General features: G+C 47.4%; 16 protein-coding genes, 2 long non-coding RNA genes, 2 other non-coding genes and 1 pseudogene across 39 annotated transcripts; 10 read left to right on the top strand and 11 right to left on the bottom strand.

The window, feature by feature from the left end:
• Positions 1-40,585: 40,585 nt before the first annotated feature.
• On the top strand, positions 40,586-94,435 carry ST3GAL5 (ST3 beta-galactoside alpha-2,3-sialyltransferase 5). 3 transcript variants are annotated; one of them, XM_012774307.3, is made up of 7 exons: positions 40,586-40,763; positions 71,102-71,225; positions 73,955-74,066; positions 83,578-83,921; positions 88,142-88,328; positions 89,593-89,751; positions 93,203-94,435. In XM_012774307.3, exons 1-7 carry the CDS (start codon positions 40,682-40,684, stop codon positions 93,449-93,451), a joined length of 1,257 nt encoding a protein of 418 aa, XP_012629761.1. In that variant the 5' UTR covers positions 40,586-40,681; the 3' UTR covers positions 93,452-94,435. The 3 variants fall into 3 exon arrangements, with proteins under 3 accessions (XP_012629761.1, XP_012629762.1, XP_012629760.2); XM_012774308.3 differs by lacking the exon at positions 40,586-40,763 and adding an exon at positions 41,087-41,362; XM_012774306.3 differs by lacking the exon at positions 40,586-40,763 and adding an exon at positions 42,889-43,277.
• Positions 94,436-138,806: 44,371 nt separating this feature from the next.
• On the bottom strand, positions 138,807-170,637 carry ATOH8 (atonal bHLH transcription factor 8). Its single transcript, XM_012774305.2, has 3 exons — positions 169,782-170,637; positions 160,937-161,128; positions 138,807-139,823 (listed from the first exon to the last, which is right to left on the bottom strand). Exons 1-3 carry the CDS (start codon positions 170,520-170,522, stop codon positions 139,818-139,820), a joined length of 939 nt encoding a protein of 312 aa, XP_012629759.2. The 5' UTR covers positions 170,523-170,637; the 3' UTR covers positions 138,807-139,817.
• Positions 170,638-177,189: 6,552 nt separating this feature from the next.
• Positions 177,190-225,531, top strand: LOC142869934 (putative G-protein coupled receptor 160; annotated as a pseudogene).
• Positions 225,532-238,843: 13,312 nt separating this feature from the next.
• LOC142870291 (U6 spliceosomal RNA) lies at positions 238,844-238,947 on the top strand. The gene has a single exon (XR_012918721.1). It is a non-coding gene; the product is annotated as a U6 spliceosomal RNA (small nuclear RNA).
• Positions 238,948-241,012: 2,065 nt separating this feature from the next.
• SFTPB (surfactant protein B) lies at positions 241,013-250,184 on the top strand. Of its 6 annotated transcripts, none has more exons than XM_012774302.3 (11): positions 241,013-241,122; positions 241,436-241,563; positions 241,803-241,874; positions 242,228-242,353; positions 243,092-243,265; positions 243,421-243,510; positions 246,107-246,221; positions 246,338-246,498; positions 247,367-247,447; positions 247,962-248,040; positions 249,114-250,184. In XM_012774302.3, the coding sequence occupies exons 1-10, from the start codon at positions 241,062-241,064 to the stop codon at positions 248,022-248,024; spliced, it is 1,071 nt and encodes a 356-aa protein (XP_012629756.2). In that variant the 5' UTR covers positions 241,013-241,061; the 3' UTR covers positions 248,025-248,040; positions 249,114-250,184. The 6 variants fall into 6 exon arrangements, with proteins under 6 accessions (XP_012629756.2, XP_012629754.2, XP_012629752.2 ...); XM_012774300.3 differs by having other exon boundaries at positions 246,038-246,221; positions 249,298-250,184; XM_012774298.3 differs by having other exon boundaries at positions 246,038-246,221.
• Positions 250,185-254,779: 4,595 nt separating this feature from the next.
• Positions 254,780-285,428, bottom strand: USP39 (ubiquitin specific peptidase 39). The gene is made up of 13 exons (XM_012774296.3): positions 285,068-285,428; positions 283,857-283,926; positions 281,768-281,862; positions 280,395-280,531; positions 279,048-279,200; positions 274,816-275,041; positions 272,198-272,275; positions 267,353-267,420; positions 266,673-266,861; positions 264,098-264,240; positions 258,860-258,995; positions 256,326-256,412; positions 254,780-255,309 (listed from the first exon to the last, which is right to left on the bottom strand). Exons 1-13 carry the CDS (start codon positions 285,333-285,335, stop codon positions 255,262-255,264), a joined length of 1,698 nt encoding a protein of 565 aa, XP_012629750.1. The 5' UTR covers positions 285,336-285,428; the 3' UTR covers positions 254,780-255,261.
• A 2,768-nt stretch (positions 285,429-288,196) lies between these two features.
• C3H2orf68 (chromosome 3 C2orf68 homolog) lies at positions 288,197-295,093 on the top strand. The gene is made up of 4 exons (XM_012774303.3): positions 288,197-288,409; positions 288,493-288,611; positions 289,789-289,940; positions 290,327-295,093. The coding sequence occupies exons 1-4, from the start codon at positions 288,303-288,305 to the stop codon at positions 290,447-290,449; spliced, it is 501 nt and encodes a 166-aa protein (XP_012629757.1). The 5' UTR covers positions 288,197-288,302; the 3' UTR covers positions 290,450-295,093.
• Positions 295,094-296,966: 1,873 nt separating this feature from the next.
• Positions 296,967-301,071, top strand: TMEM150A (transmembrane protein 150A). Of its 4 annotated transcripts, none has more exons than XM_076000937.1 (8): positions 296,967-297,086; positions 297,624-297,661; positions 298,202-298,249; positions 298,569-298,655; positions 299,240-299,307; positions 299,613-299,740; positions 299,889-300,066; positions 300,291-301,071. In XM_076000937.1, the coding sequence occupies exons 3-8, from the start codon at positions 298,209-298,211 to the stop codon at positions 300,530-300,532; spliced, it is 744 nt and encodes a 247-aa protein (XP_075857052.1). In that variant the 5' UTR covers positions 296,967-297,086; positions 297,624-297,661; positions 298,202-298,208; the 3' UTR covers positions 300,533-301,071. The 4 variants fall into 4 exon arrangements, with proteins under 4 accessions (XP_075857052.1, XP_012629741.1, XP_075857051.1 ...); XM_012774287.3 differs by having other exon boundaries at positions 297,624-297,804; XM_076000936.1 differs by having other exon boundaries at positions 297,589-297,804.
• A 1,036-nt stretch (positions 301,072-302,107) lies between these two features.
• Positions 302,108-303,985, bottom strand: RNF181 (ring finger protein 181). 2 transcript variants are annotated; one of them, XM_012774285.2, is made up of 5 exons: positions 303,830-303,982; positions 303,042-303,172; positions 302,750-302,859; positions 302,511-302,585; positions 302,108-302,242 (listed from the first exon to the last, which is right to left on the bottom strand). In XM_012774285.2, exons 1-5 carry the CDS (start codon positions 303,913-303,915, stop codon positions 302,183-302,185), a joined length of 462 nt encoding a protein of 153 aa, XP_012629739.1. In that variant the 5' UTR covers positions 303,916-303,982; the 3' UTR covers positions 302,108-302,182. The 2 variants fall into 2 exon arrangements, with proteins under 2 accessions (XP_012629739.1, XP_075857054.1); XM_076000939.1 differs by lacking the exon at positions 302,511-302,585 and having other exon boundaries at positions 303,830-303,985.
• Positions 303,986-305,933: 1,948 nt separating this feature from the next.
• Positions 305,934-496,162, bottom strand: VAMP5 (vesicle associated membrane protein 5). 3 transcript variants are annotated; one of them, XM_012774286.2, is made up of 4 exons: positions 496,159-496,162; positions 314,892-314,960; positions 306,855-306,992; positions 305,934-306,365 (listed from the first exon to the last, which is right to left on the bottom strand). In XM_012774286.2, exons 2-4 carry the CDS (start codon positions 314,892-314,894, stop codon positions 306,156-306,158), a joined length of 351 nt encoding a protein of 116 aa, XP_012629740.1. In that variant the 5' UTR covers positions 314,895-314,960; positions 496,159-496,162; the 3' UTR covers positions 305,934-306,155. The 3 variants fall into 3 exon arrangements, with proteins under 3 accessions (XP_012629740.1, XP_075857055.1, XP_075857056.1); XM_076000940.1 differs by having other exon boundaries at positions 314,892-314,927; XM_076000941.1 differs by lacking the exon at positions 496,159-496,162 and adding an exon at positions 314,439-314,533 and having other exon boundaries at positions 314,892-314,951.
• Positions 308,324-308,430, bottom strand: LOC142870288 (U6 spliceosomal RNA). The gene has a single exon (XR_012918718.1). It is a non-coding gene; the product is annotated as a U6 spliceosomal RNA (small nuclear RNA).
• On the bottom strand, positions 317,867-321,310 carry VAMP8 (vesicle associated membrane protein 8). The gene is made up of 3 exons (XM_012774284.3): positions 321,156-321,310; positions 319,604-319,762; positions 317,867-318,310 (listed from the first exon to the last, which is right to left on the bottom strand). The coding sequence occupies exons 1-3, from the start codon at positions 321,156-321,158 to the stop codon at positions 318,170-318,172; spliced, it is 303 nt and encodes a 100-aa protein (XP_012629738.1). The 5' UTR covers positions 321,159-321,310; the 3' UTR covers positions 317,867-318,169.
• Positions 330,273-345,144, top strand: GGCX (gamma-glutamyl carboxylase). Of its 2 annotated transcripts, none has more exons than XM_012774281.2 (15): positions 330,273-330,679; positions 331,056-331,226; positions 332,628-332,786; positions 333,457-333,622; positions 335,908-335,986; positions 336,431-336,537; positions 337,695-337,858; positions 338,870-339,135; positions 339,299-339,430; positions 339,797-339,948; positions 340,393-340,562; positions 340,785-340,915; positions 341,191-341,338; positions 341,510-341,699; positions 342,136-345,144. In XM_012774281.2, exons 1-15 carry the CDS (start codon positions 330,637-330,639, stop codon positions 342,326-342,328), a joined length of 2,271 nt encoding a protein of 756 aa, XP_012629735.1. In that variant the 5' UTR covers positions 330,273-330,636; the 3' UTR covers positions 342,329-345,144. The 2 variants fall into 2 exon arrangements, with proteins under 2 accessions (XP_012629735.1, XP_012629734.1); XM_012774280.2 differs by having other exon boundaries at positions 330,274-330,679; positions 341,504-341,699.
• On the bottom strand, positions 345,533-351,956 carry MAT2A (methionine adenosyltransferase 2A). The gene is made up of 9 exons (XM_012774283.2): positions 351,741-351,956; positions 349,725-349,802; positions 349,501-349,623; positions 349,116-349,228; positions 348,880-349,023; positions 348,474-348,692; positions 348,090-348,272; positions 347,794-347,927; positions 345,533-347,144 (listed from the first exon to the last, which is right to left on the bottom strand). The coding sequence occupies exons 1-9, from the start codon at positions 351,829-351,831 to the stop codon at positions 347,042-347,044; spliced, it is 1,188 nt and encodes a 395-aa protein (XP_012629737.1). The 5' UTR covers positions 351,832-351,956; the 3' UTR covers positions 345,533-347,041.
• On the top strand, positions 352,087-356,095 carry LOC105876592 (uncharacterized). The gene is made up of 2 exons (XR_001156565.3): positions 352,087-353,293; positions 355,967-356,095. It is a non-coding gene; the product is annotated as an uncharacterized LOC105876592 (long non-coding RNA).
• Positions 413,630-416,956, bottom strand: LOC105876589 (uncharacterized). Its single transcript, XR_012918497.1, has 3 exons — positions 416,690-416,956; positions 416,355-416,454; positions 413,630-414,900 (listed from the first exon to the last, which is right to left on the bottom strand). It is a non-coding gene; the product is annotated as an uncharacterized LOC105876589 (long non-coding RNA).
• SH2D6 (SH2 domain containing 6) lies at positions 420,497-446,672 on the bottom strand. Its single transcript, XM_076000452.1, has 17 exons — positions 446,502-446,672; positions 444,526-444,627; positions 427,635-427,660; positions 427,232-427,266; positions 426,762-426,832; positions 426,534-426,657; positions 425,919-425,977; positions 425,198-425,258; positions 424,279-424,301; positions 423,731-423,794; positions 423,263-423,341; positions 422,930-422,960; positions 422,772-422,796; positions 422,314-422,372; positions 421,710-421,793; positions 421,384-421,542; positions 420,497-420,726 (listed from the first exon to the last, which is right to left on the bottom strand). Exons 1-17 carry the CDS (start codon positions 446,670-446,672, stop codon positions 420,610-420,612), a joined length of 1,290 nt encoding a protein of 429 aa, XP_075856567.1. The 3' UTR covers positions 420,497-420,609.
• On the top strand, positions 444,463-467,579 carry CAPG (capping actin protein, gelsolin like). 4 transcript variants are annotated; one of them, XM_076000934.1, is made up of 11 exons: positions 444,463-444,581; positions 454,854-454,889; positions 455,037-455,209; positions 455,308-455,462; positions 455,662-455,826; positions 457,427-457,576; positions 457,923-458,015; positions 458,451-458,583; positions 460,369-460,457; positions 461,053-461,120; positions 467,300-467,579. In XM_076000934.1, the coding sequence occupies exons 2-10, from the start codon at positions 454,867-454,869 to the stop codon at positions 461,116-461,118; spliced, it is 1,047 nt and encodes a 348-aa protein (XP_075857049.1). In that variant the 5' UTR covers positions 444,463-444,581; positions 454,854-454,866; the 3' UTR covers positions 461,119-461,120; positions 467,300-467,579. The 4 variants fall into 4 exon arrangements, with proteins under 4 accessions (XP_075857049.1, XP_075857046.1, XP_075857048.1 ...); XM_076000931.1 differs by lacking the exon at positions 467,300-467,579 and having other exon boundaries at positions 461,053-461,236; XM_076000933.1 differs by lacking the exons at positions 444,463-444,581; positions 467,300-467,579 and adding an exon at positions 446,418-446,437 and having other exon boundaries at positions 461,053-461,236.
• On the bottom strand, positions 464,396-492,997 carry ELMOD3 (ELMO domain containing 3). Of its 3 annotated transcripts, XM_076000930.1 has the most exons (14): positions 492,853-492,997; positions 491,899-492,051; positions 490,605-490,893; positions 488,736-488,834; positions 487,785-487,862; positions 487,208-487,274; positions 481,669-481,737; positions 480,565-480,656; positions 479,178-479,301; positions 478,802-478,924; positions 472,730-472,860; positions 466,835-466,911; positions 466,396-466,523; positions 464,396-465,400 (listed from the first exon to the last, which is right to left on the bottom strand). In XM_076000930.1, exons 5-14 carry the CDS (start codon positions 487,851-487,853, stop codon positions 465,198-465,200), a joined length of 1,083 nt encoding a protein of 360 aa, XP_075857045.1. In that variant the 5' UTR covers positions 487,854-487,862; positions 488,736-488,834; positions 490,605-490,893; positions 491,899-492,051; positions 492,853-492,997; the 3' UTR covers positions 464,396-465,197. The 3 variants fall into 3 exon arrangements, with proteins under 3 accessions (XP_075857045.1, XP_075857044.1, XP_075857043.1); XM_076000929.1 differs by lacking the exon at positions 488,736-488,834 and having other exon boundaries at positions 491,887-492,051; XM_076000928.1 differs by lacking the exon at positions 488,736-488,834.
• RETSAT (retinol saturase) lies at positions 493,043-503,819 on the top strand. Its single transcript, XM_012774264.3, has 11 exons — positions 493,043-493,343; positions 495,484-495,666; positions 496,014-496,255; positions 496,410-496,611; positions 497,068-497,265; positions 499,135-499,254; positions 501,148-501,286; positions 501,536-501,645; positions 501,736-501,902; positions 502,116-502,275; positions 502,526-503,819. Exons 1-11 carry the CDS (start codon positions 493,172-493,174, stop codon positions 502,663-502,665), a joined length of 1,833 nt encoding a protein of 610 aa, XP_012629718.1. The 5' UTR covers positions 493,043-493,171; the 3' UTR covers positions 502,666-503,819.
• A 4,131-nt stretch (positions 503,820-507,950) lies between these two features.
• Positions 507,951-512,318, bottom strand: TGOLN2 (trans-golgi network protein 2). Its single transcript, XM_012774271.3, has 4 exons — positions 512,233-512,318; positions 511,294-511,991; positions 509,625-509,708; positions 507,951-508,003 (listed from the first exon to the last, which is right to left on the bottom strand). The coding sequence occupies exons 1-4, from the start codon at positions 512,276-512,278 to the stop codon at positions 507,998-508,000; spliced, it is 834 nt and encodes a 277-aa protein (XP_012629725.2). The 5' UTR covers positions 512,279-512,318; the 3' UTR covers positions 507,951-507,997.
• Positions 512,319-521,270: the final 8,952 nt, after the last annotated feature.

Genomic DNA, 521,270 nt, shown 5'->3' with positions numbered 1-521,270 from the left:
TAATGTCTTAATTTGTGTTGCCTCAGAATCAGACCGTGAGGTAAGAATTTGAGTGAAAAAATGTATTTGGGAGGCAGCTTGAGAGAGCACTGATGAGGGAGTAAGAAAGTAAGACATGATAGGGAAGGAAGCTGACAAAGGTGTCCCTTAGGAGACCAATGTGGCCACTACAGCTAAATCGCAACAGGGAACTCTAGGAGACAATGAGGAACAAACCAAGGGGAAGAGGAAGCTGGAGTGGTTTTTCTTTTCTTTTCTTTTTTTCCCTTTCTTTCTGTCTTTTCTTTTCTTTTCTTTTTTTTGCAACAGAGTCTTACTCTGTCACCTAGGCTAGAGTGCAGTGGCATCATGAGAGCTCATAGCAACCTTAAACTCCTGGGCTGAAGAGATCCTCCTGCCTCAGCCTCCGGAATAGCTGGGACTACAGGCACATGCCACAATGCCTAGCTAATTTTTATATGTTTAGTAGAAACAAGGATCTGGATTTTGCCCAGGCTGATCTCGCACTCCTGACCTTAAGCAATACTCCCACCTCAGCCTCCCAGAGTGCTAGGATTACAGGCATGACCCACCGCCTGGAGTGATTATCCATTAACTCCCATCCATTAATTCCTCAGCACTTCTACCTTGTCCTGCACTTGTGCAGGGGAGCCACAGTTGTCACAAGGAGCCCTCAGGCAAAGAGTCACAAATGCTGTAGTTAGAAGTAAGGCTAGAGATTAGAAATGATAAAAACCCAAGGCTATATAGGCAGTGTGCTGGTAGCATCTGCTACGGTTAATATCTTTACTGTCCTGCAAAATACAAAGATCTTAACTCAAACCACTCTCACCCAATTTATATGCCATTGTCCAGAATTTTAGTTCATTTTAAGCACACGAATTACTATTATTGCATATAGTCAGTGTTTGTTTAGATTTCTCTAAATATTTACAATTTTTCTTGCTCATTTTCCCTTCATATACCTTAAGTGGTTCTTCTGGAATCATTTTTATTCTTTCTGAAATATATCCTTTGGAGTTCTACAGTAAGAGTTTGTTGGAGGTAAGTCTTGCCTGAACATATCTTTATTTTGTTCTTATTCTTGAGTGGGAATTTCTCTGGATAAAAATTGTACACTGACAGTTATTTTCCCTTATTATTTTGAAGATATCACTAACCTGTTTATTAGCTTCTGTTTTATGTTAAGAATCATCAGTTTGTCAATCTTGGGAGGTAATTTGTCTTTTCTCTCTGTCTCTGTCTCTTTGTCTCAGATGTTCTGCAATTTTACTATGAAGTGTCTAGATATAAATTTCTTTTATTTTTATTGCATTGGATTTGTTGGGCTCTTCAAATCTGATAATTTACATCTATACTATTTAGAATTAAGTTAAACACATGTGACAGAAAAAACTCAAAATAACAGTGGTTTGTAAAAGACAGAAGATTATTTCTCTCTCACATGCCAGTAGTGAGACATTAAGCAATCCTGGGCTTTTACGGGTCTCCTATTTCACTGCTCTGCTGCCCCACAGTCCAAGGCTTCCTTTCTTAAGGTCCAGGTTGGCTTCTGGAGCCCCGGCCCTCATACCTGTGCCCCAGTCAGTAGGATGGTGCAAGGGCAGGAGGGCTCAGCTCCTTTTCTCTAAAAAGACTTCCCAGAGGTCTTACACATTCCTGCTTATACTTTAATGCCCTGAACTTAGTCACATGGCCACACCTAGCTACAAGGGAGGCTAGAAATTATAGAACTTTAGTAGGTTGTATTACCATCTCAAGTGGATTTGTGGTTCTGACATTAGGAAAAGGAGGACAAAGGCTTTTGGGACGAGCAACTAGCAATTTCTCCCACAGTCTACCTTTTGGCTGTCAAACACTGATTTTTGCTCCCTTCCCACATATAGAACACATTCGCTCTCCAAAAGAGAAACCTCAAAATTCCCATCCAGTTATGACATCTAGGTCTAAGTCTAGTATCTTCGGGTGACATGAAGGTCTTCCCATCAGGTCCAGATGTGGCTCTTTATGTTCTGATGACTTATAAACTAAAAGACAATCCATCTAATAGGCAGTAATTGAGAAGAATAACTGCTTAACATGATTCCACCCTTACTCAGAGAAGGAGAACATGGGAAGCACGCCATGGTCACTGGTCTATGGCAATCACAAAATCCAGTTGGGTGGGACTAGTGGAGATTATCGGCCCTGGCAGAGAGGTAAGCTGCCTGGTTAGCCCATCTGGTAACAAAAGTTTTCTTGCCTGGGAAAAAAAATCCTAGTATATCATCCTTTGTGGCCATGGCTCTGCCTCCTCCCAGGTTCCTCCTTGTCCCTTACCCCATCACCACATGAATGGGCACTGAAAAGCTTCTTGGAGCGACACATTTTCTACAGTCTGCTTCCTACTGGTCACAGATTGTGGTAGGCCAGTCTTGGGATTTCTTTGGCAGTGCCGTTCCCTCGAAAACGTAGTAGGCTTCCAAGCTTTTTGCTTCCACTTGGAACCAAGATCATTTCTTTTAAGCCCAGAGACTATCGCCTGGCAGTTACCATCTCTGCTCTGCCCATCCACCTCCCCTTGGCGTACTGAATTTCATTGCTTCCAAGACACATCTTTCTTGAATTTGTATTGAAGTATAACATATTTGCATAAAAGCACCCAAATCACAGAGTGCAGTGTGATACATTTTCACAAAGTTCACACCTGTGTGATCAAGAAACATAACGTAACCCATAACATAAACCTTCCAGTTACTACTCTCCTCGAGGGAAATCACGATCCTGACTGATAACGTTATAGATCAGTTTTTCCTGCTTTTAAACAGCGTAAGCAGCATAATCACTATGTACTCTTTTTGTGTCCAGATGCTGATGTTCAATGTTGTGTCTGTGAGAGTCATCCGCATTGCTGTGTGTGGCTGTAATTTGTTTATTCTTATTGCTGTATAATATTTCATCATGCTAGCATATCACAAGTTACTTATCCATTCCACTGTTTGATGAGTGTTTTGAGGTAGTTACCCATTTGGTGTTGAAACAAATAATGGTTCTGTGAATATTTTTTGATTTGTCTTTTGATGAATTTATATACATGCGTCTGTTGGGTATTGTCCCAGCTACCTATTGCTGCATAACAAAGTGTCTCTAAACTTAGTGGCCTCAAACAACATAGTTTATTACACTAATGGATTCTATGGGTAAGGAATTTGAATAGGGAACAGAAGGTATGTTTTATCTCTGTGCCACCTTGCCTGAAGTCTCAGTTGGGAAAACTCAGACTTCTGGGGGTGATTTGAATGGCTGGGGGCTGTGATCATGTGGATAGGGTATGCATATGCTCAGCTTTAGTGTGCTGCCAATCAATTTTACAAATTATGTCAATGTATACCTCCACAAGCAGTGTATGAGAGCTCTGGTTGGTCCTCTTAATGTTCCCTTTTTCATTTTAGCTAATCTCATGGGTATAAAGTAGTAGCACATTGGGATCTTGATTTGCATGTTTTGGTTTTTTTTTTGCATTTTCCTGATTCCTAATGATACAAGCTATAGTATAGTATAGCCTCATGTGGGCTCTGAGAGATCCTTGGGATAGAGAGGGAAGATTCTACCCACCCCCACACCCAGACCACTGGCCACTCAAGAGGAGCCCTGAGGTGGGGTCAGGACAGGCCAGATGGATTCTCTTTGTTCTGCAAGTCTCCTGTGACTAAGGCCCCCGCTGACCCTTCTCCAAGGGTCAGTGCCTCCCCCTGCCCACCTCCTAACAGGGACCCTCATTCTGCCACTGGGCCTGGCTGTCTGCTTACATTGCTGCTGATTTTACTTCACTTTCAAAAATAAAGGTGGTTGTGTTACCCTATTTGTAATGTGCACACCTACCTAATGTATAGCTCTTGGTTTCTAATCCCATTCTCCAAAAGAAACCAGGGTTCCTTGGAGGTACAGACTAAAGAATAAAAACAAGCTTATAAAGAATTAAAAGTTTTATTCGGAGTCTTACTAAGTATTACAACCCTAGAGGAGTCTCTCAGAGACTTTCTATTAGATTGCTCCAAAGCAGTGTTTCAGCCCCCAACTTAAATACAGATGATAGAGGCTCTGCGTATGCTCTGTAATTATATCAAATGTGCTCAGAAGTTATGTTCGAGCAAAATCTCATCAAAGTTCGGGTGTGAGAGTGCATCTGGTTATAGATTACAGGGGCATAATCATTAATCCTGTCAAGACATTATCAGGCTCATTTCCTGGATCTCATGTCCCTCAGTAGGGGGAAGGAGCCTTGTAATTGCAGGCGGGCCAGAGAGCTAGCAACATGCGCTAGTCAGGGCATGAGGCTGCATGCTCCCTCTGGAATAATGAATCATCCCCAGTCACTGGGCAACCATTGTTTTGGCCTTAGCTGTTGATGAATAGTTTTCGAATTTTGGAGTATTTGGGTAGAGAGAAAGGTAAATGTTTTAATTTTGTTCACAAAAGTATACTTTATCCAATTGTTATAAGATATACATAGCTCAGAAAAAAAGAAATGTTTTTAACTTTGTAAAACAAAATATAAATAGAATCAGCAACGTTTCAAACAAACGTCCTAAAAGTCACTTTAGTCTTTCATCAGTTCCAGGTTATGTAATTTTTTCTCTGCATGATGTTTACCAATCTTCACGAATGCTCGCATTAGAGATCTGGAAGTTTTTATTGAGTCCATTGATCACCAGAAATCTGTGTTCAAAAGTACTTGCTACAGTCTTCCTACCAGAGCAATTTTGGATTATAGCTAATCACAAACATTTTCAGAGAAGAATTCAAGACAGTAGCTGCAGATGACAAAAACTTAGAATAGCCATGCTTGAAATCTGATGGAAGTTCTCAATTGACAAGAAAATGTAGTTATTTCTATGATATGCAGCATTTTGAGATAAAAACCAAAATCATGATTAACAGTGTCACATCAGGACCATCAGACTTTCATAAATATTTTTATAATCTTTAGAATACTCACAGTAATATCACATCTATAAAATATAACTTTAGAAAATATTTAACAATCAAAATTATGACTGATAACATCAGATTTTTATGAATTTATATCATGTTTAGAATATTTATATCAACAATGTACCCATAAATGTAACTGAAAGAAGATCTGGTATCATTTATATTTGACAATGCTTTCCATATAATTTACCAAGTAAGTCTTACTATTTAATATCTATACAAGATGAGAGGTATATTTTTTGAGACTTTCCAGGGACCCAAATGGAAAATCCCAAAGTTAATTTTAAGCCAAAAAGACTTAATTTAGGATTTTAATCCTGGAGAAATCTGCTAAAGATGTCAAAAGTTCAAAACATTTGATTAAAACAGAATTACAGGCCGGGCATGGTAGCTCGCATCTATAATCCCCTACATTTTGGGCAGCCAAAGTGAGAGGATCGCTTGAGCAACATAGCAAAACCCTGTCACAATGAAAAATAAGAAAAATTAGCTGGTTATGATGGCATGTTTGTAGTCCCAGCTAATTGGGAGGCTGAAGCAGAAGGATCACTTGAGCCTAAGAGTTCAAGGTTGCAGTGAGCTCTAATACTGCCACTGCCCTCCAGCCTTGGTGACAGAATGCAATCTTGTCTCAAAAAAAGAAAAAACAAAAACAAAACAGAATTACATGTCATTGTTAAGTAACAGTCATCCAGCCAGAACTTACATTAAAGCAAAATGTCAGCAAAGTTTGGGCAAGAGAGTATATCCGCGTATAGATTACAGAGGCGTAATCTTTAATACTGTTAGATATTATGTACAGGAAAAGGCAAGGGCTAGGATCATTGAACTCATCTTTTGCAAAAATGTGGGAACTTGTGCTCTGTCCTTGTTATCATCATCAAAGCATTCTTCTGGAGGGCTGCATCCAAGCACCGAGTCAGGGGTTTGTGAAGTTTTACTGACAAGCAGAATGAGCAGAGATGGCTTCTTCGAGGCAAGGGCCAACTATGTGGCCGGCCACAGGCAGACGTTTGCCACTTTGTCTCTCACAAAGGAAAGACTGATTCTAGGGCGGGGCAGGAAATGCACATCACATAGTGCCGGAAAGTAAGGAAGTATCAAAAACACACGCACACACATAAAACAAACTCCCACTGATAAAGATATGTCAAAGGGGCATAGAAGCCAACCGAAAGAGCTCACAACCGCCAACGCTGGAACAATTTGGGTAACAAAATAATGAAAGTAATATGGGGTTATAACCCAAAGTATGCAACAAATATCCATTGGTCATACTGATAAAATAAATGATTCAACTTAAAAATGGGGAAGAAGAGACAGATCTCCTGCACACAAGAATGCTAAATAATTTATGTAGCTAGTTTACCCGCAGGGAGGTGGAGCATAACTCCCCACACGTAGGTGTGGGCTCTGCATAGTGACTTCCTTACAAAGAGTACAGTATATGAAAGAGCAAAGCAAGAATAACTTTACAGTGGAGAAACTTGACAAACACTCCCTCAGCCAGGTTATGGAGGCTAACAGCAAGTGTTAAGTCATGTAATAGTATGTACCTTAGACGTGATGGGGTGAGAATGGCACTTTACCTCCGTGGGCTTCCTCCCCATAACCCACAACCCCGATCTAGCCATGAGAAAAGCATCAGACAAATCACAAAGGAGGAAGAGTCTACAAAATACCTGATGAGTACTCCTCAAAACTATCAAGATGATCACAAATAAGGAAAAGACAAGAGGCACCTAAAGAGACATGACAACTAAATGTAATATGATATCCTGGATGGGCTCTTAGAACAGAAAAAGGACATTAGGTAACAACTAAAGAAAATCTGAATAAAATATGTCCTTTAGTTAATAACAATGCATTAATGTTGGTTTGTTAATTATTACAAATGTATCATGTTAACGTAAGATGTTAATAATAGGGGAAACTGGGTGTGGAATATATGGGAACTCTCTGTACTATCTTTGCAAGCTTTCTGTAAATCCAAAACTATTCTAAAATGAGTTTAAGAAAACGGGAGAAAAACTGGCTTTACTGAGTTTTATCATTATGAAAATAAATAATGTAAATTTAAGCAATGCAGAAAATATAAAGATAAATGTAGCATTCACTTGAAATCTTAGCCTTTCTTTAACATTTTGGCAATTCTTCCAGACTGTCTAGTGTCCACAGAGTTGAATATGAAAAATTTTATATAAATCACATCCTACATGAATTGCTGTTGTATCACCTGCTTACCCCCATACACAATAATACATCCAGGATATCTTTCTATGCTGATATAGAAACATCACTATTTTAATGTTAGTTATGTTGTTCTATTTTATTATAATCTACCTAAGCAAGCTTGTATGCCATTTAAGTGTTTTTATTTCTCCTCTGAACAACACTGCATTCATGTGCATATACAAATATCCTTGAACCCTTAACCAATTACAGTTGTCACTCAGTATTTGCAGGGGATTGGCTCTAGGGCCCCCCTGCACACTTCCCGGAGAATACCAATATCCATGGATGCTCAAATCCCCGACATAAATAGCACAGTATTCTTATATAACCTCCCATATACTTCGCATGGTACATGTACATGGAACATCCTCTCATATAGTTTAAATTATCTCTAGATAGTACCTAATAGAATGTAAATACCATGTAAATAATTGTTACACTGTATTGTTTAGGGACTAAGGACAAGAAAAAAGTCTGTACATATTTAGTACAGATACAATTTTTTATGAATATTTTTGAGCTGAGCTTGCTTGAATCTATAGACGCAGAGTCCACAGATACAGAGGGCCAATGGCATGTACGTCAGTTCCCGGATCTGGGGTTGGTGGGTTATGGGGAATAAACATTTACTATCTTGGTAGATACTGCCAGGTAGCCCAGAGGAGTGTTGCTTCATTTTCCACTCACATTATCAGTGCATGACAGTGCCTGTTTCCCCACATCTTGCCAACATTAGATGATATCATCCTTCTTAATATTTGCCAATCTGATAGCTGAGGAGAACTGCTAATTTTGATCTACTGTTGTTGGCCCATCTTTCAAACTTGTGTTTTCATGTTTCTGCACCTAAAATTACTGTACCTACTTCATGTTCTAACTTTTAACTGGTTCTTGGGTTCAGTGGTTGAGTCCCCACCACTAGAAAAAGTTTTTAGAAGTCAGGATCCTTATATTTCAAGATTTCCTTTCCTTTTCTAGGCCCAAAGTATTCTGGGAAGGTATAGGCAGGCCAAAAAAAAAAAAAAAATTACTTGTTGAAATGAATGGCCGTGGGCCAATGTCTGTGTAGAGAATGAGTGGATCGTTGGAGCCTGCATAGCTGGGGACTGAGTGTGTTCAGCGACTTTGGACCTTTATAGCCCCAGCCCTTTACTTGGGAGGGGCTCCACATCCCCCCAGGAGAAGGGGCAGCCTGAGTGGCCATGTCTTCCCCGGGGACCCACTCCCTGGTCACAGCGGATTGAACCAGAGCAGGGAACTGATCCAAGCTGAGCCAATCAGTTTCCCTTTCAGGGATTCAAAGCAAGAGGCACAGATATTAATCAAGTATCATGGGCCACAGCAGTTGTAAGATCACAGAGAGTTGAGGCTCTTTCAGGTAGCATGGTAGCCCAAAACAATAAGTTATGGCAGAACAGGATATAGTAAATGCCTACAGAAAATGCAAAGAGAAACAGAGATGCCAGAACACAGGGTGGGAAAGATTGAGAGAGAGAGAATCATTGAAAGAAAAGCTGCATGACTTCACCAGGTCCTGCGGGGCCCTGACTGTACTTCCTGCAGGTTTGTACTCTGGGGTTACTTTGCATGCTTGCAATAGATTCTCCTTTTACTAACCCTTCCTTAACCAACACTACAAGATAATTGCTGGAGTCCAGCTCCTTTTGCTTTTTTTTTTTTTTTTACAATTTCCAAACAACCTTCTGCTGACTACCAAATTCCCTTGATACCATGGCATAGGGATACACATCTATAAATATGGACCTATTATCAATCTGTGCATAGAAAGTAGTTATTGATTAACCATTATGTGCCTGGTGCTGTGCTGGGAGCTACAGACACACCAGAAAAGTAGAAGGCGAAATTTCTCATCCCAAGAACCATAAGATGAGAGATAAAACTAACAGATGAAAGAATTGCAGAACAATTAAGCAACACTACTTGGTACTTACTAAAGATAAGAGCCTTGGAAAGATCAGGATCAATGTGGGGCAAAAAAAAAAGTCAGAAAATTTTTCGTAAGTAGAGAAACTTGAACTGGGATTTGAAGGGTGGGCAAACATTAAATAAAAAGAAGGAAAAAATGAGGCTGTTTCTGGAGAATTAGAAAAGAAAAAGTTGTCTAACATTTTGCTGTTTACAGTTGCTTTTACTTGCATCATTTAACTCTTTAAACAACCCTGAAGGTGTTGCTGTTGCTATTGTTATCACTAATGAGCCTGGAGTGTAGCTGAGGAAATGAAAGCTCAGAGAAGTGACCAAGGACACACAGTCCAAGGACACACAGTCAATCCGTGGCAGAGCAGGAATTTGGACACAGCTGGAGGAACTGCAGCTCCGCCTTGTCCCTCCCTGGGGAATCTTCCTTCTCCCCACACCTGCCTGCTTAGGCCGAACAGTCTCTTGCTCTTTTCCATCCCACTCCGGTTGCTCAACCAGCTCCAAGGCTGCAGGTCGGGCCTCTGGTCAGTGGGTTTCCTGCAGGCTCTCTTGGTTGACCTGCAGCAAGGCCTGGCTGGGCCAGCAGCGCATGGGGGGCTCGAGCCTGCTTAGCCCTTCCCCTACACCCTGCCCCAGGCCTGCGGGGACTCTGTGTGTACGTGGTCTCTGACACAGTAATCACAGGCAGGGCCTGTCCCTCCTCACGCTGCTATGCCCGGAAGTCCTATGGTATGGGCGAGGAGACAGGGCAGCTGGCACAGGGAGCTCCATGTTGCCAGAGCTGCTTGCCATCTCAGGTAAGCCTGCGGGTGTGGGTCCCCAAACCTGATTCTCACACTCACCTGAAGTGATATGCGGACTCTGTGGAAAGGCAGGTGCTTCCCCAGGCACCCCCATTTACCATGGGGGAGCTGCTGTCCCGCCAGCTTGGCAGGGTGGGGCATGAGTGGAGGTGGGAGTGGGCGTGCAGGGAGGAGTTGCCCTCCGGCTCATGTGCGCTGGAGGGGACAGAGAACCCGGGCCATTCCAGGCACCAGACTTTCCAGGCAAAAAGCTTCAGTTTCAATAGCATGCTTGGAGGCCAAGGCTGGAGGATCACTTGAGCTCCAGAGTTTGAGACCAGTCTGAGCAAGAAGGAGACCTCATCTCTACTAAAAATAGAAAAATCAGCCAGTTGTTGTGGCATGTGCCTGTACGTAGTCCCAGCTACTTGGGAGGCTGAAGCAGGAGGATTGCTTGAGCCCAGGAGTTTGAGGTTGCAGTGAGCTAGGATGACGCCACTGCACTCTACCCAGGGCGACAAAGTGGGACTCTATTTCCAAAAAACAAAAACACCCCAAAACCTCAGTTTCATTTTCTATAAAAAGGAGGGAGAACACTCCGCTTCCTTCTCAAAATAGGTTTTAAGACTTCAACAAGCAAATGTGGGGAAACCACGTTGCAACTTTCACAAGCTATTTGAAAGAGAACTGCAGTTTACTCTGGTGACTATAATGCCAAACCTGGTTTTTGTTTGATACTGAGTACTTCTTTTAAGGGTAACAGCCGGTTGACAAGCTTTAATTACACAGACCTGCAGCGGACTGTCGCCCACTCTGGGACCACCCCCGCCTTGCTGGAGGGACTTAGGGGCTCAATAACAGCTGAAATGAGTTGACAGTTACCACAAGCCATGTAGTTCTAGGCGTGCTTCACGTGTTACCTGTCTCCATCCCCCTTAGAAGGTAAACGCCACAGTGATTCCACCGAAGTAGAGAAGGTTGAGGGACTTTCCCAAGGGGCACATGGCTAGGAAGTGGCCCAGGCAGTCCTATCCCAGAGGCTTTGCCCTTGGCTCACCTTCTCTGTTGCCTTTGGAAACCGCCTGCCCGCGTGCTCCACTCCTGCCCTCTCCTGCTCTAAGCATCAGTTGTGATAGATTCCTTTTGGCTCTTGGATGAATCAATTTCTCTCTTGCCTGTGGGTCTTTGCACACGCTGTTTCTTCCTCTAGGACAACTTGCCCCCCAATCCTTCTTTACTTGAATGATTTCACTTTCTGTTTAGGTCTCAGCTTAGGCCTCATGCCCTGGGAAGCATGTCCCGAGTCCTCCAAGTCTGCGTGGGTGCCCCCACCCTGTGTCCTGCAGACCCCATCACGCTGTGCTCTGACCGCCTGTTCACCCCTCTGTCCCCAGCCGTTGGTGTGAGGACTATGTTAGTGTTGCTGCTGCTGTGTCCCGAGTGGTCTGCGGTGCCTGTCACGTGGATGCTGCTCACATACTTGTTGGAAGATGAATTGATGAATGAGGCCTCAATGCTGCCTCCTCCACTGTCAGTTCACCCTGCCCTGTCTCCACCGTGTACTGTGTACATTAACCCTTCAGTTGCTGAATCTTTGAGGGGACCAGGACAGGGGACAATGCAGCAAGGGGTGTGGCCTTCAGGGGGCTGGGGACAGCAGGTGTTTACCAGCTGGTACGGAAGTATTTCAGCATTTTGGCCAGGTGCGGTGGCTCACGCCTGTACCTGTAATCCTACCACCCTGGGAGGCTGAGGCTGGAGGATCATTTGAGCTCAGGAGTTCGAGACCAGCCTGAGCAAGAGCGAGACCCTGTCTCTACTATAAATAGAAAGAAATTAGCTGGACAAATAAAAATATATAGAAACAATTAGCAAGGCATGGTAGCGCATGCCTGTAGTCCCAGCTACTCGGGAGGCTGAGGCAGGAGGATCGCTTGAGCCCAGGAGATTGAGGTTGGTGTGAGCTAGGCTGACGCCACAGCACTCTACCCCAGGGAACAGAGTGAGACTCTGTCACAAAAAAAAAGAGAGAGAGAGAAGTATTTTAGTATTTTAACAAACAGTAACACCACCATGGTGTGTTCTAACTGTGCACATTGTCTGTTCAACCCATGACTTCCCTGCAGTGACCAGCAAGCATGGTCACTGACAGGCTCACGCAGAGCTGGAGTGGGGTGAACGACTGGAAAGACAGCTTTCCTGCTGGTTGCCTGACGTTGCATCGCTGGTGGGCATCAGTGACTCATTCGCTGTTGAGACGGAGAAACAGAATCAGCTCCAGTGACGTTTCCCTGAGACCAGGGGTTTGAGAAACACTTCAGGCTGGGGAAGAACAGAAGCTGGTACTGATCCAGCTCCTGCCCAGAACAATAGCTGAGTGTGTGTGTGTGTGTGTGTGTGTGTGTGTGTATGCATGGTGTCTGGGTATGCATGGTGAGCACATGTATGTGTGTGATGCATATTTATATGTGGTCTGTATGTGTATGTGCGGTGTCAGGGGTGGTATATGCGTGGTGTGTGCGTGTCTGTGCCGCATGCCATGGATGTGGCATGCAGGCGTGGCTGTGTGCATGCGTGTGTGCACGTGTTATGAAGGTGTGGAGGCAAGCGTTCTGGATTTGACTGAGGAGATGGGGGCCAAGAGAGAAGAATGGAGGGGACCCTCCTTCATCTAAGTCCTTCAAGCGCATTGTATGTGATCGTCCAAGTGGGCAGGGCGACCAGGAGGCCGTGCAGGACAGACCAACACAGAAAAGGAAGACAGAGCACCAGCAGTGGTCCCACCTGATCGGGAGGGCTTCCTGCCTCTGCGGGGTGGGAAGGAAGCACATTCCTAAAGACAGAAAATTTGGCAAAAATAAAAAGTGTTCTTTAGCTTCCTTCGCAGCTTATGCACTATTTTCGTTTTGTTTTGTTTTCAGAATAGCTCTGTGCCAAAAGAGCTTGCCCAATGGAGGGTGTGGAGAAAATCTCATGGCCTGAGTCTGTCCCAGGACACATCAAACAAAGCAAAGCCTTCTGTGCTAGGGAGATCTTTGCCTTTCCTGGCAGAGACGGCAGCACAAGGATTATAAAGGATTCGGGTCAGGGAGCATCAGAATGAACATCTTGTTCTAGGAGCCCTGAGGCCCAGGATGGGTTGGAGGAGAAGTGACAAACATTTTGCCCGTGGTCATATCACTGTTGCTCTCTGGTTGCTGAGTGTGGACAGAACCCCAGATCTATTTATTGGTCACTGCAGGTTATACTGAAATGGCAAAGTCTCTCCCCAGGCTTCCTGACCACCAGTCCAGAGCTCTTTCCACCCTTCCGGCTAACAAAAGACCCATGGTCTCCTGCAACCCTGTGGCGCCTTCTGAATCTGATCTTTCACCTGGTGCTGGAGAGGTGCTCTGTATAACTAACATGTCACGGTCTCTACAGACCCAGGGGCTGAAGGCTTGGACGAGCCCTGCTCCTTGGCAAAGGAGCACCATGGGACCTCAACATCAAATCCACCCACAATGACATTTTGGGCTTCCTGAGCAGAACCTGAGATCCATTTGCAAAATTATTTTATGATCCTCATTGGATTGGCCTCATGCTCTATTTTCAGAAAATGCTTTCACAGATGATTAACTGATGACACAGAATGAAACTGTTGCCAGCTGGCTGCTGACCACGTGTGACAAATCACCTCTCCACTTCTAAGGTCACTAGTGCTTCCATTAACACTTGGGACACGGATCTCCTAGGTTTGCTCTTGGAACATTTGAGTGAATAGCCTGACTTTATTAAAAACTATTTTTTTGTTGGGGTATAATCTGTATACAGTGAAATGCTCAGATCCAACCTATAGAGTTTCATGAATACTGCCAAATGTATACAGTGTGTAACCATTACCCCAATCAAGGCATGAGGCATTTCCATCACCTAGAAAGTGCCTTCTTGCCCTTTTCCAATCAATCACAACTGTCCTGATTTCTGTCACCATAGATTGATTTTTTTTTTTTTTTTTTGAGACAGAGTCTCGCTTTCTTGCCCAGGCTAGAGTGAGTGCCGTGGCGTCAGCCTCGCTCACAGCAACCTCAGACTCCTGGGCTCAAGCAATCCTCCTGCCTCAGCCTCCCGAGTAGCTGGGACTACAGGCACGAGCCACCATGCCCGGCTGATTTTTATATTATATATATTAGTTGGCCAATTAATTTCTTTCTATTTTTATGGTAGAGACGGGGTCTCGCTCAGGCTGGTTTTGAACTCCTGACCTTGAGCAATCCACCCGCCTCGGCCTCCCAGAGTGCTAGGATTACAGGCGTGAGCCACCGCGCCCGGCCCATAGATTGATTTTGTCTTTTGTTGAATGTCATGTAAATGGAATCGTACAGTACATACTCTTCTGTGCCTGGCTTTCTTCACTCAGCATGCCTGTGAGATTCATCTATGCTGTTCCATATATTGGCAGTCCCTTTTTACTGTGGAATAACTTTCCCTTGTATGTATCTTCCATATTTGTCTATCCATTCCTCTGCTGATGGACATTACATTTGAGGTTTTCCCAGTTTCTGGGTATTAAGCATAGAGCTGCCATAAAGAATGAATATCCTTTATAAGCTGTATAAAGAATAAACATTGATTTGCAAGGCTTTGTGTAGGCTGGACAGAAGGTTTCATTTGTCTAAGGTAAAAATATCTAGGAGTGGAATTCCTGGTACATAAGGCAGGTGTATGTTTAACTTTATAAGAAACTCGTAGCTTGTTTTTATGTCACTTTCCTGAAAGCTCATTCAGAAACCAGCTTGAATTTCCAAGCTGTGCAAAGACCACATCAAAATAACCTTCACCAGGAGAGAGTGGCCATAGCTCTTATTGAAAGTGATTGTGCCATTTGCTGAATTAACCAATAATATAAATTGAAATATGAATTAACCAATAATATAAATAAATCATTATGCATATTAATAATTGGTGCTAACACTGGGTTGTACCCAAGAAAATGCTTATTCACGCTACTAATGGAAGTGGACCAAAGCTGAAATACTGAGACTCACTGAATCTCAGTATCCAGCGAGTACTGAATACTTATTTCCAGTGTAAATAATTATTTACACTGGAAATTTGATCCAACCTTCCAGAAATTTGCCTTATGCTCAACTTGATTACATTTTAGCATAGTAATTTATTGAGAATGTAAACTATTTAAAGATCACCCTTTGAAAGACTAATCTGCATTCTGAATTTTCAGTGCTACAGACTCAGTTTTACCCCAGGAAAGATAAATAGAATTCTTTGTCTACTTGTCTGGTCCTTCGCTCTCTTGTAGACGTATCTTCAAGCCAACTTGAAGAAAGTGGCACGATGAAGCTGTGTGTTTGGGGGGCTTGAACAGCAAAAAGGGGTCTGACCCTGGCTGGACCCCTGGGAACTGGGCAAAAGAAAATGGCTGCTGGTCCCACACAGAGCCATCCTGAACCCCTTGCAGGCTCTGTCTCTCTCTGCAAAGCCTCAGAGAAAAGGCTGCAGGGTGGCCAGTTAGGCCGGAACTAGGAACTGTGGCCTAAGAAGCTTGTGTGAGAGGCTGGACTGCCACGTGGAAAGTGGAAAGTGTGACCGTCAGGAGCGGGACGCTAGACCGGGAGCTAGATCGGAGGAGTGGCCTCAGGCTTCTGGGAGGTCCCAAGGGGACCAAGACTGCAGATATTGCATTTCCTGACAATGTGGGTTGTTATCCATGTGATTGGCTCATTGTTCATCATTCTTTTTTTTTTTTTTCTTGCTTGCAATGTTTATTTCTGTGGTGTTTATCTAATGGTGATTTTCTATTTCCATTATATTTTTCTGTATTTGTTTTTATTTTATTTTATTTTATTTTATTTTATTTTATTTTGAGACAGAGTCTCGCTTTCTTGCCTAGGCTAGAGTGAGTGCCGTGGCGTCAGCCTAGCTCACAGCAACCTCAAACTCCTGGGCTCAAGCAATCCTCCTGCCTCAGCCTCCCGAGTAGCTGGGACTACAGGCACGAGCCACCATGCCCGGCTGATTTTTATATTATATATATATTAGTTGGCCAATTAATTTCTTTCTATTTTTATGGTAGAGACGGGGTCTCGCTCAGGCTGGTTTTGAACTCCTGACCTTGAGCAATCCGCCCGCCTCGGCCTCCCAGAGTGCTAGTGTTTTTATTTTTTTATTTTAGCATATTATGGGGGTACAAGTGTAAGGTTACATATATTGCCCGTATATGCCCCCCTGCCCCCTCGAGTAAGACCTTCAAGCGTGTCCATACCCCAAACGTTGCACATCTTACTCATTGAGATTGTATATACCCATCCCCTCCTCCCCCCTGTTCATCATTCTTTGGATGTTTCCTGTATTAGAATTTTGCACTCACACCCTTTGCCATGTGGTTTTGCCATGTTACCTGTTAGCCATGAGCAGAAGACATCCCTGCCGTTGATATTAGCTTGGCCGTGTGACTTGCTTTGGTCAGTGGAGTGTGGGGCAGGGTGATTCAAGAGGCCTCAAGAGATGTTGTGTGCCCCTGCTCAACTCTCTGCCATTTGCCATGAAGAGACTGTGCCCTGGTAGTGCTGGTCCAAGGAAACTATGGAGACGTGAGCCACCTTGAAGCCTGAATCCGAGCCCAGCAGCTCTGTAGCCTGACGCAGGCTTCCCAGCCAACCCATGGACCTGACAGCAAGAAAATTTGAGTTTCGGGGTGGTTTGTTATACATAATTATTATAGCATTTGCAGACTGACACATCCACCAGTACCTGTTCTTCTTGTCTTTCATCATAATGCAAACCCAAATTTTTAACTTGTTGTTTGGAAAGAGGCTAAGTTCCTCAACCTTTCTTGCAGGTAGATGTGACCATACAAGTGAGTTCTGGTCAATAAGATGTTAGTAGAAGTGTTTCTGGCAGTTTCTGATACCCTTCCTTAAAAGCCAATGGCATGCAACCATCATCTCTCCCTTCATCCTGCTGTCTGGAATAAGGACATAATGGCTGGAGCACTAGCTGCCATTTTGGATCCTGAGGAAGAAGGTTGTGCCCTAGAGAAGTGTTGGGAAAATATGATTGAGAAATTAATGAAATGTGGCTCATAAGACCATTATTTTATTGTATAACCCTATATTACTATATTAAAGACAGAAACAGGAGTTTGCAGGATTTTTCCCTGAAGGAATGTGTGGACTCAATGGTTCACTTATTAGAGGCTGCTATCATGGGAGAGCTCTCGAATCTCCGGTGGGGATGTTTTCCAGGAAGGCTTCCTGTTATCTCAAAATCTGTGAGTTTCACTGTGTCTTGAAAGACAAGGCAAGGCAAATATGGCCCACAGGATGGGAGCCAGAGACAATGAGTGCACTTTGCCCAGAGATGTGCCCCGGTGGTTATAAACAGCCTATTTACTAGAGATGGGCTTCCTGCTCTCTCCTGTCCGTCTACCTTTAAGTCCACCATAACTAATCAAAGAAACATTGAGTCAATATACCTCTTTTGTTTTACCTGTGTTAATTGACAACCACTCCTTAGAATTTAGAAGTTAGCCTCTGAAAGACTTCGTACCTGTTTGTTTACCTAGATAGATTAGAAGCCCCTTGAGAGAACTTTTAACCCTAACCCACTACCTGTATCCCCTAGCAACTGCATTTCCTGACATGCAAATATGTTACCGTGATAGTTGTAATTGATGTCTGTGATTATAAAAACCTGTATGAATCTAACCATATTACTGGCATTTATGGAGATACACCAGTCTCCTAGGTACCCCTGCTGTGTTATATCTGATCTTTTTATATATATAAAACTATACCTAGCACTCTGGGAGGCCAAGGTGGGCGGATTGCTCAAGGTCAGGAGTTCGAAAACAGCCTGAGCAAGAGCAAGACCCCGTCTCTACTATAAATAGAAAGAAATTGGCCAACTAATATATATAGAAAAAATTAGCTGGGCATGGTGGCACATGCCTGTAGTCCCGGCTACTTGGGAGGCTGAGGCAGGAGGATTGCTTGAGCCCAGGAGTTTGAGGTTGCTGTGAGCTAGGCTGATGCCACAGCACTCACTCTAGCCTGGGCAACAAAGCAAGACTCTGTCTCAAAAAAACAAAAAACAAAAAACAAAAAAACAGCCCTATAAACTATACCTTAGTCTCTGTGTATTCTTTTATTTCTCTCTGTTGCCTATCAATTTCCTTATCCTCTGTGGCGACCCCATCTTAGGGACTTGGCTCCTGGGGAGAAGGAGCTACTCTCCACCACAGAGAAGATAAAGCTGTAAGCTACTTGAACTATTCTATGGGACAGAAATACACTGTGCTCTTTAAGCCTCTTTCTCTCTAATAGTCCCCTGCCAAGCTTAATCCTGACAGTTCTCAAGCCAGGTTTTACTAAATCTGAAAAATAATTGTGGTATCACTTATAAGCAGATTATTGCACAGCAATGATCAACTGTTATCCATACTGATCAAAGTGGGTACAGCTCCAAGCAGCTTAAAAGTCAATGTCTTGGGAGGGAGAATGAAGAGTGAGTAATAATGGGTTTGGGTTCCTTTGGGGATAATAAAAACATGCTAATATGAGATAGTGGTGATGTTTTCACAACTCTGCAAATATACTAAAAATACCAGATTATATATTTTAAAGATGTGAATTTTATGGTATGTGAATTATATCTCAATAAAGCTGTTACCAAAACCTCAATCTCTTGTCCATTGTTTATGCCATTGTGAGGCAGGTAATATTATTTCCCCCACTTTACAGTAATGAAAAGAAGACTCAGAAAGCTGAAGTGACACTCCCAGTTCATACGCCTCACAAACGTCAGGGACGGGACTGGAACTGGGGTCTGCAGACACCAGCACCATGCGGCTTCCACCTACCCCTCTGCGTGTTTGGCCCCTCGAATGTCACGGGGCAACTGAATTCAGGAACCATTAGGCAACTGAGTCTGCCACCGAGTGATAGACCAAGCTTGTATTTAGCTCTTCTTTTTAGTACCTTCTCCTCTTGCACCCTCTTTCCTTTGCTCACCTCCCTTGTGTGCCAACCGCCCTGGTTGCTCAGGTCCCTACAGACTCTATTCGACGAACATTCTTGCCAAGAAATATACAAAGATATTTGACATGTATTAACCAACCTATAACACAATGCAAGCAGTTTTTCCCATGTCCCCCCAGGTACCCCAACTCTCGCATGTCCCTCCACCCTGTGGCTGGAGGTGTGGCGCATCACCCCTTTGGCTCCTGTCATCTGTTTCAACTGATAGCAGCACTCATTTATGGGAGGTTTCTTTGAACCAGCAACTTTGATGGATGCTTTTAGGCGTATTATTCATACTTGAACTTCCCTATAATCCATGGAATACGAGCGTTGCTGAGCCCATTTTTCAGATAAGGACACTGAAGCACAGGAGAGGTTAGGTAACATGTCCACGTTTTTGCAGATAGTGAATAACCAAGCCAGGGTTCTAACACGGGTCTCCCAACTCCAAGTTCGACCTTCTTTTCCTTATCGTGTACCAGTGTTCGTTTGTGAGGTCTAAGACAGGTCTGGAGCAACAGAGGAGATCAAGAAGAGGCTGAAAAACAAATAAATGACAGCCAGCCTTTGCCAGCTTGCCCAAAGGCCTTTTTTCCTTAAGGAAGATTCATGAATCTCAGCCTAAATTGAGATTAGGCTGCATGAATATGTGGCAGCAAGACTCGCTCCGGAGTTTTCATTTCCAACAGGAGCAGAGTGCCAACTGCCCTGCATTGGCATAGTTTCGGCATAAAATGGGCAGAAGGAGGAAGGGAGGAAGAGAAGCAGAAGAGGTTTCATTTTGCTTCGTTTTCTTAGAGGCAACAAGAGCTGCTGAGAGGACGGAAGCCAAGCATCCTGAGCGAGGAATCACTCGGGAGAGTTTGGAGGAGACTGAGTCTCAAGGAAACTCACAAACTACAGATGAAAAGGGAACGTTGGAAAAGTCACAGGCTGGCAAAATGTAGAAACTCTTGCAAAACCAACATCACATAATGCCATTAGCAAGACCTTACCTGCTTTCGAAATGGATTGTAGGTAGCTGGATCCTGGGCCCTCTGCTGGCATTGGGGTCACTGCTTGGCCCCAGATACCACTCTCCTGGCCCCAGGGCCACCAGTGCTATAGGACACTGGATGCCTTTGCATAAGCCCCGCCGGAAGGAATTCCAATTACATTGTTCAGTCTAGATTGAAAAATCCCAAGTGAGCATCCAATTGGCTATACCTGGATCATATGTCTGTGCTCCTGCTACCAGAGGTCAAGGGGAGATTTTCGCCTTCCCAGCATCCAGGGTGAGACCCTCACACAGGAGCAGATTCCTCGCAATCAGGAAGCAGTCTCAGATAGGGACAATGAAAACAAAAAAATATGACTACAATAATTGAGATAATAATACCCACTCCTTAGGGTGGCTGGGAACATTGAATAAGATCATTTACTCTACCACCATTGATTGAGTTATCTACAATACTCTCAGCTCTGTGCTAGGTGTTGGGTATTGTCTCTAAGTCCTGGCACATAATATGTACTTAATAAATAACCATCTTAAAAAATGCTATGAATGGGAGAGGAGAGGAAGCGAATGATAATTACGAGGGTTCCTAAGTTGAGCACTCAATAGAGCTCTGATGTCTGAGCTTCCTGGAAACCAAGGGGAATAGTAATTCTAATGACAGTAATCATAAATAGCTGATATATTGGGTACTTTCTATGTGCCAAGCACTACACTAAACATTGGGCCGAGAGTGGTGGCTCCCACCTATAATCCCAGAACTTTGGAAGGCTGAGTCAGGAGGATCACTTGAGGCCAGGAGCTTGAGACCAGCCTGGGCAACACAGTGAGACCCCATCTCTACAAAAACTAAAAAAATTAGCTGAGTGCAGTGGCACAGACTGTAGTCCCAGCTACTCAGGAGGCTGAGGCAGGAGAATCACTTGATCCCACTGTATTTCAGCCTGTGTGACAGAGTGAGATGCTATCTCTAAAAAAAAAAAATGCCAGACATATTGGTTCACGCCTGTAATCCTAGCACTCTGGGAGGCCAAGGCGGAAAGATCACTCAAGGTCAGGAGTTCGAAACCAGCCTGAGCAAGAGAGAGACCCCATCTCTACTAAAAAGAGAAAAAAATTAATTGGCCAACTAAAAATATATAGAAAAAATTAGCCGAGCATGGTGGCGATGCCTGTAGTCCCAGCTATTCGGGAGGCTGAGGCAGAAGGATTGCTTGAGCCCAGGAGTTTGAGGTTGCTGTGAGCTAGGCTGAAGCCACAGCACTCTAGCCCGGGGAAACAGAGCGAGACTCTGTCTCAAAAAAAAAAAAAAATTGTACATGTATTAACTCATTCCCAATCATGATAACTCTATGAAATAGATACTATTATTATTCTGATTTTATAGATTATTAAAGTTCAGCATATCTAATTAACTTGCTCAAGATCCCCAGTTACTAACTGATGGCACTGGGATTTGAACCCATGTCTGTCTGATCACAAAGCTCAAACTATTAACCACTGCTGTGTAATTCTCTCCAGCACCAAACATGTGCGATGGACTACTGCAGGCTGCCAGCTTCCACTGCTGTGGGCTGAGCCTTTGCAAAGCTCCCAAAAGGTCGGTTTATAAAAGCTACAAAGGTGCAATGAGTTATTCCTTGCCATCCTTTCCAAATTCTTGTTTGCTGGGCTGCTTTGTATTTTATGCAACTGATTTAAAATTTCCCTTTCTTATCCTTGCCTAGGATAGTGGATAGTGGTGGAAACAAGTGAGAAGGTGCTGAGGATGGATGTGGTGCAAAACCCTTTACCCGGTCACGGTAGATTTACGTCGCAGAGCGCCTGGCGGGAGATGGGCCTTTAATCATCAGTCTTCCATTAATTCTTGGAACCAGAGCCTCCCTGGCGCAATGGTGAGGAAAACAAGGTTGATTTTGTGCTCAAAAATGTACGGGCTGGAAGGGCCCTTAGAATCTTCTAGTCCAGTTGTTTTCAAGCGTTTTTAAAGCGGTAGAAACCATTCTTTAAAGCAGGCGTCCTCAAACTACGGCCAGTGGGCCACATGCGGGCCACCTAGCACATTTATCTGGTCTGCCAGGTGTTTTTGCCGCCGCTGCCTGTCCTGCTTAGCAGCCGACTTGTCCCGGGCCCACAGTGCTCACTCTCCAACAGTCTGAGGGACAGTGAACTGGCCCCCTGTTTAAAAAGTTTGAGGGCCCCTGCTTTAAAGGAAATCTTCCCAAAGGCCCATATTCTAAAACTAGACCAAGCAGGCGCTACTCTGGCTGAGGTGAGGCTGGGGGCCCAGAGCAGCTGAGAATAGCTGAGTCCAACCCCGGTGATACAGGTGAGGAAACTGAGCCCTAAAACTGGGAGTGTCCTGTCCGTGGTCTCAGGGCCATTTAGTGGCGAGTCAGCTCCCAGCCCCAGCACCTGTGCCCCGGGGAAGTGCCGTCTTGGCTGGAGAAGGGCTCCTTGGCTCCTTCCAACCCAGCAGCGACCCCTCTCAGGACTCCTCCTCCAGCCTCGTGCAGGTAAAACAGAAGGAGCTGTGTGACTGAAACTCCTAGAAGACTCAGGAGCACAAGCAGGCTACCCTGTGAGACCCCCCTGGCAAAGTGGAGCCACGCAGGGAGAGGTGTCCCTCCCTCGCCGCCAGCTGGGAGCCGCAGCTGTGCAGCGTTGGCACCACGTCAGCTCTGCTTCTTTAGCACATGGGGGGTTGTAGGTGACACCAGGGGGAGGCATGGCGGCCTGAGGATATGGACCCAGCAAAAGCAGCAATGGCGTCTGTGTGGTCAAGGCCCCAGCAGGAAGCAAAGAGCATCTCAGACGGGATATCTAAGGAGGGAAGGACCGTTTATACAGACATGTGCAGGGTTACGGGAAACCTGCAAGGGGTGGCAAAACCTCACAGGGCTAGCAACACAGGCAGTCTTTATCTCTCCTAGACCTGAGCAGACAGGGAGGGAGTGGTTGGAATATGGGCCACCTGATAAGAGCTGCAGCCTTTGTTAGGGGAATGAGGCCAATTCACTTCAGGGATTGAATTTCGGGGGTTGTTTTTGCAGCATAACCCAGTGCATCCTAATACCCACTAATGTGCTACAAGTTCCTAAATATTTCGATTATCACTCTGTCCATATGGTTGTGTCCTTGCATCCCAAACAGGACAACCAGAGATTTTTTTTATCATCATCATCATCATCATCATTATATATAATTATAATAACTATTATAATAATTATTATGATAATTGTTATTATTATTATTATTTTTTGAGACAGAGTCTTGCTCTGCTGTCCTGGCTACAGTGCAGTGGTATCATCACAGCTCACTGCAACCTCAAACTCCTGGGCTCAAGCGATCCTCCTGCCTCAGCCTCCCAAATAGCTGGGACTACAGGCATGTGCCACCACATCTGGCTAATTTTTCTAATTTTAGTAGAGACAGGGTCTGGCTCTTGGTTCAGGCTGTTCACTAACTCCTGGGCTTAAGCAGTCCTCTTACCTTGGCCTCCCAGAGTGCTAGGATTACAGGCACGAGTCACTGTGTCTGACCATCCAGAGATGTTTTTTTTTTTTTTTGCAAGGAACACACTTGACTGTATTATTGGAAACTCTCAGAATTACACAAGGCAAAACAGGATTCCCAAACCCTATTTTTAACCAACGTCCTTTGCCAGTATAATGAAACAGACGCTTTCAACCAACATTTAGATAAAATAATAAAATGTGTATTTATAAATGTGTTTGATACATCACCAGAAAATAAAAGAACTTATGTTTTCACTGGATGTTTTGTTTAAACGAATGCGGGCTCCTCTCACTCCTCCTGATCTGAAGTGGCAGCCAAGGAGGAGGAAGGGCAGGAAGCAGCAGACTTAGCCTTCCTCGGTTTGTGTAGCTCAGGCGTCCTCAAACTACGGCCCCGCAGGCCCACATGTGGGTGTTTTTGCCTGTTTGTTTTTTTACTTCAAAATAAGATACATGCAGTGTGCATAGGAGTTTGTTCATAGTTTTTTTTAAACTACAGTCTGGCCCTCCAACGGTCTGAGGGACAGTGAACTGGCCCCCTGTTTAAAAAGTTTGAGGACCCCTGGCTCTCCTTCCTAGTGGGGAATTGGTTGAGCAGAGAGAAGAACAAGGAGCTGGGCTGGAGGAACTGGCCTTGGAGGGGAGCTCCCAGCCCTCTCCTTCACTTCCTTTCTCCCTCTCCTACTCCCCGCTGTGCAGGGCTTCTCAGCAATGGTGGGGAGCAGGGCATGCAGGATTAAAGAATTAACATAGTGAGGGGTTCTGGGCTGGGGAGGGAGGGAGAGATGACCGGATAGAGCAAGGGATTTTCAGGGCAGCGAAACTACTCTGCATGGTGGAAAATGGTGGATACATGTCAGCATACATTTGCCACACACAACCCACAGAAAGGGCACCGCCATGAGTGAACCCCAATGTCAACCATGGACTTTAATTAATATTAATGTATCAATATGAGCTCATTGATTGTAACTAATATATCATACTAGCATAAAATGTTAATGATGGGAAACTTGGTAGGGATGAGGGTATATATGGGACCCCTGTATTTTTTGCCCAATTTTTCTGTGAACCTGAAACTGACCCCTAAAATAAAGTCTATTCATTTAAAAAAATATTAATAAATGTATATTACAGGAAACATTCTTGCTTCTCACTGCCTGTTATGACTCTTTCTCAGCCCAGACCTCTCATAACCAACAGACCGGGAAGATAAAGAAAAGCAAGATTGGCTGTGAGCTCAGGAGGAAGGCCAAAAGACATTTCTTGGCCTGCAGTTAAGGCTTTGGACTCAAGGCCACCATGTACAACTTGCCCAGGTTGTGCACTGCACGAGGGCATCACATCAAAGAAGACGCTCCTCACAGACATTATAGCTTTGTGTATTTATTATGCCAAGTCCAAGAAGCGCATTTTCCTAATTTGTTCAAAGGCTAGCGGTGGCCCTATCTTAGCCTTTAGCCTTCATAAGACTGGGAGGCCTCCATGGGGTCCACTCTCGCCTACCTGGGGGCAGTTTGGGGATTTGCGGTAAATCCCCTGTGCGTTTACAACACTCTTTAGAACCTTGAGGATTGGCTAGTCATGACGAGGCCTGTGCGTGGGAAGCCCAGAAAGGAACATGAATGGAAAACTGCAAAGCCTTGTCACCAAGTGCAGAGAAGGAGAGAGGGCCTAGGGCTGGCTCGGCCACAAGTTCAGGGCTCAGAACCCTCACGTGGAGCTGAATGGCAGGGCTAGGTGGCAGGCATAATGTCCTGTGTGGCAGTGGAAGTGGATCCCGGTGGTGGCTGCGGTGTCGTGGCTGAGTGCCTGCAGCTGAGCTCTCTGCGCTCTGCCCTAGCTGCCGAGGCTGCTGAGATGCAGGGGTGGGCTGCATCCGCCCACTTGCCCCATATGTGACGCCGTTTCTGTGCTCCTTCCAGAACAAGACTGAGCATGCACTGAACACACACAGACCTGCCCTCCCACCTGGACCGGGCCTGTGTGTGGCCTCGTGCAGGGGCAGGTGTGGGGAGTTGGCTGCGGCAGGACAGGTGGGTGAACACTCTCTGTAAGCCTCCGCCAGCCCCTAACGTGACTGACTTTGATGTTTTTGCGCAAAAGGATTTTATGGGGAGATAAAAGCAATGGCATTTTGGAAACAGGAAAGCAAACAGATGAGGACTACCTGACTGAATAGACTCAAAGCAAGGCCAAGTCTCCAGCTTGACTTGGAGAAAGCCAGAACCGGTGGTTTTATACCACAGCCTCCTCCAAAGTCAGAAGTAGAAGCCCCAGGAACACTGGAACCAGGCGGGAAGCTGATGAGTGGTTAAAATGCAGAGGACTAAGAGGAGAGCTGCTTGAGAGGTGGTTCCATTTAATGTATGTAAAGGACTGTGAGCATAGAGTAGTGATATGTGCACTTGGTGAGCAGTCTATAAGGGTCTTTCTAGGGCCCTTGGGGCACCCCCAACTCCATTCTGCTGGGCTGGTCTTCTCTTACCTGCGAAGAAGTCTGGAGCTTTACTCTCTGCAGAGGGTGACAGAGTGGGTCTCTGCACTGGGGCCCAGGGTCAGTGGAGTGTGGGGCATGAAATGGAAAACAAAGAGACAGATGACAGATGGCACCGATTTCTAAATGTGGGGAGTCCCAGCCCTCTTGCTGCATGGGGCCAGAAAGTGCTGGCAGCCTGACCCCACCTCCCAGGCAGGAGCCTGGCTGACTCCTCTCTGGGGGGCCTGAGTGGCCCAAGAGGAAAAATCTAGACACTGCTGCCTGTCCCTTGGGACACTGTAGCCCGTCCAGATCCCCTACAATACGACCAGACGCCATCCACTCATGCTTAATTGATGAAGAAGTGTCATCTGAGGTGGGCCTTAGGGGACTTTAGGGAGACTTACAGAACTTGGGGTGGAAGAAATCATATAACAAATGTGCAGAGTCAGGAGAGTATGAGGCCTTTAAGAGAAACAGTGAGTAGGGCGTTGAGCCAGAGACCAGACGGGGAGAAGGAAGAGTAGCAGATGAGGTGGAAAAGTCCACTGGGACCAACAGGTGCCTGGTAAAGGCAGCATGGCGAGTATGTGCAAGGGGGATGATACCCAGCTTCGATTCCCCTCTCCAAGGCCATGCACCCTGGCATGAGGTTGCATCCATCAGTGGAAACAGTGCTTTTGGCCCTGGGTCCATGCTGGCTGCTGCCCTCTGCCCTTGGGGGCCAGGTGGAGGAAGGCCTCTAAGGCTGGGCTTAAGACATGGAAGTTAATTCAGGAGACAACAAGGAATCTGCTGAGAGTTCATGAACAGGGGAGTGACCATGGACTTGAGTTAGATTTAAAGACAAATTAATTTCTGAGCCAGACACTGTGAGAGGTGATGCAGGCTGCACCAAAGTTAACTGGGAGACTCTGATAAACCGGTGTCTGTATTTACGGGATGAGGAGGTGATAGGAGACCAGAAAACAGGAATTGTTCCAAAAGGAATTGAGCCCTTTGGATGGGAAACAAGAACTCCGATGGAATGCAGGAGTAGGGATTGAGCAAGAGAGAAAGAAGGCAGCTGCCAACCTATCTGAACAGAGACAAACCCGTAAGCACAACCGGGGCCTTCAAATGTTACTAAACTTTTCGGCAGGTTTCTCTGCCTTAACCAGTCTCACGCTGGAATACAAGGGAAGAATTGTTTTCCTTTCCCACTGCTGTTGTGTTTCAGCTGAAAACAGCCTCACTGAAGCACCAGCTGTGTACCAAGGGGCTGAAAAATGAAAGCTCCACCTGCCCACAAGTCGCTCTACCCTGGCCTGCCTGCAAACTTGGATTTAGTGTCTACTCTTGTTCTGAAGAAAAGCATTGAAGGTTTTGGTTGCAAATGCAAATAACTAGAAAGGGAAGCAAATCTTTCATTACTAATCCCTTACACTTTGGTTTATTTAGCAGGGCCCAAAGGAAGGAAGAGATTCCAGGATAAACAACAATAAATATTAATTATACTTCAGAGTAAATCGAAGAATTTCACACTCCTCATCTTGATCCTCGTAGCAACCCCAAGGGCCTTATAAAGTGATTTTCTCCCTCCTATAGCTGAGGGACCCGAAGAGGTTCGATGACTTGCCCAAGAATACACAGGTAGCTGCAGGCAGACCCGGGACTTGAACCCAGGGCTCCTGACTTCCAGTCTGATGCCCTTTCCTAGGTGTGGATAGTGGCAAGGCATCTGTGAAAGACTGGGTTTGGGGTGCCATCCCAGGGTTGTGGGGGGGAGGGTGTCCAGAGGACCCAAGAAAACAAGAGCTGGGGAGCTCCTTTGGGCACACCCCTACCTGCTAGGTGAAGCCACAGTAAGATGCCCCCAGATCTCACCTATTGTCACCCTCTTCCCTCAGCTCTGGCTGAGATGAAATAAAGAAGAGAGAAGAGGCAGGCAGTAAACCTCAGGCCACCCACCCACCCCAAAACCCAACCCTGCGTCCCAGTTCCTGGCTCCTCTAGAGAGCCAGCCCTGCCATCACCACAAGCTCGAGATTTCTCTGGCAGAGGCAAGATCTCAGCATGAGGGCTTGTTCCCTCCTGGGGAGCCCTGCCCACCCAACATGCGACCACTCTAGCTCGAAGTCCAAGCACCTTGAGGTGCTCAGTACTCAGAGCTGACTGCCTGGGTAAGCCCATAATCAATGGGTAAACACAGGAGTCTGTCCTTGGTGTAGGAGCTGGACTCTCTCCACAAAGGACTCTGCCTCCCAAGCTCATGCCCTGGACAGACACCCACAGGAACTATGTCTGAAAGAGACAAAGAAATGGCCACAACCCTGGATCCAAACGCCTAGACCCCAGATAAGCTGCCTCTTGAGGCCAAAGCCACTCGTGTTCAAAGTCCCTGGGTGAGATCCATACACATAGGAAAAGACAATTTATAACTTATGGGAACTTTGTTCCCAACCTCAGAAGTGGTGATTAGCAAGGCCTCCTTTTTCTTCAGGAGGAAAGAAAAAGTGCTCTTTGAAGCTGGACCCCTTTGGGAATTCAAGGAGACCTCTGAGCTTTTCCCCCTTCCCCCCTGACAGTGCACACCCACTCAACAGTTTGCATACCATTGCTGGAGATTTCCAAGTCCAAGGCCGCCCACCTAAGGACCTCAGCCGAAGGCCCCACAACCCGGAATGAGGTTGCACGACCACTGCTCACCGCCTTCCCTCAGGCCTTGCGTGGGAAGAACAAGAGACTAGGGAAGCCCCACCCTCAACTCAGACCATGCCTCCAGCACACAATTTTATAATAAATAATTATTAAAAATGACCAGGATGAGCATTCCTTTGTGGCCCATTAGAACATCTTTTGTGCTTTAATGTTCGTAATGAGCTAATGAGTGAAATGCATTCACCACGGTGCTCCGGGAGGCCTACCTACCTGAGGCAGGCTTGGTGCCGGCGAGACACAGAGGGATTGGGGTGATCCCAGAAGCAGCCACAGTGCAGTTGAGAGACACATACTTGAGTAGTTACCGTTCAAGCCAGTGCTAAGTTAGAATTACGGGAGAACAGGGGAGGCAATGATTATTTCTGGATAGCAGGGGAAAGTTAGGCAGCAGGCTATGGAGGAAGAGATGTTTGGGCTGGGCTTTGGACCTTTGCCAGGAAGGACACCTGATCAAAGGAGAGAGGTGAAACACAAATGTGCTGGAGAAAAGGCAAGGCTCTGTGGGGCTGATGCATGGCACATGGGCGTCCTGGGGAAGGGAGGAGAAAGGTGCATTGGCCATGATCCCAGTTACGTCTGGGGCCCAGTAGAATGTGGGTCAGGATGGGGACGGGCAGAGAGAGATTAGTAAGAGGACTTTGCTGAATGGAACACTTGGGTATGGTTACCAGAATGGACCCATTTCCCCCTTGGAGAGCAGCATCTACAGTGAGAAATGCATTGAAGCAGGGAGACCATTCCCGGCTCTGGCACTCACAGGCAGGGAGTATCTTGGATAAGTGAGTTCCCCCCTGGGTCTCAGCTGGCACTTGTACAGGTGCAAGGAAGGTATGCCTACCATTGGTGGCGTTTGATACTGCATTCCCCCTAGCAGGAAACAGGTGGCCCCATGAAAGGGGGAAGGTGAGGAGGACTTAACGAAGGGACTATTCATAATGGGGTGGGCACTGTTAAGGGAGCCAACAAGAGATGGGGAAACGCTAAGAGCTTGCAACCGCTAGAAGCATCACCCCTGGACCCAAAGAGGCAAGGGAATGAAACCATTAGCTGTGACAGAGGGGCTGCCTGGCCAGATCCATGGTCTTTGCTAGAGAATGCAGCCACTGCCATAGGCTTAGGGTGATAAAAATCCCAACCTCTAACTACCGCCCAGTGTCTCTCAGCTGAACACACCCACAGCCAGAGGACAAGGGGACTGGTTGAGGCAGTCTGTAGGGGTCAGCTTCCCAGACAGAGCAGGGCAGGGAATGGGCCAGAGGAGGCAATGGAGAGTATCTCACACAGCTTGAAAAATTTGTTTCAATAGTTCTGTGTTATTTTAAAATAAACTATGTTTGTTTTAATGTGTGATAAAAAGAATATAGCATGTCAAAACTATGAGTTCACAGTTGTTGTTGCTTAGGATAATGCAAAAGCAGAAACTTAAATGATAAAAAGTCAGACAATTTAAAGAAAAAATATTAAGTAAACAACAGTATGGGTAGTATGAGGATATGGCAAAAGTCACAAAGATGACATGTAAAGCTGAAGTTCGGGAAATTCTGGGTTAGACCATATATTAATGTAAGATTCCTTCTAGCTCTGATACTCTTTGCATTTCTAAGTGTCTACATGTAGCTGTGCTGAGTGCAAGGAAAATACCAGGGGCTGTTACAATGTTCTTTCAGGTCATCTCAGATCAGTACAATGTTATGACCATGAATGAGGCAGGCTTTAGGAAGGCAGGCAAAGTTCTGTTTCTAGACCTGGGTAAACACTTAGAGATATTTCACTGAGCTGAACATTATGATTTTTGAACTTTTCGTTATGTCTCTTATATTTCTGTAAAAAAGTATATTATTTTAAGTGTATACAAAAATCAAAGCTATGATTTTTTTTTTCTTGTTGACCCTACTAAAATGGCCACAAAAGGCAACGTTCCCCTCTGGAACAAGCAGAGATGATGCATCCCCAAAGACTGAAGGCTTGGTTGGTTCTCCTATTTCTGCCAGTTTCCTTCTCCCATCCCCCTCAGTCTCCATTCTTGGTGGAGCTCCTGCCAGCCACCAACATCTCACAGGTGCCCCTGTGATTGGTATTACCAGTGCTCTTACTTTCTAAATCTGGTTCTACCTGGTTGACCAGATGACTGATCTTATCCTCTAGCTCTTATATGGAGCCAGGAAAATGGGTCAGGGGGCTTGCTTTTTAGCGCATGGTTGGTGCCCTTGTTACCATTACCTTTATGTCTGGCACTGCACATCTGCTGCTCCAAGGCCCACAGAGATGCCATCACCATGGCCCAGGTCTTGATCACAGGACCACCAACTTCCTGCACAGCTGTGGCATGTAGTGGTCAGCACCTGGGCATTTGTGGACATTCCTATCACGCATTTCAGGGGAAGTGGGCACAGACCCTGGTCTCTCTAGGAGGTCCCACCCCTGCAATACTGCTCTATCCCACTGTACCTCAGTCAAGGGCAACCCGGATCCCTAGGAGAGGGGGTGGGGGGAGGAAACAATATCTCCAATTCTTTGAAAATGGGACTTGGGGGACAAGGAGGAAAATAGCTCATTTCTATCAGGTTGTTTGGCTTACCCACTAAAAGCCAGGCAACATGCTCTGCTCCATGGAATGTTAAGAGAAAGTGAGGTTCCTGCCCGTAAGGACCCAGCAGCCCAGTTGGGAATGTGAGAGCATCCCTGAATTTAAAAACATAGACAAAAACAAAAGCTGGCCAGACAAGCTAGTGTTTGAAGAGGGAGCAGAGACCTGGGACTGACCTCTCCGGTTGATCTTGCACACTCCTCCATGTGAGTGTTTCCACATTGTTGTTTTTTATCAGTCCAGAGGTTACAGACCTTCAGGCCCTCTACGTGGAAGTTTTGTTTCACCCTTACAGTGTTTGCCCTGCAATTTAAAAGAAATTTTTGAATTTGTTGCTAACATTTAAAAACTGAGAGATTCACCTTTAAAAAAAAATCCAGATTTCTGGACTTTCTTTAAAACTCTAAAGATCTAGCCACACAGATTGCTCAACTCCCATATGACAGCAATTGGCAGAAGCTGAGCGGTGGCTGTCCTTTTTCCTTGGCGCTCTCCAGCTGCCATTGTCCCCACTTCTTATTGCCTCACACCCCCTTATTTTCCCCTTGATCTTGAAAGATTGTTTCCTTGTTCATACAATTCTAAGTTGACAGTTATTTTTTTTCTCCCAGAACTTCACAAACATTATTTCCCTGTCTTCTGCCAACTTTCAGCATAATTGCTATTTCTATTTATTTATTTATTTATTTTTTGAGACAGTCTCACTCTGTCACCCTGGGTAGAGTGCAGTGGCAACATCATAGCTCGCTGCAACCTCCAACTCCTGGGCTCAAGTGATCCTCCTGCCTCAGCCTCCTGAGTAGTTGGAACGATAGGCACAAGCCATGACACCTGGCTAATTTTTCTATTTTTAGTAGAGGTGGGGTGTCACTCTTGCTCAGGCTGGTCTCAAACTCCTGACCTCAAGGTATCCTCCCACTTTGGCCTCACAAAGTGCTAGGATTACAGGTGTGAGCCACCGTGCCTGGCCATAATTGCTATTTCTCTATAAATAATCTGTCTTTTTTTTTCTGGCTGCTTTTAAGATCCCCTTTTTGTCTCTAGTGATCTGCAGCTTCACTGTGATGTATCTAGTATTTCTGTTCATTTTCCTGGTTATGATTTATTGGGGCTCTTAAATTTAAAGATTGTGTTTTTCATGAATTTTGAAAAAATTTCAGCCATTCTGTCTTCAGTTATTGACTCTATACAATTTTCTCTATTTTTTTCTTTCTGGAAATCTGATCAGGCATGTGCTAGACTTTTGACTTACTTATTCTGTCCTCCACAGCTCTTAATCTTATTTATATTTTCTATAACCTTTTTTCTCTCGGTACTGCATTTTGGGTAATTTATTTGTATCCAATCTTCAATTCACTAATTATATCTTTACTTCTGTCTTCTGTTATTTAACCTGTCTACTGAGTTATTATTGTTGGTAGTCTCTTGCTTCTTTTATTTCCTACTCATATTTTCAATGCTTTCTTTTATTTCTAGAAATGTATTGAACAAACTTATTTTATCATTTGAATCTCCTAATTCTGTTCTCTGAGTCTTCATTTTATTATTTCTGATGACTATAGTGGCTTATTTCCTTATGTGTATTATGATATTTTAAATAGCAAACTCAAATACCTTGGAGGAATTGTCTTTGGCTTGGTTCTAGAGAGCATGCCCCTAGAGGTAATCTACATTTTACAGGTGCTTAAAGGAACTACCAACCTGGGACCACCTGAAAATAATGTTTGGCCTAAAATGTTTTTAGTCACAAAAGCAGTATGAATTTCAGCCCCAAAACTGCATGAGAGCAGGCTTTTGGCTAGGCAGTCTCAGAGGAAACTTTTTTCTTTGTTTTGGTTCCACACCGAGCTAAAATCAAGTTATGTTACGGCAAGTTAAAGATCTCTGGCGAGCATTCCCTTGTTTCCTTTGGGGAGCAAAGTCAGACTACCCCCACTGGGAAATTCCCACCCTTCTACGGCTCTGCATTAAGGATCTTCAGTCCAATTTCACATTCTGCTCCTTCTAGGTTTGGTCTCCTAGCTCCAGCCTGCCTGGCCAGGACTAGCAGGTGGCTCCAGGGCAAATGCTGGCTCCTGCTCACCTCTCAGGATTAACGCTTTCTCATCATTTCTGCCTCAGAGGGGTTTCCTTCTATTCCTGCCAGCCCAGCCTTACTATAAAACATGCTGTTAATATTCTAGTTTCCCCAGGATCTTAGGGATTTTGAGTTGGAAGATTGCTCCAGAATCTGGTTCTCCAGGTTGCTGGAGACATGGCAGTCACTTTTCTATCTTCATTTTCTAACAGTCTCCCAGAAACTTTTGCTCATCCTAGTTCCCCTTTCTGGCTCATGCTTCCTCATCTCCTCCATTTGTTAAATCCAACTGTGGTAGGCACAATTCTAAGATGGTTCCCAAAATTCCTGGCCCTTGGGGTATGCACACTTTCCCCTAGTCATTCAAACACTAAGTGTTGCTGTGAAGTGCTTTTGCAGGTATAATTAAGGTTCCAAATCAGTTGACCTGAAAATAAGGAGAGTATCTGGGTGGGACTATCTTAATCACAAGAGCTTTTTAAAAGCAGAGAATTTTGTCTGATTGGTAGCAGAAGAGACAGTTACAGAGCTGTGCTCTGGCTGCCTAGAAGAAAGTAAATGTCCACACTGGGAACTTCCTATGGGGCCACATGGCGAGAAACTTTCTACGGGACTACCCTCCAAGCTGATGGTCCCTGGCCAACGGCAAGCAAGAACATGAGGACTTCCATCCTATAACTGCAAAGAAATAAATTCTGCCAAACAGTGAGCTTGGATGAGGACCCTGAGCCCAGATGAGAACTGCAGCCCTAGCTACCACTTTGATCTCAGTCATGTGACATCCTGGGTAAAGAATCCAGTTATGCTGTACTTGACTTAAATTGTAACATAGTAAATTATATTGTTTTAAACTCAATCTGTGGTAATTTGTTACATAGTAAGAGAAAATTAATACAGCCCCAAACTAATATACGTACCAATATATTAACACCTACCTTATTCTTCAAAGCCAGAGTCTCACCCTTCAGATCCAAGGCAGATTCAGCTGTTCTCCCTCAATCTCCTATGGCTCTTTGATAATAGTCCTTCTATGTCTTATTACTGGTTTTGTTTGTTGTTTGTTTATTTTAAAGTGTCTTTCTCTTCAGTTGGACCATTTCGTCCTTCAGAGCGAAGACCATATCTTAGGTGGGCCCTGGAGTTTGATGCCCTGGGTTCAAATCCTGGCTTTGCTAATTCTTAGCCATATGACCTTGAGCAGGTTAATTCATCTCCCTAGATTTCTCTAAACCTCAACTTTCTTAGGTAAGATATGGGGATAAGGAGATCCTATCTCAAAGGGGTGTTGTGAAGATAAAATGAAGTAATTTATGCGTGCACTTAGCATGATGCCTGGAACATGATAGGCACTCAGCAAATGTTTGTGGGATGAATGGGATGGACGGAATAAGGACTTGAGGACATGCCTATGTCTGTCACTGTGCTTCTTGCCACTTCTTGGATTCATTCCACCGGGGTCTGTTTCCTCAATCTGAAGCTCCTCTGCCAACAGCCAGCCTTCCTGTGATGTTTTTGTAATGTCTCTTTCCCTCCTTTGTTTGTTTTACTCCCGTTTCTCCTGTGATTGCTCACAGGAAACATTCCTAGAAAAACCTCAAGGGACCGACTTCCTTTGTGCTTCAGGGCGGCAGACAGAGCCTGTGTTCTGTTGGCTGCAGCTGTGCCCCAGCCCCTGGGGTCCTGCGGAAGGGACAGAGCCTCAGGAGGGCCAGGCAGCAGTCCAACAGGAGGTGGCGCCCACCACGAGAAAAAGACAAAGACCATGCTTCAGTAAGTAAGCCTGGGCCTGAAAACCCCACAGCGAGGTTGTGTCACCTCACCCCTCCTCCCACACCGACATCCTCGGAGCTTGGCTGCCATCTACACCTTCCCTCCCTCCTTTCCTTCTGGCCACCTACAAAACAGTCAGCAGCACCCCTAACAGCTTCAAAGACACCAGGCCCTCAGGGAAGGCACAGCTTCTGTCTTAGTGTCGGATGAGAGCCCTTTGGCAGGCAAAAAGAAACAGGCCATCTGGAGAGGCCTCTGAGACCTCAGTAATTTGAACCAACGACTCCCCTCATTTTTATTTATTGCAAAAAACAACATTATAACAACATTAAAGGAAATTTTTTAAAAAGGAAGAAAAGATTACTCATGATCTTACCACCCTAACACAACTGTTTTCTTTTTCCAAGTTCTCTTCCAATTTTCAGCCACGTGATAGAAGTTGGCATACAATCTGTCCTCTTTTTTATTTTTTTCACTTAACATTACATTTTAAGCCTTTTCTAGGGTTGACATATAATCTGCACATTGGCCTCTGTTTTCCCCCTTGCAAATATTGCAGCCAATTTAATTGAGGCATAATTGATTCCTTAATCCTTGGGGATTTTTCTTGTCCCCTTGAATCTTTGAGGTTGGGTCTTAGCAAAGCTGTAAATGAATGGAAGTTTATGTTTTGGGCCCATGTACATCCCTTACAGATCTTCTTTCTTCCCTGCTAGCAATTTTAGCCCACGAGATCTCTTGCCATGTCCCGGTCCGCAACCTGCTCTCTAATGTTGTGCCTCTATTCAGTAGGCTATTAAAAAGGTAATAATATAGGTTCTATTTTTTTCTCAATGTAAAAGCAATACATGCTCATGTTGTCCCATTTGGGAAATACAGAAAAGCAAAAGAAGATAAAAATCTGCTATAATCTTGCTACTCATGATCATAAGCTACTGTTTTGACCCCGCTTGTGGGTGCCAGGTGCTTTTCTTCCTAGACTCTGCTCTGTCTTCCAACTTCATTTCAGAAGCTAAGTTAGGTTGCAGTGATGATGGCTGAATGAGTAAACCCTAGAAAGTGTATGATCCTGAGGCCTTAGGTACCTATTTAGGTAAAATATGCACAGATGATTCAGTGATTCAGTTGGGGCACTTGAGGTTGGCTAGTTTAAGCCACAGGAACTTATTGGGCTTCTGAGCTATTTGATGTAATCTAGTGACTCAAAAATGTCATAAAGGAACTGGTTTCTAACCTCTTTCCTCTGCTTCCCACAGCATTACTTTCTTCCTAAAGTAGGCTCTTTTTGCAACCCCAAATGTCTGTCTTGTCAGCAGCTTCTGAGGCTACTTACTGCCTGGCTCCTGGCTAGCAGGAAATGAAAGCATCTCTTCTCCACAATCCAATAAATTCCTGAGACTTCCTCAGACTGGATTAGTCTGGTTCCTATAGCCACCTAGGAACCAATCCTACTGGCAAGGAGGATGGGGACTACTCTGGGTGGCTTGGACCCGCAGGCAGGTCTCAAACTCCTGTCTCAGGATCACTTTACACTCTTAGGAATTACTGAGGATCCCAAAGCATCTTTTAAACATAGGTTTTACCTCTTGGTATTTGTCAAATTAGAAACTAAAACTGAGACAGTTTAAAAATATTGATTGGTCGGGCGTGGTGGCTCACGCCTGTAATCCTAGGACTCTGGGAGGCTGAGGCGGACGGATTGCTCAAGGTTAGGAGTTCAAAACCAGCCTGAGCAAGAGCGAGACCCCCATCTCTACTGTAAATAGAAAGAAATTAATTGGCCAACTAATATATATAGAAAAAATTAGCTGGGCATGGTGGCACATGCCTGTAGTCCCAGCCACTCGGGAGGCTGAGGCAGCAGGATTGCTTGAGCCCAGGAGTTTGAGGTTGCTGTGAGCTAGGCTGACACCACGGCACTCACTCTAGCCTGGGCAACAAAGCGAGACTCTGTCTCAAAATAAATTTTTTTTATTAATTCATTAAAAATAATAAATCCATTACATGTTTACATGATATATTAATAAAAATTAACTTTTCCAAAATAAAAAGATTAGTGAGAAGAATGGCTTTCTTCTTTTTAAATATTTTTGCAAGTCTCTTTTTAAGTCTGGCTTAATAGAAGACAGCTGTATTTTCACATCTGTTGTAAAGTATAAATATTTCAGTTGAAGTATATGAAGAAAACCTGGCCTCACATTGATATGCATTGGAAATACATATTGGATGTGTAGTGAAAATAAATAATTAGAAAGGGATGAGTATTTTAATAATCTTTTGTGGATTAATAACCTAATTGTGCATATTCATCTTTGATACTATACCAAAACTCTATAAGAGGTAGTTTCTTAAATGTTTGTTACACTGTGGAATCTGAAATCTTATCTATAAACTTCTCATACTTACTTTTAATTGTAACCCAATGTCTGCCTTGTGCCTTACATGGATCTTTACTCATGTATGATTTTGCAACATTATGCATTAAAATCAATGGACCATTTGGAAAGCAATGATTCACAGATTGAATGTAGGTTTTCCAGCTATTAGTATGTTATACATTGTATAGTATCCAAAAATCATATTCTTTAATAAAAACCATTGATCTCATTAGAAAAGTTCTTAAATATTGAGAAGTTGTCAAGCTCATGGTGATGCATGTTTTCCAAAATTCTAAATTTCTCTTGAAAGTTGCATTTTTTTCATCATTGGCAACAAATAGTCAATTGTTTTCCTTGAAGACACAGGCTCACTTAGTTCATTTTCAAGATACCTACAAATACTCAAGTCAGAATAATCATAGTTTATCAGACATTTTCTCAAGTCAAAATGGTGTTCCATGAAGAAAAATAGCTAGTTCAGCTTGCAATTCAAACAATTACATAAGTGCTTTTTCTTAGAAAACCATCTTACTTAGATGACCATCTTATATCAGTTTATAGCAAGTATTTTATGTGTATTTTACCTTTTGTCATACATAATATTTAAAAGATACGTACTCAAGGGTAGAGATTTTACCATGTTTCCCTGAAAATAAGACAGGGTCTTATATTTAGTTTTCCTCAAGAAGACACCTAGGGCTTATTTTCAGGGGATGTGTTATTTTTTTTAAGTACGGTACAACAATCTACAGTTATTTAAATATAGTTAAGTCGTCTTCTTCTGGAACGTCATCATAACTCTCCAAACCCCGAATTCCATTCTGAATTCCTTGTGACTCTATTTCCTTTAGAACCATTGGCCCCAATCTCTCATGTCGAGCAATAGAGCTCTCATGGGGCAGATGAGAAGGGCTGCTCATCTTCTTTACGGCTCTGCAACGAAATGCATAGGTTGTGCAGATACGCTGCGTAGCCACACCCATCACTAGGTCTTATTTTCAGGGTAGGGCTTATATTGCACAAATCCTTAGAAATCCTGCTAGGGCTTATTTTATGGGTAGATCTTATTTTGGGGGAAACATGGTAATAATTTCAGTGTCATTGCTTTGATTTGTGAGGGTGCCAGCCATTTTGCCCACCTTTGCTTTTGCACAGTGAGAAAGGTAAATAGTATCTTAAATTACTGTGAGATACTTTTGACTTCAAAGATTTCTTGACAGATTCTCAGAGGTTCCCAGGGGTCCTTGGACCATATTTTGAGAACCCCTGGCTTAGACCAGACCCCACTCATAGAGCTGAGAGTGGGGCAAACTTACCTAAACTTTAGGCTAAGAGTTGCATTGCATGGCCAGGCACAGTGGCTCAAACCTGTAATCCTAGCACTCTGGGAGGTGGAGGCAGGAGGGTCACTTGACCTGAGGAGTTCCAGACTAGCCCGAACAAGAGCAAGACATTGTCTCTACAAAAATAGAAAAATTAGCCGGGTCTGGTGGTACATACCTACAGTCCTGGCTACTCAGGAGACTGAGGGCAGGAGGATTGCTTGAGTCCAGGAGTTTGAGGTTGCAGTGAACTATGATGACACCACTGCACTCTTGCCAGGGTGACAGAGCAAGAATCTGTCTAAATATGTAAATAAATAAATAAATTTTAAAAGTTGCATCACAAAGGGGGAAGGTGGATGGATGTTGGGAGCAACCACAACGCCTGCTATGAGAACGACCGAAATAATCTGTAAAAGTAAAGTACTACTTGTGTTACAAGCAGCCTGATTGACTTTTTACTAGTCAGCGTCCAGAAGCTTCTCTGAGACCAGCCACTGACTTGGAGAGATACCAGTAAGACTTTGAGAGTTAGAAGCTGATCCCAGTCTACAGTTTGTTGATCTCTGTTTTAAACCAGAACAGTAGGTAAGGATGGCTCTGTGGCTGGTGAAAAGGCAGGTTGGAGGTAGGACTCAGCTTGCTGTACAAGTGAGTCAACCTCTTCCCCCACCAAATGTGGGTGGGGTGAATGAGGTAGTGGTTGCTTAACAGATGTCCTGTGAGGCTGAGACAGGAGGAAGCCTCAGGTTCCCTTTCTTCCTCACCCTCACGTTACACCTGCCCTTCCAAGCAGGGGTACCGCTCTATGGCAGCCATAATGCTATCAAGGCCTGGCTCTATCGGCAAGGAGTATCTGGGAGAGAAGGGGGAGAGCAGGGGAGGCAAAGAGAGGGAAAGAGTGTTGGATCAAGCAGGCAGGCCTCGGGCTGGTCTCCCAGAGTAAGAGCGTGAGGTGGTCAGCAGTCTCCTCACAGCTGTCACTGACATAGGCAGCTGCTCTGCCTGGCTACCCTTGGCCGACCCACTGGATTTAGACCGCCCAGTCACCACTTTTCCTTCAATATTTTCAGAATGCTCCCAGTGTCGTCAACTTAGAATAATCCAGAAAAAAAATTTTTTTTGAATAAAATCCCTTTAGGAGATGTGAAAGCAGAGTCCTGCCAGTCTTTCCTTTCCAAAGCTTTCGCTCCTGACTTTGATTACCCAGGTAGCACTTTTTTTTTTACAGCACCGCTGCCCCTACCCTGCGAAGAACAGAGACATCTCCAAACCAGCTGTCTTGTGCAAGCTGTTGCAAAAAAGAGAGACGAAACTGTCGGTTTATGCAAATATATTTGGCTCAGGGTCTAGGATTTTCCATTTCAAACTGAGAAGGGTGCTACTGCGTCTTTCTGAAAGGAAGCTCTGAAAACAGACCAACTCAGCGGGCTTTCACTAAAGAGTCGTCAAGTCCTAAATCACAAGAGAATTGCATGCGCACAAAATACTCTCAGCTGTGTTTTAACATAGCAGTGTTTTAACTATTTTTAATTCCTGAATTTTGAGATTCACTAAATATTTATGCTTTTAAAAACTGTACGACACTGCCTCTCTCTGTAATCAAATGAGGACCCTCCCCAGTCCGGCCCCCCGGCCGGAGTGCGTCCCCGCCGCAGTCGCCCCGCTCCCCTGCACCGCGGGGCGGAGGGGCCGCGTGCCCTGGGGGCGGGGGCGCCGCGGGGGCCTCGCGCGCTCCGATTGGCCGCCCGCGTCCTCCTGACGTCAGGCCCCGCCCCCACCCCTCCTCCGCGTCCGCGCGGGGGAGCGGACTGCGCCGGGCTGAATGGGCAGGAGCGCGGCGCCGGGGGCGGGCGGGGGCGCGGAGCCCGGGGCTGGCTGCGGGCCGCCGCCCCCTCCCTAGTATGCGGAGGACGGCGGCGGGCAGCGTGGAGCGGCGTCCTCTGCAGCCGCGGCCCGAGGCGGCGGCGGCACCTGCTGGCGGAGGTACGTGGCGCAGCCCCCTCCTCGGCGTAGCGGGCCGCGGGCCGGGGGCTGCGGCGGCGACCCGTCCCTGCCCCGCCTGGCCGCGCCCGGCTCCGCCCCAGCCCCTGCGGACAGCGCCGGGCACGGCGCCCCCAGACGCGCAGGGCTGGGGCGCGGAGGAAGGGTCGTGGCCCCGGGCCGCGTAGACCCGGTGGGGGCGCCGCGGCCCGAGCAGGTGTGGACGCGGCTGAGGGGCGGGGGCGAAAGGCCGGGTGTCGGGTCCCGCCGCAGTGGCCCTTTTCCCGGCCGCTTTCCGCAGCGGCTTGGGTTTAATTCATTGCTGGAAGCTTCTGAGCCAGCCGAGCCGAGTTAACTCATTTCCCCGGACGGGCTTCGGGGACCCTCTGCGGGGTTACTCGCAGCTCCCGCGGCCGCTCCTCGCATCCATCGGAAGGCGTGGTGTGCTGTGTGGCGGTCGAAATCAGCCAGTGACCTTCCCCGCCCCTTCTCTGCAGCCAGCCCTGCGGGGCAGACGCGTTTCGGAGACCTTTTGGTTTCTTCGGAATTGTGAGCAGTGAGTGCCTGGACACGGGCGTGCATTCATTAAGCGCCTTTCGTGTGTAAGTAACGCACGGTTTTCAGAAAACATTGCTGGGGAGCCCAGCTAATAAAGAGAGGAGGGTTCCTGCCCTTATCCCACACCAGCTGGGTGACCTTGGCAGACACTGATCCCCCTGTGGGCTTGGTCTCCCGGTCTGTCCTGGGAGGCTTAACCTGCTGATGGCCAGGGTCCCTTCCAGGCCCCGTTTTTTTTGTGTTTTTTTTTTTATCATAAAAAATAACATTTATGAGTAAAGAAGGTCCTGCAGAATCTCTAGTTGACTGGGAAGACGAATTTTATATCCTCATATCTTAATCCACATATGTGGCTTTTGCTTAATTAAGTGTCATTAGAAGGGAAAATGGTTTTATGTGCTGCACTTCATCTGGCACCATGCGTTGCCTGGTCCTCTTTGCGCCCAGGGCCGTGCTGGGTTTTGGGGTCTCCAAGAGGAAGGAGGTTTATCTCCTGCCCTCTGGTGTTTAGCGGAGCCCTCCCCTTGGTTTATGACTGCTAATCCTCTCCTATGGAGGGATACACCGTACTGAAACTGTGAAAGAGGAATCTGTTTCTGCTGAATGAAGAGAACAGACTCAAATATGGTCAGGACAGGTTGTGGTTTCACTTTGTGTAATCCTGAAAGCTTGACAGCTCAGAGGAGTGTGACATTGCTTGGACAGGGAGAGACTAATATGAACTGCAAGAGCACTATATTCAGAATGTTCTCGGTCTTTTGACATGTATGTCCGTTATATGGATTCTGCTGTTTCAGTAAGATGAAATGACCCTTGGATATTCTTGTTTGTGATTAGTGTTTCTTCCTTTAATCAAGAAAAGAAATGGGTGAGATAGGAAGGCTTGAAGGGGCTTATTTATAGAAAAGAGAAAGGGAGAGAGGGCTGGCCAGCATAAATCCTAAAAGCTCGCGTTTATGACTATTTTGAAAATTATAATTTTGGCACAAACTGCAAATTGTTCCCTGTTATCAAAATTAATTGGTGGTGAATTTTAAGGCACTATTGAAGGCAGAATAGGAACAAAGTCTTTGTTCTTTGTTTTGCCTCCTCCAATTCTTGCCTTCTTCCCTTGCTGGGCTGTTTGCAACAGTAAGGTGAGTTTATCTAGCAGGTTGGTTCTTGCGAAGTGGACAGGCAATGAAAAGTGGTTGGGGGGGGTCCTCTGTGGGAGTCCATCCCAGGTGCTGTGGGACAGAGATGTGCGTCTTGGAGCCAGCAGTTCCTGGGAGAACAGGAAGGCTCATTCTACACACCCTTCTAGCTCCTGAGGAGCAATTCAATCTGTACTGCCTGTGAACACAATGGAGGATTGAGATTGCTCCCAGAGGACATGCTCCGTGTTTTTAGTCTAGCTGGGAAGCTTTGGCAGAAATAAAACAAGTGGGAATATGCCACGTTAATGATGCTACAAACTCCCAAACTGCTGAGGAAGGGAAAGCAAGGGCTGGATCAGTGTGGGTGGTGTAAGTTAGCAAAGGCATCCAAGGGGTGGGGGGCGGGGTGAACCACAGGCGCCTGGTGTGGGAGGAAACCATAAATATGGTGACACGCAGGTTCTCCCGGGAGAGAGACCCAGATTAAGGACACGTGCAGAGGAGAAAGCAAGTGAAATGCTTAAGGGAGCAGCAGAAAAATGAGCTTAGAGGGGTTTAAGGACACTACCAGGCTTGTCTTACCTGGATATCAGACAAAGTTATTTTTTAAGATACTAGAAAAGTAGACGTACCATGATTGTACTGCACAATGAATTTTCCAAATGGAACATGGCCTTGCACTCGGTACTCAGATCAAGAAACAGGACTCGGCAGGACTCCAGGAGCTCACCATGCGCTCCCCTCAGTCACTGCCTCTGCAGGACCACCTCTGTACTGACCTCCTGCACTTGTACCGTCCATAGATGGAATTTGTCTTCTTCCTGTAAGTATAAGGTTTCTGAGAGTCACTCATGATGCTGCCTGTGGTTATAGTGTGTTCATTCTCATTGCTGATAGTGACCATTGGGTGAATTGACCCCATATTTATCCATGGATTGTCACTGGACATTTGGGCAGTTTCTAGCACTTGGCTGTTACAAATAGTGCTGCTATGACCACTCTACTGCCTGGCCTTGGTACATGTGTGTATGCATTTCTGATGGGTCTGTACCTGGGAGAGGGATTATTGAGTTATGGGTGTGTGTGTGGCTCAGATTGGGCAGACACAGGCAAAGCTATTTTATTCCAGATTTAGAAGAATGACATTGGCAGTTCCTTACTACTAGCTGATGTGGACGACAGTTCTGAAGAGATGGAGGCAGGAGTCGTTTTAGCAGTCAGGATCAGTTTCTGCCTGGCTGTGCAATGTATGGTCTCAGTGTGGTCACCTGCAGGCCCCAGTGTCCTGGCGGGTCAGGCAGCAGGGCAGGCTGAGCTGTGGGGAATCCTGAAGGAAGAGTTACTTTAGCCAAAAGTCTTGACTTGATCTCAGCTCCCAACCTTCTTGCTGCAAACAAACCTCTCTTCTCTGAGCTCTATAACATTGTACTTTCTGTATTTTGTGTCTGCTTCTCTGCCCTGCTTTCCCTGTGTCTCTGCATTTCTGTTTAAGAATTCTGCAGGACTTAGAGGGAAATCCCATTTCTTGTTTGGGCTCTTGAGGTCATATAAGACATTTTTATTCTCTTGTACAGCATGGAAAAATAGCCAAGTTTAAGTTATTGGATGGTTTGCCCACTCCTATACCCATGAATTCTTTCCTTCAATTTTTAACATCTAGAATTATAATAGTTAAGTATCATGTGATAGTATTGGATAGGCTTGATAAAAATAACAACTTAGGTTACAAAAAGGTCTACTTTGATGGAATAATACTTTTGTCTTTTGGATGTTAAGGCTGTTTTTAAGACCATGTGTCTTTTTCATAATTAAAGGCTATGTGTATTGAGTTCTGAGCAGGGGTGGTTTTTCTATTAGACATGTAGGGCTTCTTCTCTGGCCTATGCTGCTTCATCCTCTTTTGTCTTGTTCTTCACCCCTTTCTGTTTTTCACAAACATCTCTTTCTCGTTTCTTATCTAGACTCGAGCAGAAGAGAGGTTTCCTTGTCATTCTCTGCAGTCAGGTTCTTAGTCACCCAGGACTTGGTGACCGGTGTGGGGTTTTTGCTTATCCTTCCTCTGGATCAGCACTGTCCAATGGAAATACAACCTGACCTGCACATATAATTTTAAATTTCCTAGTAGCAACATTTAAAAAATTAAAAAGAAACAGGTGGATCAAAGTTTCAATTTCCCAGAAAGTTTCCATTTCTAGACCCTTATGTACCTAATAACAGCTTCGAACTATATAAAGTAAATTATTAATGAGTTACTTTATATTCTTTTGTTCATACTAAATCTACTTCTTACCCCCTGCAGATGAATCCACATGCTACAAAAGACAGATAGGACAGAAAGAGATAAATGCTTTACTAACTCACTTTATCCTCCACCTGTGGTTGACATGTTATATATATTAACTAATTTAGTTTTCACTGTAGCCCTGCGAGTTTGGTACCATTCCTATCCCCATTTTATAAAAGGGGCTGTTGAGGCACAGAGAGGTTGAGAAGCTCTAGTGGGCAGAGCTGGGTTCACACTCAGGCAGTCGGGCCTGGAGGTGGTAAATGAGGCAAAATGCCTTTGCAGCCTATCATGTGTTCCCACCCTGCCCCTCAGAATGGCTCCTGTCACAATTTGTGAGGCCTCTCTGAGGTGGCTGAGACGACTCTGCACCCTGTCCAGGTGTGTGGACTCCCTGGTGCCACCGTCATCGCTCACCTGGGTCTCCACAGCAGCCTCCTAACCAGCCCTGCCTTGAGAGAGGTTCCTCCGAAATCCAGTTCCACTTTAAACCACCCCTTCCTTTGCTCTTTCTTATCCTTAGCATAAAATTCCAGCCCCCTGCGCATGGACGGCTTCCTTTTCCAGAACTCTCAGTGTATTGAGCCCTCCTGGGCCGGACCCTTGAGCCACACTGCACTTGGAGCTCTGTCGGTGCCTGCTGTCCCTGCTCCGGGGACACCGCCTCCCCCATCCCACTCTCATTCCTACCCAGACCACGGCAGAAACATTTCTCCCCAGGGAAGACACACACACACGCACACGCACGATCTTCTAAAATGTCTCATAACACCCTGCCCTCATGTCCAACATAGAATAAATTCAGAAGAAAAACTATGAAAATAATTATGTTGATGAAAGATTACTTCTCTGTTTTTAAAAATAAGATTAGGAGCATTTTCTGGAAGGATGGACAGTGTCTGTGGTGCTTATTGCTTTATCCCCAGGCACAGACTCCATGTTTGATTAAAAACCGGTATGTCGGCCTCTATCAAAAAATCTCCAAACAATAAATGCTGGCGTGGTTGCGGAGAGAGAGGAACACTCCTACACTGCTGGTGGGACTGCAAACTAGTTCAACCTCTGTGGAAAGCAATATGGAGATACCTTAAAGCGATACAAGTGAATCTACCATTTGATCCAGCAATCCCATTGCTGGGCATCTACCCAAATGATCCAGTGACACTCTACAAAAAAGACACCTGCACTCGAATGTTTATAGCAGCACAATTCATAATCGCAAGGCTGTGGAAACAGCCCAAGTGCCCATCAATCCAAGAATGGATTAATAAAATGTGGTATATGTATACCATGGAGTACTATTCAGCTCTAAGAAACAATGGTGACATAGCACATCTTATATTTTCCTGGTTAGAGCTGGAACCCATACTACTAAGTGAAGTATCCCAAGAATGGAAAAACAAGCACCAGATATATTCTCCAGCAAACTGGTATTAACTGAGTAGCACCTAAGTGGACACATAGGTACTACAGTAATAGGGTATTGGGCAGGTGGGAGGGGGGAGGGGGGCGGGTATATACATACATAATGAGTGAGATGTGCACCATCTGGGGGATGGTCATGATGGAGACTCAGACTTTTGGGGGGAGGGGGGAAATGGGCATTTATTGAAACCTTAAAATCTGTACCCCCATAATATGCCAAAATAAAAAAAAAATAAAAAAAAAAACACAAAACGGTATGTCTGTTTTCCCAGATTTTCCAAATGCTGCTTTCCCAGATTTTTGGAGCCAAGAGTACAAGAGATGTGTGAGTGGGGCGTAAAAGAAAATCTTGGGTTTTTAGTCATGCCTCTTACAGACCTAAATATATGTTTTTGGTTTTTAGAAATTTAAACATGTTTAACTTGTTCATAGTTTAAAGTGACCCAAACAAAGTCTTCCTTTGCCTTCTGTGCAGTTCCTCCATCTTCTGCCATCCCTGACATACCAGGGCCTGACAGACTCTAGGTTCTTCCCAGTCACTGTCCCTCCAGTGCCTAGGGTCATTGCTGCTTTCTGATGTGGGGTTTTATATGACTAGTCTGGTTCTTCGTCCTGCAGGAGGAATAGGATTATTGAATACCAGGAGTTGTTTGAAAGCCGACTACAGATTCCCCACCTTCCCTTCCCCACCTGTCTGGCCAGCTGCTCCCGCAGGGATATTTGTAAGGTCCTGTTTGGTGATGATACTTTCACACTCCAAAATCTTAAGAATCTTTTACCCTTGCCTTTTCTCTGTGGGGTGGTGGGATCTTGGTTATTTTAGAATTTGCGAACAGACTTTCCTGTCATCTTATACCCTGTATTTCCCATTATACTCAAGTTTAGAGAAAGGTCCCCATATTGGAACCTGTTTATACTGGGCCCCAGAATTGCTTTTGTTAACTGTCAAGTCTACTGACTTTCACTTTTTCCTATTAAGTATTATTTATTCAGCCCAACTACACGTATTTCCTTTAGGTTGAAAGGGAAATCTTCCATCAAAAATTTAGCTTCTAGGCCGGGCGCGGTGGCTCACGCCTGTAATCCTAGCTCTTGGGAGGCCGAGGCGGGCGGATTGCTCAAGGTCAGGAGTTCAAAACCAGCCTGAGCAAGAGCGAGACCCCGTCTCTACTATAAATAGAAAGAAATTAATTGGCCAACTGATATATATATAAAAAATTAGCCGGGCATGGTGGCGCATGCCTGTAGTCCCAGCTACTCGGGAGGCTGAGGCAGAAGGATCGCTCGAGCCCAGGAGTTTGAGGTTACTGTGAGCTAGGCTGACGCCACTGCACTCACTCTAGCCTGGACAACAAACCGAGACTCTGTCTCAAAAAAAAAAAAAAAAAAAAAAAATTTAGCTTCTAGATTTTGGTTTATTTGTAGCATTCATGGGGTTTCCACAAATTTGTTTCTCCCATAGCAGATTCTGCCTGTACTATGTGCTGTCACGTGGGCCCACCCCCGGGGAGCTGTTGCATAAGGTGTTTTGTTAAAGTTTGAAGGGACCCAAAGGGGAGGGGCAGTTCTATGGACAGGTGCTTCAGTTTGCTTAGTGTCATGTCTTGCTACCCCTGGCCTCGTTCTCTTTGAGAGGTACCCCTGCCATCAAATCATCTTGAGAATGGTGGCAACATTTGAAGCCTTTCTGCTTGCCTCCCCCCCCCCCCCCCGCCCCCATTAGCGACCTGAATTTGTTAGGCAGACTGGGTCTTGGATGGCCCGGTACTATAAGAGCAGCTTGTCCCAGCTCAGTCACCAAGTCCTGTGGCATCTTCCTCCTCTACATCTGTTGGTCAGCCCCCTTCTTACCTTCCTAACTCTGGCTCAGCTCCTCCGTCACCCCTCACTGCAGTGATCTCAGTGGCCTTGTGGCCACCCCCTCCCTTGGCCTCCTCCATCCCAGGATGATCTCACCATTCTCCTGCTTAAGAACCACATAGAGCCGGGCGTGGTGGCTCACGCCTGTAATCCTAGCACTTTGGGAGGCTGAGGCGGGCGGATTGCTCAAGGTCAGGAGTTCGAAACCAGCCTGAGCGAGACCCCGTCTCTACCAAAAATAGAAATAAATTAATTGACCAACTAAAAATATATATACAAAAATTAGCCGGGCATGGTGGCGCATGCCTGTAGTCCCAGCTACTCGGGAGGCTGAGGCAGTAGGATCGCTGAGCCCCGGAGATTGAGGTTGCTGTGAGCCAGGCTGACGCCACGGCACTCACTCTAGCCTGGGCAACAAAGTGAGACTCTGTCTCAAAAAAAAAAAAGAACCACATAGGGCCATCCTCCTTTGGGGTAGGTTAGGAGGGCCTGGTTCCTTCTTAGCTCCATCTTCTATCCACTCTCTCCCAGGCCCTCTGTAATCTGGCCTCAACATAACTCCCTCTCTGGGTGTTTAGCATGCCCTTCCTTCCATCTGGAACACCTGTTCCTCTCTCCTTTCTGTCTTTAAATCTTTCTCATCCTTCAAGGCCCCATTCATACATCACCTCCTCAGGGAAGCCTCCCCGATTTCCTCTGATGGAGCCTCTTGTTCTCTGCCCAGGATGTTTAAGGCATACTATAGCTTCACTGTCATAATGTTATTTGGTACTTTGAGTATTTGGGTATTTTCAGTTTTCCTGGCTAGATTATTCATTTAAAGAGGAAAGGGGCTGCATCTGATTTATTTTTATATTCCCAGTGCCTGGTGTATGGAAGATGCTTATTAAATGTTTATTTAAAAGATTGTCAGGGGCCAGGCGTGGTGGCTCACACCTGTAATCCTAGCACTCTGGGAGGCCAATGTGGGAGGATTGTTTGAGCACAGAAGTTCGGGACCAGCCTGAGCAAGAGCGAGACCCCGTCTCTACTAAAAAAAAAAAAAATAGAAAGAAATTAGCTGGACAACTAAAATGTATATATATATAAAATATTAGCTGGGCATGGTGGCACATGCCTGTAGTCCCTGCTACTCAGGAGGCTGAGGCAGGAAGATTGCTTGAGCCCAGGAGTTTGAGGTTGCTGTGAGCTAGTCTGACTGCCACAGCACTCTAGCACAGGCAACAGAGTGAGACTCAGTCTCAAAAAAAAAGGTTGTCAGGTAAGCAAAGCAAATTATGCAACACTACGGACCACCCTTTGTTGAATGAGGTTCGATAAGAGACTCTCAGGCAACTGTTGTATGTTACGAATTAACTTCTGTGCTTCTGGAATGATTTCTAGTTGTAGACCATCCTTGGGACAATTGAGAAAAAAAGATACCCCAGCCCTTTTTTGTGGGACTTCATTTCCCAGTAGAACTCAGCTTGAAGAAGGTTGGTGTGAACAGCATGATCCCAAGTGTGACAAAATACACACGTGCAAAGAACAGAAGCTGATAGTATAGACCTGAATGTTAACAGTGAGTATCACTGGATTGTAGGATGACAGGGATTTTTAAATGTTCTTTCTGCTTTCATATACTTTCTGAAGTTTCTAACTTTGTGATAAGAGTTTTAACAATGTTTCTTGGATAAAGCAGATTGGAGTTTCTAAACCTGGTCATGCCAGAGTGTGAGGTGGTTGAGAGTTGAGTTTTTATTCTTAAAGGTATCTCCCTATACTGTACCATGGTGGGCCGGGAATCACCAAGTTGAGCCCCACAGTGTTGCCCCTAGAAAATTAGGCATTGGTGTGAGGGTGACTCTCGCTGTCAGCTCTTAGGACCTGGGTGTGTCTTCTTGCTGCCACTGGGTACCTTGTGAATTGAAGGGCTGAGTTTCCAGAAAACACAGAATACGATAGAGAAACTATAACAGCATATTCCCAACTCATATATGCCATACTCTCAAAAGAACATCTAGAGGTTTTGTTTTTCTTTCTTAATAGCTCAGAGTAAACGTAAACTGGGGTATTTGAATTAACTCTGATCGGAGTCTTACATATTAATTCTTGCTCATCAATACTGCCTTATCCAGCCCTAGTTTCATTCCTGAGGTTTGAACTTGTTTGACCTCACACAGCATTTTATCCTTCTCCTGCAAGAATCTAGCAGGGGGCACCGAAATAAGTAGATTTGATGAGAAACAGGATATTTACTGAGTCCCTAAGTATCCCTTGAAATTACTTATTAATCCAATAGGGGAAATAGTAACTTGACAGTGGAGAAACCTGGCTGACACCACCTTAACCAGTTGACCAAATTAAACATCACCAGTATGGGGTCAAATCAACATCATGTGCCTCTTGAGAAAATGCTTTGAGAAGGGCACAGCATCACTTCCGTGATATTCCAGCCAAAAATGTATAACTTGAATTTAATCATGGAGAAACATTAGACAAACCCAAATCGAGGGATATTCTACAAAATAATTGTCCTTTTCAAAAATGCCAAGGTCATGAAAGATAAAGGAACTGTTTCAAATTAAAGGAGGCTGAAGGGACATGACAGTGAATGAATGCCACATGATTCTAGACTGGGCCCTGGAACAGGAAAAAAATTTGTTGTTGTTTTTGTTCAAGGCCCTCGTTGGGACTAGTAGAGAAATTTATATGAAGTTGTTAGATTAGATAACAGCATTGAATCAGTATTAATTTTCTGATTTTTATCACACTGTGGTTGTATAAGGGAATTGTATTTCCTTTGTTTTTTGAAATACTAAAATATTTAGACGTAAGTGTTATCACGTCTTTAATGTACCTCAAATGGTTAAATAAATATGCATATTATATACTAATATAATGACAATGCAAATGTAAAAATGTTAATAATTGGGGAGTCTAGATAAAAGGTAGATGAGAATTCTTTGTACTAGTTTTGCAGTTTGAAGTTTGAAATTACTTCAAAAAATAAAGTTTAAAAATTCTGCATCCTCCAGGTCAGAGGTGCCATGGCCAGTCCACCATCAGAAGCCATGATGGGGGTTCCCGGCGTCTGCCCCTTTTGTGGTCAGCAGTACTGAAGTCATTTCCCACATCACTGAGCTCTCTTCAGAATTTGTTTTGCCTCCTTTGGTGTCATCAGAAAACAGGATAGAGGGACCACTAATAGTGTGGCTTCACTGGACCAGCAGGTTTCTTTTTCTGATGGCCTGTTTTGCTGCTGCTATTCTAGAAGACTTCACTCCTTGTAGTTGTCCTCAGGCATCTGGTCCACCAGCCCTGACCCACACATTTACCTGTTTAGTCTAGACCTACAAGCTGTCCTGTGAAAAGAGGCTTCCCAGGCAGAATGTACATCTTAGACTATATTTAAACGCATTTGAGGGTATTTACGCACAGAGATCAGGGCACTTCACTACTGCGCTTTGGTGGAGCCCTTGACAGCAAATAACGCACAAGCCCTTGGAGGTGCATTTCACCCTCAGCATTTGCCAGTTAAAGGTGGGTCCCTCTTTCCTCTGGTTGTATGTTTTGGCAGAAATCCCACATTTACTATGTTCTGCATGAGGAAGGGGGTCCTTTTCCAGCCTCCACTTTTTTTTTTTTTTTTTTTTTTTTTTGAGATAGTTTTGCTCTGTTGCCCGGGCTAGAGTGCCATGGCATCAGCCTAGCTCACAGCAACCTCAGACTCCTGGGCTCAAGCAATCCTCCTGCCTCAGCCTCCAGAGTAGCTGGGAGTATAGGCACGAGCCACCACGCCCAGCTAAATTTTTGTTTCTATTTTTAGTTGACTGGCTAATTTTTTTTCTATTTTTAGTAGAGACGGGGTCTGCTCTTGCTCAGTCTGGTCTTGAACTCCTGACCTCAAGCAATCTTCACGCCTCAGTCTCCCAGAGTGCTGGGATTAAGGCGTGAGCTACCACACCCAGCTCAGCCTCCACTTTTTAATCCAGTTTAGGGCAACCTTCTACACATCTGGCTGGACTCTCTCCCGCGCTGTGCCAGAGGGGTGGCAGGAATTCTTGAATTTAGAGAATAATCTCTAAGTTGGTTTGTAGGTGGGTCTGCTTGTCAGAATTCTGCAAAGAGGAGTTCCTCTGAGACTCCCCAGCCTCTGGGAACAGAATGTGGTAAGAATAGTGGTGTGGCCCTTATTCCTCCTTCCTGTCTTTTCCTTCCGTTCTCCCTCCTCAGAATTTCCTTCCCCCTAACCCCCATCCTCTTTTCTCCACTCCTGTTCCCCTCCTGTTCTCCCCTTTTATCTTCTGAAATCCATCTTCTTTGACTTATTCAGCTTTCTCCTCTCCCATAAATGGCAATAACTTATTTGCATGCATTAAATATAAACTTGTTGCCTGTTCTTTGAAAAATAGATGAATGAGGATCATAACATTTTAGTGGCAGAAGGGGTGATATAAATGTTCTCACCCAACCCTGCCTTTTACAGAATAGCAAACATCCTCAACAAGGTTAAGAGATTTGGGCATTATCAAATAGCAAAACAGTTGAGTAGTTTTATCTGTCTCCTCTTTTCTTAAAAAAAAAAAAAAAGAAATCAAGCAGATCCAGTTGGTTTTTTTCATGGTGGTGGGTAGGACAGTCATATAATTTTTTGTTCACTTTCCTTTCCCTCAGCATACACCTATAGTAGGTCTGGTTTGAAAAAGAACCCTAATCCCTGTTCTGGTGTGGTCTGGACACTTAATAATGCCCAGTGATTGTGATGTTTAGACACATGGAAAGTGTGGTCTTTACATCAGCCTCTTGTTAGGGCTGTGGTGAATTTTGGTTAACTTTTTTGTAGGGATCTAGTTGCAGGCCACTTACCAGTACATTCATTCATTCATCTGTTTATTCTACAGGTGCTTGTTAAACGCCTTGTACATGCTAGGCACTTTTTAGGTTCCTGCGTTATAGCAGTGAACAAAACAGAGTCCCCACTCTAGGAATCTTATATTTTAGTCGGGAGAGCAAAGAATAGGCAAATATGTGTCAGTAGTAATGCATGTCATGAAATAAAGTCAAGCAAGAAAGTGAATCACAGGATTGAGGGGTGGAAATGCTGTTTTACAGAGGGTGGTCAAGGAAGGCAACTTTTTTTTTTTTTAGATAGAGTCTCATTCTGTCACCCCAGTTAGAATGCAGTGGTATCATCATAGCTCACTGCAACCTCAAACTACCTGGGCTCAAGCCATCCCTCTGCCTCAACTTCCCAAGAGCTGGGCCTACAGGTGCATACCTCCGCATCCGGCTAATTTTTCTATTTTTGGTAGAGATGGGGTCTCACTTTTGTGCAGGGTGGTCTCAGACTACTGACCTTAAGTGGTCCTCCTACCTCAGCCTCCAAGAGTGCTAGGATTATAGGTGTGAGCCACCGAGCCCAGTTGAAAGACAACTTCTGAGTGAAAGCCAGAACAAAGATGGCAGGAAGACAGCCAGTAGAGGAGGAGCAGAGGGAAAGGCAAGTTAAGCAAGAGGCCTGCTTGGCTGAAGTGGAATAAGGAGGAGTGAGTAAGAGAGGTGGAAATGGGGTGAAGGCTCTGATTGGACCCTGAGAGAGTAGCTGCCCTCTTAACACCTTTGACATTTCTGTAAAATCGTGGAGAAATACCATCTGTAGTTGCCAGGTACATTCTAGTTTTGGAGAATGTTTATGTATTTCAAAGGTTCAGAATTAATTACCTTAATGCTTTTATACTTGTAAAGACAATTGAATGATAGTAATGATGTATTCTCAGCACTGGAGGAATATTGGTTGATTTGAAGTAGATTAAAAAGCATACATCAGAATCACTGAATTTCTTACAGCTTGGCTGGTCAAAATTAGTTCTGTGTAGATTGTGCATTCACTGAGCTAAATTTTTTTTTGAGACAGGGTATCACTGTGTCACCTAGGCTAGAGTGCAGTGGTGTGATTGTAGCTCATTGCAGCCTTGAACTCCTGGGCTCAACTGATCCTTCTGCCTCAGTCTCCCAGGTAGCTAGGACTAAGGCACAAGCCACCATGCCCAGCTAATTTTTTTTTTAAATATTTGTAGAGATGGGGCTTTGCTGTGTTGCCCAGGCTGGTCTTGAACTCCTGGCCTCAAGCGATCCTCCAAAAACACTGGGATTACAGGCATGAGCCACTGTGACCAGCCATAGAGCAACATTTGAATTTTTCATTGCAGAAGATAGCTTCTCATAACTTTGCTTAGTTTGTAGGAGAATCTGAAAATCTTTAGGCTAAAATCTTTTGTTCCTATATTTTTCTCCAGCTGTGAGAAACTTGCTGATGTGCAGAGTTTCTCAAAGTGCTGCACCTACATAACTTGGGGGAACTTGCTTAACACGCACATTTGGCAGCCTTACTTGGTCCTACCAAGTGGGACATTCTGGGGATAAGCTGTGGGAATCTACATAGTTTACAGCCTCCTCCAGTGGTTCTTGTATATGGTCAGGCTGGAGAATCCCTGGTGAAGACATTTGTAGTTCAAGCTGAACAAATATTAGAAGCTATTGGGAGATGGTTGGGTGGTCTCAGCACCAGTGTTCTCACCAGCACTTTCCCTGTGGTTTTGATATCATGGGTGAAATTTCACGATCCTAAAAGACAAAGGAGGCACTGCCCCATCCAGTTGAAATTGGAAAGTATGATACAGTGGGGCATTTCCCCCTTTGGTGGTGGGAGTGGAGTGAGATGGTTAAAGGGCCTCTGCTTGAGTTGTGTCAATCCAGGAAAGGGTGTTCTCCCTCCAGTCCGTACCAGCTGTTAACGTGCTGCTGGGGCTCTGCCCTGGCTTGGTGTGTGGGTTCAGGCCCATGTGCGTCTCTTGGCTCACATACCGTTGTACCAGCGAGGACATGACCACATATCTTGATGAGCCAAGATTTTTTGAGATTGTGCAACCCAAACAAAGCAGAAAAAGATTAGATATTAAAACTCAAGTGTCATCAATTTTTAACCTACAAGCCTTGATTTCAGTTTTGCAGTCTAATTATCCTCATTGAGTTTAAAAATAAGGTAGTGTTGAAATTTTAACATATATATATATATATATATGTGTGTATATATATATATATATATATATATATATATATATATATATATATATATAATGACTTTATCCCCATGGCAGTTAAAGTCAGGGGTGATTTTGCCTCCCACCAGACATTTGACAATGTCTGGAGACATTTTTGGTTGACAAAACTGGAGTGGAGAGGGAGGACCAGAGATGCTGCTTCTGAACATCTATCCTATAGTGCACAGGACAGCCACCCACCACAGAGAATTACCTGGCCCAAAATGTCAATAGCGCTAAGATTGAGAAACTCTGCAAAAAGAAATTAATTGAATACCTCGTATCTGTGTTATGTATTAGGGTTTTAAGTGAGCTTTAATGTAAAAAAAAAAAAAAAAAGTGCCACTGCTAAAATTAGTTTGAAATTAGTGAACTAGCTTGTACAAGGATGGCAGTCTGCCTGGGTAAAGAAGTGAAGACAAGCTGACTTCCAGAATCACAGGAGAGAAGTAACATGTTAGCAAGTGCTCCCTAAACTACATTTTAAGGCCCTGGTGTGCTAGAGTGCAGTGGCATCATCATAGCTCCCTGTAACCTCAAATTCCTGGGTTCAAGTGATCCTCCTGCCTCAGCCTCCTGAGTAGCTGGTACTATAGGTGTGTGCCATCATGCCTAGCTCATTTTTCTATTTTTAGTAGAGATGGGGTCTTGCTCTTGCTCAGGCTGGTCTCAAGTGATCTTCTTTCCCAGAATGCTAGGATTATAGGTGTGAGCCACCCCACCCAGCCACAATGCAATTTTATGATAAAAACTCAAAAGTTTTCTATAGTTTTGTGACTTAAGGATGACAAGTCATCAGAAATCTGATACTTAATGCATTACAATGAGCAGTTTATGCCAAAAGAAATGTTACAGTATGGCCTAGGAAAGAAATGCTTTTGAAGTTCCATTGCTTTGACTAGTATCATTTTATGATTTAGGTAACATTCCCAAGTAGAGGGGAGGGGTCCATCCTTAGGAATGCAAAGTCCTGCACAGAAAGAAAGGGTCAGAAAGAGAGTATTGAGAAGGGTCCTCCCTACCTCTTTTCCTTTTCACAGTGGCCCCAGCAGGCACAACCTGCTTTTGTAGGCTAAGGACATTACGCAGTACAGCGTAATGAGGTGGAAGCCTGCATCTCAGAAGTAAATACAAGAAGTGATTTGGAGGGAACATCTAAAGAGAGCAAAACTCTAGCAACCAGTGACATGTTAACGGACCTTTTTTACCCAGGGTGAGCCTTTCCCTAATGGTAGAGTTATTGTAGAACTATAATGAGTGTTTATGTAATTTTGAAGAAGTTTAGAACACCTAGGAAGCAGTCATTCAATTTATGAAATGAAAGAGAAATGCTGTAACTCTACCCATAGGCCCTCATTCTTCTCTCCTGCCTTTTCTGATGGCTTTCGATGAGCTTCCACACAACCCTATACATAATGTATATTTTAGTGCATTTCACGTTATATTTTAGTTATTTACATGTTTCCTTCTTCCACCAGTTTGTGCTTCTTGAGGATAGGGGTTCATGGTTCATCATACCGTGTTTCCCTGAAAATAAGACCTACCCATACAATAAGCCCTAGCAGGATTTCTAAGCATTTGCGCAATATAAGCCGTACCCCGAAAATAAGACCTAGTGATGGGCGTGGCTACGCAGCATATGTGCACAACCCATGCATTTCGTCGTGGAGTGGTAAAGAAGACGAGCAGCCCTTCTCATCTGCCCCATCGTGACAGCTACTATCCCAGAGGTGACCGGAAACGTGAGGGCAGCCTCACCTACAAGGTCGGCCCCCCTGTCAGGTCCCGGCCATCCTGTGCGTGCTGCAAGCTGAGGCTTTGAGGGGAAAATAATACATCCCCTGAAAATAAGTCCTAGGGTGTCTTCTTAAGGAAAAATAAATATAGGACCCTGACTTATTTTCGGGGAAACACGGTAATAAGGCCCAAGAGCCAGATCTAGAATGTAGGTCTTTCAGTTCCTAGCGCAGTACTGTTTCTGCCATACCATGTCTGAGGTATTAAACAACTTTCCTCATTTTCATTTATATTCTCTTGTTGCATTTTCATTAAATGATCATTTATTAATGTTTTGATGGGATATAAGTTCCTATTATCTTGTGTAATGTATTTAGTTGCATGTTCCTACTGAATTAAAAGAGCAACAGTTCAGATGTTTTATAGTTTCTGCCTTATACCATATATTCATAGACAAACCAACATTATAATCTAGACAGTTTAAAAACTATATAATATAACTAAAGGAAAGTTTAAACAAGGAGAACCATTGTCTGCAGTTGCTTATAACAAGGAGGCAGCTAAACAATGCTTTCCCAGTATGTATGCATCTGACTAGCTAGTGTTCTTCAAATCAAACTATGAAAGGATGAGTACTTTAAGAGACACGAAAATAAGCCCTACATGTGACTCTGACATTTCCTTTTAGAGATTAGTTTTCTCATTTAATGAGCAAGCAAGATATAATTAATAATATTTCACATTTTCTGTATCTTAGAAAATATTTGACATATATTATAATTTGATCTTTTATAATGCTGGGAGAATGGAAATATAGGAATTTTTCTATCTGTTTTGCAAATGAAGAAAATAGCACTTATTAGGTTTGGGTGATTTGCTTGACGTCATATGGCTACTGTGTGACAAACTTGGGTGTAGAGCTTTGATGTCTAGTGCAGTGCTTTCTCTATTTTAAGATACTGGCTACAAAATGCTTTCTGAGATCTTTACATAAATCATACGATAGCATTCAGAGTTATCAGACTGGAAATGTGTCAAGGCTACTAAAGGATCCAGCAAGAGGAATATGAATGGGTACCTCTTATGATTGCGTTATTCCAGAATGTGGCTTAACTACAAAGAAATGTAGTATAGTAGTTGGGAAATCCACTCCTCATTGTTGACTTAGGGTCATAGAGTACCCCTGTCTGAGAGTCCAACTGAGGGTCATTAAGAGGAAGGGGCTGAAAGTGGACGGTCTTACAAGCCAGAGTAGAGGTGAGATAGGGATTACATTGGAGGGAAACAGAAAGGGCTTTTAATTTGGTTTTGTGTGAATATTATTAAATAGTGGAGAATGTAGGGTCTAAAAATGTGTTAAAGTAGAGCTGTCAGGCAGGGGTCCTAAGAGAGGTGTTAACCAAGAGAACCATGGCCACACCTGGAGTTTAAAATTTCACCAAATTCACCAGAAGTTCTTTGTTTGTGAAGTGTATTAGTCCTTTTTAAAATGTCTTGAAGGTTAGTTTGTGTGTGTGTATGTGTGTATATATATATATATACACACACACATACATACATACATACATATATATTACTGATTAAGAAAGAAACAGTCATTTTCTTTTAGTATGGCATATGTGTCTTCTTGACTGTCACTTAGGAGATTCAGAGCCCGTCTGTTTTGTAAAACAATCCGCATCAGGGAATTTATTTGTTGTTGTAATATAGTAATTTGTTGGGCTGATTCTATGGTTAATTAGCTTATTTTTAAAGACAGTCTTTATACTGAAAAAATTGAATTAAGTTAGTTGCATCAGTAACAAGTCCAGATATTTTTCCAATTATTGTAAGAATGATAAAGGCTCCACGCTTGGTTTGAGGGTATGAGGTATAGTATTATTGATAGGAGTAAGGTTAGGAATTACGTTATTAGAGTACATGTTTTTGTTTAGTTTGTTGGGAGGCGTAAATAAGTGTTTGATCTACAGAGAAAGTAAGTTTGATTTTGGGGATTTAGACAAATATCTATGGATATATTGAAATAAGGTTTTTTAAGGGAGGTATTATCATGTTTTATGTCTTTATAAGTAGAATAAAGTCATTTTAGCCAACGGAGGTAAGCATGAGGTATATTTAGGAATAGTGGAGTGATTATATGTCTACTTGAAGGAAAGAATAGTAGGGTTTTATTTTATCTCATAGGTCTGAGGATTGTTTAGTTTTTGACATCCCTGTTTGTTGATATTATGAGGTTGGAACCAAAAGTTAGGTCCCTTGAAGGGGCATGATTGAGGGTGTGGGGAACAAATGTCGGTTTTCGAATAGCTTGTCTGGATCCAAGTAGTAGTGACATTGTGGGGTTTAGAAAAGTATATGGTATAGAAAGGGACCAGGCAGGTAGTTTGACCCAAACGCTGTTAGTAGCTGTTAGTAGATAGATGGAAAGTGTGGTTATAAGTTGGGGAGCGATCAAAAAATTTTTTCATGAAAGGACCTGTGCGAGATGGAGTAATCAGGCACAGGGAAATTTGTTGCATAAGTGAAGCTGAAGCGAATATCGTTACCTGGACATTAAGGTTGGCTTTGCTATACAGAGAGTTTAAGAGGAGGTGATCTACTGTGGGTCAAACTGCTGGGTTTATGGCCCACCCAAGGCGATCGGAATATGAAAGGATTACATAAGATTTTATTCAAGAGGTGGATTAGGGATAGGGACAAGCCCCTTCTGTGGAGAAATATTGGTACATATCTAACAATTTGTGAGAAGAGTCCACAGTTTTGAGAAGCTGGCAGGCCCCTTGGACTGTAGGCAGATAAGGATATTGTAGGACGCTTGTGGTGGGGAATATGGAAAGTAGGGTGATTATTTGGGTTTTAAGTACTGGCAAAAAGGGGGACAGGCCTGGTATGTAAATTGTTGGGTAGAGGTACAAGAAGGAGGACTAGGAAAATAAGAAGCCATATATGGCACAGCATATTATTGAAGTTCACTGTTTTGGGACTTTTGTCAAGTGATATCAAAGTCTGGTATGGGTGATGGGCTGGCATGTGTAGGCTGGTGGGTTTCTGAGGAGTTCATGGTGGGTGGAAGAAGGTTCCTCTGGAGGATCAGTGGGTTTGAGTCGGGAAGATGAATCCAGGACAGAATTTGTAGAAGCTTAGCTGTGGTGAGAGTGGCGATAATTATTTGAAAAGGACCTTTTTATGAAGGTTGGAGGGGTCCATTTTGTCCTGGGAGATTTTAAAGTAAAACCCAGTGTCTAGGCTGTAAATGTTGGGGTCTCTTTAAGGGTTTGAGGAAGATGGGTATCTGTATATTTCCAGAGACTGTTGGTAAGTAAGTGTCAGGTGGGGGTGGGGGAATTGAAGTGAAAGAGAAGAACCAACTGTCCATACATAAGTTCAAAAGGGCTGAGAAATAAAGGCATTCTTGGGGAGCTATGGAGTCTGAAAAGAGTATAGGGAAGAAAATTTATCCAGCTTTGTCATAGTTCTAAGGAAAGTTTTGCAAGCTGTTGGTCTCATTCACAGTCAAATCTAGTAAAATCTAAAATCTCACAGAAGTAGTTTTATGAACTTAAAATATCTAAACTTTAATAATAATTTTAAAATTAGTTTTATTTACCAAAGGTTATCAAAGTCATGTTAACTAAAAGCATTTGAGTTTTTTTTCATGTTTTTGATAAAATATTTAAGTGTTTACTTTTTTAAGGCAATTAATGAGAGCTCTTTTACATATTTTGGTAGTAGAACATCACATACACATGACATATACAGACACACAAACATACAGACATATAGACAGAAGTAGATATGTTTAGGTAAAACAAGGCAGAAAATTCATATTAATATTTTGAAAATACAGAGCTAGAGCTTTGGGCCTAAATCTTGTACCGTTATTTGTTTATACCAAGGGGAAAAGGCTGTATATAAAATCCCAGTTAAGTCTTTTCCAAGAGCCCGAGGAAGGAAGTCTGTGTTGATAGAAGGAATTGGGTGTCTAATTTCACCCGAAGATCTCTTTCCAATAAGGGTGTAGAGCAACTGGGAAGCACTGAAAGGAATGAGTGAATACCTGATCTTCTAGTGAGTAGAGGAGCTATGGAGTGTTTTGTACTTTATCTTTAACTCTGATGATGGAAATAGAGGAAGGAAGTAGAGGTCTTGAAAATTTGAGAAGAGCAGAGTAAGTGGCTCCATTATCAATTAGAAAATCAACTTGTTTACCTGCAACAGAGAGTTACCCAAGGCTCAGCCATCTCAATATTGTGAAGTGAAGTTGGTTTTGAAGCCAGGGTCCGTCTGTCAGACTAAAGCAGTCCCAGAAGATTCATGGGTATTGAGGACATTGGCTCAAGTGGGGTGCCCACCGGTTCTGGAAGGCAGGTGTGGTCCCCTGTCTTAAGGAGAGGGTACTCCTGCTTTCTGTGTCCCTCTCTTTTTTAGAGAGGGCGTGTTCCTGGCAGAGCCCACTTCTTGGGGCATTTTTTACTACAGTGACCCAGAGTTGGTGGTAGATGAAGTAGGGCTCAGTTTTCAGAGAAGGGTGTGGTCCTGGTGTCTCCTTGTATGAGCCTCTCGGATAACTCTGTCTCTGAAAAGCTCCTTTTACAGTTGTAGCCACCATTTGGAAAGCTATATTCTAGGGCCCGTGGCCAGTCCCGTTCCTTCTTTTTCTCTTTGCTCTCCTCATCTCAGTTATTGAAGGACCCTGAAGGCTAGGTCTAAAAGTTCCACTTGTGAGGCCGGGCGCGGTGGCTCACACCTGTAATCCTAGCTCTCTGGGAGGCCGAGGCGGGCGGATTGCTCAAGGTCAGGAGTTCAAATCCAGCCTGAGCAAGAGCAAGACCCCATCTCTACTATAAATAGAAATTAATTGGCCAACTAATACATATAGAAAAAATTAGCCAGGCATGGTGGCACATGCCTGTAGTCCCAGCTACTTGGGAGGCTGAGGCAGTAGGATTGCTTGAGCCCAGGAGTTTGAGGTTGCTGTGAGCTAGGCAGATGCCACGACACTCACTCTAGCCTGGGCGACAAAGCGAGACTCTGTCTCAAAAAAAAAAAAAAAAAAAAAAAAGTTCCACTTGTGGAGTTTAAGACATTTTTTTAAAAAGTTTTTGGAATTTATTTCAAATATCAGAGGCCAACTGGGAGATGAAGTGTATTGTTAAGATGTTTTGTCCCTCCCCTGTGCCAGGATCTAATTTAGTAAAGAGGCAAATGGCCTCAGATAGTCATGAAAGAAAAAGGGTGTGATTTTTATTTTGGCTCTGAGTAATTTATAATGTCTTTTGACCCAGCAACCTCCCAGAGAGGGAGCTCGTGTGCAGGTGGGGAGAGATTTTGGAACAGCTGGCTAGAAGGAGTGCAGCTGGGCAAAGTGGTAGAGAAGAAGAAGGGGAAGAAGGAGGGGAAAAAAGTGTATCAAAGGAGGGAGGTGATATGGAGGAGAAATGGGGAGCCAAAAGAGGAACATCATCTGGAAAATGAAGACAGTGGGAAAGATGTAGAGGTAAAAATAACACATTTTGTATAACATATTATTGAGGAGACAGGAGACAGCTGTGCTTGTTTCCCACCAGGCTGACTTTATCAGTCTCCTTGGAATATGGTCTGGAGGATGTGGGAGGGAGCTCACACCCTACTGTCTGCGTGGTAACTCTTCAAATTCTGTTAAAACAAACTCTTAAAAACAACAAGTTAAGCCACAGGTGGTTAAACAAACAAAGGGACAGTTGTGTACTGTGATCTTTTCTCTTTTTTCCCCCTGTTAGATAGTTTATTAACAGTGCCATCCTTTCACCACCCACATACATGCATACTCACCGATCGTTACAAGTCCTACCCTTTCTAAGTACCCTCAAGTGGGAGGCCACAGATGTGGAGGTGGATAGATGTGGCGTGGAATTCTCATCTCCTTTGGCTATCCATGTGTGTCTTTCGGCAGGTTAAATGTGGATGGCAAGCTAGTGAAGTAGGTGTTTTTAGGATTTGGGGAGATCATGTGTAGGCTTATCCCTCCCAATAAATATTAGTACCCTACTTACTCTTATACCAGGAATTATCTGTGCGGTTAATTGGGCATTCATCATGTACTGCTCTGCGGCATCTATTCTGCTCTTGTTGTGAATGGTTAATTCTTTTTTGTGTGTGTCTGGAGGGAGGGTCTTTTTGCTATGTTGCCCATGCTAGTGTTTAACTCTTGGCCTCAAGGGATCCTCCCACCTTAGTCTCCCAAAGTGCTAGAATTACAGGCATGGGGCACCATGCCCAGGCCTTGAATGGTTAATTCTTAATTTTGTAAAAGTTAAATGTTCTACAAGTGGGCTAAAAGCCCAAGCTTGCCCTTACGTTTCTTCACTGGGGCCTGAATAAGAATTATTAAAGGCCGGGCGCAGTGGCTCACACCTGTAATCCTAGCACTCTGGGAGTCCAAGGTGGGAGAATTGCTTGAGGTCAGGAGTTCAAGACCAGCCTGAGCAAGAGTGAAACCCTGTCTCTACTATAAATAGAAAGAAATTAGCCAAACAACAAAAAATAGAAAAAATTAGCATGGAACAGTGGCGTGTGTTTGTGGTCCCAGCTACCCGGGAGGCTGAGGCAGGAGGATTGCTTGAGCCCAGGAGTTTGAGGTTGCTGTGAGCTAGCCTGATGCCACGGCACTCTAGCCTGGGCGACAGAGTGAGACTCTGTCTCAAAAATAATAATAATAATAATTATTATTATTATTAAAAATACAGGAATGAGTTCTAGTCTTTATAACAGTGGGATGTCTATAGTTAAAAATAATTTATTGTATACTTCAAAATAGCTAGAAGATTTGGAATGTTCCCATCACAAAGAAATGATAAATGGTTGAGAGAAGGGTATCCCAGTTACCCTGGTTTGATCATTACATATTGTATGCATGTATCAAAACAGCATATGTACCAAATAAATATGTGCAATTCTTTTATATATCAATTTATGAAAAAGTAAAAAAAAATAATTTCTTTAACAGGCATATAGGATGCTAGGAGAAATCGGTTACATTTTTATATGTGAGTAGAAAAATATAATGTTGGAAGCCAGGCCTTTTCTGCGTAAAGGTGGTTAGTTAAGACGTGATGTGGAGACTGTTACCTGGCAGCCGGAGTGGGAAGAGCATCAAATTGATAATCCCTGGGGATCCCAGCTCTTAGGAGATGGAAAAGCAGGACCAGGAGGGAGCCACAGACAGAAGACAGGCTAGCCCCTGTGACGGCCTGCCAACAAAAGCCTTGGAAGAATGCCTGTAACCACCATCACCTCTGAAACCCTCCTACAAAACTGAGTATTTATTCAATAAATAGGTACTGGATGCCTAGGTTGTGCCTCTTACCATCCCGGCACTGTGAATACTGTGGTGTGCGAAGCAGTAACCCCTTCTTGCATAGAATCTACATTCTGGGGGGGCGGGGGGACAAGAGATAATGTGTAATTAGAAAGTAAAAAAAAGTGTGAATAATATGTCTTGTGATGATAAGTGTTATAAAGACAAAATAAAGCCTGCATTCGGATTATCCGTATAAGCACCTTGGTAAGTGGGCCATACCTGTAGTTTTATTATTCTTGCTCAAGTGTTCTTCACATTATGTAAATGGATTGAGGAGAGGGCCTAGTTTGCTAAACTGAACGCAGGCTGTGTGTGTACATGCACACCAGTGGCTGGGGGTGGCTTCAGTGTGGGGAGATGTTTGTGAAACTCTGCTTCTCCACCTAATGCTGCAGTGCTAGACCAGGTCAGGGTGAGTACAGCCCTCCGAAGGGAGGGGCCTCTGTCATCCTTTGTCCTTCTGTTCATCCATTCACCAGCTCTTTGGAAAACCCTGTGAAGCTTCCACAAAAGGGGAGTGACCCAGTTTCTGCCCTTAAGGTGACCTGGACTTGCTGAGTGTCAACATCTTTTATTTTGCTTCCCCATACATGTATTTTTTCTAGCTCAGCAGTCACATGGTCCTTTCTTAATGAAGTTCTTCCTGAAAATCTAGTAACTTAGTTTCTGCTTTTTCACTATTTATTTAGTTATTTAGTTATTTTTGAGACAGGGTCTCACTCTGTCACCCTGGCTAGAGTAGAATGGCCATCATAGCTTATTGCAACCTCCAACTCCTGGGCTCAAGCAGTCCTCCTGCCTCTGCCTCCTGAGTAGCTGGGACGATAGGCACACATCACCATGCTTGGCTAATTTTTTGTATTTTTAGTAGAGACTGGGTCTTGCTCTTGCTTAGGCTGATCTTGAACTCCTGAGCTCAAGCGATCCTCCTGCTTCAGCCTCCCAGAGTGCTAGGATTACAGGCGTGAGCCACTGCACCTGGCCTAGTTTTTAACTCTTAAATACATGATTTATGGGTGGTTGTCCCTGATGTACTAAAGAGATGATCCAGGGTTCCTAAAAATATTTTGTTCAAGTAGTTTTCAAGTATTTTTTCATACTGTAAATATCAATCATAGCTTAAATTTTTCCCCCCAAATGAAAATAGTTTCAATTTTTTTTTTTTTGAGACAGAGTCTTGCTTTGTTGCCCAGGCTAGAGTAAGTGGCGTGGCGTCAGCCTAGTTCACAGCAACCTCAATCTCCTGAGCTCAAGCAATCCTTCTGGCTCAGCCCCCCTAGTAGCTGGGACTACAGGCATGCGCCATCATGCCCTGCTAATTTTTTCTATATATATTAGTTGGCCAATTAATTTCTTTCTATTTATAGTAGAGACGGGGTCTCGCTGTTGCTCAGGCTGGTTTCGAACTCCTGACCTTGAGCAATCCGCCCACCTCGGCCTCCCAGAGTGCTAGGATTACAGCGTGAGCCACCGCGCCTGGCCAGTAGTTTCAATTTTTCAGAAATAAAACTAGTTATGTGCAGAGTTCAGATAGTATAAAAAGGAATGCAAAAAGAGAAACTCAAATTGCACCACCTGTTGATAACATAACATAGGTGTGCCTTCTTCCAGATGTCCTTATACCTATAATTACTTATGCCTACATAGACAATTTTTCTCTACATTCTGATCATTTTTGTTAGTCACAAGTATAATTGCCACTGAAATTTATGGCACACAGTTATTCCAACAGTTAAGAAAGCATGCCCCTGATTCAGTGTTTATACGATTGAACCTTTAATTTCAGTCTCTTCTCCACTAAACAGAACATTAAGGACAAAAGAAATGAATGAAAACAGTGCAGATGGTGTGGAGGTGATCATGATTAACCCCAGGCCGGGCTGTCCAAGGGAGCATCTTAAGGCCACCTCACTGTTTGTCAGTTGTAGGTCTGTGAAGGTGACCCAGGTTGGCTGTCCTTTTGTGATGTTGAGGGGCATGGAATCCAAATGGTCCCTTGTAAATCAGAAGAAATAAATACTACTGAGTCCAAGTTAGGGGGGTTTGAGGAAACTCCTGGTAAGTTGAGTTCTCATAAATAGGTACTGGGTTTCCCCGAAAATAAGACCTACCCATAAAGTAAGCCCTAGCAGGATTTCTAAGCATTTGCGCAATATAAGCTCTACCATGAAAATAAGACCTAGTGATGGGCGTGGCTACGCAGTGTATCTGCACAACCCATGCATTTCGTCGCAGAGCGGTAAAGAAGACAAGCAGCCCTTCTTATCTGCCCCATGACAGCTCTATTGCTCGACATGAGAGATTGGGGCCAATGGTTCTAAAGGAAATAGAGTCGCAAGAAATTCAGGATGGAATTCTGGGTTTGGAGAGTTATGATGATGTTCCAGAAGAAGACGACTTAACTATATTTGAATAAATGTAGATTGTTGTACCATACTTAAAAAAAAATAACACATCCCCTGAAAATAAGCACTAGGGTGTCTTCTTGAGGAAAAGAAATATAAGACTGTATCTTATTTTCAGGGAAACATGGTATATCCCAGAACATGACTACACATATATTTATGCATACATTTTTACAAAACTTTCTGTCAGTGAATGTATGTACCCAGTACTTTAAGCTGGTGCTTCTCAAATTTTAATATGCCTTTGAATCCCCTGAGGATCTCATTAAAATGCAGATTCTGAGTCAGTGGTGCCTGGGTGGGGCCTGAGGCTCCGCATCTCTGACCTTCTCTCGGGTGACACTGATGCTGCTGTCCAGAGACCACACTGTGTAGCAAGATTTTAATGACTGCAGAGTATTCATGTGGTTTGTGCCAGAATTTACCAACAAATTTCCCATCGTTGACATTTTAGAAGGCTTGTTGGATTTACACTTTATTCTTGCCATCGTAATTTCTGTTAATGTTCAATTTTGGCTTCAGTCTGAACCAGTATGGAGAAAATGCTCTTTAGGGGGGGGAGTTTATCTTGTTCGATGACAGGACACAGACTTGTCATGCACATTCCGTTCCGTTTGAGATGTTTCTTAAAGGCCTGCTGTGTGCCGTCCTTTGTCCTGGGTATTACACATGCAAAGGTGAGCAGAGTCCTGGCCCTTGCAGCTCAGCCCTCCAGGAATTTGCAGAAAAATTTCAGTTCATGTGGTTAAATAGAGATAGGGAAATGCCCAGGGATTGGATGTTGGAAAATGACCTTGTAGGGAAAGAAAGAGATGCTTGAGCAAGGTTTAAGGATGAAAAGTAGTTCACCAGGCAGATTGTGGCAGTGGGATTCCAGACTCTGCAAAGGCACTGAGGCAACTGTCTGGCACAGTTTCTAGGTTTCTAACAGCATTTATTTGTGAAGTGTGACAGACAAGTTTGTCACATGGAGTGACAGAACCTGAGATGACCTGGGAGCCATTAAGCAGATAAATATTTTAGAAAGGTGGCTTCGAGGAGATGAAACTGAGACAGGTAAGTGCTACTAAAGGAGTGCAGTGGGCAGGGGAAATTCAGAAGTAGTATTGACAGGTCCTGGGGATTGATTGGGGTTGAGAATGAAAGTCTGGGGTTAATTTGCAGGGTTTTGGTTTGAATGGCTGAGCAGATGGTATGACAATGTAAAGAATAGAGAGAAATATTCTGCTTAGGAATGTTGCTTGAGATGAAGGTAGCAAACAGGTCGTCAGATGTACAGTTCTGAGCGTGGGTGGGGGGCTGCATCAGTGAGCTGGACGTGGGCGTCAGGAAGCCATTGTCTTGGCTGAAACTTATACTTGTCACAGAGTTGCTAGAAATGCCACTGATGCTGCTGGAGTCACAGGTAGGCACCCTCCATTGCCTCTGCTATTTCTGCTCCCGTCAGACGCTTCAGCAAGTTGGGGAATGGAAAGATGACTTCTTCCCTCTTCTAGTCTTTCACCAGCACATCCTCGGATCACAACAGGGAGCAGCTGGCAAGACAGAGCCTGGGAAATGTAGTTTACAGGCTTATAGCCAGAGGGGCAGAGTAGAGCTGAGAGCCAGAGCGCTGTCTTGCACACAACAGATTCTTTCTCATGCTCTCGCCACGGTCAGCTTTGTTCTCTGGAGGTCCACTTTGGTGTGAACTGTGTCATCCTGGTTATCCTCGAAATGTCCGATTTATATATGCACTGGCCATAGGTAGCCTGCTGGTTCCTGCCACGTGGCTGACCATACATTAGAAAATGACAGAGTTGTGTTTGAGAACCTTCCAGGGTCTTGGTTGTCCTAACTTCATTTAAGATTTCAGTAGATACTTCAGCAAAGGTTTATTAATAAGAGCCTTGGCCTTTTTGAAACTACTTTTTGAAGCTTATTTTTTTTAAACTATTCAAATAGAAACATAGCAATAAAAATTCTTTAGAATTGATAAAATTCTTGCTACGCAGTTAGAACTGGAGTTGAGAGATTGTGTATGGTAGCCGAAAAAGAAATACTTGAAGGTCTGTTTAGTTTGAGATTAAGATTAAAAAAAAAAAAAAAGACAAAAACCTAACGGAAAAAAGACAAAAACCTAATGCATAATGAGATATAACTTCTTCCTCTGACTGAAAGACTAAATACAATGAAGACATCATTTCTTAAATTAATATAGAAATTTATCATAAAAGTAATTGGTGCCAGCCAGGTATGGTGGCTCACACTGGTAATCCTAATACTCCGGGAGGCCAAGGCAAGAGAATTGCTTGAGGTCAGGAATTCGAGACCAGCCTGAGCAAGAGCGAGACCCCCGTCTCTACTAAAATAGAAAAATTAGCTGGGCCTCCTGGTGAGGGCCTGTAGTCCCAGCTGCTTGGGAGGCAGAGGCAGGAGGATCACTTCAGCCCAGGAGTTTGAGGTTGCGGTGAGCTATGACAATACCACTGTACTCTAGCCCAGGGCAACAGAGTGAAACTCTGTTTCAAAAAATAAATAATTAAAAAAAAATTTTTTTTAAGTAATTGATGCCTGTGTTAGTTGAGATATGACTTTGCTTTTAATTAACAATTGCTTAACCTAGATAGAAGTTTATTCCTCTAAAATAGAACAGTCCAGAGATGGAATAGCAGCTCTGTCCTATTGGGTTGTGCCAGAGACCCAGTAGTCTTCTCTCTTGTTCCACTATCCTTGGGTAATATCCTCTCTGTGTGGTCTGAAGTTGCTCATCACGTTTCTGTATTTCAGCTAGGAGGAAGGGGGATGAAGAAAAGCCAGGAGTATGCCAAGGGATGCGCCCTGGAAGTTTCGCAGGATGCTTCTGCTCATATCCCATTGGCTAGAACTTAGTCATGAGGCCATACCTAGGTCCAAGGGAGGCTGGGAAATGTAGTCTTTATTCTGGGAGGCCACGTGCCACCTTGAAAATCTAGTGTTCTAATAAGTTGAGAGGAAGAGGGAAACTAATATGGAGGGAGACATACCAATTTCCACTTATAATACCCTTAGAATATTATTTAGAATTTGAAAAATTGAGACTAAAATTAATTTAAAAGAGTAAATAGAGGCCGGGCGCTGTGGCTCACGCCTGTAATCCTAGCTCTTGGGAGGCCGAGGCGGGCGGATTGCTCATAGGTCAGGAGTTCAAAACCAGCCTGAGCAAGAGCGAGACCCCGTCTCTACTATAAATAGAAAGAAATCAATTGGCCAACTGATATATATATATAAAATTAGCCGGGCATGGTGGCACATGCCTGTAGTCCCAGCTACCAGGGAGGCTGAGGCAGGAGGATTGCTCGAGCCCAGGAGTTTGAGGTTGCTGTGAGCTAGGCTGACGCCACGGCACTCACTCTAGCCTGGGCAACAAAGCGAGACTCTGTCTCAAAAAAAAAAAAAAATAAATAAAAAATAAAAAAAAATAAAAGAGTAAATAGGCAGGTATACCCAAGGACATGTATTTTTTTTAAAGAAAAGTTTCATTTAAAATTGCCATACCATTTCTGATTTTCTTTTTTTTCTTAATGTGACACTTTTCTACCGCTTTTAATGTAACACTTTCTTTATAAGCTATTTCATTATGGAACATTTTAAAGATGCACAAAAGTGGAGGAAATTGCATATTGAAGCCCATATACCCATGTCTCAGCTTGGGCAGTTACTAGCTTAAAGCTAGTCGCCTGTTAGGGTCTTACCTGTCATGTAGGCTAGAGTGCAATGGGATGATCATAGCTCACTTTAGCCTCCAACTCCTGGCCTCAAGCAGTTCTCTTGCCTCCGCCTCCTGAGTAGCTGGCAATACAAGCACACACCATCACACCCAGCCAATTTTTCTATTATTTGTAGAGACAGTCTCAATATGCTGCCCAAGCTGGTCTTGAACTCCTGGTTTCAAGAGATCCTCATACCTCAGTCTCCCAAAGTGCTAGGATTGCAGGCATGAGCCACCATGCCCAGCCCAAGGGTCTTTTTTTAATATATATATATATATATAAAAATCACCTTATTTGGGGATAATTATAGGTTCACATACAGTTGTAAGAAATAATCTAGACATATCTTATATACTCTTTACTCATTTTCCCCCAGTGGTAGTATCTTGCAAAACTATAGTACCATATCACAGTTGGGATATTGACTTGGTTACAGGCTAGATGCAGACCATTTCCATCACCATAAGGGTCCTGTGTGCTGCCTTTTTATAGCCACACCTGCCTCCTCCTCAATAACCTCTGACACTCACTAACCTGTTCTCCGTTTCTTTAATTTTGTCATTTCAAGAATGTTAGGAATCATCATGTAATATGTAACCTTCGGTATCGGCTCAGCATAATTCTCTCATAGATTCATCCAAGTTGTTGTGTGTATCACTTCATTCCTTTTTACTGCCAAGTAGCATTCCATGGTATGGATGCATCACATAAAGGCTCTTTGAGAAACATGATCCGCCTAACTCTTCCCTCTGTTTTTCCCCGTCTTCTTCCCCTCTCTTCACAGCAATGCCAAGTGACTATAACTGTGTGAAGCAAGGAAGTGATTGCTCAAGGCCTTCCCTGCAATGGTACACCCGGGCTCAAACCAAGATGAGAAGACCCAGCTTGTTGTTAAAAAAGATCCTTAAGTAAGTACCACCCCTGGGGCCATAAGATCCCTCTGATTTGGGTCACCTGTATAGAATTGGGAGAAAAATTCAATTATTGCCCTAAATGTGGCTGATGTTGGAGAGGCATACTTGGTCAAAGGATCATTCAAAGGCATGTCCGAGTTGGGATTCAGTGTGCAGGTGGGGCGGGTTCATGTGTCCAGGTGTATTTGGTAAGAATGAGCCACCCCTGTGCCTCATCCTGGGTGGCCGAGAGAGCAACTCCTATAGGGCACTGCTCGTCATACCATTACTCAACAAAAGAGAGCTTTTCCATGAGCTATTTTAAGTTAATCTAAACTATAGTTAATTAAATTTCCCTGAAGGCACTTGAATACTATTAAATATTAAGTAATAAAGAAGGACGATAGGGTGTTTCAGCCAGGTCACCCTTACTTATATCCTAGTAAGTGATAGAATTAATAAAGGAGGAACTTGTCAAGTTTTTTTAAATATATATATATATATATATATATATATATATATATATATATATATATATATATCAAGCTAAGTTGAAAATTACCTTTTTTCATTTCTAAAGGTAGAAATCCAGTCTTGAAATCTAGTCTCCCATGTCACTTTACTTAGAGGGGGAAAGAGGTGAGAAAAGGAAATTTATATGAATAAAGACTTGGATCGCATTCGGTCCCCTTTCAGTCATCAGCCCGTATTTATTGAGGCCTGCGGTGTGCCCAACATTGGGTCGGGGGCCGGCCGCAACAAGCGAGACCAGGGCCCTGTGCCGTCCCTGTGGTGTGGGCCAGGCAGCCTCACGCCAGGAATCACAGTACCCGTGCCAGATGCTGAAGATTCCAGGCTTGCCTTTAACACTCTTTTCTTTCTTTCTTTCTTTTTCTTTTTCTTTTTCTTTTTTTTTTTTTTTTTTTGGTCAAAATAAGGGAAGTATTATATCCACTGAACGTGACCCCATTGCTGAGGGCTGGAGAGGGGAGTAGGTAGTAGTAAGTTCACAAGACACTCAAAAGTTATAAAGGTGGGAAGCTGAGGTGGGTGGATTGCTCAAGGTTAAGAGTTCAAAACCAGCCTGAGCGAGGCCCCGTCTCTACTATAAATAGAAAGAAATTAATTGGCCAACTAAAATATATATAGAAAAAAATTAGCCAGGCATGGTGGCACATGCCTGTAGTCCCAGCCACTCGGGAGGCTGAGGCAGGAGGCTTGCTTGAGCCCAGGAGTCTGAGGTTGCTGTGAGCTAGGCTGACACCACCGCATTCATTCTAGCCTGGGCAACAAAGTGAGACTCTGTCTCAAAAAAAAAAAAAAAAGTTATAAAGGGACTCAGTGAAACGTGTTCTCATCCTTGCTGCCCACATTTCCCCTCCGCACTTAAAGATAACCAGTGTTACCAGTTTTTATGTAGATGAGAAATATTTTTGTATGTGTTTTCCCGCCAACCTGCTTTTTCACACAAGGGATACCATCTTGTTCATTTAACATTATACTCAGTCCCAGGGAAGAATGAAGACGCTTGTCCAGGTTTTCCTGGGAAGCCTGTTGGAGTGAGAATTGAGAAGTCTTGGAAACACTCCAGCAATACGTCTTGCATCATCAGCTCAAGTCTCGAGAACTATTTAACATCTGTTATATACAGTATATTACTCTAGATGCTATATATTTTTTTAAGCTACCCCTTTCTTTAGAAAATGGATTATTTTCCCCTTAAGCTTATTCCTTACCTTTATTTTTTCAAGGACACGAATTATTTAAAGGAGTGGTTTTTAAACTTTGGTTTAAACTGGGGTGTTTATTTTTTTGGACTTTTAATTTGTCAATGTCACTGAGAGCTTATTAAAAATGAGATTTCTAGAACCAAGACTAGACTCAGGTATTTTCTCCAAATCCTCTGTGTGTGTCAAACTGCATAATAGCGTGGATTATCTTAAAAATGTTTTTTGGGTGGTCTTAAAGGTAGCTAATGGTACTGTCTCATTTCAGTCAATCTCAATTCTGGGTAGAATTCTTTAGAAGTATGATGACTAGATCATTTCTTTTGTTTTTCTTTTCTTTTTTTAAAGGACCGATGCTATTTTAAAGTCACAAAACACTGAATCTGGGATTCTATTGTTCAAGACAGAGTCTTACTCGTTACCTGGGCTAGAGTGCCATGGCGTCAGCCTAGCTCACAGCAACCTCAAACTCCTGGGCTCAAGCAATCCTTCTGCCTCAGCCTCCCGAGTAGCTGGGACTACAGGCATGTACCACCATGCCCGGCTAATTTTTTCTATATGTTTTTAGTTGACCAATTAATTTCTTTCTATTTTTAGTAGAGACGGGGTCTTGCTCTTGCTCAGGCTGGTTTTGAACTCCTGACCTTGAGTGATCCTCCCACCTTGGCCTCCCAGAGTGCTAGGATTACAGGCGTGGGCCACCGGGCCGGGTTCCTTTCTTGGTTTTTTTAAAGTCCAATAATTGGCATTGTGATTCAGATTTTATAATGGTGCCTTGCAAAAAAAAAAAGTTTTTTAGTATTCACTTATGACAAAGACAGTCATAAATGACCAATTTATCTTGTCAGGAAAACAGGAAATGGTACCTTCCTTTCACCCAGAGGTCAACTTTAAGAGAGTACTTTTATGCTTCATGGCAGGCAAACTCGATTTGGGTTCGATTTTCATTCATTTCACATGATGCGTAATGATTATCACATGACTCCATCATTATACCTAATTGATTTTTTTTTCCAGGTTTCTATTGCTTATGTTTGGAGTGTGGATCTTTTATACCCTCAAGTTAAACTATACTTCTGAAGAATGCGATATGAAAAAAATGCATTATGTGGACCCTGACCGCATAAAGGTTAGATTTCCCATTGTTATGGTTTAAATGAAAACATTTCCAAGCGTACACTTAAACTGTCATAGCATCTCTAATGCGTTGCAAATAAACGGCAATGAAAGTTTGAAAACAGAGGGGGAAACATAATCTCAGCACTCCAAAACTAAATATCACTCCCTTCTAAAAAAACAACTGCTGACCCATCTACCCTACAGTATACTTCTCCCATTTACTGCGGCCGTGCTGTGGGGTGCTGTGGGCTGCACTTGACACACTATAGCGTGTTGGTCATGGAGTTCATTTGCCCTGATGCTGCCCGTGTGCGTGTTAAACAGACAGGGAAGAAATTCTCTTAATATCATAACTTGTCCTTCTTGTGTTTCATTTTTAATTTTAATGGTTTCAAATTGCATTTCAAGGTTTTTTCCTTCTACTTTATATTTGTTTCTCAATCGATCGACGTACTAAGTGCTAATTTCATTGATGATTAGAGTGGCTATATGATCCAGTGATGTTCAGCCCGGGCTGGAAGAAGAGATGGTTGTAGATAAGGTAGCGCGGTAGGATTGGTGACTGACACATACGGTTGCTCCTTCACGTGTGTTATGTCATTTACTCCTCGGGACTGAGACACATCCCAGCTCACAGATGGTGGCCTGGGTAAGCCACTCACACAAGTCCACTTCTAGCTTAGTTAGCTAGTTAATCTAGTTTAGTGCTTACTATGTGCCAGAACTGTTCCAAAAGTGTGTTAGCGATATTAACTCATTTAACCCTCATAACAGTTCCGGGAATGGAGGTGCTATGATCATCCCCATCTCACAGCTGGGGAAACTGAGGTGCAGGGAGATTAAATAATTTTTCCAGGAAGTGGTAGAGTCAGGGCTTGCACTCAGTGATGTGGTTTCAGAGTCCAAGCTCCTGACCAGTCCACCCTCTGCCTGGGTAGGGGAGTATCCACAGAGAAGCCAAGAGTTATAGGCAGCACCATACAGAGAGGAAAGAGCTTACTTTTTTTTTTTTAACCTAGATTCAAATCTGATTGCTACTTAATAAGAGTAAAACCTTAGGCAAGTTACTAGTCTTGAGCCTCAGTTTTTTCAGCTGTGAAAGAATCTAAGTAATAGGATAGTCCTGAAAGTTGAATAAGATAATATACACAAAGCGCCTCCCCAATCCTGATTTTTATTCACACGTTTATGCTTTAATCTGTACATTCTTCACTGTGCCTCACATCTTTTTTGTAGTACAGAGAGGCGTAAACAAGTAAATGACGAGCTCAGTTTAATGCACAGCTTGGCCTCTGCAGAACACTCCATGTGTACCCTTAAACTGTCATGTCATCTCCATTGTGTTACAAATACATGGCAAGAAAAGTTTGAAAACAGAAGGGAAAACACTTACTCTCACCACTCCAACCTGAACCTCAGTGGTGCGTCAAAGCTCCTCAGAAACTTTCCAGACTCGGTCGGGCATTGTAATCATTTATGGGAGTCTCGGTCTTGCTGATCACAGAGCCTTCCTTCCTGTATATCTGCCCGCTGACTCCTCTCATTTTACCCCTGCTTTGGTGGAGCAGGATGTATCCAGTGCCCTCTGCTTGGGTTTCCCTTTCCTCCCCATCCGTCTGGCCTTGCAGACATCCCTCCGGTCCCTTTCAATACCAAGGCCCTTCACGGCGCTCGTGGATAAGGTTTCAGATGTCCCATCTCTGTTTTTTATCTCCTGAGAAAGGCCCAGAATAATGGCAGTTGGCATGACTTACTGATAAGCTGTGAACTCTTGCCTTTCTTTGCTGCACTTCTCCACACATCCCCTTTTTCCTGTTCATTACCCTCTGACCAGCTGCAAAATAATTGTTCTAAAGTCTGAGTTCATTGAGCAGAGAGGTGAGCTCTGTTGTGGAAGGGCCGAGCACACCATTTCACAAGCACAGGGTGGAAAAGATGTGTTTTAGTAATACCTTGGGGGAAATCAACTTAGTAGTTTCACTGTGCGGCCAGTGACACCTGCATTAATGTGGCCTGGCAGCTTGCGATCATTTTTAACTTAAGCTGCGTTGATAGACCAGGGATAGTCTGTGTGTCCCTGCAGTGGCCAAGCAAATGCTCTGGTTGTTGTGGTAGTTAGTCTTTACGGGGGCCTGTAGGTGGAATTCAGGCCTCAAACAGGGAGTGGTTCCGGGCCTTTCTGATCCCTTCCAGCCCTGAGATTTGGGGGTTCTCTGCAGTGTGCCAGTACCTGGCTGGGAAACGTGGGCTGGGTCTGCAGCCTGGGGCTTTCCCTGTTCTGAATTCTGGGTACAGCTGTCTCGGCTGGAAGACTCTCGAAACGCCTCTGCCTGCGGCACCACTGGTTCTTGTGTCAAGGACTTTCAGTCTGAACCTCAGGGGTGCCTCAAAGCTCCTCAGAGACTTGCCAGACTCCGTTGGGTATTGTAATCATTTATGGGAGCATCTCGTCTTGCCATCTAAAGTGTGAGTTATTTGAGTGGTGCCTGTGTTTATAAACATATATGGCTTCTGGGATTGCAGGGAAAGGAGCAGTGAGCCAGGGTCGCCCTTCAGAATCCTCTGCTCTTGTATGTCGTCCTAGTTTGACTCCTCCTCATCCGCCTCCTGCATCCACCGTGGCATGCCGCACTGTGGCCACAGATTCTAAAAATTGAATCGGATGTGTTGCTCCTCTCCCTGAACTCTGGTGTCTGTCCCTTAGCTTCAGGAGAACATCCAGGCTCCTGAGTGTGGCCTGTGCAACTCTGCGTGACTTGGTTCCTCCCGGCCTCTCCAGCCTGCTTTGCCACCCCCACCGTCTCAGCACCGCCCGTCTCAGACACACTAACCCCCTCGCAGGCCCTTGGTTGAGGCTCATCAGTGGGTGGACGTTTGGGTTGTTTCCACTTTTGACTGTTATGAATAATACTGCTGTGAATATGTGTGTATAAGGATCTGTTTGAATACCTGTTTTCAGTTCTTTTAGGAATATGCCTTAGTAATATCATTGCTGAGTCACATAGTAACTATGTTTAGCTTTTAGAAGAATTGCCAAACTGTTTTCCAAAATGGTTGCATCATTTTACATTCCTGGGAGCAATGTAGGAGAGTTCCAACTTCTCTACCTCCTCACCAACATGCATTATTATCTGTCATTTTTTGTTATAGCCATCCTGATAGACGTGAAGTGATAGCTTATGGGTTTTTTTTTTTGTTTTTTTTCCTTTGGGACAGAGTCTTGTTCTGCTGCCTGGACTAGAGTGCAGTGGTGTCAGCCTAGCTCACAGCAACCTCAAACTCCTGGGCTCAAGCAATCCTTCTGCCTCAGCTTCCTGAGTAGCTGGGACTACAGGCATGTGCCACCATGCCCACATAATTTTTTCTATATATTTTGTTGTCCAACTAATTTCTTTCTATTTTTTAGTAGAGTCGGGGTCTTGCTCTTGCTCAGGCTGGTCTCAAACTCCTGATCTTGAGTGATCCTCCCTCCTTGGCCTCCCAGAGTGCTAGGATTACAGGCGTGAGCCCAGCCGCTCATGGTGGTTTTGATTTGCATTTCCATGAAAGCTGATGATGTTGAACATCTTTTCATGTGCTCATTGGCCATTCGTACATCTTCTCCAGAGAAATGTTTATTCACATTCTTTGCCCAATTTTTAATTGGGCTATTTGACCTTTTATTACTGAGCTGTATGAGTTCTTTATGTGTTCTGGATACCAGGTCCCTGTATCAGGTATATAATTTGCAAGTACTTTCTGCCACTCTGTGGTTGTCTTTTCACTTTCTTGATGATACCATTTTCAGCACACAAGTCTTTAATTTTGATGAAGTCCAGTTTATTTTTCCTTTTGTCACTTGTGCTTTTGATTTTATACCTAAGAAATCATTGCCTAATCTTGAGTTTTCTCCTAAGAGTTTTAGTTTGACCTCTAACATTTAGGTCTTTGATCTGACTTGAGTTAATTTTTGTATATCATGAGAGGTCAGTGTCCAACTTCATCCATTTGCATGTGGCTCTCCAGTTGTCCCAGCACCATCTGTTGAAAAAACTTTCCCCTATGTTTGCTGCATTCTTTCTCACTTCTCTGCCTGGATCCCTTTCCCGCCCTTCACTTCTCTGTTATTCATATTTTAAGTCAAGTCTCAGCTCAGGGGTTACCTCTTTTAAGTAGCCTTCCCTGATCATCCCCTTTCTGTGTTCTAGAGGCCCCTTTATACCTTAGTCCTGTGTTTATCACTGTAGCGTTTCAACTGTTTGCCTTCCTCCCTTGTCTTCCAGGCCAGCTCTTGGGAAACAGGGGCTATGTGCTTAACATTTTACATTAGTTAATCCGTACTTACATATATTAAACTCTATAGGGAGGGGGAGATACTACTTTAACCACAGTGCAATCTCTCATTATCTTTGAGAATGCCAGATTATATAGCAAATCCAGTTACAGCAGGCAATTCTTTGAGTACATTCAGTGATGCATGTCAGGTTTAATATCCCATTGAGGAATAGGACTAATAGTTCTGTTCAACTCTATAAACATCCTCTAATAGGCAGAGAAAAGCCCAGACACCCCCAACCCTATCTCTTCTCTCAGAACCATAGAATGTAAGTCCTTTCCTGTAGGCTTATGGGTCGGTTTTAAGACCTAAGTTCACTGCTGGACAACAATAGCCCGTCACGGGTGCTAGTGCCCTGCCTTGATTGACTGCAGCGAGGATCCCTGACCAGTCCCTGACTAGGAAGGGTGGGAGGACCTGCCAGTGAATCAGCCTCCCGAGTCCCACTGCCCTCCTGGGCCAGGGCTGCAGCTGCTTGCACAAAACCGGGAAGGCAGCCCAGTGTCCATTCACCACATCTGCCCCGTTCAGGAAGATTTGTAAAAGGTTACTTTTTCTAAGTATAAAAGTAACACGGAAAATTTAGATAATACAGAAATGAATAAAGGAGAAAGCCTCCTGTAATTGTAGGAAAAGAGGAAGGAATGGGATGCAATTACATGAATCAAACATATTTCTAAAAGTCTGTCATTTTAAAAATTAATAAATTAAAAATGAAGGACTACTGCAATTCTGATGGAATTGGGGTGCCTTTTATTCTATTACCTTAAACTTTTTTTTAAAGTAGCTTTTCAAGCCTGTCAAAATGCCCCACTTTTTTGAAAATGGTCCTGGTAGGACATGCCACTCTGTTCGAGGCAGAAGAAGCAGCTTGTGCCGAAGCCCAGGCATCACAGGGCTTTGGTCGGGAGAGAAGCAGCAAGAGTTGAGTAGCACTGAGGATTTGGGGTGGGGGAGCAACAGAGTATAAGACTGAAAATGAGACCGAGCACAGGATGTGGTTTCCAGGGTGACAGGTGGTCCTTAGCTCTCTGAGAGGAGAGAAGACCAGATTCAAAGGTGTGGCAGTGACAGTTAGGGTTTTTGTATTTCCTATTTAAAGATGTCCCTTACCGTGCCAGCTGTTAAATGACTAACTGTACTCTGAAGGCATATTTGTACACTTGGAAAGTATGGCTCCCATGTGAAAGCACACTTAAAAGATGTTTGAGAGACAAGGGCACATTTGTGTCGACTTAGGTTTGGGCTGTGTGGTAGCAGCCGTTTGAACTTGGCCTTCTCTCTTCTCAGAGAGCTGAGGAGCACATGTCACCCTGGGGCCTGCATCCGGTGCAGGGTGGTTAATTATAACCAGATCGACTCAGCTGCTCCCTCAGAGCCCTCCCTGGGGCTCACAGACCAACACCACGTGTGTAGAGTAAGCAGGGCATGTTATTCATGCTCCCGGCACTAGCGCCTCCAGACAAGCCTTTCCTCTCCTTGGTGCTGCTGCGCCCTTCCCCAGACTGTCCTTAGAACATTCCCATGGCCCAAGTCCGTTCCCTTGAGTCCCTTTGTAGTCAGTCCCTGCCCTCAACCCCTGGCCCCCGGCCACCCCTGACTGGTTGAGTTTTTACTGTGGTGTTCTTGCCAGGACTTGGTTATTTAAATTTTTTCTGCTCTTAACTGGGTAAAAGTTAGAGACAAGTAACTTAAATGTGAGTTAAGTGTGTCAATAACTTTACCCTCAGTGACTGTCCTTGTATGATGTCATCAAGTCTCCACATGTGTCAGGCACTGGGCTGAGTGCTTTGGGCACGGCCCCCCAACCCCGTGGGGAGCAGGCCAGTGCCAGGGTTTACCCACGTGGGAACTGAAAGTGCCACAAGGTCACTGATGCCCCAGATCACGTGGTCTGTGGCAGAGTTGGGCTCCTTCCTACATTTGGTTAACTCCAGACCTGAAGTTTTTCTTTAACCTGAATGCTCTGCCCTGTCCTGGAATTTAAAAAAATAAATAAATAAATGCAGTAGAACATTGCCTTTTACTAAGACTATGCCATTTACCTATATGCCTGAAAACAATTACCCTTAAAATTATGGAGTAGAAATGAAAGTGGAGATTTTACTGAGGAAAATTACTTTTTTTTTTTAAACCCACTGTCAGTGAGTTTTCCCATTGTGGTTTTCTATGGCAAATCGCCACAGCGTCGACAATTGGTACTACCAGACGTCTTTTTATGCTTAATTGTGGGCAGCCTGCAAGCTCAGCTTGGACGACTTTTAAAACTGAAACCTTTCATTTCGGCCCTGGATTGGAGACAAGTGGGAGTTCTTGGATCTTGCGGCAGAGCCGCCAGTTCCCCGCCTCCCAGTGGGCCTCTCCTTCCTGGCTTGGCCGCCTTGGCCTCCAGCCTTGGAGCCACCCGCAGCGGAGAAGGGCCAAGTCACACTGCTCCCTCTCTTCCTCACAGCTCCTGAAGGTGAGGGCCTCCTGAGGCGCTTTTCTTCTGAGCTTTGAACCACAGGCAAGCGGTGAAGAAGGAGGAGAGAGAGGCCCAGACGGATTCCGGTTAGAAGACATGATCCCTGGAACGTTCTCAGAACTGCTGTGGCTTTAGACACTTCCAGTGGCCTTTAGAACATTTACTCACTCGGGGTTTATTTATTACACCCGCTGTGGATTAGGAGCAGGAAGGTTACGGTCCAAAGAGGATGACTGAGCCTTGTGCTCTGCTCACAGTCTAGCAAATTAAGTTTGAAGCCTGAAATCGAACTCTTTGCCAGAATGGAAATGGAATGAAATGTCACCCCTTTCCGAAAGAGACTTCTGAAGAGAAGATCTGGCAGCCCCAGAGAGCAGTGTACGCATTTCCAACTCGCCCACCTACGCCTTTCCGGTCCTGAGTCCATCACCAAGCGTCTCTAGGTCTCTTTTGGCACTTCTCAGATGCTCCTTTCTCTCCTAGGAGATCTGTAAAACCTGATGCTTGGGATGTCATTCTGTAGTGAAGAGTTAGGCCTTTGGGTCTCTAAACAAACTGCTGTTCCTGACCTTCGGGCCTGGAGTCTAGAGAGGAGTGTGCGAGGTGCGGGTGGTCCCTCTGTCTGCCCTGCCTCCACCAGTTTGGCACCACGTGTCCTCTAGACTTGGAGCATCACCTGCTCCATACAGGGGCTCAGGGCGTGATGGTTCCTCGCCTGGCTTTCCCACTGGTTCCTCGTGAAGATGCCAGTCTGCATTCAAATACTTGCTCTTAGTGGTGGTGATTGTGTGCTGTTCTCCATAGGTATAGGTTGTTGTTTTAGGAGCCGGGGAAGTAGCCAGCACAGGTTGGTGTGTCAGCTCAGACCTCTTACAAAGTGAAGACACTAATGACCGTCTTGCAAGGTGCTGTAGGTGTCATGACGGTGAACTGAAGCAGTGAATATTCATGGTGTTTATGGCAGCATCTCTTAGGCATTTCAGAAATGAGGCCAGATCCTCAAGATGTAAACAATGTGCTCTTCACAAGTACTAATAACTTTTTGAAGCTATAATATTACTTTAAAGTATTTTCTGCTATAATAGGATAAACATGTTCCTTTTTTTTTTGACAGAGTCTTGCTCTGTCACCTAGGCTGAGTGCAGTGGCGCCATCATAGCTCACAGCAACCTCAAACTCCTGAGCTCAAATCATCCCCTGCCTCAGCTTCCCAAAGTAGCTGGGACTACAGGCGCGCACCACCATGCCCAGCTGATTTTTCTATTTTTAGTAGAGACAGGGTCTCACTTTTGCTCAGGCTGGTTTCAAACTCCTGACCTCAAGCGAGTCTCCCTCCTGAGCCTTCCAAAGTGTTAGGATTACAGGTGTGAGCCATAGCACATGGCCCCCCCAAAAAAAATTTTATTAAAAATCAGGCAATAAAAATAACAAGGCTTTGAGAAGAAACATAGTTGGGGCAAGCATTTAAAACTGTGCAATAGTAATAATCCTCATAATAAAGATACTGACAGAGTTCAAAAGACATGTTAATTTCCTAAAAATAAATATCCCAGTAAATATAGGACTTCACATACACACATACACTCACACATACACATGCAAGAAGATGCCTGGGAGGGAGGAGGTGTGAGGCCTGGAGGGAGACAAGGACAAAAAGCACAAAGATTTGGGACAACTCCCCCACCAGTAGCTCTGAGGCAGCATTTGGCCAGCCGAGCCAAGAGGAAGATTGTGGGGCACATGGGCACTGGTACCATACAGGGGTGAGAAACCTGTGGCCTCAGGGTCACATGTGGCCTTCTGGATCCTTGAGCACGGCCTTTTGACTGAATCCAAATTTTACAGAACAGACCCTACTGGGCTAGCTTACTTGGCACTCAGCAGCAGTTCCTTGCTGATGCAAAACATTAACATGCTGGGAAAATGCATTTCAAACCAACACAGTTTCCTTGTTAACAGGATGTCGTTCCCCGATTACATTTAAGATAATTTGCATTCCAGACATTATGAAGCTCAGTACCCCAAATGATAAATAAGCGCAAGTCTCGTCTTGCTAGATGGGATCCTGAAATATGAAACCTTTTTTTTATTATGGGGGGAAAAATAACCTGAAATTTACCATCATAATTATTTTTAAATCTACAGTTCAGCAGTGTTAAGTATATTTACATTGTAGAACGAATTTCTAGAACTGTTTCATCACGAAAGACCAAAACTCTGTTCCCATTAAACAACAGCTCCCCTCCCCCCCCTCAGTTCCTGGTGACCACCATCTACTTCCTGTTTTTATGAATTTGACCACTTTAGATATCTCATGTAAATGAAGTGATACAGTGTTTGTCTTTTTGTGACTGGCTTATTTCACTTAGCGTAATGTCCTCAGAGTTGTTCCATGGTGTAGCATGTTCATGAAATCATAAACACCACAGGGTATATTTTTAACCCCAAATTTATTTGAACAATGTTAGGCCAGGGGTAGGAGGTGGGGTTCCTTCCTGCTTTACTTGCACAATGAAATAAGTACCCTTGTTGAGTTTATCTACTTGTCATGTGGTCCTCCTGGGTTGTTTCTTCAAGTTTCTGAGCATAAATTAACCGTAACAGGCACATGTTCTATGTTAAAGATAGTATTCAATAAAGGAGCTACAGCAGACATCATAGGATAAAATGTCACCTTTAAGAGTGTATTTTTAATGTTGGGGAGTTTTTTTTTTAACTCAGGTTGATGTGATTTCATTCCAGAGAGCTCAGAAATACGCTCAGCAAGTCTTGCAAAAGGAATGTCGGCCCAAGTTTGCGGAGACGTCAATGGCGCTGTTATTTAAGCACAGGTATAGCGCGGACTTACCGCCTTTTGTGCAGAAGGCCCCCAAAGCAAGTGAAGCCGAGGACAAGTATGATCCTCCTTTTGGATTCCGGAAGTTCTCCAGTAAAGTCCAGACCCTTTTGGAACTGTTGCCTGAGCACGACTTTCCTGAACACTTGAAGGCCAAGAGCTGCCGGCGTTGTGTGGTTGTGGGGAGCGGTGGAGTACTGCACGGGCTAGGACTGGGCCACTCCCTGAACCAGTTCGACGTTGTGATAAGGTACGATGCTCTTAACACCAACCTTCCACCTCTAGAGCTAAGTGCACTGCTCTTGGTCAGGGCAGCCACAGGGACAGTGAGGGAGACAGGACGCTCTCCATGGTCCTTGCCCTCAAGGGACTTACTGTTAGAGAAGTTGAAACAAAAACACAAAATGATTGGGTGCCCCAAAATGTGCCGTACTGGACCTTAACTTTGAGGAGCATGCCGTGGAGGGCAGTAAGTGGCAGATCCTTTTCAGAGGAGGTGAGCTTGGGAAGGTGGGTAGATCCGAGTAAGCCAGCAAAGGAGCTGGTCGCGGCAGGAGAACGGAGTTGGTGGGAGGCCCGGCTTCCCGGCAGGGGCCGGTGAGCTGCGGGAGGCGGTGCCGGCTGGGACACAGAAATCACACAGAAGAGGCTGAACTTGCTATGACATGCAGTAAATCGTCCTAGATTCTTTTTGGTTTAGCCATTTAAAATTTTGTTTTTCTGATTATAAAAGTAAAATATGTTCCTTATTGAAGATAAGAAAAATAACAGAAAAATATAAGGAAGAAAACGACCACTCATTTTCAACACAAATAACCACCCACTATGAATTGGCTGTGTTTCTTCCACTTTTGTTCTATACACATACTTACGAATGCATTTATATTTTTATAAGGTATTTTGCTTTTTTAACTTAATACTATGCATACTTTCTGAGGTCATTAAATATACTTGGAAAACGAACCTTAGTGAGTACTTAATATTCCTTAAAGAGCATTTTGTAAGGTATTTAGTTCTGTTGCAGGACACTAATAGAATGTTTCCATTTTTCTTTGCTATTATGAAAATGCTTTGCACATTTTATACATCAAGGGCTGTCTGGAAAGTATCCAGCCATTGTCTTTTTGTACATCTTTGATTATTTCTATGGAGAAGTTCCTTAAAGTAGAATTGTTGGCATCAAGATATTTGGATATTTTTCAGGTCCTTGATACATTATGTCAAACTAATTGTCTTAATTAATCCTTAATCTTAAGGATGTGCAGAGCTGGGAGCATGAAGGCTCTTAATGTTCAGCAGCAGTGGTGGGTTTGACCGGAGGCAGGAGAGAATAGGAGTGGGGAGTCCGGGGTTAGAGGCCGTGGTAGTCAGGGCATGAAGTGTGTGGGCCTGGTGCGAGACACAGGAAGTGGAAATAGTGACTAGAGATTGAATCTGAGAGGTGTATTGGAAAAGCAGGTGACAGGACTTAACTGACAGTTTTACAACTGACAGGACTTAACGGACAGTTTTACAACTCTTGTCAGGAGACACCAAGATTTGTAGTCTGGGAGTCTAAAGCATTTGTGGAACCACCGTCAGAAATGGAGGTGTGGAGAGGCTCGGTGCAGTGCTCACGCCTGCAATCCCAGTACTTTGGGAGGTCAAGGTGGGAAGGTCTCTTGAGCCCAGGAGTTCAAGACCAGCCTGGGTAACATAGTGAGATCCTGTCTCACTGTGGAGGAGTGGAGAAAAATCTCTGGTTAGTGAGGGAGGATGACAGGATCCATTTTGGACATTTTGAAAAGTCATGCTGTGTTCACATAGTACCTTTGTCCTCAGTCAGTAGCTGTGATTTGGGGCAAATTTCCTAACTGTTCTGTGCCTGTTTCCCCATCTGTAAAATGGAAGCAGTAGTAGTGCTTTCCTGTAGGGACAAAATGAGTTAACATGTAAAATACTTAGATCGTACTTGATGCTCCATAAGTGTTTGCACCTATTTATGGAGAGTGTTTAGGAAGGTGGGGGCTCAGGAGAAGGGTACTGAGGTGTGCAAGGTATTTTTAGGTAAGAACCAGGCTTTCGTAAGGGACAAACAATAGAAGAAACAGGTAGGAATTGAGTTTGAAGGCAAAAGGGATGCCACAGGCCACAAGAGAGCAGGAATGGTGTGAAGTAAGAGGGCCGTGAAGATTGGGATGGGGGTAAAACAGCCGCTTTCACTGGGCGCTTGTTGTGTGCCAGGGCTGTGTCATGCACTTTAGATGTTCTCATTCCGCAAAATAAACCAGTGGGTGAGGCTCCCACGGTCAGCCGGAGTTACAGATGAAGACACAAGGGCACCGCGCATGCAGGGGCCAGGCCAGGTGCTGGCATTCCAAATGCAGGGGTTGGAGGCTTCCAGAACCTCATCCCTGGGCCCATGCAAGCAAATAAATGCCCTCCTGTGTGCAGCTTGGCAGGGCCAGGGCCCCACACCCAGGAGATGGTGTGTGACCGGGGCAGGGAAGAGAAGAGGTGAGAACCAGCAGTGCCAATAGTGCAAGAGGCAGGTGGCTCTGAGCTGGCCTCAAGAATGGTGGGACTTGGCACTTCAGAGGAGAGGCAGACGGGAGATCTGGGTGGGAAGCCCCACTGGGCAGGAGGAGGAGGGGCCCAGAGAGAGCCGGAAGGGTCTAGAAGGTGGCTCCATGTCCAGGCATGGTGGGTGCCTGACTGGGCAGTGCCGGCTTCATACGCAGGCACTGGGAAGCTACTGTCACTGGGACAGGGAACGGCGGCTTCGAGCCTGATTAGAGAAGGAAAGATCAGTTTAAGAGGCTTTTTTTATCTTTCTGTAACTTTTAAGTGTACAACAATTCCAAACTTTAACAGAAAAGTTGCAGAAACAGTACAAAGAACTCCCGTCTACCCTCCTCCCAGGCTCCCCGATTGATAACACTTCATCACATTTGCTTTATAATTTTCTCCTTGTATATATACTATTATTCCATTCTGAACCTTTGAGAGTTAGTTGTAGATATCAAGCCCTGTTACTCCTAAATACTTTAGTACGCATTTCCTAAGAACAAAGACATTCTATTATATAACCCCAGAATAGTATTTAGAACTAGGAAATTAATTTTAATAAGTATTAATAAGTTCATACAGTACAAGCTTTATCTACAGACCTTATTCAGATTTCACCAGTGATCCCAATGATGTCCTTTATTTTAAAAAAGATGAACTTGAAATGTGGTTTCCTAAAAAATAAAAAAAAAAAAAAGAAAAAAAAAAAATAAAAAAGAGAAGAAAGAAAGAAGAAAAAAGGAAAAAAAAAATTTGGTCTAAGATCATACCTTGCATTTACTTGTCATATTTACTAATATCTTTTAAGAGTCTCATGCTTTACCGACTGAGCTAGCCGGGCAGCCTTCTAGTAATATCTTTTAATAGTCCCGGGGTGAGGAGTTTAAGATCTAGAAGAGGAAGTGGCAGTGAGAGAGAAAAGAAAGGTTAGATGCAGGTGAGATATTACAGGTGAAGAACCAAAAAAAATTTTTTTTTATTTTTTTTTTTATTTTTTTTTTTGAGACAGAGTCTCGCTTTCTTGCCCAGGCTAGAGTGAGTGCCGTGGCGTCAGCCTCGCTCACAGCAACCTCAGACTCCTGGGCTCAAGCCATCCTCCTGCCTCAGCCTCCCGAGTAGCTGGGACTACAGGCACGAGCCACCATGCCCGGCTGATTTTTATATTATATATATTAGTTGGCCAATTAATTTCTTTCTATTTTTTGGTAGAGACGGGGTCTCGCTCAGGCTGGTTTTGAACTCCTGACCTTGAGCAATCCGCCCGCCTCGGCCTCTCAGAGTGCTAGGATTACAGGCGTGAGCCACCGCGCCCAGCCTAAAAAAAATTTTTTTTGAGATTTCAAAACTGTATAACTGGGTGAATGTTATTGCTTCTGGAAGAATTCATAGAATTTCCCCCAACATAAGTGCGTTAGTAAAGCCTTCATAGATCTAACAGTTATAAGTCCCTAATCCTTGCTTTAGACCAGCTGGCACACCTGGGGCCCAGTGTCCTCCTTGGACCCCCACCCCACAGAACTGAGGTTTATATCTGCCTCACCCTGGGTCCTAGGTTTTACTTTCTGATGGCTTTTTTGAAATTCTAGCAAGTATCTGAGCACGATGGGAAATTTTCAAGGAGACTTTACTGGTGCCCAGAGAAAGCCCAAAATGTAATTTGTTTGGACTGGCTAAAAATATCAGGACAGATGAAATTGCTTGACATTTAGGAATTAGATATGGGTTTTCAATCAAGAACTGAAGGCTGCATTCCTCAAACACCTGGAAGAAACAGCTGTGAGGAGCAGATGAGTCTGCTGGGAGGGACGGCCTACCCCCAACCACAGCTTCATTCCTAGTCATAAGAGAATGTGGAGGATTTGGCATGGGATGTAGTTGACGGCTTGCTTTGTCAATGTGTCTTTGTCCGTTTTGTTTAAATAGGTTAAATAATGCACCTGTTGAGGGATATTCGGAGCATGTTGGAAATAAAACGACCATAAGGATGACTTACCCAGAGGGTGCACCACTGTCTGACCTTGAGTATTATTCCAATGACTTGTTTGTTGCTGTATTATTTAAAAGTGTTGACTTCAACTGGCTTCAAGCAATGATAAAAAATGAAACCCTGGTAAGCACCAGACTTTCTTCTATCAAAAGTGCCTTAGTAAAATGTGATGGAGTCTCTAGTTGTAATCGCAGACTTTTATTTTTAAACACGCACAATGGAGTGCATACCTTCGTGCTCTCTTTCAAATGATAATCACTGTCTTTGTAGAAACCCCTCAGAACACCTTGCTGCAAACTACTATCAGAACCTGATTAAGAGTCACACTTAATGAAAATGGTATGTGAAAATTCACTTAGTGAAAATGGTGATCATTACTTAATGGGAATAGTCAAGATTGGGAGCAAAATTGCTATTACTGAGGGTGACCACCCACCTTTCCAGATGTGAACGTGCATGGCTTTTGATTAGTTCCAGAAATTAGGTTTACTTGGATGAATATAAACGATTATTGAATATATTCAAAAGAATATATATGTAAAATTGCTAAGGAATGTTTTCAGAGAGAGTCTCCAAAAATGCTTTGGTCAGTCTGAGGTTCCCTTGTTGGAATAAATTCACAGCACTCCAGAGGGGCAGGTGTGGAGGAGATGGCCCTCATTGGGCCATATTCCTTTTGTTTGTCTTTACCATAATCAATCACATTGCTTTATAGTCCTGCCTATTATATTCAAATAAATTGCAGAGGTCAACTATCGAGGAACATGTGCACAAACTAGCAGGACATACTAGACTTTTCCATGAGACTAGTAGGACATATTAGACTTTTAACATAAGCTTGATGTGATGGTGAATTTGTATCTTCAAAGCTTGATTCTATACAGCTATCATGGTCTTCTGGATTTTCTATTGGGCAGAAGTTGTAGCTGGAAGATGAAGCACATATAAGGTGACTCACAGTCAGTTGCCTAGACCTCATGGGATTAGGATATAGAGTAAGTGGAGGGAGGATGCAGGGTGAGGGCACCTTCCGATGGGTCAGTCACAGTGCTTAATACTCACAAATTGGACCTATTTGCTTGGTCCTTCCTGGGCAAAATGATGGCTTTAAATACTAAAAAAGGAGAAATTTCTACCTCAAACAGATAAGAGTTGATTCTATGATTCCTCTCTTTGTCCTTTGTAAGTTGGATCTTTCAGAGTTACTGTTTGAGTTGAGGTGTACTGGATCTGCATAGATATTAATGACTCTGCTGCAGAATGCAGTACAGAAGGCCACTATGGTGACACCCATGGCCTTGGCTTAATGAGCTGGAAATGCCTGCTCTGTTGATAAGAATGACTTTTTATTAAGTACCCCAAATGATTGCTTGCTTTCTTTCCTTAGCCATTTTGGATGAGATTCTTCTTTTGGAAGCAGGTGGCAGAAAAGATCCCACTACAGCCAAAACATTTCAGGATTTTGAATCCAGTTATTATCAAAGAGACTGCCTTTGACATCCTTCAATACTCAGAGCCTCAGTCAAGGTTCTGGGGCCAAGATAAGGTATTTTTGTTGCTACTCAAGTTAATTGTTCTTTTCTATGTTCAAGGGGAGATGTGTACAAATTTCATTTGGTCTTATGTCTAGAGGAGAAACCCAGCCATTGATTAAATACCCAATGCATGTTCACCACTCTGCACCTTGACTGTGAGCTCTTCATGGTTTAATTATCCTTCTGCTCTTCTGACTCATCTCTTCAATATAGTCAACACATTAATGCCTAAGTCACTGAGATATTATTTAAGGTATTCTCACTCCTGGACTCCACAAAACTGCAGAATACTGAAAGGCACTTCAATAGTCTGAAAAGTTCTTTATGTTTTAACTCTGTGGGCTGCTAAAGTGAGAATTCATTTTTATCGTCACTTTATAGGTGATAGTAAATAAAGTCAACCCTCTAGAACAGTGCTTTTCAGTTAATGCCTTGGGTTCCACCTCAGACATTCTGATTTAATTGTACTTTAGGGTTTTCAAAATTCCCTGGGTGATTTTATTTTGCAGGCTAATTTAAGAACCTTTGTGCCCTATGCTGTTCATTGCAGTAGAGACCCTTTACCTGCAATTAGCATGTGCTGCCACCAGGGGGTGGGGTGGGCATGCCTTGTGGCTTCATGATCTAAATAACTCAATCTGTGTCTTTAAAACTTTTAAGAGCTGTGTGGAAATCTTAAGCAAAATTTATCACATATATGAGAGGGTAAACACTCCCAAAATACACAGAGCTCTCATTAAAAAGACAAAGATGAACCAATAGAAAATGAACAAAGGATATGAACAGACATTTCACAAAGGAAGAATTAAAATAGTCAAAGAGGCCAGGCGTGGTGGCTCACGCCTGTAATCCTAGCACTCTGGGGGCCTGAGGCAGGCAAATTGCTCGAGGTCAGGAGTTCGAAACTAGCCTGAGAAAGAGCAAGACCCCATCTCTACTATAAATAGAAAGAAATTAATTGGCCAACTAATATATATAGAAAAAAATTAGCTGAGCATGGTGGCGCATACCTGGAATCCCAGCTACTTGGGAGACTGAGGCAGGAGGATTGCTTGAGCCCAGGAGTGTGTGAGGTTGCTGTGAGCTAGGCTGATGCCACAGCACTCACTCTAGCCTGGGCAACAAAGTGAGACTCTGTCTCAAAAAAGAAAAAAAAAAGTCAAAGAATACATGACAAAATATTCAGCTTTACCAATAATCAAATGAAAGCCACAATGATATCTTTGCCCACTTTCTTAGCAAAGACTTAAAGGTTTAATAATGTCCTTGTTTGGTGGGAATGTAGGCAGGATAAGTTGGCCCTTTTTCTGGAAGACAGTTTGGCAATATAAATCAGTTTTAAATGTGAATAGTCTCTAACCCAGCAAGTTTACTCTAAAAACTTATTATAAGGAAATTAGAGAAATCTGCAAAGACAGATACTCTAGGATATTCACCATAGCATTAATAGCAAAGGACTAAAATCAGCCTAAATATTTATCATGAGATTGTTTAAACAAATTATGATATAGTCAGTGCAATATTGTCTGACTGTTAAAGATGAAGAAAATGTGATGGATATGAAAACATCTCCACAATATACTAAGCAAGAAAATCAAGATACAGAACATTTATATGATTCCATTTTTGTTTAAAAATAAAGTATGTGTGTGTGTGTATGTATATATAAAAGCTTGAAAACAGATACCAAACTGTGAATAATGCCCTTCTCTGGAGGGGAAGTCTGTAGAAAACTTTTACTTTCTACTTTGCAGTCCATTTATTTCTATTTGAATTGAATATTTATTTTTAAAATTCATAAAATGACATTTTTCTTTTGGATAAAAACAGTAACCTAACACATTGACCGCCACATTAGAGAAAAGAACATTTTTTTCATTGGGGACACGGTGTTTTATTATAAAAATAGAATGAAAACTTGGAAAGCAAAAAGGATCTTTTCTAATTTAGTGAAAAATGAATTTTTTTTTATTGCTTTCTGTGCAACTTGAAAAATAGTTCTCGTGGCTCCCAAGGTGAAGAGACCTGTGAGTTACATATGCCTCGTGAGGCTTCGGGCGCAAAACTAGCATGAATTAAATACAATTCACATGGCGGCTTATTAATGTGTTAAAAAGCAGACTTCTTATTTAAAAGCGCAGCGTCAGACCCTTCCTCGTGTATATGCCCTTCCAGCAGAGGGAGAAGTCTGTTGGACAGTAAGGTGTGATCTTAGGGAGCATATTGTAGAGATAACGTGCTTTGGGGGAGCTTTTATTGTTTGAGTCCTCTCCACACATCACCCTTACAAACAGCTGATGTCACACACTCGTCCACAGACACGGCTTGAGTGTTCCCTGGTGCTGGGCGCCAGGCTGGTCGCTGGGATGCAGGGTGGAGAAGGCAGAACAGGGCCTTAGAGCCCTATGCCTGAACAGGGGGAATGCTTCCTCTGCGTTCGTTCCTCTTGGTTTCTGTTTCCAAACATGCAGAATGGCTATTGAGTTCCTTTCTAACAGGTGAGGTCGGCCTTGAGAGGTGGATGCCACACACCAAGGAGCAGGAAGCAGATTTTAATTAACAGTGGGTTCAGTAGATGTTCCCTAATCCCACCTAAATCTGGAGAGTCCTCTGTCTTCCCAATTTACAGACAAGGAGAGTTATTTAGGGAAGCCACAGGCTCAACTAAGGGGAATGAAAAGGAGGTACATTTGCACATGGAACACTATACAAAAGAATATTAATTAGTAGATCGGGGCAGCTTTCAGAAGAGGCCTGGTGAGCTGTGGGGCTTGCTGTATTCCCCCGTCCCGTGTACTGTCTTTACTAAGACCAGGATGGAGATCCACCCCGAAAGCATGATGCCAGGTTTGCACACTCCAGGAGGCATGGTGAGATGCCAGACGTGAGGAGGGGCGGTGGGGAGAAACTGGCTCAGCAGCTGTACATGTGAAAATGGCCTGGAAGTGTTATTTGCCAAAAATCAAACGGGGCCCTTCAGTGGTATGTAGCTGCAGGCAGGGCGAGCCAGTCTTCAGCAGTGGGGCCTGGGGACCCTCTGCTCCCAGGAAGGGACGGGCTCCAGAAACCGTGCCCTGGGAAGGACTGTGGAAGGTCCTGTGGCTGTGCATTCCAGAGCAGACCTTGTAGACATTTGTTGTGCAAGAGAGGAAATAGGCTTGTTTTGTCATTCTTGACATCTGTGGGTAGACATTTTAGAAAGAATATCTTTTAACTTTGGCATAAGAATGGTCAGGCTGCCCCTTGAAGGGGTGTTAAAAGTATTCACATCACAGACCATGTTTTAGAGTCTAGATTCCTGATTTGCATGGAGAGTTAGACTTTAAAATGTTATATAAAATTATGTAGAAAATTGCAGCCTGCAATGCAGCTTTTATGACTCTGCATAGCACGTGCAGTACCTGCAAAGCAGTGAATTGTGCTAAGACTTGTCTTTTCTTTTTTGTCTTTTCCCTTTATCAGAACGTCCCCACCATTGGCATCATTGCTGTGGTGTTAGCTACACATCTGTGTGATGAAGTCAGCTTGGTGGGTTTTGGATATAATCTCAGTCAACGCAGAACACCTCTGCACTACTTTGACAATCAGTGCATGGCTGCCATGAACTTGCAGACCATGCATAATGTGACAACGGAGACGGAGTTCCTCCTGAAGCTGGTCAGAGAGGGACTGGTGACGGATCTCAGCGGAGGCATCTATTGGGAATTTTGAACATGGAAAAAACCTCACTTGGAAATGCAACTCTGCCCCTGAGGGCTGTTGTTAATAGCCTTCTTGATGCATTTCATCCTGCAGATACTTTGAAATGCAGGTGGTGTTTTTAACTTTTAATTTAAAAACAAAAATTGTTTAGTTCTTCCCACTTTTTTCCCCTATTTATTCGAAGTCAGTGTTTGTTTTTGCACAATATTTTGAAAGTTAATTTTAAGAATTCAATTGGAAAGACTTCTCCAAGAGAATTGTATGTAATAATGTTTTGTTGAATTTTAAGAAAGTAACTTAATTTGTAAAAACTCTGTCCATGTATACTGCATACCAAATACCAGGTAATCAGTTGGAAGGAGAGGAGAGGCCACTCCTTTGATGATGGCCCTGAATGCCTGATTCTGGTCCCCTGTCTGGTGGGACTGGTGGAGGAGGCGCTTCGGGGATGCCATGCTCGGTAGCTAAGCTGCTGCTACTGGGTCAGCCCCTGAGGCCTGGGCAGTTCGGAGAAGTTCACGGCCCTCCCTCTGTGCCCTCTTCAGGGACACTCGCAAGAATCAACCAAGGGAGCTGTCCTGGAGGTCCCTGGTTGGGGTGGGACACAGGAGACATTCTGTGTCCTCTGACTACTGTGAAGCCACCCTGAGCTGCAGAAGCCACAGTCTTCCCAGCAATTATGGCAACTCTTGCATTTCAGGAGAATTTTTTTACTGCTCTTCCAAAGCACTTAACTGTTATCTAATGGTTCCAGTGTCTGTCTGAGGTGGCTTATAAAAAAATTAGGACAAAATTTCTATGATCCAGAGTCACAGGGGGAATATACTCTTTCCAGGAATAATCTGAAACACTGAAATGAAATCCTCCCAGTGTTATAAATTGCCTATTAAAAAAAAAAAAAGTTTTGAATGCCTACCTGGCAGTGTGAACTAGGTGATGTTCTGGTTGAAAAGAAAAAATAAGTAAATAAAAGCTTTTGAGGAGCTCTCATAATCTAGTTAATTTGAGTGCTTATTTGTTTAAGAAAATAAATCCATAAGTCTACCCAGGACGTCCTTGGATGCTGCTGCTGAGACCTCGCCGAGGTGCCAGTGGTGAGGGACAGAGGACTAGGGTGCCCGCCCCTGCACGCTGCAGGGTCCCAGACAGCTGCGAACTCTTCCAGAGAGATGTCAGGTACTGGTGGCTTCCTCCCTGGGACAGGCTTGCTCTCACTTAAGTGTCTAGTCCCTGATGTCAGAAGGTCTGCCGCTGCTCCACTCCCAGCCTGCCCCTGTCATCTCTGTTCTCCAGCTCTGGCCGCTGCCACTGCTGCTGCCACCTCCCTGGATTCTCCTTTCTCGTAACGGTTTGTGCAGCCCCGACCCCTAGCCCGTTCTGATGTCTTCCCCATCCACCACCTCCTGCGTATATCCAGGCCATAAGCCAGGTCCTGGCGTTCAAAACAGAGTCCTTTCCATCTCCAGGGCTGGAGGGGCGAGCACAGAGTGGCCAGCAGAGCAAAAATAGTATTTACTCTGGTTTTGTGTCTTGTCCTAAAATTTTGTATGGATTTTGCTTTATACTCTAGGGTGCTGTTTGTTTAAGAGAAAATGTTTTAAAATTCTCACCTGTTGAATGACTTAGTTTTGAAAATTGAGACTCGGGAAGATGGTTTACAACTGGCTCCCCTGTGGCCCAGGTAGTACCCAGCTGACACCACACGGCTCCACCCCCTGGTCCCTAGAAGCCTGAACTTCCTCAGACAACTTTCTTGATGCTGTGAGCACCTCGTCACCCGTTCCTGTGGACTCTTGTCCCACCACTTTGCAAGGCTGCTGGGATGCGTGGAGCTCAGCACCCTCACTCGCTTGTAGCCGCTCTCGGGCCTGGTCCCCTTCCCAGCCCTCCCCCCTGTGCATCCTTTCTTGCATCCTTAGGGAGCTTTGCCCATGACTCTCAACTTGTACTCCTTCACCCGTGCTAAGTAGGTGCCCTAAATGGATAAAAAGACATATTTTTGTAAATCTGTTATGGAGTCCACCAGCCAGTAGGAATTTGTTAAGAAATATGATTGAGAAATGAATGCAATGTGGCTACTAACATCATTATTTTATTGTATTGCCCTATATTACTATATTAAAGACAGAAACAGGAGTTTGCAGGGTTTTGCCCTGAAGGAATGTGTGGACTCAATGGTTCACTTATTAGAGGCTGCTATCATGGGAGAGCTCTCAAATCTCCAGTGGGGATGTTTTCCAAAAAGGCTTCCCAGTATCTCAAAATCTGTGAGCTTCCCTGTGTCTTGAAAGACAAGACAAGGCAAACATGGCCCACAGGATGGGAGCTGGAGACAATAAATGCCCTTTGCCCAGAGATGCGCCCTGATGGTTATAAACAACCTGTTTATTAGAGATGGGCTTCCTGCTCTCTCCTGTCTACCTTAAGTGCACAATAACTACCAAAAAAATAAAGTCACTATACTTCTTTTGTTATACCTCTGTTAATTGACAATTACCTCTTAAAAGTTAGCCCCTAAAAGACTTTACACCTGTTATTCACCTAAATAGATTAAAAGCCCTTTAAGAGGACTTTTGACCCCAACCCACTACCTTATCCCATAGCAACTACATTCCCTGATATATAAATGGGTTACCCTAACAACTGATAATTAATGTCTATGATTATAAAAATCTATATAAATCTAACCATATTACTGAACGTTCACAAAAATATGTCCAGTCTCCTAAATAACCCTGCTGTTATATCTAATCTTTTTATATAAAACTATAAACTATACCTTAGTCTCTATATATTCTTTTATTCTATTTCCTATCAACTTCCCTATCCTCGATGGTGACCCCTATCTAAGGGACTTGGCTCCACGAGAAAAAATAACATCTCACGGGCCTGCCTCAACTACTTCCCCACAGGAATTCACTGGAGATCACCTTCAAGAACTTTTAACACCTTGGCACGCATTTGTTGAAAGTTGTCTTTGCTTCAGAGTTGCTCTCTCTTGCCCAAACCCACCCACACCTGCTTTTTTGGGAACAGGCTTTCTTTAGGTGTCCCAGGGGGTTCTAAGGTTGATCTCCAGTAACTGAAGATTTACTGTCCCTCCAACAGTTTTGAACAGCATTCCAGGCACTCACATGCATGCACCCCTTACATAGATGGGGCCATTGGTTTTGAGGCAACGTAGGAGGACTTACTCTGATCCACATTTTTTTTTTTTTGAGACAGAGTCTCACTTTGTTGCCCAAGCTAGAGTGAGTGCTGTGGCATCAGCCTAGCTCACAGCAACCTCAAACTCCTGGGCTCAAGCAATCCTCCTGCCTCAGCTTCCCAAGTAGCTGGGACTATAGGCATGCGCCACCATGCCTGGCTAATTTTTTCTATATATATTAGTTGGCCAATTAATTTCTTTCTATTTATAGTAGAGACGGGTCTCGTTCTTGCTCAGGCTGGTTTTGAACTCCTGACCTCAAGCAACCCACCTGCCTCAGCCTCCCAGAGTGCTAGGATTACAGGCGTGAGCCACCGCGCCCGGCCTCATGATCCACATTTTAACATGCTTCTAAAACTCGGAGCCACAGAAAATTTCCTTGAGTTTTCGTTTTTTGTTTTTTCCTACAGAGACCATATTCTCTCCAGAAACCTAGGCTGGCCTTAGAAAAATGCTTTTGGGACTGAAATGAGTAGTCTATCATGGTGAGGCAGGCATCTCAAGGTTGGTTTTGGGGCGGGGGTCGTGTTTGTGTGTTTGAGTGATTACTGCACATGAACTCAAGTTTTTAGACAAAGCTGAACTAGGATCTTACAAACAACATATGTTCTAGGTATTCCATTGTTTCCTTCAGCACGCCAAAAACGTATTAAGGCATCGTCCATGTCTTTTTCTTTCTTTCTTTTTTTTTTTTTTTTTTTTTTTTGAGACAGTTTCGCTTTGTTGCCCAGGCTAGAGTGAGTGCCGTGGCGTTAGCCTAGCTCACAGCAACCTCACACTCCTGGGCTCAAGCAATCCTACTGCCTCAGCCTCCCGAGTAGCTGGGACTACAGGCATGCGCCACCATGCCCGGCTAATTATTTCTCTATATATTAGTTGGCCAATTAATTTCTTTCTATTTATAGTAGAGACGTGATCTCGCTCTTGCTCAGGCTGGTTTCAAACTCCTGACCTCAAGCAATCCGCCCGCCTCGGCCTCCCAGAGTGCTAGGATTACAGGCGTGAGCCACCGCGCCCGGCCGGCCATGTCTTATTTTCACAAATTGTGAGGTGTCATCATTTGTTGGATCCATTAGTTAAAATAAGTTGCCAAACTGGTTTTTTAATGGGACTGCTTGTTGAACAGTGGCCAAGAGGTCACTGGTGGTTTGTGTGGCAGACAAGGCCTTAGTTATAATAGGAAAAACAAAAGCGATAATCACACCATAGTTTAGGTTATTAAAGATTTCTAAAACACAAGGATCACTTTGTTTTGGCTATATACATTCTAACTCCAGCACTTTGGGACTTCACTATATATAAAAGGGATTGTAAAATTTGCCTGTTTTCCTGTCTCAAAAGAACCTTTTAGACTAACGTTGTAGGAAGATTAAGGAAGGGCAACATATACTCCTCCTCGTCAGGTTTACGGAATCCAAGTGTGGGTTATTTTTTCCTTTCTTTGGGACACGTCAGTAAGTCCATTGAGAAAGAAAAAAAAAAGAAAGAAATAGTTCCTATAATTCAGCAGAATTCTCCTTAGAATGAAGTGAGTTTTTAGTACATTTGTGTATAGCAAGTAATATCTGTGGGACACTGGGTCGTTTCCTGCTTTCACTGGGTGACAAAATGCTTCCCTCAAACAAAGGACGCTGTGTTTCCTGCCGTGGGACCGATGCACTCTTCCCAGGCACGGACCCTCTACGAGGCGGCTCCCGGATGACTGCACACCCAGCTCTCAGGCTAGAGGGAGGCAGATTCCAGCTCATCAGAGCACATCTGAAACCTCCCACTGCCTGCCCCTTCTGCACCTGGAGGGCGAGACACCCCGGCCAACCTTCTGACTCTATTCGCTCCTTTCTCACTTTGCAACATCATTTTACGCAGCGCGGGTGTATATTCCTGAAACGGTGCTTAACCTGGGTTGAGGTAACCCTTAGCTACAACCAACGCTCAATATAAGACAAGTAAATTAGAAGGAGGACTAGACATTAAACATACACAAGTTTTATTGACTAAAACTTAATGTTCCCCAGATGAAATTGCAGTCTTAGTAATTTAACTTTCATTAGCTGAATGATTAAATTGGACTAATTCCCAGTATTAAATTTCAACCCATTTAGCAGAGAAGAAAAGCATCCATATTAATACAGTGCAACAAATATGAAATTTACTTTCTTAAAAAGCAGATTTTTCCGATGAGCTGTGTCCATAAAACATGGAAGAAGGAAGACACGTTTATAGATTTCCTTCCGTCTTCGAGAAGAGAGATGTCAAGTTTTATGCTCGTGTCAGGCTACCATCCAAGACTTGGCAGAGGCAGCAGTCACAGCCTTTGTGTAACTGGAAATGTAACAAAATGAACTTTCAGAAAGCACAAAGAAAACTATTCAGTAGATACATCATAGCAGCAATACTAATTGCTGGACACTAAAAATTTGGAAGTTCTAAAAGAGAGCAATATATTTCCATTCTATCCTCTGTTACCTGGCTTAAGCTTAACTTCTCAGAGAAAATCAGTTCCAATAAAAAATTGCTATTAATGACAAGTTCACTTAAAATGTTGGTTAGATTCCTGACATGGAAGACCACCCTGAATTACCAAACAGTGATATGAGCATGACAGATGAGTGCACACAGGGCATGTGCAGTGAAGGCCTGTTGAGACCAATTCAGAACAATAGTCAAATGAAAAAGTCATTTGACTTCAACTATTACTCCTCAAGACATTCTATCAGGCCGGCTCTTCGGGAGGGGGAAGAAACCATTAGCCCTTCAGCAATGAGAATTCAAGTCTACATCAGTACACTTGATATATATATAAACCCTTTAGAGATGGAATTCTATACATTATTTCATCTAAAGCTCCTATACTAAGGCCTTGCCTATTGCAGGCATTCAATAAATGTGTTTTGATTTTATATCTTTGATGGAAATTAAAAGATGGACAATTGATGGTCTAAGATTGAATATAAAGAACGAGGAGCTCTTGAGTCTAGAATCTGATTAAAGGAGTCTTTTACACTAAGAGGAATGATATATAGGTAGCCGAAGCAATAAATAAGCAGTGACTTTTTCGATAGGTCATTGTCCTAGTGATTTAAATGACATTTTAAGAGAATGTGTCAAATACTAAATAGGCCCATTTAATGTTTGTATACATACATATCCATACATTCTGGAAAACCAGCTTATTGCTAAAGTTTATAAATGGGTAGATACCCTACGTTTTCAAAGACCCACCAAGGTGTATCAAAGTATGGGTCGAAGTTTCAGACTCTACTAGGGAAGCTCCAGAGTCAGAGGCTCTATGTTTTGTATTCAGTCCTGAATATACAAATATATACATTGTATGATAATAAAGATTATTTTTGAAAGATGACTAAAGATCTAATCATTTTGAAGTGTGCAGCTGTTTCTCTACTGGTGGACAAGAGACCTTTGTTGGGTTTTGTTCTGGAGCTGCATGCTCTCCTACTGTGATAGTCGATATGAAGAGGGAGCTTCATATCGACTTTGAAACCTTCACACACACACACACACACACACACACACACACAGAGTCTTCATCTGTGTGGCTGCCATAACAAAACACCATAGCGTGGGTGACTTACAAATAAGTCAGAGATTATTTCTCCCAGTCCTAGAGGCTGGGAAGTCTAGGATAAAGGTGCTGGCAGATTCAGCATCTAGTGAGACCCACTCCTTGGGACACAGATGGCCATCTTTGCTGCATCTTCACATGGTAGAAACAGCAAAGGAGCTCTCTGGGGCCTCTTTTGTAAGAGCCTTAGTCACATTCATGAGGGTGCCACTCTCGTGACCTAATCAACCCCCCAAAGACCTGACCTCCAAATACCATAATGTTGGGGCTTAGGTTTCAACATAATTTTGGTGGGGACACAAACATTCAGACCATACCACATATACACACACACTCCAACCAAGTGAGACTATAGATTCTAGCCTAAACCAAGAGTCTAGTCCTCAAACAAAAGGTTTGAGTGTGATGTCGTATCACTGGCCTTTCCCTCCCCATCTTTTGCCTGCGGCTCATCTGTGTCACTTTTGTCTGTAAACTTGGCCTAAATTTAAGAACACGGTGTGCACTGTGATCCCAGGGAGTCAGCCAAGGAGAGATCAGAAGGGACCCATCCTCTGTCCCCTCGCTAAACTCTCCCAACATGGCCACTGTTCATCCCACAGAAGCCTGGCAAGGAATGGAGAAACCACCTAGTCCAACCTCCTGCTTCACACACAAGCATTTTCTTTCCAGTTCACGTGCAGCAGCCTGGCATCTCCCACCTGGAAGTGGTGGGCAGCCTAGGCCAACCGCACTGCCCAAGCAGCAGGTCACATATCCTGATTTTTACTTTGTACAAAATGATCATCATACTCATTGCTTTATAGACCTATTCCTACTGACCTATTTTGTATTTTTTAAAGTATTTATCCCAAGATGTTTAGAGTCACTTTTGTTTTTCACTGCCCTGAATTACAGACGATGGAGCCAATTTTGTTTATTTATTTTTTTGGAGTCAGTTTTAGAAGGGGCTCTCCTGACCACTTCTATCTCAACCTGGAGCTACTTCAAAGGGTCTCCAGAATCTTCCCCAGTCCTGCTTTTCTTTCCCTCTCCCTCCTCCTTGCCCAGCTCTCTCCTTTGCTCACTTCTTGTATTGTGCATCCAACTAAAAAGAATTGGTTTGGCTTCCTCCGTCTCCAGGAAGAGAGCAAGTTTGGGCTGACGATTTTGAGGAGACTCTGGCAGGAGCCGGATTCGAAGACCACAGTCTTGTTCCTGTCAGCCAGAGTCAGAACCTCCCGCAGAAACAAAGGACTGTCCCATGTTTATTGCCCAATTTTGAATGCTCCAGAAAAAGAATACAATTATACATATTATTTAATGTTGAAATATGAAATAGAAAAGCTTATTTAGATCATTTCTTATTTCTTTAGGCTTTTCCAAGTCTCTATGTACATAAAGGGACAGGTAACTTCCTTTGTGTAACAAACATGCATTCGAGGAGCTGGGCGGCTGTCCTGCCTACACATTGGGGAAATTCAAAACCTCTCTTAATACCCACTGATGCAACTTGTTTCGAGAGAGAAGGGCCAGGGAAATATTTTCAAGTGTTTGTCCTTTGGGCCAACAACCCTTGTGCCCACAGGAATGGCATGGCTGAGTGCTTGTCATACTTTAGCTATCTGGTCCTCCGTGTTGTTGTCATTGTCTGGCTCAAGGATCCCTTGGCCCCAACTCTGAGAGAGTTCTGGCTGGGTCAGAACAAAGGTGAGACCCACCTACTGCAGATGAACCCCACATTTCCCAAAATTTGGAACTGAGATCAAACCCAATACTTGCTTTATTTTCCCACACACTAAAACATACCTGGTGTTGGAATGTGGAACTGAGACTAAGAGTGGGGCTCCTTCCATAGGACACTCAACTCTGCTGCTCTGGGTAACCACCTGGCAGACCATTCTGTTCCCAACAAAATTTGTGCAAACTCTGAGGACAGTTGGTGCTCCGCCCCCAGTTCTGGACAGACACTCCCGCTGTGTCTTAGTGCCCAGCAGGGCAGGCCGCGAGATATTACCCTGTGGCTCCTGGCGCCAGCTCCTATCCTGTTCTGCCTGCAGGGCTCCCTTTAGTCCCTGATGACAGGCCATAAGCAAGACGGACTCTGTCTGTCCTACTGTCCTGGAGCTTCAGTCCAGAGGGGGAAAGATGTTAAACAAGTAAACATCACAAAGGCAGGTGACAGATCGAAGAGCACGTGCACCAGGGAGGTCAGGCAGGGCTAACTGAGGCCAGAGCGGGGTTAGAGAGTCGGGTTGCAGGACGAGTGGTGGGCAGGGCCCCAGCGCTTGCCGAGGGCTGGGGGTGAGATGGCACGACGCGCCCTATCAAGCAACACGGAAAAGTAGGTGCGGGCTCAGGGTGCGGCTTTGACCAGGGCTGAAGCCCTGCAGAGCCTGCTAAGGAGACCAATGAACAGCCGGGTAAGGAACAATTTGGAGCCACTGGGGGATGTTAACAGGTGAGTGACTCCATCCAACTTAAACTACAAAACATCATAATGGAGGGTGTGGAACCTGAACCTAAAGGGGACGGGAAAACCAAGGAAGGTTATGTCACCAGGGCCCACACTGTAAAGGGGTGGGGCTGGGGCCCTCACCGTCCAGGCTGCCTTCCGACTGGGGATTCTGCCTGGCAACTTTCGAGATCCGTCTCTGGGTGGTGACTGAAGAGAGAACCTGGCATAGGAGCCGGGAGGTGAGGAGACAGCTCTGCCATGACACCCCTCTATGCTTTGGGGCAAGTCACAGCCCCTCTCCCGTCTTCACATCTGTTAAACAGCACCTTGGCGGGGCCCCAGCTCCCATTAATTTCTCTTTAATGAAAAGAAATCACCGAGGCTAAAAGGATGGCTGTTAGATAGTCCATGGCGCCCCCTAGTGTCGTGAGACTGCCTGCGCAGCTCTTGGCACTGGGCTGCCAGGTGGCCCCGTGGCGGGTCCTACCTGTTCTGCAGGGTCCCAGCTCTCTCTCCCGCACTCTTCAGCTGCTGAGACACTGCTCTCCTTCCAGTACTACTGGATCTTCTCCCCAGGCTCCCCTTCCTCACACATCTCTCCCTTTGATCCCTCTCCCTTTCTCTTCCTGGCAGATCATCCACTCCCATGGGTCAAATTTCCTTCTTCCCTACTGCCTATTTTATTCCCATACCTCGATCCGCAGTGGGACCTGCCTTTAAGTCCCCAGAGCCCCAGTCCAGCGTGTCCACATCCTTCAGGACCTGGCTTCCTCCCCAGCTAGCCAATAGCTAATGGGTTTTCACTTAATGGTGAAAAACTAAATGCTTTCCCCCAAAGATCAGGAACAAGACAAGGATGTCTGCTCTAGTAACTTCTCTTCAACATTGTACTAGAGAGTCTGGCCAGGGGAAACTAGGCAAGAAAAGAAAATAAAAGCCATCCAGATTGAAGAGGAAAAAGTACAACTGTCTCTACTTGTAGATAACATGATCTTGTACATTGAAAATCCTAAAAAATGCACTAAAAATGATTAAACCAATAAATGAGTTCTGCAAGTTTGCAGGATACGATGAACAAAAATATCCAAAGATCAATTGTATTTCTATACAGTACCTATGAGCAAACCAAAAATGAAATTAAGAAAACAATTCCATTTACAATAGCATCAGAAGGAATAAAATATTTATAAATATATTTAACAAAAGAAGTACAAAGCTTATACTCTGAAATTATAAAACACTGTTGAAAACTTAAAGATCTAAATAAATGGAAAGATATCCCATGTCCAAAGATCAAATCCTTAACATCATTAAGACAGCAATGCTGGTGACACAAGATCAGAAAAATGGGCTCCACATGTGCTCACCATCAAATTGGTACTGACTGATTAACACTATGGTACTCAAATGGTGGTAGTGTTCACCAAGGATTCGGGTTTGGGAGGGATAGACCCACAGCTGAGGGATGTGGTAAGCACTGTGGAGGGGAAGGGTAAACCTCTAACCCTTGCTAGGGAGAGGCAAAGATATAAAATGCAACCAAAATGTTTTTACTCTCATATTTTCTTGAAATAAATTAATTTAAAAAAAACAGCAATACTCCCCAGCTCATCTTCAGATTCAATGCAACCCCTATCAAAATTCCACCTGCCATAATGGACAAGTTGCTCTTAAAATGCATATGAAAATGCAAAAAAAAAAAAAAAAAAACCAAATAGCCAAAGCAATCTTGAATAAGAAAAAGTTGAAGGAGTCACACTTCCCAATTTTAAAACCTGCTACAAAGTGACAGTAATCAAAACAGTGTGGAGCTGGCATAAGGATACATGTATCCACAAGTGGAAGAGAATTGAGAGTCTGAACATTAATCCATATATCTGCAGCCAATTGACTTTTGGCAAGGGTGCCAACTCCTTTCAATGTGGAAAGAAGAGTCTCCTTAACAAATGGTGCAGGACAAATGACTTTCCACATGCAAAGGAGTGAAGTTAGATGCCTCACAAAGTTAGTATGTATGCAACAAAGTTAGTTAGTATGCAAAACCTAACTCAAAGTGGATCAATGACCTATACATAAGAGCTAAAACTCTTATTTTAGAAGAAAACAGAAATCTTTATGACCTTGGAATTGACATTGTCTTCTCAGATATGGCACCGAAAGCATGAGCAACAAAAGAAAAAATAGATAAACTGGCCATCATATTTAAAAACTCCTGTGCTTCAAATGACACCATGAAGAAAATGAAAAGACAAGCCACAAAATAGGAGAAAATTTTGCAAATCCTGGATTTGATAAAGGACTTATATCTAGAATATATAAAGAACTATTACAACTCAATAATAAAAAGATAAAAGCCCAATTTAAAAGCTGGCAAAGGATCTGAATAGATATTTCTCCAAAGAAGATACACAAATGGCTAATAAGCACATAAGGAGATGCTCATTATCATTAGCCACAAGAGAAATGCAATCCAAACCACAATGAGATACCACTTCACATCTACTGGTGTGTCTTTAATAAAGAAGTCAGATAATAACAAGTGGAGAAATTGGAACCCTCATACATTGCTGGTGGGAATGTAAAATGGTGCAGTCACTTTGGAAAACAGTCTGGTAGTTCTTCAGATGGTTAAATATAGTTACCATATGATTGAATTCCATTCCTAGGCATATACCCAAGAGAAGTAAAAACATATGTCCACACAAGAACTTATACACAAATGTACATCGCAGCATTATTCATAACAGCCAAAAACATGGAAACAACCCAAATGTCCATCAACTGATGAATATTTAAATAAAACATAGTATATCCATACAATGGAATATTATTTTGGCCATAAAAAGAAATGAAGTACTGATATAATGTGAAGGTACCTTGAAAACATTATGCAAAGTGAAAGAAGGATCCTATATTGTATGATTCAATTTATATGGAATCTCTAAAATAGGCAAATCTATAGAGACAAAAAGATTAATGGTTACCTGGGGTTGGGGGAGCTGGGGGGATTGGAGTGACAGGTAACGGGTGCTAGGGTTTGTTTGGGGGTTTGGGGCTAAATGAAAATGTTCTGTAATTAACTGTAGTGATGAATGCACAGTTCTGTGCATATATCAAAAACCATTGAATTGTGCACTTTAAATGGATGAATGCTGTGGTATGTGAATTGTATCTTGATAAAGCTGTTAAAAAATATTGTTCAAGTTTTTCTTGATCCTTCTGAAGACACTGAAGGTTGTGTAGCCTCTTCAGAGCCCAGGACGTCCCTTTGTGGCCATCGGGGTGCAGTAATTACTGATTTTCTGCATCCTGGATCTGTCAATTACTGATAAGGTGCTATTAGCTTCTCCAAATGTAATAGTATATTTTTCTATTTCTCCTTGCAGTTGTGTCAGTTGTTGCCTCACATGGTTTGACATGTGGTTGCTAAGTGCCTGCATGTTATGGATTGTTGTTTTCTTGGAGAATTGACCCCTTGATCATTATGTATTATTCATAATTATCCCTGATAATGTTTCCTTGTTCTGAAATCTGCTTTGCCTGAAATTAATATAGCTACTTTAGCTTTCTTTTGATTAGTGTAAGCATAGTACATCTTTTTCCATCTCTTTACTTTTAATCTCTTTGTATCTTTACATTTAAAGTAGATTTCTCATAAACAACATGTAGCTGAGGTCTTGTTGAGGTTTTGGGGGCTTTTTTGGGGGGCGGGTTTTGAGACAGAGTCTCACTCTGTTGCCTGAGCTAGAGTGCTGTGGTGTCAGCCTAGCTCACAGCAACCTCAAACTCCTGGGCTCAAGCAATCCTACTGCCTCAGCCTCCTGGGTAGCTGGGACTACAGGCACACACCACTGTGTCTGGCTAATTTTTTCTATTTTTAGTTGTTTGGCTAATTTCTTTCTATTTACAGTAGATATGGAGTCTCACTCTTGCTCAGGCTGATCTCAAACTCCTGAGCTCAAGCCAACTTCCCACCTCGGCCTCCCAGAGTGCTAGGATTACAGGCGTGAGCCACCGTGCCCGGCCTCATGTTTGGTTTTAACTGAACATTCTATGTGATTCCATTTTTTCTCTTCTCTTAGCACATCAATTATATGTCTTCTTTAAATTTTTTACTAGTTGCCCTAGAGTTTTCCATATACATTTACAACTAATCTAAGTACACTTACAAGACCATTCCTCCCTCCCATCCCTTATAACATAACTGTCATTCACTTCACTTATCCATTTGCTATAATCACTCCACATAGTGTTGCTATTATTTTGAACAAAGAGTAATCTATTAAATTAAGAATAAGAAAAATAAAAGATTTTATTTTAACTGGATTTTCCTCACTTTATATATGACAAAAATTTAAACAGTTTCAACTGGGGAAATTTAAAAAATTAAGATGAAAACTATAATCAACTACTCAACCAGGTGAAACAGTATTTAGAATAACAGCCTCTGGCGCTGATATAGGCCAGAAATTTGGATCTGAAGAAAGGAAAAGCACCAAAGAAGGAAAAAATAAGTTTTTTTTTTTTTAATGTTTCTTACAAGGCAGGTCTACTGGCTACAAATATCCTCAGACTCTTCAGAAAATCTTATTTCTTCATTTTTGAAGGATACTTCCACTGGCTAAAGAATTCTAATAGTTATTTTTTCTTTCAACACTTCAAGTATTTTGCTTCCTTCTTTTCTTGCTTGCCTGGTTTCTGATGAGAGGTCTGGTGTCATCATTCTTAGCCTTTTCCTCCATAGGTAAGGTGCCATCCTCGCCCCAGCTTCTTTCAAGACTCTGTCTTTGGTTTTCAGCAATTTGAATATGATAAGCCCAGGTGTAGATTTTTTTTTTTTTTTGGTATTTATCCTGCCTGGTGCTATCTGAGCTGACTGAATCTGTGATTTGGTGTCTGTCATTAATTTTGGAAAATTCTCAGCCACTAACTACTACTTCAAATATTTCTTCTGCTCCTTTCTCTTTTTTCTCTCCTTCCTTTGTTCCCATTGTACGTATGTTAGTTACACCTTGTGTAGTTGCACCACAATTCTTAGATATCCTGTTTCATTTAAAAAAAAATTTTTTTTTTCTTTTGCATTTCAGTTTGGGAAGTTTTTAACTGACATATCTTCACACTCACTGATTCTTTCCTCAGCTGTGTCCATCAAAAACATTCTTCAGTTCTGTTGCAGTGTTTTAGATTTCTATCATTTTCTTTTGATTCTTTCTTAGATTTTCCATCTCTCTGCTTACATCGCCTACTTATTCTTTTATGTATACTTTTCCATTAGAACCCGTGATGGTTCACTTCTTGTGTCAACTTGAGCGGCACACAGGGTGCCCAGACTGAACGTTATTTTTGGGTGTGTCTCTGAGAGAGTTTCTGGAGGAGATTAGCCTTTGAATCAGTGAAGTAGACTGATGTCTACTTCCCCAAAGTGGGTGGCCTCAGCCAATCCACTGAGGGCCCGAATAGAACAAAACACAGAGGAAGGAAGAATTCCCCACCTTTTTCCTCACTGCGTGAGCTGGACATCTTATCTCATCTTCTCCTGCCCTTGGACTGGGATTGACACCATCCACTGCCCCGGTTCTCAGGCCTTCGGACCCACACAGAATTGCACCGCTGGCTTTGCTGGGTCTTCTCAGCCTGATGGCAGATCATGAGACTCTTTAGCCTCCAGAATTGTACGAGCCAATTCCTCATAATAAATAAGTATTATTTGTTCTGTTTCTCTGGAGAACCCTGAGTAATATAGAGCCCTAAACATATTAATCATAGTTTTTTTAAATTCCCTATATGATATTAATAATTCCAAAATCTGTGCCATATCTGAGTCTGGTTCTGATGCTTGCTTTGTCTCTCCAGACTGTGTTTCTTCCTGCCATGTAGCAGACCTGGTAATTTTCTGTGGAACACAGGGCATGATGTATCTGTTTATGGTTCCAGCAGATTCTGCTCCTGGTTTCAGCTGTGCTTCTCTGTGTTCACCCATCTCTTTGGTTTTGGGGGCTGGTGGGTTGTCCTGGGACCTCAGTTCTCTGAGGGGTCTATGAAAAATAATTGATTTCAGCTTGAGTAGCTTTTTTCTTGTTGCGAGGATGGAAGCAATGACTTCCAAGCTCTTTCCATATCATAGATGAAATAGGAAGTCCCTCTGATTTTTGAGCCAGAGAAAAAGGGGTGGCATTATGAATAGGAGGTGGAAAGATGTAGACACCTACTCCGGGGGTGCCCTTGGGAATGTGCATAGATGAAGTATTTCCATCCATGTGTGCTGGAGAGGGGGAAGGTTGCTCTTGGAGTGTGGGAAATAAAGATGGGATGGACTACGGATAGGGAGAGAGGAGGAAGGTCCGAGGTCCCAGGACCAGGAACAGGAGGCCAGTATTCCCACAGGGCATCTAAAGGAGGGTTTGTAAACTCAGAGAGGTCTCAGAGCAGACTCACGAGGGAGCTCTGAGAATCCTATTTTCTGTGTGCAGGTTGGATGCCACCAGTCAGAATTTCCGGGACATTTCAGTGGTTTCTAGGCTCAAGCAGACAGAATGTTCAGTATTGCAAGGGCAGCTACCAGCCATAAAAAGCGCTACCAGGCACTTTGCAAATAGTATCTCTAATGCTTACAATAAACCTGTAAGGGTGCGTGATAACCCCACTTCACAAATGGGAAAACTAAGTTCCCAAAGGGAAACTCACCTCATCCAGGCCACACTGCTGATGAGTCTAGAGGCCAGGACTCAATTCCAGATATGTGGGGTCTCCAAACCCCATCCTCCACTCCCTCTGCCACCTGACCTTTCATATGGACCCCACCCATGAGTGTGGGACAGGGAGAGGCCTGTCTGTAAGGACACTGCCAGGCCCCCGAGACTGACCACTCCCTTGGATGGCAGGCTCTCCTCTTGGGGTCCACGTCAGGGCAGCAGGCTGTGATGTTGCTGAGAAGTATCATAAATACAGGTAGTAAAAGTAGTAATGGTATAGGAGGCATAAAAAGTGTAAGTATAGACACAAAAAGTATAAGTAAAACCATAAATGTAAGCATAGGAGTCTAAATATACATGTAATAAAAAATATAAGAAGAATCTGTACAAGGAATATAAGAAGCAAAGGTGTAGGAAGAAGCATAAATATAAGTATTTGCAAGTATTAACATAAGAGGATTCCCCTCCCAGAGTGACAGGGATTGTAAGACAGGCCACAGGAAAGGAACCAATGCAAGACCTGCTATGAGCCATGCACAAGGCCCAGGTGTTGTACCTTGTGCTATGGTCTGCAAGTTTGGGTCCCCCCAACTCTCTATGTTGAAATTATAACCCCCAAATGATGTGTTAGGAAGTGAGGTCTTTGGGAAGCGAGTAGGTCATTAGCTCTAATGATTGGAATTCGTGCCCTTATAAAAGAGGCTCCAGAGAGCTAGCTCATTCCTTCCACCATGCGAGGACACAGCGAGAAGGTTCTGTCTGTGAACCACACAGCAATGCCCTCACCAGACACTCAGTCTGCAGTGCCTGAATCTTGGGCCTCCCAGCCTCCAGAACTGAGAAGTAAATTTCTGTTGTTTATAGCCGCCTCATCTGTGGTATTTTGTTATAGCAATCCAAATAGGCCAAGACACGGTGCCATTCTAAACTCCTCCCAGCCACACAGTTAAACAGGTATCACCCCCATTTTACAGACGAAGCAACAGAGGTTCAGAGAGGTGGCATCAGTTGCATAAGATGGTAAGCCATGGGGCAGGGATTCGAATCAATGCTGCCCCTTCATGTCATGCAACCTTGCACAGACACTCCCCTGCTTGACCTGAGGTTGGGGCTATGAAGACAGGGGCTCAGGCAGGCCCTGGGAAGGACCTTGGGCTGTGCAGAAACTGGGAAAGCACAGGAAGGGCACTCCCAGCCACAGGACTTACCCGCGCAGTAGCGCGGCAGACAGTTATTTCTAAAGATATCCAGGTATCCATGCCAAAAGGTCGTTAGACTCAGGCTGGCATTTGCTGCCAGAGCTCTAGTGTGCATACTTACGCAGTCTGTTAAGAATCCTAAACTTCTATGGTAGATTGAATGTGGTATGTTTTTTACCACAAGTAAAAACAAAAATTCTGAACTGCATTACAGAATTGTTGAGATATAGCAAAAAACTTGGAAATTACCTAACTGTTCAACAGTAATAGACAATATTTGTTGGGTTCTTGCTGCATGCCAGGCAATATTCTGAGCACTTTATGTACATTATGTCATTTGATTCTCATGACATCCTAATAAAGTAGGTACTATTATTATATCCATTTTACTAATGGGGAAACTGAGGCAGGCACAGGGAGGTTAAGCTACTACCCCAGGGCCACATAGCTAGTGAGTGGTGGAGCTGGGATTTGTAGTTTGACTCCAGAAGCTGTTATTCTAAATACTGTTTCACCCGGTTCAGTAGTTGATTATAGTTTTCATCTTAATTTTTTAAATTTCCCCAGTTGAAACTGTTTACATTTTCTTCATATATAAAGTAAGGAAAATCCAGTCATAGAACAGCATTTGTAGTATTTTGTGTGTGTATATATATGTGTGTATATATGGATATGGCTACTTTGGAGTGAAATCTTACAGTAGTCAACTGGAGTACGAATATACCTATGATCTATGAACAAGCAATTTCACTGCTGGGTATATTATTTTATCCCAGAGAAATTCCCACACAGGTCTAAAAAGACACGAATAAACGAATATTTATCACAGCATGTTGGGCGGCAACCTGGGTTGGCAGTCCCTGGGGGAGGGGAGAGGCACCATGTGGCTGACACACACCCCCTGGAGTAGCAGGCAACAGTTAGAAGCAACACGCCTGGTGTCTATATTGCAAGATGGATCTACCTCAACATCAGAGAGCTTAGCACAGCAGGCAAACAAGAGAACGAGATCTGTGTCAGTTAGTGTCCAATCAGCAGAACGGGAACCACCGCGGTAGACATTTTAAACAGAGGGGATTCAATACAGAATTAGTAATAGAGGTGTTAGAATTGCTGTAAAGAAGCAAAGTGGAAGGTAAGGCTACCTACAGAGTTGTACCTGCAGGAAGCAAACGGGAAAATGGTGTTGCCAGGAGCCCATATTGACCAGCGGCTGCTGCTGTTGCTGCCACCACTGCTACCATTGCTAGTGGGACAGTTGCTGTCAGATGCCTCAACCTAAAGAAAGGCTTCTCCCGTCCCCCACTTCCAATCTCCCACCGCTGCCTCTCATCTGCAGAACGTAACAGGTGGAAAGACAAGAGCGTGCTGGATACAGTTTTCAGACTCCCAACCCTAGTAGTAGAGAGGACAGCAAGTGAGAGACGACAGACAGTACAATCGTTTGTACAAGCTCAATACAATCAGCTTCTTGGGCTCCTCGGCCGCCACACAACCCACATTTAAACTTCCATAGGACAACAGTGACTACGACCCCATGCTTCTGCCTAGCATGACGCAACCGTCACTCATGTAAATGAAGACACACTCACTCTCCCCACAAGAAATTAGATGCAAAGTCCTACTGGTCACTGCCTCCGTCTCTGGGCTGTGTCAATTCCTCTTCTAGTTCAGTCATTGATCCCACCTGAACCTTCTGTTATCCAAAAACTGTATTGTAAGGCACCAACTTTTCAAATGTAAATCACTGGGGGAAGATAGTGAGGGAAAATGATTAATGTATACAGCAAGGAAGAAAATGTGCATGGCTCCTGCAGTTCACATCTATAACTGGTCCCAAGGCCTTGGCTGACATCAGAATGTCTGTGTTGGTAGGGCACAAACATGTGGCAGTTCTATAGATTATATTTTGGGGTTCAGATCCAGGTACCCAGGATCTTCCCACGGTTTCTGTTGAAGACCAAAGTGGCTGAATGGGTGGGAATGATGACCAGGTAGCATACACTGGAATATGTTCGGGAAGGTTAGCCCTCCTCCAGGGACACAGAAACTAAGACCAAAAGACCCTCCAACACTGTGGTTGAGTACAGCCTTTGGAGTCAAAAACAGACAAGTTCAAGTCCAACTTGTACTGCTTCCTAGATGTGTGGCCTTGAGCAAGTTACTCACCTCACAGTGTTTCTCATCTGTAATGGAAGATTGAAGGAGACTATCGGTATAAAGCACTATATAAATGTTAGCTATTAGTATTAATATCTGTCATTGTGATTTTTTTTCATGTCTGAGAGCAGTCCAGAAAGGACCACATACTTGGGTTTTAAATTAATGTTCCTTTCATTAAAACAGAAATAACCTAGTTATCCTTAAGCTGTTACGTTCCATCTACAAATCTTCTTTATTCTGTTTATAAATAAGGCAAGATAAAAACAGTGACCTTCAATTTTCTTTGATTAATGAGTTATTAACTCAACTTGAAGACATTAAGCTCCCTTAAAAATCACTTGCAAATTTAATTAATTAAGTTCCCTTAAACACTTTGAACTGCATTATAAATTTAATATATTACATTTCCTCTGCAAGCACTTTGGTTGCCTAACGAAGCAAACTTATGACCTTAACAAGCAAAATATCTTCAAATAATAAATTCTTCTAAGTCTAAGAGATAAAATTTATTAACATAGTGAAGCATCGGTTTTCTTTAAGCTCCCATTTTTTTTTTTTTACAAAAATATGGAGTCAAATTTTCTTTCCCTTTTCAACTTAAAATCACAAGCCTAAATTCTATTCTATATTTATAACTGGAAGCATCAGGCTAAACTGTGAGCTTTGAATATGTTAGCTTCTCTTGATTATTATGGTCTTTTAAAGAAACAAACATACACAGATTACTACTAAAGTTAACATGAAAGTTTTGACCTTAGGGTCTTAACTTTTTTCATCGTCTTCATGTTTAAACTTAAACCTCCCAGGTTAGAAAATGACTTTCAAAGAAGCAGATACACTCTCTCCACAGGCTGAGGGTGCCACCCTCAGGGTGACACTGAGTTGGCAGTTTATAGTCACGGCATGGATACTTTTTATAGATCTGGTCGCTGCAGAGACTGGAGGGCCATCGTTAGACCCACCAGGCCCTTTTTATGGTTGTGATCATAACAAGGGATCCCCAAGTCCATTCCTTTCAGATAAGATTGGCTTTACAACTCAGGCTCCCTGGACATTTAGCCCATTACCCAATGTTTCACAACTTGTTTTTTTGTTGTTGTTGTTTTTTTAAGAGATGGCGTCTTGCTATGTTGCCTAGGCTGGTATCAAACTTCTGGCCTCAAGTGATCCTCCGGCCTCAGCCTCCCAAAATGCTGGGATTATAGATGTGAGCCACTATACTCAGCCCCATAACCTCTTTTTAACTCTACTGATTTAGTCGGAGAGGTGACATGCCACATTCCTTATGATTCCTTGCCCCAAGTTTCTTCAAATAGATTCAACCGCCCCACTCCCCGCCTGAGCCGTGTCTTGTTGGCTTCAGCTGCAGCGTGAAGGCCACTCCAAGGACACAGCATTTTCCCACAGACACATGGAGCTGCTCAGCAGAGTTGAGAGGGGCAGGAGCTTTTCCTGAGTCATTTGCTTTTTGTTATTGACATATTTTCCTCCCCGTATTCCACCTACCTTTCCTGCTTTTATTTTCAAGGATATTGAGCAATTGAAGGAGATTAGACTAGGGGTTGGGAGGAAGAGAAAGAGGTCTGGGAGAGAACTCAACGGCCGGGAGCAGCAGGGAGGGGCAGGGCCTTAGGTGACACTGCCAGGCTGTGTGGGGTGTCAGGGGGGTGAGTGGATGTGGCCCCAGGCGCCAGGGCTGCCAGTCTTGGCACGGAAGCCAAGTGGGAGCCTCCGCATGGCCTCCCTGAGGCTTGGACACGCAGCTCTCACAGTGGCCCTGACACGCTGCAGGTGTAACCGCTATGCTTCTGCTCCCATTTCCTGGCACCATGTCAGGCTCCCTGGTCCTTACATAGGCCCAGGGAAAAGGAGCACCCACTTCCACATCCAAAGGCAAGCAAGGATGAATTGTTCTGCAACCCTGGCAGAGGTGGAGTCAGATCTAATTTGATTTTAATGAGATAAAGAAGGGTGCTATTGCCAGCATCCTGAGTCCAGCTATATTTTGCACAAAATGATTCTATATGGGGTAGAAGGAAGAGCACCAGGGGATGGGTCTGGCCCCGACATTCTATAGCCATGGGATCCTTCACTTCTCCCACCCTGTTTTCTTATTTATAAAATGGGAATGAGTTTCTCACCTGCCAGGGTCCCTCCTGAGTCCAGAGCTGCTTCGAGGGTCCCTGCTGGTGGAGATTGCGGAGGTGCTGTCCATGCCGCGTGTTAGGGTCACCCTAGTCCTGCGCCAAGGAGCAGCTAGTTCCAACCCAGCCTGGCCAGCAGAGGGCGCTGCCATGCCGTGCAGACTGCTCCTGTTCCCAGGCCACCAGTTCTCCCTGCTGTACAGAGCAGCACGTGGTGCCCGCCAAGCACCCTTCCCTATTCAGTGGAGCAATCTGGACGTTCCCCGGGTCACCAATGTGTAGGCACAAGACACATGCCCCAGGTTCTCTGTACCCTTTAGGCTCCCCCTGGCAGATCCTCAGCTCCCTCAGCACTGTGCCCTTCTGGAAGCCCGTGGGGTGGCTCACGTGTGGTCACAAACCAGTGTGCACCACTGCACCACTGCATCTCTGCCAAACATGCAGGGTGTCCTGTATGGCACTGCGGACTCCACCTACACTTGCCCCTCTCCCCCACTGGTCAAAGCTTTTAGCAGTTGTGGCAGAGAACGCCCCTCACTGTGTAAGGGGTGGGGGGACTCACCTATGAGTCCTGCAGGGGCCAGACCAGGGGACATCAGCCTGTCCATCATTGAATCCTCCCTTCTCACTGCTGCGCCAGCTCACTAGGTCGTCCTGTCACCCCTCAAGGCCAGCTCCCCAGCCTGTTTTGGGGGGCTAGGTCACCCCAACTGTGACTCCCACTTGAACGAACCAACACTTCAGCTCCCATGGGTGCCAGGTACTCTCATATCTCTCACACCTCTCAATCCTGAAGAAGTGAGACAGACATGATCACCCCCATGGGGAAACCGAGGCCCAGAGGGAGGTTAAGTGACTTGCCCCAAACCTCATGGAACCACAGTGCCAGGATTCACACTGAGATCTCTGGACTCCAAAGGCCGTGTTATCTCCACGACACTGCAGAGCTGCTTGGGTGTGGGCACTGGGGGTTCAGGCTGTTTAGGGGAAGCAGGATGGCGGCTCTAGCAGCGGTCTCGGAGATCCACTATGTGGTCACAGGCCTGGCACAGCCCAAGCTGAGGTTGGTGTCATGTGGACCGTGGGCAGCCCTACAGCCCCTCCAACGCCAGAACAGATACCCTGCGCAGGCTGCTGATTTGGGGGCAGCCCAGCCAGGAGCTCAGATGCCTGTGGGGTGTCTGCCCTCACCTGAGACAGCACCGGCTCCTGGGAGGCCTGATGACAGGACAGGTAAGGGGGAGGTGGAGGCAGGGGTGGGCACGGGGCTCTACTCTTGCTGGCTGGCAGCAGGTGTCAGGAACACAGGGTGAGGCCCACCTTGTCTTCCCCCTCCTTATACCAGCTGGCTTGAGCCCTTCTTCTTCCCTCATACAAGTCACCAGCAAGGGCAATGTCACCAATCACCCCAGATTTGCCACTTGTGAAAATTCATTTCCCCAAAGGGGGACCCTGCTGTGCACAAGAGGTTGGGCCAGACCTGCAGGGTTTTGATGAGGGACCAGAATGAAGGAGACAAATACATCACAGACCAAGGTGGCCCAAGGTCAAAGGGATGGGACACTGTAGGTGCTGCGTTGGGGGAGGCGTGTGGGGCAGCCCAGGAAAGGAGCCTTCCCGGAGGGCGTGGGAGGGACTAACACATAGAGGGCAGCGGACAGAGCTTTTGGCTAACGGAGTGGCTGAGCCACGAGAGGTAAGGGGGCAGCTTGCGTGCCTGGAGGGCCGAGATGGGAGATGCTTGAGGGCACTTGGCAGGGACGCAACCCGGACAGTAGGATGGGGCCCCGGTGTGGGCTGAGGACACCAGGGGCACACACAGCTGACCAGCAGCTCTGGCCACCAGCTCTTCCTCTGTTACAGTTCAGAGTGTGGCAAAGTGCCTGGACTATGAAAACAATGGCCTGGGTTTAATTGTTCAATTAAGTTGACTTCCCAGCCAATCACCAGCTGTGAGACCTTGAGTAAGTCATTCAGTTCCTCAGCGTTCTAGTTTTTTGCCTTTAAAATGGGGTTAAAGTAGCGCCTCAAGGGGCTGCTGTGAGGATTAAGTGAATCGAATCAGAGGCAGCACTTAACGTGTGGCTGGCTCATAATGGTGCTATTGCTATTCCTTCATATAGACAGTAACAGCTAACATTTAGGGAGCACCTACTATGTGCCAGGCTCTGAGCTATTTTCCTACCTACATCATCTCTTTAACCTTCCCAGGAAACCTCCCAGGTAGCTTACCATTGTCACACCCATTTTACAGATGAGAACATAGAGGCCCTTGTTGAGAAGCGAGCCAGGTTCCCACCCAGGGCAGCCTGACTCCGAAGCCCCAGCTCTGAGGACGCAGTGTCTGACAGCTTTGTCTTTCTGCTGGGGAAGGGGCCTGGGCCATGCGGAGGCTGTGGCTTGTGGACCACGGGGATTTCTGAACCCGGCTCTGGGCGCTGTGTGCCCGGCGCGTGGGGGCAGGAGGAAAGCTGGGTTTCCCACGCGGCTGCTCGGCTCACCAGCTCCGCAGACCCTCCCGGCGCCCATGCCCAGGAGTCTGGGTTTCAGGCGGCACATCAGGGATGCCTGTTAAAAGCAGAGCAGGGGGAAAGGAGCCCTCAACAGTACAAATGTGTCCCTCGCCACGCCTGATTCTCCTGGAACCCCGGCGCGCACAGACAGAAGTTGTGTACACAGGATTTTAGTATTTCCTCTCCGGCTCCAGCCCCAATTTGAGGGCCTGTAAAAGCTTGAATGGCGTCCAGTGCGGCGTGGTTTGCCTGAGCTCGGCTGCGGCGCTGAGTCAAAGCAGCCCACACAGGGACGGGGCGCCTGCGGGGGGCGGGGGGGGGGTCTGGGGGACCAGGGGGGCCGGACGCCTGCAGGGGGGCCGCGTGGGGGTCTCAAGCAAGGCGCCTGCAGGGGCGGGGTGCGCGGGGGGGGGGGGCCGGCGGTGTGGGGGACGAGGGGGGCAGGGTGGCTGCCGTCCAGGCGGCACCCCCATCCCCCCTGCCCGGCTTCCGGCGGCACCGGCCAGCAGCCCTTGTGGACCAGGGTGCACACCGGGGTTGAGGGAGGCAAAGGCGTGACTGTGCCACCCCTCTCTTCCCCTGCTTCTGGGAACCTCTCCTACTTCGTTGGGGTTGGGGTGGGCGTGGGAGGAGGCGCTCCCTGTGGCTGGGAGGCTGCTCCACATGTCTTCTCTGAGGCTGGGAGGCTTTGCTAGTCCCTGATTTTTAAACATGCCCCCAGCACCCCCTGCCCACCCAGGAATCACCCAGTCAAGGTTCCCTGACTAGCTGTGTGAGTCTGCACAACTCACTCACCCTCTCTGGGCCTCAGCTCCCTCATTTGCAAAACTGGTCGGGGTGGGCTTCCTTCTCTGGCCGCTGCCAGCACCAGCTTCCCACACCACAGGAGTCTGGGGAGATAGTGAGCTGCCTGGGCTACAGGCAAGGTGCCCCGGCTATCTGGAGGGGACCGCAACACCCACAACCAACCAGTAAGAGGAGGAGTGAGTTTCAGGGCCCAGCAGATCTGGGGGGTGCTGGACAAGTGGTAGGATGCCTGGGCGCAGCTGTGGGAGCTCTGAGCACCTACTCTTGGGGGACTGGTCACTGGCCTTCCTTCCCGGGGCCCCTCACAGCCTGAGCACAGGCTGTCTGCACAGCCCAGGTCAGACAGGGCCGGCCTGCACACTGGAGTCACAGAAAACACATTCAGCTGCCTTCCCATCTGTGCTCCCCAATTCGGAAATCTAAAAGCTCTGAAAAGCAACCGCATGTGCGGTGAGTGTGAGTGCATTTGTAACGTCCAAGCCTGAATCTTACCCAAACCAAACTCATCTGGTGGCTTGCAGTAAGAGGAGAGAAGTTTAATCTGTCTTTATCCCACTTGCCGGGAATATTCATACATTGCATTAATACATATTAATTGCATTCTTATTAATGTGTTTGATGACAGGGTCTGCCCCAGACCCTGCCTGTGGGAGGAGTTACATAGTAAACACCATAGAACTATAACTTTTCTAACCCTCCTGAAAACAAACACACTTCAAAACTTCCTGACTCCAAGGGTTTCTGATAAAAAGCTGTGAACCAGCAAAAACCATAAAAGTGACCGAGCGAGAGGGAAATGTCGGTGGCAACGATCAGATGGTTCTGCTGCGCTTTCCGTACTATGACACTCTGGAGGATGGGACCTGCTGGCCCCTCAGCCCACTGGGGACAGCTTGTAGGACTAACAGTGATTTTGGCATTTAAATAGATGGATGCTTATGCACAATATGGCCCCCAAAGCACATGTTTTTACAAGTGGCTGAAAGGATATTTTAAAGTTTTGTTTTCAAATAATTATAGATTGACAGGCAGGTACAAAGAAATGTCTAGGGACGTCCCATGCAACCTTCACCCAGACTCCCCCGAGGTCTTGCCTTACCATAGTATGACATCAAAGCCAGGAAACTTGGTACGATCCTTAGAATGTATCTGCATTTCATCAGATGTATGTTTCATCAGATGCACTGGTGTGTGTGTGTGTGTGTGTGTGTGTGTGTGTGCGCGAGTGTGTGTGTAGTTGCAGTTCTTTGCAATTTTATTATATGTGTAGCTTTGTGTAATTTGTCTTTTACCCTCCTTAACAGTATCTGTTGCAGAACAGAAGATTTTCATTTTAATGAGGTCCAGGTTACCTATTTTTCCTTTTATGGATCATGCTTTTGGTATCAAGTATAAGAACTATTTGCCTAGCCCTAGATCCTGGAGATTCAAGTTTTATAGTTTTGTGTTTAAGTTCATTTAAGTCCATGATCCATTTTGAGTTAATTTTTGTATGAGGTGTGAGGCTAATTTGAGGCTCATTTTTAGCCCATGGTTATCCCCAGTGGCTGAAGGGATTTTAAGAGCCGTTTTGACCATCCTCTGTTTGTGCTTTCAGAGAAGCACTCTCAGATGCAGTGGATGAGGCCCGGAGAACTCAGACGACTCTCCCAAGGCTGCTGTGGTCGCCGTGAGTGCTGCTCACTAAACACTCCCCGTCTTGTCTTCCATGCCCATGGCAGGATCACACTCAGCGCCCCTCCGTGGTTGGCTGGGCTATATGGCTGGCTCTGGCCAATCTGTTGTGAGCAGAAATTATGTGAGTCTGTCCCACATCAGGGCACTTAAATGCCATTGAGAGACCCTCTAGATTGTTTCTTTCCCTCTGTGGTGGCAACCAGCAAGTTAGACATGGTGGCAGCTCCATCAGCCTGGGTCCCAGAGTGGGGAGAAATGGAGCACAGCCCCAGTGGATTGATGATGGACATTCAGCATAAACAAGAAATAAACCTCTGTGTTGAAGCTATTATGTTTTGAGGGCCACTTGTTACCAAGCATGACTCAGCCTATCCTGACTGATACAGCCACCAAGTTGGATTTTGGAAGAATCTAGGTCCCCTCACTCCAGCGTAAGTGCACTTTGCTAGGAGTTTTTGTATGATCTCCCATCTGTTCTCAAGAGCCCTCGTGGCTCACTATCATTTGCCAAAAGAGGAGAATAGCAAGAGAGGTCAGGTGGCTGTACATGAGCCCTTCCTGCTACCAGAACACCAGAACCCAGGCAGCAGCTGTCGCTAGACCCCCTGCGCCAGCTCAGCTCAGAAAAGGCCAGCAGGGAACCCAGTGGTGGTGCTTGTACTCAGTGACCAGGGAGACCTTCCCGTTCTGCTTGTCACTAGTCACTCCCCACACCCAGGGGCTAGATCTACTTCTAAGGGCCCCTCTGGGAGGGACAGAGATGAACTGGGACCCACTGAGGCAGGGTCCTAGAATGGAAGTGAGGAGACACGTTCACAGTGAAAAGTCCAGAAGGCAGGTTGTCTGAGGTCTTACCATGCACAAGGAGCACCTGTGGCAGAAAAATAAACACCGTTTCTGGCTGTATCTGGGGACATGCCTGAGTCCCTATAGCAGAGACTGCCTCTGTTTATCAACATCCAGCTCCCCTTCTTCCTGGTTAACAAACCCAGTTTGTTTGGGATGGAAATGGGCCTAGATCCAAACAGAGGATCCATGGATGGTCCCCAAGTATGACAAGGCTATTGCCCGGTTTCTGAGCCCCCTGGCATTCCGGATTGGGCCATACGAGGTAGGTGGGAGTCCACTGGAGTGGCAGGGAGACTGTCAGATAAAGCTCTGCTTTCCTGACAAAAGGGGACAAGTGCAGCTGGTGTGGCCCTTCTTTGTCCACCTTGCCACCTGTTTGTTTCTGTTTGATTGTGGACGTGATATTTAGATTCGTAGTAACTGTCTTAAAACCAAGAGGAGAGGCCATCAGAATCTCAGAGTAGTTCGGTGTCCACAGCAAAGTCAGAAAACACCACTTCTTGATTTCCTATTATGAGAAAAACATCCTCCTCCCGATGTTTAAACTTCTAGAGGTGAGTTTTCTGTTACCTGCAGCCAAATGCCTTCCTAACAGGCATAGTGCCTGGCAGGGGAGTTGGAAGAGAGGACTTTTTCTGTTTACCAAGACACTTAGTACTGTACTTCTTTTCTTTCCCATCTGGGGCCACATCATTCCTACCCCCAGAAGTTTTCCTGGATCAATCCTGCCCTGCAGGAGGAGGTGTGGAAAGCACCCCACCTCCTGGGCTCTGCAGCGGCAGCCTTTGCATTGCCCACATCACCTCCGAAGTTATCTTCCCAAAGCACAAACCTGACCATGGCACTCCTCTGCCAAAAGAATTCTGCCAGCTTCCCTGAGACCTGTAGGATGACACTCCAACTCCATTCCCAGGCGTTCAAGGCCTTTCCCACCCCGGATTCAGCTTGCCTTTGCAGCTTTAGTCCCTTCCCCCTCGCCAGGCACCAGCCCTTCTGGTGACTCCCTTGCCCCACTTCTACCACGGGCTGACATGCTTGTTCCCTCCCTTGCATGCTCTCTGCCTACCTTTGTTACAGCATGTGGCAGATACCTTGTAATTGCATGTTTACAATCTTTCCTTCCAGAGATTCTCAGCTCTGAGGACAGGGCCAATCCTTACTCTGTTGGTATCTGCTTCAGCTTCCAGCACAGCCAGTACTCAAAAACCAGTCTGTCGAATAAAAAGCCTAGTGCTGTGGTTGTACTTTGGATATTAACCCTTCTTCTTCTTCTTTGGGCTCTATATGGTCACTCTTTGGGTAACCTGTGAAGTTCTGCACTATAAGGGCTTGCTCAGTTGTCTACTAAGCAATACATATTGGGCAGCTTCTATGCACCTGTATCAGTTAGCTATTGCCACAATCATGCTGTGTAAAAATGTCCCACCCCTCAAAAAAATCCCACTAGTATATGACCATGAGCATTTATTCCTCACTTGTCTGAGGGTTGGCTGGGGGTATTACAAGGTGTTATTACAAGCCCCATTTTTCAGATGAGCAAACAGAGGTATAGAAAGGTAGGATCATAGTCCAATTTTGCACAGTTGATCAGCAGCAGAGGCAGAATTAAAACCCAGGGAGCCCAACTCGAATGGGATTCCTAACCATTACATTGCACTTCCTCTCCATCTTGGGGTGCACCCTGCCTCTGTGCACCAAGAGTTTACTCGGTTTTTTAAATCACAGCCTAATATTCCAATGAATGGATATAATAAACCATAATAATTTAGCTAGTCCCTACAGATGTACATTAACTTTTTTCTAATCTTTTGCTATTACAAATGGTGCATGAATAATTTGTACCCCTCATTCAGCATCTGTGAAGTATATCTGCAGGAAAAATTTCTAGAAGTGGCTGGATCATAGTTACGTGTCTTTGTAAATTTAATAGATATTGTTAAACTGTTTACCAACAATCTATAGAATATCAGTTTCCTCACACAGTGTCTTAGCAAGCGTTTTGATACTTAACAGTGTGATGAATGAAAAATAGTATCTCAGCATTGTTTTAACTTGCATAGTTTTTACTATGAGTAGGGTTGAAAAAATAATAATGCTATCTCATGGGGTTGTCGTGAGGATTAGATGAATTAAGATAATTAATACATACCCAGTTCTTAGAACAGCACTCAGAACATAGTAAGTACTTTACAAATGTTCACTGTTGTTACTATTATATATTAAGTGAGGGTGGGGAAAGAACAGGACACAGAGAAATATGTATAATATGCTACTATTTGTGGGAAAAATGAAATGAGAATATATGTCCATATATCCATGTATACATAAACACACTCCCCTACATATGTACACATATAGATATACACACACGTATACATATGTACACATACCTATGTATATATACACACCCCATACATATATACACACACATACATAAACACACAGCACATATACCCCATACATATATACATGTACACACACCCATATATATACACACGCCCACACACACACACCATACATCCATATACATATATACACACCCCATACATGTATATACGTATATACACATGTATATACGTATATTCACACCCCATACATGTATATATCTGTATATGCACTCATACATATATATACACACCCCATACATATATACACACTGTATACATATATACGTATGTTTGCACACTCATACATATATACACATATACATACACATCCCATACATATATACACACACCTCATACATATGTGTATATACATACACCATACATGTACACATATGTACACACAGCCCATACATATATACATATGTACATGCCATACATATACAAACACCCCATACACACATACATATACATGCCATATACATATATATACACACACCATACACATATATGTACACAGGGACATATACATATATATGTGTATATGTACTTGCGTGTATATGCGTAACAGTTCGCAGGAGAGATACACAAAATAGAAGACATCAATGCCTCTAAGGGAGGAGCTGGGTGCTGGTGACAAGAGTGAAGAGACTTTCACTGCACTTTCTTTGTATCTCATAATTTTTAACCAGATGCAGGAATCAGTTATTCTCGAATGGCTGTACTCCTGACATCCTCCTGCAGGGGAAGGAGAAGCTCTGCCCCGGCAGCTTCAGCCCCAGTCCCCAGGAGGTGGCCACAGCCTGTTGTGCCCCCTTCCTAGCCTTGCCTCTTGAGGGCGCCAGACTCAGCCCTAGGACAGCTCAAAAGAAGGCCAGGTGGGCAGAGCTGAGGAATTGAAAGGGTTGGTGCTCATCCTCCCGCACTCCTCCATGTGCTTTAGACCCTATCTCTCTGTCCATGCCCCTCGAGGCAGGAGGGGGAAGGATGATGCAAGGAGGAGGGAGCCTGCAGCCTTCGCCACCTTCCAGACGTCCTGCGGGGTAACGGAAAGAAGTGCTGGATGGGTGTCCGGGGCTTCCATCTTGCCACTGCCGTACAGGGAAGGCAGCACCCACCACCTCCCTGGCCCTCAGTGTGCTCAGAGTTAAAAGGGTTACTGACATCAGGGCGTTTGGATTAAATCAAGTGAGAAATGTGAAACCACACTAAAACTCCCCAAAGCATGATGTTAATGAGGCATACAGAGCACAGAGCCGGGTGGAACCGGCTGCGCTCCTGAGCCCTCCCAGACAGGCGTCGCTGGGTGTTACCACTGTTGTCCCTCCACGGGGCACCTGCTGCCAGCACAGACCTCCAGCCCGGAGTCCCCTTCTCAGCCAAGAGAATGAATGAAACAGCCTGCCCAGGCGCTACCAGATGCACACAGACTTTGGATGGAGGACAAAGAGAACAAAGACGCAGTGAAGAGAGAAGCCAATTCCAAGATTAATAAGTTTCTGCGAGAATTTTGCAGAATGCGTTGGAACATCAACCCTTGGTAAAATCCATTGATAAAAAACTTGATGCTCAGCCATGAAAAGGAAGGAAACTCTGACCCATGTTACATGAACCTTGGAGGCACAAGGCAAAGTGAAATAAGCCATTCACAGAAGGACACATATTGTATGATACTTCCACTTACATGAGATATCTGGAATGGGCAAAGTCATAGACACAAAAGAACAGAGTTACCAGAGGCTCAGAGAGGGGCAATGGGGAGCTATTGTTTAATGGTTTCTGAGTTTCAATTTTGTATGATAAAAAAGCTCCAGAAATGGATAGTGGTGACGGTTGTACAAACACTGTGAATGTACTTAACACAATTGAATTATAAACTCAAAAATCCTTAAAATGGTAAGCTTTTATGTCATGTATATTTTACCACAATAAAAAAATCACTCATACCCCACAAAAGAAAAAAAAAAAAACCCAACTTAATGCTCAAAGCAAACTTTGCACAATCACCTTAGCAGATACTAAATTAGTTTGGAAATCCAGGCCCTGAAACTAAAAAAAAACCCATCCAATTCCAAGACCATCAGTGTGGGCACAGTGTGGTGTGGAGGCCGAATGGAATGGCAGGTCTTGGCAGGAGAGGGACCCGCTGGATCTGAGCCAACACTGTCTCCTTGCCACACTGTTCAGGGTTCCCATCAGTTATTAGTGAGGAGCCACCAGGCAGTGAGACCAGATGCCACTGGTCATATAGATTGAGTATTTATAGAGTATTTGTGATCATATAGATTGGAGTCTATGTTTGCATACGCAATATCACAAAATGTATATGGTTCTTATGTCACATGTGAGGGCAGTTGTGCTAAAACAAATCCTTTTGTTGACTTCATATAGTCCTGAGTTGAAACAAAAGAGAGGACATTGAGATTCTGCTGTTTGGAGTGGACAAAATCAGGAAAGCCCCAGCTTGTCCCTTTAATAGAATTCTGATTCAGTTTGGGTGTGCGATCCATGACTGTCCTCAGGGAGCTAAGACACCATTAAGTACCATGTGAGAAGATGGAGTGTGTCCACCTCGGCTGCGTCACCACCTCTGTTCCTGAGGTGGACAGAGGCTGAGAAGGGAAGGGAGGCTGGAGTATGGACACAGCTCAGGGGGAGAGAGCTGGAGTCAGAAGCAGACCGTGAATGGTTCTCCAAGGCCAGAGAGGAGAGGTTGCTCCTGTTGCTCACAGAATCAGCCCTTTGCACAGACAGGGTGAGTGACCACCAACACATGGGTCCCCTTGGACCTGGGGAAAGCCTGGCTGTCTGCAATACCTGCCAGCCTCACCTGCCGAGATCTGACATACCCTTCAGAGCACGACTGTCCAACGACCTGATTAAGGAGAGTAGCACATGTTAAATGTACTAAGCAACATCTCACTTTGGGGAATATATTTGTTGGGATAAAATTTGACTGTTATGACAGAGACCCAAAGCTTCCCAAATTTTATTCCCATCCACAGCACACAGAGAAAATTGTAGTAATTGTAAAGCTCACGTGAGTAAAAGAAAAGGCTGTGTCTTAGTCTGCTTGGCCTGCTAAAACAAAATACCATAAACTGGGTCTTATAAACAACAGAAACTTATTTCTCACAGTTTTGGAGCTGGGAAGTCCAAGATCAAGGAGCCAGAAGATTCTGTGTGTGGTGAGGGCCTGTTTTCTAGTTCATGGATGGCACCATCTTGCTGCGTCCTCATATGGTGGAAAGGAAGCACTCTGGTCTCTTCAGCCCTTATGAAGGCACTAACCCCATCCATGAGAGCTCCACACTCAAGCCCTAATCATCTCCTAGTATCGTCATGTTAGGGATTAGGTTTCTATCTATTAATTTTGGAGAGACACAAACATTTAGTCCATAGCAGGTTGCTTGTGTACAGAGGCAGCTGGTCCAAGGACAGAGGGGGAAATCAGTAGCTTCACACACCTGCAACCAATTTACAGCACATCAGGAAGGCTCAACATTGGTTGGGGAGCTCTGGCTTAATTAATATAAACATTTGTGTCTCTCTCATACAGAAGTCTGAGTTGCTGACCCTGTTCTAGAAAGCCAGCAAGGGCCCAGGCTCCATCTATATTCTTGTTCCTCCAGCCCTAGCATGTTGCTCTCATCTGCAAGATCCAAGATGGCACACTGCATATCCACCTTCCATCCAGAGAGAGGGTAAATGGGAAAGGAAGGCCCACCCTTTCAGTGCTGTGTATCAGTTGCCTATTGTTACATAACAAATTACTCAAAAACTTGGTTGCTTAAAACAATAAATTTTTATTATTTCAGTTTCTGTGGGTCAGGAGTTCAGAGGTTGCAGTCAAGGTGTCATCCATGACCACAATCATCTGAAGACTAGATTGGGGCTTGAGGATTTGCTTCCAAAATGGCTCACTCACATGGATATTGGCAGGAAGCCTCAGCTCTTTGCCACCTGGGCCCCTCCATAGGGCTGCTTCTTTGTCTTCATGACATGGCAACTGGCTTTCCTCATAGTGGGCGATCCAAGAGACAGAGAGCAAGAAGGAAGCCAACTGCTTCTTCTGTCCACTCGCAGGTGTCCATTGCTTCCACCATATTCTATGCATTGGAAGCAAGTCACTAAGTACAGGCTATATTAAGGAAAAGAAATTAAGGCTCCATCTTAATGAAAGAAGGAATGTCAAAGAATTTGTGCAGGTATGTAAAACTACTACAGGAAACACCCATGGTCCTAGAGTTGTACACATACCTCTTCTACTCACACCCCATGGACTAGAACTCAGTCTTACAACCACAAATTGCACCATGGGGAGCTAGGATATCTTCTCTTCATTGTAGTGGCTGTACACTCAACTAAAAATTGGTGGCCTGTTACCATGGGAGAGAAATGGGGAATAAATGACATTTCTGGCTCAGAAAAAGCAAAAATGCAGATATGCTAGGAAGGGAAAAAAAAAGAATCCTGTGGAATATAATTTATATTTTAGGAGAGGAAAACATGTTTTCCATCACTGACACTCTTTAAAATGTTCATGACATATGGTTGAGTGAAAAATGCAGGTTGAATAACAGCATGATCCCACTATGACGATTTGCACATGTATATCTCAGTGGGTGTGGAGGCAGAGGGGTGACTGCAGGGATTGTCACCAGCATAATAACTGTGGTCATCTCCAGATGATTTTTTTTTTTTTAAGAACATGTTCTGTAATATCCAGACGATTGAATGACTGGTGATTTCCCCATACATTTCCATGTCACTTTTCTATATCATTTACTGTTTCTCCAAAAACAGAAAAGGTTATAAAAAGTATTTCTTCCTATCCTGTCTGATCAACTCACTTCCTCGAGCTGGTCTAGAGGAAGAAGATTGATGAGGAATTCCTGGCATTGTGCAGCAAGTCTGGCTGGCGAATCTGTCGGCTCTGAAGCATGCCAAGTGCAGGGCAGGCAGGTGGGGCAGGGCCAGGTGCCTGGTTAGACAGTCAGGATATGCCAGCAAACACAGCATCAGGGCACGAAATCACAGCTGGGACCACAGGAGTGGGGAGGGGCTATGCCAGGAATCATGAGAACAGAGGTGAGAGGCTAGAGAGTCAGGCCAAAAATGAAAGTGGCCAAGGTATGGTGCTCGAGAGAATGTACCAGGGTGTGGGCAAAGGCATAGACCAAGCATCCAGGCTGAGGCCAGGATTCTCAGTTCCAATGAGCCCCAAGGTCCAGGAGAAGAGATTCCAGAAAGTGATGCTCAGTATCAATAAGCCGGTGCAGGTTGAAAAGACCCCAGGTGCCAGGCAGGAGCAGCCAACTGGCCCAAAGCCCCAACACAGCCACAAGGGCTGCCAGGGAGCCTGTTGCTGCCCTAGCAAGACAGTCCTCTGCCAGTGCTAACCGCAGTGCCTCCTGCTCAGGCAAGGAGGGTGAATTGGTTTAATCTCGCCTGCCAGCTCTGATCTGTGAGTAGTAGCTCCCTGGACTACTGGGCTGGGAAAGATTCTAAGGCCGAGCTGGAGCTTAGGAGGAACTGGTTGAGTGATTGATTAGTGATGTCTGCCAAGGCACAGAATGAGGGTGTGATAGCCTGAGTGTCATCACCCCAATAGCCCAGCCTTTTTCCACAACTGGTTCACCCTCACCTCCTTTCCCCTCACTTGTCAAAGCAAGGAAAAATTACCCACAGTCTCGCCCTTTTTATTAATATTTTGGTTGATTCACTGCTAGAGTTTCTATATACAGAAAGCCTTTTTATGTAGTTATAATAAAAAAGTACATCCTAATTGTAAATGCTTCTTCCACTCAGCATTACAGCACAAGGATTTTCCTACGATTGTTGTTTAATATCCTTCTCTTAAAAAAGTAACACAAGATCATTGCAGAAAGTACAGAGAACCAACAAGAAAAAAACTTTACAAAACCTTTAATTCTAAAGCCCACAGAGAACTCCAGAGCTTGTCAGGCAGTAGCAGACCAGGAGGGTCCTCATACTAGAGTGACAGCTCTGGAACTTTCCATAAATATCAGAATTATCCGGGATGCTTTTTTAAATGCAGATTCCCTCCTACAAACTTGTTAGAAAAGGTCAGTCTTCCCCTGGCCCCCCCCCCTAAAAAACCCAAAAATGAGCAGAAACTATAAAGAAGACAATTCACAGAAATAGAAATTCAAGTGGTCAAGAAACATGAAAAATGTTCTTCTCTATTAGGCAGGAAAATGAACATTAAAACAATGAGATGGCTTCCCTCTTTCCCAGAAGACTGGCACAAATTCAAGCGTGATGACATCTAGCATCAGCAGGGAAATGGGCATGAGTTGCTACAACCTCTTGGGAAAGTAATCTGTAGTTGTTTATTAAAATTAAAAATACTTTACACATCCATTGGATAGAACAACCTCACTTCCAGGATCTACTCTACCAAAGTAAAAACACCAGAACATAAAAATCAATGTACAAGGATATTTAGTGAAGCACTCATCCATTTGTTTAACAAGTATTTGTGAATCAACTACTATGGGCTAGGCACTGATTAGACATTGGGGATACAGCGGTGAACAAAACATAGAAAATCCCTGCTCCCGTGAAGCTTCCCTTCTAGAGGGAGGTGAGAGGCAGTGTCATTAAACTGACATGGCATGTCAGCTGGTGATGAGAACCTTGGAGAGAACAAAGCAGGGAAGAGAGAGAGTGAGAATGCTGGGGGATTAGGGGCAGTTGCAATTTAAAATAGTCACCAGGGAAGCCCTCACCGGGAAGGTGGCACTTGATCTGAAGGAGATGAAGGAACAAGCCGTGGGGGCATCCAGGGGAAGAGCGTTCCAGGGAAGGGTACAGCCAAGGCAATGTCCTAGAGGTAGGCTGGGCTTGGTGTGTCAAGGAAGCACAAAGAGGACAGTGGAGGTGGTGAGGTCGAGGAGGTGCCCGGGCAGGTGGTGCAGGGCCTTGCAGGTAAGGGCAGGCTTTACTCTGAGTGGAATCTAGCCATCTCTGGGACACAAATATGAATCTGGAAGTCAAGTGTCTCCAAAGGGCGTTGCACCCTGAGTGAGTGAGGAGAGAAAACCACAGAGGCCAGAGGGCTGAGCCCCAGGACCTGCCAACAGCAGAGTGACACCGGAGACGGATCAGCCAGAGGAGCAGAGACAGCCAGACAGCCTGAGCTCGCGGAGCTGAGTGAAGGAAGGAGCTCCGGGCGGGGAATGGGCAGTGGCAGAGGTCTGATAGGTCAAGTCCATGAGGACTAAGGATTGACTTGGCATCATGGGCCTCCTGAAGGAGAATGGCTGGAAGATGCCAGTCCTGGGGAAGGACTTGGATCATTGAGGGTGGGCACTCGGATGAGCCCCTCAAGAAGGGAAGTGGGAAGAACCGCTGAGAGCAAGGAGGGACGTGGGTGGCAGCTGACAGGCCCGGAGGAGCAGCTGCGGACGGACGGGCAGCTGTGTTCTGAGAACAATGGGGCACCCTGTGTCCTTGAGCTCCCAGGCAGGCACCTCTCACCAGGGGCCAGGAGGAAAGCGGATCCCTGTGTTAATTAAGGCTCATCAACAGCGAGGCCCTGCTTGCCAAGCCCCTGCCTCCGAGGGAGCGTTCAGGCAGCAGGGACAGGCTCTGGCTCTTTGGGACAGTGCTCAGGCCTGGAGGAGGAAACGAGCCCTGGCTAAGGCCCGGCCAGAGGAAGGCCACAGCCCTGGGAGGGGCCCAGAGGGCCTGGGGAGAGGACAGGCCAGCTGAGGCCAGCGCCGAGGGAGAAAAGCAGATGGAATGAAACGCCTCTTCCTTCCTGTTATGGCTGATGCCCGATGGGGCAGGGCGGGCTTTAAATGACGAATTTAGAGTAGAATTACTTAGACTTTTAACTCAGCCTGGTGTTGAGTGAGCCAGTATCACCTAGAGAGAGAGAATTATGTATTAGTCATCATGTCTTCCAACCACTTATTTTGCAAAGGGAGAAACTGAGGCTCAGAGAGGAGAGTGACTGGCCCTGGGCCACACAGCCAGTGAGTGGCAGGCTAGGAACCAGTGCCAGGGCCGCCCCGGCCCCCTGTGACAACCTGCATGCCAGAGGGTGCCCAGCAGACGCTGCTGCCACGAGAATCCACGCACTGAGGGAACCTGCCGGGGACGGAGAGCAGGATGCAGGAGAGGCCAGAGGGCTGGGGTAGTGCGGGGCAGAGGAGAGGCCTGGCTCAGAGAGGGGTGGGCTCTGGGGAGGGAAGGGGGGTCCTGAGGACAGATCCGGCCCAGTGGGACAGGGAGATGAAGCCCTGTGTGAAGGCAGGCCTCAAGGTGGGCTTGGGACCTGGGAGTGAGGTGCAGACCGACAGCCCCGCCTTGTCCTGTGAGTGAGGCACTTTGCGTCACTCCCTCTGAACAGCTTCGGGCGGGAGAAGCTCCGCACCTCGCAGGGTTCCCTCAATGTGTGTCTGGCTCCAGCTCCGCACTCATGTCAGGCCCCGAGCACTCATCCTACTTCATACATCTGTTCCTCTCGCACCTGAGTCTCCGCGGGGCTCTGCAGGACAGCCCAGGGGCTGTGGTGGGCTGGGCAGGGCCCCGTGGGCTCACTCTGCAGCCCCTCACCAGGGCAGAGAATGGGGAGGAGCTCTCCGGGCGCAGGCCAGCCACGCCGCACTGATGCCCCAGGTCCCGAGGGCCAGCCTGCGCTGCGCAGTTGAGCCAGACACGGTCACTCCCTTCCAGGGCTGCAGGACCCCAGCAGAGATGCACAGAACCAGCGTGAGGGAGAGAGCAGGTGTCCGAGAGGCCCAAGGTACAGGGAGGTTTGGTCCAAGGTTAAAGGACCTTTAGTTGAGCGGTAGGTCTGGGGTCTGCGGAGGTGACCTTTAACCGGATTAGAAGGGTGAACACCCATTTAATTTGTAATTTGCTTAGAGATGCTCCGTTGTTTTTTTGTTTTGTTTAATGACTCTGGAAAGTCTTTGCTCTTTCAAATAATTCTCTGGCTCAAAAAATAATTTCTTAGGAGAAATTTAGCTGTTCCAGACTCTGGGTAGCAGTAGAGCCCACGTGGGGAGTTTTAGTCTGACCCTGAACTCCAGCATGAGAGGCTAGACAAGGCAGATTGCCCAGCTGGGAGGGACCTCGGAGGTCTGGGGCCACTGCCTACTTGTACTCAAGAGGGTACAAGTGGGAAGGGGGAGTCACTGTTTTTTGTTTTGTTATATTTTGTCTTTTAGACAGTCTCACTCTGTTGCCCAGACTAGAGTGCCGAGGCGTCAGCCTAGCTCACAGAAACCTCAAGCTCCTGGGCTCAAGTGGTCCTCCTGCCTCAGCCTCCCAAGTAACTGGGACTACAGGCATGTGCCACCACGCCTGGCTAATTTTTTCTATATGTATTTTTAGTTGGCCAATTAATTTCTTTCTATTTTTAGTAGAGACAGGGTCTCTCTCTTGCTCAGGCTGGTCTTGAACTCCTGACCTTGAGCGATCCTCCCACCTCAGCCTCCCAGAGTGCTAGGATTACAGGCATGAGTCACCGCGCCCAGCCAGGAGTCACTGTTTTAGTAGACACAGAGTTTTTGTTGTCAATGATGAAAAAGTTTGGGGTATAGATAGTGGTGATGGTTATACAACATTATTAATTTATTTAATGCCACTGATTGTACCCTTAATGGTTAAAATGATAAATATTATTTTACCTATATCTTACCATAATAAAAATGTTTAAAGGAATAAGTGCTCATATAAGTTTGAGAGGCACTGAGTTCACAAAGTTAAATGAGTTTTCCTATTGCAGGACTTTTCAGAGCCTTTACAAAGGGGATATATTATATTAAGCTGTGGTCCTCAATGGACAGGATCATTGAATCCTTTGTTCTTAGAAGGCCTACTCTTATTCATCTTAGAACTAGTCCCCGAATTGTAATATTGGGTTTCTTAGGCTGCCTCTCACACCAGAGTCTGGAAGAAGCACTGAAATCTTAGTCAAACCTCTTGTCCTGATTTTTGTTTAGGAATTAAAGGTCAGTGTAGCTATCCTCCCCACCCCCACCGAAAAAAAACATTGCTTTTTTTTTTTTTTTTTTTTTTTGTTCTATTTTCTTCTCCAAAAATGGAGATTTCTTTCCTGGGACTTGGAAATATTTTGAGTTCTTTATTTAAAAAAAAAAAAAAAAAAAAAAAAGTGTGTGTCTGTGTGTGCACAGGCCTGCCAGAGGGGAATTTTCTAGAAACTTCTGGTTGTGGCGTTGGAAATGAAATCCCAGAGGATGAAAGCGTGTTGTCTGTGGGCCAGATGGCTTGGGAGGTGGTTTGGGGCATGGGCTTGGCTCTGCCTGTCTCCTAGGGAGGGGGCAGGCTCTGTCCTGTTCCCTACTCTCCCGTGTGTGGCCCATCTGCCGGCTTTGGACAAGCCTTGGTGACAGGCGATCCTGAGGGGAGAACTGTGGCTGGCCCAGGGCGATGCATCTTTTCTCTCCGAGGCAAGAGCCTGGACACTCGACTGAGGGCGAGTGAGTGCCCCAGCCAGCTGCCCGTGTTTGCTCAGAATCTGGTCATTAGCCACCAGTTTTTATACCCAGGGAGGGGGCAGAGGAGGATGTTAGAATGAAACAAAAAGCCTGGATTTAAGCACCAGCTGTGGGACAACCTCGGGTGAGTCACAGCCCAGAAATGTGGCGTCAGAGAGTGGAGCCAGGGGGGAAAAAGTTATAACTGCCGGAAACATGATGAACCTGTCAAAAATACATGAAATTAGCTGCATAAATTAGTAAGTAAAAGGCAAAATCCTGCTTGGTTTTTTTGTGTGTGTGTGTGAGTGTACGCATTTAAAGAAATTCATCAAGAGCAGAAAAAATAATTCCTCTACACACCACTGCCTCGTGTGAGTGATATTTCAGGGAAATTCAGGAAAGTTTTCTGTGTTCCCTTGAGCTGACCCAGGGTACAAAGAAGGGAACCGCCATAGGGCTCTGTCCTGTTCCCTACTCTCCCGTGTGTGGCCCATCTGCCGCCTTTGGACAAGCCTTGGTGACAGGTGATCCTGAGGGGAGAACTGTGGCTGGCCCAGGGCGATGCATCTATTCATAGGGGGCAATTGAGGGACAGATGACAAATCCACTGGACTCAGGAGATCAAAGCCAGAGACAACCGTGTGGATAGAAGTGTCCTGGGAATCCTCAGAGACCCGGGTGATGCTGGCTTGCTCTCACTGACACAGAGCGGGAGTGATGTTTTTATTTATACATGAAAAGGAAAGGCAGGCTCTGAGGACAGGAGGGGAGTACCTATGTCATTGCTGTCCGGTTGAGTAGGGCCTCCCTGTCCTCCCCAGGTTTGGGGATTGAGAGAAAGAGAGTTCCAGGGGATCCAGGCACCGTGAGATTCGATGCAGGGGAAAGTTAGGACAAAAAGGAACTATTTCCATTGCAGCAAACAGCAAGGTCCAGAAAGAATCTTGTTTCCTGGGCAAGAATCTTGTTTCCAGAGCAAAGGAAACAGGGACATGACTGAGAAAGAGGGACTGCTTAATGACGTCTCAGGGCAGAACTCAGCCACACTGGAGGGATGGCCAGACTTGGTGAGGACTAGGGGATGACGGAGACCTGGAGGAGATGACTGGTGGCACCATCCGTGATGATGGGCAGCTACGGAGCATGAACTACAGCTTGGAGGAGGCCAAGGGCCCAGACGGGGATTTTGGAAATAAACCTCCATCAGCCATGGCAGGGAAGGACCAGAAGGGAATGGAACAGGGACAGGGAGGCCAGTTGGGAGGCAGCTACATGGCCCCAGGAGCAATAATGAGCTTGGTTCTCTATAAAGAGTGTAGAGGCCCAAGGCCAGGCTTCTCTCTGCTCCTTACCTTTCTCCCTTTGAGCCTCTCTGGAGCCTTGTGAAAGGTGGTCTGGCCTGAGTCCCGTTTCCTAAAAGGATCTTGAGTAAATGAGGTGCTTGGTAGTTATTTGTGGAAGGAAGAAAACAAAAATGAGTGAATTACCATATTTTCCATTTTTTATTCATTCATTCAACAAAGAAACCCATATATACACTTTGCAAAGCCCTTTTGTGGATTTAGAGTTGAAGTCGACCCAATCTCTGCCCTCCAGGAATTCATAGTGCCATCCAGAGATGAGATAAATGTGCCCACGTATCTGTAAAGCAAAGTCATTATTTATCAATCTAAGTTCCTTGGGGTGCCTGGCTTCAGGGAGGCAGACATAGCTTGTCAGGGCTCCAGGGCACCAGAAGGGAGACTCAGGGGAGGGTGAAAACCAGTGGGGCAAAGAGTGAAGCCAGCCCCTCTCTGCAAGGGCCCCTGTGCCCGGCAATCCTCCTGGGGCCGGGAAACAGCAGCTGGAAGGTGGCAGGGCAGCAAGAGGGCAGAGCGAGAACGGCAGTGCAAATCTGCGTGAAGGGAATACTTGGTCATGTCCGAGTCTTTCTGTTTGTCACCTGGGCTGCTGGCAATGACCACTTTGTGGTTCAGGAAGCAGCATGGGAGGGAGGCAAGCAGAGCCCCTGCTCCAGCTCCTCAGCCAGCTTCCCACAACTGACCCCAGCGTGGTGCCTGTCACCCTACTTAGCTGTCCCTGTGCCTCTGCCCTGGGTCACAGGCAATCCCTTAGCAGGGAGAGGCTCTGTCTGTACCTGCAGCTCCCAGCACAGTCCCTGCACCTGGCTACTGTACTCAGTGCCTGGCTCTGGGACCTGCCCACTCGTGCCCCCAGTGGCTGAGAAAGGAGAGATCAGCAAGGGTAGAGTAACCGGGGAAAAAATAGAACAGCACAGGGCCTTGAAGGATATGACCATGGGGGCAGGAAAATATAGTGTGGGGAGATGTACACCCACTTGGGAACCTCTTCTCCAGAATTTAACCCTCTCCTCTGGAACAGTCTAAGCCAGCACACAGCCTGAGGACACGAGTTTTTTTGTTTTGTTTTTGTTTTTTAAAGGTTTTAATACATGTTGATAAACTGATTCCTAAAATTATATCAGTTGATAGAGGACACGAGTTTTTGAAGGGTATTGCAAAGCATGGCCTATGAGCTGAGATCTCCGACTCCCAGAGAAATTCTTTGTGGGTTTTGTCCTGGGGAGAGCAGGAACCTGGCACGCAGACATGCAGATGTGTGCACACGTGGGGCTCCAGGTGGACACACCCACACAGGTCCCATGGGCCCCTGGAGAGGATCCCCTCATCCCTTTCTGGCCTGTGCCTGATGACCCAGAACAAAGGATAAAGCAAGCAGGGTGTGCCACAAATATATCCACAGCTGGCTCTGATCCCAAACCCTCAGCGGAAAATGCTCTCCTAAGGCCCCACGAGGCAGTTCTTCAAAATTTATATTTTGCTGAGGGTCTTCTTGCATGGCTGCTTGCATAAAACTGTTTAGAATATTGCCAGAATATCGCAGTGGCCCATGCCTTGTAATCCTAGCACTTTGGGAAGCTGAGTTGAGGGGATTGCTTGAGGCCAGGAGTTCAAGACCAGCCTGAGCAACACAGTGAGACCTTGTCTCTACAAAAAATTTAAAAATTAGCTGGGTGTGGTGGCATGCACCTGTAGTCCGAGCTACTCAGGAGGCTGAGATTGGAGGATCCCTTGATCCCAGGAGTTCAAGGTTACAGGGAGCTACCATTGTGCCACTGCACTCCAGCCTGGGTAACAAAGTGAGACCCTATCTCAAAAAATAAAATAAAAGATTGCCAGTGAAATTTGAATCTATCTGAAATGGATGTCCCTTTACTGGGGATGTACACATTACGTGTCTGGGTGCACATGTGCACATAAGAGGGAGTAGGAATGTGCGTGCATGTGTGTGCATAAGAACACAAGTTGCTGTACTGAGGGGGCGGCTGGAAAAGGAAAGAAAAGCATGAACTTATCGTTCATGTACATACATACGTGTACACACACGCACACATCCATCTACATTTCTGGCACAGCCTGTACCCCACATCAGTGGCTCTAAATCACGTCCTTGTCAGAGACCTGAGCCCACTCAAACCAGTGGCTCCCAACCTTGCCTGCACATTGAAATTGCTTGTAAAAATCCCAATGATCAGGCCATACCTCAGCCCATTATATCAGAATTTCTGGAGATGGGACTTTGGCATTAATACTTTACATCAATATTTAATAATCTCCTTAGATGATTCCAGGACTGAGTACTCCTCTGGATAAAAAGCCTTTCTCCTATTCCTCTGCTCGGAAAACTTCTACTCAACCTTCAAGACCCAACTCCCATGGCCCCTTTCCAGAAAAGCCCTTCCTGATACCTCCCGCTACCACCAGGGAGAGTTAGTTCTCTCTTTCCTGAGGCTCCCAACAACACTTTAGTCACCCAATTGCATCACAATTATTTGCTTGTCCGCCTGTCTGTCCCATCCCCTGCACATGAGCTCTGTGCACCATGAGCTCTGTGCACCATGAGCTCTGTGACGACACGCACTCTGTAGGGCCCTTCTCTCCATTCCCAGTGTCTGCTTAATGCCTGGCACGCAGCTGGCGAGCAACAGACGCTTCAGAATAAAAGGGAGCTACGTAATGCAGACTGTGAGCAGGATGGGAAGAGGAGGCCACAGGTTGTTGCTAAGTGGCTGGGCCGTGGATCTCCCGCCCAGCAGGGGACAGCAGTACCCCCCAGACCCTTTATAACAGAAGGGGGTCTCTTATGCTGACAGCTTAATTCACATTTCCTGCTTCCCTAGGAAGAGCCACCAGGGTGACTCAGAGGTTCAGAGGGACAACCTAGTGGTGCTGTTACCTGTACCTGGGGTCTCAGGGTGGCTAACCCTTCCTAACTGTCCCCTTCCTAACATTCCAAGCCTGTTCTGTCCTGCCTGCTTCTAGGGCATCTTTGCTCTGTGGAACACTTGGAGCAGTCTGTGTCCCATTTCTGGGCCAGCCCAGGGAGCCGGGGACAGCCCACATGCCTTGGTCCTTGGTAAAGAGCCAAGCCTGAGAAACCCTAGTGCAAGAGAAGGGGGCTCTGCAGCTGGCCAGCCCCAGCGCCCACCCAGGAGTCTGAGAGGCCGAGAAGAGAAAGTGACACCAGGTGAAACCAAGGGACAGACTGTGTGTCCTGCCTGGCTGCAGCCTCTGGCTGCCCATCCCCCTCTCTCTGAGCAGCTCTGCACCTTCTGCCCTGACAGTGCTGGCCCATTTCTTACCTTACCACCCTCACCATCCCCAGTGGGCCTTCACTGTCCCTATCTTAGACAGGACTACTGAGGTGGAGTGACAGGCCAAGGTCACATAAAGACTTTTGGGGACTGGCAAGGGGCTAGAAAGGGTTTGAGAGCACAGGATTTGGAGTGAGGCCATCCTCATTCAGGAACTGGCTCTGTCGCTGGCTGGCTAGCTCCTTGAGGCCTCAGTTTCCTCATCTGTAAAATGGGATTAATAATAGTGGTCCCCATCTCATGAATTCATGGCATGGATTAAGTGGAGTGTGAAGTGGAGAGGGCTCCTCACATGTTGCTAACCAGGCCTGGTCACTAGTCCAGGCTGAGGCCATGGTGGGCACCCCCTCCACGCCCTTCCTCCACACACACGCACACACGCGTGCACGTGCACACACACACGCGCGCGCATGCATGCACACACATTCACACACTGCCTGCTTCTGAAGGGCTCTCAACCTCCAGGTGGAGACCAACCTCCTCCCTCACCACTCCCCAGCCAATGACCAGTCAAGTCCCGGTCACCCACAGAGTCCACTCAACACAAGCAAGTATTTTCTTTACATGTTGGGGCTTTTACTTCAATTTGAAGCAGATGGTTGAGCACAGATGTGAGCAGCTCTGGCCTTCTGAGCACAAGGAAGGCGCAGCCCTTGGCTTTGAACACCCCCTTCCCCACATACTGGCCCATGCCCTGTCCCCCCGTCCCTCTGCCCCTCCCGAGCAACCTGTGGCAGACGCTGGCCTCCAAGCAGGGTGCCATCTGGTTGCCCAGCCACACAGGTCACCGGGGAGGGGTGGCAACTGGGGGAGCAAGGACTCTTGGGCAGTGCCCTGGGGCAAGTCGTTGGGGTGGGAGACGAGGCCATATTTCTTTCTTCCACTCTTACTCCCTTCCTGTGAGTCTCAGGGCCCAAGGGTCTGGGCCCAGAGAACGCTGAGAATCGAGGCCCGTGCCCGGGCAGCTGGTGGGTGGGAGAGAGGGGCAGGGACCTCAGGCCCTACCCCCGCCCCCCAGGCACCCCCGGCCTCCCTCTCCCGGCATCCAGGCTTATCTCGCACCCAGCCAGCGCATGGCGAGTGCGGAGCACGCAGGGTCAGGGGCACGGGCTTCCAGAGGCCATGTGCCCATGCCTTCCACGAGTTCCTGGTGGAACTGCCGACTCGTCCTTGGCTTGAGATGGGACTCAGGCCACAGGAGGGACAGAGGTCAGAGCGACAGTGCAGCCTCGCTGTTGGGTTGCGTCACCCCGTTTTGTTCAGTGTCTCTGTTGAATCTTTGGCAATGGATTTCTGCAGCCAGGTGGCGGGCCTCAGGCCCCGAGCGAGGGGGAGGCTGAGCCCTCCCCGCCCCCCGGCGGAGGGCAAAGTGCGAAGTGACCTCGGAGTGGCGGGGTGAGGGCCGGGCCCAGGGAGGCATGCCCGTCTGACCCTGAGAGGCGGCGGGCTGAGCATCTGGCGGCATCTTGCAGAAGACAACCGGGCTGGACTGGGCGAGCTCGCCGTCTCCTCGCGCCGCGCTGGAAAGGGCCCGCAGCAGCGTCCTCAGCTAGCCCGCGGCGGTCACTCCTGAAAGAAATGACCAGCCGTTAGAAGCAGCCCCTATTCATCCAGATTCCTGTTTCCGGAAGGCCAACCGGTGCCAGGTGCTGACAGCCACAGCACAGCCTCTCACTAAATATGAGCCCATGCAGGGGACTTTACCTTCAGGGGTTCAGTAAGTGGCAGGGTCAGGATTCGAACCCAGGACTGGCTGTCTGCAGAGCCCACAGTGCCCCCTCTGTCCCCTCCTGAGCATTTCAGAGCCCTGATGTTTCTGATCGTTTGAGGGAAGGGGTAGGGCCTCCAGAAGCTCAGGGACACGTGGTACTGACACCACAGTCCCAGGGTCACACCTCTGAGGGATCTCAGCGTCAGGCCGGTCCCCACCCTGGGGTGCAGGGCTCCTCCGCAGGCTGGTGAGCACCACTGGAATGGCCGTCTGTGGCTCCTTGGCCCCTACGCTGTTCAGACAAGAGCACTACACCAGGAGTCACAAGCCCAACTTTTGTGGCAGCACATTCACCTGCAGGCCGGGAGACCTGAGACAAGGCACTTAATTTCTCTGGGCCTCAACTTCCTCATCTGTACAATGGCCCAGCCAGAGCAGATCAATGATTTTCAAGCTTTCTTTTAAGCAGTAGAACGAAGTCTATGGAACCCTAACACAGAAAACAGATAAACATGGTTCTATTTGGAGTAGTGGGGTGCGTGCGGGACACTCAGAGAGGGAGACCCGGAGTCCTGCTGCATTCCCTCCGACAAAGAGCTCGGGACATCTCTGAGACTCCACGGTGATAAGCAGCACGGTGTGGACGCTGCTGGGTTAGACCTTTTTTAAGTTCCTCGCAGCCCTGACCTGCAGAATCTTCACTCCGGCAGCGGAACTTGATGTTGCTCTTGAGAAAACCGACTGGACAGGAGACGAGGGCTGCTTTAGCCCTCTGGTGGGGGTGGGGGGCTGTGTGAGGGCTCCATGTCCGCCCAGAAGATGAAAAACAGTAAGGACAGTCCTTTAACCTGGTACATTAGCTCCAACTACTTTTGTTTCGATTCAGGCACCAACCTGAACCAACAGCTAAGCAGTGATTTGCAAAGCATCTGTCGGGCACCTCCGACATGCCAGGGAGGTGACATGCCAGACACCCCACCGCAAGGGTGAGCCACCCCCGGCTCAGAGAAGGACGTGCTAGAGGTCGCCAGCCCCAGGGTTTGAATCCAGATCGGCAGCGTTGGTTCCAGCACGCAGAGGCGGAGGCTCGGGGAGCCGGGCTGGAGCCAAACCGCGACGCTGGAGGGCTGCTAACCACAGGCCCCGGTGAGCCGCGCGGGCCGGGGCAGCCAGCCCAGCTGCAAGGCTGGGGCCAGGCTGGAAGTGGGGTCCGAGGAGGGCGAGGGAGCCGGGCCAGGGGGAGGGGGGCTCTCCAGCTAACAGTGGCTGAGAAGGGAAATAAGGAAATCGAAGGCGGGAGCATCTTGATGTGGTGGAGCCCAGGCTCACATTCCCCACGCCCACTGTGTGCGGCGGCCCCAGCAGGAATCTGCTTTTTGTTACCGAGTCTGAGCAGGAGGATTAAGAAGCGGAAAGGAAACCCGTGGGGATGGCACTGGGTCTGTGGTCCACGCGGTGATTTACAGCCCGCGTCATCCTGGCGCTGGCCGCCGGGGCGGGCCCTGCCACGGACTGGGCCCGAGTGCCTTGCTCGCTCAGCCCGCCTGTGGCCTGGACAAGGAGGGGAGGCTGGGGTGGCTGGAGCCGCACTACTGGCCACGCCGTAGAGGTGGCCCGGCCAGCCAGGCCCAGCCCCAAGCCCTCTGTTGGTTCTCAGACCCTGCTGAAGCCACCGCCACCACCCAAGATTAAGGGAGACAGGGGTTTCTCTCAGAGGCCCGACCTCCAATTCTCGACCCCACCCTAATTCCTGGTGTCTACACTGGACCTGCATTCCTACCACCCAACTCGGCCCGGGAATCCCAGCACACACATCCTCTGTGCAAGTTGTATGCCCGTCGGAATGTGGTAGGGAGAACAATGGGAGGCCTTACGTGCCATGACCTTCTCTGTAATTAAGTAGCTGTGCTGGTTACCTTGGGTAACTCATTCTCCCTCTCTGTGCTTTAATTCCTGCATGTGTACAGTGAGGGGGGTGTAAGGAGATTAGCATTCCCCAAAGGGTGTTCTGCTGAGCACCAGCCAGGTGAGGAATCCCATGAGTTTTGGAAACACCACAGACCTTGCCTTCATCTTGGAAAGTCACTATGTATATTAGCATATTAAAGGCTCTGAAAAGTCCTGAAGTGTGGCTTTATTTACCCAATTTTTCCAACTGATTTGACCATGTAATTGCGACTGTACTGTGAGGAGCAGAAATTCACTTCCACCCTCCAGTAAAGGGAAACTTATTTAAGGCCACATAAGAGCATTTCACAGAGGCCAGGGAGAAGGTCTCGGGCAAAGCGGAAAAGGGCCCAGCAGGACACAAGCCCTACCCTCGAGGTGCCAGCACTTGGCCACTGGCAGGTAGCCCCTTCTTTCCCACCTGACCACCCCTGCCCTGCTCCCAGCATGCCAGCCCTGGGGCCCAGTGGAGGAAGCCGGCTGGTCCCGCCCAGGCAGACTTCTCCCCCTGGACCAATCAGCGGTGGTGGAGGGACAGGAGACAAACGTGCTGGCAACACCCCCTCACAAGGGACCATGTTGGGGAGGGTGGGGTGCATAGTTGCAGACACAGGGAAGAGCAAGTGCCCCCCACTGCGACACCACACCACAGAGCCCCTCTCTCGTAATGCCTGGCAACGTCCTGTGTCCGCCCATGTGAGGAGCACAGTGCAAGAGGACTGCACCCCTCCAGCTCTGGCCTTCGGTGGGTTTTGTGTGTGTGCACTGCGGGCCGAGGCTCTGGGCACAGCTCACCCCCCGGCTCGCTGTGCTCAGAGCCCCCTCTGCCACGGAAGATGGCCTTTAAACAACAGGTTCTGCTGCTAAAATGAACATTGAGAAGGACTGGATGAGACCTTGTTGGTCCCTTTCAGCTGGTCCCACAGGCTGAGCCAAACTGAGGTGGACAAAGTGGTTGAGTCTGTCACAATCGGAAGTCATCTTTTCATCTGTTCACTTGCTGTGGTGGGAACGCCAGCTCCACAAGGGCAGGGACACAGTCTGCCGTAGCCCCGGCGCCTAGAACAGTGCCTGGCCCACAGTAGCATCTCAATAAACACTTGTTAAACCCGTGGATAACTACCTCCAGTCACAGGCATTTTATTTAGCATGGCTTTTATATACCATGGAATATTTTTGCTATTTCAAATGTAACATTGGAATATTTTTGTTGTTATGAACACTGGAAGAATTTTGCATCTATTTTGCTTTTGTTCATTTCCAGTTTTTTTTTTTTTTATGTCTGACTATACCTCCTCGGCATACTAAGCTTGTCTCTGGCTTTAAGCACAATTTTTTCCCGCCGTGATCACTACTATATAAAAATTACAAGGTAATTTTACCACTTTGGAGGAATCGAAAAGGTGATTTTATCTGCCTTCTAAGTTACTTTACTTTTTAAGTTTATTATCAGTCTATGATGCCCACTTTACCTACTTTACCACTTTTCACTATTTTCAAATTACACATTTTTATATATTTAATCAATTTGGATACAGTCTTCTACACATAGAAAAAAGGAACATCCAACGGGATTGAAATCCTGACAGTTTTTTTTTTTTTTTAATTGGTCTGTCCTAAAAAGAGCAGTTAGATTTCAAATGTTATTTTAAAACTAAAGTATGAAAGAAAAGCAGAGAGGGCATGGGAGAAATATTTTCCAAAACCCACGCTATTAAGCATTATTTTGCCTTTCACTTTTAAGTACACCAATATGTGGGCTAGAAAGGGGGCTGCATGTTTGGCTCTGAATGCTGCTCAGACTGGGGTTCATCTTGGCCCCAAAGCCAGATGCGGGGCCCTGGGCAGGCCGGCTAACCTCTCCAAACCTCAGTTTCTTCATCTTTAAAACGAGCACGGCCGTAGCATCCACCTTCTAGGTCAGCTGCAAAGAATCAATGGGACAACCGAGCCGCCACCACGGCAGGGCCGGGCACACGAGGAAGCCCCTGAAGGCGCTGGCTCGAGTTCCTGAAAAGGGCAGTGGGTCCGTGGTTTCGCTATTTCACTAACTAGTGTTCGATACGTGACGTGGCATCAACGTTGGCTGGAAAGTCTCAAAACAAATAACCAGAAATAGTCACTTTGAAGCAACCGTCCTCTTGACCAATTTGCTTTCAACCAACTCTTAAAAAAAAAACAACAACACAATTTTGAAAATTACATAGATAGTGTCTACCAACTGACAAACGGACAAACAAAATGTGGCCTATTCGCACAGTGGAACAGTACTTGGCCATAAGAAGGAACAGAACACTGATACAGCCGACACTATGGAAAAGCATCATAAACATCAGGCTAACCGAAAAGCAGCCCAGCGACAGCAAGCCACGTATTACCCGATTCCATTCCCAGGAAATGTTCCGAACGGGGACATCTGTAGGGACAGAAAGATTAGTGATGAGCCCAGGAGACTGAGGTTGCTGTGAGCTAGGCTGATGCCACGGCACTCACTCTAGCCTGGGCAACAGAGCGAGACTCTGTCTCAAAAAGAAACAAACAAACAAAAAAATTAGTGTTGCCTAGGGCTGGGGATCAGACGTCAGCTAAAGCTATGGGTTTCCTTTAGGGGTAATGAAAATGTTCTAAAATGGACTATGGGGATGGTTGCACTTATCTGTGAATATACTAAACATAATAAAAACCATGGAGTTATATGCTTTTGATGGGTGAACTATATTTTGATAAAGCTGTTAAAATTTTAATTATATAATGTGTTAATTATGAAAAAATTAGAAAATACAGAAGAAAAAATTTTCAGTCATCCCAATCTGTCCACCAAGAGGAAAACCACTGGCAACACCTGGGTGACTACCGTTCCATGTGCCCTTGCTGTGCATAGATGTCCATATACAACATTTTATGAAAGTGGAATTATGTTGCACAAACATCCTAAGCTGGTGTTTGTGTTTTCTTTAACATTCAGGCCTGTGCGTCCCGGCATTTGACAGATGTGTTTTCACATCTTCTCCGAGGGCCTGGCTTTGCAGCGGTTGTTCTGGGCACAGGCACAGGCCTGGGCTTCAGGCCTCCAGACTTCCCAGGGAACTGGAAGCAGGTATGGATCGGTCCACCCCCAGCGCCTCCCGCCCGCCTGGCCTGGGCGCCATGGGTGACAGGCAGGAAATTTATGAGCAGTTGGAGTTGGCTGCTACTCACCAGGCGTGGGAGCACGGCGTGAATCAACCGTCACGCTGTGTCCAGGCAGGGAGGGCCCTTAGAGGTCCCAGGCGTCTAAGAGTTTGACAGTTATGGCCAGAGCCTTCAGTGAGCCAGGGGAGTCTTCCTGGGGCCCATGCAGTAGAAGAAAAATTCCTTCATTCAATAATGATTTATTAGTCCCTACTAGGTGCCAGCTCTGTACTGGGCACTGGGGGCCAAGGCCCTGCTCTGGTGCAGCGTGCAGTCTGGCCCTGGGGAAAAGCTGGGAACCACTGTCACCGGTCGGAACTATCACTTCTGCCCAGTCCTTTCTGTGTTCCTCAAGGTTGCTCACCGGAGAGGAGGGCATTGCCATGGGCTCCCAGCCAGCGACAGCTGCCCTGCAGGTCAGGAGCACAGTGGGGCCAGTGGTCAAACCCTTCATTCACTGAAGCCAGTGGATGTGTTCAAATCCCAGAGACAGCCAATGACATGTATGACATGACTGCCACATCAGATGATGTGGAGGATGAGAGCAGGTCGCCTGGGGGCGGGGGAGCAGCCGGTGCTAAGGAGCTGGAGGTGGAGCTGGGTCCCAGATGCCCTAGGCAAGCATTCGCTGAGCAGCCCCCAAGGACTGTGGCAGAACCTGCTTGGAGCTGGTCCCACCACTAGAATGGAAGCTCCAGGAGGGCACGGGGCTGTCAGCTGTGTTCCTGCCGCCTCCCCAGTCCAGGATAATGAGGGTCTGCTCAAGTCCAGCTGATTATATCCCACCTGCCTCACCCCACCCCAAGCTGGGACAAACGAGTGCCTCCTCTGAACTCCCAAAGCACTTTACCCAACTCTCCCGACGCCCCTTTGTGCCATGAATTATTGTCAGTGTGACTACCATGGCCCCTCGCCCGCCCCACAGGCCTGTCCCAGTGCCTGGGAACAGAAGAGAGGGTGTCGGCACTTACTGCCACCATTTACTGAGGGCAGCCACGTGCCCAACACCCCCGATGGTCCCTTGCATGCACCGTCCTTTGCAGTCCCTGGGAGGCGCCTGTCGCTGCCTCCATTTTGCAGATGAGGAAATGGAGGCCTGAGAGGCTGCCTCACTTGCCCTAAGCCATGAGGCTTAGATGCAGCAGAGCAAGGCAGACCCCTCGACCCCTAGAGTCCTCGGTTTCTTCAGCAGCAGACAGAACCGGCAGGTCCACAAGCCTTCAACCCAGCCGCCACCTCCTTGGTTCTAAGAAAATCTTGGCCATCAACTCTTGGAGCCGAAGGGAAGGAGGCTAGCAGTGAGAGGCCTGGCACCCCCAGAGCCAGGGCCAGAACTCCAGGCCCACTGGGGCTGCAGGGGACAGCGGCCTGTGCTGACGCCTTCTTGGGCTGCAGGCCACTCTCCCTGGCTGCCGAGCTGTTTCTCTCTCTGTGCTCTGCCCGTGCGACTCTGTGCCAACTCCTTCTTGGCCTCTTCTTTGTTTGCTTCTCCACGTCCATCAGTCTATCTGTCGTTCTGGCCCCCACCCCCCACCCAGCCTCCCCACGGGCTGCGTGAGAGTTGAGCTGGCCCGGGCGAGGCCTGCAGGCTGCTGCTGCGGCTTCCCATCTGCTTCCGTCCTGCGATGCTCTCCCGCCACCCCACTGCACGCTGCTCCTCCAGACCCGGCAGCCCAAAGCTCCAAGGCCTTCCCCACAGCCAGAGGAGGTGCCCAGGCCAGACCTGCCCAGCGGGCCTGACTCATGACCCTCACACAGACACCCCCGCCTCCCCAACCCCAGTGCGGAGGGCCCCTGTCAGGCCTGCCTCCTCTGGGCTGGGAACTGCTGTCATCACTCAGTGCTTCCTCACCCCATTCCTTACTGCAAAGTGACAGCAGGGGGTGACAGGCTCCAACCAGACAAGCCATGTCATGCCAAAGTGCTAGCCAGTGAGCCCTTGCAAAGACCACCCTTGTCTCTGGCAGACTCCCAGGAAGGAGCCTAGCTGTGGCTATTTCAGGACCAGTGAGGGCACCAATAGGGTGGCTGGGAGAGCCCACAAGCCCTTGAGCAGCCCAAATACTCCAATGATTTCAGCAAAAATAGCGTGCATTCCATGCAGAAGCAGTTTTAAGAAGAGAAAACACCTCCTCTAGCCTCTTCCATCGTCCCTAAGCCCCTCCCCTAGCTCGATTATGGAGCCACCTCAGGATCCAGGTGGGAGTGGGGACATCTCTGATCAGGTGGCTCTTTTCTCACCACCACACACACACACACACACACACACACACACCCACCAGCAGGCAACATGGCACGGCGGTTAAGCGTCAGATGGCCTGTGTTTGAATACTGACTTCCCCAGTCTACCAGCTGGGTGACCTTGAGTTTAACCTTTCTGGGCCTCAGTTTATTTACCTATAAAATGGTAATAATAGTATCTACTGCATGATCTCATCAAGAAGATAAAGAAACACGACCACAGAGCCGAGCACTGAGCCACATGTCGGAGCACACACGCGCGTGTTGTGAGTCCCCAGACCCCCATTCCCCCATCAGCAAATGGAGGCAGGAACTGCGTCTCCACTTCAGATCGCCACACGGCACAGAGGAGCTTCCCATTAGATATCCGTGGAAGACGACTGGAAACACCTCGTCCCCTCATGCTTCCACTCCTCCACGCACCAGCAAACGTTCCCTGAGTGTTTAGGCCCCAGGCTCCACCGGAGCCTCTGGGCACCCTGCAGTAAACAACCCAGACTAGAAGCCCAGCCCTCCCAGCCCGCAGACCTAGGAGAACAAGCCCTTCCACAGAAGCGAGCTTCCCTAGAGAAAGGAAGCCTCGTGCTTTCTGTGCCAAGACAGCTTGGACAGGCCCTTTCCCAATAATTGATGCACTTCCCTGCATTCTCAGTGAGACGTTACTGGATGTACTTTAGCTTCCTCTTGACAACTCAAGGTCAAGCCCGTGAACCTCAGTCTACAGACAACTCCAGGGTTCCTGAGCTTGGGGAGCCTTCTGTCCTGACACGAAGTGGCCTGAGCCTCTCGGCTCTTCTGAGCCTGTGGCTTTGCTCTCGACTGTGTTTTGCTGGCTGTGACTCTGGGACCTGTCCCTGCACCTGCCCCAGGACCTGGCCCCCACCCCCACTGGCCTCCACAGGTCGTTTCTGTTCAGCGGTTTTGATCTGAGACATCTGAGTGTTGAGCTTGCAAGACCTGTACACGCTAAATGTAGTGGGCTCTGAAGAAGGGTGCCAGAGGATCCTCCTCTGAATTTTTATGCATTTTGTGTCATTTAGCTCTGACTTCCAAAGGGTAGAGGCTTTGTCTGTCTTGTTCTCCGAAGTTCCAAAGTGACCCCAGCACCTGGAACAGTGCCTGACACAGAGTAGTAAACCCTCAGAACTATTTATTCTTAAACAAATGTCCGGGCCCTTCATGTTTTCTTCATCTTTTTCTATCTGTGTCCCCAAAAAGACTGCGCATGTGTGTGGTGACAGGGCAGCGAGGCAGGTAGCGTGGCTGCTGTGGAGAGGTGACTCTCAGGAATGCCTTGGTGTCACTCTTTAGATTTAGGTTGGCTCTGGGCAGCTCACTCCCTGCGGCTGCCCGGCTCTGCCCTGCCCTGCCAACAGAGGGGCCGCCTCCTAGGGCTCCTGACAGCTTTGAAGCCCTCGAAGACCACCGGCCTTCCAGTGTGCAGGAGGGAAGCTGGCCCCCACGCAGGAGGCCCTCCGCCCTCCACCAAATCCTGACAGATGGTGCTCGTGGACGCCAGCACACCTGTGCACACGCAAGCACACACACACACACACACACACACACACACGCACACACAGCAGGCGGCAGAGGGACAGACCTAGATCCCTCCTCCTGGCCATGCAGTCGAGTCCTCAGCGGGCGGCCCAGCCTGGTGTCCACTCTCTAAGTCCCTAGATGAGCAGACGGTGCCGGGGGGGAGGGCTCTGTGCCCACCTCCCCGAGGGACCAGCAGCATCCTCTGGGAATGCTCTCTGACCGTGCAGTGCCTCCAGCTGCCAAAACCCTTTCACGGCCATCATTTTCTTGAATGCTTCCCACCCATGGAGTTTTATCCATGTTTTTTTCCATAGTTTATGAGGAAAGTAAAACTTGTTTGGGGCCAAGGGCCTGAGGTTACAGAGCTCAGATCCATGTCTGCAGCCCCAGGCCCCAGGCCCCGTGCAGCCAGACTGCCCCGGCAGCCCACACCCTGCAGAGACAGCAGACAGGGAGAGCAGAGGACAGGGAATGGTCGTGGCCTGGGTTCAGAGGCAATGGCCACAGGGGGTTGGATGAGACAGCCTAGGCCCTGCCCAGCTATGTGACCCTGGTTGGCTTCACCTCATCTCGCTCCTGTGGTTAATAATGTGGACCCCAGGAGGTTGGTATAGGATTCAAGATAACAATGGGTGGCTCTGCAAACTGTAAAGTGCTGTGCACAGGTAAGAGGTCACCATGACCTGGCCTGGTCACCTAGGGTCTGTAAACCATAGTTCCATCAAATGAAAATGGGGCTAGCAGCACCCTGTTTGCAGGGCTGTGGTGCATGCTGGTGACCTCAGGGAAGTGGGGCTCTGACACTGGTTAAGGTTGTGACACTGGTTAGCCTGAGAAGAAAACCACCTTGTCACAAATCAGGGTCAACCCTCCAGGTGTGAGCCACACAGCTATTTACTCTGCTGACCTCCCAGCTAGCAGACCTTGATGTCTTTCTCAGGTTCAAGGGGAGCACCCCTTCTTTCAGGGAAGGCAGGGGCTGTGTGAGCAGAGCTGACTGCCCTGGTGAGAAGACACAGCCCCTGTCCTGACTCCGGATGCAGCTGGGAGTGAAGGGCTTGGTGCTGTGGCAGCCACTGTGTGGCCACAAGACGAAGACCAAAAGAAGCCTGGAGTTGGAGCCAGGGAGTGGTGGCCACTTTTCAGATTTCTGAACTATGAGAAACTCGAGCCCCTGTCGGTTCAAGCTGCTGCTTGAGGGGTTTCTGTTATTTGAAACTCAAGGCTTTCCTTGCTGATTCAAGGGAACAAGGGTGCCAGCCTGACAGTGCTGGGGGGCCCAGGAGCATGTCCCTGGCTGTGTCCCAAAGCCCCCAGTTAACCCCTCCCAGCGGCCTTGCTTGCCTTCAGCACAGGAATATTCGTCCTAGCTGTATGGATTTTTGTGGGAGGAATGATATGCCATTATTTCAGGACCTACTATGTGCCAGGAGATGGGACACAAAGATGAAGGGGCTCATGGTCTAGCTAGAGATGTAGGCACTAAACCAACATTATGTAGCATAGTGTAATGGAATGGAATGTCACATCACATAACATGCCGCCTAAAAATATAATGCAATGTAAGGACATGAAATGAAATCTAATATACCACAGAACAAAGTATCACATCCTATAACATTTTATATCATTACTTTAGTACATCACACGATGCTCCCCTGAATTAGACCACATGTGTCCCTGTGGTACGGGCAGGGTGGTGGCTGTGCAAAGGGGCCCTGGGGAGGAGACTGGGCCAGGTAGGAGTCAGGGAGGCCTTCCAGGAGGAGCAGAACCTTCCAGAATGAGCAGGAGTTAGCCAAACAGACAGGGGAGAAGGGCATTCCAGGCAGAAGGGACGGCATGAGCACAGAGGCCAAAAATAGCCCCTTTGGGCAAGGAGTTCTGTACTGCTGGGGTGTAAATTGGGACATAGAGAGTGACCGGCTCTGGCCAGGTCACTTGGCGGGGGGGGGGGGGCGGGGGGGGCGCGTCAGGTGTCCTGTTGAGTTTGACCTCATCCCTTGACCTGTGGGGAGCTCCCAAGGGGTCCTGAGCAGGGGATGGAGGGGAGCCGTCCGGCTGGCTTTCGGCAGAGCTGCCAGGAGGGGCTCTGGTGGGACTGATGGGCCTGGGCAGCTGGGCAGTGTGACAAGCCCAGGTGGCTGTGAATTCTGGGCAGAAGTAGGAAGGTCGTATAGGAGGAAATGGCTCCCAACCTTGCCCTCTAGAAATATTTATCCTGGGACTGCTAGGAAGGCAGGGGTTTCTGTTCTCCTGGGATAGGCAGAAATGGGACGACCTGCTCGAGGACAGGTGGGAAGGCAGGGCCAGCTGACACCTCTGTCCTAGGACTTCCACTGCGCCAGGTGCAGAGCTCAGGGCAGCCCAGTCCTCCCCTCCCCTCATCCTCTGGAAACCTCAGGGCTCAAAAGCAATTTCTGGTCACTAGGCTGACTCCACACCATCCCCAGCGGCCGGCCTGGAGGCAGCGGCCACTCCTCTTTCCTCAGCAGTGGCCTCCTGAAGACCAACTTCTCAGGCAAGACACATGAGAGGGAGAGCAGGGTTTGCAAAATGATTTCATATCCTTTATGCCATTGAGCCCTGAACAGACTCAGGAGATAGCTAAGCAGGCTCCTTGAGGTTAAGACACTTGGGCACCCACCCCCCAAGCCCCTAAGGGCAGAGCTGAGACCAGCTCCAAAGTCCAGATGAGACACCTGCCCACAGAGGCCATGCTGGGACAGAGGCTCCCGTGGGCCCACACTGAGCCCGTCAGATAGAAAGATTAATGGCCCTGAAATTGTGATAAACATAAATATTTGGTCCTGCCAGAGCTGCCGTCTCTCCAACTGGGACTGGGAGGAAAGCAGAGAGGAGGGCAAGAGGAATGAGGTGCAAGGGGCTGAATAAAGTGCCGATGAAATGCAAAACGCCCTCCAAAGCCCCAAATCGCCCGGCCACCCACAGCAGCGGCGATGATGGGCTTTTTCCACTTGTGGGGTGAGGGGCTGCCAGGGCTTCTGGGTCTGATGGGAAAACGGGTGAAGGGAATTGAGAAAGCAAAAAGAAAGCCCTCAGTCCCTTACCCCTGTGTCCCCCATCCCATCACCTCCGCCTGACACCCGGCAGCCCCAGGCTCGACTCAACTCCTCCCTCGGGGTCCAGAGGGGCTTGAGGAGGGTGGCCAGGCCTTGCCCTTCTCGCCTTTCCTCCCCAGGGCTGGCCTCCCAGCTGCCAGCCCTGCCCCCGGACCCCACGGCCCCTGGACAGGCCATCCGGTGACTGCTCCCAGGAGGTGCCCAGATTCCAGGCTGACATCTCCCAGAAGCCTTTGGCGGTGGTGGCAGGCAGTGCTTAAAAAAGGCTTCATGTCATGCTGCAATCAGCTGCGGGGCCCAGGCGCTGGGGTATTTATGAATGCGACTGCCCTCCCAAAGCATCTCTGCATTGCTCTCTGATGAGCTGGTGGCGGTCTCTGCATGCTCCCTGGTCTCCCTGACCCTGACCCTGAGTGGACATTGTTGGCATCGGGACCCTCAGGGTGCATTCAGGGTGGTGGCAGAATGACTGCTGCAGTGCTGCCTGTTCAGAGCCTCAGCACCGGCGTGCCCTCCCAGGCACCTTCTTGCTCGCCTGTCCCCTCCAGCGAGGTCTTAGGAAAAGTCACTTCCACCCATCCCCAGCGTCAACACCTTTGAGAAAGAAAAGAAAGTTCAGTAGTGTCCAGAACTAATGAGGTGGACTTCAGGCTTCTTAAAGGAGAAAGAAAAGTCACGACTGGTGTGAGAAGAGGAAGAAACAACATTAAACAAAAACAGGGGGGAGGGAAATGAAAACCAGAGATAAAAAGTCAAGAGAAAACGGCGGCGCCTGAGAAACAAGAATTCCAGCCGCCAACGTTTACGGCGTCCAGCCCTGTTATTCATAAGCGAGTTTCCTCTCTCACAAAGAACCTTTTGCATGGTTTTCCCTGCTGCCTCCAAACCAGCTGCTCGCGCTGTTGTATCCTGAGTGATGATGAGGCTCTGAAAGGGTTTTTTGGGAACAGATGGCCAGGGGAGAGCTGGGGAATGTGCCAGCAGCGGGCCGGGCGGGCTGCCAAGGCCTGCGGTGACTGAGTGCTTGGGCTTCCAGCTCGCGTGCTTTCCCTGCCCTCTGCCCTCCGTGGCGCCAGCAGGCCTTCCCAGCGAGCGCTCGGAACATCTGGAGTCTGGGGCTGCCAGGAGGGGGGGCCGCCGCAGTTAGGCGGGGGACCCTCTGTTCCAGCGGAGCTCCCATGGACTCACCAGCAGGCCCGCCTCGCAGAACGGCTAATCAAAACCACAGCGCCAGAATGGGAACCAGGCGCGCTCCCAGCTGCAGCCAGAGGCCGCCAGGCGACTTAACCCGGTGTCAGGCCTTGCTGGCGGCGCAGCACTGGGGGTACTCAGAGCCGATGACGGCCCCCCCCAGCCCACCCCACCCCTCACCACCACCAGCGCCACCACCAGCGGGCTATTGGCTCCCTGCAGCTAAATGGAGTCTCCACGAGCTGCAGCCCAGCTGCTTACATAAGAGCTGTCGCTCCTGGGCAAGGCACCGCAGCACCACGCTGGGCACTTGCTGGGGGCCTCCCGGGCTCCGGCCACCGTGGCGGGCAGTGTGCGAGCTTCAGGGAGCCAGCAGGCCTCAAGAGTCAAAGAGCTCAGAGAGTTTGGAACCAAAGCAATAAGACGGGTTCAAATCTGAGCTCCACCACTTCCTAGCCACGTGGCCCCGGGCAAGGACTGCCCTTCTCTTGGCCTCAGCGTTGCCACTATGCCCTGAGGGGTTTGCGTGGTGGGGGCAGAGATGACGTGAGTGATGTGCCTGGCACACAGTGGGGTGACTGTTGGCGGTGGTCTGCTGATGAGCGTGATGGTACAACCCAACGTTACGCACGTTCTGGGTACGAATCCACACACCTTGAAACCCAAGGATTTCTGGCTTGGCCCCACCATACAGGTGCGGGACCAGGGGTTCGGGCTGAGGCACTGGAGAACCACTGGCCTCATCTGCCTTGTGGCTGGTCAGTCATTCATCCACCCTGGGCGCTGCCCTCCCCTGAGGTGTTTCTTCCTGGGGTTCCAATTAAGTTATTACCTTGTAGCTGCAAATTCATGAGATTTCCTTTCTGGCACTCACTGAGAAAACGCCAGCCCTCTCTCATATGGGATCTTGTTTAATCCTTGCAGCAAGGCGGCAAGGAAGGTATGCGTGCTCTCACTTTAAGATGAGAGCACTGGGGATTCGAGACGTCAAGTAACGTGTCCAAGGTTACACAGCAAGAAGTGACAACTCCAGGACTCAAACCAAGGTCTCTGGTCCCAAAACTCCACTCAGCCTACCTCATGGTTTTGCTGAGGCCTCCCCAGTGGACTGCCATGTACCTTAAGTGACAGCACCACACAGAACTGAAAAGAACTGCAGTGTCTCTGGACTTGCCCCACCCTACACAGACACCCCTTCTCCAGCATCCTGAGGGCCACTGAGACCCTGCAGCGGTTTCCGGGAGGAGTCCTGGCTCAAGGATGTGCTCCAGGGGGGTCTCTGCACTCCCAAGAGCGGTCACTCGGAGCAGCACGGGGGGCTTCCCACGTGTCTGAGACTTTCTGAGCACGAATGTTTGGTTCTTTCTCTCCATGTCTGAGACCCCGATTTTTCATTCATACCCAGCATGTTGGGGAGAAGGGTGGGGATCTGTGGGTGCATGTTGGGGGAGGGAGCAGTCTGAAAAAGGAGAGAGGAGGAGGAGAGGGTGAAAAGAGGGTGAAAGGACAGAGAAAGCAGCACCCAGCCTCTGCCCTGCCTCAGGACCACCCAGGCAACCTCAAAGGCACGTTCTCGGGAAAGCCAGCTCAGCTTACCTGGGAGGTTCCCCGGCCGACGACCCCGCCAGCCCAGACCCTGCCAGACTTGTGGCCTAACGGTGTCAAACTGGAGAAGAGAAACGGCAGCTGAGAGAACACTCCGTGTTAGAACAAACAGCTGGTGACAAACGTCTATGTAATTGGAATGCCAGAAAAAATAAATTGCATCCATTTTTATGACTGGAGGGGAATTTGACGGTGGTTTCCCACCCACCCCCCTTTTTTCCCAGCATAGATGCACTCCGTGGGCTCTGCAAGCAGATGGCATTTAACTCAGTAACTTGGTCCAGAGGATTTGGAAATGAGAACCACCCCCGGCCACCCCACCCCATGTGGGAGGCAGGACAGGGACAGGAAAGTGGCAGGAGCCAGGCTCACCTCTCTTACTGGCTAGGTGACCTCAGGCTGAGAGAACAACACTGGGCCCCACCTCTGTGGCACCTGAGCCACACCCTCTGCACACACCGCACTGGGGCCCTGGTGGCCTCCAGGAGCGACTTTCAGATCTGTGTGCAATGCCATGATGGGCAGAAGGAGGTAACGCAGGGACAGTCATCGAGGCAGAAAGACGGACTGAGGTGAGGTTGGCAGGGGCCTTAGAGACCACTTATGACAGCTGCCCCCTCACAGTGGAGACCCAGGCCCCAGTGGGAATAAAGGCAGGACAGGTGCTCTTGGTGGGGCCACAGGAGGGGCTGGATCTGGACAGGCCGGGGCTCTCGAGACTCTGCCCCACACACTAGGCCACAGGAACATTCCACAGAAGGGGCAGATGCCCACACGTCCTATCGGAGGCCTGGGCTCAGTCATCCAGACAGTAAAGGGCCCCCCTAACACCCTTGGCTCACACCAGTCCCTCTTCCCCAACCCGAAATCCATGTGCCAAGTCATCTTGTCCCTGGCACTGAAGCTACAGAAGTCTGCACCCAAGACGTTCTTCCAAAGAGGAGCCAGACCACCCTCGACCTGCCTCCCCTCCCAGAAAGCAGCAGGGAAGAGGGAAGACACGGCTCTGACCAAGTGGCATCCAGCCTAAATGCCGCCTCTCGCTCGGGATCACCTCGGGGCTAGGAGAAGAGCTCCCTGCCATGCAGACCTAGCTTTCCCATGGGCACGGCCACCGCAGGCAAGCCACCCTGGGGCCCTCACTCACCGTCCAGGCCGCTGCTGGTACAGCCCTTTCAGTCAGCGCATGAGTTCGTCTTATCTCCCCACCCCCCGGGGCCTGAGAGCAACTAGAGGGCAGGGACTTTGTTACCAAGGCTCAAAATACACTGTCACTGCTGCTGCTGTTGTTATTATTATTGCTGCTCAATGGCTTAACATCGCTGGACAGCAATGCTCTAGATTGTAGAAAACTGGCCCTTTCCTATTCTGCAGGTCTGGCGAGGCTCGCCCAGCCCAGGTGTGGACGAACAGTTCTGCCGCCTCCTGCTCTTCCTCGTCCCCCTCCTCCTCCTCCTTTTCCTCAGAAGCTCCCAGGAGTTGCTGCTTTAAAAACAGGAGCTGCAGACACGTGGCCCAGAGCCAGGTGCTTAACGTGCATTATCTCCGGCTGCAGTCGAGTCAGAACTGAACTCTCCAGAGCCTTCCACCCCTCCCGCCTGTCTCTCTGCTGGGCGGCCTCTGACACGGCCCTCTGTACTTCTGGGGCTTCCAAATGGGGCTGCAAACCCTCAAAGTCACATCCTGTGAGGCCCAGAAAGGGAGGACTCACTGGCCTGGGGTCCGCAACCCCCTCACCGGGAAGGGCTGAGATGGGCAGAGGATGCTTAGTGGGTGAGCCCATCGCACTTTACATCCCATTCTTAACAGGCTTGGAGGGACAGGGCAGCTCATGAGGAATGCATGGGACCTCAGAGGACACTTGAGGACACTGGGGGCTCAACCTCCCAAGGAGCTGTCCTGAAGGAGGGTCGCCCAGCCTCCTATGGACATAGACTCCGAGGGAGCAGTTCCCCACGTGGGATGGTTCCAATAGCCATCAGTCACTGTGGTGATGACTGTCATCATTCCAGCTGCTACAGCAGACATCTGCCCACTGTCCCCAGAGCCTGCAGGCCCAAACCTTTGTCCCTCAGCCTCCTGCAGCCCTGCCTGACAGGCCCATCATCAGCATTGCTGGGCCTAAGACTTTAAACCCCAGTTACCATGCAACCAAGTTGCTAGGAGGGTGACCGTGAAGCTGTCCCCCACCACACACACCTGGTCAGGAATTAATTAACCAGTTGGGCTTCCACAACCATAGACACATGGAGGGGGCCATGAACTCCAGCAAGGCTCATTTTTGGTAGGAAGGGGCTGGAAAGCAAGTAGTCCTAGGTGGTCATCTCATCCAGGGAAGAACAACAAGGGACCCCAGCAGCCCTGAGTGAGAGGGACTGAAGTCAGGTCCTGCAAAGAAACTACACACTCACCATGCCATTCAAAACCAAACTGGGCCCGAGCACCCAGTCTCAGGGCCTTCTCAAAAGTGAGGCCAACAGGCAAGCCCCAAGGTGGTGGCACAGGGACTGCATGCCAATGCAGCCCATGAACATACCTCCAGACCCAGAAAGGGAAAATACCCCTGGATGGAAGGTTCTAGTTCTCACTCCTCTTCCATGCCCTCATGCCCCAGCAGGGCTCTGGGTGATCTCCCTGGCTTTCCTGCCCACTGAGTTCCCCAACGCAGCTTCCTGGTGGCAGCTGACTGCTGCAGGCTTATGTTAGAAGCAGGAATTCTCTTTGCTTTTCCTTTTTCTCACCCTGATCACTCCTGATTCCCAAACCCTCTAGGCCAAAGAGTGTTCAGTTGCCACTTGGTGGTACGTGGCAAATTATTTTGTGCCTACGCTACCTGTACTGCGTCTGGCACGTCGAGGGTGGTCAGTAGCTATTCACAGAAGGAAGAAAGGGAGAGGAAGGGAGAGGAGCGCTTTAAGAGCCCCATCTCTTGCTTGGGGACCCCTGCAGTGGTCACATATCCTATAAGGGGATGGACACCTGCTGAAGAGGAAAGAAGGGGCTCTTCCTGCCGCTGCTGTGAGTTCCTGGCTTCCCCTGGAACCTGCCCGGGTACCATGAATCCTGCCTTCACGTATCCAGCCACTTCCAGAGAAAGCCACCCACAGCAGCCAGCAGCACGTCCACTCTCACCTGAGCATGTCCTCAGTCTCTCCCCATAAACTTGTAACCAGGTGCAATTTACCATTAGAACTTTGTAAGCCTTTTCGCAGAAACAGCCCCACACATGAGGGAAAAATAGCTGTTGGTCGAATTGTCCTGGGGGTTGGTTCCCAAACAGAATCTTGGTAAGTGGAGGTGGGGCCTCGGAGGCCCAGGCTGGGTGGCCACAAAAGGAGGAAGATACAACTAGTGAGAGTCCAATTACAACTCAAAAGCCAGGACCCATCTAAAGATGTGCTCCCCATTCAGACCATCTCAACCCTCCAAACGAAAGGTCAGGGCAAGGGGCCCCACGGAGGCAGGAAACCCCGTCCCCTGGGGCTCCAGGGCCCTCAGTCTCAGGGGCCAGAGAATCCATCCCCAGAGCACGACATCTGCCGAGAGAGGCTAGCTCAGGCCAGCTACACTGGTCTCAGCGTGATGCCACACATCCCAACCAAGGCGGCAGGGAAAGAGGGGGGCAGCACACCCAGATTAGGTCAGACAGACAGACAGAAGGATGACAACTAGCAATTAAAGACTCAGGCAGCAAAAGGACAGGTGCTCAAAGGTGGGTTACAGGGGCCTAAAAGGGGGTGCCTGAGTGCTCAAGGGCTCCAGGGACACCAGGGGTCATGAGATGAGAAGCAATCTGACTGCCTGGGACACACCAACAGTCCACACTTGCAAAGGCTGCAGGGCCAAATCTTGATTGTCCAGATAAAACTACCCAAGCAGGGAGTGGTCTGGGGGGCTCCGATATGAACACTGGTCCCTGAGTGTCTTCATTCGGGAAACGTGTCACTATGGATGTGATGTGAACCTGTGAGGCCATGAAGGTCATTAGGGCAAAAACACCCAGTGGGGTGACCTCCTCAGACCCACCACAGGCAGAGTGAGGGCAGGAGATGGGGAGGTGCCCTCAGGCCTGGGCTGGCTGGGGGCAGAGTGGAGAGGAAAGAGACTATTCCCACCCTGGAATTCCCACCTTGGCCCCCAAAGCCCCTCCAAGGCAATTAAGTTAAGTAGGAAGAGCCTCAAGTTCAAATGCAAGTGTTTTCGGGTCCCACTGCCTGAGGGTGGGGAGGCCACGAGGGTGCCACCACAAACATGCCCTGGGTGCCCCTCGCTCTCCCGCAGTGACTCATTTCACCTTCAAGGTGTGAGTGAGTGTTTTCCACTATCCCCATTTATCAATGAGAAAACAGGCTGGAGGAGGGCGAGAAATGGGTCCGGATGACACAACTGGTCGGCGGTGAGCCAGGACTAGAGCCCAGGGCTGCTGGGTGCGCTTAACCACAATCTGTGTCCTCGGCCTCCCGATATGCACTATGGGGAGGTTGGTGCCTTAGATTTGAGGTGACTCTGGGGGAAACCAAAACAGCCGCTCTGCCAGGGCTCCTCGCCCTACTTGCTCCTCTTCCTCACTGGAGGGGACAGCCTCCTCCCAGCCCAGGACCCTGCTCCGGGCAAGGAGCCAGCGGAGGGAGGGGGCTTCTGAGCACCCCTTTCCATGGTGAAGAGGGGGAGGCAGGGTGAGGGGGCAGGGGCCGGGCGACTGGGGCGGGAAGAGGACAGGGCGCCTGCCCACCCTGCCCATCCACACCTCCAACAACCGGCCTGGATGCCAGGGGAAGTTCACCGAGAGTTTACGAACCTCCTTTGTCACCGCGCCGCATGGAGCCATCAATCACGCCTTCATTTACCCGGTCACTTTGCAGAGGAAAGCCGCCCAGCGCAGCCAGTGGCGCTTCCTCTCTCACCCACTTGATGAGGATTTCATCTAATTGGTCCACATTAAATCACTCCCAGGAATGCAGGTTCAATTAGCGGCGGGGCTGACGGTGAGGAGGTGGCGCAGCCCTCCCTGGCATGGGGCTGGGCGTCCATGGGGGCCTCTGGGAAACCCCGGAGAACCCACCAAGGGGCCTGCCTGAAAGGGGGTCCAGGGGACGGCTGTCAGGGTAAGGGGGAAGGGCAGGCCAGGAAGGAAGATTGGATGGAGGGTGACAGAGTCACCCCTGAATGCCAGGGGAGCCCTCCTGCTCCAGGGCTGCCATCATCTCTCCTCACACACATGGACCAGCCCCACTCTCTGCCTCTCTCCTTCCAGCCACACGGAAGCAGACTCAGAGAGCTGCAATGAGCCTTGCTCAGCACTAACCCCTGACTGTAAATGCCTGAAGCACAGGCCATCTGGGGACCGCAGCTGTGCCCGACACCATTCCTCTTGCACGCACTTCCCAAGCACAGCAGGCTTTGTATATGCTGTTCCCTCTGCCTCGGATGCTGTTCCATCCTTCATCTGCCCAGTGACCTCCTGGTTGTCCTGCTAGTCCCAGCCCAAACACCACTTACACCACGATGCCCTTTCAAACTCCCAGGAGCAGAAGGCTCAACACGTCCCTCCTCTGCCAGGCCTTCCACTGCCCCTCGCACAGCCACACTGTCCTGCCCTGATCTACTTACAGGAGGGTCTCTCTGACCATCTTGTGAGCTGCATGGGGACCAGGACCATAAGTTTATCATCTTTATTTCTCCATCCAACTTGCTTGGCACAAGGTTGGGGCTCAGTAAATCTCTCCAGAATGAGTGAATGAATGAATGAGTATCACCTGCCTTAATGCACAGCCTCAGGTAACCGACAGACAAAGTCACCTTCCCAAAACCTGCCAAAGGGCTCTCCTGGGCGTCACCCTGCTCAGGGGAATCTCATCCTGAGAGGACCACAAGGGAATTGGGCACCAGAAAACCTAAGGCCAGAAAGGGCTTCAGAGCTAAACAGGCCTCTGCGTTTAAGTGATGAGCAAACCCAGGCCTAGAGACCCTGGGTGACTGTCCAAGGTCACCCAGAAGTCCGATGACGAGGAGTAGGGTCACACTCATAATCCCAGGGATGTGAGGAGCGCTGAAGCTGGGGCGACCTCCAGCAAACCTCCACGAGCCGATCTCTCTGGCCCATTCGGAATCCTGGGCACGAGCAGGGCACCCCAAGTTCCCGTCCCTGCCTTCCTGCCCTCCCCAGAGGCTGTGCCCGAGCAACTGTGGCATACCTTGCGCTTCTTGGCACGTCCCTCGGCCTGCAGGGTGCGGGTGCAGCGCTGCACACACTCGGAGAAGCTGAGGTTGCTGTGGTCGGCGCTGTAGTCGAGGTCGGCCAGCCGCGCCAGGGACAGGATGTAGTTGCAGGCGATCCTCAGGATGGCCAGTTTGGACAGCTTCTGCCCATACGAGTAGCACGGCACCTGGGGGAAGAAGGTGTCAGGATGGTCTGCAGGGGTCTCTGTGCTGAGCGAGCAACCCCCACACCCACCTTGGCCTGGCAGGTGTGGGGGCGGCGGCCTGTCTGAGGTACACCCTCCACCCTGATTTTATGATCTGTTCCAAGGACCTGCCGTTTACACACACACACACATCTCGGTGCATCTGCTCTGGGACACTCCACATTCCCATGTTGCAGGGAAAGGAGGCTGAGGCTCAGCCCATTCAATCCATCCAAATCAAAGCACAGTGAATTTCCAACACCACAGTGCTCTGTCCTCCACCCTCCCTGAGGAGGAGTCTCTTTGAAAGAACAGACACTTTTTTTTAGCTCTGATGTTCCATTCATTCATTCAACAACACTTGTTTTGCTGGATACTTGGGGGTTCCAACGCTTAATAACGTGATGCCTGCCTTCGGCGAGCTTACACTCAAGAGCGACGTAATGTCGTAACAGAGGTAGGCACCCGGGACTCTGGGAACACACAGGCAGGAAAGTGTCAGTGCTCAGCTGGAAAGACACAAACACAGTTGGTTTCCTTTTTCTTTTTTTATCTTTCTCTATAGGCCCTCTGGACCTAGGGTGCTGCTGGGGCGGACAAAAATTGCATAATAAATACTTACAGCTCCAAACAAACTTGACCCGTTTGTCAGTGATTCATCACCAACTACATGCTTACTAATTGCATAGGGATTTGTATGGGGTGAAGATTTGGAGCCTCTAACTTTTTAACATCATCTACCAACATTTGTCCTGCATGAGCAAAATCCTATGAGGACTGTGGCACAATGGAACAGAGTTCTGTGTTGTAATGTGCAAATATCTCCACGAAATCTGCCTGATGGGTGCTAACCAATAGATCCTGCTGTCCCTATGATGTGCTGTCCACCTAAATGGCTAAAAACCCAGCAACCAAGGGTCCCAGTTTCCTTCTCCCTGTGGCTCTTCAGGATCTATACTCGGCATCCATGTCATCGATTGACCCGTATCCCACAGAGATGGGGACCACACGGCAAAGCCACAGGACAAGTGTTTAGTGAGCACCCTCCATATGCCAGGCACTCTTCTAGGCCGGTGGCTCTCAATCAGGAATGACTTTGTCCCTCAAAGGATGGTTGGGAATGTCTGGAGACACAAGGGAAGGCGAGGCTGAGGGGGGAGAAGCCAGGGATGCTGCTAAACACCCTGCAATGCACAGGATCCTGCCCCCCACCACAAGAAATTACTTGGCCCAAAATGTTGACAGTGCCAAGGATGGGAACCTCTATTCCAGGCCCCGGGGATAAAGCATGAACAAGGCAGTCACCTCAGATTGGGGACATCACCCACTCTGATCTCACTTTAAACCTCACTTTGTCTAAGAGCTCTCCCTGACCTCCCCAGCCACACCCTACGCCCAGAGAGCAGCTTGCCCTTCACAGGCTCCAACAGCACCCATCTGTCCTCGACGGCCCACACTGTCACCTCCCTGTGAGTGAGGGGGAAGGCCAGGTCTGCAGAGCCCAGCACAGGCCCTGCTCATACCAGGCTCTTTCTGAGCCTCAGTGTCCTTGTCATATTGGGAACAGGACTGACCCCCCAAGGAGGCTAAGGATTAAATGAGATGACGTATGCATTGCAGGGTAAGGCCTGGCAGAGGGCCATGAAATTATAGCAGTGGGTGTTGCAGAAGTTTCCCACAAGGGGCATCCAGAGAGGGTAAGAAGTAGGAGGTTTGGAGCCAGGACCCACGTCTGCCCCACCCTCCACCTCCGGGGGGTCCAGAGACTAGGAAACTCAGGGAGGAGGAGGGGGCGACAGAGAGAAAGCCAACTCCCATACATTTCCACACCCCACTCCCAGCCCCAGCTGCGGCTCCAAACACCCATCCAAGAGAAGCTGGCAGAACAATGCACTGTGCTGGTTCCTAACCAGAGTCCAGAAAATCCTGCTTTATCAGCCTGAACAAATAAACAAGGTCTGGCCGTCCTGGGGCAGGGAAGGGGGTCTCGGGGCCAGCCAGCCAGCACTTCTGCCTCCTCCTCACTGCGGGAGGGTGTGCTGGCCCCGGGGGAGTCTCTGGGGACTGGGCACAGATCCGTGACACAGCCCCTAGCACTGTTTTCACTCAGATGCCCTGCTGGGGCTTTCCCTTAAACACCCAGCTGTTTGAGTCCCTGGCCCCGGACAGCTGGGCTTCCAGCAGGGAGCAGGGATCGTGGGAGGGATCTGCACGCTGCCACCCAGGGTCACTGCAGGACTACAGAGCAACAGATGAGGCCAAGGCCAACCTAGGGGCCCCGTGCCAGGTTAGAGGCCAGTTTTGTTCCAGATTGGCCAGGTCTAACAAGAAGAAAACCATCTATTAAGCTCTCATATATCTGGCACTATTGTAGCTACCTACAGGTGGCATTATCCTATTTAAAACCTTCCCCCCCCCAAATAAAGATTATTTTCCCATCTGCATATGAGGAAACAGAGAGGTGACTATTGGGCCCCAGATCATGCTGGTTGGAGCCAGAAGCTTGTCTGACTGCCACCCAAGAAAGGCACATGGCCATTGGGCTCCCTGGCTCTCACCATAAGAGGTGGCCATATATGGGACACTAAGGGCTCCTTTCAGGTAGCTCGCTCACTTCCTCCCCCACCTCTGGGGATGGCTCCTCAGAATGTCCTGACACCCAAACCCTAGGATGCAGCCAACCAGCCCCAGATGGCCCAGCTCAGAGGCACCCTGGCCTGGGCTACCCCAGCAAAGCAAGAATCTAGCAACCAGCTCTAAGGTAGGGAGGAAAGAGCTGGTCTGAATTCCAGGCACTTACTAGCAATGTGACTTTGGGCAAGTGCCTCCACCTCTCTCAGCCTTAGTGCCCCCATCTGGGGAGTGGGGACAACAGTGCCGTGTCCCGAACCCAGCTGCAGGGACTAGGTACAGCAACTCATGCCAGAGCCTGTGCAGCGCAGCCCTCTATGACCACTGAGACCTGGGCCGCCTTGCTGTTCACTGTGATCGACTAAGGCCAGGCAGAGGGTGGGTGTTTCAAATGCAAGGTCCACATTCATCTTTTAAGCAGCCTAATGAGGTAGAAATGATCACTTTCACTTTTCAGAGAAGTATGTGACCTCCAGGCACGTAGGAACTCTCTGGATCTCTCAGCTGGTGAGAGATAAGCTAGATTTTGAACTTGTGGGTTAGCTGGGCTCTTTCCAAAGAGCCAGTGGTGTCTGCTCACCCTGATCAGAGGATACAGGCCAGAGGAGGAAGCAGAACCACCTGGCTCTCCCTCCCAACAGACTGCTCAATTTTCAGGAAAGAAAAAGGATCTGCCTCATGCTCATCCCACAAGGACTTTTCAACTTCAGAGGAGCAGGTTTTGGCATTTGCCCAAGGTCCCCATTTACCCCCAAAACATTCCATCCACCCACCCCCAGCTGAACCCTCTCCCAGCTCCAGCAGCAAGAAAAAGCAGGAAGGGGACTGACCCGGGAGCCCAAGGGCCTGGCTCTACACCTGGCCACCCATGTGACCTTAGGTAGGTCCAGAACCTTACAGAACCTCAGTTTCCTCACCAATAAAATGGGCATCAGAATGCCAGCCACCTCAGAATAGGACCCCAGCGGGCAAACGTGGGAAAGCACCATAAAGAAACAAAGCCAAGAACCTGCCAGAGAATGCAGGAAAGACCTCGAAGCCCTCCACCCTTCTGCTTCTGTGCCAACTCCTGCCCACCCTTCAGCCCTCCTGGAAGGCCACCAAGACTCCTGGGCCCACAGAGCTCAGACAGTACTATGTCCACTCTGCTGAGCGCTTGATTCCATCTGAAACCATTCTCTAATCACCTTGCGTCAGTGAGTGGTGGATTTCCGGGGCAAAGCCACTGTACCCAGAGCTGTTCAAGATCCTTCTCAAGATCTATTTCAATAGGTCCTTTAAAATCCCAATCTCCTACATAGCCACCAGGCTGGCCCCTGAGAACCTGGGTCTTAGTGGTTAAGAGCTGTAGCCCCAGGGCCAGACAGGCTTGGGTACAGATCCCTGGTCACTCTGTGACCTTGAGCAATTTGCAACCTCTCTGTTCTCATCTGTAACATGGGAAGGTAGCACTATAGATATGCAACAGCATGCCCAGGTAAGGCACCGGACATAACGAGCCTCAACAAGCAGCTACCCTGGTAACTGAGGACACGATGGAATAGGAGAAAGGCCTCTGTCACCCTTAGGTACTTGCGAGTAGCCCAATGCAAGCAGGCCTGTCCCACACTGCCTGAGAAGATATGCACAGGCTGCCTGGCCCCCCTTCCATATCTCCCCTTTTTTTTGAGACAGAGTCTTACTCTGTTGCCCAGGCTAGAGTGCCGTGGCATCAGCCTAGCTCACAGCAACCTCAAACTCCTGGGCTCAAGCGATCCTCCTGCCTCAGCCTCCCGAGTAGCTGGGACTACAGGCATGCACCACCATGCCCGGCTAATATTTTTAGTTGGCCAATTAATTTCTCTCTATTTTTAGTAGAGACAGGGTCTCACTCTTGCTCAGGCTGGTTTCGAACTCCTGACCTCGAGTGATCTGCCCGCATCGGCCTCCCAGAGCACTAGGATTACAGGCGTGAGCTACCGCACCCGGTCCATAGCTCCCTTTTACCTATGGGGTTTGAGATGAGGTGCTGAGTGGAGGACATACTCCCCAACCCCCCTCCTGGGCCACCCTGAGTTCACTTGGTGAGGACCCCTGGGAGACTCTAGGGACAGCAGGGGAGGTACAACCCCTCACCACCTTCCAGTGCTACCATACCTCCAACAGCGCTGAGGGACTTTGAGGGGAGAGAGGAAATCCACACGCACACCCGATACCCCAGGGGGGGCACAGCTTGTGAGACAGAAGGTCCTGCCACTCCAGCCCCTCCTCTCGCCACCCAGAAAGGCCAGCCTTTCCCTTCGACCCCTCCCAGCTGGCAGGGAGCAGCCCTGCACAGGGGCCAGGCCAGCTGTGCACACATGGCCTTCACATGAGGCGGCGGGGAGGGCTCTGGTGCAGCTGGGCTGGTGGCATGTGCTGCAGCCTGACCATCTGCCCTGCACAGCCCCCACCAGGCCAGAGGGCCTCTCCCCACCTGCACCTCGCAGGCGGCCATGCAGCCTGCCCTCCCCTGCTCCCTTCTGGTTGAGAGGACAGTGGATCATGACAAAACAGGAGCCTGCCTGGCTTCCGCACGCTGAGTTTGGATGGCTCCAGGGCATTACTCAGGCTGAGGAACAGAGCTGTTAAAAGCCTCAAGAGCCTTGATTCAAATCCAGGCTGTGCAATGACAGCGACACACAGCTATGCAGGCTGCGACTGTATCATGCCATGGAGGCGCCGCCACACTGGAGTCTGGTGAACAGCACGCCAAAGCCGCGTGCAGCACAAAATACACAAGGCCACAGGCTGTGGCAAAAGGCTAGGACACCTCAGCCAACTTATGTAAGCTCTCTGGACTTCAGCGTCACCGTCTGTGAAATAGGGCAAGGGATGGAGGGGCGTGATAACAATACCTATTTATTAAATGAACCAGTACACATAACATGCTTAGCACAGTGCCCGGCACAAAGTGTCTCATAAATGGTAGTTCCTGTGATTATTACTAAAACGATTAAGGAGTTCCTATTGCTACATCTGTCCGGAGCCTGTGCAGCCTCGAGGACCATGGAGAAGCTTAAGAAATGCTGGTTGCTGTCATACCTCCCATTCCTTTCCTCATTGGCTTTTTGCAAAGAAGCTGTGGACAAGGTAAGTGATATTACCATTTTATAGCTTTAGCAACTCAGGCCCAGAGAGGAACAGTGACTTGTCCACAGCCACACAGAAAGCATGCAGCAGAGACATGACTCAAAGCCTGGCCTTTGGACTCCCAGGCCAGTGCTCCTTTCATCATACTAGGAAGCTGCTCAGGAAAATGTAGCCCCAGGCCAGAGCCAGGATCCCAGAACCAATCTTAGCACCACATTGGCCATGGCCCCATTTTGGGCAGAGCCTTTCCTCCCGTCCCAGGACTCAGTGCAAACAGGCAGGCCTGAGCCTAGATCCAGAGCTACAGCCAGTCTGAATTGGGGCAGGGGGAAGGGTATATTTTACAGGGGAGACTGAGGACCAGAAGAGGAAGGAGCTCCTCCAGAGCATGAGACTCCATTAGATGGATGCTGTGGTGGTGGGGACATGGTAGAGACATGGTGGGTGTGGACTCGGCCCCTGGCTCTGTGACCAGAAATGCACTATATTTCTTTCCTTCTCAGATAACAGGCAAATATCCACTATGGCCTAGCAGCCTTGTTAGGGAAGGATCAGATGGTTGGGGCAAGGAGGAAACAAATAGAAGCAGGTGCCATGACCATGCACTTGTGTGTGCTCTTGGGCACGTGTCATGAACATGTGCATGCGCATGGGTGTGTGTACCTGTGTGTTTGTGTGTGCATACACAGTCTCTCCCTGAGAGGGCTTGGGTTTCGCTTTCTGCTTAGACACACTGAACTTATTCCTTTTATATGGAACTTCCCACGGGAAGGGTGGAAGTGAAAGGAGACCAGGATTAATAATCTCTGGGAGTCTGCCAAGTGTACACCCAGCTTCGATTATTAACAAACATCATGGGCCGGGTTTGGGGGCAGCCCACAATGCTGATAGGGATGGCACTGTGGGAAGCATTTGGCTAGGCAGGCATTCCAGAAACTGCTGTTGATTTCTCCACTCAACTAGGTGATCTTGGACAAGTCTCCTTCCTTCTCTGGGCCTCATTTTTCATTCCATAAAATGATTTGATCCAATCCAGATACGGATATTATTAAAATCAAATAAGACGGAATTTATTGTTGAAAGAAGCAAAAGTCCCTGGACAAATGAGATGTAATAGGGCACTCAGATGAATATTCTCTCATCAGAACAGAAAGAGGCAGCTGGAAGGGTAGAAAGGGCACTGAATTGGCAGTCAAAGGCCCTAGGTGCCAGCCCTGCCCTGCTACTCACCAGCTGTGAGGCTCTGGGCGCGTGGCCTTCCCAATCTGGGAGGGGCCTCCCTAGTTGCAGGGTGAGCAGGTGGACAGGCATCTCTCTGCCCTTCTGTCATCCTTCTGTCCCAGGGAGTGGGTTGCAGGATGCCCCACAGGCTGCCACCCCTACCCAAGCATTCAGACACAAAACTGCTGCCCCAGGGTGACACTGACTGCTCCACTGTGCCCACTGTCCAGGGTCTCAGCCAGTGTGGCAGCAGGCAGAGGCCCAGCCTGGTCTGTGACAGCCACCTGACACCCCACTCTCTCCCCACCTCACTGACCAAACATCTCTCCCAAGTCCAAGCAAGACATGTTGACTTGAAAACCATAAGGCCTCTTTGCCTTGAGAGTTCAATTTTCTTCCCATGGACAGACACAGGAACCATTGCCCCACCCCACTCCCCAGGAGGAAGAGGAGAGTATGATCCAAAAAGAAGATCGTGGTTTCTGAAATGTTTTGCTGTTAGCTAAGCATCAAAGGTTGAGAAACTTTCCTGGAGTTATATGGCAAGTCAGCAGCAAAGCATACAAAAAACCCTCATTCCTCAAACCAGTCCCACCCACCTGCAACCCTTCCCCGTGCTCTGTGTGGGGTGAAGGTAAGCACCTACCACCGTCTTCCTAGATCTCCTGTCTCTCTAAGAAAATGAGAAGTCTGGAACCCCAGGGCAGTGCCAACCTTGTCTAATGTGTACTTGTAAACTGCCCCTCCCCACCATGGGTAATTCTTGGGTTCAGTTCTTCCACCACCCTGGCAGGGCACCCTCTGGTGAGGGAAGCCCCCATCAGCCCCAAACTAAGAAGTCCCCGACTTACCCCAGAACTAAGCTCTGCAGATCCGCCAGAGGGAATCCTCTAACTAACTGGTCCCCTCAGCAGAGCCGCCTGCTTCACCACGGGTTTATGAAGAGTGGGGTGGAAGGGACCCCCTGGGAAAACTCCCACCAGGCAATTCTAGAGGCCACCCCTGGGGAGGGGGCATGGGCTTGCAGCCCAGGTTCTTAAGGACGCCAGGGCCAGGGGTGCAGAACCTAGAATCGACCTGAGTGTACAGGCATCCCCACCGGGAGCTGGGCGCTGCAGAGAGGTGACAGGCTCCCTAGGACAGCGGGACTCACACTCCCGCAACCCCAGGGCTGCTCCACTGCAGTGGTTCCAGGCCTTGCTACCACCAACAGGGGCCCCAAGACCCCTGGCCACGACAAGTGCCTGGAGGGGAAGGGTCGCCCACCCCCAAGACAGATTCCCACATTCCCCTCTCTACTCCCCACCGCTCCTGCGAGACTCTGGGAGACAAATACTCGCTGCCATAAAAGTGAAATGTGAAGGATGAAGTCAGACTCGCAGACTGGGCTACCCACGGCGGGGGACGGCGGGGAGTGGCGTAGGGGGGGGGGATGCCCCGGCCAGAGATCTCAAACACCCACACTTTGCAAACTAAGATTCGGTACCAGCGCTGTGGCAAAGTCACTGTCCCCAGGTCTGCCCAAATCTGTCTGGGTCCCGGGGTCGGACCGGGAGGGGACAGCTTGCCCCTAAACACACCCCCATCCTCCCTACAGTCCCCCGACCACTCACCCACCCACTACGGCAATCGCCCTCGGGCGCAGTGAGTGCATGCGGTGCGGAGCGAGTACCTGTTTCCTGAGCGCCTCGAAGGCTGCGCTGATGGTGTGCACCCGCGTCCGCTCCCTGGCGTTCGCCAGGAGCCTCCGGGTCTGCTGCAGGGCTTTGATCTCGGAGGAGGCTGCAGTCGCTTCGCCTGGCCGTTTCCTAGGCGACGCGGAGGAATCCGGGTGGTTATTGTAAATTACGTGTGAAATTGAAGAGTAGGAACTTTCCCCGGTGCGCGTGGGGGGCGCGGGGCGCACTGTGGGCTCTGGGGGCGCTGGGGGCGCGGGGCGCGCCGGCGGAGCGCACAGTAAGATGCGGGGACGCAGGCTGGGCTCCCGGAAAGGCTGTGCCTCGGAGCCCACGGGTGCCTGGCCCTGGGTCGCCGGAGGCGGCGGCGCCTGTGTAGGGAGTCCTGGCCCCATTGCGCCCAGGGCGAATCCGCGTTTCCGCGCATCCAAGACTTCGGGCGCTCGGGAGCCCCCGCGCTCCCCGGCTGTGTCCGCGCCCCCACTTTGGGGAACGGCCGGCGCCACTGGGGCTGGCACTGGGACTGGGACCGGCTGCAGACGTTGGGTCCTGTCCCGCAGCCCGTTGGTGGCGGCGGCGCCGGGCTCCGGCGCTTCCAAGTCCAATCGGAAAGTTTTATAGCCATTCGCGCGCCGCGCCGGCTCCTTGCCTTTCCGCTTGAGCTTCTTGAGGCCGTTCAGCTCCTTCACGCACACGGTCTTCCACGGCCCGTCCTCGAGCACCGGGATGTGCTTCATGGCGCGGACGGCGCGCGAGGCAGGGGCGTGGGGCTGCCCGGGACGCGCGCCCGCCGCGCCCGCTCTGCACGCCGCGCCGCTCTGCCCGGCAGCCGCGCTCAGCACCGCGGAGTCTCTGCCCCCCCCGCCTCGCCCCCCCGCCCCCCCGCCCCCCCGCCTCGCCCCCCCGCCCCGCTCCCCCTCGCCCGGGGCAGCTGCCGCCGGCTCCGCGAAGCCGCCGGGCAGTCCGTTCCCGGAGCGCTCAGAGTGTCATCTGAAGTCGCTGCCGCCGTGCCAGCATTTCTGGAGAACGCCCGCTGCGCTCCATCTGTGTTTGTTTAGCCTCAGTTTACACAGAAGCCCAGTTCGCGAGATCAGTCAGCGCCGCCGCCCGGAGAGGAGGCAGCTCCCGCCGCCGCCGCCTCCCCAGCCCCGGCCGCCCGAGCCCGAGCGCCTTTAAAGAAACAGGAAGCATTTTTCAAAACAGCTGGGCTGCCGGCCGCCTCCTTTGTCCGCGTGCTCCCTGCCTCCCCCGCCCCCCACCCCTCTGCCCAGAACCTGCCCCCTCCCGCGCTCCCTCCCCGCCCCCTACTCTAGTCGGGGCGCTTCCCTTTCCCCCAGGACCGTCTGCTCCTGCACGACCGCCTGGAGCACGTGACTTCTGGGCCCTTCGGCCCTTCCCGAAACCGTGGCGTAGCGGGGCCTCCTCTACCCGGCCTTGCTGGCCTTTCTGGGACACAGCCGCCCTTGCCCCCTCAGCGTCTTCCCGCCCGCGCCTCCACCCCGGGGTCGATGGGGAAAGGAGGGAGTCCGCAGCTGCCCGGCGACCGTCACCCCACAGCATGCGAGGCACCCGTCCACTGTCACACTTGCTGGAGCGGGGAAGTCAGGAGGAAGAGAGGGTTTTAGCCATAGGGAAACTGAGGCTCCAAGAGCTCCAAAGTCACACGGTGGGTCAAACAGGCAGAGGAGGATGGATGCTTCAGATTTAGACAGACCCAACATCTGTGAGAATCGGAAGTCACCTCACCCCAGGCCCCTGCTAAGCCCAGATTTACTCATCTATGAAATGAGAAATTCGGAGAACATCAATTCCTAAGTGACAGCATTGCTGTGAGGAATTAGAGCACGAGGCACGTAAGAGGTGTTAGCCACTAGCTGAATGGTAGCTGTGGTTATTATAACATTAACTGAGGCAGAACAGCACTTAGAGGCAGGTTTTCTGAGGCTCAAACCCCAGCTCTGCCACTTACTGTGTGACCTCAGGAAAGTCAATTAACCTCTCTGGGCCTCCCTTTCCTCATCTGTAAAGCAGGGGTCATAATCATACCTTCCTCCCAAGGTGGTTGTAAAGAATAATGCAAGGAGCAGAGGCCAACTCCCCAGACCCCTAGTCCTCTGTGCCATTCCACTGGAGGCTCTGGAAACCAGTCAAATTAGAAAGCCCAAAAGGTGGGTTTGGGTGAAGATAGACCCTTGACCCTGGCCTTGAGCTCCCATGAAAAGGCAAAGACTCACACACAGACTGGAGTGCCTGCCTCCTCCAGGGGAGAATGCCTGGGGTTGCAGGAGGAGGATGGCAGAGTGGCCTGCAGCACGCAGAGTCCTGGGAGGTGGGTTGGGGTCTGGGCAGAAGGCTCAAGGGCAGGAGCATGGAGCTGGGGCCAGGAGCCCAGGTGGGGCCTTGGCTTTTCAACTGTTGAGCCCCATGACTGTGAACAAGACAGTTCACCCCACAGGGGCTCTGTTACTGTCTTTGAGGATATTTCTGTCCAGACAACTTCTCAGGGTAGTTGGGAAAGTAAAAAGGGATCATGAACGTAAGAGGACTTTAACATAAGCCTTCAAACAGACACACATCGCTGGGGCAGGCGGTTTTCTGACTGTAGTAAATGCACAACCTCGCTAAGGTCAGTGCCAGCATCGTAAAACATGTGCTTGCTGAGGCACTGCCTTCCCTGGGCACTCACACCTTCCTGCAGCTTATCTCTGTCCTGAAGGCCAAGGCTGTGCCCCAGAGAGGAGCCCTCATTCTCCTGCTTGTTTCCCCTCCCAGCCTGGGACACTAAAATCCTAGCCTTTGCTCATAGGTCTCCCCCATGCCCCTCTGCAGAGCAGACTCATCCTCCCCCTTTGATGACATGATGACAAGCTTCAGTCCCCTCCACCCCCCCATCAGCCTTCACTGATCACCGCAGCTGCCTGTTGCTCTTGCTGGCCTCTGAGCATGATGGCTTGCAAATATCACTGCAACTTACCCAAACCCAGCTCTGTTGCTCCCCCTGGGTTTGTGAGCTCCTGAAAGGCCAGCTCTTGCCTTCCTCCTTGTGTTCAAGAGTTGGTACTCGGAAAGCCTTAGCTGCGGACAACCAGCCCTCGTGCCCTTTACGGTGGTTCTATCTGGAGACCCAAGCCCTGTGCATCCAGCGTGTCAGTGGCAGAGATGGAGCGAAAGCTCTACCGCTTCTCCAGACCTGCTCAAGGACTCTCTGAGCCTCGGGTTCCTCCTCTGTAAATTGGGGGTGATAATGGCATGCTTCTCGGGGCTGTCAGGATTACATGAGGCTCTACATACAGCATTTATCACGGTACCTAAAATCTAGGGCATGGTGGCCTGAGGCATCCCAGGTTAGCACAGCTGCCCCGGCCGCCTTGCATCCTAGGATCTGCCCCAGACCAGACTCAGGGTGTAGTTGAAGACTGGGGTACCCATGGCAGCTGAGGTGTGTAAGAAGTCTCTGGAAGGACTGATTACCATCCCTAAAGAGGCCGAGCTATGTAGAGGAAATACACGTCTTGGTTGAACACCGAGGGCTCCACTCATGCTGGTCCCGAGCACCTTACCAAGTCCCCCGGATAGAGGAGATGGTCACTGAGACCCCATGCGGTAGAGGAGGGGACGGGAGTGGATAGGAATGGTCAGCCATGCTGGGTGGAGGTATGGCCAGGCTCCCAAGATGCCGCTTCCCCCTCGCCATGCTGCCTCTCCCGCTAGACAAATGCCCGGGCCCTGGAGTTGGCAACAGGCAGGCCTAGGAGGGATCTTCTCTTTGCTGATTACCAGCTGTGTGGCCTTGAGCAGCTGTTTCACCACTCTGTGCCTCGGTTCACTGGGCATTGGTCCCATTTGTCCTAAGATGGAATGGTGTGTTGGGAATAGGAGGCAAATTGTAAAGAGCCCAGCTGATGTTAAGGGTCCCTGCTCCTGCTAGTGTCATTCTCAGCCTGCCAGATCACAGACCTCGCAGGTCTAGGCTAGCTCCCCCCCCACACCATCCCCCGTGCCCCACTGTCTAAGGGTCAAACCTGTGTCCCTCTCGGGGCTCTTAATTCTGCCTTCCTCCGCCTTGCTGACAGTCGGGAGGAGGGACCAGCCAGGCAGCGCCCCCTGGTGGTACCACACTGCCAGGACTGCACACAGCACTGCTGTCTCCCCAGGAGGAACTTCTTGCTAATTGTGGACCCAGGAGTGGTGGCCCTGTAATGACGGTAATATGGATTTCACAAATTCATAGAGTTGCCAAGCCCCAAGACTCCAAGTGGTCCCGCCCCTGCCTTTGAATGGGACAGTGCAGACCCGACAAGAAAACCTCTTCCCTTCATTAAAAACATCACCCACTGAATTACCTGTTTGAAGTTACCTAGGAATAGAATAATGATGCCACTGGAAGGTTCCATATCCAGGGAAGAAGAATGAAACTAGAAAGGGAAGAGAGGGGAAGAATTTAGGGCTTAGGCCACTAGGAATAGACTCTAGAAAGCCAGGCATTTATTACTGCCCCCTAGGGAGTGACTACAGACTCTATTTCACGAGTCCTTATAATGACCCAAGAAACTAAACCCATTCTATGGATAAGAAAACTAAGGCTCCTAGAGGAAAAAGAGCTTGCCAACAGAAAGGAAATAGTGGAAGTGGGATTTGAACCCAGGCCAACTGACCCCAAAACCCATGTTTTGGACTACTGTGCTTCACTGCCTCTTGTAAAAGCTCAGCTGCTAGCATCTGGGGAGGTGAGTAACTGGGCCACCTGTGGGGCTGGCCTCTTTGGCAGCTGGCTCTTCCTACATGTGCTGCCAACCTGGGTGGGCTTCTTTGCTGTCCAACTATCCCAACTATCAAATGCAGCCGCTGGCCTCCCTTGGTCCAGCACAATGCCTCTCTGGCTCCTTCCAGGTCAGGGTCAGGTGGCAGGGGCACCACCTTGGACACCCAGGAGTCTCAGGCATATGAAGCCGGGATCTTGGTATCCAGGTGCTAGTGCCCTCCCTGCATTGCAGGTAGAACCTGCCCAGCAGTTCCTTGGTGCACGCGCACCTGTGAGTGAGGACAGGACAGCTCTGCAGGGTGGCATCCAATGATTACCATCTTCTTGGCTGGATGAGATGGAATTTTGGATCCTTGCTACATGAAATTCTACATTCCTAAATCTGGAGTTTTTGTTCAGGTTGTTCCAAAGTAGGTGTGGTACCCATTAGAGAAAGGAAGATGGAAATTAGACTGCCAGAAGGAAATTCTCCTGGTAGAAACAGACACAATATGAATGGTACCCCCAGGAGTGGTACTCACAACAGCCTCAGATGGGGCCACCAAGGGGAGTGAGAAGAAAATAGAATACGATCAACCTGGTGGCCCCCAAAGCCTCTCCCTACTTCCCAGCCACAGTGCCAGCACTGCCACTGTTAACCAGTGGGACACTGGATCCAGAGAACAGCAATGAGACACCCAAACAGGAAGCTCTTCCACACTCACCCTCCAGTCTTCCTTCTCCCTTCCTCTATTCAAGTGTCCTTCCCAATTGTGGAAAATGGAGAGTCTTTGGGGCTGGGGCAGATACTGGATAAGGGCACTGCAGGAGGAGAGACGGAGGCCTCCAGAGCTCCCTTCCTGAGGCCTGCTGGGGGCACCTTCTCAGCCCTGAGCCCAACATGCACTGCAGTTCATGCTGCGAATTCCCTGGCAGAGTGCAGTGCCCATGGGGTGGGACTTGTGGTCTTGTGGTCTTGTGGGACTCTCTGGCTCTTGTGGTCAGAGTGGCAGGGGAGAAAAGGAAGGGGGAAAAGTCAAGAGAAAGGTTGTCAGCAGCAGGAGAAGCCTGGCATCACAGGTTTCCACACAGTTGGCCAGGTATCCTTTTAAAACATAGGATACATCATGTCATTTTTCTGCTTAAAACCTCTTTATCTCAGATGTGTTAGGGGCTGCCATCGATTCCTTCCCTTCCTGCAGGCATGGAGAGATGGTCTTTTCTTCCACCACCATGAACCTGGGCTAGCCCGAAACTGCTTTTGCAGAAGTGGTGCTGCGCTTTATGGAGACTGGCTGTTGCAGCGACTTGCCAGTTAGAGCCTTTGGTTGCCATGTGAGAAGACCAGGTGATTCTGCTGAAGAGAGAGGCCACATGGAGAAAGCCATGGTATCAGACATGTAACTGAAGAAGGTGCCCAGTGGAGCCCTCAGATGCCTCCAGCCTCAGCCTCTATATGGCTGCAGCCCCGTGAGAGAACCCAAGCAAGAACCACCCGGCTGAGCACAGTCAACCCACAGAACCATGAGAAAGAATACTAAATTCTTGTGTTAAGCCTCTACAGTTTGAGATGCTTTGTTATGCAGCATAGAGAACTGGCACATTAAGAGTAGGAGCCGAAGTTGGCATCTGGTCCCCCATTTCCTCTCTGACATCCCCTCGAGTCCCTCCCCCATTTGCTCTGCTCTCGCCACACTGGCTCCCTGCTACCCCTTGAGCCTATCCAGCAAGCTCCCACCTCAGGGCACTTGCACTGGCTGTGCCCTCCGCCTGGAACACCCTTCCCCTGGGTGGACATTCATGGTTCACTCCCTCACCCCTTCTGGTGTGTCAGTGAGGCTGTCCCTGATCACCCTCTATAAAGTTTGTACCCCTCCCCTTTAGCATGTTCTACCTCTTTCCTGCTTTATTTTTCATTGGCACTTACCATCATCTGCCATACTACATACATCACTGGCTTGTTGGTTTCTGTCCCCTCGCTCCAGAATGGCAGCTCCATGAGGGCAGAGATTTTTACCTGCCTTGTTTGCTGCTGTATCCCAGCCTCTAGAACACTCTCTGGTCCATAATAGACACTCAATAAGTACTTATTCAGGCCGGGCGCGGTGGCTCACGCCTGTAATCCTAGCTCTCTGGGAGGCCGAGACGGGCGGATTGCTCAAGGTCAGGAGTTCGAAACCAGCCTGAGCAAGAGCGAGACCTCGTCTCTACTATAAATAGAAAGAAATTAATTGGCCAACTAATACATATAGAAAAAATTAGCCGGGCATGGTGGCGCATGCCTGTAGTCCCAGCTACTCGGGAGGCTGAGGCAGGAGGATCGCTTGAGCCCAGGAGATTGAGGTTGCTGTGAGCTAGGCTGACGCCATGGCACTCACTCTAGCCTGGGCAACAAGTGAGACTCTGTCTCAAAAAAAAAAAAAAAAAGTACTTATTCAAAGGACGAAGGACCACACCTCTCTTTGGACCAGGGCCTGCTCAGCTACTCATTCAGCCACTTTGACCAAAGAAACTGGTGGGTGCAGAGACAGCTGATCGTGTCACAGGCACAGCTGCCCTGACTGCTGAGAACTGGTGATTGTCTTGAATTCACTCTGGGGGACAATGGGTTCAAATCAACAGTCATTCTTACATTGAACAAATCTTAAGCTGAGCCAGGCGCCATGATGGAGCTGGTGAGGAAGATGAATTTGGTGAAGTTTCTGCCACCAGGAGCTCATGCACTGAGGACAGGCCCTCTGCATCCCTCCCTTTATCCACTGGTGACCTTCAGTGCCCTCTGTAGAGCACCTACCGAGGCCAGAGACACATAGCAGTGAACAGAGCAAAACACCTGCCACAAGGAGCTGACACCTAGTGGGAGGAGACATGGTGCCCACCTCAAGGAGGTGGTCTAGGTCCAGGTCCAGTAGGAAAGATAATCCCAGTCTGACCCAGTGTAAAAAGCTGTAGACACTGTGAGAAAAGGTATGGGAATTCAGAACATGGCAAAATAGCCCTGGGGACCACCTGGAAGAAGGGGCATCTGAGCCAGGCTGGAAGGATGGTGGGATGTGGCCAGGCAGCACATCTCCCTGACAAATGCCCACAGCTTGCCCCCTCCCTTCCTTTAAACTTTTGCTATTACATCACCTGGTCACTGAGGCCTCCCTTCACCAGCCATTTGCAACTGGAACTGCCAGCTGCTTTCACCTTGTGACACAATCTAGGCTTTACTTGTGCATCATGTTTGGTCTGTTTCTCCGCTTGGAGGGAACAGGAAATGGCAGGTAAGAGTAGTACCTGGGTATGGGCAAAGCCCAGTGAGGTTCCCATTGGCAGGTGACATGGCATCGGGGGTCTACTGGGGATGATTTGAGCCTCGAGGAGCCCTGCCCCAGGAAGAAACACTGTCGCCAGGCTGTGCTGGGCGACCACACCCCCGAGAGGAGGAGTGGGCTGCACCAAAGCAGCGAAGTCTCCAGCAGGCTCTCAGCTTCCTCTGGCTGCTATCTGACTTGGCCCTGCCCTCTCTTGCACCTCTTCCCTCCTCCCGACATCGCACTGTCCCCCAGAGTCCTCATGCGAATGGCCTCTGAAGGGGAAGCTCTGACAGATGCGGGGAGAAAGGCCCAGGGTCTCGCGCTGGTTCTCTGCTCCTCTTCTACACCCTGTGGGATTCCGTTTCAGTAAAACGATATTATCCATCATATTAACTCAATATTAATGCGAATGTTGATCTCCTCTGAGGTTTTGTTTGTGTTCATTTATTCATTTGTTTGGGGTTTATAGTTATATACGAATTAAAAGCATAAGAGTATAATTCAAACCTTGGGGTTGTGGGACAATATGCTTCCTTTTGGGACAAGGGCATACATTACTTGAGTTCATGAAGCTCTGAGCCCACGCTGAGTTTCCTGCGGCTCTGACTCGTCGCTGGTCTCGGAGTCGAGACATGCATCCTCTCCCTGGGACCAGCCCTGTGCCCTTCGGCACCTTCCTCCCGTCCCCTACTCCCTGCAAGCCTCGGCTGCTTCCTCTGTGCGTGGAGACGAGTGAGGGGGAGGCAGAGCCCACAGATCTCCAGCTCTTCCTTGTCCCTAGCATATTAGGATTTGTCATAAGCCTCTTCAAAACCCCATAGCACAACAGTGGGGCAAAGTGAAACGTTCGCCCGTGGGAAAGAAAGCTCCCCTGCATGCCTGACCTCTGCCACCGGCAGGGAAAGCTGTCTCCCAGGCAGGGCCTTGATGGAACACACTGGAACACAGGCACGGGACCAACCAGGACACTGCTGTGAGTGAGCAGCTCATTAGGGCGCTGCTCCCCGGGACCTACTTGTCAACAGCCTAACGAGACTCGGCTTAAGCCAGTGACCTCCTGGTAGCTGTTACCACTCCCGGCAGATGTGCTCTATGGCTAGATGTGAAACCAGAGTGCGCTAACTTCTTCATCTTCTTCTTCTTCTTTAAGGAAAACAACTTTCCATTCCCCAAGGAGCACATTCCTTCATTGTGAAGTCTTCCCTACTCATCTCTCCCGTTCCCTCAGAAGAGAAAAGAAACAAAAAGGCCTTGGCTGCTTCCTCAGTGTAGGCTCCTTGAAGAAGGAAAAAAAAAAAAAAGGAAGAAAGAAAAAGAAAAAAGAAAAAACTATTTTTGTAGCTGTCTGAAAAAGTCCCAGCTGATGGCAGCAGCCAGAGAACATGAGGGGGCAGAACAGGGCTGACGCAATGCACATTTATTAGCGGTGAGGAAAATTAACAGGCCACAAGCTCAAGGGCAACTCCACTGACCCGGAAGCCCCAGGGACAGCTATAGACCTGGTGGTCTCCAGGCTGAGTCCTCGAGACGCCTCATCGGTTGCAATTCCAGATCAGCACAGCTGGAGGGAGGTTTGGAGATCATGTAGTGTCCAGAGGACAAATGCTCTTTATCACGCATGCCAAATCTAATTGATTGATAAAGGATGCCTGAAGCCCTGTGTTGAAAAAGATCCCAAGGCTGCACCTGGGTCCCTTGGGAATGAGTGCTGCAAGATCTGCCATGGATGAAAGAGGAGTGGCAGTATTCACCCTGCGTGTTTGTGGGGCTCCTGTTCTAATCCAACCCTCCCATTTTATTACTGGGAGAGACAGCCCCAAAGCCCATTGTGGGTAGGGCTTTTCCCAGACTTCTCAGGAATCTGACTACTGTTGGTAAGCGGCAGGTGGCCTGAATGTCTCTTGAGGACTAAAGATGTCAGATCCAAAGACTGTCTCCAAGAAACCCAAACATCTACTGGGTTTGGTTAATTTGGCCAATTGCCCGTTTCCTGGAAACAATTGGTAAAAATCAGTTGTCTCATGGAATTGACTCAGTTTGGCCAACGTAGGTGATATGGCAGGCCCAGGGAAGCCCCACGCCGGTGTCTTCCTAACACTAGTTGTCAGTTTGGTCAAAAAGAATCCATGGGGAAGGCTAACCAACTATTTGGGTTCAGGACAATAAAAGCCCCATGTGTCAATGGAGTAGTTCTAATCAGGCAGATCACTGCCCGTCCGATTTCTACCTGACAACTTGGGTCCAGCTGGTCTAACCACCCCAACCAGGACTCGCCTCCCTCACCCCGTCTCCTCCTGCCCTCCCAGCCTGGCTCATTCTTCTGTGCTCTCTTGGGCCTGGGACAGACCCAGCTCCCTCTGGCAGAGGATCCTTCTGCAGTGGGCTGGGGCGAGCCTGCCCCAGTGCCCCCAACAGCCTCAGGTCAATCCGCCACCCTAGATGCTCTCCATCCATCTGCAACAGCCCAAAGGCCATCCAGGCCCCTCTTCATTTTGAACTGAGGAAACTGAGTCCCGAGCAGGGAAAGGGCTCGCTTGATCTCACACAGGAGGCAGTGGCAGCTCGGCAATCCTGACTCCAGCCCCAGGGGTTGTGCTGTTGCCCAGGGCAGGTCCATTCTCTCCGATTCCCTCGGCTCTGTGCAGTACTCAGGGTGACAAGGGTGACTTCTGAGGACCCCCAGGAGTGGGAGTCCAGCAGGAAGGTCTGGAGTGGCAAAGAACCTGGCATGTTCAGGGGACGTGCTAGGGAGTGCAAGAGGGACGGGGGTCCCTGGTAAAGGGGACTAGGCTGTGGGAGAGGCCTGACTAGGCATGAAACCTGGCAGGACTGTCAAGGGAACAGTGAAACAAGGCAGGTTACCTCTCTGGTCTCCAAGCACTCGTCACACTGCCCCCCTGAAGCCTGCCTGCTATCTTAGGTCCGAGACATTCCCCACCTTGAACTCAACAATTCTCTTTGGTGGGGGTGGTGGGGAAACAGGCCCTTACCTGAGGGCTAAGTGAAAAGTGGTGGTGGAGAGAGCCCAGGCCTTGAATTGGGACAGCCTTGAGTTGAACCCTGGCTGACCACCTACATGCTGGGTGTTTGGCTGAGTTACCTAATCTCTCTGGGCCTCAGTTTCCTCGTTTGCAAAGTCAGGATAGAAGGATTAATAACCTTCATGGGTGATCGTGAGGATTAAAGGAGATCACCGAGGTAAAGGGCTTAGCGCAGGGCCAAGTATATGGCAGCTTCTAACAGTATCTCAGACCCTACCACACCTCCTCCAGGAAGCCCTTCCTGAACACCCTCAGCCCATTCATGCACCCTGCCCTGGGGAACCTCCAGGCTCCCCTGCCCATGTTCTATACTGAAGCCTTGTTTCTTCAAAGAACTCAGGAGTCACTGGGGGCTGGGGTGGCTCACAGCTTTGGCTGAGGACACAGTGGGTGCTGAATGAAGTGGCTGCACAAGATCCTGGCACCCTCCCCTCCCTTATCCCCCCAGTTTCCCTGATTTTCCAACTCCCTGTCTAGTTTGTTCCTAATGCTTCTGTCTCCACGTCTCCTGGGCTCTGTTTGCATGAGGAAAAAAAGTCTACACACACACACACACACACACACACACACACACACACACAGCCCCAGAAAGCATCCAGTTGCTCCCGGGCGGGCTGCCAGCGATTGAGTGACCTGCAGCTTCCTCCCCAAATCACATTCCACTGGCACGGATCTTGCCCCGCCTGACGCCAGCCTCCGAACTCGCCCCCAGAGCAAACATTTCCAGTTGGCAGCTCGGCCTTGTTTTTCTGAGGCCCTGATTCAGGCTCCCTTGTAGAAAACAGAAAACAAAATGCATGGGACCAAAAATGAAATGAAATAAATTTTTAGAGGAGGGGGGTGAGGAAGAAAGCATTTTCTCCAAGGCACATGGAAAAATAGAAGCTTTTGGGTGTGCAAAGAGCTTTTAAGACTCAAACACACATGCTCAGAACCCCTCCTCGCCCGCTGGCCGCGAGGCTGTGATCAATTCATTCAGGCTGCCGCCTCCTGCTGAAAGACTGACTCTGTTCTCATTCACAGCTGCGCCAGGAAGACCAGGGAGCAGGGTCGGGGGCGGCTACGGATCTGAAAGGAGAGGGTGGTCGGGGTTACAGGACCGATGTTTGTTCCAAAGGGGAAATTAGAGGAAGAAAAATAAACATGGCCAGCCGGATTTGAACCCCAGTGCGCGAGGCGTCCGGGCGATGGACAGGGTGTGTGTGTGCGTGTGCTGGCGTGTGCACATGCCTGTGGGCGCCACTGTGTTTGCCTTCTCAAAATAAGAGCTGCTCAGTGGAAAGATGTCATAACCCAGGCTCCGGCGGCAGGGGGACGAGCCAGCCAGGGAGGGCCAGGGCTGGCGCCCAGGCCTGCCCAGGGGTCAGGCACAGGCCAGGTGTCAGAACAGGGGAGCGCAGCCACAGCCGTCAGTCAAGGTCAGCCCCAGCCAGGCGCTTGTCCCTGGGGAAGAGGGGGGCGGAGGACAGTTACTGAGGAAGGATGGGCTCTGGCCTGGAGTACGGGTGCTCATCTCAGCAGGGGAGGGTCATGGGGCGGGGAGGCAGGGCCAGGAAAGGTCGGTGGGGGAGGCAGGGGCTAGGTGAGGTGGTAGGGTGGGGATGGGCACAGCAAGGTGGTTAGCGGACTCCAGAGTGAGGGCAGGTGGCCACAAATCCAGCAGAGCCACAGAGCTGATCTGTGGGGCTGCAAAGAACCTCCTGCCCAGGAACAAGGGTGCTGGCAGGTAGCACTGGGTGGATGAGGAGAGAGAAGGATCCCAGGACCAAGGGCACGCAGGGCCTGAGCTGAGACACAGGGTCCCAGGCCCAGCAGAGTCCCACAAGGGTTGTCAAGCAGCAAGGGCCAAGAGCGAGTGGGCAGTCACACAAGACGATGGGCAGGTCAGGACAGCTCGGGAGGCCACGAGAGAGGGCAAGAGCAGGCAGCACAGGGCTCACACTGGGCGCCACATGGCTGGGTCCCTTCTCCACAGTGCCAGCTTCCCCTGCAAGGAAAAGGCTGGCACCTTAAAGGTACCTGGTAGAGGTCCCCAGGTGAGGGCCCGATGGAGCCTGCAGTGTCGACAGGTGCTCAGCTGCGATAGTCAAGGGCTCTGGAGCAGGAAGTCACACAGGCCAAGAGGGAACATCTGTGTTCCCCAGAGAGTGGTGGCAAAAACACCTGTGTCCAAATCAGCTGTGTTAAGTAATAAATGTACCTCTCTGGCATTCTTTCTACCTGTTGGATCAGACTCCAACTGATTGGGCCAATAAAGAGCTGAACTGCAGATAGCCAGCCCAGGGGAGCCTGTTGCACGTTCACGTTGACGAACCCCTGCCCCAGACGTTGCCAAGTCCTGTGACCCTCCCTGCTCCTCTTCTCTTGCTGCACCCCTATCTCCCTAGGAACCACAGGATTCTCTACGTTTCATCTGTCACGATCTTCAAGGAAAGTAGTTAACAAACCTTTCCCAGGGGTATTTTGACTTTGGTTCAGGACATTTGTAAACCCAAACAAATGAATCTCTTATGGTGGAAATTCAGGCCTGGAGAAAGCCAGAGGGAGAATTTTAAGGAGTACACAGAGAGTTTTCCAACCATCTCTCAAATCCACTCTATCATTGGGAGACCCCAAAGACACCTTTAAATCAATTCTTTCACTTTATTTACCAGTTCTCAGAATGTCACTTGGTTCTCTAGGCATCCTCCAAACATCTTTTTTTAATAATCATTTTTAACTCATGGATTTTTATAATATTTGATGTGTTTCAATTCATTGCAGGGTATTTGCTTGTCTGTTTTGTTTTTGATGCACAAATAATCCCATTTCGTGCAGTGGGAGCTTCTTTGAGTTGGCACCTGAGTCCTTTTGCCGTGTCCCCAGTGGCGTTTGATAGCTTGCTCTCTGGTACAAGATGTCCTGGGTTCGTCTCCAGACCTGGAAACAGGCAATCCTTCAAGAAGCCTTTGTTCCCTTATGTGAGAAAAGATATTTAGAGACCACAATTTGGGCACTATATGTGCTCATTCAAAGACACCTTATTTTCTTTCAGTTTCTCAGTCTGCTCTGAGCGCTGGAGTCTGGGCCCAAGGGCATCTGAAGGGTACCGTACCCTGCCGCATTAAGTATGTTTCTCCTGGATGCCAAGCAGTCTCTCCTTGGAGGTGAGCTCTGCCCACCTGAAGCAGCCTTCTCACTTTTTCTCCCCTCCTCAAAGATTAACCTCACTGAAGCTCTTACTCAAGGGGGTGGAGGGGCATGAGCAATATATGTAGCCTTAACTCTTGTACCCCCATAATACACTAAAATTAAAAAAAAGATTAACCCCAGTCCCCAGGGCTGGCCCATCAGCCCCAGAGCCCTCCTCTCCAGCTCTTGGGTATATATACTCTGACTCGAGGAGCACCAATGCTAAGATTAGTCCTCGAGGGAGTTGCTTACCTCTCTGTGCCATGGTCTCTTCATCTGCAAAGTGAGCTTCAAAGTATTTTAAATGAGATAATTCAGGCAAAGTTCTTGGCACAGTGCTTGGCAAACAATAAGCCCTAGAGAACCATATACTATGTATTGGTACCTGCCGGGGAAACCTACAAATTCTTCATGTGTACAAATGGAATTTCTGGCAGTCTCCCCTGATATTCCCAAGGGAGGAAGGCCTATAGACCCTTCCCCTCTCCTTGCATTAAAACAGAGACACAAAGGTAATTTGTGCTGGCATTAGGACTTTGGAGGGAGGGAGTCCTCAGTTGGGAAAGGAGCATTCAAAGGAAGTAAGAAGCCTAAGGAGCCATGTCTTAAGTTGCAAGAGATATGTGAATGTGTGCAGAGGTGGTGGGCATTGCAAGACATGTGTGGGCAGTAAGAGTGAGAGCGGTCATGGGTGAGTACAAACCAGGATCACAGTATGGCAGGGGCTTGTGGAATCTTGGCCTGTAGAATCTGAGGCAGCTCTAGGGACCAACTCGCCTCTCCGCAGTAATCAATAAGGCTGGTCACAAATATTCCTGTTTCTCCTTCTTCCATGCACATAGTAGCATCGCACAACTCTTCCACCTTTAAAATTAAGCATGATCGTGAGGCTTGCTTTAGCCAATAAATTGTAAGCAAAAGAGGTGTGTGTCCCCTGTAGACAGAAGTCTTAAGAGCCAACGTGCAATTGGCTGAATTTCCTTCCCCTGACTCTGCAATCATGGAAGCACCTGTCAAGCTGGAGCCTCTGTCGGCCTGAGTTCTCACGTGACCACAGTGCACAGAGCCTTCCCTGGTGACCTGTGATGAGCAGGTCGTGTGTGGTCAAGAAAAAACTCCTGTTGGGCTAAGCCACTGGGATTTGTGGTTGTTCCCATGGCAGAGCCTAATTGCTCTCCATCTCTTTCTCAGGGCTCGCTCCCTCTCCCAAGGAGTTTGCTTCTTTCTGTCAATCAACTCTGTCCTCTTCTCGTTACCAAGTTCATTCTCCCCCTGGACTCTAGGATAGCTCTTCTTTTCTTATAGTTTCACTTGCCCCTCACTTGTGCTTGCTTGACATTCTACTATAGCCCTATCTCTGCTTTGTGGCTCTGCCTGTAACTGCTTCATTCTTCAAGATCTCTTAGTTCAGAGAGACAAAGAAAGACTCCAGCTGCCCCAGCACATCTCTTCATAGCAAGTCGCACATCAGTCTTTGCCCAGCCTCTAAAGTGGCTGTCTGGGCTAGATACCAACCCTCGGCCCAAATGGCCATGGAGGAAGGGGACAAGTAAGGGGATACTATTATAACACAAAACGTGGCACCTGCCGAGGGTGTGGGTGGGGCATGGCCACCTGGAAGGGGGTATCGGCAGGCAGGAGAGAGGGAAGGATGTTTGCGGATAAGCATTAAATCATGCTAACCTTCCACCTACCAGATACTAACCATCTGGCTGAAACAAACACTTTGACAGAACATCTGGATATGCACTCTGCACAGTGTGAAGCAGCTGGATCCCTGGCAGCATCTGTGTGAGTAACTGATGTGGGGTCTCCTCTGTGTGTTCAACATCGTGGTTGTGCTTTCCTTTGCCTGTAACAGAAAACCAGGCTCAAACTGGTTTACATTTTAAAGGGGAAATTCTTAGCTCACTGAGCGGAGAAGTCCAGAGATGAGGCTGGCTTCAGGGAGGTGTTAATCTAGCAGCTGAACCACATCACCAAGGACCCAGTTTCTTTGTTTCCTGCTGTCACCTTTATCCCCAAACCAGCTCCCCTTGGAGGTCTTGAGAAGGCTGCCAGAAGTCTCATGGTTACACTCACATCAGAGAGGTGGCATCGTATTTGTCATGGCATTCCCAGCAAAAAGCTTGATATCCACTCTGACTGAACAAGGGCTGGGGTACATGCCACCACTGATCCAATCGCTGTGACCCAAGAGTAACGGAATGTGTGAGTGGCTTACTCACATGGTCCACCTTGGAACCAGAGTTGGAGCCAGCTTCTTCAAACTGCATGGATCCCCAAGTATAAGCCAGAGAATGCTGGAAAGAAGGAAAGGGAGGAGCATACACGTATATCTACTGCTGGACACTGGGGTGACAAAAGTGAGGAGTCCAGTGCACAAAATTTAAGAAGATGTTCCTCTCAGAGTCATCTGTGGACCCTCACTTTCATACCCTTGAGAGCAAGCGTCCTTAAATTTTGTACCCTAGACATATCATTTGCCTCACCCTAGAGCTAGTTCTGACTGCACAAAAAATTACCCCAAAACTTGGGGTCTTCAAACAATATGCATTCATTATCTCACGGTTTCTGTGAGTCAGGAATTTGAGAGTAGTTTAGCTGGGGCTCTGAATTAGGGTCTCTCATGAAGTTATAGTCAAGATGTCAGGCGGGGCTGCAGTCATCTGAAGGCTTGACTGGGGCTGGAAGCCCCACTTTCGGAACGGGTCCCTCACATGGCTCTTGCCAGAAGGCCTTAGCTCCTCCCCACGAGGTATCCTCACAGGGCTGCTGGAGCTTCCTGTGGCATGCTGCTAACCTCCCCCAGAGCAAGTGATCCAAGAGAGAGCAAGGTGATTGTGACCCTGCCTTTGAGGACATAGTCTCAAAGTTCACCCACCATCATTCTGCTACTTTCTATTCATCAGAAACAAGTCATTAGGTCCAGCCCATTCTCAAGAGGGGAGGAATTAGCTGCCACCTTTTGTAGAAAGAAGTGAGAGAATTTGCAGAGATATTTAAAGGCACCACATGGGGCAGTGACAAGATGACTGGTCACTAAAGATCCCCTGAATTATGACTTCCTTACTTCCCATTATCTAAGCCTGAGATGACACATACGCTTTATCTCGTGTGCCAACTTTGATTGGTAACAATTGTCTGAGAGAGAAAGTCATGACTGATTATTAATGTTTGCCCTTGGCCAGACCAACAGCCGTTGCTCCCTATTTCTTTGACAACAGAATTTGTCTTTGTTCAGGATCCAGCCACAGTGTGCTCAGAGAAGGTGGGTCCCAGATGATGGATTATGATTAGCCTAGATTCTCCCTCCCCTAGGAAAGAGTAATTTCATTTTCTCTTGCTGGCGACTGGTTTAAGGATAGAGATGTGACCCAGTCTGGCCAAGATAAGGAGAATTCTGGTGGAGAGGTTCTGGGAAAGGTTTTCCTCCCAGATAAAATGACACTTCCTTTGAAATCGATTTTAGGAGGACATGATGCTTGGAGGTTTGGCTGCCACCTTACAACCAAAAGGAAAAGAGACTTTCTGGGAGCTGGAACCAGAGCCCAGACATCATGGAGCTATTGAATTATCTGATCCTGGAACTGCCTTCCTCTGGGCTTCTTATTTTGAGCAATAATAAATGCTCTTGTTAAACATTGTAGCTGGCCTTTCTGTTACGTGGCCCAGTGGGACCTGACTGATATGTGAGATGGCCCACATGTTTTATGTTCCCTCCCGTACTTTGAAGAAAACCAAAGAAGTTCCTTTCTTGCATCCTAAAGGAATATGACTCAATATGACTTATCACATCCTTCTTCATGGCCACCAGGCTCTCTCTGCAGCCTCTTCTTGGCTAAGCAGGTTAGTAAAACCCTGCACTCTGGCTTCTTTCCTTTTGTTAGATGCAGATCTCTTCCTGGAGACCCTCACCAAGGACTCCATATCCCACTTCAGGTCTGGGACACAGTAGCAGGTTCATTGATCTCTAGGGAAAAGGAAGAGCTCTTAGTCTCCAAGGAACTTGTCCATGGCAGACCCTTAGACCCCATCACCCTGAGGTGGGGCCCAGGTGTGCTGGGAGGTCAGGTCCAGCAAAGGTGCGAGCTGCTCCAGAGGGTCTCCCCTTCTTTCCTTCCTGTTCCCTCTCCTCCTCCTTCTAAGAGCTTCTCCTCCTATTCTCGGCTGCCCCAATATTCGTTGTCTCCTTTCTCATTGAGATTTTTATTCTGGACACCTGGATGCTCAGAGCAAAGACTACATTTCCCAGCCTCCCTTGCAGCTAGCTGTAGCTATGGGAAGTATATGCTGGCCAGAGAGGCAAGGGAAGCAGTGTGTCAGCTCCCACTAGGGTCCCTAAAGTGGGGTGGGAGTGCCCTCCTTCCACCTTGCTGTTTGAAATAAGCTATTATGTTTGAAGGGTAGGCATTTAGGTCATGAGGATAAGGGTGACGCCCTAGAAATGCTGGAAAGAGAAGGGGCCTGGGTTCCCACACCAGCTGTGGGCCTCCTACCTGTGACTGTTACGTAAGTGAAACTCCCATCTTGTTGGAGCCTCTGCTATTTTGGGGTCTGTGTTACCTGTAGCCCAGCCCTTTCTCCCACCTTTCTTTCTCCTTCTCCCCCCTCTTGAGTTGTTCTCTTCTTTCTCCCTCTTCTCCTTCCCCTTACCCCTTTTCTTCCCAATCTTCAAATCCTCTCACCTTCCCCTTCCCTCTTCTCTCCAACCTGCTGGCCCCTTCCAAGGTGGCAGGTGATGGGAGCAGACAGCCAAGGGCACAGGTAGCTTCCCTGCTCCTCAGTCCCTGTGAGCATGTCCCTGTCCTCCCAAGGGCGCTGACCTGCTGGGGATTTGTTCCCACCCAGAGAACACCTGTGTCCAGCTCAGTGTTCTGAGGGTGGCCTGCTCCCGAGGAGGGAACAGAGAGCCAGCTGGGGTGCCAGCCTCAGGCAGCCTGACGCCCAGTGTCCACCACCCATCTCATGATTCTGCAGTGACCGCTGTGATGCCTGGACGCTTGCCTGGGTGGATCCCATCTGGCTGTGCCCTCTGCCTTCCCCAGAAGGGGATGCTCTTAGATGCCAGCAAAGCCAAAGCCAGCCTAAGCTGGGAACTGGCCACATCTCACTTTTATTCTTCAGCCCCGGATCCAAACTTTGCCCAGGGGGCTGGTGGTGGCAGGAGAAGAGGGGCTGACGAGGGTTATCTCACCAGGGAGACTGTGAAAACCCTGTGGAGGCCCCTGTGACTTCCCTCCCAGCCCTGCCCTCTGAGCCCGGTGCCAGCCTTCTGTCCCTGCTCGGCCCTCTCAGGCAACAGATGGTGCCGGGAAGACAAGTCCTGGGACAGGGCCCAGGTTCCGATGTCAGCTGTGGCTGGGCGCTCCCCTTTCATCCTCCGGCATGCGGCTGGGGTAGCCCCAGCTCTTCACCTGGCTAAGATGGGCTCAGGGGCTGGGAGGGCTGAGCTGCAAGAGGCCACATGCAGGCTTTAGCAGCCCCTTGGGGGCAGAGGCCTGGCTGGGAACGGAGAGATGGCCGAGGTCCCGGGGTGGGTAGGACAGCCCAGCACAGCCACCCTGGGCCCCACTTGCAGCCAGTGAGGTGAGTGCAGGACCTCCGCCAGGCTCAAGTCCCAGGGAACGAATGAAGGGCATTTGCCTCCAGACTGCTCTGGAGAAGCTGTGCCCCGCCCCTAGAAGGCTCGTCCCTGGGCCACCCCTTGGTTCCAGACCCCCACTCAGGGCCAGCCCTTGACAAGAAGCCAGGCTGGGAACAGCTTCACCAGATCGCTTACTGCCTGGGCAGTGTCGTGGCCGTGTGATCTCACATCAGATTCTCGAAACACTTTCCATCTGGAGTCAACATCATCCATCCCTGCAGCTGCTCCGAGGCCGTGTGCCCCATCGCCAGCCAGGGGGTGGGATCGAGTGTCCGTCCTTCTGGAAGCCAAGCTTAGGGCAGGCTTAGGAAGAACAAAGTCACAGGCTACTTTTTTTCAAAGAACGAACTCAAAGGGAGCTACTGGGGGGACAGGGGAGCACCGTGGGGAGGAAGCTCAGAAGCTCTGAGACCCGAGGGAGCCCAGGGCTGAGCCAGGACCGCTGGGAAGGGTGTCAAGGGGGAAGCCAGAGACTAAGAGAGAGAGAGAGAAATGAACACAGATAGGTGTCTTCTCTCTCTCCCTCTCTCTCTCTCTCTCTCTCTCTCACACACACACACACACACACACACACACACACGCATGCACACACACATGCATGCACACACACACACACACACACACCTTCGTACCCCATACCACCCTCTATGTGCTGTGCACTTCCAAATCCCTGCGCTTTGCTCTGCCCTCTGTCTACCTGGATAATTCCTTTCAACCTTCAGAGGGCAGCTCAAATGTCACCTCCTCAGTGAAACACGCCTCAATGGCCCCACCCTCTGCCCTGCCCCCACTGCAGATTCATCAGCCCTACTGGGGCTCCAGCTGCCTGTCACCCACTGAGCTCACACGCTGTGCCAGCAGATGGCCTCACAGCCCCCGCATCCATCAAGTCCTCGACCAGGAGGGCCCTCACTGGGCAGAGCTCAGGCCTGACTTGGTTCTCCATAGACATGTGGTCACCAGGGCTGCCCTTGGGGCTCACACACAGGCACAAGGACACACTGGTGACTTGTTTGCCTCATGCTGAGCACATGGTTTTGTTTTTTTTTTTTTTTTTTTTTTTTTTTTTTTTTTTTTGAGACAGAGTCTCGCTTTGTTGCCCGGGCTAGAGTGAGTGCCGTGGCGTCAGCCTAGCTCACAGCAACCTCAAACTCCTGGGCTCGAGTGATCCTTCTGCCTCAGCCTCCCAGGTAGCTGGGACTACAGGCATGTGCCACCATGCCCGGCTAATTTTTTATATATATATATCAGTTGGCCAATTAATTTCTTTCTATTTATAGTAGAGACGGGGTCTCGCTCAGGCTGGTTTTGAACTCCTGACCTTGAGCAATCCGCCCGCCTCGGCCTCCCAAGAGCTAGGATTACAGGCGTGAGCCACAGCGCCCGGCCTGAGCACATGGTTGAGGCTCAAACAGCTACTGATTGAACATACTTACATAGGCCTTTATCACAGACCCACACTCTTCCCTCCCAACAGCAAAGTTCTCTCCCCTCTCTCTCTCTTCAATGTCTTGGAGTGATTATATTTGGGGACGGGTAGCCTTCAGTATGGGAGGAAAGATGCAAACAAACAAAAAAAAGCAATCTGGTTTAGCAGAAACAAATGAAACCAAAGCTGTCCGGATGTTTCCCTGACCCAGGAAGCCAAATGAGGAAGAGAGAGACCCAGGACCAAGAGCCAGGGAGCCGGGAGGGCCTGTCTGCGCCACCCCAGGCCGTGGTGGCAGGCAAGGCACTTAACCAGTCCGAGCCTCAATTTCCTGCTTGCCCCAATGTGAATATCTATGGTGATAATATTCACAGAGTGGTTGTAAGAAACAAATGAGATGACAGGTGATGAAGTGCTTGGCAAGAAAATGCAGCCACCAATGGAATGGTTTCATGCAACCATCTCTCACTTCTCTCATTTCCAGTTCTAGAAAACTGGTGTCAGTTACAAAGGCCTTGAGGAACTCCATGAAATCGTCAACCATTAGAGTGAGAATTCATGAATGTTCTGGAGACAACAATATCAAAGTAGGGAAACCGGTCCATGTTGATGAGATTATATTTTAGAAAGATCTCTAATTCCCAACGTTTAAGATTTCAAATTTATCCAGAGTGGCCCTTATTTAACAGGAATGTTTCAATTAACTGGGACCCAGGCTCTGAACATTCCAGACGACCAGAAAGGATTCTCTCTGGGAAACGCAGGGCCAACTCGCAACAAGCATGACTTCACCGGGGCTCCCCACTACTGCATGACATGAAGCCAACGACAAATATCACATATCTTCAGGGGGGACCAATTTTACTCTGAAGTTTTTCTTTTCTTTTCTTTTCTTTTTTTTTTTGAGGATGAACATTACCAACAAGAATCCCCTTCATTCTAAGATCTGCATTTTTTTCATATTTGAACACTTCTAAAATCTGAATGCATTGATGTGTTTGTTTAATGTGGCCATGCTTCTTGTTCCTCAAAAAAAAAAAAAAAAATTAAATAGCCTTAAATCCATGGTGCTTCTTACAGTTTTGACCCCACCTTAGAACAGAAAATAAACCAGCCGTGTAACTCACTTTAAATGGAACTGCAAATCACTAAAAACATTGCTTCGATGCTAAAATTTGCCAGGACGCACTAAAAAGTAGAGGGTGAAATGCATGTGAACTTTCAAGAAAAAGAGTGAGAGATCAAAAAAATGTTTTGGTTGTGGGGCGGGTGGTCACTGCATACTGAGCCCCAGGCCTGGGTCCCTCCTCTGTCCCTCATGCTTGGTGCTGCAGGGAACAAGTCTGAGGATGGCTGCCTAACACTGCCACCTGGGATTATCCTGCCCAGAGGGAAATTCCCCGGGAATAAAATTAAGAGTCGGAGGGGCAAGGGTGTCCCCTGCAGAACAGGAGCCTCATGGCCGCTCGGTGGCACACCTGTGTCTACAATGCCTGTGGGGTGGGCACAACCGAAGGCTGCTGGGCTGCAGGGGGCAAACAGAGCTGCAGCAGGCCCCCCGATTCCCCACCCAACCCCACTCCCTTCTGGGCTGATCTTGGAGGAGGGCGGCGCTCCAGGGACCACACAGGTTGTCAGCCATGAATGAGCCCAGCGGATCAAGGGGTTACCTCACCCAACCAGGCCCATTTCACACCTTTAGTGGGGAGGGGAGGTATGTGGCTGGAGGAAGACCCAGAATCCCACTGGAATGATCCTGGCTGGGACTATCCTGGAGCCTGAGTCCATGTCCTTGGAGAAGGAAGCCGCTAGGCCGGCCCAAGTCCTCCTGGGCCCAGCCCAGAGGGGGTAGGCAAGGCTGGCTGTCTTCCCCACTGGCTTTGCCAGGTCCTGGAGCGCACTAACCTTGACAATGGACCTCAGAACAACCTCCTAACCCCAACGCCACCTCCACCATCTCTCACCAGCTTCCTGAGCCCAGGTCAGGCCTGCTTCAGCCGTCCCAACCCAATACCCTGCCCCAGGATTTGGAAAGGCTAATTCCGTGATTTCTAGAACATTTGACATTCTCTCAGCATCTAACATTTTTCAACCTAGGACCTTTTAGCCAACATCCATCTAGACCAGACTTCTCAGCCTCTCTCCCTGCCTCTGGTCGCATGAAAGATGGCACCCGCAGACAGGCACACACCCTTGGGCCACCGGAGAGCCAAAGCCCTGGTGTATAATTCCACTCTTCTTCGCCCACTTTGTCCTATCTCTGAATCTCAAACATTCTGTCTGTTGTAGCACTTTGCACAGTGCACCTCTGATATTTATTTAGGTGCCAGTCTCCCTTGGGGTAAAGGCCTGGGTCTAGGTTTTCTAGTGTTGTTTTTTTTTTTAAGTCTCTGTGGCCCCAGCACCTAACACACTGTCTGCAGGAAGTGTGTGTCCCTGAGCCCTTTTTGCTGGCCAAGATCAGACCTGTTTGAGGAAGATGGAAAAAGTGCTCTGCGGCAGGATTATGAAATGACAGGGATGACGTGAGGGGCTTTCGAAACCCTGGGAAGGAGTGCACCCACGTGAATGACAGCCCCTTGCTATTCTTGGCCACCAGAGGTTCAGGTTTTGACTCAGGACAGCTGCCCAGAGCCTGCAGTCAGCTGGGGACAGAGCAGCCGGCCAGCGCAGGCCTCTGCTGCCCCCTCGTGGTCCCCAGGGCCTTGGCTGAGCGGGGTCTCCAAGAGCCCCAGCTTCTGCTCCCTCAGCAACTTCTCAACCACAAGCCTGACGACAGATTTCCACCTCACACATGGCCAGGGAATTCCTCTGCAACATGGCAGGCACCAGGCAAAGCTGAGAGCAGGGCCTTTGGGTTTTCAATTCACAGCTTTGCTGTTGAACCCGCAGTGTCATCTCTAGGGACCTCCTTCACAGTGCTAAGCCTCAGTTTTCTCATCTGTAAAACGGGGGTGTTAATATGGATCCTACCTCTTAAAGGGCTTTGTGTAGATTAAAGGAGACAATGCATGAAAATCATTCAGCACATAGTAAAGACCCAAAGCTACTGCTATTGCTACTATTATGACAAAGGGAATCTTTGTGCCTTTCTATTTCCTCTGTCTGGTACTAGGATTCCACCATTCTGCCCCCAGGATCTGGGGACACAAAGAACAAATTTTCCTGTACCGTCTCCCCCTCCTGTTTTCCCATATTTTTCCTTTTCTTTACACTTTTTCTCATCAAAAATTTTCAAATTTATTGTAAATTTAAAAGTAAACGTGTTTATTGTAGAAAATTTGGAATATATAGGAAAATATAAAGAAGAAAGTCAAAACCACCTATAACACATTCACTCTTCAGCAGATAGTTAGATTCTGGGAATAGAATATTGGCCAAGAGACCCCATTTCAATCCCCCCAGAAATCATGCTGAGGTAGGGGAATCCTACTACCCTAAGACAGCTACATAGTTTGATGATATGCTTCCCTCAAGTTTTTTTCCTAACTATATATATATATATATTTTTTTTTTTTTTTTTTTAACAGTGGCATCATCCTAGCTCACAGCAACCTCCTGGGCTCAAGCAATTCTCCTACCTCAGTCTCCCAAGTAACTGGGCCTACAGGAGTACACCACCATGCCTGGCTAATTTTTTCTATTTTTAGTTGCTCAGCTAATTTCTTTCTATTTTTAATAGAGATGGGGGTCTCATTCTTGCTGAGGTTCGTGTCAAACTCCTGACGTCAAGCGATTCTCCCGCCTCAGCCTCCCAGAGTACTAGGATTACAAGTGTGAGCCACCATACCCAGCCTCCTAACTATATCTAAACCTATATCTAGATATTTTTAAACAACGCTGAGATCATACTGTCTGTATCTATACAACTATCAAAAATATCCTATCACATGTATCATTTTAATGGCTGAGTAGTCCAGCATATATAAGTGTAAAATAATCCATTTAACTAGTCTCAGACTGTCAGATATTACCTTGTTTCCAATCTTTTTGCAATTCAAAATAACACTATTATAAAACTTCTTTAGACAATTTTTCTGACCTACCCTGATTATTTCTCTATGATACTGTCCTAGAAAATGAACTATTAGATCAAATGGAATAAATAATATAAACAAAGCAAAAAACCGACTGAATTCTGATTATAAAGTGATACAAGCACACAGAAAAGTGCAAAGAAGAAAATAATGTTCACCTATAATTCCACTACCTCCAGGTAGTCACTGTTAATATTCTTGGCATGTATTTTTTCAGATTTTTGTCTACATGTTAAGGTTTTTTAATCCAGTCTGACAGTCCTCATCTTTTAGCTGGAGTCATACATTTTTCTGTGCACACTTACATAATATTTTTCAAAAATGGTATTTTACGCCGGGCGCAGTGGCTCACGCCTGTAATCCTAGCACTCTGGGAGGCTGAGGCGGGCGGATTGCTCGAGGTCAGGAGTTCGAAACCAGCCTGAGCAAGAGCGAGACCCCGTCTCTACTATAAATAGGAAGAAATTAATTGGCCAAGTAATACATATAGAAAAAATTAGCCGGGCATGGTGGCGCATGCCTGTAGTCCCAGCTACTCGGGAGGCTGAGGCAGGAGGATCGCTTGAGCCCAGGAGTTGGAGGTTGCTGTGAGCTAGGCTGATGCCATGGCACTCACTCTAGCCAGGGCAATAGAGTGAGACTCTGTCTCAAAAAAAAAAAAAATGGTATTTTACTATAAATATTTTGATTCTGTACTCTAATCTTTTGATGACATACTGTGAGTGATTTTCCATTTGTATAAATACATTTCTACCACACCATTTTTAATGGCTACATGGTATTCCACTGTAAGTATATACTATAATTTTATTAAAGTATTCCTTTATTCTTACACATTTAAATTGTATACATCTTCTACTATTAGAACCCATGTTGTGATAAATGTTCTTGTATGTGTATCTTTTTGAGTTTTTGCATTTTTAAAAGATTACTTGTCCTTCAATTTCTCTACTTATCCATTTCAACAATAAAATCATATATACTGACCATCTCATGAATAAGTTGTGAATATTACACATTTTTGAAATTTTCCCCTATTTCCTGCCTTGCCTTTATTTCCCTTGAGCTTGTTCTTCTGCCTTTGTTTGGCTTGGTTTTCCATATTGGTATTCAGGTAGAGGCTTTCCCCAATCGCTTGCTGATCTTTGGCTGTCTTTTCCTATTGAAGAGGACCATCCTAAAAAGCTGATTGGGAACTTCCAGGTTAAGATGTCAGGTTAGGCCCACACATTCAACTTTTTTCCCTTCTGAAACCCCACCAACATTATAGTAAAGAGATTAAGAACAAACTATATATACACACACATAACCCAAAAGGATGGGATACCATGAGAGAGGCCATTGCAACCAAACTCTGGAAGCTGGAAAGCAGATGGACGTGTAGGAACTGATTTAACAGAGCCCAGGAAGAGCTGATGCCAGCGGTGAGGAAGGCTGAAAGCCATCTGGCTCTGCACTTCAGACTTCTCAGGAGCTCAGGAACCTGCAGCCCCTGGAACATGGAGGGTCAAGGCCAAGGGGAACTGCACTGAGGAGGATGAGGAGAAAGCTGGGGGGGGCATCAGCTCCCCAGACCCCTTCCTTCCACTGCAACAGCCAGCTGCTGCCCTCTCCCACCCAGCTGAGACCCATAGTGTCTTTCCTAGAAAAGGGGAAATTGAGGGTCTCCCGGGCTGGAGGTCAGCTGGCACAGGCAAAGGTGTGAGCTCCAGAAGGGAAGCTGAACACCGAGTCCCCACCCAATTCCCCTTCTCCACTGGGCCCCAGGGTGACAGCAGCCAGACCTTCACCTCCAAGGCAGGAGATTAGAAATCCGAGAAGCCTGTGGTGCAAGACATAAAGCCCTTGACGCTGGACCTTCCTGCAGTAAGTGGCCCAGCATCACCTGCCTTGGACTTCAAGCTGACAAGCACCACCCTCAGGCTGAGTTTAGCCCCCACCGTGACTATGAGCAGGCTTGCCAGGGCTACCAGACCCCTGCGGGACACCTCTCGCATGGGGCCAGAGGATCTAACACATAGAACAAAAGCAACCCGGGAACAGACAATGTGTGAGACAGGAAAGACTATTACTAATGTTAATAATACTAATTTAATATCAAGAGGGATATGAGAAAAGCTACTGTGCCCATCAAATAGGAATAAGATACTTTTTTCTGAAGACCCATTGAGAGAATTTTTATAAGCTTCTAAAAGTGAGGGGGAAAATGATAGCAGCAATGAGAAACTCAACAGAAAGTGTGGAAGACAGAGTTGAGGAAATTTCCCCCAAAGTACAGAGTACAAAGCAAAAAGCTGGAAAATCAGAGAAACCAGAACAGGAAGTCCTACATTCAAATCACTCTTTCTAGATTCCAAAGAGATCGGGGGAAAAAAATGAAGGAGCTCATAAAGAAACAAGTTAGGAAAATTATTCAAAACTGAACATACATTTTGAGATTGAAAGGGCCTGTGTGTGCCCAGAAAAAAAAAATTGGTAAAAATGGATCCACACCAAGGGACATCATTGTGAGATTTCAGAGCACTGGGGAACAAGGGCTGGGCCTGTGTTGGGCAAGGTTCACGACTGAAGACAACTGAATCCACTCTAGCTACAGGAGGAAGGGACGCATAAAGAATTCTCAGAAATCAAAGGACAGGCAGAAAACCAGGCTTCAGGTGGGCTTCCAGAAATCACCTATGACCCTGCCAACAAACTGGGCCAGGGTGGAGCTGGTCCTGCCGCCACCCCAAAATCCCAGTGCCCTGGCATCCCCAGGTTTGTAACATCACAGCCCCAAGCCCCACCTCTGTTTCATAGCTCACTTTTGAATCAAAATATCAAGCATGAATGACCATAACCCTAAACCCTGTGAGTGGCCAGAGAGACTGGAGAATGTGGATTTCTAGATTCTACACAGGGAAGGCCATAGTCACAATGTGGATAACTACATGGGTGTTCAACAGGTTTGACTGGCCACACATATCAATGTCTCCCCAAAGTAATATATGTACTCTATGGCTCTGTCCCCAAAGAGTGCATGGGGACATAGAGATGTCTGTGACATCTGACACAGTGTGCACTGATCAGATTGTCCCTCTGAGAATTCGGAATACTGAGCTGAGGGGCAAAGACTTGCTTTTAACAATGCTCTAGGGCAAGCCTTGCTACTCCAGGTATTGTCTCAGACCAGGAAAGGCGATGAAGTGTTTATTTTCAGTCCTCGACCAGGCAAGCACAGAAATTGAGTAAGCTTTTAGAAACTCTTACAGCAATTAGACAAAGTAACTTTATGTCTGTTAAACCCAGGAATTAAAAATGGAGTTTGTTTTGTGCATGTCTTTTTATTTTCATTTTTCTAGTAATTTAATTTTACTGCATTTCCAAAAGCGTTGGAATATGACATTTGGAATTTTTTAAGACCTGGTCCTTCAACCACAGAGTTTTGAGCAGCCCCGTTCTGCAGGGGAAGCCCATGGATCCAGTACTCACCCCCCCCACCCACCCTCGGATCTGGCCTTGCTGGACTTGCGGAGGTTAGGTGGCCCAGCTCTGCCTCAGAAGCCATGAGCCACTCCAGGCCCTTCCAGTAAATTATCTTAAACTAGCCAGAGGCAGTTCCGATATTTGCCACTAAAAGGACTTTAATTAATGCAACCCTTATCCCGCTCTGTGGATATGAACGACAAGGATCAGAGATGTTAAGTAACTTGCCCACAACCCAAAATTAGAAACCCACAGAATCCAAAGTCAGCCTGCCTCTGGGTCTCTGACTCTCCACTGTGCTTCACTGAAACTTCAGAACAACAGCCACAAGGATTAGAAAGTTTTCAGCATTGGTGAGGGATGGGGAGTTGGTAAAAAGAAAAAAAGTTTGGGAAGGGAATATTGCATTAGCCAAGGTTCTCCTGAGAAACAGGACCAATAGGAGATAGATATAGATATAGATAATATAGATATAGATGATATAGATATAGATATAGATGATATAGATATAGATATAGATATAGATATGAGGAGATTTACCACAGGAATTAGCTCACATGATTATGGAGGCCAAGAAGTCCCACCATCTGCCGTCTGCAAGCTGGAGAACCAGGAAAGCCGGTGGTATAAGTCCCGATCTGAATCCTAGTGCCCAAGAACCATCCATCCCTGAGGTGTTAATCACTGTCTATATTTGATGACACCCAAATTTGTATCTCTGAACCCCCTCTGAACTCCAGATTTGCATAATCCAGTTGCCACACTGGAGCATGTCCAACTCCAAACCTTTCATTCCAACCCTGCTCTACTTTTATTTCACATCCATTTTTCTCCTTAGCCAGTGGGACCGCCAGCCACCCAGATGCTCACAAACCTGGGATCATTCAGGCTCTTCTCCTTTGTCCCCTGCTTTCTACATACAACTCATCAGAAAGACCTGTCACTCTTACTTCCAGGGTGTATCATGAATTCATCCACTTCTCTCCGTCTTCACTCTTCTAGCATGCGGTGGTCATTAGTGTGGTCCAGCTTTTCTCTTCCTGGGTACATGGCAGGATGGCACTTTCCCACCCCATCTGAAGTTAAGCATGCCTGTGTGACTTGATTGGCCAATAACATGTGAAGGAAGAGACATCTGTCACTTCTGGTAGCCAATACACTTCCTTTCTTCCTGCCATGGGGATTATGGAAATCATGTCCAGCTAGGGACCCCATCACCTGGATCCCTGGATCCAGATGAGCAAAGATGAGCAAAGCACCTCTACTGACTCACGAAAAAGAAATAAATATTTATTATGTTAAGCCATTGAGATGGGGGGCTGTTTGTTACTGCAGCACAACCTAGCCCATCCTGTCTGTTACATTATTAGAGTGCCAGTCACCCAAACTATTGCAATAGCTTCCTATTTTTTTTTTTTTTTTTGAGACAGGGTCTCGCTTTGTTGCCTAGGCTAGAGTGAGTGCCGTGGCGTCAGCCTAGCTCACAGCAACCTCAAACTCCTGGGCTCAAACAATCCTTCTGCCTCAGCCTCCCAAGTAGCTGGGACTACAGGCATGTGCCACCATGCCCGGCTAATTTTTTCTATATATATTAGTTGGCCAATTAATTTCTTTCTATTTATAGTAGAGACGGGGTCTTGCTCTTGCTCAGGCTGGTTTTGAACTCCTGACCTTGAGCAATCCGCCCGCCTCAGCCTCCCAGAGAGCTAGGATTACAGGCGTGAGCCACCGCGCCTGGCCGCTTCCTATTTTTATTCTTCTGTCTCTCCACAGAGCAAAGCAGATCCCACCACTCTCCCTAAAACCCTTTGGTACTTCCCACTGGACTTGAAAGAAAATCCAAACTTTTCCCATGACCCAAAATGCCCTACACTGTCTGTCCCCGGCCTGTCTCTCTCACTGGTCTCCCACCCTGTCTTCCTCACTCAGTACAGCCAGTCCTCTTCTACTCCTTACTATCTCTTCTGCCTCAGGGCTTTTGCATATGCTGTTCCCACTGCCTGGAACACTGTCCCACACTGTCCACATAGCTGGCACCTCCTCACCCTTCAAGGGTCAGCCCTAAAGAACACCTCCTCAGGGAGACCCCCACCCCAACCACCTTACCACTGCACCCAGTGGATTTCTTTAATAGCTCTTATCACAATTTGAAATTGCATTTTCTCATGTTTATTTACTTGTTTGTTCACTAAGTGGTAAGCTCTGCAAGGGCTGTGTCAGCTTTCAGTGAGTACTTGCTGAGCAGAAGAGTGCCTTGGCAAGGAGGCAGTTGCAGAGGTAACGTGGTCAATGGTGGTCAAGCTTCGGTGGTGATGAGGCGAGTAAAGGTCTGAGGCCAATTCAGACTCGCCTGCAGGACGGCTCCTCTCGAGCTACTGCGGCCTAAACTCCTCCCAAATTTTTCATTCCCCTCACAAGCTGCAGTGCCTCTGAGATACGGGGGTTCTCCAGAGGACCCAGCCTGGGCTCTGTCCTTCCCCTCAGCTGCAGCGGCTCAGCCAGGGACAGCCCAGCCTGGAGCAGGTGCGCCAGGGCCCAGGAGGAGCAGCCAGCCCCAGTGGGGAGGCAGCCAGCTGCTGCCGTCAGGAGAGCTGCGGCCAGCTCTCTAGAAATAGCCCCAGGTCAAGGTGGGGTGCTTCCGACCCCTACAGATGGCAAAATCCGGAGACACTCTGCTCCTGAATTTCTCTCCCCTGCTCCTACACTGGGAGTTCTGCCCATGGCCTGGAACTCTCCAATTTCCAGCCTCCCTTCCATGGACACCTGCACTCATCGCCACTGACAGGGAACCCCCGGGCTTCCAACTGTCTCCTCACTACACACTGAGAGGGTGAAAGGGTGGGCGTCATCCTCATCCCACAGACAAGGGCTCTGTGGCTCAGGGAGGTTGAGCAGTGAACTGGAATTCCAATTTAGAGCGCCATCCCAGGTTCAGTGTCATACCCCACCAGAGCAGGCCACGTGAGGGATGTGTTTAACAGTCCCACAGCCCAGGCCCTGGCCCTGGCATCTGATCTAATCTTCAGGCCACTTGCTCTGGGGGGGATCTTTGCCTTGTGGTCCCTGACCCTGTTCCTGGACTCAGGAGAACACCTGCCTGGGCTGATTTCCCCGGAAGCCAGCTACCCAAATCCACAGCTCTCGTCTTCACCTCCTGGTTACCCTGACTGCTTGCCCACTCTCCAGCCCTCACTGCCGGTTGACCACCTGGCCCTCTGCCCCCACCCACAGCACACCCCCTCCACTAACAAGGAAGGCTGCAGACCCTGGGGACCCAGCCACGGCTTCATCAGCTGCTTGCTCTGAGCAGGGCTCTCCGTCTCCCTTCTCTGGGAGGTTCCCACAGCCTGGGGAGGCAGGAGCAGGGGTGCAAACCTGGGGACCAGAAGAACTGGCTGGGAGCAGATGCGGGAAGGAAAGCCACCCCGAGGACCCTGGACAGGGCAGGCCGCTGGGGAGGGGGAGGAAGAGCCCACAGAGGGGGGTCTGTTTCTATGAATAGGAGTGGGCACCTAGTAGGGTTTCTACTAATTAGATTACCACAGACAGCGGAGATAAATGAATCAGTAGAAAATAAAAGGTGGAATTTTTTTTTCAGAAATAGTGTCTGTCTTTAAAGGATGTTCAGTGGATACAAGTAAAAGTTGACAGAATGTCCTGGATCAGAGAGCCCTCAGAACCCGACCGACCTGTATATAACAAAAATGCCAAGTTTCCGTGCCCATAGGTGTCGCAGGTGCACTGCGCAACTCTAGGGGCCCCTTCACGCTGTAGTGATGGTGCACCTGAGCATGCGTAGCAACTATTCTCTGGCAGGTGGTGGTCAGGTGTCTCAAGGAGGAAAGGGCATTTTTTCTGATTCTGTTTGGCCAGTGATAAGACTTCAACTAGGTACTTCTAGGAAGTTTGAAATCGATTCTTTTTCTTCAAAAGTTAAAGTATTAATAGTGCATGTTCACTTATTCAATTCATGTGCATGGCAGGCTTTTCTTCCTAGAGTGTGGAAAGGATGAAATGAATTAGCATCCATTCTTTTCTTCTTTTTTGAGACAGAGTCTCACTTTGTTGCCCAGGCTAGAGTGCAGTGGCGTCAGCCTAGCTCACAGCAACCTCAAACTCCTGGGCTCAAGCAGTCCTTCTGCCTCAGCCTCCCAAGTAGCTGGGACTACAGGCATGCACCACCATGCCCGGCTAATATATATATATATATATATATATATATATATATATTTTTTTTTTTTTTTTAGTTGGCCAATTAATTTCTTTCTATTTATAGTAGAGAAGGGGTCTTGCTCTTGCTCAGGCTGGTTTTGAACTCCTGACCTTGAGCGATCCTCCCGCCTTGGCCTCCCAGAGTGCTAGGATTACAGGTGTAAGCCACTATGCCCAGCCACCATCCATTCTTAATTACTGAGGTACAAATTAAGATTTTCTCTTCTATTCTGGGCAGGGGGCAGTACTCAGAAACACTGCTGTCTATGGGACTGATTGATTCCTAGGCTTTATTTTAAGCAATATATGAATTTGGAAATTATATGACAACTCCTATCTTGTATGCCATAACATGGAAAGTGTTCACAAGCTTTTTCTTGAGTTGTTTTCTTCACTAGCTACCCTCATGACTCTTTTCCCTGTATTTATATTTTCCAAACCAGCATCTCTGTTTCTCCCATGTAATCAAGCAGTGGCATCGAAGATCCATTCACATCTAACACTGCAGATTATTCACAGACATGATCTGAAAAGAGTGTTCTCAGAGTCTTTAATGTGCTCACGTGTGCTGAGAATCACCAAAAATAGATGTAGCAGGCAAAGTTTCTCTAATGTATTTGCCCACTGGTGAGGTTCAGGTTTCCAATGAGCTGAAAGGAAGCTTTCTATGTAGACCAGGGATTAAAGGGTTAAACAAAGGAGTGACTGAGGTGGGTTCAGAACCTTGAGGCAGAGGTCAAATGTTTACAGGCTGCCCACTGGGGAACCCTAAGACACCACCCATAGTGACTGTCTGTCTGCTTCCTGCCCATCAGGGTTTAAAAAAATTTTTTTTAATATATGTGTGTACTTGCATGTGTGCATGTGTGTATGTGTCTTATATTTTTACTAGACAAATTTAAAATGATATATATTTATAGTGTAAAATGTCATATTTTGATAGATGTATACACTGTTAAATGATTAAATCAAACTAATTAACATATCCATCACCTCATCTTATCATTTGCTGTGGTGAAAACATTTAAGATCTACTCTCTTGGCAGTTTTCAAGTATATAGTACGTTATTATAAATGACAGTCTCCATGCTGGACAATAGACCTCCAGAACTTACTCTTTGACCCACAGTTTCTGGTTTGCATGAAAATGATTTCCAGAAGTTTCTTGAAGATAACACCTGGAAAGTAAATAGCAAATAGCATGGTTTGCTCTGTCTTTATAGGAAGTAGGATTGAACATCTCTCAGGTGACCCACCTATCAGCTACAGTCCATGGCCTTGTTTGGGTCTGGAACAACCAAAGCGGAGCCCCTGTGTGTCAACTCACCACCATCGCCACTCATCTCTGGGGCTGGAAACTGCTCCCCAGAATGCCCTTCCTCGTGCTCCCAGGTTAGAGTTTGCCCATGAGAGGATCTTGCACAGGATTTAGAAGGCACAAGTGAAGCAGAAGCCATTATTCTCAGGGGTTTGTAAGAACAGACATGGGGCTTCACCAGATACAGGTCCATCACAGCCACCTGAGAACTCCCACCTCAACCCAGTTTCTTCCCTCACACCCAGGCCTTAAGCGGAGGCCTCCAAGATGCAAAATGGTGTCTCTCTGGCTCTGAGCTCTAGCTTCCACTCAACCGTCAGCCTCGCTTGGGCCTCTCCTAACATGGGTCCCTACCCCACCCCTCATCACCAGCCCCAGCACTGACCCCAGCTGAGTTTTGTCACACACCAACACAAACAATAGGATTACCGTCAGACACATGATTCTTAAAAGATGCTCATTTTTCTACTCCTATTCAGTTATCAGGCCTGCTTCATGAGCTCTGCTAAAAGAAAGCCAACTCTAGGTTGTAAGAATTGCCAGGCACCTTGACGTTTCCATCTTTCATTTCTCCATCCCCCACCAGTCTCCATAAAAAGAAAAGATTAGTAGGACATTTTCCCACCACCCCGGCCTTACCCTTCTTTAGAAGGGAAATGCTGCTATACCTTCTGTTCTTTTCAATTTTCCCACTATACTACATTTTGTCCTCAAATAGGCTATCATTGACTCTGAAAGATTATATTTTAGGGTGGTGTATATATCCATTATCAATTGCTACATAACAAATCACCCCAAAACTTAGCTGCTTAAAACAATAAACTTCTTTTTCCTCTGTTTCTGTGAGTCAGGAACTAAAGAGTGACTTAGGTGGCTCTGGCTCAGGGATTCTCGTGAGGCTGCAGTCAAATGTGAGCCAGGACTCCAGTCCTCCAAATGCTCGGCAGGGACGAGAACATCTGCCTCCAAGATGGCGCCTCACACGGCGGTTAGCAGAAGGCCTCAGACCTTCACCACGTGGGCTTCTCCATAAGGCTGCTTGAGTGTCCTCATGAGTGTCGCTGGCTTTCCCCAGACTGTGTGATGCAAGAGACAAAGCAAGGCAGAAGCTACAGGCTACAACACCATTTATGAACTAGCCTCTGAAGTCACACACCATTACTTCTGCCGTATTTTCATCATTAGAGGGGACTCACTAAGTCCAGCCCAAACCTCAGGGGAGGGAAATTAAGTTTTATAAAGGGAGGAGTATCAAAGAATTCGTGGGTTTAGTATTATATAAAACCACCAAAATGTGAAAAGAAGACAGTTAAGTCCCCCCTTAACATTGTCAATAGGCTCCTAGAAACTATGACTTTAAGCAGAATGACATGTAATAAAACCAATTTTTTTTCTAATCAACGTTATAATGAAATGATGGTGAACAAAACAACATTATTCAAGGACCTGCCATAGGTCGTTTCACTTTAAAGTCGCAGTTTCCAAGACCCTATCGATGATGTCAAGTAAGGACTTACTTTACAGATGAGGAATCAAAATACTCATGTTTTAATTTTTCTCCTAAATAGCGAGGGACTTTGGCATATCCCTTCTCACCCCTCTAGATCTGTTTCCCATCTGCAAACTGAGAGGATTGATTTTGATGACCACTAAGGGCTCATTTTCCAATAGCACATGTCTCGATGCTCCTGCACTTAAGACCTTGACCCCCAGACCTCAGGCAGCTTCCCCTCCCCCCGCCCCCAGCAAATCTCAGCCCAGGTGTGGCAATGCCCATCGGCTCCCCTAGGTGCTCCTCCAAGGCTTACAGAACTTTCCTCTCCCCCACCCCGTCCCCCGGAGTGCTCCGCCCGGCAGCATATTGGATCACACGTGGAGCATTAAAAACTCCCTGTCCCAAGCCATACCTGAGTCCACTGGCTTCTCTAGGGATGGGACTAGACACCAGCAGGTTTTATAGCTCCCTGGGGTTCCAATGCACAGCCAAGGCTGAGAACCACCACTGTGAGTAGCCCCTCACATAGGGAATCTTTTCCGCAAATAAAATAACACCGCATGTCACTTAAGTATTGATTTGCTCTTTTCCTTTGATGTCTGTGCACTTTGAGAGAGATCTTACATTGCCAAGAGTAGAGGTATTTAATTTACCATTAATTACATTTAGGATCTGATTTCTCCAGGAGGTCATTTTCCTCAGCATTACTAAAAGAGACATTTAGAGAGGTTTAGAGAAATTTTTCATGGCCAGGACAGAACTTTTTATAGAATGCTTTCCCTTGCTCAGGATTTCTCATCAGGGTATTGTTTCTGTGGGAAAATCGATCCAATTTTTATCTTTTTGACTTACACCACCTTTTCCTAGAATATAACCTGCTATAAGTTTGAACAATGCCTGCATTTTTTTTTTCTTTTTGCTTGTGCATGTGCATGTGTGGGTGTGAGAAAAGTCAACATTCCCCAAGACAGGGCAGAGCCCAGCGCTGGGAAGCATGTAGGGCTTGGAGGTCCCCGGTAAGAGGCGCCACGGGAGGGCCCTGGGTGTGGGGCTTGGGTCAGTGCTGGGAGCAGCCAGCTGGGCTCTTCTGATCCTTGCCTGGATGCCTGTCCCCACAGGTGCACCACCTCTGTAAGCTACCATGCAATGTGGCCAATACTCCAGTTTGCTCAGGACTGAGAGCTTTCCTGGGATGCAGGACATTTAGTGCAAAAACTGGGAAAGTTCCAGAAAACCAGGATGGTCGTGGCTCTTCAGTGGACACCTTCATCTTCACTACCTGAACACGCATTGGAGGTAGAACAGAGCTGCCTGCCTAAAAGGAGGGGTGGCTTCCCCAACAGGAACAGCGGTAGCTACACCCCTCCTCTGCGCCAAGGGGCTCTTACATTCCAGTTCCCAGAACCCAAGGCCCAGGAAATTGAGCAAGCTCTGCCACGTCGACTTCCATTGGCCGTCTCCAAATATCTGAACACCTGCCATGGAGAAAAAGGGGGTGACCCTTCTCTTGTCCCCAGGCCAGTGATTTGAAATCCTGAGTGCACCTGGGAATGACCTGGGGATTTTATGTCCTGCCCCAGAGATCCTGATCTCAATGGGATGGGTTGGGGTGCGTGTTTACACACATACACACTTCTGTCCTTTCCTTGTGGCTTCTTTCTGGGCATGAAATTTCTTTCCTGGCCAGGAAAAATGTATCACTCCTAAGCCTCTCTAATTCTCTCCTCAAGGTTATCTTGAGCAAAATGGCCTCCTAAAGATATCAGACTTTTTTGTTATATCCATGGCAATCAGACTGTAGATTCTTTTCATGGGAAATCTAAATGTATAGAAGTCCAAACCGCTCTTCACTGTTTTGAATAAATCGTGCAGCTCATAGGTGCAGATACATGTTTTGTCCCAAATCGAATTCACCTTTCCTCCCAGCTCACCTCGGGACTCTGCTCCTTCAAGCCCCATCTTCAGGAGGTTTCCTTGGCCCTGTCCTCCACTTCCAGTTCTGCCCAATCTCCTGGCTCCCACATCTCCTTTGTTCCCGTAGTATACCTCTTTGGGATGTTAGGACTGCCCCCCCCCACCGCCCACAGCCGCTGAGGAAGAGGAGGACTCCAGGTTGTTCTTGGGGACCTGCCTCACCTGGCTGAGCTCAGCAGACAAGGGGTGGGGCCCACACTCTCTCCCTGGAATCTGGGGCAGGGACACAGGGTTTCTGGTTAGCTGGCTGCATGTGCTATAAAACTAGATTGCACATCTCAGGGCCTGGGGTTGCCATATGGGGAAAGATATTTTGTGGCTATGAGCAGCCATGCTTAAACTGAGAAACAAGGTTTGCAGACAGACCACAGGGACAGGCAACCAGGCAGGCCAGTGAGGAAGGCTGAGACAGTGACCCAGAGCCCAACGTTGTTCCCAAAGACTGTTCTCATTCTTGTCCTCTTGGAGGCTGGGCTCTAAATCCTGCCCTCGGGATCCATGAGATCCTTGTCCTCAACCCCTCTCTACTTAAGCCAGCATTCACAGATCTCTGTTGCTTGCCACCAGTCAACCCCTGGGAGAGTCTCCAATGTCCACTGCTCCTCATACACAATATCTTGGAACTTACATCTGGGCCCTTCCTGCTCCAAGGACATCCCAAACCCCTACTTTTCCTGCTCTTTTTCAACTTTGAAGAGGGCTGGCACCCACATCCCCTGTGCGGCTGCTTCCCCAAAGAGTTCCAGGAGTGATGGCCTCCTCCCTGGCCTGAGGTCCTCCCCACCAGAGTCCTTGCCCGCTTCTCCGGTTCCAGTTCCCATAGCTGAGCAGAGCCTCTTCAGCACGCCTCCCCGCCCAGAAACATCTTAGGACACAGTTAAGTGGAACGCTTTTGAAAACAGAGTAAACAGTGGTTTCCTCACATTCCTGTCAGCCTTTGTTTTTCAGATTGAAGAGTCTAAACTGGAGAGTTCCCCCGGCACCCTGGCCTGCATTCCCTGGCTCTGGCCTTGACCTTTGTGGGCTGGGGGCGGGTTGGGGGGGGCCTGGTCAGGATTGCTGGGCTTGTACAGCAGTGTCAGATTGCCTGTTTGGCTTTCAGCATCCTTGCATACTGTCCCCACTTGACCCTGCTGTGGCCCTGGAGTGAGCAGTGAAGTTGGGTGACAAGCCAGGGCACCCAGCTAGCAGCCCCAACCCCTAACCACTTTGCCTCCCTGCCTCCTCCCGGCCATGGCTCCAGACAGCCTCCCAGGGCGGCTCCCTCTGCTCTGCCCCAACCATCAGGGCCCAATTGGGGCCCAGGGACCTGGCTTCTCTTCTAGGATGTGGCGTGGGCCTCAGGGGAGAGCTAGAACAATGCCCAGCCCCTTATCAACAGCTAATCCCATCCTGGCTGGCTCCTGGACTTCCCTTCTCAGAAACGCCAACTCTTATTTTAACACATGGTGTGTTCCTTTCTGAGTCACCTCAGCCCCAATTGTGTGCAGACACAGCCAAGCTCTTCCAGGGAAGAAAGAGCAAACACCTTCGAGTCCTCCAGGAATGGGCCTGGCTTCCTTTTGCTCTTGTCACCAGCTCTTGGTGCCACAAAATGACGGCACTGGAAGCAGAGACCCTAGAAACCATCAACTCCTACCCCCGAGTTCACAGCTGAGTTCACCGAGGACCAGAGAGGGCCAGGCCTTGCTCAAAGACACAGCAAAGTCAGGACGCCTGGTCCTATCCATTGCTTTGGTGACAGACACTTCTCAGAGGACATGAGGGAGCAGGAGGAAAATCCCGGGCAGTCTGTCGTTGTTTAAGTTTGTTCCTGTTTAAGTTTCCATTCTATCCTTGCCCAGAAGGGGTGCTTGTCCCACCTCAGGGCTGACCAGTACCGGGGCCCAGCTCAGCAGCAGGAGGCGTTTCAGGCACCCCGAGAACCAGGGTAGGGTTTGCCCGGAAGGGAGACTATCAGGACCCGCAGGAATCAGAACCTCCAAGTGCCCCAAACCATGGCTCTTGCAGGAGAAAGTGCTAAATGGCCAGATAAATGGCTGATAAGAAAAGAAGTGGGGGGGGGAGGGGAGGAGGGAAGAACACACCCAGGCACTAGCCCCTTCCCGTGACATCCACAGCCCTGGAAACCTAGAACGGGGTCCCGAATGGCCTCCCAGACGCCCTGACAGCGCTTTGCCGTCACCGACCTTGTTCTGTTCTGAGACTCAGTGAGAAGGATTCATATCAAACTCGAAAAGGGTTTGGGGCTAATCCCCAACTAACCCCACCTGCAGCGTCCTGCACCTCACCCCGCCCGCCACCCCCGCACATGCCCAGTCACCAGAACGTGGGCTCTGTCGGCAGACTGCCTGGGTCAGGGCCGGGCGCCACCACTCACTAGCTGAGAGTAGACAATCACTCTCTGTCTGTAAAGTGTGAACAGTGACAGACCCTTCCTGCCAGGGTTGGTTTAAGCATTAAAGTGTTTGGAACACTGCCTGGCATGAGATAGCTTAGCTGTCATTACCATTATCATTGCCTCAAGCACTCAGCAGACATGAGCTGCTTCCTCCAGCCACTGAAGTACCTCACTCAAGGGCCAGAGTTGTGGAAGCAGGAAACGCTAAATCCTGTGATCCTCAGGACCACGCTGGGTGAAGTTTTGGGGGATGCCTGTGAAATGTAAGAACATATGCCAGAAGAGGGTGATCATCAGAACATTCCAGAACTGGAACAGAGGGTTTGGTCAGTCTATTGTGTGTTCTACAATTCAGCTAAAACATCTAATGAGAATTTACCATGTATATTGCTCAACGCTTGCCCAAATACTTCCCTTCTTTCCACTTATATGTTGTAATAAAGGTAGAAGTCGCACAGAAGTTTTCACTTGGTAAAGAGACCAAAGACAAGAGAGTTTGAGTTTGGGCCCAGGAGGTTCCAAGCTTTTGGTAATCAAACGCCTGACAGACTTTGTAATGTCTTTTTAAAAAGACTTTTACTTACACATATTTTATTGTCAGCTTGTTTTAGTTTTTAATTTTTCATTTTGAAATAATTTTAGACTTTGAAAACATTGCAAAAGTAGTACAAAGAATTCTAAAATACCCTTTACCCAGCTCTCCCACATATTAACATCTTATAAAACCACAGCATAATTATCGTGATTAGCAAAGCCAGGACATAAACACTGATACAATACTGTGAACTTATCTCCAGACCTTATTCAAACATTGTCAACTGTCCCACGCATGTTCTTTTTCTGTCCCAAGATCCCACATTGCATTGAGCTGTCTAGCTCCTCAGTCTCATCCAAGCTGGGACATTTCCCTCAGTCTTTGTCCTTCCTGACCGTGACATTTTTGAAGAATAGTGGTTAATTATTTTGTAGAATGTTCCTCATTTGGGCTGTGTCCGGTGTTTTTTCATGATTGGATTGTGGTTACATATTTTTGGCGAGAACACCACAGAAGGGACACTGTGTCCTTCTCAGCACATCACACAGCAGGAGGCACATGCTGCCAACGCATCTTGTTCCTGGCAATATTCACTTTGATCGCCCAGATAAGGTGGTGCCCACCAGACTGATCACCTGCAAGCTTACTGTTTTTCCCTTTGTTGTTAATAAGTATCTTGTGAGGAGACACTTGGAGACTATGTAAGTGTTTTTCTTCTCATCACACTTTCGCCCACTAACTTTAGCTTCCACAGATGGTTCTTGCCTGCCAGTTATTACCGTGATGTTAGCAAAATGGTGATTTTCTATTTCCATCATTCCTTCTACATTTATTAGTTGGAATTCTACTACAAAGAAGAGCTCTCCCTTCTTCCTCATTTTCATTTATTCAATTATTTATTTATATCAATGCGAAGTCACGGATATTTGCTTTATTCTATGAGTTATAATCTATTACTATCATTATTATTTATTTTGTTACTCAAATCAACTCAAATATCACCACTGGGAGCCCCTTCAATGTAGTTCCTATGGTCTTTTGTAAAGTAATGTCCTCGTCATTTTTGAGCAATTTTTCTAGCACTGCAGAATTGTCCAAACTCATTTATACTTTCTCTGCCCAAGCCTAGAATCAAACATTTCTCCAAGAGCCCCTCGTTCCTTTTATTAAAGGATGGCACGTAGAGACCAAGATCTAGGGGGCCCATAGCCACTAAGGTGTCATTATTTGTAGTCCCTCTCAGAGGACAAAGCTAGGAAATATACATATATCAATATCAATTTCTATATCTACCCACCTATGTTTACAAACTATTCATTCACACCTTTCCTCTGATTCCAACCCAACACCACAAGGTGCACTCTAGCCTTTCCCTCGTCCTGCGTTTGCTACATCTTTGCAACAGTGAAAAACCAGGCTCTCACTATGTAGTATATATTTACTTATTTGCTTAATCATGAATACACTTGAGATAGTTTCAGGATTTCTGGTATTTTTTTAATGTTTGTGTGATTTTATCCAAGTGATGAAATGCTAAAATGATACACTGTTAAGGTTGAACATAAGGCAAGACTAACGGCTAAGTGGGTGAACTCTGGACACGGGCAGTTGTTTAGTATTTCTGGATCTAACCTTTCTTGTCTGCAAAATAGGGATAATAACAATGTCTACTTCATAGGATGGTAGTGAGAATAAAAGAGATGATGCATGCAAAGTGCTTCTGAGCATGTAGAAAGCTCTGGATAAAGGGTACATACTTTTATGAGACAAAGCAAAATTTTCTATTGGTACCTAAATGTATGAATAAAAAGTTGATCCATAATAATATCAGTTGATATGAGGGAAATAAGAAAGAGATTGGAAGCTTTGAGGCTTGTCATACATTTTCTCTTTTTATATATAGTTATGTGCCATATAATGATGTTTCAGTCAAAAACAGACCACACACATGACATATATGACCACACATATGACATATATGACCACACATATGACATATGACACAAAATTATAACACCATATTTTCCTGTACCTTGTCTATGTTTAGATATGTTTTGATACTCAAATACTTACCATTGTGTTACAGTATTCAGCACAGTAACCTGCTATACAGATAGGTAACCTAACAGGCTGTGCCATATAGCCTAGGTGTGCAGTAGGCTATACCATTTAGGTTCCCGTATTTGATGGTCACACAACAGTGAAATCACCTAATGACGCACTTCTCAGGATGCGTTAAGTGACGCATGATTGCACGTAGTTGTAGAAACAGATAATTTTCCTCCAGCAGATGTCAGCACTTGTACCACTGCCTTTGAGTCAGCTTATTTTTTCCTTTTTTTTTTTTAAGTCAGCTTCTTGAGTCCCGGTAATAAAGTCATCACAGCAGGAGACAACGAAAATGTGCTGAAGAAAGAAGCAACTTCAGAGTCAATATCCTCATACAAAATGTGAGCAATAATCCACAGCTGTTAAAAAAGAAAAGAAAAAAAATGCCCCACATCTAAGGACACTTGTGAAGTACCTACAGTGAATTCAAGCTGATCTGCCCAAATTTGGGCCAGGCCACAGGGCACCTGCTCACGGTATGGGAGGCCCAGGCCCCCCAGGTTCTGGAGCATCATCTCTGGGGTGGGGATGGAGAACAAGCTGGACAGGACTTATTGGAGGTCCCGAGCAAGGCGAGGAGCTGGGGCAGGTTCTCAGGCTCTGCCCTCCGCACTCTTGCAAAGTGGGCACAACTTGCAAAGACACGCAGACCCACGTGCACCCTCACTGACTGGGGCTGGAGGAAGCCCAGTCTCGGTCTGAAGAAAGAAACAGAGACTCACATGACGTGGCTAAAAGCGGCTGGAGGAGGACGAGGGAGCCCCACAGTGGGATCTTATGGCCATCTAATTATAGAATAAGATGCTCGGGCTCAGGAAATCAAGGCTGCTGCAGAGTCACCTCTCTTTATGGTGTCCTACCACTACCAGTCCTGCTCCTGTGAGTGGCAGGAGAGGGCGAGAGCCACCCGCAGGCGGCACATGGGAAGTCTGTGAGAAATGGGAAAGCACATCCTACTTAGGTCACTATTTTTCTGCAAATAAATCTGCAGTTCCTGATTTCTGTCAGAGAAATGGTTTCCTACTTGGAAATACCACAGTGACAGCACCTATCTGCCATTACAAGCTGTGTTGCATATTTGGCACTGTTTGGCTATGTGGCATCTATTCCTCCTGCCTATAATCGCCCTAATTTCCTTTGGGGAATTATCTGGTACCTACTGTGTATAGTCTGTACCTACTGTGTACAGTCTTGGTGGAGAGTAAACCAAGGGTCTGTCCTCCCATTCCTAAATCAAAAGGGTCTTCCAAGTCTCCTGCTGCCTGACTTTCCTCTCACCATATTACAACAACTAAAGGCAGGCATGCGATCTAAGTGTAGTTGGACTTGTTTTCCTGGGAATTTGAGTTTGAAGCAGAAACACAAAGACAGAAGGAGTGGTGGAAGTCCATTCATCCCAGTGATGGCACCTGGGCAAGATAAGGGGCTGTCCCTGCTTCCATGCTTGTCTGAGCTGCCTGGCACCTGTCTGTTTCAGTTCAGTTCTAGGCCTTCCCTTCCACCCTGTTGCAGCCATGGCTGCCCAATCACTTTCTTTTACTCAGTTTAGCCTAAGTCAGTTTCTGTGTCTTGCCATCAATGAACCTGGCTGATATACCAGCTCATCCGGAGGAAGAAAGAATTCTTCATTTCCCCTGCTTTGGGAAGTCCAATGTGAAGCTTAAAGGACAAATATGAATCTCCTTCCTGGGAAATGAACTTCTTAATGTCCTTACCAAAAAGAAAATGAGTTTATATAATTTGCTATCCCTAATCAACAACCAGTTGGCAACTTCTGATCAGAACATGGAAAACCTGAGTTTGCTTGGCAAGGTTAGGCCACCTGTTATGAAAAGAGAGAGAGAAGTGGAATTTCAAGTGGTTACTCAACTCACAAGGAAAGCCTGGTGATTGCCTGTGTCTATTGCATCACTCCTCAGATCTGTGCTGGGAACGTTGCTGGGGTGAGCCCATTGCATCACAGGATAGAGGAAATGATCAATGCGGTCAATTACTTTGTTTTCCTACCCCTAACCATTTCCAGTCCTCTGCAGAACATTCTGGTCCCTCCGTTCCTCAAGGATACGTGCCCAGGTTATTTACCCCAGTTCCAAGGGATCCCAAACCTCCATTCATTGGTGCAAGACAGCCTTGTGTGGTGGCACGCAGCTCAGACTGCCTGTGTTCAAGTCTCAAGTCTGCTAAGGCTGGGGGACCCTGAACATGCTACTTAATTTCTCTATGCCTCAGCTTCCACGTTATAAAACCAACATCAGAGTCAGTATGTCTGAGGCATTTAACACTAGAAACACAGTTACCCCCACATCACTGTCTTCCTGACCCTGCCATGGCATCAGGCCACTGAACAAGTAATGAAACATTAAGCAGCCAACTGAAACTACATGATCCGGCCAGCCGTGGTGGCTCAGGCCCGTAATCCTAGCACTCTGGGAGGCCAAGGCGGGAGGATTGCTCAAGGTCAGGAGTTTGAAACCAGCCTGAGCGAGACCCCATCTCTACTAAAAAAATAGAAAGAAATTGACCAACTAAAAATATATATACAAAAAGTTAGGCCGGGCGCGGTGGCTCACGCCTGTAATCCTAGCTCTCTGGGAGGCCGAGGCGGGCGGATTGCTCAAGGTCAGGAGTTCGAAACCAGCCTGAGCAAGAGCGAGACCCCGTCTCTACTATATACAGAAAGAAATTAATTGGCCAACTAATATATATATATACAAAAATTTAGCCGGGCATGGTGGCGCGTGCCTATGGTCCCAGCTACTTGGGAGGCTGAGGCAGTAGGATTGCTTGAGCCCAGGAGATTGAGATTGTTGTGAGTGAGGCTGATGCCACGGCACTCACTCTAGCCTGGGCAACAAAGTGAGACTCTGTCTCAAAAAAAAAGAAAAAGAAACTGAGTGATCTGCCTTCTCTCATTTACCTGTAATGATGCTTGTCAAAAGAGAACATCCAAAGTTCTACTACTGGCATAACAGTGTGAGGAGCTCTATGGACTTGAGAAAATGTTGACAATTATTTTAAAAACAACATTGAAATTCTCTGGAAGTTTACCCAAGTACATAGAGCAAATGAAGAGATATTTATTCCAGAAAATCTACTAAAACTCATAATCGCAAGAGTCTATGGTATTTGAACTAAGACTGCCTTCTTCTTTCCTCTCCCAGCTCAGCAAGGTGGAAATTCCACTCCAGACTTACAACCAAGAACACAGGACTCTCTCGCCCTGTCAGCTCCCAGTCAGAGGGCTATCTTCCTGGGAGGGACAGAGTTCCTCATCTTGTACCCAGTTACCTGTTGCTGAGGCTAAGTTCTGGGTGAGTAAAGCCAAGAAGTGGGGGCTGCCTTTTTCCTCTAGCCCCCACTGTTCGAACTGAGACTCTACATTGAGCATGGCATCCCTGAGAATGCTGGGGCCACGGTTGCCCCTTGCCCCAGCTCATGAAGTGGGAAATTCCCACAGGACAGGCAAGAGAAGAGACCAGGAGCTGCTGTCTCCCATCCACTGAACACTCAGCTCCTAGAGTGGGGGGTGTCACTCAGAGAGAAAAGCACCATTGTCCCCACTGCTAGCACTAGAGCCTTGCCTCAGAGATTTCCCCCACAAGGGAGAAGCAGGCTATAGACAGGGAACCCCAAATCTCCCCATAAATGAACTAACTTCTTTGTAACAGTGTAGAGAGTTCAAGCTTAAGGGTGCTCTCAAAAACAGTGAAAGTTGCGGTAAAAGACATTGAGAGATTGATAGCTGCATTAAAAATAGAGGCTAAACTGCAGGCTGGCTAGTTTGCTAGAGAGAAACAGGGAAAGAGAGCTGTAAAAGAGGCCTGCTCAGTGAGAACGAATCTCAAACACTGACTTCAGGTACTATCCCTAGAAAGGAGCCCAGATTTGATTGGATTCCACTATAAAACAGTTTATGCCCTGGGGCATTGTTGAAAACAACAGAGCAATCAGCCAAGAATTAGCAGAGTTTAACAGCTGGGTGTGGTCAGAGAAAGAGCCAGTTAAAGAGAGCCTTGCCAAAACCACAGTCATTTCAGGGTGACTGTGAATGCACTCAGGGCAACACCCTTTAAGGTGCAACAACAGAAGCGTCACACTGTGGGGAGTGGAGGGACTTCACTAAAATAACCCAGCCAGTCACTAGACAAATAAACAAGCAAATAACAACAACAAGCATGGAGGATGGGGTAGGGATGACCAGTAGCCAGATTTGCTACAGTATATTATCTAAAATGCCCAGTTTCCAACAAAACTTATGAGATAGGGAACAAATTAGGAAAGAATCACCATACACAGGAAAAAAACAAAGAGAAAACAGAAATTGCCTGTGAAAGCAACCAGATATCAGATCTAACAAAGACTTCAAAGTAGCCATTATAAATATGTTCAAAAAATCAAGGTTGAAGAAATAAGGAAAAGTATAATGATAATTTCTCATTAAACAGAAATATCAATACAGAGATAGAATTATTTTTTTAAAAAAAGAACCAAATGGAAAGTCTGGAGTTGAATAGTACAATTGAAATGAAAAATTCACTAGAGGAGCTCAACAGTAGATTCGAACAAGCGGAAGAAAGAATTAGCAAACTTGAAGATTGATCAATAGAGATTATGCAATTCCAAAGAACAGAGAAAACAGAACGAAGAAAAATGAACACAGCCTCAGAGAACTGCAGGACACCATAAGCTAACATATATGTAACAGAAGTACAGAAAAAGAGAAGACAGAAGATGGGGCAAAAACAAAATTTGAAAAAATAATGACTGAAAACTTCCCAAATTTATTGAAAAAACAATCTACATACTCAGAAACTCCATAAACTGCAAATAGAATAAATGCAAAGAGATCCCACAAATAGACACATCACAGTGAAAATGTTGAAAGCCAAAGACAAGGAGAAATTCTTGAAAGCAGCAAAAGAAAAACAACTCATCACTTAGAAGGGAACTCCCAATATTATTAACAGCTGACTTTTCACCAAAAACAGTAGAGGCCAGATAGCAGTGGGGAAACCTCCAAGATAGACCATATTGCTAGAGCAAAAAACCAAACTGCAATAAATTTTAAAGGATAGAAATAATACAAAGTATATTCTCTGATCACAATGGAATAAAGTTAGAAATCAGTAATAGAAACAAATTTGGGGAACTCACAAATATGTGGAAATTAAACAATGTTTTCCTAAATCACCACTAGATCACAGAAAAAACCTAAATAGAAATTTAAAAATCCCTTGAGATGAATGAAAATGAAATCACAACATAACAAAATGCATGGGATATAGCTAAAGCAGTGCTTAGAAGGAATTTATAGCTATAAAGCATATCTCTTCATTTATTGAGGAAGTTTCAATGTTTTTACATACATATACAATATTTACACAGCAAGTCAATGTTGTGATAATGTACTTTTATGGAGTCAAATTTGCCAAAAAAATGCATAAAGTGAGTTAGAACTCTCTAAAATGCGTTATACAATTTATAACACATATAAATTGGTGGTATTGGAAATGATGCAAAGATGCAAAGATGAAATACATGGCATAACAAATTATAAAAAAAATAATCCTGACCATTTAAAACAGTGGGAAAAAGACTTATAAAAGGAAAAAAACTAAAAAGCAAATTCAACATATAACAAGTGTATTACAGGGCTAGATTATGGGAAATTGCATGAAGGTATTCCACGAGAACTGGCCGACTTTCACAATCATTAATGTTTCCCTTATTTATTTATTCATTTATTATTTGTATCCATATGAACTCATGGATTCTAATTTACTCAATTGGTTGCAATCTGTTATTGTCATTATCTATTTTGAGGCTCAAATTGACCCATATTTGGCTATTTGGAGTCCTTTTGAACAGCTGCTTTTATTGAACCCTGACACACCATTGGTAGCTTCGGGTGGCCAGCATCTATTTTTTTTCTCCCTTCCACCAACAGCAGCCCATATTTTCTGTCCATTGTCAGCCAAGTGATTAAGTTGGGTGTCCACATGGCTTGACTTAAACCAGTCAGTGTATCCCATCCCTGTGAACACAGTGATTGGCCCAAGGGTGGGCACATGATCCGTGAGAACTGAGGAGCTATCTGATAGGACTTCTGGGAAAAAAAACTCCCTCTCTCATTCCAAGGGAACTACTGGAAACGAAGCTACCAAAGGAGTTCTCTCTCCCTTTGTATAGCATACTGTAAAGATGTAAAATTTGGACATGGTGAAGCCATTTCTGCTTTCAAGAATGACACTAGCCTGAGGCCCATCTCAATATACACAAATGGGAGACACCAAGAATTACAGACAAACAGACTAGGGCTCTGGTGACACCATGCATTTCTGGATCATTTTGTACTTGAAGTTATCTAGCCTGGTTAATTATTTGAGCTAATAAATTACCTTTTTTGTGTAAGCCAAAATAACTTAAGCAGACATCTGTTGTTTGCAACCAAAAGGACCCTAGAGGATACACTCCCCCAAAATATAATAGCAAAGGAAGACTGCCTGTGGAAAGAAGCAAAAGAACTTATTACCAAAAGAACTCTAGCACTAACCCCCTGGTCTCCCCAGCTGGTCCGAGAGCTTCTGGGGGCATATTCACTGCATGCCCCAGCCTCTTGGAATAGCACCTGACTCTACTGAGTGCTCAGTAAGTATTTCATGACTAAGTATGTGAGAGGGCCATTAAGGTTGTCGTGTTCACCACTAAATCTCTAGTATCTGGAACAGTGCGTGGGACACACAACAAACATTTATTGAATGAATGCACAACTCACCCCAGTGTGACACTTACTGCCTCCCCTCAAATCCACCAAAGGAAAAGAAGCTGTGGCTAAAACCTTGCATGACACTTTATTCTCCTGAGATGGGAGAATACTAATGAAGGGGGAAAGACCCTGGAAGGTGACTCATGTCTATCTTTGTTGTGGGGTACTCAGTGAGACCAGATATTCCAGTAAGTCCTTGCCTGGGGTGTTAAACGGTATGTGACAAAGTCCATGTATTAATAGTCACAAGCCTCCACCCAGGCTTCTGGGGTCCAATGTGACAAGAACCTGGGGTAAGTCCTGCCCAATTCCTACCCAGTGTCCCATGAACTGGCCCATTGCAAGTCAGGCCCAGCTCCCCTCCAAGAGTTCCTATGTGAAATATTGTTTTCTATATTTTCTTCAAAAAAATCCTTGCTTACCCCAAGGTCATGATGATATCCTCTCATTTTCTTCTAGAAGTTTTATAGTTTGGTTTTGGTTGATTTTTGAGACAGAATCTTGCTCTGTCAACCTGGCTAGAGTACAGTGGCATCATCATAGCTCACAGCAACCTCAAACTCCCAGGCTCAAGTAATCCTCCTGCCTCAGGCTCCTAAGGAGCTGGGACTAGAGGCACACACAACACCTGGCTGATTTTTCCATTCTTTTGTAGAGATGGAGTCTCACTATTGCTCAGTCTGGTCTTGAACTCCTAACCTCAAGCAATCTTCCTGCCTCAGGCTTCCAAAGTGCTAGGATTATGGGTATGAGCCACTGAGCCAGTTTTATAGTTTTAACTCTTACATTTAAGTATAAGATTCATCTCAAATTAATGTTTGTATATATTGTGAGCTGGGTTGAGATTCAGTTGTTTCAGATCAATTTGTTGAAAAGCTTATCCTTTTCCCATTGAATTGCTTTGGTACCTTGGTCAAAAATCAATTGACTGTGCGTCTATTTGTGGGCTCTTTATTATATCAACTGCTACTGCAATAATAAAAATAATAATAAAGCAATCCAATTTTTTAAATGGGCAAAATATTTGAACAGGTAATTCACCAATCCATCTATGTTGAAAGAAATTAGAAAAATGGTATGGAGTGGAGGACGATGTGAGGATTATTGGACAGTGCATGAGGGGACTTTCTGAGGAGATGAAAAAGTGCTATATCTTGATTAGGGTGTGAATTGCACGGGTCTATGCATCAATCAACGCTCATCGAACTGGACACTTAGGATTTATGCATTTCACTATATGTAAATTATATCTCAATTAAGATATTAAGGCCGGGTGCAGTGGCTCACGCCTGTAATCCTAGCTCTCTGGGAGGCCGAGGCGGGCGGATTGCTTGAGGTCAGGAGTTCGAAAACAGCCTGAGCAAGAGCGAGACCCTGTCTCTACTATAAATAGAAAGAAATTAATTGACCAACTAATATATATAGAAAAAATTAGCCGAGCATGGTAGTGCATGCTTGTAGTCCCAGCTACTTGGGAGGCTAAGGCAGAAGGATTGCTTGAGCCCAGGAGTTTGAGGTTGCTGTGAGCTAGGCTAACGCCACGGCACTCACCTAGCCTAGGCAACAAAGTGAGACTCTGTCTCAATAAAAAAAAAAAAAATTAAGATATTAACCAAAAATTCCTACGTTGCAATTTTAGAGCTCCTAATGAACAGTGTCAAATACTTTCCTAAAAGATTGTGTCAGCTTACAAACCATCAACATTGTGTGAGAGTGTAAGTTTCCTGTACCTTCACCACCATTGACTATTATCCCATTCTTTAATATGAAAATTTAATGAGTGAAAATAGCATACCAATTTTTAATTTCCTTTTTTTTTTTTTTTTTTTTTTTTGAGACAGAGTCTTGCTCTGTGCCCTGGCTTAGAGTGCAGTGGCATCAATGTAGCTCACTACAACATCAAACTCCTGGGTTCAAGTGATCCTCCTGCCTCAGCCTTCTGAGTAGCTGGAACTACAGGTGCACACAACTGTGTCCAGCTAATTTTTCTATTTTTAGTAGAGATGGGGTCTCTGTCTTGTTCAGGCTGGTCTCAAACTCCTGAGCTCAAGTGATCCTCTGGCCTTGGCCTCCCAGAATGCTAGGATTACAGGAGTGAGCCACCTCATTCAGCCTAATGTCCATTTCTATGACTACAAATTAATATTTTCTCATGTGTTTGTTTACAATTACATTTATTTGGGGGAAATTGCCTTTTTTGTCTCTTGCCCATAATCTCTTGAACTCTATTATATCTTTCAATATGTAAGAATTCTTCATGTAATAAATATGTTAATGCTTTAATATATTTGCTTCAAATATTCCATCACTTCTTGATTGACCTTTGAACTTTCATCGGGTTCTTCTTATGTATAGAAATGTTTCATTTTTCTATAGTCAAGCACATATCTTTCCTTATGACGCCTTTTCTCAGTTTAGAAAGTTGTCATTTCTCCCTTTTCCCAAGAAAAGTATTTCTTTTTCTAATTTTTGCAGTTATACCTATTTTTAAATGCGACACTTCAAACTTCTGGAACCTATTTTAGGAAGGCATGAGGTGGGATGGAAATTTATTCTTTTCAAAATGCTATTCGGAAGGCAGCTATGCCCACCACTATGCCACCAACGCTATAGTCACTCTTCCAGCCGTGAGCATAGTATAACCTTCTGTTTTTTCCGAGTCATCTTTTATCTCTCTCAACAAAGTTTTAGGGAGAGCTCTCCAGCCAGGGGAGCTGAGCGTGAGCCCAGGAGATCCCGGACCGTGGCCTCTGCATTGGTGGCAGGGCCATCCCCACGTTCCAGAGGTGACTGCAGGGACCAGCACTGGGGAGGAGTGTCCGGCCGGGAGGAAATCCCTCTCCCCCTTTCTCACCAACTTCTGCAAATGACTCTGAGATTATTCACATGACATTTTGATATAAGAAAATGAAATGCCAGGAACTAAAAGTAAAATCATTAAAGAGAATAAAACTGAAATAAAACGGGAAGAGCATCAGCCAGGATGGACGCACCAGAGAAAGCAGATGATGGAAAATGAAGGAAAGGAGGGCTTTATGGTGCATATTAATATTTCACCAGACCTTCTGAGATGTAACTAACACGTGACCACTCTTTCTTCAGAGAACTGTTCTTTTCAGTACCAGTTACATCAAACAAACCCACCCCCAGATGTTAGCCCTCCGGTCTTCTTGATTGTACTTGGGAAAAATAGTATTAGGTTATTAAGTATGAAATGTCCAATTTCCTTAAGTATTAAGCTTGACAGTTGATATCTCTGACATTTCACTTTGACACTTCTTGTTTGTTTTTTTTAATTGTGAAGGTACATCCTCATTCTTTCAAATGCACATTTGGGATTGTGATTATCTTTCAAGATTTTTTTTAGAGCAATTTTTGTGAAACCATGGATAAGTCAGAAATGCGTATTATGTTTTAAAATGAATTCTGTCTTGGAACCAATGCAGTACAGAGAGCTTGAAATATCAACAAAGTGTTTGGGAAGGATGTAGCTAATGAACGCACAGTACATGGATGGTTTGAGAAGTTCTGTACTGGTGATTTTAATCTTGAAAATGAGCCATGTGGGTGACCTGAGACCAAGGTGGATAATGATGAGCTGAAAGCTGTAATGGAAGCATATCCATTTCAACCTACATGTGAATTAGCAGCACGGTTTTATGTTGCTATTCCAACAATATCGGGCCATTTGAAACAAATGGGCAAGGTAAAGAACCTGGGTAGATGGGTTCCACATGAATTAAATGAGTGTCAGAAGAGAAATCGTCTCGAAGCTTGCCTTTCTTTGCTTTCATGACATAAAGGTGAACAATTTCTACACCAGATTATTACACGTAATGAAAAATGGATTCTTATTGACAATCACAAGCTTTCAGCACAATGGCTGGATAAAGATGAAGTGCCAAAACACAGTCCAAACCTGAATCTTCATCAGAAAATGTTAGTGGTGTCTGTTTGGTGGTCCAGCTCTGGTATTTATCCATTATAGCTTCATGAAACCTGGTCAATCCATTACAGCCTATGTCTACTGCAACCAATTGGATGAAATGATGAGGATGCTTGTGATTAAGCAGTCGAGAGTGGTCAATAGAGACAGGCCAATCCTCTTATAAGACCACATATTACAAAAAACAAGGCTGCTCAAACTACAGAGGCTGGACTTCGAAACTTTCTATTCACCAGACCTTGCACCAACTGGCTACCACTTCTTCCAGGCTTTGGACCACTTCTTGCAAGGAAGAATATTCACTTCTCAACAAGCTGTGGAAAACACCTCTCACGATTTCATCGCCACTGGCTCTCCAGGCTTCTTCACTGCTGGCATAAACAAGCTACCATTAAGATGGCAAAACTGTGTTGATAGTTTAGGTACACACTTTAATTGTACGCTTCTTGTTTGAGATATAATAAACTTTTAATTTGAAATTGGACATTGCATATTTAATGACTTAATATTAAATAGCCTCACCCTAAGAATGAAAAGAAAAATCACCTATCAAAACTTTATGGAATGGCCGGGCCCGGTAGTTCATGCCTGTAATCCTAGCACTCTGGGAGGCCAAGGCAGGTGGATCGTTTGAGCTCAGGAGTTCGACAGCAGCCTGAGCAAGAGCAAGACCCCATCTCTACTAAAAATAGAAAGAAGTTAATTTGACACAGCTAGACCCCATCTCCCATCTCTACTATAAATAGAAAGAAATTAACTGGCCAACTAAACATATATATAAATTAGCTGAGCATGGTGGTGCATGCCTGTAGTCCCAGCTACTAGGGAGACTGAGGCAGAAGGATTGCTTGAGCCCAGGAGTTTGGGGTTGCTGTGAGCTAGGCTGACACCACAGCATTCTAGCCGGGGCAACAAAGTGAGACTCTGTCTCAAAAAAAAAAAAAACTTTATGGAATATTTTGTATTTCACCAGCATCCATCAATCCTTTGCTTTTGGTAAACATTTCCATTATCTCCTATTTCAGGGATTTTGTACTTTTAGGCATCAGGTTTACTAAATACCACATCTGCCTTTTTTACTGAAATTTCCTTTATTTACAGCTTTTTGTATTATCCAGTTTTCCTGGTAGCCTGTATAGATTAGTACCTGAATTTCTCTAAAACCACCAAGCTTCCACTTAAGTGTCAAAATTATTTGTATTTCTTTACAGTAATTTTAATGTTGATTTCAATACTTGTTTGTTTTAGGAGATCCAGCTATCTACCAAAGCCTGAAAACATAGAAAATTCATTCTTAACAATGTCATTTCTACATTAGCATTCAGAGTAACTGGCTGTCATTTTTCATGGTGATGATTTCATTTATGGCTTTTTTTTTTTTTTTTGAGACAGAGTCTCGCTTGTTGACCAGGTTAGAGTGAGTGCCGTGGCGTCAGTCTAGCTCACAGCAACCTCAAACTCCTGGGCTCAAGCAATCCTGCTGCCTCAGCCTCCCGAGTAGCTGGGACTACAGGCATGCGCCACCATGCCCGGCTAATTTTATATATATATTAGTTGGCCAATTAATTTCTTTCTATTTATAGTAGAGACGGGGTCTTGCTCTTGCTCAGGCTGGTTTCGAACTCCTGACCTCGAGCAATCCGCCCACCTCAGCCTCCCAGAGTGCTAGGATTACAGGCCATTTATGGCTTTTATATAACCTCTTGCTCAGGATTTATTGCCTTGGTACAGGCTATTTGGAGAACTTTCTATATGAATGAGCCTATGGTGTATTTTTACTTTTTATCCCATCCTAGTTATAGTGAGCTCTAAAAAAATACTCTTGCCCAAGCTCACTTTGTTTTCTCCACACCTGGTTACCATTTGTACTATTTCAACTAAGCATAATTTTATTATTTTATTTTATTTTATTTATTTTTGACTAGTCAAGTGCAGTAGTGAGAAGGGGACAAAGAATTAGAACAAGGAGTTCAATCTATAACTGACTGAACAATCAAGTGAGATAACTCACTACCTTCAGACCAGCCAAGCATCCTTTTATTAATACTTAAAGTACAGATCCTAGCCTACATTGAGATGAACATTCCCTGGTCATGCTTTGTCAATAGTTTTCTCATTGCTACAGTTTATTGGCTTAATTGTCACAGCTTAATTTAGGAGACACGGAATTACCTGTGGATCCATTTATTTATTTATTTATTTTGGAGACAGAGTCTCACTCTTGTTGCGCTGGCTTGAGTGCTGTGGCATTAGCCTAGTTCACAACAACCTCAAACTCCTGGGCTCAAGGGTTCCTCTTGCCTCAGCCTCCTGAGTAGCTGGGACTACAGGCATACACCACCATACCGGGATAATTTTTTCTATATATTTTTAGTTGGCCGATTAATTTCTTTCTATTTTTAGTAGAGATGGACTCTCGCTCTTGCTCAGGCTGGTCTCGAATTCCTGAGCTCAAACAATCCACCTGCCTTGGCCTCCCAGAGTGCTAGGATTACAGGTGTGAGCCACCGCACCCAGCCCTGTGGATCCATTTATTAACTAGACATTCTGCTTCATTACACTTATAATTGACAATCCTGAGCAAATTGAAATGCTTATATCAATAACAATTTGTTAACATATTTGCCATGTTAAACTTAATTAAAATTTACAACTATAATAAGAATCTTAATTTTACAAATGGGAAAAAAATGATGATTTGGGACATAAAAATGAACTGGACTGAAGCTTCACCCTCACACATTTCATATCCCTTTGTGTGTTGGGGGGGAGAATGAAATCTTGTCATTCCAGCAACACAGATGAGCCTGGCATTGTATGGATATTCCATAATTTATCCATTGTCCTACTGATGGATATTTAGGCTATTATCAGTTTACATAAAACAGTATAGAGGTTCCTCAAAAAAATTAAAAATAGAACTACAATATGATCCAGCAATCCCTCTTCTGAATATATACCCAAAAGAAATGGAAATCAGTACCTCAAAGAGACATCCCCACTCCCCTGTTCATTGCAGCACTATTGGCAGTGGCCAAGGCAAGGAATCAACCTAAGGACTGATTTGAACCTCTCCTTGGTGTTGCTGATCAGAGCTGAGAACGTACTCCTGACCACATGGCCACCACCTCTTCAGTCACACTTCAAAGTGTGACACAAAGGAGAGGTCAGTAGTTTCTCAGGGAGTTAGCAGACCTCATCCCAGCTGCCCATGACCAGTTTCTCAAGTCCCCAGGCTGCAAGAGCGGCTCAGCTTCACCCAGACCTTGGCTCTCAGAAGTTAATCCCTTACATCACCCATTCTCCCTCACACCCATCTTCCGTTCTCTTTCACATAGCTTCTCACACCCCAGCACCACCCCTGCATGGCTCCTCTCCTGTGGGAAGCTCCAAAGTCACTGGCACCTTCCGTGTCTGGCTTTTAGAGTTGATAAGATCTTGGATCCAGAGTCCTTAGAATCAGGGTTCATATAAGCTCACTCTGAGCCTTCATTCCCCTTGCCTTGCCCACCCTCACACCTATCAGCTTCCATCCCAGTGACCTAAATGACCCAGTGACCCCTGGCTTCATCTGTGACCTCACTTGGATTCTAGCTTCTGTTGCTTGGTGTCCTGGTACCTGACCCTACCACACCCACTGCCCAGCTACCTCATGTAACAGAACTGGGTACACTGCTCTCACCTCTCAGAATTTTATTTACTAGTCCAATCCTTTATATTTTGGGATTCCTGCTTCCTCCTTAGTACCACTGCTTCACACCAGCCCTGCCTCATCCACACAACCAACCAAAATCTATACTAACTTGAATTGTGCTCTAATAGCTTCTTGTTTGCTAGTATATTTGAGGAGGAAGGGAAGTTTCCTTTCTTTTGTTTAATTTTTTTCAGGCCCGTTTTTTAAAAAGCACGGAGACAATGAGTAATGATCACATATAATTCCACCAGGAAATAGTCATTAACAACAAGGTGATATACTTCCTGTCTGTGTTTACATTTTATTTTTTCTTTTTCATTATTAACCTAAGTTTCCCCAGGCACACCAACCAGTATGTAAATTCAGAGTAGTGACATTTACCCATATTTTCTTGTCTTTTACCCTATGGGCCACTGCATTACTTCATATCCACTACAAATTGCCCTTCAACTATGTCTGCAACTCAATCACCAACAAGTCAGGCCAGCCACGGTGTGGCAATCCTGGGGGCAGGCACCAGCCTCTTCCCCTGGGTATCTGGTGCAGCCCCAGGGTGCTGTTCTCTCTGCATTGCCACCCGGGGCTGCTGGATGTGGCCATCTCTGCCAGGGGTGTGATGCAGGGCTGTGTCCCCTGACACCCTGGAGGCCCCAAAGTAGCAAGGGTTCTATGCTGAAATGAGGAGAAGGCTTCATACCACTCCTGCTTCTCAGTTTGTTAGGCCTTGTACACCAACACGTCCCAAAGCTTTTGCTGAAGGCCTCCTTCATTGGTTACTGGAAGACATCCCATCCATGGGACTTGGACAAGAGTCCCTGAGGGCTGGGCTGCAGGCAGAATTCACTGTCAATTTCCAGAATTGCCCTGCACCCTGCCCAGCCTGGAAAGCTGGGGCTCTGCTTCCAAGTCCAGCTCCAAGCTGGTTCCTTCCTCCCCTAGGATGAGGTCTTTCCCACCTGTTGCTCAGGTAGCCTCTGGATAGTATCCAAACCAGTAGGCAAGGCCGCCCAGGCTGGTAGAGCCACAGCCTCAGGCCACGTTCATTGATTCAGCAGATATCAAGTGACTGCTACTCTGCGCCTGCTCTGCCAGGCACTCAGGGTACAAAGGTGAGTAAAAAAATGAACATGGGGCGTGCCCTTGCGGAACTTACATTCTGGTGGGAGAGAAGACAACAATCAAATCACAAACAAGTATAAACAGTAAGAAAGAGCAGTTTACAAAATGCTATAAAGCCCAGGACCTCTGCGCTTCCAGAAATAACAGGAGGCTTTTATTTTACCTGCATGCAATGAGGGAGCACCTTCCTCAACAGGTGTGTGGCCCTTAAGGGTACTGAGAGACTGAACCCTCGGAGTTTACCAGCCCAGAAAGAATGGCTGCAGCCAAGTCCAAGAAGAGCAAGGGTCGGGGAAGGGGTAGAGGGAAAGGACTTGAGTCTCCAGCTGGCTCCAGGGCTTCACCTTGTGGTCCCTGGTGGAATTGCACTTCCTGGCCATATTGCTTTTAGGGTTGGGGGTGGAGGAGACAGAGGGGCCACCCTGCCAGGTCTGCTTCCTGAGGAGAAGTAAAATATATCCCTTTCTGACTAGAATACTTAACAGCCAGGGTGAGACCCACAGGAGCTCTCTCTCTCTCTTTCCCCCTGGCATGGTGGCTGGCAATGTGGAAGATGGTAGCTATATGTCAGCTACCTAGGATGACAGTGCTGGGCAGATCCCCTGGCCACCCACAATGGCCTGAGCTTGGGCATGGGATGAACCTTTGTGGTCCTAAGCCACTACACTTTGGGATTTAGTGGTCATAATTTCCTGGAGATGGAGCCTCCTGGTGGCTGAAAATGTGCATTTGTTGTGTTTTCTTAGCCAGACAGCCAGCTTGTTGACAGCAGGGCTGCTGCCCGTTGCGTCTCTGTACCCTGTGCCCAAAACATTGCTGGGCACAGAGCCAGGGCCCTCGGATTCAATGACTTGACCCCATCTCCTCAGGAAAACCACTTGTCCCAGCACAAATGGCAGCTGGCGCCCTCCCGGTGAGAATCAGCGTCTCGTCCCTAGGTGAAGCCCTCACTCCCTTGTCCTGAGGCAGCTCAACTACCCAGGCGCCCACTGGCCTTTCCTCCTCCTTCCTCAGGCTCCCCATCTCCCCTCCACACTATGTCCCTGCTCCAGGCACAGCCACCATCGTTTTTTTCCTGGGGACACCACTTGAAGCCTCTTCCTGCAGGGGGAGACCAAGGCGAGGGGCCTAAAGCTCGGCTTCCTGCAGAAATGAGACCCAGACCATACAAGAGGCCTGTCTGGGCTCCTGTCTCCTTAAGCCTGAGCAATCAGAGGCTGGGCCAGAAATGCAGAAGGGAACAGAAACAAACAATGGGCAGAAATCCCCTCCAGCTACAAGCTCCAGGTGCAGCTACAGGTGTAGGCAGGAACAACTGACAGGTGCAACTTTAGGGACATTTAAAAGATTCACAATTCCATAAACAAAAAGTGATATCTACATACAGCCTTCAAAAGGAAGGAAATTCTGACACAACAGGGATGACCCTCGAGGACATCACACTAAGTGAAACAAGCCAGTCACAAAAAGACAAATACTGTATGAGTCCACTTATATGAGGCACCTATAATAGTCAAAAATAGAGAAAGTAGATAGAAAGTAGAGTGGTGGTTGTCAGGGGCTGGGGAGAACGGGGAGTTGGTGTTTAATGGGTACAGAGTTTCAGTCTGGGAAGAGGAAGAGCATTCTGGAAATGGGTGGTGGCGATGTTTGCACATCAGTGTGAGTGTACCTAACGCCACTGAATGTCCACTTGGAAATGTTTAGGATGATAAATTTTATGTTATGTGTATCTTACCACAATTGAAAAAAGAAATATTCACAATTTCAGGGAGAAGAAAGGCTCTCTCTCCCACACTGCTCACAGGAGGCAAAGTAGGCCAACACTTGGGAGCGTTATTGGCAGTGTGCAGTAAAATTTATACATGCTGACCCTTTCGCCAATTGGATTGAGCCTACCTAAAAGTACTGACAGAAGTCCACAAACATACACATACACATACAAAGAAATACACATACAAATACACATACAAAGAAAACGTACACAAGCGTTTTCTTTGAGGCATTGTTCCTCATACTGAACACTTGAAAATAATCCATCAATCAGGAAATAGCTAAGTAATTTACGGTATAGTTCAGAAAATGAAACATTATGTAGTCATAAGAAGGAGTTAAAGCTATATGTTCTAACTTAGAAAGATGTTCCAGATGGCCAGGTGCGTTGCCTGTAATGCTAGCATTCTGGGAGGCTGAGGCGGGAGGATCACTTGAGCCCAGGAGTCGGAGGTTTCAGTGGGCCGTGATGATGCCACTGCACTCTAGTCAGGGCAACAGAGAGAGACTCTGTCTCAAAATTTTAAAAAGTGAGTTCATGCCAGAGCTCTGGGAAGGGACAGTTGCTGTCAGATCTAGCCACTCTGTGGGACTCTGAGGAAAAGCTCACGCCAAGTAGACGCCGTTCTGCCACCATGGGTAAAGGAGACCCCAACAAGCCGAGGGGCAAATGTCCTCATATGCCTTCTTCGTACTGACCTGCCTGGAAGAGCACAAGAAGAAACACCCAGACTCTTCCGTCAATTTTGCCAAATTCACCAAGAAATAATCAGAGAGATGGAAGACCATGTCTGCAAAGGAAAAGTGGAAGTTTAAAGATATGACAAAAAGTGACAAAGCTCACTGTAACAGGGAGATAAAAATTTTATGTTCCTCCCAAAGGTGATAAGAAGTAAGAAAAAAGATCCCAATGCTCCTAAAAGACCACCATCTGCCTTCTTCCTGCTTTGCTCTGAACACCACCTAAGGATCCAAAGTTAAGACCCAGGCCTATCCATTGGGAATACTGCAAAAAAGTTGGTGAAATGTGGTCTGAACAGTCAGCCAAAGATAAACAATCATATGAGCAGAAAGCAGCTAAGCTAAAGGAGAAATAGGAAAAGGATATTGCTGCATACCGTGTCAAGGGCAAAAGGGAAGCAGGAAAGAAGGGCCCTGGCAGGCCAACGGGCTCAAAGAAGAAGAGTGAATCAGAAGATGATGAGGAAGAGGAAGATGAAGATGATGAGGAGGAAGATGAAGAATAAATGACTATCCTGTAATGATGCATATGGAGTGTATATGCTCAGGCCATTGTTTTGCTAAGAATGTGAATTCAAGTGCAGCTCAATATTAGCTCAGTATAAAACCTGTACAAATTTTTTGTATAGCTGATAAGATTCTTTGTGGAGAAAATACTTTTTAAAAAATGCAAGTTGTAGCTTTTTGAGGGGCTATTATTAATATTAATACATACAGTTAGATTTTAAGCTCTGATGTTGAATGTCTCTCTGTTTTTCAGGGCTCATGTGATGATATTAGACCCAGCTAGACAGTCTCTGTATTTTAATATCAACTCAGCCGTGCAATCCAACCCAATTACAGGAGCGATCATCCCTCATACTCACAGATTCTGGACGTTGGGAGGAGACATCTTTGGAGGGCCATTCTGCTTGATACACACAGATGTCCACATATGTAACATACATGATGAAATATGCACAGGAAAAAGGCTGGGAGAGAACACAGCAAAAAGTTACCTGAGGCTCTCCTTCCAGTTGGGATTTAGGAGACTTTTCTCAACTTCCCACTTTTGTATGTGGATTTCTCATGAGGACTACAGTAGAAGGTTGTCAGTCTTCTGCTCAGTATTCACTCCCTTCCTTGCATGTCAGTGTCAAGACTTTGCTTTGAGGGCACTGTCCCTTTCTTCAGCCATTTACAGGGATGAACCCTGTCTGATGTCAGCCAATCAGCACGTCCCATTGCATTGGCACAGTGATTGGTTCAGGGATGGTTACATTACCCAGTGTGAGTTTGTGGACCCAGGAGGGGACATGGCTGAGGCCTCCAAGCCAAATGGACATACAAGCCTGGCAGTGCTGAGAGCTGTCACAAAGGACAGGTGATGCAATGGGGGCAAGAGGAGGGAGAGATAGTGGTCAGAAACTGGGAGGCCTCCTTGGAGGATGTGGAATTTAATCGGCATAGAAGGGATGGAAAGGACAAATTTCCTTCCTTCTTTCCTTCCTTCCTTCCTTCCTTCCTTCCTTCCTTCCTTCCTTCCTTCCTTCCTTCCTTCCTTCCTTCCTTTTTTTATTTCCTTTTTTCCTTCCTTCCTTCCTTCTTTCTTTCCTTCCTTTTGCTTTTGGTTAAGATGGCTTGGGCTGCACATAATGGAGTATCTGACCATTGTATCAACAGAACAAGAAGCACTTGGGATTGGTTAAATCAGCATCCTCAGCCCTGTCAGGGCTCTGAGCTGCTTCTCTTGTCTCTCCTTCTTGGGGCAGGATGGCTCCTATCACTCCAACACCACAGCTTTGCATGGGAATGTCCAAAAGGAAAAAGAGCTCCCCATCTGTCCCTTCTAACCAGGACGGAAACATTCCCCAGGGTGTTCTCCCCATGCTTCCCCAGCAGACTTCCGTCTGGTCTGGTTGACCAGAACATGAACACGGGCCCACCCAACGTCATTACTTGCAAAGTTGTGAGTCCTCAGGGCTGGGGCACAGAATCAGCCCTCTGAACACCTGGAACCTGGACAAAATCTGGGTTCCACTAGCAAGGAACAAAGAGGGAATGGCAGTTGGTTGGTTCGGCAGCTGCTGTGTTCCCAGCACTGAGCAAGATAGGCACATTTCCTCCCTGCAGGAGTGTCCAGTTGGGCATGGAGGGAAAGGGCATTCCTGGCAGGGAGGATAGTAGATGAGCTTTTGTCAGGGCCCTGAGGGAAGGGACCTCTAAAAGATACTGAAAGAGGACAGTCTTAATGCTGAATCCACCTGTCACCTACTTTGTACACATTCCCAGATCCTGTTCTGCACAGAGATGCAAAACCTAGATATTCCCCAGGGCCTCTGCTATGGTCACATTCTTTGGTCACAGAACTCACACAGAGCAACAGTGACTCAAGCCATGCTTGTCTTGACAGTGTCCAATTAGGGTTTGGAAAATGGGGCCTTGTGTCCCAGTGTGGGGAAGGGGAAATCAAGATGAATTAGAAATGTGGTGGCAAGGCCGGGCGCGGTGGCTCATGCCTGTAATCCTAGCTCTCTGGGAGGCCGAGGCGGGCGGATTGCTCGAGGTCAGGAGTTCGAAACCAGCCTGAGCAAGAGCGAGACCCCGTCTCTAAAAAAAAAAAAAAAAAAATTAAAAGAAATGTGGTGGCAGCTGTGTTAGATTCCTAGGGCTGCCAGAACAAATGACCACAAATTGGGTGGCTAAAAACAATAGAAATGTGTTCTCTAACAGTTCTGGAGCCCAGGAGTCTGAAAGCAACATGTGGACAGGGCCACGCTCCCTCTGCAGGCTCCAGGAAAGAGTCCCTCTCTGCCTCTTCCACCTTCCGGTGGCTTCCAGCAGTCCTCAGTGCTCCTTGGCTTACAGCTGCATCACCCCAGCCTCTGCCTCTGTGGTCACATGGCACTCTGTCTGTGTACAAATTTCCCTTTCTTGTAAGGACACTAGTCACTGGGTCGGGGCCCACCCTAATGACTGCATTTTAACTTGATGACACCAACAAAGGCTCTATTTCCAATAATGTAACAGAAGTAAAGGTTTGAAAAAGGGAAAAAATGCACTGCAAGTTGTCTCTTTTAACCATCCCTCCATGCTTTGGGGGAATTAAAACCTGCATTCCTGCCCAGGGCCAGTAATCAGAGGGATAGAGGAATGTTCTTTGTTTTAAACCACAGGAGATGGCTCAACAGAGTTGTCTGGGCAAAGGGTATGAAGACATCTTCACAAGAGATAAGGCCAACCAGGACCACCAACCACAGTTGAACAGCAATAGCCCAAAGTCGAAAGCCCTATATAAAAGCTCTGCATTTCTGCTTAATGAGAGGAAGATGGGCCTTAAAGAAGAGAGTCTGCCATCCTCCTCATTTGCCGGCAAATTAATAAACTTCTCTTTCCTTTTCCTCAAACCACTTTGTCCTCATTCATTGTTCAGCCTCAGGAACAAGTCCTGAACTTTCGGTAACAATAAGGTCACATTCACAGAAGCCCAGGGTTAGGACCCCAACATATCTTTTGGGGGAACAAATTCAATCTGCAACAGCAGGGTAGAGAAGAGGGGAATGGGGGTATGAGGAAGGTCAACATCAACACTGCCAACTTCTCCTGTTGGCTGCTCTCGACAGAGTCCAGCTGAGCCTGGAGAGACAGAGGGAGGAAAAGGGATGATCCCGGTACCCACAGATGTTCAGGGCCAGAGCTGTTCTGGGAGCAGGAGATTTGAGGTTGGCCATTACTCCCTCCTAAGCTCCCCACCATCCTGAGCCCTCTGTGAAGTGGGGCCTGGGTTATCTCCTTCATCACACAGGTGTCCCTGTGTGATGCCCCCTGCACATGCCTTTCCAGGCCTGTGTGTGAGCTGTTTCCTCTGCCTGGACTTTTCCACATCAGTCCCAGCGCCCCAGGTGACCAGGCCAATCCCTGCTTAGCTGTCCCATCCTCTCCAGAGTCTCCCCCCACCGCCTCCAAGGCCTGAGTGGTTTTTTGGGGAAAAAGTCTCAAACTACATTTTTCCCCTGCTTTCACACTGTTACCAAAAGTTTGATACCTGTCCCCAAGGCCGAATCAATGAGAATGAAGAATGAAGACAAGTGGTTTGAGGAAAAGGAAAGAGAAGTGTATTAATTTGTCAGCAAACAGGGAGGGCTCAGTGGACTAGCGTCTCAAAGACTGCCATCCTGGCTTTCAGCAGAAATACAGGGCTTTTGAAAATGGGGGTTTTCAGAAGTTTGGCTCAGGTCTACGTGACCAGTGTCACATGTTTATCTATAATTGGTGGTTTGGGTCAACCTTATCTCTGGTGACAGCGGTCTCATGACCCTTGTCCAGACAATTCTTTTGAGCCATCTCCTGTGAATTAAGATACCAGAAAACAAACAGCAAAGAACATTTTCCTGTCCCTTTGATTACTGGCCTGGGGGAAGGAATGCAGGCTTTAATTCCCCAAAAGGTTAGGGGTTTTAGAGAGACAACTCATAAAACATTTCCTTGCCCTTTTTCCAAACTTTACCTCTGTTACACCACAACAGTCATCCACATAGAAGACTTCCGTGACCAAATGTGGAGGTTTTCCCCACATGCCAAGAGGCGGACACCAGCTGTGTTACTGAAAGTTCGGTACTTTTCCCCCTTCGGTACTTGTCCCCAAGGCTGAATCGGAGAGAAGGAAGAACAAGGATGAATGGTTTGAAGAAAAGGAAAGACTAGGTTATTACTTTGCTGGCAAATGACAAGGGTGGCAGATTAGCATCTCAAAAGACAACTTCCCTGCCTTTAAGCAGAAATACAGAGCTTTTTAAGGGGGGTTTTGAGAAGTTGAACTCGGTCACATGTTGGTCACCAGTGTCACTTGTTGTGGCCTTGGGTTATTGTTGCTTATTTGTAGTTGGTGGGTTTGGTTGACCTTATCTCTGTTGAAGATGATCTGGTGACCTCCAGACAATTCTGTTGAGCCATCTCCTATGGTTTAAGATACTGTTTGTATTTTTTTGAGACAGAGTCTTACTCTGTTGCCCAGACTAGAGTGCCATGGTGTCAGCCTAGCTTACAGCAACTTCAAACTCCTGGGCTCAAGCAATCCTTCTGCCTCAGCCTCCTGAATAGCTGGGATTACAGGCATGTGCCACCGTGCCTGGCTAATTTTATATATATATATATATATATATATATATATATATATATATATTATTTTTTCTTCCTTTTTTAGTTGTCCAGCTAATTTCTTTCTGTTTTTTTAGTAGAGATGGGGTCTCGCTCTTGCTCAGGCTGGTCTCAAACTCCTGAGCTCAAACAATCTGCCGCCCTCCTCGGCCTCCCACAGTGCTAGGATTATAGGCGTGAGCCACCATGCCTGGTCTTAAGATACTATTAATAGAAAAAGAAGAGCAAAGAAGATTTTTCTGCCCCTTTGATTATTGGCCTCAGGCAGGAATGCAGGTTTTAATTCCCAAAAAGGGTGGAGATTTTAATGAGACAACTGGTAAAACATTTTGCCCTTTTTCAGATCTTACCTCTGTTACAGCTGGGCATCCTCTAATTCAATTCTGACACTGTCTACCTGGACACCTGTGGCAAGTCCAGGCCTCTGGAACTTCTGACCAACCAGCTTCAAGTTGGAGTTCCAACAATTCCCTTTTAGGGTTCGATTAATTTGCTGAAGCTGCTCACAGAACTCAGGGAAACATGGTTATCAGTTTATTATAAAGGATTTTACAAAGGTTACAAAAGAAGAAATGCATAGGGCAAGGTATGGGGGAAGGGGTGCACATGGGGCTTCCATGCCCCCCTTAAGTGCACCGCCCTCCAGCTGAACCTTCACATGTTCAGCTATCCAGAAGCTCCCTGAACCCAGTCCTCTTGGGTTTTTGATGGAGGCGTCATTACAGAGGCATGTTTAATTAAACCATTGGCCATTGGTGATCAACTTGACCTTCAGCTCCTCTCCCCTCCCCAAAGTTGGGCCTTCTCATCATGCATTGGTCTTTCCTGTGATCAGTCCCACCCTGAAGCTATCAGTCTACATTAGCATACAAAATATAGCACTTTGGACATTCAAAGGATTTTAGAAGTTTCACACCAGGAAACAAGAAGAAGACAATATCACAGTGGTGTCCCACTCTGATTACTGGTCCTTCCCTCCACCCCATAGATTTTAAGTCCACCAGGGCAGTGACCACTGTTTTCCCAACTCCCAGCTCATTAACCACTTTTTGGTCAAAGTAATAAATGAGTGAAAGCTCTTTATAAATTCTGAGTTTCCTTGCCAAGGGCCCTCCCTCCCTCCCCCGTCCCATGGAGAAATTCCCTCTTTTGAAAGCAAGCGAGATGGCTGTGCTCAGTGGCAGTATCCTAGCCAGTGGGCTTTACCCCAGGTGCAATGATTGCTCATGGAAAGAAAGGGAGACAGAGAAAAGCACTGTGCTAGGAAAGGCTACACGAGGCCTCCCTGGGCGCATTGGCCTGTGTTTCCCAGGGGGTTCTACCCTAAAAACAGAAACAACATTCAAATACATTCAAATATAACGACTGGGGGTGGCAGAGGGAAGGAAACTCATGAGCCCTGAGGCCCAGCCCAGCAGTGTCAGGGAAGTGCAGCCCAAACTATAACAAGAGGAACTAAAAGAGGTCCCACTTCACTGCGTTTCTCAAAGGATATAAAGGAGATTTTAATACAAACCCTGTAACAACACTTCCCCCATCCCCTTCGTCCCACCCAGCCTTAGCTCTCTCAAGTTCCACATTCTCCACAGTCAGAGAAACACAACATTCTCCTCCACTCCTAACTTGACTGTCTCTCCCCCCGCTCCACCCCCTCCACCCCACCCGCCTTTCTTTTTTAATTGTGGTAAAATATACAAATATGCATAGCATAATATTTGCCAACCTAACCATTTTAAGTGCAGAATTCAGTAACATTAGGTACACTTACGTTGTTGCATAACCATCACTGCCGTCTGTCTCCAGAACTTTTTTTTTTTTTTAAATGGACACAAGTTGTTTCCACTTTTTTGTTATTGTGAATAATGCTGCCATGAACATGGACACGCAAATGTCTGTTCCAGTCCCTGTTTTCAATTCTCTTGGATGTTTACACAACTAGTAGTGGAATTGCTGGGTCTTCAGGGAATCTTGATGTCCAATCTTTTGAGGAATTGTTTTGCACAAACTGTTTGCCATGGGCTTTTACTGTTTGCAATGACAGCACCATTTTACATTCTCAGCAGCAGAGCACTAGGGTTCCAAATTCTCCATATCTTCTCTAGCACTTGCTATTTTCTGTTTTTTCATAATACCCATCCTAGGAGGTGTGAAGTGTGGTTTGGATTTGCTCCAGGCTACTTTGCACTGAGTGGTCCAGGACCCTCTTTGTGATGCACCATTAACTTGACTTTGACTCTTCACCCCCACAAGCAGCTGCCTTGCTCTCGTCTCCAATTCAACAATCCAACTGGCTCAGCCAAGTCTATGATTGATTCTCTTTGGGTCTGGCGTCTCCCTCTGGTCCTACCAGCTCCGGCCAGAGGGATGGAAGGAGGTGGTCTGTGGGGCTTCCCTTTACAGGAATGGCATGAGTTGCTTTCTAGATAGGGTTATTGGGGGTGAGCAAGAGCAGACTTTGACAGTGTAGACCTGTGTAGACCCGCAGTCAAAATGTCAGGCAGGGTGCATGTCTTCTGTGTTTGGTCACGAGAAACCGGCCTTCAGAAATGTCACACCAAGAGAGGAGCCAGCTCCTATAAATAATCTCAAATTGATCAAGCTCCGAGGCCCTAGATTAGCTATCTGAATGTTCTTGTTTTCCTTTTCTTCAGTGTTTCTTTACTCGTTTAGAGTGAGAAGTAGATGGCCCAGGAGGACAGCACCTGCACAGGCAGACCCGTGCGGGCTCTTCCTGCAGCCACGCCCCACGGGAAGCCCAGGTGTGATCAGACTGTGTGGTGAGGGTGGTTCAGAGCCAGGGGACCCAGGAGGGGACTGCCCATCCCAGAGACCAGGAGCCAGGTCATCCTCACCCCTGCAGGGCCAGGGCAGCCCTGTCACAGCTGGCTTTTTGTGTTTCCTTTATTTGTGCTCTTGGATGGCAGCTCTGAACAGTCTGCGATACTAATCCACCTTTGAGGATCTGATGGAAGCCACCAGACCCACTTCCTAGAAACACCCCACATAGTGCTCACTTCGGCAGCACATACACTAAAATTGGAACGATGCAGAGATTAGCATGGCCCCTGTGCAAGGAAGACACGCAAATTTGTGAAGCATTCCATATTTAAAAATTGTTAAATAATTTATAAAAGAAAGAAAAGGGACCAGGCATGGTGGCTCATGCCTGTAGTCCCAGCTACTCAGGAGGCTGAGGCAGCAGGATTGCTTGAGCCCAGGAGTTTGAGGTTGCTGTGAGCTAGGCTGACGCCACGGCACTCTAGCCTGGGCAACAGAGTGAGACTCTGTCTCAAAAAATAAAAAGAAAGAAAGGAAGGAAGGAAGGAAGGAAGGAAGGAAGGAAGGAAGGAAGGAAGGAAGGAAGGAAGGAAGGAAGGAAGGAAGGAAGGAAGGAAGGAAGGAAGGAAGGAGAGAGAGAGAGAGAGAAAGAGAAAGAAAGAAAGAAAGAAAGAAAGAAAGAAAGAAAGAAAGAAAGAAAGAAAGAAAGAAAGAAAGAAAGAAAGAAAGAAAGAAAAAGAAAAACCCCACATACACCCTAGTTCAGCATAATGGCTTTGAGACAGAGCTCTGTGTCCTCCAACTCCGTTTCCCTTTCCCCACAGGCATGCAGAAACATGCATTTCCCAGCCTTCCCAGGGCTTAACTCAGGCCATTGTGATTGAACTGAGGGGGCAGAAATGATGGACACTACTCGCAGGCCTGGTCCCTAAGACCTCCCTCACCATCTTCCATTCTCTCCCTGTCCCCTGCAGGCCAGATGCAGAGGACCCAGAGGAGGACTCCCTGCCCTCCAAGCAAGCGGAAGGAGGAGCCTGAGCTCCCAAATGACTGTGTGGACCAGGCTCTCCCCACCCAAAGCCAACCTGCCCGGCACTGTGGCCTGAATATGAGAGAAACCTGTACCTGTGAAGCCATGGAGACCGGAGGGTTGGACAACCCTGACCAGCGCTCCCCAGAGGTGGCCATCCACAAATTCTCACTCTCCTGCTCAGCCTGTCCTGGTTGTATCCAAACCAGACACCACTCAGCTTACTTATGTAACAGTCACTAAATTACAAGCAAGTTCGAATCCCACCTGTACAAGTCATGGGGTCTCCAACCTTCATTAATGCATTTTCACACACTCTTGGTGGACGCCCATGATGGCAGCTGTGTTTGTTGTACTGATGAGTGCTTGAGACCAACAGAAGCTACATGAATCCTTACATAACCTTGAGTGTCTCTCTTAACTATCTCGTGTCCAACTCTCTTCATCACGGGACTCATTCCTGCCCTGCCCACCCCATGAGCACTAGAGTAGAGAGGCTGCGAGCCTCACTAGGGAGAGGTAATCAGGAAAATCCCTCGGTAATCAGGAAAATCCATCACGATCGTTGGCATGGCGGCAATGAGCTAATGCTCTGCTCCCTCTACCTGGGGCAACCTCTGTCCCCCGTCAGCCTATGAGCTTGTCCTCCGGTGTGCCCTGCCCAGTGGCGTCTGGACTGAGAGCCTTTGCAACTGCAGAGGACAGTTTCTTTCTGCTGCCCATAAGCTGTGCCCCAGCCCTGCCCTGGAGGGATCCCCAGGGGACATAGGCAGTACCCACAGGATGGGCTGTCTGAAAGACACTCTGGGCCCACAGAAATCTCAGCCTCCACATCCTTGTCTCAGACTCTTGGGGCCTTTTGTTCACTCTTTCCTTCATATGAATGCTCTTCTGACTAATGCCAATCATGTGTCCATAGAACCAAAGGATTTTTCTAGGGAAAAAGGTAAAAATGAGGTGAGAGTTAGCTGGCCCAGGAGGGTCCTGGGTTTGCCCTTCCGGCACTTGCTCTAGGTCAAGAGCCAGGCGGGAAGCTCTTAACAGCATTGCCTAAGAGTAGAGGAGCCCGGAGGACTGCGTGTGGGAGGGGGTCACCCACCTCAGCTCCCTTCCCACAGCCCGGACAGATGGGGACCAGGTATTGATGCCTTAAAGCCCCCTGGGTGGAGGAAGCTGTAGGAGTTAGGACAGGGGGCAAGGGAAGTAGGAATGGCCATCAGCCAGGACAGGGGCAGGGCGGGCAGGAGTGTCCCTGCTGGGAAGAGGCAGGATCAAAGCCCCTGGAGGGCTCTCCACAGCAGAGGCAAACACAGAGTCCCTGCTGCTCCCCCAGAGCTCTGCCCCCGGGCCCCGCCCCCAGCTATAAAGGGCCCTGCCCCAAGCTGGCGCTCAGGCTTCCCAGGCTTCCGAGGTGTCATGGCCAAGTCACACCTGCTGCTGCGGCTGCTGCTGCCCACATTCTGTGGCCTGGGCACTGGTGAGTCCCCTGGCCTCCCTGTCACAGGCAGTCCCACCACTTACGGAGCACCCGCTCTGTGCCAGGCGTTACCCCAAGTCCATACATGATCCTCATCTTAAAGACATGGCAGTGGGGCTCAGAGAGGCTCCAGGGCTTGTCCACGGTTATGTAGCCGGTGGGTACTGGAAGCAGGGGAACACAGAGCTGCCTGCCTCCAGCGTGTCTAGTGGCCGTGCACTCACAGAAAATTGGGTTTAGAGGTTGGGAGGAGTCAGAATGCCTGGTGTGTAGCCTGGATCCTGATTAAGGTTGCTCTGGCCCCAAACTGCAGCTGTCTGGGCTGCCCCATCCCTGGCTTGTGCTCAGGGCCCTGAGTTTTGGTGCCAAAGTGTGGAGCAAGCGTTGCAGTGCAGAGCCCTGGGGCACTGCCTGCAGGAGGTCTGGGGACACGTGGGAGCCGTGAGTACCACCAAGGATGAACGGCAACTGGGGGCCTGGGATGGAGGGTGCTGGGTGGGCTCTGGATGAGCCGGAGGGGATTGGAGCCCCCATGGAGGGTGGGATGGGGTGAGATGAAACGGGATAGGGTGGGTGGGATGGGGTAGTGTCCTGGCAGCCCCTGCCTGAGAGAGTCTGCCCACTGGAGCTGAGAGCAAGCCCCCTACTTATGTGACCCCCACCTTGGGGCCCCTCCCCAGGATGACCTGTGCCAAGAGTGCGCGGACATCGTCCACATCCTCACTAAGATGACCAAGGAGGCCATTTTCCAGGTGATGAGGCCCAGATGCTGGGTGAAGCTTGGGGCCTAAGAGATGAGGGACAGAGCAGGGAAGGGGTGAGCCCCTGCTGGGGCCTCTTGCAGGCTGAGGGTGAGGCCTAGCTTTGCTGGGGACTTCAGGCTCCTCCAGGGCCTGCACTCAGCAGCACAGCCAGAGACAGTCTTTCCTGGGGGTCGGGGGGGGGGGGGGGGGCTACATGTGCCCAGCTATTTAACTCCTTGGCACTCTGAATGCCGGTGCCCTGTGAGAGGGGCCAGTCTGCCCTGGGGGCGGCCGTGTCCAGGGACTCTGGAGGGGAAGATCACAGAGAGGCCAGGCTGACGGCCCTGTCTTTGTCCTCCCAGAACAAGACTCGGAAGTTTCTGGAACAGGAATGTGACGTCCTCCCCTTGAAGCTGCTGGTGCCCCAGTGCCGCCATGTGCTCGATGTCTACTTCCCTCTGATCATAGACTACTTCCAGAGTCAGATCGTGAGCCACAAGCTTGCCCCTGTCTGACCCCCCACGCAGGGCCCACACCCATGGCACCCAGAGTGACCCCCACATGGCACTCAGCCCTCCACACACACACACACAGAGCACCCAGCCCTACACACACACACACACACACACACACACACACACACACACACAGAGCACCCAGCCTTACACACACACACACACACACACACACACACAGAGCACCCAGCCCTACACACACACACACACACACAGAGCACCCAGCCCTCCACACACACACACACACACACACACACAGAGCACCCAGCCCTACACACACACACACACAGAGCACCCAGCCCTACACATACACACACACACACAGCACCCCAACTGGCCACACATATACACACCCTGCCCACAATGGGCCCAGGAAACTAAGCACCCTTCAGCCAGGCACCAGGATCAGGGCCGCACCTGCTCAGGTACACACGGTGGGCCTGCACACTCAGGCACACACACATGCCTACATGCTTATTCATTCTCACAAACATATATGTTCATGTTGATTCACACATTTTCCCAGCCCCTGCCCCCTAATCCCCACACAACCCCATTTCTGCCTTTTGTCCCTGCCATGGAGCCCTAAACCACAGCACCCCCACCTGCTCTTCGTCCCCCATTCCAGTGGCCCTGAGCCCTTGGGCCAGCCTGAGCAGGGGTGGGGCTCCTTCCCCAACCCTAACACCCGCATCCTGCACTGTGCTCTAGAACCCAAAGGCCATCTGTGAGCACCTGAGCCTGTGCACGCCCAGGCAGCCAGAGCCGAAACAGGAGCCGGGTACACCGAAGCAGGAGCTGGGGATGCCAGGTCCTCTGCTGAGCCAGCTGGTCCTCCCCGTGCTGCCTGGGGCCGTCCGGGCGAGGCCTGGGCCTCACACACAGGTGAGGGAGGCGCCCACAGCCAGGTAGTGGGATCCCAACCAGGCCCTGGGAAGGGCCTAAGGCAGGAGGGATAGAAAGGGGGGGCCAGGGGAGGCAGAACCTGGAGGATGCTTCTCCCAGCACCCAGCCCGGCCTCCACCCCACTCTTCCCCCAGGATCTCTCCGAGCAGCAGTTCCCCATCCCTCTCCCCTTCTGCTGGCTCTGCAAGACTCTGATCAAGCGGGTCCAAGCCGTGATTCCCAAGGTGAGGCGTCCAGGACCACGTGGAGCTGGGAGGATCCCTGGCAGCTCCAGTCCCCCCAGCTCACCCTCCTGTCGGGTCCAGCTGCCTGCCAGGAGATGAGAGGGGAGCCGCTGTGCATCACCCCCGCAAGGGACCCCGAGGCCCAGGCTCAGGCCTGCTGGTGCCAGGCAGAGAGTTCATTCAACAAATGTTAAGCCCTTGCTATCTGGCAGGCACTGTGCCAGGTACACTGTGCCACCCATTTTGCCAAAGTACAAAAATGCGTGACAGCCAGCCTTGTCCTCCAGCAGCTCACCATCTGAGGAAGAAGAAACCGCAGCTGTCTCTGTAGGAAATATGCTTTAATTTTTCAAAAGGAAAATTTCCACAGACAGACTCCCCATCCCTGCCTGTGTCGAACTTGGCGTCTTCCAGACCTGTGGTGGCCATCACCTGATGCCCCACCAGCCCAGGGCCACCCTGCCCCAAACGGGGCCCAAATGAGGAGAAGCCCCGCCCCCAGCCCTTCCTGGATGGAATCCTGCAGGCCACGGGGCACCCAGGGCTCACAGGGCCACCAAGGCCCCTCTCTGCCCCAGGCCTGCACGTGGTTGGGAGTCTCCAGGTGGCTGTGAGCACAGAGCAGAGGATTCACGCAGGATGAGGGCACAGCCAGGTGGAGAGGTATTAGGCCGTTGGGTCAGGGAGAGTCTCTGAGGAGGTGACAATCAAGCTGAGACTAAGAGAACAAGGCCCTGATGGCCACAACCTCCATCCAGAGTAATCCAAGGTCCATCTGGCGGTCTCAGTCTGAGAGTCACTGGCTTGTGGGCCAGAGAGAGTGGGCAGGGTGGAAAGGAGTCCACAAAGGGACACTCCACCAAGGAGCCTGGGGAGGAGCAGCCAGCGGGTGGGAACCACGGAAACCAAGGGAAGACAGGGAAGAGAGCATTTCGGGGAGGAGGGCTTTCTCCTGGCCCAGAGATCAAGCAAGGTAAGACATGATGCATGGGTTTGGCGAGAGAGAGGTAGTGGTGACCTTCACAGCGGTTTTGGAGGAGTGGTGGGGGCAGAAGTCACAGTGGAGATTGGGAAGGGGGAGTAGAGCAGCAAATACTGACAACATGTCAAGAAGTTTCTCGGGGAAGGTGAGCAGAGGGGGTGGGGCGGGGCAGTGAGGGCAGGAGAGAGAGGACAGTGCAGGGGCGAAGCGCTAGTGAGGTGGGCAGGCCGAGCGTATAATCGGTGCAGTGCACCCACTGGGCGTATCACACAGGACAAGGATACTCTGGCCCTGCTCTTACCTCCTCCTCCCAGCACTGGGGACAGCTGGGGCTGCAGGAGAAGCAGAGTGGCCTGGCGCATGTGCGAAGGGGTGATGGGGTGAAGGAAAGAGCTGTGAGCTTGCTACCTCTCTCCCTGCCTTTCAGCTCAGAGGTTGTGTTTGGATACAGGGTGTGTTGAGGAAACTGCTGGCTTCCCAAGGAACCTGGGACGGGTGAGGTGGCTCACACCTATAATCCTAGCAGTCTGGGAGGCTGAGGCAGGAGGATCACTTGAGGTCAGGAGTTCGAGACCATCCTAAGCAAGAGTGAGACCCCCGTCTTTACTAAAAACAGAAAAAGTTAGCCAAGCAACTAAAAAGAGAAATAAACAAACACAAAATTAACCAGGTATGGTGGCGAGTGCCTGTAGTTCCAACTACTCGAGAGGCTGAAGCAGGAGGATTACTTGAGCCCAGGAGTTTGAGGTTGCTGTAAGCTAGGCTGACTCCACAGCACTCTAGCTCTGGCAACAGAGTGAGAATGCCTCAAAAAAAATAAATAAGGCCGGGCGCGGTGGCTCACGCCTGTAATCCTAGCTCTCTGGGAGGCCGAGGCGGGCGGATTGCTCGAGGTCAGGAGTTTGAAACCAGCCTGAGCAAGAGCGAAACCCCGTCTCTACTATAAATAGAAATTAATTGGCCAACTAATATATATACAAAAAATTAGCCGGGCATGGTGGCGAATGCCTGTAGTCCCAGCTACTTGGGAGGCTGAGGCAGAAGGATTGCTTGAGCCAGGAGTTTGAGGTTGCTGTGAGCTAGGCTGACGCCACGGCACTCGCTCTAGCCTGGGCGACAAAGTGAGACTCTGTCTCAAAATAAATAAATAAATAAATAAATAAAATAAAACCAGGCACACGTTGGCTGCGGGAGTCAGATAGGAGCTGACCCACCTGTGGGAAAGTAGCGCAAGCCCTGGGTCAAGAGGGAGAAGATACAGCTTCTGGTCCTAGCTCTGGCCAGGCCGCCGTGTGGCCTAGGTGAGGCCCACCTTTCTGGGCTAGCCATGCTCCCAGCCACTCTGCAGCCTTTGCAGACCTAGGTCCATGGCCGGCTCCTGCACTCAGTGACTCCGGGTGCGTCCCCCGAGTCCCCTGGACTCTCTGATCCTCAGTGTCCTAGTCCATAAACGGCCTTACTCTCCCCGCTAGAAGGGAATGAGGGAATGTGCACGGCTTTGCCAAGGGAAGGTCCCATGCTGCCCCCTCTCTGCCTCTGCCCCAGGGTGTGCTGGCCGTGGCTGTGGCCCAGGTATGCCACGTGGTACCCCTGGTGGTGGGCGGCATCTGCCAGTGCCTGGCCGAGCGCTACACTGTCATCCTCCTGGACGCGCTGCTGGGCCGTGTGGTGCCCCAGCTGGTCTGTGGCCTCGTCCTCCGGTGCTCCAGCGAGGACGGCACTGGTCCAGGTAAGCCTACTGCCCCTACCTCAGCCCACTGCCCACTCTCCTCCTCCCCCAGCCCTGGCCCTGCACAACAGGAACCAAACACGTCTGCAGGGCAGCCCTGACTGTTTTCTCTCTAGCCCTCACCGCTCTGGGGTCCCTGCCAGGAGAATGGCTGCCGCAAGACTCCGAGTGCCGCCTCTGCATGTCTGTGGCCACCCAGGCCAGGAACAGCAGCGAACAGGCCATGCCACAGGCAATGCGCCAGGCCTGCCTCGGCTCCTGGCTGGACAGGCAAAAGGTGCGGAGCGGGAACAGAGGGACTCTCGGTCTACTCATGGTGGAAGGCTGAGCCCAGGAGAGGCTTTGCAGCCAGAGACACAGGGTGGGCCGGACTGGAGCCCAGAAGGGAAAAAGCACATGGCTCAAGACAACAGCGGGACAATAACTTAAGGCAAGACGTGCTAAGGGTGAGGGGTCACCTCTGGAGCTGTGGGTTCCAGAGGACCAGCAGGTCCCCCTCAAGGGCTGAATAAGCCCCTGCCGAGTCCCACAGGCTGGGTATGACCAGGAGGTGGGTAATGCCAGGGCTGCCTGGAGCTGAAGCAGGGCCTGGACTCCCCGGGGTCTCGGTCCTGTCTCTGCCCCCACCCTCCTCAAGGTGTGACTCACTGGGGACAAACCCACCTGCAAAAGGACAGGGTCTGAAGGTCCCAGAACCCCTGCCAATACTCAGAGCCAGTGACAGGAAATCCTCTTCCTAAAGCAAGATGGTGTGCTGAGGCCAGCCTGTGACACTGTCCCAGGAGGCAGCTTTCGGCACCATCCTCCCTGCTCACATCAGAGCTCAAGGGCCAGATGAACTTTAAGATTCCTTCTAGAGCTGAAATTTCAGGGGAGAGGAGGTGGTGGCTAGGGTTCTACCCCTCTGACTGAGTTGAAGACCCTCCATCTCCAGTGTCGCTGGCTTTTCTGTGGGAAGCCTTCCACACCAGCTGGCTCCAGCCTGTTAAAGGTTTTACTTGCAGCCAGAGGGGCTGATGGCATGACCTAGACATGGAGTTGGGAGGGAGCGCTGAGTGATCCAGAAAGGTGGGGAGGCCAGGACTGTGAGGCAGGACTGCTGTAACCAGCCTGGTCCACCCCAAGCTGTGTCTGTCTTTCCTCAGTGCGAGCAATTTGTGGAGCAGCACACTCCCCAGCTGCTGGCCCTGGTGCCCAGGGGACAGGACGCCCACGCCACCTGCCAGGTACACCCTACCCTCCCAGCTGGTCCTGGGACTCCCCTCAGCTCCCAGAGCCCCCACCCTCTCTGTGCCATGATCTGGGGAGGCCTGGCCGCCCTGGGTCAGGGCAGCTCCAGGCTTGAGGCCCAGACGGGAAGGGCCCTCACTGTTTCTGTGTGCAAAAGGCAGTCTGAGGGGCTAAGGAGAAGTCATGACAGAAAGGAAGAGGAGAAGGATGGGAAGGAAGGGACAGTCTAAGGTGTGTGGTTTGATGCCCACTATGGGATGGGGCTGTGTTCACAGCCAGTGTGTGCGTGGCGGTGGGGTTACAGAGTGTTCTGGGGCAAACATCCCACCTCCTCAGGCTCCAAACCTCCAGGGCCTGGGGCCTCAGGGGTCTATGAGGTCACACCAAGAGCGCCCACTAGGCAGCAGGTGGGGGTGAGAGCTGCCCCTTCCCGAGGAGCCCCCAGGTCCCCCTCAGAGCTGGGAATGGGGAGCTGGGGGTGACTCTGGCCCTAATGCTGTCCCTGCGCAGGCCCTAGGGGTGTGTGTAACCATGTCCAGCCCTCTCCAGTGTCTCTTCAGCCCCCACTTCTAAGAACTCAGCCGTCCAGGTGAGTCCAGACCCCCAACTGGGGGAAAGGGGGCAAGTCTTGACCCATCAGGGCGGGAGGCCTTCTGTTCCTCAGGCAGGAAGAAGTGGCTACTCCTGGTGGCTGTTCCATCCTCCCTCTCATGCACAGCTTTCTGAGTGCCTGTGGCAGCACCATCAGGAAAGCACCTTTTCTGGGGCCCTGAGCACTCCCCTCTCCTCAGGATCCCTGTCACCCTGAGTGCCAGGCCAGAGTCCCAGCTCCCTGCACCCTGTCCCAGCCCTCGGCCTCCCAGCTTACCCTCGGGACTCCCTGACAGTCAGGATTTGACATGTTCTGACCAAAGCCAACCGTTGCTAGAGCTCAGGGGAGATCACACTTTGCTGCCCAAAGCGTCTCCTCCTCAGATGTCAGGATCTCCACCGTCAGCAGACTCCAGCCCCGAGACATGTCTCTCTCCCTGTCATTTTCTAAGTCAGAAGTGGCACCTCAGGATGGAGGGGTGGGTCAGATGCAGCCTCTGATCAGGTGCCTGGGGGCCGGGAAATGTCCCTGAGAGGGAAGGACACAGCAACAGTGGGCTTGAGGTGACCTTAAGAGCAAACTTGGTTCACTGTTACAATTCAGCTCAGGGCCAGCCCCTAACATGATGGTCATGTATTCATTTGTTCACTTGTTTTATAAAATTTAGTGCCTGTGGCCAGGCCACATCCTAGGGGCAAGGGCTATAGCTGGAGCTCACACTCAGGTCCCCCTCTTCCATCTGAGGGGCAGGGAGACCAGCCCTGCTCCTGAGACCCTGAGTCACAAGCCCCTGTGGAGGACAGGGGGGAGAGGCTATATACCCCCACTCAGACCTGTCCCATGGGGGCCAGTTTAATGTGTCCCTCCCCCACCAATGACAGATGGGGACACCCAGGACCAGGCCAGTCACTTTTCCCCAGCTCCCAAGGATCCCAGCCATCCCTGTTGAAACAGAAAGACCATTGGGTTGGCATAGGAGGCCTGGGCTCCGGTCCCAACTCTGCCACCAACTCGCCATGGGTCCTCAGGCAAAATATATGCACAGCCCCTCTATGGCCCTTTTTCCTCAGCTGCAAAGGAGGAGCCAAGTGTGATGGGCTCTGGGACCTCTTGACCCCCACCAGCTGCCCACAGTGAAAAGAAGCCGTATGACCCACACTCGCCCTCCCATCCCTTTCCTCAAGATCACCTTTCCTGGTGGACCACGAGCCCCTGGGTGTGCCTTCAGCCCCATGTCGGCCTTGTCTGCCCCAGCTCCAGCCACAGCCTGATGCCAGAGCCACTTCCGTGGCTGCAAGGACAGCATCCTCTGGAGCCACAGAGGGCCAGCCTCCACACCCACTGCAGCTACACCCGGATCCCACGGCCTCCGGCAGCTCCCAGAGGACAACGGGGCAGAAGCTGGCCCTGCCTCACACCAACCCTCATGTGCTCAACGATTGGCTTTTACAGTTCTTTGCTAATACTTTTGTGAAATCAAAAATTGATAAGAATAAAAAATGGGAACATAAAGTACTACAAAAGATAGACATATAAAATCCTTAAATTAAGTTTTTAAAAAAAAACAGGAAAACTGTGGCGCAGCCAAGGGTGGACAATGTGTGCTGCAGCATTGTGGGAAGGGGTTGAACAAATGTTCATATTTGGAATGTTCTGCTGCCTGAGCGCTGTCACTTTAATATATAAAGAGGGGGTTTCGTTTTTATCTTTTCAGAAGCTGAATTTCTAACTTTCGTTTGCAATCCCAAGGGTGACTGTATTTCTGCTGTGACTTACGTGCTGAAGCTCAGCTGGAGCTGTGCATGCTAAGGTTCCGTTCCTATGTAATGCAGTGCCTGTAATGATGCTAATAAAGCCCTGTTCTCTCACACAAAAAAGAAAAAGACACCATCCTTTAAAGGTCCTGCAGGAGCTGTAGCCTCACCCTGAAGTCAGTGGGGCAGGGGCCTACCTCACGCTCTCCCTTAACAAACAAGGACATGTCCACATGGCCTCTCCCCTCACCGCTGCTTCCAGCCTAACCTCCCACCCGCTACCCTCCCCCTCGAAAAGAATCCAGTCACTGTGGTCAGGTAAGATCATTAGGGTACCAAAAAATCAAAACAAAACAAACAAATAAACCTTAGCATTAAAGACCTAAATGCCTGGAATATCCCTTTATTTATAGAACTTTTGTCATTATATTTCTCATTATAAAAAATACATGTTTATTGTAGAAAATTCAGGAACGACAGACCAAAAAAAGAAGAGTGGGAATCACCTACAATTCCACCAATCCCAGGAGGGAACTACAGCAGGATGTGTATTGTGACACTGAACTCAGGACTTTTAGAGTCCTTTTCCCCACCCTCTAGCGCCACACAGCCACCACTGAGGCACCAGGAAGCTTTCTGTGCAACTGGTTCTCGAGGCAGGGATAAGATGCACAAGTGCTTAGCCCTTAATGTGAAATTTTAAGGAGACTTTTATAAATCTATAGACTATTTTCTTAAAAACCATTGTTTCAATTACAACACCCAGCTCTTCAAGAGAAAAGCTGGGTTTTGTAATTAAATTTTAAAAAATAAAAAAGCTTGACTGGGAAGATGAAGAGCCAAAGCTTGAAGGAGGGGAGGCATTAATAGTTTATCCCAAGGCCGAGCGTGGTGGCTCACGAACCTATAATCCTAGTACTCTGGGAGGCTGAGGAGGGTGGATTGCTCAAGGTCAGGAGTTCAAAGCCAGCCTGAGAAAGAGCAAGACCCCATCTCCCATCTCTACTATAAATAGAAAGAAATTAACTGGCCAACATATATATACACACACACACACACACACACACACACACACACACACACACACACACACACACATATATACACATACATATATATATATTAACCGAGCATGGTGGTGCATGCCTGTAGTCCCAGCTACTCGGGAGGCTGAGGCAGGAGGATCACTTAAGCCCAGGAGTTTGAGGTTGCTGTGAGCTAAGCTGACACCATGGCACTCTAGCCCAGGCAACAAAAATGTAAGACTCTGTCTCAAATTAAAAAAAAAAATAGTTTATCCCAAAACAAGAGTGGGAATGAGTGCCTGATGATGAAGACGAGGCTTCACTCAGTAGATCAAGAGTTGACCAGTTGGCAGGAGGAGAGAACTGGCAGGAAGTAGCTACACTTGAGACTTGGAAGGTCCCTGAGAAGTGTCCAGCATCATGTGCACCAGCCCCACCGAAGAAGGTGCGGGAAGAGAAGCCCCAGAAGGGATTACAGCCCAAGAGGAGGGGACTTGTTCTTCACTTTCCAAGGGCACGGGCCTCCAAGGGAAGCCTGGCTCCACCACATCAGAAAGGGTGAGGAGAACGGCCTTTGGGAGGGGCCCGCACAAAGCCTAAGGACTGACTCATAGACAGTGGCCCCCGCCTGCTGTGGCTACAGAAGATCAGCCACACCCACGGCCCAAGAGGCAGTCAGAATTGGCTATGGACAAGATGGTGGGCCCACAAAAGCTTGTGGTTAGGGACAAAGCAGTGACAGATTTTGTGAATCTTGAGATGAGCAGAAATCAGACAGGTATAGAATGCTGACACAAGAAGATAGCCAGCAGGCAAGAAATGGAGGACCAGAGAGTTCGGTCCTCGACACCTCTCCTCACGACAGGCAATCTGTAAGTCATTTCCAGGGAAAATGAAAGGAAGATTCAGTGGTTAGTCACCCGAGAAAGGCTGAGTATTAAGAATGCACTGAGCGGCCAGCCGTGGTGGCTCACGCCTGATCCTAACACTCTGGGAGGCCAAGGCGGGCAGATTGCTCAAGGTCAGGAGTTCGAAACCAGCCTGAGCAAGAGCGAAACCCCGTCTCTACTATAAATAGAAAGAAATTAATTGGCCAATTAATACATATATAGAAAAAATTAGCCAGGCATGGTGGCACATGCCTGTAGTCCCAGCTACTTGGGAGGCTGAGGCAGGAGGATTGGTTCAGCCCAGGAGTTTGAGGTTGCTGTGAGCTAGGCTGATGCCACAGCACTCACTCTAGCCTGGGCAACAAAGTGAGACCCTGTCTCAAAAAAAAAAAAAAAAAAAGAATGCACTGAGGCTGGGCACGGGTGGCTCACGCCTGTAATCCTAGCACTCTGGGAGGCCGAGGCAGGCGGATTACTCAAGATCAGGAGTTCGAAACCAGCCTGAGCAAGAGCGAGACCCCGTCTCTACTATAAACAGAAAGATATTAACTGGCCAACTTATATAGAAAAAATTAGCCGGGCATGGTGGCTCATGCCTGTAGTCCTAGCTACTCGGGAGGCTGAGGCAGGAGGATCACTTGAGCCCAGGAGATTGAGGTTGCTGTGAGCTAGGCTGATGCCACGGCACTCTAGCCAGGGCAACAAAGCGAGACTGCAGGGCTCGTAAGTGCTCCAGCACCTGGCTCCTGCACCACACAGCAGCAGCCGCACCCAGAAGCTTTACGCCGCACTTTGTCCTCCCCGGACAGTTCTATAGCAGAGTGCCACCGGTAAGACACCTCCCATGAACAGCTTTCCCCCACGCACTACAAAGTAGATTTTTAAAGAGATCCAGAGGACAGATTTTCAGCAAGGTGTGAATCTCAGCCTTGGACACTCTATGTGGCCCTAGAGGTAGTGGCTGTTCCTTATATGTTATTTCCTAAATTTTTTATGGCTCTCTTTACTTATTACTAGCCAATCTCGTTATTACAAACCTCTGCTGTAGTTAATAGTTATTGAAATCAAACTTTCCTTGATCAGATTATTATATCATTTCTCTCTCTTGACTGGACTCAGACTGATTGGAGCTGGACTAAGCCAGCACAAGCTTAGGCTAGACGGTGGCAGAGAATGAAAATAGTGAGGAAGTTGTTCAAGAGATCCTTACAAAGTAAAATTGAAAGGGCTTGGTAATAGAGTAGACAAGGGAAGGCGGGGGAATAGGGGGAGAAAGGATGACTTCTGCATGAATTTCAAGCTTCTATAACTGGACAGATGGTGGAATCTTCACCTAGAAAACACTGGAAAAGGACTAAGTTTGAGAGGGAAGCTCACGAGCTCAGTTTTAAACAGTGTTGAGTTTGAGCTGACTATAAGACACCTAAAAATATATCAAGTAGGCAGCGGGTTCTAAAGTTCAACAGTTTAGAGAAGTCTGGAATTAAGATCTATTTTAAGTAATCTCCTGAAAAGTGATAAGTGAAGCTGTAGAGTTGAACTTTACCTTTTTATAGTTGATGTATTTTTAACCTATTTAAAAAGAATGTTCTTTTATGAACATGGTTTAAATTGATCTATTCCAAACCCACTATCACTTGCCATTTTAGTCACAAGTATAGCTGTTTATTAAGTCAGCAACCCAACTATTATAAGAGGAGTCACTGGTTCAAAGACTTAGGCAGCCCTAGGTATGACTTCAAAAAAGTCTTATAATTTGCAAGTACAGCAGGTATCATTTTCTTTCAATTAATTTATTTCCTACTTTAGAGCATTTTCTCCTAAGATATTCTCTTTCAGTCAATACAATTGTTATTTGGACAAAACAATAAAAATAGTGATTGTAACATTAAAAAAAAAAGAAGTAGTGCACAACTCCTATGTCCCCGTGCAAGAGCTTGCTGTAGCTGGCTGCCTGCCTCCAGCTGGTGCGCCTTCAGACTCCCCACACCTCTGCGTCTGCCACAGTGCTCAGGCCAAGGCCACACTTCCTCCAGGCTGCCTGGAGTCAATGACTGAGCTTGATGGGGCCATTTGCTCTGGTGCTTCCCACTGGCCTGGCTGACACTTTCTCAGAACTGTACTGCAGGGAGTTTTTCCGGTTTCCTTTCTCCTCTCTTCCGTTACACAGACCTGCACTGTAGCCTGAAACTGCCCACCTTCAGCCTTCTAGTTAAGCACAATAATAATTCGTCACTTTTAGTCATATTATTTTGTTACTTAGAAACAAATGCAAGGCCGAGGCGGGCGGATTGCTCAAGGTCAGAGTTCGAAACCAGCCTAAGCGAGACCCCGTCTCTACTATAAATAGAAAGAAATTAATTGGCCAACTAACATATATAGAAAAAATTAGCCGGGCATGGTGGCACATGCCTGTAGTCCCAGCTACTCGGGAGGCTGAGGCAGGAGGATTGCTTGAGCCCAGGAGTTTGAGGTTGCTGTGAGCTAGGCTGACACCACGGCACTCACTCTAGCCTACACAACAAAGCAAGACTCTGTCTCAAAAAAGAAAGAAACAGGCCGGGCGTGGTGGCTCACGCCTGTAATCCTAGCTCTCTGGGAGGCCGAGGCGGGCGGATTGCTCGAGGTCAGGAGTTCAAAACCAGCCTGAGCAAGAGCGAGACCCCGTCTCTACTATAAATAGAAAGAAATTAATAGGCCAACTGATATGTATATAAAAAATTAGCCGGGCATGGTGGCGCATGCCTGTAGTCCCAGCTACTCGGGAGGCTGAGGCAGAAGGATCGCTCAAGCCCAGGAGTTTGAGGTTGCTGTGAGCTAGCCTGACGCCACGGCACTCACTCTAGCCTGGACAACAAAGCGAGACTCTGTCTCAAAAAAAAAAAAAAAAAAAAAAAGAAAGAAACAAATGCATCTTAACTGACACACCACCCACAAGCTGACAGGAAGAAATAAGCATGATGTCTACCAGATGACAGACTATAGGGTAAAGAGTTTGTGAAAATTAAAAAGTAAAATAAATCTCTCCCTTAGCGAACAGCCAAAGATAAGGAATATAAAACAAGTGTCCAGTTTTAAAAACAGGAAAATATTTAATACATTCCAAAAAGCACATCAAGAAATGAGGAGAACCATGGGAAAACCATCTAACTATAATAGACAGAAGGATGTTGCTAGCGTCGTGCTTATTCCTAGACTCCTGAGGCTTGATGTTTCAAAGAAATTATCTGTCCTTCAGCTACTCCCAGCTACCCAGAAGTTACATACATCTGGAAAAGAGTGCTGCTCTCCTGAAGCTAGAAGGGAGTGTGATGGGAAGGAGAAAAGCGCATCAATTACAATAAATTGATCAAAGAACAGCTGGGTGGCAGTGCAGAGCCATCCCACGAGGGTGGGCTCCTCTGACAACACTCTGGTAGCCATACACACTGGGCTGGCCCCGGAAAGCTGCCTGTCTACAGTCAGCTACAGCTTCAGTATGTTCTTTACCATTATCAGCCAAAGTCCCTAGATGCCTCTTTCTAAGGAGCAAATCCCTAGATGTCTCTTTCAAGCCCCCTGCTGGTTGGTTTCATCATTATCTCGCCTCTTCCATATCTGTAAGAAATGAAAACAGTTATTAAAGAGCTGGTCTAGGAGGCATTCAGTCAACAGGTATGTATTAAGTGCCTATTCTGTGGCAGGCAATGGACAAGCCATTACCCCTTATGTATCTGCTACATCCCATAAAAATGATTCATAACCTTTCAGAAAACTCCCTTTCCTTCAATTTTCATTTTCCCACTCATCCTCTTATTTCCCATTCCAAACTTCCTTTTTATAAAGGAACACATGGCCAAGTCTACAAGCATAGACAAAGCCAATGAGGAGAGAAAAGTTATCTCTAGGAGAGGTATTATTCTTCTCTTTTACAACACTATGGATTTTCTTAGTCTCAATCTTCCTTCTTTTGCCAGGTACTAGGGCTCTCATTAATACAAAAAGAAAAGACAGGCCAAGTGTGGTGGCTCATGCCTATAATCCCAGCTCAAGAGGATCACTTGAGCCCAGGTATTTGAAGTTACAGTGAACTGTGATCACACCATGGTACTCCAGCCTGGGTGACAGAGCAACACTGTCTCAAAAAAAAAAAGAGAGCAAGGAAGAGAAGACGAGATATTCAGTGCTCCCCAGGCTCTCAACTTGATGGAGAAGACAGCCAAAATAATATGGCTGACACTCCAAAAAAGGCATATAGAAAGTGCTGTGGGTTCGAAGGAGAGTGCTCACTCTGTCTGGAACACTGGGGAGACGTTCAAGATGACTTCCAGCCAGCCTCCCAGATGAGTTCAGGCTCATGCTCCTTGAAACCAGACCACTAACCATGCCATAAACACAACCATTTTTGCTCATGCATAAATTTTCCATGCTTCTCTGCTTTTCTTTTTTGAAAAATCTCTGCTTGGCTTTCCGGGCCATGTAATCTGGTCCCACCTCATTCCTTAATACATCCCAACAGGCACCCAGCCCTCCAACCAAACTTCTAACCCAATCCCAATTCCCGCCTCAGCCCACTTCTTTCACTGACCCCACACCTCCCCATTCGGCACTCACCATGGCTGTGGCCAACCCACCTGAATGTAAGCCTCTGACAGTGTGATCATCTGGGGAAGGATGTCAGTCACCTGGAGGTCTTGTAATTCATACCATTTGCCGGTCCCCTGCAGAAGACAGAAAGAGCTGGGTTAATCTGCTCCCTAAAATGAAATGGTATAAAAGAAAGAGATCAGGCCGGGCGCGGTGGCTCACACCTGTAATCCTAGCACTCTGGGAGGCTGAGGCAGGCAGATTGCTCGAGGTCAGGAGTTCGAGGCCAGCCTGAGCAAGAGCGAGACCCCGTCTCTACTATAAATAGAAAGAAATTAATTGGCCAACTAATATATATACAAAAAATTAGCCGGGCATGGTGGTACATGCCTGTAGTCCCAGCTACTTGGGAGGCTGAGTCAGGAGGATCACTTGAGCCCAGGAATTTGAGGTTGCTGTGAGCTAGGCTGACGCCACGGCACTCACTCTAGCCTGGACAACAAAGTGAGACTCTATCTCAAAAAAAAAAAAAAGAAAGAGATCACAGCCAAGAGTTAGAAAAATGGGAAGAATATTTTTCTAACTCTAACTCTAGATGCCACTAGACATCATCCAGCAAGAGTCATAAAGAAGAAGGCATATGAGCTCTGCTGGGCATGATTCAATTAAGAGCTTTTGGTGTGTTGATCATGGCAACTCAACTCCTGTCAAGGATTCTTTGAAGTACACTGGAGTCTCAAACACTTTTATACACTTTTTTTTGAGACAAGGTCTTGTTCTGTCACCCAGGCTAGAGTACAGTGGCACAATCATACCTCACTATAACCTCGAACTCTTAGGCTCAAGCAATCCTCCTGCCTCAGCTTCCCAAGTAGCTGGGACTACATACAGGCATGCACCACCACACCCTGCTAATTTTTCTTTCTTTCTTTTTTTTTTGTAGCCACAGGGTCTCACGATGTCACCCAGGCTGGACTCAAACACCTTGCCTCAAGGAATCCTCCCACCTCAGTCTCCCAAATAGCTGGGACTAAAGGTACATGCCACCACACCTGGTGCCTGGCTTGTATATTTTTAAGAAGAATTCAGATGGATACTAAAGAGTAGAAAGAGGAAGCTCTCTACTATTCATCTAAGATGTCTCCTTCCTGCTCAGAAATGACTAGATATTCTTAGGGAGAAGTACTGGGAGAATCTAAATGTGGACATGTCCATTCTCCATACCCTTACCTCAGAGAATAGAAGTAATAGATAATCCAGAAAAGGAGTCACTGGTAGACACTGTCCATCATACTAACCTGTTTCCTTTGGCCTGAAAACCAATGCAGCAAAATCTGCCTTATTTCATGCTTCCATGGATAAGGGGAAAAAGATTTCTAGATTTCTAGATTAAGGCAGAGTTACTTCTGGCAGCACACCTGCCTTACCCATCCAAACTTCCAAGAAATGCCAAAGACCATTACAGAATGTAGATATTCCAGATATCCTGGATATTCCAATAGTTCAGGATATACAAAACATAAAGAAAGCTTCAGATCACATAAGGACTGGTTAAGAACATGAGCTTTGAAGTCAAGTATATGAGTTCAAATCCAAATTCTACTGACTGCATATAAATTACTCTAACTCTAAGCCTAAGTTTCCTCAAAAATATAATATTGACACCTATCTAGAGGTGTGTGCTAATGATAGAAATTAACACACATTAAGTACTTGGTGTACTTTCTAGTACACAGTGAAGCACTTAACAGAAGCTAGTTATTAAACCCATAGTCCCAAAAGATAACAATCAAATCAGAATAATCCATGCTAATAATATGTGATACCAAATACATCGCTAGTACATGATTTATCTGATTTCTTTTCTTTTTTTTTTTTTTATTTTAAATTTTGCAGACATTCAAATGGGTTGTTGCCACCAAGGGGGATGTGATCAGTCCAATTCATCTGTTTTCAACTTGAGACAAATTCACAAAATTTTTAAGCTAAAAGGGAGCCTCTAAGCCACTGCTCCACAAATTTTCCTTTCATACAAACCTTGTCAGAAAGCAGATTCTGATTCAGTAGGTTTGAGGGGGTTGGATTCTGCATTATTACCACTTTGGGTGGTGAGGCTCTAGTCTACAATGGAGATTCTCAACCTCAGCTGCACAATGGAATCTCCCGGAGGGCTCTGAAACATCAAATGCCTGGTTCTATCTCCAGATAATCTAATGCAGAATCTCTTAACCTTGATGCTGACTAAAGTTTTAGGCCAGATAATTTTCTGTTGCAGGAGCTGTCCTGTGCATCATTGGATATGTATAAATATCCCTGGCCTCTACCATAGTTGGAAACCACTGTTCTAATGTAATTGCCTGAGACGGTGCCAGGGATCAGGATTTTTAAAAACTCCCCAGGTGAACCCAATGTGCAGCCAAAATTGAGAACCACTGCCTTAAACTAACCACTGACAGTGCTATTATCTGCAGAGTCCCAAAGCCAAGCAAAGGCAAACTGAAGGGAGCTGCCCTCTGAAAGGCCAAAGAAACAACACCTGTTTGTGCCCGTCTGTGCCAAGAGACTGTCAGCAGCCACTCACATGATGAAGCACGTGGATCCGGTAGGAGCCCTCAGAGGGCTTGCCGTCGTGTACAATGTTGGCAATGAGGTCGTAGGTGGTATTCTTGTGTACTGCTTGCACTTCCTCAGACAAGTATTCCCTCAGATCCACATTTCTGATAATGATGAAAAAAAAAGCCAGAATATCAGACAAGGCTCTGAGGTTAGGGAAAATGTCCTATACAAATGGGCCACAAAGTTCTTGAACCCTATTTTAGGACCCTAGCTCTGGGTAGGCTTGCAGAGCCATGAGAGTCTAGGTTTGCTGGAATTCACACAATTTGCCAACAAGACAAATGTGTTCTATGAGAAAAGCAACCTTTAAAAGAGCACGTCTAGGAGTCAAAAGCGCAGAACCTGGACTCATTCTAACTTGAACTAGAATCCCGACTCAGCCTCTTGTGTGAATTTAAGCAGGTATACAAGCTAAGCCTCTTCTATGGTATGAGAATGAGAGTCACTGTCCCCTAAGAGAGGTGAGGAGTAGGTGAGATAATAGGAGTAAAGCATCTTACCCACCACCCTCCCTAGGAACTCAGCTGCAGATGCAGCACTCAGTCAACACCTGGTCTTTGGCCTTAGTCTGTGGAAGGCCTGACCACATGATTATGTGTGGTGCCACTGTATGTTATCATTGTAACAATCTCAATATGACAAATCTTTCACATTTTTTTCCTTTACTTTCTGAGACTTTGCTTCTTTATTTGATCAAGTGGCAAAATGGTTACAAGTAACAGAAACACACCCAAGCTATTTTAAGCACAAAGGGAGAATTTATTCCAGGTTTTCAGACTAGGAAATGCAGCTGGAACCAGGGCCTGGAGAGGAAACAGGATCCAAGAAAGCTACCTGGTTTTTTTTTCTGCTTCCTTTTGAATCAGCTTTATTTCTCACCCTCATTTTGCAGCCCAGCTTTCTCTTCTATATGTGATCCCCACACCTTGGCTACCCCACAGCTTCCAAATTTCTCAGTTTTGATTGTCAAGAAACTAATGACTAGGTTCCTTCAAATGGGACTTAGAAACATTACATTTATTTTTAATATCTAACATTTACTTTCAAATATGGAGAAGCATTCTTGAGCTACCTCAAATAAAAGATTTCCCTATTTTGGAGGGGTTTTTGGTTTTTTGTTGTTGTTTTTTTTCGAGGCAGGGCTTTACTCTGTCACCCAGGCTAGAGTGCAGTGGCTTCATCGTATCTCACAGCAACCTCAAATCCTGGGCTCAAGCCATCCTCTTGCCTCAGCCTCCTGAGTAGCTGGGACTATAGGTGCTCGCCGTAGTGCTCAGCTAATATTTCTATTTTTTGTAAAGACAGGGTCTTGCTGATGCTGGTCTTGAACTCCTGGCCTCAAGTGATCCTCCCGCCTCAGCCTCCCAAGGTGCTAGGATTACAGGTGTGAACCACCACACCTGGTCATTTTTTTTAAAAGAGACAAAGTCTTGCCCTGTTGCCCAGGTGACAGTACAGTGGCATGATCACGGCTCACTGTAACCTTAAATTCCTGGGCTCAAGCGATACTCCTGCCTCAGCCTCCTGAGTAGCTGGGAGGACATTCTCACAGCTAACCATGCCCGGCTAATTTTTTTATTGTTTTGTAGAGGTGGGATCTCACTATGGTGCCCAGGCAGTCTTGAACTCCTGGGCTCAAGAGATCCTTCCACCTTAGCCTCCAAAGTGCTGGGATTACAGGTGTGAGCCACTGCACCCAGCCTCCCTTATGTTCTTAGCTGTTGAAATCTATCCATCCAACCAGTATAAATGTATACTGGTTTTTGAAAAGTAAAGTATTACAATGAATGCTTACTGTGAAGACTATACAAAGACACTTAATAAGAACTTTCAAATAATTAAGCAGGGAAATACATCTATAATGAATATTAACATGAATATTAAGAGAATACATTAAGTACATAATTTTAGGAAAAAATTTTGGAGCCAAAAAATATTTATAAAAATTTAAATAAGCCGGGCGTGGTGGCTCACGCCTGTAATCCTAGCACTTTGGGAGGCCAATGCGGACGGATTGCTCAAGGTCAGGAGTTCGAAGCCAGCCTGAGCGAGACCCTGTCTACCAAAAATAGAAATAAATTAATTGACCAACTAAAAATATATATACAAAAAATTAGCCAGGCATGGTGGCGCATGCCTGTAGTCCCAGCTACTCGGGAGGCTGAGGTAGTAGGATCGCTGAGCCCCGGAGATTGAGGTTGCTGTGAGCCAGGCTGACGCCACGGCACTCACTCTAGCCTGGGCAACAAAGTGAGACTCTGTCTCAAAAAAAAAAAAATTTAAATAATATAAAGCAGAAAAAGATTATATCATATTTCTAATCTCTGTAAAATTGTCTAATGTATTACCACTCACTATATGAAACACAGCAATGTCATCTCTGGAAGGATTCACAAGAAACCACTAGTGGTAGCCATGTCCAGTTATATATCTTCCTTTGAATTTAGACTACATGAATAGATTAACTTCAAAAATACAAGGAGTTTCAAATGTAAACCATGTAGTAATAAACAACTTTGTTTTAATTATATTTTATAGCTTTCTGCGTTGGTAACATCTGTATATTTGTACTGACAGTGTCTCACATATGATACAGATTGCAATAAATATTCCTTATTAAAGAAAATTTAGATGAGTCCTAAGAAATCAATGTGAGCTCCAGATAGCCAACCTGCCTGCTAGCTGCTAAAAACTGACTTCTCATGTTTTCTCTTCAGCTTCAACAATAGCTGATAGGACTTGTCTGAATGAGTCCTAGAGAAGCCTTCAGGAGTATTTATACTCAAGATTTCAAAACTGCTCAAGTGGCAAGAGAATGAATACATGTTTAATCATTTGGCTTTATGAAACAGACAAACGAACAAGCGATACACATCTCCCAACCAGAATAAGAAACCAATTAAAAGAACAACTAATTAGCTCAAAGTGAAACTTTGAACCTGTGCTCAATAAACCCTATCTCCAAATAAGCAAGGGTACCTAATCATTGTAAGTCTGGTTACTGTCTGACAAAAAGATGTGTTATGAATAAAACACAGGAGAAGACTTAGGTACGAAAAGGGTCCTTTTCAAGAAGCGCAGGCATTTGGATAATCTAGCATCATACTACTCTGAAACTAATTACCCTGCATAAAGTAATTAAAGGGCAGGTTTCCCACATTAGTATCACAGTTTGATAGTCTCTAAAAGGCTGACCAGTTAAGAAATAATCTTGGCCAGGCTCGGTGGTTCATGCCCATAAATCCTAGCACACTGGGAGGCCTGAGGCAGGAGGTATTGCTTGAGCCCAGGTAGTTCAAGACCAGCCTGAGCAAGATCAAGGCTCCCATCTCTACTAAAAATATAAAAATTAGCTGGGTGCAGTGGTGCGCACCTGTAGTCCCAGCTACTCAGGAAGCTGGGGCAGGATGATCACTTGAGCCCAGGATTGAGGTAGCTGTGAGCTATGATGATGCCACTGCACTCTAGCCTGGGCAACAAAGACTCTGTCTCAAAAAAAAGGAAGTAATCTTTTTCTTAACTTCTCCAAAGTTAAGCTTTCTGAAGGACAAACTACTGAAGTCACAGTTACCAAAAATCTAAATACAACTGGTGGGAAAATAAACCTACTCCAGGCCCAATGTAAAAGAAACCACTGGGGTAAGGAAGTATCTGTGGCAACTGAGCAGGAACTGCCATCAATACAGTCTCCTCCCTCTGGAGCCGCCCTTGAAGTCAAGACCACTCTCTCCTACCAGGAACAGACTGGTGACTATGGCAATTCACAAGAGGCCAGTTCTGAAACAAAACCTTGATTTGCAGACTTTCAAAGAGAGTGCCTCTGTGGTCCTGCTCAAGGTGGCAAGAGCAGGCGTTCATGCCCCCACCCCTTCATTCTATTGTCACACAAACAAGATGCTAATGAAGAAAAAAAAAAAAAGCATGGGAAAAAGAGAAAAAGAAATTCTCCTATAATCCTCACCCCATACAGTTCTCAGATTCTTGGCAATCACGAAATCTGGAAATACTATAATAAAATGTCATACTTGAAAGGACCCTTAGGGCCTATCTAGTCTAAGCCTCTCATTTTATCCCTGAGACAGTATCTCCAGAAAATATGCAAACGATGTGTCCCAGGTCCCAAGGCCTCTTTGTTTTGGATACTACCCTCTTGAACACTACACAGAATTAAGAACTGGAACTATCTTCAAAGGAAAAAAATTAGCAGTGTTGGTATAGTCTGGGGAACTAGGTAATGTAAGGGGATGAAGGGAGAAAAGAAATGAGGAGAAGAGTAATTGTCTATCAGAAGTCCAAACTATTTTGTGAAGGTTTAAAAAAAAAAGACTAAAAAATATGCAAACTTTTAAAAAAAGACTACAGGGATAAACATCATAAACCCGTCCAAGTCCTTCTTACTACTGAACTATCTCAGGGCTGTACTCTCACCTTATCTAAACAGCAGCACGCTGAAACCCAAGTCTTCCTGCCAGCCCTGCCACCAGCTTTCTCCATGTTCCCAGAGACATCATCTTCAGAGCGTGAAAAACCTTGTCTCTTGAGAACTGGAAAACAACGTTCTACCCTCAAAAGGAGTCTTACAGAAGTTTTCTGAGTTAGAAAGCAGCAAACTAAAAACATCTAGTACAACTCCTCCCAATTTCCCAAATGTTCATAAAGACCTGCATGATAAATTAAAAATAAGACCATCCATTAAAATGCATAACTTGCTGTCAAAAGGAAGAAATTAAACACATTCTAGACTTTAACCTCTGAGGAAAAATTAGGATAAATGAACCCCAAGATGGCAAGATAGATTTGGAGTCATCCCCACCGCCTGTGCCTAGCTATAGTGTGTGAGAAAGCGTGATTATCAGCAAATACCCAGGCAGACCCTCGCTCTCCGGACAATCTTCAAAGCCACAGAGAATCCTACCTGAACTGTCCCACTTGTATGAACTCTTCTTCCCTACACCAAAAAACTCTAATTCCCCGCCAACAGCAGCAAAAGAGGTTAAATGGGAATTGCATCCTGGTAAACATCTTTGGAGTTCCTAAAATACATGTATCCTTTCAATAAAAACCCGTAACATATGTAGTGTAAGTAGGCTTTGTTCCTTGCAATCTCCAACTAACACAGTCCGAAATTAATAGTGGTTCAAACATCTGAAAAAAAATTCAGGTACATCCCCTCTAAGAGGAAGTAAAGCAGGATGATACTTACGTAATAGGGAAGTTGACAATAGTTGGATTCTTCTCCACAAAGAAGTTGTTCTTAGTAAATCTCTTGATACAAAAGATTAGATATGGAGGCAGCTTGGTGAGCTGGAAGCGCTTTAGAAAGTTCTCCTTGTAAGTCTTATATTCCTAGAGAAAGAAAAGAAAATTATCAAATTAATTCTGGAGTTCAATAGCTATTAGAGTAGGAGCACGAGTTTTGTTTTGGTTTTTAAAATATAATTTTGCCTTACACCTAGAGTTCACCTGGTCTCAGAAACTATGTGTAACATTAGCATTAGCAATTTGGCGAAAGCTGATTAAAATACCCCCACAGTGGGGCTGTGCTTCAATCAGCCTGTGATCATACTGTTGAATTGAGTACAGGAAATAAAACTGTTCAATGAAAAACAGGATTTGTTAAAAGCTGCGGAATTAAAACCATGAAAGTCTCAATTCAAAATATGGAAAACCTTCCTGACTCTGCAGTATTGAGGAGCCCCTCATCATTTAGTTTTCCAGCAGAGGTGGCAACTGACTTCCCATGTTCCTACCTCCTCAAAGGTCCCAAGACTCCTGGGTCAAGTGCAATCCAGCAGGATACATTTACTGAGGGCTCACTCGATACATGCACCTAAGCCCAGGGGCTTAAAAGCTGCTCAAACATAAATTTGTTTTTCCTTAACACAAACTCGTATCCTTAGTAAAAACTAAGAGATAGGAGTGAAAGTCTTGTCTTAATCAGAGAGAAAATACCAGTGAAAGCAATCTTCTCTAGAGTGGATGAGTTCTGTAAGAAAGGACAGACCCCTCCAAGGATCCCCAAGTTTCCCAGGAAAATATATTAATTTAAAATTAGGGCTGGGCCAGGTGGCTCAGTCCTGTAATCCTAGCACTCTGGGAGTCCAATGCAGAAGGATCACCTGAGACCAGCCTGAGCAAGAGTGAGACCCTGTCTCTACTAAAAATAGAAAAAAATTAGCCGGGCAACTAAAAAAAACAGAAAAAATTAGCCGGGTGTGGTGGCTCACACCTGTAGTCCCAGCTACTCAGGAGGCTGAGGCAAGAGGATCCCTTTAACCCAGGAGTTTGACATTGCTGTGAGCTAGGCTGACGCTCCGGCACTCTAGCCTGGGTGACAGAATGAGACACTGTCTCAAAAAAATAAAATTCAAAATAAAATAACTAAAATTAGGATATGTATACTCTAAAACCTTCTGGATGGTGACCTTATAAAATACCAAGTTAAGGCCGGGCGCGGTGGCTCACGCCTGTAGTCCTAGCTCTTTGGGAGGCCGAGGTGGGCGGAGTGCTTGAGTTCAGGAGTTCGAAACCAGCCTGAGCAAGAGTGAGACCTCGCCTCTACTATAAATAGAAAGAAATTAATTGGCCAACTAACATATATAGAAAAAATTAGCCGGGCATGGTGGCGCATGCCTGTAGTCCCAGCTACTTGGGAGGCTGAGGCAGGAGGATTGCTTGAGCCCAGGAGTTTGAGGTTGCTGTGAGCTAGGCTGACGCCACAGCACTCACTCTAGCCTGGGCAACAAATCGAGACTCTGTCTCAAAAAAAAAAAAAAAAATACCAAGTTAAGAGTTCCACTTCCATCTCACTTGACTGTTCAGTTACAGATTAAACTCCTTGTTCTACTCCTTTCCCCTTCTCACTACAGCACTTGACTACTTTAAAAAAAAAAAAAGAGTTTCACTTCCAGTATTATATTAACAGCATGAGGAGTTACGCTGATCTGATCCCCAGCAAAACTGGTTAAAATTATTAAATGGCCAGATAGCAAATGAAGAAACATTTAATAAAGCAAATGTTTCCCTTTAATGTTTTTACGAAAATAAAATCTAATAACCTGGTAGGAAAAGCAAGAGTATGTGGTACTTGAACTAAGGTCTCTCCCAGCTCAGCGAGAGGAAAATCATACTCCAAAGGAAGTGCAGCCAGGAACACAAGGTTCCCTTTCCCTAGCTAACAGAGAAATATCTTCCCAGAGGGTGTCAGCATTTCTCATCTTGCCCCTAGCTACATGTTGCTGAGGCTAAACTACAGATGACTTACAGGTAACTAGAAAGCACCAAAAAAAAAAAAACAAAAAAAAACCAGATGACTATCCAAAACCATCCAAAGCAAAAACTGACGAAAATGTGAGGAAAACAGATAAATCAAAAATAATGGGCCGGGTGCGGTGGCTCATGCCTGTAATCCTAGCACTCTGGGAGGCTGAGGAGGGCAGACTGCTCAAGGTCAGGAGTTCAAAACCAGCCTGAGCAAGAGTGAGACCCTGTCTCTACTATAAATAGAAAGAAATTAATTGGCCAACTAATATATATATAGAAAAAATTAGCTGGGCATGGTGGCGCATGCCTGTAGTTCCAGCTACTCGGGAGGCTGAGGCAGGAAGATTGCTTGAGCCCAGGAGTTTGAGGTTGCTGTGAGCTAGGCTGATGCCATGGCACTCACTCTAGCCTGGGCAACAAAGCAAGACCCTGTCTCAAAAAAAAAAAAAAAAAAAATGAAAAAGTCGCAAGAAAGCAAGGGCAAGTTTTAGAAGGCAGGTGTGCAAATGTGATACCTTCTCAGTGATGCCATTGAACTTGGCCAGGATGTTGAAGAGTGGCACCTGGGGAATGATGAGCTGCTCCTTCTCATCCTTGTAGAGGGGGGCGGTGGGAAGATCCAGTGTCAGATACATGAAAGTGGACTCCACCATCGTCTCCTGGTACTCGTCATTATGGAGCAGCTGCTCTTTTTCTTCTGCTGGCTAGAAATGAGTGAGAAGAAAAGAAGGGAAGGAGTGTGAGCAGCACAGAGGCCAACACAGATGGAGAGAAACAATGCTTTTGTTACACTGATATTTCCTTCATCAGAAGGGAAGGAAGAGGGTGCCTGAGAGCCTAGGCTATTCCGATACCACCTGGTTAGAGCAATTCAAGCACCCACAAGCTTCCTTCTTCAGAGATTCTGCTTATGTACCAGACTATTATCTAAAAAGCTCTTAAACTACCCTAGAAAGCTTAGCTGAGCTTTCTGAAAAATATACCAGCACCACCCAGTGGCCAGACCACTTAAACCAGCAGCCTCACATCCCAGCGCTAACTCCCAAACTCACAGTGTACTGGCATGGCAAGGACTCAAGAGAGTGGCCACTCAGCTGGTGCCTTTAGGACCTCTTCATGGGGCAATCAGCCTTGTCTCTCCTAAGTCCCCTCAGGCAGCATATATCAGTCCAAGACCCAGGCTCAACTAACTCACCAGATCAGGATGAGGAAGCTTTTTAGTGAAGATCCTCATGGAACCCTGGAAAACGTCGGTCACAATAGCTGCACAAACAGAAAGCAAATGCAAATTCTGTGAGGTTGGAAAGCTTGTCCAAAATACATTTCCAGGCTGGGCACGGTGGCTCACGCCTGTAATCCTAGCACTCTGGGAGGCTGACTCGGGGGGATTGCTGGAGGTCAGGAGTTCGAAACCAGCCTGAGTAAGAGCAAGACCCTGTCTCTACCATAAATAGAAAGAAATTGGCCAGGCACAGTGGCTCATGCCTGTAATCCTAGCTCTCTGGGAGGCCAAGGCAGGTGGATTGCTCAAGGTCAGGGGTTCGAAACCAGCCTGAGCAAGAGCGAGATCCGGTCTCTACTATAAATAGAAAGAAATTAATTGGCGAACTAATAGATATAGAAAAACTTGGCCAGACATGGTGGCGCATGCCTGTAGTCCCAGCTACACGGGAGGCTGAGGCAGCAGGATCACTTGAGCCCAGGAGTTTGAGGTTGCTGTGAGATAGGCTGACGCCACGGCACTCACTCTAGCCTGGGCAACAAAGCGAGACTCTGTCTCCAAAAAAAAAAATCTCCAACTTCTAAATTTCAGAAATAAACCAGCATCTTCCAGCATAAGACCCAAAGCTCTCACTAAACCTGAAGTTTCCCTTTATAACATATACCAGCAAGGTACCTTTATAATTATTTGTGTAAATAATTATATTCTGTCTCCTCCACAAGTATCTTTTGGCCCTCCGATACAAGGCCTGGCCCATAAGAAAAAAAGTCTGTTTGAAATGAATGAATGATTTACAGAGCCTGGAGATATAGAATCACAAAAAATTCACAGGCAAAACAGGGCACAGCCAAGGAACTTCCCATAGCTATACATTGCCCGTACAGAGAGACAATGTCCAGCCTGCACTGGATACACAAGGAAAATGACAGACTAACAGATGGGCCAGAACAGAACCAAAGCAACAAGACAGAAAGCACAAACAGGTTCTAGAACCCTGGCAGGACACAAGTTAGAACTCAGAGGTAAGCACAGGCTGAAAACACCTGGTAGGGAGGGCAGGGCCACCTACTAGAAAGAACACCAGGTCACAATCCCACGTCAAGACAGCATCGAAGCCATCAGAAAACAGAAAGAAGAAAACTGCATTGGGTCTCCAAAATGACTCACCTATCTCTGAAGTCTAGAGGCTAATAGTTATAACTGGCACTCATGAAAAATGTCCAACTACTGCTAAGCCAATAGGGATGCTGAGGGACAGAGGGATCCAAGTCTGAGAATCTGTGGGAGGCCGGCCTCATCCCTCCAGCCAGAGGCTCAGAGTGAGGAAGTAGCTTTTTCTGCTTTAACCGTCAAGCCTTTCTTAACTTGCTTAACAAGCCAGGCAGACCACATTACATCTTACGTTGCCAGGACACTAGGAGTCTACAACATGCTGCCCAGCCTCTCGGTTTCAAACTGGGTCAGGATTTTCAGGGCACAATTGTATTCATTTCTGCTTATTAAAAAGACCACTGAATCTGTTTAATCCCAGAAACAAAGGTACTTTCTGGTGATGTCAGTGGTACTGGCTTTCTAGTTTCTTGTCAAGCTCCAAAGATAAATTTGTTTTGGTTTTTAAAAGAAAACTGAATTGAATAGAATGTAAGAAGCAAATAATAGATAGGTGGTATGACTCTGCGACAAAACACACAGATGACAGAAGTCTGGGGATGCTGGTCTACAGAACGAAGCCAGGCTGTGGCCTGACACTGGGTCCCTCCCACCTATCCTGCTCTGTCAAGATGACTTCCCATAACCCTTCTGCACCCCTATGTGCCAGGGACCGTGAGTCCCTGCCCTGGCTTCCCCACCTGCAGGCTCCTCTACCTGGGCTCTCAAATTTGCTTGTGACAAAGTCATGCCTGTCTGCCAAGACCCACTCAAGGCCAGGGCTCCTGCCAAACTTTCCCCAGTTGACCCCCAGTGACTCCTGCTGGGCCTGCAGGGCACTTTGCTCTCTTTCCCACATGACCACACACTAGAGGTTTCTGGGCCTGCCCTGGAGGGTCCATTCCACAGAGTATTCTGACAGTGGAGCCTGTGTTTCTCTCACATCCCTGCAGGTCAGCAGGATGGCGAGTCAGGCTGGGCACAAATGGACACACACATGCTTATTCACTTACTGAGCACCTGCTCTGTGCAGGGCTGGGGTTTTCGCTCTCCATGCCCCAGTGCATCATGACATTGCTGCATTCATGTGGAATGCCCTAAGCTCTCAGAAACAGAACACCCCAATTACCAGAGGCTTAAACCAATGGGGGTTTATGGTGATCATACAGGGAGGGGTCTGGAGGCAGGCAGGACTGGCTCATTCTCTGCTCTTAGCAGACTGGCTTTGGTCCATGCTTGTGGCTTCAGACATCATGTTCAAGTTCAAAGCAATAAGTGGGGAAGAAGGATCCAGGGCTAAGCTTGACTTCCCAGAGATCCTGTGAGCATTTCATTGGCTGACTCAGGTCCCATGGCCACCCTCACTTGCAAGGGAGTCTGGAAAAGGGATTATTCTCACTTGTGATGAGACAACTACAGCTCCTCCTCAAAAAGAACATTCTATTATTAAGGAAGAAGCAAGAAATGGGTATTGAGCAGGGAATTGAGGGCACCGGTGTGGCACTCATTCTGCAGATGGGAAAGCTAAGGCCAAGATATGGGAAGGACTTCACAAAGGGAACTGAAATTCTTTTGCTACCCCCACCCCCTATTTAACAAGAAATAGGGTCTCGCTCTGTCGCCCAGGTTGGAATACAGTGGCATGATCATAGCTTGCTCTAACGACAAACTCTTGGGCTCAAGCAATCCTCCTAGCTTGGTCTCTGGAGTAGCTAAAGTCTATCGATGCATACCACTACAATCTGCTAAATTTTTCTGTTTATTGTAGAGATGGGGTCTCACTATGTTGCCCAGGCTCAAACTCCTGGCCTCAAGCAATCCTCTCGCCTCTGCTTCCCAAAGTGCTGGATTACAGCATGAGCCACCATACCCAACCCCATTTATTTTTTTTATTTTTTATTTTTCTGGAAGACTCAGACCTAAGTAATCTTGGATTTGAGCCCCATGCCCATTTATTTTCTATTTGTATATTCTATTTGTAATATTCATGGAGTACAAGTGCAATTTTGCTATTGATATACTGAGTTATGGTGATGTCAGGGCCTTCAGTACATACATCGCTGAAGCAAGGCACATGGTATCCACCAAGCAACCTCCCATCATCCACTCCCCTCCCACTCCCCCCACCCCTCAGGTCTCCATCGTCTACTATAGGGAGCTAGAATGCAAACTGGATCTCCTAATGCCAGGGGTGGCCATTTTTTAGCACTTCACTGCTCTTCATCTTACTCTCTGGGGCCCAAAAAAGTAAAAGAAGGAATTATTCATATTATTCATTCACTCATTCCAAGAAATCTGCTGGCGCACACCTACATGAGTGCTCATGCTAGGCATCGGACACAAGGGCAAATAGAGCCAGGCTCCTTCCTCAGACCTCCCAATACAGATGAGCTGGACAGGGCTGCCCAAAACTCAACAATGTGTGTCCTATAGGTCACTCAAGGCACAGGCAAGGGGCCCACAGGAGCTAAGGGACAGGTGAACAGACTGTCAAATGATGGGAAGTTTGGGAAGAGGCATTCAGCTGCAAGTACAGAAACACTGCTTACACCCTGGACTCTGTCCCCAGTACTGTGTGAGTGAACTCACTTAACCCTCAAAATAACTCTGTACCACAGATGCTATTTCCATCCTTCTAGGTATAGATGGAGAAATTGAGGAACAGAGAAGCTAAGAATTGGACCAAGGTTACACAGCTAAGTAATCTGAACACAGGCAGCCTGGCTCCAGAGGCATACCCCCGGCTGCTCTGCCGTCCTGCCAGGGGCAGCAGGGGGACGGAGGCAAAGAGCTGCAAGTCACCAGCAGCATGCAAGCAAATGGCCCTCCATCATGGATGCTGAGTACCAGGCAAGAAAATGGACAGAGGGACTCCAACTGACACTGCGTGGATGATGTAGGGGTCAGCTGCAGTGCTGCCACATCCCTGTGTGTTATTTTATGTCTTAATTAAACAGAGAGGAGTTTAATTTAAAAAAACAAAAAAAACAAAAAAACCAAGACCACTGGGGAGCCAGGCACAATGGGTCATGCCTGTAATCCTAACACTTTGGGAGGCCAAGGCAGGAGGATTGCTTGAGCTCAAGAGTTCGAGACCAGCCGGGCGCAGTGACTCACACCTGTAATCCTAGCACTCTGGGAGGCCAAGGCAAGCGGATTGCTCAAGGTCAGGAGTTCAAAACCAGCCTGAGCAAGATCGAGACCCCTTCTCTACTATAAATAGAAAGAAATTAATTGGCCAAATAACAGATATAGAAAAGATTAGCCAGGCATGGTGGCACATGCCTATAGTTCCAGCTACTGGGGAGGCTGAGGCAGAAGGATTGCTTGAGCCCAGGAGTTTGAGGTTGCTGTGAGCTAGACTGACACCACGGCACTCACCCTAGCCTGGGCAACAAAACAAGACTCTGTCTCAAAAAAAAAAGAGTTCGAGACCAGTCTGGGCAGCATAGCAAGACCCTGTCTCTACAAAAAAAAAAAGACTATTGGGAATATAACCATAGTCTAACAAAAAATATGAAGAAGGGCCTATTCAGAAAACTTAGCCTGGGTGTATAATACACACACACACAAAGATAAATAGTTAAGAACAAAAGGATAAGAAGTTGCAAAGTTTTTAAACAGACAACAAACAAAAAAGAGCTCCTTTTTACAAGTAACGTGACTTACTCTTCTTTTTCTTCTTTGTGCCCCCCAGAGCTGAGTGCAGAGCATTGAGAAACCAAGACAGAAAGTCGACTCCGTCCCCTAGAAAAGAAGGAAGGGTGAACGTATTGAAGCTGGAGGCATGAGAGCAACCCAAACCACGTGCTGGGTGCATGACTCCACATTCCTGGTTCTCTTCCTTCCTCTCTGGCCATACCATCCTATCCCCTGTGCATCCTCCTTTATCTGACCAGTAAATGCTGGCACACCTCAAGGTCAAGCTCTTATGCTTCCAACCTATCCTCTCTCCCTACGCTCTGTGATCCATAACAGAACCTTCCATCATCATCTCTACCCCAAACTTGTATCTCATCATCCAGTGATGACCAAAACAAATGTATAATGATCATTAATATCCACTTCTCCTAAATAAGCTCAGACTTCCTTCTTCCCTTCTCTAGCTTACAAAGATTCCTGTTTTGCAGGAAGGTAATTTTTTCTACCACCAGGACTGAAAGGCATCTAGGGGCACCTAGAGCAAGGGGTTCTGGGAACAAGCACGTGGACAGTATTGCTGATGCATAAGAATACTGTCTAAGGAGCCTGCCAGATTATTCCTAAGCCTACTTCCCCACTAAGATTTGCTTCTATTTATTTCCTCTTTGCTCACCCAATTAAAATCCCAAAGACGAAAATGTCTTCCTTAACTTCATTTCCTTAATCCCAAAAGCCTCTGACATTCCCACAGAATGACTTTCTTTTTATTCCCCTCACATAGAATGCTTTTATGTGACAATATGCTATAACAGCAAGAATCTCTTTGTACATCTAAACACTAAGCAATTGATAACCTGCTAGGTCTCAGAGACTGAGGAAACTATGTCTGTGTGACAACAAAACTATCACACCCAACAATGGCTATGAAAGAAGAAACTGGGTAAGTTTATTCATAGGGCACTCTGATTTTTCTGCATCTCTAAAAGCAATTATGCTGTAGCTTTCCAATGTTGTCAAAAGCTAAAAGGCCTCAACTCAATATCCACCTCCAGGCCAGGAGTCATCATCTGTAGAGCACTGTGAATGCTGACACTGAACCATCTACCATCATGGCTCACAAAAAATTCATTCTCAACAAAAATTTCACACCTCAATGCAGCCTTAATATAAAAACCTGGGATCTCAGAGAACTGATCCAGAAACAAAAATGTCCCTTTATACAAAAAATATCCTACCCATCCTAGCTGTTGGAAATCAGATAGTCCTACACAGCACAAAATCAGGCTGCCACCTGTTCAGAAGGGTGAGGAACTCAGATTTTACTAGCCATACTGTAAACTACTAAACACCATCAACAGCCACACTCAAATGGCTTAATAACTTCTGCTTATTTGGGAATAAATCATGAAGTTTCTGATCAATATATATTATCCAACCCAAACTGTATGTTATTTCCTACTACCCTAAAGCCCCAAGAGTCCAATGGGCCTCAAATCCTACTTTCATTCCCACGCATTTCTCCTTTCCCTAAGTATAAGAGACTCTTAAAAGCTACTAATGAACTTCTCTCTAAGCCACTCTTCAGCCAGAGTATCTTTTTAAAACATAAATCCAATGTCACACTTCTGCTTAAATGCTTTCACTGACTCCAACTGTTGTCAGGATATAATCCAAGCTCCTTAAAGTGGCATCTGGTCCCTCCCACCAGACCTCCAGCTCAGCTCTCCAATGACCCCTGGAATCCAAGGGTCCAGCTACATGCAGTCTGTCTGTGCCAGGCACCTCCCATTTCTACCCACTGTGCCACCACTCCCAGAATACCCACCCCCGACCTGCCTCCTCCTCTACTTATTTTTTTTATTTATTTATTTATTTTTTTTTAAAAGGCTGGTCAAGTGGAGCAGTGGGAGTGGAGAAGGAACAAAGGAATCTGTAACTGGTTGTGATCAATTAGTTGTAAACACCACTGCACTCGGACCAACCTCCTCCTCTACTTAAAACTCAAGGGTTTCATCCTCCACTCCAACCTATGTCCCACATGTTCAACTGGGGGGGTCCTTGCTCCATGCTCCCTCCTATAGCACAGTCTGCCTTAGCACCCTGTGATTACTTTTTGACATAAATATCTTCCCCACTAGACTGAGAGCTCCTCAGAGAAAAATCATGTTTTTTATCCCTTCTGCTCCAAAACCTGGCACCATGAATAAATGCTGAATAAACTGACATGGATGCTACAACATTTAGGTACAGAGTTACAGTGTCCACTTAACCCACAAGGCAATAACAAACTGGGTTTGGAGAGATGAAAACAGTCAAAATATTTCATCAGAATAGCCTAGCATGGGACATGACAAAAATGAGCAGCATAGGTGGCAAGGCTGGTGCCTTTCCCAGTCGCCTGGTTTTGCTCTAAGCCACACAGCTTAGTTTACCAAATAAGATGAACCTTCTATTCAGCTGGAATCTCCTGCGACTCTGAGCAGGGCAGACTGATCAGAGAGGAGTGAGGAACCTAACCACACTATCCACTGGATTCACTTCTGGCTACTATCAAGATTCATTGCAAAGTGAAAATAAATTTGTTCATCAAACTAGTTTTGTTGTCCTGAAGTCAGAGGAACATGAATGACTTGCTTGCTCCTTACCTTGTTTAGTGATCTGAAAAGTCTTCTTGCTGCAAAGGACAACAGCCTGAAGCATCTCATGGGGTGAAACATGTGCCTTGAAATTCCGAGGGTTCCAGAGCTTTCTCATCAACTCTCCAAAACGCTGGACCAACAAGAACATGATATCTCCTGGAGGACGCTTGATGTTTTTATAATTGTCTTCTTCCAGGAAGTAGTTCCGAAGAGGAGGAACATTAGACAGAGCCTAAAATCAAACACAGTGATTAAACCAAAGTCGCTTTGCATGACCCTTTAGAGCCAAGCTCTTCTAACTAAAGTTCTTCTAATAGAACCTTGTGATGTCTGTAATGCCCTTAAAGAGTCAAAGTAAATGGACCCTCAGAGAAATCTACCCAGAGCTCACATTATAAAAATATCCTCCACATTGAGTTTCATATGAAGGACAGTTCTGTGCATATTTTGCTGATGTAGATATCATAAAGAGGTTAAAAAAAAACAACAAACTTTAAATCTCTATTCACTAACCAACTTATGTAACAATTTTCTTTTTAAACTCTAATTATGCCTATGACAATATTTAAATTCATAAGGTACTTAAGGCTAGAAATTCAAATACTCTTTTAGTCATCATCCATTTTGGTTGGGGAAAAGATAACTATCTATGAAACACAATTCCCCCATCTCTCAACTCCACATTAAAATAATACAAAGCCACGGCCGGGTGCAGTGGCTTACGCCTGTAATCCTAGCACTCTGGGAGGCCAAGGCGGGAGGATTGCTTGAGCTCAGGAGTTCGAGACCAGCCTGAGCAAGAGTGAGACTCTGTCTCTACTATAAATAGAAATAAATTAGCCAAACAACTAAATATAGAAAAAATTAGCTAGGCATGGTGGCGCGTGCCTCTAGTCCCAGCTACCCGGGAGGTTGAGTCAGTAGGATTGCTTGAGCCTAGGAGTTTGAGGTTGCTGTGAGCTAGGCTGACGCCACGGCACTCTAGCCTGACAAGAAAGTGAAACTCTATCTCAAAAATAATAATAATAATAATAATATGAAGCCAGACACAGTGGTTCATATCTAAAATCCCAGCACTCTGGGAGGCCAAGACAGAAGGATCACTTAAGGCCAGGAGTTTGAGGCCAGCCCAGGAAACATAGTAAGAACCCATCTTTAAAGTTAAAAAAAAAAAATTACCTGGGCATGATGGTGCACGCCTGTGGCCTCAGCTACTCAGAAGGAGGATCACCTTGAGCCCAGAAGTTCAAGGCTACAGTGAGCTATAATTACACCACTGTGCTCCAGACTGGGTGATGGTGTGAGACACTGTCTCAAAACAATAATAATAAAATAAAATTGGCCGAGTGCAGTGGCTCACACCTGTAATCCTAGCACTCTGGAAGGCCAAGGTGGACAGATCGCTCAAGGTCAGGAGTTCGAGACCAGCCTGAGCAAGAGCAAGACCCCGTCTCTTCCAAAAATATAAAAAATTAGCTGGGCATGGTGGTACATGCCTGTAGTCCCAGCTACTTGGGAGGCTGAGGCAGAAGGATTGCTTGAGCCCAGGAGTTTGAGGTTGCTGTGAGCTAGGCTGACGCCACGGCACTCTAGCCCGGGCAACAGAGTGAGATTCTGTCTCAAAAATAAATAAATAAATAAACAAACAAACAAACAAATAAATAAAAATAATATGAAAATCATCTGAACAAAATGTGATGTTTTCCTATAATAAAGCCATACTATTGTATATAAAAGTGAATGTAGGCCGGGCGCTGTGGCTCACGCCTGTAATCCTAGCTCTTGGGAGGCCGAGGCGGGCGGATTGCTCAAGGTCAGGAGTTCAAAACCAGCCTGAGCAAGAGCGAGACCCCGTCTCTACTATAAATAGAAAGAAATTAATTGGCCAACTGATATATATATAAAAAATTAGCCGGGCATGGTGGCACATGCCTGTAGTCCCAGCTACTCGGGAGGCTGAGGCAGAAGGATCACTCAAGCCCAGGAGTTTGAGGTTGCTGTGAGCTAGGCTGACGCCACGGCACTCACTCTAGCCTGGACAACAAAGCGAGACTCTGTCTCAAAAAAAAAAAAAAAAAAAAAAAGTGAATGTACTGTTATGATAAAAAATGGTCAAAAGGTTTCAGAGAACAAAAATAAATTCTACCTCATTAAGCAAAAATATAGGCTAGCTATATAGTTTCAGAAAGAAACACACACTCATTAGTCAAAGCTATAAAACTGGGAGCTGGCCGGGCGTGGTGGCTCAAGCCTGTAATCCTAGCACTCTGGGAGGCCGAGGCGGGTGGTTTGCTTGAGGTCAGGAGTTCGAAACCAGCCTGAGCAAGAGCAAGACCCCGTCTCTACTATAAATAGAAAGAAATAAATTGGCCAACTAATATATATATATATATATATATATATAAAAATTAGCCCGGCATGGTGGTGCATGCCTGTAGTCCCAGCTACTCGGGAGGCTGAGGCAGAAGGATTGCTTGAGCCCAGGAGTTTGAGGTTGCTGTGAGCTAGGCTGACGCCACGGCACTCACTCTAGCCTGGGCAACAAGCGAGACTCTGTCTCAAAAAAAAAAAAAAAACTGGGAGCAGAAGCAGAGACCAGACACTAAATAAAAATACAGTATCAAAAAGTCCTTCCCAGGCTGGGCACAGTGGCTGACATCTGTAATCCCACCACTTTGGGAGGCCAAGGCAGGAGGACTATTGAGTCCAGGAGTTTAGGACCAGCCTGAGCAAGAGCAAGACCCTGCCTCTACAAAAAACAGAAAAATTTGCTGGGTGTGATAGTACATGTCTATAGTTCTAGCTACTCAGGAGGCTGAGACAGGAGGATTGCTTGAGCCTCCAGGAGTTAGAGGTTGCAGTGGCTATGAAGACGCCACTGCACTCTAGCCTGGACAACCAGAGAAAGAACCCGTCTCCATAAAACAAAACCAAAAAGAAGTCCTTCCTGAAGGTTCATGAATCCTTGCCAAACTTGTGCTTACCATGAACACGTTTCTTCTTCGAGGCAATCCATTTAGAAAGAAGGATAGAATGGTTTCTGCTAAATACAATAAATCTAGGCATCGATGGGGAAGACAACTCAGATCACCGACAGCACCATTATCATAGAGGGGATTAGGAAAACCCCTATAAACTTAGCACAGCTAAAGCAGCAAGGACTTTCTGCTTAGAGAATAATTATTTAAAAAGAGGCCAGGCACAGTGGTTCACGCCAGTAATCCTAGCACTCTGGGAGGCAGAGGCAGGAGGACTGCTTAAGGTCAGGCGTTCAAGACCAGCCTGAGCAAGAGCAAGACCCCAGCTCTACTAAAAATAGAAAAAATTAGCCAAGCAACTAGAAATAGAAAACAAAATAGCCAAGCATAATGGCATATGGCTGTAGTCCCAGCTACTCAAGAAGCTGAGGTGGAGGATCACTTGAACCTGGGAGTTTGAGGTTGCAGTGAATTATGATGACCGCTGCACTCTAGCCAGGACACCAGAGTGAGATAACTTTCTCAAAGAAAAAACTTTAAATTGAAAATAAGACACCTTTGGCTTTCTGCCTTTCCCATTTCAGGCTATAAGCACATGGGCACAAACAAGATATCAGATGGCCAAATCAGCAAACATCTACGCCATTAAAAAAAAAATCCCCTATCAAGCATGGTTTTTTTTTGAGACAGAGTCTCGCTTTGTTGCCTAGGCTAGAGTGAGTGCCGTGACGTCAGCCTAGCTCACAGGAACCTTAAACTCCTGGGCTCAAGCAATCCTTCTGCCTCAGCCTCCCAAGTAGCTGGGACTACAGGCATACGCCACCATGCCCGGCTAATTTTTTCTATATATATTAGTTGGCCAATTAATTTGTTTCTATTTATAGTAGAGACGGGATCTCACTCTTGCTCAGGCTGGTTTCGAACTCCTGACCTCGAGCAATCCACCCGCTTTGGCCTCCCAGAGTGCTAGGATTATAAGCGTGAGCTACCACGCCCAGCCAAGCATGGTTCTTGATAGTTCCAGCAACACTGACTCTATTCCCTTATTCCCTGGATGCTCTAGAGGACATGAGTCCAAAGGCTGGAAAAAGCCTCACCCTTTGACAGCAGCCCCTCAAGCAGACACAGTAATACTCACGTGGAATCCTCAGTATCTGGGAACCTTTTGACTGCACTCTACAAGAAGGAAGTTAACTTCTTGGCCAACACATAATATTGTTTCCGGGTTACCCTCCCTCAATGTTCCTGTCCTGATCCTACCTGAAGGACAGCGTTGGCATAGTCGTTGGCCTTTATGTTATTCAATCCCACGATACCCGGCAGGTAAGTGGTACCATCATATGCCCGGGATAATTTGGCTTGCTTATCCAAGTTTGCAATTTGCTGCTTTGTGAAAGTGGGCTTCAACACATACTGTAAAGCAAAAGAAAATTCTAAGTTGTTTTAGAGCTGTGAACAGAATTCCTAAGATACATCTAGAACAGCAATTTCTGCAAAAACAAAAACCACTGTGGTCATGAAAGTCCTACACCACACACCCAAAAAGGCCCCCCATCAAAAGGTATAAAGACCAAAGTAACATGGGGTAGGGTCTCTCCACATTGCTAACCTACAAGGGGATCTCTGTGTTTAACCCCAAATCACTGAATCCGAGGTCTTTCCTCAGACTTCGGATGTGGTCACCTTCACAGTAATTACCAGAAACTATGGGAAGCTCAAGTCTCTGAAGGCAACAGGAGTCTTAAGTTACAGGTAGCAGGAGACCCTCCTCCCGTCTAAGCTGGTGTGAGGATCTCCATGAGGCAGGATCAGCCTCTTCCCAGTCACAGAGTTACGAGTCATTATATCACAGACCAGATGGAGGTCATAACAAACTTGCTTTGAAACCTTGAATTTATTGCAGTTTCTCCCTCTGTAAATACTGTCCATAACTATTTTAACTTCAAGTATTAATAGGCCTATAAAACTTTTAAAAGTAGAATAAGCAGTATTTCAAAGACTCCAAACACCAAGCTTTCTTTAAAAATAAACAGAATTGTCAGCACCATAAATATGCACCACTTGCTGAAAAGGAAAACAAAAATCAACAGTCGAACTCCAATCAAAACCCAAGAGGACATTCCATGCTCTCCATTTAAGTACAGTGATTGTCTCTTGGCACAGATCACAAACTGTAGCCCACAGATGACATATGCTGGCCATTGTGGCTACCTCATATGTCAGAAGCAGGAGCTAGTATGTAGCTTGGTATCTACTGTCCCACGCCAGGCCCCATTCACATCCCTACCTCAAAGGGTGGAAGGATAACTTATTCCATAAAAATGCTTTAATCCTGACTAGAAAGGAGCCATGTTTCTTCAGCCCTAGACCTCAATGTTAAAAGCAGAAATAATGGGTAGGTTGAAGACCACAGGCCACAATTAGGAACTCTGACCTCCTTAGGTGGTTTCCCTTGTTCCTCCAAAGGCAGAGCAGCCTCTCCAAGCCCAAAGGGACTGAGATTTTTTTCCTGACCTCGGTGGGGCAGTTCCCCAGGAACCCCAGGATAACTCACAAAGAACTGGCCCCAAATCAACCCTGTTGGACACACAGCCCTGTTGCACATACCGTGATATCCTCCAATGAGGAATCGATGATCTCATAGTTGTCTGGAAGGCAGTAAAACTTGAGGGTGTGGAGGTTGAGGAAGACATGGTGGCTAAACTGCACACTGTGGATGTAGGCATGAGACTTCAAACCCCGGCCTGCAGGGGAGGGAGAAAGGCTGAAGCACAGATCAGGTTTGCTTTTCCTTTTGTTATTTTCTACAGGAACATGTTAATATCAGCAAAAACAAATATTACTCCACTCATGAAATCAATCTCCCACATGAACTTCTCTCATCACAAAAATGAGTAATTAGTCTATTCCCTAGACAGTGTGAGATATTGATTGGGGAAACAAATTTCAACATGAAATATATGTGAGCTAGTTTCACATATATCAGAAATTAGAAATATTTATGTATTATATATATGTTATATACACGTACATACACATATACAATACATATCCCATGACGGTCCATCATCACTCAGTCCTGAATTTCCAACTGCCCACATTCAGGACGATCTGCACCTATGTAACTTTGTTCATGTTGCCACTCCTTTCTAGACTCTCTCTCCCTTAACCATTCAAACTCTGTTATGACCTGCCAGCCCACTTCACCTTCTCCATGAACTCAACAAAAACACTCCAGCTAACATTGATCCTTTGCATTTGAACTCCTATTGCCATTATTTCTACTCATGCCACAGTTAGCAATAATCTTTATAAATTCGTTGATTTTTCTTTTATGTGTCGACCTTGACTCCTTATGAGAGCAAAGAATGTAGTTTATCTCTTTTGAATGCCCCACTATACTATATACATAGCATTGCTTGGTCTGATGAACTGAAATAATAAACTTTCAGAAAAGAACAGAATTAAAAAGTCCTTAGACCAAAAGGATTCTCAAAAAATAAATAAATAAATAAATAAAGATGTAAGTGTCAAAAAAAAAAAAACAACTGAGATTCAGAAATCCAGAGTCTAGCTGGGCACAGTGGCACGTGCCTGTAATCCCAGCTACTCAGGAAGCTAAGGCGGGAGAATTGCTTGAGCCCAGGAGTTCAAGATCAGCCTAGGCAACATAGACACCATCCTAAAAAAAATAAATAAATAAATAAGTTTTTTAAAAAATAAACCCAGAATCTTTGAGATCATAGTCTTTCACACAACTAATTTTTTCTCTCTTTCAGATGTATTCTGATTTTGACCAATCAGAGAACACCCTATTGGTTTTCTAAGAGTATTTCAATTTACTAGAAACAAAGATAGGGATTATTAAACATGATTCCTGAGAATGGCTTACTTTCTTTAAAAAAAAAAGGTCTCCCCAGAGCAGATCTCCAGCTAGCTCTGAAAACTTAACAAGTTTATAATTCATAACACTTATTTACCCTGAAAGTACTTGCCGCACACCAGACAGGCGTATGCATTGATATGTGAGAGGGAGATAGAACACAGCTTCTCAAAGTCAAAATCCAGTACACTCCTAAAAGAACCAAAACAAAACAGGAAAAAAAACAAACAATTAATAGGAATGGATATGTAGGAGGGCACCCAAATGAAGCAGTGCTGGCTCCATATTCCACGATGTTACACAGCATCCTTCAGAGAAAGATTCAACAGCCACATATACACTGTGGGAAGCGATGCTAATTCCTTACCTCCACCACCACGCCCCAAAGTGGTGTCAAGGTGTCGAACAGACACACAATGCGCATAAGCCTCTTTCTCATTAATATTAATATTTGTAACCAATCAAGAACCTTCCACTGCAGTCACTTTCTCTGGAGGGACAGCTATAAATCAGACTTAAGTAACAAGGCCCCAACAACATGCCAGGGACGCAAGGACATAAAAAAGAGTGAATAAATCCTTCCATAAAAGAAAAATGGGCCAGGCAAGATGGCTCACACCTCTAATCCTAGCTCTCTGGGAAGCCAAGAGGCAGGAGGATTGCTTGACGTCAGGAGTTCGAGACCAGCCTGAGCAAGAGTGACACCCATCTCTACTAAAAATAGAAAAAAATCAGCCAGAAGTGGTGGCGTGCACCTGTAGTGCCAGCTCCTCGGGAGGCTGAGGCAGAAGGATCGCTTAGGCCCAGGAGTTTGAGGTTGCTGTGAGCTAGGCTGACGCCACAGCATTCTAGCCAGGCAACAGAGCAAGACTCTGTCTCAAGAAAAAATGTATCTTTGTCCATAATAATTAATGGGAAATCTAAAGAATTTTAGGGGAATATCTACAAATAGATCTATTTGTTCAAGTACAAAGTAATGGTTTGTGACTGTTAAGCAGTAAGGGACAAAAACTACCTCCACTGAATCCACAGATGGCAAAGGGACTTCTTCTCAAATACTAACTCTTAATAAATTGGTAATGATACCATAGATTGTGCTATATAATAAAGGGGCCACTAGACACAAGTGGCTACTGACAATTAAATTTAAAATACAGTCAGCCCTGGGCAGGGCACAGTGGCTCATGCTTTGGGAGCCTGAGGAGGGAAGATCACATGAGGCCAGGAGTTCAAGACCAGCCTGGGCAACATAGTAAGACTCCGTCTCTAGAAAAAATAAGAAAAATTAGCCAGGTGTGGTAGCACACACCTATAGTCCCAGCTACTCAGGAGGCTGAGGTGGGAAGATCGCTTGAGCCCAAGGTTACAGTGAGCTATGATCGCACTGTACTCCAGCCTGGGCAATAGAGCAAGACTCCATCTCTTAAAAAAAATAGTCACCCCTCGGTATCCACAAGAGATTGGTTCCAAGACCCCCATAGATACTAAAATCCACAATGCTCAAGTCCCTTACAGTTGGCCCTCCATATCTGTGGGTTCCACATCCCCCAACACAGAGCACCAACCATAATTATATAAAATTTAAAATTCAGCTCCTCCATTGCATAAGACACATTTCAAATGCTCAACAGCCACATGTGGCTTGTGCCTACCACAATAAACAGCTCTTATGGAGAGCAATTCCATAAGTGCAGAAAGTTCTACTTGATAGCATTATCCTAGAACACAGGTTGAAAAGCATGTTAACATGCCATCTGGGAATCAGTGAAGAGACTACCATGATAAGGTAAACCACCTCTGCTTTCAAACAAATTTTGTTTTCTCTGCTGAATCCCAGGTTCTTAGAATAGTACAAAGTGGGTGCTCAATAAATATTTAAATCTTCTGCTGTTATTTTAAAGACACTATCCCATTATTTCAGCATATAAATTCAAAATGAGCTAAAAGCACTTCAAGCATGTGCCCACCACTGAACAACATTTGTTCTGACACTTCCACAATATGTATTTCTGCCACTTTAAATTGACAGACAATGGTATTAAACACAGCAGGAAGCACAATTTTCTGGGCAGTAAGCTTTAAAAGGGGTAAAATTTGTGAATGTGTTGTTCAATGTACAGTCCAAAGAACTTTCTGCATAGATCCCATTGTTTTTTTGCTACCCTCAGCATCTCTGTCCTACTGACCTGTTAATGGTATCCAGGTATGGACAGTGGCGGCTCCTCCGGTCTTCAGAATCCTCTCGGCCATTCTTTGCTAAAAGGAAAATCATCATAGGCTTTGAAAATGGGAAACTTTCACACAGGGTCAACTAATAGTATAAACAAAGAAACAAAAAAATGGAAAAAATTAATCAAGATGAGCGATTTTACAGGTGGTAACAACATCCAAAAAAAGTCCATTAATGGAACAAGCCCCACACTGGGATCTTTGGTATACATATAACCAATGAAAGTTTTGTTTGCATGTTATATAAAAAAATCTCATGCAGCATGAAAAATATCATGAAATATATCACAGATGCTAAGATAAACTGAATGTAATGTGCAAGTACTGCACAGTTTAAAGAAGACTGTGCATGTACATACTTTAAATCTACCACTTGTTAAATAGCATGAAGGGTCTGAGATTTTATATTTGCAAGCTAACAAGTTAGTCTGCCACAGTTTCATGGTTGGTGATGGAAAACATGTAACTACTGGGTCTGAAACAAAAGATAGTTTATTATTTATTACAGCACTAGCAGTAGCCAGAACATAGCATCAGTGCCAGTTCCCCAAGTCCCATTCTCACAAAGCAACATGGATTGTCTAATCCACGAACACAGTGGCTTGCCTTACAGGAGAGAGGAACCCTAAGCTTAGAGAACCTGTATCTTTTATAACCGGTTGTGGGCTTTCTTCCCCTTTGCTTTGTAGAGAGACACTTTCTCTGTCTTCCAAGGCTGCTCCTTGAGAGGCAGTCTGGTAGCAGTATGTGCAAACTCCAGAGATAAAAAAAGAATTGTCTCCTGACTTTATTTAGCTTAAAAAGTGGTATATAACCAGTACTTTAGTGCAGGTGTCAAGCGCTCAGACTCTCCACTCTGAACAATCTGATTCCAGAAATTACAACAGGACACCACACCTCAAAGGGTTTTGTAAAAACGGAGGGAAGGAACACCTGTAAAATAGCACTAACGTAGTACTGTACTAAGATAGCACAGCGTCGCATTAGACACTCGATAAAGCGAAGCTGCTGTTATTGTTAGAAATATCCTATGCCGAGCAGTCTAGATCCCTCCCCCATTCCCAGTCTCCTACCCCCACCCCCGCCCCAGCAAGGAAACAGCGGAAGGCTGGAGAGAAAAAGGACACGACGGTGGAGCTCGTGCCCGGCCCAGCCCGGCCCCTCGCACCTCGCACCTCCCGCTCAGGCTCCGAGTCCTCGTCGGCCTCACGCTCCCGCTTCACCCGCACGGCTGGGAAGGCAGGCGCCGGGGCCTCGCGCGCGCTCGCCGGCTCTACCTCCCGCTTCACGCGCACCGGGCTGCTCCGGGAGCTCGCTGTCTCCGGCTCCCGCTCCCGATCTCGCTCCCGCTTGACGCGACCCGAGCTGCCCCGAGACTCGGACTCGCGCTTCCCGCGGGTGGAACCACGGGACTCCCGCTTGGACCGGCCGGACATCTCCACTACCGGCCGAACCGCCCAGTACAGGCGCCAGGCACGCTGGAGAGCGCGCAGCACACGGCCAATCAGGAGCGGGGCCGAAAACTACGAGTCGCCACTGGGGACAACTCGCGCTGCAGGAAATTTATGGGCCGCAGCGTGCGCACCTGAGAGCCTTCTGTGGGCCTACTGCTACATTACACGGCATTTCCAGCTTAAAGAGACAGGAACCTTTTACTGACCACGGAGTTTTCTCCATAAAAGAAGCTGTGTCGTTAGGCCCCATAATTCTTCAAGATAATTTGTGCCTCGGCAGAAAGACACATCTCGCATATACTCACTCATATGTGGGAACTAAATATTAAAAAACTGGCCGGGCGCTGTGGCTCACGCCTGTAATCCTAGCTCTTGGGAGGCCGAGGCGGGCGGATTGCTCAAGGTCAGGAGTTCAAAACCAGCCTGAGCAAGAGCGAGACCCCGTCTCTACTATAAAATAGAAAGAAATTAATTGGCCAACTGATATATATATAAAAAATTAGCCGGGCATGGTGGCGCATGCCTGTAGTCCCAGCTACCCGGGAGGCTGAGGCAGAAGGATCACTCGAGCCCAGGAGTTTGAGGTTGCTCTGAGCTAGGCTGACGCCATGGCACTCACTCTAGCCTGGGCAACAAAGCGAGACTCTGTCTCAAAAAAAAAAAAAAAAAAAAAAAAAATATTAAAAAACATCTCATGGAGACAGAATGGAATGACAGTTACCAGAGGTTGGGAAGGGTATGGGGGGGGTGATTTATGGGTACAAAATTACAGTTAGATAAAATGAACGATATTAGATAGCACAACAAAGTGTCTATAATTAACAGTAAGTTAGGGTACACTTTTTTGTTGTTGTTGTTGTTGAGCCAGAGTCTCACTCTGTTGCCTTGTCTACAGTGCCGTGGCGGCAGCCTAGCTCACAGCAACCTCCAACTTCTGGGCTCAACCAATCCTTCTGCCTCAGCCTCCCCAGTAGCTGGGACTACAGGCATGCGCCAACATGCCCGGCTAATTTTTTCTATATATTTTTAGTTGGCCAATTGATTTCTCTCTATTTTTAGTAGAGACGGGTCTCGCTTTTGCTCAGGCTGGTTTCGAACTCCTGAGCTCAAACGATCCTCCCACCTCAGTCTCCCAGAGTGCTAGGATTACAGGCAGTGAGCCACCGCGCCCGGCCTAGGGCATACTAGAGAACTGGGAGTGTCCTGGCGCAGTGGCTCATGTCTATAATCCCTGCACTCTGGGAGGCTAAGGCGGGAGGATCGCTTGAGCTCAAGAGTTCGAGGCCAGCCTGAGCAAGAGCGAACCCGTCGCTACTAAAAATAGAAAAAGTTAGCAGAGGAACTAAAAACAGAATAAAATTAGCCGGGCGTGGTGGCGAGCACCTACAGTCCCAGCTACTCTGGAGTCTGAGGCAGAAGAAGGATCCTTTGATCCTGGCAGTTTGAGGTTGCTGTGAGCTAGGACCCAGGGCAACAGATCGAGACCGTGTCTCTGAGTAAATATATATAGTATGTGTGTGTGTGTGTGTGTGTGTGTGTGTGTGTGTGTGTGTGTGTGTGTGTCTAAAAGAATGAAGGGAGGGAGGGAGGAAGGAAGGAAGAGGAATATTCCTAACACAGGAAATGGTCAACGCCTGAGGTGATGGATACCCCAATTACCCTGATTTGATCAATTCACATTGTAGAAGAGAAAGATACTTTGTGCCTCTAAACTACTATTTGTGGGTCGTCTCCGCGCCTCAGAGGTTACGACCCTGCACAGGAAAGCTAGGCGACATCCCCATGGTCCCCTTCATGCGAAACCTGAAGACTTTGGGTCCACATGTAGAGGGTTCTCTGTACCAGCAAAACGCAAACGCCCGGCACAGGCGGATTTGCCATGGAGCCAATAAAGCTCTAACCTCCGGGGCGCCCCGAACTGGTTTGCTCGTTTGAACAGTTGCGCGGAGGTATAACTGACGTGCAAGCAACTGCGGGTTTAACTGTGCACTTTGCTCAGTTCTGACTGGCGCACACACCGGGAAGCCTCCACCACTAGCAGGAGAAGGCGGCCGTGCAGCCCCCGGGAAAGCCCCGCCGGGCCCACGATCTGCCCGGCCGGTGTGGGTACCGAAGGGCTCGGCGCCCCTAGTGCGTAAGGACAGCTCCTTCCCTGGGCCCGCTCAGAAACAGTCCGCCGCCGTTGGCCGGGCGGCGCGGTGGCTCACGCCTGTAATCCCAGCTCTCTGGGAGGCAGAGGCGGGCGGATCGCTCGAGGTCAGGAGTTCGAGACCAGCCTGAGCAAGAGCGAGACCCCCGTCTCTACGAAAAATACAAAGAAATTGACTGGCCAACTAAGAATATGTATGGAAAAAAAAATTAGCGGGGAATGGTGGCTCATGCCTGTAGTCCCAGCTCCTCGGGAGGCTGAGGCAGAAGGATCGCTTGAGCCCAGGAGTTTGAGGTTGCTGTGAGCTAGGCTGACGCCATGGCACTCACTCTAGCCTGAGAGAGCGAGGCTCTCTCAAAGTAGAAAGAAAGAAACAGTCCGCCGGGTGGGTGGACCACAGCTGGCCCCTGTTCTAATCGGGAATTCCCGATTTTGACATTTGAAAGTGAAAACTCGCAAATTACACAAGCTCAGGCCCTTCAATCGCCCGGATCCTCCCGCGGGCACAGCTAAACCACCGGCTTTCGCGGAGCCAGCGGCTGGGACACGGCTGGGCCTTGTGTCCATAACGTTACAAAGAAACAAAAGCCCCGCCTGGTGGTGGAGGTCAAGCATGCCCCACCCCCACCCAACCTGCGCCGCCAATTCCGCGCGCGGCGACACTCGGCCCGGGCGGGCCTCCTGGGCCGGAAGTCAGGACGCGGGGCCGGAAGCTGTAGGAGAGGCGGCACCGACCTCGGCGGGACGGGTGGACGGCTGTTGAGGCCGTTGAGGCTGTGGCTCTGCGCCCCTCGTTCCGGATGGAGGCGGGGCCTGGTCCCGGACCCAGGCTCTGCTGCAAGCCTGGCGGACGGCTGGACATGAACCACGGCTTCGTGCACCATATCCGACGGAACCAGATCGCCCGGTACCGCCCCGCCCTGCGCCGCCGCCGCCACCCCTGGCCTAGCCTGGTCTGGCCGTCCCTGATTCCCGCTCGGCTCCCCGCAGGGACAACTACGACAAGAAGGTGAAGCAGGCGGCCAAGGAGAAGGTGAGGAGACGGCACACGCCCGCGCCGACGCGGCCCCGTAAGCCAGACCTGCAAGTGTACCTGCCGCGACACCGAGGTGAGGCCGCCCGCCCCGCCTGCCTCAAGCCCGCGCGCTCTTCCTGCAACGCACTCCCCTTCTCTGTAGGGAAAAACTATTTCTTATCCCCGAGGCTCAGCTCAGTTCGTCTGTTCCCGGAACTTCCACTTCAGCGCTGCCAAGTCTCCGCTCAGTGTTTCTCCTGGGAGGGCTCATGTCCCTCAGTTACCAGTAGGGTTCCTGGGAGCTGGCAACAAGTTGTCTGCCGGTTTGCCCCACTGCACTGTATTGGCGCTCCACTGTTTAGTAAAGAAAAAGTGGCACAGCTGTAAGGAACCAGGACATAATCATGGAATGAATCCAGAAATGGCCTTTTCCCCAGCTTCCCTGCGACTTAGACATCACAGTGGTTTACATATGACACTAATTTTCTTAAATGTTATTTGAAGGGTTTTTAGACGTTATGTATATTAATTCATTGAGTGTTCATAGAATTAGAACTTTTATTTCCATTTCAGTCAGGAAACAGGCACTGAGAGGCTAAATATTTTGCCTGAGTTCTCAGAGTTAGTAAATGGCAGAGCCTGGATTTGAACCTAGGCAGAGTTCTATATATCCTTTCACTACCTTCCTATCCTACCTACAAGACAAATGTGTGTATTTTTTTTTTTTTTTTTTGAGACAAAGTCTCACTTTGTTGCCCAGGCTAGAGTGAGTGCAGTGGCATCAGCCTAGCTCACAGCAACCTCAAACTCCTGGGCTCAAACAATCCTCCTGCCTCAGCCTCCTGAGTAGCTGGGACTACAGGCATGTGCCACCATGCCTGGCTAGTTTTTTCCATATATATTAGTTGGCCAATTAATTTATTTCTATTTATAGTAGAGACAGGATCTCGCTCTTGCTCAGGGTGTTTCATACCCCTGACCTTGAGCAATCCGCCAGCCTCGGCCTCCCAGAGTGCTAGGATTACAGGCGTGAGCCACCGTGCCCAGCTAACAAATGTGTATTGTGTACTTACTTGGTGACTGGACTGTGCTAGCTCCAGAGCGGGGATACAAAGGTAAAGAAAACTTCTGACTGGCAGCACACCACACACACACACTGGACCCATGAGAAGATTAGGACTTCCTTTGCAGTATATTTTCCTGCATCATCTCTATGGGCAGGGGCTTAAGCAGCATCCCCCTCTTCCTTTCACTGTGGTTCATCCTTCCAGATGGCTCTACCCACCCAAGCAACCCAGACTATGAAGAGTCCGCTGAAAGCAGCAGTAGTGGTGGTTCCGAACTGGAGCCTTCTAGCCATCAGCTCTTCTGCTTAGAATACGAGGCAGACAGTGGAGAGGTCACATCAGTTATCGTGTATCAGGTACGCCTCATGGAAACAGCTGCAGTCTGAAGGTCTGGGGCTGTGGTAGAAATTACTGCTGGACCCTGAGCCACTGTTTTCCTCAGGGCCAGTGGGAAATGTCTGCTCCCCATGGGGGCACAGGACTGCTAGGCAATGCTTTTGAGCTCAACTCACTCCCATCACAAAATGATTCTCAGTGGAGGAACTGGGAGGGCTCTTGGCCTCCAATTGAGAATCACTATTACAGGGGACACCTGGGAAATGACAGGTACTGGCAAGAAGCCTTGAGCCTGGGAAATGACAAGTACTGGCAAGAACACTGTGAGAGTGTTGTCTGGGAATAGGGCAGGTCACCTTTCTGGAAGAGGCCAGGCCCTGAGCTTCCTGACTCTTCCTCCATGTAGGACGATGACCCAGGAAGGGTGAGTGAGGAGGTGTCAGCACACACGCCTCTGGAGCCACCCATGCGAGAGGCCCTCAAGTTGCGTATCCAGGAGGAGATTGCAAAGCGCCAGAGCCAACACTGACCAGATTGAAGGCATTCTCTCCAGGCTGGATTCACTGCGCTTAGAAGAATTCTGCCCAGGGAGCACACTCCTAGTCTGGGGGTACCAGGACCAGTTTGTTTGATCTTGAGACCCCCTGCTGCATCCACAAGGGTGTTATAGGACTACACCTGGCCCACCTTGCAGCCATTCTTTCTGATATGTTGGCCCATTGGCCCAGCCTAATATCCTGGAATTTTTTGAGAATTTTGTTTGGCTAACTTGGTGATCTGGGAACAGAGACTCCAGGGAGAGCCAGGGTTTCTGAAACCTCATGCCAACATGGTGCTTTCTCCCTGAGCGCATATACTTGGCTGCTGCTGTTCCAGCTGCTTGAACCATATTTGTTATTTTATGGTTCTTTTCGTTTGTGCTTCTGCTCATTTCCACCCATGTTTTCCTAGACCTTTTTTCCTTCTCTTTTTCTTTGGTTTTCCTTTCCCTCATCTTTTTGTCTCAGGAAGAATCCATCCCTCTCTACTCCTCTCCCCTTAACATGACTGTGTACCTCCAGCTGCTCAGGACCTTGGAGGTGATGGGGGTTCTGGGGATTTACTTTTCTAACAAGCTTTCCAAGTAATTCTGATACCAATAAAATGGGAGACCTTGGTTTTCAAGGCCTACTTGCAAGCATGTTTCCCTCCCCTTCCATGGCTTTTTCAAGTTCTTTTCAAGTTTCTTGCATGTTCTACTGCTTTGCACTGTCCAGATAGGAGAATTAGGCAGATGTCAGAGCTAAACTACAAGGATTTCTTTCTTTCTTTTGTTTTCTTTCTTTTTTCTTTTTTTTTTTTAAGAGACAGGGTTTCGCTATGTTGCCAGCCTGGATGTGTCTGGGCTCAAGTGATCCTCCTCCTTCAGACTTCCAGCTAGCTAGGACTTTAAACTGCAAGGATTTCTTGCAGCAAAACCTACCTTGGCTAGGGCTACAGAATTCCACCTTTGGACCTCATCTCTAGCTGTGAACAGACTGTTCTTTGCTCAAACTAAAGGCGAATTATCAAAACAAGCTTGGAACTAACTCCAGTTGTGAGATAACAGTGTTAAACATCCACCCAAAGGGAAATTCAACATTAGCAATAATTGCCCAATTGGAGTCCTAGTTCCAAAAAAAAAATGTCCTAAACAACACCCCAGAGGGAGTGACATGAGCCCGTCTCATTCTGCCCCCTCCACTGCCCCGTGCTTCTTTCCTATCTCCCAAAAGTATATAACTCAGCTCCTAAGATTAAAGACCCCCAGGAATACCACTGCTCTCACTCAGTGAACATTTTTTCTAATGCAGGGTTAGCTAAGGTCTGGAGACCAAAGACATCTGTGCACCAACGTTCTGAGGCACTTCAGTTTTCCCGCAGGTCACCCTGGCCTCGGTGACTTGAAACGTGGGGTTTAAGTAAGCCTGTGAGCACTGAGACCTCCTAAAACCAAAGCCACTGCCCTAGAGGTTTCTCCTCATCAGAGTCTTTAGACACCTGAGGGCACTGTTGGTGTGTACCCTGCACCCCTGAAAATCTACCCCCTCAGAAATGGGGCAAGGCAGCTACTTCAGCTATGCAATTAAAACAATGAGCCACAGCTCTCAGTGGCAGGGGAATGCTTTGATGCTGAGTGAGGTGGATAAGTTAGAAGGGCCTGGTTGTGAGGGCATCCAGGGACCCACAGAGTTGGCCCAGGGTTAAGTGCCTTAAACTTGCCAGTCCTGGGTTCTTTTCTTTGAAAGGAGAAAATCTTTGCCCTCTACCTACACAACTGGACTACAAGTGCCTTTTGACTTCTAATGGTAACTAGCCCCCAAAGCTTCCTGGGCCAAGGAGGCTCTGCCAAACTATACCCTCCTCCCCCTGCTTCTCCCTGCAGGTCAGAGGACCAGTCAGCCTTTCTAGTCTTCCAGCTCTTTAACTGATCTTATAACTTGGAATATAGGATTTCACTGGACGTCTTTGGCTTCTTAGTCTAGAAATACTTTTTTGGGGTTGTCTTCTCACAGCTGGATCACCTATTTCCTGTTTTTGTGGAGACAGTCTCACTCTGTTGCCCTGAGTAGAGTGCAGTGGCATCATTGTAGCTTGCTGCAACCTCCAACTCCTGGGCTCAAGCAATCCTGCCTCAGCCTCCCGAGTAGCTGGGACTACAGGCACGTGCTACAATGCCCAGCTAATTTTTCTAATTTTGGTAGAGACAGGGTCTCTTGCTCAGATTAGTTTCAAACTCCTGACTTCAAGTGATCCTCTCACCTTGGCCTCCCAGAGTGCTAGGAGCCACTGTACTAGTCATGGATCACCTATTTCCTGGTTTTATCATATAGTTTAGAAGACAAGAAGAGGAAGTGGGGGGCATGGCACCTGAAATTTTAGCCTCAATTCCTGTTTCCTGGGAAGGGAAGAGGTAAAAGGAAGGCAGCATTTAGTATGTACCTATTATTTCCTGTTACGTGTGTATTATATAATCCTCACAAAGACCTCAGGTAGGAGATTGATGGAAACTCCTTGCTTTTAAACTTTTTTTTTTCCTTGAAGAACTTTGCTTATCTAGTGTATATAAAATATTTTCCGCTGGGCATGGTAGCTCACAGCTCATGCCTATAATGCTGTCATTTTGGGAGGCGAAGGTAGGAGGATTGCTTGAGCCCAGGAGTTTGAGACCAGTCTGGGCAACATAGCCAGACCCCATCTCCACAAAAAAAAAAAAAATTAGCCTGGCTCAGTGGTGCACACCTATAGTCCCAACTACTTGGGAGGCTGAGGCAGGAGGATCATTTGAGCCCAGGAGTTTGAGATTGTAGCGAGCTATGACTGGGGAATTGCACTCCAGCCTGGGCAACAAAGCTAGACTGTCTCAAAAAAAAAAGTTTTTTTTCCCCACACAAGAAAACATCTAATTCTTAGCCAGTCTGTGCTTAACTAATTGTGCAATATGACTATAGAAAGCACTAAACCTTGTACTTCTATTAAAAGGTGGTCTTCAGAGCTGGCCTATTGGAGATGATGCTGCCATTTCTCCAGGCATACCTGAAGTGCCTCTGTGAGGATGGTTCTTGGGCAGTTAACAGCTGTACGGCTCAGCCTCATTGCTTATTACCACCCCTCTGGGGTCCAGGGTGGTACTATCCAATTTATTCACCAGACCTGCCTCCCAGTGTCTTTCACCTTTTTCAAAAAATAGAGCTTTACCATCAGGGAGCATGTTGCAGAACATTTCCCACAAACGTCCCAAAGAGGACCGTCCTGTGCTATTTTGTGTGCAGTAGCAACGGTGTTGGGCTAAGTGGAACTTTCTAGCAGACTGCTTCAGAATCGACACTCATTTGACTAGATACTTTCTTGGCTATCTTTTATTTTTATTTCTTTATATATTTTTTGAGACAGTCTCACTCTGTTGCCCAGGCAGGCTAGAGTGCTGTTCCATCAGCCTAGCTCACAGCAACCTCAGACTCCTGGGCTCAAGCAATCCTACTGCCTCAGTCTCCCGAGTAGCTGGGACTACAGGCATGTACCACCATGCCCGTCTAATTTTTTCTATATAGTTTTAGTTGGCAAATTAATTTCTTTCTATTTGTAGTAGAGACGTGGTCTCTCTTGCTCAGGCTGGTCTTGAACTCCTGACCTTGAGCGTCCACCGCCTAGGGTTACAGGCATGAGCCACCATGCCCAGCCTCTTGGCTATCTTTTAAAAAGATAGCCTGATAGGTAGATCTCATGGCTATTCAGTATGGAGTGTTCTTCACTCACTGAGGTTAAACCTGTATTTTAAGGTTTTTGTGGTTCCTGGGCCACAATGGGTGATATTACTGATAGAAGGAAGCTGGGTTTGCAGGGGCTTTGAGGTGTGCAAGAGTAAACACTAAAGCTTGAGTTGTAGCCAGTTGGCAAGCATGGAAGTCTTTGAAGAATGTAACACAGGAAAAGAATATAAAACTTTTTATACCAAATGAGAGTAGGAGCCTCTGGAGCCTGGGCCAGCCAGTGGGTCCAATACGGGCAATAACAAATGCTTTTCCTTAAGAACCTCTCTGGAAGGGACATTCCATCTCCCTAGTCCACTCTGAGGGTCATTGCCAACTAGAGATTAGCCCTTGCTGTGGGGCAAAGCCTTTTGGGGTGGTGAGTACCCAACCTGCTGTGCATTTGACAAGACCTGTAGATTGTTGGGTAGTGGATCCTTAGGAGGCTCACAAATTTAAATGAGGCCTTTGTGTGCAGAAAGAGGAATGAGGACAGATTACCTTCCTACCTCTAGGCGTTTGGGGAGAATCACCATGGAATGTTGACAATTATTTAAAATATCTTAAGTTCCCTCTTTGAATTTGAGTCCTGTCCCTGAGGAATCAGATGGCCAAGAAGCCAGAGGCACCCACCCCAAATTTCCCCAGGAGTTGGAGTGATGCTAGACATGAAAACCTGAGTAAATAGCTCCCTCTGCCTTCTTGGAACCAACAGAATGAGGTTGTACCGGTTATGTTGTGGTGATAAATGTATAAAAAGCAATACGTTCTGTTTCTTAAATTTCCAATGTTTCTGCAGTGTGGATGAATAAAATGGAGTATGCAAATTCTTTGAAAACCATAGAAGGATGGTATTTTTCAAATACAGTATTTCTTTTTAACAAAATAAACTTACTTTTACAGAGTGTTTTTGCCAAGAGTTGTGAAATCACTTGTGTACCTGGGGAAGTGGAGGTTAAATGCCTGCCCTGAAGTCATTCCACCACAGAATCAGCACTGGAAATCTCATCTCTTGTTTTGCCTATTTTAAGAACTATCCTGGTTGGAGCATAACAACTAAGACTCACGTAGCATTAGAGTTGGAAGGGATTTTTAAAGACTTCTGGTCCCTACTTCTTACCTCATACACAATTCCCCACTACCCATGAAAAGCCCTTCTGTCATAGGGAGCTCTATCCTGGGGTAATTCTACTTTAGGAACTATTCGGATTGTCATATTAAGCCAAAAGCTGCCTCATGACACAGCTCTGAAGTGAGTATGCCTCGCCCCTACTTCATGTTAGAACCACCAATTTGGAAGCTAAGTAGTCTTTCAGCCCTTCACAGTGATTGGATATGGACTCAAACCCAGCTCAGGAGGATATAGTAAGTGTTGATTAAGAATCACAAAGCTTCCAATGAGGGATTGGGCAGATGAGAACTAGGCACCTGCTCCAATGGGAACGCAGATGAGCAGGAATACAGTGCCTCTGTGTGAATTAGAGACACCCCTTTGTCCTGGGGCACAGAGCTTGGCAGCAAAAGGTGGGCTGGACTTTATCCCCTACTCGTCCATTCAGCTGGGTATGCTTGTACAGGGATCACTGCAGAGTCATACTTCTTGGTCCTGTTTCAACACTTGTCTTCATGTGATTTTGAAAAGAGCTCTCCAACAGGTTTCCTGTTTCCATTTCTACCTTCCACTGGGTCCAAAAAGGTTTCTTCCTCTTCAAGCAATTGTGCAGTTTATTCTGTTCCATTTCTCCACAGTACAGGGCCCTGTTTTTGTACATAACTTTGCTTCACCAACGTTGCCGAACTTCGGCTCCTGCCAGCCTGGGACCATGTACCATCATTGATCTGCCCAAGTGCCCCAAACAGTTGCTGGGGCTGCCTTTTAGAGCATCTTGCATACCTCTGGCATTTGAAAAGAAGTATTCCTGCCCTTTTTATTGTGAAAAGAATGTCCAGGAGTGCACTCTTAGCCTGTAAGTTTTGGTGAAGCTGTGGCTAACTTATTCTCACACTATCTTGTTTCTTTTTCCCAGATTCTTCTGGGTCTCTCACCTTCCTCTCTTCTTGGCTTACAAACACCTGGCCATGTTAAATCTTACCTACACTGACACTTACATATGTCTATTTAGATGGATATCCTCTGCCGTCTTAGTTTAAGAGTTGAGCATTCAGGATACACGTCTTGGACACGGTGACTTCTGGCAAGTACACTGTGTACTTGTACGCCCGAAAATAAAAAGTATCTGATGAAAGCAGCCCTCCTCCAGGGTGTACTGAGCTGGGAGAAGCATAAGCCAAATTCAAGGCTCTTGGATTTCTTAGGGAATAGCCAAGGCTTTGTGCCCGCTTCTCTGCAGACCCACCTCACGCCTTGGACAGAGGCTGGCATGGGGCGCCCCGCTGAACGAACTTCCCCGAAGTCTCGCTGTTGGCCAGTCCAACCTGGAAAATGCGCGGCGGTAGAGGGAGGCTTCCTCCAGCCACGTGCACGATGACAATCCCAGGTAGAGCTGGAAGGCTGGCTGGCCTGGTCCCGAGGTCCCCGCCTCCCAGCGTTTCCCCTGCGGGAACGGGCTAGACAGAACCTCTTGGCATCTCGGTGTCAGAGCTGTCCCCAGGCCACAGCCCTGGGCGCCCAGGTCCTCCGAAGTTGGGACACCGCCCACCTCTCCCCGTGACGCGGGCGCGGGGGCTCGGGAGTTGTAGTCTCGGGCGGGGCGCGGGCGCCGGGGCTGGGGCTGCGCAGACTTCACGTCCCGGCGGGCGGCGCGGCGCGGCCTGGGGCCGCCAGGGGCGGGGCCGCTCGGCCCTTTAAACCTTTCAGGGCTGCTCCGAGGGCCGCAGCCGGAGACAGCGCCACGAGGGGGCTGAACAGGGCGCGGCGGCGGCAGGGCGCTCCGGGAGGTGAGTGCTGGGCTCCTTCCTTTCCCCGGGGCCTCCAGGGATCACCTGGGAAGGCTCTTGTCTCGGGTCCCGGGGGGGTCGCCGGCCGCGGCTTCTGCCCAAGCAGAGGGTCCCCCGCGCCCACGCGAGCGGCGGCCGAGCCGGGCTTCCCGCCGTGAACCCGCCCCCTGCCCGGGGCGCCTGTGGTCAGGTGGTTGCCTGCGCGCCGCCGCTCCACCGGGCCGCACACCCTTCCAGCCTGTCCTTGGCTTGGCCCCCTTGATTGTCCAGTCCTCCCAGCCCTGGTCCCTCAAGCGATAGAGGGTGACTCCCTCTCCAGCCCGCCTGAGTCTCAGCACGCCGGCGGCACCTGGGTTGACCGCAGAGGCTCCCAATGGATGCCAGAGGGGTCCACGTTCAAGCGGGGGCTCAGCCCAAAGTTTGGACGCTCAAAGACCGAACAGACCCAACGGGAGCTCTGGGCGAGGTGTTGACCGCCTCCCCCTCCTCCTCCTTTGGCCAGTCACCCGACCCTGCACTTTGATCTCTCTCCACAAGGCCAGGGCAGCTGATGGTTGTGGCTGAAATATCTCAAGGTAGCCGGTCCGCCCCCTCTTCCCCACCTACCTCTTGTCCTCCCCCCCACACCACCACCACCCTGGCTCCCCTCCCTCATGACCGCCTGGATCCTCCTTCCTGTCAGCCTGTCAGCATTCTCCATCACTGGCATATGGACTGTGTGAGTAAGGGGCTGGGAGCAACAGGAGTTTGATGGCACACACAAAGCCCCTTGTCCTGTCGTGGGCTCCAGGGTAGTACCCAGGGCCACTCTGGATGTCTCCAAAGCCTGGCCTGGTGCCTGGGCACACAGCACCTTGGGACAAGCTGGCACTACTGCTGTCCAGCAGGGTGGCCCTGACAGATTTCTAGCCAGGGCAACTTCCAGAGGGCCTCTAGTTGTGGGCTGCGTTCCAGGTTCTGGTGTGGCATCATGCCTCAGGGACAACCCAACTGGAGTCCTCAGTAAGGACAATTAGGCTGAATGGGGCTAGAAATCAAGGTGGAAGAGAAAAGTCAGTGGGGGGTGGCTGGGCCAGGAGGGGAATGGGGGCAGAGTGACAGTTCTGCTCCCACAGGTATGCCATGGCCGTGATGAACCACCATGTGTGCCCCGTGGAGAACTGGTATGGAGCACTCCGCAGACAGCTTCAGTATAAAGATCCCTTTACCTTTGTCCCCTCTTGGGCCCACGGCTGCCAAGAGCCAGACAGAAAGCCTGGGCCTCACTGCTCATCTCTAACAGCGGTACCCAGGCATGGCTTCATGCCCACTTCCCACCATCCTTTGCCCCTTGGCCTTCTGTTTCAGGCAGGCCCTGGGGAGTGGGTTCTTCTGCCCCTGCTGGGCAGGTCTGGGAGAGGGTCCTCTTTGAGGCCTGAGACTACAGGCCAAAGGCCTGGGGACAGCCCCTTCCCTTCGTCCACTCCCTGTCCTGCCTGCCAGGTCCTACAACGAGTCTTGCTCTCCTGACCCTGCTGAGCAAGGGGGCCCCAAGGCCTGCTGCACCTTGGATGATGTCCCTCTCATCAGGTAAGGGCTGGACATTGGGCAGATCAGTGAGACCCAAGGCCCTCCCAGACCCCCAGACAGCCCCTCAAGCAAAAATGTGCCCTTCTGTCTCAGGGAATAACTACTCTAAGAGCCACTTACCATGCACTGGGCTCTGCTGAGTGCTTTATATGCATAGTCTCTTCTCATCCTCCCAGCATCGAGGCAGCTATTGTCTTCACCATTTTCTAGGTAAGGAAACTGAGGCTCGGGGTTGTTATTTATGTGGGGCACACAGCTAATAAGTGGAGGCACCCAAATTTACGCTCAAGGCCTCAGATTGCCCAGCCCAAGTTCTGACTCAAGGATAGCCAGACCAGTGGCAGGCCTCAGCAAGGCTGCTCAGGGCTGGCTGAGCACTCCTGGGCACTCCCTTCTCACACACAAGAGCTCTGCTTTGTGGGCTCAGCCTAGAGCCAGTTGTACATGAGGGACACGGGCCCTTGGCATACATGGCAGCTTGGCTGCTAAGGAGCAAGCACAGAGAATGCAGGGGAGAACCAATGGGCTGGAACGGGGGCCCTCTGGTGTTCCCGCTCCCTCACTCTGTCCTCGCCCCTCCTTAGCAAGTGCGGCACATATCCCCCAGAGAGCTGCCTCTTCAGCCTCATTGGCAACGTGGGTGCTTTCATGGGTGAGTTGTACTCTTAGCTCTAACTTGCCAGCCCAGCCTCCCTCCCCAGAAAGGCCCAGAAATCCCTTGCTTATCACAGCCCTCCCCATCAAGGGTTAAGGCAGAGGGGCAACTTCTCTCCAGTTCCTTGAAGGCCAAAGGCTGACTCCCACACAGCCACCCTGCTGGCCAGAGCCTGAGGAAAACCAGTTCACCACCTGCCTGCCCCTTCCCACCCTCAGAAGGGACAGCAGCACCCTGACGGGCGGGGCTGGGCCTGGAAGGAGGCTGCGGGTGCTGGCCCCAGCAATGCTGTCCTCCCCCAGTGGCCCTGATCTGCCTCCTGCGCTACGGGCAGCTCCTGGAGCAGAGTCGACACTCGTGGGTTAACAAGACAGCACTCATCACAGGCTGCACCAACGCTGCGGGCCTCGTGGTGGTCGGCAACTTTCAGGTGCCTCCCCCCCCCCCAACCCTGAACTTTCACCTAAGAAGGCCTGGAGAGACAGGAGGGAAAGGAGGGAGGAGAGGGAAGGGAAGAGACTTGATGAAGGGCTGGAGGGGTGGGGCCACTTCACAGATTAGCCCCTCTCTGGGCCCAGGTGGATCATGCCAAGTCTCTGCACTACATTGGAACTGGCGTGGCCTTCTCTGCGGGGCTGCTCTTTGTCTGCCTGCACTGTGCCCTCTCCTACCATGGGGCCACTGCCCCCCTGGACCTGGCTGTGGCCTACCTGCGATGTGTGCTGGCTGTCATCGCCTTCGTCAGCTTGGTCCTCAGTATCCTTCCAGGACCAGGCAGTCAGAAAGTCAACCTCTAGCTCAGCTCTCTCCCACCCAAGGGGGGGTGGCTACATTCCAGGTAACACTGCCATGTGCTGTGCCCTCTCCTCGGGAGGTGAGGCCTGGAGTTTTGTCCCAGCTTAGTTACAGTCTGTGACTGCCAATGGGGTGTTGCCAGGTGTCCACACATCCTACTGAACATTTCCTTAGCCTGATTTCAGGTGGTGTCTTCTTCGTCCATGAGAGTTCTCAGCTGCAGCATGGGGCAGCCCTGTGCGAGTGGGTGTTTGTCATCGATATCCTCATTTTCTATGGCACCTTTAGCTACGAGTTTGGGGCAATCTCCTCAGACACACTGGTTGCTGCACTGCAGCCTGCCCCTGGCCGGGCCTGCAAATCCTCTGGGAGCAGCAGCACCTCCACCCACCTCAACTGTGCCCCCGAGAGCATCGCCATGATCTGAGGTCTGGGGAGGGTGGCTGGCCCAGCCTCCGCAGAACTCCATACCATGCCACACCATATCTTTGCATTTATTTTGTACCAAAAACAATTTGAGAAAGTGTTCTGTTGGGATCTGGGCTTCCTCGCTCCCGGAGAAGTGGCCATCCCACATCCACCTGTGCCATAGAGGAGCAGGACCTGCCAGCTACTACAGCTGCACTACCTGCTTCCCCACCCCACAGTGTTGTTTTGTGTTTAAAGGTCACCTGTCCTCACTCACCCAGCCAGCCCTTCAGGTGCCTTCTACTCCCAGTGCAAGAGCCAGACCACTGGGGTTTCCTGCTGTAGGAATTGGGGGGCTGGGAACAGCAGGGGGGAAGTCTGGTGAGGAGGGCAGTGAGCATGCCTTAGTCTGTATGGTAAGGCCCACTCTGGGCCCAATGAGCTGCACTGGGATTTCTTCACTCTGCCCCTCACTTCCTTTAGGGCAAATAACACAGCAGAACCACATGGGTATTTTAGTACTTTTTTTTATATCTATTAAAAGAATTCTAATTTGCATGTTTGTAGTCTGTTCTGGAGAGTTAGGGAGGGCCTGATCCAGGACTGCCTTCCCTAAGCAAAGGGTAGAAGGAAGCCCCTGACCCCTAGGAGAGTCCCAAGTGCCTGCTGCTTTTAAGAGCAAGGCCATGGGAAACAAAGGATGCCAAGTGCTATCTAAATACCCCTTAGGGGCTTGAAATCCTTTCTGGGCCTCTAGAGGACTGACCTGATCTGACAGTCTCACACTTCCTTTCCCAACTAAAGAGTCCGGTTTGAACTTTGACTCCTTGTAAGAGATGTTGAGTGGGAGGAGGTGAAGACAGAGAACAACTTTATTTATTTTTTTGAGACAGAGTCTTACTCTGTTGCCCAGGATAGAGTACTGTGGCGTTAGCCTAGCTCACAGCAACCTCAAACTCCTGGACTCAAGTGATCCTCCTGCCTCAGTCTCCCGAGTAGCCGGGACTACAGGCACGTGCCACCATGCCCGGCTAATTTTTTCTATATATTTTTAGTTGACCAATTAATTTTTCTATTTTTAGTAGAGACAGGGTCTTGCTCTTGCTCGGGCTGGTTTTGAACTCCTGACCTTAAGTGATCCTCCCACCTTGGCCTCCCAGAGTGCTAGGATTACAGGCGTGAGCCACTGTGCCCGGCCTCAGAAAATAACTTTAAAATGTTAAAAGCAGTTTTCTCAATGGTGTTAAAGAAAACCCCTGGGATATCAACATCTACTAAAGGTACCAAAGTTAACTATAAATTGCAGAGGGAGGAGGATGCGGGCTAAGTTTATCAGCTTTAAGTAGCTACTGGGTGCCGGACCCTGACACATTTTTACCTTCCAACCATGAACACACAGATCCAAGCCCTAGCTGGCCCAGTGGTCCAGTTCTTTACCTGTGCCCCACTGCCCTGAGTCCAGATGGGCCAGCAGGAAGGGAAACACCACCTGATGCTTTCTCCGGTTTCAAGGACCACTTTTCCCAATAGCCGTAGGGACCTGGTTGAGGATGCAGAGCCCCTGCCCAGGCCTGTGAGCAATGTAGCCTTCAGGATGAGTACAGAAACCTTTAATGAGGACTCAAGGTGCAGGAGGAAGATAGAGGGCCAGCAGTTGGCCCCAGCCTCCTCACGTGTACATGGCTCCATGGAGGTTCTCCAGTCGGTGCTGCTGCTGCTGCTTTCGAGCCTGGAGGAAAAAGAACACGCTGGGTAGGGGCCAAAGCTGAAGGCTTGTTGGTGAGGGGGTGGAGCAGCTGTCATGGGGGTGGCTCTCACTGTTTTCATGCCTCTAACATCTGTATTGCTGAGGCTGTTGCCCCTCACCAAAGTCACTAGGAAGGTGGCTAGAGCCACGGATTCTCAAACCAACCCAACCTGCTGAGGTGGGAAATCAGAGCAGGGACAAGGCCAAAGGAGCCCATTAAGACCCCCTCCACTTAACCACCAGCCCCTACCTTATCTCGTCTGTGTTCCTCGTAAGTGTCATCATCAGTGGGCAGCTCATGGCGACACAGGGGGCAGGAATTTGTCTGGGAAAAGTAGGGCAGTGTTCCAGCCCCGGTCTAGTATTCATCAGCTAATAACCCTGCCCCACTCCAATTCCCACCATCCGATCCCCCGGCAATCCACAATCAGAAAAAACTTGAGAACTGGGCCCAGGGAAGGGTAAAGACTAGAAGAAGGAAAGCAGTACCTTGCTTAGCCAGGGCAGAATGCAGTTGGAATGGAAGAGGTGATGGCAAGGCATCTCAATGGCAGTCTCCTCCTCCTCAAATTCCAAAAGACACACGGGGCACTTGAGCTCTTTAGGAGGGAGTGCTGATCAGGAGAGGTGCTATAGACCCCACCTCCCAGCTCCCACTCCTGAAGAACACTCTTGCCCCAACCTGGCCTGGAAAACTGATGGGCCAGACCACAGTCTTGATTAAGGAAGGAGTGGTTCTGGCAGACCTGCCCCAAACAGCAGAAGAAATTAGTGTCCTCACCAGCCTGAGAGCCTCTGATGACTATCCTAGGGAGGTTCTCTACCGCGGTCTTCGCAGCAGGTGGGGGCAGGTGGTGATCCCAATCTACTACTAATCCCAAGTCTTCAAAGTCCATACTATGGAAAAGTGACCTGGAGAGGAGGATGCAAGGTCAGAACCAAGGAAAACCATACTTTCTCTTTGCCCCCATAATCCACTGGCATTAACAAATAAATACCCTGCCCAACTAGTACTAATAGCTACCTTCAGTGGTTAGTAGATGCTCACTAGATAAGAAAGCATAGTGGGAAATGGTGTACAGGTGCTATCAGACAACCCCAGCAGAATGTTTATTCTCATTTTACACATGAGGCAAAACACTCGAGGAGTTACTCAGGCCACACAGAATGATCTGGTAGAGCCAGATTCCAAGTCGGCAGTGTGGGGCTCCCATGCCTGGAGAGTTCCTAACCAATATACCGACTCACACGCACACAGCCCCTATCCTCCCTCATGCCCCACCTTCTCCGTGCCTCCCAGAGCCTGCGGCCCTCCCGCCCCGCCCCCTCCCCGCTCTCCTGCCCCACCGCTCTCCAGCTCTAGTCTTGCCCACAATCCCTTTACCTGGACCCGCCCACGGACCAAAAAATCGACGTGCACACCCCTTTCCCCTCAATCTCGCCGCCCGGACTAACACTCTAGATTATTCATTGGTTCTTCCCGGAATCTGCCGCCCCAGCTACTCTGCCTTCTCCAGCCAGCCCCAGCCCCTGCTGCCTGAGCCTCATCCTCAAGCCTCGCGCACTCACCTTGCAAGCTCCAGCAGCCTGCCGGCTCGGGTCTCTTGCTCGGAATCCAAAGGCTCGCAGTCGTGTTCATCGAAATAGGACGCCATGGCTGCCGGGTGGTCTGACACAGCGCTCGGATCCAGCTCGATTGGGGCCTCGCGGCGCTGACCAATAAACTAGCGAGCTGAGAGAGGATGGCCAATCAGATTGTCCGAGGGACGGGCATAGGGCCTCGTTAAAGGTGCAGAAAGCGGAAGTAGTAATTCGACCCTCTTTCATTGGCTGGAATAGGTCAGGTGACCAAAGGCTAAAGCCAATGACAGAAGCCAACGCTAGTCAGAAAACATTTGTTTGGGAATCCAAGCCAAGAGGAAATTCCCGGGAGTTTCTTGCCTGCCAGTGTCCGTAGTTCCCTGAAAAGCCAAGTATGTGGGCTGCAAGGGTCTTCGGTCTGCCCTGAGTCCCAGAGGGCCTAGGCAGTGCGGACGCTAGGGGCCTCCCAGAGAGAGGAAGGCGCTGGCTCAGGGCTCTGGGTTCCGCGAGTGTGGAGTTGGGCGCTTCCCGCTGCTCTGCCAAGCTCCCGCCGGGCTCTTCTGCCCCGCCGCGTTCTAGTTGGCTCAGGAGTTTGCGCCTGATTCCTCCCCGACCCCCGAAACAAAATTGCTGCGCATTTCTTACGTGTTAGGCATAATAACAATGGAACAAACTTCCTCAACCTAGAGAGGGAAAGTCTCCGACACGGAACCTGGGACCTCACTGCTCATGAGACTGTGTGACCTTGAGCCCATTGCTCAACCTCATTCCTAGCCAACAAGTGGCTTGAACTAAATAAATGGTTTGCATCCCTGGCATCACGAATCCCTTGAGGATAGAAGAGGCAGGAGGAACTTTAGAAACAATACCCCAATGTCTGATACCCTTGAAGACTCTAGGTGGGGCCTGGGCAATGGCATTTGTATAAGTTCTGCTGGTGATTCTAATATGAGGTAGGTTTAAGAACCACTGCACTCAATGATTGGGATGATAGTTACTATTTAGCATCTATAACTATTACACTGATCGATATTTTACACCCAGTATCAGTAATCCTCACAACAGTTCTGGGAACTCAGCATCATTATGTCCTTTTTAAATATGTAAAACTTGAGTCTCAGAAGTGGCTTGTCCAAATTCACGCAGCTTAAGTGATGTTGCAGGTACCTTACCAGCCTCAGGGACACGTGCTTTCCTCTGTTTTTCCCAGGAAAGGAAGATGGTAATGAACCCAGTGAAAGTAACAAGCTCTGTAATGGTAAAGTAACACACAACTCTTAGGGCTTGTTCTTGTTTGTCAGTAGCCCTCACCCTACCCAGCAAGGAATTGCATTTTTTTTACACACTTGACCCTGAATTCCCCTCACCACCCACATTTGAGTTTCAGCTGTAGTTAAGGTACTCAGACAGAGGGCCTGTTTCCATGATCTTGGTGTGGCCTTCTTTCCTTCTTCCATGCCTTTGCCCAGTGATCTTTGCTGTGGCCCAGAAGGCACTGCCTGCCTGCTTGGCCCTGTGTGATCCTGGAGCTTTGAAAAGCCTGAATTCTTTCTTACAGGGCAAACTCCAGGCCATCCTTTGTGACCCTACATTACAGCACCATAGAAGCCCTTCCTGTTTTTACTGCCACTCACTTCATCTGTAGTCTGGTGTAAAGCTTGAGGAAGAACATGAGTGCAGAAATTGGGGAGGGGGAAGTGTTCAGAGGGGAAATTATCTATATAAAGGGGAGAGCCTCATGAAACATTTTTTGAAGTGCTTTCATCTTTGTCATCCCATCTAGAGTCTCACTGGTCCTCTGAGATGTCAAGATGTCAGAAAAATAACAGATTTCATTGTCAGGGAATCACCCTCAGGGGAGGAAGACTGGTTCAAGGGTCTGGTTTGGGGGCTGTTGTGTCCTTGTACCCACACTCCAGAAAGGTCTATCTGATTAGGGTATCAAGTAGGGGAGGGAGTGGAAGAGGCCACTTCCAGGGGGTGAAGTTCTTTGGGTGGTGAGCTTTCTAAGCAACCCCAGGGGTGGAGGCAGAGTGGGATTAACCAATGTAGGGACCTTCAGACACACATGCACACACATACACACACCGGCTTTTAATCAAACAGCAGCTTTTACTGAGCTCCAGGTGGGGCTGGCCTGGGATGGCCGATATAGCAGGCTGCCCTCAAGGGCCAGTCTGTGGCATAATAGGAGATGCAGAGGTGCACACATCAGGGCTGTCTTTCAGTGCTCACTGGGGTGGCTCAGACGGAGCAAACACCAGGGTTCTCTGGAAACCAGAAAAGGCCAGTGCCACCATTCAGCCCAGCTGAGTCAGTCCCCATGCCCTGAGGCAGTGCCTGCATCCTGGGCTTGTGGGGCACTACTGTTCTCACTGCTCTGTGGGAGAAAGATGGCCAGCAACAAAATCAGGATGATGAGCAGGCCACCACCCACCACCAGCCCCAAGTAGATCCGGCAACGGGTATTCTCCCAGCGCTTCTTCTGGGCCAGGGTCTTGGTTGTTTTGCTGAAGGCTGAGCTCTGTGGACACCCGCAAACACAGGGTGAGAGTTAGCTGGCTCCCCACTGGCCTCAGAGCCAGTTCCTCCCAACCCTGCCCTAGCAAGGCCTAGTCTTCTCCTGCCTCCTCTCCATCCAATCTGCTCTCTTACGCCACACTGTATACCCTGGGATCCTTCCAGCCCAAATCTTGGTCTCAGATACTGGTGTAGCCCTTGACTTTAAGTCCTAGCTTCTCACCCCTGTTAATAATGCCAGTCCTCTACCTTTAGTAAGGTCCATGGCTTCAAACCAAGGACTTCTTACTCAGTGAAGCCTACCGTTGCCTTTCTAGGATACGGTGCCTCAGGAAACCCGGAAGTCCCACACTGGCCTTCAAGAAGGTCCAGCCCCTCCCAGGACCCAGAAACCCTGAGCTCAGCCTAAGAGCTCCCTCTGAGGGCTTTGCCAAGCCTCATTGGCCCTCTGCCTGTTGCCCTCCCCCACCTCGCCCCTCCCCTGGCCTCATACCATATCCAGGAGTTGGTCTGAACGCTGCTCCAGCTCCGCCAGCTTCCCATCACGCTCCAGGACCTTGTCAAAATTGTTGAGCATGATTTCCGTCACCTCATTCGCCTGCTGCTGGCACCGCTCCAACTCTTTCCCTGCCTGGGCACCAAGCCTAAGGTCAGGGCAGTATGAGACCCCCACCTGGCCCTGAGACCTAGAAGCCCCATTTCCCGACTGTGTGTGGGGACAGTGTGTAACAGCATCCTTCATGTAAGGCAGTGGTCCCTAACCTTTGTGTTGGCACCAGGGATTGGTTTCATAGAAGACAATTTTTCCACCAGGGGTGAGGGGGTTGGGGGGAGCAGGCAGAGCTCAGGCGGTGATGTGAGTGATGGGGAGCAGCTGTAAATACAGATGAAGCTTTGCTCATTTGCTTGCCGACCACTCACCTCCTGCTGTGCAGCCCGATTCCTCACGAGCCACAGACTGTACCAGTCCAGTGGCCCAGGAGTTGGGAACCACGGATGGAAGGGATGGAAGGGTATGATGTGTGTGGAGTGAAAGGCTGCCTCCTAGGTGAGTGTGACACAGCTTTGGGCTCACAGATGCTTCCCCTTGCCCATCAAGGCAGGCCTAGGTCAGACTTGGCTTTAAGCATCTCCGCTTCCCCTAAGCCACCTTGGGAGAGACTCTCCCAGGACTCCACCCTCCCACAAAGCAGACATTTTGCTCACTTGCTCCAAAATAGCCTCCAACCCATGCCTACCTGCCCTAAGGCTTCCCACTGACCTAAGGAGGCAGCAAAGAACAGGGAACCAAGCTACTTGTCTAGAAGCTAGACAGGGAGGAGATCCACCCCACAGGAATGGAAAGGCAATTTTGTGTTTGTGTTTTTGTTTTTTTAAGAGATAGTCTTGATGTGTCACCCAGGCTGGAGTGCAGTGGCATGATCATAGCTCACTGCAGCCTCAAACTCCTTGGGCTCAAGTGATCCTCCCACCTCAGCCTTTCAAGTAGAAACTACAAACACATATTAATTTCTTTCTTTCTTTTTTTTTTTTTGAGACAGTCTCACTTTGTTGCCCAGGTTAGAGTGAGTGCTGTGGCATCAGCCTAGCTCATAGCAACCTCAAATTCCTGGGCTTAAGCGATCCTTTTTTTTTTTTTTTTTTTTTGTGAGACAGTCTCGCCTTGTTGCCCAGGCTAGAGTGAGTGCCGTGGCATCAGCCTAGCTCACAGCAACCTCAAACTCCTGGGCTCAAGCAATCCTGCTGCCTCAGCCTCCCAAGTAGCTGGAACTACAGGCATGCGCCACCATGCCCGGCTAATTTTTTCTATATATATTAGTTGGTCAATTAATTTCTATTTTTAGTAGAGACGGGGTCTCGCTCTTGCTCAGGCTGGTTTGGAACTCCTGACCTCGAGCAATCCACCCACCTTGGCCTCCCAGAGTGCTAGGATTACAGGCGTGAGCCACGGCGCCCAGCCTCGTTTTTTTTTAGTTTTTTTTTTCTTTTCATGTCATCCTTGCTCAGGGGCCATGCTAATCTTCTCTGTGTCATTCCAATTTTAGTATATGTGCTGCTGAAACAAGCACAATTTCTTTTTTAATTTTTTGTAGAGATAGGGTCTTGCTATATTGTCCAGGCTGGTCTCAAACTCCTGGCCTCAAGCTATCCTCCCACCTCCTGAGTAGCTGGGACTACAGGTGTGAACCACCCTTCCTGGCCTAGAAAGGTAATTTTGGACCAGAACGTCATAGTTTCTGCCTAACACCCTCTCCCTAACGGAGAAGCTCTGATGGATCTCCCTCCTCAGGCTTCTGACCGGTCAGGCCAGTTCTGCCTCCTGGCCTGACCGCACTCTCTGAATCAGGGCCCCAAGTTCCCTCTCTGCCTGGGAGCCTCAGCTATCCTGGCTCCTGGCCTCCCACCTCTTAGTCAGCCAGGGTCTTCACTGGAGTCCAATGCACAAAGATGAGACCAAGCCTTGGATTTCCCAGTCTGGCAGCAGTCTCACCTAACAAACCCCAACTCATTTCAGAGGACTGGAAAGGGAGGTATAGGGTCCAAGCTGAGGGAGGTTGAGAGGACAGGGGGAGAGAGAGAAAGACTGGGTCATGAACAAGAAAGGCACTGGGCCTTGGGTACATGTGATAGAAAAACTCAGAGCAGGAGGCCTGGGCATGAGCTGGAGACCCAGGGCAGGTGCAGGAACATTTCACGGAGATGAATACCAGCAGATTAGTAAACCACAGCAACTCCCTCCTCTCAGCCTGCTCTCCCACAGCCCAGCCCTGTTCCCATCTCCTCGGAGAAGAGGCCAAGCTTCCTTTCCTGCCAGCCCACATCACCCATTGTCTGCAGCAAACATTTTGGCACTTGCCTGAATTCCACTTAAAACCAGAAAACATAAGTTTTGAAAGGGATCCGGTGGTAACAGAGGACCACCTCCTACTCAGGCAAGAATCCTCCTTCAGGCCTCTTGCAGCTGCCTTGCACACAAGCTCCAAACATTCCCAGGATATGAGTCCTATCTCCCCAACCCGACCACAAGCTCCCAAAGGGAGGGTGGGGATCAGTGCCCTCCCTCCCTCCACCACTGTCCCAGGGGCCCAGGAGACCAGCACAGTGCTGACCACTGCAAGGGCTCAGTGAGTGGGCCCATTGCAGTATAGCCTATCCAAAAGCAACTCTTGAGAGATGTTCTCCCAGAGTGTTTATCTAGCTCAGCAGGAGTTTCGAGGGGTAGGCATTTGAAACCCAAATAGGTCAATATTTACCCATGAGCTAGAAAAGCAATCAACTTTGAGAAGGGGCAGGCAAACCACTGTAGGGGAGGGTAGCCTGCACTGGCTGGCTGGGGGAAGCAGCAACTGGGGAACACAGTGGAATGATGAAGAGAGCAGCAAAACTGCACTCTTTCTACTGCTTCCTGTGTCAGCCATCATCACCACTATTGTTACTACTGTAGTATTCAACAAGGCTCCATTATTCGGCCCTTTGACCTTCCCTACATTTAGTTTAAGGCAAAAACTTGAGAAAGGACAAAGATTTGAAAATGACAATCACTGCTAGAGATTAGCAAGATGCTGGATATTATCATTTTTTTCTTTTCTTTTCTTTTTTTTTTTTGAGACAGAGTCTCACTTTGTTGCCCAGGCTAGAGTGAGTGCCGTGGCGTCAGCCTAGCTCACAGCAACCTCAGACTCCTGGGCTCAAGCAATCCTGCTGCCTCAGCCTCCCGAGTAACTGGGACTACAGCCATGTGCCACCATGCCCGGCTAACTTTTTCTATATATTTGTTGGCCAATTAATTTCTTTCTATTTATAGTAGAGATGAGGTCACGCTCTTGCTCAGGCTGGTTTCAAACTCCTGACCTTGAGAAATCTGCCTCGGCCTCCCAGAGTGCTAGGATTATAGGTGTGTGCCACCGCACCTGGCCTCTTTTCTTTTCTTTTCTTTTTTCTTTTGAGACATAGTCTCACTCTATTGCCCTGGGTAGAGTGCAGTGGTGTCACCATAGCTCACTACAACCTCAAACTTCTGGTCTCAAGCCATCTTTCTGCCTCAGTCTCCAGAGTAGCTGGTACTACAGGCACTCACCACTAACCACACATGGTTAATTTTTCTATTTTTGGTAGAGACAAAGTCTTGCCCAAGCTGGTCTCAAACTCCTGACTTCAAGCAATCCTCCTGCCTCAGTCTCCCAGAGTGCTAGGATTATAGGCATGAGCCACCGTGCCCAGCCTATCATTTTTTTCTATTCTGAACTCTACAGCTGTTGTCATCTTTTTCTCCAACCAGGGGTGACATTGGGTCACATTCTCTGGAGAGCTGGCTGTGTTTCCAGCTGTAATCTGGACCAGTCTCCCCACACTGTGAAGCCAGGCCTGTCTGGAGCCAAGATGGGCCCAGGCCTAAAAGAACACATCTGCTCCAAGGAACACAGAGCCCTCAGACTCAAGTCTCCACCGCTCGTTGGCCCCACTCAACCAGAGGAAAAAGGACACTGACTATGTGCACAGGTCTCTGCTGACACCACAAAAAATAAAGCACCAGGAAACATGGAAGGAGATAAGGAACAAGAGAGCAAGGGCCATGCCGCCTACGCCACCATGTAACTCAACAGAGTGCCTGGCAGACAGTGGACACAGGATAAAGAGTTTCTGAATGAATTGTGCCTGTTCGGAAGGAAATCACTCTGCCGCTGGGGAAGAGACATATATGATACAGGTAGAGAAAAGAGTTACACTGTGTGATGTAGATAGGTCAGTGTCATGGCCCGCCACAGAGAGGGTCCCATTGGAAGGGTAAGAATGTGATTGGAAGGGTGGGGTGACTCCTTGAGGGATGCTATGGAGCCGGAGCATTCCAGCACTGAGACATAGGGACACACACTGACAGTGGCGGACCAAGTAGAGGGTTAGGGTGGAGGGGCAGAGTGGGGCTGGAGAAGGCAGAGCAAGTCAAATAGAGGAGACTAGCTCCGAGGGAGTGACAAAACTTAAGAGCTAGTGCAGGTTTTTGAGCCGTGGGCACAGCAGAGAAGTGCTTCAGGATGATTTCTCTATTGGTGGTAAACGGGCATGGATGAGAGTGAGAGGAGTCAGGGCAGAGAGGCCGGCCAGAAGGGGTGGAGAAGTGCCATCAGCAAGGGTGTGAGGAGATGCGGAGCGGGCCGAGGTCAGTTGGTAGCAAGAGCTTGGAGGGGAAGAGCGGGTGAAAGAGGCATTTCTGAGGCCAGTGGCCTACAGGGCTTGAGGTTTTGAGCCAGCGTGAGAGGAAAGCAGTTATGCCATTGCTAGAGGGTAGCAGTTCCGCAGGAAATGTTCTTGACAGACCGTCACCCTCTATACAGAATATGCCCTCCACAACACTCAAATCTCCTGTATGGTTTTTCTAGGGTCAATACCCTTGGTTCTTCCTTTGAAAACACAGCTTTTGGCCAGATGCAGTGGCTCATGCCTATAATCCCAGCACTTTGGGAGGCCGAGGAGGGAGGATTCCTTGAAGTCAGGAGTTTGAGACCAACCTGAGCAAGAGCAAAATCCTGTCTCTACTAAAAAATTTTAAATCAGCCAGCACGGTGGCTCATGAATGGTGGCATATGCCTGTAGTCTCAGCTACTCAGGAGGCTGAGGCAGGAGGATTGCTTGAGCCCAGGAGTTTGAGGTTACAGTGAACTATGATCATGCCACTGCACTCTAGCATTCCAATCTGGGCAACAAAGCAAGACTGTCAGAAAGAAAGAAAGGGAAAGGGAAAGAGAAAGGGAAAGGGAAAGGGAGAAAAGAAAGAAAAAGAAAGAAAGAAAACACCACTGTCAAAAACCTCCTCATCATGCTAACTCTCCTTGTCTCCCCCTCCTCTGTCAAAGGGATGGGTGCCAGCAGTGGTGTCTCATCTCCTCCCTCCGTGGGCACTCAGCTGAGCTCAGAGACAAAGAGTAGGCCTTTGCATTGCATCCCTCTGTTTATTCAAATCTTGCCTCTGCTACTCCCCAGCTGAGTGACTGAGACTGAGGATGTGACCTTTCTGACCCTCCACTTCCTCATCTATAAAGTGGTGATAATAATAATGTCTACCTCATAATGTCAGCTAAGGATTATGTGGCACATTATAAATAAAAAGCTTAGCACAATGCCTGACACATTCTAAATGCTCAATAAACAAGCACTATTATTATTGATGTGGCCCAAATTTCCCTAGTTCCTTTCTTCTTTATTTTTAGCAGTCAGATCTTAAGAACTATATAATACTTATGGCCAATAAAACCTCTTACATAGTTTTACAAAATGCAAGCCACACAAGGTCTTCCCTTTAACAAACTTGTGCACTTGTTTCTAATCTATTTTTATTTATTTTTAATTTTTTTTTTTTAGAGATGGGGGTCTCGCTCTTGCTCAGACTGGTCTTGAACTCCTGACCTCAAGCAATCCTCCAGCTTTGGCCTCCCAGCAGGCTGTTGAGAAGATTTTGCATCTTGAGCAATAATAACAGCCACCATCCGAGGGGTACATACTCTGAGCTAAGCACTATGCTGCTAGTTGTTCATTCGCTCTAGGTCATTTAATCTTCACAACAACCCACTGAAGACAGTACTGTTATCCCAGTTTTATAGGAAATTTTGGCCTGGAGGTATTAAATCACCTGTCCAAGATCACAGAGCCAGTGAGTCGAGCCAACATAGACTCCAGGCAACACATTCTTAACCCCTGTGCTAAATTAGATGCAGGTAAAGTCAGATGCTTTAGCTGACTGGCTAAAGACCCACCAACCCTTTTGATGCCACCAACTCAACTTGTGTGCATATAAGGGGGGGCTGTGGCTCAAAACACACAGTTTTTGGAGAAAGTACCATCTACAAGATGAATGAATTCAAGTAATGATTCAGTTTCCATCTTTCCCATCACTGCTTTGCTCCTACTCAATCCCCTATACCTATCACCACGACTGGCACAAAGGAAATGCTTAAGAAATCTTTGTTGATCAAATGAGTCCTAGAGAAGGGACAAGAAGTGAAAAGGACGAGGTAGGGAAAGGGGATGGGAGGAAGGGAGAGAACTAAAGATAAAGGAGCAAGAGTGAAAGAAGAAACAGAAGGATGGGTTTAGAAGAGAATGAGTGGAGGAGAGAGAGCAATATACCCTCCCAAGGCCCTCATCCACTATTTGCCTCAAATGTATCTGTGAGTGACCCAAGGTTTTCCAGTAACCCCTTCCCATTTTTTTTAAATTAAATAGCAATAGGGTCTCACTATGTCACCCAGGCTGGAGTACAGTGGCACAATCATAGCTCACTGCAGCCTCAAATTCATGGGCTCAAGAGATCCTTCCATCCTGGCCTTCTAAAGTGCTGGGGTTACAGGTGTAAGCTACCATGCCCAGCCAGTCCCAATAAATTATCCTGGATTCAGCCTTCATTTCAGGAATTCCCTCTTCTCTCCAAAAGCTAAGGGCAGCTGAACCCTTAACCCTGCCTGATCCCTTACCCTGCATGCTTCAAAGTGAGTTGGGATCTGTCCTTTCTCAGAGTCTCTCTGAGTTTCCCGGAGTGGCTTCAGAGCTCAGTGCTACCTTCCTGCCCTACTTCCTCTTCCTGCCTCCAGTTCCCTGGAGAAGAGGCTGTCCAGGCATCATGACCCTGAGCCAGGCCACATATCCATCACTCCTCTGCCAGTTTCTCCAAGGGAGAATCTTAAAGCACCAAGCCTGTTTCCTGACCAGCCTATCTTCCCAGGAGCCCCAGGGTAGGGGGAAAATTGGCACCAGCTGTTCCTGACACCTTTGCCTTGGAGATGGCAAGTGAGGACAGAGGCCAGAGTCTGCAGCAGGAGTGGGAGTGACTCAACTCAGGAATGTGTCACTAGGTAGAGGTTAGGAGGGAGTCAGCCCTGTGCCACACTGATAACTTCAGTGGAACTTTTACAGTAAACATCTGCCTTTCTCTTTTGCCTGGGAAGGAGTTTGCTCTCCAACACCCTGCCATGGGGCTAGAATGGCCTGTGCCACCCCGGATCTGCTCAGGTTTCCGACTCCTGGGCCAAGCTTAGCTGCTCGCAGCTGCGGGAAGGGCTGAAAAGGTCATCATCACATTACCTACCACTTCTTAGTAGTGGCTTCGGAGTGCCAGGAGGATCTCTGCCATTGTATCTCCTTTAACCTCGCAATGACCTAAGGTAGGTATTGCTGACCCCACTTCACAGATGCGGAAAAGGAGGCTCAAGGAGGTTAAGAGACTTGTCCCGGGTCAGAGAGCCGGTATCCCAGCCCGGAGTATGACTCCAGAGCCGGTGCTCTTAACTGCTTTGCTCCAGGAGAATGGGAAGCCCGAGCCCCGCTCCCTCGGAGGGGCAGCCCGGACGGGGCGCACGCCTCACTCTCCCTCCCCGCGCGGGGCGGAGGGTCCAGCCCCGGTCCCGCTCCTGGCCGCCAGTCACCTTGCTGGGACCCGCGCGGGCCGGGGGGACGCCCCCGCCCGCGGACTTCGGACTCCTCTCTCCTACCCTCGCCCTCTGCCCCTCGCCAGGCTGGCCGGCCCCGCCCGGGCCCTCACCATCGCCGCCGCCTCCTCGCCGGCTCCGGCTCCTCTGCCCCAGCGGCCGCGGAGGCAGCGGCCGGGAAGGAAGCGGAGGGGCGGGGCGGGGCGGGCCGCCCAGCGAGGGCGGGGGGCGAGCCTTCCGCAAGCGGGGACCGAGACCAGGTCAAATCGAAAGCGACCTGCGACAGAGACGGGGTTCTTGGGGGCGCCTCCTCCCGGGCCGCTGACGCCTGACTTCGGATGACACCTCAGCTTCGTGAACTGGGGGCTATGCCTGAGCCACACGCGGCCAGGTCTGGGCACGCGGGCCCACCTGGGGGACTAATCTCTGAGATGGGAACAGCAGAGTGGGCCCTGCAGACCTCTCCCGGGCTGCATGGAGACTGGTAGATCGGGTTTAGCTGGGGAGAAGTCATCATTCAACAAGCACCTGTATGAATGCCATTGTCAGGCACTGTGCTAGGTGCTGGCACCCATGAACAAGGGTGCCACCTCCTAAGTGCATCTCACCCATCACCACAAACAGGCCCACCAAAAGAAACGAAAGAGAAGTGATGGTTGCACAACCTTCAGAATACACAGGTCACTGAATTGTACACTTTAAAATGGAAAACTGTATGTTATGTGAATTTCACCTCAATTCAAAAAGAAAGCAGACCCCAGGGGTGAGATTCTAGCTCTTGCTTCTCTGTATTTCTCTCCTCCTGTGAGAGCAAGTGCAGTTCTGCCCTGGTGTGAACCTGTTCCTCAGTCAGGTGATTGGGAGGCTGGCGTGTCCGCCACACGTCAGAGCCTTCCTGAGCTGACTGTACCCGTCTTCTCCTATCAGTGCTACAGAGAAACCACCAACCACCTGTTCCCTGCCCACCCCATGCTACCCCCCAACATCTTAAATGAGGTGCCTCTTTATCAAGTGGGATGAGGACTTCCCTCCCTGGGGCTGAGCCTCTGTGAACACAGAAGGCCCTGACCAAAAGGTTTTCTCAACCTCCAACCACCACCCTGGACAGCCTGGGTCCCAAGGAAGAGATGTCACCTTAGTCTCTTAGACTTTGAGTGGACTGAGGAGAGAGGAGATGGACATAAATTAGGGCAAAACTTCCCTGAGGGTCTCTTGTGCTTTCCTCCTCTCTCCCCAAATTTCAGAGCATGATTCCAGAACCTGACTTGCCAGTCTAGTGTCAAATCCTGTCTCCCAACCCTGTCCCTTCCCCTCTTCCTCCCCAAAACAGGTTGTTCCCAATTTCTGGAGAGTCTGGAAGACATAGGGACAGAGATGGCAAGAAACCTCCCCACAAACCAGGGCAGACTAGGCACTGGAAAGAGTGACAATGACGATGGAACCTGGTGGGGAGGAGGGAGGCCTGAAGACAGAGAGGCTCATTGTGCAGGAGGGGAAGGAAGACCATGGCCCCGTCCTGTGACACTGACTGTGCCCAGCCATGGGATGCGGGGGAGAGATGCTCACCCCCTCAGGACAGCTGAGACCCAGAGGCCTTGCTAAGTCCCAAAGGGCAGGGGCAGAGAAAAGACAAACAGAATATGCAGAACTACAAGAAAAGGAAAAGCAGTCCAGTTCCCCCAACCCTTGGCTCTAGACTACGACAGGGCCGTAGAAGAGAGGGGGCAATAGCAGAAGAGGCAGGAGGCTCTCAGCCAGCTCCTAAATGCTCTGTCCAGGTCGGCGTCATGTCTCAGCTAACAATTCCAGAAGAAGAGTAATAAAGGGCCATGGCAAGACCCAAGAGGTACCCTTAAAAATCTTGCATACTATCCTAAAATGTTGTGAAGGGGCTGGGTACAGTGGCTCACACCTGTAATCCCAGCACTTTAGGAGGCCAAGGTGGGAGAATTACTTGAGGCCAGGAGTGCAAGATCAGCCTGGGCAACATAGTAACATCCTGTCTCTATAGAAATTAAAAATGAGGCCGGGTGTGGTGGCTCATGCCTGTAATCCTAGCACTCTGGGAGGCCAAGGCGGGCAGATCGCTCAAGGTCAGGAGTTCGAAACCAATCTGAGCAAGAGTGAGACCCCATCTCTACTAAAAATAGAAAGAAATTAATTGACCAACTAAAAATATATAGAAAAAATTAGTCGTGCATGGTGGCGCATGCCTGTAGTCCCAGCTACTTGGGAGGCTGAGGCAAAGATTGCTTAAGCCCAGGAGTTTGAGGTTGCTGTGAGCTATGCTGACACTATAGCACTCTAACCCGGGCAACAGAGTGAGACTCTGTCTCAAAAAAAAAATGAGCTAGGCATGGTGGCATGCACCTGTAGTCCCAGCTACTCAGACGGCTGAGGCAGGAGGATCACTTGAGCCCAGGAATTTGAGGCTGCAGTGAGCTATGATTGCACCACTGCACTTCAGCCTGGGTGACAGAGTGAGACCTATTGCTTAAAAAAAAAAAAAAAGCTGTGAAAGTTTTGAATTTTCCATATGCTAAGATTCCCCCCCAAATTCTTGTTTTGTTTTTTTTTGAGACAGAGTCTCGCTTTGTTGCCCAGGCTAGAGTGCCATGGCATCAGCCTAGTTCACAGCAACCTCAAACTCCTGGGCTCAAGCAATCCTCCTGCCTCAGCCTCCCAAGTAGCTGGGACTACAGGCATGCGCCACCATGCCTGGCTAATTTTTTCTATATATATTAGTTGGCCAATTAATTTCTTTCTATTTATAGTAGAGACGGGGTCTCGCTCTTGCTCAGGCTGGTTTTGAACTCCTGACCTTGAGCAATCCGCCTGCTTCAGCCTCTCAGAGTGCTAGGATTACAGGCGTGAGCCATCTCGCCCAGCCCCCAAATTCTTGTTCTTGAGTCCCATGATAATGAATGGAGCAGAGATGAATAAAATATTTCATCTTTAAACATACACTCTCATCCTTTGATAACTTGGGCCTCAGATGGGAGAACCTCAGCCAGAGAGTCCTACAGGAGAAAAGAAATAGAAAAGCCAAAGGCAAAATGGAAAGGGAGAAAGTGCCTCTTACACATAATGATACTGAAAGGTCTTTATTGCCCACTAGCCACCAACTGTCTCCCAGCCACATGCTGGGCCCTCTGGTCTCTCCAACCCACTCTAAGGACCCAGAAATGCAGCCACAGTCCAGCTCGCTCTCTCTGGGGGACCAAGGTGCTCCCTGGGGCATACGACATGGCAGAGGGGCCTCAGGGTAAGGGGCAGTAGAACCTAGCAGCATTCCCTGTGGAGAAGGACAGGAGATAGGGCCCTCTTGGCACCCATTACGAGGGGTTGCCCCCAAAGAAGAGGGCAGGGTGGGCAGGGCTGCCTAAGTTACTTAATGGATGACACCAGTGGCAAAGAGCACGATGAAGAGGACGATGATAAAAACAATGACGCAGATGAGGACAATCATCTTCACGTTCTTCCACCAGAACTTCCGAGCCACCTTCTGCGATGTCGTCTTGAAGTGCTCAGACTGTTGGGGATAAGGTAGAGTGAGTGACCCACTGGCTCTTCCCACTGGAACAAGAGGGGGAACAGAGCCCCACATGCCATACACGTGCCATACATCTAAGTGTTTGCATTAGAAGCAGAGGTAACAAACTGTTAAATAAACGATGCTCTATCTGTCTACCTTGACAAATATACCTTCCTAACAATCTGGAGGGCCAGGTTCAAATTTAGAATTCTCAGGCTCCTGGTAAGTCCTGAATGTGACTAGGGGTCCCCTTTCTTTTCTTACCCCTGCACTGTCACACACATTGAGGGGTCTTTAACACATGCTTACACCCAGAGTTGTGACACTGCAGCACCATCTGCCCTCAGGACGGCAGACCCTGGGGCCAGGGGTGCAGGCCCCAAGGTGGGCACATCTCCCGCTCCAAGACTCCTTGCTAGAGGAGGGACTGGGATAGTACATGGGGTAGGAAGTGAGGAAACTTCTCCTCCTCCCCTCACAACTCAAGGTGCAGACACTAAGTTTCCCTGGGCCATGCTCCCCAGATTAAGCTGCAGAAAGAGGCACTAAGTCCCAGGGACACAAAAGAGCAATACCCAAGGTTACATACACGATTCCTAAAGCCAGAGCCAGGCCCTCCCTCCTGGACATGAAGGCTCCAGCCTTTGTTGAACTTTGGAGTTACTCCCTGCCTGAGCAGCTGGCCTCAGCCTCTGGCTGAAGAGAGAGAAGAATGAGGCCTAGCAAGATGTGTAGGAGATATTATTCCAGCCTTCAGCTGGCAGAGGACCCTGGGATCAAAGAATTTCACTGCTCTTTCTAGCTTCTTTTTAAAGCCGACTCAGCAAGACTCTAGCGGTTTTCTACTCCCTGCCTAATTACTCCTAAAGGAGGCCAAAGGCCCTAGGAGGATTTTCTCAGAGCCAATATTTTCACTCTGGGGAGGTCAGGTCCAGATGATTGTCAAGGGCAGGCTTCAGAGGGAAAATCAGTTCCACAGGAGAGAAGCCTAAAAATGCATAGGCTGCCTGTGATATCTGTCCATCTCAGAAAATGCCTGTTGGTCAGCCCCCCACCCCAAGCCCCAGTCATTGGACCCATTCCCCAGACTCAATACCAATCAGTGGAGCATAGTATATTCAGAAGCGGGGACTCAGCTCACATCAGCTCCTCAAACAGGTGAAAGGTGACAGAAAAAATGGCAGACTTCCATTACTCCTGTTCATTTTGCCCCACCAAAAAAAATTCTCTTCCTCCCAATAATTCTCCCTCCTTCTCTTCCTCTAGCCCCCAGTGGGCTCCCCATCTTACTGTGGCTTCCAGATCCTCTGTCTTGTTGCGGAGATGGTCCAAGTTTTCTCCTCGGGCCAGGATCCGCTCCACATTCTGGGTCATGATATTCTTGACTCCCTCCACCTGGCTCTGCAGGTTCCGCACGTGGTCATTTCCTCCACCTCCACTGGCTTCCTCCTGAGCAACAACACAAGGGTTAATTAGACCAAGTGGTGTAAGAAGGAAAAACTCAGCCTCAGCAGCCAGGGGAAGGTAAGCCCTAAGGTGGACTTCACCCATGTGCAATGCTGAAGTTGTTTACAAAGTTTACAAAGAGGATCTTTTCATGTATGACTCCTGTAATAAAAAATATATGGGTTCTTAAGCCCTAGAATGTGAGATTGGATGCAAAACACACCAGATTAAGCTTCTTTTCAGATTCTCAGGGCCCCTGACAAGGAAAAGCAGCATGCCACTAAATCTCACTCCACTGCTTCCTTGTTCCTTGAAGAGCATCACAGAAGGCAGCAGAGCCAGCATCCCACAACGTTCCCCTCCAGTACAGAGCCCACCACTATTTACCAATGCCTGGAGCCAGACCCCCTTCCCTGATCCCATTGGGTCCTCATTAAATGGGCCTGTACTGGCCAGCAGGACACACCCACCTAGCCCAGGCTTCTCTGTCTCCAAGACAGCTGCTGGAGAGCTGTTCCCACTGCTGGGCCTCTTGGGCAATCTAACTGCAGTTCCATTGCTGTGACCCAGAGAAACAGGCAACCAAGACCCCCACAAGGTGCCCTGAACCGTTGAGCCACACACTTCTGCTTTCCCTACCACTTGGCACCATGTGCAGGCACCAAGCCACTGCCCGCTGATGCAGATATTCAATAAATCACCCGCCTGGGCGTTGGGGGGAAATGGAGGAGGCGTCCTCCCTGGCTAATGCCTCATCTCAGAGGCTTCATGATAAGGTTTTTGAATAAGGAGGGAAAAACACTATTAAGCTCCTCCCTCCCTAACCCCTGGGCCTCCAGAAACAGGCTAGGGTGCAGGTTAAAACTACATTATCACAGAGAACCAACAAACCCTTAGCTCTTCCTCACGTTAATGGAGAAGGGTCTGATCCCTTGGATTCGGTGGACAGACAAATCCTTTGGGGTTCTGTGTAGGGGTAAAGTGAAAGGCCCAGGGGGAGAGCTCTGCGGCGGGTCTGGAATCGGAGCTGGGAACAGCAGAGGCGCTGCCGAGTAGGGTCACAACACCCGGCCGAGGCTGGGCCAGAGGAGGAGGTGGAGGGCGGCGCAACAACTCTTTCCTTGGAATTCAGGCCCCCCAATCCCCACCGGAGCCCCGCTCCTGGCCAGCACAGAGGTCAGGGGAGGGAGGCAGTAGAGAAGGAGCAGGAACACCCGCCCAGACGGCTCAGAGCTATTTGCAGCCAAGTTGTCAAAGAAGAGAGGCCACAGGCAGCGCTGGCCCAGCCCTCTAAGTTTACCACCAACTCTCCTTTCCCGGCACAGACAACCCGCGGTCCCGAGCCCCCTCTGGCTCCTCTTTAAATCAGCCCTGTCCTAGTTCCCAGTTCGCTCACCATGACTCCCAGCAGCTCAGGCCTGTCAGCAGCCGAACTCGCCTAGGCTGCTTCCTCTCGGGGCAGCCGGCGGCTCACTTCCTGCTTGCTCCAACTTTCCGCCCGCCCCCGCCCACCTCGCATCCCGAGCCGTCGCAGCCACACCTCACGCAGGTTCCCCCAGGTAGGCGGGCACCCTCCACTGCCCTCCCAGCCGCCTCCCAAACAAGGGCTGAAGCTTAAAGCAACAGGACTCCCTGGCGACAAATGTCTTCTAACTTGTCAGAGCGAGAAAAGAGAGATCAGGCAGCCCTCCTAGCTTTCCTGAGGCAGGACCTCCTGATCTAGAAAGGACAGCCGTAACCTTTTGACGTCTTGAATCTCTGACTCCGGTTTCTAGAGACCAAGATCAATCATAGCACCTAGCAGGGTGCTAGGTGCTTTTGGAAACAGAATACAGACGTAAAAATTTCTTGCTGGAAATTGTTCCCTCGTTCCTAGGTCCCTGGGTGGGCAGAAAACACTAAAACCCCAAAGTCTGGAATACTGTGATCTTGGGCTCTGATGTCAGAAAGCTCTGGGTTACTAGTTGCAGGACCCTGACTGAACCTCTTACCTGGCTGCGGTTTGCAGGGGCTAACGCTAGGCTGAGACAGGTAGTTAAGAAGTAAAAAAAGGATAGCACGTGCAATGCGCGTGTCTACAACGAAGTAAGTAAATAATCAGGAAATGAGGGCTCACCAACCCCCTCCCTCCCTTCCAGAGTTTAGCAATCCTGCATTGCCCTCAGGGGCCACAGAGGGGGGTAGTTGAATGTAGTCAGTGGTCAGAGGACTGCCTCATAGACCAGAGGGGGTGTCCAGGGCAAAGGATTTTTCCACTAACCTGGCTCCACACCAGAGAAAATCTGTTCTTCCCGGATGGTGTTTATCAAGACAAAAGAACAATAACAGGGACATGCAGAAGGGAACAAACATTCTTGTCCCATCCCAGAAGAAATAACAGTTCCAAGGAGGAAATGTCAGCCTTTCCAAGAAATACTTTTTTAAAGACTAATAAATTTTGGACCTCTGTTAGCATTTTCAGACACTTTTGTTCTACCTTATAATAAAATCTTGTCCCCAATTAGATTATAAGGTTATGAGATTATGCAGGCCTGAACTTTGGTGGCCAGGACAGTCTGAGAAGCTAGGGGTGTACAAGTCTGCTTCACAGAGAATGTAACTGCCTCTTTTCTGTCCTTAGGAAGATTGCTTCATAGCCAGATGGAGATGGGTTAGAATCTCTGAACTATTCTCATGCTATCCAACACAGTAGCTGCTAACCCCCCATGACTGTTGAGCATTTGAAATGTGGCTAGTCTGAATTGAGATGTGTTGTAAGTGTAAAACCCACACCAGTTTCAAAGACTTAGTATGAAAAAGAGAATGTCAGTTTATATTTATAATTTTATATATCGATGGCATGTGTTACAGTGGAAGGGAAGCTTAGCATAACTAGCTCCATTTTGTTTCTGACCCCCTGTGGTAATATCAATATTTTAGGTTAAAAGCTTTTGCTTAGCTCTGCATGTAGGCTACAAGAAAGAGGATAACTGTCCCTTTTCCAAAACTAACACCAAGGAAATAAGAAAAGTATACACACAAATAACAATGCTATGTTAACGATTTGTAGGAACTTTGTGACCTTTGTCCTCCAAGTTAACTGACCAAAAGCAAAGAAGTTTTATGATCTCCTCAGACCCTCGCTGAAACCTAGATGTCTGTGATCCTCTGTTATCTCTTGCAACCCAACCCTCTCTTCGCCTTCCCTTAAGATAAAAAGGAACCTAAAGTTCTTTAAATTAAAATGGTTCTTTAGGACATTAGAGGCCACCATCTCTGTTTGCTGTCTCTCTGGACAAGAGTCACTTTCCTTGCCCCAACACCTTGCCTGTGGGCTTATTGGCTGTCCTATGGCGAGTGGTATGAGCTTGACCTTGGTTACACATGTTGAAATAATGTTTTGAATATATTGAGTTAAATAAAAGATATTACTAAAATTAATTTCACCTGTTTTGCTTTTTTCATTTGGCCAGTAGAAGATTTTATTTTATTTTATTCGAGACAGAGTCTCACTTTGTTGCCCAGGCTAGAGTGAGTGCTATGGCATCAGCCTAGCTCACAGCAACCTCAAACTCCTGGGCTCAAGCAATCCTGCTTCCTCAGCCTCCGGAGTAGCTGGGACTACAGGCATGCGCCACCATGCCTGGCTAAATTTTTTTCTTTATATATTAGTTGAACAATTAATTTCTTTCTATATATAGTAGAGACAGGGTCTCACTCTTGCTCAGGCTGGTTTGGAACTCCTGACCTTGAGCAATCCGCCCACCTCGGCCCCCCAGAGTGCTAGGATTACAGGTGTGATCCACCGCACCAGGCCAATTTGGCCAGTAGAAGATTTTAAATTATATGATTACTAAAAAAATTTTAAATTTAAGCCACACAATGTGGCTTAAATTACGTTTCTATTAGACAGGCTAATCTATACCTTAATATCTACATGACCTTGGACAAACTTGCCTGACAACTCTAAGCTTCGGTGACCTCACCGTCTATGCCTGACACTTAAAAAACCCAATAAATGTTGGCTATTGTGATGAGTTTTAAGAATTCTAAGGCTGGGCATGGTGGCTCATGCCTGTAATTCTAGCACTCTGGGAGGCTGAGGCAGGCGAATGGCTCAAGGTTAGAAGTTTGAAACCAGCCTGAGCAAGAGGGAGACCCTGTCTCTACTAAAAATAGAAAGAAATTAATTGGCCAACTAAAAATATATATAGAAAAAATTGCCGGGCATGGCGGCACATGCCTGTAGTCCCAGCTACTTGGGAGGCTGAGGCAGGAGGATTGCTTGAGCCCAGGAGTTTGAGGTTGCTGTGAGCTAGGCTGACTCGACTGCCCTCTAGCCCAGGCAACAGAGTGAGACTCTGTCTCAAAAAAAAAAAAAAAGTTATTCTAGCTGCTAAGTAAGGTGGTGGGTAAGAAAACATGAGAGTTGGCAGGGTACAGTGGCTCACGCCTGTAATCCTAGCACTCTGGGTGGCCAAGGTGGGTGGATTGCTCAAGGTCAGGAGTTCCAAACCAGCCTGAGCAAGAGTGAGACCCCGTCTCTACTATAAAAATAGAAAGAAATTAATTGGCCAACTAATATATAGAGAAAAAATTAGCCGGGAATGGTGGCGCATGCCTGTAGTCCCAGCTACTCGGGAGGCTGAGGCAGAACTGAAGCTGAGGATTGCTTGAGCCCAGGAGTTTGAGGTTGCTGTGTGCTAAGCTGACGCCATGGCACTCACTCTAGCCTGGGCAACAAAGTGAGACTCTGTCTCAAAAATAAAAAAAGAAGGCTGGGTGTGGTGGCTCACGCCTGTAATCCTAGCACTTTGGGAGGCCGAGGCGGGCGGATTGCTCAAGGTCAGGAGTTCGAAACAGCCTGAGCGAGACCCCGTCTCTACCAAAAATAGAAATAAATTAATTGACCAGCTAAAAATATATATACAAAAAATTAGCCAGGCATGGTGACGCATGCCTGTAGTCCCAGCTACTCGGGAGGCTGAGGCAGTAGGATCGCTGAGCCCAGGAGATTGAGGTTGCTGTGAGCCAGGCTGATGCCACGGCACTCACTCTAGCCTGGGCAACAAAGTGAGACTCTGTCTCAAAAAATAAAATAAAATAAAAAAACATGAGAGTTGCCAAGAAATGGAGTGTGAGAGTAGGAGGTCTAAGAGGAGCAGAAAGAAATGGAGGAAGGTCTCCAGGATGGGAATCAGGGAGACCCTGATTCCCAGGGTCTAATAGTTGAGGGTTCTAATAGTTGAGGAGTTATTGGGTTCTGGTATACCACTGCCAGCCTAGGACATATGTGGGCATCCCTGAGGGAGCTGACTCGGGGCTTAGCAACTGTCATCAGGGAACATCCAAAGTGCCCACAATTGGGCATGTGCCTGTTCACCCTCATCTTCCCCATGCAAGATTCCTGCAGGCTTGGCCTGGCCTGTGCACACATTACAACATTCCACTTTGTCAGAAGACCACCTTGATAACACCTCATAAGGTGAGACATCCGATAAGACTCTGAACAATGTGGTACGAGCAGAACCCTGTACTATGGGCAGGGTTCCAAATAAAAAATAAACAAATATTTTGATTCCTTTATAGTTGAGGAAGCCTCCGCCCCAGAAGAAATAGAGTTTCAATAACTTTGTAAGGAAAAACTGCTAGGTGGTAAGAGTAGTAGCCAAAGAAGCAATGGGTCATCACCAAATCTTGGTTCATTCATGGTCATATGTCTTTCATATCTACCCCCTTGTTTCCATACCATCTCCTGCTTCCTAGTTAATAATACCAGCATGATCTCTTCTCTGGACAATTACAATCACCTCCAAATTGGCCTTTCTTTTTCCATCCATTCCTCTCGTGGCCACTTGCTATCTTCTCAAAACATGTATTTAAGTATATTCCACCCTGCCTCCAGGTTAAAGCCCAAATTTAGCCTGGTATTCCAAGATTGTTATCAATCTGCTTTTGTAAAGTTTATCTACCCTGAGAGTCACCCCCCAGCCCTCTAGTCACACCAAATTACAACCCTTTCCCAAACACTCTACACCACCCCCCTTTTATATCTTGGCCTAAAGCCTTCACTCATCACCCCTATGGAAATTCTACTCATAGTTAAGACATACCCTCCATTAAGCCTTCCAGATTTCTCTTAACTGAAGTTCACTTCTTCCTCTTCTAATCTCCATCACATTTTATAGACTCTTTCATATGCTTTGCCACTAATTGCATACACATTTGATCCCTCCAAGAGTTTAAGTTCTGTGAAGGCAGGCAGGGGCTGAGTCCTCACTTTGATATCCACTGTAGCATATTTACATATGCCCTGCACATAGTAGCCAACTTAATAAATGGGATATTGAATTGACAGATCTGAAAAAAGGCCTCTTTCTCCACAGTGCAGACAGAAAGATGATTTTTTTTTTTTTTTTTTTTTTTTGAGACAGAATCTCGCTTTGTGGCCCAGCCTAGAGTGAGTGCCATGGCGTCAGCCTAGCTCACAGCAACCTCACTCCTGGGCTCAAGCAATCCTGCTGCCTCAGCCTCCCGAGTAGCTGGGACTACAGGCATGTGCCACCATGCCCAGCTAATTTTTTTATATAAGTTGGCCAGTTAATTTCTTTCTATTTATAGTAGAGATGGGGTCTCGCTCTTGCTCAGGCTGGTTTGGAACTCCTGACCTCGAGCATTCTGCCTGCCTCGGCCTCCCAGAGTGCTAGGATTACAGGCATGAGCCACCGCGCCCGGCAAAAAGATGATTTTTATTAGAAAAGATTTATTAAAAATTTTCTTTCCAAAAAAAATTTCCTAAACTTTGAACTATTTTATGAATAAATGAATGCTAAATACCACAAGTCTTTGCATATGGGTCCTGAAAGGAAAAACTGGAGACCAACTCCTTGAAGAAAAACAAGTTAAAATCATGAGATGGAAAGGTGCTGAGTTAGCACAGCTGTGTTTCTCTTTCCCAGAATGCACGTGGTTTCCCCAAGACTATTAAGAACTTTTGATTTCCCTTTCTCCTTACAAAATTGTATTTATCCTTCAAAGCCCAGCTCAAGTGCTGGTACTTCAAAACTTCCCTGATTTCTCCAGTTGTAATTCATTTCTTCCTCAGCACTCCCATACCACTCATTTAATAGCATGTATGACTTTCTACATTCTGTTACTCTTATTACTATTCTATTATTTTTGTTTTCTTTTATATATTTTTTTAAATTTTATCTTTTTTGAGACACAATCTCACTCTGTCACCCTGGCTAGAGTGCAATGGTGTCAGTCTAGCTCACAGCAGCCTCAAACTCCTGAACTCAAGCAATCCTCTTGCCTCAGCCTCTGGAGTAGCTGGGACCACAGGTGCACACCACCATACCCTGGCTAATTTTTTCTATTTTTAGTAGAGACGGGGTCTCGCTCTTGCTGTGGCTGGTTTTAAACTCCTGAGCTCAAGCAATCCTCCCACCTCGGCCTCCCAGAGTGCTAGGATTACAGGTATGAGCCATCACACTCAGCTTATATTCTTTTATTATTACGTTTTCTTACTCTAAACTCCTAGAAGACAGAGGCTACAACTTAATAATTTTTGTTTCCTCCTCTGTAAATTTTCCAGTCCTTAGCACGTAATAGACCATAAACACTGAACTTAATGGAACAATCTAATTTTGAGCAGTCCTAAAAGAGTTAGTACAAACTTCCCAAGCCACACAATCCATCCTTCTTCCTCAGCCTCCAGAGTAGCTCGAACTACAGGTGTGCACAACCATGCTCAGCTATCATTTCTCTTTTTTTTTGAGACAGAGTCTCACTCTGTTGCCCGGGCTAGAGTGCCGTGCATCAGCCTAGCTCACAGCAACCTCAGACTCCTGGGCTCAAGCAATCTTCCTGCCTCAGCTTCCTGAGTAGCTGGGACTACAGGCACACACCACCATGCCCGGCCAATTAATTTCTTTCTATTTATAGTAGAGATGGGGTCTTGCTCTTGCTCAGGCTGGTTTTGAACTCCTGACCTTGAGCGATCTGCCTACCTCGGCCTCCCAGAGTGCTAGGATTACAGGCATGAGCCACTGCGCCCAGCCTCATTTCTCTTTAACAGTGAATAATATTCCATTGCATGGATGCACCACAGTTTTTATCCATTCATCTGCTGAAGAACATCTTGTTTGCTTCCACATGTTGGCAACTGCAAATAAAGCTGCTATAAATGTTCATGTTCAGATTTTTGTGCAGATATAAATTTTCAACTCTTTTGGGTAAATGCCAAGAAACACAATTGCTAGATTATACGGTTTTCTAAAAGACTGCCCAACTGAGCAGGGCAGGGTGGCACAAACCTGTAGGGAAGGCTGAGGCAAGAGGATGCCTTGAGCCCAGGAGTTCGACGCTGTAGTGTGCTATGATTGTGCCTGGGAATAGCCACTGTACTAGGGGCTGGGAAATGTAGCAAGACTCCATCTCTTAAAAAAAAAAAAATACTGACAAACTGTCTTCCAAAGTGACTGCACAATTTTGCATTCCTATCAGCAATGAATGAGACTTCTTTTTGTTCTATATCCTTACCAGCATTTGGTATTGTCAGTGCTTTGAATTTTAATCATTCTAATAGGAGGTATCTAATAGGTATCACATTGTTGTTTTAATTTGCAATTCCCTAATGATACAAGATGTTGAGCATCTTTCTTTGGTTCCCCCCCCCCTTTCCCCTTAATGAAACACCTTTGTACTTGATGGGACATCTGAGAGACAACCTATGGTTATCCAAACTGGCATATTTAGCAGATATTTTCTGAAAAATGAACAGAATGAGTCCATCTCTTCAAGAAAAACAATAGATAGTATTTGTTGCCAGTGATTAAATTTGAGCTTTCAAGTGGAAATCAGAATTTTGGAAAATTTGTATCTGCCACAGTGAGCTGGACAGCTTCCCATTTAAGAGACTTTATTAAGGTCGGTAGTTATATTTTTGATATTGAAAAATGAAATATGTCAACATTTGGACGATCTGCCTTAAGTCAGTTAACCAGTTTTCCAAATGACTAAATGTATGATTTTACAAAATCATACATGATCTAGTCAAAACAGAATTCTCAAAGAAAAAAAAAAATCATACATGAGTAAAAAGTCCATTCAAAGTTTAAGATATACCAATGATTTTAATGTAATAGAGCCTAAAATTCATAAATATGGTCTCAGATTCCACATTTCAACTAATCTTTAAAGAAATACAACTTGTAAGTTTAAGTACGGTATCAAAGAATATCCACAATTACCTTAAAAGACTACTAAAATGCTTTTCTCTTTTCCAACTAAATATCTGTGAGGTCAGATTTCCTGCATATACTTCAATCAACAATATTTCAAATGCAGAAGCGGATATGAGAATACAGCTGTCTTCAACTAAACCAGACATTGAACAGATTTGTATGTAAAACAATACTACTCTTCATTTTTTGTGGACAGTATATTTTCAATTTAAAATGTTATTTATGCAAACATGTGTTTTGTTTTGTTTTGTTTACAAAAGGCTCAGGTGGCTACTGTATTTTTATTTATTTGTGTGCGTGTATATTTTTTTCTTTTTTTTTTTTTTTTGAGACAGAGTCTCGCTTTGTTGCCCAGGCTAGAGTGAGTGCCGTGGCGTCAGCCTGGCTCACAGCAACCTCAATCTCCTGGGCTCAGCGATCCTACTGCCTCAGCCTCCCGAGTAGCTGGGACTACAGGCATGCGCCACCATGCCTGGCTAATTTTTTGTATATATATTTTTAGTTGGTCAATTAATTTCTTTCTATTTTTGGTAGAGACGGGGTCTCGCTCAGGCTGGTTTCGAACTCTTGACCTTGAGCGATCCGCCCGCCTCGGCCTCCCAAAGTGCTAGGATTACAGGCGTGAGCCACCGCGCCCGGCCCGTGTATATTTTTTTAAGAGATGGGATCTTGCTATGTTGCCCAGACTGACCTGGAACTCCTGGGCTCAAGCCATCCTCCTGCCTCAGCCTCCAGCATAGGTGGAATTATAAGCATGTACCACAGTACACAGCTTGTTGTATTTTTTAATGAATCACAATTTTAAAAATTTTCTCAACTTAAACATTTCTAATATGGCAAATATCAAAATACAATCTACATAAACAAAGCTATTTAGGGTCCTCTAAAATTTCTAATAGTGTAAATGGGCCCCAAGGCACAAAGTTTGAGAACCGCTACTCTGGGACGCTTCCTTCTTATCCAGCTGGCTAATCCCAGTGGAGAGAATTAGCTATCATAATACAGTTCTGCTTCAAGACTCGCCTAAGAACGTTCCCTTGCTCTGCATCCTCTCTTCTGTTATGTCGTTCCTGTTTAGTCTGCTGCTTCCAGACCTTGGGCTCTTTGCAGGTACTAGGAGAATGAAGGGACTCTAAGCCCGAGCAGCCCTTCCAAGAGCATCCTCAACTCTCTGGGGAAGAGCCTGCCCTTTGAGCCTGCCCCCTCAAGCCAGGGAGCACTCCAGGGACACAACCTGGAGAGGACTAACGGGGTCAGAGAAGGACGCAAGGAAGTTGAGGAGCGCCGAGTCTTCTTAGAGTTCAAAGAGCATAAGAGCCTCCGAAGGCCTCAGGGGTAAGGCCGGCAGCGCGCCCGGAGACAAGCGGATCTACAGGTTCCCTGGGCACTGCTCCTTCACTGAGTGGGGAAAGGCCCGCCTCGCCACTTCGCGGACGCGCAGCCCCGCCCCTAGGCTCCTCGTTCCGCCCCCTGTCGCCAAACCGGGAGTTCCGCGCCGCCGGTCGGGGCCTTTCACGACAGTGCCAGCACTTTCCGGCCGGCCGCGCGGGTGCTGATGTGTCAGGAGGCGGAGCCTATGGGAGCAAATCCTCACGGCGCCGCTGTTCAGTGGCGGCTGCTGTGGTCCACCTGCGTCGCAAGGGTAGAGCCATGGCAGTGACTGCCCGGTCCGCGCGGGCTGCGCCCAGCTCAGGTAGGCTTAGGACCCCGCCCTCCGGCGGAGAGAGAAGAGCGCTGGTCTTAGAGGAGCGGGGGCAGGGGCAGGAGGACGCCCGGTGGAACCTGGAGACGGGGGATTCAGTGGGGAAGAGGGCGTGCTGAGAGACTGCGGTCTGCGGCTTCTGCATGGTGATGACATGCGGGGCACTTTGCGGTTAGGGAGCTGTAGTCTGAGGGGTTCTGGGACATTGAGGGATCGCGGAAGAGGAGCTGCACTGCAGGAATGTTTCCCGTACTCAGAGATCAGTGGGAGAACCTAGGTTGGCAGAAGCCCTGCGGTTATTGGGACTGTGATTTGGGGAGGAGCCTACCACCCCCCCACACACATTTTCTCCATTTATTGGTTGCAGATAAAGTACAGAAAGACAAAGCTGGACAGACTTCAGGGCCCAGGCATGGCAGCCGAATGGCGAAACTCTTGGGTTTTGAGTGGACAGATTTGTCCAGCTGGCGGAAGTTGGTGACCCTGCTAAATCGACCAACGGATCCTGCAAGCCTAGCTGTCTTTCGTTTTCTCTTTGGTGAGTCCAGTTTCTGGTTGGGAGCAGTTTGGTTGTCGGTGGGAGAATGACAGTTGCCCATTTCTTGGTTGCTAGTAGACTTAGCTCTGTTTTCCTCAGAGCTGAAGATACTGATATAATAGAAGAAGTCTTTGCGAAGTTTAGGATCAAACCTGGCTTTGTCTCCTCTGGTTAGGATTTCATGGCCACAAATGCTTTGATCTGAAGCTATATGAAATACAGAGGCAAGGGAGCAGGGACACATTTGCATGTGGCATGGTTGCTCAGTAACTATGCTAAGGGCATCAGAGAAATAGCAGGGGTAATGGGCCAGACATTTTGGCAGTGACTTCCTAATCTAGAGCTTCCTAACTCTTAGGCCACAGCATGTGTGCTGAGATATTAATCCTCTTCGCACAGTAGTTCTCAACTGGAGGCAGTTTTGCCCCTTGGGGAACATTTGGCAACATCTGGAGACATTTTTAGTTGTCACATCTGGGGGGGAGGCAGAATAGGTGGCAGCTGGCATCTATATAGGGGCCAGGGATGTTCCTAAGTGTCCTCTTTGGTGTATTCCAATAAATAATTAACTAGCCCCAAATGTGACTAGTCCTGAGGTCTCAACCTTTAATCCAAACTGGCTTCCTGCTCTGAGTAGCCTCTTCTGTTCATCTCAGTGTGTTGACCAATTACTACTTGTTTTCTGGGTATGCCAGGAAGCAAAAAACGTTGAAAAGCACCCCCTAGAGCACTTTCTGAAGCCCAGATCTTTATAACTATCAAACTCCTGGTTTTTTTGTTGTTGTTTTGAGACAGAGTCTTGCTCTATAGCCCTGGGTAGAGTAGCATCATCGTAGCTCACTGCAACCTCACACTCCTGGGCTTTAGTGATCCTTCTGACTTAGCCTGCAGAGTAGGTGGAACTGGAAGTGTGCCTGGCTAATTTTTTTTTGGCTAATGCCACTATGCCTGGCTAATTTTTTTTTTTTTTTTTTTTGATTTTTAGTAGAAATGAGGCCTCACTCTTGCTCAGGCTGGTCTTTTGCTCCTGAGCTCAAGCAATCTTCCCACCTCAGCCTCCCAGGGTGTTAAGATTATAGGCATGACCCACTGCACCAGCCAAAACCCTCAGTTTCATGGCATTTTGTACCCTTCTCTCATTTAATCCTCTCTATAACTCTGTGAAGTGTTATAAGTCCCCTTTTCACAAAAGGGGAATTAGCTTACCAAGCTTCAAGGGCTGTTCTAGATGAAACAGCTGTCATAATGCCTAGCACAGAGTGGGCACTCAATAATTAATATTGAATAAATGGCAGAACCAAGATCAGAAAACTAGTCTGACCCTGGAGCTAGGCACACTTGACTGTGTTCCACTGTATTCTGCTTCCTTAGCTGAGGCCCCCTCCCCTGTTGCCTTCTCAGGGTTCTTGATGGTGCTGGACATTCCCCAGGAGCGAGGGCTTAGCTCTCTGGACCGAAGATACCTGGATGGGCTGGAGGTGTGCCGCTTCCCCTTGTTGGATGCCTTGCACCCACTGCCACTTGACTGGATGTATCTTGTCTACACCATCATGTTTCTGGGTGAGGAGAACTGTGGGAGAGATGGGAGTATTTTTTTTTTAATATGAAGTGGGGGAGAATGAGGTTTAATATACTTTTTTTTTGAGGCAGAGTCTCACTCTGTTGCCCTGGGTAGAATGCAGTGGCATCATCATAGCTTACTGCAACCTCAAACACCTGGGCTCAAGGGATCCTCCTGCCTCAGTCTCCCAAGTAGCTGGGACTATAGGAGGATACCATGATGCCTGAATAATTTTCCTATTTTTAGTAGAGACAGGGTCTCACTCTTACTCAGGCTGGTTTCGAACTCCTGAGCTCAAGCAGTCTTCCTGCCTTGGCCTCCCAGAGTGCTAAGATAGCAGGCCTGAGCCACCATGTCTGGCCAAGGTGAGAGTATTGACTGGCCTGCCAAAAACACAGAAATAAGAAGCATGCTGATGAATGACCAAGGTCTTGGGTGCCTTATTTCACTTCTGTGATTCAGTTTCATGCTGCTATCCTGTGTGTCATCTGAGCTGAGATCTCATAACTCTTCTTTTCAAAATATTAAAATAACACTTAATTTTCATTTACTTTTACCTTATTACAAAATGCCTTATGACTTTTCTTAATCCCAACCACATCTTTTCCCAGGGAAGCTGGGCCTGTGGTGACCCCCTTGACCTCTTAATCTTCTTCCTACAAATCTCAGGAGCACTAGGCATGATGCTGGGTCTGTGCTACCGGATAAGCTGTGTATTATTCCTGCTGCCATACTGGTATGTGTTTCTCCTGGACAAGACATCATGGAACAACCACTCCTATCTGTATGGTTTGTTGGCCTTCCAGCTAACATTCCTGGATGCAAACCACTATTGGTATGAGTCTGGGGGAACACAGGGGAGGGGTTGGCTGGGTCATGATGGTTACCAGAGATAGGGGCCCAGTGAAGTTCTAGAATTTGCCCCAGTAAGCATATTTTCAACTATACTTTACAAAGTGTGATTACAAGGTCACATTTTGATTTGGATAGATTAGGGAGGGAAAAGGGCCTGCTAGTTGGGACACTTGGGATGACAAAAAGCAAAATAGCTGTATCCCACCCCTTCACTTTTTCCATATCTCCTCAGGTGCCTTGGTTTATCTACTTCCTATAGCCCTCTTAAAGAGAAGAGAATACTAAAGCCAGACATAACTGTTTTCAGATACTTTAAGGGTGGTCATGTGGAAGAGGGAGCAGATTTTCTCTGTGTGAGCCCAGAGGGACAGAGTTAGAGCCAAGAGTAGAAGTTGCTGTGAGGTCGAGGTCATGTCACCGGGAGAGGGCCCACCAGGGCTGCTCAGCATTGCTGTCTGGGAGGAGGTTACCCTCCTCCATTTCTGGCTTAGGTGACCATCTCTCAGGGGAGATGGAGAAGGGATTTGGAGACAGGGTGGCAGGGCAGATGACCTTAAGGATTCTTTCCATTGTTAAGGGAAAAACAAATACAAGGTGTCAATAAAATGAGTATGGAGAAAAAATGTCAAACACTGAATTCATTAACAGTCATTAAGTTTCATTTGTTAATACACACATATAGATATCCCTTTTGTAAAACTTTAAAGTTATTCAGACTATATCTGATCATAGAGACTTATGAGGCAGTATTTTTCTTTTTAGAGATGGGTTTCAGTCTGTCACCCAGGCTAGAGTGTAGTGGCTTGATCATAGCTCACTCCAGCCTTGAACTCCATGGCTCAAGCAATTCTCCTGCCTCAGCCTCCTGAGTAGCTAGGACTACAGGCACATACCACCACCATGCCCATCTAATTTTTTTTTTTTTTTTTTGGTGGAGACAAGGTTTTGCTATGTTGTCCAGGCTGCTGGTCTCAAACTCCTGGCCTCAAGCAGTCCTCTTGCCTTGGCCTCCCAGTAATGCTAGGATCATAGGTGTGAGCCACTACACCTAGCCAACAGGCAGTTTTGACAGAATATCTCTGAAAAGTTCTGTGTTTATGACTTTATACATTTTGAAAAAACTGTCATTTACTCAAGGGCTTTCCACATGGCAGGCACCATACAAAACGTTAAAGATTTTTCCTCCTTGAAACCCTATAAGGTCCATAGTGGTATTCACATTTTATAGATGAAGAAACTAAGTTGTAGAGAAGTAAAAGATTTCCTAAGATTACATAGCAGTTAAGAAAAGGAAGTGATAGTCCAGTGCTCTTGACCAAGTATAAGCTGCCTCTTTTCCAGTTTCTACTTCTTGAAAACCTGCTTTGCTTCTGCTTCTCCAGAATACATCTGGTAGTAGTAGCCTGGTATTATCAATTCTTTTCCAGGATACAAGCTGTTAGCAGGTACCCTCTTGAATTGGATCCTGGCCTCCAGGTCTATGAAATGTTAGTTTATGCTGTGCATTATTCTGTAGTTGAGTGTTTTAAGTTTTTTTCAAAGATAATATGCTGTATATATATATACACATTTAGCTTTTTTTTTTTTGAGTTTTTTTTTTTTTTTTTGAGATAAGGTCTTCCTCTGTTGCCTAGGCTAGAGTGCTGTGGCATCATCATGGCTCACTGCAACTTCAAACTCCTGGGCTCAGGCAGTCCTCTTGCCTCAGCCTCCTGAGTAGCTGGGAATACAGGTGTGTGCCACCACTCCCTGCTAATTTTTTTTTTTTTGTAGAGATGAGGCCTCGCCACTGCCTAGGCTGGTCTTGAACTCCTGGCCTCAAGCAATCCACCCACCTCTGCCTCCCAAAGTGCCAGGATTACAGGCATGAGCTACCTCACTTGGCCACATGTAGCTTTTTGAACACTCCCTCAAATTCCTTGCCTTGTTCAGTCATTTACTAGCATTATAGTCTTTTTTTTCCTGATTTGATCCATTAGGACAAACTTAATTGTGAGCCAACAATAAGGACTGAACTTTTTTTTTGATCTAAGGCAAATTTTAAGAGGACTGAACATTTTGTTGTCTTAACTTACTAGTAATGTTTCTTTTATAACTTATGATAATCACTGTTACAATTTGCTCATATAATTCTTAATGGTCACAGAATAGCCAGGGAGGAGATGGAGATGTTCCTGGGATAGATAGGATTACACGTTTAAAAGGAAAGATGGAAGTGTCACTGGACTAAGATGCCCTTCCCAATGCTTACCTCTCATGGTGTAGGTCTGTGGATGGCCTGCTGAATGCTCGTAGGAGGAATTCTCATGTGCCCCTTTGGAACTATGCAGTGCTGCGTGGCCAGGTACGGGATTTGAAAATAGGGAGGAGCTTCTTGACACCCATTGTGGTCGACGTGGTTATCCCACTGCCAGACTACACTCTTTTGCCTCCTTGGATTTTCTTTTTACCCTTTGCTGGAAAGCTTGGCTGACTCTTCCACTTTATCCAATCCCCTAATCTCTGAATTCTCTCATTATGGAATGAGTAGAGCTTTGTCCCTGCTAGATTCTAATCCCCTTGACAGAAGGGTTATGTCTGTGCTTCATATTTTCTTTCTTGATGCCTTATACTGTGCTTGACATCTGTAAGATTTTAATAAATGCTTGTTGGATGAGTAAATATCTGAGATGAATGAATGGAGAAATGAGTCTATTTTTCCATAGGCCCTGGACTGAGATCAGCATTTATTTTATTCTTGACTAACCTTTTTCTGTTTGAACATGCGTGTTGCATTTTGTGTTTGTAGATCTTCATTGTGTACTTTATCGCGGGTGTAAAAAAGCTGGATGCAGACTGGGTTGAAGGCTATTCCATGGAATACCTGTCCCGGCACTGGCTCTTCAGTCCCTTCAAGTGAGTGGCAGTCATTATTAGAGGCATTCTTGAGGTACAGGTACAGAGCAGGTGACTCATCTCCCTCAGGTCTGCAGTAATAGTAGCTGTTCCTACTTGGCCTGAATTTGCCACATGCCTTCTTCTGTCCACTCATCTCCCCATTCAGCAGAAGGCAGAGTCAATGATATTAAAAGATTGAGGCCCGTCTATTGAGACTTATGGTGTAGATGGGCAAGACAGGAAAATAAATTTAAAAAGAAAAGAAAGAAAAGAGCCAGAACTAGGTAAGTGAGCCAGTGCACCCGTAGCTGCCTTGGATGCTGACTGTGTCCTTGTTTGCCACTCTAGCCTTTCTTTAGAGTTCCCCAATCAGTACTGACAACATGGCAGTCACTGTGCCTGTTCTGGCAAAACCTTTTTGTTTTGTTTTTTCCTGAGATAGGATCTCACTCTGTTGCCCAGGTAGAGTGCAGTGGCATGATCATAGCTCACAGGAACCTCAAACTCCTGGGCTCAAGAAGTCCTCCTGCCTCAGCCTCCTGAGTGGCTGAGACTACGTGTGCACCACCATACCTGGCTAATTTTTCTATTTTCTGTGGAGATGAGGTCTAGCTATGTTGTTCAGGCTGTTCTTGAACTCCTGGCCTCAAGTAATCCTCCCACTTCAGCCCCCCAAAGTGCTAGGACTACAGGTGTGAGCCACTGTGCTCGGCCCCAAACTGTTATTACCAGCTCCACAAAACAAAGGTTTTCTGATTTCTCTCCTGTTCCCATTTCTTCTTTCCTCTTGTTTTTTTTTAGTCTTCCCTGTTATTTCCCAATTCCTGAAGTTTGACTTCAGCTAAGTATTCACCTTTTAAAGTCTTTTCCAACTCATGACCTCCATGAGGAACTTGCTCCCTACAACACACACTTCTCAATCAGATTTTGTCCTACGAGATCTGCTCTTGCTTATGACATAGGGTATGTTGAAAAAAACTGGACACCTAAACTGTGTGAAAATATAAAGGGGTTGGGAAACTCTGCTGTAGAGCATCTTTTTTGGTGGGTAGATTAGGCACCTTAGGCATTTACACACCTGCTCAGGTAGCAGAGGTGTATTTGTGCTATGAATGTGCTTTGACTGCTGGGCTCTCCACTGGGCTGGCACTTGAATTGTGTCCATGTGTTTGCAGACTGTTGCTGTCCGAGGAGCTGACTAGCCTGCTGGTGGTGCACTGGGGTGGGCTGCTGCTTGACCTCTCTGCTGGTTTCCTGCTCTTCTTTGATGCATCAAGATCCATTGGCCTCTTCTTTGTGTCCTACTTCCACTGCATGAATTCCCAGCTCTTCAGCATTGGTCAGTACCTGTAACCTGGTAGGAAACATGGGTCACAGGTTTGGCCAGAGGCATGGTTTGGGAGGGAGAGATGGTAGTGGGAGCAGGAGCTAAATTGAGCCCAAAGCAGTCACTATGAAGTGGGAATAAATGGGGATGAGAGGCTTGGGGCTTCTGGGCTCAGTTAGTATGTGGTATAATAAGGAATCTCTGGGAAGAATACATATTCTACAGTTAAGAACTTCTTTTTGTGTGTGTGTGTGACAGAATATCGCTCCATTGCCTGGGCTAGAGTGCCATGGTGTCAGCCTAGCTCACAGCAACCTCAAACTCCTGGGCTCAAGCAATTCTTCTGCCTCAGCCTCCCGAGTAGCTGGGACTACAGACACATAGCACCACACCTGGCTAATTTCTTCTATTTTAGTAGAGATGGGGTCTCACTGTTGCTCAGGCTGGTCTTGAACTCCTGGCCTCAATCCTCTAGCCTCGTCCTCCCAGAGTGCTGGGATTGCAGGCATGAACCGCTGTACCTGTATGCTACAGTTAAGAACTTCTCATTGTCTCTCCCCACAACCACGCTTGACTAGCTTTAAAAAAAAAAAAACAAAAAAAAAGAACTTCTTTTCCTTTTTTTTTCTTTTGAGACAGTGTCTCACTCTGTTGCCCTAGCTACAGTGCAGTGGTGTCATCGTAGCTCATAGCAACCTCAAACTCCTGGGCTCAAGCAATTCTCCTGCCTCAGCCTCTAGAGTAGCTGGGACTGCAGGCAGGCACCACCATGTCTGGCTAATTTTTCTATTTTTAGTAGAGACGAGGTCTCGCTCTTGCTCAGACTGCTCTTGAACTCCTGAGCTCAAGCAACCCTCCTGCATCAGCCTCCCAGAGTTTTAAGATTACAGGTGTGAGCCACCATGTCCGGCCCAAAACATCTTTCCTTTTAAGTGGAGCACTTGGGAGAGGCTTCCTAAGATAAGAGGGTTGAGGGGGTTGAACCAAACTGCTGAGATGCATATATTCTCCCCGCTTTCCTAGGCATGTTCCCCTACGTCATGCTGGCCAGCAGCCCTCTCTTTTGCTACCCTGAGTGGCCTCGGAAGCTGGTATCCCACTGCCCCCAAAGGCTGCAAGAACTGCTTCCCCTCAAGGCTGCCCCTCAGCCCAGTGCTTCCTGTGTGTACAAGAGGAGCCGGGCCAAAGGTGGCCAGAAGCCAGGGCTGCGCCATCAGCTAGGAGCTGCCTTCACCCTGCTGTACCTCCTGGAGCAGCTCTTCCTGCCCTATTCCCATTTTCTTACTCAGGTTTGTAGGGGCTATGGATGTGCAACAGATGCTGGGCTTGGAAAGTGGCAGAGGTGACAATAGTTGGGAAAGAGTGGGGCTGGTTTTGCAGCCACTTCCTGGTAGAGTATGAGGCCAGTGTGGGAAGCATTGAGCTGATTCCCTTTCTGCCCTCCCTTCCCAGGGCTATAACAACTGGACAAATGGGCTGTATGGCTATTCCTGGGACATGATGGTGCACTCCCGCTCTCACCAGCACGTGAAGATCACCTACCGTGATGGCCGCACTGGCGAGCTTGGCTACCTTAACCCTGGGGTGAGACATCTGATGCTGACAATTTACTGTTTTTCAGAGCCCCCTGAGCTTTGAGGTCTGGTTTTGTGTTACACACCATAAAGTGAAACAGATTTAAGTCTGCTCTGCCCTTTTTCTCAAGAGCCAGATTGAACCTTCTTTTATGTGGGTTGAGATAGGGCAATGCCAGTCACTTCCTGGAATTGAGATTAGATTTAGGAAAAGTAAATACCACTAGCCCAGCAATGAAAAATGCACCCCCAAAGACAAGTTCTGGTTTTTTTTTTGGCCAAACTGGGCAGCAGGAATCTCTTTGTGCCATTGGCAGTGCATGACCTGTCCCAGAAGTTGATGATGAGGTGGGACTAACGTGGGGATCTGGGGCAGGTATTCACACAGAGCCGGCGATGGAAGGATCATGCAGACATGTTGAAGCAATATGCCACTTGCCTGAGCCGCCTACTTCCCAAGTACAATGTCACTGAGCCCCAGATCTACTTTGATATTTGGGTCTCCATCAATGACCGCTTCCAGCAGAGGTGGGCAAGGGGAGCAGAGAATGGGAAAAATCAACGTACAGCTCTTTTTACTAAGATGAACAGCCCTCGCTCCTGGGTGTTGTCTTGCTTGAAAGGCTGTCCTTCCTCTAGTGCATGTCCCATTGATTTGGTTGCGGGCATAGCTGGTTGCTTCCAGTAGGGGGCACTATCGTCTAGGAGAAAAGTGAGCTAACTTGTTCTTTTAGACACTTAACACAATGCGTTTTCCTCAGGTAACCACTATCCTCCATTCTACCCAGTGTTCCACATCTCTTTCTCCCTCTCTCTGCGCCCTGGACTGGCAATAACATGCTGACATAGGCCATTTTTTCTACTTGGAAACCCTATTCCTTCTCCCTGGGAAAGATGATGACAAGAGCAGAACTAGTAGTTCTGGTAGGTGGGTGGCTGTGGCCTCCTTAGAGCATGGTTTTCTTTCCTAAGGATTTTTGACCCCCGTGTGGATATCGTGCAGGCCACTTGGTCCCCCTTCCAGCACACACCCTGGCTGCAGCCACTCTTGATGGACCTGTCTCCCTGGAGGGCCAAGTTACAGGAAATCAAGAGCAGCCTGGACAACCATACTGAGGTGGTCTTCATTGCAGATTTTCCCGGTATGGAGGAAAATGAGGAGAGGCTTTGCCATCTTTCCTCCTCCCTGGCTTCCTTGGCCAGGGTCATTCCATGTGGTGTCGGGGGAGGGGGCATTCTTAGTGGGAGGAATGTCTTTGAAACCTGAGGGGGCGATGGTGGTGAAGGTGTGCGGTCTCTGTTCTGGTTGGGAGTGGTTTCACTCTGCCATGGCATGGAATGATGAACTTTGTTGCCACTGGCAGGGCTGCACTTGGAGAATTTTGTGAGTGAAGACCTGGGCAACACCAGCATCCAGCTGCTGCAGGGGGAAGTGACTGTGGAGCTGGTGGCAGAAGAGAAGAACCAGACTCTTCAGGAAGGAGAAAAAATGCAGGTATATTGATGGGATTAACAGTGACAAAAAGTTTAGATGAGCAGGGTTCATTTATTATACTAAAACACTTTACTATAGCAGTAATATAGTGGAAACTCAAAAATCAAGGGACCCTGGGGTTATGAGGAGCCTCATCCAGGGTTCTAGAGGTCAGTTACATGGGACTCCAAAACATAGTGAGAGGAAAGATGCCAGGAGGCATAGCCTAGGGAGCCCATAGGCTGGCTAGGGAAGGGTAAGAGAGTGAAACGTATTCATTTTTTCTCCTTTGTCAGTTGCCTGCTGGTGAGTACCATAAGGTATATACAACGTCTCCTAGTCCTTCCTGCTACATGTACATCTATGTTAACACGACAGAGGTCGCACTGGAGCAAGATCTGGCATATCTGCAAGAATTAAAAGAGAAGGTGGAGAATGGAAGTGGTGAGTATATGAACAATTGGGCAGAGATAGACCCTGGTTTCAAGAAGTCAAGGTTATGAATGAGGATCTAGCATAAAGAATGAACTTGAAGCCTCTCGCTCAGAGAAGGGGAGTTCTGAGAGAGTGATCCATCTCAGTGATTTCTTTTTGCTGTTTTCTGGGCAGAAACAGGGCCTCTACCTCCAGAGCTGCAGCCTCTTTTGGAAGGGGAAGTAAAAGGGGGCCCTGAACCAACACCTTTGGTTCAGACCTTTCTTAGACGCCAACAAAGACGCCAGGAGATTGAACGCCGGCGAAATAGCCCTTTGCATGAGCGATTCTTCCGTTTCTTGTTGCGAAAGCTCTATGTCTTTCGCCGCAGGTGAGTTTCACCCACAACAGTACTAGTTATTGCCATCAGATGTTTGCAAGCTTAGTAACTTTTCTCTGTTGAAGGTAACACTAGAGACTTTCTCCCAGGAAATGACAGTCTAGCTCTAGATATCTTTTCCATCTCCATTCTCCTCTCCATAATTTAATGGGCAAATAAGTGGCCTGCGTCTGATGGCTTGCTGACTTGTTTTGCCTCGGCTTATCTCCAACCTCCCTAAAATTATTCCTACCCTACCCTGGTATCCTCTGCCAGACTGTATAAGGAGTGGGGTACCCTTGCAGCTGGGAGGTGGAGGGTCACAGGAGGGAGTTTCATTTATGCCTGGGTGAGAGGAGCTAGTACCAGGTTCCCCCTAAGGACTTTAGCTGAAATTCTTTTGTTGAAACCAGAGTTTGAACTGGGTGGCCTTTGTCTTGTTTTTCAGCTTCCTGATGACTTGTATTTCACTTCGCAATCTGGTATTAGGCCGCCCTTCCCTGGAGCAGCTGGCCCAAGAGGTGACTTATGCCAATATGCGACCCTTTGAGCCAGTTGGAGAATTGAGTCCTTCAAACACCGAATCTTCAAATCCTGATCCTCTTGAGTCAAATTCTGATCCTCTCCACTCAGAATTTTGAGGAAGGCCAGACGTCAGGTGCAGATGTGGGAGCCACCAGTCATAGGCCCGTCCTATGCAATAGACATTTATTTGGAAAAAATTATCTCAGATTTTTTTTTTGAGATAGGGTCTCACTTGTGTCATCCAGGCTGGGGCTGGGTTACAGTGAGGTGATTATAGCTCATTGTAACCTCAAATTCTTGGGCTCAAGCAGTCCTCCTGCCTCAGACTCCCAAGTAGCTAGGACTACAGGCATGTACCACCACACCTGCACACTGAAGATTTTTTATTTTTGTATAAATGGGGGTCTTAACTGTTTCTGAGGCTAGTCTCAAATGCCTGGCTTCAAGCAAGCCTCTCTTCTTGACCTCCCAAAGTGCTAGGATTATAGGCATGAGCCACTGTGCCCAGCCTTAGATTTTTTTTTTTTTTTTACATTTTTTTTCCTTGCCCAGAGCTTTTTCTGTTTTTTTTGAGACAGAGTCTCACTGTAGCCTGAGCTAGAGTTGCAGTGGTGTGATCATAGCTCACTGCAACCTCAAACTCATGGGCTTGAGTGATCCTCCTGCCTCAGCCTCTCTAATAGTTGGAACTACAGGTACACACTACTATGCTCGGCTAAATTTTTCTATTTTTAGTAGAGATAGGGTCTCCTTCTTGCTCAGGCTGGTCTTGAACTCATGAGTTCAAGCACTCTTCCTGCTTCGGCCTCCCAGAGTGCTAGGATTATAGGCGTGAGCCACCGTGTCCAACCCAGAGCTCTCTTTTTAATTCAGAGATGATAGTTTAGGGGAATAAGGAAATAAAGCAAAGATAGGGATTATCAATCCAAGACTGAGGGTTCAGGAAGAGGTTAGAAGCAATGTGTAAATGTCCTAGGATAAGAGGGTAAAAGTCAGGTTTAAAGTGACTGGCTCTTTGGGGAAAGAGATTCATTGTACCATGATGAACATAATCTGTTTCCAAGTGCTTTGCTGTGTGCTACACAGTATGAAACAGTGTACCTGCATTATCACATAAGGCTGAGAGGTAAAATAATTTTCCCCAATACATCTAGCTAGCTAGTGAGGAATGGACTAGTGGTTTGAACTTAAGTTCATTTTACTTAAGGTCCTACACTGTTACTTGTAATTTTCAAAATTACTGACAATAAGCCTTAAGTCATGTAGCTGAAAACTTGTCTTCTTAATTAGAAGTATGATTATGATGGCAATCAGATTCTAAATGCACACAAGTAATTGTCTTTACTACAATTCTGGTTCCTTTTTTGTCCCTATTATCTATATAACCAGTAAGTTTTTCACTAGCAATTATGAGAGTAGTCAGAATAGCACCATCAGAGTTTAACTAGGTGATTGCTAGTAGTATTTATCTAAAAATAAGCTGAACAGTGAAATCATCCTAGCCTTCTGATCAACCTGATCAGAAGGTGATATAAGAGTTAACCAAACTTGGTAAGGGATTAGGGAACGTTTACAGATACTTTGTAGGTTTGGATATGCAAGGTTGATTCAGGAAGCTTCTCAGTTCAGTGAAAATTCGGTCTTGGCACGGAGCTAGGGAGAGAATGCAGAGTGATAAAAGAAAGGGTCACTGCTTTGGGAGTTTATTGTAGCAGAGACTGGCAGTAATTTGGATGTCTCAGTAACTTCCATAATGGACTGTCTTTTTGCAGGGGTCTCTTCCCATGACCTCTATCCCTCCCCTCCACCTTGGACACTGATCCAGAGTTCTTTCCTAAGCAGCTGCCTTTTCACTGTACATACTTTTGATTGTGACTACTCCAATTTCCAGTGATGCTACTTAGATTTCCTTTCTGTGCCCTAGACCTATAGATCTAAGCTCCATCTGGATATCCCAAAGAGCTAACCTCAGTCTGTCCTAAACAGAGCTTATATGCATCCCCAATGCAGATCTACTTCTATTAGTGAATGGCAGCATTATACTTTGACCAGGCCTTACCTGTGAAGAATCAGCCTTGACTCTTTCTTTGCATTTCTTACAATTGTCAGTTCTACCTCCTACTTGCTTTTTGAATCTTTTTCTTCACTACCTCTGTATTCTTCCAACCTTTATATTGGCATCTAGTTAGGGATAGCTTAGGGACAGGGCCACCATGTTTAGTGCAAATTGGGGCTAAGGGTACCTCACTGAGGAGCCAAGTTAGGTCTGGTGGAAAATTCCTGATTCATACAAGACATCGCATGGGTTAGCAACGTCTGTGGCACAGAGGGCCCTTATCACTTTCCAAGAATGGAGGTCAGCCACCTCCAAAAGACACTGGCTTTTTATTCCTTTTGCAGATTCTTAGCAACACAGTAGAACATACCTTGGCACTATGTCCTTTGCCAGTTATTTCCTTCTGTTCCCCTAATCCCCTGCACACATGACTGGTAAGAAAAGTAGATCTTTACCTTGGGAGAGGACTCTCAGAAAAAAAGTACTTTCCCTTAATATGGACAAGGGTGTTTCTTTCCCCAACTGTTAATATATCACCTGCAACTCATTTTCCCAAGGAAAATAATTGGGGTTGGGTAACATGGAGAGAAAACGTGATCACGAAAAACACTGGTAAGAAAAGCTGTTCAGTGTAGAGCTGGGTTGTTACCCAGAATGTAGGAAGAATCAAGCCCTGTGCAATTATAGTCATTCTGAGAAAGGGCCATCAATGTCCTTTTAGCCAGAAAAGCTTTTGTACATATACTTGATTTCAAAACAAGTGTGGTTCATGGATTTTCTGCGCAAACTGCCATAAATGAAGTTTAGAGTAAGCCTCCCTTTGTAAATTTACAGCACTTTCACTGTAATTGTTTTTAATAAATGGATTATGAACTATTTTAGAACTTTTCAATTATGTACTAAATATGAAACCTATATCCTTCACAGCATAATGCTAACATTATTACTTCCTCCAGGTAACACTAATTAGTGGTTTTAAAAGCCCTTAATGGTTTTGAGCCACAAGTCTTAGATTGTTGAAAACCTAATGGCAGTGAGTGGCTGCTGCAGTAAGGACGTGCAAGAATTTTGGCCTGTGTATTGACAAGGATCAAGTCTTGTTCTTAATGCCAGTGACAGGATCAAACAAACCTACAGCAGAGCAGGCCCAAGAATTGAAGTTTTCCTGAATTATGGGTAAGATTACAATAATTCAGGGTTAAAAGGTACATATATGGTTTCAGGTCATTCATACTAAAGTACTGTTAAAGAATGATGGACACAATTAAGGTAGAACCTAGCATTTTATTTAGATCTTCATTAAACTGTTGGAATTGAGAACCAGACATACGTAATAAACCTCCAAAAATAGATCCTGAAAGGCACTTTCTGCTTAGGGCAAGCAGTCATGGAATAAGCATGTAAACAAGCTGGCTTCTCTGTACCACACCAGCCAAGTCAGCTTTCTCCATGGCCAGCTGCACCAGCTCTGCCCTCCCCTTCTGTTAACACCAGCCAGACCCCCTGTAGGTCTAACCCAAGGTTTTTCTGTAGGACACCTTGGCCTACCTGGGAATGCTGGAAACATGTTAAAGGAATCATGGTGTTGAGAGAGAAAAAAAAAAAAACTTTTAAAAGCTGCCATCTGAGGTGATGGCTTCTCTGTACTTACGCCATACCCCAGAATACAATAAATAAGCAATTAGAAAACGTTCAAGTATGAAGGGATTTTTCCTCCTCCCCGCCAAAAGCACTGCTCTCTGAAGGAAGCTGGTTTCTCTGTAGCTACACCAGCTGTTCAGAAAGCTCATTGGACCTGGTTTTGAAAATAAAACAAAGTTAAAACCCTGGGAGGAGTTATTGTGCAGTGGAGTACTCAGGCTTTCTTATAAAGAAAAAAAAAAGTTATCTGGTACCAAAGTGTGCAACCTACAGACCCTCAGGTACTTCCCTGTGACTTCTCTGTATGACATCACAAGGGTGCCAAGTGCCTGTTTTTCTAGAGCTAGGAGTTGGTGAGGTTTGGCTAGTGCTGAAACCATGCATAGGATTGGTTTACTAAATAAAAACCTTATTACGTACGTCCTCCAAAAGACAGCTGAAAGTGGAGAAATTTCTATTTGGTGCTGTTAAAGAGGTGGCAATTAAGAGCATAAGCACCAGGGAGATGGTTTAATGGTAACTGCCTTTTTTGATGTCAGGCTAGAGCTCCAAATGGGAACTTGCGTTACATGCAAGATTGATTGGATAGGGAACACTCCCTGACAAAGAGCTACATAATTAGAAATAGATCAAGTTACAGGGAGGATAAGGGAAGGTTTCACATTCATAAGAGCTCAAGACATTACAAATTCATGCTGACAGGGCTGTGGCATTGCCAGACAGAGGCTATAGTGGAACTACAGGTACTTTACGTGCACATTACAAGGACATTTTCAGCATCTGGTGGGAAAGTCAATGCAATTAGGACTTTGGAGCACTGGGTGAGAGGGCACAAGGGCTCGATTTCAAAGCATTATTTACTACAGTGTTGTTTGTTTCTAGGCAGTTACATGGATCACCTATGCTCACTAAATTCATTATAATGGTGAACAAAACACCTAGGGACAGAATAGCAAGCCCAACTTACAGTCCCCCACAAAAGCTAAAATTCATGTCATTGACTAGAGTGACTGCAACTGATCAGGAGCTGAAAGAGGACAGGAAAATTTAGGAAGAAGGGCCCTTTCCCTCAGAGCTTGAAGGCTTCTCTGTAGCCTACGCCAACAAGTCTGGGGAAAAAAGGCTAACACTTTCAATATTTAAGCTTTTTGGGCACTTCCCATGGGAAGCTGTCCCTACCAAAGTGGCCATAGGCTGCAGTCCTCTGATAAATTGGCTTCTTCAGATCCAGATCCCTGGAATATACAAGTCCGTAACTTAATATGTAGCATTCAATTAAAATAAAGCAAAACAATCAGCAAGACTCATTTTCAAGAGCTCTGGCAAATGAGTTCAGTTCTCTGGGATATGCTAGGAAGAAAGTTTGTGGCAAAAGTGTTACTTCCCTGGTGTCCAAACTCTGTGCACAGTCCTTATTAGTAACTACAGTTCTTGTTTTTCCATCCCTGGCTCAACAAATATGAAAACTTGTCATTATTCTGAGAAATTCAATTGTTAACAGCTCATCTGATACCATAGAATACTTACCAAGGTCCCACTACCCACACCCTACCATATTTTTTTCTTTATAACAAGCCATGAACATCCCATTTATTAGTTTCTTAATGTAAACAACCTCAGGTAAGATGAGCACAAAGCTCAGTATCAAACGTGGAGGACTTTCTAGGGTGGTTAGTCTAAGCCATGGAGCACTGTAATTTTAGACTTCTCAAATAAGCCTTCACTGAGAAGTCAGTTTAAAACATCAGCATGTCCTAGGAATTAAAATGTGTTCCCTCACTTCAGTCTTTCTTCACACCTTCACCTCCTCAAGATTTTAGTAGTATATATATGTATACACCCACACCCTCAATTTTCACTAGCAATAGGCTTTACCATCTTTACCTGACAATGACCCCAGGGCGGAGATCAAAATTCTTCTTCACAATCTCTAATAGCTCTCTCTCACTCTTCTGAGAGGTACCATAATGGAAAATGGAGATAGACAATGGATGAGAAACTCCAATAGCATAAGAGACCTAAAAGGATTCAAATGTCATAAGAGTCAGTGATTGAAAGAGCCATACAACTTGTGTAATACACTGGTATAAAACTGACAAGCAGTTAAACAGATTACTAAATACCCTCCCCCCCCACTTACATGACTTTTAATCACTCCAGTTATGTAAAAGAATATATACCTGAACAAGAACCCTCCTGCACAGACCTCCTTTAACAAGGGATTTTGCTACCCAACGAGCAGCATAAGCAGCTGAACGGTCCACCTTGGTATAATCCTTTCCTGAAAAGGCACCTCCTCCATGAGCTCCCCAACCGCCATAAGTGTCCACAATGATTTTCCGGCCAGTCAAACCAGCATCACCCTGAAATTACAGGATTTAAGTCACTCTATGCCTAATCCTTTCCAACAAGTGGTTCTAGATTAGGTTGCCTACTCTGTATGACTCAACAAATGTCCTCAGATGATTCACATGTAGGCTTCAGAAAGCCTAGAAAAAAGGTGGTAGTAGCCAAAATTTTATAAGTAACCAAAGATCCAGAAAAATACACTGAATTGACATTACCTGAGGCCCACCAATAACAAATCTGCCACTTGGCTGTAGGTGGTAGATTGTATCTTCATCAAGATATTTTGCAGGTACAACAGCTTTGATGACTTTGTCCTTTAGGGCATCCCTCATCTCATCAAGACAAACTTCCTCATCATGCTGAACAGATATGACAATTGTGTGGACTCTGATGGGAAGCACAGCACCTCTATCCTGCATATACTGCACAGTCACCTAAAGGCAACACAGGTCATCAGAACATCAGTCTACCAAACAATAGCTGTATACTTGGTTCTCTACCTTAAGTTACAATACTGCAAAACATAAGTGCTATTCTTTTTTCAGTTAGCCAACTATAATTAACTATGCATTTTCTATGCTGATTTAACATGTGAGATAATCTAGCTTTATGATCACTTACTTGAGTTTTAGAGTCTGGGCGCAACCAAGGCAAAGTGCCATTGCGGCGTAGTTCTGCTAGTTTGGCATTGAGCTTGTGTGCTAAGACAATGGTTAAAGGCATACACTCCTCAGTTTCATCGGTGGCATAGCCAAACATCAAGCCCTAAAAAAGAATGTCACCAGATGCAATCAATTCAAGCTTTAGAACTTAACATCAGAAGAGAGATGAAGATAGCTTCCACACTGCCAAGATACCTGGTCTCCGGCACCAATGTCTTCCTCATTCCGGTCAAGATGAACACCTTGAGCAATATCTGGTGACTGTTGCTCCAAGGCTACCAGCACATTGCAAGTCTTGTAGTCAAACCCTATAAACCAAACACAATGCCTTGTTTAGGAAAAAAAAAAAAAAAAAGAGGTCACAGCAATACCTTATTTGGAATTCTAAATACTGCTAAAGAAATCAGATATATCTAAATCATTATACCTTTTAGAAAATGCAATAGCGATGGACCAAAAGGCTTAAAGAGTATAATAAAACCACCAATTAGCAGGAACATTCTAGAAGATAAGTTTCTTCATTCAGAACTAGCTTTATCTGGAAAAATAAGCTCAGGAAAGCAAAATCATTAAGACACACCTTTGGAAGAATCATCATATCCAATGTGTTTAATAGTTTCACGAACCACCTTCTGGTAGTCAACAGCAGCTCTGGATGTAATTTCCCCAGCAAGAAGGATCATTCCAGTCTTAGCAACAGTTTCTAATAAAAGAGATTCAATTCAAATCTCACTTTTATAAAATAACTTTCATGATGTTACTTTTTTGTACCAGTTGATAAGCAAACACATGTTCTGAACCTACCACAAGCCACTTTGGCATCAGGGTCCTGTTGAAGGTGCGCATCAAGGACAGCATCACTGATCTGGTCACAAATCTTATCTGGAAAAGAAATTCCTGGCTCAATTTCTTTAACTTACTATCAGTCTAAGTATGCTGTGCTCCACCACTCCCTATCACTCCACTGTAAAATCTTTGGAGATTTTTTTAAAAACCACGTCAAAACCTGACATACAACCATCCTAAAGTCAACAATTCAGTTGCATTAAGTATGGAGATCTTAAATGCTGTCTGATTAAAGCACTGCTTTACCAGAAGCCATTTGCCTGAATAATAAATGCTGGATACTTGTTCTGAACTTGGTTTCTTTCTGTCTTAAAAATTTAAAAATAAAAGAGATGCTATACAGTGGCACAAGCTCACCATTTCAGATAAGCCACAACACCAACACATTTAATATATATCTCTTAACCTTTTATGATATAGGCACTTCACCTTCAAAATTTAAATTTGCATTTTAACTCCAACCAGAAGGGTGAACTGTTTAGCTATTTCTTAAGGACTAGTATTTCCCTATATTATACAATATTCAATTCTATAAGTGTTTCAAAGCCCCTGTGTACCTAGAGGTCTGGTAGAACTGAGGCCCCACATGCAGACCAGTCTCCTGAATCTTAAGCAACGCCAATTAGGGCAACAAGATAATTCAATTAAAGAATTAAAACAAAGAAAGGCACTTTATTAACAAAAGGAATAAAATAGCAATTATTTGATTTTGTTAGAGAAGCTGTATAGGAACAAGTGCTCAACAGACTGGAAAACGCCCAAATGTATTTTGTATCATGGAGTTTCTCCCTATTGTATTTGTCATCTGTTTGGGGGAAGGATATCCCCCCAAATTCAAATTAACTTTCCCGAGTTCTCTTTAATCATTCAGAACAGAATCCAAGCAAAACGTATATTGCGCCCAAGTAAGAGGCTCAAGACTTCTATCAACTATTATAACACCTGACTTTCGGCACTCATCAGGATCTCGGGTCTGTCCTCTTACCACTAAGTTGCACGTGGGATTTCATCATAGGCACATAGGCTAACTAGAGAAACGGACCCTAAAGCCATCAGAATAGAGATCTATGTTTCTGTGGTCACCCTAGGGCAGAAGCAGCCGAAATGGCAAAATAACGATCTTCACTAGGTGATGTAGTCAAGCTGAGATTGAAAATTCCTGGAAATAGCTTCACTCCTTGACGTGTAAATTGATCCCCATAATGGCGGTTCAGCGGACAAAGCCCTGAGAGGGAAATCTTAAGCACAACCTTGCCTCAACGGCAAAGCACCAAAGACTTTAAAAGGAAACCCATCGCAATGGCAGCTATTAATTCATGCTTCCCATCCTTTTCACATATGGTCCAAATAAGGACTGTCTTCAACAAGCGCTATATTTAGTTGAAGTCTGTCACCTTGAAGGCAAAGCCATATTCGCCGAAGGGCACGTCCGTATTCTTCACTGTGCAGTAATGACCGAAGCCACGGAGATAATGGAAACAGAAGACGACCCAAGGCACCGGCACCCCACCCTTCAAACCGACGGCTCCCCCAGGCCCAGCTGCCACATGCGGCAAACACGTGGTTGCCGCTGCAATGCGGGGCGCGCGCTCCCGAGGGCCGGACGCGAGCAGGCGGGGCGGGTCGCCCACTCGAGGTCTTACAGACCGCCAGGCTGAGAGGAGTTAAAAATGCCCTCCCCGGTCAGAACTCAAGCTGCCGCGGCCCCCGCCCTTCTCGTTTTCTGGAATCTTCCGCATGCCGAGGCGCGCGGCCGGATGGGAGGGGAAAGGAGAGAAGGGGGAGGGGAGTGGCGGCCACGCGCTCGGCACCGGCGCCGCCACGAGGAAGGCGCGCGGCCGCCACTCTGCCCACCGCCCGGCGGATGGGGCACCCCGCGCGGGCCCCGCCGTCAGCCGGCCCTAGCCAGCCCGGCCCGGCGCTGCCCGACGCCCGGCCCCCCCCCCCCGTTCGCTCGGGGCCTGGTCACCTCACCTGGGTGGCCTTCCCCCACAGACTCTGAGGTGAAGAGGAATGTGCCCTCCTCGATGAACGCCTCGTGGAAGCCGTTGAGCTGCCCGTTCATGTTGGTGTCGGTGAGTGAAAGTGGCGTTGAAGAGAAGCAGCAGCGGCGAGGCGGCGACTGCGAGACGCGCAGGCAGAAGACCGCGTTCTACTGAGAGCGAGCGGGCGGGCGGCGCGGAGCGAACGGGGCGGCGGGCGGCTCCGCCCAGTATTTATAGAGCAGCGCCAGCGCGCGCCCGGCCCGGGCCCCGCCCCTCAGCGCCCCGCGCCAATGCGCCACTCGCGCGGGGGTCGGGGAGCGAGGGCAGTGCACCCCGCGGAGCCAGGGCTGAACCACTCTGCGAGGCGGGGGGAAGCAGCGAAGGAAACTCGCTCCACCTGCGACTATTTAGCTATCTTAAGCAGGTATAACAAAGGGCAGGTGGAAACATGAGTGGAGTGTGCTGTTTCTCCCTTCCCTGTTCGATGTGGGAGGAAAAAGCGACTAGGGCTTTATGGACTGGCTCCCCTGTTCTCTGACATGGCACCTCCCTTTCGACCGTTGGCCCAGAGATCTGTGCCGGAGGGCGCGTCCCCCAGCGGTGGCAGCTGGAATCGCGGAGGTTTTGTGCTCTGGCTCTTCCTAGGGGTCTTTCTGGCTGCCCCGCCTTTGGATACCGGGTAACAGCGGCTCTCGGACATGCGAAAGTGGCCATCTTGGCCGGTCAGCGTACGATTCTTAGCACGGCCTTATTCGCCCCGGCCCTGCTCGCTGCCAGCTGCTAGAAATGACTAGGGGCGCCAGCCCAGTTGCTAATAATTTCTTGATTAATGACTCTGGAGAAAATGGCCAGAAGGCAGAGTAATGAGAGTGCTGTCATCGATTTAAGCAATTGCCATCCTTGCCCCGTCCCCTGCGCTTTAGTTTCTGAGAGGGACCCTCACCCCTCGTTGGCCCTGAAGTGAAGGCCGCGCTCATCCTTTACTCCGTCACGGAGAAAGGAGGCCGCTGCCAAAGCCGTCCTTTTACTAGCAGTGTCTTTGAGGGGGGAAACATTTAGACTGTCATTTCAATGTTCTGATCTGGAGAATATTGAACAAATAATTATTTTTCTTGGGAAGAGGAAAGCCCTATTCAAGCCCTTGAATGTGCTTAAGCAGATCTCTTCACTAGGTGAAATGGTCTGTTTCATGCAGCTTTCGTTTTAAAACGTCCACCTGCGTTCGTCCCAGTTTTGCCCAATAAAGGAATTATAGAGAAGGAAGGAAAAAAGAGCAAAACAAAACTTGAGCTAAGAAGAAGCAGGGAGTCAGGAACCGATTTCGTGGAGTCCCGTCTGGAAGGGCCCACGGTGAGGGCGGACGTCACTTCAGCTCCTGCAGGGGCTGGTGTCGTGGTGGCCTGAGCAGAGCGCGTGACAGGAACGCCTGGCTTAATGACGTTAAGGGGCACGGCCTGCTCCTAGCACGGGAGGCACTTCACACTGGGGAGATGAGCAAGACCCTTGTAACAGCCTCCAGCTGCCTATTGCCCAAAGAACTAGGTAAATGCTGAAGAACAATCCTCTCCGCCTGTGCGGAAGGGAAGGTGGGAGTTTGCCAAAGGCTCACTGGGAAACAAAGGAAAGCACTTGGGCTGCTCTGTGCTAGGGGCTTCCTTCCACCAAGACATAAAGAAAGAGCTCATCTCCAGACGTCACGACCACATCCATGGTCGCTCAAAGCAGACAGCAAGAAAAGGTTAAATCACAAAAGAGACAATAGATATGTTATTTTCATTTTTGAGTTTTGCTTTTCAAAGTAACCCTTCATGCAAAAGTAACTATATAAGACGATTTCATCTTTTTTGTTGTTGTTTTACTGATACTTCTTCTTTTTTAAAGCAGAATGCCAATTTATTAACTCACCATGAGTAATAAAATTGTCAACTGGAACAAAATGCATGTGTAGGCTGGTCAGTGCATTATCTCTCAGCATAAAAATGTATATGGGAAGCCAGAATATAATTAGAAGGTTATTTTATTAATAGGGAGTCAGAGCATGGGGATTAGTTAAATTCAATGATTAGCTCATTAAACCCTGATACCCTGTGCTACCAACTCCACAGTGGGGCTATTCCTGCCAAGAAGATTAGAATCAGCTGTATATACTTGCTTACCTATATCTCTTTCTTGTTCACAGTATGTCCTTATAATAGTGGTTGTAGGGGTTTCAGAGTCATGTCTCTGCCACTTATTAACAGTGTTGAGCAAACAACTTGAGCTGTTTATACCTTAGCTTCCTCAGTCAGTAAACTTGGAATAATAATAGTACTGTCATATGCTTGTTTCAAGGATTAAATAAAATCATGCAAGTAAAGTCTTTAGGAAAGTATCTAGCACATAAGTATTTTTAAAATGTTAGCTGTAAAAAAGTTAGCTGTATTTCCTGTGAATTACTTTTCAGTGGCTTCCAATTACTGTTAGCATAAAGACTAAAATCCCTGTCAGACGTGGTGGCTGGCATCTGTAGTCCCAGCTGCTTGGGCGGTGAAGGTGAGAGGGTCACTTGAGCCCAGGAGTTCAAGACCAGTCTGGGTAACATAGTGAGACTGCCATCTCTTAAAAACAAAAAAAATCCCTACATACTCTTAGAGGCCTAAGTGTGATTTGGCTGCTACTTCTTCAACCTCATCTTGTGCAACACTCCCCTCTTTTGGTCTTTTACTTTGAATTTCTTTTAGTAACAAATTTATTAATTGCTTAGTATCAAAACAAAGCAGGACACATTTTCATTGATTTTATATTATTCATATTGTCTCTTCCTCCCTTCCACAAATATTTATGGCCACATCTATGAGGCAGACTCAGGGACTAATGCTATGACAATCCTGGTCTCTGTTCACACTGAAAGATCTAAATGAGAGGAGATGCCTTATCCTTCCTAACTCAGTGCAGCTGCTACTTCCTGAATGAAACCTTCACCTACAAGATTTGTCACAGGGTCCTTTGGTTTTCTTCATTACACTAAGTGCAGTTTGAAATTACAGATTCGGTGATTATTTGATGAACATTTCCAACTCCCAATTAGGTTTGTAAGTTCCATGATAATGATAATGAGAGGTGGGCTGTTTTGCTCAAGCTTTGTTGCTAAATGCTTGGCATACAAAGGTGCTCAAGAATGTTCAAGAGGGAGAGAGAAGAGAGGGAAAAGGGAAGGAAACAGGAAAAGCAAATGAATATAAAGAATGGCAGTAGGAAACAGAGAAATAAGAGACCCTGGTGATCATATAAAATGAAGGACAAGAGATTCTGTCGTGCTTTGTTTTAGTCACAAGCATTGTAATTAATAAAATTGAGAGCTCTTTACTAACAGAAGTGCATGACCATCCTATTATGAGAGGAATGAGATTTCTAATTTCATAGATTAGTGCCCTAATGGCAAAATAAACCAGGAGAAATTACTGGTTTGTTTCATATCTCATTAATGAGATCTGTTGAATATGAAATGTTGTAAAGCATATAGAAAAAATCTAATTGCTGCCTAAAGGCTCCAGATTTCTTAACCCAGAGATTATGTAGCAGTAGTCCTACGAAAGAGGCAAAGTTGGGATTAGATAAACTGGTATTTGTGATTTACACAGCAAATATAACAACTCTAGGTCTTAGCCTGATAGGGAGAGAGTTCCAGTAAGTAAAAGAAGGCTTTTGCCGTACAAGAAGCTGTTGATTTGTCAGGAGAAAGGAGGAAGATGGCACTACATATAGGAAAGAGCAATAGTGAAGGTGTGGAGATGTTAGGAAAGAAGCTCCTAGGCTGCGGGTCTTAAGAGTAACTTCTATGTGAAGACAGGCCAAAAAGAAAGAAATCTAGGCCAGATGTCTCCAAAATTATGCCAGTTCTTTAGGGCCAAAGCCTGGATAGCTCAGATGCCCTTAAAAGCAAGCTAACTCTAGTGGGATCAGAAACAAATACTATGAGAATCCTCTCATTTTTAGGCTTTTTGCATTTTGTTTTTATTTTTCTGTTTTTTTCTCTTGATACTTAATCAAATATTTTTATAGTCCCAATGAAGGAGTCTTGGATGGAAGAATGCATAGGGTACAGGGAAGAAGACACTGAAGGAGATAACAATGTGATGATAATAGCTACAATTTATTGTGACAGGTCCCGTTGTAATATCCAGTCCCTACAACAGCTCTAACTAGGCAGTCACTGTTTCTCTTCTTGTTTTACAGATGAAGAAACTAACCTGTAATTCATCCAAGTCACACATCAAATCAATAATGGAGCTGGGACTTGAGCCTGGTTTGAGCTCTAAATTCTTGCCCCTTGTTATAGCCAAATAGAAAATACTTCACACTCTCTGAGGTAACCAGTAACTGTTTGGTTTGTATCCTTTTATACCTTTTTCTGTGAACGTACACACATATACACACATACACATATTTTACTATTCAGAGAAATATGGCTTTTTCTCTTAACAATTTTCATGACCATCTCTCTAGGACAATACATACAGGTATAAATCCTTCTCCACCCCCTACCACCACCCCCCCTTTTTTTGTGTGTGAAACACAGTCTCCCTCTGTCATCCTGGCTGGAGTGTAGTGGCATGATCATAGCTCACTGCAGCCTCAAATTCCTGGGCTCAAGAGATTTTCCTGCCTCAGCCTCCCAAGTAGTTAGGACTACAGGTACACACCACTGTACCCAGATAATTTTTTTATTTTTCGTAGACATGGGTCTTGCTATGTTTCCCCAACTGGTCTCAAATTCCTGGCCTCAAGTGGTCTTCCCACTTTGGCCTCCCACAGTGCTGGGATTAGAGTCCTGAGCCACCAAGCCTGGACCAGAAACTCACATCCTCAGTTGGATATGAGAATATCATTTCCTGACTCTCTCCAGTGCTGGGTTATTACTCTTTTAAATTTTTGTCAGTATGTCAAATGAAAAATGGTAAGAGAATGAATATTTTTATAACCTGGCAAACCTTCACAAGCAAATTTGAATATCCAGAAGCCACAAAGGAAAAGAATGATAGATTTAACAACATACAGGCTGGGCTGACAACATCCCAGCCCCTCAGGAGGCTGAGGCAAGAAGATGGCTTCAGCCCAGGAGTTGGAGACTGCAATAAGCTATGATCATGCTATTGCACTCCAGCCCAGGTGACAGAGCAGACTCCATCTCTTAAAAAAAAAAATTAACGATATAAAATAACGATTAAAAATGAATATAGGGCCGGGCGCTGTGGCTCACGCCTGTAATCCTAGCTCTTGGGAGGCCGAGGCGGGCGGATTGCTCAAGGTCAGGAGTTCAAAACCAGCCTGAGCAAGAGCGAGACCCCGTCTCTACTATAAATAGAAAGAAATTAATTGGCCAACTGATATATATATAAAAAATTAGCCGGGCATGGTGGCGCATGCCTGTAGTCCCAGCTACCCGGGAGGCTGAGGCAGAAGGATCACTCGAGCCCAGGAGTTTGAGGTTGCTGTGAGTTAGGACGCCACGGCACTCACTCTAGCCTGGGCAACAAAGCGAGACTCTGTCTCAAAAAAAAAAAAAAAAAAAAAAAAAATGAATATAGGCCGGGCGAGGTGGCTCACGCCTGTAATCCTAGCACTCTGGGAGGCCGAGGCGGGCGGATTGCTCAAGGTCAGGAGTTCAAAACCAGCCTGAGCGAGACCCCGTCTCTACCATAAAAATAGAAAGAAATTAATTGGCCAACTAATATATATAATATAAAAATCAGCCAGGCATGGGTGGCTTGTGCCTGTAGTCCCAGCTACTCGGGAGGCTGAGACAGGAGGATTGCTTGAGCCCAGGAGTTTGAGGTTGCTGTGAGCTAGGCTGACGCCATGGCACTCACTCTAGCCTAGGCAAGAAAGCGAGACTCTGTCTCAAAAAAAAAAAAAAAAAAAGAATATAAAATAACGATTAAAAATGAATAAATTAATGATGTAAAAATTAAAAATTACTATATAAGTAAAATTCAAAGACAAACATAGGAGAAAACATTTGCAGCATATATGACAAAGGGTTAATACTAATTGATAAGAAAAAATATAAGTAGTCCAGTGAAAACTAGGAAAAATTATAAGCTGGTAGTTCACTAAGGAGAAAATGAAAATTGTCATCAACATATAAAAAGATGCTCAACCTCACTGATAGGGAAATGAATTAATGAATGAATGAATGTTAGAGAAGTGAGTTTAGAGAAAAACTAGAGGCATGGAGGTGGGGGAGGTAGGTAGGAGGAGGAATCTAAATAATAGGATGTGGTGTCTCTAGCTTCACCATTAGTTTGGCCTCTGGAGGAGTTTTCATGATGCTGATGATGTTTTTCAGAATTGCTAATGGTGCCATTCATTGGGATATATAGGATGCAAACACTAGGATTCAAATTTCACTCCTTTCTAAGTATGGATGTAGTTGCTTTCTAGATTGAGTCAAGCTACCTTCAAAGCCTGTTAGATCCATTTAATACATATGATGAAAGTGTTATCCTTCAGGACCATGGATACTTTTTTTTTTTGAGACAGAGTCTCACTCTGTTGCCTGGGCTAGAGTGCCGTGGCATCAGCCTAGCTCACAGCAACCTCTAACTCCTGGGCTCAAGCGATCCTCCTGCCTCAACCTCCGGAGTAGCTAGGACTACAGGTATTTGCCACCATGCCCCGCTAATTTTTTTCTATATATTTTTAGTTATCCAGCTCATTTCAATTTTTTTAGTAGAGATGGGGTCTTGTTCTTGCCCAGCTGGTTTCAAACTCCTTAGCTCAAATGACTTGGCCTCCCAGAGTGCTAGGATTACATGCATGAGCCACCACGCCCACGGCCTAATACTTTTTCTGGAGGAAGCAGTGGGCTCTTAAACTTAAATGTGTATTTGAATCACCTGGGGATCTCATTATACTATTTATTTCAGCAAGATTCTGCATTTCTAACAAGCTCCCAAGTGGTGCTCATCCTGGTAGACTATGGACCACACTTTGAGTAGCAAGGATCTGGACTAGTAGTCTGCAAAGTGGAATACGGTATCCCTGGGGCTACCTGAAAGCTTTTCAAGGTCTGTCTGAATGTGGATGTAGTTTTCTCAGGGAATCAGTTTCCATATCCTCAATTCCATATGAACTATCTTCTAACATTGATCTGCCTGAGAGGGGCCCAATTCCCTTTTTGCATTGGTCCTTCTTTTACTGTATTGAAGAAAGGAAGCTCTCTTACCACAGCCGAATTTCTCTATGGGGTGCTAAACAAAGGAACACACTAATATATTGGTGTAGATACTGAGAAAATGAATGACTTTGATAGCTAACAAATATTTTTGCAAGTTAAATCTTGTCTAATCCTTTATTTTAATTTTAATTAATTTTTTTGAGGCAGGGCTTTCTTCCCTCTGTCACCCAGGCTAGAGTACAGTGGCATCAGCCTAGCTCACTGCAACTTCAAACTCCTGGGTTCAAGTGATATTCTCCTTCCTCAGCCTCCTGGGTAGCTGGGACTACAGGCATGAGCAACCATGCCTGGCTAATTTTTTTTTTTTTTTTTTTTTTTGGTAGAGATGAGGATCTCCAGGGTCTCGCTATTGCCCAGACTGGTCTTGAACTCCTGAGCTGAGGTGATCCTCCTGCGTTGGCCTCCTAAAGTGCTAGGATCCTTTGTTTTCTACTCAAATGGATGACTTAATGACATTGTTAGCTGATAGATCATTAAACATAATTTTGGATAATAGATCACTATGTGGGTTTTATTTGTTGGCATTTAACCCAGAAGGAATTTTTTTTAATTACTGAAATTGCTCTAACAAAACCCCTTCCATAATCATCTACTTATTTATATGAATAAGATTACTCAGTGCTTGCACCTATAAAAGTGAAAAGTAGAATTAGAATCAATAAATAAACTCTATTTCTAACAAAATATTCTTCTATAGACTTATAAACTAATTGGAATAAAAGGCCCTAAACACACACACACAAATACACAAACACAAGCTTATATAATTTTCCTTTTTTTTTTTTTTTTTTTTTTTTGAGACAGAGTCTTACTTTGTTGCCCAGGCTAGAGTGAGTGCCATGGCGTCAGCCTAGCTCACAGCAACCTCAAACTCCTGGCTCAAGCAATCCTTCTGCCTCAGCCTCCCAAGTAGCTGGGACTACAGGCATGCGCCACCATGCCTAGCTAATTTTTTCTATATATATTAGTTGGCCAATTAATTTCTTTCTATTTATAGTAGAGATGGGGTCTCGCTCTTGCTCAGGCTGGTTTTGAACTCCTGACCTCGAGCAATCCGCCCGCCTCGGCCTCCCAGAGAGCTAGGATTACAGGCGTGAGCCACCGCGCTCGGCCCTTTTTTGATAGATGAATTATGAAACATTATAACATATTTTTCATTTTGATCAGTTGTGTACTAATTATCATATTGATAACTTAAGCCAAAGGAAATTTTGCTAACTCTTATAGACATATGGTCATAATAAATGTTTTCTAATACATTTAAATTTATATGCATATTTTGGTACAGAGTAGGTAATAAGGTGATCAATTATATTTTTCAAGATAAAGTATATTACATTGGTATAAAATTCTGTCAGGGAAGTATATTGGACATCACAGAGAAAAAGGAACAATATAAACGTTCCTGCTATTAAAGAATAATCTGTTTATATATTTTTTAAAATAAACGATGATAAGTATTAAATCTCTATGGTGTTTAGATTCCATTGGATATATTTAAAAGAGTTATAGTTTATAATACTTGAAATGCCAGTATTTACAATATGCTAAAAATGATAACCTTTTCAACTGTACTTATGATAAAAATCTTTAGATGTCTATCTACTTAAAAGTGTGGTGGTAGCATGTGATTTTTAAGAATTATTTTTGGAGTAAAAAGACATAAAAATTTGAAGCCCACATATCTAGACCCATTGAGAAAAGAGGGTGCTTCAAGAATTCAGAATCAAATTATTTAGAAATGGATTTCTCTGAGTTTTTGTAAAAGTGGTTATCAAAGAGGCAATCCAGGATAGCTCAGGCAGGAACTTCATATAAGGCTAGGTCTGGGTAGCATGTGGAAATAGTATCAAAAGTGTGATCACTTTCTGGTCCAAAACAGCATGTACATGCTATGAATCAGATATTTTTCAGGGTTTCCCCAACTTTGGCACTATGGACATTTTGTGCTGGATAGTTTGTTGTTGTGGGGGTTTGTCCTGTGCATTATAAGATGTGTAGCAATATCCCTGGCCTCTCTCCACTAGATACTAGTAGCACCCCATATCCCCCTCCCCAACTTGTGACAACTGAAAATGTTCTCCCAGTTAAGAACCCCCTGAGATACTGGAACATTGCAGGGTTATGGCTAATGCTGGAGTTCATAACTCAGGTCTAAATCACCTGTGTGCTGTCTGGATGGCAGCCTTATTTTCATCCTCTTTGGAGATTAGAATGAAGTTGTAGCTACAAAAAGTCTCACATGATGAAGCCCACAGCCCTGCAGAGAGGTGGTAATGGTCCTGTCTGTGGACTACGATAGACTCGAGTCTCTGGCCCTGACAGTACTGGAGTAGTCAGTCCCATTGGCTAGGCTTTTGGACGCTGGGCATGAGAATAACGTAGGCAAGGAGAGGGATGGTGAAGCAGGTTTAGGTCTGGCCACTGCCCCCACTGCCTGGAGGCAAAGCTGTTGGCTGTGTGGAGGTGGCCTCCTAATCTGAGATCTAAGAACATCAGCCATTAGGTCCCATTTGTCTGATCTAGTGGAGTCCAAGTACCATCCAGGAGCCTAGGAAGCATGTGTATGGCCATGACTGTGTATCTGTGTGACTCTTCATCTTTACTTTGGGGGCAAGACATACTGGCAAATGCTACCATCTATTGTCCTTATAGGTGGTCCCAGACCTAGATGGAAAATGGCTCTTGGTGGTTTATAAAAATACTCAAAACTTTCAAATTCACTACCCGTGGTCAATGGCTGCAGTGAAATGCCAGCTCCCTGTAGCTCAGTGACTCATAACCATTTTTTATATCTGACAAAATCTATGGACTTCTCCTTAGAAATATGCATCATACACACACACAATTTTATATATAATTTCTGAAGCTCAACCATATACTGCAAGTTAAGAATCCTTGCTGGTAACTCTCATAATGTAAATTCACATTCCCTAGTATTCTGCAGTCCCACCTCTAGCAATTTATTCTAAAGAAATATTAAAATTCATGACCAGTCTTGGTGGCTCACGCCTATAAACTTAGAACTCTGGGAGGGTGAGGCAGGAGGATTGCTTGAGGCCAGGAATTCGAGACCAGCCTGAGCAAGAGAGAGACCTGGTCTCTACCAAAAACAGAAAAATTAGCCTGGTGCAGTGGCATGGGTCTGTAGTCCCAGCTACTTGGGAGGCTCAGGCAGAAGGATCACTTGAGCCCAGGAGTTTGAGGTTGCAGTGATCTATGATGACACTACTGCACTCTAACCTGGATGACAGAGTGAGACTCTGTCTCAAAAAAAATTTTTTTTTAAGTTCAGAAAAATAAGAAGAGAAAGCCACCTATACTGCCAGCTCTTTAGCAAAACTGTTAACATTCTTTTCATTTTTAAAAAATACAGTTTAAGTATACTTCTATTAAATAGTATAAATATATTAATTTCATCAAATGTTAAATCGCTTCATTAGCATTTTCCATGTCATCACCCAGTCTTAGTATTCATAATTGTAAAGTACTCCATAATGATAAATACAGAGGATTTACTGATCAATTTCCTTATTGTTAGACATAGAGGCTCTTTGTAAAATAGTTTTTCCATTATTTAAACAACACTGTAAATGAACTTCTTATACATATAATATTTTTTATACTTGGAATTTTTTCTTTAGGAAATATTCATCAAAGTATAAAAATGGGTCGAGGTAGAAGTACGGGGTCAAAGCTTATTGATTTGTATTACTGCAGTTGTTTCCCACTCAAGTGGCTTTGAGTCTGGCCAGACCCCCTGCCACCTGTTCCTGAAATTATGCACAAAATGGGAGAAGGGAGAGAAAATGGAGATTGTTCCAACTTGAAAGTTCTGGATGATCCAGCTGGTTGGGCAGCTAAGTACCAGGAGACAGAAAGCACCAGAAATGGTCCCTTACTTAAACTTTTGGGGCTGTTCAGTTCTCTTTGACTGAGTCTCCTGGTTGGGCCAGGGTGAAATTCGTGGACTTCTATCAACCTATTCACATCCTTGGGAGACTAAATGATCATTCAAACACCCACTGATAAGTAACAACCATATAAGCAGATGATATGAACAGTTTACAAGAAATACAAATAGCTAATAAATATGTGAAAAAGATATTCAATCTCACTCATAAAGAATGCAAAGTAAAATGAGACTGCATTTTTTATCTATCAGATTGGAAGACAAATAAAAGTTTGGTAATGCCCAGTGTTTATAAGCGTATGAAGAAATAGGCACCCTCATACATTGTTGCTGGGAATGTAAACAGATTCAACTCTTCGGGAGGGTAATTTAGCAATGTCTGTCAACATTTTGAATGCTAGTACTCCTTGACTCAGCTGATTCTATCAGTAGAAATTGGCCCTAGGGATAAACTGGCAAAGTTATGGGGAAATCGCTTGCAAGGATCTTCACTGCAACATTGTAATTAACAAAAAACTGGAAAACACTAGATATCCATGAGTAGGGGACCAGTTAAATATATTTGTGTAATGCAAAAGTATGCAATCATTAAAGCATGAGGTAGAAGAGTATGTGCTGATATGGAAAGTTCTTCTAAATATGCTATGCTCAAAAAATCAATATGCATAGCAATATTCTCATTTGTGCTAAATTAAAAAGTAGATATACAGGTATATGTAGACTTTTTTCAGGAAGGATTCAAAACAAGTGGTAGTAAATATTGGAGGGTGGCACTGGGAGTTGGGGGGAGGAGAAGATAATCTTTGCTTTTTGTTTGACACTTTTCATTTTTTATACCAGGTGAATGTAAAAATAAATATTTTGAAATCAGACAAGAAACACGGAGAGATAAAGAAGAGGGAGAAAAGGGATAACTTGGATGGGAGGTTACGGTTTGTCCTGGCATGGGACAGCTTTGTTTTAGCTGCATTAATAAAAAGCATTATGACCAGACCATTTGGATTTTCTTTTTCTTTTTTTTTTTTTTGAGACAGAGTCTCACTTTGTTGTCCAGGCTAGAGTGAGTGCCGTGGCGTCAGCCTAGCTCACAGCAACCTCAAACTCCTGGGCTCAAGCGATCCTCCTGCCTCAGCCTCCCGAGTAGCTGGGACTACAGGCATGCGCCACCATGCCCGGCTAATTTTTATATATATATATATATATATATATATATATATATATATATATCAGTTGGCCAATTAATTTCTTTCTATTTATAGTAGAGACGGGGTCTTGCTCTTGCTCAGGCTGGTTTCGAACTCCTGACCTCGAGCAATCTGGCCGCCTCGGCCTCCCAGAGTGCTAGGATTACAGGCGTGAGCCATCACGCCCCGCCCATTTGGATTTTCTGAGGACCATCAGGGCAGCAACCTGGAGGATGGAGGGGAGATGTGAGACTAGAGTCAAAGGACCAATAGGAAGTTTTTGCAACAGAGTGGGGCTCAAATTTAGGAGGTGTTAGTGAGGATGGAATAACAGCCCCAGAAAGGAGAGTTATTAAAAAGAAACACTGACAGCTTTGGTGCCTGATTGGATGAGTAGGATAAGAAAGGAGGAATTAAAGAGGCAGCCCAGGCATTTGCCTTGGGCAGCTGAGTGGATGGCATTGCTGCCTAAGCAAATACTCAGGAGGAAGGAGAGGGTTAGAGACCAGAAGAGTTTGAAGAAGAAAATGAGTTCAACTTGAAAATGATGAGTTAAGGAATATGTTGTATTTGAACACATTGAGTAGACATATAGATCTGGAGCTCAGAGAATTCTGGGTTGGAAATGAAACAAAGTGGATAAGATGTGGATCAGGTTGCTTTTGAAGACAGCGACATCAGATGAGGTGGTAGTCGAAACTAAATGTAAAGAAATTGTACAGTCCAAAAAGAGCCCTGTATCAAGGTAGGACTTTAGAAATCACCTATCCTTAAGGGCTGAGTACAGGAAGAGGAACCCTCAGGGAGGCTGAGAAGGAGTGATCAGAGCTACGAGAGGTAAACCACGAGGGAGTGAGGTCACAGATGACTGTTCCCTGCTTCTGGCTGGACATTGTGACTGACTTTTTAAGCCACTACCGCACCAATGCCAATTCTGCTCTTGCCACATCTGCCCAATAAAATTCCAACCCTGGATTTTCTTTTTATGCTCCTGAGAAAGACCACTCACCAGTAAGAATGACCCCACTCCAAATTCATGGTTTACGTCTCTGTGCCACCCGTCAATTTTTTTTTTTTACTTATTCTTGGTGGGCTCTGGCTCTTATTCCCCAGTTATTCTAAATGACTACCATGCTTTGCTTCTTATCGCTCACTTACATTCTCATCTTCCTGGCCAATCTCAACTTCCTACTTCAGGGAATAAATGAAGCCCTCAGGGGTGAGTGCCTTTAACATCTCATTCTTCTCTCTATCAACGTGCCTAAAATCATACACACCTTTTTTCCCAAGTGCTGTATTCAGCCTACAAGGATGAGGTTCAGCTCCCATTTAGCTCTAGTGTCCCTCCAGGAGGCCTCTCTGACGCTGTCCCATCCCTGAGCCTGAGCTACTTGTTCCTTCTTCTGTCTGTATTCCTGTAACATGCATTATGTATTTATTTCCCTATTATAGCATTTGCCATGCTGAACAAAAGTTATCTCACTGTCTGTCTCCAATAAGCTTCATAGTGTGCATGATGGTTTTTTCTTCCTTAATTTCTCATTGATGTATAACATCATAGAGGAAAGTGCACTCATCGGAAGTATATAAACCACAGAATTTTCACAAACTGAGCACACCTCGTACAGCCGGCACCCCAAAATTCTCTTAGTTAAACTAATAGATTAATTATGGCTGTTTTTGTACTTTTTTTTTGAGACAGAGTCTCACTTTGTTGCCCAGGCTAGAGTGAGTGCTGTGGCATCAGCCTAGCTCACAGCAACCTCAAACTCCTGGGCTCAAGCAATCCTGCTGCCTCAGCCTCCCGAGTAGCTGGGACTACAGGCATGCGCCATCATGCCCGGCTAATTTTTTCTATATATAATAGTTGGCCAATTAATTTCTTTTTTTTTTTTTTTAATCTATAGTAGAGACTGGGTCTCACTCTTGCTCAGGCTGGTTTCGAACTCCTGACCTCGAGCAATCCGCCCGCCTCGGCCTCCCAGAGTGCTAGGATTACAGGCGTGAGCCACCGCGCCCGGCCCATATTTTTTTTTTTTTCATTTTTTTTTTTTTTTTTTAATACCTAGAGAACTGGGAACATTTTTTTAAATGAACCAAAAATAGTATGTAGTCTTTTGAATAGACCACAATTTATTTATCCATTCAAATATGGTAATTGGGTAGTTTCCCATCTGGGGCTGTTGCAATGTCAAGTATGGTAGAAGGCAGTGAAGATGTTTATTATGGAAACAAGAACCAAGGAAGGGGATGAGACGGGGACCAGCTTGCTTTTGGAGGCACTGTGTTTTATTTACCTTCGTAGCTCCAGCATTTCACATATTCCTAGCATAATGGTTTGCGTATGAACAGATGAGAGCGGTCAAGGAGTGTTTTTCCACAGTATCTTTGGATGGTGAGATAATACCTAAAATATTAGATTTATTCTTGGGTGCCATTTTTAAAATGGGATATTGATAACTTGAATTGTCCATAGAGAGCAACCACACTGGTGTGTCTGGAAGCCATTCTATGTCAGGAATGGTGGAAGGAACAGAAGATGGTTATATTGGAAACAAGAACTAAAGGATCAGGCATGGACCAGGTTGCTTTTGAAGACAGCATTGGACCAATGGCTAATTATTTGGGGGAGGCAGCTTTCTGCTCAATAATGATACTGACTAATATTTATAGAGCACTTACCATACACCAGGCCCCAGCATGTGCTAATGGCTGGTATCCATTAGTTCAATATGAGAATGACTTTTTAAATGGTGAGAACTGAGCATGAGCTGCCTGGTGAAATTGTGATCACTTCATGGCCGCAGACAAAAGCCCTCCCATTCGGGTGCAGTGGCTCATGCCTGTAACCCCAGCACTTTGGGAAGCCCAGGCAGGAGGATCACTTGAGGCCAAGAGTTTGAGACCAGCCTGAGCAAGAGTGAGACCCTGTCTCTATAAAAAGTAGAAAAATTAGCCGAGTATGGTGGCAAGCACCTGTAGTCCCAGCTACCCCTGGGAAGCTAAGGGAGGAGGATCGCTTGAGCCCAGGAGTTTGAGGTTGCAGTGAGCTATGATGATGCCACTGCATGTACTCAAACCAACACAGGGAGACCCTGTCTCAAAACAAACAAAAAACAAAAAAGCACTCCCAGGGCAGGTAGGCCTCCCTGCCCCTGCCCTACTACCCACCTAGTGGAACTGCCTTGTTTCCTGAAAGCAGCCTCCTACAGCTCCTCTGTGGGCCCCCTCACAGCAGGCAGATTACAAAGTGTTTCTGTCAGGAGCTTCCTTCTGGTCCTCTCCCTCTGCTCTGGGACCCTCTCTTCTCCACCCAGGATGTCTGCCCAGCACTGCCCTCTCCTTCCCATGTCTCAAAACCTTCACCTGCTTGGAATATGTCTTCATGTAGCCAATGGTCCTTTTCAGTTACCTAAAGTTTATGTTTTGTTTGTTTTTAGACCAAAAAAGTGAGGCAGGAGCAATGACATTTGCAAAGTACCCAGTAAGGGGGAAAATGCAGGAGAAATCCTTCCCTAGATGTATCTGTCCAATTTGTAACTTTAGGCCCCAGAAAAAAGAAAAGCCCAGACAAATAAATCCGTGTTGCTAAATGCAAAAAAAGTGTTTATTAAAAGCAAAATGCTGTGGTCCTTGCAGGGTACACTGTGCTGCTGGCCCTGGGACAAGATGCTTTATCTCTCCATCGGCGCCTGAGGCCTAAGCCTGGCGGCTGCAGAGTCACAAAAGAGGCCTGGTTGAGCGAGACAAGCAGGCTGTGGTGGCCCTAGCCTAGCCCCCCTAGCCTAGCCCTCTTGCCCTCTGCGCTGCATTCCCTGCCCCAGAATTAGAACCCTGCTCTCTCCTCACTCTTGTTTCTAGTTGCTTTTGATTCCTCTTTTTTTTTTTTTTTTAATGAGGGCTAGAGAGAATCCAATGTTCAGGGAGCTGGACAACTTGTGGGCAGATCCCCCAAGCCTCGCTCCCCTCCACTCCTGCAGCCATAATTCATGTCTTTTATTTCTTCTCCTCTGCTGGACAGAGCCAAGCACACACTAACAGTGTTAACACGATAAATATCAGCAGTCCTGACCTTTCCCTCTGGGTCCCGGAGTCTTCCTGGCTCCCAAGCTCTGGCTTGTTTGTGCTTAAAATGGATTAGCACTTACCGTTGGCTGCAGGGCCCTGCACTCCGGGTTTGATGGGAATCAAAATAGAGATTACCTTATTTGACTTAAAAAAATTTCCACTTGAAAGATAGAATCCCCCAGAGAAATCCACTGGGGCTTATACATATACAACTTTAAATTGGATTTTAAAAATAGTTTGCCAGCTGTTTGCTAGGTCATACTTGAGGTTCTCGTGGTTGATTGATGTTGAGTCCATTGGGAAACAAGGCCAAGAGGGGATTGAGGGGCTGCCAAGGCTGCAGGGTCCCGGATGCCTGGGGACTTTCCCAGGAGCCCTGGTAGTTGTTGCCATGGGCCTTTAGAAGCTCTCGGATCCCTGCCACCAAGGTCTGTGTCTCTCCCAGAGAAAATGACCACAGTGCTCCAACCACCTCCCCCAGACCTCGCCTCACCCCTGCACTGCCTCTTCTCAGCCAAAGTTTGAAAGAACAGAAATGAAAGAGGACTGTTCTCAGCCACTGGAGGGATGTTCCACATTTTTTCTTGTGGCTAAATATTTATTTTAGCTCCTTGTGTGACCTTCAGGTGATGCATACATGGGCCCTCTGCCTGAACTCTCATCCCCCTCCCCTGCTTCTTCCTCTGCTCCTGCCTAACTGCTGTTCATCTCTCAGGCCTCAGCCAGAATATGACTTTCTCAGGGAAGCAAGAGGGGCAGCAGAGTGTGGTAGTTAGTAACACCAGCATGCCAGGGGTTGAATCCTGGCTCAGCACTTACAAGCTGTGTGACCTTGGGCTACTCACTTAACCCCTCTGTGCCTCTCAGTTTTCTGTAAAATAAGGATAATAATGGTAGCTATCTCATTAGGGTTCTTGTGAGGTGAGGATCCAGTGAGTTAATATGTATTGTATAGAATATGTAAAATGCTTAGAACAAGGCCTGGCACACAATAAGCATCTGTTCTTGTTACTCTCTAAGTACATCTCCCAGGCCTCAGTTGCCTGGGCCTGCCGTGCGCTCCCCCAACCTCTGGTACTTTTTCTGTGCAGCACCTGTTCTCATTTATCTTTATTGCTTAATTATCTGCCTCTTCTGCACGGCAGGAACCACACTGCCTTGCTCTCTATTGTCCAGTCCTTACAAGCTAAACCACGCCCAGCTTATGAAATACTCAAGAAATGTTTGTGACTACAATAATAAATGAAATATGAAAAAGAGAAATCACTAAAAGGCAAATGTGATCCAGAAGACAGAGAAACTTGGGGCTCTTGGGTCATTTTTCTCCATCTATATTTGTTCTGTATATAAACTTGGCCTTTTCATTTTGTTTGTCTGACTATTAAATAAAGAGTGAGTTGATGAGTTTTGAGTTCCGGGATTATGAGGATATGGTTTTGTAATCTCATCTTTTGCAGGAGACCTCTGCCCTATCTAGCTTTTCAAATTTTAATTATATATTAAGTTCATACAAAAGAATAGATCACATGAGCAGAGTATAAAAATATGAACACCCAACTACCTACAGCCTGGTTTAAGAGATACATTGCAGCCCACACTAGTAAAGCCCCCTTGTGTGCCGCTCTGCATGCCAGCCCCTCCTAAATTTTTCTTGACCATTCTCTTGCTTTTCTTCATGGTTTTACTCTCCAAATATCAATATGCTGATTTTGCATGATTTTGAGCATTATATAAAATAAATCATACTGTGTGTATTCTTCAGTTTGCTTTTCTTACCTCTCAACATGATGCTTGTGACATTTGTCTCTGCTGTACCTGTAGCTGTAAAATATTCTACTGTACAAATGCTCCTCTTACCAGTGGACATTTGGGTTGTTTGCAGTTTTTTGCTATGACTAGCAGTGCCGCCATGAACAGTCTTATGTGAAATTATAGGAGCCCATGGTCAAGAATCTCTCTGGAGATGCTTCTGGGGCCTCAAGTTCACACATTTTTAACTTGTTTAGATGATGCTAAATTGATTTTTCAGAGGAGTTCTCCATCTTCCTCTCTGGTCCTAAGCCTTAGGCCTTGCAACATTCATATTCAGTTTCTACTAGACCTATTGGAAAAGGGCTTTGAGGCAGGTCCAGGGAGAAGCCTGTCAGCTTGTTCTGTAGTGGCCTCACCTCTGGGGGCAAGAGGTGACAACTGAGCCTGGGTGACTCAGGAGATCTCCCCTTGTGGTGTATTCTTTCCTACTCACAGGCACCACTCAGAGCTATACAGACAGGAGCAAATTCTGTTGACCCAAAGTCAAAAGCCCAGTGATGAAAATCAAAGAGATATCTGGAAACAGTGGTGTTTCTGACTAACCCACTTTTTTCTTTTCTTTTCATTCTTTTAAAAAAAAATTTTTGTAGAGACAGGGTCTTGCTATGTTGCTCAGGCTGGTCTCAAACTCCTGGTCTCAAGTGATCCTCCCACTTTGGCTTCTCAAACTGCTGAGGATTACAGGCGAGAGCTACCACGCCTGACCTTTACAAGCTAACAAAAGTTTTAATATTTCCTCAATTAATTGAAAGTAGTATTTTAAAAGATACTTTTTTAAAAATAATAAGTAATTTCCTTATTATAGCCTGCCTTTATTTATTTTATTTTATTTTATTTTGGCTGGGCGCAGTGGCTCATGCCTGTAATCCTAGCACTCTGGGAGACCAAGGTGGATGGATTGTTTGAGCTCAGGAGTTTGAGACCAGCCTGAGCAAAAACAAGACCCCATCTCTACTAAAAATAGACAGCAATTAGCTGGACAACTAAAAATATATAGAGAAAAAATTAGCCGGGCATGGTGGTGCATGCCTGTAGTCCCAGCTACTCTGGAGGCTGAGGCAGGAGGATCGCTTGAGCTTGAACCCAGGAGTTTGAGGTTGCTGTGAGCTAGGCTTATGCCACAGCACTCTAGCCCAGGCAACAGTGAGACTCTGTCTCAAAAAAATAAATAAATAAAATAACATGAGTACGTTATAAAAATGAACCACTACTGTGCACAAACCTAGTCACCCCTTGTGTAGGCTGAAATCTTAGTCACCTTTGAGTCACTAACACATTCTTTTTCTCCTATCACAGGCAGTCATCCAAGCTTGACAATTTACCTTTTATAATGTTTCTCTTGCTCATTCCATCATTGTTTTGGGGGCCTTTTTCACTTTCTGCCTACACCACAAGGGACTGAAGTCATCTAAAAGAGTTTCCCTCACCTGAGTTCTTCCCCTTTCTATCTCATCACTCCCGGATTAATCTTTGAAAATTAAACCCAAACAACAAAAACCAATTACAAAACTGTTTTTCCCATGATACCTCCCTTCTTCTCTACCCCTAAACTGATTGGCTTCCATAGAATACAATTCTTGGCTGAATGAAACCTGGCCAAGGCATGCAAATCTCTTCCCAAACTCCCTTGAATCCTGAAGCCATCTCTGCAGAAGCCCTCACAAACACACACACTCCTCTGAAGCAGTTTCAGGGCCCAGGACCTGTGTTCCCAGCACCTGCTCTGCGACAAGGCCCTGCCTTCCCAGCGTTATCGCCCCCTCTCTGCACCCTCCCTTCCTTCTCGGGCACACAGAGCATTGCATTCTTCTGACAACCTGGTCATTTTGGGCTTCTTCCCACCTAGAACCCACCTCTCTGCTTTCTGTTTCTAGGTCCCGCCCACCTTTCAGGGCGCCCCATTTAAACTTTCCCTGATCACCTTGGCCTCTAGACTGCTGCCCTGACCCTGAATATATAGCTGATTCTGTACAGACCCAGCTGGATTGCAAACCCCCAGAGGGCAGGGAGCACTGTGGCATTCAGGTGGGACAGGACTTCCACATATTCTGTCCAGTAAATGTTGCCTTTCACAACATGATGGTGGATATGATTATATAGGGGGGGGGACAAAAAAAGTAAAAACAAATAAATAAATAAAATGATAAGTCTCTTTTTCTATGTCAGATTAGGGCCTTCCTTGAACCTGCTCCCCACCCCCACTCCCTATCCACTAAAAAACACTCAGCATAACTTCTTTATCCTGTCATGTATAAAATAAGGAAACAAAATTCTGGAGAACAGAGAAGTTGAAAAATCAAGCTAATACATTTCTTTTAATGACTCCAATAGCCTAGGAAAGGTAAACAAACAACTTGGACCTGAGACAAAAGGTCACTGGCTACTGACAGGCAATCCAGGTGCTTCTGAGGCTGGGCTGGAGCCGAAGCCTGGGCCACAGAGAGCCAGAAAGGCTACTGGGACTAAACCAAGGTTGCAGGGTGAGTTGATAAGGGAAACCCAAGGAGAAAAAAAGTGTCAAATCAAAACTCCTTCACCATCTCTGAAATATCAATTTAAAAAAACACACAAAAATTTTTTTAAACGCACGTGCAGTTTGAGACCAGCCTGAGCAATATAGCAAGACTCCGTGTCTACAGAAAATTTAAAAATTAGCTAGTTGTGGTGGAGCATGCCTGTAGTCCCAGCGACTTGGGAGGCTGAGGCAGGAGGATTGCTTGAGTCCAGGAGTTTGAAGCTGCATTGAGCTGTGATTGTGCCACTGCACTCCAGCCTGGATGACAAAGCAAAACTCTGTCTCAAAAATTAAAAAGAACAGTATATGCACACACTTATATATGTATATATATATATATATTTTTTTTTGTAACTAGAGGGTGAGGAGTGGGGAATTCCTGGTTATAAATCCATAGGGCATTGAGTAAAGACCTCATTTGATTTGAGACCTATAGAGTCATGACAGCCACTTCACAATAGCATAAGCTTCTTGTTTTGAACGGTAAATAAACTTTTAAAGGGAGAACAAATCTTTTATTGGGAAGGGCTTTTCTGTGAGAGGAAGTAAAAGCACTCATTCTAATTCATGGGTTATATTGCAAGAGTTTAGATGTTTATAAAAGAGTGAAAAATAGTCTTTTTCTTTTTTCCTGCATTTTTGCCACTACTTCCTGCCTATCTCTGCACAACCTATCCTCCTAAAAATCCACTTTCACCTTGGGACTCTTTTCCTCAAAAATGCATAGTGGTTTTCTGTTTCCTAATGCATTGAATGCAAACTTTATGAAGCCTGGCTTTGAAGCCCTGAGTAGACTGACACTGTCCTAGCTTCCCAGAGCCTTACCCCCTCCCCCCAGCCCCGGGCCCAGCCAGCCTCCTAATGCTGAGTCCACAGGTGCCCAACCCCAGCCCAGCCTCTACTTAAGGTTCTGCTCTTCCTTACAGCCTGAAGCAGATATTCCACCATGAAAAGCTCTTTGTATGAACCACACAATTGACCAGTAGAACCTCCTTTTAAATCATTTTCTTCCTGTTAACACTGAGCTCCCTGGTTAAAGGGTAAAGTCCTCTGAGGCCAGGGACTTTGTCTTACCCATCCTGGAACTCACTTCTGTGTCTGGGCGGCAGCCAGCATGGCATGGTTAAAACCTCTTAAATTCTAGGTTAATCAGGACATCTGCCCTCCTTGTGCCTGGTCCCTTCCCTGTCTTCCCTAGAGACCTACACCATCCCTTGTGAGCCTCAAATCAGGGCAGCCCTCAATGCCCCCACCCCCATATCATAGTCAGATAAGAATAATCAGCGATGACAATATTTAAAGAAGCCTTCGGGAGCAATTACAAATAGACCAATTTCATTTACAAAAGACTTTCACTTTTATCTCACGTATAAGTAAGGGAGACAGTTCTTACTCCCATACAGACCTAATAAAATCAGTGGAGGGATTCAATGTTTGGCTTGAGGTCACACATACAAAATGTGTCAAAACTGGTGCTTAAAGGGAGGATCTGTCTTTAAATCCCAACAATATCCTCTTTCCTACACCAGGTTGTCTCTTGGTAGCCAATGACAATAACAAAGTCATTTTAATTTTTCTATGTTGAAAAATATGTTAATATTTTTATTTAGAGTTTTTATAGTCAAATAAGTATCGTTATTATGCTGCTGGGTACAAAATATTTAAAAATGTTTTTATCTTATCTGTCTTCCTGAATTTGGGATACATTTTAGGATGAAAGTATTATCAAACCACCTAATGTTTATGTTTATCACAGCGAAATTCAGTTAGGCTTTTTGAGTACTCAATAAAAACCCATGTGCATTTTAGAAAACTACTCAAAGTATCTGCATATTGGTAGCAAGCAGTGTCTTGATATAAAAGATAGCATGTTGTTTTTAGGCATTCCTGGAATTGTGAAACTTAGCACATTTATTAAAAAAGATAAAAAAAAAAAGAACATTACGTTTGTTTAGTGCTTTACATCTACTATAATCATTATGAAACCCCGTAGAGCAAATGTGTAAGAACTGGCATTTTTACTTCTACTTTAAAGATGAAGAAATCAAAGCCACAGGGCCTAAGTGGTATGACCAGGGTCACCCGCTCCTTGGTGTCTGCATCAGTTAGTGTCCTAGCAACAAACAGAGGGCACATGCCAACTGGGTAATTTCAGCAGAATTCAGTAAAAAGGAACTCTTCATAAAAGTAGGGGCAGGGTGCTGAGAAACCATGGGGACAGTATGTTGTCGTGGGAGCTGCATAGGCCTGGACGAGGACAGGAGAATAAGGTCACTAGACCCTGGAGAGACTTGGCAAGAGAGGATTTGAGTGAGGATTCAGCAGCTCACAGAGACCCCCTAGGTCTAAGAACTAAGGGGAATTAACCTGTCACCTCTCCTTCCTCCCTCTGATCTCCCTGGGGAGATCCTCCTTGGCCTCCTTGGAAGCCTACTGAGGACAAGGGAACCTGTTGAGGTGTATATACAGGTCAGCCCTGGGGCACAGAACAGGAGAGAGGAGTAGGGAGTGCCTCTGGGGCGGAGTAGGCAAACAGAAGAGGTGAGTCCATCCAGCTCCATCCATTGTAAAACCTTAGACTTCCTGGGAAAAAAAATGTTTTTTAAAAAAGGTAACTAGGTGAGATGATGGATATGTTAATTGTCTTGACTATGGCAATCATTTTACAATGTATACCTGTATCAAAATATACGCAACTTTTATTTGCCAATTACACTGCAATAAAGCTGAAAACAAAAACCACTTCAGACTTCCTGCCTCCTGTTCTGACGCTCTTTCGATAACACTGGTTGAAACACACCAAGTCCTAGCAGAGAATCCCAGAGAAGGTTCCTGCAGAGACCACCCTTTGGCCCATAACATCTTTCAACAGTAAACTTTAAGCCAGTTTCCTAAAAACTTTGCTGTGGACATTGGCCTCTACAAAAGGATAAATAAACCATCCCGTGGGAGCTGCATATCAGACAGAGTCAGGCAGTGGCCCGAGGGCCAGGCTGAGACGGTGGGCCTGTCAGGTTGAGAAAGCTCACTCTGAAATCATCACTGGTTCCCAGCCATCACATCTTGGCAGAGATGCCCAGAGCCTTTAGTGCAGCTACAGTGGGCATCAGCCGGAAGGCTGGCAAAGTTTCAAGAAGAAATGAATCCATTTTACTATCTTTTGCATCTGACAATTAAAGTACCTTGAGAGAAACAGTTTGTCTCACAGGATTGTTTATAACTATACAGTTTGCACTTGGCTACACCGGCTTTATTTTATGCAATGCTCCTGGCATGAGACTCTAGGTTTCATGGAAAGGAAACATCTTGGAGCATTGGAGCATTCTACCTTGGATGAGTTCTTTCTTCACCTTTATCCTTGGTTCTCTGGGAGCAAAAGTCATAAAAAAGTTTAACGACAATGACCTCTTCCAAACACAGGAGCTATGAGAGCCGTGTAATGAGAAATGCAAGGCCCAGTGTTCTCATGGATCACAAACTCGCCCAGAGGTCATAGAGAAAGAATTCTCAGTTGTTGTCCTACCAGAATTCTTTCCAAAGAAATAAAGCTGTGGTCACATGCAGCTCTTGTGCTCTGAGTGGTCATGTTCCTGAAAGAAGCGTAACTACTAGAGTCTACATGACTTTTCTACAAGGTTAATAAAGCCAAACCCGCTCCCCCAACTCCTCACCCAAATAAGACCAGGACGCTGTGCATTTTCTCCAGGGCTTGGGAAGGTTTTTCCCTATTCCACTCTTAAGCAGTCTGCCTGGTACTCTTGGAACTGACCAAAGAGACACAAAGTGACCCCAATGGAAATATCTCTGGCATGGCAACCTCATTGTTCTTCCTAACTAACAATTTTCGCACCTGCTGATCCCTCTGTTTGGACCACTCTTCCCCTGATTTCCACAAGGCTCACTCCCTCAGCTCCTTTGGGTCTTTATTCATATGTTGCCGACCTTCCCCCACCACCCTATTTAAAATTGGCATTTTGCCCTTATATTCCCATCTCCCTTCCCTGATTTATTCATTTTTTTTCCATAACACTTAACACCATCTTAACCTGCCTCTCCTCCACCATTGATTATGGTAAAATACACGTAACATAAAATTTACCATTGTTTTTATTTGTTTGTTTGTTTTGAGACAGGGTCTCAGCCATCATGCCTGGCTAATTTTTTTATTTTTAGTAGAGACAGGGTCTCGCTGTTGCTCAGGCTGGTCTCAAACTCCTGAATTCAAGTAATCTTCCTGTTTTGGCCTCCCAGTGTGCTGGGATTACAGGTGTGAACCACCACATATTTACTATTTTGATGATTTTAAAGTGTTCAGTTCAGTGGCATTAAGTACATTCACACTGTTGTGCACCTATCACCACCATCTATTGCCAGAACTTTTTCATCTTTCCCAACTAAAACTCTACTCTAAAGACTCATTTCTGGCCGGGCATGGTGGCTCATGCTTATAATCCTAGCACTCTGGGAGGCTGAGGCAAGAGGATAGCTTGAGATCAGGAGTTCAAGATCAGCCGGAGCAACAAAGAGACCCTGTCTCTACTAAAAATAGAAAAATTAGGCCAGGCATGGTGGCTCATGCCTGTAATCCTAGCATATTGGGAGGCCGAGGTGGGTGGATCATTTGGGCTCAAGAGTTCAAGACCAGCCTGAGCAAGAGCGAGACCCTGTCTCTACTAAAAAAATAGAAAGAAATTAGCTCGACAACTAAAAATATATAGAAAAAATTAGTCAGGCATGGTGGCGCATGCCTGTAGTCTCAGCTACTTCCCAGGCTGAGGCAGGAGGATTGCTTGAACCCAGGAGTTTAAGGTTGCTGTGAGCTAGGCTGACACCACAGCACTCTAGCCCAGGCAACAGAGTGCAACTCTGTCTCAAAAAAAAAAAAAGAAGAAGAAAGAAAAATTAGCCAGGTGTGGTGGTGCACACCTGTAGTCCTAGCTACTTGGGAGGTTGAGGCAAGAGGATTGCTCGAGTGGTGTTTGAGGTTTCTCTGAGCTATGATGATGCCATAGCACTCACCCAGGCAACAGAATGAGACTGTGCCTCAAAAAAAAAAAAAAAAAAGAAAAGAAAAAGTTTACAGTCTCAGGAAGAGGTGAGACCTACATGCATGAGACAACCTGGGACAGGTACAAGAGATGGTGGAGTGTTCATCAACAGCTGGGAGACTGAGAGATGACCACCTCCTCTTGAAGATGGGAGAGTAAATTCAGATGTGATGAGCAGCTTTGAAGAGGCAGAGGAAAGGCAGGGGAGAGACAGTTAAGGGAGAGAAAACTGGATGAAGGCATGAAGGTGCTGAATACAGGGGAGACGTAATTAGTTTGGGGGTCACTGAGGCAATTGGCCCAACAGGCATAGAAGGTGAATTTGTCGGGAATCGTAGGACCAAATCCAGGAAGAATATGGGAATGAGGGAGAGATTGGAGTTTCCTGAAAGCTGGACAGAAGTCCAGAGCTGACATCCCTGGGATGCAGGAGGGGCAGACAGTGAAATCAGTGCTATGGTCCCCTTGGTCTAGCAGGGGCGCACGGGTTGTTGTTGCTGTTTTGTTTTTGAGATGTAAGGGATCTAGGGGGATATAAGGGGCTGGAGAGAGGGAGGTTGAAGAGGAAGCAGGCACGTCAGGTCTCACAAGTAAACACAAAGTCAAGTGAGGACCTTCTTCTCTCCTTCAGTGCTCCGTTTCCGCCTAGAACAGTGCCTGGTGCAGAGGAGGTCCTGGTCAGTATCTGTGGAACGAGGGCTGAATCAAGTCTAGTTTTGTAAAATTTCTGTACAAAGTTTGGCACATCTCTATTCCTGTTCCAGGCCCCAGTGTCACCACCATAAGATGGAGTAACTTTTTCAAGTGCACCTCATGGTCATTTAGGGACAAGTCAGGCCAGTCGACCGTGTGAGTCTCAAGAGCTTCTAATCCTGAGCTTTGCTGAGGCCTCTGAGGATTGGCGCTTGGGCCGCTGACTCGAGATCCCAATTCGTCATCCTGGCAGCTGCTTCCTGCCTCCTTCCCTGGTTGCCTTCTGTTTGGGCCTCTCTGGGGTGGTAAGCGGATACCGCCTGGACTCATCAATTATTACTGCTGGAGGGCAGCGCACACAGCAGCTCATGTGCCCTCCTCATTACACAGATGAACTCAGTCAGACCCAGAAGGGAGTGGGGCTGACGGAAACCACATGGCCGCCTGCTGTCAGCCGTGTGAGAACCCTGTGAGCTCACAGGCAGCCTCACTCGCGCATGCGTCTCACGGATATCACTGAGCACACGCTATGGGTCTCGCAGATGTCACTGAGCACACGCTATGCGTAAGGCACCATTACAGCGCTGGGCGGGCAGCAGGGAGCCAGTAGATACAAATGCTGAGGTGGGGAGACCAACCATCGAGGAGATCAGTAAGATAGATGGTGAAGGGTGCCCAGGAAATGCAGGGGAGGGGCTTGGGGAATGATGGGCGTATGCAATTGTAGAGAAGGCAGCTAAGGAAGGCCTCGGTGAGAAAATGACATTAGAGCAAAGAGCTAAGCAGGAAGTGGAAGGGAGCATGGGGCTATCTGGGTGCAGGGTGGTGACAAGGGGCTGGGGCAGGAGTGGGATTGGGATGTTCCAGGAAAAATGAGGAGTGACATGAGGCTCACAACAGGAAATGAGACGGAGGGTATCAGGGCCAGGCCATGTGGGGTCTTGGAGTCCATTGTGAGGCCTTTGGTGTTTATTCTTCCCAGTTGCTGCCTGTAGTCTAATGCATGACCCTACCTTCTCCTCTCAAGGGCACCGGAACCTCTCTGGGCAGAGGGGAGGATGGGGTGGCCAAGAGAGCTCTCAAAAGCACATAGTGGCGGTGTGGGCAGCTGCCTGTACACCTGTGCTAGGCCTGCCCCTCACCCCTGCGCCAGAAGCCTTCAGGCCAACAGGACACAGTGGCCTCCCATTTCAGGCTGAAGAGAAAGATGTGAAGCCAAGCCAGACCAATTTATCGTTTAGAATCTGGAAACTATCAGAGGGGGCAAGTTCACAGCTGAAGTCAGTGAAAAGAGCTGAGTCAGAGGCCAGTAGCATTCATGTCTTGGCTGAGTGAACCAGATATATTTATGTAGAAGTGCTTGACAAACAGTGATGCCCTTATGGTGATCCATTTTATTAGTTCAGGCTTCTAATTTCTAATGTCTATGCTTCCTGCCAGCACTCGTTGCCCACGCAAGGGAAGGCCTCTGTTCAGACTGGCTCGCCAGGGACCAGTGTGGATGCCAGGCCCTGGGTGGGCAGCTGAGGCATTTCGTTGATTAGCAGTGTAGTTTCAGAGCAAGCTCCTGCCTGCCAAGGTTGCCACCCTTTAGCAGAGTCAGGTGGACAGATCTGTTTCCCTGGGCATCCTGCCTCTCCCGGTGACCAGGCCCCCCTGCTCCATGGGTGCTCTAAGAAGGGGCTGGTGAGAGCCAGAAGTGAGGGCAGAGCATTGTCAAAGTTCAGTTAAGCAGCTAGACTTGGACTCTGACTCTGGCTCTGATCCTCATCTGTGTGCTTCCTCTTCCTCCCTAAGGGGGCCCAGTGCAGGAGTCAAGGTCAACAATCACTCAATTCCACAATCACTTATTTTATTTCAGCTGCCAGGTACTTTATCTGTAGTAGGGAGCTGATCAGTCATGAACCCTCCCTTCACGAATATTGAATCTACTGTGTGTGTGTACATGTGTGTGTGCATTAGATCACATGTGCCTGTGGCAGCCCAGGCTATTAGCAGGAAGAGTCCTGAGCTAGAATGAAAGGGCCTCATCCTAAGTCCTGGCTGCTCAACCTACTCCCTGTGGGCGTTTGGGTCAGCTGCCTGTTTTCTAGAAGTCTTGGCTTCTACTGCTGTTCAACAGGGATAGTGAAGCTTCCCCTGTCTGCATCAGGGGGGATTGTTGGGAGGACCACTTGGGGCAATATCTATAAGTGGTAAAGTACTTTACACACACAGAAGGTTATACACACATGAATGTTGGCAGCATGTATGTGAACACAGAAACCGCGATTACCAGTATGAGCCATAAAGAACAGGCTAAAATCAAAGAAGGGGCACCAATGGGAGGAAGAGGAGAAACTCCAGAAAAGGATACAGATGTCATTCCAAATGCATCTGCACATATGGACATATTGGTTCATGAAGGGGGCTGTGCACTGCCCTGACTCCAGAAGTCCCAGGCCTCCAGACTTCCTCTAGCTCCCCAACAGAGCAAGAATGTCCCTCCCAACTTTGAGGAGGCTGCCTCCTCCCAAGGTCAAGGCCATCACTGTCATCATTACAGACATTACTGAGTACATGTAAGGGTGAGGCATTGGAGCTGCAAGGAGAGCTACCATTTGTGAAGTACCCAGTGTGATGTGTACAGCACCGTGCAGACATTTCAGTCATTACCTCACTTTACTGTTGACCTTAAACTCTGCAAGATAGATACTGTTATCTTCATCTTACAGAATAATAGTGATAAATAACACCTACTAAATGCTTACAAAGTGTTTAATGTGTTTTAATAGTCACAATAACCTTCTGAGATAAGTACCATTATTCTTTATCCCCCCTTTTTGGAGGAGGAGTTTGATGCAAACTGGAGGTTTTCTCTGGCTTCCAAGTGGGTTTGGCCAATGGGAAGAAGCATTCCTGAAAGCTTGGAGGGAGGGAGCAGGTGGAGAGAAGCCAGGGTACTTCTCTCTCTCTCTCTGCTTCCTGTGGTGTCTCTGGCAGCAACTCTGTGCCCTACATGGCTCCCCTATCTGCTCCCTCCATGGCCTCACTTCCCATCAGGCAGCCTCCATGAGGTTTTATGTTTATTTATTTATTTACTTATTTTTGAGACAGAGTCTCACTCTGTTGCCCTGACTAGAGTGCCGTGGCGTCAGCTTAGCTCACGGCAACGTCAAACTCCTGGGCTCAAGTGATCCTTCTGCCTCAGCCTCCCAAATAGCTGGGACTACAGGCATGTGCTGCCATGCCCGGCTAATTTTTTTCTATATATATTAGTTGGCCAATTAATTTCTTTCTATTTATAGTAGAGACGGGGTCTCACTCTTGCTCAGGCTGGTTTTGAACTCCTGACCTTGAGCGATCCATCCGCAGGCTCGGCCTCCCACCATGCTAGGATTACAGGCATGAGCCAACACGCCCGGCCTCCATGAGGTTTTAGATTCCACCAGATTGCCCCCACTCTCTGGGATTTAGTGGCACTGCCTCCTTGTATTTAACTGTCTGTACAGTAGCCTCCTGTGCTTGCACTAGGCTTCTCAGTTCTTCCATCTCCTGTCGCCAATTTCCTGTATTAAATTCCCCCTGCCTGAAAGACCTAGAAGACTTTGTTTCCCTGGGTGGACCCTTACTGATACCCAGATAGTATGACTGTAGAACCCACAATCTTGACCTTTTCAGATGAGAAAACAGACTCAGGCTTACATACCGTGGAAAACTAATGACATATGAAAAGAGCCAAGAAAAACTGAGAAAATACAAAAAATGAGGGATGTCCTTTTAGATATCAAAACGTACCTTAAAACTATAGTAATAAAAACAATGTGCTGACACAGAATCAGTGGAATAAATCAATGGAACAGAATATATTTCAGAAATAGCTCTGGTGGCCGGGTGTGGTGGCTCATGCCTACAATCCCAGCACTCTGGGAGGCTGAGGCAGATCGATTGCTTGAGGCCAGGAGTTTAAAACCAGCCTGAGCAAGAGCGAGACCCTGTCTCTACTGTAAATAGAAAGAAATTAATTGGCCAACTAATATATATAGAAAAAAATTAGCCAGGGATGGAGGCGTGTGCCTGTAGTCCCAGCTCCTCGGGAGGCTGAGGCAGGAGGATTGCTTGAGCCCAGGAGTCTGAGGTTGTTGTGAGCTAGGCTGACACCACGGTGGGCAACAGAGTGAGACTCTGTCTCAAAAAAAAAAGAAAGAAAGAAAGAAAAAAGAAATAGCTGTGGTAATAAAAGACTATTTTACTTATTAAATGGGGCATTTCAAGTATAAGTGGGGAAATGCTGCTAAAGGGAGTAATTGACCCATCAATTTGGGAAAAGACCCCAGAAAAAATTCCAAATGGATCAAGGAGCTAAAGCATATGAAAGTACAGAAATAAAAAAAGAAGAATATGTTTTTTTTAAATCTTGGAATTACGAAAGCTCTTTCCAAGCAAGACTGAAAACACAAAAACCAGAAAGAGTAAGGCTGAGAGATTTACAATCTAAAATGTAAAATGTTTGGTGTGGAAAAGAACTCAAAGCTCTAAAGAAATCCTTGTCTAGCTGGCTTTGTCTGGGATCTCCACAGTACTCTGCAAATGGGGAAGGAAGCTGAGACTCAATTTCTCTTCGTGTTCCCTGAACTGGGGAAATTGTGTTTCCAGCCCATTACCGGGCTTGGGGCACAAGGAGTCACCTCACCAAGGTGGTTAGATCCTGCCTGCTCCCTCGTGGGTGGTTTTTGTTGGGTCCTAAAGCTGCAAAAATGAGAGAAGTTCAAGCCAAAGGTGTTTGGAAAGTGGAGATGAATAGGGGAGGAATTCTGTATCCTTTTAGAGAAAGTTATCTACTTGGCCTACTTATTCTTTGCTCATGAATACTTGGGGGAGGGCAAGGATGGTGGAACAAAGAAGGCTGTGAATAAGTGAGAAGCTGGGCCTCAAAAGCAGTAGGGGGGAGGAGATGCCAGCCAGAGCAGCATGACTGCCAAACAGCATTTGATTCTTAATTAGTTTACATTAATAAGTGTTAGGCTTTTCCTCTTACAGAAAGCTTTGGCATAGACTGGCTTTACTTATTTTCCTCCTGTGGCACACACTGGGTCCCCAAACTATTTATATTACCTTGTTTCTAGTTTGAGTATCTTTTTCCACATTATTTTTTGTCTGAATTAGAGTTCTTCCTTATATTATTTAAATACTTATAGTAAAAAGCAAAACAAGCTTAAGTATCAGAGGTTTCTAGTCCAGTTGTTAATTGGACATTTTGCCCCGACTCAGGACACCGGACTTTTTGTCCACTTTTTGTGCTTTGTACTGCTGTTTGTTACCCTTGTGGACTTATTTAATGAAACTGTTTAAATAAGTAAGATTTATTTTTGTTGGAAAAAATTGAAAAAGAATGCAGTAGATCTATCCAAAGAGGCCAGGTGCAGTGGCTCATGCCTATAATCCTAGCACTTGGGGAGGACAAGGAGGGAGGATTGCTTGAGGCCGGGAGTTTGAGACCAGCTTGAGCAACATAGCAAGACCCGGTCTGTACAAAAAATTAAAAAAAAAAAATTAGACTGTGCGCAGTGGCTCACGCCTGTAATCCTAGCACTCTGGGAGGCCAAGGCGGGCAGATTGCTCAAGGTTGGGAGTTCAAAACCAGCCTGAGCAAGAGTGAGACCCTGTCTCTACTATAAATAGAAAGAAATTAATTGGCCAACTAATATATATAGTAAAAATCAGCTGAGCATGGTGACACATGCCTGTAGTCCCAGCTATTCAGGACGCTAAAGCAGTAGGATCGCTTGAGCCCAGGAGTTTGAGGTTGCTGTGAGCTAGGCTGACGCCACGGCACTCACACTAGCCTGGGCAACAGAGTGAGACTCTGTCTCCAAAAAAAAAAATGAGCCAGGTGTGGTGCCGCAGGCCTACAGTTCCAGCTACTCAGGAGGCTGAGGCAGAAGGATTGCTCGAGCCCAGGAGTTGGAGGTTGTAGTGGGCTGTGATGGTTCCAATGCACTCCAGCCTGGGTGACAGAGCAAGATCCTGTGTTCAAAATAAAAAACAAACAAACAAACAAAAAACAAATCCCAGAACATATATATATATATATAGTCTCTTCTTTGTAAAAATTATAAAAATAAAAGGAAAATTGAACATGACATATGTATATGTGTGTACTAGTCACATCACAGGAGTCTGGTAGAGGGAAGGGTCATGAGCCATGGGGAGGGTAGGAAAGGAGGAGGGAGAGGCTCCAGGTAAGAGAGAATGAGCATGCAGGGTGTGGCAGACAACTGCTGGGCAGATGAGTCCTAGAGGGCTAGCAGAAAGGTGAGGATGTAGGTGTGGAAGGACAAGGGGCTGAGACTTGACCCTGATGAGACGAGGAGCCAGTGGCTTTGAGGAGATGATCTGGACAGCAGCACCCAAAATGTGGTTTGGGGAAGACCCTTCCAGGAGGTTTGTGAGTTCCAAACTATTATATTTTCATAATAATATTAAGCTATTATTTGCCTTCTTTGCTCTCATGCTGTCATGAGTGTGCAGCGGGGTTTTTCAGAGTCTACATGATGTCTGACAGCATTGTCACTCTGATATTAACATATAATGGATTTTTTTCAATGAATTAGTAAAATCTTTAAACATTTCCCTGCTTTGATTTCCAATACAGTAAATATTGATAGATATACCCACATAAACAAAACTCTCTGGGGTCCTCCATAATATTTAAGCATGTTCAGGGGTCCAGACTCCCAAAGCTTTGAGAACCACTCCAGCAGAGAGCAGTGGCAGTGGGAATGAGGAGGAAGGGACTGTGGCAGGCAGCAGCTAGCTATGAATTCCCAAGCAAAGTCTTTAGGGAGACACCTATTTTCTTCTTGCTGTTCATAGTAGAGCACAAGAGGAGAGAGATAAATTAAGGGAAGGATTTTTAAACAACAAAAAGGAGCCAGAACTTAATGGTTTAAAACGTTATGATGCTAAAATTAAGAAACAGCTTCTGGAAAAAGTTTAAATCCAAGACATCGTGAAAACAGTGGTGTGGAGATAAAGCGAAAGTTGTGACGGTTAACCCTTAATGACCTCATAAAGACCAAGGGTAGTACCTCAGAATATTGTTCAGGCACACAAAGGGCCCCTTGAAAAAAATGTGTTCTTCACAGATTCTCCCAATCAAACAATAGGGGCTCTCAGAAGCTTAAGGATATTGTCCCTTTGCTGTCCCAGCAGGAGGATAAAGAGAAGGGTTTATCTCACAGACATTTGTGGGTCTAACAGAGTGAACCTCAGTGAGATTCACAGGAGGCCCACAAAGTTTTTGTGAGAATGATACTGGCAAAACACTGTTGGCTTAGACTGAAAGGGACAGAGACAATACACACTGAAAAAGGCCAGTGGGCCCCCAAATTCTACTGGCAGGAAGAAGGCTAAGAAAACCACTCACCAGCAAACACATGCACTACTGTTCATGAAAAAGAAGGCTCAGAGGGCAGAAGCAAGAGCCCAGGGGGCAAAACCAAGAACCATGGAAAATTATTCCTAATCCTTGTAATATAATTAACTTCCAGCATTTGCCTGGCTGAATTTTGGAACTGCTGTGACAGTTGTGACACTCACTGTGTCTTCCATTTCCCTTATTTTTGGAGAGGAGTATCTATAGCTTTTCCCCTGTGCCTGTTCCATTATGCCTGTATCTTGGGGGTGGGGCAGATAACACACCTAGTTTCACAGGTCCACAGATTGAGAGTATGTACACTTAAGGAACCTAGGGGCCTGAGACACACCTGGTCCTGATGTAAATGACAAAATTACGGATTTTGAATGTGCTGTAACGGGCTGAGACTTTTGAGGACTTTGGGAGGGAGCGAATGTACCTTGCATGTGAGAGGGGATGTGGATCGCTGGGGTCCAGAGGACAAACTGCAGCATCTAACATGGCTCCAGAGAGCCCCGCCTTCTGGGATACAGTCCCCTCTAGTGCACCTAGTGATTTGATTCTAACAAATAGGGATGTCACTGTGAGATAATAAATGTTTGGTTTACAATTTTAACATTTTTTTTTTTTTTTAGAGATGGGATCTAGCTATGATGCCCAGGCTGAACTGCAGGGGCTGTTTACAGGTGTTATAGCTCACTGCAGCTTCAAACTTCTGGGCGATCCTCCCACCTCAGCCTCCTGAGTAGCTGGGACTACAGGAGCATGCCACTGAACCCAGTCCCATTTTAACAATTCTTAAGTGTACAATTCAGTGGCATTAAATACATTTATACTGTTGTGCAACCACCATCTATCATCTACCATCTACCATCTACCTCCAACTACATTCAGAATTTTTTCATCTTCCCAACTGAAACTCTGTACCCATTAAATGTTAACTCTCCATTTCGCCTTCCTCACCCCTGACAACCACCATTCTACTTTCTGTATCTATGAATTCAACTATGCTAGGTACCTCATATAAGTGGAGGCATACAGCATTTACCTTTTTGTGACTTCACTTATCTTCAGGGTTCATCCATGGTATAACATGTGTCATAATTTTGTTCCTTCTTAAGGCCAAATAATATTCCATTGTATGTAGGTACCACATTTTTGTTTATCCATTCATCTGTTGATGGATACTTGAGTCCTTCCATTTTTTGGCCATTGTAAATAATGCTACTATGAACATAGGTGTACAAATATCTTTTTGAGTTTCTGCTTTCAATTCTTTTGAATATACCCACAAATGTTTGTGATTTTAAACCACTAAATTTTGGGGTAATTTGTTATATAGCAATAGAAAACTAATATAGGGACATATTTGAGAAATATCACAAACAGAAACTTTTTCTTCCAATATTTTATTTAAAAAATTTATTTATTGTGTAAAATTTCCAGCGTAGAGAAATGTTAAAAGAGTTTTTCAATTAACATCCTTATACTCCCACTTAGATTAAACTGTTTTTAATATTTTGCAATATTTCCTTTATAAATTAGGTCAAATGAAATGCCATAGCTGTTCTCATAGGTTAGAAATGATAAAATATTGGCAAATTTCATATGGTTCAATTTTATATCTTTCTTTTTGTTTTTTTTTTTTTGAAACACAGTCTTGTGACTACATGTGCTCTCTTTCTGGAAAGAGAATCCAAAGTGTTCCTTAGATTCTCTAAGTGATGATCCAGCACAGGTTGAGCGCTAGCGATGTCAAAGTCATAGATGATTGACTTGAAGAGAGAGAAAAGTCACACCCATGACTGAATAACAGTCCACCAGGAGGCTGACTTTGTGAGGTGCTATAGTTTGGATGTATGTTTTTTCCAAAACACATGTTGACGTTTGGTCCCCAGTGTTGGAGGTGGGGCTGAGTGGGAGGTGTTTGGGTCCTGGGGGCAGATCCCTCATGAATGGCTTGGTGCCCTCCCCAGGTAATGAGTGAGTTCTCCTTCTATGAGTTCATGTGAGAGCTGGTTGTTTAAGAGAGGCTGGAACCTCTTCCTCTCCCTCTTGCTCCTGCTCTCACCACGTGACACGCCTGCTCCCCACTTCACCTTCCACCTTGATCGGAAGCTCCCTGAAGCCCTCACCAGAAGCGGATGCTGGTGCCATGCTTCTCACACAGTCTCCAGAATTCGGAGCCAAATAAACCTCTTTTATAAATTCGGAGCCAAATAAACCTCTTTTATAAATTCGGAGCCAAATAAACCCCTTTTATAAATTCGGGGACAAATAAACCTCTTTTATAAATTACCCAGCCTCAGGTATTCCTTTATGGCAACACAAAACAGACTAGCATGGGGGAATGACATGGCTTCAGACAAGTAATGCAATCTCTTCATTCATCTCTAATTCAGGAAGAGTAATGTCGGTCTATCCACCTCAGTGAGGAGACGCATGTGACAACACTTTGCACCGTCAAAGATAATCAAGATCTTTGCCAATTTTAGTTATTGAACTACAGGGAACTCAAGTTTCTGAGACCTTTGCACATGGACCTCTACCCACGCTGCAGTGAGGAGAGAAGGTATGAAGTCTTAGGCTGGTTTCTTGTGGTTCCACTTTTCATCACACTGTGGGTGACGGGACCTAGAGGGAAGACGAGGTCTTGGCTCATCTCTTGGTCAGGGTAACACCTGCATGTTCACACATCAGCTGCTCTTGCCTTGTCTGGCTAGCACCTGACTGGTAGCTTGGCTAGACGCCTGCCTAGAATCGGGGTGGGATAGGAATAGGCCGAAACTTGTCGTTTACTCCCAGTGGAGCCTTTTCTCAGAGACTTTTCATTCCCTCTCTCACTACAGGTAGTTTGAGCGAGTAACTTCAATATCCTTCCTATGGAAAATTGTTTTTCCATGCTTCTTCTGGAGGCCTTGGAGTAGTGGTATTTGTGCCCAGGGCAGAGCAGGGTGTGGAGATGGAGCCGGAATCATGACCCGGGCTTCCTTGACCAAACATTTCAAGCAAGTAAGGTAACAATGATGAATGCCAGGTGGCTGTGAAAGCAGAAGCCCTCCCCCAACAAAGGTTTCGGTTGAGGAGAAAGAGCCATAAAACCATATGATCCTTATTTTAATGAAAACATATTCTTTATAGATAATAAGCTTAGGAAGATTTAGTTGGGCAAATTCCTACCAATACTTCCTCCAAGTTCTATGCCAGCTTTTGTTCTCAAATGCCAGGTGTGAATTTCTCAATTTAATGTCTTTATGAAACATGGCAAGTTTAGACACAACTATTCCACTACTGCTCACCTCTAAATTCTGCTTTATGTTCTCAAAATGGTTAAAAACAAAGTAAGATCTTCTAAAAAGTGTTCATTACTCTTTCAGTTGCTTTCTACCTAATAGCTAGGAACTTAACCAAGCTATGTGATCCTTATAAAACCTTAGACTATTTGGGAGCCGGTAAGAAGATGAAGTCCAACAGATGTGAGTTAGGATTAGCCAGTGACCTAACAGTTGGTAAGCTATTTAACATCTCTAAGCCTTTATGTCCTCACTTATAAAAGAGGAACACAAAAATCATTCAAGAAATGCATTTTGAATGTTTGCCACATACCAGGCACCGTTCTAGGCACCAGGAATACAAGGATGAACAAGACAAGCTTCCGGTTCTCATGGAACTTATCACAGGACATGGATACTCAACAAAAGATTACATAATTATGTAGTTAATTCCAATTGCAATAACAGCACCTACCTCAGCAGATGTTGTGAGGATTAAATGAGTCAATATGCAGTCAGGCAAATTCAAAACTATTGTCCTACTCTACTACTATTTATAAACTCAAGTGGGCAATGGTAGTCTTGCTAACAATCCTAAATGGTATAAATATATGTTGGGTATTAGTTCCTCTTTTACTGAATATTATTTATATATATTTAAATGGTTTAGAAGTAACAGCTATCACATAACTTAGATGTATATCCCTCATAGCAAATGGCAAGGCAGGCTTTCCCCCTGATATTGGAGACATGATCTTGCCAACCTAAAGAAAGGAGAAACTGAACTTGTTAATTACTGTCAAGAAGAACAGTTTAGGCCAGTCACAGGGGCTCATGCCTGTAATCCTAGCACTTTGGGAGGCCAAGGCAAGAGGATTATTTAAGACCAGCCTGAACGACACAGCAAGACCCTGAATCTACAAAAAAGAGAAAAATTAGCCAGGCATGGTGGCACACACCTGTAGTCCCAGCTACTCTGGAGATTGAGGCCGAGGATCACTTGAGCCCAGGAGTTCAAGGTTGCAGTGAGCTATCATGATTCACAGCGCTCTAGCCCAGCCAACAGAGTGAGATCCTGTCTCAAAAAAGAAGAAGAGTTTAGCATTACCATTAACCAGACCAGCATTGCCTACTCTGTGAGTTTTGAGCCCCAGGGGAGTCAGGGGTAGGGCCAGAGTCCTTGCCAAGTGTCTCTGAATCTTTACCTGTCCCAAGTATTGTCCACACAATGAAAATATCTTTTGTCTACATATGGACACTGCTATAATCTATGTAGATGCTGATGTGATAAATGTAGTATAGATTCCTTTAAATGGATTACTGAAGTCTTACTGTGCCTAGCATTTTTTCATTACATGTTTTCTCTGTCAAATCTTATCCTGCCTCTTCCTGGCTTAAATCCTTTAACAGCTCCTCATTGCTCTCAAGATGAAGCCCAAATTCCCTCTCGGCACAGCAAGGCTCTGTTGACCTTTCTTGGCATCATGGGCCACCCTTACCCTGTCTATTCACCAAGCTCTGACATGAAGTCTCTTCTAGGCCATGGCTTAGGGCCCCTGGGGTCCAATTCAACACATATTCTGACATTAACGGATCCAGAGCTCTCCAGTGGGGAGAAATTATCTGTTCTTTCAGCAAGTGTCATGCTAGCTGACATGGGCGAGAGTCCCCTCAGGCATCAGATCTAAGCCGGCCTCCCTGGGGCCAGTCAGTTCTCACCCAGACCACCCTCCTGCCCAGGCTCCGTTCCACTCTCTCCTCCCACTTTCCTTCTGGGAATCCTCGAGGCCTGGTGGAGGTGAACTTGCGGCTGTGGTACAGTGGCTTCTTCCTCCCTACACTGTGGCATCCACCTGTCTCTCCGCCGCCCCTCCAAACAGCCCACCTGCCAGTTTCTGAATTAAAGCCATTTTCCTTTCAGGAGTTTGAAAAATAAGTGATTTTTTTTTTTTTTTTTTGAGACAGAGTCTCACTTTGTTGCCCAGGCTAGAGTGAGTGCCATGGCGTCAGCCTAGCTCACAGCAACCTCAAACTCCTGGGCTCAAGCAATCCTCCTGCCTCAGCCTCCCGAGTAGCTGGGACTACAGGCATGTGCCACCATGCCCGGCTAATTTTTTTTTCTAGATATATTAGTTGACCAATTAATTCTTTCTATTTATAGTAGAGATGGGGTCTCGCTCTTGCTCAGGCTGGTTTCGAACTCCTGATCTCTAGCAATCTGCCCGCCTTGGCCTCCCAGAGTGCTAGGATTACAGGCATGAGCCACCGCCTAAAATAAGTGATTCTTAAAGTCAGAAAACTTCTTCATATCTGTTTTCCATGGACTCACTTTCTTCAGTGTTATTTGAAAACCCAAGGTCCATAATGCCTGTGCCTTCACACCCATGTGAACTATTTAATCCCCAGGGAGAGCGTCATGGAAGGGGTAAGGGAGAGTTAAATTCATTTTTGACTCCTCTCTCCACCCTTAAAATCCTCCAAAGAATGAAAAAGAGAAACGACTCTATCTTTTAAAAGATGAGGTAAAAAAGAGAGCAATCACTCCATCTTTATGAAATACTGTGCTAACAGAAGAGTGCACTTAACATATATGTACAGTTTAACTAGTAACAAAAATGAAAACATGTACCTATTATTCGGCTTTAAGAAAATGGAAGCTGGGCACAGTGGCTCATACCTGTAGTATGAGGAGGGAGGCTACTAGGGAAGCTGAGGTGGGAGGATGGCTTGACCCTGTGAGTTTGAGGCTAACCTGGGCAACACAGTGAGACAGAGTCTCACTAAAAACTGGGAGCAGAGGAGGCCAGATGCAGTGGCTCATGCCTAAAAAAAGGAAAATAGAATTTAATTGGTGTCTTAGAAAGTTCCCATGTGCCCTTCCTCAGTCACATCCCCTTCTTCTCCTTCCTTTGGTAAGCATCATCCTGAATTTAACTTAATCAGCCCCTTCCTTTTCTTTAGAGTTTACTCTTCATGTATATTTTCCCACACAATATGTTTCAATTTGGGAAGAGTTTTTGCATTTTATGTAAATGAAATCACTGAGTATATATTCTTCTGTGACTTACTTTTTTCACATACCTGTATGTTTTTAAGACCCATCTGCTACCATGTGCGGTGATAGTTTTGCTCATTTCCAGTGAAGAATTGTGTTCCATAGTATGAATATGTGACACTGTATTTCCCTGTATTTCTCAAATGTGAGAGTATGTTCCCAGATTTTTGTCATTCCAGCCCATGTTAAACATTCTTAAACCCGTCTCCAGCTTCAAAAGCAAGGAAGCAGCACTACCACAAACTGTCAAGGAAGATAAGGGCACTGTTCTGGAAGGCCCAGCTTAATGGTCCATTGTTTAGAACCACTAGGCGAGCATCTGGAATGACTCCAGAGAAGTCAGCTCCACCTTCAGGATACAGGGAGTGGGGGAGGTGGAAATAGCAGAGAAGCCACGGGTAGATGCCATGGAGATGTCCTGTTAACTGTCTATGTCCCAGCCTCCCCAAGAGGAAACAGCTGCAGGGGAGGCGGGCTGAGGAAGAGGGAATGAGGGAACAGTAATTATCAGAAAGTCTGTCTTAGGGGCTGTTGCCTTATCTAGCACTCTTACATCCTAAAAACTGGAGGGGAGACCAGGTGCCAGGGGTCATGCCTATTATCCCAGCTCTTTGGGAGGCTGAGGTGTAATGATTGCTTGAGGCCAGGAGTTCGAGACCAGCCTCAGCAGCATAGCAAGACTCCACCTCTACAAAAAATAGAAAAATTAGCCAGGTGTGGTGGTGTGAGCCTGTAGTCCTAGATACTCAGGAAGCTGAAATGGGAGGACTGACTGGTGAGTTTGATGCTGCAGTGAGGTATGATCACTCCACTGCACTCCAACCTGGCAAGACCCTGTCTCTTAAACAAACAAACAAGCAAAAAGCTTAAAAACTGGGGAGGGGTGGCGATATGGCCCCAGAAAGAAGAGGAGATACATTTGGTGATAAGTTGTTTGAAGAAAAAAAGTCAACTTAAAACTGTGCTCTAGGCCGGGCGTGGTGGCTCACGCCTATAATCCTAGCACTCTGGGAGGCCGAGGCAGGTGGATTGCTCGAGGTCGGGAGTTCGAAACCAGCCTGAGCAAGACCCCCCGTCTCTACTAAAAATAGAAAGAAATTAATTGACCAACTAAAAGTATATATACAAAAAAAAAAAATTAGCCAGGCATGGTGGCACATGCCTGTAGTCCCAACTACTCGGGAGGCTGAGGCAGGAGGATTGCTTGAGCCCAGGAGTTTGAGGTTGCTGTGAGCTAGGCTGACGCCACAGCACTCACTCTAGCCTGGGCAACAAAAGTGAGACTCTGTCTCAAAAAAAACAAAAAAAACCTGTGCTCTATTCCAGGTCCCTTGCCTCATCTTTCTCTAAACTAATTTTTAACAATAGCTGGTCTCTTTCAAAGATGAGTAATGATCAGGAAGACTTTTGCTTGCGTAATTGGTGCAGCTTCCAGTTAAACAAGGTGATATTTTTATCTTCTCCCACTCAAAACCCTATCAAAATGACAGAGAAGGCATAGAAAAGGGCCTACCCCCACAGGAGTCAGGAGACACTGGCAGCTGAGGGAGGCAAGGAAGGGAGCCAAGTGGAGGAAGATCAGGTTTGACACGTCTGCAGGCTCCTTGGAGGCACCAGACACTGTGCGAGGCGGGGATGTGGCATACGGTGAACACAGTTGACTGCTGAGATCAGAGACCCCTTCCTCCACCCCTTACAGCCAGTGACAACCAGCAGGAAACTGGGGACTCATGCTCTGAAGAAACTAAATCTGGCTGGGCATGGTGGCTCACGCCTGTAATCCTAGCACTCTGGGAGGCCGAGGCTGGGGGATTGCTGGAGGTCAGGAGTTCAAAACCAGCCTGAGCAAGAGTGAGACCCCGTCTCTACTATAAATAGGAAGAAACTAATTGGCCAACTAATATATGTAGAAAAAATTAGCCGGGCATGGTGGCGCATGCCTGTAGTCCCAGCTACTTGGGAGGCTGAGGCAGAAGGATTGCTTGAGCCCAGGAGTTTGAGGTTGCTGTGAGCTAGGCTGATGCTACGGCACTCACTCTAGCCTGGGCAACAAAGTGAGACTCTGTCTCAAAAATAAAAAAAAAAAAAAGAAAGAAAGAAAGAAACTAAATCTGAAAGGCTCTTGACTTGCAGACACAGACCCTTAAAGGGCCAGTATTGTCATGTGGAGTTAGACACACAGCAGTTAAGAGTCAGTCTGTGCTACCACATCACCCAGCAATCCCACTCTTAGTATATGCCCAAGAGAATTAAAAGCATATCTTCATGCAAAAACTGTACACAAATGTTCATAGCAGTTTTTAAAACAATAGCCAAAATGTGGAAACAATTGCACTACATGGGGACTATAGCCCAAATGTAGTGAGTTATCACAACTGATTTTTTTTTTTTTAACTGAGAATAGGTCAAGATCAATTGAGTGTTAACAGTTAGTTATAGATGGCACGCATTGTTCTCCTGTTTCCCTTTCTCATTACTGAACTGGACTAGTCTTAAAAAAATAATAATATGGCTGGGCGCAGTGGCTCACGCTTGTAATCCTAGCACTCTAGGGGGCCGAGGCGGGCGCATGGCTCAAGAGTTTGAAACCAGCCTGAGCAAGAGTGAGACCCTGTCTCTACTATAAATAGAAAAAAATTAATTGGACAACTAAACATATATGTAGAAAAATTAGCCGGGCATGGTGGCACATGCCTGTAGTCCCAGCTACTTGGGAGGCTGAGGCAGGAGGATCGCTTTAGCCCAGGACTTTGAGGTTGCTGTGAGCTAGGCTGACGCCAACACAATCTAGCTCAGACAACAGAGTGACACTCTGTCTCAAAACAAATAAACAAATAATAATAATAACATAAACTTGCAAATTTGCTGGGAGAGAAGTGTTCTCACTATAAAAGAATAACTATGTGAGGTAATGCATATGTTAACTAACTCAATGTAGCCATTCTACAATGTATACATATTTCAAAACATCATGTGGGGGGGAAATGGGCATTTATTGAAACCTTAAAATCTGTACCCCCATAATATGCCAAAATAAAAAAAATAATAAAAAAAAAAAAAAAAGAAAAGTGAAAAAAAAAAAAAACATCATGTGGTATACTATAAATATATATAATTTTTGTCAATTAAAAAAATAATTTTTTAGCCCTCGATACAAGGGTTTGTATAAAAAATAAAAAAATAATTTTTTAAAAAAAAGGTAGAAACAACCCAAATGCCTATCAACTAATGAATGGATATGGAATATTATTTGGTTATAAAAAGGAATGAAATACTGATGCAGACTACAACATGGACCTTGAAAACATTATGGTAAGTGAAAGAAGCCAGTTACAAAAGACTGCAGATTATATGATTCCATTGGCCAGGTGCAGTGGCTCAGGCCTGTAATCCTAGCACTCTGAGGGGCTGAAGTGGGAGGATCACTTGAGGTCAGGAGTTCGAGAGCAAGAGCAAGACGCTGTCTTTACTAAAAAGTAGAAACATTAGCCAGGCAACTAAAAATAGAAACAAAAAATTTGCCATGCATGGTGGCGAGCACCTGTAGTCCCAGCTACTCAGGAGGCTGAAGCAGGAGGATCACTAGAGCCCAGGAGTTTGAAGTTGCTGTGAGCTAAGCTGATGCCATGGCACTCTAACCTGGGCAACAGAGACAGGCTCTGTCTCAAAAAAAAAATGGAGCTGAAAAATTTCTATCACCTGGGACAAGATGTGGAGGTAGATGTGGAGGTAGAAGACAGTGATATTGACTCTGTAGGCCTAGGTTAATGTGTGTGTTTGTATCTTAGTTTTAACAAAAAAAGTTTAAAAAGTAAAAAAAATTTTAATATAAAAAAATACAGAATAAGAATATAAAAATCTTGTACAGCTTGTACAATGTGTTTGTGTTTTAAGCTAAATATTATTACAAGAGTCAAGAAGTTAAAAAAAATTTAAAAGTTCATAAAGCAGGGAGAACTATGAAACACTGAGGAAGGAAATAGCAGAGGATGTAAACAGATGGAAATCCATACCATGCTCGTGGATCGGCAGACTCAATATCATCAAAATGTCTATACTACCCAAACTGATCTATAGATTCAATGCAATACCTATTAAAATCCCATCAACATTCTTCACAGATATAGAAAAAATAATTTTACGCTTCGTATGGAACCAAGGAAGACCCCGAATATCAAGAGCAATTCTAGGCAACAAAAACAAAATGGGAGGCATTAATATGCTAGATATCAAACTATACTACAAAGCTGTAGTAATTAAATCAATATGGTATTAGCACAAAAACAGGAATATTGACCAGTGGAACAGATGTGAGAATCCTGATATAAAACCATCCTCATATAGCCATCTAATCTTTGACAAAGCAGACAAAAACATACGCTGGGGAAAAGAATCCCTTTTCAATAAATGGTGCTGGGAAAACTGGATAGCCACCTGTAGAAGGCTAAAACAGGACCCACACCTTTCACCTCTCACAAAAACCAACTCACGCTGGATAACAGACTTAAACCTAAGGTATGAAACTATTAGAACTCTAGAGGAAAAAGTTGGAAACACTCTCCTAGACATCGGCCTGGGCAAAGAGTTTATGAAGAAGTCCCCAAAGGCAATCACAGCAGCAACAAAAATAAATAAATGGGACATGATCAAACTCCAAAGCTTCTGCACAGCCAAAGAAATAGTCATGAAAGTAAACAGACAACCTACAGAATGGGAGAAAATTTTTGCATCCTATGCATCCGATAAGGGACTGATAACTAGAATATACTTAGAACTCACGAAAATCAGGAAGAAAAAATCAAATAACCCCATTAAAAAGTGGGCAAAGGACTTGAACAGAAAGTTTTCTAAAGAAGACAGAAGAATGGCCAACAAACATATGAAGAAATGCTCAACATCTCTAATCATCAGGGAAATGCAAATCAAAACCACAATGAGATATCACTTAACCCCAGTGAGAATGACCTTTATCAAAAAATCTCCAAACAATAAATGCTGGCGTGGTTGTGGAGAGAGAGGAACACTCCTACACTGCTGGTGGGACTGCAAACTAGTTCAACCTCTGTGGAAAGCAATATGGAGATACCTTAAAGCGATACAAGTGAATCTACCATTTGATCCAGCAATCCCATTGCTGGGCATCTACCCAAATGATCCAATGACACTCTACAAAAAAGACACCTGCACTCGAATGTTTATAGCAGCACAATTCATAATTGCAAGGCTGTGGAAACAGCCCAAGTGCCCATCAATCCAAGAATGGATTAATAAAATGTGGTATATGTATACCATGGAGTACTATTCAGCTCTAAGAAACAATGGTGATATAGCACATCTTATATTTTCCTGGTTAGAGCTGGAACCCATACTACTAAGTGAAGTATCCCAAGAATGGAAAAACAAGCACCAGATATATTCTCCAGCAAACTGGTATTAACTGAGTAGCACCTAAGTGGACACATAGGTACTACAGTAATAGGGTATTGGGCAGGGGGGAGGGAGGAGGGGGGCGGGTATATACATACATAATGAGTGAGATGTGCACCATCTGGGGGATGGTCATGATGGAGACTCAGACTTTTGGGGGGAGGGGGGAAAATGGGCATTTATTGAAACCTTAAAATCTGTACCCCCATAATATGCCGAAATAAAAAAAAAAGAGGAAAAAAAAAGTTCATAAAGTTAAAAAATTATAGTCAGCTAAGGTTAATTTATTCATTTCTTTATTTATTTTGAGACAGAGTCTCACTCTGTTGCCCGGGCTAGAGTGCCGTGGCATCGGCCTAGCTCATAGCAACCTCAAACTCCTGGGCTCAAGCAATCCTTCTGCCTCAGCCTCCTGAGTATCTGAGACTACAGGCATGCACCACCATGCCTGGCTAATTTTTTCTATATATTTTTAGTTGTCCAGCTAATTTATTTCTATTTGTAGTAGAGATGGGGTCTCACTCTTGCTCAGGCTGGTCTCAAACTCCTGAGCTCAAACAATCCACCTGCCTCAGCCTCCTAGAGTGCTAGGATTGCAGGCATGAGCCACTGCACCTGGCCAGGTTAATTTATTATTAAAGACAGAAACTTTTTAATAAACTTAGTGTAGCCTAAGTATACAGTGTTTATAAAGTTTTGTATCGTACATTAGCGTACAATAATGCCTTAGGGATTCACATTCACTCACCACTCACCCACTGACTCATCCAGAGCAACTTCCAGTCCTGCAAGCTTCATTTACAATAAATGCCCTTACGGATGTACCATTTTTAATCTTTTATATCATATTTTTACTGTAACTTTTCTATGTTTAGATATACAATTACCATTGTGTTCGAATTGTGTACAGTATTCAGTACAGTAACATGCCATACAGTTTTGTAGCCTAGGAGCGAAAGGCTATATGAGATAGCCAAGGTGCGTAGTAGGCTATACTATCTAGTTTTGTGTAAGTACACTCTAATGCTTGCGCAGTGACAAAAATCACCTCGACACATTTCTCAGAACGTATCCCCATTGTGAAGCTATGCATGACTCGTACAAAAGATGTATACTTGGTGTTCCTAAAGTAGAAAACAGTCCATGGAACAGAAAAAATATTTGCAAATGATACAGGAAAAAACTTTCCTGAAATAAAAATTTGAATCCAAAGATTGAAAGAATAGACCATAACCCAGGAAAAAACTGATACTGCTTGATCATGCCAAGGATTGCTAGTGTTTCTTACTATTCATGCTCCCTTTTTCCATAATAGTAGAGTAGTTTTAGCTGGATATGTGAACACCAGGAATAAAGACTATTACCCAGCATCCCTTGCAGTTAGATGGGGTCATGTGATCAATTTCTGCCTTGTGGGATGTAAGGGATTAATATGTGCAACTTCTAGGTATATACTTAAATGAAAGAAATGTGCTCTTCCCTTTCCCTTTTTCTATTAGCTAGATATGCATCTTCATCCATGTGAACAAGGGCAACACCCTAGGAATGGTGAAGCAACAATATAGAATGAGCCAGAACCCCTGATAATTTAATTAGAGCATTGCCACTATATGGTTTATATTGTTAAATGAAAAACAAATACATTTCTGTCTTTTAAAGTCACTGTTATTTTGTGTTTCTATCTGAATTTATATCCTAAATAATACACTGATTAAGGTTTATGTTGGTGAAGTTGTTCAATTTCAGAGATAAAGAAAGAATCTTAAGTGTACCCAGGTAAAAGAAGCAAGTCACATCTTAGGAGTCAATGTCAGTTAGTCTTAAACTTACCTCAAAACCACACAATCAACATCAGAAGACAAGGAAGCAGACCAGGCTAATGCCTGTAATCCTAGCACGTTGGGAGGCTGAGGTGGGAGGGTTGCTTGAGACTAAGAGTTTGAGACCAGCCTGAACAACAAAATGAGACTGTCTCTACAAAAAATAGAAAAATTAGCCAGGCATAGTGGCACGCACCTGTAGTCCCAGCTACTCAGTGACTGAGGCAGGAGGTTGAACTCCTTGAACCCAGGAGTTAGAGGTTGCAGGGAGCTGTGATCCTGCCACTGCCCTCCAGCCTGGGCCAGAGAGTCTGAGGCCCTGTCTCAAAAAAAAAAAAAAAAAAAAAAAAAAAACAAACAAACGATATCTACAAAGATTTCTGTTTTGAAAAAAGAAGACAACACAGCACTGTTTACAAAGATTTATTTAAAGAAGAAGACCATGGTGATGATGAAGCAACGTCTATAAGGATTTATTTGAGGGAAAGAGTGACCCAGTAATTTTTTTTACCCAATTTGCCCTTTAAGTAAAAAGACACAGAATCTTTGAGGCATGCAAGAACTCATGAGACCTACAAGAAAAAAGACTACTCAGTAATGAAATCCCACCAGTGAAGGGATGACTCCAAAAACAAGAATGGAGAGGTCATGATAAAAGAATGACAGTGAGCACCAGATCAGTTTAAATATAGAACCAACCAGGCAACTGTGGGATTGTGGTAAAAGAGTGGAATGTAAATATCATTAACCTTTCCGGTGTGAAAATGATACTGCCAACAAAATGAGAAGGAGGAGACGAGGAGAGAGGAAATGGGAGAAAGTTCATTTCTTCGTGTTTCTTGGCTGGAAGTCAATAGATATTGTCTAAAGTTGAAATATATTGTTTTAGAAAATGACTCAAAACTCCTAATGTTATCCTTTTTCTTAATTTAAAGGGCTATTTTTAGGAAGCTGTATTTCCTGTTATCAAGAATTATTTTTTAAAGTTCAAGAATTCTCTCAGTTTTTCCTCCCGTTAAATGTTATGCTTTTGTTTTTAAAGAAAATATGTCTTAATTTTTGTAATGCTATTGTGGGTATTTCCATTCTCTGTAAAACTATGTCTTTGTTCCCTATACACACACACACACACACACACACACTTTCTTTCATTCCCAATCTTATCTGTATATTTGTATAAGAAACATCTGGAATGATGGTTGCTAAATGTCAACAGTAAATTATCTCTGAGTGGTGGAACTTGGATGAAATTTTTTTTTCTTGAAAATTTTCTTCAAATTTTTATAATACAATAAAAGTTCATAATTAAGTGTAGACCCGGCTTGGAACATGCCAGATTATTTGATTTTCTGTTTATTCAGTATTAGTCTATTGCTATTTCAAGGTATTATGATTTCACAAATATTTGTGTAATGTACTTCATTAATATGTTCTTAGCCTTAAGAATATAATGATTAAGTAACCCTTATAATAGTATTCTCTGGTTCAATTATATTGTAAATATAATTGGCTATAGTAAAAACATGCTACTAAGTCAATACAATGTATTTGATTATAATTCAGTATATTACAGTAGATGTACTACCTCTGTGTGATTTGAAAAGTGAAATAATTCCTTGCAGGAGATTTGTGTGCAGTACAGCCTCTGTCTTTGAAGAGATATATTTATAAACAATTTAGAAAAACTTTTGTATTTGTAACAAACTGAAATTTCCTTTTATTATCAAGAACTTTTGGCTGGGCAAGGTGGCTCAGGCCTGTAATCCTAGCACTCTAGGAGGCCAAGGCAGGAGAATCGCATGAGGGCAGGAGTTCCCAACCAGCCTGAGCAAGATTGAGACTCCCCTTTCTACTAAAAATAGAAAAAAACAATTAGCCGAGTGTGGTGGCACATCCCTATAATCCCAGCTACTCGGGAGGCTGAGGCAGGAGGATCCCTTGAGCCCAGGATTTTGAGGTTGCTGTGAGCTAGGCTGACGCCACGGCACTCTTGTCTGGCAACAGAGCGAGACAATGTCTCAAAATAAATAAATAAATAAAAGAACTTTGACAGAATGCATAATAATTTAATTTAAATTTCTGTACTGCTCAAAACTTAACCAAAATGGCTTACTTCATAATAAAAAGAAAATCTACTTATTCACACACCCACTCAAAATTTAGCTTAAAACTATTACAGTGGATGTTAATGGCTGAATGGAATTCCATCATATGAGTTTATTGGCAAATTCTCCATTGTTAGATAGTAAGGGGTCATTTCTAATTTGTTTGCTAGTATAAACAGTTTGCTAGCATCTATAATTATTTCTTGGTAGAGGCTTCTATAATATTATAATTGCTAGGTTCAAAGGGAATGTTTGCATGCGTTGCCAAGCTGCCTTCTAGAAAGGCCTGGCTAGTTACACATTCTCAGGGACTGCTCAGGAAAGAGAGTGCTTGTCTCCCCACGCCCTCACTATCATGAGGTGTTATTCCACATCACACGAACTCTGAACTTTCTTCTCGGGTGCCCGGAGAGATGCCCTCACTAATAAAGATTTAGACCATTATGTGTGCCCCTAGAGACTGGCTGGTGGGCTTAGGGCTTTGGACCTTCTAAAGAAGCCTGGTGCAACCCAGTGTCCATGTGAGTGACTTGAATGGACAGGTCTGGCCCTGATCCCCATGCTTTGCTTTGCTACTCATCTTCGATTTCCAACCCTGTACCCCAAACTCTGCTTCTGAAAGTTGGTCCACATAGCACCTACTGTACCTGACCCCACACTGTAGTGAAATGACATGGTTATTTTGTAGCCCTCTGCCCAGACATGAGTACCATAAGGATAGGAAGCACATCTGCCTTGCCCACCACTGAATTCCCAGAGCCAAAGACATTGCCAGGCACAAAGAAGAGGAGCCTGTGACAGACAGTGAGAATAGAAGCCACTGAGGACCAGGCATGGTGGCTCATGCCTGTAATCTCAGCACTTTGGGAGGCTGAGGTGGGAGGACTGCTTGAGGCTAGGAGTCTGAGACCAGCCTGGGCAACATAGCGAGACGCTGTTTCTACAAAAAATAAGAAAAAAAAAATTAGCCAGGCATGATAGCACATGCTTGTAGTCCCAGCTGCTCAGGAGGATGAGGCAGGAGGATTGCTTGAGCCCAGGAGTTCGAGCCTGCAGTGAGCTATGATCGCACTACTGAACTCCAGCCTGGGTGACACAATGACACCTCTAAAAAGAAAAGAAGCAGCCATCTATTAACTAGATACCTCAGCATCTTCCTAGTTGTCTCCGCCTTATCTGACTTGTGCTAAGCCAACTTTGTCTCTCAAAACCATTCCCTCTTGCCCATTCCATGAACTCCTCTGCCTAGTTCAGGTCCTTAATCCATGGCATGGCCCTCGAACAATTAGCTTGCCCCTTAGCCGGTAGCTTTGCTTCCCCTTCTGCCCCAGTTGTTTTTCCCTTCTCATTCTATGGTTTTCTTTTGAACATAAGGATCTGATTCCGTGATATCCCCGCTTATAAACTTTCGGGGCTTCCCATTCTCTCCAGAACCACCAACCTCCTTTCTATGGAGTTTTTGGGCCCTTGGCCATCTTATTTTGGACTTATGTTGGATCAGGACTCTGACAACTCTATTTTAAAGACACACAAAACCAATCCAAATTCCCCTATTGAATCCAGTTGTCCATGTTCTCTCCTGCACCTGGAATTTTTCCTCCTTCATTCACAATTTCTATTCTGTTTAAGGCCCAGTTTAATTGTCACTTTCTCTATGACTCTTCCCCTATCTCTCTAGACAGAAAATAGGAACTACTCGTTTCTACTCTCACAATTCTTTATTTTTTTTTTGCAACAGAGTCTTACTCTGTTGCCTGGGCTAGAGTGCCGTGGCGTCAGCCTAGCTCAGAGCAACCTTAAACTCTTGGGCTCAAGGGATTCTCCTGTCTCAGCCTCCTGAGCAGCTGGGACTACAGGCATGCGCCACCATGCCCGGCTAATTTTTTTCTATATATTTTTAGTTGTCCAGATAATTTATTTCTATTTTTAGTAGAGACGGGGGTCTCGCTCTTGCTCAGGCTGGTCTCAAACTCCTGAGCTCAAATGATCTCCCGTGCCTCGGCCTCCCAGAGTGCTAGGATCATAGGCGTGAACCACTGCACAGGGCCTCTACTCTCACAAGTCTTTGTTCGCATCTTTATAAAGTGCTTTTTCTAATTGTATAATTATATAATATTCAGTTGATTACTCGTGCCTTCCTAAAAATCGTGAATTCTTCCAGGGCAAGGACTGTGTCATCTTCATCTTCGTCTTTCCCGGGCCCAGCAGCAGCTCCCACAGAGCAAGTGCTCCTTGCAGAAACTGCTAGCTGCCTACTTCAGCCTTGGTCATGATCCTGTTTCAGGTAGCAACACACCCATCTAAAAGACTACATTTCCCAGATTCCTTTGTAGCTAGGTGTGCCCATGTGATTAAGTTCAGGCCATGATAAATGGAGGTATTATGCGGCACTTCCAGGGAGGCCCCCCTAAAGTAGAAGGGAAATGCCTTTTTCACTCTTCCTCTTTCCTTCTACCTGGAATGCAAATGTGACAGCTGGAGCTTGAGAGCCCTGTGGAACAATCAGGGATCTAGAGTCCCCATGCCCAGAAAGGCTCCATACTTACCCTGATTTCCTAATTTACAGACTTCTTTTACCTCAGAAATAGAACATTTCTAGCTTTTTCCCCTGTTATATGCGGCCACACATAATCCTGACTGATTCAGTACAATAAATGTTTGGTGAATGTGGAATAAATCTAGAATCATGTGATTTCTATTTTGTCTTCCTACCAACACACTTGGAACGAGATTTAGCACTTCGCAACATCAATTTCTCATCACAGGTTTTTTGAAACATTCCTTTCTCTGACCCTTTTTCTTGAGTTTTGGTCTGTCTTTATTTTTTAATCGTCTTTGTCTATATTTTGCTAATTTTGTAAAGTTGACTCAAATTTGTCTAAGAGGTAGGTGGGATATAAATCATTAAAAATTGGACTTGGAATTTAAAGTGTAGAAAATTAAAGCTGAAAGTGGAAAACTGGGGAGCAGCAGAATCACACGTAAAGGCTGGAAACTTAGGGCTCCGTTCTCCCCGCAGCCCTTCCCCCAGGGGTTGCTATCCAGGGTTTCTCAACGTCTTTCACAGTGACACAATCAATCAGGGGCAGGGCACACCCCCCAAAGGAAGTGTAGTTTTGGGTGTGGCAGATACTGGTAGTAGGCCAGAGTAGGGGCGAAGAGAGGAGATGAAGAATAGGGCTTGTTTTATGGGTGTGGACTCGCAGCCAGGGGTGGGAAGTGACTAGCCAGAGACGATGTCACATTAGCCATGATTCTTTCAGTTTCAAGTAATAGAGGAAAACCCTGAGGAGCCTAAGCAAAAAGGGGAAATTTATTACACAGCGGGTGATATTGCTCCTGGCACCCATGGAAGAGTTGTGGGTGCTATGTCTTCACTTCTTAATTATGGGGGGGGGGTGATAACTGACTTTGCACAGATCACAATCTACACCCTACCACCACCACCCCATCCTCCCAATCATCCAAGTGGATTGTTTCCTTTCCTGCACAATTTACTATTAATATTACCTACAGAGTCATTAAATGTTTTGTTTTTCCACTTCCTGGCTTTCTATATACTTATGGCTAATTCAGCCCCAAACTCTCCCCTCCCCCAAGAAGAGCATAAATCTCATCTCAATATGTTCAGATGCAATTGGGTGTTCTGTCAATTTCATCATCTTGAAGAAATCTCTCCCAGAGCCTTGGGCCTGATTGGGTCTGTACAGGCTGCTCTTTAGGTCTCACTTGGTCACCACCCTGGGGACTTATTGTCTGCACACATTTAAGACTGGGGCACGCTATGATCATGCCACTGCACTCCAGCCTGGGTGACAGAATGAGACTCTGTTTCTTAAAAAATAAAGATACCCTTCCTCTACCATTTAGGGCCTGGTTCAGCCTTTTCCTTTTGTATTTGTGTGTGTCCAATTAAGAATAAATAAATAAACAAATAAGAATGGGGCACAAAAAAGCCAACTGGAAGCCCCCTGTGCATATGTGGGGCTTGTCAACTGGGGACTTCACTGTAGTGATCTGGCTGGGCCAATTCATTGAGAAATCTGGAATGGAGGAGGGCTAGTCACTCACTAAAGGGTAACGGGGACCAGGTGAGGTGGCTCACACCTGTAATCCTAGCACTCAGGGAGGCCCAGGTGGGAGGCTCACTTGAGCTCAGGAGTTCAAGACCATTCTGAGCAAGGGTGAGACCCCATCTCTACTAAAAATAGAAAAAACTAGCCATGCATGGTGGCACTACCTATAGTCCCAGCCACTCAGGAGGCTGAGGCAGGAGGATCGCTTGAGCAAGGAGTTGGAGGTTGCAGTGAGCTGTGATGACGACACTGCACTCTAACCCAGGTGATAGGTCTTGATATAAAAAATAAAATTAAAAAAAAGACAATGGGGAGAGATTTGGTGTCTGGCTGCTTTTTAAATAGACATTTAATCAGACCTGCTGGTTCTAGGCCCACTTTTAAGCTTACTTCGGGTAGTATCTGGTGCCTCCAATCTCTAGCCTTTTGGGGGTTCTGTGGTATAAGTGGGTTGCTTCTTAGTTTTTCCCGCAGCTAGTTCTTCTAACTCAGTTATCACTGATTTCCAGCTTCCAAAATCCTGTTGCTATGTCTCCTCCCAGGTTCCCTTTGTTTTTATTCATTTATGCCTATTAAAAAATTCCTCCACTTTCATCTTTAGTGGATTCCAGGAGGGAAGTACTAACTGATGTCTTCCACCTTTCTGTTGTTGATTTAAATTTTACATAGAGAAATACATCTGATTCTTCTCAAACTCAAGTCCACAAACCCTGGGGAAGAGATACATTGGCCCAGTTTGAGTCAGGTGCCCCCCTGGACCAATTCATTCTGGCAGGAGGAGTAGAGCACCACGATTGGGCTGGGAGTAGATCCCAGTCCTGGCCAGGAACATTAGTGTACCTGGGTAGTGGAGTCCCACGGTCGCAAAGATGGGGCAGGGCAGTCCCTGGGAAAGGGACTGGACAATTCCTTTGGATCTACTACAGCTAGAAAATAGTAGGTTGAAATCTAGGGGTTCTGGTTCCAAGTCCACAGCTCTTTCTACTCCTCCCATCCTGTGGGTAAGTTGTAAGAAGGGCAGAAATAGGGGGAGGGGACAGAGGAGGGAGGCCTCTCTGCTCCTAGGGGACGGGCAGAATGTCCACAGGAACTTCTGGTGCTCACCACTCCTAGGTGGGATCAGGGAGAAGATGGGGCCCCTCTGTGACCGCAGGGATAATCCTATTTGGAAATAACATCAAGAGTCTAAGTTTGAGGCCTGTTATGAAAGTGAGACCCAGGCCCAACCATCCTCCTGTTTGCCACCTTACCCCCCTCCACGACAGGGCCAGAGTGGCGGCTATTTGGGACGGCAGAGAGAACATAGTCTGAGAAGCTGGTCAAAATGACCCTCTCCTGGGATTTATTTTGGCTCCAGGGGTTGCCAGAGAGCTTCCCAAGTGTCTAATCCTCGGTCTTCTGCTCTTTTCTCTCTAAACAGGCTCGGCGCTTACATCTACATGGGAATCTCTAAATCCTCCACCTCCGCCTGACCTCTCTGGTGACCTCAGCCCCACACTTCCACCTGCCTAAGGACGGTTCCACTGTGCTGTCCCACCAAAGCTGGCCTCAAAGCTCAATGCTCCAAATTGACCTAATCATTCTTCCACCTCCCAGGCTTGACAACTAGGAAGTATTGTCAATTCTGGCCCCTCCCTTGGAACAGGACCCGATTAGTCACCACACAGCATAGTTCCCAGCTGCTGGGAATGGCCTTGACACTCGTCCCATTGTACCTGGCTGTGAGATGACTGTGGGTGTGACCTGACTCACAGATCAGGCAGAAGGAAGCCACCCAGAGTAAGCTGACATCAGGAGGGAAATTTGTCACAAACATCCAAAGTAGCCTGCTCTGGGAGGGCAACAGAGCCGAGCCGACTGAAAGGAAGTGGAGCTGTGATCAAGGCCAATGCCAGATCCCCAGAGGGAGAGTGGATCCCATAAATGGGGCAAACATAGGAATTGAGGTCACAAGCCGGGAGCAGCCCCGGGGACTGAGTTGGTGGGGGCTTGTAGGAGGGAGCACGGGAGCTCAGAGTGGCAGCTTCTGTGGACAAAGTGTGCTTGCTGGGGGTTGGGGGTGGTGGTGGGGCTGGTGTCCCCCCTGGAAAGGCCGGGCATGTGTTTTCTTGGGTGTGTTGTGGCCAAGCTTCCTGGAAATGTGAGCCCCAACACATGTCCTCCTTTCCATCGTCCCTCCCCCACCCCAGCTCGGGTGATCCCTTTCTTGCCTGAAATTTGGAAACAGTCTCTTTTTACCAGTGTCTCTACTGGGTATCAGAAAATTACACATCCGTCCTTGCAGCCTCCTGAGGACGAGCAACTGACATTTATTGCACATCTGCTCAGCCAGCTAGGCCTTTTGTGTATTTTATCAGATTCATCCTGGCAGCAGTACCTGGGATAGATGGCGAATGTGACATCTGTTCAGTGCCTTTAGTTTTTGTTTTGTTTTTCATAAACACTAACTCATTTGATCCCATGTAACCCAGTGACCTGTCAGAGCCCTATTTGGTGGATGAGAAAACTGGCAACACGAAAGATTAAACTGATTATCCTAAGCCACCCATACCCTCGTTACTCAAAGCGTGGTCATCGGGATCACCTGAGAGCTGCACAGATCTCCAGCTAGTCCCAGGTCCACCCAACCAGAATCTGCTTTCAACAAGGAGCCCAGGCGATTTGTTGGCACATGGAAACTGGTTGAGATAGCTGTTGGAGGAATCTGGGCTAGAAACCAGCCTTACATGGCTAAGTCTGCCTGGAAACAATGTTTGGCACAAATACTCCAAGGTCACCTGCAACTCTGAGATAAGCTTGGCCATCAGCAGGGAGTGAAACTGACAGAATCAGGGACTGGGTGGTGAGAGGAGGGGAAAAGGGAAGTTGAGTCAAGGGGCATTTGTGGAGGCTGTGTTGTGTGCACACTGCTGGGGCTGCAGGCACAGGGCGACCGGAGCTGGCCATGCCGGGCCATCAGGAAAGATTGCAGCCCTGCACACGGAGGCAAGCTCCGTGGTGTGGCAAGAGCAATTAGTGCTGGAGAAGATACAGTCCTCTGGCCCACGTGGAGGGCCTTCCTGAGAGGAGAGAGGAGGAAGGCAGGAAGGAGTAAGTGGGCCTGGGCGTGGCGGGCCCTGCAGACTGGGCGGGTGAGTGCAGCCTGGTGGAGGGAAAGGGGGGGTGTTGGGTGGCAGAAAATCTGCAGAGGGCCTTGGCTGGAGAAGTATCTTCTCATTCTTCTCCCTCCCAGGGAAGCACCTGTGTTGATGATCTCCCTGAGGACAGCACAGCTTGTAGACCTGCTCCCAGCCAACTCTCAACATCCAGGACTAAGCCCTGCAGACCCCTTTCCCTCTCTTGCTGAGTCTCCAGAGAGCCACCACTTTTCACCCAGTCACTGGCCACTTGCCTAGGCAGTGATCTCTGGCTCCTTCCTATCTCATGACCTCCACTTTCTATTGCTTCTGCCGCCAGTTATCAGCTCTAAGTAGTCTCCCTGTTTCTGCTGTCTCCACCTGGCACTCAGGAATCTATGCAGGCTTCCTTTGGTCCAAATTCCTAAGCTTTTGTGCATAGCTCTCCACATTTTCCCCTTATCCTTTCTTACCTGTCACCCTCCCTCCCCACTGTCACCCTGCCTGCCTCCACCCCTGCCCTCAGATCTCCTTGTCCATTCCTGATCATCTGTCCCCTGCCTGGAGAGACTGCCTCTCTTTGCTTCTTCTAGCCAAAGCCTGCCTGTCTTTCTACGCCCATCGAGAACCCAGGAGTTGTGACTAGTAGCCTAGATTATAATGATTATAATGACATTATATTATATTGACATTTTATAATGTCAATTTGACAGATTATAATGACATTACTATGCACAAATGTCATAGAAAAGACTGGAATAAAAAATATATATATATATTTTGAGTCAGAGTCTCACGCTGGTGCCTGGGCTAGAGTGCCGTGGTGTCAGCCTAGCTCACAGCAACCTCAAACTCCTGGGCTCAAGCAATCCTCCTGCCCCAGCCTCCTGAGTAGCTGGGACTACAGGCATATGCCACCATGCCCAGCTAATTTTTTCTACATATTTTTAGTTGGCCAATTAATTTCATTATTTTTTTTTTAGTAGAGACAGGGTCTTCCTCTTGCTCAGGCTGGTTTCAAAGTCTTGGCCTTGAGCGATCCACCCGCCTCGGCCTCCCAGAGTGCTAGGATTACAGGCGTGAGACACTGCACCTGGCCTAGAATAAAATATTAATAACAACATAGCAACTACAGTGTTCTCTGGATTCTGAATGATTGGTAATTTTTTTCTTTCTACTTTTTAAATATATTTTTTTTATTTTCTAGGCTGAGCATGTGTTATACTATAATTGTAAGAAGAAAAATTTTATTATATTTTCTTTTTTTTTAAAGGCCCCAGTAAGGAAGGAGTGACTTTATTATGTTTTCTAAAGAATGGATTGAAGCTAGCTAGGAAGAGGCTGAAGGGTGGGATGTAGGTCAAGATGGCAGCTGCTGGGCGCATCCAGGTGGGGAGTGAGGGACTCGTGGTTGCCTTGGGAGGAGGAGAGGTGGAAAGCTCCATGAGCAAGAACAGAGAAGAGGGCCAGGCAAAGTGGCTCACGCCTGTAATCCTAGCACTCTGGGAGGCCGAGGCAGGCGGATTGCTCGAGGTCAGGAGTTTGAAACCAGCCTGAGCAAGAGTGAGACCCCGTCTCTACGATAAATAGAAAGAAACTAATTGGACAGTTAAAAATACACAGAAAAAAATTAGCCGGGCATGGTGGCGCATGCCTGTAGTCCCAGCTACTCGGGATAAAGTTTTTCTTCGTATAATTATGTTTAGGTTGTGTTTAATAATGTGTTTAATAAATGTGGACCCCACTGGGCACGGTGACACACACCTGTAGTTTCAGGTACATTGGAGGCTGAGGCGGGAGGATCACTTCAGCCTAGGAGTTTTGAAACCAGCTTGGGCAACATAACAAGATACCATCTCTAAAAAAATAAGTAAAAAAAAAATAAACATGAACCCTTGTGTTGCTGTTGTTAGGGTTATTGTGAGACTGAACCCAGGCTATAGGTGGGTGATTCTGTTAGCACATTGTCAACAGTCACTCGGAGAAATGGCATCACTGTGGCTATATTACAGAAAAGCTGCCATTTTTCATGGCAATGGCTAAACAAGCCAGTTGCATTCCATGTGATGTAGCAGTCGTCCCCTTCCCCCTGACCTCACAGCCACTGGTGGTGGAAATCAGGAGGGAATGAGGTAATGGGGACAAGGTGGGGAGCAGAACTATGCAGCAGACCAAGGATGGAATTCCAGGCAGGCCGGTGGGGCCTGAGCTCCCACAATAGAGCTTCGGTCTCTGGGGAGCCTGGTGAATGACAGGTGAGCTCCTGGCCCATGAGGAAGGGACCCGGCAGAATGAGGAAGCAGGAAGGGGAGCTGCTTGTTGGAGCAGATGAGTTCTTTTGAGAGTACACTGACTTCTGGGTGGTAGCAGAATACCCAAGTAGAGTCTCCAGATTCCTTCTCTGTGACCCATGGCCTGCCACACCTTAGAGTCACCATTCCCTTGCCCTTCTCTACAATCGGGAATCTCTGACTTGGCCTCCCCCCAACTTTCACCTGTTCTTCTTCCCCCAACAGCATGGCCTTCCGATCCGCTGAAACCAGGGCCCCCTTGCTTCGTGGGGCTCTCTGCCGGCCCCTCCGTCCCCAGGTCCCTCTCCCCACTGATGGCACTGAGCCTGGTTTCATGAAATACCCACAGCAGCTACTTTCTGTTCTCTGAAACAAATAAAAAGTCTCCCTTCTGTTCCTGTTGCATCACTAATCAGGCACAGCTCATGCCCTGCGAAGCCACTGTTCCTTCTTATTATCCTGTTTCCTGAGAACCTAATCCTTCTGGGCACCCCGTGACTTTCAGAGACAGACCTGCTCTACTGAAGTTAGCTTTGACGTCAGAGACAGCCAAAGCCGCACCCCAGAAACAGCCCCCGGATCACAGAGGTGGGAGTGAGGAGGAACAGGGAGGAGCAGAGGATCACAGAAGAAGTCACCCTTTCAGCTAGAGAACTACGCACTTTGCATTCACGGAGGGACAGTCTCTTTTTTGTCATCCAGTTGTAATCTGCACCACTCTGTTCAGTTTGTGGGGCAAGGAACAGAATGTTTCAGCACAGGATGACCCCACTCTTGAGGAGCCAGCCCACAGCCTTGGCCTTCTGAGCAGGAATATTAACTGAGCCACCTGCGCAGAAAAGAACTAATGGGGCACAGGGCCTCTGCGTCAGTGAGTTTGTTGGTGGCATCCAGGTAGAAACCTCAGGGCCTCGGGGTGCCCCTGGGCAGAACAGCAGACCCCCTCCCTCTCTCACTTGACACAGGCAGGATCCTTGACCACACTGCTAAGGGACTGCTGGGGGCCCCGCTCAGAGCCCAGCTCACAGCGGGTGACGGAGAAAGAGTCCTTAACCCTGTCCTTGAGATGTCCATAGATGTGTTGTGGAGAGCTGTTTAAGAACTCAAGGTCATCTGCAAAGTGAAAAGAATATACTAGGGAGGTGTGCTGAAGGTCTGGGGAAACTGGGGGTGCCCCAGTTGGCCGTGTGACTTTGGGTCTCCTTAATGTCTCGGTTCGAGAAACGAGGACAGTGCCATTTGTCCTCCTTCTGCTTGGGGCACACAGTGGAATAACAGGTGGAGGGGCAGGAAGGGGAGAGAGAACTGGAACGTGGGCCTGTGGTGGGAAGAGTTTATCTCTGGTCATTTCCTGTCTTTCCTCAAGGACTGCTCAAAGCAGAGGAGTTTGTCCTTCCTCATCTCAAGTGTAAGAGTTAAGCAAGACGTGACCTTGCTATGTGAGCTCAGATAATCAAAATCCAGTGGTTGATCTAGCCTCTCTCTGGAGAGATACACGAGAGACTGCTGGTGCTGCTGGCCTCTGGGGGGAGAGGGGCAGGTGTGGGAGGGAGATGTGGTTTTCTCCAGATTATACTCTTTTGCACCTTTTCGATTTGTGCCATGTGACTGTAATATCTAGTAACAAACAAATAGAATTCAATTTTTTTTTTTTTTGAGACAGAGACTCACTCTGTTGCCGGGGCTAGAGTGCCATGGCGTCAGCCTAGCTCACAGCAACCTCAAACTCCTGGGCTCAAGTAATTCTACTGCCTCAGCCTCCTGAGTAGCTGGGACTACAGGCATGTGCCACCATGCCCGGCTAATTTTTCTGTATATTTTTAGCTGTCCGATTAATTTCTTTCTATTTTTGGTAGAGACGGGGTCTCGCTCTTGCTCAGGCTGGTCTCGAACTCCTGAGCTCAAACAATCCACCTGCCTTGGCCTCCCAGAGTGCTAGGATTACAGGCGTGAGCCACCACGCCCAGCCCTAGAATTCAAACTTAAAAGTGATTCAAGGCTGGTCCGATGGTAGCGGGTTAGGGTTATCAGAACTTACTAACATTAGTGTCACTAAAGTTGGTATACAACCCCCATTGCTAAATATGGCTGGCTTTAAAAAAAAAGTGATGCAAGTGGTTCTGGGGACTAGTTCAAGGTTGGGGCAGAGTCAGAGCCAAGCTTTCTTCTTGAGATGCCCCTTCTCTGACCACCAGGGGTTGGTGATAGGCCAGGAGAGCAGGAGAAAGGACTTGGGGTGTCCTGTAGGCTGGCTCCTCACCTCTGTCTCTCCGGTGAGCCCCTGGCTCCACCACGGGCCTCCCTGCCAGGCCTGAGAGCCCCAATCCAGGAGCAGCTGGTGCGGTTGGCACAGGCTGTCACCACCTGTGCAGGGCATTGTGTGCTCACCTGCCTGCAAGCCCGGGCAGCCCGAGCACACCAGCCTAAGAAGTTGTATCAGCTGCAAGAGCTGCTGGGAAGGTGAGCGGAGGGTCCTGAAGGTGGGCGTCCAACCACCCGGAGAAGGTCGGACACAGAGAAAGGGCAGGCCGCCGGTAGAATGGGGCAGACCAGGAAGGCCTCATCCAGCCCTGGTGTCAGCAGGGAGACCAGCCATGTCCACTGCCACTGCTCCTGGGCCAGGACTGGAGGGATGAGTCCTGAAGCTGGCCTCAGCCCCTGGGTGGCAGCCCCGAGCCCGCTGGTGCCAGCACGAGCCCAGCAGGACTGAGGAGTTTTTGTCTGAGCCGAGGCGCTAGAGCTGCAACTCCAGCGCTCCAAGTGTCCTCTCCACTGATCTGAGCGCTCCCCCGCCTGTCTCCAGTCTCTCCCAGGCGAGACCCTGGCGCCTCTACCCCAGACCCACAGGTCTTGGTCTCCCAGCCTCCTGCACCCACTCCCCACTGCCCACAAGAAATGCTCCTCTCTCTTCCTCTGTTCCAGCTGGCTGTCCAGTGTCGGGGCGCCTGCCTTCTGCAGCGCAGGAGGATGTGGGAAGGCCCTGTGGGTGCAGCTCCTGGTTCTGCCTCTTCAGCTCTCTGGGCCTCAGCTTCCCTGGCTAGGGCTTCCCCATGTCACGGCACTGCCACCAGGATCCCTCGAAGCTCTAATTAATCACAAGCACACTTTGTAAGATGAGGCACATATGTGACACATGTCATATTATTGAGCTCTTAGTAAACTCAGATGCAGAATGAATCCTGGTCCTGAGCTAATGACAACCTTGAGGGGCCTTGAAGGGTCGCAGGGCCTGGCATTCCTACCTGGGGCCTCGAAAGTGAGCGGGAGGGCAGGTGGAGGAAAGTGCACCTTCTAACGGGACAAGAAGGTCTGGAGACTCCCCAGGGCCGTCTGACTCTAAGAGGAAGTAGGCTGGTGCGGACAGAAGCTGAGGCTCAGAGCCAGGGGGTGCCCAGGCCCTCCCTTTCCACTGGAGAGGGCCCTGGAGGCAGAGCTCCAGTCAGGACACTGCTCTCGGGCCGCCTGTGCAGGGGAGCAGGGTTGACTCAGAAATGGTCAGTGCCACCCCAGACCCCAAGCAGGGCCTGCCGCCAGATCTGTAGGTAGCCCTGCTCTGCTTCCGGAAGGAATGGAGCTGGAGACCTAGTAGGGCTGAGGCAAGGGCTTTGAGGGGGTTGAGTGGATGTGCTTGCAAGGGTTGGCGGGGTACAAGAGGCTCCGAGTGCCGGGGACAGGCTGAGCTCACCCACCCCTGACCTTGCATCAGCAGCAGGGCTGGCTGCCAGGCCCTGGGAATTAGGCAGCTCCCAGGGGCCTCCTGGCCCTGGCTCTTGCTGTCAGGAAGAGGGTAACAAAGAGGAGGAGGCAAGCCTGGGGCTCTTCAGCCCCCTCCATTTCCAGGTCACCCAGCTGCCCCAGCTCCCAGCTTCCCAGGCAGCAAACAGCCTGTGTGATCAAGGGCAGTCACGGATGAGGGCCTGGGAGATCTCCCAGCCCACCCGAGGTCTCTCTGCCGGAAGCCCTCCTAGAGCTGGTGGGCGTCTCCCAGGCAGATCTGGGAACTCTAGGGCTGGTTCCTCTCTGGCCCATGACATCACTGCTTTAAAACTGACCCTCTGCCAACAGCTGCAGGTGCCACAGACACGGGCAGAGCACATACCAGGGAGATGTCCAATGTGGCCATGGATTACTGTTGCCTGTCAGGGTAGAATGTGACAGGAGGTTCACAGGAGGGACTCTTGGCCCTGTTGTTCTCCCTGGGACTCAGTCCCAGTGTTTGGGATTTAGAGCCACCCTGCCTAGCCCCTCCTGTTCCTGGATCCTCTTGGGGTGCAGAAGTGTACATGCACAGTGGGGAGGAGTCTGTTCTCAGCATTGGGGCTGCTGTCAGGGATGTCCAGAGGCTCCTGGCAAAGGAAAGGAGACCTGAGAATGGGGCTGGAGCAGAGAGCAGGCTGGGAGCAGGAACACGGGGCTCATGGGAGCCTGGGACCCTTGTCCTGGGTTGGTCCTCACTTACTGCTTCTGGTCTCAGTTTCCAAATCTCTCTCCCTCAATTCCTTTCCGCCTCCAGGCCTTTCCCTCAGCTGAGGTGCTGCTGGAGGAAAAATGTAGCCACCTCCCCAGTGGATTCTCAGACTCCTCTCCCCTTCCTGGGCCTTCATGTCCTCGTCATAACATGAGATGTCCCAACAAGGTGGCCTAGGGGCTCGGTAGCTCAGGAATCCTAGGAGCTATGATAGGATTCTTTGGCCAGAACTTCCATCTCCTTCAATGCTCGCCCCTCACCCAGCCCCCACCTTGGCGTCTTCGTGCTTTTGCTTCTCATCTCTGCCCTTTTGCCCTCCGTGCCTGTGTGGAGTCTGGGCCAATCCGCTAATGACTCAGGACAAACATTAGGCTGCCTGAAACCCACGTTTGCCTTTTCTAAGCTACGTCTCCTGGGTTATCATTTAATCCAGGGCGCACTGCGGAGGGGGCACTTTTCCCCAAAGGACACACAGGAGGGCAAACCTTGTGGGACTGAGTGGGGAGAGGTGTGGGGGGGTGCCCTGCAGGGGAGGGTGGTAGGGAGGGAATGGGAAGGGAGCCCAGGCTGCAAGAGCAGTGCAGTTACAGTGTCCTTGGCCCCAGACCCCAGGTCTGGGAATACTGAAGTTGGAGATGCCCTTAAGGGTCATCTAGGCCCCTGTCACCCCATTTCAAAGATGAGGAAACTGAGGCTCAGCAAAATCAAGTGACCTGAAAGTACAATTTAACACCAAAAAAGAAGGAAGAACTTAATTTCTGTTTAAAGGATTGTCCTTTAAATGGAATAATTTTGCTCAGAAAAAGCTCACGGATTGTTTTTTCTCCTTTTTGTCACCGATGATGACATGTTGATTATCACCGTGGCCCAGGGGTATTCTAACTACCAGATTTGGAAACCACTGTCCTGATGTCCTTCTGCTCCTACCACCCTTCTCACTCTTCCATCAGATATGCAAAGTAAAGAAAGGGAACACCCCGGAGAATTGACATCAAAACACTTTCAAAATGTCCCCAGCATCCCCCACATGGTCACTAAAGCCATAAGGGCAGTAGGAGCATGGTTGCTCGGGATGGCATGCACACAGGAGCTCAGCAGTCCCTGGCCAGGGATAGGACTTACTTCGTGTGGGCAGAGCTGTGGCTGGTAGGGGGGCAGGCAGCTCAGTAGTCGCTGGCTCCTCTTACATCCTTGACATGGGCAGGTTCTGGGAGTATCAATTCTGCGAAGACAGTGAGTATGCTGGGCCCTGTCCTGGTAGAGAAGGGCTGTTTTTCATGTCCCCTCACTCAAAGGTCCTTAGAGACTGGGAGTAAAGCTGGGGAGGGGAGTCCTTCAGCATATGTGGAGGAGGAATGAGATGCTAGTCTGCTGCCTGGCACATAGTAAGTCCTCACTTAACTATTTGTGAATGAACAACTGGAATGTGTGGTATAGTTTATGCTTCTACTACTAACCTCTCAGTGCTTCAGATAAATCTCCTGGTCTCCCTGAACTTTAAGGACACAAGTGCCTATATCAGGCAAGAGTCATCATCTTCTTTTTTTCCCCTGGAACAGTATGGGTTTGAGTTTTTTTAAAGAGATGGGATCTTGCCATGTTGTCCAGGCTGGAGCACAGTGTTATTCACAGGCGCACACTTCTGCAGGCAACCTGGCATTCCCTCACTCCTGGGACGCCGCTGCACTCCAGAGTTTTGACCTGCTGTTTCAGACATAGGCCATGGGTTGTGTTACTAGGAGAAGAGGAATGGAAAACCAAGTGTGCAGACAAATCAATAATTATTACAGTACCTACAATGCCTAAAGGTTTCACAAATATGTGGGGAGGGTTGGAGATTGAGTGGGGGAAGAGCTCCCAAAATAGAGCACAAAGGTGACCAGAACCAGGCTTTGCCTACTCCCAGTTATGATTACTATTAGGCACCAGTCATTTGGCTCCTACTATATGTCAGGCTGTGTGTTAGGCTAAGTATATGGTATATATGTGTTATTTGCTTCAGTTGCCACTCTCACAACAATCCTGAAACTCAAGTATTATTAGCTCTGTTTTAAAAGTGAAGAGACTGAGGCTAAGGTTACACAGGAAGTGACTAAGCCGGAATGAAACTTGGGTCCTTCTGTCCATGTTTTTGCTCAAGGTCAGGCTGCCTCTTCAGAAACCAAAGCTGAAAGCTTGCCAGCTGGTTGCTTAGACCACACTCTGAGCCCAGCAGGCATGCAAGGCTGTCACAGCCCTTCCTACCTGCGCTTCCTCAGCTTCCTTGTCCTGCAGGACCCCCCTCCCACCACCAGTGGAGATGGCATACCACTGTCTAATCCAAGGGTTCCTTCACTTCTCAAAGTGAAAGAAATGGCACTTTTCAAAGACATGATCCTTCAGTTGGTGACCCTGCCTAGAATTTTCTAGACTCTGGCCTGCTGGGTGGGAAAAATGGGGATAAGGTGCTTGGAGGGACGCTGGCATGGTGATCAAGGGGTGGCATCTCTTACCTGAATTATGGGACCACCTGCAGCTCCCAAGTGTTCTCCTGCCTATGTGCGGCCCCTCTGGCCCACTCAGTACTGCTTATCTAGCGTGACGCTCCTCAAATACCTGTTACTCCACCCTGCTCAGAACCTCAGTGGCCCCCAGTGGCCACATTCCTTCTGGAGGTCTCCCAAGCTCCTCCAGACCTAGCCCCTGCAGCCTTCTCCAGCTCTCACCACTGCCCTCACACTTGGGAAGGCAGGAGACCTAAAACAATATGATTGCCGCTAGCCATATGTAGCTATTTAAATCAATTACATATTAATTAAATTACTAATTAACAATTCCGTTCCTCAGCCACACTAGTCACATTTCAAGTGCTCAGTAACCTCTTGTGACTGGTGGCTACTGTACTGGACAATGCAGACAGAGAATGTTTCTAGTGTCATAGAAAGTTCTATTGGACAGTACTGGGTTGGACTTTTCTATTAATAAAGGGGGCCCTGATAAAGGAATGTTATCAGCTTTAGAGGACTCTAGGGCAGATGTGACCTATTTGGGGAATCTTTCAACAAATATTTGCCACCTACTGTATTCCAAACCCTGAATATGCAATAGTGGGCAGTAGTAGCTAGTTGGTCCCAGGAGTGAAGAGGCAATTGCTACTGGGTGCCCCTAAGTACCTGAGCCCAGGCTGGGGCAGTGGGGGAGGCTCCCCGGGAAAGTTGACATCTACCAGCAGATCTGCAAGCTGAAGGGGGCACCAGGCAGGCGGAGCTGCTCTCCAGGCTATGTCCCTTTTTGCTTTCAAGGGTCCTAATTACAAACTGTCCCCTAGCCTGGGTGACTCCTCTTCTCTATTTCCCCAGGCAGGATAGCAATGGAGGCACTTCCCTGAAGTCAGTCCCCAGGCTGGGACAAGCAGAGTGTCCCAGTTGGGCCATTAACTCAAGAGCTGTGGGCTGTGGCCTCTACTCCTCCACCTCAGGCCTCATGGCTTCAGGGCTAGGTAAATTCAGGGCTCAGTAAAGACAGGCCCTAGGGCTTGAATGGCCGTGAGTGGAGAGCTCCTCAGGGAAGCTGAACCTGCAGAGCGGGTTGGGGATGCAGGGTCTGACTGTACCCTGAGGCCCAGCAGGAGATGCCAGGCTCCCCAACCTCCACTGCCCTGGAGCCCCTGGCTGGGTGAGGCTGGGGAGGAGAGAGGCCGCTGCCACCAGGGATAGAGGGAGCCTGAGCTGGGCTAACGGAGCTGAAGGAGTGTGTCTTGGGTTCTCCTATCCTCCTGCTTCTACTGGAGGCGCGAAGCTGCTGATTCCGGCCTCACAAACACACTGCAGTGTCACCCGCCCCACGCCAGCCCCAAGCCAGCAGCCCCATCCCCTGCTTCTTCCCGACCACCTGGTCGGAAACAGACTTTCCTGCAGCGACTTTGTGCAGCTAACTGACCCGAATTCGGAGCGAGTTTGTTCCGCCCATCAGGCACCCCTTTACAGCGAATGCCTCGCTTAAGCCTCCTGACCCAAGGACGATTACGTAGGGACGATTATCTTTCCCTCTATCACAGATGAGGAAATGGAGGATCCCAGAAGGTTATAAGCCAGAGCCAGCAGTGACGGAGGCGACCGTCAACGCCCTACGGCTCAGCCTGGACCCGCGCCGCCCCCGCTCGCACTTCCCCGTGTCCTCGTGCCCGTCCTCCCTCCCCATCTGCCCCCGCCCCCGCTACCCGCCTCCCCGAGCCCGGGGTGCAGTGGGGGGTCCGGGCCCTCGGTGCCAGCCGAGCGCCAGGCGGCCCAAACCCGCCCTTTGTTTCGCGGCGCTCGCGGCTTCTGCAGAGTCACGGTCACATGGCGCTTTGGGCACTGGGTGTTCCGGGCGCCGCTCCAAGGCCCGGGGACGCCCCCGCCCCTCGGCCTTGGCCCCGCGGCCCGGACTCCCTCCGCCCTTCCGCGGGCCTCAGCCACTTGCCAGCGCCCCCAAGCTCCAGTCCGCCGCCCGTCTTCTCGGATCGCCCCTGTTCAGCCTTCCCTAGCTTTGGATCCTGGATTGGGGCGTCCAGATCCAGTTGTTTCCTGTGGGCCGCTGTCTACCCTACTGTAGAGACGCCAAGTGCTCAAAATCAGGCTCCTGTCTCCCCGGGAACGCTGTACAGTACATAGGTGCCCGACGAGTAGTTAATGGCCTCCATTCTCACCATTTAACAGGGTGGCAGAGCCAGCGCTGAGAGTCCCTCCTTTCCCCACCCCAAACCCCACAAAGAAAACAAAAATCAGCCACCCGGCCTCACCTTCCTCCTCCTTGGCACGGACCATCTAAGGGCAAACGCTCCAATGGGGTAGATAGCAATGGGGCTGGCCTGTGATGTGGTCCATCACTCCCTGCCAGTCTGCCCTGTGACGCTTGAGAACCCTGGAGCCTCATGCAGGCCACCTCTGCTTCACTTACCAGGTTCAAGAAATACCAGAGTCAACAAATGTTTATTGAAAGCAAACCATGTGCAGGGCAGCCCAGTCCCTCCTGGAGTATGCTAGCCTCCAGGAGAACGTGAGGAGATTCTCTGCTGTCCAAGCGGTGCTCAGTGCTCGTGGTGTCCCCTGAGGCTTGGCTTCTCTGAGGAGGCCACCACCGCATCTTCATCCAGAGCAGCGAGGGAGGACCTCGCTGCAGTAAACAATAGGCTAGGAATGGGCTCCCAGCCTGGGGAGGGATGGGCAGAGGGGCTCTGGGTGAGCATGGCACGGGGTCTCCAGGACCCTTCCTCCCTCTGGCCAACCTTGCCCAGTGCCTGTCATTGGGGTCTGCAGGGACTGTGGTGAAGGAAGGGGAGGGACTGGAGTGGTGGAGCCTGGGCAGGGCCAGGGAGCAAGCTCTGGGGCCAAGGGTGACTGGGTACATCACTGTGGCCTCAGGGCTTGGTGGGGAAGAGCAGGCAGGTGTGTCCGCGGCTGCCACTGTGTCTGTCCACAAGGGGCAGGGGGTGCTGCATGTAGTGCTGGACCATGGCGGACACGGAGGAGAAGAGCTGGACAGGGAAGCAGAGTGTCAGGAGTCCCTTGAGCTTCATGCTGGGAGCACCTTCCTGAGGCAGCAGTGGGGCCCTGGCAAGGGGGCTTGTTGACACTTTTCTGGATATCTTGCTTCCTGTTTGCGCCATGAAGCTCCACTGCTATTTTGTTGCCTGATTCCAAGCAACTTTCCTGCTACTGCACCCGTGGGCACACTGTTGGCCAGATTCATATTTCAAGGCTAGACTAAAATAACTTTAGGGCCACGCCTCTGCCCTGGTCCTGCAGGCTGGGGAGCTGAGTGGTGGGTGAATCAGTTTGTAGCCCAGCAATTGCTAGTGCACGGTTGAGTCCTTGGGGTAGGTAGGCAGGAGGCTGGACTGCCTGGACCCTGCCCTGCTCCCCACTGGGTGCATTATAGGTACAAATGCCCTCCTCTTGACCCTGTGCAGACTGAGCAATGACAGGAGGAACCTCCCCCAGAGCAGGGTGGGCCTCTTCCCAAAGTGCCAGGGGTCTGGGAAGGCATTCAGGAATCTGGCCTCTGTCAATTTTACACCCCAGAAAGACACAAAACGTGAGTCCTTCCCCAGGCAAATGCTCTTGGCTGGGTCCAGGATACTGCTCTGCTGCAGCCTCCTTGCCCGATAGGCCCTGCCTCCTCCAGCACCCACCTCCTCATGGTTCCTGCCCTCCCGGCCCAGGGCGTAGTGGCGCCTGTCATCCAGCCACCGGATGGGAACGTTGAAGACCCGGCCTCCGAGGAACACTGCCAGGGTGAAGGCCTGGGAGCCATGAGGCCCTGAACTGGGGCGCACGGTGAAGGCCCCATCCTGTGCAGGAGACCCCAGATGTCAACCTCATCTCCCAACTGCCCATCCACAGGCCTGCCCTGTGGTGGGGTCACAACCCCTGGGCTCCTGCTCCTCGTAGCTCAGCCAGCCACAGCCGATGAGCAGAAGGGGTTTCAGAGAAGACCCAGGGCTCTGTGGCTGCCCACCTTTTGTAAGCAGAGCAGGGCACTCTCGACAGCGTGACGGTCACTGTTCCATGAGTACCATGGTTGAGCCAGCAGGTCACTGTCCTGTTCACACACACACACACACACACAGCCCCTCAGAGATGTGCCAGGGCACTAGGTCAGGCCTGGGGAGCCAAGAACCCCGAGGTGCAGTTATCTGTCTTCATGTCTGCCTTCCCTTGACTGAGTCCCAAAAGCAAAACAAAGAGGCATCCGTGCCTGGTGCACAGCATGGTGCCACGCATGTGTGCTCCATACGTGTCCCATGTGGTGGTGCACACCTCAGCCCAGGGCTGCCACTTCTCTGCAGCCCGGGCTTCCTGGGAGCCCTTCCAACCAGAGGAGATGCTGTCCTGGCCGCAGCAGCCAGGAAGCCCCACCCAGCCTTTGCTCTCGGGTGGTCACCTCCCATGTAGGCACAGTGTGGTCAGCTGGACCTGCAACAGGAGTGGGTGTCTGAAGGCAAATGTGTGTTGGGGAGGGTGGTGAGAGAATACAAGGAAAGCAGAGGGGGCCAGGTGAAGATGCTCAGGCTATGGTCCCCTCAGGCCTCCTGCCCAGCCCGTGCCCAGCCCCTCCTCACCTCGGCAGCTGAGGCGCTTCCGGAGGGGGCTGCAGAGGGAAGAGGCGGTCTCTTTCCTGCTATTACAGAAGAAGCAGGTTACAGAGCTGGGCAGGGCGGGTGGGGGTCAGCAAAGGAGGCTTTTGGAGGGAAGCTGCGGGGGAGATGGAGGGGTGTACACAGGCCTGAAGCCCAAACTAGAGTGCCCAGTGCTCCCCCACTCTCCAGGTGCCCTGGTGTAACCTCCAAATAAGGAGTGATTTGGGGGCACAGACGGGGAGCCTCCTTATTTGGTCCAGATCCTGGAAGATGCTCAAGAGGGTCCCTCAGGCCTGATCTCAGCTGGAGTCAGAGCTGCAGGGACCCCCTCAGCAAAGTGGGGCCTGAGGGACAGGGAGGGAGCCTGTGGCCTGCAGGGCTGCGGCTGGGGCAGGCCAGGGCAGGACTGCCGCATTCATATTGAAGGTGCTTGCACTCACCTTTAGCAGTGGCATCTGCTGCTCCCTGGGACACAGGAGGGTTGGTCAAAAAAAGGCTGGGCCCTGCAGGCCTGGTCCCAGGGCCTGAAGTCCCACCCTGAGCCCCCTGCCCTGCCTCCTTCCCTCCCTCCCTTTCCCCCTGACCACCAGCCTCTTACATTCTGAACTTCCTGGGGGGTTATGGTGGGCCTGTAGGGAGCGAATTGGGGGACAGAGCTCAGGATCTTTATCTCCTTCGAGAAAAGAGCCCAGTGGACCCAGCATCCCAAGCTGCCTCTGCCACCCCTGCCAGCAACCCTGGGACAGTGCAAGGAGAGCCCATCCCAGGGTCAGGGCTTGTGAAGCCTTAGTTGGGACTTACTCTGTCCCTTTCTCTCTCTCTTTCTCTCTCTCTCTCTGTCTCTCTCTCTCTGTCTCTCTCTCTCTGTCTCTGTCTCTCTCTCTCTCACACACACACACACGTGTGTGTGCATGTCTGCTGGGGCACTCACCTGAGCACCACTGACATCCTTGGCAGAAGGACTGGAGGCATCAGGACTTGGGAGCTCAGAGTCTGGGTCAAGGCCAGGACTGAAACAGAGAGGGCAGGCTAGGCTTGGCTGGGCACCAGGCGGGGAAATCCGTGCCGGCCAGGGAGGGGCTGAGAACAGCTGCAGGGCTGCCATTTCTCTGCAGCCCGGGCTTCCTGGGAGCCTTTCCAACCAGAGGAGATGCTGTCCTGGCCGCAGCAGCCAGGAAGCCCCACCCAGCCTTTGCTCTCGGGTGGTCACCTCCCATGTAGGCACAGTGTGGTCAGCTGGACCTGTGACAGGAGTGGGTGTCTGAAGGCAAATGTGTGTTGGGGAGGGTGGTGAGAGGAGAAGACAAGGAAAGAAGAGGGGGCCAGGAGAGTGTGTCATTTCTGTGGGCAGCTGAGGGCTTCAGGGGCAGTAGGGGTTTGGGCCAAGGGAGGTGCTCACCTGGATCGGGCTCACACTCCAGGTAGATGTCCTCCTCCTCAGGTTTCTTTGGAGGGCCTGGCACCTAAGGTAGGGAAGGACGTGTGGGACCATGGATTTGATCGGCCCTAGGGTTCAGTTTAGGACTAAGGGGCCTCTGCCCCAAGCAGTGATGGAGTCCTGGGGGCGGAGCCACAGATGTGGGGGTCAGCTCTGGGTACCTCACTCCCTCCTCACAAGGCAGCCCTTTCTGGGAGCCAGCTGTCATGATTACGATTTCTCCTCTGCCTGGGAGGAGGCCATCCCGTGAGCAAGTCCCCTTCAGAGGTGCCCACAGGCCCCAGCTCTCAAAGAATGTGGATTGGAGTTGGAGCTCGGGTGGCACCTTCAGGACAGCTGGCCTACACCTGCCAGGGGCCTGGGGCACAGGGGGAGGGGCTCTGCCCTGGGCCCTTTCCCTTGGTTTTGGGGATATTTCCTGGCCTTCCCAGGTCCCCCACCCTGCCCACTCCAACCAACTTCCTAGACAGAACCCTAGAATGTGAGGTGGAGATGGAGGGGCTGCTCACCACTCTGGACGGTGTGCTCTGCTCTGGAAGGAAAAGAGGAGAACCACCTGTCATGGCAGCAGGGAGCAGAAAGGAATTCAGTGAAACTTAGGCTGGGACATAGAGTGTCCTTGGAACTTGTCTGAGGGAATCCTCAGAGCCAGCACTGAAGCCCAGGAGAAAGCCTCCCTCATCCCTGATCGATTTCTTCACAGCCCTGTGATGTTGCCTATCTCAACCTCCCAGCTGATTTGCCAGGCTTGGCTCCAAATGTCTTAGGGCTGTTCCAAAAATCAAAGCCACCCTCAAGGTCAGGAAGGTTTACCAACCACTGAAAATGAATGTGGCTCAGGCCAGCTGTTAGACTTTGGGCAGGAGGAGGCTATGTCTCCCCGGGCCTCTTTTGGACAAAAACATGTTGGCTGAGGTCCCTCTTTGTCCTGACATCCAGGGTTCTGGGGTTACAGGGTTCAGGGCACTGACCATAGGGACAAGTCTCTGGACAGTGGTGGCCAATAATGACATGAGCTGTCACAGAGACTGGTGGCCCCTTTTGATGGGGGATGGTGCACAGATGTTCCTCCATGGTGAGGGTCCTCAGGCATAGGCTGCCCTTTGACCTCTTCATTCTGAGGATGTCCCTCACCTGACCCAGCAATCACACCAGGTGCAGAATAGGACCTGGGGGTCTGGGCCTCTGCTGTGTGGTCTCAGGCACAGCATTTCATGTCTGTGGGCCTCAGTCTCCTCATTTGTTTCATGGGAGGCAATGCCACCTGGACTGCCACCTCAGGGGACTTGCAAGTAAAAAGGACACCCAGCTGGGGCCTGTGATGAAAGGCAGAACAGAGGCCCAGTGTCAGGCAAGTACAACTCCATCCCCGTGGGGAAGGATGCCCCTTCCCAGGGTGGAGCCATGGAGAGAGGACATCCCCATTACCTCGCCTCCCAAAGAGAGGTCCCTGCTTCTCAGCCACGTGCAGGCTCGCTGCTGCCTTCAGCTGTGGGCACAATGCGGGCAGCTGAGGGCCTCAGGGGCAGGATGGGTCTGGACCAAGGGAGGTGCTCAATGGGGCCAGTGAGGGAAGGTAGGGGAACTGAGGCATCTGGAGGGCAAGGATGGGGTGGGGCGGGACCATGTATATTTGTGTAGGTTGAAAACACCCATGTGACAACTCAAGAGGAAATGTATAAAAGGGACGACTCCTCTTTGCCTCTACTTTGTGGTTCTTTCTTTGTTGTGAATCTCTCCCTTTTTTTTTTCTTTTTAATTCCAGCGAAATATATGATGAAAGTGGTAGCTTTCAAAGTCCATACCCGGGATCAAGGTGGGCATGGGAGCTGGCAGGGACTTCTTCACTCTCTAGGCAGGGAGGAGTCCTCAGGTCCCCGCATCCAGGGCAGGGGCAGCTGTGCCTGTTCCCCACAGCCCCAACCCGTCACTGGCAGCTGAAGTGGGAAGGGTGACCCGGACAGGCAAGTTGGCAAGCCACTGACAGTAAAAGGGTTCCAGCTTCTGAGGGTCTGATTGTTCAGGGGCCTCTTGAATGCAAATATGGTGGGATCTTGCAAATGAGATGCCTCAGAGAGTCACTCACCGGGAAATGGCAGCCTGGGGTGGGGTGGGCGGGGAAGGAGGGGTTTGTGGGGAGGCCTCTGGCCCCGGTGGGCTGAGGCAGGGGTGGCGATGGCTTGGATGAGCCTGGGGGGCCAGAGCAATCTGGAAAAGACCCCAAGAGTTGTGAGTTGGTGGGTTCCTCCCATGTAGGTTTCTGTTGTCCTCCTGCCCCATCTAGCCTCACTTCCTCCTCCCTCCTTCACTCCCAAACACTCACTGGCTTCCTGACAGCCCTGTCTCTATGGCAACTGGAGGCGGCCAGCTTCCCTGCCCCCACCTGGCTGAGGGGCCATGGGGTGGGATGCCCACGGCAGCCAGGCTCTCCCAGCACTCCCGCCCTTGGCCTGAGGAAGTGCTGGGATCTTGGAGGGGGAATGCCAGGTCCCCCGGGACTCTTGGGCTTCCTGCCCTCAGCTGTTGCCTTGGTTACAATGCCCCTCCTCTCCCCATCCCACTCTTCCTCCTCCTGCCCTCCCTTCTTTCCTCCATCCGTCTCTCTCCCTCTGCCCAGCTCAGAGGCCCCGTGACTGCCAGCTGAGGCCTCCCTCGCTGCCCCAGCAAGGGAGGAGAGGCAGGGCCTGTGCTCTCTTGTCCTGTGGGGCCCCTCCTGTCCTGCCTAAGCACCCAGCCTCCCTGCCTCCCCCTTCCCAGCCCTCACCTATGTACAGGGAGTCCTCCCCTGTGCCAGGAAGGTGGGCAGGAGCCAGAGTGAGGGGCAGAGCCTCACAGGGGGGCAGCTCATATTTATCTTCCTCCTCCTCCTCTTCCTCCTCCTCCTGGGCCTTCAAGAAAGGGTGCCGGCACAGGGGCATGGAGGGTGGAATATGTCCAAGCACAGGCAGGGCGGCTGTCTCCCCCCACCCGAAGCCTCAGCAGCTGGACTTACCCTGTGTCTCCAGGTGCCTGGAGCGGGCAAGGGAGTTGGGTTGGGGGCATCTTCTCTGCAAGCTGGAGGGTCTGGACAGACAGCCTAGTCTCACCTCCTCCCAGCCCATCCCCCTCTAGCACAGTGCCTCCCTCTTTCCCCAGGGTAATAAACCATCTGCACTTGACAGCGTGTGCAGATACTTCAACTCAAAGGACCCATTCATATGGGCATTTCCAACTCTGCGGCAGGGCCAATAAAGTAGGTGTTTTGGAAACAAGGGGGCCTCCCAGCTAGCTGCCTGTTCCACTTCTGCCAGTCTCCCACCCTTGCACCCCTGATTCTAACCAAGACAGGTGGGAGAGCTAGGCCCCAGCGACATAGCAGTGCTGGACTATGGTGGGCAAGCAGCATCCAGAGCCACTCATAGGAGACTCAACTTGCAGGGGACCCCAGTCTGCTGGCCTCCTCTGGCCCACTGTGTCACTTACCCACACATCTGGGGGGTGGGAGGGGTGGCCCCAACCTGCAAACAGACTCTAGTTAACTCTTCCCAAGGGGCCCTTGAGTTTGTGTCAGCCAGATGCTATGCTAGGCCTTCACATCTGACCCATGACAGTGTGAATGACAGAGGCCCCGGGCACCAGGAGGAGGCAGCTGGGGACAGAGTTAGTGCCTGCGGGGCACAGCTGCATGAGCTGGTGCCCCAGGGAAGCTGGGAGATGGGGAGCCCTAGTGCTGACAGGGGATGGAGGTACATGAATGGTCTCAGTGGGCAGGGAGGGCACAGGCAGAGCCAGCACGGATCCTGGGATGGCAGTGCCCAGGAAAGGAAGGGTGAGGGGTAGGTGGAGATAAGAGGGCAGAAGGAGTAAGAGGAGCCCCAGTACTCACCGAGCCTTGTTCCCACCGAGTTTATCCTGGAAAGAGCCAGGGAGGGGAATAGAGGGGTGATCAGGGCAGCTGTCTCCCTGCCCAGAGTCTTGGCCACAGCCCCCTCCCCGGGGTGCACAGGTTTGTGCACCTGGAGCTGCCCCAGGACGAGTCTCACCATGGCAAAAGCAGAGGACCTATGCTTCCCTGGAGCCCAAGGCCTGCCACAAATGGCCTAGGAACAGGGGCCCTATTGTCCCTGTCATTTGCATCTCCCAAGCACCAGGAAGGTGGGCCTGCTGTGGCCTTCAACCTCAGACCAACCTCACCCGCTTCCAGGACACTCCCAGGGCCCAGCCCCAGCTCTCCCCAGCCTCCCCTAAGTCGGCCTCCCACAGCTGTGGTCTCCAGCCCTCTGCCCCCCAGGAGGAAGAGCTAAGCCAGCCCAGGGCTCACAGTAATGGGCTCACAGTGATGGGCAGATATAATTAAAAACAGGTGACTATCCTTGCCGACACTTTTCTTAAACCCTTCACTCCTGTTGTCATTTGTTGGTGAGTGGCAATCAGTGATCAGGGAAATGTGGAAAAAGTCAAGGTGCTAAATGAAATCTATATCATATATATGATTTATTTTAATAATAAATTTAATTTAAAAAATGTTAAAGGCGGCCGGGCGTGGTGGCTCACACCTGTAATCCTAGCACTTTGGGAGGCCGAGGCGGGCGGATTGCTCAAGGTCAGGAGTTCGAAACCAGCCTGAGCGAGACCCCGTCTCTACCAAAAATAGAAAGAAATTAATTGACCAACTAAAAATATATATACAAAAAATTAGCCGGGCATGGTGGCGCATGCCTGTAGTCCCAGCTACTCGGGAGGCTGAGGCAGTAGGATCGCTGAGCCCCGGAGATTGAGGTTGCTGTGAGCCAGGCTGACGCCACGGCACTCACTCTAGCCTGGGCAACAAAGTAAGACTCTGTCTCAAAAAAAAAAAAAAAATGTTAAAGGCAATGAAGATAAGGGGAAAGCTCAGAAATCAGCTTTCATATTTAGTGTGACAGCTTCATTATTATTATTATTTTTGAGACAAAGTCTTGCTCTGTTGCCTGAACTAGAGAATGCCGTGGCATCATCCTAGCTCACAACAACCTCAAACTCCTGGGCTCAAGCGATCCTCCTGCCCAAGCCTCCCAAGTAGCTGGGACTACAGGCAGCCGCCACCATGCCCGGCTAATTTTTTCTATATATTTTTAGTTGTCCAGCTAATTTCTTTCTATTTTTAGTAGAGATGGGGGGGTCTCACTCTTGCTTAGGTTGGTCTCAAACTCCTGACCAGCGATCCTCCTGCCTCAGCTTCCCAGAGTGCTAGGATTACAGGCTTGAGCCACCGCGCCTGGCCAACAGCTTTATTTTTTTTATTTATTTTATTTTATTTTTTTTTTTTGAGACAGAGTCTCACTTTGTTGCCCAGGCTAGAGTGAGTGCCGTGGTGTCAGCCTGGCTCACAGCAACCTCAATCTCCTGGGCTCAGCGATCCTACTCTCTCAGCCTCCCGAGTAGCTGGGACCACAGGCATGCGCCACCATGCCCGGCTAATTTTTTGTATATATATTTTTAGTTGGTCAATTAATTTCTTTCTATTTTTGGTAGAGACGGGGTCTCGCTCAGGCTGGTTTCGAACTCCTGACCTTGAGCAATCCGCCCGCCTCGGCCTCCCAAAGTGCTAGGATTACAGGCGTGAGCCACCGCGCCCGGCCAGCTTTATTTTTTGATGTATGTGTTTACTCGTTCAGTGGATATTTACTGAACACCCACCATCCGCCAGGCACTGTTGCTGAGGATGCCGTAGGAAAACTGAGCAGGCGGGCATTGCATGTGTGTTTCTTCACTGGATTCTCACAATAGCCTCATGATGCAAGTCCTGGTTTTAGCCTTAATTTTCAAATGAGGAAACTGAGTGTATATTAGTCAGCTCAGGCTGCCTTAACAGAACACCACAAACGGAGTGGCTTAAACAACAGAAATCTATTTTCTCATAGTCTGGAGGCTAGAAGTCCAAGATCAAGCCTCTCTTCCTGGCGTGTAAATAGCTGCTCTCTTCCTGTGTCCTCACATGGCCTCTTGTCTGTGTAAGCACTCTGGTGACTCTTCTTCTTATAAAGACACCTATGCTATCAGATTTAGAGCCCCACTCCTATGACCTCATTTAACCTTAATCACCTCCCTGAGGGCTCTACCTCTAAACAGTCCCAGTGGGGGTTAGGACTTCAACATATGAATTTTAAAGGGACACAATTCAGTCCATAATACCGAGGCTCTGAGTAGTCAAACACCTTTCCTGAGGAAAGTTAGGAAGCATTAGAGGGGATTCAACCTGAGGTCTGCCTGACCCAGAGCCCGTGGGCTAAATGCTGAGCATCCAGCACCTCATCTACAGCTGGGTCCAGACCCTCCTTCCCTGGGAGGGAATCAGACTCACCGATACTGCAGGCTTCCTTAAGGAGCCTGTGACTTCCGGGTGCTCTGTTACCCAAGTGAATTTTATTTATTTTTTTTATTTCAGTACATTATGCGGTACAAATGTTTAGGTTATGTATATTGCCCTTGCCCCACACGAGTCAGGGCTTCAAGCGTGTCCATGCCCCAGACAGTGTGCGCCGCACCCATTAGGTGTGTATATACCTATCTCCTCCTCCCCACTCCCACCTGCCTGACACCCGATGAATGTTACTACTATATGTGTACTTAAGTGTGGATCCGTTAATACCAATTTGCTGGTGAGTACATGTGGTGCTTGTTTTTCCATTCTTGGGATACTTCACTTAAGTAGAATGGGTTCCAGCTCTATCCAGCCAAATGGATTTTAGAACCTTGACTTTCTGAGAAGTGTTGAAATAAAAAGGACTTGGGCCTGGTGTCTGACTCTGTTTAAACCAAGGAATGAGGAAACAGACCACGGTCATGAATGATGAGATGAGAGCTTCTATTAAAGCCTGTAACTTTCTTGTGTTTATTATTGTGGAGACGTCCTGGCTGTTGGCACAAGGGAGAAATGAAGCCCATGTGCTTGCATCTTTGGGAGCCACCAGGCTGGGGGCACTGGGGAGGGACCCCCCAGGGTTGGAGCTGGCCACAGCCTTAAGAGAGGAAGACCAGGTGATTCCTGGGACCTGCAGGCAAAAGGGCACTTAAGAAGCCATGAAGAGTCACCGGGGTGGCTTAACAAGGAGCCTATCTGGTGCAGTGGGAGAAACAGAGAAAACAAAGAACCAATTGTTCCCGAATCAGGGAACTGAGTCTACTCCCTGTCCTCCACTCCCAGCTGACCTTTTTACCACATTTGGACCATAAGGCCGGGGGCAACTTCCCCAACCCAGGGGACTCCCATGGAATCAGACTCAGCAGGAGGTTGTGGACACCGCTCTACTGTCAACCCCAAATGAGTGAGTTTCCCAATCTATGCTGCCTCGCCCCAGCCACCTCCTCCCTCTGTTCAGGGCTTTGCATAGGCAAATGCTAAGGCCCCTGTGAGTGAATGAAAGGGCCCAAGCAGAGATGGAATCTATGCCGCCCTGGGCATAGAGGGTGGGGGTTGGGGTGCTGGCCTGGACAGATCTGGAGAAGGGGAAGGAAAGAGGCCTGCTTTCGTGGCCTCATTTCACCCCCACAGGCAGATTTGGACATCCTCTTTATCCATCTTTGGCAGAGGATTGCTTTGTGCACACCATAGATGTCCCCTGGGGATGAATTCCTAGAAGTGGAATTACTAGAAACTCAATATTTTGCAGGTTTAATGTCACATTGTCTGGTAGCACCTGAGTGTCTGCTTTGTGGTTCTTTCATAGCATAAAGTGATTCTCCAAATTTTTTAGGTCTCAGCTACTGATTTTCAATGAGAGCAAGTTATGGGTCCAGGTTAGTCTAAACCCATCCTTAGAAAACAAATGGTGGTCTGGAGCAGTATCTCCCCCCCCTTGTATGTCATAAATATTGCTGGAGAGCTTGTTAAAGGTCTTAAGTTCTCAGCTGGGTGTGGTGGTTGTGTACCTGTAGTCTCAGCTACTTGGAAGGCTGAGGCAGGAGGATTGCTTGAGCCCAGGAGTTTGAGACTAGCCTGGGCGATACAGGGAGACTGCATCTCTTTAACAAAAAAAAAAAAGTCAGCCAGGCACGGTGGCTCACGCCTATAATCCTAGCATTCTGGGAGGCCAAGGCGGGCGGATCGTTTGAGCTCAGGAGTTCGAGACCAGCCTGAGCAAAAGTGAGACCGCCCCCCCCATCTCTACTAAAAATAGAAAGAGATTAATTGGCCAACTAAAAATATATAGAAAAAATTAGCTGGGCATGGTGGCACATGCCTGTAGTCCCAGCTACTCAGGAGGCTGAGGCAGAAAGATTGCTTGAGCCCAGGAGTTTGAGGTTGCTGTGAGCTAGGCTGATGCCACGGCACTCACTCTAGCCTGGGCAACAGAGTGAGACTCTGTCTCAAAATAAATTAAATAAATAAAAGTCTTAGATTCTTAGACTCTCACCAAGATTGCAAGAGTTGGATTCTCTGGGGAAGGGGCCTAGGAATCTATATTCTTTTAACAAGTTTCTTAGATCAATCTTATGCTAAGTCAAGTTTGAGAAACACTGCTCTATGGGAAAAATTCTGAAAAGAGGCAACTTCTCCTAGGACATTTTTAGAATCACCTACAGCTCTTAGCTCACTGGGAACACAGGGGGCCTAGCAGAGAAGGAATGTGGCACAGATCCTGCCCTCAGGGGGCTCCTGGGATGGATAGGGCAAGCCCAAGATGCCCGGTCTCTCTGGGCTTCAGTTTCCTCGGCGTCAGGGGGCATATTAATAAGGCACTCCTCACTGGGGAGGCCTCTGAAGGTTGAATGAAATCATGACACATAAACATCAGCTCCTCCTGAGGCAGTGAGGCTGTGGTTGATGTCCTTGTTGCCAGCGGACAGAGAAGGTGGTGAGGTCTAGCTGGGATCCCTGGTGTGCATGGAGTGGAGTGAGTTGCAAGGAGGGTGGGGGTGGTTTCTGAGGACCTGAAGGAGGACTGGTTTGCAAGCTGTGGTCAGAGGTGTCGGAGGTGGGAGAGTGCAGCATGTGGAGTAAGAGCCCTTGGGACATGGGTTGATGGCTCCCAAAGAACTGACAGGGGTAAGTGTCATTCTTTTTTCTTTTTTTTTTTTTGAGACAGAGTCTCACTCTGTTGCCCAGGCTAGAATGAGTGCTGTGGCATCAGCCTAGCTCACAGCAACCTCAATCTCCTGCGCTCAAGTGACCCTACTGCCTCAGCCTCCCGAGTAGCTGGGACTACAGGCATGTGCCAACATGCTCGGCTAATTTTTTTGCATATATATTTTTAGTTGATCAATTAATTTCTTTCTATTTTTCATAGAGACGGGGTCTCCCTCGAGCAATCCGCCCGTCTCGGCCTCCCAGTGCTAGGATTATAGGCCTGAGCCACCACGCCCGGCCGTAAGTGCCATTCTTTGTGGCTGTTGAGCACATGTTATGTTCAGAGTGTTCTTCACCTTACAAGAATCTTCTCTTCCAACCACAGAAGCCAGGCGAGGCTCTCCCAGCCTCCCTTGCGGCTGGGGTGTAGGCGTACAGCCAGTCAGGTGCCCCATGCCAGACTTTGAATCTGAAGCAGTCACCAAAAGGAATTCACCCTGGGGAGGGTGGTGACAGCCAAATCCTGTTTCTGGAGGCCAAGGAGGTTGAGACATTAGTGGCATCACCCAATGCCCAGACCACTGGTGGTGGCAAATGGTGGTAACTGCCTGGGATGGCTCTGCCAGGCCACATTTGGGATACTATTCCTGGCTTATTCTCTGACCCTCCTGGAGATGCTGTGAACTACAGAATATGTTTAATAAATTATTTTTCAGCCTAAACTGGCTAGAGTTGGTTTCTTTCCTTTCCTTTCTTTTTAAATTTATTTTTAGATACAGGGTCTCATTATGTTGCTCAGACTGGTCTTGAACTCCTGGCCTCAAGAGATTCTCATGCCTCAACTTCCATAGGTAGATGAGAGTATAGGCACATGGCTGTAATTTTTTAAAATTATAAAAGTAATTCATACTTGTTATTAGGAAAGAAGTCCCATGAATATAGAAGTATGAAGCTATGACACTTATTTCTACCTGGTCCCACCTTCCCAGGACACATCCATACCTGTGCTAACTGTTTGGGCTTCTTGGCAACCATTTGCTGACCCCACAGATGCTGCAGTTTCATCTCCAGATTAGAGTTCTTAATTGAAAGTAAGAGAAACTGGCCGGGTGCAGTTGAGAAATTAGCTGGATGTGGTGGCGCGCACCTGTAGTCCCAGCTACTCGGAGGCTGAGAGGTTACAGTGAGCTATGCTGATGCCACTACACACTAGCCTGGGCAACAGAGTGAGACCTTGTCTGAAAATAAATAAATACATAAAATATAAAAAATTAAAAAATCAACCAACATAGATAGGAAGAAGGAAGAGAAAAGGGAGGGGGAGGTGATATGGATTTCAAATATGAGGAAGAGTAGGGAGACGGAGGCACTGGGGGAAGGCAGGGCTCTGGGAGAAGGGAGGCCAGGCCAGGGCAGGGTCACAGGGATGTAGAGCCACCAGGAGAGAGCCAGGTTTCCTTCAGCAGGGAGAGGTGCTGATAACACAAGGATCTTCTCCCAGGGGCAAGTGGAGTATAGGGGGCGTAGAAAGAGGGAAGGGAGAACTTCCTAAACACAAGGTCAGGGTCAGGGAGGTGGTGCGGAGAGAGGCCCGCCCACAAGGGGATGGGGGGACAGGGAGAGGACATCTGCAAGTGCAGGAGGCCCTGCGAGGGCCACGGGCATCGAGTCCTCAGGATATTTTTGCCAGAGCAGGTGCTCAAGTTAGAGGCCTAAGATGTTCCTGGTGGAGGGGCCTGGGGGTGAGGCCAGTTGAACTCTGTGTGTTGGGTTCAAGTTTAAGTCAGGGCCAATCCTGAAGGCAGGCAGTTTGCATTAGGGAGAGAAAGCGAGAAAGCCCTCCCCCCCCCCCTGCAGGCTAATGGATGACAGGCGGGCTTAGCACAAGCTGGCAAAGGCCCCTCTTCCTCCCTTACCCACTGCCTTCACAGGCCTGCTGATTCAGCTTACTCTGGTGACAGCTGGGATGGGCGATGGAGGGCTGACAAAGGGACAGACAGCTCCCTAAGAGGCGTCTCTGCCCTGTCCCTCCCTAGCAGCTTTAGAATTTTGTGTCACATCCTCCCTCCAACTCCCCTGGAAGTGGACAGAAAGCCTGTAGTGTGTCTCTGTGGGTTTTTTGTTTTTTGAGGCAGAGTCTTGTTTTGTTGCCCAGGCTAGAGTGAGTGCCATGGTGTCAGCCTAGCTCACAGCAACCTCAAACTCCTGGGCTCAAGCAATCCTCCTGCCTCAGCCTCCCAAGTAGCTGGGACTACAGGCACGTGCCACCATGCCCGGCTAATTTTTTCTATATATATTAGTTGGCCAATTAATTTCTTTCTATTTATAGTAGAGATGGGGTCTCACTCTTGCTCAGGCTGGTTTCGAACTCCTGACCTCAAGCGATCCGCCTGCCTTGGCCTCCCAGAGTGCTAGGATTACAGGCGTGAACCACCTCGCCTCGCCTCTCTACGGGTTTTTGGAGGGCAGTTCGCAGCTCTGATCAGGTTCTACAAGGGTTCGAGAGTGGCACTTGGCTTTCTCTGGCCCCCAGGATAAAGTGCATGAACCAGCACCACCCTCTTCCCTCTTCCCTGACAGGGTGCTATGCCCTGCCCCATTCTGGAACCTTTATGGCCAGCAGCTCTGGTCATGCCACGGCTCTGCCTAAGACCCTTGAGTGACTTCCCATGGCTCCTTGAATGAGAACAAATGCTTCTTGTTGCCTTGTAGGATCAGGCCCCACCTACTGCCCCAGCCCCGAGCCCCTCCATTTTTTTCCCATGAACTCCCTCACACTCACTTCCTATATGTGCTTTCAAGGTGACCAGGGCCCTGGGGGCCCATTCTGCATCCTGGAAAGGAAATTTCAGTGGAAAGAAATTTAGATGTTTACTTAGTCTTCAGAGAAGACAGAGACTCTAGCCTGGGTGACAGAGTGAGACCTTGTCTCAATAAAACAAGAGAGAATAATGACAGAGAGAGGACATCCTTAATACATAGCAAAACACACTAAAAAGGGGAAAAGAAAGAAAGAAAAAAGACTCTTCTATATGAATATTATACTTAAAAAATATGGCAATACCCTCTTCACATGGCCTGCTCCAGAGCCCAGCGCTCGCTCCCCACACCCCCTCAGCTCTTTAATCTGCACGTCACCACAGCTCTAGCTGCCTTTCTACTTGACCCACCAGCCCACTGCCCAGATTCTGCCCACAAGAGAGCCCAGGAGGAGACCAGTATGCAGGAAGCCTGGGTGAGGCTGGGGGGGGGGCGTGGTGGGGGCAGAGTGGCTGCAGACACTATCATGTGACTTGGCTTCTTTCAGCCCTTTCTAGTCTCAAACAGGCTCCTTATCTGGGGTTGTGCACTTGCTGTGCCTCTGCTAGAACACCCTGGCCCTTCCCTCCCTCTTCCTGCAGGCCCCAGCTTAGGTGGCCCTTCCTCACTGGGAGTCCCAGACCAGGACAACCCCCTAGTCCGCTCTCTTGGCTCCCACCATAATTAAACCTACAGGTTCAGTTCAGAGCCAGACTGTGGACGTCCACACTCGACTGTAAATGGGCAGCCACTGTGTCTGTTAGGTTCACGGGCAAACCTCAAGTGTCTGGCCCACAACTTGGCACACAGCAGGCTCTCGATCAATATTTGTTGTAGTTGCTATTCAAATCTTACTCATTCTTCACAGTCTGCACAAAGCCTGCCTCTCTGCAAACATCCTTGGTCTCTTTTCTCCAAAAGGCCCTTGTCTTGCTCATTTCCTGCCCATATGTCACCAACTACCAGGCCTGACCTGAGGAACAATGCTCTAAGGGCCAGTCTGTGTTTATCTGCTGAAAACAACCCCCTTCTTCCCCAGTGCAGATGGATCACCAAGGACTGTCTTCTCTGGATACCTCTGACCAACCTTCCCCATCCCACTGGGTCCTTTCCTCCACTTACCTTTCTTAGGGAGGCCAGGGGCATCTCTTCCTCCTCCTCACTCTCCCTAGCACTCCTGCTTCTTCCCTCCCCCGCTCCAAATGTCATATGGCCCTGCTCAGGCTTCCTCCTTCCTCTCAGAGCCCGGGAACCAAGCATCTGTTCCAGCTGCTTCCATGTTCCTTTCTCCCAGGACTGGTAAGGGCAGAGGGTTTGGAAAACGGGCCAGCCTTCTACCCTCCCCCTTAGGAGAGACCAGACACTGCGGCTCGCAGATGTGTCTCCATCCCCACATCCTTCCTTGATGGGGTGGAGGGCCCTGAGATCACCCTTCCTACCTTTTACCAACGGAAAAGCTGAGACCAAAGAGGAGATGGATGCGGGCCAAGACCATCTTATTACGCACACAGGGCCAAAGCCCACAGTCCCCTCACACCGGGCGTGGGCCACTATAGGGGCCTAAGCACTAGTTCCACGGGAAAGGGCGACCCCTGGTGGTGAGGAGAAGTGTGGCGGCCCGTCGCTCGTTCCCAGGACCCTGAAGCTGACCAAGGAGGGGCGTGGCCTGGAGTACCACTGGACACAAGCTTTCATTATCTGGAAGGTAAACAGAGGCAAGCCCTTAGGGGGAAAGAACCCAACTTTCGTTGCACCTTGCCCTTAGCCACATTCCCTGTAATTACCTAACAACGCTGTCCTGTCCTGTCGCCTGGATTGACAGGAAGCAGCGATAGATATTAAATGGCTTTTGGCACATAGCAAGTCACACAAGCGCTTACTGATGCAGGGGTCTGGTGCTAAGCCTTGGAATGCAGAAGCTCACATTCTAATAATAAGATTTCTAATAAGGGAAAGGGCTCTTATCAAAGAGTCCAGGAACTGAGGCAACGGCTATCTACCTCCAAGTTTCTATGGTACCTATCTCTCATCTCTAGGGATAGAAGGGCTACTCAACAAAAGGCTGGTTGTCTTAACAGAAATCCTCAGAAAAACAAGCCTTTGAGAACTTCCCAGGCAGAAATGGACATGCTGAGAGACCACTTAATCAGTTCGTGTGAACCCCACCCCTGCTACCAAGAGAATCTAGGTGATCTACTTTGAATACCCCTTCTGGAGCTGTTTCTGTTTCAAGATTAAATGGAATATTTCTAGGAAGTAGCTGGTCTCGACCTAACTACCTAAGAATGAAAACCTCACTGACATTACAGGGTCATGGCTATAACTTTATAGACTAAGTATTTTCCTACTTTGATGATCAGGGATGTAGCAGTATATGCCTGGATCAGTGTAAAACATGAAAATGGGGTTGGAGACAAAGTCCAATGTGTTGCTGGCCACTGTGGTGTCATTGCTCCCGATACTAATGTAACCTGAGTCCCCACTTGGGAGCCAGAAATCAGCTGAGAAGAGGCCTCTGGAGAGAGGCTGCCCTGACTCTGGAGGGTGGATGAAGTAGGGCTTCAGCACAGCTCATCCCATCGAGCAGGCTGGACCCCTGAATTCCTGGCTTGCACTGAAGGGTTTGGGTAAGTCCCTTCTGTAGCGCCTCAGAAGCTCCATAGGCAACCTGTGAAGTTAGGATGAGAGCTCTGACATTTGACCCTGAGGTGTGAGCAGAGCGCTTTGAGAGAGAGGATGCTGAATGAGAGTGTCCTGGTTATTATCTCCTGGCAGCCCCCTGGCCTTCACCTTGGCTCTGTGATGCAAAGCTGATGCCTAAGCCTCAGACACCAGGGGCCTTCATCCAGGGACGGGACGTGGAGGATCCAGCCCTTCCCTTGGCTTCTGCAGACGGGCAGGCCACACACGAAGCCTAAAAGGCCTAGTCCTGCCTTGGGATCGGCTGCTCCTCCCTCCAGGCGATGGAGGAAGGGTCAGGGAGGCCACTCTGCGTCCCTGCTAGACGGTGGGCCGAAGCCCTCACCCACCATCATCCTCTTCCCTGAAGGGAGGGAGAAGTGGGGCTCAGGGTCGCTGAGGAGGGCTCGGACCAAAGGCCGGGAGTATCCTCCCCAGCAGGGGAGCCCCCGCCCTGCCAAAGGGATCTCGCCGCGCCCCACTTGATCCTCCAGGGCCGACCAGCACCTGAGGCCCCGCCCCGCGGCCCGCTGCCTGCTGGGATTTGTAGTTGGCAGGGGCAGGGCCATGAGGGCCGGGCGCGCGCCCGTGTGTGAGTGTGCGTGCGTGTGTGCGTAAGTGTGTCCCGAGTCCCGTTGTGGCGTTCCCATCCTCCTGACCTTGCCCCCGACCCAGGACCCCCTCGATCTGAGCTTAGCAAATGCATTGCCGGCCGCAGCTTCCGAGACCCCGCCCCACGTCCCACTGCCTGCTGGGATTTGTAGTTCGCAGGGCCTCTGTAGTTCGCTGCCCTAGGTTGGGGTGGGGGCCCAGGTGTTACCCGGAGTCGTCGTTTCCTTCACGGCCCTGGAATTGGACACTGGGCCAGGCGCGTGGCTCGAAACTCCGGCCGGGTTTCCGTGGCCCTTTCCGACGACACCGCGATGTACCTATCGTGCCTGCAGGACTAGCCTTTGGATGGGCAAACTGAGGCACCACAAAGGGCTCGCTCTGGCAGAGGTCCGCCCCTGGTGGAGTAAGGACTTGGCCTGGGAGACTCAGCCTGGGCCTGGTAGGCAAGGCTGGGCCAGGTGAGGGTCCAGGGCCCATTCAGTTCTTAAGAGTCTTTGATCAATGATGTCTCAAACTAATGAACAAGCTCACCCAGGACTAGCTGTGCACATTAGAGCTGATTACCTTACAGGGTTGACTGATAATATTTTTATTTGCCAAATTTGACAACACTACAGAGGAGAGCCCAAGGAGGGATGAAGTCTCTTCTTAACTATGAGTGACCCTGGACCACAGGTCTGCTTCAAAGATCAAATAAACGGGGTTTGTGTGTAACTATAAAGAGTTATTTTGGGCCGGGCGCTGTGGCTCACGCCTGTAATCCTAGCTCTTGGGAGGCCGAGGCGGGCGGATTGCTCAAGGTCAGGAGTTCAAAACCAGCCTGAGCAAGAGCGAGACCCTGTCTCTACTATAAATAGAAAGAAATCAATTGGCCAACTGATATATATATATAAAAAATTAGCCGGGCATGGTGGCACATGCCTGTAGTCCCAGCTACTTGGGAGGCTGAGGCAGAAGGATCACTCGAGCCCAGGAGTTTGAGGTTGCTGTGAGCTAGGCTGACGCCACGGCACTCACTCTAGCCTGGACAACAAAGCGAGACTCTGTCTCAAAAAAAAAAAAAAAAAGAGTTATTTTGTAAACTATAAAGCCCCTGTGAGTGAGGGGTTAATCAGGATCTGAACGCAAGTACTGGAGAAAAGGCTCTGGGAGCCACCCTTTAAAAGAGAATGTACACCTACTATAGTTATGTATGAAATCCCCTTTAGGAAAAGCTGAGTGATAGGTACATGGAATTTCCTAGATTTATTTTTTAAGTTGGGTACGAATGGGTCAATAATGACTTTAACACTCAAAAGTTACAAAGCCCTTTTGGTTTTTGCTTGTTGATAGCTTTATTGAGATATAAGTAATATACTATGTAATTCACCCATTTAAAGTGTACAATTCAATGTTTCATTAACAGTATATTCATGGCTGGGCTTGGTGGCTCACTCCTGTAATCCTAGCACTGTGGGAGGCCAAGGCAGGCGGATTGCTCGAGGTCAGGAGTTTGAAACCAGCCTGAGTGAGACCCGTCTCTACTAAAAATAGAAAGAAATTAATTGACCAATTAAAAATATATATACAAAACAAAAAATTGGCTGGGCATGGTGGCACATGCCTGTAGTCCCAGCTACTCGGGAGGCTGAGGCAGCAGGATTGCTTGAGCCCAGGAGATTGAGGTTGCTGTGAGCTAGGCTGATGCCACGGCACTCACTCTAGTCTGGGCAACAAAGCGAGACTCTGTCTCGGAAAAAAAAAAAGTATATTCAGAATTTTGCAACCATCACCACAATCTAATTTTGGAACATTCTCATCACCTCAAAAGTAAACCTGTACCCATTAGCAGACTCTTTCTAACCCCCACCCTCCCCTCCAGCCTTAGGCAACCACTAATCTATTTCTATTTCTTTCTTTCTTTCTTTCTTTCTTTCTTTCTTTCTTTCTTTCTTTCTTTCTTTCTTTCTTTCTTTCTTTCTCTCTCTCTCTCTCTCTCTCTCTCTCTCTCTCTCTCTCTCTCTCTCTCTCTCTCTCTCTCTCTCTTTCTTCTCTCTTTCTTTCTTTTCTTTCTTTTTTGAGACAGAGTCTCACTCTGTTGCCAGGGCTAGAGTGCTGTGGTGTCAGCCTAGCTCACAGCAACCTCAAACTCCTGGGCTCAAGTGATCCTCCTGCCTCAGCCTCCCGAATAGAGAACTACAGGTGTGTGCCACCGTACCCAGCTAATTTTTCTATTTTTAGTAGAGATGGGGTTTTGCTCTTGCTCAGGCTGGTCTTGAACTCTTGAGCTGAAGCGATCCGCCCATTTCAACCTCCCAGAGTGCTAGGGTTACAGTTGTGAGCCACCACACTAGGCCTGGGACCAGTTATTTTGACCTCACTTTCCCTGTTTCTTCATTTATAAAATGTGGATAATAAGAGATCTCCTTTAAAGAGCAAATGGGGCCGGGCGAGGTGGCTCACGCCTGTAATCCTAGCACTCTGGGAGGCCGAGGCAGGCGGATTGCTCAAGGTCAGGAGTTTGAAACCAGCCTGATCAAGAGCGAGACCCCGTCTCTACTATAAATAGAAAGAAATTAATTGGCCAACTAATATATGTAGAAAACATTAGCTGGGCATGGTGGCGCGTGCCTGTAGTCCCAGCTACTTGGGAGGCTGAGGCAGGAGGATTGCTTGAGCCCAGGAGTTTGAGGTTGCTGTGAGCTAAGCTGACACACCACGGCACTCACTCTAGCCTGGGCAACAGAGCGAGACTCTGTTAAAAAAAAAACAAACAAAAACAAACAGTAAATGGGAGGGCCAGGGGTGGTGGCTCATGCCTGTAATCCTAGCACCCTGGGAGGCCAAGACAGGAGGATCTCTCAAGGTCAAGAGTTCGAGATCAGCCTGAGCAACAGTGAGACCCTGTCTCCACTAAAAAAAAAAAAAATAGAGATTAGCTGGACAACTAAAAATATATATAGAAAAAACTAGTTGGGCATGGTGGTACATGCTTGTAGTCCCAGCTCCTTGGGAGGCTGAGGCAGGAGGATCGCTTGAACCAGGAGTTTGAGGTTGCTGTGAGCTAGGCGGATACCACAGCACTCTAGCCCGGGCAATAGAGTGAGACTTTGTCTCAAAAAAAAAAGAGTAAATGGGAGGATTAAATGAGAACATCATATAAAGTACAGCATCTGGCATATATATAGTGCTAGCACTGAGTAGTGTTAGCTGTTATGGTATTGAGGACCCCAACTGGCCCAGGCTGTAAAGGGGTAAATCCGTCCTCTTGTGTCCTCTGGGGGGCCAGCCCCTCCGCCCTCAATCACTGGGTGCCCTTAGCAGACCACAGTGCTCCTCCTTAACCCTTCTTGGCCCACCTACTCTGTTGCACTGGGCAGTCCCACTTTTCCAAGAGGTCACCAAGGAACTCCAGGATGCCACTGTTCTAGTTGCCTCTGAGCATCCAGCAGTGATTTAAGAGAAACCAAACCAAACTTTCTGAATCTTGAGCTTTATTCAGAAAATATGGCCATCTAGATCCCTAGCCATTCCTCAGTGCCTGTGAAATGATCTAGAAAAATTCATTTGCAGATTAAGTTTAATGGATAAAAGGATCCTGAGTCAATGCTTTCAAAGGAATGTTTGGGGAATTTTGATATTGGAATTAAGTATTACAACAGATCTCTCCCAGCCCCACATGGGGAAGAAATGCAACAGCTCAGTCCCAGCTGCGCTTCTGGATTGGAGTCAGAAGAACCAGAAGGGACTGTCCTAGTCTAGTGCCTTCATTTTACAGATGGGAAACTGAGGCCCAGAGAGAACCACATGGCAGTGTAATTAGAAGCTAGATCGGGAACTTGCTAGGGAGAATCCTTTGCAATTTTCATTAGTTCTCAGCCCTGGAAATCAGTTGATACCCTGGGTCCATGGACAGGAAAGCAGAAAGCTGGTTATCTTGGGTGTCCCCAGAACTTGCTAGAGCCTAAGCAGCCAAGCCCAGAAGGCAGTGTCTGATGCCTCTCCCTCCTGGTTTCTCTCAGCCTGATGTTCATCCTAGAAGTAGGTGTTTGTTAATAAGGTAATGGCATCTTGCACATGTCCAGGCCTTCATTCTTTTCAAGAAGCCTCCTATAGGTCATCTCATTGGATTCTCACAATCCCTCAAGTTAGGAGGCCTGGAGTTTCTGTCCTTGCTGCACAGGCGAGGAACCTGTGCCTCTGAGGGCTTAAGCAATTAACCCAAGGCCACAGAGGCTGGGGCAGTACTAGAATGTGGGGATTTTGCTCTGTTATCTGTGAACACACTTGGTAAAAATTGGGGGGGGGATGCCTATTACCTGCTGGGTGCTATGCCAGGTGCTGGGTTGCAAGTATGATTTGACATGACCCCTGGCTAGAGGTGCTAACAGTGTGATGGGGGAAGCACATGTGGCAAACCATAAAACATGGTGGGAAGGGAACTTTTGGGTGGTAGAAAGTGTTTTATATCTTGGTAGGGATGTGGGTTACATGGGTGTTGCATCTGTCAAACTCATTGAACTTGTGCATTTTACTGTGAATTTGACCTTACAAATATAAAATATGTGAATGCTCTGGGAGGACTATGCCTAGCAGGGCTTTGGTGGGGCCCAGCTGTCTGGAAACAGTCCCAGGGTGATGGGCTGCCTATGGATACAAATCCACCTTCGTTAGCAGGGTGTGGCTGGAAAGTTTTCCCATGGGGCTGTCAACTGAGATTAGCCTTGATGCCCAGAGGACCTGGGAGCACTGAGGAGGGAGTTTCATAGGAGGGATATTTAAGCTGAGTCTGCAGGGAGAGCAGAATAGGTCAAAGAAGGGCGGATAAGCAGAGGGAAGGTGGTTTCCAAGCATTCCTGGCTGAATGTGCTTGCCCAGAGGTACCCAGAGGGAAAGAAGCAGTGCCAGGGTTTGAATTGTTTCCCGTACGCCAGGCCCCGTCAGTGAGCCTCAGAGAAACTCATTCTGGTTGGGATTTTCAAAGTTTCTTCCCAAGAAAGGTGAAAGGACTTTTGCCACTGTGTCACAGGCCATCATCGCCTGACCCTGATGCTCTCTGTCAGCTGCAATCTCCGTGGGTTTGCTGGCGGTTCAGCAGCCAAGGGGGAAGTGTGGACCCTTTGCTGTCCAACCCACTTCCGGAAGGCCTGGCCTCCTGGTGCAGAAGCTGGCTGGCCTGTTTTCGCTGGAATGAAGAGCAGGGGGAGGTGCTGCAGGTCAGAGCAGCCTGGGTTACAATCCTGGCTCTGCTACTGAACTAGCAGTGTGACCCTGGACAAGTTACTTGCCCTCTCTGAGCCTCCCTGAGCCCACTGCTATTCCGCAGGAATAATGATGTAGATGTGAGGAGTTGAGTGAACAAGATCCCGTTTAAAGCACCAAGCACATACTAGACGCCCAAAGAACAGTAGCTGTTCGCACGCAGAGGCCAAGGACCTATCGCCTAAATGGGAAGTGACACTGAATCCTCTAGCAAAGTTTTCAGAATGGCATAGTTGTCCTTGGCTTCTCCAGTGCCCACCTCCACACCCCCATTCTAGGTCTCTTTGGGCGTCCGCCCCTCTCGGGACGGTCGGATCTGCAGGCTCAGGGGCGCCCCCGCCTGCTCGGGCCGGCTGGCCCCTCCCTGTGACTCACCCGCGGGCTTCTGGCCACTCACCTCCGGGGGCCGGGGGCGGCGACCGCGCCCAGAGCCGTCGAGCGAGGCGCAGGCAGGCAAGTAGCGCGCTCCGGGGTCTGCTGAGCGCGGCCCGGGCTCCCCCTGGAGGGGTCGGAGGGGCTCGGCCGGTCCGGGGCGCCGCGCTCGCTCCTCTCCTCCCCACGCCGGGAGGCGGCTCTCAGGGGCGCACGGCCTCCTCGGTTCCCGGACGCAGGGATGGGAGAAGGGGCGGGCGGGGGGGTCTGGGCTAAAGAAATGCTTCGTTTCATTTTGTTAGGGACAAACTAAGTAGTTCTGCTCGGGGGACACGGAAGCGGCAGGAACGCTGTGTGTATGGTGACAAAACTAGTTCTAGAGTCGAGTTACCAGGTATTGATTAGCATGTGCATTGTCTGCCGCCTGGGAGAGACTCTGAGCTGAGTTATTTGCTCTTTTGTTTCGCTGTTAATTTGCAAACCTCTCCCTTTTTTTTTTTCCTGTGGTGGTGGAGCCTCCTGAAGAGGCTCGAGTGTGGGAAACTGATTTCCACTCATCCTTGTCCCCAGGGTGCTAGAGTCCGGAACCTAAGAGCCACCCACATTATGCACTGAAGCGACGCACCTCGGTGGGAGTGGGGGCGGGGTGGAGGGGCGGAAGGGATGAGTGATCTATGGTTTAACTTTCAGTCCCCCTGCGGCTGGGGGAGGGCGCAGGGATATGGCTACATGAGGTGCTGGTCGCATTTACTGAGGTCGCCCCTAGTAAATTCGCATGGTTGGGATGGATGGCAAACTAAAGGGAAGAGAAAGAAGTCTAGATTTATTGTCTTTTATTTGCTCGTTAATTACAGGATTTCATTTAGTTTTCACATTTATCTGCATGCTGCATGCCCATTTTACAAATTGGGCACAGGGAGGCTCAAGGAGGTTGCTTGCCCCAGGAAGCACAGCTAGGAAGTTGCCAAACTGTCCAACTCTTGTCACTCTATGAGGTTATCTGCCCAGCCTTTGGTCTCCCGGGGTGCAAGGCCCTGCTGGGGTTCCTACCCAGACGACCCTATTTTTAAGGTTGTCATTGGGACTGTGGAGACACTTGGATGCCAGCTAAAGGCCATATTCTTTGGGGAGAACACTTAACTTCCCATCTGCTCCCAATTTTAGCACATGGATTGATTTGGTTTCAATGAGAAACATTCATCCAGAACTTTTATTTTCTTCAGACGTTTCCCTTGCAGTCAAATAATGAGGTTTTGTTTGAAGGTCCGTGTATTGGGAAGGCCTGTTCCAGATTTTGCTCCACTGCCCCCTGGATGGGGCCTTGGTCCTGAACACGCTGAGCCTCATCTTGAACCAGCCTGGCTGACCAACGCCTTTCCAGGACAGGCCGGCCAGTGTGGTGGGCAGGGGAGCCATGCGTGGGTGGCTGCATACTGGGTGCTCACGTTCTCCTGGAGCCTCACACCGACTCTGCACTCATGCTTCTCCATGGATGCAGAAGGAGCTGGAGCCTCCCTCGCTCTGCCTGCCACTCCCCGTGTGACTGTGGCGGTGGGCTCTCAGGGCCTCAGTATCCTCTGAAAAGCCAGTGAGTTGGACAAGACTAGCTCTAGGGTCCTATGACTGTGACATAAGAAGGATGGCTACCCTGGCTTGCCTCAGATGAGCTGTCCCCCCTCCCACCAGGAGCCCAGGGCCCAGACTGTGGGAGGTAAACATCTGGTGAAGGAGAGAAGCAGACCAAGCAGGGAAATGGCAAAGAGTGTTTCGTGGCCTTAGCCGCTCCCTCAGAGCTGAGCTTTTTAAAAAATCATGGCAAGGAGAAAGATAAGTCGGGGGAGGAGGAACAAGTGGTGGGGAGCCAGTGACTCCACCCAGGAAATATGACTGACTACCCCGGTGGCAGGAGGGCTGTGCAGATGCGCCTGCCGAGACTGGTGAGTGGGAGCATCGCTTTCCTTGATGGTCCCAGACTCAGAGATGCCCTCATCCCTGGCCTGCCTTGGCTGCAGCCTGCGGTGGCTGAGGCCACTGTGGCCAGGCTGGGTGGACCTCCAGCTGCCCTGTGGGCACCTCTGAGGAGCCGGCCTGGCACACCCGCTGCCGGCCCTCAGCACCTGCACTCCTCCATTGCACCATCTGCCCCTCCCTGTCGGGGGACATCACCTCCATAATGGCTGGCGAGGGAGCCCAGGGGTGGGGCAGCCAGCAGCAGCGAGAGGGAAGTGAGAGGCAGGGTAGGGCAGGCTGGGAGGAAGGACAGCCCGAGGAGCCCCAGAAGTGCGAGGCAGAAGAGTGCTGAGAGGTGGAAGTGGGAGCGTGGCTGCCAGCGAGCGACGCTGGCCGGGAGCCCCTGGGTGGGCAGGCAAGGGCTGGGTGCTGGGGTCTGTGAACAGAGACCCACGCTTCTGGAAGCCACTTTGTGCCAGGAATGGTGCCCCCAGGCCGCTATCCCGGCAGCTGTATGCCAGGTTCCAGGTGCATTGACTGCAGCCTGGCAGCTGCCCGGGAGGACAGGCGGGTTGTGCTCACATTGCAAATGGAGGAACTCTTGAGTCAGGGCTCACCCTGGCTGTGCCAGTCCTCCTAACAGAGGCTGCTACACTGAGTCACCGGCCTCCCAAAGGTCCTCAGCCAGCCTGGAGGTGAATTCAGATTTGACAGTGCCTATCCTAAGACAGGACTGTGGCATAACTAGGTCTTTGGTCTGGAGTTGTTTGGAGAGGGGGCGGGGCAGGCCTAGGCATTTGGATTCGAAGGCCTGTGGCACATTTGATTACTTTGCCAACTCGCCAAGACTCTGGCTGAGGGTCTGGCCTGCTCCCTGGGGTTCCGTGGGGGGCAGAAGGTGGTGGCGGAGCCTGGGGAAGGGTAGGAGACCTACTTGGTGTCAGGGGAAAGAGCACTGGCCCAGAGTCCCCAAATGAGGCCTCTAGACCTCAGCTCCTGGGAACAGGCATGCCCCAGGCCGGGAGTGGTGTCCAATGTTGACACCTGTCCCTCCACTCCTCTGGGAGAAGAGTAGGTGCTGTTTCATTTCATGCCTAGGGGCAAACTGGGACTGTGACAGGAAAAGAGACCTGTTGGGGGCTAATGGACTCAGGGTCCAAGGAGGGCAGAAATCCCAGTGGTACGTGGCAGGGCTTATGTCCTCTGACGGCTGTCAGGCATTTCCTTAAAGGTGTGAATAACAGTGACCCCATTCCCAGGTCTTTCAGTGTGTCCTTAAAGACAAACTAAGTCAGGACTATGGGAGAGCCAGTGGGGCCGCATCCTCCCCCACCCCCAGCCCCAGGACAGTCGGATGAGACCAGTAGACCCTGTTCTCTGCCTCCAGGGCTGCTCCAGCCTGTTGAAATCCTGGGCTATCCCTTCGGGATTTCATCTGGTCTAATAATTGGAACCCAGCAAGTCCAATTACTCCAATGCATTCTTTGAGCATCTGCATGAGGTTCCAGATAGATCCAGAGAAACAAAATATAGTTCCTGCCCTAAAAGCCCTGATAGTCTCGTAGGAGAGACAGGCACATCCATAACTCACCAAACTATGGCAGAATGGGAAAAAGTAAAGGCTTTACCAGAGGTGTAGGAGAGGCTGCCTTGTGCAGTGGTGAGTTCCCCATCATCAAAAGCATTGAAGAAGAAGATGGTAGCCAGGTGTGTTGGCTCATATCTGTAATCCCAGCAATTCAGGAGGATGAGGTGGGAGGATCGATTGAGGCTAAAAGTTTGAGTCCAGCCTGGGCAACATATTGAGACCCTGTCTCTAAACACAAATGAAAAAAATTTAGCTGGGTGTGGTAGCACGTACCTGTAGTCCCAACTACTTGAGAAGCTGAAGCAGGAGGATCACTGGAGCCCAGGAGTTTGAGGTTGCAGGGAGCTATGATTGTGCCATTGCATTCCAGCATGAGCTACAGAGTGAGACGCTGTCTCTAAAAAGAGTAGTAAGAAGAAGAAGAAGAGGATGGTGAGGGCTGTTATAAAAGAGATTTCTGCACCATGAGTGCATGGGTATATGTTGGGAGGTGAATGCAGAGCAGGACTAGATAAGAATTTAGGCTCGGCTGGGTGTGGTAGCTCATGCCTGTAATCTTAGCACCCTGGGAGGACAAGGCGGGAGGATCGTTTGAAGTCAGGAGTTCGAGACCAGCTTCAGCAAGCGCGAGACCCTGTCTCTACTAAAAATAGAAAGAAATTAGCTGAGCATGGTGACACATGCCTGTAGTCCCAGCCACTTGGGAGGCTGAGACAGGAGGATCCCTTGAGCCCAGGAGTTTGAGCTTTCTGTGAGTGAGGCTGACGTCATGGCACTCACTCTAGCCTGGGCAACAAAACAAGATTCTGTCTCTAAAAAAAAAAAAAAAAAAAAACTTAGGCTCCTTCTAATGCTGACTTCTGTGACATTCCACCTAAAGGAAGTTTGTCTGTATTTCATTGGGTATGGTGGGTTCCTGCTTCACTGGGCCCTCCAGCTAGACCATGGACACAGGTGGTTCTTCTTTGTCTCTGTGCACCTCCCCCCAGGCCAAGTCTGCAGCACAGACCTTGAGTAGAATTGAATAGATTGTCGTGGGCTGCTTCGGGAACACAGAGGCATCAGGTGTACCCCCTGTTCTAGTGAAAAATGAAGCAATCAGGTCATGCTATAAAGCAGCCTTCTAGCAGGGGGTGGAGGACGTGCTCCCAGGTGAGAGGGCTGGGAGAACTTCCAGAGAAGGCTGAGGTCACCAAGTGTTCTGGAAGTTTCTTCCGACAGCTGGGACTTGATATGGGCCTAGGGGATGGTGGAGCTTTGATGGATGTGAGGGTGAAGCTGGGTCATTGAGGAGGCTGGAGGAGCTGTGGGCTTGGGTGGAAGGGCTGGGATGGGGAAAGAATGGAAGGCCAGAGGTCACAGTGGACCCTTCCCTAGGAGCCAGGAACAGAAGGCCGTGGGGTAGCAGGAGCTTCAGCCCTAAGTGTTGGAGTCACCTGGGGCATCTCAAACATTGAAAACCGGCTGGTCGAGGTGGCTCACGCCTGTAATCCTAGCACTCTGGGAGGCCAAGGCGGGCAGATTGCTCGAGGTCAGGAGTTCGAAACGAGCAAGAGTGAGACCCCGTCTCTACTGTAAATAGAAAGAAATTAATTGGCCAACTAATATATATAGAAAAAATGAGCCGGGCATGGTGGCACATGCCTGTAGTCCCAGCCACTTGGGAGGCTGAGGCAGGAGGATTGCTTGAGCCCAGGAGTTTGAGGTTGCTGTGAGCTAGGCTGACGCCATGGCACTCACTCTAGCCTGGGCAACAAAGTGAGACTCTGTCTCAAAAAAACACTGAAAACCAGGCTCCACCCAGAGTGTCCAGTATGGGGCCTAGGCACTGGGGTTTTTCAAAAGGCCCCCAAGAGGGTTCTAACATGCAGGTGAGCATGAGACTCTGTTCTGGGCAGAATTCACTGGCAGTACCTGGATCGCTTTGAATGCATGTGGAATGAGGACCTCCAGACCAGAGCATGGGGGCTGTTAAAGACAACATTATTCAATGACCCTATCGTAATGGTCCTAAATAAAAGTCTCTTCCTTTATTCAGGACCATCACGAGAGGTATAGGGATCACTGCAACAGCTTCTTGCAGTGGAGGAGAGAGTTTGGGCTCAACTCCAACTCCAAGTACAGCATGGGTGAGTGGAAATTTATAGCCAAGGAGCAGGGTGGGGGTCAGTGGATGGAAAATTACTAAGAGGAAACATCAGGAATGAGGGGGATCTGGTTACCTTGCTCGAAGGTCTTTAAAAGAAAAAAAAAGGCCAGGCGCGGTGGCTCACGCCTGTAATCCTAGCACTCTGGGAGGCCGAGGCAGGCGGATTGCTCAAGGTCAGGAGTTTGAAACCAGCCTGAGCAAGAGTGAGACCCTGTCTCTACAATAAATAGAAAGAAATTAATTGGCCAATTAATATATTTAGAAAAAATTAGCCGGGCATGGTGGCGCATGCCTGTAGTCCTGCTACTCGGGAGGCTGAGGCAGTAGGATTGCTTGAGCCCAGGAGTTTGAGGTTGCTGTGAGCTAGGCTGACGCCACGACACTCACTCTAGCCTGGGCAACAGAGTGAGACTCTGTCTCAAAAATAAATAAATAAAAGGAAAAAAATTGTGTGTAGGGAGGAGATCTGGCTAAACTGACCCAAAAGAATTCTTGCTGAATTCATCTGACATTTTTAATCTAAAAAAAAAAAATAAAGTAAAAAAAAAAAAAAAAGAATTCTTGCTGAAGACAGGCTGAGTGATCAGACATCACCTGGGGGATGGTGGCGATAAGGAACTTGATCAGATAGCAAGGATGATCAGATATCATGGGTATGGGGTTGTGGCTAAACTGACTTAGCAGGGTTCTTTTGCTAAAACTCAATTTTTTTTTTTTTTTTTTTGAGTCAGAGTCTCACCCTGTTGCCCGGGCTAGAGTGCCGTGGTGTCAGCCTAGCTCTCAGCAACCCAAAACTCCTGGGCTCAAGCGATCCTTCTGCCTCAGCCTCCCGAGTAGCTGGGACTACAAGCATGTGCCACCATGCCTGGCTAATTTTTCCTATATATTTTTAGTTGGCCAATTAATTTTTTCCTATTTTTAGTAGAGACGGGGTCTTGCTCTTGCTCAGGCTGGTTTCGAACTCCCAACCTTGAGGGATCCTCCCGCCTCGGCCTCCCAGAGTGCTAGGATTACAGGCATGAGACACCTCGCCCTGCCCTAAAATTGAATTTTATAAGGAAATTTACAGATGGGCCTGGGAGAAGAGTCAGAAACTTGATTAAAATTTAGCCAAACAAAAAATCTTTGTCAGCACCTATGTTTTGATAAGGCCCAAGGCAGTTCTAACAGGCAGCCAGGGCGATGAAGGGCAGGCAGCCAGACCCCTTTCATCAAACCCTGCAGTGGCTCTCTGGGGCTTGCAGCCAAGGCATGTGGGCTGCCTGATTTGGAGTTAGGGCCTGAGCTCTCATTTCAGTAACACAGAATGGAAAATCGTAAAGCTGACAATTGGTTCACTGTGCGTGTCATTCCCTAGCTCTGCCTGCTGGCGTGAGCTGGGGGCGGGGCCACTTCACCACTTCAGTCCTGAGTCACAGGCTGGGCTGCCTCTTGCAGGGGATGTGGGCATAGCATGTGATCCACTGGGGGATGGAGAAACATTAAAGGTTTCCTTCCCCAAACCTCCCCTCACTGCCTCCCCACTTCCGGAGTATGGTGCCAAGAAATGCCTTCCATGATTTTGTAGGTTGCGAAAGGATAAAGAAAGTCATAATTCACATGGCACTTCACATCCATTTTCTCTGTTCTTGGCCGCCCCCTCTTTGTTTCCTACTCAGACTCCACACCCGCTGCTCTGCCATTCACCTCCCCAAAGACTGCTTTCCCCCCTGCTCTCCTGCTGCCCCCCCCAACTTTCCTAATGGTGCCAACTTGCATTTTTCGCCCTCAAATTCCCCAAGCCCTTGCCCTGCACCACTGGGGCTCACCTTACACAAACTCCGTCTGGATGGATGCACAGCATGAATTGTATTATGGATGAAGTGCTTGCTGGTTATGTGGCCTCTGCATTTTAAGCCAAAACAAAAGAAAGACTCTAGTGATACGAACCTATGAAAGAGCTAGTGAGTGAAGCTGTAGCTGCTGCACTTTCTGAATTTTAAAAAAAGGTCCTATATTTTTTTAAATGCTTGCTTTTAGCATTTTTTCCCCCTGAATAACTCTTGTCCATAAAAGGTTGCTCCCACTGACCTACAGAATAAAGATGATGTTCATCATTCTGACATTTGAGGGGAGCTGGGCATACAGAAATGATGACGCCTGGGAATGGGTGAAACTCCCCCAGGGAGAGAGTTTAGAATTAGAGCTGCCATTAAGTATAATATTAACTGAAGGTCTTTGGTTTTTTTTTTTTATTTTTTTAATTATTTTTAATTTTTAAAAATTTTTTTGTAGATGCCTTTTATCAGGTTAAGGAAATTTCCTTGTATTCCTAGTTTGCTGAAAGTGTTTAAAATCAGGAATGGATGAAGAATTTAGCTAAATGTTTTTCTACATCTATTGAGGTGATTATACACACACACATATGCACATATGTTTGTTAATGGGGTGGATAACATTGATTTTTCAGATTTTTTTGGTATTGTGATCTGCTTGATTTACTTATTTTTCATTTCTGATTAACATATAATAATTGTACACATTGACAGGGTACAATGAAATGTTTCAGTGCACATATACATTGTATTAATATAAAGATCCATTATATTAATGTTCATTACTTTAAACATTTATCATTTCTTTGTGGTGGTAACTTTCAAAATCTTCTCTTCTATCTTGAAATATACACTGCATTTTTATTAGCTATAGTCACCCCAATGTTCAGATGTTAAACCAAACTTGTATTCCTGGTGTAAACCTCATTTAGTCATCATGGTTTGTTCTTTTTATATCTTATTTAATTTTATTTGCTAAACTTTTGTTAATATTTTTGTGTCTATTCATCAGGGATATTGGTCTGTGATTTTCTTTTCTTATAACATATTTATCTGCTTTTTTATTGCAAGAGTGCTGGCAGTATAGGATGAATTGGGGAAGTGTTTCCTCCTCTTCTATTTTCTGGAAGAGTTTGTACAATTGGTATTATGTCTTCCTTAAATTTTTGGTAGACTTTACCAATGAAAGCCATCTCTACTTGGATTTATTTTTATTTTAGTGGGAAATTTTTTTACTACAAATTTAATTTCTTTAGTAGATATTACCACTATTTGGGTAATTTATTTCTTCCTGAATGAGCTTTCATAATTTATATCTTTCAAGGAATTTGCCCATTTCATGTAAGTGGTTGAATATATTGGCATAAAATTTTTGTAATATTCCCTTTATCCTTTTTTTTTTTTTTTTCTTTTTTTTTTTTTTTGCTGTGTAGTATTCCATAGTATTTTTTTTTTTTTTTGAGACAGAGTCTCGCTTTGTTGCCCAGGCTAGAGTGAGTGCCGTGGCATCAGCCTAGCTCACAGCAACCTCAAACTCCTGGCTCGAGCAATCCTCCTGCCTCAGCCTCCCAAGTAGCTGGGACTACAGGCATTCGCCACCATGCCCGGCTAATTTTTTTTTGTATATATATTAGTTGGCCAATTAATTTCCTTCTATTTTATAGTAGAGACGGGGTCTCGCTCTTGCTCAGGCTGGTTTCGAACTCCTGACCTCGAGCAATCCGCCCGCCTCGGCCTCCCAGAGAGCTAGGATTACAGGCGTGAGCCACCGCGCCTGGCCAATCCTTTTTTTCTTGAGACAGAGTCTTGCTCTGTTGCCCCGGTAGTGCAGTGGTGTTACCTTGCCTGGTCCCTTTATCCTTTGAATATCTGTAGAATTTATAATGATGTCACCTGTGTAGTTTCCATATTGGAAATTTGTGTTTTCTCTTTCTCCTAATCACTTTGTCTAAAAGTTTATCAATATTATTTTTTATAAACCAGCTTTATTGATTTTCTTTCTGTTTATTAATTTCTGCTCTCATTTTTATTATTTATTATCTTCTGATTAGTTTGGATTTCATTTGCTTTTCCTTATCCTGTGGTTTTTTTTTCTAATGGTGGGAGCTTAAGTCCTTCACTTTAGGCTTTTCTTTCTTTTTTTTTTTTTTTTTTGAGACAGTCTCACTTTGTTGCCCAGGCTAGAGTGAGTGCCATGGCGTCAGCCTAGCTCACAGCAACCTCAAACTCCTGGGCTCAAGCGATCCTCCTGTCTCAGCCTCCCGAGTAGCTGGGACTACAGGCATGCGCCACCATGCCTGGCTAATTTTTTCTATATATTTTTAGTTGGCCAATTAATTTCTTTCTATTTACAGTAGAGATGGGGGTCTCGCTCTTGCTCAGGCTGGTTTCGAACTCCTGACTTTGAGCAATCCACCCACCTCAGCCTCCCAGAGTGCTAGGATTACAGGTGTGAGCCACTGCACCCAGCCTGACTTTAGGCTTTTCTAATACAAGCAGTTCTTGCTTAGAGGGCTGCATCCCAGCCTCATGCAATACCCAGAGTCAGGGCATCTGAAGCAGAAAGAGGTGTGGCTGACAGGTCATGGCAGGGGGAATATACTGGCCTAGGGGTCAGAGACTTGGCCTCTGTGAGCCACTCACTAGCTTTGTGGCTTTGAACTTGGACTCTCTGAGCCTTGTTTTCCTTGCCTGCATAATGGAACCCAGGGATAATCTCCTCTTGGGCTCCTGAAGATGAAGTAGTTGATAAATGTGAAAGTACTTGCCCACCTGGAAGGGCCTCCCCAGACCAGCGTGAGAGGTGGTTGTTATGGCATTTGTAGTAATAATGGCTTCTCCTGTCTTTCCAGATCAGCAAACAGCATGTACTCGCCCATCCCCCAGAGGTAGGCTGTGGACCCATCTCCTTTTTGCCTTCCTCTTCTTCATGTCCAAGGGCTGCCCCTCCTCACTGCTCTCCTCAACCCCAGCCCCCAGGCCTGCCCCAGTCTCTGTGCTGTTGAGGCCACTGCCAACCCTCTCTCTCCCCACAGTGGCTCTCCATTCCCAGGCTCAGTGCAGGACCCCGGCCTCCACGTGTGGCGGGTGGAGAAGCTGAAGCCAGTGCCGGTGGCACCAGAGAACCAGGGCGTGTTCTTCTCGGGGGACTCCTACCTAGTGCTGCACAATGGCCCGGAAGAGCTCTCCCATCTGCACCTGTGGATAGGTAAGGGGGTTGGGATGGGTAGGGGCCTGGCCCAGGGCAGGGGTGGGGGCTAGCATGGGTCTCAAGGGCTTTGCCCTGTCACCTCCCACCCGTCCCAGGCCAGCAGTCGTCCCGGGATGAGCAGGGCGCCTGCGCTGTGCTGGCCGTGCACCTCAACACCCTGCTTGGGGAGCGGCCTGTGCAGCACCGCGAGGTGCAGGGCAACGAGTCCGACCTCTTCATGAGCTACTTCCCCCGTGGCCTCAAGTACCAGGTCAGAGCCCACCTCCAGGCACCCCTACCCTGCTGCTTCTCTCAGAGCCAGCCTGCCTTCCAGCTAGTTCTTCACCTGCGCAAGTTCCTGGTGTCCGCAGGGCTGGGTCCTCACCTTTCTGTCTGTCTCCCAATGGGGCTGGGGACGGAGGGCTCCAGGCCCCCTGTCAGTCCACTCACCTGGGCCGTCTGTGCTGCAGGAAGGCGGTGTGGAGTCAGCCTTTCACAAGACGTCCCCAGGCACCCCAGCGGCTATCAAGAAACTCTACCAGGTGAAGGGGAAGAAGAACATCCGTGCCACCGAGCGGGCGCTGAGCTGGGACAGCTTCAACACTGGGGACTGCTTCATCTTGGACCTGGGCCAGGTGGGTAGGCCAGCCAGCTGGAGCGCTCTGTATCGGCGCCATCCTTTACAAGGGCGGGGGACCAGGACGCCAGGAAAGGGAGAGAGAGGCTGAGAAGCTGTTAGTCCATTCCAACTGGGACTGCTCCAGCCATTAGAAAACTCCCTATATTTGCAAGGACAGAAACCAGCCTCCCTCTGATGTCTAGCCATTGCTTCTAACACTCAGGAGCTTACGACCTCCTTCTCTTGGAAGCCTTTCTTGCTTTGTGTTTGCAGCCTGCCAGACCATTCGTTAATGTGTTCACTTATCCATTCATTCAGTGGATCTATGATACCTTCCCTGAGCCAGCACAGGGACCATAAAAGTTCACCCTGGAGAGGCAGCCAAGATGAGTTGGTCACTTTCCACAATGCATGGCAGGATGTGATAAGAGTTCTCAGGTGGGTGGCAGCCATGTGCTGAGGGACCTTGGAGCAGAGAGGGGCCTATTATCCTGACCTGAAGCCAGCTGTCCCAGGAAGGTGTCATTGCACTAGACCTTCAACAGAGGGGAAATACTGTTCCAGGCAAAGGGAGCGGCCGAGCTGAGGCACCAAGGTGGGGAGAGGTGCAGGCATGCATGCAGACAGCAGGGAGAGGTCGAGTGTGACCGGGACCTGGGTGGGAACAGGAGCAAGGGGAGTAAAATTGCTGAGGAGGGTGAGCCCCGGGACATGAGATGCATGTCTGGCTGAGGAGCGTGGACCGCATCTTGGGGTGCCGAAGATTCCAGGCAGGAAGATCCATCAGGAGCTGTTTATAAAGGGGACTTTCCTGCCTTGCTGTCACCAGGGCAGGCGGGGCAGGGTGAGGAGGGTCTGCCCGCAGGGTTTGGGGACTCACCCATTCAGTAAATACTTACTTTGTGCCTACATACAGACCAGGCTCTGTTTTAGCAGTGGGCACACAGCAGTGAACAAGTAATGCCATATGAAGCTTACTTCTAGTCAGGGAGATAGGTTCTAAATGAGATAAAGATGTTTAAATATAAGGCTATGGGCCGGGTGCGGTGGCTCACGCCTGTAATCCTAGCACTCTGGGAGGCTGAGGTGGGCGGATTGCTTGAGGTCAGGAGTTTGAAACCAGCCTGAGCAAGAGCGAGACCCTGTCTCTACTATAAATAGAAAGAAATTAATTGGCCAACTAATATATATAGAAAAAATCAACCGGGCATGGTGGCGCATGCCTGTAGTCCCAGCTACTCGGGAGGTTGAGGCAGTAGGATCGCTTGAGCCCAGGAGTTTGAGGTTGCTGTGAGCTAGGCTGATGCCACAGCACTCACTCTAGCCTGGGCAACAAAGCAAGACTGTCTCAAAATAAATAAATAAATAAAAATAAGGCTATGAGTGATGCAGAGAAAAATAAAAGAGGACAAGAGATAGCAGGTGGGCAGAGAGACACTCTTGCAGAGTGTGGTCATGGCCATTCTCAGAGAGCCCTCTGCAGTGTGCCCTGCCTTCCCGATTGTCCTGCCTCAGAGGACAGTTCCTCAGAGAGGAGAGGGAGAGCTAGGGGCCATCCTCTGAGCAGAGGCAGGACGCAGCAGCTGACTCTACCTGGTCTCACTGCTTTCCTCCAGAACATCTTTACCTGGTGTGGTGGGAAGTCCAACATCCTGGAGCGCAATAAGGCGAGGGACCTGGCGCTGGCCATACGGGACAGTGAGCGACACGGCAAGGCCCAGGTGGAGATCGTCACTGATGGAGAGGAGCCGGCCGAGATGATCCAGGTTAGGGGATGTTGGAGCGGGCAGCTGGGAGCCAATGCTGGGATGTGGCCAAGAGGCAGTGATGAGCTGGGGGCATGAGGGTGGCTGGTGGAAGGTGGCAGGGGGTGGCTGGGGCACTGCCCAGGGCTGTGGTTAGCTCACAGGGTGTCTCCTCTGGGTGGATGCTTGTCCTCAGGGCTCAGCAGCCGGACTGGTGGGGCCGGCTGGACCCAGCCCTCACTCACCTCTGCTGGGTGCCCTAGTGCAGGACAGTTTGCCCCACCAGAAGTGGTGGCCCTGGCCATGACGGGTTGGGGAGTTCGGGGGCAGGGATCTTTGTAAACCTGGCCTGCTCTGGCACCTGCAGGTCCTGGGCCCCAAGCCTGCTCTGAAGGAGGGCAACCCTGAGGAAGACCTCACGGCTGACCAGACAAATGCCCAGGCCGCGGCTCTGTATAAGGTGGGCATCCCAGGCCTGCCCTGGGACCAGGCGGGGATGGGTGGCAGCTTGCACAGCACAGCTGGCTGCACGCAGGGCTGCAGAGGAGGAGAAGGCAGTGGGGAGGTTGGGCCTGAACCAGCGAGGTTTATGCAGGGCTTGGAGCAGAGGAGGATGGGAGGTTGGTGGATGGCAGGCCCCTGGAGGAGATAAATGTCACTTCCCTTCTGGCCATTCCTGCTGAAGGTTCGAGGCCAATACTGAGCTTTAGTCTTTTGGATTCTGTGCATTTTTTTGTAATTTGGAATCCACTTTATTTCTAAATGGACTCAGGGCCTCTGTGCTGCAGGGATTGGGGGTGCTGGGCAGGGGCAGAGTGGGAGGGAGTTGAGGAGGGCCGGGCAGCCCCCTCCTCAGCTGTGGTGTGTGAGATCCAGCCCTGCCTTTCCTCCCCAGGTCTCTGATGCCACCGGACAGATGAACCTCACCAAGGTGGCTGACTCTAGCCCCTTTGCCCTCGAGCTGCTGATACCTGATGACTGTTTCGTGCTGGACAACGGGCTCTGTGGCAAGATCTACATCTGGAAGGGTATGTGTGGCTCCTCCACACCAGCCTGAGATGCCTGCTGCCGCTCTGGCCCCAGCAGGCTCCTCATTGCTGGGCTCGGCCTGCCCCAGGCTTGCAAAAGATGGCCTCAGGGAGCCCGCATGCTCCGGGTTGGGGGTGGGTTTCCCTTTGCTGTTCCTATTCCCTAAATTCTAGACTATGACTCTGAACTGCCAGGAAGCCTCAGAATCACCCCAGGGCCTGTTCAGACAGAGTGCTGGGCCCCACCCCCAGAGGCACCCACATTACTCAGTCTAAGGTGGGGCCAAGAACATGCATTTCTAACAAGGTTAAAGGGCATGCTTAAGCTGTTGCTTACTGGGACCTCACTTTTGAGAGCCACTGTCCTAGACTGGTCTTAGGCCTGTAGGGCTGCTGGAACCCCTGATCCTGGGATTCTGTCATAAGGTGTGATAGAGACAAATCATAGATAAATTAAATATCAATTTATGCAGTGGGTGGTAAACTTGTAGAACTTGTTTTTCCAAAAGATTATATCTTCTGGAAACAGAAACACTGTCGTGTAAAAGCCTGTTCAGCTTGGTTTGACTATTTGAAAATGAAATAAACTTGCTCTGAGTCTCTGTAGGGTCTTGATGGAAATAGCATTTGCTCAATAAATAGTTGTAGGGTCAACCAAGGCCAAGAAATTGCCAGCCCCCAGCCTGGTCAGGAAGACAGAGAAGTGGTAAGGTGCCTATGGATAGCAGTTACCATGCGATTCATACTGTTGCCTCCTAAACCCAGCAGAGAGGTGAAACAGAGGGGCGTGCAGCAGCAGGCAGTGCTGGCGGGTCTCCGAGGGGTATTGTGGGAAGAGAGAGCCTTATGCTACTGGGGCTGCCTTTTCCCTCCTGCCTGTGGGTGCTTACCCCATGGAACCAATGCCAAGTACAGAGGGGTTCCCATAGGCCCACGGAAGCCTATATAACCCCAAACAAGGGACCAAACGGCATAGAAAGAAAAACCAGAGGAGAAACTAGAAACTTGGGAGGCCAGGAAGAGAAGTATCTCATGGGTAGGAGTGCAGCTGGACTGACCCATGATACCACAATATAGCATATTAATTTCAGATGCATTGTAGTTCATGCAGCGTAGTTCATGGGATTTTCATAGCCTGGAAACCACTGATCATAGCATTGTTTCTTTGGAAAAATACCTGGAACCGGAGTCCAGGTTCCGTTCGAGGGACTGCCTGCACAAGTGAATGGATTACATGGGAATTTTCATTTTTATAAGTGGTTTGTTACTGTAACCATTAGGCTGTTACCATTAGCCATTAGTGTAACCATTAGCAACCATAATGCTTGCTGGCATTATAGGAGTTAAGTTCACCTTCATAATAAATTGGACCCTTTGTCCTATTTAGTTTTTAAAAAAGAAAAAACAAAGTCTTGGTAATAGTACAATATGGACGAAAGACACAAGGAGTTCTGGCGGGGAGGAGGGCCTGGGCTCAGAGTTTGATGCTAGGGGGACATCCATTCTCCCTGAAATATCCCTGGGGCCCTGGTCAGAGCAGGTTTTGCTGATCAGACACAGCAGAAGAAGAGTTTTCATCTAGCTTGGGGCTGCCAGTTTGGGAAGAGCCTTAAGGGGCTGACTTCCACCTCCAGAGAGCCCCTCAACATTCTTGAGACCTCTTGGTACATTTATTTTTTAAATTGCCAGCTATTGTGTGGACCTCCTTAAATTTCCTCAAGAAAAATGGAATTGGGGCTAGAGAGGGTCCCTGCTCTTTTTAAAACTCTCTCTCCTATGATCCAGGGCGAAAAGCTAACGAGAAGGAGCGGCAGGCAGCCCTCCAGGTGGCCGAGGGCTTCATCTCCCGCATGCGGTACGCCCCACACACTCAGGTAAGGAGACGCTATGCCCCAACCCTCCTCTAGGGCTCTGCCTGTGGCCTCTGACCCCTCAGACTGGCCAGGAAGCGCAGGAGAGACTTGGGCACTACTAAGAACAACCAGGCCTTTCTCTCAGACCCGTCCAGTGGAAAAGGCCTTCTCAATCTTTCAAAATTTAAAGATGCATACATGCTATTTTCAGAGGATTTTGAGCAGAGAACTAGTTGTGCCTTTGGACACTATGCTTCTTTTCTGGGCCACCGTCCCTGGCTGGTGCCACCCCCAATCTTGGCTGGTACCATCCCCTGGCCCCAGCACAGTGGTTCTACAAGTCATTGGGGGGGGGGGGGCGGAGCTGACAAAGCTTAGTTATAGCTCAACTGTAGTTGCTGGCATCTATCAAACTGTGCACCCACATCCTTGAAGCAATTCCTCAGTCTCTGTCCCTGTAATCTTGCTTCTGGTCTCTCAGCCCACCTGGAGGAGCAGCCCTGGCCTGGATGCACATGGACTCAGGCCAGGTGCCTGACACTGGCCCCCCTGTCCCCCCGGCAGAGGCAGAGGTGGCAACCACCTGAACCAGATTTCTCCCCCACTGTCCTTACAGGTGGAGATTCTGCCCCAGGGCCGTGAGAGTCCCATCTTCAAGCAATTCTTCAAGGACTGGAAATAAGGGTGGGCATCTCTCTGCCCGCTACTCCCCTGCCCTCATCTTCTGCTTTTTCCTCCTCTGGCTGCCTGGGCAGTGCTGAGTGCTCCCTGCAGATGTTCAATAAAGGAGATGAGTGCGAGTGCTTTGCCCTGCCCTTGCCTGCACCACCCTTCCTGAGCTGATTCTCACTTTCTCACCTATTCACCTGGGTTCATCCCCGTGCTGGGGGCCGAGTGGGACACAGATGACAATTCTGGAGTCTCCAGGAGCCGAGCTGCTTTGCATGACTGAGGAGTCCCAGAGGGGCTGGCAGGTACTGCTGTGAATCCAATAGGGAGGTGGCGCAGCGCCAGGCCTGGATCGCTTTCTGCTGGGCTCAGTTCGGGCTCACCTTCCCAGCTGGGGAAGGCTGTGGAAGGGCTTGGGATGTGGCTCCACTCAAGCCAGTGTTTCCTCAGATGCCCTAATAAACCACTGCGAGGCAGCAGCTTCACATGACAGATGATTGCTGAGAGGACAACTTTTCACGACTGTCCAGAGCCGGGGCTGTTGCTTCACAGGCACATTGCACCGTGTGTTTGGCTGATGTTCTGTGTGGGGCTGTGGGAGAAGCACTGGGCTAATTGCAGGGAGTCTTGGGTCTGGTTCTCACCCTGCCTCTATTTGATCCTGGCCAAGCTGCTTTTCCTTGTGTAGACCTAAGTTTATTCTCTTGTGTAGTGGGGTGGTGGTGACACTTCTAAGAGGCTAAAGAGCTAAATAGCAGGGAGAATGCAGTAGCCAAGAAGAGGTCCCATCGAGGGGCACAGCCCGGGAGGCAGGAGCAAGGTGTGAGCCCAGGTAAGCCTGAACCAGAGCGTGAGGAGCTCACATGCCTCTGCCCTTGCTCACCCTTGGGTCCTATGGGCTGTGTGCTTACTGAGCTCTGGAAGCTGGATTCCTCTATCTCACACAAAACCATAAATGCGGCCGGGCGCGGTGACTCACGCCTGTAATCCTAGCACTCTGGGAGGCCGAGGCGGGCAGATTGCTTGAGGTCAGGAATTCAAAACCAGCCTGAGCAAGAGCAAGACTTCATCTCTACTATAAATAGAAAGAAATTAATTGGCCAACTAATATATATAGAAAACATTAGCTGGGCATGGTGGTGCATGCCTGTAGTCCCAGCTACTTGGGAGGCTGAGGCAGGAGGATTGCTTGAGCCCAGGAGTTTGAGGTTGCTGTGAGCTAGGCTAACACCACGGCACTCACTCTAGCCTGGGTAACAAAGCGAGACTCTGTCTGAAAAACAAAACAAAACCCACCATAAATGCTAACCAAATTCATCTTGCTGATTCTGTGCCAAGAAGCATAGAGAAATCAGCTCCCCTATGGGTCCACCTCCCTGCCCTCTCTGCACAGACTTCCCAGCCTTTATCCGACAGTCTACACAAAGAACAGGTGCTAGGGATGATTTTTAAAAGGGGAGAGAGTACAAGTTGCACGAAATCAGTGGTTCTGACAACATTTTTTGAGTTATGGAATATTTTAAGCCTCCCATGAAAGGCCTAGGCCTGACCAGGTGTGTTGACTCATGCCTGTAATCCCAACACTCAGGGAGGCTGAGGTGGGAGGATCACTTGAGGCCAGGAGTTCAAAACTAGCCTGGGCAACATAGTGAGACTTTGTTTCTACAAAAAAAAATGTTTTAAAAATTAGCCCGGTGTGAACCTGCAGTCCTAGCTACTTGGGAGGTTGTGGCAGGAAGATCACTTAATCCCAGGAATTAGAGGTTACAGTGAGACATGATCACACCACTATACTCTAGCTTGACTAACCGACAGAGCAAGACCACGTCTCAAAAAAAAAAAAAAAAAAAAAAAGGCCCTAGTCTTGTCTCAAGACAATAGACAGATTAAGATCTTTCCATCTACTTTCAGAGGGTTCAGACACCTGCTACAATCTGTCCATCAACAGAACTGCAACTTAATTCCTGGATTATGTTATTGTTAAGGTCCCAAGGTCTGAAATTGGGGGCAGAGAGCATAACACATGGTGTGAGTTGGGAAGAAATGACCCGGTAAGGGGCACAGGCTTCCCCTCCAGCTAGAGGCTCCCAGGGCCCATGTGGACTGGTCTCTGGGTGTGCTGGGTGCTGAGCACCCACAGTCGGGTCTGGGGAGTTAGCCTCAGGGTCCCAGAGTGGGTAAAAGGGATGGGGGCAAGAACTGACACTTACTCCAAAGTGGAGGCTCAGCTGCAGCTTTTCTCCCGTCTTCCAACCCCCACCATGCCCAGTAACCTCCCTGCCATCTCTGCTGGTCAGCTGAGCACCAGGATGGAGGAAGTAACAGGAATGAAGGATCCATTCAGGTCAGGCCGAGATGACACAAGGCACGATTCCCACCCTTGAGGCATCTTGCTAACAGCAGTCCAGGAGTTCCCTTCAATACCTAGGTGGCCATCTGTCATCTCTACCTCTGTGATGGGTCCCACCTCCAGTGGGTCACACTTGGAAAGGCCTGCAGGGCTGGACAACGTTCTGTACCTGCACTTGAGGGAGTCCAGAGGACAGCAGCATAGTGGGGCTCTTGCCTGCCTCCCACTCCCCAGCTCAGGAACCCTGGCCTAGAAGCCCTTTTATGAAGGGAGCAAGAGAGTCAGGCTTCCGCAGAAGCAAATGTATAAAAACCCCTGTGTGAACCAGCTCAGACTGTCAATCTTTTTTTTTTTTTTTTTGAGACAGAGTCTTACTCTGTTGCTCGGGCTAGAGTGCTGTGGCATCAGCCTAGCTCACAGCAACCTCAAACTCCTGGGCTCAAGTGATTCCTCTGCCTCAGCCTCCCGAGTAGCTGGGACTACAGGCATGTGCCACCATGCCCAGCTAATGTTTTCTATATATATTAGTTGGCCAATTAATTTCTTTCTATTTATAGTAGAGATGAGGTCTCGCTCTTGCTCAGGCTGGTTTCGAACCCTGACCTTGAGCGATCCACCCACGTCGGCCTCCCAGAATGCTAGGATTACAGGCGTGAGCCACCGTGCCCTGCCCAGTCTGTCAATCTTAATAAGAGCCAGGGCTATGGTGTCCACTGGCTAGAGCTCGCAAGGAGCCTCTGTGCCACTGAGTGTAGCCAAGGTGAGGACAGACACTCTATGAACTCGGCAGGAGTCTGGCCAGGGCACAGGCAGCCTTCTTTCTCTGGAGTCCATGATGAGGACAGAAGCCACTTGTGCCTTCACCCACTGGTGTGCCTGGCTCTGGAACAAGGCCACAGGAAGATGCAAGACTTGTCTTGGAAGAAAACACTTGAGACCCTTAAACTAGAACAATTCCTTTAGTTGAAAACTGCTGGTGTGTGAATTTCCTACTTCACTCAGCCAGGCCAGAAAACCATCACAGGACATGTACAGCCTCTACAGAAGGAAGTCCCAACTTACCGGCGGTGAGGATAGGGCAGCCATGGGACATGCCTAGCCAAATGCCCATTTCTAGATGGTAAACAATGGAGGGGAGGGACTGGGAAGAAGAGTGTAGGGTAAGTGAAAGGCCAGAAACCCCCAGGGGCCCTGACCCGCCTGGTGGATGGAGAAGAGGAAGCCCCTCCTCCCAGATGAGGTCCCAGGCAGCTTGCTCTAGGTCATGCTGCCCCCTGTCGGCTGCTGCCACTGCTGTCTCCCTCCTTCCAGTCCTAACTTCATAGACACCTGGCAGAGAGCCCTGCTGCCAGGGAGTCAGAATTCTGGCTGCCTCTACTTGGGCATCTCCTTCCCACGTGGGCTTGTACAGAATATCCACAGATCCACATGGGGCGGTCCCACCTCATGATCCATTCACTCCCACTGAAATAACCTGGTACCCAACCCTGTAGACTGCAGCCCAGCTGAGACTAAGGTGAGATTCTCTTTGCTCTGGAGGCCGGTCTGCAGGGTGGGGGTCAAGCCAACCTGCCCCAATGCCTCATGGCAGTGAGTGAAGGGTACTTGGCCCAGGAACTTCCTACATCCCACCTGCTGAGACAGGAAGGGGCCTGGCTCAGCCAGGGTGCTCCTGACATGGTTGGCCATGCACCTCTGGGTACAGCCCAGCCTTTAGGTCTATCAGTCAGTCTCTGGGATAGTCAGATCAGCCATGTGCCTTCAGATGAATGAGGTTGCAGGTCACAGACACCTGTGAAGGTGAGGTCCTTGGAGTAAGGGGCCTGTGGCCCACAGCACTTCTTTGCCCCCAACAAGGAGGCCTGTCCCTTAGACACGCCAGCCAAGTAGATCTCCAGGGTCTTGAGCAGCCGCCGAGGGCTCTTCTTGGCTAACACTTCCAAGTCTGGAACAAAGAGAATTGGGACAGATGGCTTGAGGAGGCTTTGGATGGCTTAATCGTCAGGGCCTCAATCATAGCAGCTCTAGGGAGCACCCCACCCCTATCCTATGGAGACAAAGGTGATGGAGTCACCTAACATGGAGAGATCACCAGAGAGGGAGGCTGAGGAACTGGATATAGCCACAGGGACCACACAGGCTATGCTGTGCAGGACAACTGTTGACCCAGCTTCCAGTTTTGGACTCAGAAAATTTGAACATCATAGGCATAAGGGAGAAAGGGAGGAGAGGGTGACAGAGAAAAGAGAACTAGCAGGCTCCAGAGCAGGGGTCCTCAAACTTTTTTTTTTTTGAGACAGAGTCTCGCTTTGTTGCCCAGGCTAGAGTGAGTGCCATGGCGTCAGCCTAGCTCACAGCAACCTCAAACTCCTGGGCTCAAGCAATCCTTCTGCCTCAGCCTCCCGAGTAGCTGGGACTACAGGCATGCACCACCATGCCTGGCTAATTTTTTTCTATATATATGTTAGTTGGCCAATTAATTTCTTTCTATTTATAGTAGAGATGGGGTCTCACTCTTGCTCAGGCTGGTTTCGAACTCCTGACCTCCAGCAATCCACCCGCCTCGGCCTCCCGGAGAGCTAGGATTACAGGTGTGAGCCACCGCGCCCGGCCCTCAAACTTTTTAAACCGAGGGCCAGTTCACTGTCCCTCAGACCGTTGGAAAGTGCGGTGCATATTCCACACATGCAAACTGTGGGCCCGGGACGAGTCGGCTGCTAAGCAGGACAGGCAGTGGCAAAAACACCTGGCGGGCCGCATGCGGCCCGTGGGCCGTAGTTTGAGGACCCCTGCTCCAGAGAGTGGGCTGATGAAGACTCGGGCAAGCTGGGATTTGAGAGACTGTGGATGAGGAAAACCAGTCTAGCAGCTACCCTGGGGTCTCTGCACCAGGCACACTGTTGTGCAGGAGCCTCGGCCTCCCCAGAAGAAAGAGCGCACCTTTGAGGACAAAGCCTGAGTCTGAGATGGTCTTCTGCTGGGTCCTCCAGACGTGTGCAAGGTGGAGGAAAGTGGCAGCGTAGAAGCTGTTCACTACTGGGATGACCTTCTGCTGCCGATTACACTCCCTACAGGACAAGGGAGGTGAACTGCTCAGCCAATGACGAGGGCTAACATCTGGGTGCCCTCCTGCCCTCCCTCCCCGTTCCCCCAGGGAAGCCAGCCCAAAGCCATTATGCCCCTGTCATTCCCCAGGCAGCCTCACATGTGAGGTCAGGGGTGGGGAGGAAATACAAGCTGGGGAGGCTGGTGCACAGGGACTTTGTCCCAGACCTCCAGGGCCAGCAGGGGAGGAGGAGCGCTGGGGAGAATGAGGGAGGGTTGGGAATGAACCAGGCTCTGCTGAGTCACTCTCATCAGCTGGCAGCTGGGGACTCACCTGGAGAGACACTCCTCTCTCAAGGCCTGGATGGTGATGCGGGTGATGTTCACGGACATCAGACAGAAAGGGAATTGCTGGAATGGAGGGGGCACCCGGTCAGTGGCAAAACCAGCTCTCACCTTATGTGTTTTCTGTCATCGGCAGTGTAGTGGGGCCCAGAGGCAGCAGCTGATCTTAATTTTCCCAGTAACCTTTTTCCCATCTTACAGATGAGGAACTAAGGCTCAACGACCTTAAATAGCTTTCCTAAGGCATGGAACCACAGGGCCAACCGAGGTTATCTGAGGTACTCCTGCACTGCCTCTCCAGCCTCTTCATCGACCTGACCCACTAGCTCTCTGGGCCTTCAAAGACCTACCCCTGATCTGCCAACAATGGCCCACGCACCTTGGGGGGCGGGATGAGCACAGGAGTGAGGCTCAGTTATCTAACTACAAGTTAAATCTCCTCTTGCTTCTCTAGGCTGGTGATTATCAGGCTGCTCATGGGCACCTGGTCCGAAAGCAGAGACGATGCAAGAAGGAAGAGGTCAGCCTTGACTTGCCGGCACACTCATCTCTCCATAACACAGAGGCCTGAGAGCTGGCTGTGCAGGGCACACTCCCGAGAGGCGGCAGCCTGGGTGTAGCAGGGCTGCTCCACCAGGACAGGCCACAGAATCCTCTGCAGGGTCCGAGTTACTGCTTTTAGGGGGGCAATTTCCTTCCTGTTCCTTAATGACAATAAAACCAAGCAAGCATGATTTCTGAATGGAAAGGAGATTTTTCCAGGGATTTTGCAGACATGACATGTTATTTTGCCATGTTGCACACACACAAAGGCATCCACTGAGAAGAACATGTACATTCCTTAGTACAGAAGAAGAGCCTAACAAAAAAAAAGTTTATTTGTCCTACCTGCTTCCATGAGAGGAAAAATCCTCTGCACTGTGCTGTCCAGGATGGTAGCCACTAGTTACATGTAGCTATTTAAATTTTTATTTATTTACTTATTATTATTTATTTGTTTGAGACAGGGTCTTACTCTGTCACCCAGGCTAGAGTGCGGTGGTGTAATCATGGTTCACAGCAGCCTCAAACTCCTAGGCTCAGGTGATCCTCCTGCCTCAGTCTCTGGAGTACGTCCTGGAGTACAGGCCTGTATTCCCAAGCCTGGCTAATTTTTCTAGAGATAGGGGTCTCACTATGTTGTCCAGGCTGATCTTAAGCTCCTTGCCTCAGGCAATGCTCCTGCCTCAGCTACTCAAACCACTGGGATTATAGGCGTGAGCCACCATGCCAGGTCTATTTAAATTTAAATGAATTAAAAATTAAGTAAAATTTAAAATTGAGCCCCTTGGTGGTACTAGCCACATTTCAAGTGCTCAGTTTGTCACGTGCTTAGTAGCCACTTTATAGGACAGTGCATTTCCAATATCTAGAACATTTCCATCAGTGAGGAAAGTTATACTGGACCGTGCTGGATTGCAGAAGGTCTTTTGGCTCCACAGAGATTTTTCTCAGGGTCTCCATGGATGCCAGATGTTGGCCTGGCTACCTGTTAGCTGTGTGTCCTTGAGGAGGCCACCTCTATGAGACTCAGCCTTCCCATCTCTCAAATTCAAAAAGGAAATCAACTTTGAGTGCTGTGCAGAAGAGAGTTATTAATATTATAGCAGGCCTGAGACTGCCATCCTTAGAAAGTCATGCTTACAAGGTTGGCCCATGGCTGGCATCTGAGAACTTAGATTTTGAGGAGGTGCCCACCATTCCCTAACTGATGATGATGGCTCACTGTTCCTGAACTGCTTGTGCAAACAAGGTGGTTTATGCTGAATACCTACCTTCCTTCTGGACTCTGGAATTTTGGTATGTGCCAGGCAGATGCTTACATGACCAGCCTCCAGTGAAAACACTGGGGACTGAATCTCTAACGAACTTACCCAGTTGGCAACATTTTACATGTGTTGGACAATTTGATGGTGGAGGAACGAAGTGTGTCTGTGTGATTCCACTAGGAGAGGACTCTTGGACACCAGCACCTGGCTTCCTATGCATTGTCCCAGCCGCTGCTTCCCTTTGCTGATCTTGCTTCTGCCACACTAAATCAGAGCTGTAAGTACGACTTTACATCGAGTCCTATGAGCCCTCTCAGTGCGTCATCACACTTGGGAGTGGGCTCAGGAACCAGCACTAGTGCCATGCTGGGCAGAGTCAAGTCACTAATCATTATAAAAACTCTATGAGATAGGTTTATTAACAGTTTACATTTTATCCCACTGCCTATCTCACACAGTGCCTGTGAGCATTAAGATCACATATGCAGGCTGGGCCCAGTGGCTCACGCCTATAATCCTAGCACTCTGGGAGGCCAAGGCGGGCGGATTGCTAGAGGTCAGGAGTTTGAAACCAGCCTGAGCTAGAGCGAGACCCCGTCTCTACTATAAATAGAAAGAAATTAATTGGCCAACTAATATATATAGGAAACATTAGCCGGGCATGGTGGTGCATGCCTGTAGTCCCAGCCACTCGGGAGGCTGAGGCAGTAGGATCGCTTGAGCCCAGGAGTTTGAGGTTGCTGTGAGCTAGGCTGATGCTATGGCACTCATTCTAGCCTGGGCAACAAAGCAAGACTCTATCTCAAAAAAAAAAAAAAGATCACATATGCAAAATACTGGGCATAGCACCTGTTCATCACTGTGATCCTTGCCTCAACACGGATAGCTGAGGTCAGCAGCAATATAGTCACACCTTCGTGTAGAAATCAGTGCTGCCTATTTAATTATCATATACACTTGCATCATATCACCCCTTCCCTTGATTTCTTCTAATCTAAAAACAGATATGGAGGCTGGGCGTGGTGGCTCACGCCTGTAATCCTAGCACTCTGGGAGGCCGAGGCGGGCGGATTGCTCGAGGTCAGGAGTTCGAAACCAGCCTGATCAAGAGCAAGACCCCATCTCTACTAAAAATAGAAATAAATTATTGGCCAACTAAAAATATATAGAAAAAATGAGCTGGGCATGGTGGTGCATGCCTGTAGTCCAGCTACTTGGAAGGCTGAGGTAGAAGGATTGCTTGAGCCCAGGAGTTTGAGGTTGCTGTGAACTAGGCTGACACCACAGCACTCACTCTAGCCTGGCTGACAGAGTGAGACTCTGTCTCAAAAAAAACCAAAAAAACAAAACCAGATATGGGAATATGATAGCAACATAATTAACATAAGACCTAAACCTAGTGTTCACCTCCTCTCGGGAACATTCTTACAAAGTCCACTTACCAAAACGCAGAGGAAAACTGGATTTTAGATCTAAATGTCTCCTTTCCTTCAGCAGTTCCCTTAAACCTAAAAAGCACTGCTTAGAGCTAAAATACTGCATTGAGGCTATGTTTAAGGAATTGACTTTAAGAAAGCAGAGGAAATCAAACCTGGACATTTTTGTGCTTTCATTTAAAATTCCATTTGTCCTCATGCCTCACGTTTGGGCTTAGACACCTTTGAATGCTGAAGCGAGAAGACACAGCACCTTTGGAGGCTGATGCTGACCTGGCCCCACCCCTGAAGATTCCACTCCCGCAGTTCTAGTGAGGGGCCCAGGCATCTGTACCCCCACCCCTAGGTACCTCTGAAGTATGCTGCTGGCGGGAATTGCTGCTGTACGGGCCCAACACCCAGCCAGTGGTCAGGTGGGGTTCAGGCCCAGCTTCCCCACTTACCAGCTTCGGCTCTGTGCAGAGCACTCTGCCTCTCTCACCCACACAGTCCTCTGCTGGAAGAAGAGACTGACAAGGCTCGTCTCTGCCCTACCTCTCTCACAGGATGTCAGGTTGACAGAATGAAAGGATGGGGGACACTGTTTGGAAAACTATATTAAACTGTTGTCCATGAACAAGCATTATCATCAAGTGCTCCCTTACCCGCCAGCAAGGAGCCCGGCACACCCTGCCTCTCGCGGTGAGACTGCTGTAACCTATCCATACTGCTGCGCTGGACGGAGCCTGGGAGTCCCTCCAGCATTTATAGTTTTTGGCCAATTCTCTCTAGCAGAATATTCCATGGGGCACCTGAAACTTCAGCTTTCTCCTTAGGAAAGAACAGGACAGGCTACTGGCAGGGCTTTGTCCCCAGCTGTTATTCTGACTTCACAGGCTGCCTCCTGGAAAACTCTGTGTTTTCAAGGTGCATGAGGGCTGGCAGTCAAGTTTCACTTTAAAACATTGGAATTGTACTGCTGGCCTTCCCATGAAAGAAAAATAAATAAATAAAATTAAAAAAATATAAAATTGGAATTACTTATAGTTCAAAGAAGCATAAAATAAAGCTAGAAGGGACCTTAGGATTTTCTAGGCCAAGTCCTCATTTCATAGAAGAGCAAACTGAAGCCCAGAGAGGTTAAGTGACTTGACTTAAGTCACAGCTAATACTACTGCAGATTGAACCAGAATTTAGCTTCCCGACACCCACACTAACCTTCTTGTTTTATTTTATGGTATTAAGCTGTTATTCTTTCTTTCTTTTTTTTTTTTTGAGACAGAGTCTCGCTTTGTTGCCTAGGCTAGAGTGAGTGCCATGGCATCAGCCTAGCTCACAGCAACCTCAATCTCCTGGGCTCAAGCGATCCTTATGCCTCAGCCTCCCGAGTAGCTGGGACTACAGGCATGTACCACCATGCCCGGCTAATTTTTTCTATATATATTAGTTGGCCAATTAATTTCTTTCTATTTATAGTAGAGATGGACTCTCGCTCTTGCTCAGGCTGGTTTTGAACTCCTGATCTCCAGCAATCCGCCCACCTTGGCCTCCCAGAGTGCTAGGATTACAGGCACTAGTGCTAGGATTACAGGCACGGTAAGCCACCGTGCCCGGCCTGTTATTCTTTCTTGTTAAAAAAATATTTTATTGTGGTAACAACACTTAACATGAGCTCTAGCCTCTTATATTTTCAAGTGTATAATGTGTTATTGTTTACTGCTATTGCTTCTTATTGTCTCACATACATATTGTGGAGGAAATAAAAGTCCCTGATAAATTCCATAAAGGCCAGCAGGTGAAGGAGAAAGAAACAGACTGGGGCCAGGCACGGTGGCTCATGCCTATAATCCCAGCATTTCCAGAGGCTGAGGTGGGAGGATTGCTTGAGGCCAGGAGTTAACTAATCTGGGCAATATAACAAGACCTCGTCTTTGCCTGACTTGTCCATTGATGTATCTCCAGCACCAAGAAAAATAACTAGCACCAGGGATGCAGAACAAATGTTTGTTAAGTGAATGAACGAATCCCAGGTCCCACGAATCTGGGATGGATAGATGGCAGGAAACAGGTCAAATTTGTCTTCTAAAATGCAGGGACTATCACCTTTTACTACTTGGGAAAATTGTGAAACCCAACCTCAGAAAGCAGATCTGGGCAGAGACCAAGGTGGCCTCAAAGAAGCCATGTCCGGCCTGTTAGGAAGTCCAGGAGTCACCTGACCCACGGGGGTAAATCTTCTCCTCTTGGGCACACGAAGGCTCCATCACTTCCTTCAGGGTCAGGAGAAGCTACTAATACCGGGCAGGGGATTTCCTCAGAGAGAGCAGAGAATGGAGACAGCAACCTCACAGTTGTGTCTAGTGCTTTTGTACATTATCTGATTTCATTTTCCCAATGAGCTAGCTACAGATTCTATGATGTCCATTCTGCAGAGGAGGAAACCGAGGCTCTGAGGAGTTGAGGGACTTGCTTGAGACATATAGCTAAGGAGTGGTGGAGCTCAGACTATGACACAGGTCAGACTGACAGGCGAGCCCATTCCAGGTGTGCCTCGGCTTTCCTGAGAGCCCTCCCAGTGGGAGCTGTCTATCTGTGAGGCCCTCCTAGCTGCTCAGGTCCTAGCTCCACAGCCCTTCCCTCTGCCTCCCACCAAAGCCCCACCTGGATGTGGTGACGAGACAAGCGGAAAATCTCCTGCGCCAACAGCAAGGTCTTTGAGTCCATCACCAGGTAGAGCAGGTGCAGGAGGGCGAGGAAGCCTGCCCCTCTGAGGTCTGTGCCTGGATTTGCTCCTGTAACAGAAACCATGAGGAGAGGGGCTGTGACGCTGAGCAATGTTCAGGGAACTCCCTGTTCCCTTGAGCTTCAAGGGCTCTGTGTGGGAAAGTGCCCTGACACTGGCCTCTTCCCAGAGCTGGAGGAGCATGAGAAGGGCAGGTCCACTTCCTGCCACACTCCTAGTACTGGCTGTAACATTTGGAGCAGGGGCCACAGGACCAAACAAGTCGGGAATCTAGGGTCCTGGGGGCAGTCTTCTCGTTGTGTGACCCTCCATAGTCATTTCTTCACAAATCAGCAGAGTGATCCTTTACCAAAAAACGGCTGCACTTGTGGATCTGGGACAAGATGAAGTGATGCACTTCTCTCTACTCCTCCCACTAAGCACAGCTAAAAGCCCTGGGCAGGAATATATAAAGCACACGTAAGTCTGAGAGGTGAAGAAGATGACAGATGGCTAGGGATTTGAGAGCTGAGAAATGACACTGTGGTGAGTTCCTTGGATTTCTTTTTGACTCATATCCCCTAACTAGGTGCCAGAGAAAGCAGCAATCCAGGAACACCAATGGGGAGACCAAAAAGCCCCAAGAAAAGCTCCTCTCTCTAGCCACAGGGCCAGGAAAGGGGCAGCCAAGCGAGACAGAAAGCTTTAGCCAACATCTGCCCTACTCCAGCCAAACACCAGACAAAAATTCGGCCCCAGTCTCACTCTTCCCCAGCAAATGCTGCTGGGGAGCCCAGACTTCCACCCTTGCCTGACTGTACCAAGGTGTCCCTTAGCTCTACCAGGGGAGTGTCTGAGAGGGCCAAGAAGAGAGCTGGGACTTTGTCATTCCCAGTAGTAAGGAGCACCCTCCCCCCCTCTGCAATGTCAGTGGAGGCCACGTGGGAAGAAATGAAACATCCCTGCCCCCCATCCAGTGGTATCAGTGCAGCCCAAGTGGGACACCTGGACCTCCATCCCCACCCCTCCTACTGACACAGCATCAGGGGAAACCTGCTAAAGCAGAAGATGCAAATAAGATCCAGAGTCTCACAACATACCACCCAAATGTCCAGGATATGATCACATATCACCTGTTACACCAACAACTAGGAAAATCTCAGTGGGAATGAGAAAAGACAATCCATGGACACCAACACTGAGATGACAGAGATGTTGGAATTATCTGACAAGGATTTTAAAGCAGCTGTGGTTGGCAGAATAATGGCCCCCATCCCCCAAAGATATCCATGTCCAAATCCCCAGGACTAATGAGTATGTCACACTGTAGGCAAAGGGGATTAGGATCACAGGTGGAAGTAAGGTTGCTGAGCAGCAGGAAGGAAGATGATCCTGGATTGTCTGGGTGGGCCCAGTGTACTCAGAAGAGTCCTTAAAAGTGGAAGAGGGAGATCAAGCTTTTCACTGGCGGGTAAAAAAAAAAAAAAAAAAAAAAAAAAAAAAGTGGAAGAGGGAGAGAAGCATGGAGCCAGAGAAAGAGAAGTGAGGACAGAATTAGGGTGAAACAGCTGCTGTTTATGACGCTGAAGACAGAGAAATGAAGGTGGCCTCTAGAAGCTGCAAAAAGAAGGAAATGGATTCTTTCCTCGAGGCTCCAAAAAGGAATGGAGCACTGCGGACACCTTGATCTCACCCCGGTAAGACCTGTGTCACTTATGAACTAGGAAACTGTAAGATAAGAAGTAAATTTGTGTTGCTTTAAATCACTAAGTTTGTGATAATTTGTTATAGCAATGACAGAAAACTACTATAGCAGCTGTCATAAAATGTCTTTGAATAGCCATTATGAACAAATGCACTTTGAAAAAAATGAAAAGATAGAAAGTCTCAGTATAGAAATAGCAGCTACAAAGAAGAACCACATGGAAACTTTAGAATAGAAAAATGCAATAACTAAAACTAAAAACTCACTGGATGGGCTCAGAAGGAAAATGGAGACAACAGAGGAAAGATTAGTGAACTTGAAGATGGAACAATAGAAATTACTCAATCTGAACAACAGAAGGAGAGAAAACAAAAACAAAAATGAACACAGCCTTAGAGATCTATGAGGTTGTAATAAAGATTTTAAAAATGAAGAAAGATCTAGCATTCCTGTTATCAGAGTGCCACAAGAGAGGAGAAAGTGAGGGGCTGAGGAGAGTATTCAAAGTAATCATGGCTGAAAATGTACCAAATTTGGCAAAAGACAGAAATCTACAAATTCAAGAAGCTGAGCTAACCTCAATCAGGATAAGCCCAAAGAAATCCATGCAATGGGCTGGATGCAATGGCTCATGCCTGTAATCCCAGCACTTTGGGAGGCTGAGGTGGGAGGATCCCTTGAGCCCAGGAGTTTGAGACCAGCCTAGGCAACACAGTGAGACCCTGTCTCTACAAAAAATGAGAAAAAAATTAGCCAGGTGTAGTAGCACCTATAGGTTCTATAGGCCCAGCTATTGAGGAGGCTGAAGCAGGAGGATCACTCGAGCCCAGGAGTTTGAGGCTACAGTGAGCTATGATCGCACTACTGCACTCCAATGGAGTCACCCACTCCATTGGGTGACAGAGCGAGATCCCATCTTTAAAAAAAAAAAAAGAAAAAAAAAGAAATCTATATAATCCACACAATAACACATCACAATCAAACTCCCAGAAACTAGAAAAGATCTTGAAAGCAGAAAAACAACTCCTTACCTATAAGTGAGGCAGAATTGAAATAACAGCAGATTTCTCATAACAGCAGAAGCCACCCAGACCAGAAGGAAGTAGCACATTTTCAAGTGCTGAAAGAAAATAACTAAGAACTGTCAGTCTGGAATTCTGTATCTAGAGAATTCAGGAGTGAAAGGGAAATCAAGACACTTTCAGATGAAGGAAAACTAAGAGAATTTATGGCCAGGAGACCTACTCTGAGAGAATGGCTAAGGAAGTTCTTGAAATGGAAAGAAATGATAAAAGAGAGAAACTTGGAATCTCAGGAAGGAGGAAAGCACAATGGAAAGAGTAAATATATGAGTAAATACAACAGACCTTCCTTCTGCTCCAGAATCTTTAAAATTATGTTTGAGGGTTTAAACAAAAATCATAACATTGTTTGGTATCATTCTCAATATATAGAAAGGATACCTTTAAGACAATTACATTATAGATGAGGGACATACAGGGAATCAAACCCATTCCCAATAACAACAGACTAACAATTAACTATGAGTATGTAAAGTCTTCTTTTATTTGTTTTTTAAAAATTTTTTTTGTGGAGATGAGGTCTCACTATCTTGCTCAGGCTGGTCTTAAACTCCTGGCTTCAAGTGATCCCCCTGGCTTGGCCTTCTAGAGTGCTAGGATTCTAGGTATAGGGCACTGCACCTGGCCAAGGTTTCCTTTTTTTTTTTTGACAGAGTCTCGCTTTGTTGCCTAGGCTAGAGTGAGTGCCGTGGCGTCAGCCTAGCTCACAGCAACCTCAAACTCCTGGGCTCAAGCGATCCTCCTGCCTCAGCCTCCCAAGTAGCTGGGACTACAGGTATGTGCCACCATGCTCGGCTAATTTTCTCTCTATATGTTGGTTGGCCAATTAATTTCTTTCTAATTATAGTAGAGATGGGGTCTCGCTCTTGCTCAGGCTGGTTTCAAACTCCTAACCTCGAGCAATCCACCCACCTGGCCTCCTAGAAGTGCTAGGATTACAGGCGTGAGCCACCATGCATGGCCAAGGTTTCCTTTTAAAATTAAGATGTTTTCGTATTCTAATCCTAGCACTCTGGGAGGCAGAGGCTGGAGGATAGCTTGAGCTTAGGGGTTTGAGACCGGCCTGAGCAAGAGTGAGACCCCATCTCTACTAAAAATACAAAAAATTAGCCAGGTATAGTGTTGCACACCTATAAAATTAAGATGTTTTCCTATTCTAATCTTAGCACTCTGAAAGGCAGAGGCTGGAGGATAGCTTGAGCTTGGGGGTTCAAGACCAGCCTGAGAAAGAGCGAGACTCCGTCACTACTAAAAAAATAGAAAGAAATTAGCTGGACAACTAAAAATATATAGAAAAAATTAGCCGGGCATGGTGGCGCATGCCTATAGTCCCAGCTACTCAGGAGGCTGAGGCAGGAGGACCACTTGAGCCCAGGAGTTTGAGGTTGCAGTCAGTGAGCTATGATGACACCACTGCACTCTAGCCAGGGTGACAGAGTAAAACTCTGTCTCTAAAAACAAAACAAAAAACCAAAATTAGGTCATTAAATATGAAATTTCCAATTTCGAATCAAATGTGTAGTTTATTATATCTCAAACAAGAGCTGTACCATTAATCAAAGTATGTTCCTAAACTATCAATACAGTTTTTCCATCTTAATAGTAGCTTGCTTATGCCAGCAGCAAAAAAGCCTGGAGAGTGAGTGGCTATGAAATCACAAAAGACGTTTTCCACAGCTTGTTAAGAGGTGAATAGTTTTCCTTGAAATAAGTGGTCTGTAGCCTGGAAGAAGTGGTAGTCCATTGGTGCAAGGTCTGGTGAATACGGTGGATAACAGAGAGCTTCCAAGGCTAGCTTCTGTAGTTTGAGCAGTGTTGTTTGTATGACATGTGGTCTTGTAAGAGGACTGGCCTGTCCCTGTTAACCAATCTTGGCTGCTTAATTGCAAGCATCCACATCATTTCATCCAATTGGTTGTGGTAGACATCCGCTGTAATTGATTGACCAGGTTTCTTGAAGCTGTAGTGGATAATACCAGCACCGGACCACCAAACAGACACCATGATCTTTTTCTGATGAATATTCAGTTTTGGACTATGTTTCAGCACTTCATTTTTTTTCCAACCATAGTGCCAAACACTTGTGATTGTCAAAATGCGTCCATTTTTCATCACATGTAACAATAGGGTGTATAAATGGTTTGCCTTTATGTTGTGACAGCAAAAAAGGGCAAGCTTGGAGATGATTTCTCTTCTGGTGCTCGTTTAATTCATGCAGTACCCATCTATCCAGCTTCTTTACCCTACCCATTTGTTTCAAATGGTCCAATATTGATGGAATAGTAACATTAAACCTTGCTGCTAATTCTTGTGTAGGTTGAGACGGATTGGCTTCCACTGCAGCTTTCAGCTCATCATTATCCACCTTGGTCTCAGGTCACCCACATGGCTCATTTTCAAGATTAAAAATCAGCAGAATGGAACTTCTTAAACCATTGATGTACTGTGTGTTCATTAGCCACATCCTTCCCAAACACTTTGTTGATATTTTGAGCTGTCTGTGCTGCACTGGTTCCATGATGGAACTCATATTCAAAAATAACAAGAATTTTTGACTTATCCATAGTTGCACAAAAATTGCTCTAAAAAAATTTGAAAGATAATCACAAGCCAAAATGTGCATTTGAAAGAATGAGGATGTACCTTCATAATAAAAAAACAAAACAAGAAGTGTCAAAGTGAAATGTCAGAGATATCAACTGTCAAACTTAGTACTTAAGTAAATCAGACATTTCATATTTATAACCTAATATTTTCCTATTCTGTACAAATGTACTTGATATTATTTTGAAAAAAGTGCAATCTAAAAACAGGTGAAACCTATTTGTTTCATTCAAAACATAAAATAATATATAATGAAACTTTCATCAGTATTTTTTTAAAAAAGGAAAAAACCCAAAGAAACCAGATCACTAAGTCATATCACTCCACTGCTTTCCATTTCACTTAGGCTAAATGTCTTAAAATGGTTTGCAGGGCCACGAACTGATCTTTTCTCCTGTCACTCTCATCTCCACCCCAGTCACAGTCTTTGCCGTTTTTCAAACTCAGCAAGCACGTTTCATGCCAGTGTCTGTGCATGTGCTGCACTGTGCTCCCAAAGAGCTTACCCCAGATATCCCACCTCACAGCACTGGCATGGCTGGAAGGGGACGACCTGGCCTCTCACTCAAGTCCTGGAATCAGGGGCAAGAAAGAGAAGATGAGCCACTCTTCCCTCTTACCCTGAAAGCCCAGGTCCTCCCAGTGGTCTCCGTGGAGGGCGCAGTCAAACTTGGAGCCGGTCAGCTTCTTGTAGATGGTCTGGAGGACTCGGCCATGCACTGGGTCTTGGCTATCCAGGCCACCTGCTCCAAAACACATCCATACTCTCTGCCAGATTGCCTCTCAGGGGAGGACTGGGTGCTTCTCGAAGAATGTTAGATCTGGACTGTGCTCAGGACACCCCATTCTCAGCTCCCACTCTTGCCTCCCACCTGCCCCCTACAACATGGAAAATGTGAGACCCCTGGCTTAGTCACAGCAACAGGGTGGGCAAACAGTGCTCTCTGCCTGACCACATACGCAGCACATGCCCTGTGGCAGCCCCCGTGCACTCACACTGAGCAATGGTCAGCACGAAGTCCCTTTCTTCCTGAAGGCCCTGGTGGAGCTTTGGAGGCCCGAAGAGGTAGTGCCGGAGAGCAGCAAGCCCGGTCCTTCGAATAGTTGGCTGGATTCTTTTCTGGGGAGGAAGTTGCAGGCAATGGGCAGATGGCTGGGTTCACTGGCCTTAATGAACTTACCATCAGGCTCAGACCAGGGGCAGTTTGTGCAGACAGAGCCCTTCCTCCAGAGGTAGTTCCTCCAGCCAACTGCTGGTCTTTGGGCAAGAAAATGGGGCAGTAGCTGTGAAGCACCTGTTGAGTCTCTGGAGACAGGCTCTTCCAGCTCCCAGGTTCTTTGCAAGGCCGAAGAGAGGTGTTGCAAAGACCTCTTGCAAGAGAGATTTTGCAAAGGTCTCTTTGGCATAGGCATTGCCAGCCACTCTCCTGCATTTAGACTTTCGGGCTTTTCCAGAACTAGCTATTCCACTGACTCCCACAGAGGCTACAGATGCCCAGCTAGAGGAACTCCCCGCCACAGTCAGATAAATGCCAGGCCTGCTTCCCAGAGGGCTGTTCTACCCCACTGTATGTCTGTCTCTGTTTCTGCCTCTCTGTGTGTAAAGGATATAAATGACACATCTCTCAACTTCCAGGATTAGAGAGCCAGTGGGGACTCACTGGAGTTAGTTGCCTCTGAGGGGTAGCTGGAGTCTTCTGGCCACAACTAGCTCTTCCTAAACTAGGTCATGGTGGCTTCTCATGGCTCAGGGCCACTGTTGCAGGCCTTAGAATGTTCTCATTTTGATAGCTTCAGGCTCACCGGGTCCTATATACCAACCTGATTTCTTTTCAGTGTCTCTCTCAAGCCAGGTTTTAGTTGAAGACCTGAAATCATATTCCTCTAAACTCCCTACTGGTTACTCAAGGTGTCCCAGAAAGCCCCCAGCTTTTATTCCCCCCAATAGTCCTTCTTTTTCCAACCCCTCATCTTTCTTAAATTCCCAAATACCTTCTGGCTCCTTGAGGGAAGGGAAGCTTTTCTTCCACTTTCTGCCAATTACTCAGCTCCCTGGACAGGTTGCCTTGTCTCCCCACAGAACTACCTAGGACTTGATGCCAGATCTCCCAGCCCTAATGAGGAGGAATTAGAGGACCAGCTATAGAAGCCCCTGAATGACAGGGCCACAAGAGCTTTATGGGCACTGTCCCACAGAGCCTACCAGGGCCCTGCATAAAGCATGGGTCCTAGGCCACCCATGAGCCCGGCCCTAAGACCTTAGGTAAGATAAGGCCCTCAACTGAAAACTTCCATCTTGCTTGCCCAGTCCTGGTAGAATGGAAACCTGGCTCCTGGGAAAAAGGTGCTTTGTGTGAGGCCCCAAATCTCCCTACCGCCATACCTTGAAGGAGGAGAGGTCCACAGTCTGGAAGTGCTGCAGGGCCTCGCTGAAGGAGATTAGCTGCCCAGCCTGTGCAGAGCTGGCCCGGCTCCCTGTGGCAAAAGGGAAGACACTCCAGGATTTGTAATGGTAGTCATTCTGTCAGCAAACATTTACTGAGGGCCTCCTGGTTGTTACCACCAAGCCAAGCGCTGGTTTCCAGCTGAACATCAGACACCTATAGCTACAACCATTCCTCTTTCAGGGGGCTGGCACTGACTGCTGGGCTGCCTGTCTTTTTGGACTAGGCTATCCGCTCTTGCTAGGCGGACCTGTGCAGTGAGTATGGGACACATCTGCCCTGCAAGGGGCTCCCTAAATTCTACCCATCTGTGAGGGGGTGGGTCACCGCTTAGAGTAGGTACTCATGTAGGAGCACACCACCAGTTTGTTGAGAGGCCCTTCCTAATTTCCACTTTGTCCCTTATCACACCCTGTATAGGCCCCCGCCCCCATGCCAGAGTGAGCTCTGTTACAGCCCTTAGAAAATTAACTTATCAGTTAGCAAAAGGGGCGGGGGCTGCTACCATTCACTGTAACATCTCTCCAGGAGCTCAAGTGGGGCTTAGCGGAGACACAGGTCCTAGTTCTACCCTCCAGTAGCTCCATCTAAAACTCTCTGAAACATGAGACAATTTTTACCCAGTGTCGGGACCTTCTAGCTGATGGCTTCACCCCATCCCCAGGGACTTCCTAATACAGTGAACAACCTGAGCACCCTTGTGCAAGTGCCCTGGCAACCTGCCTTCCTCCTGCTTGACCTTGTCACCCTGCAGAAGCTGACCTTGACCAGGGTACCCCCAGTCTCCTCTCAGGGCCGGCTGGAAGATGGGCAGGGATGGCAGCCCTTTCCACCTCCGCATTCATTCCCAATTCCTCCAGAGGTGGCGTGTCATCATCTTTGGGTTTGGGAAAGAGATTTTATTCTACATCACATAGCTAAAATGAGAGCTCTCCGGAATTCTGACTCCTGATCCCATAGTCACAGACACATCAGCCACACGTGTGGATCACGCCTTTGTTGGCAGCGGGGCTGTGTGGAGATAGTGCCGCTCCTGCAGTTACCTGTCTCTGGCTGGATGGTCTCCACAGCTTCCCATTCTTCTTGGGCTCTGAGTACCTCTGTACTCACTACTGCAATAATAAGAAACAGAGACCCTCTGAGATCCAGCTATGTCTTGACCTCTATCATAGACCCCAGCCTTGTCTGCCTGCCTGGGGTCTTGTTGCCCTCTGATCTCCTCTTCACACAACTGCCAGAATGAGCCTTTTTTTTTTTTTTGAGACAGAGTCTCACTCTGTTGCCCTGGGCTAGAGTGCCGTGGGGTCAACCTCGCTCACAGCAACCTCAAACTCCTGGGCTCAAGTGATCCTTCTGCCTTAGCCTCCCGAGTAGCTAAGACTATAGGCATGTGCCACCATGCCCGGCTAATTTTTTCTATTTTTGGTAGAGACAGAGCCTCAGTCTTGCTCAGGCTGGTCTTGAACTCCTGAGCTCAAATGATCTGCCTGCCTCGGCCTCCTAGAGTGCTATATTACAGGCGTGAGCCACTGTGCCTGGCCCAGAATGAGCTTTTGAAAAGCAGATCTAATGTCACCTGCCTGCTCAAAACCCTTCAAGGATTCTCCACAGGCCCTCAAGATAAACCCATACTATACAGTACAGCATCAAAGCACCTTCACAACCTACTGATGGTCCCTGATTTACAATGGAACAGACTTAGGATTTTTTGACACTGCAATGAGTTTATTGGGACCTGGCCCCATTGTGGGTCCAGGAGCATCTAGACTTAGGATGGTTCCACTTATAATTGTTTGACTTTAGGATGAGTTTATCAGGGTATTAAATGCATTTTCAACTTAAGATTTTTTTTTTTTTTTCTGAGACAGAGTCTCACTTTGTTGCCCGGGCTAGAGTGAGTGCCGTGGCATCAGCCTAGCTCACAGCAACCTCAAACTCCTGGGTTCAAGCAATTCCTCAGCATCCCGAATAGCTGGGACTATAGGCATGCGCCACCATGCCCAGCTAATTTTTTCTATACATATTAGTTGGCCAATTAGTTTTCTTTCTATTTATAGTAGAGACGGGATCTCGCTCTTGCTCAGGCTGGTTTCGAACTCCTTACCTTAAGCAATCCACCTGCCTCAGCCTCCCAGAGTGCTAGGATTACAGGTGTGAGCCACCACACCCGGCCTTAAGATATTTTTGATTAATGGGTTTATCAGTATGTGGCCCCATCATAAGATGAAGAGCATCTATAGATTTAATTTTTTTGAGACAAAATCTCGCTCTGTTGCCCTGGGTTGAGTGCAGTGGCATCATCATTGCTCACTGCAACCTCAAATTCCTGGCCTCAAGCAATCCTCCTGCCTCAACCTCCTGAGTAGTTGGGACTACAGGCATGTATGCCCAGATAATTTTTATCTTTGTGTATTTTTGGTAAAAATGGGGTCATGCTCAGGCTGTTCTTGAACTCTTGACCTCAAGTGATCCTTCTGCTTCAGCCTCCCAGAGTGCTAGGATTGTAGGCATGAGCCACCAAGCCTAGCCTTAAACATCCTTCTTACCTCTCTGGCTTTGCCTCAGGGTCATCCAGAACTATCTGAAGTTCCTCAACATGCTCTGCCCCCCTGATACCCTCAGTACCTTTGCACAGACTGTTTTCCCTCTGCTGAAGACTCAGGACCCCAGGTACTGTCACTTTCAGTTCCAACCCCTGCTGGTGTAGCTCCTCCTCATCCCTCAGTTAGCTCTGACCTTACCCTCACCTGGATGCCTTTTTGGGCCTCATCAGTTTGGATTAGAAGCCACTCCTCTGTGTGACCCCAACACCCACTGCTTATCATAGCATGGTAACTATCTCTCCCACTACACTGTGAGCTACTCAAGGGCAGGCTTCTCCAGAGCTAGCACAGAGCCTGACATAGGATAGCTGCTCAGTGAATGTGTAATGAATGAATGAATGCATAATAAAAGTGGTGGTGGTGGGGAAGTGGGAGAAAAAAGCAGCAGCAAAATATGTTCTCTATAGCTACCACACAGCCTTTTTTTCCAAAGCACAGTTATCACTCTCTAGCCCGAACTACTACTAGCGTTTTCTGTCACTGGCTTTTCCAATTTTCTATAGAAAACATCAACAAACAAGGTGAAGGATGGAGAGACTTTAGTTCAATACCAAAAATTATGATCTCTCCAGCATCAGTGGGACAAGTAAGTTAGGACAGCTCCTCTCTCCTTCACAATCTTGGCTAAGGACATCACATGACAATAAACCGTTTGGAGAATATACCTGTAGATTAAATAAAATGCCACTGGAAAATGAGGAAAAGAAAGCGGCTGGGAAGCAGGAGAGGATAGTTGCCAAAAGCTCACTCAAGAGCCAAGCTGCATGTGAATGTTTCATTTTGCCACTTACTAGCTCTATTTCTTTGGGAAAGTTACTTAATCATCTGTAACCTCTCATGGGACTGTTGTGAGGATGAGTTAATTCTTCAACCTTTCAGGAGAGTATGTGGCCCAAAGGTAAACTGTTATTCTAGATGCAGCTATGGGCTTAGGTTCAGCAGGGCAATGGATGTGGTAGCAGGTGAGATGGGTCTAGGGTCCTAAATGTCTAGACCTCTAGGAAATTCCACCTTGCCAGCTCCAGTATTGGGAAGCAGACATTGAGCCTCTGGGCTTCCAAACTAGATGACTTCGATGGAATACTTGATGCTGGGCCAGGTGCAGTGGCTCACACTTGTCATCCCAGCATTCTGGAAGGCCAAGACCAGAAGATGGCTTGAGGCCAGGAGTTGAGGACCAGCGTGGGCAACATGGTGAGACCCTGCCTCAGTAAAACCATGAGCCAGGCTTGGTGGTGTGTATCTGTAGCTCTAACTACCCAGGAGGCTGAGGTGGGAGGATTCTTTGACCCCAGGAATTCGAGGAAAAAAACCCAGAATATCTGACCTTGGACAATCAAGAAAATAAAACTCGCTTTCGGCATGGGACCTTAGAAGATGAAATGAAAAGAGGGACAAAGGGAAGCTGAACAGGCTCTCCCCACCCTTCACCCTTTCACCCACATGCAGCTTTATTGATTCTTCACCCTTCACACACTCACCTATGAGCAACGTCATCAACCCCCACCCCACCTCAAACCCTCAGACTATGAGCAGACTGATCAAAGTCTGTCAGCCAGGAGGAGCACAAGCCACAGCTGCAGGGAGGTGGGAATTTCTGTCATAACAGGTTCACGAACAGAAAGAAGAAGGTTTCAACCAGCATTATCAAGTTGGTGCTAAAAACTAGAGACAAACGCCCAAACCTTAGAAGGGCTTCTTCTCCTTTCCTCTTGGAACCAGCCAGAAGCTTCCTACCTCTGAAGATGACCCTGATATAAAAACTATTTTCCAGGAAAAATAAGAAGAAAAAAGAAAAACAAACTATTTTCCTCTCACCAACTGGAGAACACTAAGGCAAAGGACAAATCTTCAGGAGAATTAACGTAGCTCATATTGTTCTGGTTCTTTGTCTTTTTTCCTTTTTTTTTTTTTTTTGAGACAGAGTCTCACTTTGTTGCCCAGGCTAGAGTGAGTGCCATGGCGTCAGCCTACCTCACAGCAACCTCAAACTCCTGGGCTCTAGCCATCCTCCTGCCTCAGCCTCCCGAGTAGCTGGAACTACAGGTGCGCCACCATGCCCGGCTAATTTTTTTTGTATATATTTTTAGTTGGCCAATTAATTTCTTTCTATTTATAGTAGAGACGGGGTCTTGCTCTTGCTCAGGCTGGTTTTGAACTCCTGACCTCGAGCAATCCACATGCCTCGGCCTCCCAAAGTGCTAGGATTATAGGCGTGAGCCACAGCGCCCGGCCTGTCTTTTTTCCTTTTTAAAATTGTCTCCTTTATTTTGGCTCTCTTCCACTTACACAGGAAACAGCTCCGCTGATTTAGTCAGCCTATTCATTTAAATGAGCTGAGAGCAACCTGAAAAGAATTATGCTTGTTTAATATGATTAAAAATATCTGGCACAAAAATGTCCATTGTATTCAAATACGAAATATTTTGGCATTTATGGGAAAAATTGTGAATGTATTAATGTTGTGTTTGTTGTCATACAGTAAAGATAAAATCCCATTAAAAGAAACTTCGTATAAGTCCAAGTAACGTTTCTATGTTAGAATATTCTCTCTCTTTTTTTTTTTCGAGACAGAGTCTCACTCTGTTGCACAGGCTAGAATGCTGTGGCATCAGCCTAGCTCACAGCAACCTCAAACTCCTGGGCTCAAGCAATCCTACTGCCTCAGCTTCCCAAGTAGCTGGGACTACAGGTATGTACCATCATGCCTGGCTAATTTTTTTATATATATACTTTGGATGTCCAGCTAATTTCTTTCTATTTTTTTAGTAGAGATGATGTCTCGCTCTTGCTCAGGCTGGTCTTCCTACAGAGCTCAAACAATCCGCCCACCTCGGCCTCCCAGAGTGCTAGGATTACAGGCATGAGCCACCACGCCCGGCCCCTCTGTTAGAATATTTTTAAAAGCTCCATATAGCTGAAAATTACAATTTTAGTGTGTAAGATTTAAACATAATAATACATACCAATGAGCACTCATTATGATTTATATTTTGTGTGTTCAGCACTACCTACATTATCTTGTTTAATCCTTACAAAATTCCTATCATATAATATAATATATTCTGATATAATCCCTGTTTTATAGATGAGGAAAATGAGGGGTAGAAAGGTTAAGTAACTTGCTCAACATCATGTAGCTGGTGGGTAAGAGAGCCAGGATTTAAACTAGAGATATCTGACTCCAGAACTGGTGCTTCTGAATTGGTAAGTGGACCTTACTCCCTAATCAACTGGCAAGTGGAATGAGCTTTAAATATACTATAGGGATGTGCTACATAGGGCAGATACATTTTCAAAGCCTTTTCACATATACTGTCTCATTTTTCATAACATCCCTTTGAGGATAAGAGAGATAATCAATATTAAATTAATATTAAATTCCCACTGTAGACACAGAGATTATATGACTTGCCCAGAGGCACACAGTAAACCACTAGCAGTCAGAGATCAGAACTCAGGTGTTTTGACTCCTAATCCAGTGTTGATTTTTTTTTTTTTTTTTTTTTGAGACAGAGTCTCACTTTGTTGCCCAGGCTAGAGTGAGTGCCATGGCGTCAGCCTACCTCACAGCAACCTCAAACTCCTAGGCTCAAGCGATCCTCCTGCCTCAGCCTCCCGAGTAGCTGGGACTACAGGCATGCGCCACCATGCCCGGCTAATTTTTCTATATATATTAGTTGGCCAATTAATTTCTTTCTATTTATAGTAGAGACGGGGTCTCGCTCTTGCTCAGGCTGGTTTTGAACTCCTGACCTCGAGCAATCCACCCGCCTCAGCCTCCCAGGGTGTTAGGATTATAGGCGTGAGCCACCGCGCGGGCTCCAGTGTTGATTTTAACTTTCCTTGAGAAGGAAATGCATCTACAAAATTCTAAAGGACAAGGAATGAGAGAAATTCAAAGGATGAAAAGTAGATCCATGGGAAGGTCTGACTTGGGTCCCTCCCAGACCCCAAGGCCCTGAAGGGACCTTCCCACCTGGCTCCCATCCATTAGCTTCTGTGGTCAGGGCCGGGAGAATTCTGTGGTTCTTCAACTCCGAGATCTGTAGGGGCAGCTGATCATTAGTGTGAGGACATAATCCACATCCCCCCATACACAGAAACACTTCCCACCCACTGTACTGAATGTCCTTGAAACTGGAGGCCAGAAGGACCTAATTTGCCCTGATGGGCTGATTAAAGTCAATCTGAAAGTGAGGTACCTGGAAAACTTCAAGTATGATGCAGAAGTTGGGTGATGTTGGGGACAAGTGTATGCCATCGTTAGGAATAACAAATAAACAAAAATTTGCACAACTCATTTGAGACTGTGATATGCCTTTGGTATTCCCATTGTATTTTATACTATGCTGCATTATAGCAATTATCTTATTAGATAAAGGTTGTTTTGCATGTTTGTGCCTCACACTTCCTCCTCCCAAAGTGAGCTCCTAAAGGCTATGGTCTATGCTATCCTTCTGTCCCCAGTGCCTAGCACAGTGCCTGGCACCACACAGTAACAAACAACAAAAGTGGGCATTAGCAGGAAGCACTCAGGTGTGTGTGATACATACAGGAATTCCTCTGAAAGCAGAAAGAGCACTGTTGTCCTTGTCATATGTTGCAGAGTGCCCAGCAGACATTCTTTCACCCTGTAAAACATACCAGGGTCAATCTCTCAGACATATATTAATATCCCTGAGATGAGAGTTTAAATATTGCAGCTTTTCACACAACCACAAAAAATGGATAAATTCTAGAGACGGTAACTAATATCAGGAATACTATATAAGAAAATTTCTGTTTAGTCTGGTCTTTAAAAAAACTGCAAAAAAGGCCGGGCGCAATGGCTCACGCCTGTAATCCTAGCACTTTGGGAGGCCGAGGCGGCGGATTGCTCGAGGTCAGGAGTTCAAAACCAGCCTGAGCAAGAGCGAGACCCCGTCTCTACTATAAATAGAAAGAAATTAATTGGACAACTAATACATATAGAAAAAATGAGCCGGGCATGGTGGCACATGCCTGTAGTCCCAGCTACTTGGGAGGCTGAGGCAGGAGGATCGCTTGAGCCCAGGAGTTTGAGGTTGCTGTGAGCTAGGCTGACGCCATGGCACTCACTCTAGCCTGGGCAACAAAGCGAGACTCTGTCTCAAAACAAACAAACAAACAAAAACTGCAAAAAGGCTCACACCTGTAATCCTAGCACTCTGGGAGGCCAACACACGCAGATCGCTTAAGGTCAGGAGCTCGAAACCACCCTGAGCAACAGCAAGACCCCGTCTCTACCAAAAATAGAAAAAATTAGCCAGGCATAGTGGCGCATGCTTGTAGTCTCAGCTATTCGGAAGGCTGAGGCAGGAGGATCTCCTGAGCCCAGGAGTTTGAGGTTGCTGTGAGCTGGGCTGACACCACGGCACTTTAGCCTGGGCAACAGAGTGAGACTCTGTCTCAAAAAAAAAAAAACAAACAAAAAAAAAACCCAAAACCTGCAAAAAGGTTAGTTAATGTTATCTCAGAAATCTTACACAGATCTCGTGGCTCTGTTAAAGGTCTCAGGGCTCTCTGAGTGAAGTTCAGTGAGGCAGTTTCCTATGGGCTCCTTGCCTGGCCAAACCTTTCCCCTACTAGAATTGAAAAAAAAAAAAACAACTTGACCAATTGTTTGGAACTCATTTCACAGATCCAGAGCTAATTTTCCAAATATGTTGTTAAAAAATCCTACATATCATTAAGAAAAACAAAACCCAGCTGGGTGTGGTGGCTCACACATGTAATCCTAGCACTCTGGGAGGCCAAGGCAGGAGGATCACTTGAGGTCAGGAGTTTGAGACCAGCCTGAGCAAGAGCAAGACCCTGTCTCTACTAAAAATAGAAAAAAATAGCCAGGCGTGGTGGCATGCACATGTAGTCCCAGCTAGTTGGGAGACTGAGGCAGGAGGATTGCTTGAGCCCAGGTGGCTGCAGCGAGCTATGATGACACCACTGTACTCTAGCTGGGGTGACAGAGCAAGACTGTGTCAAAAGAAAGAAAAACAAGAACAAAACCCAAACCAGTGGAAACATGAGCAAAGGATAGACAGTGTACATAAAAGGAAACACAAATTGGTCTTAAACATATGAATAAATGCTCAACCTCACTCAGGAGAGAAATGCCAAATAAAACTATTCTGAGATAATGTTTTGTTTGTCAGATTATCAAAGGTCAAAAAGTCTGGTAACACCCTTTGTTGGCCAGAGTGCCAAGTGCCACATAACACACTGGAGAGTAAACTGTTACTATCTCTATAGCTTGATAATACCTGAAAAAATCATACATATTTTATATATTTGGGACTTGCTGTTGCATTCTAGTAATGTATCTAACAAATATACCCACCCATGTGCAAAATGACATGTTTACATTTACAGTAAATTCATTGTAGCACTGTTTATAATAGTAAAAGGCTGGGAAAACCATAAATATCCACTAATGGGTTGATTAAACAAATTAAAGATATTCACTCACTGAGATACCATATAGCCATAAAGAAGAATAAGCAAGTGCTTGCTCGTGGGCAATATGGAACAATATTCATGATATATTAAGTGAAAAAGCAAAGGACAGAGTATATGCACTAATTTACCATTGTGTTTTTAAAAAATACATAAATAAATCCAAAACAAAATCCTATAAGCCACTTAGAAAACAAGCTATCAGGAAAGGCAATTAACCCTGAGATGAACAGAAGCTCCTTCTTATAGAACAAAGAGAACTGGTGATAGCAAATGCTTGTAGCCCTAGCTATTCAGGAGCTGAGCCAGAAGGATTGCTAGAGCCCGGGAGTTAGAGGTGGTAGTAAGCTGTGATTGTGTCATTTTTGCACTCTACTCAGGGTGAAAAAGAGAGATAAAGAGAGAGAGAGAGAGAGAGCTAGAGAACTATTATCAGGGTTTTTCCTAAATATTTGTAAAGCTCTACATTCTCTCTCTCTTTTTTTTTTTTTGAGACAGAGTCTCACTTTGTTGTCCAGGCTAGAGTGAGTGCCGTGGCGTCAGCCTAACTCACAGCAACCTCAAACTCCTGGGCTTAAGCGATCTTCCTGCCTCAGACTCCCAAGTAGCTGGAACTACAGGCACACGCCACCATGCTCAGCTAATTTTTTCTATATATATATTAGTTGGCCAATTAAGTTTCTTTCTATTTATAGTAGAGATGGGGTCTCGCTCTTGCTCAGGCTGGTTTCGAACTCCTGACCTCGAGCAATCCGCCCGCCTCGGCCTCCCAGAGTGCTAGGATTACAGGCGAGAGCCACCACGCCCGGCCTCTACATTCTCTTGATATATTCTCTCTGTCTTACTGTAATTAACGATCTATCCCAAACCAACAGCTTTCCCAAAGCAGCATACATGCTTACCTGTCCAACTCTTAATTCTTTCTCATTATGGAAAGAGCAAGATTTTTCACTCATGACTCAAAATCATTTGTTCATGTGAGCTTTGTCCTTAGGCCCAGAAAGGGGTTTAATAAAGTCTGAGATTAGAAGCTACCAGGAGAGCCAGAGATCCAATTGCTCTACCTGTGCCTTCCTTCTTGGCAGTCATTCAGACTAAGAGTAAGAAAACAGTCCCTTTGTGCCATCGCAAGGGTGTAGGAGGTTTCTGTGAGTACTGAAAGATGTCCCTGAGGTTTTCGCAGCCTCAGGTCTGCAAAACAAAAAAAGGAAGGGAGGGAAGAGAGAGAAAACTGGTTTCATCATTCAGTTATGGCTCTGTTAACAAATATTACTTTAAAAATCTTTAAGTAACTGTGGAGTTTTTTTTTGAATAAACAAGCTGCCTTAGCCAAATGCTTACCTCTTACTACTACTGCCAGTGCAAAGAAAGAAGGGGACCATGCAGAGGTGTGGGGGGCTAGGTTCTCAGTTTCCAAAAGGCAGCTGCTCCACTCTAAGTGATGCACTCTGTTTCTGATAATGAAGTTACTGAGGCCAGCTTATCAAAGGGGTGAGGCTAATAAGTGGCACCTTGGTGGGTGGTCTTAGCTGAAATACTCAGGCTTTGTTTAGGTCTTGGACACAGGTTGGGTCAGGAGGCTTATAATATCAGACCTAGTTCTGATATTTGGTAGAAACTCAAAATCCAACACAATGTTTTAACCTTCTTCAGTTATCATCAGTATTGTACATGTGGCAGCTGTCTAGCCAGTGTGGCCAACTCTAAGTCTTTCATTTTACCTTGCTTGCCTCAGGAAAAGGGCTGAGCAAGACTCTTATCTTAACATGAGGAAACTGGACATCATGGGTGCCTGTCACATCAAAACTTCAGATCTTACATAGGCAGATGGCCCATACACAACTGACAATCATTCTTCACAGACTTGGATGACTAAGGAAGGAGGGTGATCTCTCTATGGCATCAGCGCTTCACTGTGGGAATATGATCTGGATTCCCTAAGAAGTGGCTGCCAGTAACAAACTGGGATCTTTGTTGGGATGCTTTGATTGTTAACACCAAGGGAGGAATATCTCCTGGCTCAGGGGCTGGACATGGGGCTCACCGTAATCTTGGGGAGAGGGAAATTCCCCTTCAGTTTTAGCACCTCAGGAACTAGGCTTCCCTCACTGTGGCCTCATCATCTGCCTCTCTTTCCTTTTCCTCCCCCTTGGCCTCCATGACATCACATGACAACACACTCACACATCAGCCAACCTTGGCAAGGTGACAGGCAGGTATGGTAATAGCAGTTTCAGGAAGGCTCTTCTGTTACTGTGTATGAAATGAACCAAGTAGCACAGAAGCATCACCAGCCTTATAGCACCTGGCTGGAGCACTGCTGGGGCCTCCAATAGGGATGGTTACAATCTGTATCACAGAAAAAAAAGGAGCAAAAACTCTGTCAAATAAGGAAGTACTCCAAGTTATGAAGTCACTCCTACCAATATTAGGCAAGTTCCTGATAGCTGGAGCTGGAGAAATGGTCTTCCTATAAAAATAGATCCTTCTCAAATCAAGTATTCATTGATTTGGCAATGAATGTAGGCAAACAGCTAGACTAAGGGGGTATGATTTTTCAGCTGCTTGCTGGAGTTTAAACTCTCTGCATAGGTATTTCATTACAGACTGGGTCCATCCTTCAATACAAATATGCACATAGGCCTGACAGCCCTTCACTGATCCTTTCGTTGGGTTTGTTCCTGGCGGCTCCGCGTCCCCCACGGCCTCCACGAAGCTGTGCAACTGGGCATCCAGCCAGGGCCCGCCGCAAATGCTGCCGTCTCAGGGGGATGTCAAAGCCAAAACTATGGGTCACTATGAGGGGCACAGAGCCGAGCGCTCGCCAGCTGTGATGCGTAGATCTTAATAGGATCTCAATTTATCAACACACACAGCCAGTGAGGGGGCCTGTGAGGACTCCAGACAGAAACTTTCTCACGGCTTGGAGGGGTAAGAGGAGAAAAGCGATTTGCCTCAGAGCATTCAGTGAGTCCAGGGCAGAGCCAGGACCAGAACCCAGGTCTCCCATCTCCCAGTCGGGCTTCTCTCTCAGTGCCGTCTCGCTCCGCAGTGATCATTTCCACCACCACCCCTGCACCAGCCTCCCTGATCCCCATTCTCCCTCCTCAGGCCCCCGACTCATCTGACTAGTTCCCGGCGTTACCGGACCTTTCCCGACTGGAGTCCTCAGCCTCGGCTGGGCCGCATTCGCGCACGCGCACGCGCACAGCGGCGCCCGTGTGACCTCTTCTAGCCCCAAGAACTACACTTCCCAGCAAGCACTGGAAACTTCGCGCGGCAAAGGAAGTACGAAGAGACGACAGGGTCAATCCGTGCCGGAGCGTTGGCCTCTCGCTGGGTGATTGATCAGTGCTCAAAGCTGCCTTCCGCTCCTCAGTAGGGAGAGTAAAGTAGCCGGGCGGAGCCGTGGCCCTAAAGTCTGAGTAAAGTCCGAACGGGCGCATTTCCCCGACCCAACGCCGGCGCCATGTGGCTTCTGCTGGTGCTGCTGCTGGCGGTGCTGCTGCTGGCAGTCCTCGGCAAAGTTTACCTGGGGCTATTCGCTGGCAGCTCCCCGAACCCCTTCTCCGAGGATGTCAAGCGGCCACCAGCGCCCCTGGTGACTGACAAGGAGGCCAGGAAGAAAGTTCTCAGACAAGGTCAGCGGGAGGGACCCTGGGGTCTGGGGCTGCGCTTGGGCATTCTTACAGGTTTGCATTCCCATTCCGGCAGGGCAAGCTGCTTCCAGACCTGGGCCTCAGTTTCCCCATATGTAAAGTGCTGGAAGGGCTTTCTTGCACCTGCAGGCGCCCCATTTTAGTGTCCGCCACTGGGAGAGCCCTTGCCCCAGCAAACTCGGGAAATAGCTCCAAGGGCGCGGGCTCCGTCATCAGCGTGCCAAGGTCTTGGCATAGCCCAGCTCCGGCCTTCCGCTTGGAATACTCGCGGTTCTCGGACAGACGAGAAGAGACCATTCCCACACAGGACCTTAACTTTTTCACAAAACCTCTCACGCGAGCTCAAGTGCGTGGGGGAGCGGCACAGACATGTCTCCCAATCAGTATACAACATTGCGTTTTGCCCATCAGATAGATGATTTCATAGGTTGTGTGTGGGCCCAACTCACAGGACTGAACCCTGCTTCTAGAACTTTGGTAGAGGTGCCTAAGGGTATCTAAGGCTCAGAGCCTACTCTCCAGTCTCATCTTTGACATGTATTTTGGGGTTGCTTCTACGGTTTAAAGAATGAGTTCTGCTTTAAAAACAAAATACCAGATCCCCTGTTTGATCTTCAGAGTTGTTCTCACTTGTAAAGTTTAGAATTCTGTATGGTACATTTTGCTGCACAGAGACAACACTGTTCTACCTGGAAGGACTGAGAGTCTGGACTTCTGAGATTGGAGTTGTAGCTTGGACTCTATTACTAGTTACTGCATAACTCTTAGCAAGTCACTCCACTTTTCGGTGCTGGTCTAAAAATGAAATAACTAGTTTAATTGCTTTTGAGACCATGTTGTGATGTTACTGGTTTATGAAATCAATTTAGTAGATTGCAACTGGCATTTTTAAATGCAGTAGAATAGAAAATATCCAAATGCATCATACATAGTGCCAGTATATATTGCATTGAGAAACTTCTGTTTCACCTATTTATGTTATACACTTACATATATTTTGGGTTGTGATATAAAATGTATTTTTTCACTATGGGTCTCTCTAAAACCTTCTGAAAAATAAATATGCCAAATTCTCTTGCAGCTTGAAAAATTCCAAATCTCAGTTCTTTGGTAGTGAATTCTTTTTATCTTTGAGACAGAGTCTGGCTCTATTACCCTGGCTAGAGTACAGTGGTTTCATCATAACTCACTGCAACCTCCAACTCTTGGGCTCAAGTTATCCTCCTGCTTTAGCCTCCCAAGTAGCTAGGACTACAAGCACTGCCACTACACCTGAATAACTTTTTCCATTTTTGGTAGAGACAAGGGTCTTGCTTTTGCCTGAGCTGGTCTCAAACTCCTGACCACATGCAATCCTCCTGTCTCAGGCTCCCAGAGTGCTAGGATTACAGGCGTGAGCCACCGTGCCTGGCCTAGCAGTGATTTTTTTAAAGAACAGGTCTTGGTTGGAGGTGCCCATATAGCACCATGTGCTGTCCAGTTTTGTCTTCTGTTGAGGTGCTCTGCCCTCCCCCTGCCCCAGCACTGCCTCCAGACTTCCCCGAAGTGAGGGGCTCATGCTGTGATTTCTCAGAGCAGCAATCTCTGAGCAGCTCTGTCCTGCCCAAGCCTCTCCACCAGAATCTGGAAGAGCCACCATAAGACCCAGCTGCTCCACTGGCACCTGCACATCCTGTGTCTCCCAAAGAAATCTGGCTTGGGAATGGACAGTTCCATGAGCTGTCAGCTTACCCACAAGATTCTTCCCCTGCCCCACCCCCACGCACTTGTTTTCATTCTTCCCTAGCTTACTCTCTGTCTGCACTTAGGTTTCTCAGGCTGTACTGTTGTCAGCTTCCTGTTTTTGTTTCTGTAGTAGTTTACTGATCCCTGCTTTCTTTGAAAGGAGGAAAAATCCCCAGGTACATTGTGGTTTTGGTTAAATCAGATCAAATCACTTTGTTTAATCTACCTGGCTGGTCCTGAGTATTCCCAAGAGACACTTTAGTCAAGAGGTCCATGCCAAACTGCTCTAGAGGTTTCACTGTGCAAGGTGCAAAAATCTTTTTTGGCTTTCCTATCTTTGCTAGTACCCTGCCCCTGCCTGAGAAGCCCATCTTCCATCTCGTCCCTTCTGCTGCAGCTTTCTCAGCCAGCCAAGTGCCAGAGAAGCTGGATGTGGTGGTGATTGGCAGTGGCTTCGGGGGCCTGGCTGCAGCTGCGATTCTGGCTAAAGCCGGCAAGAGAGTCCTGGTGCTGGAACAACATACCAAGGCCGGGGGCTGTTGTCATACCTTTGGAAAGAATGGCCTTGAATTTGACACGGGTAAGGCTTGTGGGGGAAAGGGTTGGGAGCATGGCTGTATCTTCAGGAGGCTTGGAACAGCCCCTGTGGGGTGACACTGGGCATTTCCATGGTTTTGGAGGTGCCATCTGTCTTTTCTCTGGGCACTTCCCTTGTTTGAGAGCCATACCTACTGGGAGCTGAACTGGGCAGGGATCTGGTGCTTTCTGCTATGACACTTTCCTACAGAAAGGATGAGCAGCCTCCTCTGGGCATGCGCTTAACCAGGACAACGCGCTGGACAACCACTTCCACTTTATTTCTTCACCCACCTTTCAGGGCTCAATCCCCTTATCGCTTCACCACCTTGTTTTTCCCTCACCCAACAGGAATCCATTATATCGGGCGCATGCAGGAGGGCAGCGCTGGCCGTTTTATCTTGGACCAGATCACTGAAGGGCAGCTGGACTGGGCTGCCCTGTCCTCTCCTTTTGACATCATGGTACTGGAAGGGCCCGATGGCCGAAAGGAGTTCCCCATGTACACTGGGGAGAAAGCCTACATCCAGGGCCTCAAGGAAAAGTTTCCGCAGGAAGAAGCTGCCATTGACAAGTATATGAAGCTGGTTAAGGTAACATGCCTATGCTGAGGACCCTCAGTTTATTCCTGACAAGGCTGACCTGCCTCATTAGTGGAGTGACTGGTGGGAAGTGACTGGAGGAGGGGAGGCAGGAAGGGAGGAACAGAGATGAGGCCTGTTCCCCATGACTCATTTTCTTCCCCAGGTGGTATCCCATGGAACCCCTCATGCCATCCTCTTGAAGTTACTCCCATTGCCTGTGACGTGGCTCCTCGACAGGTGTGGGCTGCTGACTCGTTTCTCTCCGTTCCTTCGCGCATCCACCCAGAGCCTGGCTGAGGTCCTGCAGCAGCTGGGGGCCTCCCCTGAGCTCCAGGCAGTGCTCAGCTACATCTTCCCCACTTACGGTGGGTACTGGCCATGGGCTCAAGGCAGCTCCCAAAGGAGGAGGGGCTGCCCTTCCCACTCTCGGTCTTTTTTCTCGGACCTAGCTGACTGAAATGGAGCAGTGTATAAACCCAGGCCCTCTGGAGTTTGTAGATGAGACGTCTGGCTACCTGCTGGACTCATGGAAATTCCCTTCCTCTACACCTGGATGATTTTTCTGTTCCGTCAACACTGTCCTCCCTCGTCTTGGCAGTGTGGCAGTTTGCAGGGAGGATATTCCTGCTGGCCCTGAGAACTCCAAAGCACCCCATGTCTGGATAGAAATGGCTCCTCTAGCTGCCCTGGAACCCTGGGAACATTTGCAACCTTGGATGGACTCAGGTTGCATGTTAGCTCACAGGAATCCGTGTGCTTTTCTGAGTGGTGCTGGTGCCCGCTTTTGCCTGCCCACCACCCTTCCTTCTGTCCTTCTGCAGGTGTGACCCCCAGCCACACTACCTTTTCCATGCATGCTCTGCTGGTTAACCACTACTTGAAAGGGGCCTTTTATCCCCGAGGGGGTTCCAGTGAGATCGCTTTTCACATGATCCCTGTGATTCAGCGGGCTGGGGGTGCTGTCCTCACGAAGGCCACTGTGCAGAGTGTGTTGCTGGACTCGACTGGAAAAGCCTGTGGTGAGAGCTCTGCGCTGTGCTTTGGGGGTCCCTGGGTTGGTGCGGGGGTGACCTGAGGTCTCTCTGGGGGAGGTGTAGAGCTGACCTCCTCATGGTGGTTAAAGGCTAGAATCTGCCCCAAATCAGGAGCCAGGGGATAGTGATTAGTCTCGAGGTGAAAAGGAAGCAGGATTAGCCAGGCATGGTGACATGCACATCTATAGTCCCAGCTATTCCGGAGGCTGAGGCAGGAGGATTGCTTAAGCCCAGGAGTTTGAGGTTGCTGTGAGCTATGATGATGCCACTGCATTCCAGCTCAGCAACAGAGCAACGGTTTGTATAAAAAAAAAGGCAGGAAGGATGAAGGATTGCATGGTCCCCAAAGAACAGGATTTAATCATTTATTCAATAGATAAAAATATCCAGTAATCAATGACCTTCTTCTTGAGTGTAGTGGTTCTTTTTTTATCTTTGTGTCTATAGATCTTAACACTTAATAGAGGCTCAATAAATGCTTCTTCGGTGATTCATGGGATGAATGCTGGGTATTCCAAAGGGCAATGTGGAGGCCAGGAGGATGCTCTGCCCTCAATCTGTGGGGCCTAGAACCTTGGTCTCCTGGTTCAGGTTGGTGCTGTTGCATGCATAGACAATGAAAACCTCACTATGAATGAGCTGTTTGAAGAGGGCAACTATGCAGGGAAGGACTCCTCCGAACAGCAGGGAACTGAACAGGCCACCCATAACTAGAGTGTACCTAAAGAAGCATCAGGGAAGGGGACAAAAAGAGGCCTGAGGGAAACAGGGTTGGTGTGAACATGAATTTGCCGGGGTAACCTTTTGGGATGGAGGAGGTGGTGAGTTGGTAGGCCTAGCACAATATAAAACAATCAAGGAGAAGAGGCCAATCAGTGATCTCAAAGAATCCATTCGTTGAACAGACTGAGAAACCACAGGGCAGTAACACAGCTGGCTGTCAGTCGTGCAAAATTTTCTCTGATGTGCGTGAGCAAGTTCTCCTTCCAGCTGAGAGGGGTAATGGCAATAAAAATTAGAAATAAAAGATAAATAAGTCCCAATCTAGATCCCAGTAAGTTTCCAGTCTCATAGGGAAGATCACTGAAAATTTCAGTGCCGTATGGATGCATACACTAAGGATGGAGGTGGCATACAGCATGGTGGGACATGGACAGCCTCATGGAGGCAGAGCTGCTTGAGCTGCATCTTAAAGGGTGACATGAAGCTAGCGAGCAGATGAAGTTGGAGGAGGTGATTCCAGGAAGGGGAAGCGGCATGTGCAAAGTCATAGAGATATGGGAGAGCTGAGCATCTTCAGGAACCCAGAAATATTAGGTTGAACCATAAGAAATCATCATTTTTATAAATCAAAAAATGGTTGAATATCAGCTGTTTGATATGGTGCTGCCTAATATACTCTGGGAGTAGCCAGAGATGAGGCTGGATACACAGAAAGGACCAGATCACACAGGCCTCTACAAGACTTTGGAGGTTCTTTTGGGGCATCACTGGAGGGTTTTGAAGAGAGTATTCTGGAAACAACTCTGGGAGAAGTGAAGGCAGCCCTAGGATTCCATCAGAAGGGCTTCAGCCCGGGAACTTTGTCTGGGGCTTTGGCTAAAGTACAGACAGAGTCCCCCCACACAGGCATATGTGGAAAGAGCTACTGAGAGTAAGCCCAGAAGTGACTGCAGGATAGGCTGAGAGTGCTTAAGGAGAATGGCTCCCTTCACAATTTGCCTGAGGCCTGCCCTGCCTGGCCCTGGGAGGCTGGGACTCCCAGGTCTCTGCTGGGAGAGATCCATGAAGGATATGGGCCTTCCTCTTCTTCCTGGAGCTCACAGACCTTCAGCCAAGCTCTTGTGCCTGCAGGTGTCAGTGTGAAGAAGGGGCATGAGCTGGTGAACATCTACTGCCCCATTGTGGTCTCGAATGCAGGACTGTTCAATACGTATGAGCACTTACTGCCGGAGAACGCCCGCTGCCTGCCAGGTAAAAGACCGGTCTGCATAGCTCCTCTTGCAAGTTCTCCAACATTTCCCTTTCTGGAGCAAACTTGCTCTGCTTCTGAGCTTCCCCTCTGATTGTCCTTAAGCAGAAAAGGTGAGAACACTGGTCTCTAACAGCATCCTGCCCTAGAGTTTATGATTAGAGAAACTGAGGTCCACATAGGGGAATTAACTTTCATAGGCCACCCAGCTGAAAAGTGGCATTGCCCAGAAGCGAAGCCTGCTCTGTTTTGTAAGCCCGGGTTCTGCAGCCCTGTGGGCTGAGAAGTGTGGGGCTTGCAGAGAAAAGGGCTCAGGAAGAGGCAGGAGAGCAGGTCAGCTCACAGGGAATGGTGGCCGGGCTGATGTTAGGTGAAAAGTTACTTCAGGATGTCATGTAACCAGAACTACTGGTGTGATCTGAGGCAAGGAGGCTGCCAGCCAGAGGAAACAGTGACCCAGGAGGGTGAGACAGGTCCAGAGGCCTCTGGCTGGGGCTGGAGGTAGAGGGCTTGAAGCAGCCCAGCATGGGGACGGGATGGAAACCAGCACCTTTGGTGGTGCATGAGGAGCCAGAGAGCAGAGGGGAAGGAGCTCTGCACCCCAGAGGATCACCTGGGGGCTGCTGCCTGAGGAACTGGGGAAGGGGGCAGCAGAGTGGGTCAGATGGAAGAGTCAGGTCTGGCTTTTCTCAGGGGCAGTGGGTAGGGTGGGAGCTGTGACTGCGCCATAGGGTGGGTACCACCAAACACCAGCATGTCCATCCTCTGCCTCCCCTGCTTGCTGTCCACTCGGGCTTCCCCTCTCCCAGACCGGGGGAGCTGAGTGAGGTGAGACAGAGACTGCAGGGGCTGGGGCAAGGGGGCCAGGCATGGGTGGACATTTGCCTTTGCTGCTTCCCACCTCCCTGTGGCCCTTCTCTGCCAGGTCCTCTCCTCTCTGCCGGGACCCCTGAGCCCTGACAGGCACCAGGGTCCCACCCAGGCCTGCCTCCTTTCCAGGCTGCCATGCTGGAGTTCCCTGTCCTGCCTGCCCTCCCCTTACAGTCAGGTGACATTTTCATTGCCCCTGTGTATCCTCCCCATGAATACAAGCTGAGGTCCTCAACTGATAGTGGTGAAATGAATGAAGCAGAGCAGCTAGCAGCCCAGTCATCCCTTAAGCACGGTCCTGGGAGTGGGAACAGAGTCCAAGAATTTGTGGGTAGTTTTCAGAACACTGGTCTGGGGTCACCTGCTGAGAGGTGGGGAGGCCCAGCTGCTTAGGTCCGGGGGACATCAGATGGTCCACACGGTGGCTGCTGCTCTACCATAGTGCTGTTCCCCCCTCCTCCCTCTAGCCGAGTCCTCAGATGCCAAGTACCATTTCAGGCCATTTGCCTCTGCTCTCCTGTATGGCTTGCCACTCGGAGGCCTTGTTCTGACAGAACCACACACTAGGAACAGTGCATGTTCACTCTCTAGATGGCTTGTATTATGGTCAATACTGAAATCGAGGCTTATAACAACACTCTGTTCACTTGTGTGGTCTGCACAAGTGGGAATTCCAACATGAGCTCCTAACTTCAAGACACTAAGGGGAAGTTAGCCTGACCATCCTGCCGGTGCTGAGAGCCAGCTCAGGGAGGCTGGAGGCCACGGGCTTGGTGGCACCTACCTCGCAGGGGCCTCAGAGCAGTGGTGGGGGGAGTTGGAAGAGTAGTAGTCTGGGGCTGTGTCCTTCCCAGGCAGGAGACAGAAGAGCAGGCAGAGCAGGGACCCTGCCAAGTTCACAATGAAACAACAGCTGTGGCCTGGCCCTACCTTTGAAATGAGTGGACATGGAGAAGCTCTCCAGGAGCAAGCAGTGGCCATCTCTGGCCACAGTCCCTGCAGTCCTTGGTGACTCCCTTTGGCAGGTGTGAAGCAGCAGCTGAGGATGGTACGGCCTGGCCTGGGCATGTTCTCTGTCTTCATCTGCTTGCGAGGCACCAAGGAGGACCTGGGTCTGTCATCTACCAACTACTATGTTTACTATGACACGGATATGGACCAGGCGTAAGGCGTGTGTGTGCATGCATGTGTGGCCCGTGCTTTCCTTGGACACTGGGGAATAAGCAGAGGATATGAAATGGGAGGAAGTGGGCAATTTCCAAATTGCTCCTGAAGAGTTTGGCACACCAAGGCCCTGCTTTAGCTTCTTCCACTCCGTAGGGAGTCCCTGGGGATGAACTGACCTTGGGCTGGTGCAGGTGGCTTTGAGGACAGAGGCCTGGAGATGTGCAGTCACACTCCTCTCACCCACAGGATGGAGCGCTACATCTCCATGCCCAGGGAAAAGGCTGCAGAACACATCCCCGTTCTCTTCATCGCTTCCCCATCAGCCAAGGACCCGACTTGGAAGGACCGATTCCCAGGTGGGGCTTCAGGGCCTGGTGGAGCCCAGAGTGGGGGACAGGTAGTTGGGGGAAGGCACCAGGCAGTAGTGACGCAGCTCTGATCCCCAGACCGGTCCACGATGATCGTGCTGGTGCCCACCGCCTATGACTGGTTTGAGGAGTGGCAAGCGGAGCCGAAGGGAAAGCGGGGCAATGACTATGAGACCCTTAAAGACTCCTTTGTGGAAGCCTCGGTGTCGGTGGTCAAGAAACTGTTCCCGCAGCTGGAGGGGAAGGTACAGGGCAAAGCAGGTGGGGTGGGGACAGACCTCCTGGTGCCATTTCTGCCCATTCCTCAGGACAGGGGAAGAAGGCCCCAAGAAAAGTGGGCCCCAGGGAAGGACAAGGTACCATCCCAGCAGTCGGCACATTCGAGAGGGGAAAAAGGAGAAGAGACAGGAGATCATGAGTTCCCACTGCCCCCTTGGGCTGCTTTTTTGCATCCTCAGGTGGAGAGTGTGACTGGAGGATCCCCACTGACCAACCAGTTCTATCTGGCGGCTCCCCGAGGGGCCTGCTACGGGGCTGACCATGACCTGGGCCGCCTACATCCTCGTGTGATGGCCTCCATGAGGGCCCAAAGCCCCATCCCCAACCTCTACCTGACAGGTACACTCACTGCCCTATTTTGCCAGGACCTGAGATCCTGGGTCCACAGTCCTCTGCTCCTGTCCTCAGGCCCTGCTGTCCCCTGCAGCCTCCCATACCCTGAGCTGGGCTGCCTTGGCAGGCTGTGGCTCCAGTCCTGATCTGGGGCCAACTTTGGGTGGCCCTAGCTCAGAGGGACGAGCCTCACAGCCTTGGGCCTCCCCTCTCCTGCATGGGTGGATATTCAGGGGCCTCTATTCTTGCCTTCTAGGCCAGGATATCTTCACCTGTGGGCTGATGGGGGCCCTGCAAGGGGCCCTGCTATGCAGCAGCGCCATCCTGAAGCGGAACTTGTACTCAGACCTTAAGGATCTTGCCTCTAGGATCCAGGCAGAGAAGAAGAAGAAGTAGAATTAGTTTCGTCAGGGAGCAGTCAGAGGAATTTGGCCAATGGCTAGGGCAGCTCCCTTGACTTCCCATAATGTCTTTCTGCACTAGTTCCTTGCACATGGAAAGCACTCTAATTTGATTCTGATTTCTGAATGGATCCCTAGTGTAAATCATAGTTTTGAAACTGAAACTCTTCCAGCTGGGGCAGACAATGATCTTTACACCTTTGGTGGCATGCTGTTACTACTAAAAGGCCTAGTCTGGGCTACTGATTTGGCTGGTCTTGGCTTGCTCTGCTCCCCTAACCCATACCTCCTGACTCTCCACGATGAAATCAAATATTCCATTGGTCAGGGGGATGGGCCCTTACACTACTTGTCAGCTCAAGCAGGCGTGTCCAGTTCTGCCCTGAGGCTTCTTCTGTCATACTTAGAGCTGCACTGTGGAAGTCTACACTGTTGAGGGAAGAGGGTGAGCAATGAGGATTTAGTCAAAACCTGGGCATGGGTGTGGTTACACTTCCACAGGTTCAAAGGGCTCCAGGTCTCATCTGTTCTGGTTCCAGTGGCTGTTCAGAGGACAGGAAATACCCCCGACAGGGTTAGTGTGATTCTAGAGGTAGGGGTAACTACAAGACCCACAAGTTAGTAAGGTGCATATTAGGAGAGCATATCCAATTCGTTATGTCTTCCTTACAACTGCGGTGGCATCTGTTCTCATCATGCCAGCGCCAAGACACCTCAGGGAGCTCAGCACATGGGCCTAGCCTCTAAGAGGATAATGGAACAGTGATATCAGGAGTCAGAGCACAGACAAGGAGATGACTTCATTGGGTTGAAGCAGGCTGATAGCACGTTCCAGGCAAGGGCACAGTTGAGGACAGCACGGGGAGGCAACAAGAGTGTACCCCAACAACAGCCTACCTACCTCCTGAGTCCAACATAGGCTGCTGGGCACGGGAGAGGGGTGTGGGGATGGAAAGTCACAAAATGTATACAAAACCCAGAAATGGCATTTGCAGTTTGCTGGTACATCTTTGAGTGCTGAATGATACAGTGAATGAAGACTCAAAGTTCATGGAAATCACCTTTCACTTGTGTTAAACTGAGTACGAGGGTCTTATTTTAGTCCGTGTTAATATAATATTAATAAATTTAATGATTTCATTGCCTTAATATCTGGAATTTAATTTGGTTTTTGTTCAATGACACAAAACTGCATTGCAGTGGCATTTACAAAAGCTCAGTAAAACAATATGTACTGAAACATACTTATCATTAGACCACAATGAGCTTAAAAAACAGAAAATTAATTATAGTTACAAACAGCTGAAAATGTAAAACATTGCAAAACAGTGGCCACTGTCAAATTGGGCAAACAAAAAAGAAGAGAAACAATTTTGACAGTCATTTATTGAACACAGTGTCATATGAATTAAAGGAATATCTACGAGAGTGTCAGGGGCTGGCTTATTGGCAGCTTGAAATACTATACAGCTCAGTCCCAAACCCTTTAAACAGGAAATTTAGGAAATTCACATCTGATTTGTGGAACCAGCTGAGTGGCAGTCACTCTTGGCTCTGGACGTACATACAGTTAGACCTGAAAATTTCTCCCTCACTCAGTTGAGCAAGGCATGACAAACCCAACCTTCCCAGCAAGGGTTTTCAGAAAACAGCCGGGCAGAAGCACAGGGCCTGGTGCCTCACACATTCTCCTTCATGCTCAGGTGGTTCAGACATGTGCCCAGCACTCTAGCTCTCACAATACCTGCAACATTTTTATCAGGTTACCCTGTACAAACAAGGTCCAGGGAAGACAACCAGCATCACCAGAAGTGGAATGCTAGAGCTTTAGTATTATGTTACCAAATGTGTCATTGAAAACCAATGTGGGGAAAAAACTGTCTGAATCCACATAGCTAATTGTCAGGTCTTTCTGAGTTATTTTGGCCTTTCTAGATAGACTGGCCTTCAACTCCCCTAGAGTCCAGAAATGGACTCTTTCAGTACTTCTACTCAGTAATCTTCAGCAGGAAAACAATTTTCTCTATTAGCATCCATGACTGAAGCATAGATTCCTCCTAATAGAAACCACCCTTCACCCAAAAACTGGGTACAGAAAGGGAAGGCCTTAGCTGTCTGTATGGGGTGCCTCTTGTGGCCCCAAGTGCTTCCTACATGTCACCCCCCAGCCCCAGCTTGAGAGGTGTGTCAGCCAGCTCACCCTCATCCACATGTTCTCTAGGACAACATGCTTCATATATTCTATCTCTAAAAAAAGCCATCCAGAAAATAAGTTTTCCTTTGGTGTGCAATATTTCCATCAGTGCAATTTCTAAAGGGAAACTTAAATTCTATTGTATTCTTTTGGCACAACAAACACTACTTCTCAGAGGCTCAAAAGCTGAGCTCTGGAGACTCCATAACAACAGGTACATGTCCATTGGCTCCCACCCTCTTGGTTTCTGACACCAACCTGTCTTCCTGCTCTCCTCTTTGAGAGCAAAACCCAACATGTATTAGGTTACACCAAGCAGCAGCCCAGGAAGAGCTAGGGGACCCCTCATCAAGTCACATCCAGGTGGCATGAAGAAAGAAAACATCTCTACCAGAAGCAATTGACCTCCTGAAGTTCTAAGGAATGTCACTATGCTAGCACATAGGAAGACAGTGCCAAGGCTGTCCCTCAAGAGCTCAGTTTCTTGGGGAGACCAGACAGACATAAGATTCTAACTGCCATGTTTTGCTAAAGTTCCAAAATGAGTGAGTGGTATTATGAAGAACTAGCAGAGTGAAAAAGGAAAGAGCCAATCGCGTGGGGTGGGGCAGTCAGGAGGATCCATGGGCAAACTTGAACTGCCCTGAAGAAAAACGCAAGAGAAAGAGAAGGGAGAATACCTAACCAAAAAACAACCATGGAGGCCAAGAAGAGGAGGGCACAGCCAGAATAAAGACACAGATGGGCCTGGCAGGCGGGGCCCAGGCCGAGGTGGGATGCAGAGAAAGACAGGCAGGAGGGTGTCAGTCAACCTGCAGGGTCCTGAATACCAAAGGGCCTGTAACTTCATTCTCTAAGCCTTGGAGGTACAGATTGAAGCTTCAGACCAGGCCAAATATTTCAGAAAGATTAATCTTTCCAAAATCCACCTTCTTTCCAAGAAGATGGACAGGAGGCCCAATGAAGGTGGTTTTGCAAAGGAAAATAAAATAAAATAAAATCCAAGAGAGAAGCAACAGAGGAAGCCAGAAAATGGAAAGAAGTATTGTAGCTGAAGATCTTAAAAAAAAAAACAAATGGATATGACTTTTGTGACAAGAGAGAAAAATCGCAAAAGTCTGCAATTTGGTGTTCAGGTGATTGAAGACATTGAGCAGTTAAGAGGGACAGCTTGATGGACAGAGAAATTCAATTCAGTGACAACAGGACAACCAAGCTGAAATATTCACACCTGCAGGTCTGGGTTCTTTGGGAATTAGACTAACAAAAGACTTGGGAGTTACTCACTCAGAGGAAAAAGAATGGGTGAATTTCTGAAGAAACAGTCAAAGGAACAGAGAGGCCTGGCTCTGAGGGCCTCTTCCCCACCAGCACAGGGTAAGGCAAAGGACAATTTGTCAGAGATGCCCAGAAAGAGGAATTTCCATTTGGATGGCCAATAGTGTCTGATTCCACCAAGGACAAGACAGCTTTGAGAACAAGCCATTGGATTTGACGATCTGCTAACTGGTAAACTTTGGGAAAGCACAGAGGAAGACCGGGACCAAAGTGAGTTTATAAAAGTCATGAAAAATTATGAATGGCAAAGTAAGAGAAGCAATACTTGACGGAGAAGTTGAGCAGACGAAGGAACTGCAAGCAGGACAGACTGGAGTAGGGAACTCTGGCTGGGCCTGAAGGTAGAAGGAAAGGAGCTAGTGTAGATAGGCCTGAATAGGAAACACGGGAGGGGAGGGGAAAGACAGGGAAGGGGGGACTGAAGTCACTGTGGTCCTAGGGAATACTAGAGCCTGACAGAAGGTTCCTCAGGTTGGAGGAAAGTACTGTAACACTGGTGCACCAGTACAGAGAATGATCCAAGAAGAGTGGGCATTCATTTCTCACCTCCGTAGAGTAGGCTATCTGCCAAGAATGAAAATTTCAACGTAAAGCCATGGGCTGTTTTAAGCAAGGTGGAAGATAATCAGGATGGTCCCTACTGTAGACTTACTGTCTCGACAGCACAGAATTCATCATATTTCCATCACCTCCCACATTCTTTGTATTCCCCTGAGATTAGCTCAGAAACAACTCTTTAGGCTCTCTATAACAGGGCAGAACATGACCAGAACAGATTTAAACAAAACTTCAAATGACAATGTGATCCAAGACACAACCTTCACATATCCCAGAGGAACCCACTAAATATCTTAGATTTTAATAATTCATGACATGGGAGGGAAAGAGAATTTTTACTAATTACTCTTGGCATCTTATACCAGATGAGAGGACCATCGGATAGGTTAAGGTAAAATGCTCAGAGAGTATACTGGTTTCTATATAAAACTCAACTGTGTCTATTTTAGGCAACAAAGACAAAATGCAGTTTATGGGAAACCTAGCTCACAAAAGCCCTGTGAAAAAACTGCAGACCATAACCAAAACTCTCCTAACATGTTTCCTTGCATGAAGCATGAACTCGCCCTATTTCAAAAAGTTTCTACTGAGTATGGTTGTATGAAAGATCACAGTTTCAAATCATACTTAAAGTGAAGAACTCATGCTAGACAGGTTAGACTTGCAGGCAACAAAGCACACTTTTAGCCTCCTATTGCAGGTTACTGCTGAAGCCTTTAAGAGAATGTTGTGTTCAAAGTAGCCCTTTGCCCATCAGCATTTCCCCATCTTCTAGGTCTTTTTAGGGCACATCCCTCCCAAAGTAAGAGGCCTCAGTAGCAAAGCACCTCTACCTGCAGCTGCCTCCTAGGTGTGCAGAGACGGACAGTAGAGAGTGCAATGCCACACTCAAGGGCTAACTACAGCACAGAGCCAAGGCCCCAGGGAGGGTGGTCAGCAGCACAGCCTGCCCAGGCTGGCATCTCCCTTTGGTCACAGCCGTGTTTCCACATGTTCCCTCCAGGCGCACGCACAGCAAGAAAGGATGAAAGCCACCAGCAGAAACAAAGGGAACACAGGAGAACAATGTCACCAAAGTGCAGGTGCAAACCCTGAAGCAACCCCCGCCCCCGCCAGCCCAGACTTGCCACAGAACCCCAGACGAGGGTGTTTCTTAGGTCACAGTACTTTTTTCTTCATTTCTCTTGACATACAAACAGATCAGCAGGGACGACAAGGTTCTCAAGGATGAAAAAAATCAAAGCTGAAATGAGAGCAACACAATCTATTGGTAACATTCACCTTTTTCCAGAAGGATATACCATACCATTATGACTTTGGGGGAAAAAAAAAGGATCTTTTGGGACCTGCAGTTCAGGAAAAAAATTCACAATTAAGGCAAACTGACCCACTGCCATACAAACAGCAATTAAATATAAAAGCAAAAAAAAATATTTTTTTTGAGACAGGGTCTCACTCTCTTTTCCAGGCTAGAGTGTCATGGCATCAGCCTAGCTCACAGCAAACTCAAACTCCTGGGCTCAAGCAATCCTACTGCCTTAGCCTCCCAAGTAGCTGGGACTACAGGCATGTGCCACCATGCCTGGCTAATTATATATATATATATATATAAAATTTTTTTTAGTAGAGACGGGGTCTTGTTCTTGTTAAGGCTAGTCTGGAACTCCTGAGCTTAAACAATCTGCCTGCCTTGGCCTCCCATAGTGTTAGGATTACAGGCGTGAGCCACCACACCTGGCCACAAAAAAAATATTTTTAAAGCTAGTGTGAAATAAAGCAAATACTAGTAAGATATACACTTGATGGAAAGGTATGGGAATCCTGGCTTCTGCTCCATACTGTTCTGTATTTTTTTGAACTATTTACTTGCATTTTTTCCCAATAAAAAAATCCTAATATAGAAGGGAAATTCCTTAAGATCAGTTATCTGGGAAGGTCATATGCCAAAGCTAAATTTACAAGGTCACCTATCGGACTAGTCAGCAAAGATGTTCTGACTCAGTGCCTTGTTCTGTAGCTGATATGAGCTGTACAAGTGAATCATGTCCCCTATAGGAAGTCTGGGAACAATTCATAGTTGGGCCACCAAGTATTCTTTGCCAGTGTCCTCCTTGTTACTATACAAAACGGGGAAGGTTGGGTACGTGCTGGTAGCAACACAGTGAGTACAGTCTTCCTGCCTACACAGCTTGCTTTTAGAGAAAGACCCTTGTTTAGCTCTGCTGCCATGGGGTGGAAGGACTGGCTATTGTCAGGAGCTCTGGCTCACAATGCTTAATACACAGGGATGATGTGGAGAGGTGGAAGCCTATGTGCTTCTGTGCATGTTTGTTTCCAAGGAGTATAGTCTAGTGTTTTGCCACATAAAGTATGGTTACAGCAGCATTTGGTGTCACCTGAAAGCTCTGTAAAGATGTAGAAACATAGGCTCCACCCCACACCTAGTGAATCAGATATTACTTTTTATCACAATTCCCAAGGTGATCCATATGCTTATTAAAGTTTGTGAGGTACTGGTGGAGTACAAAAAGCTCAGGACTAGGAATCTAGGGAGTTGTGATATGGTCCTGGATTTGCCACTAACTTGTAGTAGAAACTTAGGAAAAAAAATCACAGCGGTTCTGAGTGGACTGTTTCCTCATGTATAGAGGGAGGAAGCTGTTGTGGTATACTTAAAGGTCTCCTCTAGCTCTAATACTGTAGATATGTACATATGGATGTTTCTAGTTTGTGGTCTGACAAAGGCAGGGACAATGGCAACAGCTCTTCCAGATCCAGCCACTGCTACTGAGCCAAATGCAAGCCCACTACTATCTACCTGAGGCTGCATATCCCTCCCATGGATCTGGCTCCTCTTTCCTTACCTTCTGGTCCAAACGTTGGTAGTCACTGGCCTTTGGCCGCCGAGTGACTTTGGATTTTTTTCCTTCCAGGACAAAAGCAATAATCTGAAAAAAGGTAAACGAAAATGATTCACAGGTGGCTCTGTAATAACATATTTCAGTCTCTAAAATCAAAGGTAGTCACGTGGTAATAGTACACATATTAATGATTCTGACTATAGAAAGAGCAGTACACCCACAAAGAGGCCTATTTAAACTATAACGATTTTAAGTCAGAATCCTTTATACTACTTAATAGGAAACAACAGATGAAGGAAGGCTGTCTGAACTCTAGCTTGAGGGAGCCTGTATGATTTATTCAAAGGTACTCAGTCAAAGATCTGCCAACTCCTCTCTAAGGAGTTGTCGAATAGGACATTTCATTTTTTAGAAAAATCATAATCAGAAATTGTTTCCTTTCATCTTTGTGGGGATTTCCGGAAAAAAAAAAAAAAAAAAAAAAAGAAATTGTTTCCTATCTATAAATGTACTATTTCATCCCACACTTTACTTCATCAACAACTACACTCTTAACGTTATCACTCTCCATGGTAAACACTTAGATGTAGAATAAGAAATGCACATTTTTATTGAAGGTCTTCCTCTATTCTTATGGCAATCATTAAACTGGACTCTCCAATTTTCAACAGGCTATATAGAAACTATCTTCTAAATTCCTGGGGCTCAATATGAAATACAAACATTTTGTCATTAGAGTGGTTGCCAAGGTTACCAAACTCTGCTGAAAAAGTAAAAGATACATGTTTCGGTGCAATTTCTGGGCTTTCTTCTAATTATTACTGATTGCAGAAGAGAGTTCCTGGGTTCTTAGCTTTTTGTATCAAAGACTAAATAACTGAAACCATTATTTAAGCCACTGAAAATAAAAGAATGCTGGGAAAGAAAGCTATAAATGATGCATTGTCTCAAGAATGGAAATTAGGTTGGAAGATAATGGCTCTGTCAAGCACTCAGGTCCACTGAGGCTGTAAAGGATCTAAGTTCAAGATTATGAGAGGAGACCCCACTTCAGGTCAGACCATAACAACATCTCAACTTGGCACCTAGTGTGGCAGCAGAGAGCACTTGTAGGAAACAGATGATGTAAAACACGACTTACAAAACAAGAGTTAAGAGTCGGCCGGGCGCTGTGGCTCACGCCTGTAATCCTAGCTCTTGGGAGGCCGAGGCGGGCGGATTGCTCAAGGTCAGGAGTTCAAAACCAGCCTGAGCAAGAGCAAGACCCCGTCTCTACTATAAATAGAAAGAAATTAATTGGCCAACTGATATATATATAAAAAAATTAGCCGGGCATGGTGGCGCATGCCTGTAGTCCCAGCTACCTGGGAGGCTGAGGCAGAAGGATCACTCGAGCCCAGGAGTTTGAGGTTGCTGTGAGCTAGGCTGACGCCACGGCACTCACTCTAGCCTGCGCAACAAAGCGAGACTCTGTCTCAAAAAAAAAAAAAAAAAAAAAAAAAAAAAAAAAAAAAAAGAGTTAAGAGTCTTAGTAGAGTGTGAGGAAAAAATGAAGTTTGTCTTAAAATTCCCTGTTCTTGCAGGCAGATGAGTGATGGATACCCACCCCCATGGCCAAGTTTACAGGGTGGAGGAAATCCCATTCCTCTCCCTAAGGCAACTCTTGACTTACCTTTCGCTTGTTGTGATAAGCAATATAGAGGACAGCAACAAAAATGGCTGCAGTCACCAGATATGCAAAGAAGTGGCTGCTCTCTGCACTGGCATTTCCAACATTGTCCTTATAAAGGTCATCCTTCTCGCTACTCATGGGATCCACAAGTATCCCTTCCCGGTTCTCACTGGAGGCAGGGCCAGACACCTTTTCTTTCTCTTCTTTGGGTGGTAAGCCCTCTTCAGGCTCTGTATCACCTTCTTCAGCATCTTTGGGCTCCGCATCTTCAGCAGGCTCTGGAGACTTATCTTCCTCCTGCTTGGAAGAAGTGAGGTCAGGGTCCATTAACACTTTCTCCCCAGATTCAGTTCTGGGAGCATTCGGAGACGTCTCTCCATCAGCTACTTGGTTTATGTTGGGGGCGTCCTTGTTATCAGATGAGAGGATGGAGGGGGGCTTGGAGTTGTCTTTCGCGGGATGTGAGTCCAAATTTGACCTACTGGAGCCGCCTTCTTGAGAAGACGGCTGCTCCACAACTGAGCTGTTAGAGACATCTCTCGTGGAAGACACGTTCTGAACAAGTGGATCAGAAAGATGTTCCTCGTTAGGCAGCTGGCTCGAGGTGGGCTGAATGGAGTCGCTTCCTTGAGGTGGTGGTCGACTTACAGACCCGGAGGACGTACTTCTGGTGATTGGCGGCAGGATGCTGGTCAAGTCTACAGAAATAAAGAAAACAGTTACCCCTGGAGAAGGGCAGGCCAGAAGAAGGCATATCCCAGAGCTGGAAGATATAAGGGAAAACCGGCGAACAGAGGTGGGGGGTGGGGCGGGGGACGGTGACAAGCAGAGAGGTGGGTCGGGCAGGGAAGAAGCGAGCCCAGATAGCGACCGGGCGAGGAGAGAACAGCTGGCCAGGAGGCAAGAGTGGGATTGGGATGGGGGCGTAGGGGGATTTACCCGCCGCCGCAACGCTCAGCAGGACCAACGCAACCAGGAACCGCATCCTGCACGGATTGCGCTTCCGCCTTCTACCGCTCTCGCGAGATCCGCGCACGGGGCTCCACGCACGCAGCTCCGCCCCTTCCTGCGCGCGCCTCCGCCTAGCGCCGCGGCGCACAGACTACAGGAGGTACTCGGCTGACCACTGCGGTGGGGTGGGTTCGTTGCTGTCTGCTGGTGATGCGGTTTCCATAGTAGAAGGCAAGCCACCTCGTCCTAGTTTTTCTTCTCCGCAGCAGTCACAACAGACTGGCAGTCCCCTTTTCCTTCTCTCCTCTCGTACTTTCAAGTCAACGCAAACTGAGCAGGAGCTCCTTCGCCTTGCGCACCAGCCCACAGGAGTGAAGTCGCCTCTTCTCCGCATCCTCTGCTTGCGTTTCTAACCTCTCCCTCTCTGGTGGTTCTTTGCCCGCAGCACATAAACATGTTTTCTCTGGTCTTTCCCATCTGGAAACAAACCCATCACATCATCTACTAGCGTTGGCTTTGCATCCCGGCTCTCCTTGCTCCTGACTCCACGGAAACAATGCTCTCCGAGGTCGCCAAAGAGCTTTTCCAAAAAGTTAGTCCTTTTTCTAATCATAAAAGTGTAGAAGTAAAAAACAATACCTTACTTCCACCCTTCCGGGATAACCACTATTAATGTTGCTTTAGTGTATTTTCTGCCCTGCAAATAGTTAATGGTTTTGGTTAGGTAATATAATGATTAAAAAATTAAAACGGAATTAAAAATATGTAAACGTTAGAAAATCCTTGCTCCTTATCCCTCCACAGGTTACTATTTGTGTTAGTTTATTGTGTTTCCATCTAGGGTTTTTTGTTTTGTTTTGTTTTTGAGACAGGGCCTCGCTCTGTCACTCAGGCTGGAGTGCAGTGGTGAGGTCGTAGCTCACTGCAGCCTCCAACTCCTGGGCTCAAGAGATCCCCAGATCTTGGAGTTGCTGGGATTACATGAGTGAGCCACCATGCCTGGCTCTAGTTTTTTTTTCTTTTAAACAAATACAAATACTTTTTGCCTTCCTAATTCATGTATTTTCTTTGACTTTTTTCCCATGCATATTCATTTTCTCCTCAAATTGGGATCATTGGGTAGTTTTTTATCCTGTTTACAGTTACTATTATGTTTATACATTTAAGTGTTGCTTGAAATCATTTTATGAACATTTGCCAGGCTAGCTGCTTTGTAGACAGTGATTTTAAAAAATGAGGGAATAGACTGGTCTCGGTGGCTCACACCTATAATCCTAGCACTCTGAGAGGCCAAGGTGGGTGGATTCCTTTAGGTGAGGAGTTCAAGACCAGCCTGAGCAACAGTGAGACCCCTGTCTCTACTAAAAATAGAAAAATTAGCTGGGTGTCCTGGTCTGTGCCTGTAGTCCCATCTACTTGGGAGTCTGAAGGAAGGGGATGGCTTGAGTCCAGGAATTTGAGGTTGTAACAAACAAATGGCCAACAGATATATGAAAAAATGTTCAACATCAATAATCATCACGAAAATGCAAATCAAAGCCACAGTGAGGCCACCTTGGTGGCTCACACCTGTAATCCCAGTGCTTGGGGTGGGGCTGAAGCAAGATGACCATTTGAGGCCAGGAGTTTGAGACCAGCCTGGGCAATATAGCAAGACCTCGTCTCTACTAAAATTATTTATTTATTTATTTTTGAGACAGAGTCTGGCTCTGTTGCCCTGTCTAGAGTGCTGTGGCATCAGTCTAGTTCACAGCAACCTCAAAGTCCTGAGCTCAAGCAATCCTTCTGCCTCAGCCTCCCGAGTAGGTGGGACTACAGGCACATGCCACCATGCCCGACTAATTTTTTTCTATATGTTTTTAGTTGGCCAATTATTTTCTTTCTATTTTTAGTAGAGACGGGGTCTCACTCTTGCTTAGGCTAGTTTTGAACTCCTGACCTTGAGCGATCCTCCTGCCTCGGCCTCCCAGAGTGCTAGGATTATAAGCGTGAGCCACCGCATCTGGCCTACTGAAATTATTTTTAAAAAATTAGCCAGGCATGGGAAAACATTCCTGTAGTCCTAGCTACTCAGGAGGCTGAGGTGGGAAGATCCTTTTTTTTGAATTTTTTTTTTTTTTTTTTTGAGACAGAGTCTCGCTTTGTTGTCCAGGCTAGAGTGAGTGCCGTGGCGTCAGCCTAGCTCACAGCAACCTCAAACTCCTGGGCTCGAGCGATCCTTCTGCCTCAGCCTCCCGAGTAGCTGGGACTACAGGCATGCGCCACCATGCCCGGCTAATGTTTTCTATATATATTAGTTGGTCAATTGATTTCTTTCTATTTATAGTAGAGACGGGGTCTCGCTCTTGCTCAGGCTGGTTTTGAACTCCTGACCTTGAGCAATCTGCCCGCCTCAGCCTCCCAGAGAGCTAGGATTACAGGCGTGAGCCACCGCACCCGGCCAAGATCCTTTGATCCCAGGAGTTCAAGGCTACAGTGAGCTATGATCCTGCTACTGCACTCCAGCCTGGGTGATGGAAGGAGACCCTGTCTCTAAAACAAAACAAAACACAATGAAATATCTCACTACAGTTAGAATGGCTAGTAAAGACAAAAAGTACCAAATGCTGACGAGGAAAGGAGAATGCTCTTACACTGTGAGTGGGAATGTAAATTTGTACCACCATTATGGAAAATAATATGGAGGTTATTCAACAAACTAAAAACTGCTAAAGATCTAGCTGTCCCACTGCTGGGCATATGTCCAAAACAAAGGAAATAAATTATCAAAGAGCTCTCCACTCCCATCTTTATTGTAGCACTATTCACAATAGGTGAGATATGGAGTCACCCTACGTGTCCAACAGGTGAATGGATTAAGAAAACATAAGTCCATATACATAATACAATAGTATTTGGCCATAAAAAATGAAATTCTGTCCTTTGCAGCAATGTGGATGGAACTGGAGGTCATAATGTTAAATGAAATAAGACAGGTATAGAAAGGCAAATATCTCATGTTCTCACTCATATATGGGGGCTAAAATATATATATGAGAACATATATATATGTTCTCACTCATATATGGGTGGTGCATCTCATGGAAGTAGAGAGAATGGTGGTTACCAGAAGCAGAAGGTGGAGGGATGAAGAAAAGTCGGTTAATGGTACAAAAATACAGTTAAATAGAAGGAATGATTTCTAATATTCAATAGTACAGTAGAAAAATAATAGTTAACAATAATTGATTATATATTTCAAAATAGCTAGAAGAGAAGAATTATAATTTTTGCAACACAAAGGATAGATAAATGTTTCAGGTGCTATCCCAATTATCCTGATTTGATCATTACAGATTGTATACATGTATGAAAATATCACATGTACCCCCCCAAATATGTACAACCATGATGTATGTATTTTTTTAAATGATAACTTCATGGAGCATGGAATCTAGTGGGGCGGCCGGGTGCGGTAGCTCACGCCTGTAATCCTAGCACTCTGGGAGGCCGAGGCGGGTGGATTGCTCGAGGTCAGGAGTTCGAAACCAGCCTGAGCAAGAGTGAGACCCTGTCTCTACTATAAATACAAAGAAATTAATTGGCTAACTAATATATATAGAAAAAATTAGCCGGGCATGGTGGCGCATGCCTGTAGTCCCAGCTACTCGGGAGGCTAAGGCAGGAGGATTGCTTGAGCCCAGAAGTCTGAGGTTGCTGTGAGCTAGGCTGATGCCACGGCACTCACTCTAGCCTGGGCAACAAAGTGAGACTCTGTCTCAAAAAAAAAAAAAAAAAGAAAGAAATCTAGTGGGGCAAATACATATTTTCCCTACTACACAAATGTGTGTGCGCACATGCACATTTTAAGCACTGCTGGAAAGAAGAGTATGGAAATTATGAAATCAGTTGAGGAAACAGCCCTTGAGCTGAAGACCAGAGGTTGTAGGTATATGTCAGGTGAGAGTGAAAAGAAGAGGAGGTACAGCATGTGCAATTGCAGGTTGGAACCCAGTGTTTTGATGATTCTAAAGACCACAATGTCAGATAGCAGTGAGCAAGGAAAATGGCAGGAAGGAGGCTGGAGCGGAGGCTGGAGTACATGATCTGGTCCACAGCATAAATCTGTTGTGTGTTTTTTCTCCAGGCAGTGTTCTTATCTGGGATAGGAATAGAGAAGGCAGATTATTGCACTAACTCCTAACTCACACCAATTTGGTTTAAGGGAGCGGTAGGAAATAACTTAATAAATATGGAAATTTCCTTGAACCCTTTCATGATAAAAACAATCAACAAACTGGGAAAAAAAGGGAAATTCCTTAACCTGGAAGAAGGCTTGGACAAAAAATCTGCAAGCAATATTATATTTAATTGTAAAAGACTGGATGCTTTCCCTCTAAAATGAACAACAATGATACCTGCTCTCACCATTTCTATGCATCATTGTACTGGAGGTTCCAGCCAGGACAGTTAGGCAAAAACAAGAAATAAAAGGCATCCAGATTGTAAAGGAAGAAGTAAAACTATTGCTATTTGCAGCTGACATAATCTCTTTTTTTTTTTTTTTTTTTTTGGAGACAGCATCTTTCTCTGTCATCCAGGCTGCAGTGCAGTGTCCCAATCATAGCTCACTGTAACTTAGGATTCCTGGACTCAAGTGCTCCTCTGGCCTAAGCCTCAAAAGTACTGGAATTACAGGTGTGAGCCATCATGCCCAGCTGAAATCAATTGTATTAATATTTCTAAACCTTTGCAGTGGACAACTTGAAAATGAAACTAAGAAACAATTCCGTGTACCATAGTATCAAAAATAATAAAATCCTTAGAAATAAGTTTAACAAAAGAGGTACAAAACTTATACTGTAAAACTACAAAATATTGTTGAAAGAAATTGAGAGACCTAAATAAATGGAAAGATGTCCTATATTCATGGATTCTAAGACTCGATCGTGTTAACATGGCTGGGCTCCCAAGTTGATTTACACTCCCTATTAAAATCCCAGCTGGCTTTTGCAGAATTGATAACCAGGTTCTAAAATTATTATAGAAATGTAAGAGGCACAGAAAATATAAAACAGACTTGAAAAAGAAGAACCAAACTGGAGGACTCACACTTCCTAATTTTAAAACTCACCACAAAGCTACAGTAATTAGGACAGTGTGGTATGGGCATAAAGAAAAACATCTTTGCTAACTAGCTCATAGGTCAGCTTCACAAATCAGCCCTGCTGTACTACCTTCTGAAATAATTGGTTTTAAGAAGTGTTGTTCTTCATTATAAATTTATTTCTGATTAAAAAACACAAATATAAATAATTCCAAACAATACAGAACGGTATGGAGCAGAAGCCAGGATTCCCATAGCTCTCTCTCAAGAGTATATCCTTATACTCTATGTTATTCCAAAATGATTTAAAAGATAATTCATCTGCTTTGCTTTTATTACTTGCTGTTTGTATGGCAGTGGGTTAGTTTGTATTAATTGTGATTTTTCCCCTGAACTGCAGGTCCCAAAAGATCCTTTTTTTTTCTCCCCAAAGTCATAACGGTATGGTATATCCCTCTGGAAAAAGGTGAATGTTACCAATAGATTGTGTTGCTCTCATTTCAGCTTTGATTTTTTTGTCCTTGAGAACCTTGTCGTCCCTGCTGATCTGTTTGTATGTCAAGAGAAATGAAGAAAAAAGTACTGTGACCTAAGAGACACCTCGTCTGGTGTTCTGTGGCAAGTTTGGGCTGGCGGGGGCGGGGATTGCTTCGGGGTTTGCACCTGCACTTTGGTGACATTGTTCTCCTGTGTTCCCTTTGTTTCTGCTGGTGGCTTTCATCCTTTCTTGCTGTGCGTGTGCGTGGAGGGAGCATGTGGAAACACGGCTGTGACCAAAGGGAGATGCCAGCCTGGGCAGGCTGTGCTGCTGACCACCCTCCCTGGGGCCTTGGCTCTGTGCTGTAGTTAGCCCTTGAGTGTGGCATTGCACTCTCTACTGTCCGTCTCTGCACACCTAGGAGGCAGCTGCAGGTAGAGGTGCTTTGCTACTGAGGCCTCTTTCTTTGGGAGGGATGTGCCCTAAAAAGACCTAGAAGATGGTGAAATGCTGATGGGCAAAGGGCTACTTTGAACACATTATTCTCTTAAAGGCTTCAGCAGTAACCCACAACAGGAGGCTAAAAGTGTGCTTTGTTGCCTCCAAGTCTAACCTGTCTAGCATGAGTTCTTCACCTTTTCTGATATTTTATATGACGAGAGACAACGTCAGTCAACTTTCATTTGGTTGTACTGAACATAAAAGTGAACTTGGGGTTTCTGGAAGTAAGGCCACTGTTCCCATCACAGATTTTTTATAAATATGATTTGAAACAGTGTGATCTTTTTCATACAACCATACTCAGTAGGAACTTTTTGAAATAGGGCAATTTTATGCTTCATGCAAGAAAACATGTAGGAGAGTTTTGGTTATGGTCTGTAGTTTTTTCACAGGGCTTTTGTGAGCTAGGTTTCCCACAAACTGCATTTTGTCTTTGATGCCTAAAATACAAAATTGACTTATATTTAGAAATCACTGGCTGGGTACCATGGCTCATGCCTATAAACCTAGCACTCTGGGAGGCCAAGGTAGGAGGATCAGCTGAGGTCAGGGGATCAAGACCAGCCTGAGCAAGAGCTAGATCCCAATTCCTCTAACACACATGGCAGTCCCACCTGCTTGGAAGGCTGAGGCAGGAGGATCACTTGAAGCCAGGAGTTTGAGGTTGCAGTGAGCTGTGATGATGCCACTGCACTCTAGCTGGGGTGACAGAGCAAGACTCTGGCTCAAGAAAAAATAAAAAAGAATAAACCACTGTACCCTCTAACCATTGTACCTTAATCTATTTGATGCTCCTTTCATCTTGTATAAGATAACAAAGGTAATTAGTAAAAATTCTCTTTCCCTCCCATGTCATGAATTATTAAAATCTAAGATATTTAGTGGGTTCCTCTGGGATATGTGAAGGTTGTGTCTTGGATCACATTGTCTTTGAAGTTTTGTTTAAATCTGTTCTGGTCATGTTCTGCCCTGTTATAGAGAGCCTAAAGAGTTGTTTCTGAGCTAATCTCAGGGAAATACAAAGAATGTGGGAGGCGATGGAAATATGATGAATTCTGTGCTGTCGAGACAGTAAGTCTACAGTAGGGACCATCCTGATTATCTTCCACCTTGCTTAAAACAGCCCATGGCTTTACGTTGAAATTTTCATTCTTGGCAGATAGCCTACTCTATGGAGGTGAGGAATGAATGCCCACTCTTCTTGGATCATTCTCTGTACTGGTGCACCAGTGTTACAGTACTTTCCTCCAACCTGAGGAACCTTCTGTCAGGCTCTAGTATTCCCTAGGACCACAGTGACTTCAGTCCCCCCTTCCCTGCCTTTCCCCTCCCCTCCCGTGTTTCCTATTCAGGCCTATCTACACTAGCTCCTTTCCTTCCACCTTCAGGCCCAGCCAGAGTTACTCACTCTAGTCTGTCCTGCTTGCAGTTCCTTCCTGTGCTCAGCATCTCCAGCGAATGCACAGAGTCTGAGGTGGAACATGCTTGCTGTGTTTGAAAACAGCAAAGAGTGTGTCTGAGGTGGAGACCATAGTGACGGGAGAAAATATCAGTTTGTGGCCTTGTAGGGTGTTGTAAAACATTTACCCTAAGTGATGGAAAACAGTGGAATGATAGGATTTAGAACCTGCTTTGTTTGGGTTTTCTTCTTTTAAAATAACATTGATGAAATTTTTATTATATATTATTTTATTTTGAATGAAACAAAAAGATTTCAGTTGTTGGACTGTACTTCTTTTCAAAATCATATCAAATTCATTTGTATAGAATAGGAAAATATCTTAATTTTAAAGGAAACTTTGGCCAGGTATGGTGACTCATGCCTGGAATCCTAGCACTATGGGAGGATCTCTTGAGCCCAGGAGTTCAATACCAGCCTTAGCAACATAGCAAGACCTTATCTCTACAAAAAAAAATTTTTTTTGAGATAAAGTCTTACTCCATTGCCCTGAATAGACCTTAAGTTCAGCAGTGGACTGCACATATCATGGCAGTCCTATAAGATTATAAATGGAGCTGAAATATTTCTATTGTGTAGTGAAGAGACAGCCATTCTAACATAGCACAATACATTGCTCACATGTTTGTGGGGATGATGGTGTCAACAAACCTACTACTTTGCAAGTCCTAGAAAAATCTAGCACATCGAATTATGTACAGTATGTAGTAATTAATAGTGACATAAATGACAGTGTTACTGGTTTATACTTTTTTTTTTGAGACAGAGTCTTGCTCTGTTGCCCAAGTTGGAGTGCCTTGGCGTCAGCCTAGCTTACAGCAACCTCAAACTCCTGGGCTCAAGTGATCCTCCTGCCTCAGCCTCCTGAGCAGCTGGGACTACAGGCATGCACCACCATGCACGGCTAATTTTATATATAAAATTATATATTATATATAATATATATATATAGTTGTCCAACTAAGTTTTCTTTTTTTTTTTTTTTTGAGACAGAGTCTCGCTTTGTTGCCTAGGCTAGAGTGAGTGCCATGGCGTCAGCCTAGCTCACAGCAACCTCAAACTCCTGGGCTCAAGTGATCCTTCTGTCTCAGCCTCCCAAGTAGCTGGGACTACAGGCATGAGCCACCATGCCCGGCTAATTTTTTCTATATATATTAGTTGGCCAATTAGTTTCTTTCTATTTATAGTAGAGATGAGGTCTCGCTCTTGCTCAGGCTGGTTTCGAACTCCCGACCTTGAGCAATCCGCCCGCCTCGGCCTCCCAGAGAGCTAGGATTACAGGCGTGAGCCACCGCGCCCGGCCAGTTTTCTTTTTTTTTAGTAGAGACAGGGTCTTGCTCTTGCTCAGGCTGTTCTCGAACTCCTGAGCTCAAATAATCCGCCCACCTCGGCTTTCCAGAGTGCTAGGATTATAGGCGTGAACCACTGCGCCCTGCCTACTATACTTTTTTTTTTTTCAGACAGAGTCTCGCTCTGTTGCCCAGGCTAGAGTGAGTGCCATG

The sequence above is a fragment of the Microcebus murinus genome, chromosome 3 (assembly GCF_040939455.1).
Source record: "Microcebus murinus isolate Inina chromosome 3, M.murinus_Inina_mat1.0, whole genome shotgun sequence".
Classification (NCBI taxonomy): domain Eukaryota; kingdom Metazoa; phylum Chordata; class Mammalia; order Primates; family Cheirogaleidae; genus Microcebus; species Microcebus murinus.
This window is presented reverse-complemented; position numbering and strand designations above follow the sequence as displayed.

Bases quoted from the DNA above. Each gene is read 5' to 3' on its own strand.
- ST3GAL5 (XM_012774306.3), top strand. From the start codon at position 43,088: ATGATTGTACTGCACAATGAATTTTCCAAATGGAACATGGCCTTGCAC. The intron at 74,067-83,577 runs GTTAGATTTCCC...ATTTCATTCCAG, and splicing joins TGGACCCTGACCGCATAAAG to AGAGCTCAGAAATACGCTCA. The intron at 83,922-88,141 runs GTACGATGCTCT...TTGTTTAAATAG, and splicing joins CAGTTCGACGTTGTGATAAG to GTTAAATAATGCACCTGTTG.
- ATOH8 (XM_012774305.2), bottom strand. From the start codon at position 170,522: ATGAAGCACATCCCGGTGCTCGAGGACGGGCCGTGGAAGACCGTGTGC. The intron at 161,129-169,781 runs GTACTCGCTCCG...TTCTTCCCCCAG, and splicing joins TCGAGGCGCTCAGGAAACAG to GTGCCGTGCTACTCGTATGG.
- SFTPB (XM_076000943.1), top strand. From the start codon at position 241,062: ATGGCCAAGTCACACCTGCTGCTGCGGCTGCTGCTGCCCACATTCTGT. The intron at 243,266-243,420 runs GTGAGGGAGGCG...CTCTTCCCCCAG, and splicing joins GGCCTGGGCCTCACACACAG to GATCTCTCCGAGCAGCAGTT. The intron at 246,222-246,337 runs GTAAGCCTACTG...TTTTCTCTCTAG, and splicing joins CGAGGACGGCACTGGTCCAG to CCCTCACCGCTCTGGGGTCC.
- USP39 (XM_012774296.3), bottom strand. From the start codon at position 285,335: ATGTCCGGCCGGTCCAAGCGGGAGTCCCGTGGTTCCACCCGCGGGAAG. The intron at 279,201-280,394 runs GTATGTGCAACA...TTTGCTTTACAG, and splicing joins CCTCATTGGAGGATATCACG to TATGTGTTGAAGCCCACTTT. The intron at 256,413-258,859 runs GTGAGTGGCTGC...TGTCTTCTGCAG, and splicing joins GGATCCACGTGCTTCATCAT to GGGACCGGCAAATGGTATGA.
- C3H2orf68 (XM_012774303.3), top strand. From the start codon at position 288,303: ATGGAGGCGGGGCCTGGTCCCGGACCCAGGCTCTGCTGCAAGCCTGGC. The intron at 288,410-288,492 runs GTACCGCCCCGC...GGCTCCCCGCAG, and splicing joins CGACGGAACCAGATCGCCCG to GGACAACTACGACAAGAAGG. The intron at 289,941-290,326 runs GTACGCCTCATG...TCCTCCATGTAG, and splicing joins CATCAGTTATCGTGTATCAG to GACGATGACCCAGGAAGGGT.
- TMEM150A (XM_012774287.3), top strand. From the start codon at position 297,740: ATGACCGCCTGGATCCTCCTTCCTGTCAGCCTGTCAGCATTCTCCATC. The intron at 298,250-298,568 runs GTATGGAGCACT...CCTGCCTGCCAG, and splicing joins GTGTGCCCCGTGGAGAACTG to GTCCTACAACGAGTCTTGCT. The intron at 299,741-299,888 runs GTGCCTCCCCCC...CTCTGGGCCCAG, and splicing joins TGGTGGTCGGCAACTTTCAG to GTGGATCATGCCAAGTCTCT.
- RNF181 (XM_012774285.2), bottom strand. From the start codon at position 303,915: ATGGCGTCCTATTTCGATGAACACGACTGCGAGCCTTTGGATTCCGAG. The intron at 302,860-303,041 runs GTGAGGACACTA...TCCCTCCTAAAG, and splicing joins CATCAGAGGCTCTCAGGCTG to AGCTCAAGTGCCCCGTGTGT. The intron at 302,586-302,749 runs GTACTGCTTTCC...TACTTTTCCCAG, and splicing joins TTCTGCCCTGGCTAAGCAAG to ACAAATTCCTGCCCCCTGTG.
- VAMP5 (XM_012774286.2), bottom strand. The intron at 306,366-306,854 runs GTATGAGGCCAG...GGGTGTCCACAG, and splicing joins CAGACCAACTCCTGGATATG to AGCTCAGCCTTCAGCAAAAC.
- VAMP8 (XM_012774284.3), bottom strand. The intron at 318,311-319,603 runs GTAAGATGGGGA...TATCCCCAACAG, and splicing joins CAGAGGATCTGGAAGCCACA to TCTGAGCACTTCAAGACGAC.
- GGCX (XM_012774280.2), top strand. From the start codon at position 330,637: ATGGCAGTGACTGCCCGGTCCGCGCGGGCTGCGCCCAGCTCAG. The intron at 330,680-331,055 runs GTAGGCTTAGGA...TATTGGTTGCAG, and splicing joins GCGGGCTGCGCCCAGCTCAG to ATAAAGTACAGAAAGACAAA. The intron at 340,563-340,784 runs GTATGGAGGAAA...TGCCACTGGCAG, and splicing joins CTTCATTGCAGATTTTCCCG to GGCTGCACTTGGAGAATTTT.
- MAT2A (XM_012774283.2), bottom strand. From the start codon at position 351,831: ATGAACGGGCAGCTCAACGGCTTCCACGAGGCGTTCATCGAGGAGGGC. The intron at 349,803-351,740 runs GTGAGGTGACCA...TTTCTTTTCCAG, and splicing joins TGTGGGGGAAGGCCACCCAG to ATAAGATTTGTGACCAGATC. The intron at 349,624-349,724 runs GTAGGTTCAGAA...CTCTTTTATTAG, and splicing joins TGATGCCAAAGTGGCTTGTG to AAACTGTTGCTAAGACTGGA.
- SH2D6 (XM_076000452.1), bottom strand. From the start codon at position 446,672: ATGGAGGTGATGTCCCCCGACAGGGAGGGGCAGATGGTGCAATGGAGG. The intron at 425,259-425,918 runs GCCAGAGGCCTC...TTGTGCCCACAG, and splicing joins CCCTGCCTCAGCCCACCGGG to CTGAAGGCAGCAGCGAGCCT. The intron at 422,373-422,771 runs GTGAGTGCAAGC...CTTCTGTAATAG, and splicing joins AGCAGATGCCACTGCTAAAG to CAGGAAAGAGACCGCCTCTT.
- CAPG (XM_076000934.1), top strand. From the start codon at position 454,867: ATGTACTCGCCCATCCCCCAGAG. The intron at 454,890-455,036 runs GTAGGCTGTGGA...CTCTCCCCACAG, and splicing joins TACTCGCCCATCCCCCAGAG to TGGCTCTCCATTCCCAGGCT. The intron at 457,577-457,922 runs GTTAGGGGATGT...TGGCACCTGCAG, and splicing joins AGCCGGCCGAGATGATCCAG to GTCCTGGGCCCCAAGCCTGC.
- ELMOD3 (XM_076000929.1), bottom strand. From the start codon at position 490,658: ATGAGTGAAAAATCTTGCTCTTTCCATAATGAGAAAGAATTAAGAGTT. The intron at 487,863-490,604 runs GTAAGCATGTAT...TATGTTTTACAG, and splicing joins AAGAATTAAGAGTTGGACAG to GGTGAAAGAATGTCTGCTGG. The intron at 466,912-472,729 runs GTGGGGCTTTGG...CCTCCATTCCAG, and splicing joins TGTCTCGTCACCACATCCAG to CAATTCCCTTTCTGTCTGAT.
- RETSAT (XM_012774264.3), top strand. From the start codon at position 493,172: ATGTGGCTTCTGCTGGTGCTGCTGCTGGCGGTGCTGCTGCTGGCAGTC. The intron at 499,255-501,147 runs GTAAAAGACCGG...TCCCTTTGGCAG, and splicing joins GAACGCCCGCTGCCTGCCAG to GTGTGAAGCAGCAGCTGAGG. The intron at 501,646-501,735 runs GTGGGGCTTCAG...TCTGATCCCCAG, and splicing joins TTGGAAGGACCGATTCCCAG to ACCGGTCCACGATGATCGTG.
- TGOLN2 (XM_012774271.3), bottom strand. From the start codon at position 512,278: ATGCGGTTCCTGGTTGCGTTGGTCCTGCTGAGCGTTGCGGCGGCGG. The intron at 511,992-512,232 runs GTAAATCCCCCT...TTATTTCTGTAG, and splicing joins GCTGAGCGTTGCGGCGGCGG to ACTTGACCAGCATCCTGCCG. The intron at 509,709-511,293 runs GTAAGTCAAGAG...ACCTTTTTTCAG, and splicing joins CTTATCACAACAAGCGAAAG to ATTATTGCTTTTGTCCTGGA.